The 446,728-nt window shown below is 40.1% G+C and overlaps 19 protein-coding genes, 4 long non-coding RNA genes and 2 pseudogenes across 70 annotated transcripts; 15 read left to right on the top strand and 10 right to left on the bottom strand.

Annotated features, from left to right (window-relative positions):
* Nucleotides 1-658: 658 nt before the first annotated feature.
* On the top strand, nt 659-7,979 carry LOC110987775 (CDC42 small effector protein 2-like). Its single transcript, XM_087140578.1, has 5 exons — nt 659-825; nt 2,022-2,201; nt 3,646-3,759; nt 5,699-5,801; nt 7,336-7,979. The coding sequence occupies exons 2-5, from the start codon at nt 2,133-2,135 to the stop codon at nt 7,347-7,349; spliced, it is 300 nt and encodes a 99-aa protein (XP_086996704.1). The 5' UTR covers nt 659-825; nt 2,022-2,132; the 3' UTR covers nt 7,350-7,979.
* Nucleotides 7,980-13,673: 5,694 nt separating this feature from the next.
* On the top strand, nt 13,674-15,241 carry LOC147798346 (uncharacterized; annotated as a pseudogene).
* Nucleotides 15,242-15,340: 99 nt separating this feature from the next.
* LOC110987783 (signal peptide peptidase-like 2B) lies at nt 15,341-34,838 on the bottom strand. Of its 3 annotated transcripts, none has more exons than XM_022250854.2 (14): nt 34,618-34,836; nt 29,997-30,116; nt 25,977-26,156; nt 25,253-25,333; nt 24,462-24,601; nt 23,509-23,699; nt 22,596-22,692; nt 22,224-22,419; nt 20,961-21,035; nt 20,538-20,594; nt 19,801-19,897; nt 18,151-18,231; nt 17,386-17,543; nt 15,341-16,826 (listed from the first exon to the last, which is right to left on the bottom strand). In XM_022250854.2, exons 1-14 carry the CDS (start codon nt 34,660-34,662, stop codon nt 16,557-16,559), a joined length of 1,788 nt encoding a protein of 595 aa, XP_022106546.2. In that variant the 5' UTR covers nt 34,663-34,836; the 3' UTR covers nt 15,341-16,556. The 3 variants fall into 3 exon arrangements, with proteins under 3 accessions (XP_022106546.2, XP_086996303.1, XP_086996304.1); XM_087140177.1 differs by lacking the exon at nt 34,618-34,836 and adding an exon at nt 33,685-33,723; XM_087140178.1 differs by having other exon boundaries at nt 16,686-16,826; nt 17,353-17,543; nt 34,618-34,838.
* Nucleotides 34,839-36,539: 1,701 nt separating this feature from the next.
* LOC110987780 (sulfotransferase 2A1-like) lies at nt 36,540-42,802 on the top strand. Its single transcript, XM_022250848.2, has 6 exons — nt 36,540-36,945; nt 38,163-38,410; nt 38,708-38,828; nt 39,839-39,933; nt 40,622-40,769; nt 41,029-42,802. The coding sequence occupies exons 1-6, from the start codon at nt 36,798-36,800 to the stop codon at nt 41,133-41,135; spliced, it is 867 nt and encodes a 288-aa protein (XP_022106540.2). The 5' UTR covers nt 36,540-36,797; the 3' UTR covers nt 41,136-42,802.
* Nucleotides 42,803-49,641: 6,839 nt separating this feature from the next.
* On the top strand, nt 49,642-58,558 carry LOC110987774 (cysteine and glycine-rich protein 2-like). 2 transcript variants are annotated; one of them, XM_087139654.1, is made up of 3 exons: nt 49,642-49,817; nt 52,291-52,420; nt 57,355-58,558. In XM_087139654.1, the coding sequence occupies exons 2-3, from the start codon at nt 52,303-52,305 to the stop codon at nt 57,537-57,539; spliced, it is 303 nt and encodes a 100-aa protein (XP_086995780.1). In that variant the 5' UTR covers nt 49,642-49,817; nt 52,291-52,302; the 3' UTR covers nt 57,540-58,558. The 2 variants fall into 2 exon arrangements, with proteins under 2 accessions (XP_086995780.1, XP_086995781.1); XM_087139655.1 differs by lacking the exon at nt 57,355-58,558 and adding an exon at nt 55,528-56,977 and having other exon boundaries at nt 49,657-49,817.
* Nucleotides 58,559-63,372: 4,814 nt separating this feature from the next.
* On the top strand, nt 63,373-68,798 carry LOC110987797 (sulfotransferase 2A1-like). Its single transcript, XM_022250877.2, has 6 exons — nt 63,373-63,578; nt 63,908-64,158; nt 64,544-64,670; nt 65,438-65,535; nt 66,490-66,748; nt 67,531-68,798. The coding sequence occupies exons 1-6, from the start codon at nt 63,413-63,415 to the stop codon at nt 67,638-67,640; spliced, it is 1,011 nt and encodes a 336-aa protein (XP_022106569.1). The 5' UTR covers nt 63,373-63,412; the 3' UTR covers nt 67,641-68,798.
* A 1,331-nt stretch (nt 68,799-70,129) lies between these two features.
* On the top strand, nt 70,130-79,655 carry LOC110985639 (sulfotransferase 1A1-like). Of its 3 annotated transcripts, none has more exons than XM_087139653.1 (7): nt 70,130-70,668; nt 71,462-71,917; nt 72,610-72,863; nt 73,033-73,159; nt 73,936-74,033; nt 74,913-75,174; nt 75,521-79,655. In XM_087139653.1, exons 2-7 carry the CDS (start codon nt 71,752-71,754, stop codon nt 75,628-75,630), a joined length of 1,017 nt encoding a protein of 338 aa, XP_086995779.1. In that variant the 5' UTR covers nt 70,130-70,668; nt 71,462-71,751; the 3' UTR covers nt 75,631-79,655. The 3 variants fall into 3 exon arrangements, 1 of the variants encoding a protein (XP_086995779.1); XR_015426097.1 differs by lacking the exon at nt 70,130-70,668 and having other exon boundaries at nt 71,752-71,917; nt 75,521-75,907; nt 75,944-79,655; XR_015426098.1 differs by lacking the exon at nt 70,130-70,668 and having other exon boundaries at nt 71,752-71,917; nt 75,521-75,692; nt 77,749-79,655.
* LOC110985638 (uncharacterized) lies at nt 79,585-90,891 on the bottom strand. 8 transcript variants are annotated; one of them, XM_022246801.2, is made up of 10 exons: nt 90,751-90,891; nt 86,595-86,765; nt 84,318-84,435; nt 83,317-83,414; nt 82,891-82,940; nt 82,441-82,507; nt 81,734-81,817; nt 81,096-81,250; nt 80,583-80,664; nt 79,585-80,261 (listed from the first exon to the last, which is right to left on the bottom strand). In XM_022246801.2, exons 2-10 carry the CDS (start codon nt 86,731-86,733, stop codon nt 79,996-79,998), a joined length of 1,059 nt encoding a protein of 352 aa, XP_022102493.1. In that variant the 5' UTR covers nt 86,734-86,765; nt 90,751-90,891; the 3' UTR covers nt 79,585-79,995. The 8 variants fall into 8 exon arrangements, with proteins under 8 accessions (XP_022102493.1, XP_086995778.1, XP_022102494.1 ...); XM_087139652.1 differs by having other exon boundaries at nt 90,742-90,760; XM_022246802.2 differs by lacking the exon at nt 90,751-90,891 and adding an exon at nt 90,406-90,604.
* Nucleotides 90,892-91,544: 653 nt separating this feature from the next.
* On the bottom strand, nt 91,545-109,906 carry LOC110985667 (uncharacterized). Of its 3 annotated transcripts, XM_087139647.1 has the most exons (13): nt 109,497-109,906; nt 108,426-108,560; nt 105,890-106,284; nt 103,788-104,206; nt 100,631-100,880; nt 98,535-100,279; nt 97,845-97,960; nt 97,383-97,447; nt 96,952-97,109; nt 96,633-96,801; nt 95,728-95,795; nt 95,351-95,474; nt 91,545-94,983 (listed from the first exon to the last, which is right to left on the bottom strand). In XM_087139647.1, exons 4-13 carry the CDS (start codon nt 103,981-103,983, stop codon nt 94,503-94,505), a joined length of 3,372 nt encoding a protein of 1,123 aa, XP_086995773.1. In that variant the 5' UTR covers nt 103,984-104,206; nt 105,890-106,284; nt 108,426-108,560; nt 109,497-109,906; the 3' UTR covers nt 91,545-94,502. The 3 variants fall into 3 exon arrangements, with proteins under 3 accessions (XP_086995773.1, XP_022102545.2, XP_086995774.1); XM_022246853.2 differs by lacking the exon at nt 109,497-109,906 and having other exon boundaries at nt 108,426-108,987; XM_087139648.1 differs by lacking the exons at nt 105,890-106,284; nt 109,497-109,906 and having other exon boundaries at nt 108,426-108,987.
* Nucleotides 100,788-105,539, top strand: LOC147798347 (uncharacterized). The gene is made up of 3 exons (XR_015426099.1): nt 100,788-100,910; nt 105,200-105,280; nt 105,406-105,539. It is a non-coding gene; the product is annotated as an uncharacterized LOC147798347 (long non-coding RNA).
* Nucleotides 109,907-113,711: 3,805 nt separating the features above from the next.
* LOC110985625 (uncharacterized) lies at nt 113,712-134,185 on the top strand. 3 transcript variants are annotated; one of them, XM_087139649.1, is made up of 12 exons: nt 113,712-114,589; nt 120,705-120,842; nt 121,469-121,594; nt 122,303-122,428; nt 123,445-123,554; nt 127,038-127,096; nt 127,233-127,390; nt 127,619-127,784; nt 128,107-128,174; nt 128,453-128,567; nt 130,247-130,389; nt 130,809-134,185. In XM_087139649.1, exons 1-12 carry the CDS (start codon nt 114,424-114,426, stop codon nt 131,132-131,134), a joined length of 1,701 nt encoding a protein of 566 aa, XP_086995775.1. In that variant the 5' UTR covers nt 113,712-114,423; the 3' UTR covers nt 131,135-134,185. The 3 variants fall into 3 exon arrangements, with proteins under 3 accessions (XP_086995775.1, XP_022102464.2, XP_086995776.1); XM_022246772.2 differs by lacking the exon at nt 122,303-122,428; XM_087139650.1 differs by lacking the exon at nt 121,469-121,594 and having other exon boundaries at nt 113,715-114,589.
* A 1,034-nt stretch (nt 134,186-135,219) lies between these two features.
* On the bottom strand, nt 135,220-136,785 carry LOC110985626 (ADP/ATP translocase 3-like; annotated as a pseudogene).
* A 1,490-nt stretch (nt 136,786-138,275) lies between these two features.
* Nucleotides 138,276-218,497, top strand: LOC110985623 (CLIP-associating protein 1-A-like). 20 transcript variants are annotated; one of them, XM_087139627.1, is made up of 45 exons: nt 138,276-138,368; nt 144,958-145,270; nt 152,868-152,946; nt 154,437-154,480; nt 155,906-155,965; nt 157,499-157,590; nt 159,124-159,199; nt 160,290-160,387; nt 160,913-160,983; nt 173,391-173,434; nt 174,157-174,222; nt 176,042-176,065; nt 178,629-178,707; nt 179,275-179,348; nt 179,579-179,671; nt 180,790-180,935; nt 181,553-181,688; nt 182,068-182,138; nt 183,101-183,238; nt 184,790-184,966; nt 185,413-185,480; nt 186,529-186,561; nt 187,391-187,549; nt 189,634-189,651; nt 190,983-191,072; nt 191,420-191,593; nt 191,716-191,849; nt 194,632-194,742; nt 196,750-196,866; nt 197,638-197,741; nt 199,186-199,249; nt 199,571-199,734; nt 200,138-200,216; nt 200,573-200,716; nt 201,029-201,115; nt 204,704-204,763; nt 206,964-207,443; nt 210,939-211,002; nt 211,336-211,393; nt 211,733-211,859; nt 212,701-212,829; nt 213,025-213,162; nt 213,293-213,361; nt 213,505-213,621; nt 214,025-218,497. In XM_087139627.1, exons 2-45 carry the CDS (start codon nt 145,088-145,090, stop codon nt 214,124-214,126), a joined length of 4,641 nt encoding a protein of 1,546 aa, XP_086995753.1. In that variant the 5' UTR covers nt 138,276-138,368; nt 144,958-145,087; the 3' UTR covers nt 214,127-218,497. The 20 variants fall into 20 exon arrangements, with proteins under 20 accessions (XP_086995753.1, XP_086995752.1, XP_086995764.1 ...); XM_087139626.1 differs by having other exon boundaries at nt 138,288-138,437; XM_087139638.1 differs by having other exon boundaries at nt 138,288-138,437; nt 206,964-207,284.
* A 38-nt stretch (nt 218,498-218,535) lies between these two features.
* On the bottom strand, nt 218,536-235,957 carry LOC110988796 (upstream-binding protein 1-like). Of its 7 annotated transcripts, XM_022252632.2 has the most exons (20): nt 235,810-235,938; nt 233,755-233,817; nt 233,147-233,201; nt 232,305-232,417; nt 231,567-231,614; nt 231,049-231,193; nt 230,402-230,614; nt 229,469-229,615; nt 229,075-229,185; nt 227,676-227,714; nt 226,518-226,586; nt 225,159-225,247; nt 224,560-224,623; nt 224,201-224,297; nt 223,643-223,733; nt 223,213-223,262; nt 222,964-223,106; nt 221,881-221,932; nt 221,388-221,487; nt 218,536-221,061 (listed from the first exon to the last, which is right to left on the bottom strand). In XM_022252632.2, exons 4-19 carry the CDS (start codon nt 232,403-232,405, stop codon nt 221,423-221,425), a joined length of 1,524 nt encoding a protein of 507 aa, XP_022108324.1. In that variant the 5' UTR covers nt 232,406-232,417; nt 233,147-233,201; nt 233,755-233,817; nt 235,810-235,938; the 3' UTR covers nt 218,536-221,061; nt 221,388-221,422. The 7 variants fall into 7 exon arrangements, with proteins under 7 accessions (XP_022108324.1, XP_022108328.1, XP_086995777.1 ...); XM_022252636.2 differs by lacking the exon at nt 233,755-233,817 and having other exon boundaries at nt 227,676-227,711; nt 235,810-235,957; XM_087139651.1 differs by lacking the exon at nt 233,755-233,817 and having other exon boundaries at nt 221,427-221,487; nt 235,810-235,957.
* Nucleotides 235,958-238,148: 2,191 nt separating this feature from the next.
* LOC110988787 (AN1-type zinc finger protein 6-like) lies at nt 238,149-255,363 on the top strand. Its single transcript, XM_022252613.2, has 4 exons — nt 238,149-238,306; nt 241,097-241,352; nt 249,724-250,011; nt 250,528-255,363. The coding sequence occupies exons 2-4, from the start codon at nt 241,136-241,138 to the stop codon at nt 250,674-250,676; spliced, it is 654 nt and encodes a 217-aa protein (XP_022108305.1). The 5' UTR covers nt 238,149-238,306; nt 241,097-241,135; the 3' UTR covers nt 250,677-255,363.
* A 2,055-nt stretch (nt 255,364-257,418) lies between these two features.
* LOC110988790 (uncharacterized) lies at nt 257,419-273,575 on the bottom strand. 2 transcript variants are annotated; one of them, XM_022252615.2, is made up of 7 exons: nt 273,398-273,575; nt 270,578-270,840; nt 269,826-269,882; nt 267,989-268,178; nt 266,668-266,846; nt 266,413-266,467; nt 257,419-263,303 (listed from the first exon to the last, which is right to left on the bottom strand). In XM_022252615.2, the coding sequence occupies exons 2-7, from the start codon at nt 270,743-270,745 to the stop codon at nt 261,463-261,465; spliced, it is 2,490 nt and encodes an 829-aa protein (XP_022108307.2). In that variant the 5' UTR covers nt 270,746-270,840; nt 273,398-273,575; the 3' UTR covers nt 257,419-261,462. The 2 variants fall into 2 exon arrangements, with proteins under 2 accessions (XP_022108307.2, XP_022108308.2); XM_022252616.2 differs by lacking the exon at nt 273,398-273,575 and adding an exon at nt 271,739-271,834.
* A 2,896-nt stretch (nt 273,576-276,471) lies between these two features.
* On the bottom strand, nt 276,472-308,417 carry LOC110988789 (macrophage mannose receptor 1-like). The gene is made up of 28 exons (XM_022252614.2): nt 308,258-308,417; nt 305,041-305,214; nt 304,602-304,771; nt 301,887-301,989; nt 300,253-300,497; nt 299,635-299,797; nt 298,944-299,180; nt 298,516-298,695; nt 297,598-297,765; nt 296,964-297,130; nt 296,578-296,686; nt 295,121-295,374; nt 294,105-294,267; nt 293,483-293,776; nt 292,671-292,850; nt 291,972-291,992; nt 291,198-291,358; nt 290,594-290,673; nt 287,837-287,934; nt 287,110-287,370; nt 286,303-286,469; nt 284,706-284,805; nt 283,871-284,115; nt 282,940-283,111; nt 281,514-281,768; nt 281,014-281,196; nt 280,749-280,835; nt 276,472-279,428 (listed from the first exon to the last, which is right to left on the bottom strand). The coding sequence occupies exons 1-28, from the start codon at nt 308,295-308,297 to the stop codon at nt 279,115-279,117; spliced, it is 4,791 nt and encodes a 1,596-aa protein (XP_022108306.2). The 5' UTR covers nt 308,298-308,417; the 3' UTR covers nt 276,472-279,114.
* Nucleotides 308,418-309,922: 1,505 nt separating this feature from the next.
* LOC110988786 (cytoplasmic dynein 1 intermediate chain 2-like) lies at nt 309,923-346,218 on the bottom strand. 5 transcript variants are annotated; one of them, XM_022252609.2, is made up of 17 exons: nt 346,002-346,218; nt 339,543-339,680; nt 335,478-335,592; nt 331,087-331,177; nt 330,418-330,542; nt 329,843-329,860; nt 327,217-327,315; nt 326,729-326,885; nt 324,857-324,956; nt 324,500-324,625; nt 324,055-324,201; nt 323,736-323,849; nt 323,392-323,525; nt 322,546-322,690; nt 321,178-321,318; nt 320,099-320,224; nt 309,923-313,871 (listed from the first exon to the last, which is right to left on the bottom strand). In XM_022252609.2, exons 2-17 carry the CDS (start codon nt 339,639-339,641, stop codon nt 313,767-313,769), a joined length of 1,842 nt encoding a protein of 613 aa, XP_022108301.1. In that variant the 5' UTR covers nt 339,642-339,680; nt 346,002-346,218; the 3' UTR covers nt 309,923-313,766. The 5 variants fall into 5 exon arrangements, with proteins under 5 accessions (XP_022108301.1, XP_022108303.1, XP_022108304.1 ...); XM_022252611.2 differs by lacking the exon at nt 346,002-346,218 and adding an exon at nt 345,694-345,958; XM_022252612.2 differs by lacking the exon at nt 346,002-346,218 and adding an exon at nt 345,477-345,618.
* On the top strand, nt 331,763-334,800 carry LOC147798348 (uncharacterized). The gene is made up of 2 exons (XR_015426077.1): nt 331,763-332,625; nt 333,370-334,800. It is a non-coding gene; the product is annotated as an uncharacterized LOC147798348 (long non-coding RNA).
* Nucleotides 340,463-340,882, top strand: LOC147798349 (uncharacterized). The gene is made up of 2 exons (XR_015426078.1): nt 340,463-340,532; nt 340,779-340,882. It is a non-coding gene; the product is annotated as an uncharacterized LOC147798349 (long non-coding RNA).
* Nucleotides 346,219-352,424: 6,206 nt separating the features above from the next.
* Nucleotides 352,425-356,138, bottom strand: LOC147798350 (uncharacterized). 2 transcript variants are annotated; one of them, XM_087140339.1, is made up of 6 exons: nt 355,578-356,138; nt 354,970-355,140; nt 354,639-354,706; nt 354,021-354,118; nt 353,777-353,886; nt 352,425-353,132 (listed from the first exon to the last, which is right to left on the bottom strand). In XM_087140339.1, exons 1-6 carry the CDS (start codon nt 356,136-356,138, stop codon nt 352,791-352,793), a joined length of 1,350 nt encoding a protein of 449 aa, XP_086996465.1. In that variant the 3' UTR covers nt 352,425-352,790. The 2 variants fall into 2 exon arrangements, with proteins under 2 accessions (XP_086996465.1, XP_086996466.1); XM_087140340.1 differs by lacking the exon at nt 355,578-356,138 and having other exon boundaries at nt 354,970-355,549.
* A 41-nt stretch (nt 356,139-356,179) lies between these two features.
* Nucleotides 356,180-358,272, top strand: LOC147798351 (uncharacterized). The gene is made up of 4 exons (XR_015426219.1): nt 356,180-356,317; nt 356,618-356,783; nt 357,855-358,009; nt 358,135-358,272. It is a non-coding gene; the product is annotated as an uncharacterized LOC147798351 (long non-coding RNA).
* Nucleotides 358,273-378,232: 19,960 nt separating this feature from the next.
* LOC110988793 (uncharacterized) lies at nt 378,233-409,346 on the top strand. Its single transcript, XM_022252624.2, has 15 exons — nt 378,233-378,432; nt 385,083-385,249; nt 385,612-385,747; nt 386,036-386,187; nt 387,840-387,985; nt 391,436-391,546; nt 393,019-393,260; nt 399,986-400,173; nt 401,224-401,451; nt 401,691-402,101; nt 402,883-403,052; nt 403,431-403,620; nt 404,539-404,698; nt 405,424-405,515; nt 405,940-409,346. Exons 1-15 carry the CDS (start codon nt 378,337-378,339, stop codon nt 406,268-406,270), a joined length of 2,820 nt encoding a protein of 939 aa, XP_022108316.2. The 5' UTR covers nt 378,233-378,336; the 3' UTR covers nt 406,271-409,346.
* A 7,674-nt stretch (nt 409,347-417,020) lies between these two features.
* LOC147798352 (uncharacterized) lies at nt 417,021-417,344 on the top strand. Its single transcript, XM_087139968.1, has one exon. The coding sequence runs from the start codon at nt 417,021-417,023 to the stop codon at nt 417,342-417,344; it is 324 nt and encodes a 107-aa protein (XP_086996094.1).
* Nucleotides 417,345-421,660: 4,316 nt separating this feature from the next.
* Nucleotides 421,661-422,575, bottom strand: LOC147798353 (uncharacterized). Its single transcript, XM_087139969.1, has one exon. The coding sequence runs from the start codon at nt 422,573-422,575 to the stop codon at nt 421,661-421,663; it is 915 nt and encodes a 304-aa protein (XP_086996095.1).
* Nucleotides 422,576-446,728: the final 24,153 nt, after the last annotated feature.

Below are 446,728 nucleotides of genomic sequence, written 5' to 3' on the forward strand. Positions count from 1 at the left end.
GAATAAACTACACCTAACCACTGGTGCCGCACGCAACACGGCTTTTGCAACCACGCGTCATGATTGACAAAGCACCAGCAAGTAGTCTGGTATCCTATTTATTGTCAGGAATTTGTGCACAATGATTGCAGCGTGCCTTGCCCAATATGAATTAGTGGAAACGAGTACTCGGGGGTCCAGTCCACTAATTCAAGCCCCATTGAAAACAGTGTAAAATCAGCACCGTTCAGGGCCCAATAGCATGCACGCCAACATCCCTGAGATTTCTGAAACACAAATGAAATTCTTGTCTGGTCACTTATCTTTCAATTTCTTTTCATTTTTTTGTGGGTTAACCAATTACATTTTTAATTATTCCCACAAAACAAAATCACCCCCCAAAAAGTGATTTTTCCGAAGTCTGATTGCAGCCATTTTTCAAGTGGCAACCCTCAACTTTCTCGGGCACTTAGGACCATTTTTCAACCGTAGTTTTCAGCCCTTCTGCCCTCATATGAAAGCTCAAAGACCCAGGAAGTTGATCCTGGCAACGATTTACACAATCTCACCGTTTTGGGGGCCAAACAATCTCCTTTTTCAAAAGATACTGTGGGGGCACTTTTAATGCTAATGAGCTGGTCAGAAATTCTCACTTGAATTAGTGGTCTGCACCCTCGGGTATCGCGTAGCAGTACTGTACGTACGTCGCGTTTCAGTGGAACTGGTGATGCGGAAGTCTACACTTAATTGCAAAATACTGGTTGAAATTTTCATTGGAGCCTGACATATATTGTAAACATAAACGGAGGGCAGCAGAGAAAAACGTATTCGGTTCAGTGTATTCAGGTAGTCAAACTTTCTGTTATTTTTATGTGTAAAATTAGAAGCAGTTTTTAGCGGAAGCTGCGGTAGCATGGCTGTTGCGCTGTGCATGCACATTATGCAGTGATATTACATGTACAGTATATGTCAATGGCGTCTAACCTTGCCTGTAGTTGTGTGGCTCCAGGCCCACTCGACTCCTGTCTGTTCTTAATTCTCCACTTTTCCATGCTCATACTGGGATGAAAAATCTGAGACTTTTGAGACAACTCGACTATGGGACAACTCTACTACAGTATCTGTGCCTCAAATAGACAACTCAACTGTTGGGACGTGTCGTCCATAGAGAGAAGTTCAAGTTGACCTCAATGGATGTGCGTGTGCTTTACAGTCACTTTGCCCACAAATTAAAGGACAGATTTTCCATTTCCCACACTGGCAGACTACATGTAGCAACTTATCAGATCAACTGTGTACTGCAGAGGCCAGAGTTTGCACTGTGCCACTGTGCACGCTGCATGGCCATTGTGGCTCTGCACTGCACTAGTTGGGATGGCTGATGTGCTGCCCACTGGTCCGATCTCTGCATACTGCATCACCGGGTCCCTGTACACATCATACCCGTGGAGTTCATTGCCCCGGACTCCATCATGTTATGCCTTGCACAATTGAGTTGTCTTAATGGACAACTACATGTAGGTAAATGGGTTGTCACAATGGTCGAGTTGTCTCAATGGTCTGGTTATCCCGAGTCGAGTTGCCAAACAGTGGAGTTGTCCCATCGGTCAAGTTGTCTCAGGGGTCCAGTTATCGAAAGTTATATTGGTAAATGGTTGGGTTGTCTGAGATCCTTCTTAGTAGGCATGTGTTTTGTACAGTTGTACGTGTGCTCGATTACATGTACATCTAATCCTTAAGTTGACCGAGCATAATTCATGTTTTTGTTGTATGCTGTGTTATTGTTTAACCATACATATTCCAACAAAATCTCTTTTAGCTTATGTAATTTATGATTTGTTAAGTTGGTTGTGATTGCACAAGTTGCCAGTGCCTTGGACATGATAACATTGGTATGTTTCTGCAGTGTTCTAATGCAATAAACATACATAAATTGTTTTTTTTTGTACAAAGGTTTGTCCACTTTTCTTTCTTCATGAATATAAGGTTGTTCAAGATTTATATGGCTTACAGATTATTGCCTTTGTTTTTTGTTCATCCAGGTCAAGGAGACTACCTGGCAATAGGTAGTGTGGGGAATTATACATGTACACTTCAGGGAATCAGTTGGGATTGTTGTGAGATACAGAACTCTTTGAGAACCATTTGCTTTCATGCCACCAAGAAGGATGAGTGACGTGTTGATCTGTTTCAGCTGCTGTGTCACAGAACAGCCACCCCCTGTAAGTCACCAGACTGGTAATCTACATCTCAAAGGAGGATAGTTATTGATGAAGGAAGGCCATGCTGAAAAAATTTTACAAACCAAAATATGGCCAATCTTACATCAAAATCCTCTAAAACTACAACTTAGCAGGCCTCGATCTTTACCGCGACCACCCCGGCCAACGGCAGTGTGCCCTTCCAAGTTGGCCATAATGCCCTTCCAAAAAACTCACATGTCGCGGCCACCTTGGCCAGCGTGCCCTTCCCCCTTTGCTGCCGGCCGTATGTGTAATAAGAGTGTACCATGTAAGCCTATGCATGTTGTGCGATTCCGAATTTGGGCTGCGTTCGAGCGAGCTACTCGTGCTAACCCGAGTACTATTCCGAGCGCTCGAACGGCAGGAGTACCGTACACTCAGGTTTTGAGGAGTAACCGCGCGAACGCAGCCTTGGATATCATATATTATATTTTAAACTTACAAGTAGTTTACGGGGATTAGGAATCCTTGAATTCTAATGGGAAAGGGATACAAAATCTAAGCAAGCATTAAATCAGAGGCTGGATTCTGAAGGAAAAAATTGTCTGGGTAATTGTAATTTGTAATTAATTAAAAATGAACATTACAATTTAATACAGGGAATGCGACAAATTCAGCAATAGTAGCAGCATGATAAACGCCTTTTATTGAAGGGGGATGGCATGGTGTACAAGAACTGAACAATAGCTTATAGGCCTACTCATGACATGATTGGTTGTCAAAAATGTAAATCAAAGGTTTCCAAATCATTGGCTTTGGTGCCCCCTCGGGCTGGCCTGCTGCCTTGTTGAAATTTGATGAAGGCAAGGCCAAAGTGGCCTGCCCCATTTCCCCCCAAGATTGAGGCCTGCTTAGTGAAGATTAGTCCATGTATTTCACCTGCAAAGTTTGAATTTTCCAACATGAATCTTATGTACATGTGTAACGGTTGAAACTTGAACCAGGAAAATTATTTTTTAACAGGAAGTTCAGGTTTGAATCATAGTGCCATTGTGTAAAAAGCATGTAACAACATTGTTTTTTAGTCAACTGTTGATACCAAGGCCCGATAAAGTGATTTCAAGTGTAGTTGAGGCCATCCGGGTTAAGCTGAATGTTCACAAAAACAGGTCACAAACTGCAGTAGCTTGATTTATTGGACAAATTCTGTTAAGCCTCTTACATAACCTGACTATTAATTTTGATTAAAGTTTGGTCTTTATTTAGAATTGGCTTCGTACTAAAACTCTGTAAATCCTTATTGTAACCTGTTGGATTGGCAGACTGAATATTGTCGGATTTAGCACAAATTCTCAGTAATGTGGCAGGATTAAAAGTGACAAGTATTCTTTATTTTGTATTACCCAAGAAACATCCATTGTCAAACTGCTAATCAAGTTTTTCATTGCTGTCTTCTTTTACTCTTCTCCCTTCTTTTCTTCAGAGGAGGCAGAGAATAGACCGATCGATGATAGGACTACCAACAAATTTCATCCACACGGGTCACATAGGGTCAGGAGATATGTCACCGCAGCATGAGCTTCAAGAACAAAATAATGTAAGTTATTGATGTTACGGAGGCTACAGCTTGGATGTAATGTATTCTGTCGCTCACATTCTCCAACAAGCTGTTTACGGTCAAACCTTATTAATTTAGTAAGAGCAGTGTTAGTACAACATTCTGTTTATAACAAGGAAATGTTTTGGTCCCAATCATTTTATTTTTCATTGTTTTGATTCCTGATAATGAAAACTTCCTGTTATTACCAAGTCATCTGCAAAGTCCATAGAACCTCTTCTTAACATGGTTCCTCAAAACTCATATGCCAATGTTAAATTTAGCAGATGTAATAGAGCATAGCTTGAACATACTGCTGTCCTGAGCTGAGTTGTTGCTGAGCTGTAATATGCAAAGATTTTGTTGATAAACCTCAAAAGCACTGTCAGTTGACCATGACAAAATAAAAATCATTCATGGCTACCCATAGGTTAGGTCAAACTGTTATTAAAAATCTACCGGTATGAATTCTTGAATCGTTGTTTTCACACAAACTCCCGATGGTTATTCCAAATTCATGGAGAGGTTTTATAGGATTTTGGAAGATTGTGAAAAGTACTGCTTACTACATACATGTAACTTTGTGCGGAGTGTAATACAGCTTTAAAGGATGTGCCATCGGTTTCCTGCACAGGGTGGAATAGGAAGTTACCTGGCATGAGCACTTTGTTTGAAGTTCTGCAATGTAGACCTGGTTTGTATGTAATATTGCATGTTGTTGAGTAGTCTCAGAATACTTCAGGCCATTTTGCTTTGTTGTTAACACACAGACAAGACTGCTGAGGGTATTTCTGGATTTGCTTACATGTACATGTATGTCTGGCACTCAAAACCTTTGTCATGAATTCAATACTTTGACCTTGACCAACACCCATACACTGCTTTGTCAGTTGTGAAGACCAAAAAAGCTTTCCAAAGTTTTTGTTACTATTTCAAAAGTGATTGTGTTTTAATGCTCCTTTCCCTCAAGTACCGTCTGTATTGAGTTAATGATAAATGTCTGGCATAAGTACACATGACTGCACACATAAAGCCAGTTGTATTAGATTTTGGCAGGACTGCCTGCAGTCAGTTCACTTCAAGTTCATTGATTGGTCATTTGAAAGGAAACTCCTATTGGTTAGTGGAATGCATAGATTTAGAAATGTTAAGTTATATACATGTAGATGTACATGTATACAAACAGACCTACATGTACATGTACGGTGTAGTACAGTGATAGTATATCCTGAAATTATCAGACTAAACAAACCATACAGATGTGTAGTAAGTACAGTGTACATGTACTCCCCCTTCTCCAAATTGTTACATTCTGAAGACTCTCCTTGCATCAAAGAGCAGGACCAAAAAATGTGAGGAATATCAGTACTTGCCACGTTTAACTTAAATTAAATTGTTTTCATGAATTAGCATTGCTTTCTTTGACATATGGAAATTTCCACTGTTTGAAAAGGAAATTACCAACTTTTTACTTCTTACTGTGATGTTGAAGAAGGTGTAGGAATAAGTTGTAGTTGATGTGTCTTGTTGGAAAGAGTTGTTTACTTGTAAAGGATTATGAGATTTTGTTTCCAACCATTCTCAAGGCAGCAGCACCAAACAAAGGGTTTTTCCATTTTGTTTTAAACTGAAGAGAAAGTTGTTAAATTCTGTAAATTTTTCAAGGTGTGACTGGTTCAGATTTGATGGGTACCCAGAAAAAGGGAAGGAGTTGTGGTTTATAACTTATTCCAATGTTTTCATGGTTTTGCCTGAGGTCAGCTCCATGAACCAAATCACTGTAGTCTTGAAGTATTGAACATTTACAGATCATGACCAGCCACTATGGATGGACAGATCGTAATGAACATGTACATGTACCTGCAAACCACTGTGTTAATTTTGTTTAAAATGTACACAGTTTAAGTTAAAGTACTTTTTTCATTCCTTTTTTCTTCAGCATTTAAACTCTATCCAAGTACAGATGCAATCAAAAGGTGGTTATAGTGGTCCCCCTGTCGTAGATTTTCATCGAAATCTCATTGACGTTAAAAGAGTACCAGGTAAGTTCTGGTCTTGACATTTTCAAAATGGACCACTAATAAAGCTAAAAAGGGTCACTTAGTCATTACCACAAGTTCTGTTCACAATGTGGTTTCTTTTCCCGGATGGCCATAAGAGAAGTGCACTTCACTGCACTCCATTTATGGTTTACATGTCCTTGAGAAGTAAATGTATAAAATGCCATATTATTTAGAGTTATTTTACAACCAATAGCTGATATTTACTGAAGTAGATTTGTAGAGGGGATCTTTTAATATGGCCTTTATTACTTTTTCCCCCAGAATATTCTTAAAACTAAAACAGCATTGAAAATATGAGATTTGAAGCTCCTTTTCTCAAATGAAAATATACATTTGGCTGGTGTTAGACACAACAACACTAGAAAAAGTAGCTTGTGGTCTACAGGGATTAAAAAAGACTTTGTCTTGCTATCTTTGCCTTGCTACTGACTAGCCAACACGGCAGCTACCTATTACCATCAATTTCCTGACTACAAATGTTTTGCATGTCCCAGCCACGCATGGAACTCTGCATCCCCTGCCAGGAAACGATGAATTTGAGCTACAGAGATTGCATGAGTTGGCAGTGAAAAACACACAGGCAGTTCAGTCACAAAAAAGGGAGAGGCAAACAAACTAGGTGTGGAATGGGCACCTGATGAGTTGCGTTTGGCCAACTTCATTTAGGATATAAAAATAAAGTGCTAATAACAAGGACTTTATAAATAATCTTGTACATGTACATGTAGGCACTTTTATGAATTTCAGGGTTTTTTGAGGTGGATACATTTTTATAAGGCCATTTTTTGGTACCATTTAACATGTTTAACACATTTGCTTTCATTGTAACCATATGCACATTATTCACTAAAAAGTGAAAGATTTCTGTGACGGAAGTGCTCTGGCTTAGATCATAATCTTAAATTTGAATGATACTGGTTTGTTGTGTGTGTTTCTATGTGAACACATTCAGCACCAGTAATCTTCAAATGCAATGTCGTATTCTGATTTAATGTACATGTATGTGGGGTTTCAAGAATGACAAAGTTGTGTTATAATGATAATGACAAGATAACAGGAATGACCTCACCATTAAGTTATTAGCCAGGTGGGCTAAATACAATATTCAAAAAAGTTAAGGACCACTTTTTTTAACTTGTAGTTTTTTTTTCCGAGCAATGAGTGAGATCTAGTTCTTTCATTTTGTGTTTGTCTAGATGGTGTTCTCATTGGAATAAAAATTTTGAAAAATGGTCCAAAACATCTAATGCACATTTTCAGCAGTAAAATATCTGATATAAAAAGTATACACAAAATAAAAAGTGGTCCTTAACTCTTATTGAGTAGTGTACATAACAACAAACTACATGTAGATCAACTTTCATTTTAGGCCAATTTTCCATCATCCGTTTCTAACCAGTTCATCTAATGCAATAATGTCACTGCATTTATATGTAGACGAAAATTCCTGACCTCGGCTCATAAACCTTCAAATTTTATCAAGTAATATTTAATTAATATTCTTATTTTATAGGAGATAGTGACTAAGTGCTCTGCAGTTATCTGTGTGTACTTCAAAGGAGCTGTTGTACAGGTAATGTGAGAATGCCCAAGCATTGCAGAGGCAAGTTGAGACACCTGTTAGTCACCACCTCAGTGGGCATCAGTTGTGTGCTATGTGTGTGCCAAGTGTAAGGATTGCTTCTTTGAATGGATCAGCTCCCTATATTTTTTCCATTCTGATGGAGCAGGATATCCATAGCACCCATGTAACAAACTCGAACCTTACTCCAGAATACGTCAGAGGTCATTTAGAATCTACATGTATCTATAAATACCGGCAATAGACTAGCCAGGAGTATGTCGATCATTTTACTCTAGTGCAGGTGAAAACTTGCTGAGTGTGACTCTTTGCAAAAACTTGATAATGAACGACACAATACTTAAAAAAATACTCAAACTTTACAACCGACATATTGACTTTCAGATCTATCTATTATTTGGTCTTCCAAAACACACTGTATGCTAAACTTTTGTGCAATTATCAAGGGATTAGGGCCTAAATATATAAAATGACAATCATAAGACAAGTCTAATGTAACAGTGTGTATGTTGCAAGGAAGTTCATTTTTAGCTGCGGTGAACATTAGAATGTTAAGCCTTTTCACACAATTTTTACCCTATACCTTGTCCACAGCCTAAAAAGCAAAGATACATGTTCAAGTAAACATTAAAAATACCAGGGTTTGGTATACCCCCAAATCATCTACAGGTACATGTACATGTATATCTGAAAATACAGTAGAAACATGTTAGAGGATGGCCATCCCTTCTGCTTCATATCTGTACAAGAATTCTTTGGAGAAATATCCTTCAAGACTGTTGGTATGCTGAAATATCTACAGTGAATGAAGACACTGAATATCAATAAACACTGAAATCTGTAAACCAAAGGAAAACCTTCAGACAAAAGCCAAATTCTGCATCTTTATACTGTGGTCACATTTATGTACATGGAGGCAGAGAATGTATCAAATATGAAGTGCTGAAATAATGAACAATTAAACAAATAAACCTTTGGAAATTAAAGTTTACTGTGTTGAAGTTAAGTTAAAAACCCAACCTGAAACAAGAGTTGATAACTTCCTGTTTTCATTTCCCAGCTGTTATTTGATACAAGTCGATGTACATGTACTGATGTATGCGGTGATTACAAAAGAACTGTGGTAAAACTCTGGACATGTTCAAAATAAGAGATTGTTAACACAAATTGGTCAATTTCCCTCGCCTAGTTCAACCTTGGATGACTCACTCCTAGCTTAATCTTGTTTCAAAAGGTACATGGAACTAAATGCACTGGTAGGATATAACCTGAGTTGGGTGTTTATCAATTTTGGACTCAAGATTGCACATTTTGTCAGTCATTGGATGCTATTTCATGGCTTGTTTCAAAACAGTCCTGTGCCTCAACATCATTTGGAATGACTGAACATTTCATTTGTACTTGATCAAAGATTAAAACATGGGCCCAACTTTCTTCCAAACATCCCTTACTTTGCTACAGTCATATCCAACTTGTGTTGGGTCTTCACATGCAACACATTTTCAGGCTGAAAATATAACAATGATCGCTCCCATTTGTCCCTTGTCTAATAAACCAGACTCTCCAAATACAGTGTACATGGTGTAAATGAACATATAGAAATGCAGTGAAGACCCGTCTAGCACCACAAAGCTCAAAAAGTTTTTTATACTCGTATAAGAGCAGATCACATCTTATTAAATTACACTTAAAAATCTTGACAGACAGAACTTTTTGATGTTACAACAGCCTGTAGAGATTAAAAAAGTACATCCTTAAGGGCATAATACAGGTACCTTGTATTATTCCATGAATAGATTTTGGCAGTTTAGATGTCTTGTTAAATTTCCCATTATGGCTGAAAAGATTTATTTTGCATGATTTTATAAATAACTTTCTTAAGAAATTTTTTCAGGGGATGGAAAAGTGCCTTGGTGTAAAAAGAAAAAATCCTGGTGCAACCTTTTTTGTTAAATGTTGTAAATATAAATGTTAATTCTTGAAGGGTTGCAGTTACACTTAGGCGGTCAAGGTTGTGTTGTTCTTAATTGGGACCTGTTATTAATTGGGCATTAGAAATTTGTCTGGGAAAGTGATTTGCATTCATAAATTCATGATGCAGCATACACACATTGCAGTGAATTAGAGTGTGCATGTATGCACTACTTTGTGTTTCTACTCCCACATAAAGTAGTCCCTTGGCTTTTTCCCCTTTACTCAGTTTCAATATCAAAAAGTGTTGAAGATTATCAAACAAAAACTGCTGAACTTACAAGCATAGTCATTCTACCTTAGATAACACTTCCGGAAGAAATTCTAAGGCTTTCAATCATCAGTGCTGACCTGTTAAACTCTGTGTGAATTTTCTCTTGTGTTTCATTTTGTAATGAGTAAAGCATGTTCAGTCCAGGCTTCATTTTGCTCAATAATAGCATGAACACATACTCATTGACACTTTATGGAAATTCTTTGTGTGGTTAGCAAACATTACAGTATCCTTCCCCAAATAGCTCTTGAACTACCGGTAACAATTTGGTGTACATGTATGTTTGAATAGTATGCATCCTTTCCTGTACATTTAAACTCTACATTTGGATATACAGTATAAATTAATATCTTTATAGAATGTTGAATTTTTTTGGTGTTTCTTAGAAATGAAAGCTCTAAACGATCTGGAACTATATTTTGCGAATATTAAATGTTTTCAGATCTACATCTTTTTTGTAGTGTTGCTGAAACTACTTGTAGATGCCTTGTTTTCCCTTTCAGTTTCTATGTAACTATCTACTTGCAGAGTGGTGATAGTTGGAATTATTTTATCATGACAGTGGCCACTTTTTAACTTTAATTTTTGACTTTAATTTTTGAATTTTGTTATCTGTAGAAATTGTTTGCTTGAATTTCGGGCTATTTATGTGCACAAATTGGGTCTCTTTTAAACACGATTCAACAGAAAGTTGATTTTAATGCAACCTCTTTTGTTGTGAATTGTATTAAAAGTGGATTTATTTTATCTTTCAAGTTTAAGTACATTCCATGTAAAAAGTACATTGAACTTGAATTATTTGTACGTCATGTCAACTGGTGATAATTTTCAATTTGATTTTTATTTAATTTCAGGCAATCCTGAACGGACATGAATCATGCAAGTCAGTTATTGAGTTCAGTGTGATATGGTTGATATTCTGAAATGTTAAGGCAGCAGTCAAAATGTGCATCTCTGAAAATGCCATGGACATTTGTTTCTCATGTCTTGTAGGTTTTGAAGCTCTACAAATTTGCTAGAGAAATACACACTTCTGAATAGTCTTATTTTTGTGATTTCATCCTCTTGAATTGTCTACACTTTTCTACTGAATGTCTTTATGTAATCTAGAATCATGTACATTGTAAATTTTTCACATAATTAGTACCTTTTCAAAGACATTGTTAAATAAATGTAGAATCATGATCATGCTAAATTGGGAATGTTTGCACCTACAGATATTTTGGCATGTATTGAAGATGCTTTTTGGTCAGTGATTTAGTCATTGTCACTGAAGAATTTGAAAACATTGTGGGTGGAAAAAATGTGACTTTTCTTTCTGTGCACTGGAGTCGAATTTTATTTTGCTCAAAAGAGACAAACCTTTAAAGTCTGTCTTCATGAATGGGAATGAAGAATAAATGATGGATCTGGGTAAAAACAATTCTTATTCCATAAAATGTATTATTAAGTGTGTCTGGTGTCAGTTTCCCCAAGGTTTGATTGGGGGAGGGCATGGCACCCCTGCCCCCCTAAAAAAACTATAAGGTGTTTTTTTTAAGTCAAGTGAAGATATTAAGTATCTTTAAAAAAGGTTGTTTTGCTTGGACAGAGCAGTTTTGTTCAGAAACTTGTTTCTGACCAGCTGCTTAATTTGCGCCTGGTGCGATCAGTTAGTGTAAAAGTGCACCAGGGATGCTAGGGATGCTGCTGACCTGTGTTGCCAAGACCCCCCTCCCCCTAACAAAAGTTTTAGTCTGGCTGCAACCGTGTCAGTTTTTCAGAATTGTTCAGACAGATTTTGTAACCAAATGAGAATGCATGACTTGTAACTTATTGTGTGAGTAGGAATTCTCACATTGCATGGAAATTGCATGGCATTTGTCTGATGTTATATAACAGGTCTTGCCCTTGCCCAACGTATGTTGCTCGAAAACCACAAAGAAACTACATGTGCATGTACCTGAAGCAACCCTGAAGTGTCCTTGTAATGTTATGAGGTGGCAACTGAACAATCAAATAGTCACTGCTACCACAAAGTGACCAAGTGCCTCCTGAAATCTAACCGAGAGCAAATTTTCTTTCAGTCCTCAAACTTTTGCATCTACCAAATTTTCCCACATCTGTTACCAATGGTACGTGGGGAAGTTAGTGTTCTGCTTGATTCATGAAATTGAAGTTCAAAAGCTTGATTTTGCCAAACTGACAGGGGCCGTTCTCATAGCTGGTCTGCCATCCTGTGGTAAGGAATGAACAGGACTCAGCCAGCTCTCAACCTTAAACTTGCTGTTTAAATTAGAAAATGGAAATCAACGGTGAAATTATGTCATAAATAAGGCAGACTGACATGTATGAGGGTTTGGGGTTCAACCCCCCCTTTGAGCCACCAAAAAAAAAACCACCAAAAAATGCAAATGCAAGAAAAGACATCTAGTACCCCCTTTTAACCCCATTTTGGAGCCAAACACGTATCACGCACCGATGAAAGAAATGGTGGTACCGATAGTTTCACCCTCAAACACAACTACAAAGTACAGAAAGGCACCTGCGCATAACATTTAATGATTCTTCAATGGAAGGAAATGACAATGTTCCCATGAAGAATACAAACAAACTTGGTACATTTAGTGTCCGGAAATGACTAACTGTGCATGTACACGAGTGATACATAGAACTTTACAGGTGGACTTAATATTCGTTGAGAGCAGAATCATAGCATGTTTGAAGGGTAACATACAACCGGAGAGCGCACAAAAATTCCTGAAAATCACTGAAGAATGTGGACCAAGTGATTTCCATATTCGCAAATCTCATGTGTCTTGACTAGAATCATGTTAAATGTTTAGAAAGTTTGGACCAAGTTGTGAGGACTTGCAAGAGGCCCCACAATGTTGTCTGCCCTTACAACTATGAAACAAGTACCACTGACAGATGGGGGGGCATGGTCCCACAAAGTAGTAAAACTTCTGTTTACTGACAAATGAGAAAAGCGTAGCCATGGCGCCCAAAGGAGTAAAACTTTTGTTTGCTGACAAATGAGAAAAAGGTTACTTTGGGCAAGTATTTCACTTTTCTTCCAAAGCATTAAAAAAAGCCCCAACATTTCACCTTACCCCTTAAAAATGCCACAAATCCTTACACACAGGTATTTCTCCTTTTTGCCCTCCCAGTTCTCTTAGCATGACCCAAAAATTTGGCCTCTGGATTTGCCGTGGTATGTACTGTTACATCCTCAGCTATGCATGGCCAACTTGTGTCCTGGCAAGAGACAAACACCACACAGGATACATGTATTTCTGGTTTAACCCTTGTCTTTTTCATCCATTCAGGAATTCCTGTCCGTTCAAAGTGTTCAAACAGATGACTAAGATCTTCGCAGTTGGTCGAGATAAGCACCAGTAATTCATTCAGTCCAGAAACCTGCCAGTGGTATATCTAAAAAATTTCTCAAAAAATAAGTGTACAAAGAAAATGTACCAATAAGTAGCTAAGCAGGACTTTGACTTCAGGTTTTTCCTAAAGAATGGAGAAAACATCACATTACAAAAGAAATGATTGCTTTTTAGCAGCACATAACAACAGGGGCGTAATGTTTCAGGCATCCTAAGCCCAAGCCCTCACCACCCACCACCCCCGACACTGTAGTCAACCTTTCCTCTTCACCTATAACCGACGCTGAACACAAACTTCTCTCCATGGGTCTGAATTTCTGAATTCCCACTCCCCCACATTGAACCGAGTAGAACTCAACCAAGATCTCACTGAATACTAGCTATCTGCAGGATACGACTTTGAGAAATTTTTTTTACTATGCTCCGTGCAACCAGGAGCTCTTCTGTGTCAAAAGCACCCGGGTACCCCCTAAGAATCGTGTACCGGCCCTTGAGACCTATGCACAGGCTGTTCATTCACAAGTGAATGCCCCTGATCATTTTCGTCACAGTCCTCATAGTATCTCTCCAGGGATGAGCTTTCAGCACTCAACTCCCTATGCTCTCGCACTGACATCATCAAGCCGGCAGATAAAGGTTCAGCTGTGGTAATTATGAACCGACAGCAATACATTGATGAAGCCCATCACCAACTTAACACTCATACTAACTATATCCCCCTTGATTCTGCCCCACATGAACATTCTCACAACAGTGTCAGCAGGTATTGGATAATATGCATTCACGTGACCAACTCTAAGAAAGTTCATAAGTTTCTACACCCCATTGATTGTAGAACTGCTAGCTTTTACGTACTTCCCAAGATCCACAAGGCAGGCAGGAAAGCCAGGGAGGTACATCGTTTCTGGACATAGATCTAGCTCCCACTCACATCTTTGTTCATTGACACATTTCTCAAACCCTTTGTTCCACAGATCCAGTCATACCAGTATATCCACAACATGTCAGAGTTCTTATGAAAGCTGTAAAACATCAAGAACCAGATTGCCAGCACAGCCATCATTGGGATCATTTATGTTTCTTTCCTATATACTAACATTCCCCTTGAAGAAGGTATTTGTGCCTCTGCCCTTGAGAAGAGCAGACACACAACTCCCCCCATCAGTGATGTCGCGACACTTACGAGATTTGTACTAACCAAGAACAATATCTCCTTCATGGGCAAACATTATCTACTGGTACATGGCTCCCTCCTTTGCTTGCCTCTTCATGGGTAGGCTTGAAGAGCGCATGCTTACTTCAGCACCTTGCCGCCCTCGGATCTGGTGGAGATACATTGATGATGTATTTTTCATCTGGACCAGTGACAGTGGCGGTCTGGACATCTTCATAGACCATATCAATTCTTTCAGATCCACAGGACAATTATATTCACTTTGGAATACTCCCTCCATGAAGTAAAATTTCTCGATGTCAGCATCCGGAAGAACAACCTTGCGACTACTGACCTGTATTCCAAGCCAACAGATACACATCAGTATCTTCACTCATCCAGCTGTCACCCTAGACACTGTAAGACTGGTATTGCACACAGCCAAGCACTTAGACTGAGATGCATTTGTTCTAATGATTCAGATTTCTCCCGTCAAACGCAGGAACTGAAGAGGCATTTGACTGCAAAGAGACACAGCTATCACCAGGTTCAATGCTCTATCAATAGGGCCCACTCTGTCCCAAGAGGTCTTGCACAAAGGAGAAGACCCAGTGTAAAGAAACCATCTCCAGGGTTCCCTTGGTCACCACTTTTTACCCGCGTATTCCTCCCCTCCACAAAATTATCAACGACACTCATCATATCCTCCACACTTCAGACCACCTTGCCAGTGCCATCTTAGACAACCCGTCTGTGGCCTACAGGCATCCCCGCAACCTAGGGGACCTTATCGTTCGGGCAGAGGTGCCCCTATGGATACGTACCTTCCCCCCCTCCCAGTAAAGCACCCTCAAGTGTGAATCTAACAAATGTGTTGTTTGCCAGAACCATGTCCTGGAATCAGATACATTCTCTGGCCACTCCTCTGGTACCACCCACAGAACCAAAGGCACTATCACTTGTAGCTCTTCTAATGTCATTTAATATCTCTTGCAGGGTGTGCAGTGTTCAGTATGTCGGAGAGAGAACACTCTCAAGAAGTGTTTCAATGGCCACAGATCTACAGTCAACTCCAAATGACTAGATACTCCTGTGGGCCACTGCTTCAAACTTTCTATTCCATTCTATGTCAGACATGACAGGTAGTCAGCAAGCAGTTTGCAGCAGTTTTGTATTACAGTTCTCTGTAATTTTATTTACATTAATTTATGAAGGTGACACTAGAACCACAATTTGAAAACATGTAAAACATCATTTCTATGCTTAGAACATGCCAAGTTTGGAAAGTTTGAATATTAAAATACACAAAAGCCACTTTCAAGTCTGACGCAAATATCCCGAATGCAATGGACAAGCCTGTTTGTGCAATTTGGAAAGTGAAATGTATAGTACCATTATTTTAAGTTATGTCAATGTAGGTAACAAACAAAGCCAAAGCTATAATACATGTAAATGTATAAAAGTCGCTGAAACCCAAGAATATGTGATGTTTAAATCATACACCCGACATGTAATTTCACTAATTCCATCATCAAGCCCATGCCATCCTCAGTTCTGACACTACAACCCAATACAATTTCAACACCTTGTGAGTTATCTATAACTTCAACAAGTAACATTAACCAAGATAAACATTACCAAACATGGTAACAAAAAACAAAATAGAAGTATTTACTCTTGAAGCCTTTAAGCTAAAACAAAATCACTTAAGTACATGAATTGGTATAATGATTGAGAACTGAAAGGTGTGCATGATTATAAAACAAGGTAGAGCCATCTTTACAAACATTTCTACAGCGTATAGTAATCAGTGTCCACACACTGAAAACGGGAAAGCAGCAATATTTCTGCTGAGTAGAGTTATCATAATGCAAGTCCTGTGTATGTTAGACATTCTGTATACTGTACATGTATTCTGCTTCTTGTAGCAGTTAGCTTGTGACAGGCAAAACTTTAATTTTAAAAGGTTGTATGGGGATATTTAAAGTACAATGGAGGAGTATATGTGCCCAGAGCGAGCCTTCAGAACATCTTCAAGACCTAACCTGCTGTCGGAGTCCTTGAGAATCAACCCCCCCTCCCCAACTGATCTGGGGTCTAAGTACCTACTGTTGCTTGTAAATAACATTATTCTCACCCATTACCCCGTCCTAGATCCTTCCACATTCATGTAATTTTGTAGGATTTTGTAGGATTGAGGAGGGCACAGACCAGAAATAGACTGGAGCCCCCTTAACAGTACAGTCTCCACTGTGTCATCATAGTATGATTCTAATACACATTCTGATGACTTTCGTTGAGTTATTTTTGAGCCAGTATCTGATGATCCATCATTTCTGGGCCAAGATGTACTCAGTTACTTTTGCTGTCTATTCCCAAGTTTCTATTTGATTTCAGTTACCGGCATGCTAGCCAACGGTAGAAGAGGCTGCGTCTCCACTGTAATATCATCTGACTCTCCATCTTGATCTTGACCCATCTGAGATGATGGGGTTGGTGTTGGGGGCTCCTCCTGTGGGTCAGGGGGTGTATCATGGGTGAGTGTTCCATTGGGTGGAGTGTCTAGAGCTCTGGAGCAATTACTGGTGTTGGATGTAGGCTCTGTGGAGTTTCCTGGGGTGCTCTCTTCAGTTCCAGTAGGAGTGTGTGATCGCTTCATTGCAAACAAAAAATGGTCTGATTTTTAAGAATTATTCTGCTACTTGCTAAGAATTCTTAATTGGGTGTTTTGGATACTGAAAACAAAGTTTGGAATATATTTTAAAAATCGAGATATTCAAAGATATCAACCATCTTTCACAGGTAACCCTTGGTTTGAAGAAAAAGATGAGACAATGATAGTCTCAGTTTGAAGGAAGATAGTAACAGAACACCATAATAATAGCTGAGACACGTGAATTTTTCATTACCCTACATACTCTACATCCTATTCTTTAAGGTTTCAACTACATGTCAACTATTAGAATAAAATGTCTCACATTAAATTTCAAATTCTGACACCCAGTCCCACTCACCCCCCAGTGTTTTCTTAAGAACTGGCATTTTAGATGAAAGCCTTCTTAGAAACTAGTCCGGTACAGAAGGTACTACTACTGTAAGGTTATTCCACGTGAAGCAGAAGAGAGAAAACAAAAGTAAACAAACAACATGCAGAGCAAAGATTTCTTGGGTAAGCATACGTTATTAAGTCAAAGTTGATGGAGATCATTCACCGATTGTCTTGCATGCCATAAGTCAGACAGCTGTCGGCGTATGGTGGCTTGAGCCAATGTTATCAGGACTGTGCAGGGGACCAAGTAAAGCAAAGCTGGTTGCCCTGTCTGCATCACAACCAGGGCAACAAAGGTCAGGATGAGTCCTATACCATAGGCTGGGGGAGAAAACATACATATGTTATGCATGTATCCAAATATCTAAACATTGACATGAAAGAAAATGTTTCATAACTTCAAAAGCTATTAAAAGAAAATATTTTTATTCCACTATAAGGGCAAAAGGGAGTGACTGTTATTTTCTAATACGCTGACTACCAACTATGAGTATACTGGTAGTCACAGGTGTACAGCATTCTGCCACAATGAGTACACTCGTAGGAAATGAAAGGCTATGGTAATGTCAATTGAATACACTGGCATCGCTAAGAACACAACAAATATGCTGCTGGTCGCATATGATGCAAGATATGGGGCGGAGAGAACCCCCCCACCTTTGTGTTGGTCATTGTTTGATTGGAATCTCAGGAATTCTTTACAGACTTCTAGGGGGGATGCATTAGGTAACAATAGTCTAGAGTGTGTATAGGGATTGGACATGTGGGGGGGTACCCATCAGCCCCATATCGTGCACGGTATCGCTGGCAGTGTGTAGGACAGACATCTGTAAAATGCTCATGGTCAAACAGACACCTGCAAGGTACCTATTAAATATGCCCACATGTATATAACAGTTATGATTCATAAATCCGACTAAATTCTTACCAACACAGGATGCAATGTAGTAAGCTTTGATGCGGGAGTGAGTTTTGAAGTCAAAGGAGCAACAGTAACCGACGAGTAACCCTGACACAGAAACCAAGAATAAAGGTTAATCATGCAAAAACAAAATGAACTAAGTAAACAATCTAGCAATGATTGCAATGCCTCAAGTTTTATTTTTATCAGATCAAGCACCATTACATCAGGTCTCAGATATTGCAATAGAGCACTAATTGTGACAAAGGTGAAAAATACTATAATTACAGTAAAATCTCGATACCTTGAATCTCTGGGAAATGGACAAAAAATTTGAGTTATCCGAGATTCGAGTTAAAAAAAAGGCCCAATTTCTTTTGTTAAGTGAAGTCATTATTACGATGTGTATCATAACATGTACCTATACGTTGACGCACAGTTACCATAAATCTCCCTCTCCCTAAAAAAAAGGCCCAATTTCTTTTGTTAAGTGAAGTCATTATTACGATGTGTATCATAACATGTACCTATACGCTGATGCACAGTTACCATAAAGCTCCCTTCGATGACTTCTGAAATGGCATTGTGGTTATTTTATACTTTAATGCCACAAGTTTTTGTTCATAGAAAGACATTTTTGTGGAGGATTTTTGTTGTCAATCGGCTGATAAATAACACATTACATGTACTGTAAACCATTTAAACTGTGAACCTTTGTGTGGCAAATCTTTCTTTTGCGTTGTGCATGTGTGATGCATTGTGGTGGTCCCATTTCTGAAACTGCACCGCACCTCATCACATGAGGGCGTACCTTTTTGCGCTTCAATAAAAATTCATATGAACAAAAATGCTATTGGTGTCTGTTTTTATTTTTTGTTCTTCGTTCTTTATTTTCAAACTTTTGTTTACTTTTTGGGAGTGAGATTTGGCTACGCAAAAGCTCTGCGTTGCAGTCAAGTGGTTGGCCCACTGCACATGAGCATGCTGTGGTTTGTTGCTCTATGGGCAGCCATCACATGGGCGAGGGCAAGCACTTGGGCCAGACCATTAGGCCAGACTTAACTTTCGTAGGTGTGGCGTGTGTGGCATACACAAAGATCTAAAATGAACTGCCGCAGCCACCGCAAAGAGCCATCAGTTGGCCTGCCAATGCACTGGCTACAATGGGCCCATGGTAACAATTGGGCCAATCCCTGCAAATCGGATTTTGCGGTCACGGTGTGGCTTACGTGTCTAGATCAATCATCATTGTAGCGCGCTTGCAAGTGTTCCAGAGTGAAAAGACAAAGTGTGCGTGTCAAAAATGATTCATAATTTAGATCCGCGTTCTGTTTACACTTTCTGGAAGTATTTTGGCGGCGGTTTCTTTTGGATCTGCTACACAAAAACTTCGAGGTAAACGAATCCGGCAACATGAGCAGTTTGAATTACGGATATGTTTTGTGCATAAAAGCCTATTCTTTTGGCGGGAATTAATTATTCTTTAAGTTAAGGGGAGTTTCGAAATAACAGACTTTGAGTTATCAAGATTTTACTGTATAGGACGTGTCTGGGCCAGTATGGTGTGGGTTGAACCATGACAGTATAGTGAAATGATTCCATTTGGTAAAATATCTACCACGTTCATTGTTATCATGTTGGGTTTTGTAATGACAATGACACATGGACTATACATACCTGGCACAAGTATGTCACCAAATCCTAACATGGAGAATAACTGGCAAACTTGGCCAGAAGAATGTGACAAACGTGGCACCTGCAGAAGCACTGGAATCTAATGAGTACAAGGAAACAAGACCATGCCTGGATTTTACCAACTGAAGTACGTCTGATTGTAATTTCTACTAAAAGTGACTTTCATATTCTGAGTATTCAATTTTTAAAAGGGGGGAGTTATGAAAAAGGCAAATTTATCAGTATGCTGAAATTTGTATTGTGTTTTGCCCTGCAACAATGTGTATTTGTAAGCACTATGTACTCGGTGTTTTTGAAGGCTCATGAATTAAACTATCAGCAAACTTGAGAGGGATTTAAACCCACGACCTCTTGTTGTTGGTGCAGGGCAATAACCAACATTGGGTCAGGGCAAGCACACCAAGTATACAAATTAGCACCTTATTAAAGAAATCATCAATACATATTTGTCTGAACTTTGACCAATGGGAAAAAGCGACTAAATGCGGCTCATGGCTTATCCAATAAAAACAGCAGTTTATGAATATGTAAACAGAAGATTATTTAGACATATGCTTGACTGTGAATATGGAAATGCTTATGAGGCAAATATGATGGACTAGCCAATGATTAAACACTGGCTTCAAGAATAAGTTTCAAATAAAGTAAACATGATGGACCAGCCAATAAGAGACAAGTGAGTTCATGAATAAACATGAGGTACAACCACCCAGACTAACCTGTTCTGTAGCCCCACTACCTCCAGTAGCAGCTTTGACCATAACACTCGTACCATCCTATTTACAAAGTTCAAAAACACAAGGAGTAATTGAAAAGAAATAATGTACAGAAGGCTCAACCATTTCATAATGACCGCAAATGAAATGACAGGCTATGCATATTCAATTTCGAATTCCATAGCCTGCTAGTTACAAAACAACAAAAATAATCACATGCATAGAGTCACGTCTAATCTGCAACTGCTGCATGTTTACACCTGTGTAGTCAAGTGATTGTTCTTTCATATCCCAGAGGATAACATGCATAACTATGTTTCTTCCATGAAGACATTTCCATATATGCATATCCTGTTTAATGTAAAATAAGCTTAATCAGTTGGCAGGTCTGAAAAGAGACTGTATCATTCTTTGTTCCAATCTTACCTTAGTAAACAATGGTGTGATGAAGACAAAGAAGATGTCATAGATGAAGAGAAGAGACAACAGGATGAAACAGATCTGAAATATTAACATATAGGTCAAAGGTTAATGGTAACATAACTATGACCTCTAGGAAGCTGGTAAAGGAATGGCTGTCATCTATACTGTTTGGACCAACGTATCCCACATATAGGTCAAAGGTTGATAGTGGCATAACCTATGACCTCTGGGAGGCTGGTGAAGGAATGGCTGTCATCTGTACTGGTTTGGACCAACATATCCCACATATAGGTCAAAGGTTGATAGTGGCATAACCTATGACCTCTAGGAGGCTGGTGAAGGAATGGCTGTCATCTATACTGTTTGGACCAACGTATTCCACATATAGGTCAAAGGTTGATAGTGGCATAACCTATGACCTCTAGGAGGCTGGTGAAGGAATTGCTGTCATCTATACTGTTTGGACCAACGTATCCCACATATAGGTCAAAGGTTGATAGTGGCATAACCTATGACCTCTAGGAGGCTGGTGAAGGAATGGCTGTCATCTATACTGTTTGGACCAACGTATCCCACATATAGGTCAAAGGTTGATAGTGGCATAACCTATGACCTCTAGGAGGCTGGCGAAGGAATGGCTGTCATCTATACTGTTTGGACCAACGTATCCCACATATAGGTCAAAGGTTGATAGTGGCATAACCTATGACCTCTGGGAGGCTGGTGAAGGAATGGCTGTCATCTATACTGTTTGGACCAACGTATCCCACAAATAGGTCAAAGGTTGATAGTGGCATAACCTATGACCTCTTGGAGGCTGGTGAAGGAATGGCTGTCATCTATACTGTTTGGACCAACGTATCCCACATATAGGTCAAAGGTTAATAGTGGCATAACCTATGACCTCTGGGAGGCTGGTGAAGGAATGGCTGTCATCTATACTGTTTGGACCAACGTACCCCACAAATAGGTCAAAGGTTGATAGTGGCATAACCCATGATGCAAGTAATCACACAGGCAAGCGCATGTGAGCATATAAAGGCTTTAAGTTTGAACAATGGATTAATCTATTACCTGTCCTCAACATGAGGTCAAGTCACTAGTCTAATGACTCCTCTTAATTGGACTTTATTCTAGGTATAGTCCCATTCCAACAAGCACCTGTCCTGCTGCTACTTATACATAGAAACGATTGGGTCATCACTCAGTGATAAACATTGGCATACATTGGAGGAAAACATGGAAAGGGTTATCTTCATGACTCACCTTGAAGTTTGGAATATGGATGAGTTTGAGAACACTAATGCAGAATGCTATCCCAAGCACATCCAGAAGGATCCAGGCAAAGCTTTCATGACGGAACACAAACCAACACACTACACAGCCAATACAAGCCAGCCCCAATACAACACTGAAGATATAAGGTCGGGAACTTAGTAAAGGAATTTTGTTGGCTGGTAACCTGAAAAAAACCATGGCAACCAATCAGTCTACATAAAAGTTTGACACGAGAGAGATAAATATTGACATCTTTACCCTCACTCTCTGGGTACGTTTACCAAGAACTTTCCTAAATTTTCCAAATTAACCTTAATCTGGATACTTTGTATTAAAAGATTTATATTGAAATGGACATACCTTCTTTTGCAAGGCATGATGCACTTGAGAATTGGTAACAGACAGGTGTGTAGGCCATTTGCTGCCCCCAGGCAATAAAACACGATAACAACATACACTGTGAAGACCAAAAATTGTACCACATACCTCAGAGTGGAAAAGAAATAAAATTGTTCCATCATGCCATAAATAGGAAAGGTCCGACTCAGTAAGGCCAAGAGCTTAAAAACATCATGTATTACTTGTTATTTTCAATCAGTAACACTACTCCCCTTCAATCTTTCGGCACACAATGGGAATTTTTCAAAATTAATAATCACTTGTATGTCAAGTCCTTGTGGTACATATATTGCCTAACGGTTAGGGTTTGTGACTGCCAATTACAGGGTCCAGCATATGATGAAAGATACATGTATGTGGAGAAGGGGCCCCCCCTCTATTGTGTCTTCTTTTGTGTTGATGGAATCTTTGGAATTCCTTTCAGATTTCTGAAGGGGGTGCAGTAGGCACAATAGCCTTAGGGTATACCGCTTGTGCATCACCTGGGGGGGGGTCTCCCTTTCCCACATATCGTGCCTGGTATCTGGTCTAGGGTTCAAATCAGCAAGTAATTACATGTTGCCACCTGGTACAAGTCACTTTATCCTTGGTTTCCCCCCACCCTGTGGAGTATGAATGGGTACCTGTGAGGGTGGTGGCATGATCTGCTTAGTACTGGCTGCCTAAAAAGGTCCCATGGCTTGATGAACAGAAGGATAAGGGCAACACATTGTGAGATTATTGGTAGGCAGTTACAATCATTATTACATGTACTACTGTTAGTTTCTGTTTATTGTTGGAGGCCTTCATGTATCAAGCGGCTCAAAATGCAAACTGTATATTTGCCCAACAAAGTCAAAGATTTTGACTTCATCACCACAATTGATTAACTTACCCATATAGTTGTAAAAGAAGAACAGTAAGAGAAGCATGACCATGATCATAATAACCCAGATTATAATGATAGGTAAAGTAATAGTCATTGGTTCTTCTTCGCTTTCTGTATCTGATTCAGAATCTCCTCCAGTCCTCTCTCCATCAGCAACACCTGCCTCTTGTCGTTCCTTTCTCTCTTTGGTTTTAGCACTGAGCAAAGAAAAATAACCCAAGTAATAAGACTCTGAAACTCAACAAAATAACCTTTTAGGGTCTTTCAGCCTTTGAGAAAGATTCTGCTTTGGTCATCATCACAACCTATATTTTTAATTAAAGATCATTATAGCCAGCAAGAAGTTGTAGTAGTTTCTGCGTTTACATTTCAAGGGTCTTACTACGTCCTTGACATACTAAATTCAACACAATCTTACTTAATCCAATACAATCTTACTTAATCCAATACAATCTTACTGATGGAATTTTGACTGGATTCTAATGATTTGAGTAGTAAATCAGATTGAATCCACTGAAGCTGATGAATTCTGAATTAGCTGGCCATACCAGGAGTTGCTCCATTAGTGCTGCACTCAAAGGTTACTCATGAAATAAAGCTAAGGGCTCGGGCTAACCCATTGGTTTAGTAGTTCATAGTCCTTGCAAAGTAACTTCAATATCTTGACAAAACCCTTTGAGAGGATGAGCAACAACGCAAGTCCAAACTGAAGCATGTCTAAGGCTACTTGGGAACAGCAGCATGCATGCAATAGTCTGTTCCTGAAAGACCTTTCTACAATATTAAACTGGCTCACTGCAGAAGACTGTGCAACCCACTCTCTAACTTTGCACAGGGCTTAATGTTCCTCAAACGTCTGCATACAAACAATGAGCTTCTGGTTTCGTACACAATCTGGGGGATTCTGGAAGATTTTACCAGGGATGCTGGGGAGGGAGGATTAAAGAGTAAAAACTCACATTTTATAACCAGTCAGACCAGACCAATATCCTCCTGTGATAACAGTAATCATGGCCATACTCCATATGATTATCAGGTTATAATCAAAAATTGGTGGGTCAGGATTGTACAATGCGGCACTGACTTGCCCTCCACTGACCTAGTAGACAAAGCAATAGAGAATTTGGTAGAGTTAGGATACAAATAGGACACCTTTGAGCTACAATTAAATCAGTTTATCCCAGAGCTGTAAAAAGAACATAGTACAATGCTAGAATCCAGTTCTACTCCAGAATGGAGAGGCAAATACCGGTATGGATAAATGCTAGAATCCAGTTCTACTCCAGAATGTACCGGTATGGATAAATGCTAGAATCCAGTTCTACTCCAGAATGTACCAGTATGGATAAATGCTAGAATCCAGTTCTACTCCAGAATGGAGAGGCAAATACCGGTATGGATAAATGCTAGAATCCAGTTCTACTCCAGAATGTACCGGTATGGATAAATGCTAGAATCCAGTTCTACTCCAGAATGGAGAGGCAAATACCGGTATGGATATATGCCAGAATCCAGTTCTACTCCAGAATGGAGAGGCAAATACCGGTATGGATAAAGTGATAGTCCTCAGGTCATAACCCCTTCCAAACAGGTGGAAGTAGAACTACAGATGAAACACAAACCACTCGACAAACCTCAAGTGCTTAACTTAGCCCTCATAATGCATCGATAAAGAGACACATCTTAAAATAAACTCAAGTAAAGTATACATATACATGTAATTCATAGATGTCTAGCCTTGAAACTTTACCCAGATATCTTTGTGGTCACTGGATGAGATCAAAGCAACAGGAATTTTCAGCTCTTTAGACTGGTTTACATCTGGGGTTGTCTACAAAGTGTAATAAGAACAAGGTAATGAGAACATGAAAAGGACTAGGATGTTTATCAGTTACAACAAAAGCTGAAATATTGAAGTTCTACCTTTTTGGTATTCAAAGGATGAATAACACATTGCATTTTTTTTGGATTCTAATGTTGGTAGAAGGTGAACCTGAAGACTGAGATTCAAGATATCTACATGTACATGCAAATAACGTCAAAACTGTGTGGAATGCATGACTCTTGAATTGTGAGACGTTTGTGAGAAAACCAACAAGACAAAAATATTAATGTCCTCAAAAAATATTCGGAAGTTCCCACCTCTTTCAAATTTTATTAATTCACACAAATGATCACCTAACTCAGAAATTTAAGAAAAAAGTTAGGGAGGAAGATAGTGGAACATGCAAATGAATGAAACTAAAAAAGTCTCCCAAAAATACAATGACTCAAGAGTCTTTAATCGAAAAAACCATGCCTACAACTGGGAATTCACTTCAAAGGATATTCCAAACCCCAAGACTGTGGTTACATTTGAAATGGCACACATGTACATGAGAAGTAGCAAACAAGAAAACAAGCTGATATGAAGGAAAGTTGCATGGCTTCATCAATACTGATTGTTGACGGAAGATTACTTGATAAGGACTCACAATTTTTGTAGCACTAACAACCAGAAGAGAAGTAGCCCCAGCATCTTGTGCTACAAGTCCTTTCTGAAGGAAAGTACAGTTTCCTCTCAATGCCTCAACTACAGCCCCACTAAGTCTGTTGGGATCTTCTGGACTTACACATAGTGTGGACTGGCTAAAGTCTACTACAGGATGATAGTCCTGTATGTAATTGAAAAAGACCAGGGGTGAGATTGACCAATGATAAAAATAGCTGAAATACCTGAAAAAAAGGATAAAAGAGCTGAACTGTGAAAATCTTCTATACTTTTGTACACAGCCAGTGACCAAAAATGCTGAACCCCCCCAAAAAAGCTAAAAAGCTGAGAAATATCACTCCTGAAAGACATCAGAATTCAAGTGTCTGTCCATTCTGTATGACACAGAAGTGTCCAGATAGCAGATACAGATATTTACACTTTCTTGCTTGCATCAGAAATTCTGGGCCATGTTTTAAGAACTGTGTATGTTACAAGTACATGTCTTGTTATCAAGATGTATTTTTTTTTGCGTTGGGGAGATGTTAATTATATATAACGGGTTTGCCCTTACCCAACGTACCCGAGTAAGCTTGTGAGGTTTTTTTCGCAAGCTCTCGGACAAGCACTGAGCATACAGTGCTTATAAATATACGTTGGGTAAGGGCAAACCCGTTATATATAATTAACATCTCCCCAACGCAAAAATACATCTTGATAATAGTTCGCGGTACCCGCTGCTTCATTTGACTCGGACCGGCCAGCCGACCCCGGCAAGCTCGGTGGTCGAGTGGTTAAGACATCTGCACTAGTAAGCAGGAGGTCGTGGGTTCGAGTCCCACCCGAGTAAGCTTGTGAGGTTTTTTTCGCAAGCTCTCGGACAAGCACTGAGCATACAGTGCTTATAAATATACGTTGGGTAAGGGCAAACCCGTTATATATAATTAACATCTCCCCAACGCAAAAATACATCTTGATAATAGTTCGCGGTACCCGCTGCTTCATTTGACTCGGACCGGCCAGCCGACCCCGGCAAGCTCGGTGGTCGAGTGGTTAAGACATCTGCACTAGTAAGCAGGAGGTCGTGGGTTCGAGTCCCACCCGAGTAAGCTTGTGAGGTTTTTTTCGCAAGCTCTCGGACAAGCACTGAGCATACAGTGCTTATAAATATACGTTGGGTAAGGGCAAACCCGTTATATATAATTAACATCTCCCCAACGCAAAAATACATCTTGATAATAGTTCGCGGTACCCGCTGCTTCATTTGACTCGGACCGGCCAGCCGACCCCGGCAAGCTCGGTGGTCGAGTGGTTAAGACATCTGCACTAGTAAGCAGGAGGTCGTGGGTTCGAGTCCCACCCGAGTAAGCTTGTGAGGTTTTTTTTCGCAAGCTCTCGGACAAGCACTGAGCATACAGTGCTTATAAATATACGTTGGGTAAGGGCAAACCCGTTATATATAATTAACATCTCCCCAACGCAAAAATACATCTTGATAATAGTTCGCGGTACCCGCTGCTTCATTTGACTCGGACCGGCCAGCCGACCCCGGCAAGCTCGGTGGTCGAGTGGTTAAGACATCTGCACTAGTAAGCAGGAGGTCGTGGGTTCGAGTCCCACCCGAGTAAGCTTGTGAGGTTTTTTTCGCAAGCTCTCGGACAAGCACTGAGCATACAGTGCTTATAAATATACGTTGGGTAAGGGCAAACCCGTTATATATAATTAACATCTCCCCAACGCAAAAATACATCTTGATAATAGTTCGCGGTACCCGCTGCTTCATTTGACTCGGACCGGCCAGCCGACCCCGGCAAGCTCGGTGGTCGAGTGGTTAAGACATCTGCACTAGTAAGCAGGAGGTCGTGGGTTCGAGTCCCACCCGAGTAAGCTTGTGAGGTTTTTTTCGCAAGCTCTCGGACAAGCACTGAGCATACAGTGCTTATAAATATACGTTGGGTAAGGGCAAACCCGTTATATATAATTAACATCTCCCCAACGCAAAAATACATCTTGATAATAGTTCGCGGTACCCGCTGCTTCATTTGACTCGGACCGGCCAGCCGACCCCGGCAAGCTCGGTGGTCGAGTGGTTAAGACATCTGCACTAGTAAGCAGGAGGTCGTGGGTTCGAGTCCCACCCGAGTAAGCTTGTGAGGTTTTTTTCGCAAGCTCTCGGACAAGCACTGAGCATACAGTGCTTATAAATATACGTTGGGTAAGGGCAAACCCGTTATATATAATTAACATCTCCCCAACGCAAAAATACATCTTGATAATAGTTCGCGGTACCCGCTGCTTCATTTGACTCGGACCGGCCAGCCGACCCCGGCAAGCTCGGTGGTCGAGTGGTTAAGACATCTGCACTAGTAAGCAGGAGGTCGTGGGTTCGAGTCCCACCCGAGTAAGCTTGTGAGGTTTTTTTTCGCAAGCTCTCGGACAAGCACTGAGCATACAGTGCTTATAAATATACGTTGGGTAAGGGCAAACCCGTTATATATAATTAACATCTCCCCAACGCAAAAAATACATCTTGATAATAGTTCGCGGTACCCGCTGCTTCATTTGACTCGGACCGGCCAGCCGACCCCGGCAAGCTCGGTGGTCGAGTGGTTAAGACATCTGCACTAGTAAGCAGGAGGTCGTGGGTTCGAGTCCCACCCGAGTAAGCTTGTGAGGTTTTTTTTCGCAAGCTCTCGGACAAGCACTGAGCATACAGTGCTTATAAATATACGTTGGGTAAGGGCAAACCCGTTATATATAATTAACATCTCCCCAACGCAAAAATACATCTTGATAATAGTTCGCGGTACCCGCTGCTTCATTTGACTCGGACCGGCCAGCCGACCCCGGCAAGCTCGGTGGTCGAGTGGTTAAGACATCTGCACTAGTAAGCAGGAGGTCGTGGGTTCGAGTCCCACCCGAGTAAGCTTGTGAGGTTTTTTTCGCAAGCTCTCGGACAAGCACTGAGCATACAGTGCTTATAAATATACGTTGGGTAAGGGCAAACCCGTTATATATAATTAACATCTCCCCAACGCAAAAATACATCTTGATAATAGTTCGCGGTACCCGCTGCTTCATTTGACTCGGACCGGCCAGCCGACCCCGGCAAGCTCGGTGGTCGAGTGGTTAAGACATCTGCACTAGTAAGCAGGAGGTCGTGGGTTCGAGTCCCACCCGAGTAAGCTTGTGAGGTTTTTTTTTCGCAAGCTCTCGGACAAGCACTGAGCATACAGTGCTTATAAATATACGTTGGGTAAGGGCAAACCCGTTATATATAATTAACATCTCCCCAACGCAAAAATACATCTTGATAATAGTTCGCGGTACCCGCTGCTTCATTTGACTCGGACCGGCCAGCCGACCCCGGCAAGCTCGGTGGTCGAGTGGTTAAGACATCTGCACTAGTAAGCAGGAGGTCGTGGGTTCGAGTCCCACCCGAGTAAGCTTGTGAGGTTTTTTTCGCAAGCTCTCGGACAAGCACTGAGCATACAGTGCTTATAAATATACGTTGGGTAAGGGCAAACCCGTTATATATAATTACATGTCTTGTGTGCATGTACTGTACATACTGTAGCTATGTTCATGTAATAATATTATCAGTTGACACAGATCAAAACCATGCATAAACAGATCACAAATTCCCCAGCTCAGAAGTCTTCCAGGGCCCAAGGGAGAACATTTCATTGATAACTGAAGGGGCTACACTAGTAAATAAAAAAAAATTATTACTCAATAACTAAACACTTTCCAACATCTCCCTGTTTGCACTGAGGTTATACAAGTAAAAAATGTACATGTACATGTAAGTAGACAAAAACTATTTAATAACATACCTAAAGTGATCTATCAAGTCTAGGTTTTTATAGCAAACTTAGGCTGAACAGAATTCTTTGGGTTAAGTTGGATAGTGATTGAAATAGGATAAGAAAGAGGTACTGGTAAAAACATGAACGCAGTTTAAAAAAAGACATTTATGGATACAGCCTAGATTCTACAATCTGGGAAAGTTGACTCTTTTTACCTCATTCTTGAGCGACTTTGGTAGGACGGCCTCCTGTGCACATGCAACACAATACTCCTTATGATGAAGCTTACCATCAGATGTGATCCTCACCGATAAAATGCCAAGATCGGCGATCACCTACAAGAAAAGAAGTTGAAGGAATTTTCTTTGAAAGGAATTCAGCAGTGATGGGAACCAATAGAGTAGTTACATAAAATATTTACAATTTTGTTCTACTTGTGAAATGTTCAAGATCATCATATAACAACCAATCTGGTTTCCAGGTGTCTCAACTGTTGAGAATATAGGACAGGGAAGAATCTGTTCTTATCCCTTGAAATCTCGAAAGTATATGATATGATGGTTCCAAAACTTTAGAGAGCAAATAACTTCCATGCCACAGACAAAGCGAGCCAATCGAACAATTCTTTAGTACAGCATGAGCACATGTCGTTCATATTCTTAAGCTTGATTCATTCTTTTCAAAGCCTCGCCATCGGAGTGCATGGCCTGTTTTTTCAATATATTTGACACAATGGTATTTTTTTTTCAAACTGATATCCCTTGATTTCACAGTTGGAAGTAAATATCCTTTAAAGTGTAAGCTAAGACCTAAATATTTGCTGGTGGCATTTTGGTACTCAGATCCTGATTGTTTGAATTTAAATTTTGTGTGGCGGTTCATGCTCCCAGGCTGATTGGATGACATCATCACCAGAACAATGCCTGTACAGTGTATGGTCCATGTACACAGCGCACAGTACATGCAGTATCGCACGCTTCAATAGACCAAGTTGTGTTTGATGTACCTTGGCCCACAGGCAAACACTGTCCCAGTTCAAGAAATACACGGTACGTCTGTCTTTTCATTTCTACCTTGAACTGAGACAGTGTAGCCTGTGGGCCGCGCTACATCAAACACAACGTGAACTACTGCATGCAATACTGCATGTACTGTGCACTGTACATGTACACTGTTCAGGCATCATTCTGGTGATGACGTCATCCAATCAGCCTGGGAGCATGAATGGCCAAAAGGGGATTTTTTGGGGGCGGGAAATACAAGATCTTTTTATTCATTTTGGGGTCACAATTAATGGGGTAAACATTGAATTGATGATGTTTATGAAATGGCTACGTACATGTACATGTATCTATTGTTATTTTGAAATACTTCACACAAACTAAATGTTTTTTATTTCTGTAACCCTTTCACGTGTACATTACTTACATGTACAAAATACATGTACATGCTACATGTATTTCACAATGATGTACAATGTACATGTATATTATACACACACACACACAACTCTCTCCTACAGAGGCAACCCATGTCGTGGCATTTTTCGGGGTCAAACAAGCCCTGAAATGTAGGTGACAGGTTTATACAGCAAAATAATTATTTGAGGGAAAAATGATCACTTACATCTGCTGTTTTCATTGAAACTATTTCAATCGAAATAATGTACATTAAGCCCACGCCCGGAACTAAACTTATTCTCAAGTGTTTCTATACACGTTAGCAACCCTGCTACGGTACCTTCATTTCAACCAGGGCAATGCAGTTTTCCCACGGTCAAAATGGCTTTGACTAAATCCTTGTCAGTGGAGTTCTTCCCTTCCATATGAGGATAGGAAAGTGAATGCATCACACCATACTTTTCTCACAGCCAAATTAAATACCCCGTCTGGAGATTCCACTGAATCTAATCTCATTGTTCTCTTCAATCAGCGACGACTCCTTGCAACCTGGGATATGGATTTTTATGGTCAAACAAACCCTCAAATGTATGTGGAACAGTTTGTTTTTTGTCCCTTGTGCACTCCATTGTTTCTAGGAATGTGCATCCTAAGTAGTCCCCGAATGTCAAACAGTTAAGCCTACTTATTCAACAATGAATATCAGTTACTTGTTCAACACTGAATGTTGAATGTTGAACGTCAAACGAGGAATAAGGAACTAACTTCACATCTCCAGAAAACCTTCCTCCATGCGCGGCCCTACCATGGTCAATCACATAGGCCACCAAGCCCAGTGGATGTTGTCTTATCGTCTACATTACAACTGTTGTGTCTAATGTCCACTGTCCAGGGTATGAAGTCCTCCTGCCATTGCCAAATTTTTTTTCGATGGTTTTTCCTCACATTTTTACCTGGCAGGAGGCAGCTCAAAAGTCATTCGCAAGTGCCTTGTATCCCGATTTCAATAAATGTTATGTTGAAGTTACTAAGTACCCCCTCATCGTTGTGAACAATCTATATTCATCTAGTATACTAGTATGCAGTTACATGCACGCATGCACAAATGCATACACGTACCACTTGATTAACGTACATGTACATGTAGCTCGATCACAAATCACGACAGAAAGCGTGGAGTTGTGCTAAATTTCCTGCAAAATACATGTACAGTATGTCATCCACAGGCACGTATTTAGTAATTTCAATATAGGCCCTTAGGCATTTATGGAATACGGGATACAACTTTACAAGGCACCAGTGACATGAACGGCATTTGAGGAGCCTCCACCATGTAAAAATGTGGGGGTTCATTACCTTTAGCACCCTGTTCCTATTATAAGGGAACAAATTCTACTTTTTCGAAATAACTTATCTAAACATGTTGTTGGAGATGTCCTCTTTCATATCAGAAAGAAAACAGGACTTTTGGTTTTTGAGGGAAATATTTGGGTAAAACGGCAGTGTACATGACTGCCCCAAAGGTACATGTACATGTAGCTGTGAATGACAAATAAGGGAATGTAATCTGGTTCCTTGACCGGATGGAGATTTGTTTTGATGAATCCAAAAAGCCTGAGTCAGGTAACCAGATGAAAAACAAATTGGTATGATTCCACTGAGTGGTTGTCCTTTGCCAAACTCAGGTTAGAAATTTGAAGTCTTCTTGCTTCAATATATTGTCAAAATTTATCTAAACTAGGCCTACAGGATTGAGTAATCGTTCCTTACATGCCTCAAGGTCAAAATGTTAGTTTGGTTAAAATGGTATGATTCAACTGAATGGTTGTCTTTTGCCAAACTCAGGTTAGAAATTTGAAGTCTTCTTGCTTAAATATTGTCAAAATTTATCTAAACTAGGCCTACAGGATTGAGTAATCGTTCCTTACATGCCTCAAGGTCAAAATGTTAGTTAGTTTGGTTAAAATGATATGATTCAACTGAGTGGTTGTCCTTTGCCAAACTCGGGTTAGAAATTTGAAGTCTTCTTGCTTAAATATTGTCAAAATTTATCTAAACTAGGCCTACAGGATTGAGTAATGGTTCCTTACATGCCTTAAGGTCAAAATGTTAATTAGTTTGAGAAAGTGGACTTTGTTTCCTTATTATAGGAACGGGGTGCTATGGCAATGAACTCCAAAATATGAGGACAAACTTGTGAATGTCGCTATGGAAGGAGGACTTATACCGTGGAAGTCAGTCGTTACTAAGACAACATCCAACATGGGCTAGTTAACTCTCCAATGCTGAAGTCACTCTTTGGGTGTCAGCAAACACCTTAAAGAAGCACAGCTGTGTCATGTTATGCACTGCACCAACAGTCCCTCACAGGAATATCAGATTGCACTTTTGTGCTGCCCAACAACTGTGCCTCGCTGTTTCATGTGCATAATTGTGCAGTAAACCAAATGCAGTGAAGAGGACTGCACAAAAGACCCTGTGTCATTTTGTGCTAGCAACTCACGGTGTACACACTGAACCTGTGCATGTTTGTGTTCCATATAGAAAACACTTGCAAGAGAGTGACTGTGGGCACTTGTGGGTATTTGTGCTGTTAAACTAAAGGAGGGTTTTAATGGTACTTCACACAGGCCCCTGATTAGCAGTCATACTAATTACTGTCAACACGCAACGGACTGTCAACACAGCACCAACACCTCGAAAACACGTTACAATTACAAACAAACAAAGCGGTATTCAATAGTAAAAAGTGTTCAAAAGGATATTTTGGCTAAACATCAACAGGTTAAACTCTGGAAAATTGCCATTTTAATTTTGCCAGAATCGAAATCAGGAGCCATGTTGCCTCTTAGGCAGCTGGGACCATACCATTACACTAGAGGGGCAGTAATATACCGTATGCTAAAGAAACATAGGACAGTCGGTCGGATCATCCACAAAATGTACAGATTTCATATTAGGAAGTGATCGTAGTCACAAATAAAAAAGACACATTCACATCACATTCACAACATGATCCAAGCAATGCACAAACCACCTGCAGCTGTCGGTGCCCTCTGTTGTTTATGGTATTACCTCCATACATGTACCTACACAAAATGGCACAGTCCAAAGGCAGGCAAGATGGTGGTGAACCGCTGCACTGCTACTTTTACTTAGTGCTAGAGATCTTTTTTTTTTCCGTGTGAAAAAACTCCATTTCGAAAATTCATTTGTGACCCCTAACTACTGGAAAGTCTCTTTTAGTCCAAGAATTACACTTCTATGCCTCTTTGTCGATAAAACTTGTATGTTCGAGGAGTTGACGGCGTGTTGACGTTACTTTCGTGTGTTGATGGTGTGTTGACGGTAATTAGTATTTATAGTAAGACCCCTGATTAGGCATGCTGCGCTAGGCCTGTACTGTATTCGACTAATGACCGGACGTTTTACTTACTGGGCAAAATGTCACAGAAAGAAGACATAAAATCAGCCAATTCATCGTTTGGAGTGTCTGTTCTGCACTTGTTGCTGCAGTGAGGATTTAACTTGTCAAAATCCCTACGCTTAGTCTTAGCATGGAGCTAGGAAGGAACCTCAGTGACTTCGAAATATCAAGTCCTTTCTTACAAGTACGTGAAGTAGCACGTATACGTACGTACGTGTACATTACTTGTCGTAAGGGCAATATTTACCAGACTGACTTCGAGCTTCTATTCTAACCCAAAGGCCTATTAATTAATAGTTTGGGTACCAGACATCCTCCACGCAGTACTATTAGAGGGCGCTATGCACGATGGTCAATCATCAACAAATTCCGCCGAGCTCATTGGCAAAATTATTGGAGAGTTGTGAGGGTCACGAAATTGGGAATGGAAGAAATATGGCACTGAACTTCTGGCCTGGACTTGGGCTTCAAGTTCTGAGCAATTTTGATGCAATCCGGTCCGATAAATAGTGGTACTATGTTTGGAGGAATCATGGAGGAATAAAACACATCTGTTATCGATGCTTGGTCGGAGTAAAATGTTTATATAATTATGGACGGTACGTTAAAAATACCGATGGTCGCTCAGTGCAGGAATGGAGCGATGTCAATGAAGCCCTATCTTTTTTCTCCAGAATACATTTTAAATCAGACTGAAGGCAATAGATAAATATTTTCAATTAAAAGCATGTCTGAGTGAACTTGTTCAGCAATCAAGCCATTGTCTGGTAAGCTGAAGCATGTGATAGGCTAATGTCATCAAAGCAGGATCAAATGCTGAGAATAAAACTTATTCGCGGCAAAACTTTGGTGAAAGCCGCTTCTGTGTGGATAAGTCCGAATGGTCGAATATACAGAAATTGAACAAGATTACTATGCACTCCGACTTCTAAAGTAATAAAAAATACTTGTGATTTCACACAAAATATAGGTAATTACATGGGGAAGTTGGATTAATTTATGGGAGGAATTAATAATAAATAATAATAATACAGCATTTATAAGGCGCCTGTATCTGGTGACCATTCAAAGGCGCCGGTCTGATGAAAGAGCCTCGGTCTCAAGAAGGAAAAGCTAGGACATAAAGGTGGGTTTTTAATCTCTGGGCAAAGAGTGTGGAGTTATGTGTTTCTCTCAAATCTACCGGGAGGGAGTTCCAAAGACGGGGGGCGGCACTTGAAAAGGCCCTGTCACCATAACTGCTCAGGCGGGTTCGAGGAACAAATAGTGACTTTCCTGATGACCTCAAGCCCGACCTGGAGCTGCGAACCTGTAAGATCAAAAGAGTGATTGTAGATAGTCTGGGGCGGAACCGTGAAGTACTTTGAATGTGAGCAAAATGATCTTGTATTGTATTCTATACTGGATAGGCAGCCAGTGAAGGGCTTGAAAAATAGGGGTGATGTGTGAATTACGGTGGACCACTGGCGTAAATCCCAGAGGGTGAGGGGTATACAATGTCATGTATATCCCCCCTTTTTGGGAAGGGGGTGAGCTATTGAATTACCCCCCCCCCACACACACACACACACCTTTCTGTGGTGGGGAAAAAGTAAAGTGGATTGTAAAGATTTTTTCAGACGTTTGTCTGTTTAAAAATGCACTTAGAGTTGCTCAAAAAAGAGAGTACAATTTTTAAAAGCCATAGATATGCCCTTCTGAATACATACTACAGATGTACATCAATATCATGAACATCAACCAATATAAAGTCATATGGTACCCCCCGCGGCGCACTTTTCACATTTTCAAGTCCCCCCCACCCCTTTCTCCCTCCCCCCTCCACATCCGGCACAAATTTACGTCACTGCGGTGGACCATATTTACTGTTGATTGGTCGACAATAGGTTTTATAGGAACCTGCGCATTGCGTAACATGAAGGCTTCCGTCAAGCAACGATTGAAGCAGCCGACCGCCTTCTTTGCTTGATGTCGAGGCCACAAGCCTATGCAGTCGTAAAGTAATGCTACTGGCACCATTGCAAGTAAAGGCTGAATGGGCATGATAACGGAAATGTGTAAAATACTTCCAAAATAATTCCTTCAAGACAAAGCATTTATTTCTCGAGGATAAAAAGATTAGTATAAGATTTCAAAACATCACTTGAAGCATTTATCTCTTGGCTAAATCCATCGATTCTGTCTCCTCAATGGATAAAGTTGTGAGTTACGAGGATTCAGTTCATGTCGTGGATCGCTCGGTGTTTCCACGCTGCATAACCGCTGATATCTTGAAGGAGATAAAGGAGTTGACTGTCCGAGAAGACGATGTCTGGCTGTGTTGCTTCCCCAAATCAGGTAAGACAGCTTGAGAAAAATGGGAGAGCTCAGACGTACATGTCAGAGTATATGAAAGAAGCAGACATGGAAGGTGATACTGGTGTACCTTGATTGCTCCTTATCAATAAGCAGGGGGTGTGGTGGAGTGGCACGTGGTGTTCTAAAATGTCATTAAAAGGACCCATTTGGGACAATTAAAAATTGTTATTCAGAATTTGACCTAATTGTTTTATTCCACACACTTCGAGTAGTGTAAATATCACATCAAACTGATCACATGAGAGGCAAATGCATGTAAAAAAACAACAAACTAATTTTCCGAGCTACACATTGAGTCGTGGGTAAACGGGAACTTTTTTTCCCAAAAACTGTCATCCAATTATTTTCATCAGTAATCCTTTCCCCTTAGACTAAGGTGATAGTACTGCTTCTGAAATGTTGCTTCTGGGGCTTTTCAGTTCCTTGGATATTGGTTGACCACTCTGTTCTTGCACACCTGTATCCTATGTGCCGGCAACATTGCTAGTCGTTACGAGTGCAAATAATGTCATACTTCATCCTCCACTTTCAACCGAGGTGAATTTTGTACAGGCAGTTTTTAAAGTATTCGCGTATGAAAATACCCCAAAGTAAGCTACCCCAGTAAGAAATTGAATGTTCAAGATTTGACAATTGGTTTTGTGTTGCCCCGTCGGCAGAACGATCTTCAGGGAGGGGGACAGTTTTGAGACCATTTGGCATCAAATGGCAATTAATAGGGTGTTCAATAATGCCCAGCCCAATATAGAGGACCTGCCAAAAAAGGGTGGGGTAGGGAGCATCATCCCCAGTCGATAAAGTGGGGGGGGGGCACTGGCCCCCTAATTCCGTCGCCAGTGTAAACGGGGGGCGTGTTTTGGCGACCCCTGACCAGAAACATGTTGGTGACCTCAAAGCAGTAACCAGGAACATGGCCAAGGCGGCCCACAAAAAAAAAACCAACCAACCAAGCCCACCCACCCACCCACCCTCTCAACACACCCACCCAACACACCCACCCACCCAACAATGTCGTCACGTACGTACAGAGGCATAACCGAAGTCGCAAAGCGTTAACTAATGACCAAATTAAAGCTGGAACATGTTCATGGTTCAGGTCGCCAAAACTTGTCTTAGGTATACTTTTTAGCACGCTATAAGTTTTGTGTTGTATTTCCCCGTACTTGTATTTTGGTGTTTTTTTTAATGCTAAATAGGAACAAAGTGGTGTGCTTCGATCATTTACCACGTCTTGAGCTTGAGGGGTTTGCTGGACACTAAGACAACAGATAAAGAAATAGGCATGCCTATTGAGATCAACTTTCCCATTGAGTCCGTTCTAAGAGATTTCCCGAATGCTCGACTGCGTCATCATGTAATTGCTGAGTGGCAGTCTCCTCGCATCTTGACTTCTCACTTAGAAGTACGTCGGCTTCCAGACAAAATATTCACCAGGAAACCCAAAGTGAGTTTGTACTTTTTAATGTTAAGTTGGAAGTTTGTGATGTCTACCATTTGAAGGGAAATAGTGTGGACTGTCACTATTTTATAATGCTCCCAAAAGGCAGTGAGAAAATATTAAAAGAAACAAACAACATCGACATGACGACGACAATGATAACATTCACGTACAAGGAAATGACATGAGTCAGCACCAAGTCAGTCTTGGCATGTGAATATATTGATGGTGCATATTTGCGTATTTGAAAGAAACAAGGCTTTGTCCATTTTCGGCATAATTGATTTTTTTTCCATTGCACAGGTGATATACGTCATGCGCAACCCGAAGGACTCCGCTGTGTCAATGTACAACTACCAACCACCCAGTTGCCCATATGTCCTTAAATGGGAGACCGTCTGTCAAACTTACCTCCATGGAGAATGTATGCATCTAATTCTTAGTATATTATAGCACCTATATCCAATTACTCATGACATTCGAACAGAAACATTTCCTTCACTCTTTTTCGGTCACTGTCACAAAATGCCGCCTACACATTATAAATCTTCTTAAAAGTTGCATCAGGTGTCCGAGAAATGAAAAGGCTTTGACCTGACAGTTGTGACCGTCGTTAGGTCAGGCCGTGTCCAAATTCATTGGCTGCGGCTGGCGCTAACTTAAAAGTCCATGAGATGTGGCTGTAGCCAGTAGTTAGCAGCTCCCATAGGAGAACGCGCATTTCCAGCCGTAGCCTAGCAATTGGGACATTGGGACACCTTCAAGCTATACCAAGCTGAAGTTTCCTTCATTAACACATGCATCTGCATATCATTGGGGTATGCAGTTATTTGGAAGGGGGAGGCTGGTAAATGGAATAAAATACCACCCAGAAGTTCGTCAGGCATGAAACACTGAACTCTTCATGCCAAAATTTCAAACTATAGTCTGTTACACATATAGAAGATGTCAAGGGGCGAATAACCTGACTGATAGGGATGAAACGTTGCGTTTCATTCTCACATTAAAAGGTTTCAGGTAATAAAACCGAAGATTTCAGCGGGTACCCACAAGCTGTGTACATGCAAATACCGCCTCTCGTACGATCTCACCTTCACGCCACGGCACACAATACTAAAATACATGTACATCATTTTAACAGTTTATGCAAGATCGCCTCCTGGTGTCACTGAATTGTATTTCGCACAAGCATCTCAATATGGTGTGCGTCTTCAAAGGCCACACTATTATCCAGTTCATTTTTGAAATGGTTAGTTTCAACTACCATCTCATTGCTGTTTACTTCCGTATTCCCTGGATAGGCCTACTATTTTGTTTATAAGGTAAACATGGTGTTAATCTCGTTTTTGCATTGAATACACGATGACATTTGCATTATTCCCGTTGTGTCAGCTGCAACTCTTACCTTTCTTTTCCTTACAATCCTATTTCAAGTTGCCTTCGGACCGTGGTGGGATCACGTTCGGGGATACTGGGGTCATCGAAACGAAGACAACTTTCTTATTTTATCGTATGAAAACATGAAACAGGTACGATTTACGAAAACAACAGGTAAAAGACGTACACAGCCTTGTTAGTCTGCTAGAAACATCAGTATAATTATGAGGAGAAGTACCTTAAGTGACAAATTACATCATATAGACAAGAATAAGGTTTCTTATAGCTCGGGGCAGCTACTTCTTCAGATGCAGTTTGAAAAAAAAAGGTTTCTATGATAGCTTAGCCTCTCTTAATTTTTCATTTAGTTTTTCAACGTGCTATCTCATCAGCATACACAAATGCAGAGGAAAGAATAAGAAGCCGTTACTACTGGGCCAAGTAGTACGCGCATATCACGTCTCTTTCCGACCAACTGAGTGTTGTCAAAGTGTTCGCACAAGTTAAGACGTGCGTGAGTGCAACAGCCTTACAGGAATGGCGAATTTATCTATATCAGTACAAGGAAAACTAATACAAGCGACAATAATGGAATCATTATTTTCGTAAAACATCTACATCAGCACGGTATGCTAATTTGTATATGTTTAATAACGTGCGAGTGACATGATAGCGCAGAGCATTTTTGTTGTTTGATACCCGAAGGTCAACACTGGTTCAATAATCGAAAATTGAAGCCAAATTTCTGTCATCGTGTGTTATGTTATCTTTGTTTTAGTTCACCTGCTTGGCCCAATTTTGGACTTATCATTTTTTTAAGTTAATGATTTGAATTTGTAGGACCCTGCATCTGCAGTGCAGAAGATTTCTCATCATCTTGGAGTTACTCTGACTGACAATGAAGTACGTGGCGTGGTGGAAGCCACGTCATTTGAAAGCATGAAGAAACGAGCAGTCAACACGCCATTGCACAGACATTTCCGGACGGGTACGTTAGTATTGAGACCAAGTACTTATAAATGGCTCTTGAAAGGAAGTTGTAGCGTGTAGGAACGGCTTCTTATAACTGTACGGGAGATTCCAGTTCATTGTGGTGAAATACATGTAGACACAGATCACCTTCAATATAGAATAAAGTCCTGGATCAGTGTCACCATACCTTGCTCTAACTTACCAACTAGAATAGAAAAGTTTCGGTAGATGATAGAAATGTATAAATGATTTAATGCTGGTATTTTCTCACTCAGGTCAAGTAGGCAACTGGAAGAACTATTTCACCGTGGCGCAGAGCGAGGCTTATGATGCGAAAGTCGAGAGATTTTGTCAGGAAACAGGTATTACCTTTCAATTCTGACCAACTTGGAATCATACACGTTATGAGTCCAGGCAATGAATTTACAAAGGATGAATTCATTCGAAAATTCGATGGGGAAATAATGTGATTGTGTCCATAAAATACCCAGCATGAACCGCTAGTTTTGCACTGTAGTGGAGATTAGTCTTTGGGTGCATTTTTTTCCAGTGAAGGAGAAAGGTTTATTTAGAGGATGATTAAATTTAATTCAGCAACTAAAATTCAAGTTTAAGAAAACGTCTTAGAGCAATTTGCGTATACATGAAATAAGTTGTGAAAAATAAGGCGCCTTAAATTTATTTCTTGTGCTATTTTCTAGCTAGATTTGTTAGTTTATTTAAAAGGGGATGTTTTCGTTTCTACTTCAGCCGAATGAACAAGGATATGCGTGCCTTTTTCATGGAATAACAGTGTTACTGCATGATATTGTTAACTTGTTGGAACGCGATGCCTTTAACAGCTCAAGAGCAGACTCAAACTTGTTAATATAAATCTCGGCGCCAGTTCGGTATTCCAACAGCACTCTTGCACAAATTGAATTGAGAGCGTCATATCTAAGTTAAATTTTGACAATCTGAATTTTCAACTTCTCATTTTTAACAAGGAGAGCTGCAATCAGTCTGTTTTAATGAAAACCTGCAAAATACACCTTTTTGTCTCATTTAAGCTCATTTTCGAATTTGTTTCAAATGTTTGTTGTCACACTAAAGAGTATTTCTCTACTCATAAACACAAATGTGATGCTATACCGGGAAGATAACCTCAATGTAACAGTAGTCTGTACCCAAAAATGTCCTGCATATTTGTAGATTTTGCTGGACTAAGTTTTATCTTCTTTGCTGATTAATTGTTGTTTGTATGCACACCAATAAGTAAGCATTAATCCCTTCTCAGATATGTTTGCAGTGTGTGAAGTTTCTGTTCACAAACAGAAAAACCTTTGTACTGAAGTATTTGCACTTTGCACGCTGCCGCCATAGGCGTGCAGAGCCTCGAACTTGCAAATTGTACAATCTTCCCTGGTGGACTTCATAGTAACAGCGACCTCCTTTTTGCAGTTATTTAAGTATGGATAGTTTATGGCTGAGTTTGGGCGGCTTGTTCTCGTTTGTTCACGAACAGCTCGATTTTTTGTTGGTGGGTCGGTCGCTCGAACGCCGGGAATGTACAACCGGTTATTAGCGCTAGTAGTTATTTGTGGCAAGCAACATGCACCATGGCAGCGTCCTTGTGCATTCTTCGAGAGTGTTGGATAACTGGGCTAACTTCTTTTCCATTTCAAAAATTCATTTCTGTCATGGAAAATTATTAATGTCAAAATTGCAAAACATTCCATTGTCTTCAGCTTTGTAAAGCCATATCGGTACTTTTTGCGGCAGTTCAAAAATAAAATCTCACGAGTATTTCCGTGTGTTCGTGTAAAACCCTGACGAGGAGGTGGTGTGTGATCCTGTTCCGAGAACAGTGTTCTTGGGTCGTCTTCCCGTCGTTCGAGCGCGAGAACACGAAACCCGTGTCAAGAATGGACCGCCCGAACTCGACCTATGTGTTTAGAAACTTTCTCTGCAATGAATTATCATATAGGAATGTAATGGCAGTAAAAATTATTGAATAGTTTGTTAAGATTTAGAGAAAGATTAAAATCAAGATCTTTGTGATAGTTATAATCTGTATTTCCAATGGAGAGTTATTTTTTTAATTTTTGTTTTTATTTTTTTACACTATTCCACTGGCCATTGTGAAACAAGACAAAAAAATAATACATTAAAAACATATACATAATACATTTGGCATGACATAACAGTCAGGTGACGGGTATAAAAAACAACATGCTAAAAAGCCAGTGAATGGCAAGATGGAACAGGTGACCAGCACCTCTACAGAGCTATCCTACCACGTGACGACCCCCCGCAAAGAAAATAAGACAAGTGGGAATTTTTTAATATCTACAGCCAGCACAGCGAGAGTTAGACACCCAAGTACATATACTATCGGATACGAAGCTAGAGCTGAACATTATGTTGTAAAATTCCAAAATTTGAGTCTTGAAGAATTTGATCTGGCTGCATTTGCGGGTATTTTTAGAACCGGGTACCCGTTTTTTTTAACATCAGGTATCAGGGTACCCGGAAAAGAGATCGCATAATAACAAATGGCATTGCGCGACCCGGTGGATCATGTGCCCGAAACACGGTTCTTTTTGGTACATAGGAAGCAAGCAGAACATTGTTCTAAACGTCGGAGTTAATCTCTCCTACCTTTTTATCAAACGAAATTGTTACCTTCAGTTTGCAAATTTTTTGTGGGTGTATGAAACAGAAAAACAAATCTTCACGGGGAACGTCAGAAAAGAGAACAGAGCTGCAAACCACCTACATGATACACGCACCTGCAAACGCTCAAAGGAAATGTCCCGGATGCTGCTTGACCACGTACACGCGGAACGCATGTGGCGTGCACAAATGGTGAGCGCTGGTCGTGTCACTTGCGGACCAGATCAGTGCTATGTACGTCACGGGTTAAAAGGCTTAAAGTTTTATGTACAAAAATACCACCGTAACTCGAACAATGCCCACACCATTACATCCACTTATTTTGAAGTTTCTGATTAAAAAAACCGCCACAAAAATGCTTCAAACGGCGTTGAAAGTATCGGAAGTCTATATAGGGTTAGGAGTCATCGCAAGTTCATTTCTTTTCTGACGAGGACCAGCACGTTGGATAAATCAACGTAGCTGCAACTGAGTAATCCTGGCTTTCAAGACGCTGAAACTAACCGATTATAACGCGGGCCCAATTGTAGTCCCTTTCAGGCAGTTCAATCGCTGACACTGCAGCGGCCATGTGACCGTAACAAGAAAGGTCATGTGACCACACATAAGGAAGCCAAGTGAAAAAAAATAGCAGCGCTTCACGTTGTTAAATGACTAAGCGATACGAAAGTTTTGCCACACGAAGGTACGTACCACGATGAAATGGTTTAGTTTAATAAATACTTTTTCAGGATAACTCCATTCCCCTGAGGTTAGTTGTCGAGATTTTAATGTATAAGTACTTCGACAAGTGACATTTGATTAGCCGACTGTATTGACTTGCACCTGTCAACATTTCCTTTTTTTCGAATGAAAAAATACTTCGATTTGAAATGCTTTAGTACGTACAGAAAACATCATTCCTGCTTTTTTGGTCAATTCCTCATCCACAGTTCCGCTGAATCACTGAGGAGATTCAAGTTGCTTTTAATAATTTAAATATAATTTTGAAACGGAATATTTCTTGGTGTAAAACTTAACTAAACTGGTTCTCTGACTCTTTGGGTTTGTAGCGCACATTTAGTGCTTTGATTATAAAAAGAGGCCGATCAACCGCACAATGTGTGCGTGATCACCACTTACCGCACCCCGTGTGGAGTTCCAGTACCGCTGGAATATTACACAGTCCGCTCTCGCTTCGTCGTCAATCCCGACATAAAGTAATTTTCATTCATATTGTTTTATTTGACAAAAATATTCTTAATTCAAACAGTAAGCACTACTTATTCAACACAAAAGTCATTTAGGCCGACAGGGTTTGATAGTTACAAATACAGTCATGCAAGTGTACATCAACAGCGCTTCCCCCTCATAAGACAAAATTCCTTTGGTCTCTTGTTCATTTAGCTTTGGTACAGTCATTTTCCTAGTTCCGGATCGCGAAAATTATTCAGTAAGACTGTAGCTAAAAAATCCTCAAATTCGAGTGAAATATGGTCAGAAGTCAGGTCTTTGTGTTTTGGATATACGGCAATTTTTTCACAAAATCCAAGCTTTTATATTTGGACCCACAGGATCGATCGACGAAAGTGACGATGACACCTTTCCTAGTTCTGGATCGGTTTAGGATCGAGACAAAAACGTCTTCACAAATAAAAAGTAACCATACGAAAAATCCATTTTCAGCCAAAACCACTGTAAAAAGTTGCTTTTCTAATAGAGAATCTTTTAATTTTGAGAAAATTAGATGAAAAATAAGAATTCCAATGAATTAAAAAGGTTGAGATTGCGTAAGGTTTGACTCGACTTTTCAACTGTACAGTGAGCTATCAACGTTATCCTCCCCGCGCCGCACAGTTGACGAACCCATTACGTCACATACATTTCTGCAACTGCACTTTGGTGGTAACGCCGCGCGATCCGAAAGTGGGGGAAAAGCTTGCAGTTTTCGGTAAATTAACAAAAACGGAAACTCTAAAAAAAGTCATTTTGATTAAGCAGACATTAGATGCAAAGGTTTATGTGACTATTCAGTTTAAAGAAATATTTAAAAATAACACGTAGCGAGTGACCTATCGCCCGTGAATTTTAGTGGTTTTTTCGCTCTTGTGAACTAGGAAATTTCGCATCTCAGAGAACGACTTGCGGTACAATGGGCGGAGTGGGTAACAAAATTAGCTGTCGATCTCCAAATTCAAGTTTCATGTATGACCGCGGGACCGGGTTTTCATCGGCACGGTGGTTTTCCATGAAGTCTGTCCTTCAGTAAGAAATGTCACAGACATTTTATGCATGAATGTTTGTTCCTAATTTATTTTCTTTTTTACGGGTACCCGGCCCGGAAAAATGGAACCGTGTTTTGAAATCGACGGGCGGGTACCCGGGTACCCGGCACAGGCCTAGTTCCAAGTGTGAACAATACGCTGAAAATAAAAGGCTTTATGAGACTCAAGATTACAACGGGGAATGGATGAATTAAATGGATTGGAAGATAGTCTTGTGGTAGGACGGCCCTGGTTAAGATTAAACTGGACAAAACAATCAAAAGTTGTGTCATAATGACCAGCCTTACATTTAAATAAAACAAAAGGTCCTGGATTTATAGTCTATAAGACAGTGGCAGCAACTTGAGTCTACGTATGCGTGATTTATAAAACTCTAGCTCAGTGCATCAAACCAATGGTGCGTTTGATCATCCCTATTTTATGATCACATTTACCTGTAATTCGATTGATATGATCATTCTAAATAAAAGAAAATGAAATATCAACACCTAGATCTCTTACCGATTATGTACGCTCAAGGGAAATACCATTTAGTGCATAATTAAATTTGATCAATTATTTTTGCCTTAAAATGGAGATGATCTTACATTTTGAGGTATTAAAATGCAAATCCCACTTCTTACTCCATGAATACAAGGAACTATAATATCATCCTGTAAAGAAATACAATCCGATAAGGTTTCAATGGTTTTGAAGCACTTGGAATCATCAGCAAATAATGTGGCGTGGTGAGCATGCAAAACTGTCATTACTATTCAATATAAACAACAACGGCCCCAGCACAGAACCTTGTGGAACACCAGAAACAACTGGTAACCAATCTGAACTACATCCTCGACAGCCATCCTTTGCTGACGGCAGGATAAATAGGATTTAAACCAACCAAGTAAATCTCAGTGAAAACCGAACGACTTCAATTTATGGATAAGGAAATTATGTGACACACTGTCAAAAGCTTTTGAAAAATCAAGATAAATCATGTCAACATGCCCAGCTGTGTCCAAGATGCTTCTAATCTCCTGAAAAACTGTTAAGAGTTGAGTGATTGTGGATCGACCTATAACAAATCCATGCTGAAGATGATAAATGTCATCCTCGATGACAGAAAAAATGACGTTAAATATGGCCCTTTCCATGACCTTGGCACCAATGAAAAGTAGAGACACTGGTCTGTAGTTTTCAACCTCACTTTTGTCAGATTTTTGTGAACCGGAACCACATTAGCCTTAAGCCAGTCAGTGGGTAACCCTGAAGTCCCTTATGAACTGATTCCTCATTCAACTTGTCATAAAGTTCGTAGAAAAAAAATTCCCCCGCCCCATACTAGCGTATCATTCACACAATCCGCCCCGCAGAAGCACGCCCTCTGCGTTTGAAAAGAGCCGCACTGGTCGGGATTGTTCAATTTGTTGGTAGCACGAACGATGCGACCGCGACGCGTGCATTTCAGCGAAGTTCACTTCCGACCACTGATCCCTGGTTCCGACCAAATGAGCCTCTGGTGCTAAGAAATGGCGCCCTCTCTTGGTCTAGCTCGAGGCCCATTGATGCACGTGCATTTGGAAATACCAAGGAGAAGCTGCCAGGGAAAAATTTTAATGTTGACGATCATTGTTTGTGTCCATGTGTGTTACAGAGCAACAGTCTGTGCAGTATATAAGGTTAATGGTTATCTGCTTAATATGGATAAGTGGTAAAGCTCGCCTTATCAGATTGTTAGACAGTGGGTTCGAATCCCAGCCATGGCTTTTTATTTTCCTAACTCTTGCTGTCAGTCAGTAGCTATAAGAGACTTTAATTCACCCCTGCCAAATACCAACAGTACCTTAGCCGACCGGGTAAGCTCTTCTGTTTGGACTGTCCGCGAAGTCCAGGTGAGCACCTCAGTACAGGTTCCAGACGTATAGCCGACTCGGCGGCCAGGGCTTAGGGGCTTGTCTCGTTTCCTCCCTTGCATGGACGCACGAACCCTTTTAGGGGCTTAAGTGGTTGGGCAGGGAGGAAGTGCGGTGGGCCGGAAACCCGAGACCCCAGAAGAGTCCTATATGGAAGCCGGTAAATGCGATTCCTTGCGAATTTCAGGAGTCCGTGCGCCTGACTGCTTGGTCAACACCGCATAAGTTTGGATTTTTTCCTCACCACATTTTTTTTTTAATTTCGCTGGGCGCAGAACCCACAAGGCATTTTTCTAGGTTTGAATACAGTGAGTTAAAGGACTGATGATGACTTATTTTCATAATCTTAATTTCTTAAATTGTCGACAACAGTCAGACCGATCCCAAAAGTGTTCGGGACTATTTTTTTCTTAGTGATCAAACTATAAAGGCAGTGGCGCAAATCTGTGTTGGAAATTGGGGCAATGGGGGATGGGGAAATGTGGGGGGGGGGTGAATTGCCCGGCCATGGAAATTTGAAAAGCGGGGGGGGCCTGTACACTATATAGAGGGCGATGTTCATGATGTACATCTGTAATCTGTAATAAATTCATACAGAATAAGAATGGCATATTTACTATGAGCACAATAATGAGCATGCGCACTCTGAACAACCACAGACTGAGCAATCCAGTGCATGCTTCAAGTAGCTTCCAGGGGACAACTCTGATGACCTGAGGCTCCCCCTTTTATATTGTGTGTCATAAATATGCGAGACTGCACACGATTCAACGCGTGTAAGGAAGTCCAACACGGCCCAATTTCTTCCTTTATACGCGATTTTGTGGAGGAGAAATCAGATGCCATCACGCCACTAAAACATGGGACCGTTCCCAGCCAGCATGAGACCACAGTATATATTATAGTATATTTAATGACAGACGTCACGTCTGTCAGATGAGGGTATTTTTGAGCTCGTAAGTGATATTTATACACCTGATCGAAAGAAACAAATTCAATAACTAGTCAAACGCTTAAAGCAAACTGTCAGACACATAGAAACAAATGTTACAGCAAAAGCTGGTTAAGTTGGAACATGAAATTTCGTGTTGCGCTTTACGTCGGGTATAATGGCAATTGGTATACGCCGTAATTTCATGAGCTAACAACGTGAATGTCCTATTGCACAAGGTAAACTTACCATTGCCCTGAAAATAAAAGTATAAAAACGAACTAACCCCCCTGAGAAAAAAGTGGGTTCATATGTGCATCCCTACCCGAGGGACAATGCCTTCGTTCTTTAACCGAGATCAGTATCTAGTTTTGTTTTCTGTGCGTTTTAAAACATTCTTTACGCCAACTTTATTATTTTTTTTGACTAATTTTTTGTATGAATTACAATGATTTATTCTGGATGAAATGTAACTTAAACTGACAGGCCAGTTCCCTTCAGGGGGTTAGATTGGACATTCATGACATAATAACAAGCGATTGTTTCCTGTTTTTGGCCCGCGGCAATCTTATTAGATGACCTTATTACATGAACTTTTAGTGCGATCTAACTGGATGAATTAAATAGAAGGCTGAAAAGGCCAAGCTATTCTTAAATTTATGTCTTGTTCAAACTTCGATTGATGTGATCCAAAATACCTTTAACAGAAAACATACTCCATACATTCTAATTTCGGATTTATAAACCCTATTTATGTACAGGCACACCCAAGCAGTAGCCTATTTTCAAGGCTGCACGGGTGTTTTTGATGACACATATCTCTGTCCTTTGAAGGCGATATACATGATTCGTTCGACGGTCACTTTACCAGTTGCCCTATAGCTTGCCGTTCATTCATGTAATGTGGGCGGACAGCCATTTTATTGTATGCGTGATCATATTGTCTAAATGACATGAGTCTCAGTCCAAGTACTCATACAAGAACCGTGTATCCGACTCGAACTAAGTCTACACCCACGAGATCGACTGAGCATAACCCAACAACGGGTAATGTCCACACAGCCTCAGCCGGAATCTTGCCCAAAAATGGCTGGTGTAATTGCGTTCGACCTCTCAGGAAGAAGCTGTTGGTGCCGTGTGCAAAACTTTTCAGATTTGTCAAGAATGCAGTTGGGATATTCTCTGGGTCTTCGATCTAGTACACTATCTGTCGTCCTGTGGTTTACTCCGGATCTGGTTAGCGTTCGTAAAGGCTCTTGTCGCAGGAAGAGGTCCAAGTTGGCGAACATCCATTTGTACGTTGATCAGCAAGGGAAAAGGTAGGTTCGTAGAACTACTACCTCTCAATGTGTTATAGGTATTTCCTAATTACGATCATGTTTATTCAGCAGTTTTGAAACTATCCCAAACCAGACCATTGCTAAAGTGCTTTTTCTTTAACATCTTGAAGCAATGAAACCATGCCAACTCCAGTCATATTCCAATTCAAAAGTTCATAGGCAAGAGAAAGAGACAAATGATAATTGTATTGGTTTAGTCCTGTTGTTCCTCCTGCATTGTTTTGCTTTTGTTGTAGCCACCATTCGTTAAAAAACAAAAACAATGATTGATAAATCTCACTTTAAAGTAGTAAATCATAGATGTTAAGCGCTCATTCGAGTGAGCGGTCAACTTCACTTAAGGGTTATTGGGATACGAGTCACTTTTGTTGCATTTCCACCCATTCTTGATTGATTGCTGCAATCGAAAAAGGACAGATTAGGAATCTAATTTGTATTAATTATTCACAGTTCTTTCCTTTTTTTCCCATGGCAGTTTTCTTAGCTGACCTTATGTTCTCCAAACATTTCTCAAACTTTGAAGCTAGAGTCATGAAACATGATAGTCTGGGCAAACTTATAAACTTGGAAAAATAACAATAATAATTGACATTTTATTATTATTGTGCTCAATACTTAAAACTCAAAGTCTCAAAACTTTTCACAATGTTTTTGCTACATTAAAGTTTCCTTTTATTATCCTTCTCATTACTGATGCAATACCTAGTAGTTCGCCCGTAGTCTGAATAACGAGGGCAAATACTTGTGACCCACTCTACGAAAATGAGTCTTAAGTCGCCAGAGCTACTTTGGAGTAAAAAGTGTTTTGGAATAATTTTGCACAGTGTAAATCATGAGGAACGCACAGCATTTTTCACCATGGAGTATCCACTTTCATCAGTATGCCAAACTGAGTGATACATCAAAACAAAAAACTCAATTTGCTCTTTCTAGTACAAATGAAAACTCAAAAAGTGGCTCTGGCGACTTGAGACTCATATTCACGGAGTGGGTCACATTTAGGTTTATATCACAAGCCCTTAGGTTGTACAGTGTGAGTGCATGAAGTGAAACAGGAGCAAAATCATCGAGGGTTCTTTAGAAATTTGTAGTACGGTTACCAGCACGAGTTTGGGCAATTTTTGCTTTGAGGACACTCCATGAACTGTGTGAAAAGTTGGGATAGTTTCACCTTTTTTCTTTACATTCTCCCACATGCTGCAGACTGTTTTGCTACTGTATAAGAAAAGGAGACTGGAGAGGTTGGAGTGGTAATGTGGGGCTAATACACAGGCTGTGAAATTTAAAAAAAAATGAGCGAAACAAACAAGTAACTGGAGGTGACCCTATAGTAAGGATTGCACGAATTTGAATCTACGACAGCTCTGTTGCCTTAATACCTTGTGTCTGAGGCTCTACCGTCTAATTCCCTGTCTCGTCACCTTTCCAATACCCGCAGGGTGTTCGCGTGGTACATGGTGTTATTTGTGTGGAGAGTATTCTGTCTACTTGTTAAGAATTCCTGGTATGCATACAGAAATTAAAGCTAATGATATGTGTCTGTATGGTGCCGGAGAAAGATATATACTAATTGAAAACGCAGGTTCACTTTAAGCCTCAGATATGAACTTGACTGACCTAAATTAAAGAACTCCACTGTAAAAAAGAACGAATAGAAAATTAAACAAAGGATCAAAATAATAAGTAGTATTCATGAGATAATTTTAAGGTCACGTTTTCCTTGGGAATGTTAATCTTTTTCCGCTTTCCATTTATTTCTACTTTTTAAATATGCAAACCCATTTCTGAATTCGAAATGCAAATAATAATTTTAATTAGCATGGGAGTGGGATGGGGGTATATCCCCAACCCACTTTTTAGCCTCGGGATGAACCACTTGAATAATCCCCTACACTTTTGGCTTTGCGAAACATAAAGTGAGCATTTCACGTTGTTCTTTTGTGTCCTATTTAAATTACCAGCGTTTCCATTTTGCTGTGCTTCGTTGAGGGCATTTTGGTACTTTTCTCTAGTCGATTCATATTTGCGATGAAAAGCATGGAAAATTTTGAACGTGGAGCAAGTTCGCGTTTCAGATAAATGACAGTACCGAAAGAATTGTCAGTGTTACCGAGGGTAGAAAGTAAACATGCCTATACCAAGGATGCAATTGCAGGATCAGCACTCACAGAAGTAAGTCTTAAAACCTCACTCACTGTTACAAATATACAAATTTGGATCTCAAGATTTTTTCTTTGAATGTGACGCTCTAGTTCCTAACATATGTGTTTGGGTTTTCCCCAACCATGACATTGGGTAGTTTTCTTGAATTTAAGAGAAGTAGAAATCGTACAAAGCATCTTTGTGATTAAAATTCCTATTAATCGTGCCTTTTAATACGACAGGACAAAGAGGGGAAAACAATAATCATTTTTTAGTTTATAAATAAATGGTTGTTGTTTTCTTTCTGCAGACCTGAGTCACAATGCCACAGTGGGGAGGAGGCGAAGTATGTCCTGCTTGCAACAAGTCAGTGTACAAGGCAGAGGAAGCACCTACCAAAGTACAAAGCCGGACGTTTCATAAGCTCTGCTTCAAGTGTGGTAAGAGCTTCAATGGAATTGGGGCAAGACTAAAGCTGTTTTCGCGCTTTGCAGAAGGAAGGGAGACCAATTGTCCCGTTACTATATTTAAATGTACACAAAAACTTTGTGGGGGTGGGGGGTGGCTGGCGCTGGCCCAGTCTCCCCGACCCGCCAAACCATAACCGAGTAAAGCTCGCGGCCTGCTTATTTTGAATTTTTGGTGAGAATAGGGCCGTAGTACAAAGTCAAATCAGTTAAAATCAGTTAAAAGGTGTATAGTTAATATAGACTTTTAATCTTCCGTTCAGGTGTTCTTAATGCAGCCACAAATTGGCTGAATGGTGTGGGCTGAAATGCTTAGGCCTATGGTCTAGTGCCTTGGGGATTTTTTCAATAGTATAAATACAACCAAACTGAAATTCACTACTGACCAGAGAGGAAATCTATCCACGTGTAGATATCATGAAAAACACTACGTCACCGTCACACTGGGGCATTTTTTGGCGACCCCGATCTAGAAACATGTTTGTGACATCAAAGCAATAACCAGGAAGGGTGGCACACAACAACGAAGCGCCAGAAATGGTTACGTCATCTGGTAGAGGCAAGCAAGCGCAAGAAAGCAGACGACAATCAATTTTCACTCAATATTCGACACGTTTCTGACAAGTGCTACTCTCTCTTTTCATATGCCTTCTAGAAGAAAGTATCTTTGATTCGCTGCATGTTACAACAAATTTTGAAATGTTTAACTGACTCATAATATGAAGGGTAACACCAAGTCTGTTTTTCGCCATTTTTTACCAGCGCTGAACTACCTTCAACTTCAACATTTGGTTCTCCTGTTTAACGGTCGGAACAATGACGTCACAAAGCATAACTGAGTTGCAAAAATGCTTAACAAATGACCAAAGAAATATGGAAGGGCTGCGTCGCACCGTGATCAGAATATTGACAAGAATATAATATAAAAAACAGTGCTATGGAATATGTGATTGCCGAGCATTTAGTAACTGAATACCTTCCTCAGGGCAAGCAGATTCAGCTCACAATTGAACTGAAGGTACTCAGTTACCGAAAGCTCGGCAATTACATATTCCAGAGCACTGATTTTATATTACATTCTTGTCAATAAACAATGACCAAAGTTGAAACAAGTTCATGGTTCTGGTTGCCAAAATACGCCCCTGTGTACATGGTACTTGGTTAAGGCCTCATGAGAGACTATGTAGGAGAACACGCTTCCTTTGAATGTCCTATCAAGTTGCGCGTTGCCTTCACGTTCCAAGGTTCCATGTTGCTTTATGTGGAGTGGGCGTGATTTGAACTGAAGTGATGTCACACTTACGAGCCGGATAGACCACCAAACGAGCAAGAGAAGTTGCACTTGAATGTGCTATCGTATTATCTTGACATGTTGGTCAAATTTCGTATCACTGCTAAACAAGGAAATTTGCAATGGAAACAAAAATATATAACACGTGAACATTTTGGTTGATAATCCTGTTTTTATCAAGGGAAAATCATTCTAATATCTATGAAGTTGGCCCTGACCACTTACAAACATGACGTTCAAAGTCACTCACACGACGTTTGCCCGACCATTTTAGAACACCATACTTTTCAGTTCTGCAGCTATATGAAGTTGAGCTCAGTTTTGCATGCTGTTTGAGTAATGCATGGACATGCAATTTGGAAAAAACCCGAGCACCTTTACCCAACAAAAGTCAAGGTCAAGTAATTCCATTTGACCAAGACTCAGCAATCAAAGGAAATATCTTGCGTACACGACACTGCTGAATGACTATATTTCTTGGTCGTGATGATCTCAAACAACGCCCTAGATATCAAACCTAAGCGAAAGAGTGTCTGAGAAGACAATACACTTCGCTTAGACTTCGTGACACCAGAGTCAAAACTAAAATGTACATGATCATGGATAAAAAATACATCTTGAAAAACCCGCTGCTTCATTTGACTCGGACCGGCCAGCCGACCCCGGCAAGCTCGGTGGTCGAGTGGTTAAGACATCTGCACTAGTAAGCAGGAGGTCGTGGGTTCGAGTCCCACCCGAGTAAGCTTGTGAGTTTTTTTCGCAAGCTCTCGGACAAGCACTGAGCATACAGTGCTTATTAATATACGTTAGGTAAGGGCAAACCCGTTATATATAATTAATCCAAGATAATTAGGAAGGCTTAGGGACACATGTTCCAAAAGATGAATTGCAATCACATTGCAAACTAATGGGAGTTATAACGTAAAAATGAAAACGTTGTAACAAAACACGCAACTTTCTGGATTCTAATATGCATTTAAAAAAATCAAAGTCTTTGTCATATGTCTTAACACCTGTCCTCCCTGTGCATTGTTTGAGACTGCTTGCATGTTCGACCTTTTGCTAGTTTATTAAATTAACGGTAACACACATGCATTGAAAGAACACACATACAAGTGACAGAATTCCTAATAGCAAGGATGAAGCGGAGTTAATCGGCTTGAATATTTTTGCAACCAAGCATAGTCATTGCTCTCACTGCGCATGCGTCAGTTGTCAACGGAATGGTCCTCCACAGACATTAGGAAGAAAAGGTGAAATTTGTTCATTAAAACTACATGATTACAGACGTTACAAGTAGAACAAGCCACATTTTGAAGGACTGGGGGATAGGTTTCCAGGGGACATATCTATATCTAACAACACATGCACTAAGCATTCTCTACACTACGTGAACTCCAAGGGAATTTGAACGTTTGTAGAAAATTGCCGAAAATCCAGTGATATTCTTCGCATGATTGAGAGTGCGTGTTACGTTAAATTATCACAGTTGGTTGTAGGAAATAAATGAGCTATAGGGCTGTAGGTACAATTCACATATACAACCTCAAATAGGGGCGGATCCGGAATTTTTCCTGGGGGTGGTCAGGCCGGAGATTGTTTTAATGTCTCATTTTTGTGGACAAGTATAAATGATGATGAAACATATGCCATACATTGTTTACAATGGTATTGGTGCATTTACTTTAGTTAATGTTGTTATTTACCCCCTTGGATCCGCGCCTGCTAAGGCTTTTCAAAAGGGATTTAAATTGCGAAGTGGTGGTTGAATTCTTTCTGTTTTTAACAGCGACGTGCAACAAGATGTTGGACTCCACCACAGTGGCTGAGCATGAATTGAAGCTGTTCTGCAGGAATTGTCACGGGAAACACTATGGGCCGAAGGGGGTTGGTTTCGGTGGCGGCGCCGGCACGCTCAGCATGGACAGCGGGGAGAGATTTGCATCCAAGAAGTAAAAGAATGACCGGATAGTGAACGGGAATCGTCCCTCGTAAAATCCTTGTTCAAACCTTATACAGCCTAACCCGACAGTTAGCTTAAGCGTATAGATAATCTCGCATAAACCGTGTGCGTGAAACTTAATAAATAATCGGTTTATGATAAATGTACAATCTTTAAATCAGGCAGATAAAAATGAAGAGCTTCTTCTGACAAACTTTAAATTTTCAAATTTAATTTGAAGCATGTTGTTTTCTGATTGCAAAGAAAGTTTAACCTTCATGCAGAAAATTTTTTATAATTACTTGCAGTAATTCAAATGTAAAACATGTTGCTGTTACGTTACGTATGTAGCATGATTCAGTATTCTGGCGTCTTCAACGTCAGTAGAAGACCACGCCTCTAAACTGGTATCCGCAGTCATTGCCGTAGCCTCGGAAGAAGTAGCCCGCGAATGAAAAGCGAAAAAATGAAAAAAATACACCCGGCTTGATTTTTGTACTAGATTTATCTGAGCTTTAATTGATACTGAATATATTGGTGAAAAGATCAAAGTTCACATTTCTTGGAGTGCCGACAGGTCCTTTTACATTTTATACCGTCTGACAGACGGCAAATATATTTACTGGAATACGTGGTAAAGATGTGTTGTCAATTTTGCTGTTCGCCCTTAACCAGAACTGGAAAACGCTATAGTGTCCCTGGAGCTCCGCGAAATCACAAGTGTGTTGCAGAAATGTTGACTGAGGTGTTGAGAAAGTAATTTAACTAATTTAATGTATGCTTAGTGCTTCAGACTAGGTGTAATTACTTGAAAATGCATCTTTTATAGCGGGAAAACATATTAGTCAAATTTTAATCTCTTGGTTGAATATCGTGTCAGCAGCTATCCGCTGACAGTGTCAAGAACAAATACGATTTACACATGAACCAGGCAAAACGCTTGCTTCTGCACCAATGGGACGAACGTGTTATTTCCAATTTGCGTCTTTCTACGGCCAAATTTTCACCAGTTCGCGTGAAGCTTAGAAAAGACACAGATAGTCATTTTCTAAAGTTAGGAAATAATGAGAATTCTTCTTTCATTCACAAGCAATAGTTTTGTATGGCTTTACAAACGCTTAATTAATTCATTGCAGCATTTTGGCGTTGTCGTTTCGTAGAATTAGTGTGAATTGAGTTAATAATTATGTAATAGTCATACAAGGAACGCACAGCTATGTACTACGACTCCAACGTATGAGGTTACTTGTCACCAGTGGATTTTAATCAATAAAGTATGCTGAAAGCTTATAAAGTACTTGGAATGTGATGTTACGTGCATTTTTCCAGAATGTTTTGGTGTTTTGTGTGTAAAGGACGGAGACATCTTTACTGTGCGGCCATAGTGTGTGTGTTAGGAGTTGTCAGGGAAGCTACGGGACGATTCCTTGAGACTTGTCCACACGTATCAAGAATCATGTTTAATTTTAAGATGAAACATTTTCCGCAAAATCTACAAAACTGGCATAATTTAAATGAAAAGCGTGATACTGCTAACAAAATATTGTCTTGGTGTCTCGAATAGCCTTATGTAAAAAATGCTGCGTTTAACTTCATATTATAGACGACTATCGCTGTACGAGAAGTGAACTCTGGTCAAGTAGGTGATGCTGTTAATTTTTTTCTTAAAAACAGATGCATGCAAAAGACTGTTGGACTCAACTACCGTGGCTCATCATGATCTGAAGCTGTACTGCAAAAATTGCTACGGCAAATTCCACGGGCCGAAGGGGGTTGGCTTCGGATCTGGAGCCGGCTCACTTAGCATGGACAGCGGGGAGAGATTTGGAGGCCCAAGAAACGAGAAGAAGCTGTTTTAATTTCGTAAAGAAAATATGATTTATGACTGTGTACTAGATTATGGCTCTGTTGAATAGTTCTCTGCGAGTTATCTGAAATAAGCTTGATTACGGGCAGATATTTATACGCTGCCTCAGGAAGTTGGTTTCTGAAGTATTTTTTAAACACTTTTGCATGAAAAGCTTGCTTGCACAGAATGAAATTTAAAATTTCAAAGCTGATCAAACTTTAATTATTTAAGGTAATAAATTTTGCCCTCTCCCTGGAATCCTGATTTTAGACTCCTTTTGGAACAATCCTGCACAGAGCATCAAAATGTTTGAATCAATGCTTTCAATGTCCAAAGCTCAGAAAAGGGAATAGGCAGAGATGAAAAGACACAGAAAAAAGAGCATCGGGGGTTGTTTTACACATCAACAAGAGCGCAGAATGTGCAAAGTTCGATAAACAGGCAAGTCTCTAAGAGATAGACCTGTTGGGAGGAGTTGCACTAGCCCGCTAGCCATTCACCCATAGCCCCATTATAGGTTTTCATAATCTTACGACGTTTTTACCTTCGAATAGTTGTATTGAAAATTAGAGTTTAAGACTTGACTCACGTAAATCTCTTGTTTCTCACGATCTGCTATATACATGTACATACCTAGGACTTTTTTCTATTGGGTAGGTATAAAACAGATAATGAAAGATGAAAGATTTCGATTGGTCTGATCGTTAACCCTCGTTTTCCTTTCTAATCCTTCTAATCCTCGTGCAAATCTCATAGAGGTCAAAAGCCAACATAGTAACCTATTAACGTTGATCAAAATCGTTTATTACAGACAGCATTTTCGTCACTTTTAGTGTCTCAAAGAAATAAATGTACATGTGCAATCTCGCTCAGAATTCACACAACACCAAATTCTCGCTTTGGTGGCTGGAAAATTCACTCCATTGAAAATTTAAGGAAACGTAACATTAATTGTATGCATGATGTTTGCCAATTTCCCAACAGTTTAAGAAGCAATAAATAAAATAATGATACAGGTTGGAAAATTTTGACTGGAATCACTATTGATATATGAATTATTTGCATAAAATCCTGATTGATGGAATATTGTGGCTCAGTGCTTTGTCGATATGAGCATTAAAGCTTTACGCATGCTTGTGTAGGCAACTAGGCTATAGCTCGCTTAACAAAGCCGGGAGTGCTCAGGAAACCAGCGACTGAGGTAGATGGGAACGTTTGCCATCACGTAGTGGGATCTATGAAGTGCCTGTTATGGTTCTATATTAACAGCATGGATAGACCCATCCATCAGGGTACACCGACAGCAGCCGTTGTCGTGCATAATAAGAATTAGACTAATAGTGTTCATGGTGAACAATTTATGCACAATGATTTGGGAATCAAAGTGCAAGAACAAAAGTGTAAAGTTTGTTGGTTGCCAGCCTCGAATGCGATGCTTTTTGTTACCAGTTTCTTTTTCGGAATTAAACACAAAGTGCCCAAGCAAATCACAAAATCGAAGATAATTCAAATCTACAATTTGATGTTTTTTTTCTTCTAAGGGTCACTTGTTCATGATCCAGAATTTGCAAGTCCCTTCTGAACCCCTCATTATGGTGGTCCGATGGCTGAGAGTTCATACACTTCATCATGGATGTTAGCTCCTCCTTTTACCCCGCCCCTATTTGCTACATCACCTGATTGTCATGCTGAACTCCCTCCACAGCCATTAGCGGCGCTATGTACAGTACATGGTGTCAGGTGAAAATGCACCCACTTGCCCCCACGTTTGCACCCACAAAACATTTTGTCACATACTACCACAGGGCGATCAACCTTTCTGTTTTACGACTCTGCATCATAACCCAGGTAAAATGAAGGATATTTTGCACCCCATGCGACTCCGCCTTGCCCACATTTGCACCCACAGCCACCTAGGTCTGGTGCAGCCACACATTTGATGCAAACTATGGGACAGAGAGACACCGCTACCTTTGTGTTGGTCATTATTATACTGGTATCTCAGGAATTCTTTTCAGACATTTGGGGGATATGTTAAGTAACAGTAGGCTGGAGTTTAGGATTGAAGGGCGGTACCCCTCTCGCCCATTTGCAATTTTTTTCCGTAGGTGGATGAGTCAAAATATATTATTCATGAGGCCTACTGCTCAACTGAACTCGAATGATCGAGCGTACATGTACATGTACCGCGCACCACTGTGTACCACTGTGCACATGCGCATGTGCACAGTGTACAAGTACGAGTGAGCACCGAGTGTGCAAGTTTCATTCTGTGAATGCTTCACATGCTGAGAATAGAATAATTACTATTAAGTTTGAACAATAACTTTTTGTTGGTTACATTTTGGATAGTTGCATAATGTGTGCTGTCCCTTGAAGTCGACTAACCTTTGTTATTTTTGGTAAACGTAAAGTTGTATTTTTTTCATTTCTTCAATCTAAAAACAAGACCAAGGTCTATTTCCATCTCTGTTCAGTTCAATTCGATTATCCCAGAAACTTAGTGTCCTCACAAGTTTCTGAATAGTTTAGATACAATTGTAGTTTGGTTTTATTCATGGTTTGATCAAGTTTAATTCCTGTGTAGAAAATAAAATCCAAGTTTGACACTTACAACATCAGCAGAAAGATTTTGAACGATGGTGCACATTGGAAAATCCAGATTTGAAGAGGACAGCATACATGTATTTTAACCTAATCCTTGACAACAGCTTAATGATAACAATTATAATTGTTTATAGCCCATTACATCATAAAACAGATCTCAGGCTGTACATAAATATAATACGCAATGTCCTTAAGACTAAAATAAAATTACCTACAAATTATACAGTAAAAAGCATAAAAAAGACGCCAGACTCAACCCGCCTAAAAGAGCAGCAACCCACCAAACACCCACAAATGCCGGATTCTTAGTATTCAGAGTGTAGCTACAAGTAACGTAATAAAAGAGACTCAAAATAAAAAAAGTTATTAAAACTTCACTGCAAAAAACCTTAAACGCAATTATGTACAATATAGCATTATAACAAGGAAGGATGATACACTTACAAATGGTACACCACCCGAAAGATATGTGTTTTTAACCAAGAGATAAGTTAAAATAGTCTAGAGTAGGGGCTTTACGGACTGAAGGGGGATGCCATTACATTCCAGAGCCTATGTGCGGCAACCGAAAAAAGTCGCTTCTCATAGTAGGACTCTTGCCTGTGGCGGGGCTCATTAAGCTGTGATATCACAGAGGATCTGGTATTCCTTTCTCTTTGGCAACGAGCAACGAGATCAGTTAGGTAAGAAGGTGCCTGATGATGAAGTATCTCATACACCATGACTAAAATCTTTAAGTCGATTCGCTGTGCAACAAGGAAACAGTGCAAAGAATAACTGAGAACATGTGAAGAGTTACATGAGAAGATTTGGAGAACGATGTATACCAAGCGTGCTGCTGCATTCTAAATGGCTTTGAGGCGCTTAATTAAGTGATTAGGCGCATGATAAAAGAAACTGTTACAATAGTCCAAAGAGACATGATGAAAGCCTGGACTAATCTCTCCATGCTTATGCGGTCTAAGATTCGTCGAATATGGCCGATACGATGCAGAGCAAACGATGCAGACTTGAGGTAGTATGACCAGACAATGAACAAACTGAATCAAGATAAAAACCAAGGTTTCGAACTGATGAGTCGGTTGGACTCACGGAGACTTGACCGATACAAACAGAATTCATTTTCGAAGGATTACGGAACTTAGAGTGAATATGCAAAACATCGGTCTTACCATCGTTGAAAAGTAGTCTATAGGAAGTCATCCCAAAACGAACTTCGATTACGCATTGTTCGATAAGTGTAGTATTCAATTCACCAGCTTTACTACAATGAATCTGTGAATCATCTGCATAAACCATCAAATCAACATCGTAAATATCCTCGAGTGGCGTGCAGTAAAGCTAAAGGCTAAATAACACCAGACTAAGTATAACGAATGGCGAGATGCAGAAATACAAGAAGAAGCGCTTCATTGAATGCAAATGGTTTGGGGAGCGAGATGACGTCTGTTTGTACATGAACGTGTCTTTTGCTATAGCAGAATAGTAAACGAAATGCGGTTTACTTCAGCACTAAACCCAACCAAATCTTCACTCGCTGCCACTGCAGCCAGACATGGATCCAGTGGCATGATCAGCCATGAGCATGCTTGCTGCTCGACTTCACCACTACGTTCATGATCTTCGTTCGCAAAGTGAAGCCAGGAAACACGGTACATACACACACATCATGTATACCATTCATATTGTACTGTTTAACCGAATAAAACATTACTTGAGTTTAAAATACAGGCAAAGAAATGCACAACCGAATGTTCAGTATTTCATGAGAGCTGACATTTTCTGACATTACTGTGCCAGCAGGAGATCGGCAAAGCGGTCACAGTGCACACACGTACACACCCCCTTGTGCACAGGCGGTATGCTAGGTAGTAGGCCTCAGGAATAATTCATATATTTAGATTCACCCACCTACTGAAAAAAAGTTGCGTCCCATATCGCGCCTTGTATATCGCAACTGTCCACAGCAGTCTTAATTGTTCCAATACCTTCGGGCTATTTTCCCCTCCCGTTTCTTCCCCTCCAGTAAAAATAATGTTTTGGCCCTCGTGTCTCTGTGAACGTGGATTTAAATGGAAAACGCATCGTGCTACATCATCAAGTATCGATTCTTCCGACTTCTACTAACGAACACGGCCATAGTCGTTTAATTTGCGCCTTCTGATGATCACTTGTTTGTAGTACATGCGACAGAAGCGTGGACATAATCACGTTCAAAGAATATGCGGGCAAAAAAGTACACAGGTATGGTAATCTGGAAGGTACGGAAGCATAGAATGAACACTCGGAATTTTTTTGTTAGTTCTCATCTCGCTGCTGTGCAGCGACGTATCCAGCTTTTGGTATTTGGGCGGAGGGGGACAAATCCAAAAGCGAATGCAGATTTGGGCTTATTTACCATGTGTTAGGAGAAGAATATCAAAAGCCTTACTCAAAAATCCATCGGGGCACCCCCCCTCCCATGAAACCGTCCGACTGCACTTTCCTTTTTCAGAAAATCTTCCACAACGGGAAGTTTGTGCTGGAAATTTGGAGGACGGGGATTCGCACAGGCTGTGGAATTTTGGAAAGCCCAGGGGTGACACCATATGACATTTTATATAGGGGGAGATGTCCGTGATTTTTTTTCATGCAGAATGTTCCACAGAATGGCATATTTGTGTTTTTTTCTCCTTTTGAGTGATACTGAATGTATTTTAGTTGCTGGGAAGTCCAAACAATTCTTCAAAGTCCGCTCTAATGTTTTGCTAAACACAAAAAGGTGGGGGATGATTCAAGCCCACCCCTCAAAAAAAGTGCGCTTGTACATGGTGCCTTGTGGGGTACCGGAACAATGGAAGATACCCCACAAGGCCAGTTTTGATCCTTGTGGGGTACTAAAGTGGTACCCCACAAGAATGTCACGAAACAGATATTTCAAATTTACTCAAAAAGGAGGAATTTTCAAGTGCCAATTTCAATCCAGGAAACCGAATTTGGTTGAAATGGCAGTGATTTGAAATTTTTTCCGTGTTGTGTGGGAGTTTTGTACACGAGAACAAAGGAAATAAAGTTGTAATGGTTGGCGTGCCAAAGTTCGTTCACGGCTGTGCAAAGAATTGGGTAAACATCGTTTGGAAGCCTGGAGTTTCCAACGGCAATACGTTCTGATTTTATTTAATCAGCAGTTTGCCCGTGTGCTTGACCTTTGATAAGTGCTAAATCATAATGTAGGTTTATCATCTGCACATACACGCAGTTCATTGGCAAACAGTCACATTATCGTGAGAAGGCGCAATGGAAAATGTTACTGTTGAAATGGAGCACAAATTGCCAAGGCCGGGCGTGTCAAAGTTGGACGGTCTTACTTGGCCTTGGATGGTCACTCGAGAAACTCTGGATGCTATGAAAGTGTTTGAAGTTAGGGAGGATGATGTGTGGGTGGTAACGTTTCCAAAATCAGGTAAGTTTGTAAGGTAAGAATAAAGTACCACTGTGCACATTTCAGGTCAACCTTGCGAAAGGTGACATGATAGTAATGATTACGACGGGATGGTTAGAATGGATGGACTTTTGGTAGTCCCCCAGCAACAAAACAAGGATAAATCAACAAAAGTTTTGAATTGTCTGCCCATTTAAGAAATTCTTGGATGCGGCAACCACTAAGAAAATACATGTAGTTCATCCTTTACTACCTTTTATAACTGCTGGATCCTATTAATTCTAGGCCTCACAAAATAAAGTCTGACTCGCATAAAAGAGTAATTTCGTTTACAATTTTGCCTCTGTCAGGTACACATTGGGCTTTAGAAATGGCCAACTTAATTCTTGTGGATGGTCATGAGCACAAGATTAATCGAGCTGAAGTAGGTCATCCGGCTGAGTTTGATTACTCTATCCCAGGGATGTCTGCCAGCTCCAGACGCCCTCAAAGAACTCTGCCACAGTACAAGTATATTCAAAACTGGAAAGCTCCACGAGTTGTCATGTCACACCTACCAGAAGAACAGATTCCTGAGCAAATCTTGCAGGGAAAAGGAAAAGTGAGTCACAAAGAAGTCCAAACTTTAGCGCCATAACGCTTCACTATTTTTTAAAAGAAAAATGAGTAATACTACATAATGTATACGACTAATAAAAGTTTAAGAAAATTTTAATTCGATGTGTTTTGCAATTGAAGCAGTAACTGTAGTTCATTACTTATGGTAAGAAGGATGAACATAAGCTCAGTGCTTTCAAATACAGAAGTCGAAATTTCAAAAAGCAAGTTGGTAGGTATCCTTAATTGTAATAATTGTCACTTTTTAAACGCACAATACTCAGAAATACCATAAATTCATAGAATGCTGAATATCAATAATCAGCTCTTGCCTTTTTTCCAAATAGTTTGTGTGCTTGGAATCATTGTTACCTTATTTGCACTTACAGGTTGTGTACGTCATTCGAAACCCGAAGGACATAGTTGTGTCTTACTGGCACTTTGCAGTGCCGTGGACATTTGACAAGCGATATGAAGACTGGGAGTGCTTCTTTCAAATGTTCCTGAAAGGAGAAAGTAAGAATAGGACATCTTGCCTGGGGCAAGGTGACAAGGGAAATTAGCTTCCGGCAATCAAAGGATATGGAAAGGGGGGGCAAAGAGAAAAGGGCGAGGAAAAAGACGAGAAGGGGATAGAAGCCAATGCTTACATTTTCTGGATACATGTAAATGCATGTGCATCCATTCAAACAGCACAACAAAAGGACAAGTTATTGCACCCAGCCTAGCCTGTTTTCATCGAGCCTTATTCTGCAACTACTTTAAACCCGTTTCTAAGAAATTGAACCCTTGCAATGCTCATGGTACTATGCAAATCATCAAAATCTGGTGATTTTTAATATTTCTTCTTTTGGCTTTTCTTTTCTTGCAGTGGCTTTTTATCCTCTCATTTCCCCAATATTTAACATATTTATCATCCTTACCCGCTCATTAAAATAAAGTTTTAATATTTCATTCAGTGGTTGGCTCCGCAAACTGTCGTAATTATCTTGATGAACAAAATACAAGAAAAGCCTTCTGGTTCTTCTCAGAACTACTAGCTTTGAAAGTCCCCCTTTCCCATCAAGGACAATATAAAATGCTCGAATATTTGAGCTAATCGCCATGTATATGTATTGTCATTGTTGTTCCGATCAAGGGACAGTGTTCTTGCAAACATTGTGGAACATCTTAAACTGAAATACCTGAGGGCAGAAGATTCTTTGAGGTGAAACATGACGATAAAAAAATTTACGTTTTAATGAATGACTGTATTACAATCATTATTAATCGATTTTTCGCAGCCATTTATGGATCTTGGTTTGACCACACGCTGAATTACTGGAACAAGCATCGCCACGATAAAAACTTCCTCTTCCTAAAATACGAGGATATGAAGCAGGTCAGTTAAAATACACGAAATCTAACAAATATATTCAAAATCGTAATGTAACATTTCTAGTTCTTGTCGGTGGAAGTAGAAAGAAAGCAGAAGTCACAATTAAATAAAGTATCGTTTCAAAGACCATCAGATAGTTACTTTTTTACCAAAACGATATAAGCTTGAAGACTTCGTTCCAGGGTCTAGACAAGACATAGTAGGTCTGAGTAAACTGCGTTGTTAATAATCACTTTTTATTTGAATGTGTTTTTGCTCCTCGATTGTGCGTATGCTTACAGGTTTGGTGCTATCTGGTGCTGCTAAGCGTCTCTAAAGACTCCCGTAAAATGAAATCTCCGGTGTTTGAAAAGATGCACATGTTTGTTTCTGTGGAAGTTTTGCAGTGAAAACCGCATCTTTATCTGTCTTTATACTTATAAGTAATTTTAGTCCGAACTTCTGACCTCAAAAAGGGCTGTAATTAAGGCTTAGTTTCCACATGGCCTTATGTCAAGACGTAGACAGTCAAAGTTCCCAGAAGAACTGACGAGGATCCCCTCACCAGTTCTTCTTAGATTAGAACCACCCTCTCCCAGAAGAGATGGATTCCTCAAGGTGAATCCGCAAACCTCTCTCATCTATTATGACATCGGGGCGTTACACTTTAATTATAGGCCCCCTAAGGAGAAAATTGACAAAATGCGTGGTACGAAGCGAGAGAGACATCATTGAACGCCGGTCATGCCAGCATGCGCGTTTGTATATAGGCCTACCGTACCATAGCCATTTTTTTCATAGGAAGTTCATTGTCGAAACTAGGTGGTTGACACTTCAATGAAGTTAGAAGATATGGATGATATGTTCAGTCCTGAGATAACTATACAATGGTAGTGTAGCCGAGGACCCCAGACCATTTGTTTTCTTTCTTTATCCCAATTTTCCCTTCCTTCCCTTCTAAATTGTTTTCTTAACAAGGACACCACGAAAGCCGTCATCCAAATGGCTGATTTCCTTGACAACCCTCTCTCAGAAGAGTCCATCAATCGAGTGGTTGAGTTAACCAGTGTAAAGAGCATGAAGAAGCGTTTCGACACTTCCGTCAATCCAAAGTCACCAAAAGATGTTCCATCAGCAGGCTCTGAGATAACTGTGGATAGAGCGCCCTCTGGCCCTATGACCCCTGAGGAAATCATTACAAAATACCCAATTGGAGCTCCGAAGTTAGTGAGAAAAGGTGAATGTTTAGGCTTTGCAAAAACTTGTCCCTTTTTAACATTCTGACTTCCACACACTTGGGATACAGTGTCTGAATACAAACTGAACATATACGCTTACAGCAAGAGCTTGGCATGCTGATAACATAAAATAATAGCACAATGCTATATCTCCTGCGACAAAAATTCACTTGTATGATTACGGAATCGATATTTAGTTTTGCCCGTCATTCATTTTATAGTATATTGTAAGCTCAGTGCCTCCAGGGAGCTAGGGGCCACCTACAGTTTTAAATAATAGATGCTTCAGCCTCAAATTAGCAGTAGTTTGCACACCCTTCTCTAAAATTGTACCAGGATTTGGTTTAAAAAAAAACAGGTCCACGAAAAATCAGCCCCCTCCAATTATTTCTATGTCCGGAATCGATATAGAAGTGGGTACTGCAGTAAATAGATGACTCAATGTTTTTCAGTATAATAAATTTCTCAGTAAAATAATCTTGTCTTCTGAAACTGAGTGTACGAGTAACGTGTCGATCTCTTGTCACTATGACAAACGTAGCTTCTTGTTTTATGCATGCCAAAAAGAGTTCTTGTGAATGTTTTCCGCGTTAACTTATATAGATTGACTATAATAATTGCTTAAACTAATGGGGACTATGTCGATGCGGTAAACATACAAACGACTGTCTTTTCTAGCCGAAATTTTAATCGAGTGGAGTTTACAATAAAAAAACAGGATGTAAGGAGGCAATATACCAGTCTGCTACGAGGAAGACTGACTTATGATACCTTTTTTTAGGAATCACTGGAGATTGGAAGTCCAAGCTGACCGTGGCCCAAAACGAGGCTCTGGATGGACTCTTCAGAGAGAAAATGGCAGGATCGGGGCTGACAGTTCGGTTTGAATAACACGATTTTTGTTTTTAACTGTTTCTCTCTCTCTCTTTTTATTACCCTGATTACAACGATTTAATAAGAGTAATGCAATTTAATGACAGTACAATAATTTTGCATTTAAGGGGCGTGCATGATGAACATTTCACTGCAAACTGAAGTTTTCCTGTCAGTTGCGCACAGGCCCTGATGTTGCCACTTTTAAAAAATCCTTGTCTCATGCCTTTTCTGAGTAATACCGGCCAATCAGTAACCTATGGCTGAGAGAGCCGTAGCACATGGTGTGCCATTCGCTTCGTACTTGGTGTCAGTTTGCCTGGAAAAAGTGATTCATGATAAATTCATGATGATACTTTGATACAGTTAGATAAACAGAATTTATTGTTTATAAAACACGAAAGTGAGTTCTTTTCTGTTATGGAACGGTTACTGTTATTGCTCACCAAAGTTCCATTGGTATTCTGATGAATGACACACAGATGTATTCAGCTTTTAAGGAAGTCAACAATTACTGATCAAGTCGCTGCAGTGGAGGCATTTAGGAAATGTCAATGTGTACACATGAGGTCTCGGATTGGATGCTAAATCATTGAACGGAATTTTTTGTCATTGGTACAAAACAATACCATCTATCACATGACCGTCGGCAAGAATAGTATTACCGTTCATTTGTAAAGGAACTCTTGGAATTTAGTTTAACGAATACTTTAAAGCTGCATCAAAAAGAAACTTGTGAGGCTTTTTCACCAGTTGTATGATATTCGTTACACTAGGAATAGATCGCTAGGAATAGTTGGTGTTTGTCCATTCGTTTTTCGTGTAATGTAATTTTGTTCAGCACAGTCCAATATGATGAAATGAAACGCACGAGGGCACAGAATGCTGCAGCAAGATTAGGAAGTCGTTAATTATAAGCTTTGCCATTACCTCAATACAGTGGATGCTCGCTAAACAAAGAATCTTGTTCACGATTTTCTTATTTGTCTTTAATTCCATTCCTATAAATCTCACCCATTTATATTGATAACTTATTATAACCTGATATCTCACAGCTCTAGAACCAATTGCCAACAACATTAGATGCATGTCAGGAAAAATATCGCGCGATTTTAAACATGAGCTAAGGGATTTTAAAGTAAATCATTCAGTGATTAACACTCAACCTCAGCTAGATATATTATTGGAGTGAACTTTGTCAAGTATGGGTAGCATAATTGTATAAATTTTGAACTAAATTTCTTATGCTAGGATTTTTGTCGCTTTGAAGTCTGGCAGTGTAAATTGCTCCAGAAAATATGCGAAAAGAGTTAAGTGGCTGAACGATACACTAAAGTTCAGAAACGAGGCCACAATCGGACCCAAAAATCTCCAAAAGGTCGGAAGCTTGTGGTGTGGGAGCTTGGCTATGAACAGCGTGCAAACAGCAACGTACTTGTGACTGCGCAGGTCTGGTGCATGCAGGTGGATTCATCTTCAGAGTCATCGTGTGAAGAAGATGAATGGCAATATAGAGCACGTCACTTCCAACCACTTCTTCAAGGAATAATGGAGCAGTAATGGCGTTCTGAGAAGCCGATGTGGAAGATAACCAAAAGTCGTGATCAAAGTCGGAACAATTTTCAAGGGAGGGGGCCAGGTGTTAGACCATCTGCAGGCATCATCCATTCACGGGCCGATCCTCAGTGAGGCCCACCCCATTATAGAACCTGTAAAAAGTGTGTTTGTTGGGGGGGGGCAGGCCCCCCAGTCGAAAAAGTGGGTGGGCCACTGGCTCCCCTGCCCCCCCCCCGCTTCCGCCGTCAGTGGTCGGGATCCAAGTACCCTGCCAGTTATGAGGCCGACAGGCAAGCCACTTAGCATTTTTGGTCTTCCACTATAAATGACCTTTCACAATGTAGGCCTCGATTAGACATTACGCATTTTTGCATTTTCTGTTAAATGTTATGTGAAGATTGAAGCTTTAAAAATTATAACAACATTTAGTTACTTTGAGCTGATTTGAGGAATTAAACTGTTTCCCTCGAGTCATGAGGACGACTGTGGGTGATCCGGGTGTAGACAAGTTGTGGAGAGGTCCAACTTAACAAATTAAAGATATGATTTTGTAATTATCCATTCTATGATTTTCCGGACAAACCCTTTTTTTGTTTTGCCCGTTATCTCTGTTCACACAAATCTACACTTTGTGCTCACTTTGATTTACTGCAGCTGCCGTCTCTACTCGGAGGTTAATCATAACACTTATTGGAAGTAATGCACAACAAACGAACTTTAAGTAGTTTTAATTTTATACATGTAGTTCGGGGTAGTACGCCATTTTGAATAGGGCTCGTCAACTTAAGTTTTCTATTATTAAAATTGTTTATTATTATTTTCAGTTTTACTCCACTCAGTTTCGATTGACGTAAACCCACGCCCTGCTTGCTTTGTTGAACTGTTCGCCGTACATGTAGTCTAGGTATTATTTTACATCTAGATTATGGGGCTGCACGACAGGTAACTGCCTTCGACAGGGTGCAGACCACTAATTCAAGTTAGTCTTGCCAGCTCATTAGCATTGGAAGTGTCCTCCCCACAGTATCTTTTGAAAAAGGAGATTGTTTGGCCCCAAAAATTATGGGGAGATTGTGTAAATAGTTGCAAGGATCAACTACTGGGTCTTTGAGCTTTCATATGAGAGCAGAATTGCTGAAAACTATGGTTGAAAAATGGTCCTAATAAGTGCCCCCGAAAGTTGAGGGTTGCCACTTGAAAAATGGCAGCAATCAGACTTCTTAAAAATCACTTTTCGGGGGGTGATTTTGTTTTGTGGGAATAATTAAAAATGTAATTGGTTAACCCACAAAAATTGAAAAGAAATTGATGTAGTGAATAAAGGCACTGATCCGTTACCTGGCTGGTTGTCAACTTCCACACGCAGCCAGGCCAGGCCCGAGTCAGTCTTGTGAGCAGCACCAACCAGTCAACACGTAGGCCTAGTTGTTTTGTCTGGGTGCTCCCTGTGACTCCCAAGACTTACACCGGCCACCTGCCGTACTCACCGGTAAGATTGCCGATTACTACATTGAAACATTAGGGACCAGACAATAATTTCATTTGTGTTTTAGAATTCCCAGGGATGTTGGCATGCATGTTACTGGGCCCTGAACAGTGCTTATTTTACACTGTTACAGTTGACTGTACACCGCAGTTTTGTAGTGATCTGCATTTGCATTATAGGAATTTTTTTTAATATTAGAATATTTGTAAATGCTGATACCCCATATTTATGCGCATGTGATTATAGATTAGTTTAACAGTAGATTGAAGGACACCAAGAATTTTCAAAAAGTGATATTTGTGAGTTGAGAATAGGGAGTAATGTGGCAAAGGATTTTTATGGTCCGCTTTTAGCATGCGCCATAGGATGTGCACGTGTACCATGTGTACGTCTACACGTGACCACATGCAGTTCACTTCACGTGCACGGCAGGTGAAGGACAAATGTCATGACTGTGGCACACGGTTGGTAAAGATATTGCTTTAATTTTTTATGGCGGTCTCGAATGCTTCACATGGAAATGGAGCACTGTTAAACTAAGGCTGTCAACTTGACATAATGTGACGTAGACCTATGCATAGTGTGTCACGGTCTGCATGTTTTGGTCAGGCAGCGGCCAACCTAGATTCTTCCTTGACGCCCAATAAAGTGACACTGTGCCTATGCAAACACACAAGAGTTTGAACGTTATGCTATACCGGATCATGCTATCCGTTCTAATTTTGTGCGAACTGTAAGACTTGAATTCTGTTGGTTGTAATCCAGGAACTAATTAGTGCCTACCAAATTTTCACAGGCAGTGTCTGGGATCCAACAAGTAAAAGAGTAGTTCTAAGCATAGTCCTGACATGGTGTGCAGTCAGTCATTGACCCGTGGTAGTCTCACCAGCCAGCCACCTGCTCTCTTACCCATCACACCGAACCTGCGTGCCCTCTCCTTGACGTCCTGGAGAGTCTACCTGCCAGAAAGCAAACTCCCTGCTGGAACCCCGGCAGCCACCCTTACATTGGAGTAAACATAGGGCTGTAATACTGTTTAAAACTAGGTTTCCTTTTTTACGAGGGTTTCAGTTACTGGAAGGCATAATGGCAAATTCCAGTACTGCAGTGGAGTACAATTTGGCAGTACCCGGAACATCAAGGTTGGACGGTATTAACTGGCCTTGGATGGTCACTCGAGAAACCCTGGATGCCATGAAAGCATTGGAGATTTGGGAGGATGATGTGTGGGTGGTAACATATCCCAAATCAGGTAGGCCTGTAATGTCTAGGTTAGTTTGTTGTGTAGAAACAAAGTGAGAGTATTTAAAGCGGAGATCCACAGTCATTGTGTGTACATGAGTTTGTTTCTGCATTCAATTGGGGACCCTGAACAATATAGGACAATAAGGTCCCCGATTGACAGAGGGTCCCCGATTGACAACTGTGTACAAAACATATGGGTGGTCTTGTAAAAAAGTTAAAGTACAAACAAAAGAGGAACAATAGGGGGTCCCCAGTTGCAGGCAAATACACACTTGGGGGTGTGTGTGGATGGGTGTGTGTGTGTGTGGGGGGTGATTGCTTGGGTGCCAAAAGTTTTGTATTTTTAGGTTACCTTTTATGAGTGGTGATATTTTAGGGCTCTCTACAAGCTTTTGGAAGAAAAGGAAATGAAATTATCCCACTCACAAATCGCCTTAATCTCTATTTTTCACAAACATTTCACGTCCCTCTTTTCGTTGGAGGGGGACACTGACCCCACTGGCAACCTTAGCCGTATATAAATTGTATGCAGTTCGACCAATGACACTTTGGAGGTGACAGTGGGGGGGGGGTTGGTAAATGTAGTTTTGTTTGATACGTTTTAGGAATGGTCTTAGCAGCTGATACAGTTTGGGGCATTCTTCGGTGCCGGGGTTTGAGGTTATTTCAACTTTGCATACATTTGATGGTCTATAACAGGCACGAACTGGGCTTTGGAGATAGTCAACTTAATTTTTGTGGAGGGTTATGAGCAACTGATCAATCGAGCCCAAGGATCAGCCCCTCCTGTCGAGTTTGACTACTCCATTCAAGGCATGACTGTCAGCTCAAGACGTCCTCCTAGACCCGTACCAGAGTTCAAGGACGTACCTACATGGAAAGCTCCAAGAATCATCAATTCACATCTCCCAGAAGAAAAGATTCCTGAGCAGATCTACCAAGGGAAAGGAAAAGTAAATCCCAAGATAGGCCAATTATAGTGCAAATTCAATAATGGTAACAATGAAGAGTTACTTCTAGCAGAAAAGGTATCAAAATCTAAAATAAGCCATTGCAGTTTCGTTTAAAACGGGACTCTATAATTTCAGCCTTTTTATACCTTATCTATTTTTGCATACGCAGGTTGTTTTTGTCATCCGTAACCCTAAGGACGTAGCAGTGTCTTTTTGGCACTTTGCGGTGCCATGGAAGTTTGATAAGCGATATGAAGATTGGGAGTGTTTTTTTCAAATGTTCCTGGAAGGAGAAAGTAAGTCACAAGAAATCTTGCCTTAGGCAAGGTGGGACTGCCACACTAGAAGGGAAAAAGGCAGGGGAGATTTATGAATGTACCAATGTTACAAAGTATGTCCCACCTTACATCAATTTTTTTGGTGTGACTGGTCAAGGGTGTATCAAGAATTAATGGGCGGCCATACTTTTTTAAGGAAGACAAAAATTGGGATTATTTTCCGATAACCTTTAGTGGCCGTCTGAGGAGTCAGGCTACCTTTTGGGGCCTTTTAGTGCTTTTTGAAGGAAGGAAACATGACATGGAAAAAAACCCCGATCTCATTTAAAAAATTTCTTTCAGGTTCTTTTTTAGGGAAAGGGGCGTTACCCCCACCCCACCACTCTTGTGGCCGTTTAATACATCTACTCTTGTGCTCTCTTGACTGACACTGGTCAGAGAGGAACTCATTTGCTCTTAAAGAATCACAACTTCGTCAATGACGAGCTTCTTGTGTGGATGTCACTGGCATCAATTAAGCTCCCCCTTGACGATCACAAACATTATATGCAAAGCTCATCTCTGTACTAGTGACATTCTTAGTGCCCTGTTTTTTTCTCCCTTGCCCCGTTTTTAAAGCCAAGCATGGTCCTTTCCAAAAGGGAATTAGTAAAAGGGAAATACACGCAATGGAATGTCATGAACTTACATTAACTCTCACTCGGAGATTATTTAAGACGATTTGATAAGTTAAGTTTTGGATATCACTAATTTTACTTGACTATTAACAATTTGACAATAATGATCTTTCGTAGCGATTTATGGGTCTTGGTTCGACTACACGCTGAATTTCTGGAAGAAGCATCGTTACGACAAAAACTTCCTTTTCCTGAAATTCGAGGATATGAAACAGGTTTGTGGAAGCACGATTTTGTTGAATGACAGCAAACTACACTCAGTCGGTGGGTACAAACGCACGCTCCTGCTGATGAGTAAATGCCTACATTATACACTTACAACTGGTCAAATGGCGGTTGTTATAACGATGAGACTGGTGATTGAAAACTTCCATTGAAGTGAGAAAACATAGTGTGCTGTACGGCAAGTGTAATTGTTTTCCTAGGAGGGTTAGGGATAATTATAATAAAAATCAGCGTATCTGAACCGTTGCGCCTGCGTTTTTCGTAGGAAGGTTGGAGGCAATTATCATAAATGGGGTGGGCGAACAAGCATAAGATACAACAAAATTACTCTTTTGGCTAGTTGCACGGTAGCTCAGAAGAGTGCGTGACTTGTAAGCGGCAGGGCAAGGGTTTGAGTCTGAAGGTATGCAGTCTTTTTTGGGGGGGGTTAGTTGGCAAGAGGATATTTTTTTAATAGGAAAGTGAAGCCCAAAATTTACCTTCTAACTTACGTGTCTTAGTGTCCACTAATTTCATCAAGCTTGCAGTTAATCACGCCCATATCTGGTAATTGCCCCTGGCCCTCCTAGGACAAAAATTGCCCACGGCAATAAAAGAATTCAGCAATAGAATAGAAGAATTTCTTTAATAATGAAACAAAAAAAATTATGTCGGGTTTTGTTCGGAAAGACTGCCATGCACAGAATCTGTAAGTGCTCTGTACTGACAGGGGCCATCAGAAGTTTTAAACGAAGGTAGAACCGTGGCCACCAGATTCTTCAGGAATTAATAGCAATTGTTTCCTTTATTGTGTATCTTTTTCCTGTATTGTCTACTTGTTTAATGAGTCAAAACATGAATGTTCTTTTGAATCATTTCCTTGCTCTAAGGATATTAAGGGAGCCGTCATCCAAATTGCCGATTTTCTTGGCAAACCTCTCTCAGAAGAGTCTATCAATCGTGTGATTGAGTGTAGCAGCCTGGAGAGCATGAAGAGACGGTTTAACACATCAGCTTCCAATCCACAGCTAGTGAAAGAATCCCCATCACCAGGCCCTGAGATAAATGTGGATAGAACTCCCCCTGGCACTATGACTACGAAAGAGATCCTTGCTAAATACTCGCTTGGTGCTGCAGGCATCATCAGAAAAGGTTAACACTCACGTGCGGGCAAATTTAAGCTTTGGATATCACATAATCTTTCTAAAAAACAAAGGAATTTAAATAGCGAGATCGCCGAACAGAACTTTGCCTGCTGGCTTCACTGAACAAGAATACGATAAACTAATTGAACAACTTGAAGGTAAAACTCAAGTCCAGTTCTCCAGATTAATTCTAGTGTTTTAGACAATAGGTGTATGGAATAAAAGCAACGGTCTTGCCATGTTTAATTAAGTTTGTAGTCAAAAGTTTGATAAAAATAGGACCAGACGAGGAAAATAACCAAATGTTGCCACAAGGCACAATGACGAAGTAATACTAACTTTTCTCCTCACAGGAATCATTGGAGACTGGAAGTCTAAATTGACCGTCGCCCAAAACGAGGCTTTTGATGCACTCTACCGAGAGAAAATGGTGGGATCGGGGCTGAAAATACAATTTGAATGAAGCAGCAAAAATTATTTAGCATTCTGATAAAGTAATTTCATATTGTTTCTTCAGTTAACAAGGTAAGACTTTTTATAGCGTTCCTTTCATTCAAAAATTCATTCTTTCTACTTTAAATTTGGCACGTGAGCATTTTACCTGATTGTAAAGAAAATGTTGATGACAGAACTTGTCAGGCTTAAATATGAAAAGATGTTATGGCCGCATCGTACAATGAAAAGAAGGGAATGTCACTATTGTATCACTATCTATTATCATATTGTGTAACCACTGCAAAGTGTGATATTGGGTGGCCAAGTCCTATGGGGAAAAGAATCTAAAAGTCATTTTTAGGGGCGCGATTTCAAGGCACGATGTGTCAATAAATTGTAGAGCATGATGCACGGTAGCATTTCGTAGGTTTAGCTGTACAAAATTGGTTTCCTTTTTATAAACTATGAAGTGTCCATTGGGGCGGGATTGCTGGTTTTTTTTATTATTCCGTCATTTTGTCGAAAAATCCAACGATTATCCATGAAAACCGTAAAAAAAAAGAAGGGGAGAAACTGGAGTTTTTAAATGTTGTTCGCCTTTGGCAGTGTGCCTTGCACGTATCGTGCGCGCTAGCATGCCGTATTTATTTGAGACGTGCGATGCGCTCTGTTCAGCGAAGGGGACGAAATACAATTTTGTCTGTGCACAGCATACATAAATTCCCCCCGAATATGGTATCTAATATCAGCTCAGTGTCCCTAATACTTCAACTTGTTGAAACTGTTAGCCAATAAAGTTAAGATTCTAGAGACCGAAGAGAGTCTCTAGTTCAACCCCCCCCCCTGCATAGACCTACGCAAAAGCAATCGCGTATGAACTCAGACAATCCTTACCAAAATTGTTGAGACAAGTGTCAATAGACATACCCTCCCCAGCTTGCACAGACCATGACCCATGAGACTCAACATTGATCGGAGATCAGGGACGGAGATCCAGTCAATGTTTTGGCTGGGATAGCTACAAACCGCAGGCCTATTTCCCACTGTGGTACACCCCTCAACCACACCGTAGGCCATCTTATCGTCTTCTGAGAAAAATCTACACTTAAAACATGTCTGTTAAATAAAAGTAGATTCTGTTGTCTGTTGACAGGACAGAAGTTGCTGTTTTGGGCCTGTACTTTATGCTGTCACTTTTTCTATATACTAACAGGAGATTCTTAGTGAAATGTGTTCAGGGCACAGTTAGAAAAAAATTTAATTCGTACGTACAGCTTACTATGTCGTATGTAAGCATTACTAAACCGTACGTATATACGGAGTAGTAATCCACATGGTTCATTGCGTGACTAAACTTCAGTTCATTGGGTCCGAGAGGGACGAATTAATTTTTTTTAACATGTCCTAAATTTACTTCCATATCCTAATAGTATACAGAGAAAAATTGACAGTAGAATGTGCTGTCCCAAAACAGCAACTTCTGCAATGCATAGAATCTACCGTTATTTAACAGACATTTTAAACAGTTTATCCTCCGAGGGTGCCCTGTATCCGCGGTATGATTATTTTTGGGCAGTTTATTGAGGACAAAAAACAACGCATTTAAAACCACGTTTAAACTTGGTAAAAAGCTACATTTTAAGCTGTATTTTCATGAAAACACAGTTACAGTTTAAATAGATACCTGCTAATTCTAGGGCTTTCATTCTTGATGGTGCATAATCAACGCCATATACTGGTTGTGAGTAGAAATCCAAATAACTATAATAATCTGGGGTTTGTTTTTTTAAGTAAAATTATCTTTGCTTCGTGAAGTCTCCGGTCACTCCAAAGACAGTGTTGCATCATGCCGTTTTCATGGATAGCGAATAGAGAAATGCGGAATGGTACGGGTTATCTAAACAGACAACATTAAGTTTCAGTCAGATCAAAATTAAATGTAACCCGGGTTGCCGTGGAGGAAAAATTGAATGGGCTATGCGCCTCAATGTACAGAGGTTGGATGGGCTGCAGCTTTTGCGGCGAGAGGAGGGTAAAACCAAACGCTTCACTTATTTGGCATTCATTGCATTCTCGATGTAATTTTCTATTGTTGAAATTCTTTTGAGATTATTTCATCATTTTCGTGCTTGTATTTTTCGGGCAGATCTGTCTGGCCGGTGATGGATCAACCTTTCACAAGAAAGAACGGCAGTTGCAACGCATTTGTTGCAACGTTGGGGTGACCCAAGAAGATTAATCCAACATACAAACGGGATGTGTCTATTGTGAGAATTTCTCTTGAAAATGTCAAATTATTCTGCAGTCAAAAGCAAACGAAATTTGTTGTTATCACAAATGAAAATGCCTGTGCAATCTGGATCCGTTACTGTTAAATCAGTCATCAATAATAAATATTCACAGTACAACTCGCTGCTTTTTGTATTGAGATCACTCAGAAGACATGAACCCGAAAATGGTTGAGATCGGTTTCATTGTCAACTATTTAGGAAGTAAAGATTATAGATGAAAATAAATAAGCATCAATCCTTCAGCTCACTAAAAAATCCAAAAGTTATGCTGTGTTGACCAAGCATTCAGGCGCATGGACTCCTGAAATTCGCAAGGAATCGCAGTTACCGGCTTCCATATAGGACTTTTCTGGGGTCTCAGCCCACCACACTTCCGCGCTGCTCATCCATTTAACCCCCGAATAGTTCGACGGACCGTGCAAGGGAGGAAACGAGACAAGCCCCTAAAGCCCAGGCCGACAAGTCGGCCATACGTCTCGAACCTGTACTGAGGTGCTCACCTGGACTTTGCGGACAGTCCCAGCAGAATAGCTTGCCCGGTCGGCTAAGGTACTGTTGATATTTGGCGGGGGTCTTTGTCTCTTGTAGCTACTGACTGACAACAAGCATTGAGAAAATAAAAAGCCTCCGATGGGATTCGAACCCACCGTCTAACGATCTGATAACGTAAGCTCAACCACTCGGTCATTTTAAAGACGTTGCTTTTCGCTGTTCATATCAAGGAGATAACAAAACCATTAACCTTACGCGCAGAATGTTGCACAATAGGTAGATGAACATGGTCAATTCCCCGGACCACGTCAGTACACCTATCTACGGCTGCGTTCGCGCGGTTACTCCTGTCAATCGAGTGTAGGATGCGCGCGCATTACTCTCGGGTCAGGAGTACACTCCTGCACGAGGGGAGAATACTCTCGCTGACCTGCGGGGTATCCTGCCGTTCGTGCCAGTGCGCTTCGGGAGAGTACTCATGTTCACAAGAGTAGCTCGCTCAACAGCATTCTGCATGTCGGACTTTTTCATAGTGTCCACCCTGAGCTGAAGCGCACCCCCACCGGCGAAAAAAAAGACAGATGGTGCTAAGTTTTCCAACCGCATCCTATGGGGCACCACAGGTCCATAATAAATATTTTACAAAACGAATGCTCCAAATCAAAACAAAGCTCAGAGTTTAAAAACAAACAAAAGCGAGGTGCATAAACAAAGGACGTCGAGAAAGTGAAAACAGTAAATTAATTAAAAACGAATGACAGAAAAATGAAGCAGAGTTTTAAATCCTGGTTTACGAACAGCCTTTGCGAAATGATGAAAACCTCAATCGATCAGAAAAAAAAGAAATTATGGAAATTATTTAAACGAACCCATCACTTAGCGGCGCGGCATCCCAAGTAATTGTCACATATATTTTTTTCCTGAATGAAAATGGATAAGACTTGAAACTATGCATGGTGGAAGTACTAAATAGGTTAGGCTTGCGGTTGCACCATGTAGAAAATATATCTTATATGAGTGTGTGGTTCTGAGAAGAGCCGATGGTGAACACTCGAAGACTGAGCAGAGCATACTGTTCGGAACAAGCCTAACCTTTTCTGAATGAAAATGTCTCGGCAAATTAAATTTTTCTGGTCAGAGAGTTTCTATATAACTGCGATCTCTTACAACTAATAAATTACTGATTTGCCAAACGCATATTTGTAGTGATTTCAAGACTTTATTATTTTTGAGGAAGAGTACAAAGTAAACTTTTTTAAAACAACTGGAATTTTATGAGATTGGTTTGATTTTGTTTGGTCTGTCCTTTATGTTCTATTCAGTGCAGCCTGCGGCTTTATAGCCGACAATCAAAGCTCCGTGGTCCTTGCTGGGCCATGCATTGAAGGGCAAGTGCCTATCACATAATATTGTAAAGGAATCAAGGAAATTCGTCACAGTTACCTGACGTCAGAATCTCCGCCCTATTAAAGCATTATAGATGGGTGCCCTAGGTTGGTCTAAACCGTACGTCGCTGTTAAGGGCGGTGCAGACGGGCGAAAGACGCTTATAGACGGGTGCCCTAGGTTGGTTTAGATCAGTTCATTAGCGTGAGAATCCTCTGTTGATGTTATGGCAGTGATCTGGCCGCTTCAACCATGTTCTTCAGTTTCTCTCTCATAATGTTTCGTGGCAGGAATCCGAGCCCACAGTCAGGGGCTACAAGAAGCCGATCGCATGGAATGTGACTGAGGGCGCTCTTCAGTCGGTCCCGTATCTCGGACACCGTCTCAACCCTACTGCTTGCAATGGTTACAGAACCCAGGATGACCTTTGACCTTTTAAAAAGTGCCAGAAGTGATAGGTCGTTCCGTCGATGGGCGTCTTCAATAGAAACTATAGAAATATGGGAATTTTCAATCAGTGCGGTTTTAGTTCACATAGGTAAAAAAACGCATATCAATATACATTTCCACCATGTTGTGATACAATACATGTACATATAGGCCTACATGTATACAAAAACCAGGAGGCAAAAAAGCTACTGACATTGCCTGAACAACATCTTTGCTTCAATTGACTTAAACTGTCTTATCCCCCCCCCCAAGTTTTTAAGTCTGGATTTTTAAGACCTCGGTTGTTCAAAATATTCCAAATGTGCAAGGGAGCAATGGCAATGCTATAAACAAAGAAGTCACGAACCATGACAAGACCTACTTTCGTCAAATCCTGCTTGATCGATTTTTTCAGCGATGTCAAAATACCCCCTTGGATCAGCTTTTTGGTAATCTTTCTCGTCCTGTTTGAATACAAGAGGAACACGCTGTCACTGTTGTTTTGTTTTTAAGTACTGAATTTTGTAAAAGAATCACTGAAACCATGAAAGAAGGAAACATTTAACATGAAGTGTAAAGAAAATTGAAACAACTGAGAATTTTAGTTTGTAGGACAACGGACTAAATTTAGCCTTGTCGCGTTTACCATTTGTCTTTGGGTTTCAATTATTTAAACACTGACACATTAGTCACCATGCTGGAATGCCACATGTGCATCCTAACCATGATAGCATCGAGGCTCGTAAAATATTGCACGTTTATGTTTTTAAAATACATGTGAAAAACTTAGGAATATGTTGTAAATAAATGTCCTTTTATCTTCTGTGGGGCTCTCACCAAAACCTGTTCATTTGTTGATAATGGTGGGGGAACATGAACAGAACAAGATTCGTACTAAATGGTTGGGGTAGCCGCAACACAGATGTATCGCCTTGGTAACCTCGTTTCCTAAGCCTTCAATGCAACGAGAGGCGTGATCAATCCCAAAGTCAAGACTTCTCTTAACCTCGCGCATGAACACAGGTTCATCGAGCTGTATATATTTGCATCCTGTCACAAAAATGATAAAAAGAACTAATGTAAAATTAAGCCCAACATTTGAATAATTTTATTTTAACAGGCAATAGGAATTGAAAAAACTTCCTTCAAAGAAAGAGAAGCGGGCCATGTTTCACATTGTCCTTTTCTGGCCCCAGACACACAGTACGTGTAGCTGTGCCTTCCGCCTGCAAAAAATTCGGGGGACAACGAAGATACTATTTTGTGTCGTATCACACACCAACGCATAGGTTCTTGAATAATTCATAGCACCACCCTCTTAATTTTCGATTTTGGAATAGCTTCAAACTAGAGAGTGCACAACAGCGCAGCATGAAATACGAGCACTGGTACCCGGCCTATATTAATCAAATTCGGGGAGATGGTTTTATCAATTAAAATCTCAATGATGAAAATACTCTCATTAAACTGGGAGCCAATCTGCCTCAAGATAGGAGTTGTAAACGAAGTGGTGTACAGTTATAAAATACTCACCAGCTGCAACTAGACCAGTGAAAATCTTGTTAATGGCAACTACAAGGTCTCGGCTGAGCTGCTGATCATCAGGGTAGAACTTGTCTTCATCAAAGTGAGAAATGAAAGGTGTTCAGAAAATAAGTCAATTTGTAGCATTCAATATTTGACTTTAAATTAAAGAGAAGCCAAATGTGGATCACAAATGAGATGCTCTTTCTTTAAACAGCAACATAAATACCCCATAAGTAGTTCGGACAAGGCGCAACGGATGGTAACCCCACAAGAGGTATCTTCCGATGATCATCCATTTTGTTACCTTTTATATTTTCTGTCTATGCGTAAGAATCCGTGTTCTACTGTTGCAATATTGGTGAAAGGAAGCTTGATATCTGACTTCAGTTTTACTGCATTCATCTTTTTTAATGAATAGCTTCTGATTTTGAACTGAATGATTAGGATGCTGTTTAATACAAAAACACCTTGCACCTAATATCAAAGACTTATTTTGCTTTCTCTGAAGAACACTGTAATAATGACAACTTACAGAGCGCCGGTATTCTTCAGGAATAAGCGCTCATGGCACTTCTGTAGAATAATTACCTGAACCATTAATTATACAGTGAAACATAAAGTAAAAAATTATTAACAATTTCGTATACAGTATGGTACGACATTAGTTCACAGTTCATGTAGATTTGTCTATAATGACAAGGTCATGTACTTACTCTGCGAAGTGCCCATGATGGTTAATGGACCAGGAAGAGTTGCTTTTACTGGTTGAGAAGAATTCGCCTGTACGATCATTTGTACAATGTGCATAATGCATTAGTTACATGCTATAAGGCATTCCAATTCATAACAGCTCGGTCTAACTTCCTTTTGTGCTTACCTGGATTTGTCTGATATTTAAATTTCGCAGTTGCAACGACATCGTGGTTATTTATTTATTAAGAATTGTGAGGTTTAGTAATGAATAATGTGGAATTACTTTTATGCATGGAACCATTTAAAGCTTTTGAACCACTGACAACAATGTTGTTTCAATTTGTGTTTTTTGTGTGAGCATTCCTCATCTATGAACGATAAATGTTTATCATCCCAAACTATTTCAACATTGCTGTAAGTTATTCGATTGCATCGATGAACGAGTCTGCATAATTGTCAATATATATTACCTGGGCAAAAGTCCATTGCTTGATTATGGCATCAAATGCATCGCCTACATCTATATAAAAAAATAAATAATAAGCGGAAATACAGTTAATTTTTTGTGCAAATTGTTATGTAAATGTTCTCAAAAAGGCGAGCTATGAAAAATGAACCATTCATTAGTTGGTTCAGCTGACAAATGTGAACTGTGCTTTCAACTGAACAGGAGTCAGTGAACTTTGTAGGCGTTCTCACCTCATCCGTTCAGTCACTCGGCCATTGAACTCTGATCTGGCGTTCATGCGAAACGATTAAATCCTGGCAGATTCCTGCAGTGGTATTGCACTTTATGAACAGATGTTGTTTTTCGTAATAACTCATTGTAGATGCATCATTCTTATTACCAGCACTTTAAGCAATATTATAGTTTCTATGGCTGAATTAGTCCTTACCTACACGGCCCATAACTTGCGGTAATGCACTCATACAGGCTCCATTGCGATATGTACAAACTTCTAAATTTTCAAAACTGAAGCCTTGCAAATATCGGCTGAGAAAAAAGAGGAAATGTATGAGATTTCAATATTGTTTTCACTTTTGTAGATGTGTTGAGTCAGCATCGGTGTCCCTATTTAATCAAATACATTTAACGACAAGGGAACTAGGGGAGACCCGGTGGGATATGAGGCTTGACCCTCCAGTATTTAGTCATCTCTGGGAACAAGATCCTGGTTTTTTCTGTGATGACTGTAATTTATTAAATACACCGACGTAGCCAATCATGTACACAAATTAAAACGAATATGTCCGTCGTCCCAGTTTTTATTTTATGACATTTTCCCTTCGAATTCAAAGATTTGCATTTTCAAATTCATACACAATCCAGTTTTGGGCACTTACAATGTTAAAATTCGTCATTTATTACATAGTTTCAAATGTTCAAGTGAATTTAAATTGAGAACACACTTTCGGCGAGGAGCGTCCAATTTCGTATCGTCTCTACGCTCAACCGTTTCAGTCAAAAACAAACTTGCGCTTTACTTTTTTGTTCTTTTTGGGCAAATCTGAATATTCAGATTAGTGAATGAGAATGTAACGCGTTTGAAAACAGCATCACTGCACTACGAACGTGTTAACCTCTTTTTCCTCTTTCAACACTCATCACCACTTGTTTGCCTTATGGTAAGCCACTCATTATTTTTGTTTTGAGAAGTCTGCAAAATTTTTGAGATATTTTCTGATTTTTTCAATTGACAGTTCAATCAAAACTTGCCTTAATAAAATAATCAAATGTGATCCCCATTGTTTTCAAAGCTTACAACCTTTATGCACAAAGTATGATGTCCGTTCGTTGCGCGTTGTGAGCCATGCTTTCTAGGACTTGGTCCACTTTACTATAACAACTCGTCAGGGAACCGTCAGGTAAATGGAACCAGACTAGGTATTGGCTTACCATAAATACCACACATAGCTCTCCCTGTTCAGTTCTCCATCAGTAACAACATCGATTCCAAGTTCAGCTTGGTCAGTCAATACCTCCTTCACAGCTCTCTCGTGCGTCTGACAGAAGTCTATATTATCATTCCAAACGTAGAAGATAATATAGTCATTGTTCATAATAAACTGGGCTATAGACCTCCATCGTTTAGAGGAGGGAAAACGTAAACCGCAGTTGAAATACTAATACCTTACTTATATAATTGGGAAGATCGGTGGGAAAGTTGTTTATGTTGTAAAATACACTGGAGGAAGACGCAATGAGGACACTAGACTACTAGACTATGGCAGATCAACATTTGCGTGCACAACCCGCCGGGATGATATCGAACTTTCAGCCTTTAAGTGAAGATATATTGTAGCCTTCAATGAAATTGAAACTGATCACACCCTATAATATAAAAAGAGGTATAGTATGACATTCTTTGTAGTTTATGGATATTACCAGCAAATCATCAGCTATAACAAGATGTTCAAACAGCTTCTCTGGGTCAAATTTTCCCGGAATCGGGGATCATTTGCTTAATCTTTTTCTAGGTCAAAATGGCTTGTTTTTTTGTAAAAGGGACATTTCTATCACTGGTACACCAGGATTTACCATTGATAGCTCGAGCCCTCCCCCATGGTGACCGAAATATATATGACAGAAAACAACCCGGGTGTTGGTGCTATGTTTGTTGACTAAATAAGAAAAATTAAACCCAAGAACTTAACTGAACAATTGCTTCGATCCAAACATTGGCGTTATCATGGACATGTCTGAAGGTAGCCGTCCATCTTGGCAATTCTAAATTCTATTATGTGCACAACGTGCCGTCCCTTAGGCCCTATTTGTGTAAAAACTGAATACATGTAACAGGTACCAATGAACCATCCCTTCACGAAAGGTGAGTTCTTAAAAGTTTGATTTTCGTCGTTGACTGAAACATTTTTTTCTTAGCTTTCATTTTCAAAATTTTCCATCTCAATTGAAGCTTACAAGATTATTTTGTCAAGTTTTTGTGAGGAATTTCATTTGGATATTAGCTCCCTTCTGTACACGAAACAATTTAGGCATGGGCTAAAACATATGCAAATCCATGCACGTGTCAGCTCACTGTGATGCGATAAACACGATACATGTAGACCTACTAATTGGTGTAGTAGGGTCTATACAATGCCCGTGGTCTGGACTCACCCCATGTCACCCGTTACACGTATACGGTCAACATAACATTTTTGCAAAGGAATACTGAATAATTGGCAACAAAACAAAAAGTAAAACAAAACAGAGCAAAACAAACTATTGAAACTGAAAAAAAGCCGATCGGCTATTTTTTCAGACTTTTGGGTGGATTGGGATGAGGGCAATGAAACAGCTTGGCTAAACCTATAGTGATGGTTCATCCATGTATAAAGGGTAATGAAACAGCTTGGCTAAACCTAGTGATGGTTCATCCATGTATAAAGGGTAATGAAACAGCTTGGCTATTCCCCTAGTGATGGTTCATCCATGTATAAAGGGTAATGAAACAGCTTGGCTAAACCTAGTGATGGTTCATCCATGTATAAAGGGTAATGAAACAGCTGGGCTAAACCTAGTGATGGTTCATCCATGTATAAAGGGTAATGAAACAGCTGGGCTAAACCTAGTGATGGTTCATCCATGTATAAAGGGTAATGAAACAGCTGGGCTAAACCTAGTGATGGTTCATCCATGTATAAAGGGTAATGAAACAGCTTGGCTATTCCCCTAGTGATGGTTCATCCATGTATAAAGGGTAATGAAACAGCTTGGCGAAACCTAGTGATGGTTCATCCATGTATAAAGGGTAATGAAACAGCTTGGCTAAACCTAGTGATGGTTCATCCATGTATAAAGGGTAATGAAACAGCTTGGCTAAACCTAGTGATGGTTCATCCATGTATAAAGGGTAATGAAACAGCTTGGCTAAACCTAGTGATGGTTCATCCATGTATAAAGGGTAATGAAACAGCTTGGCTATTCCCCTAGTGATGGTTCATCCATGTATAAAGGGTAATGAAACAGCTTGGCGAAACCTAGTGATGGTTCATCCATGTATAAAGGGTAATGAAACAGCTTGGCTAAACCTAGTGATGGTTCATCCATGTATAAAGGGTAATGAAACAGCTTGGCTAAACCTAGTGATGGTTCATCCATGTATAAAGGGTAATGAAACAGCTTGGCTAAACCTAGTGATGGTTCATCCATGTATAAACCACTTTCTCTTACCCACAGAAGCATTCTTTTCCTCCAGGAACTTTCCATATGTGGTCAACAATTGAGTGTGATCTTTGATCTCAAACCACGAAGGTACATCAAGATAGTCCGGCTTCGGGTAGCTACCAATGACAGTTGTTTTTAGTGGCATGACGGAAAGTGGTTGACAGGTACTATGTCACGCTGTGGAAATCACAAACGCAATAGCTACATAAGAGTCTATGCAATGCAGTTTTTACTGCAACCGCATAGTGCAAAAATATAGGTTTCTGCACGTGGAAATATCACCAGAAATAGTATGGAACCCGGCCCGTTTCCCTGCCAATATCCGAACATATCCAGTGGTCATTTCCCTACCCTTCCCTTACGCTTTCCACTCTACGAGTTCGCACCACAGTCCTCGATTTACGTACCCATGGAAAGTCTTTTTTTCAGTTTGCAACTATTTTCCCGTCGTTAAATATGCCATTTCTCTCATTAACGAGCTCACCGTCACAGTTTAATTTATAGGCATTATTTTTAACCATAGTGAGGGAAAAATTGCAGTGAAATATACCCTACAACTTCACCGTTTGTCAATTGATCAGTGACAATCAAATCATACACTTAGGCCTATACTCAATTCCAACCGACCCTTTCAAATAATATTCTCATTACAATAATAATAAAAAAATATTTGAAAAATCCCTACACTCCATAATCACAGAGCATTTTATATAATTACAGACGTATGCCCGCATTCACTTCCACAAAGTCGGAAAGAGTGTCCATTTTCTGGAACTTTTTTCTTGGTCATAGAAGTGCAGACACTGCGAGGGCGGCGGTGTACGGAAGCCCTGTTGTGACATCAAGTATATATTTTCCAAAAGTGAAGAATAATTTTTCCAAAAAGGAGCAATGTATGCAGTACTTGCGATAAGGCTTAACGACAGCAAAGACTAAACAAAATACCTTCAAAGTCCCCTATCGGCTTCTCCCAATGTCAAAGGTGAACTAACGTGACTTCATTGGCCCTTCTGATAATTTTCTGAACTAAAAATCTATACTAACTGATTTCCAATCACGTGGCCTACTGCATGTAGGCGCTACGCCTATGAGCCCCACAAATACAAATAGGGCTGTACTAGAGAGTGCATGGCTCTCTTTTACAATCTGTCTCTTATCTGTCGCCACCACACCCCTACTTCAAGGCATTAAATGCCTGGAATCTAAACTGCTGGATGGTCACAAACTTTGAATCCTAATATCTCCCGAAATGAGAATGACTCGACAAATTTACTTACACCAACTCCGATTTATGGCGCCTTGAAACCCGGGCCTGTAATATTTACATGCTGACCATGGGCAGCGCCATTTTAAAAAACGAAAACGGCGCTTTTTACGTCGGATTTCATGGCACCCGACACCATACAAAACTGGTTCCCTGTCACATCTTGCATGACAGACAAACAAGGAACCGGTGAAATTAAATTTGAATATATTCATATGCATGTCACTGTATCAGGCTCCACGTACGTACGTACGTACACGCATGCCGTGGGCATACAGTACAGTAGCAAAGTGCGCGCGCAACTAAGCAAAAGGAACATGAATTATGCATCTTCTTCACCTGTCTGTCGCCTTGACTTCTGGCGCAAGAAGCGCTGTTTCCTTTTTTTACATTGGCGCCGCCCGTGGTCAGCATGTTGTACCACAGGCCAGGTTTTCAAGGCACCATACATCGGAAAATTTACGATTTGGGAAAGCTTTAGGATGTTCGTATGAAAGTCCAAACACTGAGAAATACGCCAGTGTAACTAAAATTTTCGAGTCATTCTCATTTCAGAAGATATTAGTGTAATAGAACAGCCTTACATTGTAACCTTTGACCTCGCTTTAACACCATACCTGGAATGTGTATACGTGCCACTTGTGTCTAGAGATAGTACTTACAGTAAACGGCATGCATCTGTTACAAGCTACGTTATATCTCTGCCTGTGAGCTCTGTTCTGTCTCTTATAAAACCCCAACATCATCACAATTAGGATTCAAAGTTTGTAACAATCCTGCAGTTTGGATTTCAGGCATTTAAGACAGGCCTTGAAGTAGGGTTGTGGTGGCGACTGATAAGAGACAGATTGTAAAAGAGAGACAGTACAGCCCTATTTCTGAGGCTAGTAGGCCTGCTACTGTCGATAGAACTTTTTCGACTGTACACATGCGCCGTACAACATGTCACTGCAAAACTTACAGTAGTGCGAGCACCCTCTAGTAAGGATACCAGACCAGATGATTCTGACTATACGACGAATCAACGGTCGTCCGGTATTAGCCAATGTCACGTGACCAGGACGAGAGGAATTGTTCCAGTTTTCCGGAAATAGCCGAAATATTCCGAAGTCGTTCGGTCTACATTCTGCATGTTCGGATGGTACCGTTGATGTTCGGTTATTTCCGGTCGGGTAGGTGGGCTTAAACCGTCAACAATCATGCACTGGCATATAACAACAAAGTTACAAACAACTTACTTGTTGATGGGTGTACACGAATTGATCAACTAAAAGAATTTCACAATTCAAAATCATGATTTTTAATTTTCTGAGATTTTTCAAGTGCGCCTCATTACTATAGGGAACACTCAGCTGAATTGGAACCCACCACGTAAAGGAATGAAATCGAAAACATCCGGGCTTTCAATTTGTGACCTTTGACGCTTGCGGCATATCTATTTATATCCATGGGTGATGCCTTATCTAAGATTCTTTATCACGGGTCGTCAGGGGATCTTTGGGCAGTGAACCAGACTAGAGCACCCTCCTGTTGTGTGCCTGAACGCGACATACCATATGCAGCAAGGTATGAGACGGAGAGAACCCCCCCCCTGCTTTGTGTTGGTCATTGTCTAGCTCGCAGGAATCTGGGGAATTCCTTTCAGACATCTTGGGGGGGGGGATGTGTTAAGTAACAATAGTCTTGAATTCCCGGGATTCCTGCGAGACAATGACCAACAGAAACACAAAGCGGGGGGGGGGTTCTCTCCGTCTCATACCTTGCTGCATATAGAACGCGTATTTTCAATTTACACCATAGCGTGGGATTTTTCCTGTGGTGGTGCCGCATGAAAAGAGACTAGTGCTGAGTACGTACACGAGCGCATTGGATTTAACGTGGAGGCGGAAATATGACATAATAATTATTGTTAAGACATTATAAAGGGTTTCAATGCATGTCACTAAATTGGAAGACGTCTTGTTATTGCATAGCTTTAGATGCTAAATGTCATGTGAAAGCTCCGCTAGGAATCGTGGTAGGCCTAAGCAATGCCTACGCATTGCTCTGCCTAATTAACCATAATCTGCTCGAAAACAACCCTCATTAAAGACCCTCCTAAATTGTTCATAATGTTTGTCACATCGCACTTCATGTTCATGCACTTGTTGTATTTACCTCCCCCCGAAAAAAATAATAATGCTAAAAAACACTTGAGTGAGCTTTGCTATCCGAGCTCATCAAGCCAGCGATCACGGTGGTGATTAAAATTCTACTTTTTTCACACACACTGAAGAAATAACTTGACCATCAGAGGAAGAGGAATCACCCTAATTCTGCCACAATCCATCAGTCTATCACTTCTCAACTTTCGGAACTAAAAAAAAAAAATTTATTTGCTGTAGTAAGGGCACCATCGTTTCGTGTTTTTGCGCGCTTGCTAGGCTGGTTCAGTCAGCATTAGTCTCTTTTTTTCAAGCGCGAATTAGCACTACCAGAGCGAAAAGCCCTGGTAGGCTATGGTGTGAGTAAAAAATACGCTGCCTTATGCGTATGAATTCGAGACCTACGTACGGGTGGAAGAAGTGCTGCGTGGACTCATTGCACTGCCTAATTAACCACAAAGCTACATGACAAGACATCCTTGCTCTGGTGGGTGCGATTCATTGAGCAAATGGTGCGTGACCTGGCTCACATACAGCATGGAAGGGCAGGCCTCCGAACCCAAACTGTGGATGAGTACGTCTGCGGCATTCATACATCTGTGGCATTCATTGAGCAAATAGCGCGTTACCTGGCTTACATCCAGCACGGAACAGCAGCCTACAAAGTCCGAACTCTTGAACTGTGGATGAGTACGTCTGCGGCATTCACACATCTGTGGCATTCATTGAGCAAATACTATGTTACCTGGCTTACATATATACAGCACGGAACAGCAGCCCACAAAGTCCGAACCCTTGAACTGTGGATGAGTACGTCCGCGGCATTCATATATCTGCGGCATTCATTGAGCAAATAGCGCGTTTCTCCATGCTTACATACAGCAGGGAACAGCTGAGCAGGGCAAAGTCCGAACCATGAATATGTCGGCAGCATTCATTGAGCAAATAGCGCTTTACATGGCTTACATACAGCAGGGAACAGCTGAGCAGGGCAAAGTCCCAACCCGAACTGTGGATGAATTTGTCGGCAGCATTCATTGAGCAAATAGTGCGTTAAATACATACAAGAGGGAACAGCAGGCAAAGTCCGAACCCGAACTGTGGATGAGTAGGCTTACATCCGCGGCATTCATTGAGCAAATAGCCCGTTACCTGGCTCAATTAAATACAGCAGAGAACAGCAGGCAAAGTTCAAACTCAAATTGTGGATGAGTCCGTCCGAGCTCGGCATTACATCCAAACGTATCGACCTTGACGAGTATAATACTTACAAGTAGAAGTTTGATTTCTTAAATTTTTTCATTTCATTAACGCACCGTACCTGGTTGGGTTTAAGTGCAAACGCAAGGTTGAAGATTTGCGAGTAAAAAAAAAACCCTCCCCAGCAGCTTCTTTGGGTAACAAAATCTGACGTTACCTGGCTATAAAGGTATCCACTATATGTTCGTACTTATTCCGTAAGTATGCGAAATTGTCTATTTTCCTGTTTCATATTGATAATGCAAGGATGTAAGTCAAGGCTCATAAACACTGACAGACAACAAGACGACTTTTGCCTAGAGTTTTATTGTTTTTCTCTGTTATGTACTAATTATTAAAACACAGATGAGACTTGAAAGATTCAAATAAACATACTTTATAGTTAAAAAGTACAATTAAAACATTGAAGACGTATCTTTGGTTTTGTTAAAATATTTCAAGAATATATTCCTATGAAAGTTTAGCATGCACATGAAAATGACATAGACGGTTTTATTTTGTTTGTGTTATCCGTGCGCGAGTACTGCAACTACACGCGTTGTGAATCAATTGTACAGAAGAGGCTAAAGTTTGCGACTGTGAGGGCTGAGCTGCTGAAGTCAACACATGCAGAGATCAAAGGACTTGTATAAAACGATTAAATGAAATTAGAAATCATGCAAAACGATAGTCCAGTAAAGAAAATGTGGGATCCCCCACATTGGCCAGATGGAAACTCTGAGGTTGGTCAATGTACACTATCTAGTCCTCTGGTAGTTATTCACGAAGCTCACAGACCATTCATGAATGGCTTTCGGAGGAAGGCAATACTGTTATTGCATTCAATGTGGAATACGTATTCATCTATGTGGACGGTTCCCATGGAACGCGTGCCATATGAACATTGCGGGGGCTCTGAAAGCAAAGAACCTTTATGTGTGACGGGTACCGGTAAGTTATAAACAGGCAAAATATACATTTAGGTATGATTCACTCTTATTACGAACTTACGACTGCATGCAGTCACTTGACTTTAGAGTTGGTCAACATAAATTCATCTAAATAGCCGTGCAGTTCGGATTACGACTCAAGGAAACACTTCATAGTTAGCTGAATTCAAACCATCATATGAACGTTATTCAAAGGGTAACTAATACAAGATAGCCCAAGTACATGTACGTCATAGACATGCCTACACATCAGAGTAAAAAACTATTTTTCCTTATTAACCTTTTCAAAGCAACGATATTTTAACTATGCATCTGCAGCGACATATTTGATAAATAAAGCGCATGAATAAACGCAAGCGCAGTGGAAGATTCTAATATCTGATCCAAGACTGGTATCAATAATATAGCCAGAATTACATTTAATGATTTTCCAAGAACCACACAATATAATCAGATGGAATGTCTCTGAGTTCGTTGATATAACGTAATCTTTGGTCTGCGTATTTAATTTAATAAACTGCAGAAGGGAATGCTATAATGCGATGGATGCTAAAGGCTGGTATTAAAAGCGACTTCTGGTGTCACTGGCCATTTTATCGCTACGCTAGAAGATACCCCCCCCCCGAGAAATTCGTTTGAATCAGTGATACGACCACAAAATGGAGGTGAACGAAGTACAAGCAGAGGCGTGTCCAGCGGGGAGGGGGTGACAGTAAAGTTAGATATTGGACATTCCCATAGGTTTGTACAGGGCATGTCCAATGTCGAGAAAAATCAGACATTCGCTGTACAATCCTATGGGAAAGTCCAATGTCCAATATCAAACTAACTTTACTGTCATGCCGGGGGGGGGGACTTACCCTCCTGACAGACTTTTAAAAGTAAAATATTAATAGAACTATTTAATTTATCAAATATCAACTTACCTACCTGACGGATTTTTAAAAATAAAATATTAATAAAGATATGTAATTTATCAAATATTAGCACCAAAACTCTAAGAAAACAACACCATGAGATAAAAGCAGGGATGTCGGGACCGTGAGTAGACTTTCGATATTGTTTTCTCCGCCAACATCATGTTGAATGACCCAAAGGAGGATGTGCTTTTGAATTTGCCCCCCCCCCCACCCGACACCAACAGCCGGATACGCTGCTGAGTAGATGTTTAAACTGTCCGGACTTGCATACAGTTGGCAAATATAGAGGAAGGTTGAACTACATTTTGGCCGCTTCCCTCACAACCCTTACAAAGCTCTATAAGAAGCACAAAATGCTTTTCACTAATTTTCGTGAAGGAAATACGTCACAACCAGGAAACACAAATGTGTACTTTTGACCTAGGCCGTTTTCCAATACTCAACTTTGTCTCCGTCTCAGGCTTCATCCCCAAAATCAATCCCGAATTGTGGGCCTGAAGTTTTTAAATCAAATAGGATTACTGTAAGTTTTTGCTCTCTTGCATCTTATTTGATGTTTTGTGGCACTATTAGACTAATTAGTGCGCTTACAATTTCAAAGTCAGGTAGTAAAAAACAGTTGAAGCCTGAGACGGAGCCAAAGTTGAGTATTGGAAAACGGCCCTAATGCCTGCATAGGCCTGTTGTGCTATTTTCAGTACGCACGTGTCATGTGCAATAGGGCGTGTTGACCTGTGTTATTGTCAAATGAAGTCTATCTAAAAGTTCCTTGACAACAATATTGTTTTGCATTTACCCTTCCCATCGCCTTATTTGGACGACGGGTGACAAGAAAAGAATTATTGTTAAATTAAAGAACACTTCATCTGAAAGTGTTCGTTGACAATGATCCAAACGTGGACAATTCTTACAGGGGAGGTACCCTCTGGAAACGCGAATTCATTGGACGGAAAGAAAATGGTACGCCGTCGTCGCGGGTCCCTGTAACCTCTTTGTCGTGGTTAGTTTTGGTGAAGTATGGTTTACGTTTTAGCCAGAGAAGTGTGCTGCCATGTTTTAAATGATCAAAAAAATTTCGGAATTATTACTAGAAAATTTCCTTGAGTTGCAATTCAAACAAAGGCACACGTTTTGAAGTGCATTAATTTTTGTAAACGGTAAATTCCATACAAAATGTCGTTTTGACGGGATATTTTTGTGCTTCTTTGATTGTCAAAAGTAAAATAGTAATCACATAGACAGCTGCAAATTCAAAATCTAAATAATCTCTAGAAGTAAGTGTGAGTGAAGGAATAAGTAGACGACAATGGATTATCACCAAACAAAGAGGCTTGTGCTACCTCAGCTGAACCAGCAGTCTGAGAAGCAGCAGGGACCAACGAAGACGGCGCGTACCGTCAGGAGTCTGTCTCTTGTGAGTCGGAGCGATCGACTTTAAAGTCCCATCGCACCTGAAAGTTACCGTCTGTTCCGTCTTGGTTGCCGAGGGTGAAATTCTCTGTGGCAACAAAGTCGATCATCTCCGTGACATCATTAAAGCTGACGGATTTTCTCTTTTGGTTGAGGGGTCTGTTCATTAAGTCCAACTCGTAGTCTGTGGTCGAGGCTCCTTGCAAGATGTCTGGCATCCCACCAATGTGGACACCGCCCTCAATGAACCTAGGATGGTCTACAGACTCTTCGCCAGAGAATGATGTAGCGCGGGAAAGTTGCCTCGATCCTGTCTCGGTACTATCTCCCTCACTGCCGCTGAGGCTGATGTTCGCTAAATCTATCAGGACTCCAGCCCGGATTGACGTCAAACGCCGTGCGAAGCTATCCATTCGTTCTCGACTTTGTAATCCCATCTCAGTGTTTCCCATCAACTTGGCTGTGTGTCTGAACGACAAGAGAAAACGATATATAGTCGAGTTATTTTCATCTGACTGGACTTTAAAACTTAGTAAAATTTGAATTAGCTGGTGTTAACGTTCCTATAAGGCTAAGGCTTGCCTTAAACTCCATTGACTAGGGCGTTGGTCGAGCCCCACCTTAAGCTTTCAGGAAGCACCAAGCATTGACGAATTAAATCTTGTATTTTTACACAGTGACGTAACCAGTGTCAAGTGTCCGAGGGGCACCCGGGGTGCCCACATTTTTTTCAAGGGGCACCATAGGAAAAAAAACTGTGCACAGCTAACTTCAACGGAGATTTTAAGTGGGGGGGGGCGGCACAGGGGCACTGTATAAAGCAAGCGGACGTTACCTCCACTGTCTTTTCTTTCTCATGCGTCTTATCAGCCAGGAAGAGAAGATGATGATTAAGACGAAACAAACAGAACCTATGGATCCCCATACAGCAGCTACGATCACGTGAGAATTGTCCACTTCTGATGACAAATAAAGGAATCTTAAATATTATCAGAAAAATAGGGCTTTCTCAATTATTTTGAGCATGTCACCTAAATGCTCAGAGTATCCGCTGATATCATTGCGATCTCATTCTGAACAATACACTCCACAGTTGCTGCAGTCAACCTTAGTCCCTCAAGAATGAAGTTGTCATGAGCTCGATAATTTTTGTCCACTTGTAGCAGCGGTAGCGATTGTTTAAGAAAATCAGATCCTATGCGCCATTCTTACCATTTGGAGAAGGAGATACAGGTTCCTTTCGAACATCACATCGAACACCTTCATGGCTGCTGTCACACCTGTTGAAATCGGATAAAAAGGTAAATATGAAACACAGAGCTGTCAAGGTCAAGAGCCATATTATTGACAAATGGGAAGAGCCAGGAACATAGGGCTGGATAGCTCAGATAGTAGAGCACTGGTACTGTATCACAGAAGTCGCAGGTTCAAATTCCGCTCGAGCAAACTTGTTTGTTCATCTTTATAATCAAGATAAAGGACTGGACAAGAATGTTCAAAAAAGAAACCCCCAAAGCAAACAGGCACTCACTTGGAATATATTTCCGCCCACTTTATGTAATTGATGTAAGAGTTAAATCGGGTAATATGTCATTTCTATGGTACACTTAAATATAAATTTGTTTGCCCATTACGAGGCTGCAAGAGTGTATGGATCAGAGGGAAACCATTGTGGGCGTCACGACGATTTTTTGTTGGGGCAAAGCAATCATCTGCACCAACGGACAAACTGTTAACTACAGGTGGGGGTCAATCTCGAAAAATGTGCAAGTAAATTGGTAGTTTTCGTTATCTTGGTCATTTCTTTTGATTGTTTTCATTTTTCTTTATTATTTTCAGTTTCTCCCGCAGAGGGGAGGACCTTGCGACACCTATGCGAATCATATGTAAGGGGTCGTAGTGTCTATGAGCAGAAAGGCGTAGTTTGTTTTCTTTTAGTAAAGTGGGAATTTACATTAACATAAAACCCCAAAGGTGCCAAAATACTCTTTAAATAGCAAATCAAAAATTGGAAATAAGATTCACCCCCAAGGCCTGTGATAAATTAATTACACTGCATCGACCGTGCAAACAAGGTGACCTTCAACAATCCTTTTAACTATAACGTATTCGCATACCTGCAAGACACCAACTGCTTGTTTCCTGTGGGTTCTTGACAAATTCCACCATTGAGACAGTAGTTTTGATTTAGGCGACAGCTCGAGAAACAACTACTTTGATAGACGTAGCACACCATTGACACCGGGCAGGGGAGCAAGAAGCATGGGTCGACTTCAACAAAAGTGCCTAGGAGGGTGACAAGATCGGTCGTTCAATCATTTATAACAACGCAATATTCCCATCAACTAAACAGAATAAGTCAAATTATTTCCTGTTACTGTGCCACCACTAACAGTTTAAAGAAATCTGAGTCAAACTATGCCGTATGAAATTTACCATCAGATGTGACGGCAGATATGCCAGACACGGTGAAATTCCCTAGCCTTCCGTTATTTTGTACTTCATTATACATGACACTAAGCCAAGCTGACTTTGTAGACCAATCCAAGTCTCCTGTTGCTAGCATTTGTACCTCAGGGACTATGCTGCCTTGCCTGAAAGATCCAACAGGACATCAGTGATTAATAACTATAGTATAAAACTCTTTGCGATAGCACGACAGAAACACCGCTTTAGAGTTGACACCGTTAATACTTGTCCTAAACGGTGCAAAATTTATTTTTTTGAAAATACATGTGCATGTACGGACAGTGATGAAACTTCCCTTTTCTATTTTTGCTGATTTGTTATATTTTACATGTAACACAAATCAAAGTTGAATCAGAGAACACTCGGTAGTTGCAAATATTAGCAATTTATCCACTTACGTAATTCTCAGCACTTTTATGCAATCAATCGTCGTCACAGCCTCTCGTCTGTATAAATCTGAGATCTGAAAAGAAAATATTCACAGGGGTAACAGACAAAATTAGTTAGAATGCCACAAAAGGTTTTTAAGCTGAAACGAACGGGATTTGGCCTGAATTTCCTTTGAATAACGCTAGCTGCTTTTCCTACATCGCAGGACGTTTAACGTCAACCAACAAGTTGTGAGATGGTTTTTCTAGTTTCTCTTGTTACATAAATTATGGATTGTGTATGAGTTGACTCGAGTATCATCCCTAATGAGTAAGCTTTACAAGGTGCATCTTTCAATCAACGGCCCTCACAAGATGTGAAACTGGTATAGTTTTTAGAGAACTCAATTTCAACCGGCATGACCCCATCAACAGGTCTTTCTTGTTCAAGTCCATGAAATTGACACATCCCGCAATTACAAATTGGCTTACCTCTTTCTCAACCTGACCCGCTATTCTCATGAAAGATTCTGAGGTTGGATCTTTGAGATTGTCCGTGAAAGGAACTCCTTCAATCGACACTCTCAGTCGGATTTCGTTTGCCTTCTCTGTTTTGCAAATTACATAATATTTCAGTCAGGTAAGACGAGTTGTCGTGTTTGTATTGCAAATTAAACCCAGCACTGGAAAAATGGCAATTTTAAGCCAACATTGAGCACCAAGATTTGGCCTACTCTCTAAACTTTTGGCAAATTATCAAAATGTTGCGTGGGTAAAAAATAGGTTTTGCACTGTTGGGCAAATAAAAGCTCTCCGCATATCAGTTGAGAATCATTGCTGTTTTGTGATCTGTTTGCCCAACAGTCAAGAATTCACCTGGTACCCTGCAGTGCCCAAAATTTGCTCAAGGTTTTCACAGTGAAGTTGGAAACAAACGACTGGGAGTGTAAAACTGTGCATATGATTTGTTGTAAGAATCGATAAACGGAATGAATCAAAAAGAAAACTGGCACAAGCGGAGGTTGGGCATGTGACAAAAGGAACAACAAACCGGTAATCCATTATCACGTCCGACTTACCGGTGTAGGCCTACTTTGGGGATTTGTTAGAAGATACATCAACTATGTCAGGAGAGCAACAAGTACGTCATTACTGGATGGCAATGCTTTTTGAAAATCTTACCGTTGATGACATAAGGCGTAGACATCTCTGGCCTAACTGTTGCTTGCTCTGAACCGGCATTTGACGTGGAAATAGTTGGTGGGTGTGTTGGTTGTAGTGACATTGATCCACTCGTCGTCGAGAATACTGTCGTTGATTCAATTGTAGCCATCATCGGTTCACTTGTAGAGTCCCTTGTCATGACTATGCTTGTCGATAGCGATGTAAGTGCAGCCGGGGATTCTGTCTCCCCAATGGTATTAGTAGTCTCAGGCGAAGGAGTTGCTGATGTGTCGAATTCCCTCGTACTGTTTGTGAATTTTTGTGTGATTTCTTCCGTCGTTGTCAACGCATGCGTAGGTGATTTGTAAGGAGGAGCTGTTTCTGTTGAAGATTTTATTGTCTCTGTTGTGTTGACGGCGTCTGTAACGAAGTTGTCATCTGGTGGGCGGGGTGTTTTTCCTTGCGTGTTGGACAAAAGATCACTTAATGTTGTGGTCATTTCAAGCGCTGTTGTACTTACAGGTGAAGGAAAAGCTGTAGCTGTTGATGTATTTATTATGTCATTTGACGGTGTTGACACATTAGCATGAGATGTGGATACATCATATGACATTGAAACTGTATCCACAAGTAGCTCTGTGGATGCAAGCAACGGCCTAGTGGATGTATTATTATGTCTTCCACTGACTGTAGCATCTGGAAGTGATGTGGAAAGACCAAATGAAGTAGGTGTACTTTCATGTACTGCGGATGAATTTTCAGACGATGTCACTGAAAGCTCTGATGATAGGTTTGTTGGTTGGGTTGATAACTCCACTGCCAGCGTGGAAGACTCTGCTGACGAATTAACCGTATCTTCTGTTGTATTGGATACCGTGGTGCTTTCATGTTGCGAAGACATTGGTGTTTGAACAGTCAATGTACTCGTTTCAAACTCATTAAAAGCCTGCCTTGTTGTGGTAGTCTCCATTATAGAGTCGGTTGTGTGAAATTCACCTGGTTGCGTTGTGAAAAAATCGTTAACTGCTTCAGTTTCATTGGCTGATATAGAATCGGTGTGAGTAGTAGATCCACTAACGCTTGTTACGTTCAACATCAACTCTGCTGTGGAAAGAACTCTTGAACCAGAGCTTGTTGACGAACTGAAATCAATCGCTGATGGTGTGTTCGTGTCTATGGAGGTTGATTCGAAGATTGTTGCTGACGATGAGATGGTGCTAACTGTCCTGGCCAAAGCCGTAATGAGTGGAGTCGTCGAATGGGCGGCTTGTGCTGGTTGGGTTGGTGTATCTTCTAGGCTTGAAGTTGAACTTTCAGCGCCGTTGGTAATGCTGAGTGATGATGTACCCGTGGGAGACGCCATATTTCCTTCTGATGACGTTGTAGAATCTGCAATTTCTGCGTGTGTAAAGTTGTTACTACTGTGAGTGAGGTTTGACAGTGTAATGGAAGATAAATGAGTTGTCGCTTCTGACGCTGTTGTAGGATTTGCAGTAACGCTTGTAACACCTTGAGAACTCGTTCGATTTCTGCTTGTTTCTGTACTTGTCAACCTGGTCTCTTGATGGGGTTCACCCATGGTTGATCGACTGCTAACTGTTGTCGACTCATCGAACTTCGTGTCAGTGGATGATGTGGCTCTCAGAATTGTGCTTGAGTGAGCTTCAGGGGTGCTCCTGGGGTTAAGAGGCTGTTTAATGATGTTCACTATTGGTGATGTGATCCCCAACCAGTATTCGTTGACTGACTTCACAACGGTGGCTCTGGAAAAAAGCGGTAGAGGAACAGATACAAGTCTGCCATTGAACATATTAGGTTGTATTCAAAAATTGCTTCATCTTCACCTCAGTGGCATATCTAGTGGGGGGGTACTTGCTTCCTTCAAGACATATTTCTGACAACATTGAGAAATGGTACTTTCACCAAATGGGCTGTGTCTTTTATAAAGTTGAACAATTGTTGCGCCCCCCCCCTGCAGTCAAAACTTGGAGTCGCTCTTATCTGTTTCTCGGTCGAGGGAGCTATTTTCAAAGGGAAAAGTTGCAGGGCTGAGAGTGACCCTGTATATTTCTAAAAGTTTGGGATGACAGACTCAGTTAAAAACAACTTCTTACACGAAATGCACTGGCCCCTCGACATTCCAAGGTGCTGTCCACCTTGCTTGTAGTGTTCTCTTTTGCCCTCGGTCATTATGAGTGAGGGCGCTAGAGACTCGCCCATTGCAAGCCAAGGTCTTTATTCTGTTGTTGCTGTCACGGTAAGTGAATTGACCCACTGCGTCTGAGATTTCGTCATTGGCTCGTCGTGCCTGAAGTAAGAATCCACGGAAGGTAACCTCCGATTCCTCTCTGCTGGTGAGAGTGACTGTAAAGACGGACCATGACAAGCAAAATAGTATGTCTTGACATATTCCAATTATTTTGTCCTTCCCATAATGTCTGACCTTCGCAATTAAAACCGCAGAAGCAATTTACTTCCCGTTGTACGACTGGTTTCTTTAAGAGATAGTCCCATCTAATGCATCAGTTATCTGATCCCGGTCCCAAACCCTACATTAAAACTCAGATCCTAACCCCACGCTTGACCCAAAACCTAACTCAACTAACAAACCAAAATCAAAAATAAACCGAAAAAAATCACACTAGAAAAAACGAATTCATAACGACTCAGATACGTGCATACAAAGAAAACCTAAAAACCCTGATACTGCGAAAGACACTCTACGCTGTGTGTGACGTTCCTTCGGGGGTCATCACACAAAGTGTGCAGCACTACAATACGTAAAAAGCGGGAAAATTACATAGTCTGGTTCCCTGACCTGAGTATTCCTGAATACATAAAATCTCAGGGTACAGTCCACGAATGAAGTCAGCGGTTTCAGGGCTGCAGTCCACTAATTCATGCAATAATTTTGGCCCAGCTCATTAGCGTGAAAATGCCCTTGCAGTTTCTTTTGAAAAAAGCAGATTGTTTGGCTCCTGAAAATGATTAAATTGTTTTAATCTTTGCCAGGATCAACCCCCTGAGTCTTCGGGCAGAATGGCTAAAAAATACAGTCGGAAAATGATCCTAACTTCCCCCTAAAGTACAGGGATAACATTTGATAAATGGCTGCATGCAGACTTCTGAATTTTCCCTTTGGGGTGTCTTTGTGTTTGAATAATTAAAAATGTAATCGGTCCCCCCCAAGAAAAAGGAAAAGAAATTTAAAAGGTTAAGGACAAACAATAATAAATTTTTTTGAGAAACCCCAGGGATGTTGGATTGCATGTTATTGAACCCTGAACAATATGTTTTCAACGGGGGCTTGAATTAGTGGACTGCACCCTCAGCTAGAAGCCATTTTGTTTCATTGATTTCACTTCGGGATGTACTTTACATAATGAGCAATGGCACAAAATATACAAGAATTTTTGACATTAAGACACAAATTAACTGAACCGAATTGTCAGCTGGCCTCGTTGGATTGAGGCGTTGTCGGAAGGGGATTCAGGCGTTGTCGGTCACGTCGGTCTCTTTGCTTTGCCAAATTTACAGCACTGCATTTATCTTTGAATACAAAACGAGCCAACCAAGAGCTTCAGTTAGAACGTAAACTCAAGAATTCCATGATTCACCGCCGTCCATACGCGATTTTAAAGCATGTTATATTACATATTCATCCGCTGATCAGTAAATGCGGCCAAAAATGTCCCATCTTCCATGATATTAACCGAAGAATGACCACAGTGAGTTCGGAGTATCCCCCCTTCTTGTCACGTGACATGGGTAATATTGGACCTGGGAACCAGACTAAACTTTTATTTGTCCCAGTGGACCATGTGTCAAGTGGTTACAAAACTGAGTGTTTTGGTCATGTGATACAAATTTCTCAAGTTCAAAGCAAACTGAGTTCATGATTACTTCCACGAGTATATTAATATCCTAAAATAAAGTTATAATTTCCGGTATTGGTCCCAAGTTGACGCAGACGAGTCAAGGCCCACAATTTAAGTCGACAGTTAGTGCCAAGTCTATGAAAAACATTTCACCTAGTTCCTTACAAGTAAACGCACAACCTGACACCTTAAGCCCTCAAGTAGGGATAAGTGATGAACCTAATATGGCCAACTGCTTGATTGGAACCCCCATCATTATGACGGGAGTTACAGACTGTGTACAACTGCAGGCCACACATCCCTGGAGGCAACTGACAAAATGCCTATACATGTAGCGTCGCCATATGCAGCTCTAAATGCAGTTGGTTTTGCCTGCTGTAAATCATTTGTATTAAATGCCAGATTGTAATCTTCGCAATGATACAAAAGGGAGATTTACAATCGCTGAATTCATGAAGTCCACGGAACACAAAACACGCATTACTACTACTCAGTACAGGACTTCGCCGAGGTTCTTTGGATGAATGTAATTATTAGGTTTTTCTGCATAGGAAAACGGTCCCTCAACTTCCAATTGATAGAAGTGATGGAAAATGACTGGAAAAATTAATAAATCATGGTGGGACCATCGTGCGGCATCATGGGGGTCCTTTGATCCAAAATTTGACTTTTTAACGAAAATAGTGACAAAGTGCATCCCCGTATTCCGAGTATCCGTCTGTGCAATGTAGATCCAAATGGCTCTGCGGCGTGCATGCGCGGCAATACAACAACCTATATGCACTATTTCACACATTGTGCAATTATGGTATTCAGACATGCAGATACGTCACCTAGAATTTGAGTTTCACGGTCATTGCACAGAAATACAATAAAGGATGGGGTATCCTACAACAACAAAAGCTACTATTGTACATCAATTGTACCTCCACCCATAGTGGAGTCAAGCCCTAGTACTCGTTGGAAAATAGTATTCCTTTCCAACCTTCTCTTGGCATTTCCAGTGCACTTTTTGTTGCTTAAGTCTTTTTTAATGTAAGGACTAATCTAATTCTGACTTTCAAACGGAAAGTGCAGAATTCTAAACAATTTTTCTTCTTGCACTTGAAAATATGATATAAAACTTTGGGTACTTCGTGATTAAATTGTGAAGATTTTGAGGAATAGCGTAACATTTTCGGAGTCTTACTTACAATTCGCTAGGCATGTGAAGGGGAAAGACCTGGTGTATGCCAGCCAAATAAGAGACGTTTATTATTTCTTTGCAGTAAAGTATACATCTTATTAATTCCCCAGTTTATTGCATTGATTATTTGACTGTAGCTATAATTTTGATATCATCAAAGAACTTTTACCATTGACACCCCCTTGGAATATAACAAACTTGGCTTACCTGTTATTACACCCCCTGGCGCCACTATTGAGTCATCCACCACCAGCCTGTAAGGAGATGCAGTATCCATAGCAACCGTATCCCTGTGCCCTGGTGTCATATTCATACAAACTGTTGCTGGGGCGCCTGTCGGGAACCCAAGTCCAACACCCATCACCCCCAATAGAGGGATGAAAAGTCCCCAGAATGCCATCATAGGCAATCAGGTTGTGTCTTCAAGGGTTCGTCGATCATCCATACATCAGAAGAAGCCGATCCCTTTTCACCTTCCGTTTCCATGGTAATACTGCATTGACACTGACTGATAGCCAGTGTCATCAGGATCTTAATGCAGATCGGTGGCTGGGATGTCTCGCACTCTACCAAAACAATTCCAATACCCTTCCCCTTGATCAGACCTGTGATCCAGACGGCGTGAACTGAAAATTTCAAAATTCAAAAAGTTCAAATTGGACTCCAACCGAAAAGCTCTAACCTTGTTGGTAGCACCACAAACAGGATACACATGTACACCTTGATAGGATCATGGGTATTTAGATGAATGATGGAATATCAACAAAGTCACAGAATCGAAGTGACATTGTGTTACAGTTCAATATGCATGAAAAAAGGAGCAGAGCTACCCAGATGCTATACATAAATAACTGTTCTCAAACTATTATAAATGTCAGAATGTTGGTAATGTTAAAAGATTCAAGAGAACGAAACAATAGGATCTCCTGTTATACATATTTCTGTTCAATTCTATTGTTTCACGTCCAATTTTAATCACGACTATTTCACCTGTCCGACTGATTTTTACTTCCTAAAAGGTGGAAAATATACTTAAAGAGATTGATAACGATTTCTAAGAATTATCCCAACTGCTTTTTCCTTTCACATAAACAGAACGTTTTTTTCTTCTGCGTGATTATTCTGTGAGTACTTTCCCATTGCAATAGCTTGTTTAATTTATGACGTTGTAGCTGAGTGTAATTCGTAATGTACAGACAATAGAAGGGCATTCAGGCATTTTCCACACAACAACAAATATCAAGAATTGGCTTAATTAGGTCTTTTTGCTGAGCAGCAAACGACTCCCCCGATTTTGTATACTTGAAGATTTTCAGATAGTTAAACAGTTTCATATTTCAGTATGGAATAATAAATGCGAAATTCATTCTTCACAACAGCCTTTAGGAAACTACTGTCTGTCATATCACCGCCCAATGGCAAACCAAAGAATTCACAAAACTTGTTTCCTTACATGCGATTATATAACAACGTCTTTCTCGTGGTGTTCACGCGATACCATTTCGTACCATCAGTGTTTGCCAACGTTCACAAGACCAATACACTTATTTTCATCCAGCAACTAACGTAATGCATTACTTGTCCATGCGGCACAGATTTCACTTTATATATCTATTTAGAAGCCCGCCTCGAAAAGGATGTCGTAGCAGACCTGCGCAATATTTGATTGTCCTGAAAGTCAACAAATTTACCGTACTCAGGTATTGAATTCCTTTCCTCGATCGAGATTAACACTTGTTCTTTTTAAAACCTGTCTGCGTTTGTAACACTTAAAACTTTGATGGACAACCCAATTAAGACTCATTTTCAAACTTTGTTATTGAAGGGCCGTGACGCTTCCACAACTAGGATGCCGGTGAGACAAGTGCACCTTTACTTAGTGGGGACCGCATAGAAATAAGCTGTGATCTCCGAACCCATTGCTCAGCATGTTACTTCTATGGTCCACTTCTATTATGACACGTTGTCATTACTGTCACCATTGTGGTCCTCGTTGACATTATCATCGATACTGCTTGACACCATCACCACCACTGGCAACGCATGAGCACAACACCTTCATCACCAGCAGTTTAAACAACCACTAACAACATGCCACATGTACATGTAATGTTTATCTCTCTATACACACAGGTACATAACTATTAACAGCATATGAGAAAAATGTTTTGTTTTTATTTAAATTTTACAGATCTGGGTTTCTTCTCCATTTTAAACATGAAATAAGATAGGATTAAGAATAAGATTCTGTATTTAGAACCTATAGGCTGCATCCCTATACATGTGGTACTTTACAAGTACATACTTACTTCTTTCAGAACAGCAGTGAACAAACTTGAGCCAGTTATGCTAACGTCGTTATGTCACCAACGTTGAATAGCTGCATTTAAAGTACAGTTGGATAGGTCTTGACAACTGAAATGAGTCCACTTCGCCAGTGTCACCAGTGAAGAATGTATCAGTGTCAGTTCACAGTCACATTTTCGATAAAATTGGCTGTACAGTGCTGTACTGTGTAGGCTGTGATGGTTTCGAGTTTACTGAATGTGTCTCAGCATATGCATAAACAACAACAGTACATTTTCGGCGACTGACACACATGGGTGTGCCCACAGTTGAACCGTTCCGCTTCAGTGATCCTTAATAGTTAGGGCCGCGTGGCATGAATGAAACTCTTGCTGACGACGTTTTCTTCCTCTGTGGACTAACAAACACGAATGAGAAGGGAAACGAACGTCTAGCCATGAAACTAGGCCATAGCCCAGGGGCCCATCACTAGCTGCATTTTTTATGGATATCATTTTGTAACCTGAGGGGGCTAGCACAACGGGATATTAGAGAATGGAGGAAGCATGGATGAGACAGATGTGACCATGAAGAGGCAGGACGAACGGGAGTACTGGAGGTTTACATGAAGTGATCTGGGTGGCAACTTCCTTAAGGAATCGGCCAGTATTATGATTGAGACGGACACAATTTCCCCAATCAAGATTACTGAGATAAGTTTATATGCCCACGATGTTCACAGAATTACAAATGAGTCCGACGGACCAATTTTGCAGTTTTCTATTGACAACTGAAAACATTTTTGATGTTTGCCAAATACCCTGACTATTTCTGACGAAACGGGATACTGGTTATAGGTTGGTGGCAAAAGATCACCCGAGTTCTTTAATTGTCTTTACTGTGGTAATGTGTAAATGTACTTCTATATAAGTATGTTCATGTACTCGGGGGTACGGGTTCTCCAGGGATGCAGGCCAGTAAATAGGCCGAAAACTACTTGCACGGGCCAAATCACATTTTTTATGCACTCAAATTCTCTACGAAATAGAGCATTTTGTGGCCCATGAACGTGAAGATTAACAGGTTTAGGCGGGCAAAGAGAATACCATCTTCCGACTGAGTGAGATTTGGAAGAAATAGGTTCCTGGAAACTGTCTTTTTTTTTTTAGAAGTGTAGGCATCGATATTTCAAAATGGCGAGGGGCTTCACGAGTGCATTTAAGGGGTGACCTTCCGTGGAAATAAATATCTTCAAAAGTCATCAGTTAATGAATGGAAATTTGAAAAGATGGTGACAAATCATAAACTGGGCTTTAATTTGATGTGCGTCTTGAACGGCTTAGAAACTCGTGAGTATTTTCCTGATTTTTTGAAGTTCGGATATTTATCACTGTTGGCTATGGCAGTTTATTTACTAGCCTGCAACCTATATATCCAAGATGGCGACCTCTATTTTTAAGAGGGCGCCTTCCATGTCAGTGTGTCGGGGTGTCTGATGTGGCTCAGAATGATCTGCAAATGTATCATCGTGACTGTAATGGAGAATAAGTTCTCTTTTTTCTTTCCTGTCCGATTTTGCTGCTTTTGTCGGACTGTGATTCATGCAGTCAGTAAACAAGGATGCGATCGTGTACTGGACAGCTTTGTTTTTGACAGTACTGGCACTCACCCAAGCTGAGAAACCACTCAGAAGTATCTTTTCTCGTGCATGTGTAATGTTTTTAATGAGGAATCTCTTACATTTCTCTAAAAACGTATAATCGTTGATGAAATTTCCTTTTTTTCAATTAGGCGCCATAGTAACTTCAGCAAATTTCCCGTCCATGTTCAAGCCTGATGGAGGGGGAAACAACCACTGGCTTGCCTGAAAACTTTTTTGGCCAATTCAAACATTTTGACTGGTGGATGTAATGTGGTATTGCAAGATAGGAGAGCGATGGGCTGCTTGCCCAGATTTTGAAACTCAAAAGTCTGATTGGTCCAGCGTAGAGTCTGAGTTTCAAAACATGAGTTCTGTACTGCGTCCCCCGGTCAAGGGCAAACCCTGTGTGCGAATTTCTACCCTATAGTTGGCCAAACCTAACCCTTATCAACAGACATTAAAAGAAATTAACCCTAGTTTGCAGTCACAAACAATTATTCCAGCATGCAGCTGAGAAAGTTGGAAATTCACAGACGCAAGACTACATAGCCAAACTACACAGTTATACACTATCAGCCCTATACTCAAGGTCATAGGCCCATAACTGTTGGACAACCATTTCCAATTATTCACCTCCAACCGATTTTGGAACCTCTGTTCCCTCTGTTTTACACGTTTTCGGGGAAGTTGTTATTATTTTTAATATGCATTCTTACATATGTGTATTATTAGCACAAGAGCTATTACAATTTCTACTGTGTATACATTATACGCAAGTAGCAATAAACGAATACTAATAGTGCCGGGGACTGGGGGAGGCAAGGGGGGAAACGCCCCCATTTAGGAAGAACAAGAATAATTAAGAAAACCACGGAGGAAAAGAAAACAAAAAGACAAATTTGTTGGATGAAAATTACCGTTTTCTGTGAAAATGCATCGGAATGAATCTCCTGATGAGTCTTTGTTGAGCCCCCCCTTCCTAGCTGGCGACGCCCTTGGATAAGGTTGAACACTTTTCACTTATATCAGTACATGAAGTGTAACACTGGACACTCAAGAGGGAAAATTCGAAATCAATAATGTGTAAAAGGCATTAAGGCGAGAACCAGCGCGTGAACCAACTCGCGGTCGTACTCCATTCATTTGCACTACACTTTCTGGTTCACAGTGACGTCACACTTTGGTACTCTATCCGGTTCGTAAATGTAACGTGACTTCAGTTTAAACCACGCCCCCTGCACAGTGCACTGCACACGTGCACTGCATGCACATAGGGTTACATGCATTGATCGCCGTTTACATGGAACCGGAAGTTAACGCGCAACTTCTGCGATTGTCCAATGAGAGCCTGCAAATCGTTGCGCGTCCGCCTTTGTGACGAAGTCGTTCATAAAGGACTTAGTCACTACTGAGTGAACTGAATCTGCTTGCCGTGAAGAAGGTACTCGGTTACCGAAAGCTCGGCAATCACATATTTCAGAGCACTGATTTGATATTATATATTCTTGTCGGCCGGAGTAGGTCATTGTGAGCCAGAAAGTGCAGTGGCTGCGTTCGAATAGCTTCCCTGATTATACAAGTGTTACACGTAAGGGAAGCCTCGAAATGAGGCTAATTGAACGCTGCAGTGTATTCGCCAAGGCATTCTGGGAAAAAGGTCTCCAGTCCCCGCCACGTTCCATCATATCCAGCTCGAATGGTCCATTCGTGACGTCATTAAACTCGGGCAGCCTCCTGAGACCCGCTCGCCAGCCGGGGTAGTGGTGGCTGACACCAGGACAGGCACGAGGATCACGTGATGGATAAACGAACGCTCTCGTGTAAGTTTGACTTACACGTGTAAGCTAATCGAACGCACCCAGTGTAAACGAATGGAGTACGTGCGCGTGTTGGTTCGCGCGCTGGTTTTCGCTTTAATGCCCAGTCACACACATAGTACGGGCGGGGCGAAGTAAGAAAAAACAGTGTTAACCGGTTTGCTAAGGTACTGAATTTTCGGCCCCACTAGGCCTTCATTGGAGGTGTGGGGGCACTAGTGGTTTGAATGCAGGAAAGTCCACATTCAAACCGCCTGGCGTCAGTGTTCCTATCCGGAATATGATGCTCTGTTCTGTCTCCAAGCGCCGAGCGTCTGAGGTTGTCATGGTTAGAGCACACACGCACATGTCGTCACAGGTGTGTGGTGCCTTGGTGAGGTGGCACGCTATACAGGGTGCCCTAGGAGTTGACGACAGACGCTTCGCATGTGCTCGGTGAATCGGTCAGCTATCGGCCAAGAGCCGTTTCGTTTCATCAACAAAGTGGACACCGCATTGTTGGCAGGAGATACAGTACACGAAGTTGGCTGAAGTACACGTGAATCACCCTCTGGGGGTATCGATGAAACATCGGTGAAGCGATCGGTGCACCTTAGCAAATCGGTGAGCATTTTTTTCTTTCTTTGCTTTTCTTACATTACTATACTTATCATCAGTGCTCCGTAGTTTTCTTATAATTTGATTTTTACACACATAATTGTGCGAGTGACGTATTCACTTCGGTACTCTGTCCGGTTTCGGAAGTGACTTCGTCACAAAGGCAGACGCGCTACGATTTGCAGGCTCTCATTGGAGAATCGCTGACGTTGAGCGTTAACTTCCGGTTCCATGGTTCCATGTAAACGGCGATCAATGCATGTAAACCTATGTGCAGTCCACGTGTGCAGTAGGCGTGGTTTAAACTGAAGTGACGTCACACTTACGAACCGCATACAAGCCGGAATAAATTACGCGTACTCAGTGTGCTCCGCGTCAAACGTTCGTAATCCTTTATATCGACGAGAATATAATATAAAATCAGTGCTCTAAAGTGGCAATCACATATTTCAGAGCACTGATTTGATATTATATTCTCGTCGATATTCTGATCACGGTGCTACACAGCCCTTCCATAGTTCATAATCCTTTACTTGCGCGCCTCCTGGCGCGTACGGAAGCGTGTATAGTATGAAACAGAATTATTAGAGTCAAAAAGATCGGAACATGTTTTCCGAGAAATGTAACGCTTTTATAAAAATCGAATTTTTGTTGTAATGTAATGTTTTTTAAAACAGACCGTACTTTGGATTTTTGAATCGTCGAAAAAGATTCGGAACTTTGGGTACCATTGGGCCGACCGTCAAAAAGATCAGATGCTTTCTCAATTCAGATGCTTTCTCAATTCGGATTTTTTTTTTAATATTCGGATGCTTTTTAAAGTCGCATGCTTTTGAAATTCGGATGCTTTCTGAATTCGGATGAAACGCGGGTGCGAAACTCGAAACCTTCGGCTGTTTATTGTCGGGGAAAGTGCATTCGAATCTGGAAAATGTTAGGTCTGTCAAGTTTCATTCGGATTTCGAAAACATGTTTGGTCTATAAAATTACATATATATTAGATACGAAAGATTTCATTCGGTTTTGGAAAATGAATTCAAAAATTCAAAGTACGGTCTGTTTTAAAAAACATTACATTACATAAAAAAGCATTACATTTCTCAGAAAACATGTTCCAATCTTGTTGACTCTAATTCTGCTTCGTAGTCTAGGACATGACTGAAAAAAATTGGGCCTGCTATCTCGCCCGGGCGGATTAGTATTTTGCCCGGGCGAAATAGTGATCCACCTGGGGAGTGGCGTGGATTTGTGTGTCAGAGTGCGGAATGATTTCCTTTTGGGGGGGGGTGACTCGACATTTTTGTGCGCCATTGTGTCGAAGATGCAAAGTGACTCATGAAGTGCGCCCTCACTCCTGTATTTAGCAAAGGCAGAGATATTCTCCTAATTAATCACCTTTCACCTTTCCCCCGCAGATTAAGTTAGTAGAAATGTCAATAGAACTGATTGAAAACTACCCTTATGAATCTACCAAACATATTACCCATAAAACCTGAACAAAAGCGCATCGGTTCTCTACTTTGATCGGGTGCGGGCTCAGAGTCTTGCCGTTCCCCTGAAAAAGTTACAGATTTTTATTTGATTATGAAAAGAGATTTTTCCTTGCATATAATTCTCTTTTTAGAGAAAATGGAGAGAGATTAATATAAGTTAGTTTATCACATCATATCACAGACACTTTTATCTGCAGAAGGGAGGAAGTTTTCATAAAATATAGCTAATTGTTTATAAGGATATAAAGCACCTTTAATTGATAATACTTATATTCAAAGAGACTGGAATCGACGAAATTTATATGAATCAAGTTTCTGGACTTTCAGGATCTTTTTTAACACTTAGGGCCTATGGTTTAAATGGCAATTAAATGTAAATCGGTGCTTTTGTTTTTGTTCGTTTCTAATGAACTTGTTTAGTTTGTGGAGTCCCCTGGAAAATAAACATGTTTGGGACTATCCCGGATTGAATCAACCCACTTTCTTTAATGTTTATGGTTTCCTTCTACGTGTATGCGTCGATTTCTTCTGAGTAAAATCAGCATGGCGATGGCGGAACGAATCTATTACTTGGATATCAAGTCTTTGACGCATCGGAACAAGCTACGAACATATTGTTCAGGATTCAGCCTTTTGTTTCTCTTAAAAAAAGGGGGACTTACTCGTGATAGACAGAAAGTTTCAAATCGAGACTGACTTGGCATCGTAACGCATGGGTAAATATGCGCCGCAAGGGGGGGGGGCACTTGCCTTCTCCCAAAAATAATATGAAAATAATAACAACAAAATAAAAAAGACATGACAAAAATAGATTAAAGGGAATAAAAAGCACTATACCTAGCTTTAAAAATCAAAGCTATTTTTTCCTGTTTTCTCCTTTGTTCTTGTCCCTTTCCCCCTTTTTTAGCCGTTTTCCTCGATAGTTTACAGTGGGAGGAGCAACTGCATCCCCCTGACGTTCATGATCGGTTCGTAGTTTAATGCTATTCCCCTCTTAGATAAAGTGCAGTGGCGTATTCAGTGTCCAAGCGGGGAAGGCACACGGGAACAGATTCAACCCTCCCACCATTTTGTAACAATGTTTAAAGCCATTCATTTTCCTTGTAATTTTTAAAAGGTTTCATGGGAACATTACTTCACTCTTAATCTTAAAAAGTCAGAAGTATGGGGGACCCCTTAAAGCCAAGGGGGCGGATTCCGCCCCCCCCACGAACTCGGGAAAAGTATAGGTTTCTGGCTGCTTCGGGAAAACGAATACTACGCGAGAACAGCAGGGCTGATTCTCAAAAATTAGATGAAAAATGACTGTAATGAGTTACTCAAAAAAGTCTGGAAGATTAAAATTATTTTGCCCTTTACCCCAACCTCAATCTGTAGCTCCCCCCCCAAAAAAAGCAAACTTTGGGCACACTTCACGAGAAACTTTGTAATTGAATTGATTTCGAACCAAAAATTTTAAAAGGACTCAAAATTCTTTTTTTCCCTTCTTTTTACGAAAACGTGGGGGATGATCCATCCCCTGCAAAAAGTGAGCGATTATATGCATCCAGTCTCCTGGAATACTAATAAGCTCTGGGCGAAATAAGTAATCCGCCCGGGCGAAATACTAATCCGCCCGGGCGAAATACTAATCCGCCCGGGCGAAAAAGAAGGCAAAACTTATTCAAGAGAGAATTTCTGGCCAGCTCATTAGCATTAACAATGCCCCCACAGTATCTGGGCCCCACAAATGGTGAGATTGTGTAAATCCTTGCCAGGATCAAGTCCCTGGGTCTTTGAGCTTTCATATGAGTGCAGAAGGGCTAAAAACTACGGTTAAATAATGGTCCTGAGTGCCCGAGAAAGTTGAGGGTTGCCACTTGAAAAATAGCTGCAATCAGACTTTGTGGGGCGTGATGTTGTTGTATGGCAATAATTAAAAATGTAATTGGTTAATCCACAAAACGTTGAAAAGAAATTGAAATAAAAGCGACCAGACAAGAATTTCATTTGTGTTTCAGAAATCTCAGGGATGTTGGCGTGCATGTTATTGGGCCCTGAACAGTCCTGATTTTACACTGTTTTCAATGGGGCTTGAATGAGTGGACTGTAACCCTGTGTGGTGAGTACAAAAAACCCCCAAAAAACAAAAAAAAAACGCCCTCTTTGGTTCCGCTTGGAGCAGATCGGGACGTCCAGCCGTCTACCTTCAACCTCACGTTCCTACCTCCATGTTAAGACTAAGACAGACGGCTGATTTGGAGTCTCGTTTGTAAACTACCATCAAGGGTCATTCATGGCGTCTGCCTGTGATGTTTGTAAACGTCATCTTGTACGATATAAATTGCCCTCAGCCTACAAGACTTGGCATAATCACATCAACCTTGTCACTTGATACGGTAATTCGTTCAGAAATAATGCGTAAAATTAATGATTTGTGAGTATCTCCGAGATTATAGACGCAATAAGCCAGACTGCATGGGGTTTATGGGTTAATCTACATATAGAGCAACAGTGAGATTTCTGGGAAATCACCTACTGACTACTTGATAAAGGCCGTAGAACTTCCATCAAGGACGTACGTGGACCTGTTCTCTCTACTACCGCACGAATACTGCAACCTCTTCAGTCTGTGTTGCACCGGGGTCATATGGTTGCAGCACTTGTACTCGTTGCGCAAGTTGGGAAAGCTGAGTTAGTTGGTGGTGCTAGGAGAATGTTTATTTTTACTGGAAAGTTGTCTTCGTGTCAGTAAAGTTGATGGCATTGCAGAGCCGTCACGGTGAACGTGACTCCTCATTTTACTACAACTTTAATGCATAAATTATCAAGTCAAGGTGCTTGATATCTTGGATACATACACTGAGCATGCATATTGTCTTGATATCGGCAATATACTTTACTGAACTCTTAGGTGGTCAACGCCGTCTAGTGTACTTTTATAATTGTGTACGTGAATAGTTTAAACCGATTCTGTGCATCGTTCGCCGTCTTCGTTTTGATATCTCACCTCCATTGCTGCTTCCGAAATGGCTTCACGTCTTGTCAATTCCCTTGTGGAGAGCTCTGGTCAGAAATGTCTGCAGATCATCCAACTGCCACTTGTGATTTTCATTTTCTGTCTGTGTTTGACGATGTCGATAAAACTATCAGCAGCTCAAACAGTGGATACGACCGAGGTAAACACGACGACAGGTATGTACTGTATACAAATACAGCATAATAGCTTTGCAAATCAGAGAAAATGTCCGTAATAATATTCTTATAATAATAAGATGTTAGTCACCATTATTCGTTGTATTACATTACTAATCATTCTTTACAGGATCCATGCAATGAATGTTTCTTGTACTCACTTTTTATGTATATCTTTATACCTCTTCAATGCGTGAAAATTGTTTTAAATCCTCTGGAATCGAAGTATCGGAAACTGCACTTTTGAATGTTAATATTAATATTCCATTTTTCCAGCTAAGTGGGGTTGCTATCACTGAGATGTTAATCAAAGGAGCCCCTGTCATACCTGTTCAGTTTACTTGTTTTTATGCTACCCCCAACATTTGTTTTTGGCAAAACATTTCTGAGAAAAGGTTGCTACTATTACTAATGCTAGTTGGCTTATAGCCATATATACATGAACCTGATGGCCTCGTGTACAGGTACTTACACAATAAATCGTCAAAGAAATGGAAATTCATGACGGCACCGTGACAGCCTTGGATGACAGCACAGTTTTGCTCATGAATGGGCCTATGCAAATTTGTATTGGAAATTGCAAATTAAAGTTAAGTGAAACACAAAGGTGCAATATCAAGGCATGCAAGGGCTGTATAGTAGAAAAACTGTATTGCACGGTCCCATTATGAGGCTGACTTTGGCTAAAACTATTAACAACTTTCTTAATAATTGTCATGATTGTTGGAAACAATTACTCTGGACTTGTTACTCAGCATCTTAGTTGAAGTTCTCGACCAATGATATCAGAAACTGGTTTACAAAATATAGAACTAAAATATCCCGTAAATTTATAGAAAATGCCTTGTAGCCATGGGTTTCTGTAAAATGCATAAGCCGGTAAGGCTATTAAGTTGACGGTTTCCCGTACAATTCATATAACTTGTAGTTACGGAGACTGCACATTTTACGGGAAAACTCACGGAACCCATGTCTGCCAGGCAATTCGGCGTTAATTTTGATGGATTTTTTCACAGGGCTGGGTACCTGTAACCGCCATTAGAGACGGTAACTTTTCGGAAAAGGAAGGCCTTTGTGTAAAATATTTCAGAAAAACGGGGCTACAGCTTACAGGTGCATGTACAGCAAAAGCATATTTTACATTAATGTCCATAGTTTGTTGGAGGTGTTTGGTTAATTGGCAAGTTAGATGCATTATCAAATTTACCCTTTCTCTGTCTTCTCTGAATTTTAGGGTTGATTAATGGGTACACCTGGGTACCTGTGTTTATTTCAATAGGGCACAGGTTACCTTTGTACCTGTAAATGTACGTGTTCGGACTTAAACTAATCACTTTCAAAAGCTCGTGGAAATGAGAAATCAACATACAGCATATCGTATGCAGAGCACTGCCATTCGAGACTGTCGCTTCTGGAATTCGAGACACGATTGCTTTTAATTGGCTGTTGGTAAAATAAAACAAACAGACATGGTGATAAGACGTTTGCAAAACAAACTGGACGGAAAAAAGTAATATACTATAAACATTTTGCGTCTTGATTCAGACTCCAGGGCCCAATAATTTGTGTTCCTATTTCCAAACAGTGTTCTGTTTCTTTATCAAGGGAACGTGCTTTCGTCTCTGTCTCCTAGACGTTGGCTAGGTCATTGATTGAAAGAGTATTGAATTACTTCAACTACTCTCCCCGTTGAGATTGGAAATTCGTGCCACAGCATGGCAAACTTGAGAATATCTTAAAGTCCACGACGATCAGAGGGCTACCTATCTAGCATAATACACTAGACAAGTACGACCATTGTTTCTGAATGTATGCACGCCTTATTACCGTCAGCTTTAAAAACTACATCTGGGTTTTTTTAACTGAGGTGAAATCTTATCACAGTGATTGTAGAGGGTTCATTTTTATCTCGTGGCTTTATTTTGGGGGTTAAGCAAAACAACATGTTTTATTTTCGCCTCTGTTGCAATTTATGTGGTGTCAAGGAAACGACGACATAACACTTCTGATTGTTGCTTGCTACATACAACGAACCATAGAGCAAGGACAGAACGAACATTATTTGAGAATGACACCATATGTAATGAGCTGGAAGGGGCCCATCCTCCATTTTCAATGACTGGACCAAATGTTAATTTTTGACTCTTGTGTTTTGGGAAACAATACCACAAACTACATTTCGAATACCTTTCATTGTTACCCTCCATGATCTGAATCAATCTACATTTTTAAAGACAGTCCCACCCTGTTCACAAGTTTCATCTTTACCGCATGTGGAGTAACTTGATTATTACTTGGTATCCCCAAAGCCCAAGGCTATTCGTGAGAACAATGCCCGTGTTGTTGCGGTGCCAATGGAGGTGTGACCATCATCTTCGCCTCAGACCACACTCAGAGAGTATGGAGCCTGGCTTCCTGTCTGCTTGCTAGTAGTTTTTTTCCAGTTGGTTCTTGTGTGCACAAAATAGCCCCAAAGTACAGGTACATGTACTCAGTTTTGTTCAAATAAATAACACCTCTGCTGCAAACCTACCGTATGATCCAAATTACCCTGAAAATTACCCTAGTGGAAATACTATTTAAATATGCATGTTGTTGTACTATTAGTGTAGGCGGTGTGCTACAGAGCCGTGTTCCTTGTCTCCTTAAAAGTTTCAACGAACGTGCACAGTATCTAATATATATTTTGGAGAATGTGCTTAAGGACGTCCTCATGTTTGATCGAGTCTTTTTCGTGGAAGTATACACCCTTTCACCCTGTCTATTTAACTGTTTTTGCATTGAGACTTCCAATATGTGCATAGCCTATTACCGATAAGGACCCTTACCCGTACTCTGCTTTGAGGGTCACATTTAACGACGCTTGACTTCAACCATCGGGTCAAACCTTCAAGGGAGTGGTCCACATAGCTAGGTGATAGGTCAAGTTCAGAACAGCTATAAGACGACTATCCAAACATGCATGTTGATGGTTCTCGTGGAGTCAGTCAAAAATGCATGTACATGTACAGTGTACATGTATTTGCTTCACTGCCGGGCCGTACCCTATTAAGCCCCTCTCAGCACAGTGTCACTTGGTGAACGATAAAACGTTGGTAAGGGCGTTCATTTTGGAAGAAGACCAGCCTTGGTCGGTTGTGTACAAACTAAACGTACACACATTAAGTATACTTGTACATGTACATTTACATGTAAATGGTCCTTATTCCTTACAGAGAAAAGGACCATGATCCCGTGCTTCAATCGCACAACGAACAAAAGTAGGGAAAAACAAAGATCAAATTGTAACTCGACATTCTTGGGGTTACCGTGCATACCTCCTTTATGCCCTTTTAAACTCCCAGTTTCTTCAGTTTCTTCTCAAGCCAGAAAATATCAACAAGTTGTGTTATATTCGAAAGTGAAAATGTGACTCAAGTCCATGGTGGAAAATTCTCTTCCACTGTGTGCAGGTAATGTACGTTATGTTTTGTGGTGTCAATCAAGACCCTACCCTCAACCATTTTCTCTCGTAGGGTTTTTATAGCATGATGAATGAAAAAAAATGTGCCCATTGATTAAGTGACTGACTGTTACCAATTATGAAATAGAGCCGAGTAGCGCTCACCTCTATCAGACGGAAAAACCTATAAATCATACTTTTTATAAAAAGGTAATGCACAATGGCTGTCATTTTCAAAAGTTATCCAACAAGATTCTGTCTGTGTGCAGGACACATTCCTGGTGCCATGGGTGTAGCCTAAATTTTCTGGGGGAGGGGGAGTTCTTGTTGGCAAATTTTCTTGGGGAGGGAAGTACTGATAAACCAGTGACAGTGGAAAGAGTTCCATGTCGAGGTATATTTAAGCAAATTGTCGATTTTATGCCCTTTTATGTCATTGTTTTTATTTATTGTTTATTTTCCTTTTTTTGCCCCTTGACCCCCTGTGACTTCCACGCCTGTTCCTGTTGTTCTAGAGAAGCTACCATAATTTTGGCCTAGATTTCATTACCCTTCGCTCATCTAGACAACTGTTTCGTTCTTACCGAAAGCTGACCACAAACATTCTTCTTTATTCTCGACCCAAGAAGTATTTTTAAGTGAGTCCGGTGTTTGAGGTTTTTCAGTTCTGTCGTGATACCAACAATTTTGAGAAAAAGCCAGACACATTGTTTTGAACGAAAAAAAGCTACAGGAAAGGTTTTCATTCTTAATTTTGTATGCAGCATTGACCAAGGAAACGGGGAAAGAAATAATAAAAAAAATGCTTAATGACAATGAACATTTCTTGAAATAAGCTGCAAAAGAATTTCTACTAGTTACAGTCTTTTTGACAAATATTGTGGCTTTGCCAGCCTCACAAGCAACACACCTCAAAACAGCCAAACATACCCCTCCCCCGAAAAAGTTCCTTCTAGTGAAACCAATGTAAGGCGTCACGGAGGAATTCTTGTGATCAACACTTTTACTTTGAAAGGTTAATCTTCAGAAGTGATACCTGGTCGCCTTGCCATATCCTTGTAAGGATCATTCACTCATTCACACATACCTTCCCCAATTAAGCCGTTGGGGGCGCGCAGCGTGCGATGCTTGAAACCCAGACATGTTTTTATAATGTGAAACTGATACGCTGACGTCATTGGAGCAAAGTACTTTCTTTTGTTTTGTTTTCCACCTGACCCCCTGCAGTGTCGGTAGAAGTTGGTATTGTAGGATGAGATTATGCATTGGATTGAAAAGATCAATGTGTACGACGCATGATCTGTGTATACGACGTATGATCAGTGTGTACGACCGTGGTACGACGTATGATCAGTGTGTACGATTTCAGTGTTCATCTTTGCAAGTTCCCTCTCAGCACAGCAGGCATGCAGTAGATATGACTAAACTAGCCCTGTATGACTTAAAGCAAGCCCATGAACTTGTGAACCGGTATCATTTCATTAAATACTTTCTAAAAACTTTATAAAAAACTTTCTAGATTTTCAAAGAACGCTACATATTACAACATTTCGACTATTCGGTAAAGTAAAGTAAAATAAACTCGCTTTGTTTTCCCCTGTGCGATTTCTGTCTAAAAGGCAGAGTAAGCCTCTCAGTCAGTTAGCCAATTAAAATTTAGATATATCCATAAATGAGAAGTTTTGCCCCTTGTCCGAACTTAACTAAGTAATCAAAATTTGTACAGGATGTTTGTAATAAAAATAAGTTATAGCTGTGTGCATGCGATCTCAGTTGAGGAAGCAACCTTTTATCATAAATAATTTGTCCTTGATTTGACCTACAATTGACCCAATACCAAATATCAAGAAATTATATTAATCGGACCAGCATTTGGACAGATGTCATGCCGGCTGTGCTTGAACCTTGGCCGTGGATCAGAGCAGATCACGGTCGGCGTCCAGCATTCTCGTCACGGCAGACCGCATGGGGCCAGAAATGCGTCTCTGCGGTCAAAATAGACAAACCCGTGGTTGTATCATTTCGTTTGAAAATTATTTGCAGTAAAGCTGGACTCCTGCCCTGACATTGGTGGTATTTGTTCTTGGAGGTTATCATTAATAGCTTGATAATTGTGACATAAATTGACGCCCTTTATTTGACCAAAATTCACCCAGTATCTCAGATAAGACAAACTGCAATATAATGATGAGTTATGACATGACCTTGTAACGATGCTATGATTCCGTTGCAAGACGTGATTAGCATGCCTTTATATGCCGTTTTTCGTGCATTGCGAAACTTAACTGTGTTCTGATTTGTGTTACTGAAATGCATAACATATTTTACGTGCAGACAAGAATCGTACTGAAGACGCCGCAACAGAAAAGTGAAAATCTAGCGTAGGCAGCGACAAGGTCTTCTAACCTTTATAACAAGTTTCAATTCGTAGGTTTTACAAACATTTTTTTCCCATTTTGAAATAGACGTTGGACTCTACCTTAGTTTAATATTAAATGAAAACCCACCGGACTACGGTTCAAAGCATCTTGCAGCCGCGTAGTTTACGATGAAGGAAGCGTTGAAATAATGAGAAACCATTTCCTAAAATGTTGACTTTTTTGTTACGGTACACTTCATAAAATCAATTAAAAATTACCGATGTGGCCTGTTTGGTTGATCTTTCTTATGTAGAGACGGATTTTTTGACCGATAATTTGACGGATATTGTCACTGAGTTTGTGGATAATGAGCCGGGGACCACACTCAGTACCACCGTTGAAACAGTGGAGGAATATACTGCCGAAGAAACCACACAAGAGCTCACAACAGGTATTTTATTTACTTTCCTCTTCTGTAATCCTATTCAGGAGGTGTCCAGTGCCGTTTTCAGTGTTTCTGCATGGCTGGGGCATTCTCGTACTTTCAGGAAAATTCACTCACGTTGCTTTTAAAAAGATAATGTCAGACTAACAGCCCTTTCCTAAAGTACTTCCGCTTATTTAGGGTGTAACTGAACTCTGTTCTGATTTGAGTTACTGAAATGCATAACTTTAACATGTTTTCACTTGAAGGAATGGAATTGAATATGCATCAATAGAAAGGTACCTTTGTGTGATTACAAATACTTGACAAAACTTGTAAAGCTCAAGAATTTAATTAATGAAAGCGAAAGGATAGCTTTTGGCTGTGGCGGGGTCTATAACCTTTAGAACAAGTTTGAATTCGTATATTTTACAAACATAGAGCTTTTTCCATATTTAAATAGACGTGGGATTATACGTCCGTTTAATATAAATGAAAACGCCCCGTACAGCACTGTTTTCAGCATCTTACGGAGTCGTAGTTTAATTGAGATAATGAGAAACCATTTCCTAAACTGTTAACATTTTTGTTATTGTACACCTCTTAAATTCATTTAAGATTGCCGATGTATTTGCTTGATCTTTCTTGTGTAGAGTCAGACCTTGTGACCGAGACCGTGACAGATACCTTGGATAATGAGACGGGGACTGTACTCAATACCACCGTTGACACATTGGAGGAATTGACCACTGAAGAAACCACACCAGAACTCATAACAGGTACATGTATAATAAACTTTGTTAATTTACTTTCCTTATTTGTAATCTTAACCAGAGCTGTCACACAAGAGCTCACAACAGGTATTTTATTTACTTTCCTCTTTTGTAATCCTATTCAGGAGGTGTCCAGTGCCGTTTTCAGTGTTTCTGCGTGACTGGAGCATTCTCGTACTTTCATGAAAATTCACTCACGTTGCTTTTAAAATATAATGTCAGACTAACAGCCCTTTCCTAAAGTACTTCCGCTTATTTAGGGTGTAACTGAACTCTGTTCTGATTTGAGTTACTGAAATGCATAACCTTAACATGTTCTCACTTGAAGGAATGGAATTGAATATGCATCAAAATAGAAAGGTACCTTTGTGTGATTACAAATACTTGACAAAACTTATAAAGCTCAAGAATTTAATTAATGAAAGCGAAAGGATAGCTTTTGGCTGTGGCAGGGTCTATAACCTTTAGAACAAGATTGAATTCGTATATTTTACAAACATAGAGCTTTTTCCGTATTTAAATAGACGTGGGATTATACGTCCGTTTAATATAAATGAAGACGTCTCGGACAGCACTGTTTTCAGCATCTTACGGAGTCGTAGTTTAATTGAGATAATGAGAAACCATTTCCTAAACTGTTAACATTTTTGTTATTATACACCTCTTAAATTCATTTAAGATTGCCGATGTATTTGCTTGATCTTTCTTGTGTAGAGTCAGACCTTGTGACCGAGACTGTGACAGATACCTTGGATAATGAGACGGGTACCGTACTCAATACCACCGTTGACACATTGGAGGAATTGACCACTGAAGAAAGCACACCAGAACTCATAACAGGTACATGTATAATAAACTTTGTTAATTTACTTTCCTTATTTGTAATCTTAACCAGAGCTGTCTAGTGTCTCTCTCACTAAGTCTGGCTGAGGCATTCTCGTATCATAAAGAAAATTCACTAGTCGCTTTTGAATGGATAATATATCCGACTCATAGCCGTTTCGTGCCCTAGTACTCTCATCACTCATTTACAGCTGTCTTTTGACATTCGCTGTTATCGTAGCCCATGTACTCTGGCGCAGAGTAATTCGAGGTATGGACCGTGCATTTTGATGTCTTGGGAAAATGTGAGAATTAAAAAGACATACCTGGAAAAGTAAGAAACAACACGTAATTCTGTTATAGGATTTCTTGGAAAGGTCTAGTACAGCGGTGACAATGCGTTTCGAAATAATAAAATGGACACATCCAAATCCTATTTAACGCGATCTACTGACTTTGTGCCGATGGGGTGTTTTTTCACGGAGAGACAACTAAAATTCTGCTCAGTAACCATGACAACTTTGTCCAATTAACTAAGCTCAGATAACTTTTTGTGTGCCACTTAGAGTTATAGTTTGGTTCTTAAAGATGAAGATGTTAAAGTGAGATGGAGGGTTCAAGCGAGTTGCACTGAGATTAGACTGCCAAAAAAAACTTGTGAAGGCCGGTTCATGCTTCACGAAGGTGAACACAACTGCCAATTTGTGACGTCAAATCTTTCGTCAAGTCAGATTGGTTTTGCTTTCATATTCGCGTGTAGTATGAACCAGCCGTACGATAACTTTTGTGGATACTACTGTTACTTTACCATCTTTGCTTTTCAGTGCCTGTGTTATATGCGTTCTGTTTTCTTGTTCTGTTCTTCGTTCATAGAAACTTCTTTTTTGTCTATTTCGGATTTTTTACTCAAAAAAATTCTTATCAGAATTTAGAGTTGCTCTTACTTGATTAGTTTCATGGCTGTTTTGTTCCTGAGTTGGTATATGTACATGTACAAACATTTCACTTTTATGGTACTCCTTGTTTCTTCCCAGATCTTCCTGGGTCAACTTTTGTTATACGATTTAACATTAGCAACAAAGACTACGACAACATCAAGAACCAAACCGAAAGGGAAGAACTGGAAAGATTGCTGGTCCAAGAGGTATAGATTCAAGACTTTTTTCCATTGCAAATGTTGACGTCATTGTTGTCGCTTTGATCTTTCCCCTTTCGTTACTTCAGTTATGAGTGTCGTAGACGCGGACATTTTGGAGGGCGTTTGTAAGTTACATGTAGCATGTATGAACTCTCCAGAAAAGCTCTGGATTATATTACGAAACTCTTGAAATTTCTTCAGATGCATAACTTGCAATAGGGGTGTGGTTAAATTATCAGCAAAAGCGAAACAGATGTTGGCATTGATTGCCACGAAATATGCGTAGGAGTCTTGACTCTGTTCCAAATAGTACCTCAGTGATTTCTATATAGGTCATTTGGGCTCCACTTATTGGAATGTTCTCGAATGCTTACTTGGATGGATGTTTGTAGAGACAATCGTGTCAGTCACAAGGTTTATGAGCTGAAGGTTGAGGGGTAAGCATGATAACAATATACATTTATTTTAAGCAACCACATGCTTGTACAATCTAGACTGCATTTTTACTACTTACGGAAGGGCTTTGACACGTAATTAGCAAGTGCCAACACGCTTTACATCCAGCCAGCATGCTTTAAATATTTTAAATATTTTACGTGGCTTTGGTTGACAGCCAGATTAAATGTTTGTTTTTGTCTGCAACGAAAGGGTGTGACCTCATAACACTGACGTATAGTCAGCAAGTGTGAAATTCTTATAGGCCTAAGGTCTGCGGTTTGGTTGTAAAACAAGACCTACATTTTTGTTCAAAGAATGAGATATTCGATACTCACATCAAGGACGTGATCCCACACAGCTTTCTGAATTTTACAATTGTTTTAAGTAGGTTAATTGTTACACGTATTAACGTTTCCTTTTGGCTTGTATTGAGGGTGAGTTTTCAGGGGCGTGGGCTGGTTTGGCCAGGGGGAGGGCGGTTGCGATTTTCAAGAAAGCGGAACTCCAAACTTCCATTATTTAAACGAGAAAAGCAAAGTGCGCACGTGAAAAGCAGATTGCCCAAGATACATGTAAAGTCGACTGTCGTTACACGGAATCGGCTATAACAAAATTGAATTGAAGCAAACACACATCTGTGCGCACATTTCTGTGGGGAGAAAATTTGTTACAGCAAAATCGCAGCGTACGATATTCCTGTTGCAACGGAAGGTTTTGGGACTCCGTTGCATTGGCGTAACTAGGGGGCAACAGCTGAGGGGGCACCTGGGGTGCACAAATTTTTTCAGGGGGCACTGACAATAATTGAACTAGGCATATATATTTTTTGTCCATTTCAAAATTTCAAGGGGGGGCACGGGCCTCCGTTGGAGGACACGTGCCCCCGTACCCCCCCCCCCGTAGTTACGCCACTGCTCCGTTGCCTGCAAAACCATTATTGACCCATTTTACGAATCGCAGTAATGAAAACAAGTGCACAGTACAATGCAATTGAAGCAAAGCTACACTGGTTCCCGCTTCGCCGAACCATTGCCAAAGAAGGCATAATGGAAATGCGGCAACCAGTCTACCGTATATGTACCGTATTCCAGCCCAAAAAGCGTCGTACGTTGCACCACATCGTATGCGAATGCAGCTCTACAGTTGCAAGTCAAAAAATCAGTACCGTTAAAAATGTCTGTGTTTGTATTTTCTGTATTTGTGCATTTAATTTGAGGTTGTACTGCTCGTACTGGAAGTGAGCGTGTTTCCACCAAATTTCCTGCCGAAGCATAATTTTATCGCCCGCCTTCGCCAATTGCTCGTCATGACTAGCGTAGTGCACGATTGAAAAATTGGTGATTTTACACTGCTTACAGCCACGCCAGAACAAAATTTCCTTTCTAATTCCGATAAAAATACACCCCAAATAAGTTTGCTTGACTATTCTCGCTTCCTAAGAGCCCAACTTATCGCCCAACGCTGAATTATTAATGTTGCTGTCAAAAGAATTAGTACGCCCGCCAATGAGATTGTGCGCTTACATGACGTACATTTTGTAAGACTTAGGCCGTGTCCGAAACGGGCTTCCAGAGCTACGGCTAGGTCTATTGTCTACGCGTCTCCACGCATTTCCAATGGAGCGAAGACCTAGACCTAGCTGTAGACAAGAGATTCGGATGCGGCCTTAGCTATCCAATCGCAACATTTCCTCAAGACATCATGCTTCTTCAGTGACCATCTCGCGTATACTGGGCACGAAATGGGATAGAGGGTATATACCCCCCAACAAGTCCAATCCCTATACACACCCCAGCCTATTGTCACTTAACACATCCCCCAGTCTGAAAAGAATTCCTGAGATAACCTACCAGTATAACAATGACCAACACGGGGGAGGGTTCTCTCTGTCCCATAGTTTGCTTCATATGATCTCGCATGCAGGTGGTCGCGCCGCAGTGGGCGAGTTAACTCCGATTGTCGTTCAATCGTAATAATGCATATATACAATACACCGAAGCCATCGCACTGCGTTCCGCCTACAACGAATGTCGGATATAACGAACATTTCCTGGGTCCCGCGGATTTCGTAATAACGAGAGTCGACTGTATTTGCTGTTTTACTTTTCAGTCATCGTGTATAAAAAAACCCACGTACTTTCACCTAAATGAAATAACGTAATGTTGTTTGTTTTACAAAATAGAATATAAACGCCTCAAGCGGAACTCCCTTCTGCTGGCGGGGTGGGGGGGAGCACCCCCCCAACCTACGCCCTTGGTTTTCATCCTCGTTATCGTGTTTATTGCAAGAATCATTATATTTACCTGATGAAGAAGTTTTCTCCAAACAGTAGTGGCAATTTAGTGGTTTTGATTGCTGCTCAATGCTGTCGTGTTCCGAGGCTCAACCCTTTGCTCCCCCCCCCCATTCTAAATGAGGTAACTGTACGGGCACCTATATGTCAACATACCTCTTTTTAAGATGTTACTTCTGAGTTCCAGTGGCAACAATTTATCGCATTGTTTATTGTATGAATGTCGTGAAAACGCCTCAAATTTCTGGACCATATTCGATTTGATGATGCCTTTTCAAAATTCAAAGCTTTAACTAGGAGAGGATCCAGGATTTTCCAAAGCGGAGGGGGGGGTGAACTAAAAATGTTAGGGTTGCGGCCGTAAACTTAGGGAGGTTGGAAGCAGGGTTGTTTTTAAACCTTTGTCGCATTTATGGGGCTGGGTCCATTTTGTTTTCCCCGAACTTTTTCTTTTCTTTTTATTCATTTATTAATTTATGGGGGGGGGCAACCCCCATGCCCCTGGAAAATGGGAAAGTAATCTAAACAATCCATCGTTTGGGTGATGTTAACTACAGGTCTCTGTCGAGCTTACCCGTCAGGACGCAAAATTTTCGGCGGTGAAAATTGGCGACAGTGTTTTATTGCTCCGAACCTCTGGTTTGGAAGACAACTGATTATTCATATTCCAAGCACAGCCTTAATTCACATAACAGAAAACTAAAGCTTTTTACTCAGCAGCTATGATTTTGTAAAAACTTTCCATTTTATTCTCTAGTTTAAAGAATTGTTCATCGGAAACAAAAAGTTGAAATCCGTGACTGTATCGGAATTGCGGTAAGTAGGCGGTATTGTCGTTTGCATGCTAAAAGTTGTCCATCTTTAGTAGCTACATGTTGGCCTATATTTATATCTCAACATGTTTCTAACATGAGTGTAACATTAATGCAATGTGGATGTTTTCTGACTGCAGAAACGGAAGCATTATTGCCGACGTGAAACTAGAATTTAAAGAAGTTCTCAACATCAAAGAGCGCGAAGAAGTGATAATGACTCTCTTCGAGCAAGTTGTACTGAATGGAACGTTGGGGGCGTTTGAGGTGGAAGACTTGAAGCTTGTATCGGGGAATGGTTTGTGCGATAAGATTTGTCAAACCGTCATACTTTAACTTTTTTTCTATATTCCTGAGGTTTGAATGTAATATCTGTCAAAGTGTCTGAAATTAAAGTTGTAATTGCCGCAAATCAAAGTAGGCTTATATCAGTAGAATTCCGCTCTTCAACACCAACTCAAGCTCTGACCTGTAATTGATACGAAGATGGTTTTCTGGAAGCCTAAAAATATCTTTCCTACATTAGGGGAAGTTATGGAGCTGAACAATGCATGTGATGTTCGACCGTGCCTTCAGACTGAGATGAAATGCATGGCTTCAGGAATCAAGTGTACAGCAAGTTGTAGCGACAACAAAGGCTACTGTTTGAATAATTCTACATGTCAAGAAAGTAATGATTACATTCAATGCAAGTGAGTTGTCGTATAGTTCATATATTTCCCATCTTATTACGGTCTTTTAACACGTTTTGTAACGCCAAGTGTTAAAACATCAACAATTCAGTTACAAGCAGAGCAACATAGTCTGTTGCTTGAACCTAGTCCCTGAAATATTTGTTTCCGCCTGCAGAGATGCACTGAAAACATCGTGTGTCCATAGCTGGTTTCTGTTCTTATAGCCGTTTGCAAGAATGTGTGTTGCGCCCTCAGCGTTCCTGCTGTTTGTCACTTGGGTCGATTTATATTATTTGGCATGGTTAATATCACTTTCTTCGGTTTTACCATGGTTTTACAGATGCAAGAAAGGTTTCTTCGGCTATCGATGTGATAAGAAACCATTGCCACCAAGTGGTGGGAGAGATGGTAGGTTGGCATGTAGCGTTACGTGCATTAAACTCTTTTTGTTCAAAAGTTTTCCCAACCAAATATGTCTACTTACCAAATACAAGATATTTATCCGGACAATAGCCTCTAAAAAATAACACATTTACGAGTCGTATAGTTTATGACGCTGCCAACGGTTGTTACATTTGTTCAAGATGCCAAACGTCACAACTGTGACGGGTTCTGTCATATGCATTTTCTTAAAGTAACCTTTTGTTGAGGGTTAAAAATATCATGAAACCAGTCTTGTCTTGCAGATAATGCCTACATCGGAATCATCGCAGCTGCTGGGATCGCTGTTGTCTTACTGCTAGTGATGATAATTGGATGTGGCTATAACAGATTAGTTAACCGGGGGAAGGAATGTGATACGTAAGTGTTGGGTGAAGTATAGACACTACAATGGGTATGGGCGATGAATATTCAGTGCCCTGCTATTAATTACTGGAATTTCCCTAACTTACTGAAAAACATTGAATTTGTTATTAGTCTTTTTTGCGTCTTTTTACTAATATATAAACTCCATCTAAGCCTAGTGGATATTCACTAGACAAGGCAGCAAGCTTTGAAGTACAGTTCAAACAGATCATTGGAACTTAACTGATAGTTCAGGGTTTTAGTCATTGGTGATTGCCTAAATTATACAGAAAGAGAACTGTGATGTGCAATCGTCCGTGGGGAAAGGTGGTAGCAGTCCTTTCATTGGTCAGTTTTCGAAATGAACATGGCTGATGTTTGTCTTGTCTTGCTTGATGGTGAATTTATCGTAGCTAATTGTCAGTAGCTACAAAGTGGTCTGCTGCTTTGCAGAGAAGAATCAGACCAGCCTCAAATTGCCTCTCTACCAAAAGATCCCATCCGAGGTTCTGTTTCATTTATGTTACATTACGTTCCCTATAGTTACCTAATGCTAATCTGGCAGCACGTTTTTGTACAGTTTCGGTGTGGCCCAGCAATGTTGATGATGTTTACCTCTGATTGTTCTGTAGTATCCGAATTGCTTTCGACTGCTTGTGCCATCAGCCACCAAATGGGATGCTGAGGCACATTCAGCGTTAATGACTGAAGTATTGGCATGTTAATGATGCACATAACCAGTCAGGTCGTAAGGAGGCAACGCACGACGCCACGCGCTATGCGCAACGGGGGAGGAGCGATGTTTAGACAGAAAAATATGAAAGATGGAAAGGATGATACCAAGGGGGCAGCACGATGTGACGCCAGTTTTCAAAAGTAATGGCAAGAAAGCGACTGCATGCAAAGGAACCGTCGCGTTGTAAAGTTGCGTCACGTACGCACCAAGTGATTGCAAGCTTCCATTGGATGCGCACTCAAGTTGTGCGTTAACTTTGGGTTCCATTTAGCTGTGGGCGTGGTTTGTTTGTTTTGCGCCGCGCGATTGTATAGCGCCGCTGTTACCGTCTTTGGTTTGAACTGTGGTGACGTAACACTTACGACCTGGATAGGAAGAAGCGACTGTCCAATCCGATGGCTCTACCCAAACAGTAAAAAACTATGCCACAGCTTGATGCTACGGAACGTTGCGATTGTGCGACGATGCCATGCGACAGTGTACTGTGAACAGCACTTCGCTGGTGGAGACAGACCCAAGCAGAAATGCCACACATGGCGTGTGGAATTCTTTAAGACAGACTTGTCGCAAGGGCATTATGCGGGCTGCAGTTCAACTCTGGGCAATAAATCTCACGTGGAAGTTGACTCGCTGTTGTTGTCTATGAAAAATGTGGAACGACATGGAGAAAATAAGACCATGTTATATCTTTAGTGTGGTTACGGCTTGGTTTACATAGCCTACTTTAGGGATCTATATGGAAGAAAATTATTAGGAAACTGAAAATGGAAACGTGTAGTTTTTACTACATGTTTAAAGGAGTGGGGGTATACCCCTTTCATTGGATACCTGCACACGAATCCAAATATCAATATTACTTACTATGTTTCCCTTAAAATGCTTATTTTTCTTATATATTTGATAATTAGTCAGTATCTTTTTTATTTAATTATTTTTTTGTTTTGTTTTTCCAATTCAGGTCTAAGCTGTTCCCAGCTGAGAATTCGGTGGCTCTGGAGATGCTAGATGAACCTCCTCCTGTTGTAGGGGGCGTGGCTTGTCAGACAATCGAATCCTTTCTCCTGACCAAGTATATGAAGCATGGCGTTCCACCCAAACCAGGTATGATTAAAATTCTGTTGCCAGAGTTAGACATGATTGGAAAATACCAACACACCTTGTGTACATGTCTATTAATTTTGTAACGAAATTTGTAATGTCTACCCCTTAATCTGAATACCGGTACATTGTTTCGTTTTAAAAGTCCAAACTATTTTCTAGGAATATACATGTATTCTAATAGACATGCAGGATTTGAGCAAGCAAAGACAGAATTGATAGGCTGTGTTTTAGAAACATTTCGTCGCTCTGGTGTTAAAACCAGAAAATAAGAGATTCAACACGTCAGAGTGATGGTGCTAATAATAATAATGATAAAATGGATTTGACAGACACCCTACGTTAAATTAACCTCAGGGTGATTTCCATTGACAAATAGGGAGTACAAATAGTTTTCAAAAAATTCTCGTCTGATTTTGGAGGTTTTCAGCACGAGATCGTTCAGACCAATGAATCTTTCCTTCTGGCGAAAGCTCAGCGAGAACGTGAGGCTGCTGTTAACAATGTTCCAGCAAGCAGCACACAGAGCGGTAACGGGGCCTCACCGCCTCCAACCTCGGCACCAACCCCGGTGGGGTCGACAGAACAAGACTGTAAGACCGAACAAGAAAAACAACCGAGTACGGAACCAAAGCAAGGAATAAGCAATAAGGCCTTTGTGGAGGATGAATGCGACATAGTTCCCACCGCAGAGGTAACTGGAGAGGAGGCCAAAGCAGACATTGGAAAGAAGATTATAAAAGTATGAAATGACATCACGAAGTGTCTGTTGGAGAAAAGAATGGAAAGTTTTGACTGCTCATGTTCGTATCGTAGTACATGTATTGACGTAGAACCTAGACTTTCTATTAATTTACGATTTTTACTCACTATGCCTTCATTTGTAACAGCTTAGCATTGGTTACTTATAATCGTGGGGAAGGAAGGGCCCATGACGAGTAGTTAGTACACATTTTAAGCAATACATGTATTCGAACGTCGATCTGAACATGTGGAGTATGATCACGTTGTAAAATGTATATTAGAATCGTTAACAGCTGTAAAAACATCATACATTTTGAGAATTTGGAAGTCGGCTGGCTGATATGCGTTCCTTTTGCCAAAGAATGCAGGAGTTGGTGATTGTTGTGATCTCTGCATTATGAGAAACTGAATTTTAACAGCAGAGCATGACTAAATTCATCTTCAATTAATCAAACTTGAAAACAGTTATTAATGGTAGATTCTCCTCCATTGGATAAGATTTATCTTAGTTGAGTGGTTGAGTTAAGCTTCGATTTATTTGAAGGACACTACCGTCTAAACATGATTTCCAAGGGGAGCATGAACGGTGCATTCTTGAGTTTGTTGCTGTTTTATGAGCCATAAACTACAAACAGATCAAGTATACCTACTGTTGTCGTAAAAACCAAATCTCTTCAGATTGAAGTAAATACTTAGTTTGATACAAATGGTTTGATAAACCGTCTTCAGGTGTGACTTACATAACGACTAAAATAAGAAATGGAACTGTTAGTGATGTATGTGATTGTTATAGGTACCAGCTGTTGGCCATATCGTAATACGACCCGAGGCAGCGGATGGGTATAAATGGAGACTGGCCATGAACAAGATGTGACTTCAACTCAGTTGCAAAGTGTGTGTCAGCTTGTCAGGTAGTTGTTGGAGTGGGATTGCCGTTCATGTGCTCCATAGAGAAGTAAATTGTACACGCCGTGTCTATATACATTTCATGTACCAATATTTCAACTTCAGCTTCTTGTTTCGTGTTCCATGGGTATTGCCCAAGCTGAAACATCTTTTTGAGCTATTAATATTTGGAAGTACATTTGCTTCTGAGCTCAATATGCTTATCCCTTGTAAATGAAAGAGGGATGCTATAGTATATATATAAAACAAGAAACATTCTTTCCAAAATATTGCTGTCGTTCACTAGATATTGCAGATCAGTTTGTTTTAAAGGGACTGTGTTTTCCAAAATGAGGGGTTACTCCTAATTACAGATTAAACATGTACATGTTTAGTCGAGTTTCTTAACATCTGTTTCTATTGTGTATGCAGATTGTTTTAAGAATAATTTTAACATCAGTAAGTGAACAAATTCGTAATGTTGTAAATGCATCCGGTTGTCATGCTGTACTTAAAGTCTGTAGCTCATTTATTTCACTTTCTTTTCATGATTCTTTTGTAATTTTCACAGTCCACATGCTTTTCTTTTTTTCTCTTGTAATGTTACTTCTAATTAATGTAATTAATTGTCGGAAATTAATTCCTTAAGTAAAGCTATAATTTTCCTATTCCAATGTTCGTCTGCACCTCGTATTGGTTCTCTAGCTTATTGTTTTTATGCACTAGTAGTTTCCGCTGTATATTGCACTAAAGTATTAAACCTATTGTGCAGATTTTGCATCTACTGGGGCTGAGAATGCCAGACAGTTAACATCGATGTGTGATTGGAGTACTTACGTTCGAATAAGTATATATATACTTTTCTGTGATTTCAGAGAATAGAAAAATTACTGTGAACTTGAAATGATCTATTTGCTCTCTGTACTGTAATTTTCAAACTGATGACGTTAACATACCTTAATATTTGCTGTCCGCATAATAGTATAATTAATTCGAAGACGTGTGACATTGTGAGATTTTATTCTTTTAGTTTTTGTCATTTCACTTATCATTTTACAAGATTATTGCGTACACTATATTAATTCCATGAAGACTTGAACTGAACTGCAGAAGGGAAAGAAAGGTCGTGGATTCGAGTGTGGGCGTCACTGGGATATTTTTCAAAGGGACAGGAGATATTCAGGGGAAGGGGTGAAGTGCTCATCACCGGCGAAATAATAATCCATTATCGGTGGAAAGGAGTGTGTGATTTCCGAGGTATTTCCAACCAATTTTTGATTTTCATCTCCTTTCCCTTGTTTTGTTTCTCTAAGCCTTTTCTTTCCTTTCTTTCCCCCATTTGCCCTCTGACACTACGAACATCTAACAGAAGAAACACAGTTCACCAACAAACAATGAGTGTCCATTGTTATTGCCCCGTGCTTCGTTTGTTAGATGTTCATGGTTTGACGCCCGTATATTTTAATCTCTAGTAAACGTTGTGATCGTTTCCTCACTTGATCGTAAGAAGAGTTTGAGATGATTATGAATTTCATGGGCAGAAAAAAGTACATGCTTAATTGATGTAGAATATGGCGATATCAAACCTGCTCTTAGGGCATTCTGGTAGGCTGAGAATGTCGTTAATTAACTGATAATACATTTAAATGTGTGTAACGTGCTGAATTCAATGCGTTGGTGTCAATACCAACCCCTGTTTTTTCATAGGATGTAGGTTTGCGGGTACACCATGTAAAAATTCTCTTTTGGGAAGAGGTGTGGTTCTGAGAAGAACCGGTGAGTGTTCAACTCGACGTTTCGGCCAGTATGCTCTGGCCGTCCTCAGGGGAATGTGTAGGCCATGCAAAGCTTCAAATCTTACCCTGTTTTTTCGTTTTGCTTAATTTTCTCGCGTTTGTGTCGTCCACTTGGTAATAAGGTTTTTTTCATTTGTTTATATCTATATACGATAACCAGTCGTAGAATATGATTATTTCTGTTGTGTTTTACCTTTTGTTGTGCTATGTTAACTGCATCAACCATTTGTACTAAAATATTCCTTATTCCTATAGTATTTGATTGCCAGAAGTGCCTTAATTGCATTTGCATCCATTCTTAATACTCCGTCCGTATTTCATCTAGCCATTTTTGAAACAAAAAGATTTTAGATAAAAGTGGTGTCGAAGTCTGATTTTTTCTGCTTTGTTTTCTGATCTGTGTAGGTCTGGGGGTCAAAAGCGTCTATTTGTCTTTCCTTGTTGCTAGCTGAGAATCCGTACAGTGGCATTACAGCGATGGGGCACTTTGTTCTGGAAGCCTTCGTTGGGACGGGGTCTGTGTCCCGGGCGGGCTTGTGTGCCTCGACATCTTGTCTTCGACAAAAAGTCGTAAAGAAGTCACTTGACTTGCTCCCCTCAAGGTGCATTCTACGAAATCACTAAATTCCTGTTGTCGAGTACAGTAATATTTTGTGATTCCACGGGAGTGCCATAATCATGCAGGAGCAAGTGTAGAGCTTCTTTTCTATAAGTCAAGCATTTTGTACTAATGGATTCTAACTCAGGATAATTTGTTCACAAAAACCTTAAACTTCTGGACCTATTTGCACACACAGGCTACATTTACACCTGAGCGTGAGGTTTAAGTACCATTTGGGGGCAGGACAAAAAAGACAAATCGTGGTTAATCCTTAAATTAAGGAATTTGATTTAGCGGTCATTATCTTGAATTTCCAGTAAGACACACGAGGCCACCCTCTTCCTAAGCGTCACCAGGCGGCGATATTTCTCATCGATTTTGCACTTGGGTGTGTATTTAGTGCTGTGCGCAGCCATCAAGCAACCTTGTCCTGGGATAGTGAACGGGGACTAGTTTCAGTCCTTTCTGTGCGTCACACTCCCGGGATATCTGATTTTAATATAAAGAGATCAAAACAAGAATTTAGTCACTATGGAGAAGCAGATCCTGATTCGATGCATTACGAAAATGAGTTGTGGCGTTTGGAACTATGACTTAGTGCACCAAGCGCCCTCTAGAAAATGAGCCCAACCCATTTTATCTCCTCCATAACGGACCATGTACCAGAACTATTTAAGGCACCAAATAAATGATTGGCGGTTTTATCGGCTATTGTAAGGAATCAATGCTCTGAACAAGAGCAAAAAGAAATTGTATTAATACATATACTAGGATCGCCGTGATTTTGCACTTCGTTTGACATAGGTACAAATGCATTTACAATGAACTCAAGTTTTTATATCTTTGGTGACAGTGTTGCAGATTTAATTATACCTTTTCATAACTTTCCCACAAAGGCCATTTTTATCGATAATGTACTTTCATTTTGAAATGTTTGACAATTTTCTACATTTACACGAGATCGCAATTATTCTGCAGAACCATGATTCCACAATTCGCAATGAAAAGATCTGTTCTCTGTTATAATCCATGGACGATAAATCAAAGTGGAATACCCCTCGAGGAAGAATTCTATTTGAATTTGCTACGTACATGTAAATGGTTGCCAAATAACACAGAACTGGTGGTTATGTTTAAAAGTTTGGAGATTGAATTGCTTATGTAATACATTTAAAAACAGCAATTAAAATTCAATATAATTTTGTTTCTTGTTGAGATGGTTGGTGTATGGCGTTAAAATAGCGAACGGGTTAGAGAAGAGCTTTGATTTCATCATACAGCACAAGAACCAGGGCGCCACCAGTACCACGCAGAATGTTGGAAAAGGCCCCTTTGAAGAAGGCTGTTTGACCCTCCTGTTTGAAGATCTTTTTCTAACAGTCAATGGTGTTCTTGTACAAGATGTCCTTGCGGCCTGATTGCATCATCATACGGCGACGGACAGTGTCAAAGGGGTAGCTGACAACACCTGAGCCTGTGGTCACCACCTGGGCAATCATCCAGCTCACGATGATGTTATTGTACTGGGAGGGGCCGGGATCAGTCCCTTTACGGTGTCATAAGTGCCGAAGTAGGCAGCCCTGTAGATGATGATACCCTGGACGGATACTCCAAAGCCTCGATACAGACCATGAATTCCATCTGACTTGGCGATCTTGACCAAGCAAACGCCTAGCCCCTTGAACTGCCGGCCACTCCCGTCATGCCGCCAATGTCAGCTGCCAAGCGTGTCCTGGCGAAGTCCAGAGGGTAGACGAAGCAGAGCGAGGTGGCGCCGGCCGCCCCACCGGAGGCAAGATTCCCGATGAAATAGCGGGCAAACTGCGTGCGCTTGTCCACCCCGCTGAGGAAGAGCTGCGTGTAGTTGTCCTTAAAGGCAAAGTTGAGGGCTTGAGTCGGAAAGTAGCGGATAACATCGGCCAGGTTTCCTCGCCAGAGAGAAGTGAATCCTTGTTCTTTGACAACAGGGCGGAGACAGTCAATGATGCCTTTGTATTGCCTATCTGCTGCAATCTGCGTCGAGGCAGCTTAAACCTATTCAAACAAAAAATACAAGATGTTGTCAGTTCGGTTAGCAGTGCAGTTTGTAGCTGATGAGTGTTAGTTTCATTAGAGGTTAGTGGCGTACTTGAAGCAGGAGCTTGACGCGCTCAATCGGTGCCACGGCTGTCTTGGAAATAGCTGCAGCAGTTCCGCCAGCCATTAAGTCCTTTATAAAGGACGTCACGTCGAAGCCGGACATTGCAAAAAGTTTCTGTCGCTAACCCTACAAAAGTCAAAAACAAATGAAATCTACGACTAGTGTCTTAGAATTCTTCACTCGAGCACGCGAACACGTACACGCAGTGCTGATGGCACGTTCTGGTAACTTTGCGTAAGTTGTGCCATGTGCCACTTTCTGAGTGTGGTTAGTGGTTGGCATTCTCATGCGCGCAACGTCATTTCTGATTGGTCAGAATTTTTACGTCAGGTGGCGATGATGATCAAGTAACATTACTCTTCTTGTGAAAAATGACCAAGATTAAATTATGGCTTTTTCACCTCTGCCTTATTCGCAAATCAGCCATCTTGAATTGAAAGCGAATCCGAGGTATTTTTTTAAATCTCAGCACCTGAGAATAAAAAATTGTCGCACTGAAATAAGACTTCATAAACAAAATAATGACAGCTATACTGACGAAAAATAAAAAATCGTGATTAATTACGTTAAGCCAAATTAAAAGAAAAAGATTGGAAGTGAGGCATGGAACACCAAATAGTCTGGCATCATCTCATTTCACAATTATTACATTGAATTCGGATAGATTCCGGGAACACAATTCAAAAATGCATCCCCGTGAGTACTTTTTGACTAAAACCTGCATTCTAAATGTGACACTCCAATCTAGGATTTTGGTTTCATTATGCTTCCGATTCAAAATCTAACATTTCTTTTCTGTTATTAATGTGAACTGATTTTGCGTACATATGCGTTTTACATAACTTATCTTAGGCCCCCTAATGTCGTGATGTCGGAATCTTACAGCGCTTACATGCAATTAAAATTTTGAAAGCGCGCCCGCTGGTATGGCACGATTTAATCTTCACGTTTTGTGAGTGAGGCCCTCCCAAAAGTATGTAATCATTGGCCCATTGCACTTTTTAAAAACATTATTTTTAACCAGCTGGACTTTCAAAGTTTAACTGTTAAGCCGCTTTTTAAATTTGAATTCTTGCAAGAATTTTGCCGAACATGGGGGTAGTTTTGTGCTCGAAAAGGAGGGAAATTGTTACGTTTTGTTTCCTAGGAAAAAAGGGCCAACAGCAAAAAAGTGGCCTTTGGACAAATTGTAATTAAGAAGTGAACGGCAAAATGAAAACGACGATTCATCAAAGGTCGGCTGTGGACTGGTACATGTGAAGTCTGAGATGTACACACAAACAAGAGCCTTGTTTTCTGGCTTTTATATTTTAATTAAAACAAAAAAGAAACTGTGTCTGCAATGCAACAGTTTTTTATAGCTTTTATAGACAACGGTTCTGTGGCTACTTCTCACGATGTTATTGGCCGTGACAGTCAAACAATGATGGTAGATGACGGTCTCATGGAAAGGATCTGGACCCGGCAGACAGAAGTTAATGAAGCTACCGAGCGGCCGTCTTACCATACAAAGCTACAAAGGTAATAATACAAAAGCTTGCCCGACGTTGTTTATCGAATTCGTGTATGGTATCAATGGTTATACAATGGCAAGAGAGCCAATCATCGTCAGTATTCGCCGCAGTAAAACGGCTGCGGGTGGCCTCATTCTGTATATTATATCAGTACACACAGCAAAAGATTTTGTGTACAGTCCATCGAAGTTTTGTTATAGCGCCCTCTTTTGTAGTGACGATGACGTCACGGATTTGAAGCGCAAATGTCAAAGATGGCGGCATAATGATCATGATTGCGCTGTAATCCGCGGAACAAAACAGTGAGTTTTAATTTACGATTATCACCTTTGGTGTCTCTGGAATACGACAATAAAAACATGGATGAGCACGTAAGGATATAAAGATTGTTTACATGTTATATTTTGGTTCTAAGTGTTTGCCATAATAAGTTTATAGGCCTAGTTAAAAGATTTGACAATGAATGTTTGATGGCATGTTATGGTTCTACATCACGATTTCCTGGCCTGGCTCTGAGTGACAGGGCATGAACCAGGCCTGTACATAGTTATAATTTCCTTTCCCTACAGTCAGTTAGTTATTGACGGTCCTTACATTTAGGGGACTGTGCATTTTGGTCCCCCATTGCTGTAGACATGAGCATTTGGGACCGCAATGGAAATAACATGAATTTACAATGTAATGTTTTTTTTTTCTGTGTTACTGTTAGACCATGGAGGTAGAATCTCCATGGTTAGACCTATCCCTAGTAATAGTATTACTATTATTAGGCGAATAAATCAAATCAAAAACATGATACTAAGCCTTGCTTCAGGTATGTCAGGAAGAAAGAGTTCCGTAATGGGGATTGGAAATTTGGGGACCCAGTTCCTACATGTACATGTTGTAGGCCTATGATAGAATTGAAAGCTACGTCAGGAGTAATTGCAGAATACCCCGCCACGTGAAAATACCCCCTAAAAATCCGTGGCTGCATAGTCAAGTGGAGGTTGTTATCCTTGCTGCATCAAGGTACTTGTTGTGTACAGCATTGAAGTCATTCTTGAGAACGAAGCACTGCAACACAAAATGAATGGGGAAGGCAGAAGAATTTTCCCAAGTCCAATTTGGGTCCCTGGGAGCAGCTACACGGATACAGGGATAGGAAGTGGGCTTTGTGCGTCCTGCAATGCAAAGTGAATGGGGATGGCAGAAGAATTTTGTAAGTCCAGTGTGGGTCCCGGGGAGCGGATATGGGGATACGAAGTGGGCCTTGCGTCCTGCAACACAAAGTGAATTGGGAAGGCCGAAGAATTTTCCTGAGTCCAATGTGGGTCCCGGGGAGCGGCTACGCGGATATGGGGATAGGAAGTGGGCCTTGTGAATGGAAGCGTGACTCCATATCCGTGGCTAAGAGGTGGGCAAGGTGAGTGGCGGGGTATTCTGCAATTGTGCCGAAAACTACATTTTAACTTTTGAATTCACCTTGGTAGATGACTGTGATATTATGCTCAACAATGGTCAGTAGGGTTGATGCTATCAAAAAGTTCAGGGTTTTGAGTTTTGAGGGAAGTTATGAGGGGAAACTGTGAGTGTTTTAACACGTGCCTCATTGTGGATTCAAATTGCATGGCTTGTTTATCAGAAAGAAAGTAAAATTTTCTCACAATTTGCAATTTGAAGAAATAGGATCAGTGCAATAAAGAGAGTGTTGCCCTTTTTTGGGGGGGGACTTAACAGTTTTGCAAGATTAGGATGACAACAAGCTGGGGTCCCTAAATATACAATCTCCTCTATACATAAATAGGGCCTAGGCCTAATTATGAATTGTAGAATTTTCCCTTAAAATGTCATGAATGTTACAACAGCCATCAGAGAGTAAAAGTGCCTTAAAAGTGGAATTTAGCTAAGACAATTCCTGTTGCATTTACTCAGAATACATTTTTCATGTAGGTTTTTCAGACAGGTTTCGTACATGTACTACTGTCAGCCTACAGCAGTACAGGGGCATCAAGTGTTTGTTTGTACGCATATGTACATGTACATGTATAAGCCTACATGTACATATTTACATGTAGGCCTACATGTACGTCGACACGTACATATAAGCATACATCATGTACATGTATTTATGGAACTCTTGATCCTAGACATGCTATAAGGGAGACGGGTCTACATTTTGACTTTTGGATTCACTTATGATGACATCATACTCAGTAACTGTCAATGTTGGGTTGATGATCAGATGATGTGGATTTGAGTTTTGAGGGTAGTTACGAGGAGAAACTGAGTGTTTTAACACATGTCACATGCATGACATACATGTAGTAAGGTCAAATTTGCTTGGCTGGTTTGTCAGTTCCATGTATGTTACATGCAGTAAGAAAGTCACATTTTCTCACAACTTACAATTTGAAATCCCCCCCAAAAAAGGCTCAGCGCGTCAGTGTCTACAAATTCTCCTTGTTCCGGAGAACGATTCCTTCGTGGAATAACCTCCCTGCATCAGCCACCTCTGCTTCATTCTTCTTGTTCGAAACTACACTCAGCACACACTAGATAATTCACATCTTATCTTTGGTGCGATATCCCAATGTGAGGGGACTTTGTCAAGTACATGTAGCAGCATAGAAGTAGCCAAATAGAAAGAGAGTGTTGCCTGTTCTTTTTTTGGGGGGGGGACTGACAGGTGTTGCAAGATTAAAATGACAAAAAACTGGGGGATCCCCAAATACACAATCTCCACTTTTAGGACACCTGCAGGAAAGAGTTCCATACATGGACATCACTTGAAACCCTGTGCATACATGTACATGTAAACCCTAGTATGGGACTCGTCTGAAAAATTCTAAGCATTTCTCTAACATGTCTACTTACATAACTGCAAGTCACTACTCTGTGTAACTTGCAGTCCTAAGACTTCCGTGGGTTTGTAATGCTATGAGTTTTTTAATGCAGCCCAGTTGTCAAATCAGGGTACATTTCTGTTCTGAACAAATTTCACTTTCTCATCAAGTCTTCTCCCCAAAAGCTGTCAAAACTGATTTAATCTCTTGAAATCTGATGAATCATGGTTTTAAGACTATGCAACTGACTACACAGTTAGGTTTTTATTCATCACCCTCTCATTCCCAAATGAAAACGATCGAAATACTGGTACATTGCACACTTTGCATGCATCACACAGCATGGAGGAAGGAAGGATTGCCTAATTATCAATTTATCCATCGAAAATAGTTGTTTTTAAATTTCATTTGGTGTGATTGAGGATTCACATTTACCCCTGTACACGTAACGTACCGGTACATGTATGTCCGGCAGAAAAAAATTGTGCATTATATACATACATGTACATGTACATGTAGGCAGTACTGGTACATGTGTGGCACCAGTGATTAAGATCATAGAGGTACATGTAAAATGTACATGTAGGAATGATGACTGTATAATGATCAGAGACAATAATTACATTTCAAAGTGTTCACTGTACACGTACTGTACATGTAGCTGTTCTCTGTTCCCCTCATGTTTAGATTTTAGCATTTCTTTGTACATGTATAGGGTAAGTATTATCAAAATTAGCCTTTATCTTGAAATAAGGAATTTCACACTGATTCAATAAGAAATAAATAAATCCAAGCTTCTTTGCAGGACTGAACTGCTGAACCTGACAGTTGTGGATCACTTTCTGTCATCGTCATTTTTCACGTGGACAGTGACTAACAGAGCACTCTGTTTGAAACCTAAAACCTTAAAAGAAACTGATTCTTTTGAGAATCTCACATATTGTTTCTTGTGTATTTCTTGGGATTGTTTTGGCTACTTGTTTTAAATAAAATTTTACTAAATTGTAGCATTGTTGGCTATCCCATAAACATGTTGTAAAATTGAACATACATGTATGGGGTAATAAAGTACAAATGTTTCTGTCATTTTAGGCACATTGTTGCAACCACACAGTTTGTCTGTTTGAGGTTTGTATTGAGGTACAGTAAACTACGCTTACATGTATGTACCTGTAATGTACATGTACATGTACCGGTACATGTACATGTACATCTTGGCTGCACCCAAGCTGCACCCAAATGTGCTGCACATACATGTATTCTCCATTGTAAGCCGCTGACCTATATTGTGGGTATTGTCAAATGCGCATTCAACCTTTTGTTGGGCCACTCTTAAATAGCTTACTGTTGCCCGTGGCCTTGTATTTGGTACTGTGAACCAAAACAACTTAGCAAGTTGTACAAGTGTTATGCTGCTTTTAAACCTCTGTATACCAGTACATGCTGTATTGTACATGTATAAACCGTACATGTGTACTTGTACATGTATAAACCGTACATGTGTACTTGTACATGTATAAACCGTACATGTGTACTTGTACATGTATAAACCGTACATGTGTACTTGTACATGTATAAACCGTACATGTGTACTTGTACTTGTGGACTTTACAGGCAGTGGGCACCCCTCAAACTGTCAAAGGAACATTTTCAAGAAACATTGGAGGATTGAGGCTGAATGTAATTTTTTTGATAGATAATCAAAGGATTTTGAAGGATTGAGGGTGATGCCTAGCAAAAAGGCCGGAGGGGGGAGCCTGAACAGTGCAATTATAATGTACATGTACAGTGTACATGTACATACATGTATATGTACGTTCCGTACTTGTACATGTATGCATACATGTACATGTATGTGTACGTCAGTGTTCTAGCTAGGACCATTTTAGTGCCAGATAAATTTTTGGATTGCAAAGCATAGCAAGCACAATGAGTGGAGCTCGCGCAGCTCATAGCCGGACTGGATTTGCAACCTCTATTGATACTGCTGTTTGGCTGGTCTTGAGCCAAGACTATGAACATGTGCACGCTGCTTCAGGGGAGGCTACATTACCAGATTACAATGTATGTATCCCCTCGTTTCACGTCCGGGTCTCATAACAATGCTACATGTAGCTAGACATTCTCAACGCTTTCTGATGCTTGAAATACAATTGAATTGGCACATTTTAATTTATATTTCAATTCATTTTTTTAAAAATTTATGCTGGGCAGCACAGCCAATTTGAACCCGAGAGCCGGGCGGAAATTTGCAGTACTGGGTGGTGCTGCCTGGCGCTGCCCACCATGGCTAGAACACTGGTGTACATGTTGTTCAGTGGATATAATACTTGTACGGTACCGGTGCTGTACTCCTGCTTACTCAGTGCTGTTCAGTAACACTGAAGTCACATGTAGGTGTATGTATTGGTACAATAACCTCAGTTGCTTATTTGATGTACATTTAATTGAATTTTAACTTGCACAGATTATTGACCCTTCCTTCTTAAATAGCATTTTCATCTGTTATATAACTTACCGGTATGTGTAGTCCTATAGATCTCTTTAGATTTTGAAGTCATTTTCTAACAAGGCTAACGAGAACTGACCTTTGACTATGCATATGTACATGCACACCTGTACATTTGTGCACTATTGTACATGTACATTGTACAATGTACATGTATATGTACAGATGTACATGTACTGGTACATGTATATTCCCAAGTCTGCCCTTGTAGCAGAGTGTAGCCTTGATCTTAACTTTTTTCTCATGGCCTGGTACCTCAATTCTCCCACTTCAATTTACTATTCATCTTGTGCAGTGATGCACAATGACACTAAGAAATCTACACCTACATTGTGCCCAATAACTTCAATTCCATTGGTACAATGTACAGTACTTGGTACGGTAGTGTCAACTGTTGCTTTTGTACCAATAGGTAGTTTCTCACGACGATTTCAATTCTTATGGGAATTGTCAAATGAGCAGCAGACTTTGTAAATTGTAAGGCACTGGATGTTGAGTTCTAGGACTTGTCTTGTCAACAGTGCATTTGCGGTATTTTTTCCTTGGGGATCTGCACACCATGTACCAGCATTTGGGTTGATTTACATGTACATGTATGTGCATTCATGTCCATTTGGTCTTCAAGTGCAGAGGATGCTGAGCATCACATTTGCTGAGGTGGAACCTGTAAGTTAAATTGTTCATATTCAAGATTGTTCGCTCAGAATAGCAGCCTTCATTTGTAAATGTAAAAATAAGTTATACATGTATGTTGGTGCCTACTTTTAATAAAGGAACGATGTCCATGCACACTGGTTTTCTTGCGCACTGTGCATTGGTGCAATTTTGTAAGACAGGAGCAAAAAGCAAATCTACCTTTAAATGCTCATTAAATGAAAAAAACTTTTTTGTGAAGTCCTAGAACGTGATAATTCTGGTTCCAAGTTACTGGTAATTGTTAAATTTGCTACACATGTGTGGTACCTATTGTACACCTATGGGTAGCTCATGCATGTGATACAACTGCCCTCTTACCACCGACAGAATTTCACCTGTGAAACAGTTTGACCCCTGCCATTACCACAGTAGCTTATTCATCTTCAGCACAAGATGCTTGATTGTGTACGTACCTGTAAACATGGCTGAATTTATTTTTTTTTTGTTCGTGACTGAAATTTGAGAAAAAGAATTGCTAATCTGACTTGTGTATAATAATTGTAATGACATTGGAAGGTGATCAGCATTCCTAGAGTGTTGGGATGTCACTTGGTAAACTTGTACAACCTTGGCCAATCCAAATTGCCAATCATCGCCAAGGCATTGTATGTATGAATCACATGATGCACTGCAGACAGACAGATCATGTTTCTGTCTAAAGACAACAGTATCTGAGATATTATTGTAGTCCAGTGTACTTCTGTACATGTAACTCAGTGTTTTTGTTAACTGTTATGGTCAGTGGTGAGATTATTTACATGTAGTGGTTGTCATATTTACTCAAGCTGTGAGTATAACGTCACTGTTTTTTGATTCACATACATGTACATCATTTTGACTAGTTTTCTTTATTTCTTTCAGATGTGAATGAGACATTGTTTCAACATGGCATCAACCAAGTAAACTCAGTGCTGCCACCAGTAACAACCAATCTTGGATTTTTTGAACTAGCAAACTTGAAACTTTTTAGTGCTCAAGTGGAGGCTTCACAATGGCTGACAAAACACTTGATGATATTGTTACGCAAATCTTGAAGCAAGACACACAGTCTAGGCTCCAAGCTTCTCATGATTTTCAGATGTACTTGTCAGATGAGGACAGCTTGTTAGTATGTGAGAACTTTGATCGTCTTGTGGATGGTCTTGTATCATGGGTCAACTGCAGTAACTTCAAGGTGAGCTGTTCATGCTGGCATGCATGTATGTTTTGTTTTATAATCAATTGTCAATAGGCCTAATACATCAGTCCAGTTCTGAAGAAATTAAAAACAGGAATTTTGGAGGTGAGCTTAAGCCTTCTGCACTCTTACAAGGCCAGGTACCGGGGGAGGGGTACTAGCACTATAACAAGTAGGGAGAGACTATTAGATACACTGATACTTGGTATGTGCTTGTGTAAGCATGTACATGTAAACCAGACCAATTCACTTTGAGTGGTTGTTGTGTTGACTGAATAGACTGTGATGAGCAGTACATTTATCGGTACAAGGTATGTATGGTACTGTACGTGCATACACTTACATTGGTATCAGCATTGCCACAGGAGGTGTGTGTTATTCTCTGACAACAACCCTTATTGACTGTACATGTATGCAAAATTGTCCTTAAAACCCTTCTATGCTGAAGTCACTCTTTGGGTCATTTGGTAAACACCTCAAAGAAGCACAGCTGTGTTGTGTTGTGCACTGCACTAACTTTCCCTCACAGGAATATCAGATTGCACTTTTGTGCTGCCCAACAACTGTGCTGCACTGTTTCATGTGCATAATTGTGCAGTAAACCAAATGCAGTGAAGAGGACTGCACAAAAGACCCTGGATCATTTTGTGCCGACAACCTACTGTGTACACACTGAACCTGTGCATGTTTGAGTTCCATATAGAAACTACATGCTCACCAGTGACTGTGGGCATTTGTGCACATTTGTGCTGTAAAACCATAGGAGGGTTAATACAGGCAATTTACAATAGTGTGCCTCCGAGATATTACAACGCGTTGGCCAATCACAATGTGCAAAATCTGTCGACCCAATGCGTGTTTGGAAAGGGTCGACAGATTTCCTGTGTTGTGATTAGCCAACGCGTTGCAACCTCTTGGAGGCACACTATTGTGAATTGCCTGTATTGCAGATGTTTGAAATTGTCCCTTTAGAGCACCTGAAAATCATGAGAGCAACATACGTACATGTATACCGATAACATGCACTGTACACACATGTACAATGTACTTACCGGTATGCCCTGGTCCAAACATCCAGAAAAAATATTGCATTAATTTTAAAAAATTTTTTGTTTCAATTACATGTACACTCCAAGACACCTACACTACTGGAATGAGGGAGAGTCTTTTAACAACAAAAGCCCATCATTTTAAACATGCAACTGTCTGGTCAACCTGCTCACAACAAAAGATTGTACTCAACAATTTATTGTAGCCAAGGACAGTATTTTCCCACTGATACTCTTTACCTCAAATGATAACAATCACATTCAGGCAGTTTTGTTGTCAACCTGTCAAAGAAAATAGTGTAATAGAAGTTTGTGTCATAATGCAATGTACATGTTTGTAAGCTTGTGTACATGTGAAATTTCTCCTGCACATGTAGATCTTCCCTACTGTCACTGGAACATGTATTGTACTCATGCTGTCTTGCACTACATGTACACGAAGATGAATGTACATGTATACTGGTACATGTGCATGTTTGAAAACATGTGCAGCATTGCATACTGTATAACGGTACACATGTAAATGCCAAAATTTGAATATCTGCCCCCAAAGTGTATAGGACATATGTACCGTATTCTAAGCATTGAACCTTCATAAAATCAATATCTTTTACTGTATAGAATGGAGCCCTGTGATGTACATGTATGGATGTACATAGGAAAGCACAATATTAATCAGCTGTCTAGTGATTATGAAATTATTTACAGGTACTTGTCATGTAATACAGTCATTAGAATTCAGCACATGTACAAGTTTCCAAAATTAATGCAGTCTGGCAAAGATTGAATTATATTTTGCACATGTGCAAGGTACATTGTACATGTATATATATGTACAAGTACCACTTGTACATGTACCAGTACATGTACTACATGTACATGCACCAGTATTTTTATGTCCCTGTACACAAACATCTATATGTACATGTACTCATGTACCATACTAAACATACAGAAATTGCCCCGTTAACAGGTTCTGGAGAATTCTGTGGCGGCATGTGATCTCATGTATATCATACTCATCCTCACACTTGAATGATTCCCTTCTTGTTCTGTAGTTGTGTGGACCTACGCTTGATATTTTTACCTATTTTGTGGGGACCAAAAATGTTTTGGGGACATGTACATGTACCTTTACCTTTAAGGCATTGTCCCCATAACGCGGTGAATGCCTACCCACATGTGACATGGTCTCGAAGTTTTATAAAGTGCAGGTGTACATGTACATGTAGTTAGAAATCTTGAACAAATGACCACCAACGGTCAGCAGATAAGTCCAGCTTTGTAAAGGACTGTATCTTTTCATTTCAAAAAGTTTGTAGTTCTTGTCGAAATTATACTAGGCCATAACAAGTTCGACATGGAGTAATACAGGTTGCAAATATGACCAAGGGCAAAAATTGTCTTGAAAGAAGTTAATTTAGGCTAATGTTAATTGTGTATTCCAAATTTATGTATCCAGAAAGTCTCCTTATTCAACAACGTGCAACATGACCTTGTATTAATGATTACGGTGCATATTCTGTACAATTACTGGTATGAGACAGTTTTTTTCCATCCCTATCTGCCTATTGGTCAAGAGTCTGTGTGCAACGCAGAACGTGCCACGCGCGCACCAAGTTCATTGAGGGGGATTCTACTGGACGACTTTCAAAAGGAATACCGGTACATGTATACCATAAATAGACGGGGATGTTGGGGAAACTGAAAGTAAAGTTTTAGAACAAAATTTTTGGGAATCCATCATACAAAACTGTATGTTGACTTCCTTTGCCTCTCTGAATAAAATGGTACCAGTATTTATGAATGGAAATACATGTACATGTAAATATGTACTTGGCTGGCCTTGCTTAGGAGAATGAACGCTGATAATGCCCTCACCTGCGGCTCAGGCATAAGTCAGGTCCATTCTCCTGAGCCGGTCTTAAATGTGCATTTAAGACCGGCCAAGCAATATTTATTCCCTTATTAATGCATACGTGTACATGTACATGTAGAAACACACAAAGTCAAATATGAATGGACATGAAGCCCATGTCACTGTACCATAGAGGATCCATGTAATTGTTAAGGGAATGCAGGATATATCCCTCGGTGGTGAACATTACATGCGTTGGTAAAATGTGAGTGCCTACGCAGAGGTTGTTTCTGGGAGATGATTAATATTGTACAAGTGCATGTACATTTACAGTTGTGAACAAAATGCCTGCTCCTTCTCCTTGGTGGTACAGTATACGTACATGTGTACACGTACGTACATGTACATGTGTACATACATGTACACGTACGTACATGTACATATATGTACATGTACATGTATGTACATGACATGCAAGGGAATACTGAAGGCTTACATTTTAACAGCTTTGTTTTTCTTATTAAGAGCCAAGATCTACATGTACATGTTCAAGATGTACATGTACACAATTAGGCACTGACACACAAATGTTTGGTGATCATTTCCTCTCTACTAGTAGTTTCTAAAAAAAGTATGCTTAGAAACAGGAAGTTGGAGGCTTTCAGAAACATGTAAATATTATTCGTATCCATGGGAGTGATGAAATATTGTATTTTTGAATTGATTTTATACACGTGTTGTACATTGGGCACGCATGTCATAAATGAGATTCCTGATGCATGTTATGGCCTTGTTAATCAAGGCTTGTTTGTGGCAGGTATTTTAAGGGAAAATCTGCTAAAGCACTTTGACATGTACAGTACATATACAGTTGTAGTGTACCTTAATGAGTAACTAAAAGTATTGGTAATTTATTAATGAAGGCATATAAACAGAGGGTGGGACATTTTAATAATTGATTTACAATCAAATATTTGAAAGTGATACTGCTTTACACATGTTCAAAATGCATGCCTACATGTAGTGCTTGTAGATAACAGATTGCACAGTCGACATGTTAATGTACCGACACGTGTGTACATGTAACTTGCACGAGATGCACTTCAAGTACATGTATCTACGGTACACCCTGCGCATGTGCATGTACATGTACAGTACATGTACGTGTACAAGTACACTATTGACATCGACTTGTGTAGGTGTGGGATTTTCCCAGGCTGTTTCCCAGCATCATGTTTTGTAGTTTCAAATTTATCATGCAATTTGCATGGAAACATTCATAGAGAGTTGCTGTTTCCTCAGGTTTATAGTCAATACATTGTACATACATGTACATATGCCCACTGAATCCCTATTGCAGAACAAGTGGTCAGTAAAATCAGTGTTATCAGCCCCTCCCCCACCCTTGAGCTACATAGTCTACATCTAGTGGATCATGCATCCAGATGATCATGTAGTAAAATTGGTTGATTTTTACCCTGTGGCATCAGAATCACCAGTAGAGCTGAATCATTTTGTTAAAACAAGGTTCAATCATGAATGGCTATATTGATCGAGAGATGATAGCCTCGTGTATGCTGTCATACTGTCTCAGTGGCTAATTTTAGCACTCAGTGCGCACATCCATGGATGCCCATAAAACAGAACCTGGATATCTGGGCCAACACTGCAGCATATTTATAATACTGTACATGTCGCTTTTTAAGATACTGTCTGCTAGACATTCACGTGGGCTTGCAGCTGCCCCCTCCCCTTTGGTTTTGTTTTTTCTTTGTTTTTGATGGGTGTTAGTTTGTTTCATAATAATGTTAATATACATGTACATGTACAGCTCTACAAAATAAGTTGGAGAAACTTTTAAAATTTATTTTACTGCCCTGTTCTTATCTACGTGTATTTATGTGTTGATCTACATTTACTATTGTTCTTATTGTTTCCTGTTTAACCAGTTGGAGAGCCCCTCGACAGAAACCATGTTTCTTTTGGGTAATCCAGCTGGTGCTGGTTAAATACTGTTTATTTGTATTTTGTACATGTATGTCCTGTGTATTCTCTCTCTCTTGTAAACTTTGTTATTGTGAAATGTTGATCCCGAAAAACAAAATAAATGAAATAAAATGAAATGGGTCATTCCAGATACATATATTATGGGCTGATTTTTTCATGTCCCTGTCACATCTGACATATGATTTTGTATGTTCAGAACACATTTTCCAAAATCTAAGAGTGCTGAATTAATGCAAATTACCTGCCAAACAAATACCAGTTGTATTACATGTAGTTTGAAATAAATTCTGGTGATATTTCAATGTCAAATATATAGTCAGATGTAACAGGAACACAAAAATGTCACACTTTTGGACCCCTAACGTCTGGAATTACCCACATACCGGTACATTTACATGTATATACCGGTACTAACTAGTACATTTACATGTATATACCGGTACTAACTAGTACATTTACATGTATATACCGGTACTAACTAGTACATTTGCATACATATACTGGTACTAACTAGTACATGTAGGTTTTATTTGGGCAAACTTGAATCTCTCTCACTGCATACATGTTCATTTGTACACGTTGTTCGTGTTTAGTTATGAAATTGAAAACATAAATTTACAGCAGAGTCCTTGACAGCGTGTACTTAAGTTTTATGGTGCAGTACATGTACACTTTACATGTACCTGTAGGTATGTGCATAAATATGCACATGTACATGTATGTTTCATCGTACCGGTAATTAGAAGCTTCAAATGCATCTAGAGACAGTGCTATGATGCACAGTGAATTACATGTACAATGTACGAGTATAATGTCCGATACATGGGTTTAGGCCTACATGTACATGTACATGTATATGTACTGGTACGTATTTTAATTTTGCTTCTACTGGTATTGTCTAGACCTGTACGAAGTATGCACATGTACAGTGTACAATACATTTACAACCACACACTGTACGGTACATCTACATGTACATGTACATGTGTACAATGGGAACATTTTACTCAAAAACTTGACTGCAGGTGCATGTGTCAGTACCATACACTACTTGTACATACTCAAACATTCGAGGCATGCATGATGAGAAACAGTCATGGTAACATGTGAGTGCATTAGTGTTGTTGATTTTTCCTTGTTTTTCTATAGCCAAAAGGCTATGATGACTTTTCTAAAAACATTTAAAAATATGCTTCATGTACATGTACATGTATGTGCCAATATTCAAAGTCACAAAAGGCTTTTTGTTTATTTTATTTGTTTTTAATTGAAGTTACACACTGGCTAAACACAAGGCCTACTACATGTATATGTACATGTGTAGTTCATGTACATTGTACATGTACATGTACCTGTTCATGTCAAACATGTAAGGCTGCTGGTACATGTACATGTGTAGTTCATATGTACATTGTACATGTACCTGTTCATGTCAAACATGTAAGGCTACTGGTACAAGTACATGTACATTGTATGCAATACCATGACATAATCTCAGTGCATGCATGTACAATTTAAATGTACATGTACATGATACAGGACATATGTATTGGTACATGTACATATAAAAGGATCTTTGGAGCAAAAAGTTACTGTGTACCTGTACACATGTACATGTACCGGTATAAAGCAGTGATGCAGCATACATGTATAGTGTACAGTGTACAATGTATGTACATGTACATGAACTAAGTACAATTCACATTGCAGGATTGATTGAAATAGTGTCTGTGTAAAACTCTGGGAATTTTATAATAATATAAATGTATGGTAATGTGTACAGGTGCCGGTACAAGTATTTTGGAAACATTTAATGTCAGCACTGGTACATACATGTACACGCACATCAATGATTTCTGTATGTATGATGCCAACATTACTAGTACTTACATTGTAGTACATGTACATACCGGTACATGTATGTCAACCATTTCAAAGGTCAATGTTAGTGTACCGGGTAGCTTGTTTTTGCACATGTACATGTAGTAGTACTTTGTATTTAAGGTACCAGTACGGTACATGTACATGTATATGTACCTGACATGTAATATCCATCAACTTGTAATAAATTCATTAAATGTTGGTACACTGGATAATGTACACCTGCATTGTACTGTACATGTACATTGTAAATCAGGTTCTGCAGGTATTGGTACCGGTACATGTATATTTACATGAACTCATATGAAATATGATACAGACTTCTTCACAAAGTCAAGTCCAATCTGTGGAATCAACTCTACATGTACATGTGTAGATCATAACACCCATCAGTGCTGATGGCTGTAATATTATCTTGCAAAGGATCTCATTATTTTCCTATATTAAGCGGTTGCTCTTGGAGAGAATGGGTGGGGCCCTTGTGACTTCGGTGCCACCAATTACGGTGCATGTTTTGTACAATTACTGGTGCATACAGTACATGTGCATGTATAATGTACAGTGTAGTGGTAAGTGGTATTTGGTGCATGTTTTGGTACATGTTCGGTATTGTTGTTCATGTACATGTACATGTTCACTGTATGCTTCCTACAATGTATGTACTCACACGTACTGATACTGTACATAAACACATATGCACGTGTATACAGAAGTTGTGAACTCACTGGACAGAATTTTAATTATCAACTTGATAACGTTAATTCTCTTAATATCTTTATCATTTTTTTCTGGATTGCAGGTTTCTCTGTGTGGCCTTGAGTGCCTAACATGTCTGGTTGACAGAATGGAAGAGAAATTTAGAATACACATTGGCACAGGTACATTGTAACTAAGACAGGACTTTACAATCCTAGCAGATGGTCATGGTACACATGTAGGGCCAACCTGTATTTGTGTTTGAAGCAAGATTCATATGGTGTAACTGATTCTATCACATTGCGTCCATCAGTAGACAGGAAAACGATGTACATACACCTATGCTTACAAGTGTGCTTTGTTTCCCATTTCATTATATGTGCATGTATATGTATGTGATTTATCTTGCATTGGTAGTTTGTGTTGATTTGGACTCTGATCATCCACTGTGCTGAGTTATTCATTCACCTAAATCAGGTCTCAAACATTCCCAGCTTATCTTAGTTGGTTTACCCAAACCATTTCAATTTATGACACAATAAAAAGCAATGACATTTTATCAGTCAGATGATCCCATTCTACAAAAAGTGTATCTTTTGTTTGGAGATTTATCACCTTTTCAAACAAAACATATGATTCTTAGATGTGCATAATGAGACAATGATTATTTGCATTCCAACTTGGCTTCAAACTCCAGCCAGGCTTCATCATTAGATTAGGTCTGTTGCACATGATGAGTCATGAGGTGATTCCCAGTTGAGTTAGTGAAATCATAGGTCCATAGTCTATGGTGGAGTGGTACATGAATGTACATGTGTGTACGTGTATCAGACTTGTTCAGGCTCTTGTGACACGTGTAATTCATGTCAATTAATGACAGGAAAATGGAAAATTATACAAATACCATAAGTAACTGTTTGTACCTGTAGAAACCACATCAGAGTTAGCCCTGTCTCTTTTTCTTTTTTCTGTTTTGGGTGGTACATGTAAGTTAGTGATACAGGTTATAACCAATTGAAGTACTGGTACACAACTGTACTGTATGTCACTGCAGGCATTCTGCACATTAAAGATTAATATATGTGTACATATTATACAAGTGGGAGTGTCCGGGAACAGACACATTATTGTTTTAACCCAAGTATACCAGTACATGCGCATATGCATTAATCAGCATCAGTGTCAGTGTGGAAGTTTTAAACGCATTTAATTCCAACACTGTTCTCCTGCTACATTTGTACACATAATACCGTATGTGCGATTAGTACATTTTTGGATCTATTGTAACTAAATGGATGTATCAAATATGTATACATGCGAGCATGCTTTATAATGTGTTTTGAAAGTATATGTACATGTACGTCATTTTTGTTATTGGTTTTAATATTTTTTGTCACTTCATGTGGGTTCGCCAGAAAAAGGATTTGTCCGTCAGTTCTTTTCCAAAAAGTTAAAGTTGAGGTTTTTTGATAAGATTATTGACACATCAATGTGTAATCATTGATACACATGTACATCATTCTGAAGTTCAAATTTTGTACGGTATATGTAAATACATGGACATGTATCTTGATTGAAGTTGCTTTAGGTTTTATCTTGACCTGAATGAATTCATCTTTTGGCATTTCAAGCAAACTAAACGCTGGATTATTTGTTTCTGTCTTACCCACAGTACTACCAGCTGTTGTAGACCGTCTAGGAGATGGGAAAGATCAAGTAAGTATAATGTTTGTAGCCACCGTACAGTATAAAGCTGGATTTCCACTCACGTAAGCAGAGCGGCTGGAGCCAATGGTCTAGATTCTCTATACTTGGTACAATGCATATTTGTGCATACATGTAGGGAAATATGAGTCCCACTGGTAAGCACATTGTAAATTCCCTAGAGTGTTGCTACTGTACATGTCCATTGTACATGTACAGTAGGTACATGTAGACATTATCAGTTTATGTATGCATTTAGCAGTTACTGGAGGCAGTGCCACAACAGTTAATGGTCTACAGACTATTTAGGATGTATAAAGCGGTACATGTATGCTAAAGATCAAGGGTAGCCAGGTTGAAATTCAGAACCATCGCGCAGTCAGACAGCAATAGTTACATCTACATGTAAAGTACATGTACATGTACAGTATAATATGAATACACAGTAGGCCTACCTGTACATGTACATGTACATGAACATTGTACAGTGTAAACTATTGAGTGTACATGTACACTGCAGAGCTGCTACTGTACAGCCAGCGGTCTATAGACCATTTCAGATATATATACTAAAGATCAAGTACATGTACATGTACATCCATAAAGACTGTGTTTTCAGTGTAGCCAAGGTGACATTGACATAGATGAGCAGGCCAATTAGGCTACAGTGGGTACTGACCGAAACTTGATATTTACATGACATGTAGCGTTGTATATTATAGTGTTCCACACAGATGATGAGTCCATCATCAAAGTATTGGGCATGGGTTAGTTTCCATTGAAATCATGAAAAAGGGAGATCAGTGACCTGACACTGCAATTTTTGTGATAATTACCGGTACATTTTACATGTACATGTACTTCTCTGATTACTAGATTGAAGTTGAAGATTTAATGTACTTGACCAAACAACATGATCTGGCCTGTGTAGAAGAAATAAATTACCATTACATGAACAAATACGTGTACATGTACATGTACATATATGGTACATGTACAGTACAGATGATAAGTTCACAAGCTTGCATTTAGAAATACGTGGGAAAACAGTGGGCCGAAATACCGGTCAAACACTAGAAGAGGCAGTGAGAAACAGTTCAGGTAAGATGCCACATCTCAATGTTCAGTTTTTTTCTTCTTTGTAACCGGTATTTTCATGTGTTCATGTACTCCACTCACATTTAAAATTCAAAATATTTGCCATTTTTAAAGAAATTGATTTTAAGCTTCTGAACTGTTGTTTTTGCCCACTTAATCATGGTTATTGTTGCATTTTTATTCACAGGCTTCTAAACTTTCATTAGTTACATGTAGGTGATGTACATGTACGTGTTGGTACTAAATGTACAGTACCGCTATCTACTGGTACCATGTTTGCATACATGTGCATGTACATGTAGATGCAGCGGTTATTAACTATTTTCTGTTTTGATGCAGGTGCGTGAACAAGCCCAGGCACTCATCCAGAAACTGATGAGTCCAGCTTCATCACCCCAGGTACTAGTACTCGTAATTTATGAATAATATGCGTGACTACCAAAACTATTACCTTGTTATTTGCATATCTAGTCCTGCCCACAGTTTTCTTGCTTAGCCCACATGCTTTTTAATTTTTAGTTATTTACTCTGGGGAGACCTTTCAGTCACTACTGTTTTCCAGAGATGCCCAGCATTTATGCAATGATAAAAATTTATAAGAATAATAATAAAATTTACACATTCAAAGAGCACTAAAAAATAAAAAATGTAAATATAAACCAAAGAGTAGATTTAAACTTACTGGTAAAACTCAAAATAAAAACTCAAAACTCAAAATAGAGACAATACAATATATACAATACACAACAGTATTATAAATAGTTACCATATCGCTCTGGCAGCCTAGCCCCATACTCCTAGTTATTTCTTATTGAAAAACCAGGCTTCTGTACTCAAAGTAGAACGGATGGAAAAGGTAAACAATGATAAAAACGGATTAAAAAATTGACAATGAAGAGACAAATTAAAATGGCTGCTCCTGTTTAGGGCGCCCTCACTTACAAAGTGCTTAGCCAGATTTGTGTTCATGTACACTGTACTGTGTAGCATTTCTGATGAAATTAAATCATGACTCTGCAACACAGAACTGTTAGTTTGCCTCCATTAAATGATGTCAGAGTTTTCTTCCCATGTTGGAAAAGTGCTCAAATTTCTGCATTGCCAGTTTGGGAAAAGAAGGAAAATGGATTGCAGAAGAAAATGCTGACACAAAAAAGATGGTTTGAATTTCAGAAACATTGCATGCATGGGCAATGTTTGTTGTTATGCTAACACACAGCATCTTGAATACATGTAGATTGGTATGTTAGGTTCCCAAGATTCGTTGCTGTACATTGTACATGAAGGTTGTCATACATTATGCATAACATGTACATTGTAAATGCCAAACATGTGCGGTACATGTACCATTGTACATGTAAGTGTACAGTAAGTTGCTTATTGTGGTACCAAATGTTCACCTGTGCTAAGTGTACTTGTACTTTTTCATGGTGTGTTCGTAAAATATGCTGTATGGAGTTGGGGAAAAAAACCAAAACACAGAATTTTTTTTGAAATTATTGATTTGCTTTTTTGTTGAAACATTGTCATACATGTACATTGCTTAGCACACTCACATGTAAGAGCGATTAGCATCAGCCATGGTAACTTGGGAAACTCATCATGATAGGAATGCTATGCATTTCTAGGTCAATTGTCTAGGAGCTGGGTCATGCTACCCAGTGTTATGGAAATTAGAGATGATGGGACCTACATGTATTTGATATTGATGCATAACCATTCGCTAGACCTTTGTTTTTCATTTTCAGAAACTTTCTATCCTTTTGAATGCTGGATTGGCAGGTGTTATTTCTATTTTTTTTGAGAGGTTTTGCTGGATATTATTTCAAAAGGAAAATCTGAATAAGCAAGGAATACTTCCTGTTTTCTGTCGAACGAGATTGAAAAGTTTTTACTACCTGTTAACTGTTCTGCAACTTTTGTTCTTTACAGTACGTTTTTGAGAGGTTGATGAAGGGATTCTCACATAAAGGTTGGAGAGTCCGAGAAGAGATTTTGCTTTGCTTGAACCAGACAATCAATGTGTAAGTACTCCTGAGGTAAATTGGTTTGTCCTTGCAGTAAGTACCTGGTACAGAGCCATTTCTGAAATCTGGGCTGTGACTGTGTCTGTGCCTTCATCTTTGGTAATAGAAGTCATTGAGACGACTTTGGCCACTTGCAGACAGTATTTTGACTTGCATTAAATGCAAAATATAAATGAGATACATGTATGTGATAATTTGATATACAGCCAAATGCCTCAAGCATTGACTTACTTATAGAGTCTGAGTTACTGGTGTGATATGACTAATATTTGTGCAATAGTTTTTACCCCATTATATTGTACACTTCCCTGGGTCTCAGTCACAGACTGCTACAGCAGGCTGTATACAGCAATCAAGTTCAACTTTGACACAATCTGCCTCTACAGAATTCTCGAACTCTGTCTTGTCTGTGTGTGTACAAACCAATCCTGATAAATAGGGGTGTAATACATGTGTATCTGCTGGCAATGACCCACAGCACATATGGCAGTGTAACCCCTCAGCCCTTCCCTGTGTATGCAGATAGTGAGATTGTGTTTACATGTCCCCCTGGTTTAGAATTGCCCAATATTTGAAGTACGTGAAATATACACATGTACATGTACTATAAACATTTAAAACAAGTCAAATATGTACCAGTACGGTACTTGAACATGCAGACTTATAGGAGGCCTATGATACTTTAAGTCTTTAAAATGATTGTGACAATCATACCTAGATTTTTTAGCATGCAACATGTGAAATTCCAAGATATGATTACCTAAGTTTCTTGAGTGGTATCAAGTTTGGTAACAAATTACTATCTTAAATGACAATTAAGCCCTCTTGTGTTGATATCCAGCCAGTGTACTTGTAAATGAGTTTGCTGCCCTCTGTTGTCCAGATGATTTGCTCCATTATTCATGGAGTGATTCACCATGGTCATTCATGAGTGTAAACATCTCTGTGATATATACCCAGCAGCTGTGATTAAGTACAGCTGAATGGTGAGATATTTATACTCGCTGAAATTTGTTATCCGCCCCTCCAGACCAGATGGTCTGACTTTGTATATGCTGCTTGGGCAGGGAAGAATTGGGAATGGGGATGACTCAGGCTTTTTTCCTGCTTTGATATTGAACCTGAAGGCACTTGTGCCCCAAGTACATGAAAAGTAAACACCTGTGTTCAATTAACCTGTCAAGGGTTTTACTTATACTTTTTTTGGAAAATGCACATATTTAACATACAATTTTTACATGTACATGTATGTGAACAAATTGAACACCATGTTGTATGAAATGTATCTTTAGCAATAAACAGTGAAGTAGTGTGTATGTGATGGTAATTAATATGCTTTGTGGATTTCCACCTCATGAAAAGAATTGCTAAAAGTATTAGTATTTATCACTTTCATTGAGGTTCAAATGATAGTTTTCAGGTATATCCAAAGGGAACGTTTAATTTTTATACACGTACAGGTACACGTAGCTTCTATACGATTTTTTTCACTGGCATGATTAATCCACTTCGTTTGATTCTTAATTTCAGGTTTGGTGCAGCCAGTTTAACACTGAATAAAATAGTTCCCTCAATTTGCAAGTTGCTGGGAGACCCTAACAGCCAGGTAAATCACTTAGACAGGAACCACTTCAAAACCAAAATACCATTTGTCAAGTATGCAGTTAGTCCTGCCCAGTCCTTGCAGATAAACCGGTACATGTATTGTGTTGGAAATAGACAGCTATTACTCTTGCATTCCTACGATGAAAAGAAACTTTTCCCAAGCAACTTTGAGAAACTTTACAACATTTCTTTTCATTGTAGCTACGATACCAGTACCTGCTTGTATTGTGGCTGTTACTTCATTGATTGATTTCAACAGATGATATTGCCCATGGAATGTGTATAGCGTTAAAGAGTATTGGCTAAAAGAGGTGGATTTTATATGCACAGAAATGGGCCCTGAAAGAGCAAAAATATCATGTATCCTGCTGTCCTACATGTGCGTGTATTGCAGATCCTGTTTTCCAAAGTGGAATGAGTCATAAGAGCTCTTCAGAATTCTCAAGGCCAGATGGACTTTTTTCACTTTGCCACAGAAAGGATTGTCACAGTTTGCTCAAAGACGCTTTTCAATAGTTTTAAGTTTCATCTCAGAAAGGCCAGTTGTGCTCATTGCCTTTATATATATTCAACATTTTGTCTTTCCAAAACTCAAAATCTCTTATTAGTCATGAGTCTGTGTTTGAATTTTTTTATTAATTTCTTTGTTAATATTTGTTAATATTGTTGACGGATGGTTGTGCCTTTTTAAGGAATACATGTAGCAGGGGTGAGACTTGTCCAGATTTTTCCTGATTTTAGAATTTTTTCATGGTCATTTTTAACATTGGGAAAATCCTGACTTTACCCTAAAGGTGTTTTTACGTATGAAAGTTGATATAGAACATGAGAAATGGGTATTTTATGGTGTGCCAGTAGGCAAGCACAAAAAGATACCATATACCTTATACTACTGTGGGGCACTTAAAACTTCTCATGTTTATTGTGTGGATACTTTGTATTTTACTCCAATCTCATGCCTGATGTGCGTAGATTTCAGTAACCATTGAAAGGAGTTCTTTTGAAAAAAATCTTTTCCATTATTTTGTTCAGCTGAATGTTCATGTTATTTTGGATAATGCGTAAATGTCACTTGTTTGCATATTGGTTAGGTGCGTGATACAGCCATAAACACATTGGTAGAGATTTACAGGCATGTAGGTGAGAAAGTACGGATTGACCTAGGCAAGAAAGGCATCCCATCATCAAGGTAAGATGTGAAAATAAGCAGTGTGTTCTGGGCTGTATTACTGTCCATGGTTACACTAACCAAAATGTTGCTCATGTTCATTGTGGTCTCTTATGTGTATCAGTGGGGCAAAGGTTTTGAATGCTAGAAACTTTTATATCATTGGACTTCATTTCAGGCTGCTTATAGAGTATCCCCTCTACACCCAAGATACCGGTAGAGCCTGTACTGTCACATGGCCATCAACATTTTACAGTTCCTTGTTCCTAACCAAACAATTACATCTTGATATTTTACATTGATGAGGTGGTTGAATGAAAATGATTGGGTGGGCCCAACCTTAAGTGCCAATTAATCAGTTATCAATATAACAAATTTGCTTTGCCAAGGGTTTCAGTCCCCTTACAGTTGCAAATTTAGATGTCACAAAACATAACAGAAAGTTGCTTGTCCAAACTAATTGCAACTTGGAGAAGACGCCAAAAGCAATGATTTTTGATGACTGATGTGGGTTTACCTGTTCTTGTGTTGGTCTTGAACTTGCAGGTTGTCAATCATCTATGCAAAGTTTGATGAGGTTAACCGATCAGGACGAATGTTGGTGGTCTCACCTGATGGTAAGTATACATATACATACAATATAGTCGCCTTTTCAAGTGAGAAGAAATATTGCTATCTTCCGAGGGTAGGAGGCAGATTTAAGTAAATTCACTAAACAGGAATATTTATATAAGATTGAATTTTGGTTTTGGGAAGATGTTAATTTAATATGGTCAGGTGTTAATTTTTTGCTTTTTTTTGTTTTTGAAAGGACACAAAAATTATATCATGTCTATCCTATTAATCTGTTAATAGGGTTTGTGTAGTACCTGTTGCTGATTTGATTTGAACTAAGACTGTTTCTTAGGTCTGAAGAACAGGTGTGATAATGACATGTCACAGCTGGAGCATTGGTTGTGGTAAGGCAGATACCGGTATGCATGTGTCTGGGGTGCATATCAAGCAAAATCAGACTTGTGCCTGTGTGTCCATACTTGTCAATACTTGACTGTATCTAAAATTCCTTGCAGACACCAGTAGCTTGGTGACAAGCTCCGTATTGTAATACACTCTGCCATCATTCTAGTTTTACAGGTGTTGATATTTTGTCTGTGATCTTCCACCGGTAAATCAGAATTGGTACACTATCTGAATAAAACAAAAACCTTTTACTCAACGCTTCTACAGGTATCAGTACATCATAGTTGTAGTGTCAACACTTGCTAATTTTGATAAGACTTGAAGCTATGCTAATTTTCCTTTTTAGAATGTTTATAATACTAGTAAATAAATGTTATGAATACACTGTAGTTCACCAATAGTTTAAATACCGTTATCATTGCATTATCTGTGTAACAGTAAGAAGTGAAGCAGTCACAACCACACAAATTACTAATTTCCTGTTGATACACATACATGTCTGTAAGTCTACCGCTACATGTAGATCTGTGTACATGTACAGTACATTGTACTGTACATGTATGTGCACATGATACATGTACCCATACTAGTACACACAACATGTTATACATGTACGGTAAGTGTACGTACTTTGTGTATGCCTAAAATGTGCAATGCACTTTATGGTACCGTACATGTTCATTGTACATGTATCTTCAAACTTCCAAATTTGAACCTTTCCATTATTTAGTGTACCTGAACATGTTTTGTATTTCAGGTTACAGTCATGTACATGTACTGGTGCAAGATTTACCCACACACTCTATTGTGAATTGGCAAAGTATTAAGCTACATATAATTGAACAAGTTACTTTCCTCAATTGAATTAAATACAGTGTACTTGTATATGTATCACGGCTTTGAAGTCTCACATTCTCAACCCAAATACATTGCACTGGATGTGTATTGCTTTAATCTTTACTCCTTTGTACTCTGGAATGTCTACATTATTCCCAGACTTGTCAAAGTTCAATACACAGTGGCTTACCTGTACACGGTGCACCAATCCCTGCTGGGTCTTGAAGCAAAGTACAATTCAACTGTTTTCTGGTAACCTTTCCTCTGTGGCTGTCCACGGTACCAGCAGGCTGTTGTTTCTTCTTCTTTGTCCTTCATTGATGCCACGGCATGCCATTTTTGGAAGGTTTCTGTGTGAAATTTTAGTCAGTTTCTTTGTTTGCTACATGTACTTGGTCGTGGACTTTCAATTCTGGTATGGTGAGTGGTGTGTTGGATTTGGAATTGCTGTATGGATTAAGCCAGGTCAGGAAGTGTTAGTCAGACAAGCTAGGATCAAGGAGGAACCCATAGCTTCCCTCTCCTCTCACCTCACCCCAAACCCCAGGGGGTCATGCAGCCAGGGTAACACAGAAATTCCATCTCCAGGGTTGTCCAAATATCACAGAATACTGCAGTCCTGAGCCATGTGATCAATTCTTCTTAATGAAAATATGCCAAGCTTGTCAACTGAAAGTGAAAAGCTGGAGTAGATGCATGTACGGTATGCCAGGATATGCCAGGAGCCTTTGGTATTTCAGGTAGCATGGATTTGTAATCATAGCGGGCCGGCAACTGACCATGCATCACATGGAGATGTGCTTGACAGAACAGAATTACGGAGATAACTACATGTACGTCTACTGATTCATGGTGATTTATTGATCATCTTCCTTCACCAGTATCTTCATTCTGAGTGCCATGAATGGATTTGGTTTTGGTTTTGGTGATGTCATAACTCATTTCCTGTCCATTAACATACTTGTTCCTCTACACTTGTTTGGAATCCCAGAGTCCCACAGGAAGTCAGTCATTGATGATCACAGGCTTGTTGTAGACATCAGCTGGTAGATACAAGGAGCTTGCTGCTAGTCCATATTGCTATTTCTCCTTTCCCTTAAGAGACTTGTGAGAACTAGTAGTACTCAGCTTTGACATCCTTAGAGACCTGTGACTCCAACCTCATCTCATCTGGTCGAAGTGTCCATCAGTCCTTGCCTTCTTCACTCTCATCTCACCCTGCAGTGTTCTTAGTATCAATTGGACAGTACTACATGTAGCTCTGCCTTTTTCTGTTGATCGTCTGGGGAAGGGATTTCCCCATGAAGAAAAACTTCAGTCTGTGAGTTATGTTGGTTGGAGCCTGTGTCATACTTTTGCCTGATAATGGTCATCAATTAACATGCCACATACCGGTAGACCTGATGCGTTAGCAGCTGTGGAACTACAGTGCTTTAAGATGCACAGAATACCAGTGGATAAACAGCGAGATTAAAACGTGCACTTTATGTCAGCTGGAGCTCATTAAAATAAGAGAAATACTTTCTGATATTACTTATGAGAAAATGAGCATGTCGTGATATTTCAAAATTGAAACGTACAAGTAGTGTTTGCAGTTTGTTGTGATGCGTGTCACCTCAGGTACATGTATACCAGATTTATACATTTTCTTGAGTGAATTCAACTGGACATCATCACATCGCATTTAGAGTAATATTTTCAGCTTGAGCCATTGGATGAATTAATCAGACGTGATGGGAGATAAAAAAGGGGAGCAAAAGAGAGACACTTTCCTCTCATTTGACAAGGACATCTCCTTGATTGTCAAGTGTCTACTGAAGGGGCATCCTTTGCCTAAGAAACAGGATCAGTTTGGACGTAGTGATCGGGATAGTATTGACTCAGGAGTTGGCAGTTTACCAGATGAAGATTCCTTCAGACCTGGTAAGTACCGGTACATACTAGTACTTGGACTTTCATGTAGGAGTGATGTCTTGTGATTTTGGAACTTTTGCAACGTTACAAAGTTCCTGAACTCTTGTCGTTGTCATCAGTTTTACATGCAATTTTAAAATGTTCCATTTTGTACAAATTTCTGGTATTTAAACAGCCATATTTAGGAACTTTTTAATAGGAAGTGCCGTAAGAACTTTAAACAGTAATTTTAAAAAAAGGAAAAAAAATGCAAAAGCCGGTATTAACTTTGGGCCTCGCCGTACTAAAAGCGGGGTGCATACATGTACAATATGAAAGTAACGACTTGCTCACATGCCGGTCTGTTACCCACCTAGGACTCTAGTGTGTGCATACTTGTACACAATGTATGTACATGTATGTGTGTGAAAGTGCACATTTGCTTTTCTACTTTCTCTTTACTGAAAATCTTCTGGAAACTTCATTTCGGTTCTTGAATTTGCTTGTAGAAATTAACAAGTGCAGAAATTGGTATTGTGCCTTTAAAAAATTAAAGTCTGATCTCAACAAACAGGGGGACAAGAGGATGGTGGTGTTCTGGGTTTAATCCCTCTTAAAACATTTTAACAATTTTTTTAATCAAATGTTTTGTTTGTCTGCATTTAAAGACAGTCAGACACAATGGACCACAGTGTATTCTCATACTACTGGTAGTAGTTCTCTGCATCCATCAATCTTATTACTCAATCAATGGCATCCCATCCCTTGCACATTGATATTATGATTAATGGAAATTATATATTGAAACTTGCTCACCACACCAATGATGAAAGCAGATTGGAATGGAAAGATTAATCTTGAGAAAGCCTTCCATGCATGACAGGTCTTGGAATTAAAACAAACATGAAATGTCTTTGAGACCACACATTATACATGTACATCATCACTGTGTGGTTTGGTATCGCAGATTGGAATTGCCTCGAGTCATGCATTGCGTATAATGAACCTGTATCACAGACTGTCTAGGATTGTACATGTACATGTACGGTATGTGAGCTGCAAATACATGTAGTACACATGTACATGTACTGGCAGATGTACATGTACATGAGCTGCAAATACATGTAGTACACATGTACATGTACTGGCAGATGTACATGTACGTCTTGAGTGCACAGTTTAGCATCACAGATTCCTTGATCATTATCCACCCTGAGTTGACGTACACCCTCACCGGCGAAAGAAAGACAGCCTGGTACAAAGTTTTCCAACGGGGTTCTTGCATGTGTTCAGCGTGCACATGCAGACCATACCCGTACATTCCTGAATAAATTTGTTGCACGTACTCAGCACACTCTGCGTCAAATGTGCATAAACTTGTGCGTCTATGCATTGAGTTAATACCAAAGGACTGTCAATTTCACTTAAAAGCACTCCCTCTTTTGTTCCCGCTCCAAGCAGATAGTGTGGTCTGGTATTACATGTAAGTGCAACATCTAAATTATTATCAGTGTGCCATTGTCTGCTGGACTGTGCTGTATAAAGACACACTGCAGCCTCCCACGACCTGTCACATCCACTTGGAAGATCAGAGATGGAAAACAAGTATCACCACAGGATCTGGTCCGCTGATTAAACTAATTTGATACATGTCATACTCACATACTGAATACATACGGGAGTACAGTTTGTATGAACAGCTGAGATCAACATCAGAACTTTACATGTAAAATGTACAAACAGTTTCGAGTTCATCTACATGTAATGCAACTATGAAATCTTTATTTACAAAAGAGTCAGTGACATACACTCTACACGTACTCAGTGACCTCAGTGACCAAGTGCTCATGTTAAAACTTGAATGGTTGCATTTAAATTAATCACATCTTTAAAAGAATAGGCCATGCATGTACGTCTGTGCGTGTATACAAACCGGTACATGTATGTGTACATGTGCACTGAGAGTATGAGCACATACATGTATTGTACCAAATGTCATTTGCTTGCAGAAATAACACAATTTGAAAATTGTATGTATGCATGTATATTGTATTGAAGTCAAGTTTCACTTATTGCTGCAGCGTGTTGGGCTACCCAGGGGTGCATTTATCAAGTATGTACGTGTAGATACATTTCTGCATTTCATTCTATTCATGACTTTGACAAAATCACTTTCAGGGCCCAAGGAGTTTAAAATTGAATTAACTTGCCTCAGCAGTCCAACCAGGAGGGACTGCCAGGAAAGTGGGATATCAAGGTTGTAAACGTGACCAAATTAGGACAAATTTATCTGGTTCAGGTAAAGGAGTGTGTCGGCTTTCATTTTTAGTTCAAAGCAGTGAAAATGTTTATTGTACATTCATTTAGATTTTTGCTATGCAAAATTTGCCTCAAAGAAGTAAAAGTAAAATGACATTGATACATGTACATGTGCATGTACGGTACATGTACGAAGGTTACTGCCAGCTTTCAAGATGATTATTTGGTGTGAATAAAGATAAGCTGCATAAGAAAAGTAAGTAAAACCAAACTACCAAACTCTTGTACTACAGGAACATGAAGCTAAGTTTGAGAGATACATGTACATGTAGATGTTTTCAGAAAGTACATGCTGTATACGTTTCTTTTTGAGGACTAGTACTGTACCTGTAGGTACTGGTATTTTTCAAATACTTCTTTTCTGAAGTTTAAAAGTCTCAAAAGTGTTCTACCGTAATACTGAATTCATTAACTGTCCATTTTCAATATTTTTCTTAAGTGTTCACATACCGTACATGTGCATGTACCGGTACGGTATGTACATGTAAGCAGATGAGTATGGGGTAGTCTGGTAGTAAGAACGGACTGGTACCACATACTCAACTACTGTACATGTACAACTCTGAGAAATAGTTTTGCGTTCATTCTATTTTTTTGCCACTTAAGCCGCTTTAGAGCAAATACATGTACATGTAGTATACATTGAGTGCATGTAGCCATACTGTATGTGGCATGAATCAGTACTAGTAAATGTACATGTACTGGGTACATGTACATGTTTGCAGTTATCACTGTCAACTTAGGTTTTTTAAAGTTGTGTTTGACTTTCATACCAAGTATTATTCTGCTGAAAAGACGCAAATTTTTTCTATGAATTAGTGTCACATATACATATACATTGTACTCTACCATCTGCCTGTTAAGCCATCTCGGTGCTTGTGGTTTTGGCTCTGACAATCGTGAAAGCAAGTGATTCATCTGCCAAATTAACAACTTCTTTGTTTAAATACATTACATCCGCTTTTTAAATGTGCAAACAATGAGTGCATACCGTGTAGTTACTCATTGTTAAGCAGACGTGGTGTCACATAAATACTGTTAGTGAAGAACATGTGTTATTGTCCATGTAGATGAAGTTCCTAACCTCATCAGGATATACGCCCTCACATGGCTTTATGTCACCTGGTCCTGTCATTTCAGGATAATGAAATTGAAGCCAGTCTACTTGTACTGCACCTTTTGGTATGATAATAGATCTGTTGGCAACAATTCTGTGTGTCCACATGTGTCTTGGTGAATGCCTGTAAACTACATGTACATGTATAATAAGGGAATAAATACTGTACATGTATGTGTTTGGCCGGTCTTAAATGTGTTTAAGACTGGCTCAGGCTAATGGACACAATATATGAAACCGCTGTCCATTCTCCTTGTGCAAATTGTCCAAAAGAATCTCCATATACATGTACATGTATGTGGACTTGGCGCTCATGTTCTGTTTGCTGTGTAGCACGCAGACTCTTGACCAATAGAGATGGAGTACATTGTCACGTATCCAGGTGCCAGATCATATATTTACGCAGTGGGCATTATCACATCTTGGTGGGCATTATCAAATGTTAACACATATGGTCAGTATTGGTCATATTTAAAGTAATTTAATCAGGTTCAAAGTGAGAATCCAACAGAGGTCCAGTCATTAGGCTTGTGAAGCCAGCTACCAGTCTTTGTACTGTATACGTGTACATGTACATGTACATGTAGGAGGAAGGGGTTAAGGTCTTACATACATACAAAACAGGTACATGTACCGGGCAAAGATGTGGATGTACACATTCGTTTCTGGTGCTTAAAATTAAAAAATTTGGCCCGCCCTTTAGTGCTAAATTCCATCATCAGTCCTCACCAGTAGTAGGTTGATGTGCATATCATAACTGAACAATAAGTATGACTCATGGAGGTCTTGTGGTACTGGTAGAAGGGAGACTTGATTCTTTACGGTCAGTGATTTCTTGGAATATTGAATTAAAATGAGAACCAAATGAAGCTTTCCTGATTTGGATGATTGCCAATTCGTGAGATTTGATTTTACAGCAAAAATCATTGCGCTGAAATTCGGTGAGAAATAATCCTCTTTTAATCAGTGGTTTTTTGAGAAATGACTTTCACTGATAAATGATATTGAGCTTTCACTGATGATATTGAGCTTTCACTGATGATATTAAGCTTTCACTGATGATATTGAGCTTTCGCTGACGATATTGAGCTTTCACTGATGATATTGAGCTTTCACTTATGATATTGAGCTTTCACTGATGATATTGAGCTTTCACTGATGATATTGAGCTTTCACTGATGATATTGAGCTTTCGCTGATGATATTGAGCTTTCACTAATGATATTGAGCTTTCACTGATGATATTGAGCTTTCACTGATGATATTGAGCTTTCACTAATGATATTGAGCTTTCACTAATGATACTGAGCTTTCACTCATGATATTGAGCTTTCACTGATGATACTGAGCTTTCACTGATGATATTGAGCTTTCACTGATGATATTAAGCTTTCACTGATGATATTGAGCTTTCACTGATGATATTGAGCTTTCACTAATGATATTGAGCTTTCACTGATGATATTGAGCTTTCACTAATGATATTGAGCTTTCACTAATGATATTGAGCTTTCACTGATAATATTGAGCTTTCACTGATAATATTGAGCTTTCACTGATAATATTGAGCTTTCACTAATGATATTGAGCTTTCACTGATGATATTGAGCTTTCACTAATGATATTGAGCTTTCACTAATGATATTGAGCTTTCACTGATATTGAGCTTTCACTGATAATATTGAGCTTTCACTGATAATATTGAGCTTTCACTAATGATATTGAGCTTTCACTGATGATATTGAGCTTTCACTGATGATATTGAGCTTTCACTGATGATATTGAGCTTTCACTGATGATATTGAGCTTTCGCTGACGATATTGAGCTTTCGCTGACGATATTGAGCTTTCACTGATGATATTGAGCTTTCGCTGATGATATTGAGCTTTCACTAATGATACTGAGCTTTCACTGATGATATTGAGCTTTCACTGATGATATTGAGCTTTCACTGATGATATTGAGCTTTCACTGATGATATTGAGCTTTCTCTGATGATATTGAGCTTTCACTGATGATATTGAGCTTTCTCTGATGATATTGAGCTTTCTCTGATGATATTGAGCTTTCACTGATGATATTGAGCTTTCACTGATGATATTGAGCTTTCACTGATGATATTGAGCTTTCACTAATGATATTGAGCTTTCACTGATAATATTGAGCTTTCACTGATAATATTGAGCTTTTACTAGTGATACTGAGCTTTCACTCATGATATTGAGCTTTCACTAATGATATTGAGCTTTCACTGATAATATTAAGCTTTCACTGATGATATTGAGCTTTCACTAATGATATTGAGCTTTCACTGATAATATTGAGCTTTCACTGATAATATTGAGCTTTTACTAGTGATATTGAGCTTTCACTCATGATATTGAGCTTTCACTAATGATATTGAGCTTTCACTGATAATATTAAGCTTTCACTGATGATATTGAGCTCTTACTGATAATATTGAGGGTACTGGTATTTTGCACAAGAAAAGCAAAACGTCTTTAATACTTTACTAGGGTAATTTTCACAAGTACTTTATACTTTATATACATGTACATACTGGCATATGCCATGTACACACTGGATAACTGACCGGTCAGTATTGTGCTGTACGTACATGTACAGTGTTCATGTGTAAGACATTTAAAGATTCCATTGTCTTTTTCACTGCCTACTCCTTTGCAAAATTTCTCAGTCAAGGTTGTGTTGCCCTCTCTCTATTAAACGTATTGTGATCCAGTTCTTTAATTGAAAAAAAAAAAAAACCTGAAGGCTTTTCATTCATTCCAGTCCATAAGCCAATCAGAGCTCCTTAACACGAAACCATGCATCGTTTCAGCCTCGGGGATGAAGGCTTTTTTTCCTCAGTCAGATGAACAAACATGCTTTGTCGTTCTTTAATTTCCAACTGGATTGAAGCTCTCTTTGGAATGATGTGGCATAATGTTTGTGTTTTGCAGTCATTTTGAATGGACGTTGTAGGGAAGTTAAGTCACTATCATATTGTAAAATCTTGCCTGGATGTTGGTATTGGATGTTTTGTCTTCTGTTTGTTGGATTTCCAAAATGCCATATCGTGGAAGTAGAATTCCTCTTCTGCAGCAGTGTGCGTGTAAGTAGCAGTGCATTTACTCTACATTATGGCAGTATTGTACTGGTGGTTGAGACCATGACAAGTATGGTAACAGTGTGCATAATGAATGAAAAAGGAATACTTTTGCTGCAGTGCATTTGAATAGCTTGTGACTGTAATTCAGACTGGATGTCTTTTGATGGTCTTGTGGAGGTGTTAAGTGGTCTCGACTACAACATTACAGTATGGTTCAGTAGTGTTGGGTTTAAATATACATGTACCAGTATTTGTAAAGTACATGTACAGTACATGCGTGTGATGTTGTTTTTGCTTGATACTGGTACATTTGTGTACTTCAAAAGTGCACACATTGAACGATACATTGTAAACACTCAGTGGCAGACAATCTCATGGAGCTGTACTTGGCATGCCCTCAGCATTGTCTCTTTACAATTGTTGGACTATTTCTCCTCAAGCCTTTCATTGGTATTGAGCAGGGTTAAAAATGTCATGATACATAGAAATAATAGATTCACCGTAGGAACACAAAAAGAAAAGAATGTTTCCACTACTGCAGCAAAATACTACTGGTATGATGTTTCATTAGTACAGTAACAACCCAGGTGCAACATACTTGCTTACATTAGAGCCATCAACAGACCTTGCTTTTGGATTAAAGAAATTGCCTGGAACTGTCATTTACATGTATTTAGCAGAGAGTGGTGGAACATGACAAGGATTTGTACACTGTACTTCGTACATGTAGCTTGAATTTCCAAGGTTGCCAAAGATAAATACCTTCAGATCTTAATGCATTTTTAGCCATCAAGATAATTTATTTTATTTTCAAAGTCCACAAATTTTGACCCCACCTCCCCAGCAAGTGAGTGTGTCCCATAGCTATTAATAGACAAGAGCGCCAGCTTCAGATTTTGGAAACAAAATGGCTGCTCATCATCCGTACAGTAGAAAGTGTGGCGGTTGTATACCAATTGTCCATGTGCACTGATGCATACATGTACATCTGTCAGCTTGTTTCCAACAATGCTGACGCTCATGTCGCAATTCTCTCTATACAATGCTCTGTGTCCTGTACCAATCATCACAAGTACCGGTATTTCCAAATTTGACTGAGTAATTAGAAATTTGTTATACAAAAAATACAAATAACATGGACTAAGCCAAATGTATGCAAGCATGATGAATGTTTACAATTCTACAAGAACCATTTTCCCGCCAATGTTATAATAATTACAGAATCAAAACATACAGTACATTGTACATTGGATTAAGAGCAGTGGTGGGTGCATAATGGAGTGAGCAAAGTGAGCAATTTTGATTCATGTAGAGGGAAATCTATGTACGGTAATTTTAAGCCGTCAGATATATATATGAAAATTTTCATCTTGCACTGCAATTATTTTGAAGGCTCTTACAGGCCCCCAGAAGCCTCAGGCTGAGGCTGGTTGATCTAGTTGGAGTCATTTCCAGAGCTTACCGGCTAATTTAGCTTCGATGTTATTTTTAGGGAGCTGTGGCCTAATTTTTTTCTTTGCCCTTGAGCAAACTTCCTGGCCTGCTCAAAATATATCAGGGTACCTCTAAGCTTTAAAGAGGCATTTTACTGGAACTAGTATTCTTTTTGGCTCATTTAATTTGTCTGAGGAGTATTTGAAGAGCAATTTTTGCCAAGTTGATTCTCCTTTCCACTTATGATATTGTGAAGTGACAAATGTATGGTACATGTAGCATGAATGCATATGCCCATGCATTGTACATGTACGTGTACATTGCACATGTATTAACACACTGTACTTCCTTTTTGAGTTCCTTGGTATGGAGGTTATTTTTCTCCCCATTCTCCTGCCATCTTGATAATTCTTATCTGTACATTTTGGAGACCCAGTTTCACACTGTGTCTGTTAACCTAAAGAGGATAGGATTTGACTTAATTGAATCTTCCTTCAATGATAATGAATGAATAAACATTCCCATTTGGAAATTAACACACCTCCCCCTTTGTTGTAGTAGTCTTTTGGTTTGTTTGCCTGTTTAAATGTTCCAATATTAGGGCAAATTTTGACCCAGTGTGGGCTTTCTTTTTTGCAAATTTTATTTACACAGATAGTATAGTTTACTATGTTGATGGGCCAATTAAATTTGGCTGTACTGTAGCTGGGTGGAACATCCACATAGGATGAGTCAGATTTGCAGTCTTGTAATGAGGTTTTCCTGTTATTGAAGAAAGTAGTCAAGTGGCACTCTCATACACGGACATGTATGTAGCAGCATATTAAGACAGAGTGTCAAAATCAACAAAGTTGTCTGAGTAGTGAGTTGGGGAACATCTTGCCAAGGGAACATTCATGTGGATATATCTACATTTGTAAGAATAGAAATGAAGCGATTTGCGTTCTTGCGTAGCTCATTCAAGCCTTCTGGTGAGTGTGTACACGTACACGGTATGCTCAAAGGAATACACTGGTAGGATTAACTCCATGTTGGTGTTATGCATACATGTATGCTGATGTTTGGCATCGGTTACTTCTTCGGAGAAGTACATGGAGAACTGTACAGCACTCCAGGTGACACAATGCCATGGGAGATGTACACGTACTAGTACATACGTGTATGTTCAGCGTACATGCCCTGGCCAGCCCCACATTGAAGGGACAGTTGCTTTTGTTAGGAAATGTGGAATGAAAGTTGCATACAGTTCTGTATTCATGAACGGTTTCAATTTGTACGGGTACAGTAGATGAGATTTCTAAGATTATTGTACAGAGTTCAATCTTCATTTCTTTGGTTTTCTTTATTCTTGTAGCTCCAAAGCCATCATCTGGAGGAGATGAACCGGATAGCAAAATTGTAAGTAAATAGAAACACATGATGTTGTGGCAGAACATGTACAGGTGTAAGGGCATACATGTATATGCCTACACTAATCCAGAATGCCAGACAAATGTACATATGTACATGTAAGACTTTATGTGAGCACATGAATGATGCACTAAAATTCACCTTGGATACTTTGGTTGAATGCACATCACTTTGACATCACTAAAATCTATAGCCTTCATTGCACTGCAAATAGAAAACCATATTACAGTTTTTCTTGTACAACGTGCAGGCACTCTGTCTGTTATGAGGGAGAGTTTGTACTCTGTACATGAAAGATTTGCAGCATTAGATCAAAATACATGTGGAATCTGTTTAGAAGTCAGCATTGTCAGAGCTTGGTTCTTAATACCATAGATCTGCCACATAAGTGCAACCTATTGGTTAACCCACCAATTAGTTTGCTGCATGAAAATAAAACGTGGATAATAAGTTAATCCATTAAAAATTTGTCATGAAATGCAAGAAGGCAACTTCAGTAGTCCTGCACTTGGTTACTGTATGTGAACAGAGCATTTTCTTTCACTATTATTTCACCCTGTAAATGTTTGTGTAATGAACTGCTGTTAACATTTTATGTAACAAAGATGAAGAAAGTTCTGTTATCTGTCCAGATGGGAATGAACATCTCTCTATGACAGTCCTGTTTTCATGTTGTATGCATTCTAACTTATCAATAACACTCTTTCTAGTCTTTCTGGAACACCAAAATGAAAAGTGCAGTTGCTAAAACTTCAGCTGTCAGTAGTTTTACTGAGGTGAGCTCTGTGTACCAACACTAACACCTATACCGTACATCATCGTACATGTAGATATGCACCTCTTCATTTCAGTTGTGTAACACATGCACATATGGACCGTTTTTTTTTTTTTGGATTTCATATTTTGCTGTATATCATGCATGTATATATATATGTATGGAACATCTCAAATTCAGCTCTCTTGCTGTGGAATTTATGAGTTGATGCAGTTGTACATACATGTACATATACATGTACATGTATGCATTGGTGTAGTGACTGAATGTTTTCTATGCAGATTGGCTGAATAGAGACACCGGTACATGTATCACAAATAACTAGTACATGTACATGAGGGGTCAGCAATAAAACAGCCATACAAGTACATGTACATGATGTACTGGATGCCCATTGCTGTCACATGCAGCTGAGCTATCATGCATAGTACCTTGCACACATGTACAGTTCCTTACTACTGTACATTGTACAGTATTTCTTCTGATTTGTATTTTGGAAGATGGGAAAGTTTTGGAGAATGGTAGCAGTGTGTAAGGCTAATTGGAATTCAGTCCCTCAGTTGGTTAACTCTTTATGAGTACAGGTAAGTACATTCTTCCATTAAGCAAGAACTAAATATACAGTTTGAATTTGAGATGTTTCAATAAAGTCATTGCACACTCTTTCACTTCTCCTACTTCACTCATATAGTGGTAGTATGTTTTCTCCTGCACTGAATGAGCTTTACATGTACCAAAACTTATTTTCTCTTTCTTATTTATGATGTTGGAATTGAAAAAAAGACATTTGACACACCTTTATCTACTTTATGTTCAACAAAGAAACCTACAGAAAAATCATACCATTGCTCTTTGAACTCACTTTCAGTCATGTCAGTGTTTCAAGTTTAAAAAACTTTATCACCTTCTCTTTGCATTATATTTTAAATTTCAGTGAAACCAGTGACCAAAAGTTTTTAATGTACCCCATACCTGTACCCGTACTGTACATGTACGTGTGTACTGTACCGTTTTTCTAGGTCAGCTTTGCTTTTTTCCCCATGTGTCATTTGTAATGCATGCATGTGCCATATATGTCAGTAAAGCAATGAGCATCAAGTTTATACATGATGTTTTGTTAAATATTTGTTCAGCAATTGATCAATAACCATTACCATGGTCACCAGACTTGTTCATTGGCTATTGTGTACTGCTATTCCATAAAGTTTACTTTTTGTTTTGATCAAGTCCATGTACTTTTTTGATCAAGAATGGAAAAGAATGAGTTGTTTTACCTGTACATGTATTTCTTTATTTTGTCATTCAGACATTCATTATTTATGAGGTGATTGGTCAATGTATTTTCTATTGTACATGTACATGTATTGTTCCATTCTAATATTTCTGCCGCAAGACATTTCACAAAAAGATGAAGAGAGCAGTGCAACCATGTGATAAGTTGCCCAATCATATTTTAAAAGGGAGTTTGTTTTGTTCCAAGGAGGTACTGCAACAGATCCTTCTATTGACACTTGGTATAGTTAACTCATTTCCTACAAACCCATTCCCAGACATTTGTATGCGGTGCGCAGTGTCGGTTGTTAACATGCCCAAAACAGTTTATCCAAGCATCAGTAACACATGAAAAAGAAAGAAAATGGGAAAACAAATTGATATCCTGCACAGGAGCATGTCCATGTTTATGTAAATATGCATATGAGGTGTCTTTACAAGAGGCCAAACTCTTAGACATTTGCCCATCCATGTACAGGTACATTTCTATCATGTCTATCTTCAGCGGCACTCACTGTTCTTATTACCCTTTCCTATTCATATTCAAGGAGACATTGTATGAGAACGAAGAGGTAAAATTTAAGGTTATTTTACATTTATTATCCACTAATTGTATTATTTATTTAAAAAATATCTTTTGTTTCTGTAAAAACATCCTGAAAGGGGCATATCCGTACTTTTTCAACATGTTCATGTACATGAACAATACACATTGTTTCACAGATAGATCCTTCCCGTTTATGACTATTTTCACGTACCGGTATATTTACACGGTATGGTGTTATATGTTATTTGTTACGTGCATATATTTGTGAAATGTAGCTTGTTTGTTTTTAATTATTCAGATTCATTTGCAGAACTTTCATGTTCTAACCCAAAACAAACATTACATGTACATGAATAGTACATGTACATGTACATGTATAAGCTGAGCTACAAGTGCATTAAATACTGAATGTACAAATGTACAAGTATTCACCTGTTTCACATGCTGTCATAGTGCAGTTTAAATTTAAAAAAGATAAATTAATGAAATACAGGTAATGGCTTGCTTACCCACTTGTCGCAGTCAACTTGGGACTGACATCAATCCCAAATCTTTTCAGTGAACCAGATTTTTAAACATTCCCATTACATTGTTATTGAAACCAGATTAAGATTTATTAAGCAAGGGATTCTTATTGGTTAGAAGAAGTTCCTATCATGGTTAGGTATCAAAAGATGCGCACAACATTGTCACTTTCCTACAGGTACATGCACATGTTGAACATACAGATATGCCTTATGCTAAAACCTTGAAGCTAAAGCTAACGTACATGTAACTTCTATTCATTGTTTTACTGGGATGTTGTACAGTGTACTTGTTCATTGTACGGTACTTTGCATGAGAAGTAATGTTTCTATTGAAAGAGAACTTTGGAGTTTTGTTCATTGTAGTCTGCAAAAGTGGCAAAACTCACTTTTTTTTTGTAGGAAAAGAAAAGAAGTTTGCCATGTTAATCACAATAAAGCAATGAAGTACAGTAAAAAGAAATGAACAAATTCAGAAAGGCATTTTGAATCAGGGAGAATTCCCCATGTTGGGAGAACTCCCTATGTTGTGAGAACATTGCAAAGTCTTTCAGTTTTTCCTTTGAAGTTTGAGTTCAGCTATGGTACACATGTATGTATTTCCCAATATATTATTAGTGCAGAGGTTTACTTTTCATGTCCGTTGTGCTGTTGTGAATGCTGAGAAGTGATAATGCCCACTGCGCAAATCATGCGCTGGCACATGGATATAGGACAGTTTAATCGAGTCTGATTGGTCAGGAGTCTGTGTGCACGCGACGTGCCATCACCAAGTTCATTGAAGGGGATTCTATTGGATAACTTTCTAAAGAATAAACTGATATCAAATAATAAACGGGGGTGTTCAGGAAAATGAAAGTAAAGTTTTAGAACCAAATCCATCGAAATCCATCATATGTTGACTTTTTGACTATCTGAATAAAAAGTTATTTATGAATGGGAATAAATATAGTGCTTGGCCAGTCTTAAACTATAAAGTGTAAGACCTTGCTCAGGAGAACCAATGCTGATAATGCCGCCACCTGTGGCTTGGGCATTGGTTGCATCCATGCTCCTGAGTTGGTTGTGTTTAAGACTAGCCAAGTACATAGCTATCCCCTTCTGCAGAGCTTGGAATTGACGCCCCAACCACATCTTTTGTTTGTACATTTGTATTTTCTGTTTGATGCCACAGACACCTGAAATCCTGTAGTCTCTTGCTTGATGATTTTAGGAGAGGATGTTTTAGACTGCATTCTTGGCCTGTGTACCTTAGGTACTGGTAAACTTGTACCGTACATGAACGTTAAGCTTTGCAATGTACATCCATGTTACTATCTTTATTTTACATTGCTCTTACATGTAGGTTAAATGTTCTTTAATTGCATGTTCTTGAGTATTTCTATGTGAGACTGTTTCACTCTTGACATATTATACGTATTTCTTTTTCGCAGGCAGCTTTGTAAATTTGTTCTGTTACGTTTACTTCGAGTTTGCATGCTTTAAACTAATCAGTCCTGTTTACCCCAAATCAGTCAGAATCAAGCTAAGGGTTTGAAAGTGTTCTGAGGAATTCTGGATAGTAGAACCCGGCTACAGAAACATCAAGTAGAGCTTAGTGGCCCAGTTTGAAGTAGAATAAATTTGTCATTGGTTGTCTTCACAGTGGTTGGTTTGGGGAATTTAGGAAACTGCCCAGTAAAATGCTATGGAAGTTTTACATACATGTACTGCAACTAATGCTTCATCAACATTGTTGCTTTGATTCAAATTTTGTGATTCCTTGAAATATTTCAGTCTCTGAAAAATTGATGTCTTTAACACAGAACATGACACTCAAACTGTGTAGATTATACCTGTATGTCAGAAGTAGAAATATACATGTATGTATAGCTGTCAAGTTTTTCCAATCTCATGGTTCATGCTGTTATTTATTTCTTTGTTGTCACAAGTTTGCAGAATTGTTGGAAATATAGCTGCACTACATCTCTTTTCTTGTCAAGTTTTGACATTGATATTCTCTTCTTTTATTCCTGAGTTGTACATTCATTTTCATGTTTATTTTTCCTTCCTTATTAATTCAAGGCTGGACATAAAGCCCAAGCTAAGCGAGTTGCTAGTGGTGTCAGTCGGAAATCAGCAATGAGTAGGCCCACCACTGCAAGTAAGAGTTACCAAGATGTAACTGAAGTCAGTGTGTTAATCAGTTGCTTTGAAGTTAATTTTGGTCTTAGCTGATTTCAAATACGTGGCCATGTTCTGGCAATATGGTTTTAGTTTCAGGAAGCCCATGTTGGACAGAGTAATTATCTTGTAGGATTAATTTACCAGTACAGCCCTAAGAATTGGGAGAGGTTTGAGAGGAGCCGCAATATTGTTTAAGCTTTTCAGCAATACTCTTGAGGCGCTGTTGACAACACTGTCAGGGTCTGTGTATGAAGCCATCATGGAGCTACGTGTACATGTACATGATGGAAAGATGTATCTAGCTTGAATAAAGGATGGTCTGACAATAGCAAAGTAATTGGATATTAAAATTGAATTGAAATTGGACATGATAGATATAGAAAAAAGTTTTTGTGAATCCCTGTGAGAATGAAAACTCTCAAATTGTTGCTAACTGAAACAAATACCGGTAGTGATTTTTATCTGATTGTGTCCTCTTTTGATGTTTTAAGAATGAGAGATTAGTGTTTTTTTAAATTACTTATTTGTGTTTTCTTCATTCTAGGCAGTTCATCGTCAGCTGGTTCTGTTGATGAAGAAGTCTTTTACAATTCCTTTGAAGATGTACCAAGTGTAAACGTAAGGTTTTAGTGACAAAATGTAAAAATATAAGCAGTGTATCCCTCTAACCTACTGCATGCAACATTTGTTGTAATATACTTACAGGTTTCCCAAATGCAATGAGAGTTTAATTATATGTAAATAGACCTACACAGGTACTTACCAACTACATTTGTACAAATTGAGCATATTCCTTATAATCACAATTTTTCCAATCTAGTTCTTTATTATTTTTTTCCTGATGACAGATATACAGCAATCGATCTGTGGAAGAAGATTTGAATAAACTCTATGAAACAATGAAAGATGAGAAGGCAGACTGGGAAGTGCGAACTAATGCTGTGAGTCATAGAGAATGTCTTATGTATAGCCAATGATTTTCCATTTCAAAAGTGGGCATTTTCTATTTGGCAGAATCTATTTCTGCGAAATTCAAATTTCATTTCATACCTTAGTAAGCATAAAAAGGAGAGCAAGTTATAAACTATGCATGGAAACCGTTTGCTCAATCTTACTCCCCCCCAAAAAAAAGTAAATAAATGAAAGAAACAAGTGGCCAGTTTGGAAATACTCTACAATGTTTCCAACATTTTTAGGCAAGAAAAAAATCTGCTTGATAGTTACAGCATCCCCTCAATTTCTCACCAGCATGATACTACGATTAATCTACGAACAAGTCATGTGACACTCCTTTGATACAAACTCAAATTAGATTTAATGCATGTACAGTGCAGTCATAGAGTAGGTTGTGAATGCAACAGCCGATGATCACAATATGTTAATGTTGGACATAAAACCGCCATTTTTATTTGGCAGTGGTACGACAAAATTTAAAAAATTAACATCAAATCTGGGCCTTAAATGCATGTTTGTGAGTAAAGCAGAGTTCCAAGGGTCAAATCAGCTGTGGTACACTAAGCTCACTAGGGTTCATTTCATTCAAGACAAATGCAACTTGATGTCCATTTTACTGTCTCGTCTCAAGGCGTTTATGTGGACTCAGTCTGAATTCGGAAATTCCCCATTCGCCCTGTGCTGGAGTATTGCAGTTTCCAACATAATTTGTTCATTAAAAGCGAGCATTCTATAAGGGTCGGGTACGCATTTATTTTTGATACTGTGCTGAGAGTTTCCCTCCTTTTTAAGTTCTGTTTCAAGTAATGGATTCCGTTTCAAACTGTTGGTTCAAAATATTGTGGAAAATCATTGGCTCTACTTACATGTATGTGCCATGAGATTTGTTAATTTTTAGAGTCAATTATATTATTTACTCCAACACAGAACCTCCAAATGTATAGGATCTTCGCCGTGAGAGTGAAGCCATTATGTGCATTTTTTGTGGGCACATCTGATACAAATTTTTAAAAGGTACATTTGTTTCTTGGGAGGGGGACGAAATATCTCCACATGTGATTTCACTGTGAAATACCAATTCAGTGATATTTTGTCTGTGTCACAGTTGAAGAAACTTCGGAGTCTAGTCATAGCTGGAGCACAAGACTATGACTGTTTCTTGCCGTGCCTACGTGTCATTGAGGAGGCCTTAGTGTTTTCTGTGAAAGATCTACGTTCACAGGTTGTGAGGGAAGCTTGCATTACATTGGCGTAAGTTGGTTTCTTTGTTTGCCATCTGCTGTATGACAAGTCTGATACCTGACATTCAGTCAGGTAGTTTGTTTTGCTTTGATGATGCAAAGTTATATTGCTTGCATGAAAATGTCGACTCTGAGAAGAATTTTGAAGAATTCACTTGATTGGATATAACCTCCACATGGAAATGTTGACTCTGAGAAGAATCTTGAAGAATTCACTTGATTGGACATAACCTCCACATGGAAATGTCGACTCTGAGAAGAATTTTGAAGAATTCACTTGATTGGACATAACCTCCACATGGAAATGTTGACTCTGAGAAGTATTTTGAAGAATTCACTTGACTGGACATAACCTTCATATATAGCTTGTAAGATCTTTCTGTATTGAAATATTTCTTATTTTCTTGTGTGTGGGTTTTTTGTAACAGTATTTCAATTTCAGTTTGGTTTGTACATCTTTACACAAGTATCTAAGGAGTGGAAACCATTTCTGTATCTGCTTGCCTTGCTGTTGCCCAATAGTAAAATGACATCTAATTGAACCATTGTTTACCTTTAGCTATATTTTTGACACAGATGATTCAGTAATCTAAAGAATGATCTATGCCACGCTTATGTTTTGTACAGATTTCTTTCTGTTAAACTTGGTCGACAATTTGACCATGTAGCAGAGACGTTACTACCCCCATTGTTCAGTCTACTGCAGAATAGTGCCAAGGTGATGTCAACCTCAGGTAGCGTGTGTCTGACTATCATATTAAAGGTAGGGACTGGTACTTGCATGTACATGTAAATTGTATTGCATCATTCAATCATCCTTAGTTGATATCAATTACAGAAAGCCACCTTAGGAAACATTTTAAAAGAAGTACAGTACAGACTTCAACATCAAGACTATTTTCAAATTTTTTTTAGACTGTTTGTTATGTCAGTGTTTTAAAGGGTTGGCAGATGGGGTTAATAGGTCTGTACTTTTTGAGTGTTACAAATAGAGACCATTTTGTCTCAAGCCGCCTTTTTGAATTTTGTTATTGATCCTGAAACTAAATAAACACAAACCCTAACTTTCTATGATGCTGTCGTATTGTTACTACTTTATACTGGTAGTTGCAGGTTATTGAAAAAAACTTTGTTTCTTGCAGCACACTCATTCACCGAGATTAATACCATTGTTCAAGTATAACATCACATCCAAGTCCATTGCAATTAGGAAGTAAGTACCCGGTTATCTGTTAATTGTGTTGAAAACTACATGATGATACGTGTGTTAGAGATTGTTAGCCTGGAATATACAAAAATTGGGTTGTGTTTGTGAAAATGTGAGTTAGGAAATGCAACTTCCAAATACATTGTACTGCCAGTTCCAGTGTTGTGGATCTGTCATGGAAAACCAGCTAACAATTACATGTACATGTAAAGATGGGGGATTAGCAGGTTACTTTTTGGTAATGAACAGTGATCAGTTTTTGTCAAGCAATCAAGTAATTAACCATTTCCTTTTCGGGCACATAGGCTCTATACATGAAACCGGGGAGCCCAAAACCGGACAAAAGAGCTGGACCTTGGATTTGCTAACATTTTTTCAGTTGTCAATAGGGGAGAATATCCGTCATTGTTTTGAAAGATTATACCACTGTTTGTGGCATTCGGCATGAGCAGATTACCACCGGGGACAAAAGCGCTCCAGTGCTCCAGTGATGAGCGATACAGTACCGCTGCACGCTAATCTGGCCCGTTGAAAAGATGCAAAAGAAACTTACGTAACACCGCACAATCTGGGCTCTTTTTACCAGGCAGCAGGCCTGGCTGAAATACTCGGGCATCAATAGATGTTATCTGTTATATTAGAGTAGCCACCAGACAGTCATTCGTGTGGGTGTAAACGTCCAGTAAATGAAGTTACGATTTTCTGAAGAATTTTGAAAACAGAAAATCTTGAAAATCTCCTGATTTACGTCATGCAACTTCAAGTTGCACCCGGCAGCAAGTGGTTAAGACATTTGCTTGCAAAACAGCTATGGAAAACAGAACATGTCATGACACTTCAAAACCACTTGTTTCTTTCTGAAAGGTTGACACATATGTACATGTGTAGCTCATTCCTTGCAGTCACTGCCACACCCACATTGTTTCATTAACTATGTTAAACTGAGCAACTTTCCACTTTCTTAACAGACAAACCTGTCAGTTGCTGCTGAATGTTCTGACTGATTGGGAGACACATTCCTTAGAGAAACATGTCAACACTCTGTCTGAATGTGTACATAAAGGCATTGAGGATGCAGACAGTGAGGCCAGAGCTTTATCCAGAAAGTATGTTGTCCACTCGATGGTTCTTGAAATAATACCTTATGCATACTATAGTACATTGCGATTGAAAGTTAACACCAAAATGGGAAAATTTTCTCACATTTTTTCTCTTCTCAGGGAATTTCTTTTTATTTCACAAATTGTGAAAAAGTGTGCCAAAAGTGAGAAAATACTTTCACACCTTTTCTCTCAAGTGGGAAAATATTTTCACAGATTTCACACAAGTGGGAAAATATTTTCACACCTTTTCACACAAGTGGGAAAATATTTTCACAGATTTTCTCTCAAGTGGGAAAAAATTTTCACGCTTTTTCCCACAAATGGGAAAAAATTTTCACAGATTTTCTCACAAAACGGGAAAAAACGGATTTCAAACATGCACATTTTTGAATATGGAAAGTTGAGGAAAATCAGTCTGAGAGAAAAGTTCTTCAATTCCTAGGAATATTCAGATTACTTGAGGAAGACAGCATTAAAATTTCAATGCAGTATGTTTCTCGGTTTTGAGCAAAATACAATGCGACAGGCGAAATCAAAGCTGGCTATGGTGGAGGGTGGAGACAAGCACTGAATACCGAACAGTTGAATTACAGTAGATTGCCATTATATAGCGCTTTCTTACATGTCTTATAAGCGTTTAAATTAACCCACTTGGATGGATGCTCAACATGTGCACTGCATATGTGCACATGTACATGTATCCACATGTTGTCATGTGAATTACGTTTACATGTATTGGCAGATGTTTGTACCGTGATTTCGGAATAAATGGCTTGTATCAGGTTATGTCAACGTTTTCGGGACACCAATCAAAAAAATATTACTAAATCTCTTCGAAAACCACAACGGGACCTCGTGCATGTTGCATTGCATTGCGAAGCACGCACTGCATCTACACGTACCGGGGCATCCTGACTGATGATTTTCGGAATCTTTCCCACTGCTTTTGCAAAATTTTCACACTGTTTTTGCACACTGTTTTTTTCTCAATGTTTTCGCAAATGTCGTGTTCACAAAAGATTTGCACCGTTTTCGCACGATTTTCGCACTGTTTTTGCACCTCGTTCGCCCCTTTTGCTACCGATTTTCTGCGAATTCGTTGTGAATTCGCAGGGGGGAAAAGTTGGGTCAAAATGCGAAAGCGAATTCCTTTCGCTTTTTTTCCCATTCCCTTTCGCAGCGTTAACTTTCAAATGCAACATACTGTATATAGCCTTTCCAAAAATAGAAAAGTTGAAAAGAAAAATAGTCAATTTGTTCAGTGACTCATATTGTCTGTAGTTTATTATTGCTACCACTGTATTTTGAGATATTTCCATCCCTAGGGTTATTTGAATTTATAAAGTCCTTGGAACATTTTTCCCCTAAGAATCCTCACTTTCTTATTTCTTTCCTTATCTGAATAAGTTAACCTTTTCAAAAATCCAAAAATATAATATAGGAACAGGTTTTCTGAATTGTTCAAATTGTTCATTCAATGAATGAGAAGCCTCTCACTTATATGGTTTTCCTGTTACCAGATCAATGATCATTAGTGCAACTTTTTTTCTATAGGGCTTTCTGGAAGTTCTCTGAACATTTCCGTGTTCAAGCTGATAAACTATTCCACTCACTTGACGCGTCTAAGCAGAAGGCTGTGCAAGGAGATATGAGTGGAGCCTCCAGTTCAGGATCACTTAGTTCCAAGTCCCTTTCTAGGGCTTCCAGTTCTGGTTCACAGGAGAATGTCAGGTACCAGACATGTTTGTCCTTTAACTTAAACTTAGAATGTACTGATTGTTTGGATTGACTTTAGATTAGGACTTGGATTCAGAGAGTGTTGATTAAGTTGAGCTCAAGTATAGTCTATATCTGTTGTCTTTGATCAGTATTAAGGTAATTTTTCACTTGGTCAGTGGCATGTGCAGATACCAGTTATCTATAAGAAATTTTAGGGGCCATTTTAATCAGACGGGTACGAAGCAGAAGCGTTAGTTCATACAAAGAAGTTAAAGGCCAAACAAAAAGAGACCACTACCTAGAAAGGATGAGAATTGATTAGCCCTTTCACAGTCATGTAAGAGCACATTCATTTCTTGTTTTCCTCTCCAGAAATCATAATTGATTAGTGGTTAGTAGTCATCAGTGGTTTGTATTAGTACTTGAGTTCACAGTTCATTTTCATTTTTTTTCCACAGCTCCACAACGTTGCCAAGGAGGTCAATCTATGCCAGTAGATCAACACGGAGGAAAACAACTGAAATAGGTAACAAAACAAGACATGTAAACATTGTAAATGCAGTACCAAAGACATACCCAATAACAGATATAATGCTCCATGTCGTAAAATTTCAATTTTGTTTCTCAACCACTATGCAAAACACCTGAAAATTAATTAACTGTTAGTGATACTCATGTACACACATTAACCACTTCCTGCCGGGGACTCCGGGATCGGAGACGTATGGTTTATGTGGGTTGCCGGGGTCTTTGAACTTCGGACAAAGGAAACAGGGCCCTGTAACAAAAAAAGTACTCCGAACAAAAGACCAGGCTGCTGGGCATTACCGGCATTTTTCACTCTCAAAAGTGGTGATAATCCAGCCTTGTTTTGAAACCCTATACCAGGGTTTGGGGCATTGAGAGCGAGCAGATTACCACCGGGGACAAAAGCGCTCCACCACCACAGCATTGAGCCACACAGCACCGCTGCACGCTAATCTGGCCCCTATTGAAAAGAGGTCAGCAGTGCACTGAGTCAGGTTCGTGAACAAAAGACAGTTATATAACACCGCACAATCTGGGCTCGGTTTACAAGGCTGCAGGCCTGGCTGAAATACTCGGGCGTCAATGAAGGTCACCTATCAACTTAGAGTAGTGCCTGAAGATTACTTCGTGCGGCTATAAACGATCGTTAAATGAAATGATGAATTTTTTTAAGGATTTTGAAAACGGAAAAAATGATAGTCATGCCGGCCCAGCATCATCAACATTGAAAAATGCCCCGGCACGAAGTGGTGAAGCATTATTGTTCCAAATTCACAAAGTTCAGTCATTTCAAAACATGGCATTTGTGACTTTCAATCATCTGTCATAGTACTAAAATTTGAAAATGAGAATTTAGCAATTAGTACTGAGTTATCTGTTAAGAAATATTGAAATCTTTCTCTTCACATTAGCACAGCTCACCTATCAATTTTTAAAAAGTGTCATTATACTTTGTAGCTGCATTTAGTATGAACTTTCAATCAGAAAAGCTCACCGTTTAATTATTCTCTCATTAATGTCACTCTATTATCACTTGTGTTTCCTAGTGTATAGGCCTCATACGCAAACAGACAAAAAAGGTATAAAGATGGAATTGAATTTACATGTAGCTCTGTTAAGCACAGTTTCTGAAGAAGCAAAATTGGTATTGGATTGCAGTGGTCACAGGGATAACATTTTAAGAAAAAGGACTTTTTTTCAGAAATTAAAGTTGCAAATGGTTGATGGCATATCTTATTATCCCAGTGGGATGTCCAAGAACCAAACCAAAGGGCTCATTGGTCAGAAACGTTTCAGAGAAACAGAATAAAAGTAATCATTTCCAGACCTGATATCTGCAGTCAGAACCCCTTCTGCATCTTCAGAAAGGCAAACTGCTGGGGTTCATTTTTTGTTAAGGTAGCACTACTTGAGGTGATGGCATCTAACTGGTTTATCCATGAACATATATACTTGGGCAGTGCGTGTATACACACAGCAAATCATTCATAAAGGGTGCACATTAACAATATTGCAGTGACTGAGTGGTATACTAAGCTCTAGTGACAATTATTCTCTGTTTTTCTCTCATTCATACCACCCTGCTGTTCATGTTCTCCATATCTTATTCTGCTAAATCTTGCTGATTCATATCCCCATTTTCATCCTGTACTTTGATCTTTTTTCCATGTGTCAAACTTAAATATGTTTTCTCGCCCTCATCTCTCTTTGGTCCTCTGTTACCTTGGCTACCCTTCTCTTATTTGTCTTGTTACATCCACTCTTCTCCTTTCCCATTTTCTGTTCATTATGTCTTTCCTTTTACGTCTGTCTGTGGTATGTGCTATCCTCATCCATTCATCACCTTTTCCACAAAAAATTTGTCATTTTTTGTCATCTACCATAACCCCCTCCCCCCACAAATCGCAGATGGCAACAAAAGTGGTGCCCTTGGCCAACGATCTAGTAGCGAGGTCAACCTCGCAGCTGCTTCCAGGTCACGTTCCCGCTACGCTTCCAACACCAGTGCCGCTGGCATGGCGGCTCGTATGCCCCGATCCAAGTCAACATCTAGGGAAAATTTGCTGGGTAAATTAACCATGCATGCCTGATTCTTGGAGGTTTTACTTTCAGAAACATGTTTCTGTTTCATTTTTTAAATACTTGTGTTGCCTTGATGTTTCCTAATACTTGCATCAAGTACCTGAATTACTTCTGAAGTCTTCACAATAGAAATCAGGATATAGCCTGTTGGTACACTCTTTACATTGAAGTCATTGACCCTGCTAGGTTTTTAAGCATGTTTGCCAGACTTAGTCTAGATTCATGACTAGATTTCCCATTACTCATCTATGGATCTGAAATCAGGAGTCGAAATTAGCGGTAGTCCGCTAGCCCGAGGCTAGTGGTTTTAGTGGGAGGACTAGTAGTTTCTACTTGTCGGTAGTCCGACGGGCTAGTGCCTTTTTTAGCGGGGGCATGAAAAGAAATACACACTGTAAATGTAACACCATGCCGTGCAGTGGTATTTTGATTGCAGATGCATGTACATGTACATTTGTACAGCCTACAGTTACACTGTAGACACGACAGGTTCTTTCCATACATAACAAGGCCCATGTGTACATGTATCCACGTCGAGCTGATACTCTACACACGTAGGCCAGCCACACGACATTGTACGCATCATACAAGTGTACGTGTGGATTTCACGGTACCCCATACACTTTAACGATATATTGTGCAACGAGAAAAAACGTTTTCTATTGGGCTATCGCGAAAATAATTCAGCGTTTTGTCCAATCAGCCTGCGTGTTTGAAGCGACAACAATAGTCTTTTCAGCACATAAGATTGATTTCTACTGGCTGTTACTTAAAAGAATGAAACGATTCGGCCAATTGCATTTTGCGTTAGAAACAATACAATTTTCCGAGCGCACATGGATCGATACCGTCTTTTCAGATTCGCGCAATTTAGGAAACGATATGAGTGCCAAAAATCCAAAACTTAATTATTTTAGTTTGATTTTAAAAATTGTGCAAGCAATATAAATGCAGACAATGACATCGATCATTAATCCTTCCTCTGCTAAGCAAGTAGGAAATAAAATTGTGAATGAATGCTGTTTTGGGTTACTTTAACTTAAAGTTTTAATGTGAAAATCCTATATTGGCTTGCAAAAACTAAAGTGAACGTTGCTAGTCTGGGGACTAGAATCGTGGAAAGTAGCAGTGTTCGCCTCCTGGGACCTGCATGCCTGCTGGAGAGTAACATAAAATGTGGAATAGCAAATATAATGCATATTAAACCATACTTATATACATGTAAATGAAAAGAATCCTGCGTTGTTTTACTGTACTTAGGCCGATTAGCATTTTTGTAGGACTACTGAAAAACTCAAAGGACTAGTAAAACAATGACATCACTAGTCCTGTGGGCTACCATAGAAACCAAGTTAATTTCGACCCCTGTGAAAAGTCTTACACTGTACACGTAGCAGTAAAATGCACCTTGCGTCAATTGAATAAGTGATCTGGTCTAACTTTGTCAACCTTTTACATGTTAAGGTTTTTCATTCCAGATAAAAATAAGTAAAAGCAAGTATAATTCAAATAGTGTTTTCATTCAGAGCATGGCATTTTCAGTTTTAAGAAAGTCCCTGAATGCCAAAAGAAGCATGGTAAGGACCGACGACCATTTAGACCTGGTTTGAAAAGGGCCCCCGTAGCCCACCCTGTGTAATGCCTGCCTGGTATTCAGGCTACTCCAGGCCAGTATCAGGCCTGTCTGCACATCGGCATTTCAAAGTCCCTGATGGAAGGCTTCCCCCACCATGCTCCCACAGATGAATAGGGGTCTAAGCGGATTAGTGTAAACATTGTATAGAGCTGAAGGATTGAAAACCACAAGCAGGTTCCTTCTGGGATAGATCACATGTACATGTACCAGTACTTGCAAACAAGTATGGAAGGGGTTTTTGCAACAGGGCGAGCTTACCTGGGGGGGGGGGGCTTTTCAAACCGGGTCTAAATGGTCACCGGCCCTAAACTAGCTGCAATTTATGTTTTATTGGAAAAAAGTTAGAGCAAAAATTAAATATTTTCTTGGCGCACTTTTTTGTTTCTCATATGGTTTTCATAATTTCATTCTGAAACCAACTTATTGGGAGCAGATGTACGGAGAAGAAGAGGTGTAGTATTATTAACTTTTGACCCCTCAACCTTCTCTTCAGGAGGCTGTTTATTTTGGTTCAAGTCTTTGCTGTTAGTCGATAATGTGCTGTTTAAGGCTTTGGCTTTGCTGGGTAGTAAATGGTGATTTTTTGTTCAGGTGTTGGTGTGGACATTTGTGGCTATTTAGTTTTTGGCCCAGATTTGAGTGTTTTTGTTGGTTTGTATGATAAAGTGTAGTATTGACAATTGTCAGGTAGCCAAAAGTGAGTTACAGTGATTTTTGATTTCATGTGTCATGCTGAAGATCAACACATACATATACATACCGAAAGTTGTGGCTGTTTCATACATGCAGTATGTATTCACTTTGAATGCATTTTGCCAGCTTTCACCATTCAGTTCACTTCAGTATGCTGCAGTTTATTTTTTATTTAATTTTGTTTTGCCTTTTTGAAAAAATTGTTGAAACCAGTTTCCTACAATACAAATTGTCATTCTTCATATGCAGTTGTCATAAATCTATAAGATTAGTACTGTTGTACTTGTGGAATACGGGAAGTACATGTATCTCTCATTGAACTTAAGCAAAGTCAAGTTTGCAGTAGTTTTTGTCGCAACAAATTTATATTCCTAAGCCGTAAAGCTCTTGCAAAATGTTTGTTGCCTTATTTTTGTTCTGCTTGCTTTGCATGTGTCACTATGCCTTGTGCTTCTCAGGATTTTTTGTAAAATCTGGGCATTTTTCTGTTTGCAAAACAAGTGCAGTGTTTTGTTTGCAAAACAAGACTATTTGAAAACGTCTTTAGCAAAATAATGTTCTCGTTTTGTTTTCTAATTTAATTCTTACTTCATTCCTGTCTTTATTTACTGAAAATGTGTTGAGTCACTTTCATTTGTGAGTTTCATTACAAGTATTGGACGTAACTGCAAAAATAAGTGTTGTAGGCAGGCCTTAACAAGTCAGTCACAAGTCATCTAGCCTGAGATTAAGTAACAAGTTTTTAAAATAAACTGGCAAAGATGTTCTTCTGGTTGTTATTCATGTTCCCTGTTACTAGTTGATTTGACTTGTGATGGCTCAGACTACACCTAAAAAAAAACAGTTGGCATCTAAGAGAAAGAGAGAAAGAAATCACTTGACTCAAGTTCCTAAATTTTTACATTATAGCCCATTTAAGCAATATTTTACCATTTGAAGTGCCTTGTTTGTCACTTTGTAGATGCCTTGTCTTGGCACATGTAGCTTTGTGTTTGTTATGCTGGAAACTCTGTGTCTTCAGTCACATTCTTAATAATTTTTTGATTCCTAAGCTGATCTGTGCATTGTTTGTGTTGTGTTTACATTCAGCTGCAACTACACCAGGACGAAGTGCCATCCCAACACCTGGGGGTAGAACAAGTAGAACGAAAAGCAGAATTGGTGTCTCTCAGTCACAACGTAAGATTATTCATATCCCTTGTCCCCCCGTCCTCCATTTAAGACCTTACATCAAAGCTCAGTTTTGTAGAGCTTACACAATCTAAGCTAAAATACTAGCTGGCAAGTGAAGAACCTGTTTTTGCTAATGTGCACAATTCAAAATCTGGCTTTAGTTTTGAAGCAAAAACTTTTTCATGTGCAGCAATCAATGAAAGAAGATTCGTTAACTTTAATTTAGGTTATTGTCCTTCACCGACGTATATTTATAATTCTAATACTCAGGGCATACGTACATGTAATGAATATGAAAACCTACATGTATGTTTGCAATAAAGAATATCTCTTTTTGTTTTGCAAACCTTTAGCTGGTAGTCGGACAAATAGCCGGTCTAGTTCCCCATCAACACTCCGTATACAGCAAGGCTTAGCTGTGAATGGTAGCACAGCTACTGCAGCACGAAGACGCAATAAGAGCGGGATACCAGTGCCTCGTAGTCAGGGCACCAGTAGGGAAGCCAGCCCCAGCAGATACAATTTTGGTGAGTTTGGTCGTTTACTTATTTCCTAGTCAATATTGGTATTCACACTATCAGTGAAGTACATTGAAGAGCATTGTACCTGTAAATTGCCTCATAGCATATGCTTGAATTTCTGGCTTCAGCTTCTCGAGATCGTCGACTGAGTAATTCTTCAGGGAGTCAGACCCAGAAAGAGGTGAACCATAAGGGCAATATCTTAACACAACGAGTCTTGGAACCAGGGCAAGATGCTGAGACAGCGCTTGCTATGGCCTTGGTAAGATACACTTTTCTAATCTCCTACCATTGGTTTATTCCAGGCTGGTTTTTCATTTATGACCCACTCAGGTTTTTTATTGACATTTATTAGGTCAATGTGGACCATTATTTCTCAGTTCAGTTCATTATTCTGAAAGTGAGAATTGCTGATTCTCTCCCCTTGCCTCGTTGTACTGGTCTTTTGCTGACATTTATTCAATCTTACACAAATGCAAAGGAAAATTACTTTGATACTGATTTTCAAATTAAACAAATGGATTGAAAGTCACATATATACATGTATTTGTATCGGTGACTTAGGAATTTTTACATCATGTAAAGTACATGTACATGTGTAGACCAAACACCATTTAAATAATTTTGAACATTCTTTTGAACTATAAGCTCTGGTCCATCAGTGTGCCCTGGTCTGCATTGTTTGCCCATAACAATTCAAAATTACAACACATGCTAATCCTTAATGCACAGGTGCACAGTTTGAGTATGAAAACACTCATCGCACTGAATGACCACACAAAATTGTTGGCCTAAAACAGACTTCTAATTCTTTTGATGCACTTGTTCTAAATGCCTGTCATTTAAATGCATGCAAGCATTATCTAGGCTACAACTGAACGTTGGGGCTGCAGTTGGAAATAACAAGCGCCTATAAAAGCCATTGGTTAGGGTTTGCAGTCACTTACCATAGGTATATGTATTCTTTACATGGGAGTCAGAATCACAACACCACTTGATTGAAAATCTACATTGTTGTGAACTTGATGATGTTGATAAACATGTTATTGCTGAGTTGTTTTTGATGTTGGCACCATTCCATGGACAGTTCCAAAGTACCGTAATTTTTGGAATATCAGTCGCACAGAGTATAAGCCGCACCAAGCAAAAATCTGCAAATTAAGATTTTCAAGTTTGGGTATTAGCCGTACCGGCGTAAACTATAAGCTGCACCACTGCACACTGGTTGAAACTTTGAGTTCACACTTGATGATTCTTATCAGAACCACACTTGTTCCAAAAGCAATCTATCCACATGGTGTTACTGTAAGCCCTCTCTGTAATGTCTAAGTCATCGCACATTCTGCACTGCTGAAGTGCTACATGTAGAGTATTACATGACATACTTCAACGTTCACTTGACTTTCTTCATATTGTGCTGCCAAATCTCTTTGTTCAAAATTTCAAATCCACTTAGTTAAACAGTGATACCATTGCTTTCATGATGCAGACTTTTGACTTTTCGTGAACAATTTCAGTGTCATGAAATTTTGTCCAAAATTTAAACACGTCAATGTCTGGAAATTGGGCAAGAAATGAGCTGAGTGTATTTTACCTGACATCCTTGAAAAAATCTCAGAAAATCCCACAAAAATCTCAGAAGTTCTTTAACATGTAAAAAACATATTTTGGGGTGCATTTAAAAGAGTTTATTTTACATTTTGGAACAAAAATTGGAAAATTCAGGCCCAACTAAAAGTTCATCGAAACTTTGTAGCGGATATATGAAATCGACATTTATCATGTTTATGAGTCAGAATATTTGGAGTTTGATGAAATTTCTTTTTTTTTTTAATTGGAGGTAAAATTGCTCCACAAACATTAGAAACAACAATTCGAAGTGCCCAATGTTAGGGTCCGTGCCACTTTCGGGTGCACAATCTTCAAGTATAAGCAGTGTGCAAACAACTGTTGCTATTTGACCTAAACTTTCTCGAGTCCTCGAAATTACCAATTTTGGTGGGCTGGATTGGTATCCTTGCTGGGTGGGCCATGCAGTATTTTTTTAACAGTCACCAAATGATCAGTGAAATAATAAGCAACATGGATTACACAACTGTAAAAGACAAAAATGAACAGATGCACCATACGATATGTGAGATGTGAAGTATACTTACGGTATATTTGCAAGTCTGTTCATTCTCTCTGGACTGGTTTCCTTCATTTCCAACACGTGAGTTAAGCCAGTGTAAACAGAACCAACAAAAACATGTGCCCATGCTCATAGTGCTGTATCGCTTGCACAGGTGGCTGGCCAGCAGGCCGTAGCAGAAGCCCAGGCTTGGCTGTGCTGAGGCACATGACAGATATTATTCTTCAAATATGTTGCCAAATAAGCCAACCAAGAGTACCGGTACAAGCGGTGGGGACATTTTCAGCATGAGAATCAACGTATAAACCACATCTTATGTTCCGAACATTACAATATATCCTCATCAGAGACAAAGAGATACAACAGATTCTGAAATGCCATCATTGCCACATGACTGACACATTCAGGGGACTTTGTCCTACACGCTCTAAACCATAGTAGCACAGTGAAACGTCTTATCTCCTTGGATGATGTTCATGAGCATACTGGTAGTTGGTACATGTAAGAATTTAATATTCTTCTTGATTATTGTACACATATCAGCATATTGACGTGTGTTGTTAGAATGAAAGCAGAAGTAGTTACAAATTCACGATCAAAACAACATGTCTTTCAAGTTGGCAATGTGGGTTTTATTTTTACTGAATTACATCATGTGTATTGCCGGAGAAAGCTTATTGCAAGTTACATTCCTTTGCAAATATTTTGTTGTAGCAAGTATAAAAGTAGTGATGAAAAGTCTTTACTTTGGATAATACATGTCCTTGGAAAAGGGGAATTATATCAAATCTTTTACTGCATCTTGGCTATCCATTATAGTTTCTTACACAGTTCTGACTTTTAGTTGCAACAATTCTTTTTTTTGAAGAAAGACAACCTTGGTCTTTGACCCATTTTCTCTAATTTCTTTAAGGAGGATCAAATTGCCCTAGATGACCCCTCACTTGGCGACAGTGAGTTGGTGGGTCTTGACCAGGAACTTGTTGACTCGATAGAAAACGAGCTGTTCTTGAGAAAAATACAGGCAAGGCTGAGAATGTGTGAATGCTGAAAGCTTGACAGACAAATTGCAAATGGCTGCATGTTTGCTGATCTTGAACTCCATCATTTTGTTCACCTGCAGCAGCAAATGTTTATTTTCAAAATAAATTGCAGTTTCACTTCCATGTAATTAGTTTGAGAAATGCATTGCATGGTTCCAAAGCACCTGCCCATTCAGTTAAAGTTGCCATTCAATTAGAAGACTCTCCACCCTAAGGGAACATCTCTACCATTAAGAGACTTCTCCAAACAGGGATATAGTACAAGAATCATCAGATATCTCCCTCCTAATACTCTTACAGTATGCACCTCCTCATGCAACAATTATCATTAGCCTTGGAAAATACTGTAGATGTGTTCTGCTTTCTTTTCTGGTGAGACCTTTGCTGTGCTGTAGTTCCTACATGTACCAAGTTCTTTTCCTTTGTTTTACAAGGCAGTTCTACTCTGTGCAAACTGTCTTTTAGATTGCTATAAGCGTAGATTGTCCAGTACTAAATGAAAATCAGACATAATGCTTACATGTACGTCGATAATGCTTTAGTAAAACTCAGCACAAATCTACAAAATATATCTTTTTTACATTGGCCCAAGTAATGTCAAATTCACAATGTTTTACAAAGCAGTAGTCAGTAGTTGCTCAAGATTCCTCACGCATCTGTTCAGTCCCGTTTTCTGCAGAAATTCTCCCATTCCTTTACTGCTACACCCTACTTAGTTTAACCCAGCCTTCAATTACAAAAGCCACCCAAAACATCCCTGCTTGTTGCAACTACCCTCTAGTCCTCCAATCATGCCAAACAGTGACATCTAAAACTTGCATATTCTTGCCAATGTTTGACATGTTGCCATTAAAATGTTACATGTGCAAGGTTGATGATGTGGAGTCTACAGGTTTGCAAAGTTTTCATTTTTAAGAAATGTTAATCCTTAAAATTTGCCCACAGATATTATGTACATGTACTAGTATAATGCCTGAGTTGCTAGATTGAAGCACTTTAATCCTTACAACTCTGCTGAAATTCAGTGCATGGTTTGGATGGGTTTCAATGGTTTAGGACTTTATAAACATTGTCCTATTGTGGGAATGGCTTGTGTTCTGTTTAGGATTGTTGCATCTGAGAAGTTGATGTTTATTTCAGACAGAGAAGGCAACGGCAGCTGTTTCTTTTTTGTTCTAATTTTATTTTTTGTTCAAAAAACGAATTGTGTACATGTATATACATGTAGTTCTCCAGAATTTGTTAAAGCTTTTTTTTTTTTTTCACTGGAGGTTTTTATTTGTTTGCTCTAAATTCTGGTCATTAATCCATTTTTTAAAAACATGTATACGTGTACATACACTAACTGTAAATGATTCCAACGACTGACGTTTTGAACTGGATTGTGGAAGCAAAATCAAAGCAGTGTTTTCCAAACACTGAGGAGGGGCACCAGTGTGTCTTTTTCTGACAATCCTTGAATGATACATATACATTGAATATGTAGTTTCCATTGCTTGCAGTTAAAACATTGAAGACATCTGAAGCATGAGAAAGATCATTCCTTCATTTGTTCATGCTTGATACGCATCTCCTACTTTTGTTGTTTACTGGATAAAACTTTGAATGTAAAAGTTTGCTGGGTAGAATTTTTTAATGCAAAAGAAAACTTTAAATCTTGTTAAACAGTGTGATTTCTTAGTTCATTCTTTTGCTAATTAAATTTCAAAAGAGGAGGGAAAAGGTGCTAAATTCTCAAGCACTGGTGATTAGATGACAACTCCAATAAAACTCAACTTCCAAATATGGATAAAGTAAAAATTAAATTAGACTTTGTGCCTATAATTTTGCTTTAATTTACATTGTTTTCAGTGCAATTATTTGGCAGAACTTTTTTTTTAACTGACCTGCGACTGAATTTAATCTCCATGATTCTGTACCGAAATTGTTATTGAATTCAGGCCAGAAAAGTACTTTTTACAAAATAGTCTTTGTTCTTGACTTTATAGTCTCAACAGGCAAAAGCAAGTCGTAGGAGATGGGATAGTTACTCCGATGATGAGAGTGAAACCTCTAGTGTGTGCTCAGTGGGATCGTTTGGTTCAGGCAGGGAACGTGCTTTTGAGGTAAGAGGGATCTATTAAAACTATTCCTTCTATCAGTGAATATATGGAGGTTTCCTTGTTGGTAAACACATGTGTCAGCTTTGTCCTCAGAGGAACTACTCTGTGTATTACAGGTTGTTGCAGCAATGATTTTAATGTGAAGAGTCACAGAGATGACTTTGTGTTAATTCACCCTAATCCCCTAGGGACCATTGAAATTATGCAGAATCTTATTGGAGTTAGCATGGTTAGGGTTAAAACTAAAGGAACTCTTCAGTCAGATCTATTATTAAAAACGCTAACTGCCCAGTATCTATCAAACTCCAATAGCAGGTTTTGCTAGGTTTGGTGCCATACCCGATCAACTTCTTGTTGAATTTTGTTGGACCTGGTATCAAAGGCCCAGGTGTGAGTTGGGACACAGGGGTCATTGTTTGCGGTGTCTGGCTTGCTGTACCAAGTGTTGGACTGTGCTTGATTTTGTCAGGTTTGGCGCTGTTCAGTGCAAGTCATCCTATACTGCATAGACCCATCCGTACCATATCACTCCTACTCCAATGGGCTCATTCTGTTAGAGTTTATCTGGTTTGGTACAGTGACCTGCATGTACAAGTACATAGACAAGTACATTTACCAATTGAAGTTTGTTGGGTTTAGTATGTTCCCTGGTGCAAAAGCCTAGGCAGTTAGGGTTAATGTCAGAAGTCACTGTCTGGATGATCTCATCCACTTTAAATAACCAGATGTTTCATGTTACTTGATCCTTTATTTGTCATATTTGCTTTCTTGAAGGACATTTCGGAGATTCTCAACAAAATGGCTAGTCCAGGCTGGTCAGAGAGGAAGGAGGGACTGATAGGCATGCAGAATATTCTCCAGAGCTCTAGGCCTCTTAGGTTAGTATGCTTCACATGACATACATGTAGATCTGTATTTTGAGGATCATCAAGCACATGAATTATTTGGACTTGTTTAGGATATCATGGATTACCCTGTCTCATACATATTCATGATCTAGAGCTGCATTGTCACTGGTTCATTCATTATCACATGTCAGTTGTTATTTTTGCAGTTAAGTACGAAGCAAGCATGCGAGGATCTGTACCCAAGTTAAACATGTCTTATATTGAACTACTGCCTGGGCACAGTTTGTGAAACTGTTACATGAGGGAAGTAGGCCTACCATACACGCATGCCAACTGCACCCTAGCTATGCTACCGGTACATGCACACTACAACATGTCCATGTGTTACAACTGAATATGTACATGTATGAAGTATGGTAAAACAAATATAACATGATATATTTCAGGTGGATAGTTGTTTGTCAACTTTCAGTACGTCAGGGATCTCAATCAACTGTCCATCCTCAAACTATGTGATTGAATTGCTTCAGTAATTTACACATCCATGTACTGTATACTGTGTGGTAGGAATTGGATATGGGTCAGACAGTAGAGAGTCAGACTGTGCCGAATAACCAAATATTTGATCAGTTGTCAAATATTCAAATATTATTTTTCGAATTTGAATATTCAAATGCAAAATTCATGAAAAGTAGGGGAAAATTTTGTTTTGTTTTAAATGAGAAACATTACACTATGGAGGCTTGTTTCAAGCAGATTCAAATGAAGAGCTTCAGAAATATTAGAAGGATTTAAAAAGTCAATTATTCATTAAACAATTTTAAAGGAATAGAAATTTTCGACAGGGCTAAAAGTCTGTTCATCTCTTAAATCTTGCTAAATCGTGGCTGGAGATACTCCTAGATGTGATAAGCTATTATATTGATCACAAGGTACAAATATGTGTGTTATTGCAACTGATTTTGTATAAGGTTTGTTCATCAACAATCTGCCAGTTGGTATGACAGAATATTCGATCAAATTGAAGGTGAATTATTCGAATTGACTCAGGCCTATTAGCTAATCAGTTTGGTCAAATATTTTATTTCATCATGAAGCAAAGTGAAATTTTTCTTCAGAGTTTAGAGATAAAATGACAGTTATCACTTCATGAAGCATTTGAGAATGGAGAATAGTACATGTACATGTAGAAACCATCATAGATTTATACCTCCACCCTATGTGTTTCACCAAGTTGTTTCCTTCCCTGTAATATAATCAATGTCACACTGTAGAATATGTGCAATGTCACTAGCATCTTACATGTATCTACCATTCCTGTCATAGTAGTGAAGGATATTCTAATGTATTAGTGCTAACCAACAAGGCAAAGCAAGGAATAAGTCAAGGGTGAAGTGTGCGGTAGTTAACTTTGATAAAAATCTTTGACACATTTTAGAAAATTTTTTATACCATGTAAATTCTTTTTCCTCAGTCGGGCAGAGTTGAAGAGGGCCCAGGATATTTTCACACGAATGTTTGCTGATGCACACAGCAAGGTAGGTGTCAACAGCCACTTTCTAGTGTCTTACAACTTGTGCCAAGATTCATTCCATTTTCCCACTTCAGAAATACAGGTGTAGGGCTGTGCTTGCTTCTGCTGAAAAGGTACATGTACCATATTTCTGGTTGTTAGTGTGATTAAAGGGGACAATAGCAACAAAATCTTCGGAATCAGATTTTAGAACTAGATTACCAATACATTTTGCCTAATAACCTTTACTGACTTGTATCGGTTATTCTTTTGTGATTTCTGTAAGGTTATTACCTTCGATGTGTCCTACAATTGAAATTTCTAGTTGCTGTTAATTTTATTTCAGATATTTAGCCTTTTCCTGGAAACCCTCGTTGAGTTTGTCATTGTCCACAAGGCAGACCTGTCTGATTGGCTGTTTGTCTTGATGACACGACTCCTGATGAAGATGGGAGCTGACCTCTTGGGCTCGGTGTTGCACAAAGTTCAAAGGGCACTAGATGTTGTCAGGTAGGGCCATTTTGCTGTATCCAGAGTAGCACATATTAGGTACATTCAGTATTGAACTAGTTTGGAATTTGATCTTGCAAACTAAGAATTAAAGGTACTGTGTTGGATATCGCTATGTAACCTTTGTTAAGTAGTAGAGTGGTTGGTGTGTTTTTGTGTGATTGCCAGGACATGATTCTAGGAATAGTGTAAAGAAATTTATTTCTATCTTGAATGAAGAAAGGGAACCGATGACAGGATTTATGCCTGAGATCTCCAGAACAGTTTGAGGAATGTCTCAGTTTTTGATACTACTCCAGTGATTATGTTTGTTCAAATGAAACAGATCTTTGTCTGTTTCCTCTCATAGTTGATATGATCTTTCTTGTTCCTAACATTGCAGAATGTTGTCTTATTTACACAGGGAAGCATTTCCTTATGACCAGCAATTCAAGATTCTTACCAGGTTTATTGTGGATCAGACACAGACACCAAATAACAAGGTGAGAATCCACAAGACAGGTTCCACACCGGAGATATTGTGGTTGTGAATGTTTTTTGACAAATTTCATGTAGATAGAGAAGAGAAAAGTTCAGTTTAAAATCAGCTCTATGTCATTGTTAGTTTTCTCTGGAAACCTTTAAAAGTCATCTTTGTGAGAATGAAGCTTCAACATTTTGTAGTAAAGTCGCCACGTTTTGAAGTACTACGTAGATTTCATTATGTTACATGTATTTAGGAGATATGTGGAAAAGAATGTTACAAGTTTGTCTTTGCATACTGTTAGTAGTCTAGCATCAGAGGGGTGGGCATTCAGAAATCATTCAACTTTTATGGAATATATTTTTGATTCTGTAGGTCAAAGTTGCCTTACTACGCTACATGGAGAGCCTGTCAGAGCTAATGGATCCATCACAGTTTACCAATTCTAGCGAAACTCGTCTGGCTGTTTCAAGAATCATCAGTTGGACAAAAGAAGCCAAGAGCCCTGATGTCAGAAAGGTACATGAACCATAAGAACACACTGGTGGAACCAGATAAAATAGTAGTATGTGGGATATAGTTGATATGATTAAGAGGCTTTAATCTAAAATGTCTGATGTTACTTCTAAACCACTTTGAGTTTTGATGCAGTCTTTTGGTCCTGAGATGGAATACTGAACTAACTTGGAACACCTATCAGGCTAAATCTCAGGGGGTGTTGAAGAACCAATTACATTTTAGCTCTTTACAGGTACACTCGTATGCACATGAATAGTAAGCATTCTTAAGTTTATATTTTCCTACTGCAATGCTTTGATTACCTTTCTGCAGGCATCTCAGTCTGTTCTGATTGCTCTGTTTGAGCTCAACACACCTGAATTCAGCGCAATGCTATCAGTGCTCCCCAAGACATTCCAGGTAAACCCAGTGTCACCCAGTTTATACCCTGGGTGCCCACACATTTTGCACATGGTATGACTTAGATTGCCCAACACAACCTACCACCCATGGTTTGGAGTTTGCATTCTGGCTCAAGCGCATGTGAATGAAACTGTAGTAGTCTTAGAATGGAATGAATGAAGAATTTGGTTTGCAGTTTTTGTGTGTTTATGTTTTGGTTTCTTTTTTGACAGTTTTAGTTGATTATACAGTGTGTTGTTTGGTAATTGGTTTTAATTGCTTGCAAGTGAAACTGCCTGCTGCTGCCATCCATTTCTTAGCATTTTTGAAAATCATGTGTGATAAGAGAAAGCCATTCACCACAAAAACATAACAAACATGCAAAGTAGAATGTCATTAACAAAACGACATAAATAATGTTTCAATAAACAGTTTCCAGCATTAAGAAAATGTCTGTTATGGTATTCCTTCAAGATCTGAACCAGGGTTTACTTCGTATTAAACCCAAGTTGATCCTGTCATGAAAGCTGTCACAAATGTTTGGACGAAATCATGGTGATAACTTCTTGCAAATAACTCTTGAGTAAAATTTGTGTACATGTGCGAGCACCATATAACCATCCCTTCCACCAAGTAGTTACATGTACTTCTGGTAAGCAAAACTTTGATGGGTAAAATCATTTTGTTACTTTAACAGAATCTATGAATTTCACATTTCAGTTATTTCCAATCCTACAAAAATCTCAGTTTTCCAGTAGACCCCCAGAACTGGTTGAGTGGTCCTTCAAGAGTTAATGCTGTAGATGTTAAAAACTCAGGGTGTTTCTGCAACACTATCATTAGATTTCTGAGTCCACTACACTGATTCCATTTCGATTTAGATAGTCCTCACTCACACAGTTAACCACTTGGTACCGGGGCTTCCGGAACTGAACTCCTTGGGTTTATACACAAAGCTGGGCTGCCCAAAATCGGACAAAAGAGCTAGGCCTCTTAACAAAAGACCAAACTCGGAACAAAAGACCGTGCTGCTGGGAATTGCCAACATTTTTTCAGTTGTCAATAGAGGAGGATATCCGTCACTGTTTTGCAAGATTATACCACTGTTTGTGGCATTCAGCGCAAGTGTATTACCACAGGGGACAAAAGTGCTCCAGCACTCCAGGAATAAGTGATATAATACTGCTACATGCTAATCTGGTCTGCATTTGAAAAGACGCCAGCAGTGCACTGGGCCAGTTTTGGGAACAAAAGAAAATTACGTAACACCACACAATCTGGGCTTTCTTTACAACATGGCAGGCCTGGTTGAAATACTCGGGCGTCAATAGATGGGAAAAGCTCAGCTGCTGGTGTTATATTTCTAGTTGTGATTTCTTTCTTTTGTTTCGGAAAGTATAAATTTGTTCGCTATCATTTTGAGTGTGTAAAAGTAGTTTTACTGTACCATACATAATCACACACACATAATGAGAACAAAATCTCTTGTGTTTGTCTTTTGTTCATTTCTGTCCTCTGTATGTGCCTGTGTTTAGTGTGTGTTAGTGTGTTAGAGAAAATGAAAGATAACTTACTATGGTCTGGTATAACAGGACTGTGTGATCACTGCTTTGTTGGTTGCTGTGTTTGTGTTCTTGCACTTTCCACTGCACATTTTCTGATTATTTCTTTGCTTTGGGTGCAGTTAATCACAATGTCTTGAGCTCACTGTCTTATGTTTTCTTTTCTCAGTTTTAAGCAGGTTACCTTGTCACATTTTACAAAGAATAAAAATTTAAAATTTGTATGGTTAAAAGTATTCTGGATTTGAAAGTTAAACTTATAACTGTAGCCACATGTAGTCAATCATGACCATGCATCAAGTTGTAACACCACACGAACAGAACAAGTGTGTAAACACCTTCAGTCGTGGACTCCCTGTTGTTCCTCTTTTGTTCATACTCTAACTTTTTTGGAACACCTCACATATATATTTTGTACACGTTTTCCAACCGTGGACTCTTCGGCAATGGTGGACCCTATTTTCCCCTATTGTTATAGGTCCACGATTGAAGGCGTTTACATACTCATGTACACCCATCCTTACACAGCTGTACTTGTGGGGTACATGTGTTTCCTTTGTTCTTGCGTACAAAACTCCCACACAACACGCAAAAATTTCAAATCACTCCAATTTAAACCAAATTCACTTTCCTGGGTTGAAATTTTGACCGTTTGTCCCTTAAAACACTTCAATTTCCGATAGATGTTTACCCATCAAAAATTTCCCCTTTTTGAAATATTTCCAAATATCAGTTTCGTGAAACTGGCCTTGTGGGGTACTTCCCATTGTTCCGGTACCCCACAAGGCCCCATGTATAAGCGCACAGTGCACTGTGTATCCCCATAGATTGTCTATCGGCACATGCATGTGGTTTGACTATTGATGCCAGTTGATAGTTTATTTCTTTTACCCCTGGTGGATTCATGGCACCTGGTATAGGGAAAAGAAAGTGCATGTCCAACATCAATCCTCAATTGCATTATATACACAAGAATGTCAGGCCAGTAGGTCATTAAAATTATTACAGTGTTTCTGTATGTATCTGGTTTTTCTGCCTTGATTGATAAAGTGTCGTGTTACAAACATCACATTTGTTGTGTTTTGTGCTACATGTATGCATGCTGTGCATTTGTGATACACTGTTCCATGTGTTTTTAAGAACTTGACCTGTGACCACCATAGACCCGTGAATACACAATATTCAAGATACAACATACATGTACATGAAACAATCCAAAATACATGTATAATTTCTACAGAAACAATGTCAAGAAAGTTACATTTTAATGCTCTCTTCATGGGAACTGTTCATCTGTTGCTGAAATTCTTCAGTACTTTTCTGTCTCAGTATCAAATGGCTACCATTACCTCATGATATGAAGAGCAAACAATGTTAAAATTCCTTTCCTGCTTTGTACATGTACCTCTGACAGGCGTAGGACGTTCATGGGTTTTTTCGTTGGGGCAGCTGTAGTGGTGACATAAGTTATTTTCCTAATGGCTATCTTAGAGGGTTCTTGCTTGGTACAGTGCAATGTTTCAGGACACATACTAATGTGCATAAATGGTAGCATGCCAAAAGCTTTGGCGTTTGTTGTCAAGAGTTGTTAACTTGATCATTGCGTGTGCTGGCAGAGACAGCAACTTGTTAACTTGGTCATTGCGTGTGCTGGCACAGACAGCAACTTGTGTGAGTACTCACTTGTCAGCTACAGTTCATGAAGTTATTATACTTATAAACTAAATTGCTTTTTTACTTGTGTGGCATACATCTACGGTACATAAATGTGCTTATGTGTGGGAATAGACCTTTAACTGACATAGGTCTGAAACACTGCTTCAGGCTAGTAACAGTAACGTTTTTGTCAAAGCTGGCAAGGACATGATTAAGTTATTCATCTTTGGCTGTGCTTCATGGCTGCGTCCATCAGCCTGCCAAGTTTGGCTGCGAGAGGGCGCTGTTTTAACACAAAGCAGGAACCCTCAGTACAACACGTACGTCCCTGGTATATTCGCATGCCTTCATTTCGTCCCTTTCTCTCGACCCCTCCCCTATTTTTTAGGATGGTGCCACCCGGCTTTTACATAACCATCTTCGCAACGCTACAGTCAATGAAAATGAGGTAACCAAAAAGCAATGCAAGAACTGTGCATGGCGTGTGCAGTGTTGATGGTGGTGAAAGGGTTTCTGATTTGATAGGATGATTGATTACACGCATGAATAGCTACTTGTAGACCCTCAACTTCTAAACCTTGACTCCCTAGCCTCGTGTATTTATGCTCATGCTGAATTGCCAATGTACATGTACATTGTCCCCCTTCTTTCCAGTTGCATACTTGGTTTCCATTTAACATTTTTTTTAACTCCCTGGCATTCCCTGTATATCCTTTTTCCCTTCATATTTTAACTTTTCCCCAGCAATTTTTACTACACATTGTTGTCTCACCGTTGAATCATTGTGAACATAACAAAATTTGCTTTCTCCATCAGCAATACCCTGAGAGGGGAACATTTTTTCCTTTTATCAGATTTTGTGATTTTCATTCATATTTCCCTGTTCAGCCATGTCTACATGTACCAGTACATATTTCTTATTTTCAGGTATATTTACTTACAAATATTTTTTCCCTTTATATTTTGATACGTTATCCTTTTCCCATTTTATTTGAGTTAAAAGTGCTTGTTGTCTAAATTGTATTATGTAAGTATGTGAAAATTGCTCAAATGGCTAACAGGAATTATGTTCACATTACGCCAAAATTTGAAATCTTGGACAGTTTGGATTTCTCAAACAGTAACTGTTGGATTTCATGCTGTTTCAAAAATTGTACCTGAATCAAATGCACCATAAATGCTAAAGTTAGTGCCCATGCATTTGATAACATTACTTGATCATAAAGCAGAACTGTCTGGAATTCTCTTGAGTTGATCCCTCTCAATTTTGTCATGTTTTCACATTCTAAATATTTTTCAAATTTCCCCTACACATTCTCACTGTGATAAGTTGTATCTGCTTCTACATGTACATTGTTTCCTGCATTGAAATTTCTCCTTCAAAAAGCATTCTGTTGTACATGTAACTTGCTTGCTGTACATTGCTGGTACATATACTTGCTTGCAAGTAGAGATTTTAGCACTGTTTTAATTGCTGCTTATTTTGGAAGCAATTTACCCAGATATACCTTGCTACTGCTGTTTATGAAGTACAGTGTAGCGCTTTTAAGAAAACAAATAGAATTAGAAAAAGTGGAAGAAAATATGCCTTTAGAGTACACGCCTTGATATGTTACATGTTTAGGCTCAGTTTTAAAATTAGTGCATTAGTCTGGGTAGTATTGAAGTGTTGTTGGTATTATTGCTGTTTTGTAATAGTTGATGTTATGGGAATGTGAATAAATATTCCTTGGTGATTTTGGTCCAGTAACAGTTCATTTGTTATTCTTTGAAAATTGTGATTGAGCCAATTTCACAGAGTTCTCGAGTTATAGAATCCAAACCACCATGTGACATGCATAACAAGTGACTGGTGTTTAAGAGAATATTACAAAAGATGGTATTGCCTAAGTAATTTACAGTATTTTGGCATTTGTTACTTGTTAACATCATGACTTCATGCATGATCTATTCATCACATTGGCAAGCATGAATTGGATGGTTTCTGTCAAGTACACATACATGTAACCTTAGAACAGAGCCATTGATCTGCTGGAAGATTGCCAGTACATATTAACAGCTTGGCTAGCTCAGTAGGTACAGTATATGTATGTGTGAAACACTACCGGTAACTTTGGCAGTCAAATCCAGTTGAAGTCAAGTTTTTGTTTGTTTTATTTTTTTGTTTTCTGAACCAGATTTCTGCTTTGTGAAATTGGCTCTTGTACGTTGGTTGATAAAACAGATGGCTGTTGTAGAAGGATTTTGTACATGTATTTGTATAGTCTTCTCATCTCTAATTTCTTCAGCAGCATGGAATATGTACATGTATACAGTGGGCAAGTAACTCATCCAATCAATCACAAGTGGTTATTTTGTGCACATTTACTAACACATTGAAATTTGCTGTTGTTTGAATGTTTGCTTGGTTGAGTTGAGTGCCAATTCACAGCAGTAACATTCATATTGGCCAGTTGTAGTGTAGCAGTGCACCAAGTATTTATAATGTTTCATACACCCAAACACATCACAAGCTCCAATCCCTACTAAAAATTTTTCAGTCAGTTCTTCAGCAGTGTTGTCAAAAGATTAAGTGATTTTTAATTGCTCTTGATCTTGTTACCTTAAACAGAGTCTATCATTTGAGACATTTCTTTCTTAACACACAGAGCATAGCAGTTGACTTACAGCGGAAGGCATCACCACGCTCACCTTACAAAGCCTCCCCTCGATCTACTGACTCCTCACCCCGTGGCAGCTATGCCAGTAATGGACCACCTGAGATAGATGCTGAGAACATGAACTCTGAGGACATCTATGACTCATTGCGTCGTACCACAGCTGCCATCCAAAACTTCACCTATAGCAGCAGAGATGACTTGGATGCATTCTTGAAGGAAGGCCATCGTGTTGACAGTGACGAGGTATCTGCAGATAGTGGCATCACAAGTTCCATGACTGATGTTAGGGTGGACAGTCCTCCAGGCAAGGTGAAGGCATATCAAGACTATTTGCCGATGTCCAATGACACTGCTTATGCGCGCCAACAGCAGCAGCAGCAGCAACTTAGCCTTGCCAACATCCCTGCTTCATTCTCTTCCTCTTCTGTTCCACACAACTCCTACTATCCCATCATCCATCGGGACAATGTTAGTAGTTGCTTTCTTTTGTTTAATTTTGTTAAATGTTTGCTTTGTTTGTAGAACTTGCTTTATTTGTTTTGTCAAGTTGATGGTTTCTGTTTTGTAAATAGTCACACTAAGTTTATTTTGTTCATCCTTTTACCAGATGGATCAGTGTCAAATGCTACTACATGTGTTTGTGTTTTTTATTAATTATTACTAACTCAACTAATACAATCTTGATTGCTAACCTATTTCCCTTATCAGGTTTTGGTCTATTTGCTTGTGTTAAAGGTAGTGTACACCACTGGTAAAATCCTCCAAATTGGACTTTGTATAATCCTGAAATCTCGTACTTGAATGAAAGTACATACATGTAAGATCCTCAATCCGTCTGTAAAATATTTCTGCCCAGAATGCGTTATTTTTTGAGAAAACATATTTTGTTTTCATGTTTTTATGAAGGTTGACTGACCATCGTATAAGAGTTCACTTCGCACATCACAGTCTTTAACAGGCACCAATTTTCTTGTGCGTAGTGTTTGCAGATACTGTGGGAGGCTCCATTAATGAACACATAAGCCTAAAAGCAGCTAAAACATACTGACAGAAATTAATTATAGGAAATTGAGTGTAAGGTGTAAAGTACATGTAGGAAACAAATTGGATCAGTGTGAAGTTAAACTTTTTTTAAGAGAAGGATTTTCTTAATGCAAAACTTTGTGAAGTCAAACTCACCCCTAGAGCACAATGGTGTGGTCCAAATATGGTGGCTGTTTGCAAGCTGCCTAGTGAAAGGATTTTTGTCAATTATAAGTGTGATTTTCACACCTTAAACCTCCCGTGTTTCAAAACATAATTTCCTCTTTGCCTATAATTAATTAGTAAGTCAACTAAGAATGGAGTTTTTAGACTTTCATTGACGTGTAAACTGACATGAAAGTGTGGTCATTAAGCACAATTGTGTGTGCGAGTGCATTATCATAGACTTGTTTCAGTGTCTCAGACACAAGTTGACTGCCTTCCTGGATGAAATTTTTTCATGAGTCCGCAGTGCTACATTGTTGAGGAAGTACATTACTCCAAGGTAAATTCACTGACTACTCCTAGTTGTTGAAAACTGCTTGTTTTTAAGGGAGAGAGAACCTATCAATGCCTGTTTCCCACCCTGACCCCACGAATGTTTGTTCGCTTACTATGAATGCCCTCCAATTCCTAGATTTTACACAAGATAAATGACAAGATATTCAATTTAGTTGTTGAAAATGCCACACTGTTTTTCTCATTTTTTCACAAAGCAGTTGACTCAAACATAAATGTAATTTGCAGTGAATATTACACACCGTAATCAGCCAATCTTTTGAAATTACGACAAAAAACCAATGGTGTACACTGCTTTTAAAGCAAAGCAGGAAACTATTACATTTGTTTATATTCAGAAAAACAGCTGTCATACAAAAATGACCATGATTCTGGTATACTACATTGGTATCCTTTCTTATCACTTGACTACAGATATTTGAAAAATATTCAGAATGTCTGCAGTTTTTACAGATGTGCATTTGCCTTTCCTGGTAGAAACTTGATCATTGGAGCCAAGAACCAAAGCACCATTAGAAGTAGCTTTACCTCACGTCTTTATTTTAACCCATTCATGCCGGGATTCTTTTGAGCACAACTGCTGGGCTGCGGTATGCCCAGTATGCAAAGCCCGTCCAGCAGCCAGCCCACATTTTACTCCTTCTCGACAGGAATTTCTTCCGAAAGCCGACTCCAAGAATTCCAGCCTCGTTTGGCCACGAAGGCCACCTGCCAAACCGCAAATTCTCGGTTTGTGGCCCAGTGTGCTCTGTACGCTTTGAATCATACGGTGAAAAGGCTGATTGTTCGGTGGCATGCGGCTGTACTCAAGCTTCCACATTCCTCTTTTCAAAGTGGGGACTATTGTGAAGCTGGTTATTATGATGCAAATTTGGTCTTTTCATTTCTGGGCTACACACAAAGACCAATTACCATATACAAAAGAGCCAGGGTCTGCCTTCTTTCACCGTGTTCGCTCGAGCCTGGGCCGAGAATAATAGCTGAAAAGCGGGCTGAGGAGCTCAATTTTTACGGTGTGTCTTAACGTGTCCTGCCGTGAAGGGATTAAACCGCAGGTGCATTATGAATAGAGTGTACGTGTGCTATGCACTAATACTCACACAAAGCGGTGGCCATTGACGTCTCCTGGAGCGAAGGGGTTAATGATCTTCCTAAAATAAATAATGGATTCATTTTCTTCAGATTCTAAAATAAGCTACAGATATCACAATGGTGATCCATCTCTTCTGATCAGGCTATTTTTTCTCACCGTCACCTAATCTCTTCAATTTAACCTCATAATATCTAATATGCCTCCATCAAAATTGTTCAGTTCTTACCACAACATTTGAAGTGTCCTAGATCATGGGGAATCTGTGAAGCTATCTCAGCTGTTATGCAGATTTGATGTTGGATGTCACACTAGCTGCATCCAAGGAATTGTTTGTTTTACTATCTCAGTTTTCATGAACTTCAAAATATTTTGAAGCATGCTGTCCTCCACTGTTGCATGTATCACCACACATTATTCCTGAACCTTCCCAAACAAATGTGCTTCAATATATGCATATGTTTCATATTGCTGGACATCAGTAAATGAATTGTAGATGTAGAATGGCTCATTTAGTACCTGCCTTGCCACAGAGGTTGTCCGCTCTAACAACTGCTTAGAATAGCATTAGAAGTACACTGTAGTTCCTAGACATTGTGTAGATTAGACTGACTGTTCCAACCCAGACTGAAGCACAGGTTTTTTAGGGTTCTTGCTAAAACATGTAACAACTCATCCATTTTCCATTGATATATATTCTTCTTACTTATTCAATAAAATTCTGGGGTGTATATCTTCTCTTCCAAATGGGGATGACAAGGTGTAGCTTGTAGGTTTCTGAGACTTACATGTACGTCACCTGATTTTATCTTATTCATTGGTAAGACACTTCCCACTAGTTTCCTTTTATTTTGCAAGTAAGAAACGGCATCATGCCAACTTTACTTTCGACTCTAATAAAATGACTACATGTACTTCTACCTACTTCTCACAAAACGTCAAGCTGAAAAGTAGCCTAAAACTGTCAGCATCATTGTTTTTCAAGTCAATTGAAGAGTTTATACATGTAAGTTCTATACCCCTTCAATACACAACCTCTACTGAATTGGGGATATATTTCATTATGTTCTGATTCATCTTCATCCATTCAAATGACTAACAATTCTTGACATCACTTGTTTAAAAACTAAATTTCTATGAAGTAAAGATTAAAGATTACTAGATGACTTAGCTTCAAGTCAAATTAATTAAATTGTGAATGTTTCTGTCTAAAACATTTCTTGCTTATGAATAGATTCAGTGGTTTTTATAAAATTAAAAATATGACCTTGTTATATACATGTGGAAAATTTAACAAATGAGATTTATTTTAAATAAATTCTTACAAGCAGGGAATATCAGATACCAGACTGACAGTTACTGATGGTCCGTATGATGATGATCTATTGAGTGAAGGTAAGAAGCTAGACTGGTGATTTTCTAGGATTTTTAATATGGTCAAATATATTAGGTTCACTCTGTCAATTTGATTTTTACTTTTTCATGGTTTGTACCATACATTTTGTAATATGGCGTTAAAAGTACTAGTAGGAGAGGTTACTTTGAGCAACTCAACCAGTAAGCTTGTAATTTGCTGAAATTTCTGAAATTTAGCAGTAGATGTGATATACATGTATTTGCATTAAAACCTAATCAGTAAACCTACATCATCATTCCAGTCCCTTGGTAATGTTATCAATTTTCTTCCCCATTTTGACCATTTTGATGGTTGCCTTTTTAATTTTGTAGGTGATCATGTAGACATCCTAGTGCCTCTTCTTACTGAGCTTTCAAACCACAATCAAAGGTACGTTGAAAAAAGAAGTGTTGCTTCCTGAGTAGAAATTGTATAACTAGGCAAGCAAAAGAAAAGGGGGAAGTTACAAGGCTGGAAAGCTTACTGAGAAAAAAAAGAAAACTAGTCTCTCCCAATTCTAATAATTTCCTTTGAATTGTCTGTAGAATATGATTACACATTCCACTGTGCGTACCATGTTCCTGAGCAATATTCTTGCACTCATTGTTCCTATCCAGAAACAAAGGGATACTTGCATTAGTACATGAACCTCCTCTATGGAAAGACACAGTTTTAGTGTTAAGTTCCTTCTTTATGTTAAGATTATTTTCCTATTTCTGTACCTGGTAGGTTTGAAGAAAGACGAACTGCTATGATGCAGCTGATTAAGCTGACAAGATCTGAGAGTGTGACCATGTGGGATAATCACTTCAAGACAGTCCTGCTTCTTATGCTGGAAACTCTTGGAGATGTGGAGGTTGGGTGCATGGCATTGATTGATGTCACCAAAATGTGTCATTGGATGGATGTTGTTGATAGCTATTATGGATTGATGTTGGTGATGGCTGTCATTTATTAATGCCATATGATGGCAGTCATTGATGAATGTCACTGATAGCTGTCATTGATTTACGTCACTGATGAATTTGATTTATTAACCACTTCGTGCCGGGGCATTTTTCAACTATCATTTTTTCCGTTTTCAAAATCCTTCAACAATTCATCATTCCATTTTAACGGTAGTTTATAGCCGCATGAAGTAATCTTTAGGCACTACTCTAAGTTGACAGGTGACCTTCATTGATGCCTGAATATTTCAACCAGGCCTGCAGCCTTGTAAACAGAGCCCAGAGTGTGCGGTGTTATACAACTGTCTTTTCGGAGTCCCCGGCAGGTAGTGGTTAAAGTCACTGGCGGCTGTGTTTCGATGACAGACTTTTATCAGGGTTCCTGTGGCCTGGAAAAGGCATGAAAATTTCATGGAAATTTTTTTTTTCCAGGCCTGGAAAAGTCATGGAATTTTGTGCAAATGACTAAGTCATGGAAAAGTCAAGGAATTTTTCAAACACTGTGTATGATTTCTATTATCAGAAATGAGTGCATAAATTGTGTGATTTTATTCGCAACTTTAAAGTCCAAAAGTCCAAGAAATTCCATTATTGGGTCCTGGATTTTCATAATTTGGTCATGGAAAAGCCATGGAATTTAATTGTCCCTTAGGTGCAGGAACCCTGTTAATTGTTAGGTAATAGCTTAGTCATGTTAGTTAGGGTTTCTATATGTGCTGTAATTCTTGTCCTCTTAAATTTATTTTGCAGGCTTCCATTCGAGCAATGGCCCTTCGTGTCTTGAGGGAAATCTTGCGCAACCAACCAGACAGATTCAAAGATTATGCAGAGCTGACTATTCTTAAGATACTGGAGGCTCACAAAGATCCACAGTCTGAGGTAGGACAAGTATCTGGCTTCTGGGGAAGAAAGGTGTCGTGGTAATAAGCCATTCCTACAATATTAAACAAAACAAACAAAAAACAAGAAAGGTGCCACTTTTTATTTTCCAGAACATTGAGATAAGCAACCACTTTTGTTAAAGCTGGAGACATTCTTGATGGCAGAATTCTTCACATTGTGTTCATTTCTTAGGTTGTTCGTGCTGCTGAGGAAACATCAGCTACTTTGGCTCATTCCATAGCTCCTGATCAGTGTGTACGAGTTCTGTGTCCTATCATACAAACGGCAGACTATCCTATCAATCAGGCTGCCATCAAGATGTTAACCAAGGTAAGCTTACTACAACATCGGAGTGAAATCCAAAGCTGCATGTCTTATCACATAATACAGTGTATCAATAATTTGATCAGTATCGTGACATGGTTGTAATGTTGCATTTTTCTTGTTTCTCAATTCACAGGTAATAGAATTGATGCCTGAGCTGGAACTGGAAGAAATTGTCGCAGAAATTGTCCCAGTATTACTAAAGGTTTGTCAGTTTACTCATACGTTTTGAATGTGCACTTCTCAGGATTTTATTTTCTTTCACCTGCAAGATTTTTGAAGCATCAATTTCCAGTGTAACTTACAAATTTGTATTAATGATTGACCTTTGTTCTCATTTTCCTGTAGTCTTATGATCATCCTGAGAGTAGTGTCCGGAAGGCTAGTGTCTTCTGTTTGGTGGCTATTCATAGTGTCATAGGTGACAGACTGAAAGAGCATCTTGGAAGCTTGTCAGGAAGCAAGGTAGGGAAGCAGTTAATAGCATCCACAGAATATGGACAAATCTGATTTCATGCTGAACATCCATCGTAGGATTGACTTGCGCATTGACAATGACACTCAATCTCATTATATTGAATAGAAAGGGGCGGTTGAAAACTGAAGGATTTGGTATCCAGCTCTGCCGATATATGCATTTCTGTATTTGTAATCAATTAGAAACTGGGCTTTTAATGATAATTATCTTGTTGAATCCTTGAATTTGAAAATTTCAACATTCATAAGTGCTTTGAAATCATGAAATATTCCAGCTTTGGTGTGTTAGCCTTAGTCTTTGCAACATTACTGTTGCAAGCAAGTACTATTTCTCAAAGTACAATCTTAGTTTGGTAATTATATGTAAAGGCTTGTCTTTTTTCTGGTTCAGACAAAACTTTTGAATCTGTACATCAAGAGAGCACAATCAGAGAAGCAGACCAATGTGCCATCACCTAGCTCACCTTCAGCTTTGTCAAGTGGAAGCAGATAGCTGTCCCAAGCAACAACAGACCACTGTGCCCTCACCTAGCTCAACCTCCGCTCTGTCAAGTGGAAGCAGGTCGCTGTCCCAAGCAACAGACCACTGTGCCATCATCTAGCACACCCCAGCTCCGTCAAGTGGAAGCAGGTGGCTGTCTCAAGCAGTAACAGACCACTGTGCCATCATCTAGCACACCCTCAGCACTGTCACATAGAAGCTGATCACCGTCCCAAGCAACAACAGACCACTGTGCCATCACCCACATGTATATGTAGCTCAACCTCAGCATTGTCAAGTGGAAGCAGGTTGCTGTCCTAACCAAAAACAGACCACTGTGCCATCATCTAGCTCACCTTCAGCTCTGTCAAGTGGAAAGCAGGTTGCTTTCCCAAGCAGCAACAGACCAATGTGCCCTCACCTAGCTTAACCTCAGCACTGTCAAGTGGAAGCAGATCCCTAACCCAAGCAACAACAGACCACTGTGCCATCAACTAGGTGACCTTCAGCTCCGTCAAGTAGAAGCAGGTGGCTGTCTCAAGCAGCAACAGACCACTGTGCCATCATCTAGCTCACCTTCAGCTCTGTCAAGTGGAAGCAGGTGGCTGTCCCAAACAACAACAGACCGCTGTGCCATCATCTAGCACACCCTCAGCACCGTCATATAGAAGCTGATCACCGTCATATAGAAGCTGATCACCGTCCCAAGTAACAGACCACTGTGCCATCATCTAGCACACCCTCAGCAACCGTCACATAGAAGCTTATCACCGTCCCAAGCAACAACAGACCACTGTGCCATCACCTACATGTATATGTAGCTCAACCTCAGCATTGTCAAGTGGAAGCAGATTGCTGTCCTAACCAAAAACAAACCACTGTGCCATCATCTAGCTCACCTTCAGCTCTGTCAAGTGGAAGCCGATCGCCGTCCCAAGCAACAACAGACCAGTGTGCCATCAACTAGCTCACCTTCAGCTGTGTCAAGTGGAAGCAGGTCACTGTCCCAAGCAACAACAGACCACTGTGCCATCATCTAGCACACCCCAGCACTGTCAAGTGGAAGCTGATCGCCGTCCCAAGCAACAACAGACCACTGTGCCCTCACCTAGCTCAACCTCTGCTCTGTCAAGTGGAAGCAGATTGCTGTCCCAAGCAACAACATACCAGTGTGCCATCACCTAGCTCACCTTCAGCTTTGTCAAGTGGAAGCAGGTGGCCGTCCCAAGCAACAACAGACCACTGTGCCATCACCTACATGTACATGTAGCTCAACCCCAGCACTGTCAAGTGCAAACCGATCGCCGTCCCAAGCAAAACAGACCACTGTGCCATCATCTAGCACACCCTCAGCTCTGTCAAGTGGAAAGAGGTCACTGTCCCAAGCAAAACAGACCACTGTGCCATCATCTAGCTCAGACCAATGTACCATCATCTTGCATCAGAGTTTTGGGTGTTTTCTGATTACAGTAGAATAACACACTTGAAAACCAAAAATTTATGTAATTCAATTAAACTATTAGTGCTTGATAGCTTTTGTTAGAATTGTTAGATTGAGTGCAAATGACATTCTTCATCTATTGGAGAAATCTGTATCTAACGAAGTTAAAGCATTTGAACCAAAACAGCCTATTTGAGTTTGGTCCATATTCCTGCCTGGCATGGTGGAAGGTGAATCCGATGCTTTGATGGAAATGATACTTCAGCTGTCTGTATCTGCAGAGCCCAATGTGATAGAACTCACTTAAATATCGATGTAATGTCATGTACTCTACCTGTACCAAAGTACATAGGTATATCATAGCAATTTGTAAAAATGTGCAACTACATAAACTTCTTGAAATGCATAGTATTAATCAGTGATCACATTGTAAAGATTTCTGTTGTGAACATTTTTCACTGATTGCCTCATTTTGTTACAACAGTCATATTGAAATACCCTTCAGTGTTGAATTGTAACGAAGAAGTACTCACTGAAAGGTACTTCACAAGAGTAATGTAAATTGAAGTTATACATGTAAGTACAAATTAAACAAACTTGTAGGTTGTGAGATGTAAAAATGCAGCTTTTACAGGTTCACAACTTTGGAATTTGCCATCCTAGATTTTATCATTGGGCTTGCTGGTCAAAAGTGTGCAACTGTGCAGGGGTCATCTTTGGGATCACTGGCAAAAAATGTTTCTTGTGCATCATTGTAGTACATGTATTTACTTACATCAATTTGACATCTTGAAAAATGCCTGAATATATCACTTGCCAATCTGGTAAACTCATCACCCTCCCAGTTAGCACTGTGACATAAAATTGTGTTGTACCCTGTACATCTGTCACAACTTTAATGTATTAAAGTTTCAAATGATCACAATTTTACCAAAATGTAAAATATGGAAGATAATCATAAAAGAAATAGATACTTGAACCTTTGTGGCATTGCTTAAGATCTTGCACCAAATTTACCCATATTTGCCAGACATTTTGTTTTTAAATCTTAAATTCATGTGAAATTTTAAATTTAGTCACTTTTATTGCTGAATGTTTTTGGTTTATTTTTTTCCCTGTGCTTCCATGCAGCTGTACAGTAAATTTTTTAATCCTTAGGAAAGTTGGATGCTATCGCCTAAGTTGCCAGACTCTGAGACAGCATTGAAAAACAAACAGAAAGTTCCTCGTATCCAGAAATTGGGAATCAGATTAGAAATGTGTCCTTGTATTCACAGAAAGAAACCATTTTCTTTGAGTTTCTAGTTCCTCCTTGGCCAAAAAAACATCAAAACTACTACATGTACATGTCTACTATAGTTGGCCAAATAAAAGTGGGTATGAATGGTTTGTGTGTCAGCATTGATTGTTCAAAAATTATAATCTAAGCTCAAATCAGAGTCCATTTTGGAAATTATTTTTTTTTCTGGTTTGTTTGTGTAATGCGCAAGTGACAACTTTTGCTGTAAGACAAGTCAAAGAGTGACTGTTAAACCACAAACTGTTTATTCTTGAGCACATCACAAACCACGGTTGGTCCAAGATCATGGTACTGAAGCAAACCTACCATGGAGATATTCTTCTTAGGTTAATTACACATTGTTTTGCACAGATGTCTAGGTGTGAGATGCCTCAATCTTAGATTGCATTGTTGACTTTAACAACTTTTCTTGTATTTGGTAAACAGGGTTTTAGTTCAGACATTTCAACAGTAAAAAATTTGCATGTCAGGTTCAGAGCATTATCATGTAGTCAGAAAATTCCAATTTGTTTTTAGAAGGGCTTGTAGGTGATTATAAACCAAACATGAATTTTATGCATTGAAGGAACTTGATTCTTACATCTTCCGAATCTAAAAATATGATTGTTTGACACTGGCCCCGACTGTTATTCCCATTTCCCTTTGCAGACTGATGGTCAGTGTAAAGGTTTTTGGGGAAGATCAGGATTTTGTTAGAAGTTTTTTCTTTAAAAGCAGTGACCTCTTGGGAGATTTTCCCAGTTGGTTAAGAAAGTTTATCAATTTATTAAATTTGTGAGGTTACATGGATTGTCACTGTTTAAAAACACTTCTTGCAGAAAATTCTTTCTTATTAAATGTTCTTTATCAGTTGAAATATAATATTTGTCAGACTTGCTTAAAACATCATGCCATCACTGCTTGATGGGCCACCGTCATGTGTAAGACTTTGTAGATGTACTTCCCAGCCATGTTTCATGACCGCATTATGCTTTGATGGACAGCTTGTGTCTGTAGAGAAAACTGGAATAACCATCTTCAAATACATCGCCCTTTACATTCATTACGTGTAGGGTATCAGTGCCATGCATGTTGGAGTTTAGTCCTTTTTTACATTCTGAACATGGTCTGTGATTGGACAAAGACTATACCTTTGTGATGTCATTGTTCATTGTATAGATAAACTGTGCATTGGTCCTGTAAGGTGTTAATTAACTGAAGAGATATTGTAAATATATGTATGTGACACTAGCTACTTAAATGGCAATTTGGGAAAGGTTTGTTTTGTCTTGCTGTTATATTGGACATGGAATATGACTTTGCAGGCAGATTGATGACTAGATTTGTTTTATTTCTGTACAAATTTGGTTCTGTTTAATGTTTTTTGTTCATAGCAAGCTTTTGCGGCCTTGGTTTCTTTTACATTCAAGGTGTTGATGGTTTCGTACATTAACTTTTTCCATGAGGCCTGATATTTGAGTTTTTTAATTGATTAGAAGTAGTAATTCAAACTTGCTATACAGAACCAATCAGCTACAGTTATTTGCTACAAGCTTATTTGATTGGCTGAGAACAATCATGTGTTGTTGCATTTGGCTCATGGGCTTGTTGTATAAGTCATGTAAATAGCAGCAAATACAATAAAGATTAGTGTCAGTTGAAATCGATACTCGTCCCTGCTTTTTTCTGTGGATTCCTGGGTTCGTTTGAACGTGGGCAATTTATTTCCCAAAATGATTGAAGTGAGAACAGAGATTTTCACGCTTATCTCAAACTCACTTTAGGACACTTTCAGAGAGAATGTATCACACCATTTACAACTATTCAACTTATTTTCTAAAAAAAGTTACATTTCAACGTGTTGCTCACTTTTCATCATGACCTCCAACTGACCAAGCATGCTCCATTAAAAGCAAACTGAATGCGGACACCTTTAAAATTACTTACTTCTAGAAGTGAAAGTACACATCGGGCAGATTTTCCAGTTTTATTTACACTCAAAAAAAGAACCCAACATTGCAGTGTCTCTTCAGGGGGGGGGGCTTTTGGGGTATTTATTTTTTTCTTGTTATACTTGGTGGCCCATTCAGTTCGTTTAATACAACTGATCTCCAATGGGTCCCAGGTATGTGTGGCAGTATTTGCTAAAGCAGAGGGAAAAATGATTAACTGTTAGAAGCTGAAAGTCCAATGAGTAAAGCCCACTGACTTGAAGTGGATTTCGACTGGAAATGTGCTGGCTTTTGTTAACTTCACAGTTTCTACTTGGCTCTTCAACTCAGGCGAAATAAATCAACAGATTAACATAATAAGTAATAAGCCATTAAGCTTAAATGCAATCAATGATTTAGGTCAGGTAAGTGACTCGAGATACAAAGCTGAGCTTGTGCCAAACTCATAAACTATGCAGCACAAAGGAATTTTCTTAAAGACATTAGTCTGAGATTTCCGAAGTGTCGCCCATGTCTGGGTTTTATGCACACCGGGCAACAACCAAACTAAAACAACTGTTTAAAAACTGATCCTGGAAAAGTTTTCCCAAACGTGCAAATCCTCCAATTGTAATATGAGTTTACACATATACATATACCGGCACATGTACCTTGGGAGTTAATGTTGTACGGTGTCCACATTACAGAAAAATTATAAGATTCTTTCACTTAAATTCATTATTAAAGAAATAGATGCAGATAAATTGTGAACAAAAAACTGAAAACAAAAGATTTTCTTTTAATATTCAGAAACTTAAGCTTTAAAAAGGCAAATCAAATAATTTCTCCTGGAAACTGTCAAAACAAGACACTATATATATATCCTTTCATTTTTCCAATAGCTTGCAAGCCGATTAAAGTCCATTTTCACTCTTGGCCACTACAGCCAAGAATGTCGGAACTTCGGAGACAGCCTCCAAATGTCAATTTTCATTAACAAAAAAAGGCTCATATTTTGAAGTCTCTATATAATAGGAGGGAATCCAGAAAATAAACAAATAGTGCCTTGATATCAGACTATAGTGAATAATAGTTACCAAGGAGCAATCTCTGTTATCTGACTTTTTAATTAAAAAAAATCTGACTTTTTCATCAGCAACAGGCAAAATATCAATTTTCTTCCATTCATTTTAGGTGCCATTTTAGATGTTACTGTAAAACCTCATGACAACAGCAATGCTTTTCCCTCTTGAATGGTGCACTAGCATTAGAATAGTAGGTGATTATCCAGCAAATGAGAATAATTCACAATTTCCAGGCATTTTTGTTGCATTCACCTGCGGCCTCTCACAATCAACTGCTACTTAAAATGTCGACCAAGATAAAAATTTCAACAATTTAAATCTCACTTTAATACAAAAATACACTATTTTTATGCTACAGTGAAATCTACATGTAAATAGATTTACAATCCCTACAGCACTGCAGCTACTCCTAATTGCTATTTTTGGAAAAAAAAATCGCAAAATGTAGAATGTCATGTACAAGCAAACCCAGTACAAAGAAATGTTTGGACTACAGGTTTTTGAATGTCTCACAATAACAAAAAAATGCAGATTAAAAAGAACAAATACAGAGGTACATGTATGAGTGAGTCTGGGTTATGATCATCCTCATTTACATGATCATTCACAATATACATCACAGATCAACTAATTCAAAGTCTCACTGTACTTTCTAGAATCTATATCACATGGATCAACTAATCATACACATATCACTGTGCATCCACAACCCATATTAAACATGAACTGATCATCATTCACATGCTATTCATCCACAATCTCCATGACTGCTCACACTGATCAACTCATATCTGAAATCTCACAGTTTCGTGCACAATCTATATCACTGCAATCACACTGATCAACTTGTCCACAATCTTACTTCCTAATCCATGATCTGTATCAGATGCTCCACTGATTACCCACAATTTCAGTGAACCTTTCATAGTCTACATGGCAATAACTCTATAGCACATATTAACAGCAACAATCTGTGACTTAATCTTTGACTGATCAGTCACAATATAAACCATGACCAACAAATTATACATTTCACGTACCAGTTCTGACAAACGAACTGTTCATCAATTATTGCATTTACCTACCATGACCGTGTCCATTCTCTATCATGTCAGTAAGATGTGTGAAGGTTTCCAAGACGGAGAATCCAATGTTAGTGAGCTTGGGAGGCAATATCTCTTGTGAGTTGTTGAGGTTCAGAAACGACTCAACTGCAAGAAAGTAGTAGACTTAATAGTTTCGGTAATTTGCTCTGCGCATTGTCAGGAAGCTGAACAGACTCCAGACAGAATATTCTGCCAAAAGCATGTAGTCCACTGCTTCTTCTTAGAATACTGTTAACTCACAAAAAAAATCCTTCCCACATGCTGTTACCAAAAGCTCATCAATTCTGTCTTCATTACTTCCACCGAATTCCAGTAGAACAAAATCTAACACACTTGGGTTCCAAGGTAGATTCACTGGCAGAATGTGTTCACATTTCAACTGTAAATGATCTTTGTAAATATGTGGTCATGAGGCACAAACAGGTGTATACCTTTTAACCATTGTAACCTGTCTATTATCCAAATCTTACGCCATGATGATTGTGTATGTCTCTCCTTGCACGTGATTCTCAAGTCCAGACCTAGTCTCATCTGCAAAAAACCAAGGCACAGGTTCAGCATTATTATCTTTATTGTTTTTTCTTTCCATTCACCTGAATAGGCACTGTTCATGTGAATAGATACTTTCACCATCATTCTGTGTATAAGTACCTTTATCTTTGTGCTATTTACTAAGTGCAAACTATTTTATCTTCACTGGACTACAGACTCTCATCTTCCTGCCATTAACCTAAACAGGAGCTATTATCATCATGCTATTCAAGTGAATAGCCACAACCATCGTTTTATTCAGTGAATGAATACTATTCTGCCATCCTCTTTATTATTGCTAAAGGAAGAGATTCTATTTATGTAATACAATGGTAGTTGTCAGTAACTACATGAAAAGGCCATAAATCTTCAACATTCAAACCACAAGCTCACCTTTGATTGCTTGAAGTGAAAATAAACTCTCTTCTTGAAAGTTTTCCACCATCTTGGGAAGCAACACAGAGAAAGGCCAATTAGCATCAAGACATACATGTATCCTTGCCTCTTATTTTCAATAACCTCTTCTTGTCTTACAATGTGTGATGTGTAATAGTGGACCATACATGTATGACCTAGTGGGTTGGGTTCGTAGCTTCTGATCATAGTGTTGGGGGTTTGAATCCAGCTGCTGGCAGCATGTTGCAATCTTGGGTAGGTAAATTTACTCCTACGTGCCTCTCTCAACCCAGGAATAAATGGGTACCTGTGAGGGTAGATATGGGTTTGTTTGGCCGTTTACGTCTGATACGGCAGCATCAGGCTAGCATACTCCCTAGGGAGCTGAGATGGTTTGAGAAATGTTCAGATGGCGAGTCCAATGTGCAGGGATAACGATTATAGCATCATGTGCTTTATAAGAACTCTTTGGTCGAGTTCGGGTGGCCTGTTCTTGACACAGGTATCTTGTTATCGCGCTCGAACGGCGGGAACACGACTCAAGAACACTGTTCTCGGAAAAGGATCACACACCACCTCCTCGTCAGGGTTTTACATGAACACACGGAAAAACTCATGAGACTTTGATTTCTGAACAGCTGCAAAAAGTAGAGAGATGGCTTCCAAAGCCATAGACCATGTACACAATTGGAAGTTTTGAAAATTAACATAAATTATTTTCTGTTACACAGAAATGAATTTTCCTGTTTATATAGAAAAGAATTCAGCCCATCCAAATCTTAACTCTCAAATAACATACATGGAAGCCGCCATGTTGCATGTTGCTTGTGATAACTGGTTGTTTGTTCCCGGCGTTCGAGCGGCCAACCCACAAACAACTAATTGAGCTGTTCATAAACATACGTGAACAAGCTGCCCGAACTCGGCCAATATTATTACTATTATCTTGCTAACAGTAACCATAACCGCATAATATTGCTAATATCAGCAGTTTGCTCATTCATGCTTCACACTAACACCCTCCCCATGTCTGTGTGCAAAAGAATGTAGAATAAACACTGTATCATGTAATCAGCTTACTTCATCACTGACAAGAACACGGATACCAGTAGGACCTTGCCGGAGTATTGTTGATATATGCTCAGTAGGAATGTGATATAATGCAGCAAGTTTAGCTCTTAGCTCCTCTAGTGTCTGTAACTCCAGATACACAGCATGGTATACTATAATAAAAAGGAAAAAGGAAAGGTTCAAATCATACACCAATTTATTACCCTTGTTTACAAAAAATGGTTCATGATTTATTCCAAAAAAGAACAGTGCTCATACCTTGTTCATGCTCTTGGCATACATACAATGTCAGTCGTGGTCTTACATGTCTGAAAAATAAAAGCAAAATCTGTTTTATTAAACAAGCAGGATGACCTCTTTAAGGTGGTCGTGTGCAACCATGTCACCTGTGCAACCACATCATCTGTGTAACCACGTCATCTGCGCAACCATGTCATCTGTGCAACCATGTCATCTGTGCAACTATATCATCTGTGTAACCACGTCATCTGTGTAACCACATCATTTGTGCAACCACATCATCTGTGCAACCATGTCATCTGTGCAACTATATCATCTGTGCAACTACGTGTATGTCATTTGTGCAACCAGGTCATCACAATGTCATCTGCTGGCCCCATTCATTATCTACATCAGATAACTTTCTCAACATCAGTGGGAGTTCCTGAATTATTCTATCAACACTAACCTTTTCTGGAGTGCATTGTTCAACCTGATGCCATCTGCTGGCCCCATAATCTGTATCAAGTCTTGTTTACCCAATCGTAAGAGATCAGCACCTTAAAAGCAGGAATTTGAAAACATATTTCTTCAAATAAGGTTGGCAACATGCATGTATCTACAACACCTTGTAGTGCATTCAATATGGAAAAGAGAAGATCTATCCATATCAGTGAATACCTCAGTCCACTGGAAGTACTGATTTACCAAAGTCTGTGGATCGTGATACACGTATCTGAGCTCACTGGATTAGGACGCGCAAATAACCAACTCATATCAGTGGATACCTCAGTTTTCCTGATGACAAGTACTGATTTACCCAAATTTGTTGACAGTGATACTTGTATCTGAGCTCACTGAATGAGGACAAGCAAATAACCAACTACATGTAGTATCAGCGGATACTTCAGCCATGGGCATTAACTTGAACCTACATAAAGTCATCGTGATCATGAGCAGTCTCTTTGACTCATTCATTCACAATGAGGGCATTAACTAATCAAATGTGTCTGATGTTGTGATTTACCTGCAAAGTTTTGAAAGAGCTTAGTATATGCACCAAAGCGATTCTGCTTCAGCCACTCCTGAGTTTCCTGAATACTGGTGCCAACAGATGGTGTTGCCTTCAAGATTAAGGATGCGTAACAAAAAAAGTTACTTGTAAACTACAATAAACATGTTAAAAAGCTCAAGCAGGTAACTTGCATTTTTCATAATTTTGTCTTCACATGAATATGCAACACTAAAAAAAATAAAGAATACAGAACTAAAAGCATTCTCTTACAAGTGTTTCCATGGACAAAGGTTTATTTTTTCATTGAGCATTTTGGCTTTAGGAGTTGAATTTCATTAAAAAGCATGACTACAATGAAACTGAAGACCTACCAGGAAATTACTTGCAGCTAAGTGTTCCCCCGCCTCATTTCCAGAAGACTGGTTGTTGGCTGACCTACAAGTATGAAACGGAAAGCCATCAACTCACTTAAGAATGTTTATCTCAACATTTTGAAGGCTGAAATTTTTTTATTTTTTAGAATATTGAAATATTATATTAAGAAATGAAACTTTGCAAACACTTGTGCTCGCACAGCCTCCTTTCAAGGAGCACCTCTAAGGAAAACACATTTTCTCTGATTTTATCTGTTCAGATAAATATACAAGTATCCAAATCGAATGCAGTGTCATTTGTCTTCAGAGCTCAACTATAACAAGCTTAAAAGGGCTTTTTGACTGTTCATGCCCAGATGTGAATTCTGAATGTACATGTACGTTGCATCATGTGCTCTTTAAATGATAGGAAATTCACTTCTTTCTTTGCAAGACATTTCTGTACCTTTTTGGCAGACCTGTTGGCAACTAAAACCTACAATGTCCCCACCATTCCAGGAAAGTTATATGTTCTGTGATAAAGTGACTTCTCTCTGCTTAGATCTCAAAGGGTCACATATAATTCGATGTGCCAACATTTTGTGCCTTTGACTTACTCATCAAATGATCCAAAGGAATCATCCTGATGGAAGATGGGTGACTGGTCTCTAAGCTGTAAGGGTATGGGGACGTTATCTGAAGGTAACTAACAATCAAACACAAACATTTGAAAATTAAGTGACAAAGCCTGTACATGTACATTTAAGATGTCTTTAGGTCCCAAGTCTTTCTTTTCTTTTACTGATAATACCAGGTAACCATTATCATTTACCTAATTTTTAAAGTCCCAGTGTTTTCCTGTACATCACTCGCTTGAGTGATGTACAGACAACTTTTCCACATTGGTTAGCTACAGTAAGGGGTTAATAGTGCTATCAGCCACCTTCAGAACGGACCAGTCAAAAGATTCCGGATTCAAAAGGTTGTCTGAGCTAAAGATGAGCTACTGGGTGATAAAGGTCTACAGGTGTGTATGTTACTCATAATAAAGAATGAAAAATTTAGAAAAGATGTGTTGGAAATGGTAACAGCCTGTTAGTAGCAGCACCATTCACTGATCATTGAGTAATTCTATACAGAATTTTCTTCACAACACAGCTTACTGCATGCTGAATTCATGATATGCCAACTAATGTAAGTTATACACTGCATGTATCCACAGCATAGCTAAAATGTCACTAACACACTAAATAGAAGAAACTACCAAGCAAAAATATCATCAAGACAGCTTCATATAAATAAAAATACATGTACTGACGAGTGCAATCCAGTGTCAGGACAACTGATGTATGTGTACCTGTCATAATGACATATGTAAATCATGGGCAAGGCATGCAAGACCACAATTTTATTATTTCGGGATTACATATTTTTAAAGAGGTGATATTTGAAAATTGGAATAAAAATGAAGAAGGACCACTTCTGAATGAAGATGCGCCATTGTTGTGTCTCACTGGGTTGGTAAACAAGGGAACTGGCTCTAGCCTGGAAAAATGTTTCAAAAAATGACACTTGTCTGGCTACGGATGATATGCTCAGCATCAAAACATAATTTGAAATTTGGAATACAGATTTCAAGATGATTGGAGTGTCGAACATATTGAAATGTATCTGAAAATTTGTAAAATCTTACAATAAACATGATAAACATTCAATCTCCGCCCCTAAAAAGAATTCGGGAGCACTAATTTTCTGCTTTGATTGAATTACAAGGAGTTTAGAATGTTTGTTTTGTAGTGAAACTTGGTTTCAAAAGGAAACCTTTTTAGGTTCATTTATATTTCTACTATATTATGTCAAACATGCTTTAAAAATGCTTCCTTTAAGCTGTTGTCAGGATGAAATGAAATGAAGGATATCTGAATGATCTCGAAATCAACTAAAAATCGACTCGAAAAGATTTGGGTATATCTCACTCTGAAGGGTGAAGCATGCTTGTGCAATAGGGGACTCTGGCCTAAGGACCAGTCTAACTCCGTAGGGCTCTGAAATTAAAAACAACACCATCTTCAAAAATCTCTCAGAAAATGATTAGAATTCAGCAACAAGAAAAGAACCACAAACTCGGGCAAGAGTCTTGTTGGGGTTTTGTTACCAAATGTTTCCCAAGCTTGTTACTACTACCAGCACATTATTTTTTTAAAATAGTTGATTATACAACAAGATATCACCTTTAGTGGGTTGGAACCTTAAAGTTGATTAATCAATTGGCTGTCAATGTTTTTGATGAGTTGTTTTGGGGAACCATAGTTGGTTTCCAATCACACAAAGAACCAATTTGGTTACCAAAAGCTACACTGATGGGGATGATTAACTGTCAAAGTTGATTGAAGCTGGGATAAGCTCAGGATTTAAGGACTAAAAAGCAATGAATGAAATCAAGTGACTCCATTTGTTGGCTATGCGACAAAAGCTGTGATGGCTTGACTGCATCATAGCATGGCTGTGAGGCATATGCTACAGATACCATTCACGCATGCATGCAGTCACACATGCAAATTACATTAAAAGCAGATATACACAACGTTACACTGGATTTGTACACACATTATATGCAGTGCCTGTCACCACAAAATGAGCTTAAATTTGGAATTTAAAAAAAATTGAGATGTTGGTATTTTTTAATTCAGCATAAAGAGAGCTTTCCAGTGGTATGTACATGGAGCACTTTGGGTAAAAGTATAAAGTGATAATGTGACATTATTCTGGCAGCTTTGCGTCTTTGTTCCCGACATTGTTTCAATATTTCTAACCAGGTATGAATAATGCTGTCGTCAAATTCGGTGAGAAAATGACATATTCAGATACATCATCCTGCTAAAAATCTGGAATTAAATAGGAGACGGGTTACTCCTTCCAAATATTACAAAAACCCCCAAACTGACCTCCACTTCAATGTGACACTTTGAATCATCAAAATAGAAAAGATCAGGATACGACTTTACACCCATTTTGTCTTAACAGGTCACATATGGACACACAGACTAAGAACATGACTGCTCAAGACAAATCAGACAGTCTTCATGACATTGTAAGTTTGACAGATGCAGTTATGTAGCATAAATGTATCTTACCTGAACTTTTCCATTAGTTTCTGTCACTGATAGGTCCTGCTTTAATAGGAGAAAAAACACAGAAATATAAGTTAGTTGGCTACAGGATTACTAGAAACCCTTTCAGTTTTCCTTTCTTCTTTTCATGAAGGACTGTACAAGTAATAGACTTAACTGTAATCAGACAACTGAACAAATGTAAAAAAAAAACACTCATGGGCTCATTTACACAGCATGAGATAAAGGATACTCATGGACTACACACTCATTACACTCACCTCTGTCAGGACTGTACACTCATTACATTCATCCCAGTCAGGACTACAGTGTAGAAACTCATTTCATTCACCTTAGGACTGTGCACTCATTCCATTCACCCCAGTCAGGACTACGGTGTAGAAACTCATTCCATTCACCTTAGGACTGTGCACTCATTCCATTCACCCCAGTCAGGAATACGGTGTAGAAACTCAATCCATTCACCTTAGGACTGTGCACTCATTCCATTCACCCCAGTCAGGACTACAGTGTAGAAACTCAATCCATTCACCTTAGGACTGTGCACTCATTCCATTCACCCCAGTCAGGACTACAGTGTAGAAACTCATTCCATTCACCTTAGGACTGTACACTCATTCCATTCACCCCAGTCAGGACTACAGTGTAGAAACTCATTCCATTCACCTTACGACGGTGCACTCTTTCCATTCACCTCAGTCAGGACTGGGCACTGATTTAATTCACCTCAGTCAGGACTGTACACTCACTACATTCACCCCAGACTACAGTGTAGAAACTCATTCCATTCACCTTACGACTGTGCACTCTTTCCATTCACCTCAGTCAGGACTGGGCACTGATTTAATTCACCTCAGTCAGGACTGTACACTCATTACATTCACCCCAGTCAAGACTACAGTGTAGAAACTTATTCCATTCACCTTAGGACTGTGCACTCTTTCCATTCACCGCAGTCAGGACTGGGCACTCATTTCATTCACCTCAGTCAGGGATGTACCCTCATTACACTCACCTCAGTCAGGACTGTACACTCACTACATTCACCCCAGTCAAGACTACAGTGTAGAAACTCATTCCATTCACCTTAGGACTGTGCACTCTTTCCATTCACCTCAGTCAGGACTGGGCACTCATTTCATTCACCTCAGTCAGGGATGTACCCTCATTACACTCACCTCAGTCAGGACTGTACACTCATTAAATTCACCCCAGTCAGGACTACAGTGTAGAAACTCATTCACCTTACGACTGTGCACTCTTTCCATTCACCTCAGTCAAGACTGGGCACTGATTTATTCACCTCAGTCAGGAATGTACACTCATTACATTCACCTCAGTCAAGACTATTCCCTCATTATATTAAAAACCTCAGAGAGAACGGTACACTCAAAGTATTTACCTCAGTCAGCACAGTACACTCATAGGAAGGATGATATTTCTCTTTTTCTGAGTCTGATATCTTCTCCATTTTGTCTCGATCTGTTTTGTGTTTTCTATCTGCTCCCTTTGGCTACAGAAACATAAAGAAAGCAACAAGAAAATCCACATATTTCAAGTCAGAATTTCTCATGGTCATTTTTACAATAGCAGAACCCCAAACACATAATTATTTGTCTGGTTTGGGGGAACTATGACACAATGGGACATGTAATGGCACATTTTTTACCTTGTTTCAAAAACAATTCCTTCAGTATTAGCAATACAAAAAATTGACAGGTTATTGATGGAATATTTTCTTTAAAACCAAAAGGCGCTGTTGAGGATTTTTGTGGGTAGGAATATGAGACAGGTACCTTGAACACTTTGACCTGGCAGCTAGCTGAGTGTATTGGTTTCTCTTGTTCTTTGCCATGGATATACGTATCCACATGAAGACGAAAGACAACCCCTTTCTCTCCACCATGCTTCTTTGGTGTGAACTCTGTGCTGATACAGTTAACCTGCAAACAATTATAGGAACATTTTTTTTTTAAATTGATCCCATCAACACTGAGTAGTGTGTGGCAAATGTATAAACCTAAATCATAACAAGAATCCTGAGAAATCCTCCACTATCCAGAGAATCCTATAATTTTTGTTCTCTTAATAGTGTGCAGGGTGATCAGTCATGATCATCCCAAATCTCTCATAACTTGTCAGGAATTGGTGGGGACGATGTTGGCACATGGTAAAACGCCAAAGTGTGATGTTGGCAGAAATGATTATTACCCTAACCACCCCCAGATTCATGAAATCCTTTCCCGCTCTTTGGTGGATTTTGGACTTGGTCCTGAAGGCCTGAAGTACTGCTAGGGCATCCAATGCATGTTGTCATGACAACAGTGCTGATGACACCACGTGGGCCATGTGCTAGTTAACAAAATTTAGATAAGTTGAATAGTTTATTCATTCCCTTGAGGTTCAAGTATTGAGATTTGACTGTATTATTACGTGTGAATGTATTCAAAGTATTCATTGTTCACTAGGCCACTTAATTTGGTCATCTAAATTGAAAATTCAGGCAGTGATCTGTAATTTTTTCCCAAATCCAATTTTATCCCTGGTGGCAATTCCACAATCCAAAATCCAACTAATTAAACAAAGGGCCTAAAGCACACAGAATTTAAATTATATTACACTTTCATATTAGATGAATGACAGACAAATGCATTAATACAACGAAACAAAGTGGAGATTTTTATGCTGTCTTATTGACAGAACTTTAATTCAAAAAAACACTAAAATACCTGGACAAAACAGCTGGCAACTTGAGTTGGATCCCAGAGACATTCCACGGCATTCAGGGCACAATTGTTGGCATTATACTCAATGATGTTATGTGACAGAGGTACATCTAGCTTTATAAGGCGTTCACCTGGACGGTTAGTTCGCCATGAAGCAAGTTGCTCAGACTCAGCATACTGAAGTCGTTTATCATTGAAGAGAACTCGGACCACACTCTGACACAAGACAGATACATAGAAGACCTACCATAAAACTGTGAGTGGTTTGTGGGCTCCAGTCTTCATAACAATGTAAAAAACAAAATTGATAATAGCATTCCTTACCAACATTTATACACTGTACGTAATCGGTCATCCATCCCATGTCAATGAATACCAGCAAAGTGTTTCACTTTTGCTGTTTCCATTTTCATGCCCACTAGGTCTTGTACACTACATACATTTTGTGTACTGCACACATAATTTTCTTTCAAAATACAAATCACTTCACGTGCACTGGCTCAATTTAAAGATCATGTGGTCCAATTTATAGAGTTTAAATAAACCCACAAACTCTAAGAGGGTTAAAAACATGAAATGCCCCATCAGCATGATTAGATAGTTTACAAGACTTGCTGGATGATTATTCAATGTGGTGCACTATTTCTTACCTTCAACAGCTTGCCTTCAAACTGTGACACGTTTCCTAACTTCTTTAATCTTAACTCATATGATTTGCCTTGGTTGAGGTAGGTTAGTGTTTCTTCGTTCACCTTAGTGGCTGGTGATGTGGCTGCATTTAATATACACTGAAACCTAAAAGTAATGATAGGATCACTGATAAATATAAATGGTGTAAACAATGGTACCTCCTGTAGAAACAAAAGTACATTTACAATAACAGCCTCTTGTCAACAAACAACCTATTGTAAACAAACAATCTGTTGTCAACATAACGCTCAAATGGTCTTTTTTGATGAGGCCCATTTCCATCTGAAACAAATGTTCTAAAATGAAATGAGGATGTTTTGAAAAGTTTTAGTGATGTGTGTAGTACTTCAAGTTGTGTTTACGGAACACTATTTATTGATATTTAAATTAATGTTCAGAACTTTTTCTACCACTACAGATGTCTGGTAACTACATTGTAACAGATGCCTATCTGGATCTCAAATCATTCTGTACTTACCCATCTTCTGCATTCTCTTGCTTGAATATTGGCAAAGCCAAAACCTCACTGTAACAGAAATGTACAAAAGTCAGAATGCGCATTGCATCAATTCTACCATTTCATACTTTTATCAACCTTAATTTAGTTTTAACATCAGCCCTCTGTGCAGATTTCTGAGGGTCTTCTTATAACAGCCACTAGTTCCAATTCAGGCACTGTGGACAAGTATCCTCTCACTGTTGGAAGAGAGTGACAAATACTTGAATACACCATAACCTTATCCATGGCACAGACAATGAAGGTTGGCTGTGTGTCCTTTGCTTTATAAATGCAAGAATCGATGCACGCATATGGTAGTGTACATGTACATTATGCATGTACATGTATGTTTGCCCAAAGGGGTGTCCTAGGACTTGTTACAAAGCATCCCTTTCCTTCAAGCATAGAGCGCAGCATTTCATCACAAATGAAATCAAACATAACTACACAGGTTTTAAATTCTTAGCAGCACTTATGCATCACTGCTCTTAAAGCAACTTTGATTTCAAACTTGAAAGTCAAACACAAAATAAGGAGAGCTTGACGTCTCGATCCTAGCAGAATCCTTCTATAAAGGAAAATCAAGCAGTAAGATTTACAGAAAGATTAAACACTGTTTTATGTCAATCTGTTTGTGGTTCAACATGGCAAAGGTTGACCACAAGAAGTCTCACATAATCCAGGTCCATGTACTACCAGTTATATTGGTACACATACCTCATATTATAAGCAGCTGTGCCGAGTTCCGTCCCCAGACCACTCAGGTTGGAATCAAAATCAGCTGCCAAACCACCATCTAGCTGTAACCTCCAAGACATTTTGACTCAATGCTGCATGAAGTATAGAAAAAAATATATGGACAACACTTGTTGATCCCTGTGCACAAACCTATGAGACTTAATAACTGAAAAAAGTGTTTCCTAAGTAAATTCTTCAGAATGTTCTTAGAAAAATTTCACTTTTCAGACAAGTTATCGCTTTCTAATGGCTGTCATAACATTCTATGGGAAAATCAGTGTTGCTTGAACATAGAAATCTTTCCGTAAAAAATTACGAAGGTGTAATTTACCAATTACAAAAAAGAACCTATGAAGGATACTTGGACTCTACTATAGCCCAACCATGTAAAAATGTTTAAATTAAGGCGATTTGTAGAGTCTAAGTTAACTTGGAATCTAGGCCTAGGGTTTAACACATTTTTACGTATTCTCCCAGTTGGACGTTGTTCCAATTATTGCATTCACATCTAGGCAAAGGGGCAATTCGCCATTCACTGTTTTCCTCCTTTTTGCTGCAGCATGATAAAAAGAACTGAAACCTTTTCGGTACAGTGTTGGAGTTGTTCATAGTGCAAAAATATTGAAATTTGAGGCACATTTAATGAAAAGGTTAAGAGTTTAGTCAAGAATTCAGATTTTTCCTGGAAAGACCGCAACACCATTTTTGCCCCTTTGAGTTTGAGAGTGAAATGTGGGATAGCCACCAACTGACCAATCAGAGAAAAGAATCAAGAATCAGTGATGTACATGTAATCCCAACCGTGATAATGTCAGACTCACTGTTTAGGTGACTGTTTCGTGGAGAACTGACAGTGGGCAAACTTGGGACGTGATCCTGAAAGGATTTGAGGATCAGATTATTCATGATATTGATAATAAGGCCTGTATGAACTATGATCCCATACACTTCCCATACCATACAAAGCACACAGGTGTACATGTACATTATTGATAGAGTACAGCTGTACAGTGCCTTACAAATTAATTAATGCAATGCCTAGGCCTACAAGTATCGGGGAGAATGCTAAATTTGCGCATACGAATATTCACCCATCCAACTTTCTCGTGAAATTCTGCAACGAAGATATGCACCCCTTTTACTGTCAATGATCGTCACTTCAACATTTTCTTTTTGCAGCTATGTGCGAATTAAAAGCTTTTCCTGAAAGAATTCAGGAAAAATGTCAACAGAAAATGAAGCTTTACTTTACAGACGAAAAAACAAAAAAATGAACCGGTTATAATTATCTAGAAAATGAATAAATGATCACTGGTTGTTCACGATCAATGTCAGATGTCTAATACAGGCACTAATTACGACTTTGATCAACTTTGACCAAGTACTGAGGGCGTTACCAAAACATCGAGCTTGAAAAAATATTCCGCACCTTATATTTTGCGATTCCCATTGGCGATGACGGGCACAAATTTGGTAGCACTGTATTTTGTGACTGTTTTGAAAAATACACATTTTGTCATAATATCCAGAGAAATAACTCATATTAATTTAATGCTAGTTAAGATTTAAAATTGGAAAGAATAAAAATTAATGCCTCACTGTAACTTCAAATTAAATTGGAAAAAAAATTAAACCTAGAACAAAAAAGAGAAAGTGATGGGAAGTTAAGCTATTGCTAATAGATATGTTTTTTCCTCAAACTGCATAGCTAAACCAAGGTAATTGATGCAACAAACAGTTCCTCATTCAAGAGACATTAACTGGCTGATTTTTCAGATGAAGGGTATTATCGATAGTCGCTATACCCCGTAAAATGACATTCGCAACGTACATGCGCGGATTATGGTGACATACATGTAGGTTTTCTATGTCAGTACACTACAGCCGATCCGACTCATTTGCAGACGACATTGTCATGACTGTTCTTGTTGCTTTGGTGACATCTGATATTCTTCATAATGTAATTCCATATAGGATTTCAGTCAAACATTCAACTACTGAAAGTGAAACCATAAAATTTAGTATTTAAGAACAAATTTTGGTCAAAGTACAAAGTGCGCGAATTACGGTGACTCATGGATTACATGGCCCACGGTACATGTACGCCTAGGTAGTAGGCTGGATCAGGTCAACTCGGACCCAAACCAACTCGGACCCATTCCAACTCGGACCCATGCCAACTCGGACCCATGCCAACTCGGACCCATGCCAACTCGGACCCATGCCAACTCGGACCCAGGACCAACTCGGACCCACGCCAACTCGGACCCAATACTAACTCGGACCCACGACCATCTCGGACCCACAACCAACTCGGACCAACGCCAACTCGGACCCACGCTGTTTCGGACCCACCTTGAGTCAACTCGGACCCACTGAGTCTTATGGTTGCATTACACCAAATACGCACCCGTAGACCGAAATATATGTAGCGCTGACTCTTGAACCTCGTGAAGAGGTTGGCCTTCATTTTTTCGTTGGAAATTCAAGATTATGGACAGATCGATCACTTTTCGTTTCAATTTTATGAACTTTTTTATTTGCCTTTTCCCGAAGATACCCCCCTAATAGCAGTAAAACTATGCGCTCATATGAATGTAGCCGCCTGTCTCTATCCAAAATAGGCCCACATTGTGGGGCTTTTTGTGAAAGAAATACTCTGAACCGGAAACATCAATCCCAAATTTGGGATTTATATAAATAATTCTATGATCCCTCGTGATTATGGCACGTCTTATTGTAGAAAATAAGAAGCCATGGGATCACAAAATATTAATAATGAGCTCGCGAACAGACATACGACGCTTCAAAACCGTCTCCAAGTTTGAGCCAATATTCCACATTTTTATTTTAAAATGATTTGATTTGTGTTGTTCGAAATTACCAACCTATTTGCGTTATTTGGACAGTCAGTTAAGGCCTGTATGGATGAATTCCTCCATCTACCTAAATCTTGCCGGTAGTGGGGGAGGGAATGGGGCAAGGTGGAGGTGTAAGACTTACCAGGCCCAAAAAATTGAAAGGTGAGGTGGGGGATAACACCATTAGACACTGTAAAAGGTCAATGTTCATGACATTGATGTATATCTGCAGTATCTGTTGTACGTATGCAGCATCTCTTACATGTATGTACATCAGAAGGGCCTATCTGTGGCTTTTTATTGTAACAAAAACTTTGGGGGCTGTTTGGTGAAAGTTCATTTGATTTCTGCTAGTGATCTGGATCTGGAAAACGGAGAGATTCTGGGAAGCCTGTGCCACTGTCTCCCTGCATAACGTGTAGAGAGGACGTTATAGCTTGGCAGCATGCAGTGCAAAAGTGTAATTTACCAAATGCCTACTACATGTAGGCCTACTACTAGTCAGCTAGTACTAGAGCAAGGAATAGACCGTTAATACTAGGCCTTTACCGTTCTTTGCATCAACTGTATCATGGCACACAAAAGCATCAACTTGGCAAGAATAGAATCAAGACTCTACTTACATTTAATTAACTTACACAATACCCACTGAGACGAACAGCCCGCATAAAAGAACAGTTAACAACTAGCAGGTCTCACAACATTTAATATTTGCATCACTGTTGTACAAAAAAACACGTACATGTGCATGTGATGTATACCAGACAGGTTACCCGACTTGTCAGTGGGCTTTTGATGGAAGTAAAGGACAACGTCAAAGCACCCGTCGTCTCTGCGTCCTTGACCTTGTCCCTGTCCAATAAACTTGCTTATCAAGAGCAGAGATAGAGACGATGTTTGTTTATATTTTCATGTCGGTGTATATATCTCATAAAAAATAAACGTGAAAAAATCTCTTAAGAGCGGATTTCGGTACAATTGGTCTTTCGTATTTTTTCCTATTTTCTAAAAAATTGTATTTTTGTTTTAATACATAAAAGGATCCTCAGACCGTGGAGAAATTATTTCTCCATGCTCAGACCCCCATGAGGGTATACCTTGTTCCTACTAAAATAGTGACGCTTTCATGTTCAAACTAATACCCCGCCAACGTCTATTCGACCCCCCCCGCATACCGTTGAAGTGCTGCTTGCCTGTGTATTCTACCTCCATTATTGTTCAATGCGAGTCCGCTATGATCCACGAATGAGACGACGTAGATTTCATTGTCTACGTTACCGTCAAACAATTAACCTAGTACGGGGAAAGCTTGTTTTGTTTTATGAAAGTCCAAACGTCAGTTCAGGAGTGGTATATAGCTCTGTGCATTTGATGGATTTTCTTCCAAAATCTGACATATGTACATGGAGGGGGGTTATAGGGAAAGGGGGGAGATGAAGTTGCACCGTCCATGAAAATTTGGAAAGCTGGGGGGACCATATAATGACACGAGATAGTTCGATGTTCGTGATATTGATGTACATAATTTGTATTCAGAAGGGCATATTTATGGCTTTTTGTTAATGTTTTCCTTATTTTGAGTGATACTCAGTGAACGCATTTTAGTCGATGGAAGTCTGAAAAAATTCTTCACAACCCGCTTAGTTCAATTTTTTGGCTCACCACAAAATGTGGGGGTATGATTCAATAGCATATCCCCCAACCTTAAAAAGTGGGGATGGTAGTACATGTATAACATACATGTGCCCCCACCCCCACTTTTATTTATCTAATAAATCGGCGGGCGCTTTTGAGATGGTGGCAGTTTCAATCCCAAGCAGTCACTGTTTCAAAGGAGCTGCCCCTCCCCGACACGGACGGTCACTGGACGAGCTCTTCAGTCTAGGAATCTGCGTAGTAGGCCTGTCAAGTCCAAGTAAACGTAGGGAAAGTGCTAACAAACCAGCAACAGCAATATACCATGCCATGCCGGTTTTAGCGCCCTCTTACGTACGTCAGGCTTAAAAATGAAAATTCTTCGTTAAAATCACAGGGGCCAATATCATAGAACTGCTTAAGCACAAAATTTACTCAAGCACAAAAAAAATTGCTAAAAACAAACTTTACCAGCTCAAAATCAAGGTGATTGTCATGCTAACCAAAAGGCAGGTGAATATCATTCCAAAAAAATATACATCACATGGACTGTGATGGAGTTTTGGCTGTTAACCTGATTTGTCAAGCAAGGCTTTTTCACGCTAAAGCAAATTTTGTGCTCTATGAAATTGGCCCCACGCAGAACTGATGTACTCGTACATACATAAATGTGCAGTACATGTATCACACATGTATGTGACGAACCCTAGCGATGGATCATAGAGCACCAAAAGTGCACAACCCAAATTTTTCATTTTTTTGTGCCAGCAGATTTTCAGGTTTTTCGAATTTCGCTTTACTTGCTTGCAGAAATTCCGATTTTAAAATTTGTTCGTTTGGGTGTTAGTTTGCTTTTGTTTGTTTTGGTGTTTGTTTAGCAAACCCTTGTACAATACTTATTTCATTCTCAAATTATCTGTCTCCAAATTTTATATAAAAGTGTGGGGGAACAATTATATCCCCCAGATAACCGGGGGCATGTCTCCCCAATCCCCACCACCGCTGCTGACGCCCGTGATCAGATATTATTGAGGATAACCAGTCATCTGTCTTCCACTTTCTCCATGGGCTTCCTGTTACCATTAGCTGTCTTTGTCCTCTGTAGCTGCCCTGTTTCATCATTGGTCTACGGTTTCATGTTGTTTGTAATTGTAAACAAAATGACATCCGGTGTTTATCACTACTAGTCTGAGCTGCACATTGTTTCCCAGTTCTTTTATGTACAATTTGGGGGGTTTGTAACCAGACCAAAGGGAGTCAACTCGATGACGTCATTAAAGGTTTCCTGATCCTTCTTCGGTCTCACCAATCAGCTACCCCAGTTGATTCACGTGACTAGACACCGACGGTCATTCTCTGGTCATTCAGCAGAAACAACGAAGAGTAGGAAGCAGGTTCATCATCGTAATTTTCGCCATTTTGAATCTTTCCCAGTGGATTTTAATTATAAATTTGTCGAATTCTACGAGGCAATACATTTGACTGGTAGGTTTTTCTGAAACTGCATGTATTTAATAATAATTTGATGTTTAAAAGTGGTTTTTAGTGTTGTTTTCAAGTTACAACGACGCCATTTTTACGTGTCGTGTACAGTGCAAAGTCATGTTATCGGTTATGTATTGGCATTTCAGCTGTTCTGAGAAAAAAGCTACAGCCTCACGAGTTTGTAACCTACATGTATTGTTCCTTTGTACTCTTGATTTCTTTTTGAATTCACTTTGTGACATGTTAAAAGCTGTTTAAATTTATTGTTTTTGTAAAGTATTTCAATGAGAATTTTGAACCTACTCTACAGATCATGTCAATTTTTATCATGTTGAGACTCAATCATATCAATACGTTGACCTCTTTGGCTTCATGATTCATTGTTCATCACAGTGTGACTAGTTTTGTCGTCAGGGACCCTTTCTTCCAGTGACTATCTGAATTTTTGATTTTGTGATGACAGGAGGCTGTATACAAATGTGGTAGTGAACAAAAATACCAAGAATTACATTCTTGGATTTACATGTATTAGCTCACACCATAGGCAGGTATTTTCTCTTCAGTATTTAACGCTTGATCATGCTTTTGCCGTTTTGGATATTGTCAAGACTTGGGCACTTGTCCTCTCAACTTCAAGACTTAGTGTAAAGTGTAACATCAAAAATCACTTTTTTGAGCACAGTCAGCTGATGAAGAAAAATGGGAATTTTTTTTCTTATGTTTTCTCAACATGACACGTACATGTGCATGATATAGTGCACATTACAGTGTATTTGCATGGCAAAAACCATAATTAACATGTTCAAGAAAGAGTGTTGCATTCTTCCAATTGTCCATTTAGCTTGATGTGCAATACTAGCCAAAAATCAAGTCCTGTCAGTGTTGGTAGGATACTACCAGTACGTGTACGTGTATGCATGGGAGTTATCGCAGAATACACTGCCATTCGAAAGTTACTCCTTTGAAATTGTTGACTACGATGTTGAGGTGGCCGTGTTGCAGCGCAGCCCAAGCTGGAAAATGAAACGGGTGCAGTTGCAAACAGGTCAAGTAGCAAATGGGCACCTGCTAATCAAATTGGATTTCATGTGGGTACATGTATGCGAGGCTCAATGAATGTAGGCTGAATGTATGGGGAGGGCGTGAAAAATGCCAAGTCCAAACCAAGTATATCTTAGGCGGCTACGATATTGCAGTGGCATTGGTTGGTAAGCATAAAAATATGCATGCGGTTCTACCTGAGAAGGAGGCAACGCGGAATGAATGGGGACAGTGAAAAAAAAATTAAGTGTAAACCAAGTATCTTGTAGCCGGCTACGATGTTGCAAAGGCAGCAGTCCAAAAGTGAGGCAGTGATGTGTGAATGTTTTTTTTTATTGAGAGCAAGGCCAGGTTGAATGCATGGGGATGGTTGGAAAAAAAATGAAGGTTTATTTCAATGATTTCAAACTTTAACATAGGTCAGTGTGTGCATGAACAACATTCTCCTGAGCAACGAATACAAGGAGCAAGTATGAAGGGCAAACTTTACTTCCCTTATCCTCCCAACCCACGAATAAGGGAGAAAGTCTGTTCATGGATCTTTATTTCCCTTTCAAAAAACATCTTCCCAAGCCACAAATACAGGAGAAAATCTGATCATCAAACTTTATTTCCCTTTCAAAAAAATCTTCCCAAGCCATGAATACAAGAAAAAATCTGATCATTAAACTTTATTTCCCTTCTAAAAAACATCTTCCCAATCCACGAATACAGGAGAAAGTCTGATCGTGGAACTTTATTTTCCCTTTTGGAAAACATCTTCTCAAGCCACGAATATAGGAGAAAGTCCCATCATGGAACTTTATTTCCCTTTCAAAAGACATACTCCCAAGCCACGAATGCAGGAGAAAAATCCTGATCGTGGAACTTTATTTCCCTTTCAAAAAACAACTTCCCAAGCCACGAATACAGGAGAAAGACTGATCGTGGAACTTTATTTCCCTTTCAAAAATCAACTTCCCAAGCCACGAATGTAGGAGGAAGTCTAATCGTGGAACTTTATTTCCCTTTCAAAAAAACAACTTCCCAAGCCACGAATACAGGAGAAAGTCTAATCAGCCGTTTGATGGTTTCGGCCGCCCATTCAAAAACAGGCAATTCGAACATGGGCAGTTCTAACATGGGCACTTTATGATTAGCGCGACATTGTAGCCGGCAGTATGTAGGTTAAGCCCTGTGCGTATTTTGTGTGTGAGCAGCCCTGTGCATATGTGTGAGCAGCTCTTTGCATGTTTAGTGTGTGAGCGGTCAAGCTTGACATCGTAGCTGGCTACCATTTGGGAGAGGTGGGTGGTGGGGTATTTTGCAATTGTACCTATACATGTACATTATTGGAGAACATTACATTTTTTATCTTCCTAAATGTTTTAATGTTTTACACTGTTGAGTTCTTGCATTGAAGATTGCGTTGTTCGGATTTGGCAGAAGTATAGACAAGTACCGGTACTTTGTGAACAAAACAAATCTTGATTGTATTGGCCACAGAATATGTTACACAAAATTGACTTGCAGAGGTGTCCACATGCATTGTACAGTAGGGTTACATCAGGGTTACAATTTTTTCAGGAACACTTCTCAGGAACAGGCGTTTTCAAGAAATCTTGCCCTCAGAATTGGAAAATATGTACAGAAAATGACATTAGGGTTAGCAGACATAAGCACATGATGTGTACATGTAAGTATGTGTAGCTTTGTCACATTTTCTGTTAATTTGATCAGTTTTGTTTCATTCTGATTACAACATATCAGGCATCTGTTCACACTGGTTGCCACATTAAACTCTTCAAGATGGACAGTAGCAAAGGAAGTGATGAAGTGGCACCTAACCAGTGTCGGAATGGCTGTGGTTTCTATGGTAGTGCAGCTACAGAAGGAATGTGTTCTAAATGTTACAAAGACCATCAGAGGAAAAAGCAAAACTCACCAGTCCAACCCTTGGGCCATCAGACGCATCAAGCTACCAATTTATCGTTTCAAGGTTTCCACGGCAAGGAAAATGAAGCAGGTGGGTCACATGATGCGGAGAATTTTGAATACTCTGCGTTATTTAGTTGTATTAGAGCAGTGTAATCTTTGCCCAGTGCCTGTGGATGCTGAGATGATGCTTTGTTACAAACTAAAGTAAAATTCTTGTTTCGTTAAAATCTGTTGTTTTGCTATCCATAAATGTCTCTTTGGAATTAAGAGAAATTCTACATGTATGTAAATCCAAACTTGAAAAGTTTGTAAAAAGATCACTTTCCTTTCCTACTTAAAAACATGCTGTCGACTCTTGTTATAACAAAGTTACCGGTACAGCAGGGTTCGAATTTCAACTTTTGGGGGGCACTGCCAATTTAGCCTCAAGAAATGGGACATGTCAAAGGACACCGCGGCTGGTAACGGGCAAATAAGGCCAACATTTCTACAAAAATGACAAAGGAAAAGCACTGAGGCCAAGGTGGAAAATGAGTTATGAAACTGGAATAATAAAAAATGTTAACATGTACCGGTACATGCATGTGCTTGAGCTAACCTGTTTAAATATTTTATAACCTGTGACAAAACATATTACAGAAAGGAACAGGCACATTTTCTGACGAAGAATTTCTTAATTAAGAGAAAATTAATTCATAAAAAATAATTCCAGTGAATTAGACCATAGATTAATCAAGCATATTTTATTTCTATTTTGACGCATCTATTTTGACTGCACAGCGTAAACTTACCAACCCAACCCCCTCCCCTGCACTGTGAAGTTGACCAACCCATTATGTCACAATAATCAGATACGTAGTTGTCTGCTGCATGCATGCATATGCAATCTGAAGCTAGGGGGACAAATGACCTACCGGTACTGTACGAGGCCCGTTTTGGACACAGTCTAAGCCCATGCATGGCATGCATGTGCCAGCTGGGTTGCTACACACATGGCGGGCTAGGTTGGCTGGCCGGCCGGCCCTGAGCACCGTACCTGTACAATATACGTGCCTGCAGTGTATAATCGTTCACCAAATGTTGGACTGCAGAACGAAATACATGTTCATGTACATGTACAGTACAGTAAACTCCGGCTAAGTCTACACTCTCAGGACTTACGAAATTATGACGACTTAGGCGATTGCCAGCTTGTGTTGTAAGTCATCTTTTTGCCTTACACGTACACATGTATTGCCTACAGTAATGATTAAATTGATGTACTCCTCACACTCGTACTCGCTCGAAGTTTCCGCTAAACCCTCGTATCAATAACATGATTTTCTATCATTTTCCTATATTTGGATGTGTAAAAATTGATCATTTGTATTGAAATTTTCAGGAATGACCCGAAATCAGGCTCTGAAATCATTTGTAATGTTTGTCAGGTTTGGGGTTAAAAGATTGAAAGGTTCAATTTTCAGGGTGAAAAGTGTGTATTTAGGATTTTGCCATATATTATGCAGTTACATGTAGATGATTTTCTGTCATTTTCCTATAGGCCTACTTGGTGGATTTGTAAAAATTGATCAGTTGTGTTGAAATAAAGCCAACGTTAGGCACTGTACTCGGATCTTGGTGTGCTTGGCACTATAGCTAAGTTTGCTGTCACACACGTTGCTTGTGGAGTTGACACCCACTATAGGTCACGTGATTTAGCGGACGCAATCAGTGTATTGCATGGTTTGATAGGGATTGGTGAGCATGCCCTCACCACCAGGCCCCAAGGCCACGCAGTTGTAGAATGATTTACGCAGTCCATGATTTACGCTACTCCCCTATAAAACAAATCCAAATTGGTTCCCTTGCTAGCACTTTCAGTTTGCATTAAGAACGAAAACCTACATGTACTGCTATATGGAGGATGAGTTTTTTATACATTTACGTGTTTGAAGTTTGCATGGGAATATACAAAAACAATGAGAAAAGGCAGCAAAGTTTTTAATACGTCTGTCCAATAAAGTCTCCAGTTAATTAGCGGCTTCATTTGCTCTTGAGGATGAAGTCAAAACCTTTACTATGTCAGCAGCGATAATTTGTGTGGCTGAGGTGCATTGGAAAAAAAAATGAAAAAATACTATGTAAACTACAGACTCTCCTCAACTTATGACCCCATGTTTTTTAAGTGCATGACAGACGGGGCAAACATTTCGAGGACGACACAAGGCCACGTCGGTGATGCAATTTTGCTCGTGGAAATTTGACAAACTATAATGTAGCTTCAGTCTTCAACAGTTGTTTTCATTTTCTTGATATTTTGGACACTTGCTCCAGTGGAGAGTGGGAAAAATTCAGAGAACATGTACTGTAAACAATGGGAAACTTTTCAAAACTAACACTCCTGAACAAAGAGTGACGTTGATGACAAAGACATCCAGTGTCTTTCATTCTTTTCCTTTTTTTAATTCATACATTTTAGAATTAAAAATAACACGAGTCACTCCAACTCTAATAGCAATGGGGAAGGAAATAAATTGCATACATGTACGTTTTTGCCCCTTGAAAATAAAAAAAATCCAATGGTACTACTTTCAAATGGCAAAATTTAATTGCCAACAACTGACACAGCAAAAAGATCTACATGTATGTGATCTTCTCCACAATTGTCCGAGTTGAAGGTACATGGTATCTCTTGTAGAAACATCTATCCCAGTATCTGTAAAAGAATAATATAAAAGTTAATCACAATCTGAATCAACTAAAATAACGGTACGCAGAGTCATTCACGAAATTTAAAGCCATGACAATTGCGTGTAAACGTGCTAAATTAGTTATCTGTAGCCATGGTACATGTAGCTGGGGACGAGACCATTGGGTCACAAATTTATTTGCACGGGTACATTTCGGTACGAGTTGAGCAAAGTTCATTCTTAATGAAATGTAATGAAAACCATTTGAATCACATGTAAACTGCTTCACAAACGACGAAGGCACTAAACCTAGTCAGTACAATGAACATGGACGAAATTCAACTGGACGTGAAATGCTGGGGTAAACATTCAACGGACAGTGGGTACTTCAATTTAATCATTACTGTATGTACATTATGATTCCTTGCACTAATTCAGTGGCTTTGATTTACCCTGGTTTACATGTATTTCTACTTCCATGGTCAATCCCAGCAAATTGGTACATGTACCATACATGTACCTGATACAGTAACAGTACAGAAAACTGTGTATACTCATCCACTCAGGCGCATTGGTCAAGTTCGTTCCATATAGTCTGGATACCAGACCTGATGATTCTGACTACCTGAGGAATTATTATCAAGGGTCGTTCGGGAATCGTTGGGCAGGGAACATGACTGGGTGACCCCCAAAATGGACTGAGCGCATGTGTGTAGCACTAGAGGGGCTACTGGTATTGATGTACTCATGCTGGCCGTGCACGCATGGGACTTGTCACTTGACACTTCTTGGCAACTGTGGCGAGGGAAACCAATACCGAAGCACGACTTTTTTAAAATGCCGACTTACACAAAGGAATTTTTGTGGTTTTGTGGAAAAGGGACCGAGAAAAACATGTCGACATTCATGTATATGAAATGATGACTTATAAATACCGACTTACAAATGAAATTTTCAATGGAAATGCATTACAGACGATCAGGACTTTTGTCAAACGGCCGACTTGGACGATATGACAGATTACACAATGTCGACTCAGTCAGAGTTGACTATATTGTAAATTGAGGCCAATCATAGCGCAGGCAAGCCTCTCACGATATGGGGCTGCGGAGTGGTGTGTCAGGTCTGCCAGCTTGGCTGCCCTGGCCGTGCAGCCATGTGGCATGAAGACGAACGTGTACCAGTAGACTGCAACACATGAATGTAAAGTCGGAAACTTACAGGAAATATAGGGTACATGTATTTTGTCAGGGCACCACTACCAGGAAGGATGGGACACACAGCCAGCTTAAGCCGTAGACAAAGTGGAAATTTTTAGGGCACCCTGGCCAATTGTAAGGGCACTGACTGCCATGGCTGGGTAGCGGGAATGAAATATGAGTGCTGTTACGATGACCAGACAAGTAACTTTTTTTATAACCAGGACTTTTGTTGTAAGAGGAATGAAAAAACAAAGAAAAACATAACAAGTCAAGAAATTGGGATTCTCAAATACTGTTCTTTATACCTGTATCTGTATTTTTTTACAGTGTTCTTTATGAGAGGCAACTGAATTACCCTGGCCCTGACCTACTGTACACCCTCTACTGTCCACACAAAATTCACTGGTTTCTGTTGTTTTGTACATGTGTAAAATTTCAACTCTGTAATCAGTCACCAACTAAAATGTTAATGCACGTACATGTAAGCCTACTTACAGTACATTGTGATTAAAGTTGACACCAAAATGGGAAATTTTTTTCACATTTTTTCTTCCCATGGAATTCCTTTTCATTTCACAAATTGTGAAAAAGTGTGCCAAAAGTGGGAAAATACCGGTATTTTCACACCTTTTCAAGCAAATGGGAAAATATTTTCACAGATTTTCCCCCAAGTGGGAAAAGATTTTCACGCTTTTTCCTACAAATGGGAAAAAAAATTTCACAGATTTTCCCACTTGTGGGAAAAGATTTTCACAGATTTTCCCACAAGTGAGAAAAGATTTTCACACTTTTTCTCACAAGTGGGAAAAGATTTTCACAGATTTTCTCTGGTAGTGGGGAAATAATTATGCAAGCTTTCTTCATTAAGTAGTATTTGTAAATGTACATGTAGACATCAGAAAGTTTTATTTCTCTGTGGTTTCAAACATGCGCATCTCTGAATATGGAAAGTGGAGGAAAATCAGTCTGAGAGAAAAGTTTTTCAATTCTCAGGAATATTCAGATTACTTGAGGAAGACAGCATTAAAATTTCAATACAGTATGTTTCTTGGTTTTGATCAAAATACAATGCGACGGGCAAAATCAAAGCTGGCTATGGTGGAGGTTGGAGACAAGCACTGAACACCAAACAGCTGAATTACAGTATATTGCCATTATATACCGGTAGCGCTCTCTTACATGTCTTATAAACATTTAAATTAACCCACTTGGATGGATGCTCAACATACCGCATATATGCACATGTACATGTATCCACATGTTGTCATGCATGTGAATTACGTTTACATGTATTGGCATGTATTGTATTACATGTATGTACCGTGATTTTGGAATAAATGCCTTCTATCGTTTTCGTGACGCCAATCAAAAAATATTACCAAATCTCTTTAAAAACCGCCACCGGACCTTGTGCATGTCGCACCACATTGCGAAGCACAAACTGCATCTCCACTTACATGTACATGTACCGCGACATCTGGACTGCTACTGCATGCCCATTCATGGACAGTCCAATCGCTGACTCTTTCCAATAACCATGTGACCACAGAAAGTAACACGTCATCAGAAACCCAAGTGAAAACAGAACCGATATGTCACGCCGAACACAATCGGCGAGAAGACAACATTTGCTACATGTACATGAAGATACACGTACAATTTAAGCAGTTGATTTTATTTGTCGATCGAAAGAAACCCTTCGGTAACAAAATACTACATGTAGTATTTCAATGTTGACTTTTTGTGTGCCAAACTATATGTACACCACAAGAATAAATAAAAAGTGGGCAAATAACCCATGTCGCCACAGCTGAGCAAGTTACGTTGTGGTAATACACACATTTGACTTTATGACTTGGGACTCCTGTTTAATCACTCAACATCCAGACAACTTTTTAAACATTTAGTCTCCGACATTGACGAGTGTTTATTTATGGAAATCCAAGAAAACAACCGGCCAAGGAAATCGCTACTAGACTACAACAGCACACTGCACATGGAGAGTTGGCCCCGACCAGCCCCAAGCGCAGCACAGCCTGCGTAATGGACTCTTCACTGCATAATAGTCGTGCGTGTGTGGCACGTGTTGAGCATTTTCGCTGCACAATGCTTCTCGTTTTGCAAGTTTCCGCATGATTTTTGGAACTTTTCGCACCGCTTTTGCAAAATTTTGACACTGTTTTGGCACACTGTTTTTCTCAAAGTTTTCGCAAATGTTTCGCACTGTGTTCACAAAAGATTCGCACCGTTTTCGCACGATTTTTGCACTGTTTTTGCATGTCGTTCAACCCTTTCGTATCAGATTTGCTGCGAATTCGCAGGGGGAAAGTTGTAGGCGAAATGCAAATACAAATTGCTTTCGCTTTTTTTCCCATTCCTTTTCGCAGCGTGAACTTTCAAATGCAACATACTGAATGTACAATGTATGCATTCTTTCGGGACAATAACCACAACAGTGGTTCGGTACATACATGTATAATGTACATGTACATATGTATTGTATGATCCAAAGCTAGGCATAAGTAAACTTTTAGTCTTTGGCAAAAATTAAAAAACTGGAGACTCTAAAAGTCATTCAGATTCAATAGACATTTGATGGAAGAGTTTATGACTGTAGAATTTAAATAAAATTACTGGTACATGTACATGTACTTGAAATCACACACTACAGTGTGAGAGATGTACCACTTCGTTCTGCGCAGTGAATTTATTTTTTCAATTCTGTGGCTCTTTTAAGTTTTACAGGTTGTCCAAACATGTCAAAGTGCAAGTTGAAAATCTAAACATTTTCTTAAAAAATGATGTTTGTACAGCATGAAGCTCACATTTCAATTTTTAAAACACAACTCGCCAGAAAATACAGTATTGGAGATCATTCCAAAAGAGGTTGGTTTCATTTGAAGCAATGCAAAAAATTACTAGGAATAATGATGTGTTATACAATCATAACAATGTACAATAGGCTTTACCATTTACATGTACTGGGTGTACCAATTTCTGCACCAAATGTTTTGGAGAGCTAGTTTAAATTGCCTTTCCACTGGCCCTGCTGGCCACCAAGTACATGTAATTGAAATTAATTTCGACCCCTGACATGCACTTTCCGTAGTGCACATGTACGTGCACAGTGTTTTCCCATGTACAAAATGTACATTGATGTACATGTACTTGTATGAACATTGTTCATGTATGGTAAGAAGTATGTGTACTTTATGAACTTAATGCTTAACATACATGTAATCACTTATGTTGTCCTATTCAGAAATCAAATTTCTGATCTCGTGTTTCGAACGAGAGAGAAACCTCTTTATTGGAAGTGACCTGATGTCAACTCTGTTGACGTATACTGGTACATTTGTGTCAAATTGGATCAATAAAAGAAAAGAAAAAGTGACAAGCAATGTAAACAACAATGGCAACCATACCGGTACATATACATCACAGCACGTCATTTTTTGCAAGTCCAAGTCAAGTCACAAGTCATTAGGTCCAGTTACAAGTCAAGTCACAAGTTATTTGGTCTAAACACAAGTCAAGTCACAAGTCTTTTTGTCCAAGTACAAGTCAAGCTGCACATTATTTTGTCCAGCTGTAATAAGCAAAAAGAACCAGGCGTCAACTACGGAGTTACGAGTTATAAAAATACGTGGGGCCGGTCGATCAGCGTCTGACTTGGGTTGGTAACAAGTCATTTTTTGCAAGTCCAAGTCAAGTCACAAGTCATTTTTTTGCAAGTCCAAGTCAAGTTACAAGTCACAAAAATAGCAAGTCGAGTCTGACTCGAGTCCAAGTCGCATGACTCAAGTCAGCAACTCTGCATGTTGCGGGAACATACATGTACATGTGCAAAACACATGGACCCTATCAAAGCAGGCAACAATTGGTTTGTTAGCACGATAATAGATTGTACAAGTATTAGGGACCATAATTACATGTATGTGGAATGCCTAACAATGCATTATAACTGAAATTTTCTCCAACATCAAAGTATTAAGTTGAAGAAATTCAACTAACTTGGCTTTTGGTAGGAAGTGTCATCTTAATTGGTGATATGTGTACTGGTACAGGTCTTTCTGAAAAATTCAAGCAAGCTCTCAAATTCTGTGACCTGGTGACTGGTAATATCCAAAACCACATGTACTTGTATAGGTACATGTATGCACCGTATGGGTCTCTTCCCATTGCTGTGCAGAATTCATGAGCTGTTTATGCAGAATGAATCGTATCTTTGTGCTGATGCTGGACATCCTGCTCAAAAAATAGAATCCTGATCTTGTATTCAGAGCGAGAGATTTATGTACATGTACCTCTTCTTTGGAGGTGACCTCTTTTCATCTGCCGACATTATTATAATAATGTAAACTCACAGCAAAACTGGCACAGTTAAAAAGAAAAAAAAAGGAAATAGTCAAACAACAGTGATGACCTGTGTAAACAACAATAAGTGGCGGTTGTGATAGAAACAGTGCTTCACTGTCGCCTATAAGATTTGCCTCACCCCTGATAACCATTCCTCTTCCATTCATTCCTTAATCTTGCCCAGACTTACTGTACTTTGTGTTCCTCTAAACCTCTTTTTTTCCCATAGCCTCATCTAGTCTGATCCGCTCCAGCAACACAGACACTAATTCCTTACTCACCACCACCCTTACAAACACAACGGCTCTCACCACTACAGCCAGCAATGCCAATGAGAGAGTTCAAGCCCCAGAAATAGAAGGAGCTACGGCAAAAAGTCCTACAGATGAAGGGGAACTACCATCATGTCCATCACCCAGCACCTCATCAGATTCCCCCAGTGGGTCTGATAGTCCAGACAAAGGCAAAAAGAAAAGGAACAGATGTGCAACTTGCCGTAAGAAAGTTGGCCTTACAGGTAAGATCCTCAAGAGTGGAATGGGACGGTTTTAGATTTTTCTGTTTTTATATAACAACAAACATGGCTACATTTCTTTGTTAGAAAGACACTGTTACATGTAAGGTATAAAGCTTATGTAGTGCATCAGCTGACAAATTGAGAAATTTATGTTCCTAGCGTGCCTAGTGAGCAGTCATTACTGTTGCTGACCAATTAACTTTTTATTACTGGGTAAGGTTCTTGAAAGGTTCCCCTGTTTTGTCCAATACATAGATCTTCTATTGTGCATAGGGTATACTGGTTGCACATGTGTAATTGTGGGCTCGTCTTAATGCTAAATTATTACATTATTGACATTACTTGAGCAGGTATATGTAACGGTACAATGCACACTTGTTGAAACTGAAAAGAATGTTTAGAGAGGTTTAGAGCTACCGGTACCCTTTACCACTTCAAGGGCCACTGTGAATATTGATATATTATGTACATATGGCTTGATGTCTAATAGACTTTTCTTGCATTGTGCTTTTTCAGGTTTTGAATGTCGATGTGGGGGCCTCTTTTGCAGTATACATCGCTACTCAGACAAACATGATTGTCAGTTTGATTACCGGTTGCACGGCCAGGAGGAAATAAGGAAAAACAATCCAGTCATTGTGGGTGAAAAAATCCAGAAACTGTAATTTGTGCAGATATATGTAAATTATAGATAACATAGTATATCCCTTCCGCTGCGCACATGACGCAGCATTTTGATAGATCAAAGCGTGTATCGTTGCAGGGAACACATTTTCCTCTTAGTCATTTTATCATCTATGTCATCATTATTCTCAGCACAAATCTTCATCTGTAGTTGGAAAAAATCTTTTGACAGTGTTAAGCTGAGTGTCTACCTTGCTGCAATGTAATGATTTGAGTAGCTGTTCTTAGCTGTTAGATTAGAGTTCATGTACAGAAAAAGATGTGATCACTTATCAGTTTGTGAAATGCTTGGGTAATAGGCTCTAATGCACCTGTTGTCAAATTTCAAGCAGATCGTAGAGTTCTTGAACATTTATTGAATCGATCAAAAACAACCCATTGTTGCAAAAATTTTGGGGCTCACTGATTGGAATTTCTGTTAGTATTCCTACCACGCAGTGTAAGAAACTTTCATTGAAAGGTTGATTCATTGTCCATAACGTTCATAACATTCAGATAGGTGTAGATAAACAGTACCATGATTCTGCTGTCACTTGCAGTCACTTATTGTCCTTCACTGTTTTTCGGGCGGGTATTGATCATTTATTCAGTGTTTTTGACAGCAAATGTAAAAAATGAATGTTGCCCCTTACCAACATACATGTGAGCTTTTCTTTCTTTTGCATATTTTGTTTTTATAATTGGTTAAGCTCAACCAAATTTGAGAATGTGCATATTTACGCAATGTACAATGTATCATAACCTTTTCATCACAGGTTATTGACAAGACGAGTGCATGTACATTTCACGCCTTTATTGCCCAAGCATTTTACACCTGCTGTGATATTTGTACCTCTACTAATTTTGTCTGTATTATTTCTCCAGACTTGCTGATTTCTTGACTTCAAGTCAGAGTTTGTTACAACATTTAAGGAATTGTTTAAATGTGTGGCTAAGCCATAGATCAGTTCATGTTTATAAAATGCAAATTTGAAACGGCTAGCAATTCATTTGAAAGATTGCAGGTTAAGTGAAAAAAGAATGCTTGATGGACATACATGTAAAGTTGGTTACACTTCAAGAATTTTGTCATGTTCCCATAAAAGGTGGACAAAGAACTAGAAAATTATGTGGCTTAGCATTCATTATTTAAACAATGTATTCAGGATATGCTATCAGCAGGTTATATTGTCTGTCACAATAACTTGGGCTGTTAATTAGTATTTTTTCAACAAAAAAGCAAACCATTTTTTTCCTGGGATTATTCTGTTGTATTTACGTACCAGTAATTATTTGCAGCATGTTCTTTGCATAACAAGTATTCCTCTACCACCGGTGTTCCAAGATTTATGAGAGACTGTTCCCCCTTCTTTGTGCAACCATTGAATCACATACCCTGTACATGTAACTCAGTGTAGCATTGAAATTTATATCTTCAGCATGATATGCAATGATTGGTTATTTAAACCTGTTTATTTCTTGGCATTTTATAAACAGTCGGATGGTACTCATAGTTGGGTTTAGAAATGCTTAAAATTATTAGGATCTTCATTTTCGTCACTGATGTGCAGCTTAAAGGTGGGAGAGATAGACACTGTTACCATCTCAACTGCCAAAATGAAGACCTTGTTTGTAATGACTGAGATAGATTCAGTATTGTACAGCTTACTTTACATACACTGTGAGGCTTAGTGTCTCAGTTTGAATTACAAGAAATTTGCTATTGGTCTAGTGCAGTGTTTCATTATGGCAGATGCATGGGGACTACTCATGAAAATGATTTGAACGAAAGTTACATTGGATGATACATGTCCATTGCAGTGACAACACAGCTATTGAATGCGTTAGATTGAAGGATGTTATTAGATGTCTCTCAATGCACATGCTTCGGGTTTAATTATGTAATATGCATTCTCATGTATCTCTTGAAATGTGACAGGTATGGTTGGGTTGGAGTACTACTGTCCCACAGAATGTTGTCACAACCTTCAAACTGCTTTGAACTGTCCCTTTTGAGTATAGTTCAGGATGTTCCTTTTACCTGTTTTAAACCTTCAGATTTTGTTCAGGCCATACTGCCTTAATAGCTTGAGCTTTGTAATGTTCTTTCAGATTAAGCAGACCTTACAAGTGTGCAGTGAGACATGAAGCTTATTGCATGGTTTTTGTAGTGAGTGTTCACACTACAGTGTATGTAATAATAAGGATATACATGTAATGGATTGAAGATAATGAGCACAGATGCCCACAATAGTGGTTCACACTGATTAAGGAATAGTCTCCAAAGCTTGTCAAACAGGTTTATGGTTTCCCTGATACATTCATGTTCCCCCAGCCACAATTTCCTGGACCAACCAATGCTTACATTTAGAAGCTGCTATGGGCAAGCTGTACAGTACATTAGGAATAGAAAATCTTGGAATCTTGGGCTGCATCCAAGATGAAATTCCAGAGCAACATGTATTGCCATGTTTGTTGTTGAAACAAAGCCACTCATTTGTAATTTGCTGAACTTAGACCTACCTCTAGACTCAAGGATTGGATGTGACCTAATGCTCAAATCAGACTTAAGACTTGATGATGCTCAGAGTTGTAAGAAGTATCCTTATTTCTTCACCCCCAATCAACCCTTCAGGCAGTACTTTTACATGTACGTGTATATTAAAGTGTTTCATACTTGAGATTTTAATTTTAACCTCATTTGAGTGCATGCGATTGTGGTATGTAATGGATCAAAGTTAAATTTACAGAAAAGAAAGTAACAGTTGTATGATATTATGCTAATCTAGAATCATGCTAATACACAATTAATATCAGAAAGCCTAGCTGTTTAATATTGATTTTTCTTCTTTTTGTTTTGGCCATAGCAAACTTAAGTGGAGCTGAATACATGTACACTGTACATGTATGTTCAATGGTCAAAATGAAATTCAAGGGTGAACTTTTCACTTTCTGTATTGGTTATGGTATGATACGTCCCAAAACTTTAAACAGAGTTTAACATCAGATCCATGTGACACTGTGAAGTTACATTGAAGCTCTAATTCTGTGTACATCTACATGTAATAGCATCACGTTAATTACTTCTACTAAATGTCCACGAACATGTTATGTTACCTGTATTATCATGGGAAAGAAATTTTTAAAACTTGCCTGAATTGTGCTGCCATGTACCTGTATACTTTGACCTAAAGCCTTTGCAAAGTGTTCCTGCTTCCCATTTTGTGAAACAAGTATATGAAATATTTGTTACACTTATCTTTCTTTCCACATCCACTTATATTCCAGTGGTTGAATAATTTAAATTTACATTTCCTGGTTGACAAACAAAATACTTATTCCAGTGTAGCTTGCATGGAGATCAAATGTTTTGACTTGTTCTGGCTTTGTTTGGTGTGTTGTTAATAAAGTAGTGTTGACTAATAAACCAAGTGAGTATAAGTTCAAGAAATAATTACAGCTACTGGAATAATCAGATTAAATCCATTCTGTCCAAATGTATCAGTAGAAGTGTTTCAGACTAGAAATACTCATAAAAATGATGCACAAAGTCATTTCCCTGACAGTCAAGCTTGGCATTTGTTTCTTATTTACTCCAAGTAAATGGTAATGTCCTGAGTGCATAGTGCTTCCAAGTTGAATGTGACCATAAGAATAAATGTCCTGTCTGTCCATTTCCCATCCTCCTTTATTAGTCTTATTGTTTTCAGTTTGTATACAATGCTGTAGCAATATACTAAACACTTGAATGCACTCCTGAATAGTAGGAGTAAGAGACACCCAAAAGACATTTTAGGTATTCTTTTGTTCTCACTTAACAGATTACACTTGATAAGAATTGTCAACTTTTATCACACAGCTTAATTACAACTGTGGTCATTTCTCTGTTCATGCTGGTGATTCTGGAATTGTGTAGAATTACAGAAACCTGCCTATAGGTCTTAGAATTTATAAGTAAATGAAAATTGTGGTCATTGGACAAAGGACTCCAATTACTAATTAAAACAGAACCGTTAGCATATGTGATTGCAAACCAGATGTCATTTAAAACAGTTGCATGACAAAGTGTCAGCTTATTTCCAGGAATTATCAATGTTACATTGAAAGCATTCTGTTGATTCTAAGCATTCTTAATGTGTGTAGACTCTTTATAGCATCAGAATTTTGTTTGAATTATACAGCAACAAAAACTTCAAACCAGTGGAGAATTGTACTACATGCACTCTGTATGCCTAAATAAAAACAGATAGGTGGTTTTTCATACTTTGTGCAGTTAAGAATCATTTACATAAAGCAGTATGTCAGTAATTGTCTTCAGATTACTTTTGCTTGTAAGTTGTATTTCCCAGAAACCTCAACTCAGTTGTGTGAAGTGAAGAAAGCTGTACAATTTAACCAAAAAACTGAATTGCTACAGGGAAAGGGACTAATTTGTTCTATTTTGTGTGTAATTGCTTTTACTGCTGTTCCCAGTTTAATGATATAACTCACAACACATGGTAGATTACGCAGTGGAGAGTTGGTGCACTATTTAATTTGTTTGATTTTTTAAAACATTTATGTAACCAAAAATGTGAAAATGGTAAGCATTATTTTGTTTTTTCTTTTTTGGTTATCTGTATGTTCAATGCATTATGTCGGGCTTTAAGTAAATCTTAATGAATTAAATAATGTCTTTAACCAAGTTAATTGCTTTGAGAGATCTGATTCTGATACTTGTAATTGTGAAAACGGATGTGATTTTAAGTGAAGTACAAGGATTTTTCTATTAGATGAGGCCCAGTCCAAAAGTTGTCCTTTGGAACTTTGAAAACAAACAAGCAAAAGTTCACATTTCCGTGCCAACTTTACCCTCCTCCAGAAAACTTGTCTTTTTGTGAGTGGGTTTTTTTTTGGGGGGGGGCTCCACTGTTTATTATGTACATGTATGAAGAGCTAATTTTGAATAGTGCATCTGGTGCAACCTCCTGTTCATAAGAAAGTACATGTAAGTCTCAAAGTGGCCAAAGATGGTATAATTACAACATATTTCATTTGAGAATGTGATCTTGTTTCAAGTGGAAGCAAATGAAATACAGCTTCAATTTTCAGATGCATCTGCAAACTAGCCTTAGATAGCTGGATGGTTTCCCTTTTTTCAGGGAAATGTCCACTGACTCTATTCCTCACTAGTGAGATAAAGATTGGACAGCATTAGTCATTTTGGCAGCAGCCTGTTGTAATGACTTAGTCACATCTAACCACACTTAGCCTAATTAGAAACTTCAGCCAAATTCAGGATCTGATTCAACCAGAGAAGAGAACCCCATCTTAAAATTATTTCCCCCAACCTCTATGAGTCACTTGACCCCAGTCTAACTGCTGTTGAAAGTTGCCCTTATCACTTGAGAAGTACTTGATGGTATCATTTTACAAGAAAGCTTTTGTCATAACTTAGTTTATTTTCGTATTTCAGTCATTTTTGAAGTAGTTAAGTTTTCTGCGAAAAATCCATCCTACCATCATTTTAAAGAAAACAGGAATTACCTAGGGTGGCACAAACCAGAGAATGGTCTGACTGGCTCTATTAACATACAAGCAAATAAATTCACGCTATTAGTATGAAATGTAGCAAAGGTCTTCTAAAAACTTGGTATTCCAGGTTTTAAACCATACACATGTATTTTCTCAGTTGAGCATGTCTGTATGCACACGTATTGAACTTGGGTATCAAGAGTGTACAAAATCAAGCACACCCTCATCATTGGCGCATCAGAACTTAAAGACCTCCAGCTGCACAACAGGGATGTTGAAAGGACTGCAGTAACAGTGGGTTAGTTGACAATGTTGGCAGATGATACAAATCAGATGTGTAAGGTGATGATGTACACAATCTTCCAGCTTATTTCCCCATTGTGGTGAGTCAGTTTCTGCCAAAGGTGGCAATAATAAATACAGGAAGACAGAATGCTGCAACCCACAAGACAGCAAAGATTCTCTATGAAGTACCTGGGGGGGGGACCTGTTAAGGTTGGAGGAGTGTAGGGGTCAAGTTATACATCTGAGCGTATGAGGAATAAAAGAAGGTTGTGGTGGTAGAAGGAACCAGTATCAGCAATTCAGGGAGCTGGCAATTTAAAGGAAGGGTTGTACTTAATGGAATGCCAGGGAAGACTAGGTGTGAACATATGGATGACATGGCCAAATCAACCACTGGTTCAGCCACTCTCTACTTCTTGGCACAAATTCCTTCATTTTTTCAAAGGTGAAATAAAATCTTTGTCTTTTTGTTGGGCTTCTTATTTTTCTGACAAAGAAAAGAAATGGACAATGTTGAAGAAATAGACCAATCCAGCAAGTTCCGCTCACTGTGCACGTGGACGTGGGCACATAACACATGCTCTTCTCCAATGCCACACTACGTGTTTCACCTGTGCATATGAAAGGTAATCAACTGAAATGTATGAACACAAACATAAGTTTCAAAGAGGTGAAGTCTGGAAGGTATACAAAGATCCTTCACTTCAATTGCACTGATTTTGAAAGGATTTGCAACACACATTTGGTAAGGTGATTTTCCCAAATTGATACATGCACAATTACATTTATAAATTTTCCATTTTTTAAAAAGTTTTTCATGTTCACAATGTTCAGCAACATTCATATGGAACATATTATATATTGAGAATGACATCAGTGGACATTAGCAGACTTTAAAACTCAATAAAGTTTAAATTTTTAAAAACTACATTTAGACACCAAAAATTTTGAAAGTTCTTGATCCTTTGAATTTAAGTTTATTGCTAAATAAATGCAACTGGGACAAATTTAACAATGTGATGTACACACATCCCAATTCATACAGTTGACCTCTCAAGATTTAATGTCTTTGGCAGCAGTTCTATAATATGAAACTAATTTAGCATAAATTACAAATAGTACACACAATATACATTTGCAAAGAAAACCTAACATGGCTTTTGTAAATGGCCAAATTTTGCCATTTGAAAGGTGTTAGGAATAACTTTTGTTTTAGAAATAACTTTTGTTTAATGGGGAAATACATGAATACATTACACAGTAACAACCCCCCCCACGAAAAACCCATTAAAATGCATTTCAAACTTAAAGAATAACTAGTAAAAGACAACAGGAGTGGGAAAAAAGGGCACCCCTAAATTCAAAAAGCTGAAGCAACTAAGGCTAGAAATTAAAATGTCACCAAATTCAAGCTAGAACCATGTCAACATAATCAGCATGAAAAGCAGAAAGTCCTTTTCTAGTAAAAGGTAGCCCCAATCAATGTTTTTGATTACAGATCTGTAAAATGCACCTTTGTGCCTCAGAAAACCTTATTTTCAACTTTGGTTTCACTATTTTAAAGGGTGGTTTAAAGTCTTTTTGGTTTTATGCCAAGAAGTATTTCCATATTCATGAACAAAACTGTGATGTGTCAGGAAGAAGCCTCAATGTTACACTGGTTTGTACACAGAAAAGTCCTGCGTTTTGGCAGACTTTCCTGGCCTAATTGTTGTTTATGTGCATAGCAATAAGAAATAATCAATCCCTCTCTTAGTAAAGTTAGTAAATTCTGGGTTCACAGTTTCAACATGTTGAACAGAAATGTACTGATCCATGTCTTCCCTAGATGTCTTCACAGCAACAGTGCCCTGAGTTGTCCGGGAAAGCATGGATAATTTTGATACTTAAAAGTGTGCACTTTTCAATACATTTAACCAAATAGGAGTGTGTACGAGTTTTCATACATCGAAGGAAGGTACAAAGATGCAGAAAAATTGTGTCCAAGCAAAATTCATTGCAGCTTCACTTCCACCTTTTAAATGTCCTTTTGAATTGTACTGAAATAATACAAACTTCATAGAAATTCAAAAAACTTTAGTGATTACGTAAATCAGGTAAAATACTTCTTACTTACAAACGAAGAAACCGAATAATAAATACAAAGAATTCAATACCCTTTACTGTGCAGGCACATCACGCAAAGTTTCTATATCAGGCTCTTTTCATAAGTACTGTGTAACTGTTTCTAGCGATCAAAACCTCATTTAATTATCAAGTTAATTTATACATCTTACAAAATAAAAAGGATCTTGAAATATATAATAAAATGAAAAAATTCCTTTAATTTGTTGTTCAAATTTACTTAAACTTGAAGGCATCATAACATCTGTAGACCGGACTCATAAGTACTATGAAATATGAAAATAGTAATTTCAAGTAAAACTGTGAATCAGTTTACTCATCTTGATTCTTCAATTACAGACTAACCAAGCAAGAGATGAGCTTCACAACAAACCCATTTAATTAAGATCATTCATTTTGGATATATTCACCTGTTGCCACAACCGTGACTACCACATCTGAAGCAATGGCATAAATGATACAAACATTTGTTGTGCAAATCCCAAACCTTTATGAAATGACCCAAAGCATGCTGCAGAACTTAGGCAATCAAGTTAGACCGGGGGTTATGGCTAGTGCAAAGTTTCATGAAACCCACTGCAGGACTTGCATGTGATCATTATTGCCATCAACAGTAACAGTACATGTACATGTATGCGCACACATCCTCATTTCTGCAGGGTTCAAAACTGAATTTTTAAAAAATCACATCAGTCCATTTTTTTTTTTGCCATAAAATATCTGAAAGGGGAGTATTGTGACAAGTCAGTGATATTTTATGCCAAGTGTTTGATTAATTTAAAGACACAAACTGTACGTTGCCACGTTGGCCAAATTTCCCTATATGCCCTTTTATGCAAAGTAAGGTGCGGTCCTGTATGGTTCACACCCGCATGGGTACACACCAGGCATGGGGACCTGAATAGTGTTTTATGGTGCCTGCTCACTGAGGTGTTGTCCAGCAGTGGTAGCCTTAAATACTGGGGTGTGGTTCTGTGTGACACACACTGACAGGCCTGTGGTGCGATAGCACAAGTTTGAGCGATAGCTCTGAAGCCAGAATTTTATTAAGCTTTCAACCTTGTTAATGTGGATTGGAAATCCAGTGTTGGCGGTAGCCATAAGTTGGGAGAGCGATTTGCTGCCCCAAATTTTCAGGAGAAAAGTTTAAAGAGGAAAAACAGGCTGTGACAATTTGCAGTGTGCTGTAAGACCTCAGGATATACTGTAAGTGTTCTTTTTAATTATTTTCTAATATTTAGTCATTATGTTCCGTCTGGTATATGTAAGTGCTATTACTTTATATATCTGTGACAATGGGGAGTTCAAAAGCCAATGTTTAGTGACCGTTTCAATTATGAAGTTTCTCCTTTCGGGTATGGAAAATTAGTAATATGGTCAAATGGTGCACAAATGTTTGCCATAAGATGTACATGTGTATTAGCAAACATGGGTATGATTATTCATTATTTCAGGGCTCCTTATTACGGAGTCGGAGCTCCTGTAATTGGACCTCATTGAGTACCGAAACACAATCAAGCCAGGTCCTGCATTGGCTGGAAAGGAACAGCGAGTCTGCCGCAGGGGGACACGGCTACCTACCTGCCTGTTGGACTACTTAGTCCAGCCCCGACTCACCTGCATCATCCTCGCTGAGGATCGGCTGAGAGTCATGTAAAAGCGGCGCATCGGACAATTGACCAACTCTCTTTTTGAACTGTCCGAATTTGGGCCAGTGGTAACTATTAACCAGCCCACCAGCCTTCTAGTTTCTATGAAACCCATTTTTTTTAAACTGTTGATCTGTATTTTGCTCCCCCTTCATTCAATTGTTTTTGTGGTTTGTATATTTGTAAATAAATTAGTTTCCATTGAATTTTGAAGTCAAATTATCTGCTTGAGTGTACTGCATAATTTACCGTGCACACATTGCATGTCAGAGGGTAGGGGGAACCAGGCTTGTGACAGCCAACATGTCTGTAATTAATTATACCAAGCACAGATTACTTACTGGTACATGTACATCGCTAAATAGCCTCTAAAGTCATAACTGTCAGGGTTCTGAATGGCAAGCAAGACAAAATGTACAATAAAGGCATATTAGTTTACTACCTCAAAGAGTCCACAATCCTCCAAGAGGTAAAGAATTGGGGACTGTTAAGGTAAGAATGGAGCCTTAAATCGATAAATATTTGAATTTCACAACTGTAGCCATGGGTGTTGCCAGGATGCACTCTAGGTTCAGAGAAAGTACTTTTTACCAGGTGGGGGAGATTTCTGGGAGAGAGGGCAAACCACTTTTCGACAATGAACTGATAAACTGTCAACAATAAAAGGGGGTCCATTTCAAGGTTTTTCAAGCTAACTGGTGATTTTGATTGCCCTTTTATCTTTTTTTTCTCACTTCACTTGTATCTTTTTTGTTTCTTTTTCATGCTTTTGTTTTTCAGGGAGAAGACCCCCTGCACACCTAGCAACACCCTTGATGCTGCCTTGCAGTAAACAGGGGTGTGAGTGGCCACTTAAAATTGCTGAAAACAGCGAGCAAAAAGCTGAAATGTAAAAAGTCCCCATACGTTGGTACACAGCAGGTGCCGAGAAAAGCTGAAACTGAGGGCCAACATCCACATGTAAACAAAAAAAGGCTGAAATTAGCTTAAAAAAAGATGAATTTTCACACATCCGAGTAAAATTCGAAAAATCCAATAAAAGGGAATTATGGCCAATGCAAACTCCCCTGATTACTGTTGGGCATGATTCAGTTTGAATAAATAAAACTTGGTGAGTTCACATGTAAGCAGATTCCATACAACTTGAAATCACTGCAGAGGAAAGTCCTTAATAGGCCATATATGCCATCCAGACCAAACACACAGTATCTATTATTTACACCCTACTGTCTACTAGGTTGACTTTCTCTTCATTACTAGGATGTCTCGGTTTCTTCGGCTTTGCCTTCACTGATGAATGTACTGATTCCACCAATGTCAAGATATTGGTCAAACTTTCCGTGCTAGAGCAGCTTGGGTTGGCTGGTATGTTCATTTCAATCTTGATATTTCCTGATTTAGGCCTTGCAGAATTGCTGTGATGTTTGTGAACTTTCATAAAGGTAGTCTTCTTTGAATCACTGCTGTGTTGGGTTTGTTTGTCTCTGGTTTTGGACCTCAAGCCTGTCTGAGACTCTCGTTTGTCTGGATTTTGGGGTGGTTTTTGTGAAGTTGTTTCCTTATGGGAAGAGGGCTGAGATTCCTGGTCTTGCCTAATCCTGTGCAACTTCTGCCGGTGATGCTTCTTATGGTTGACTTTAGATCTGTTGGATGAACTGTCACTTGGTTGGGGTCCTGATGTACTTCTGAATTCAGTGTCCTGCAGATGATAATCAGTCCTAGGAAGAATGTCTGGAAGCTGTCTCTGTCTGCCTCTGGAGTTTGATCTAGCTCTTGTCATCTCTCTTGTGTTACTGGCTGACTGCCTGGAGGGGATCTCATTCACAGCAGCATGTCTTCTGCTAGGAGAGGCAGACCTTCTACTTGGTGAAGACCCTCTCTTTGGTGAGGGATTCCTTAATGGTTGGGAACTTCTAGATGGTGAAGAGCTCCTTGTGTGTGCTAAGTAAGCTTCCTCTCCCAGACCATGCTGACTTTGTCGTTGCTTTGGGCGAGCACCTTGAACTAGAGATGAGGCTGGCAATCTTTCACTCACTTCAAGAAGGGTTGGCCTTTCCTGGGGTGGACTACTTTGGGCACTTCCGGGATGATTTATTTCAGTATTGCTGACTACAGCAGTGGGAGGTTCTGCACGTTCTTCAGATACTTCCCTTGACTGATCAGAGTCATTATGAAACAAGGCAACATCAACTCCTATTGAAAGGCATGGATCTGCCGGCTGTTCTGAATTACCTGCAGATGACTGTGATGATGATATCAATCCTGAAGGTGTCAATCCTGAAGATGACTGGGTGACTTGCAATTGGTCTTGATTTGATGATTCCAAATTAGTTTCATTAACACTAGATTCATTGGTGCTATTAGCAGGTGTCGCATTAGGTTCAGCAGGTTCAGTTGGAATTCCATTTTCTGTCTCAGTCTGTTCTTCCCTTTGTTGGTCAGCACTTTCTTCCTGGAGCAGAACAAGTCTCTGAGGTTGGCCACTTCTATTTCCAGAAGAAGGGGTAGATGATGACTCCATGATTACAGAGAATGTGGGAGGGTGATATTCATTGGGGGTTGGACTGTATGGAGGGGGCTGATCAGTGGGATACAAGTCTTCAATTTCAGAGACATAGGCTGGAACAGAGTCCAATGAGGGTAGCTGAAGTGACGGCAGGTCAGTCAATGCAATGAAGGCTTCATTACTACTACCTGGAATGATGTAGACTGGTATAGATGGACCATTGACATGAATCTGTAGATAACCTCCTCGAACAAGTGTAGGAGGTCTGCCTTGTCTGTGTGGTTGGTTAGAATGCTGTGGGACAGCTACCCTTCGAACTGTTCCATCACCAGAATTATGTCTCCCTTGCCTGCCATGTGCTGCACTGGTACTCGATGACCTTTGAACAATACAAGGTCTGTGATTTCTGACATCATGGTGACCTATGGTTGCCCTTCGACCTGGAGCTGTTCTATCACTGGTGGCAGTGGCACCAACTGTTGTGGCATTGGATAACTCAGTGTTGGGCTGATTTCTAGTCTCCCTGTTGGGATCACTAGTGTGCAGTGCCTCTGAAGGAAAGAATAATATTGAATATACATGAAAGTCAAAATAAAATAGGAATATCTGACGTAAAGATGTAAAACATACACGTAATTGTCATCTACCATCACATTGTGCCAGATGTAAAGATGTAAAACATAATGGTCATCTGCCCAATCACATAGTGCCAGATGTCAGGATGTAAAGCAAATGGTCATCTGCCAAATCACATTGTGCCTGATGTAAAGATGTAAAACATAATGGTCATCTGCCCAATCACATTGTGCCTGATGTCAGGATGTAAAGCATAATGGTCATCTGCCAAATCACATTGTGCCAGATGTAAGGATGTAAAGCATAATGGTCATCTGCCAAATCACATTGTGCCAGATGTCAGGATGTAAAGCATAATGGTCATCTGCCAAATCACATTGTGCCTGATGTAAAGATGTAAAGCATAATGGTCATCTGCCAAATCACATTGTGCCAGATGTAAGGATGTATTAAAGTATAATGGTCATCTGCCCAATCACATTGTGCCTGATGTCAGGATGTAAAGCATAATGGTCATCTGCCAAATCACATTGTGCCAGATGTAAGGATGTAAAGCATAATGGTCATCTGCCCAATCACATTGTGCCTGATGTAAAGATGTAAAACTTAATGGTCATCTGCCCAATCACATTGTGCCTGATGTAAAGATGTAAAACATAATGGTCATCTGCCCAATCACATTGTGCCTGATGTCAGGATGTAAAGCATAATGGTCATCTGCCAAATCACATTGTGCCTGATGTAAAGATGTAAAACATAATGGTCATCTGCCCAATCACATTGTGCCTGATGTAAAGATGTAAAACATAATGGTCATCTGCCCAATCACATTGTGCCTGATGTAAAGATGTAAAACATAATGGTCATCTGCCCAATCACATTGTGCCTGATGTAAAGATGTAAAACATAATGGTCATCTGCCCAATCACATTGTGTCTGATGTAAAGATGTAAAGCATAATGGTCATCTGCCCAATCACATTGTGCCTGATGTAAAGATGTAAAGCATAATGGTCATCTGCCCAATCACATTGTGCCTGATGTAAAGATGTAAAACATAATGGTCATCTGCCAAATCACATTGTGCCTGATGTAAAGATGTAAAACATAATGGTCATCTGGCCAATCACATTGTGCCTGATGTCAGGATGTAAAGCATAATGGTCATCTGCCAAATCACATTGTGCCAGATGTAAGGATGTAAAGCATAATGGTCATCTGCCCAATCACATTGTGCCAGATGTAAGGATGTAAAACATAATGGTCATCTGCCAAATCACATTGTGCCAGATGTAAGGATGTAAAGCATAATGGTCATCTGCCAAATCACATTGTGCCTGATGTAAAGATGTAAAACATAATGGTCATCTGCCAAATCACATTGTGCCAGATGTAAGGATGTAAAGCATAATGGTCATCTGCCAAATCACATTGTGCCTGATGTAAAGATGTAAAACATAATGGTCATCTGCCCAATCACATTGTGCCTGATGTAAAGATGTAAAACATAATGGTCATCTGCCCAATCACATTGTGCCTGATGTAAAGATGTAAAACATAATGGTCATCTGCCCAATCACATTGTGCCTGATGTAAAGATGTAAAACATAATGGTCATCTGCCCAATCACATTGTGTCTGATGTAAAGATGTAAAACATAATGGTCATCTGCCCAATCACATTGTGCCTGATGTAAAGATGTAAAACATAATGGTCATCTGCCAAATCACATTGTGCCTGATGTAAAGATGTAAAACATAATGGTCATCTGCCAAATCACATTGTGCCTGATGTAAAGATGTAAAACATAATGGTTGGTAGTCCGACTTATTTTTGAGCAATGTCAAAGCAATGGGTGTGAAATATCAAGAAAACCGAGAGATGTACACGTAGCCAAAGATGAGTATCATAACCTCCTTATGGATTTAGTTTGTGGATTTAGTGACCTAATAACGGAACATGCTCACTAGTGTTAGGCAAATCCAACATTTTTGGAATTGCTTCTGATTCCATCCTGGAATCAAAATTCCACTCAGAATCAATTCCAATTGACATGTAAATGAGGCTGTACTACTATGAGTCTGCCTAATACCAGCTGCAACACAAGGTTGTTAGTTTCCTGTCCAGGCCTTTGTGATTCAGTGCAGATGCAAATAATTGGAGAATCTTCCACATGTCCGTTCCCTTTGTTTTACTGGACATGCCGAGTGACATTTCTCTAATTTGTGGTGGAAACTTAAGGTTACCAGCTTTCAGAGACTTGTTTGGCACAGCAAATGACAGTAACACAAAATGCTAATAACAAAATAAATGCCCAATACTAATATTCATACTCATACGTGTATTGATACTCAACTAGAACTTGCCAAAATGTAATTGATTACATCTAAATGACATAAGTACCAGGACATGTACAGGTAAAGGAAGAAAATCTAGCAATTACAGCAACGCTGTGTAGCTCATTGAAAAAAAACCACAGTTCCACAATGTTTATGGGTAAATTATGAAATAGCTATGTGTATCTAACAATTATGTTAAATGTCACAGGGTTACAGCCTACATGTACATGTTACCGTTTGAATATCATTTACTTTGTTTGTACTTAGTTTTTTTCTAGTAAATTGGTAACAATGTTTGTCTGTAGGTTCTGTAGTGTTGTCACAAGTGTCACTGGAGCCTCCACTTGACAAGAAATGCTTCTTAGGGGTCTCCATCCATCAACTAAATATGTACCATTGTTTTCTCTTTATATTATATGGAAATAAAATAAAATGAAGTAAAGTGAATGCTATCACTGTTCATTTGCAGTAGTCCCCATCCACTGCTGACGATATGTGATACGATAACGATTGTACACACTACAGAGCCACTGTTTGGGGACAGTTGCTCTATACAAAACACAACACAATGCTTTCAACCAATAAAGGGCTCCATTGGGAATGTTTAGTGAAGTTTTGCTACAGTAACAACTACCACACAAGTTCCTGCACAAGACTGTAACTCACATAAGCTTATTTATTCCATCACTGACAAGTACATTGTAGTTACAATACACAGATTGAAATGATTTTTTATAATTACATACCAGTCAAGGACATGGTTCCTCTATTTCTGGAAAGTTCAGCCTCTTGAAGAGCATGCTAATGACATGAAATAGATAAAGAGTGTTCATCAATAGAAAGCAGTTAAAACCACTAGCTTATGATGCATGTGTTTTTGTGTATCCCCTATGCTCTTCCATATGATATAAATGCATGTAAGACTGGCAAGTGCTACATGTATTTCAGCAAAAGTAATGAACCATTTTCAACAGGTCAATAACTAAACAATGAAAACTAACCATTTCTTTGGTAGCCCGCCTCTGTGAACATAGCAGCATGAATGACAGTGAGCCAGTAACCAAGCTAGCTATACCAGCAAAGCCGTAGATAATACACAAAATGTACAGGCAGTCAATCATGTTATGTTCAATGACGGCACAACTTCGTACAGCTTGGAAGGTCACTTTTTCTGTGTCAGCTGTAAAAAGAATATACATGTACATGTATTTTTCAATCTGTTTACAGGTTTCCCAACCCTACTAAAAATGGCCTACATATACGTGCATTCAAACTAATTGATTTTTACTTGGATTTAATTGGAATGAATTGGGTCCACTTGGCAATCAATTGGTGCTCAATTGGTTTCAGTTGGTATGTTCTCTGTCCTATTTGTTTTCCCCCATCAATTGCAGATTTCAAATTGGATGCAATTGGTTTTAATTTTTTGGCATTTTTTGGGCTGTTTATTTTTCCCAATCAACTGGAATTTTAAATGGGAATCAAATGGTTCCAATTCGTATGCTTTCTCTCTGTTTGTTTTCAAATTGGACGCAACCAGTTCCAATTGGTTTGCTTTCAGCTTGTTTCCCCATCAAATGGATTTTTCAAATGGGACTCAATTTTTTTGAATTGGTATTGAAATGGTTTCAATTGGTTCTTCGGTTGGTTACAATTGGATTGTGAATTGGCAATTGGTTTGAAAAAGTCCAACTGAAAAAAGGTCCGAATTTTCTTTTCAAACCAATTGAGCCCAAATGGATTCCAATTTCAAGCAAAAGCAATTGGTTTGGGAATTGGTTATTAAATTGGTAAGTGAATTGGATCCAATTGGTATGTGAATTGGATCCAATGGGTAAGTGAATTGGTCTCAATAGGTAAATGAATTGGACATTTTCAGTAGGGAAAGGTACACATAATGAACATGTGTACATGCAAGTCTCTCCCCCTTATTTATGTTATTACTGATAAATGATACTGTGCTCCTTCTACCAATGTTGTAATGGTATGGCTGAGGTAGGTATACGTGTACTCCAAGTTGAATTTTAACTTTTGCCATTATCTCTATAAAAGAAAAACATATTTTCTTCATATTTATGGCCCATTCCAAAAATTTTGATAATTGTTTTTCACATGTATGGAGAAAAATTAAATAGCACATACAAGTATACTGGAAAATTTTAAACATTCACTGAAAACTTTGACACTCCTTATTCATACTTTTTTTTTCAGGTTTGCAGCATTTAGAGACACCTCACAAAATGAAGATGGCGAATGACTTTATCACTGAGCGACGTATGCAAATGAAATACAATATCAATATTTTCTATTCTCAAAACTCACCTCCAGGCACTATAATCCCTGTGTTGTTCTCCTTAGCTGACAATATGTAACACTGACATTCAGATAGAGAGTTGTGGTAAACACATGCACTGAAGCTACCAAGAAATGGTATGGACACAATACCAACGGAGACAGCCTGAAGGGTACACAGACAGAATGCTACACAGCTGAATGCTACAGCCAAGTAGATCTGTCAAGAGAAAAACATAAGCAATGCTTGATACAGAAAACTCTAAGTAGGCATCGCGTAACTCGTCATATCGTCTAAGTCGGCCTGTTGACAAAAGTCTCGATAGTCTGTAATGCATTTCCATTGAAAATTTCATTTATAAGTCGTCATTTCGTATAAGTCGGCATGTTTTTCTCGGTCCTTTTTCCACAAAACCAAAAAAATTTCTTTGAGTAAGTGGGCATTTAAAAAAATGTGCTTTGGCACCAGTTTCCTTCGACGCGGTTGCCAAGAAGTATCAAGTGACAAGTCCCACACTGCTTGACTGATGACTGTTTATTAGCAGAACAGGCTGTGGTTGATTGGCCATCATAAGTACATCAATATCAGTAACCCCTCTAGTGCTACACGCTCGCTCTCTGTCCGTTTTGGGCGTCGCTTTATTGAACATAGTCTGGTTCCCTGCCCAAAGATTTCCTGATGACCCTTGATAATGATTCGTCGGGTAGTCAGAATCATCGGGTCTGGTATCCAGTTTACATTAAACGAACTTAACCAATGCACTGGCGTGGATGAGCGTATGTTTTCTGTACCATAACTGTATCACGTATATACGTACTGCACTGTCGAGTTGTGATGTGATATGCAAGTGGCTTGCCATCCTTGCTTTGTCCTTAGGGGCACCAGATCAATTATCGAATTTGTAGCCCGTGAGCATAATATTCAAGAACGAATTTGCTGAAAACGACCATGGAGGTAAAAATAAACCAGTGTAAATCAAAGCCATGGAATTAGTGCAAGGAATCATAATGTACATTGGCAATTCATGTGTACTTGTAAGTCGGCAAAATGACGACTTACATGTACAACACAAGTTGACATTCGTGTAAGTCGTCATAATTTCTAGAGTCCTGAGAGTGCCGACTTAGCCGAAGTTTACACAGCAACAAATGCATTTGACATGTTTTACGATATTGCCACAAAGCAATTTGGGGGGGGGCTGAGCCTTAAACAGATTTTAGAGTAGCTCCTTGTCATTTTGACACCAATTTTTATACACATAAAATTCTTGCAAAAACGAAACCATACTGGCATGTCTGAGTGAGTTCATATTTCACATTTCCAATGATATTGGTTGTCTGGGGGGGGGTGCATAAGCCACCCCCAACTTGCTGTGAAATGGGCCAAAATAGCCTGGCTCTTTGAGGGTTAAGGCATAATTGGCCAGACACTACTGCCACACATTCACAAGGGACACTGACCTCCCCTTTGTTAAAGTCTTGGTACACATGTATATTATGGCTGATGGGGAACGTAGCACAACGTTGTCCAAAACATTTCAACTGTTGTTGTTTGGGAGGCACTTCATCATCGTAGAGCCTACAGTTGTTGTATTTACAGGTAGGTTACGGATGCAAAACACAGGTGCAAACAGCATACAGTACCGGTATATGCATGAGTATAAACTTGCCCTCTCTCTGCTGTCATGAGTAATCCATACACATACAGCAGAGTCACTTCTTTCTTTACTTTACTTTGCCATTTTTTCCTGTTGATTCAGGTTTGAATATCACCCAATGCATAATTAAGTCTGGGTTTGTGACAAATGTAGAATAGGCTTTATCACCAAGAAAGTAATGAGGATCAAGGTGGTACATGTATACTTACCAGAAAATTGGGCTGCTTCTTGAGAAGAATTATCATTGCAGCACCAGAAACAATCAGCTGCATAGAAAAAAATTTCATCATAAACTGTCAGCATTGATCTACTGTAGGCAGTGATTGACAAGATGACAATTTTTCAAGGAAATGATGGGTTACTGCCATGAATGCTGTACTGCGGTATACATGTACATGTTCGTGTAAAGTAGTAATGTAAAATGTAAACGGTGGATTGACCTGCATTATTTGCATACCGGAAGGTATTTCCTCAATAACCTTAATTCTCAATTTACAGGTGTAGACAGACTTCTTTCATTTAGTCATGGCATAAATATACCTGTACTGGTGTAAATAGAAATGGAGTGATGTATTGGTACATGTACTACTGAGTAATATACATGTAGTTCTTTTTAATCACAACTGATGTGCAGAGCTTGCACATGCACTGTTAGTGTTTATAACCGCAAAGAGAGACAAGATTTCCTGACGTTGGCCTTTCTTCAAAAGGTACATGTACATGTATGGACTTGAACTGTTCAGAAAGGAATGAATATGGTGAATTCCAATTTTAACAACTTTTGCAACATCTTATCCTGTGTATCAGACGACATAAGTTTTTGAGATGAGTTAACTTGCCTAATGTCAAAAAATGTAGAGTATGTACAGTACATATATACAGAACACTTACATGTATGCATACACGTATATGTACCTTTATAAAGCTTACAAAATCAGGTATCACAAAGAGTGAAACTAACCAAAATTGCAACAACGTAGGTAGGAAGAACACCCTCCACATAGTACAGGGAAGCAGTTAGTCCCCTAGCAACGATGTACAGAATAATGAGAAGGATTCCTAACAATGTCAGGAAAGCTCCAGAAATTGGTAGCATCAATAGACTGTCTGTACAGATGAAACGCTTCATGCTGGATTCTTTAGTGTTGGTCACAACATGTTCTAGTAGCTGATCAAGTCATGACAGTCCCCTTCACATCTTCTTCATCCTTTGAGTACTTTGGCCTGTGAAGTATTGTATATGTATGGAAACAACATTAGTGTCAGTCCAGCATTAGCAGAAAAAGTCACTAGTCAAAATCAAAATATTTAACTACAATAATCATCAAAACAACAACATGTCTTAAAATATACCGGTACATGTAAATATACAATATAATATACATGTAAATATTGTTCAAAGCATTTTACTCGAAAGAAAGTTAGAAAACAGCCTAGGCCTATTCAGACAATAGGAATGGTTGTAAGTTGTCAACTTATTCAATGAATAACAGTTACAGGCTAGCCTCGACCTCTTTCCCACAAACTTTCAATTCTATGCCCACATGACGTACAGTGTACACATACATGATGTACATATACATGTACATTGTAATATTAATCAGTTGATCGATCCATTGCTCAGCATGCGGGAGTAACCAAGATTGAGTGTCCTTCCTACAGATCTGCAATGCAGATTCTGCATACGTGCACATGATCAGATGACGTACATTTACAATGTACATGTACATGTATAGTTAGTAGAGTCCCCTAACATTGTGCACTTTTGACTTTCACTCTAAGTGACTTTCCTCTCATATCAACATGATTAATGCCAAACCTTTTCGTGGAAAAACTAAAAACTCATTTGGTTAAATACATGTACATGTACATACATATACATGTACATTACCCTCTACATGTACATCAACAACACTGGAGCTGGAGTAGCCCCACTAGTGTGGCACGGACTCTCACACCCGCTTCATCCTTAGCCACACATCCGTATACGCAATTTCGTGTCGGCGTACTGAATATTTTTGGCGCACCCACTTATCATCGTGGGCGCAATTTTTTTTGCACACGGACATGATTCTTGACCTTTCCGATTTCTAAAAACCATTTACTGAATTATTTCACTCACGTTATTCAGGTATTTTCCAGTCTTTTTGCCTTTATGCATTCAATCTAAAAGGCTCACTCTCTCAGTCACCATCTTTAAAATAAGGTCGTTGAGCAATACTTCACTTGACCCCTCATCGTCTCGACGGCTGTTCCATGTCAAGATATCTGAACTTCTGCCAAAGCTTTGGAAGAGCCCATTGGTACATGTAGTATCTCATCGCTCAGTCCGTGTATTACATATGTTCTGACATTGACCAGTCATCGAGACGATGAGGGGTCAAGTGACGTAAATTTCAAGGACCTTATTTTAAAGATGGCGACCGGGAGAGCTAGCCTGTTAGATTGAATGGATAAAGGCAAAAAGACTGGAAAATACCTGAATAACATGAGTGAAATCTGTCAATAAATGGCTTTTAGAAAGCGGAAAGGTCAAGGATCATGTCCGTGTGCAAATGAAATTGCATCCACGATGATAAGTGGGTGCACTGAAAATGTTCAATACGCCGACACGAAATTGCGTATACGGATGTGTGGCTAAGGAGTTAGAGTCCGTGCCACACTAGTGGGGCTAGAGCTGGAGGGCCTATTGTCATGATGGTTTCGAGTCAACTCGGACCCAAACCAACTCGGACCCATACCAACTCGGACCCATGCTAACTCGGCCCCAGTGCTAACCCGGACCTATGACCAACTCGGACCCACAACCAACTCGGACCCAATACTAACTCGGACCCACGACCAACTCGGACCCACCCTGAGTCAACTCGGACCCAACCCAAGGAGCGTGATTAACTTGTTGAAAATGTTTATTTTGTTCACTTTTACATTTTAGCATTTGGTAAATGACACTTTTGCACTGCATGCTGCCTAGATTTAACGTCACAACACAAATCAAATCATTTTAAAATAAAAATGTGGAATATTTCCTATTGGCTTAAACTTGGAGACGGTTTTGAAGCGTCTTATGTCTGCTTGCGAGCTCATTATTAACATTTTGTGATCCCACGGTTTCTTATTTTCTGCAATAAGACGTGGCATAATCACGAGGGATCATAGAATTATTTATATAAATTTCGAATTTGGGATTGATAGTTTCCGGTTCAGAGTATTTCTTTCACAAAAGCCCCACAATGCGGGCCTATTTTGGATAGGGGAAGGCGGGTACATTCATATGAGCGCATAGTTTTACTACTATTAGGGGGTATCTTCGGGAAAAGGCGAATAAAATAGTTCATAAAATTGAAACGAAAAGTGATCAATCTGGCCATAATCTTGAATTTCCAACCAAAAAAATGAAGACCAACCTCTTCGCGAGGTTCAAGAGTCGGCGCTATTTCGGTCTACGGGCGCGTATTACTATTAGTTGTAATGCAGCCTTGAGACTGAGTGGGTCCGAGTTGACTCGAGATGGGTCCGAAATGGCATGGGTCCGAATTGGCGTGGGTCCGAATTGGCGTGGGTCCGAGTTGGTTGTGGGTCCGAGATGGTGGTGGGTCCGAGTTGGAATGGGTCCGAGTTGGTTTGGGTCCGAGTTGACCTGATCCCGTCATGATTGTCATCGTCAGATGGTTCGTCAGATCATGCAGATCGTAGCATTTGGTGCTGGTGGTAGACAAATGGCCTAATGTTCGGCCAATGGGATCCTGCACAAACTACAGAAAGTGAGATATCAATTTACCTTCTGAAGTCTAATCGCCAAGCCAACCTTCACATTCTTCAAAGAAAAGATGGAACCCTGGCTTGTGCAACAAATAAAATGACATTTCAGCCCAATTCAACTGAGAACTAGTGACGGTTTCGACGAACGCTTTCTTCCTAGCGATGATGACATCATGACATTGCTTGGTGGCGCTATTCAAACTGTAAAAAAAAAAAAAAATTGTGTAGGCCTCGTACTCGTACTAAGGGGCCTATTAAGGGTGCAGACCACTAATTCAAGTGAGAATTTCTGACCAGCTCATTAGCATTGAAAGTGCCCTCCCCACAGTATCTTTTGAAAAAGGAGATTGTGTGGCCCCCAAAATGGTGAGATTGTGTAAATCGTCGCCAGGATCAACTCCCTGGGTCTTTGAGCTTTCATATGAGGGCAGAAGGGCTGAAAACTACGGTTGAAAAATGGTCCTGAGTGCCCGAGAAAGTTGAGGGTTGCCACTTGAAAAATGGCTTCAATCAGACTTGAGAAAAATCACTTTTTTGGGGGGTAATTTTGTTTTGTGGGAATAATTAAAAATGTAATTGGTTAACCCACAAAAAATTGAAAAGAAATTGAAAGATAAGTGACCAGACAAGAATTTCATTTGTGTTTCAGAAATCTCAGGGATGTTGGCGTGCATGCTGATTTTACACTGTTTTCAATGGGGCTTGAATTAGTGGACTGGACCCTTAAAATGTTTTCAAGTGCCGCGTTGCAGTTGTTTGTTAAAAGTGTCACTTCGCCAAAAAAAAAAGTCCGTCAGAAAGGGCGTCTAGAAAATGAAATAATCAGGATGCATTTTCTGGATTCTGGATGGGTCAAGAAATTTAGCGGGGGTTAGAGGCCGTTCGAGCTTTAGGTCCGCCGATGTACGGTACACTGTACTTTTCTTTTCTTCTTTTTCCTGTTCTTTTAAGTTCTTTAGCCTGGATTCTTCAAGTTGATTTGTTTTGTCTGAGTTCTACTGCGTCGGTTTTTCGGGCTATATCTTGGATGTCTCCCATTGTCTAACAGTTGCGATTCCGTCTCAAATTATAGCTATGCACGCTGTGGCTAAAATGAGCCCACATATCAGGACGAATTAAATTTCAAATGTTTAGTGTGCATTGACTTGCACATCATGCAAGTTGTTCAAAGTTGGACAAATTGCTGTCCTTTCCTTAAATTAAACTTTATAAATATAAGATTGACAAACACACTGAAAAAAGTTTTGAAAACAAAAGCTATGTATTGCAGCTCCGGTATTGTTGCCTTGCATACACTTTGCATTATCCACGGAAAATATTTGTGATTGACACTGTGAATGTCCAGTAATGCTTAGATGACAATGATGAACTTCGCACGGTAAGCCAATATAATACGGGCGTTTCACAATAGTGCGCCTCCAAGAGTTTGCCACGCGTTGCCCAATCACAATGCGCGACATTTCGACTCAATGCATGTTTCGAAAGGGTCGACAGATTTCGCACGTTCTGATTGGCCAACGCGTAGCAAACTCGAGGAGGCGCACTATTGTGAATCGCCCGAATTATACAGAATTTCGGTGCCTTTGTAATACAAGGTTATAATTCAAGGTGTTATTTGCCATGGAGCCAAACTCGTGGTACTCTAAATGCAATGACGTCCACATCCAATTTGCGACTTTTCATGTTAAAAAGTGTACCGTTCTATTCCAATTGTTCTATTTCCAAAAATTGCCCTTTTGTTCCATCATTAATTACTGTTCAAGTTGAACGATGACGCATCGTGTAAAAGCGCTCTACACATGGCCATTAGGCCCGAAACAATGTTACTATAATTTCAGCGGAATCGACTGTAATTTGACCTTTCGTTCTAAGACTATTATCTTGAGTTACTCAACAGAGGGACAGCTGGCTAGCAATTTTCTTGCTTACTTCATCTTTGTCACATGAATGACGAAAAGCATATGATAAATAAGGCTTTTTCGCTGTAAAAAACGGCAAAGTAAGAGGGCAGCACTAACAGATAAACAACCACAACAATCTTTTTAGCCCTTTTTCATATCAAACGGCTCAGTTCAGTACGTGTTATTGCTTGGTCCCGAAACTCACGGTACCGGGTGCTCTTGCTTATATTGCGCCGGGGTCTCGATATGGGTGCACTGAACCAATTCAAGCTCCATTGAAAATAGTGTAAAATCAACCAAGTTTGGAGCCCCATGGCAGGCAACTGAAGTCCCTGAGGCCTCTCAAACAAAAAACAATGTGTTGTTTGGTCCTTCAGGTTTCATTTGATTTCCACTTTTTAGTAGGTTAACCAATGAATTTTTTAATTATCCGCCCAAAACAAACTCACCCCCCAAAAAGTGAAAGTTGCCAAGCCCTCCCAGCGGCCATTTTTCAAATGACATCCCTCACCTTTCTCGGGCTCTTCTGACTAATTTTTAATCCCATTTTTGTCTGTTTTGCCCCCAGATGGGTGCCCCTGAATCTACAGAGATGATCCTGGGCCATACTGACACAATTCCACCATTTCTTGGCACAAACAAACCCCTCTTTTTGAAACAATCTCTGGGGGTACTTTTTCTGCGCCTCGTCCTGGCGGAGAATTTTCCTTGAATTGGGACACCGCATCCATATGGAGACCAATTTGAGGCGTATCGGTGTTTCCACGTATCCAATGTTACGATACGCTCTGTCTCGGTCTGGACGGATCACAGTGGGGCTTGCCTGGTCATCACAATCAAGATCTACAGGTTGACTTCAATAAACCGAACATTAAACCAAGAGAAATTCTTTTTCTGCGCGAACAGTCTGACAATATCGTATTCTATAGTGATGAAACCTCTAACGTGGTACACTATTTAGCTAGTGCCACGTATTTATGCTTCCGCGCGTGCACTCATACAGTTGCTCACACAATCCACTTTTCAAATTAACTTCAGAATATCTTGAAGAAAAAAAATGATACCATTGAAATCAAATAGCCACCAATTTTTTTCACACTGATGCCTGTTATTTTGATTTTAAATGCTTCTCATCACTTCACTTGTCGAGTAAACCAATACTTCTAAATGACAATTCACGCAGACAACTGAATAACCATAGGCCTACTGATTAATGGTGAATTTATTGTTTCAAAGCTCAGCTCTCAGGTCTTACAGATAAAGGTCTTCCAGATCAAATGCAAGTATGATACATGATGGATAATATGAAACGATCAGAACAGCGACACAAGATCATTACGTCGATTCGTCTGTTGGTAAGAGGACAAAACAGGACTGTAAAATGGAATCATGTCAAAGGCTGTGGCTGCAGTTTGTTTGAAACACACTATGCGCCTCGTTCCCATGAGGAATGGGGATCCATAAAGAACGTACATACGATCGAAAAGGAGGGGCCGTGGATTACGTCATTTGGGGTGGGGTGTGTGTGGGGGCGATGCGTATGTGCACAGCAAACAATTCTTTTCATTATTTAATTAACCTTTTGTCTTTTAGACACTTAGTCACGGTTTTTGTTTTCCCGCTTTTAGAAAACAGTGGTCGACCCTTTTAAATTCAATTATATATGAAATTGGGAACGAGACAATGGCTCATTTGTTTTTTAATCATTCATTTTCCAAGCATATGTTAATAGTCTAGTTTGCCGTCTCTATTGAAGCAGTCTGTTACGTTAAAAAACTCTGCACCTCCACCGACCACATTATTGTAAGTTTCTCACTGGTAACACGTACTGTCCCCACCTGCCACCTTTATTACTACGACGTGATGTCATTGACAGTTCTAGGGTTGTCTGCAAGACAGAAATGTGTCTACTAGCTTGGAGAGGCGGCCGCGGAAAGGGAGTGCGTATAGCCACGCAAAACGGGGATTAAAAGACGCTTTGGCATTGTGTGGACGTATTTTAAAAATTACTAGTCGTCATTTAGCATCATCATTCCACTCAATTATCAGGGCGAAAGTTTAAAACGTAAATTTATGACCACTGTCAAAATGTCACTTATGTCATATTCAAAAAAATTTGAAGTCTTGAAATTAATATACAACGATTTTATGTGTTAATCTTCGAGGAAAGGGAGAAATTATTAGAACCTCCGGCTACCTGCGACTTCTACCAACACCCAACGTTGGATTACCGTACCGTTTCTCAAAGCCTTTTGAGTCTGATGTAGCCCAAAGGAAACGGCGCGTCATGCAGAAAAGTGTTCCTGTGGGATATTTTAACTCTGGGAATGTTCGAATTAAAATGTGGGTATGTAGTTCGCTTTGCGTGAAAGATTGTATCGTCAAAAATACTTGACTGTGAGAATCGTAACCCGTCAGAGACCAAATCTGTTTCGGCTGTGGCCAAAAATATACCAGACAAGATATGGGACGGAGGGGTACCCCCCTAACCTGTCCAATCTCTACACACTCTAGACTATTGTTACCTAACACATCCCCCTAGAAGTCTATAAAGAATTCCTGAGATTCCGATCAAACAATCACCAACACAAAGGCGGGGGGTTCTCTCCGTTCCAATATCTTGCAAATGGCAAAAAAGGTCCTAGTTTTTTCAAATATGACCCTGACATTTATTTCTTTGTGGTAAATCCCAACCAACCACCAGGTCTATTTGAATCAGGACCACTGTCTTGGTGTAAATCAAAGCCACAGCAATCTTCTCTACCCAGTAATTTTATCAAACAAACTTATAAGTGCGTGAGCATTTCTACCCAGCGCTGTGAAGTATAAAAACACTTGACTTACTAAAACACTACGCTCAAAACACAAATCTATATTATACGTTAACCTACAGGATTTCACTTATAGTTCATTATTAAATTCCCATGTTAAAGAAATTCTCCTGTTATGTTAAATGAGAGCATTAACTTTCAAAGATGAAATCAATATTTAAGTTTCCACATACTTATTCTCATGTAATGAACAGATTTTATACGTACGGAGAATTGAGGAATTGTTAGCAAGTTATTAAAGACAAAGAATTCAAATCACTCAAAACCACTGCACTTACACGATAAATGTATCACCAAAAAAGTTAAAGCACAGCCTGTGTCAGCACACTGTAACTCATTCTTTATGATTCGTTTGTGACTTGCTCTGTGAAATCAGGCATCACAAAAGTTTAAAGTTTACTTATTGATTAAACTAGAAATAATATCTCTTTTGATATACATATACGTAAGAGTTTTAAATCTTAAGATGTGCTAAAATTCAGCATTTCAACATCTTTGCAGTTTGAAAACATTTTTGCAGTAAACATACCTGTTGGTGTTCCCAGCATAAGCAATCAAAATATTAATTTTAAAATAAGTCATACCTGTTGAAAATGAGACCTTGGGCACATTAGGGAGAAATAAATCACAATCAAATGATTAATTTCAAATTTTAACCATGGAAACTGCAACAACCATTTACATGTAATCACACTTGACATCTTTTCTAATCAGAAGAAGTAAATTTTGCTTTTACTTTTTCTTACATTTTGAAATCTACCGATCAAGGAACTCTAGTTCTAACAACCTTTAACCCTGAGAACTTTACAGGGTGCTTTAAAGGTGGTCCAACTCCTTACAATCTTGCAAAATCATCCAAACCATCCTCATCCATAAATGGATACCTTTCGAATAATATCACATGATAACAGCAATCACAGCATGAAAGTGAGCATCAAATTTAATATTAAATTTGAATGATGAGTCTCAAAGAGAGGGTTTATGAAGTAAAGTCTCGTGAATGCTTACAAGTGCATATCCTCTGATGGATTACTACTAGCCACAGAAATGGAATCTGATTTGTTTGAGCTGCCGTCTGACTTGGTTTCAACCTTTTCGACATCCTTTTCTACCTTTTTCTTACGAAGCTCAATATCATGGCTATACTTAACATTTTCTACGCCGTAGTCCTCATCTATGTCATCATTTCGTTGTCGCCGCTCCCATTCTTTTCTGTTGTTCTTCTGTTTTTCACAGAAGTAGCAAAGCCAGATGACAAAGATGACAAGAACTGCAGCACCACCAATACTGATCCCAACGATGGCTCCTGTACTCAGGCCTAAAAAAACACAGGGTCAAGTCAGAGGAGAGAGATAACAAAAATGGCAGGTCCACTAACACCGATCCCAACTGTGGCTCCTGTACATAGGCCTACACCTTAAATAAAGAAAGAAGAGAAACAGGGCATGCGGCAATGCAGGTTAGGAAGACAACAAGAACTATATCATCATCAAAACTGAACCTTACTATGGCTCTTGAACCCAAACCTACAGTACTATTTAAGAAAAAGAGACTGGGTCTACTCGGATGAAGATCAGGTCAACTCAGATGAAGCAGTGACAATGTAACTCTTTGCCATGCACACTTTTTGGCTCTTCTGAACACTTTCAAATTGTATGTGCTTTAAGAAAACAGCAGTCACAGCACGACAGCTTGACAAATCCTCTTTTTAAAACAGCAAGATGAGCGTACAACTGCATTGCTTTGCTTACTGAAGCCTCTCACACAATCTGAACTGACTTTTAAGAGACAGTTTTTTCAGTTAGTACACAATCTGAAGACTGTTCAGAACGTCAAGTGTCCACCATCGGTTCTTCTCAAAACCACACACTCATAAAAGAGATATTTTCTTGTGCAAGCCTACCTAACTCTCGCACGGTACATTTGTATGCCCACTGTGTAGCGTAGAGGTAACTATAGACAGCAGTTATTCTCTACATAATTTCATTTAGGAATGCTTTCTTTTTCTTGTACAAATGATTTTAGAATTTTGTTGCTGAGGACTAGAATTAAACAAAATAACTCTGCTTGACATTATTCATTAACACTGACTTTTTAGCAGAATTTTTGCATCGACACAAACACTTGATTGCTAAAGAACAGAACTGAATGAAAAGCTGGCAGCCTTGGAAAGGAAATACATCCAGTTTCCTGTGATTTACCAGTAGGTTAGCACAATTATATCTTCCCCTTTGTGGATTGGGTTCAATTCCCAGCTCAGTCTTCGTGTGGATGGGGGTTTTCAGTCCTTAACTGATTCCATAGGATTTACACAGAATATTCTTTCGGAGTTGTCCTTCCACCTCCAATTCTAACACCTCAAACTACTTTCCACTATCTTTCTGACAGGTTTCTCCATGCTTGTGAGCCAAAAGTTCTTTTCAGGAATCCTTGGTGTCATTACCATAATATGGGTTAAATAACACTAATAACAATACACAAACACATTTTACAGTACCGTGGGAACAATGAAACAAGAAGAAAAATCAACTAGGTATTTCCTTATTTTAAATTTTTTAAATCTATAATTAAAATTAATTTTTGATATCATAAATCACAAACCAAAAAGCACACAAAAAAGGAACATGTGAAAACTTACCACCAGAAGGAGCTTTAGTAACAGGTACTTTTGTGGGATTGGGTTTTGTTGGTGGTTTGGGGCCATCAGTAGGTGCAGAAGGGGTGCCTTAAAGTGATAGAAAGGGCATTTCATTTAGAAAGAGTATGAAACTATAATTGACCTCATAATCAGAAACCTGAGTTTCCAAAACAACTGGAAAGTTATGTAATTATATTCACAATAAAGGAATACTGGATCACTCATATTTGGAAGAATTCAGAGCAAAAGTACACATGTCCTTTACTTGGTTCATATTCATTCAGCATGCACACTACTTCTGCTAGCTCAGAGCAATCTTGCCTCCTCCATCTGCCGTTACTTTCAGGGACCATTACAACACACTTCTTTCCATCATTTAGGGTTGGATCTTCTCCGTCTTCCCAGTTTGTGAAATCAACCAAGCTGCCATCCATCCATGAATACCTTCCTACGGACAATAACAGTTGTTTTCCAAAAGTAAAGCAAGTAATTTGCAATGACCAATGGCACACCGTAGAAAGCCAAGGGAAAATCATGAAAGAACACTGTATGTGACTATCTAAAAATTAACAGTTACACAAGCATGGCAGAGTGTACTGACAAACATGGTTAGCGTCACAGGGCTAGTTTATGAATGTTTCATCAACTGTCTACATGTCTGTTTATGGGTGACAGGGGGGGTCCGGCAGTCTTCAAGTCCATGCTGCGCTTTATCTGCATAACAACAAACTTGCATTTATTACTTTAAAGGTGGTCGCAATTTACCTTGCTCAAGAACCAGTCCTAGCCAGACGAATCGTCCAGTTAACTCATTTAAAGCGTTCATTCTGATGAAGTTGTTTTCATCCCAGCTATGAATACTGACTGGCAAAGCTTTGATTGTGGAACATTTGAAGAAGGCATTCACGAGATTATCACCAGTAAATCCAGTGCTGACAAGATAGCACTTCTTGTTGAATGCATACCATTTCTCAGGACAATCAAGTCCAGGATCAACAGGAGGAAAAGTTGGGGGAGTATCTGGATAACCCAAAAATAAAAATATTAATCAAACTTTGAACAAATGTTTACCCTAATGGTATTCAGTCCTCCAACTATTGAGGGATTGAGGACTGTTGGGATTTCTAAATGAAAAGAGTGCATAAATGAAAATATGTTAACATATGGACACTTCTTACAGGGTATGGCTAACTGTTGGTTAAAGACAAGAAATATTTAATTGTAATTAGTTTATTACCATATAGTACGGTCTTCCTTTTTTAACTTCACTAACTTGTTTAATGTTCAGGCCCTTTTTGGCCTAGTTGTGCTGGCAGGGTTAGTTGTGTAAATGTCCATTTTATCTATAAAAGTATTACCATATAATTTGAATATTTAAATTTTCCTACACATTGTAGATTTTAAATGTTTTTTACGATGTACATGAAATGCAATTCAGCCTTTGGCTGCAATGTTTTTGTTTTAAAATAAACTAATAATAATAATAAAACAAAATATGCAATAAACACTAATGGTACTGCAGACTGAGAACTGGACTGCTTTGATCAAACAGGAAGTAATATTGAAAAGGATGACAAGTCATTTTATTCAGAGCTTGAAAAAAAAGTTCAATAAATTGAAATTTAAATATGCAAATCTTTTCATTGAAATACTACATTTTCAACTTAATGGAGTTGGATTTGAAGAGGCACACACAAGTATTTTCACCTGCTTCCACTTTTAACTTATTGTAGAGAAACAAAGAAACTGTACTTCAGTCATATTGGTTTTTGACTTGTTCAAACAACTACTACTTTTGTGAACAGCTAAGAAATTTGGTACAGTTCCTTTTTTGAACAATTTTGCTTCATGAATGTCAAACAATCTGCACACTTAGATAGTATGAAAGTGACTTTAAAGTCCAGTCATCACATCTGATTACTCTTCATACCTAACATTCTATGTTACAAACCTAGGTAGTACAAAGTTTTGTAAACCACAGCTCCATTGCCTGTTGGATTAGTTGTAAAATTGTGAGGACCTCTTTGTAAATAAATGAGAAAACTGGACAATTCTTTTCTTTGTTATAGAAATGGGTGAATTTGATATTATACACATCATATCATGCATAAAGTCAAACTTAGGAAGACACAGAAAGTCATTAATGCTACTTTAATGAAGCTACAACTTCTGAATGTAAAGTTCTGCTTGCCTGTTTTGGATCTGCACAAAGAAGGTCTAGCACTTGAGCAATCCACTGACTTCCAACCTTCAGAGTAAACGGATGCAACACATCCCTGCACAAGAGAAGGTTCTCCGTATGCCCAGTTGATGTATTGTATGGGCCACTGTTCAGCAGTCCATTCATACTTGCTTGAAGTACTCTATGGTAGAAACATAAGAACGTTGAGTCTTTAAACACAGAGTTTAAGTCAAAATTGTCATGGAGTAAGTATATGTTAAACCAATTGCAATACAAGATTCTATTTGATTAAGGATGTGTCTTAGAGTAGACTTTATAATATGAACTAACTGGTATGTCTTGTCCAGAATGTCTATGACACAGAGCAGTTTGAAGTATAAAACAGCCTATGCTTGCAAAATTGCATCTTGATGAAGTACATGTAGGTCAGGTTTATTAAAGTACATAAAATCAGGGAGATAAGAGTGGGTAATGGCCTATGAGTTTCACTGTATCCCTGTAAGTTAATGAATCCTGGATCTGCTGCTGTTCTTTCTGAATTCATGCCAGTAGTCCAAACAAAGAGCAGGAAATGCTGCAAAGCACCCTGATATTTTGGATGAGGGTGCTGGAATATATTTAATCACCCCTTTATTAAGCAGATTTGAAAACTCACTTCAGTGCCTAACACTAACCCATTTGCAAAATGCTTTCCAGCAAGCTTGACTGAGAATGAATTTGATTTTACATAGTAGGCTCAATCTACAATAGTACCATGATCAGAAAGTTCAGTGAGTTGCAAAAGGAGATTCAAGTGTAATATTGAAATGATTCAGTCCACTAATTGTGAGTACATGTAATTTATTGCTACTTTATAGGGTTTAGTTACAGCTGAAATGTAACCATTTTCGTATTCCTGATGGTCCTATACAGTCTGCATAATAAGAGATAGGTGACTCACATCATCTGCACGAAGACCAACCCATAATGATTTGATACCGCTATTGTACATAAGTAGCTCAATGAAGGCATTCTCATAGCCATCCATGACTGGGGCTAGAATGCCACCAACGGCTTCACACCCATCCAAGGCAGTAGAAAAGGGACGTTCTGTCTCTTCAATCCTGAAACATGATGGCGGTGTGCCTACAAAGCTGCTTGGGCAAGGTGCAAAAGAGACTGGTGGTTGTGGTCCAGCATTTGGATCTGTTCAAGCAGACAAGATAAGTGTAATTGATGAGGAATCTTCTACATCCTAACAGCAATTCCCTTTCTAATGACCAGCTAATTTCTTTCAATAGCGTCTTGTCATTTGTAGGTACTAAATAAAAGATTAAGCTGTAAACAGACAGACTTGAACAAAACTCAAAATCAACTTTATCAGTAACAGCACAAATGAAAAATATAAAAAGAAATACCAGTTGTATTTCGTTGGAATGGATTACAATAGAACTTCTGATGTTATTTTGGCATAAAGGTTTGCAGTAGCACCATGGATATCTTTCTGACCATCTGTAGTCTAAAAAAAATAGATTCAGAAGCACACATGCTCTGAAAAAGATATCCTTTAGTGGTGCTACCCCAAACCTCTATACCTGCTTTGCCACCTTCACCATGAAAAGCTTCAAAGCTTATGATGTTATTGCTTGCCTCAGTACATGCGGTAGTTTATGAAGTTAATAGATAAAATAAAAGTCATTTTGAGAAAATAACATGAAGCAAGATATCAACTCAATCTAGCTCATCAAAATAGAGACTCAAATTTCTATATCCGTCCAGTAAAAGCATTAACTTACCCAAGTCATATTTGCAGATGTATGAATACACTTTGTCACACTTATCATCATACCATTCACCTGGTTCATCTGGATCAGTTAACATCTTGACACAGCTATCCTGTAAAATTTAATTATTTTATGTGAAGTAAATAATCATTCATGAATACAACTATACCTTTGATATGTTACAGCAAAAAGGTTTACAGTATACACAACCTAATCAGAAGACAATTATTTCACACTGCCAGAAGTGTCATGTTTGAATGAATCTTCATTGCTAACTCATGTGCAGTACACTGAGCTGTATTCATCTGCGAAATACAGTAAACTCTCAATAACACGAACCTCATTAGGGGAATGAATAAAAAATGTGAGTAATCCAGAATTTGAGCTAACGATTTTGAGCTAACGCACAGTGCACAAGCAACCTTACTTGCCCGTATGGTGGCTATTGGAGACGTTATAAGGGATTATCTCCTTATATTCAAGAATAAATTTCTTCTAAAAATCATCAGTTTGCTGAGGTTTCATGTGTTTATTCCGTAAATCGTTTATTCTACTGATAAATAAAACATAAAACACAAAACTGTGCACTTTTTGTAACAGTTCTTTCTTTTGGCGCACACCACAACACAATGTGCACAGCCCTGTGTTGCTTGGCCAGGGCCTTCCTGTTTGGCCACATGATCATATCATTCCTTTTAAAGTGCTTGAGGGCGCACCATTTTACATTAAAAATATTTGAGTGTAAAAAACATATATTGTTTGTGTGTTTTTGTTTGTCTTTTCATTCCTCACCTTTCCTTTTTAACCTTTTTAAAACAAATTTGTGTGAAACATGCGGCGGAAAACAGTGCATTTCCAGCACCGCGCTGGGAATGCATGTAAATTGTGTCTACATATTGGCTGGGATTGGCAGTCAGCATGTATAAGAAGTACGTGATAGCTGTATTTAGGCAGGCGGCAGCCAGGCTGTAGCTGCAGCACATACAAAGCTTGTTTCAGTGCAGTACATCACATGGCCACCATAATTTTTCAATTGGACTGCAAGCGTATGGGCTACATTTGGGCTGTGATAGCAATCAGGCTCGCTTGAAAGCCAGGCTTTGTTAAGGCCATGGTCACGATGAGTCGATTATGAAGGCACTGGCAGCAAGCACGCTTGTTTCCTAATGCTAAAAAGATGAAGTGCGGTCTACAGAAATGACTCGTACTTAAGTCTTGAGTTCTTTTCCACTCATCAGTGATTTGGCGGTGGTCTTTTTGGATTGGGCCCCTCAAAAACTTTGAGTTAACTGCAGTGGTGTGGGCATTTCAAGTTATGGATGAATTTTTGGACATAAAAGCCTATTCTTTTGGCAGGAATGGAGAATGTCTTCAAGATAACCAATTTTCAGTTATTGAGAGTTTACTCTAAAGCTAAAAATATCCTATGCTCAAACCAAACCTTATGGGTTGAAAATGTACTGGTTGTTTGGATCCCAATTTTTAAGAGATATTGCTAAAGGCACACAATAACTATCTCACTGAGTTGATACACTAAGGCTAGCCAGAAAGAGATACCGGTAGCAAGAGAGAGCAAGAGATAGAAAGAAAGTTACATATGTCAACACACCTGACTGATTGATAAACTAGGTTGTCCTGATCCCCAATTAGTAAAGGTCAAGCTGCTGCCGTCAACCCAGTGGAATTCTCTGACAAAATTACTGGCAGGCATCTTAGAGGTCATTCCAAGCCAAATGTTGTCCACTGGGGCATACTTTACTAGAGAGGCAATCAAGGCTGTATAATAGAAGGATTATATCTTGCTAAAAACATATTCAGCATTCAGAGATATATACCATTTCTCACTGACGGCAGAATAGAGACAAATCTAGCAACGTTCCACTGGACACTCCTGATGGCCCCTCCTTTAATGGCAGGAAGTACTGTGTTGGGTTTTGTATAGTGCGACTGTCACAGAACAGTGGTTCTGTGCAATACATGTGGTTTATCATAATGCTTTCTGCCATAGGGATACTGCAAATGACCAGTGACAGCATTACCATGGTAACACCACATGATTGAAAAAAAAGTCTTAAAAAAGAGGTAAAACCTTCACAAAGTTTTCAGGTTGAATTCATTCCACTTTTGTTAGGGCTCTGCAACATTTTAAGTTTGTTAGACTACTTTAGTTGCATTTTTGTTGGTCAAAAAAAACTGACCAAAATTGGTATCGACCAACTGGCCTTCTGAGTATGGAGCTTAACCAAGTGATTTTCCCAGGTGGCAAGGAGGAAACCACTCATACAAACAATGACCAACAGGAGGGCTGTCATTGTCTAACTGGACTTGGTATAGTGCCAGCTCATTGCTATGGCAGTCACAGATTTTCTAGTCAAGTTTATTTGATAAATGTGAGCTTGGTCATTTGAAATCTTACCTTGCACAGCATAGATGGGTACAGACGCCAAATCACCATTTCGTCCAAGCTTTGAACATTCATCACGAGCAGATTCCCAATTCTGGGGTTCCAAAACAAGTTTATAACAATGGCTTCCGATACGACTCTCATCACCTTTACATGCTCCTCTAGGATCTTGTGTTGTCCCAGGAGTTGGTAAGCCTCCAGAATCGATTGGCTTTTTGCAAATAAAGGGACGTGATAGGCCACAATTGATGTCATTCCACAATGTAGCAGTGCCTAAAATGAAGATAAGGGAACTATCTGCTAAGTATACAGTGTATGTGTCATTCTATAAATTTGGAATCCCAAAGTGTGACATTTTGCGTTCCTGTTATGTCTGACCTTTGTTGTTTGACATGGAAAAATAACTGAAATCGATTTCAAACTATTACTAGTTGTCAGGCAGGTAGTTTGCATTAATTCAGTTGGAAATTAGAAAATATGTGAACTAACAAAATCCTATGTCAAATGTGACGGGGTACACAAAAAATTGGACCCCTAATTTATAGAACGACTATCTGAAACATAATGGTAGCACACTAGCGTTAGTTTAGAAGCAGAAACATATGGGGGGGAAGAAAAAAATTCGAAAAATATACCACTCTTGTTGACTCAAATTTGGATTAATGAAAACAAAGATTTGACTTGGTTGACACCTGCAGATTTATGGAGGAGTGATTTTCAGAACAGACCACTTTTTTACCTTCAGATTCAACAACAACACAGTCATCATCAATGTTGTCAGGCTGGCCATTACGCCAAGATGTAGAACCAACATTCAAGGGAGTGCCATCTGACCATCTAAAAATGGACCAAAATGATGCAAAGAGACCCGTCAAGGAAAATTCAACATTCAAGGCATCTTCAAACGTTGATATTCAATATTGTTATTTGCAATACATTTTAAGTTATATGTACATGTAGGTTGCATCACTTATATTCTTAAAGAAGCTACCCACAGTAGTGTTTTCCCACAGTTATGTGCAGCATTTTTGACGACAGGTTATTAGGCCAACATTCAAAATTATTTAGTTAAGTTAATAACCATTTTAACTGTCCCATTTATGCAAGAAAAAAATTAATAAACAGGGACTGCTGCAAAACATTTTTGACTGATATCAGAACAGTCCATTATGATATGCAGTGACACCAAAATGTTGAAGTGATGGTCTGATTTTTCTTGCAACTGATCTTCTTGCTCCTAGCCCAGCTTACCTTGCATATACTCCTTTTTACTTTAAAAAATTTAATGATGCAGCCAAAAAGCTCCAAAACAGTTTGGATTTAGCACGCATGATTTATCAAACTAACTTCGAATTCAGCTGACTCCCAGAAAGCATGTATTTCTTTGAACTGTGCAAAAACATGCTAATGCAAATGCTGTAATGATAATAAAAGGAGTGGGCCTTGGCCTACAAACCAGCTTGGAACATGTTTCAATTCAAATTATGAAACAACGTTAATTTGCAAAACTTAATCTGGCTTTTTCTAATAATAAAGATGAACAAAGGAAATTGACCAGAGTGGAATTTGAACCTGCAACTTCCAGAAGACTGTAACAGTGTGATGTATCTGTAAGAACAGCATATACCGCCCTCTGTTGTTTACATTGAAGTTGACCTAGCTAGTGAAGGTCATTATATTGTTCTTGAATGAACACTGTATTTGTTGGTCTACAGTCATTCTTTCCAACCCCGTTCACTGCTGCCCGTCAGTGAATTACTTTACAAGTGACACTTCATTAACTGAGCTATCCAGCCCTACTTGTACAAATTTTGGTGGTTCCTTCCATTTTTCGAAGTTTTTTGTTCAACTGTGGGGTACAAGACCGAAGCCATTAAACCCAAAGCATCACACTGTCATTGAATCAGGGTTATGGGGAACCCTGGAAAAAAGTCCCAAAGGCACTGATGGCTGATGTACACGTAAGAATGCAATGACAGGAAGGCCTGAAGACACGGGATAAACATGGATGGACATGAAATGTGCAAGCATATTCTGTTGCCAGAAAGCACTGGGAACACATGCACTAATGTAATGACGATGAGCTCCAACTACCTAAACTGAATGATGATAAATAATGCTTCATGATGTTTGGCACTAAGAGCTGAATGTCTCATAAGTGTACATCAGTACCACCTGCATCGGTACATCTGTAAAAGTTTGAAACCTGGGGGTTATCTTTGACAGTCACATGACCTTTAATGTTCATGTATCCAACTTGTCTAAGTCTGTCAGATTTCTTCTCCGTAACCTTGGATTCATGCACACATATCTGACCTACACAGCTATGGAACAATTTGTGCATGCTCTTATAACATCTCAACTGGATTTCTGTGATTCAATCCTGTATAATTTGTCCCAGTATCAACTGGACAGACTTCAGCGACTTCAAAACTCTGCTGCTCTTACCAAATGCACATCAGTCCAGTGTTGGAGTCCCTACATACATGTAGGTTATCAATCCAGAATCGCATCACATTTAAGATTCTTCTGCTAGCGTTTCGCAAACGGATTTGCACCAGCTTATCTCATTGAAGCACTACCCAGATACAAACCAGAACGGAGTCTTTGATCTTCCCAGTCTATCTTGCCGGTTGTTCCCCGTGTTCATCCCTCATGGGGTCTCTGCACCAGTATATGATTGATGTCATATGTTCTTGGTTGTACCAAAGGGAAGGTCTGGAGGAGTGGGTGGTTTGGGATTGTTGGGTGAGGGATGTAGATGATGGGCATGGAGGCGCAGGGTGTTCCCTCTTTCTGTTTCCCAGAGATCCGTTGCTTTACGACAGTTGTTTGAGCATATTTATTGGGTGTTGCTGTGAACATTACTAGTTTTCCGCCTTTCATTGCTTCTGTATTTGATTAGTTTAGTTTTTAACTAGTAATACCTGTGTTAAGAAATGTAAGTAGTTGAATTGTCATTTTGTTCCGGTTGGCACACTGTCTGTATTAACATTGTTTCTGTGTGTGTAATTATCTGTGTGTGTATATTGTGTTTCTTTCTCATTATTGTATGCAATATGATTGGGTTTTATTTTCCTTTGTTAGATGCTTGTCTATCTGTTGTTGTCTGTTTTTGTTTCTTAGTTGTTTGTCTGTTTTTGTTTCTATGTTTGTCCAGGTCCACCTGTTGTGTCTGTTTTTGTTTCTAAGTTTGTCCAGGTCCACCTGTTGTGTTCGTTTTTGTTTCTTAGTTGTTTGTCTGTTTTTGTTTCTAAGTTTGTCCAGGTCCACCTGTTGTGTTCGTTTTTGTTTCTTAGTTGTTTGTCTGTTTTTGTTTCTAAGTTTGTCCAGGTCCACCTGTTGTGCCTTTTTGGATGTTGATAGAACTATGTCTTTAACTTTTGGTGTACCTAAACAACCACTTTTACAAACGAAGTGTGTTGATAATTTTAGATGACATCATATACAGAAAAGAGTAGTTTACAATGGCAATTGATAATTATTAGATACTCACATAAAATCTTGATCATAAGGTAATCTCCTGAAACCAATCCACGGCCAAGATTCTGGGTTGGTAGCATAGCGATTTCTAAGCTGTTGATAAACAGGGACATTTATAAAACTTTATGCTGTCTTTGTGACTTCTTACTCTGCAGTGAAACTTAATGCTGTGTAATCTCTTATAAACAAGACCAGTACAAAGGTACAAATTTATCCATTTGTCCAGGATCAAATGAAAATTTGTCCTGTGTATTTTAAACTGTCACATGCATGGGTTTACACTTGACAACCTTTTAACATCTTGAATTCATTAAATATCAATATTGAAGAAAGGAAGTGGAAAGCATCCATTTGTGGATATTCTGCCAGTCGCTGAGACTCTGAGTGAATGGAAGGCATCCCTGGGAAAGAACAGCTGATTGCAATTAACTTGTTTGCAAAAGAAGACCATATCTATTTTGTCAACTTATTTATAGCAAATAAATCTTCTTACAGTATAAATGAAATCTTTTTAAAACTGGTGCCATTATGATACCATCCCAACTGTACAACATCTGTCTTTATGTCACTCTCCATGAACTACAAATGACTCACTGGAAATACAAAACAGAACTTACAATTTGACTAACACTCTCTCGCTCAGTTGGAGAACTTAAGCTTGCAAGGTTACTTCCCTGTTGGTTGCAAAATGCCTCTGCATTATGCCAATCCAGCACCCCATCCTGAGGTATTCGAAAGTAGAAACAAGAGCCAGCCAACTCTTCCCACCCGGATTCACCTACATGTACAGCCATTTCAAAGTAATTTGAGTGGTGTAATTAGTCTAGAAGTTTGCAAGCAACATACTGTTCTTCTCTCATCAATGTATGCACTTACATTTGTCTGATAAGAATGAAAAACTAGACTGAATTTGCCTAATTGGACTAAATTGTGCTCAAGTTGTATTGAACACAAAAGAGATAATCAGAAGTGAGATTTCAACATTTTGAGGATTCAGCGAGTATGAGCAAAGTTTGAATGCCATCTATCAGATACAAATAAAAGTGCTAATAATACTTAATGTGATTACGTTTGTGCTTAAATCAAATTACAGAATTTTTAAAAACCATGCATAGCCCACTGAAAGAGGTTGTGAGGAAAGTACATATAATTAGCTTGGGGTTTGCTATACCTCAGCTCAGTGTCCAAACCATCAGTAAATGAAGCTGGGAAATAACACATATGACATAGCTACCGGTGAAAAAATACAACTATTTTCCCTTTAGAGGGGTAATTCCACGTGCAAAATTTACCTGTAGAACTGAATCAATTACTGTCCCAAAGTTTTATGGTCATTTTTACCACATCTTCAAATTAAAAAGGTTTGCTGGGTTTCAGGAATTCGTACTTACATTGTGGCTTTGGTCCATCATCTGTAAAAAAATCAAACAAAGTTCGAAGTTTATAAAAAGTATCAAAAAGTTTATAAAAACTTTAAAAATATGACAAACATGACAAAAATATTTTATACACTATAATTTTGCCTACCATTCGTGCAGGTAGTCAAAGTTTGCAGAAATATCACCGTTTGTTGGTTTCAAATTTTACCTCGAAATGTACAATAGCCCAATTTATCTTAAGAGGGTCACATTTTCATTGTTTTATAGCAGTGATTACTATTTGGTGTTTTGATGGTTGAATGAGATTCTTTAAGACCTATAAATCATTCATTTGCTTTTATACTGATAGCTAGCCCTACTTTTAACAGCTACACGTAGGCAAAAATTTGACTATGATATGGAAAGAGCACATCCTACTGGATACTTTTATGTGAATGCAGTGGTAAGGGCTTTGGTTACAACTTTCATTGCACATTTTGTCAATGTGAGCTTGTGCAAAGATTCAAGCCAAAAAAATTACCCTTTGATGGCAATAATTTACAGTAAAACAAATTTAAGTAAAAATTTCAATTAAAATTAATCTGACAATAAGTTGCTGATCTTCCAAAAAATGTAAATGCTTGACCCTCCTTTCAAATTAGTGCTTACTTCTCAATTTCTCTTCTGTTGGTGCTAATGCCCTTCCATAAAGAACTGTAAGAATACACTTACTGGCAACCTTTTGGCAAACAAAGGCATTGCGTTCAAAGCAGCTGGAGTCACTCCATGGTCCAACACCATCATTACCAGCAAAGAAAGTGACACAGTCTGTTCCCTCTTGGCCATTGCTTGGTTCACCGTTTGCCCAGAATACATAGTTGACTGCATCACCATTGTCCCATTGCAGAGGACCTAGGTAGTCATTCATCAACAAAAGCTGAGCACTTAACACATTCTGCTTTTCATGCATGATTTGTTGGGAAAAAAGCTCCTAAGCTTGCCTGAAAGGTATGGTAAACACAACTCTTGCTAAATGCTACGGCCTTATTTACTCATTTATGTTTTTATGGTGTAAATGGAATTAAACAAATCAACTTGGGATGTACCGGTACATTTGCATGGATTTTGACAGTTTAAAAGTCATACAAAGTTTTAAGAACAATACTTTCATTTTTGGTTCACTTTCAGCAAGATAACTGATTCATTACTAGTTTTGCATAGGATTAACCGACTGCTCTCGTTCTATCCTGCAGAAGTGTATACTGTAGAGTCAATGTCCTTCTTCTTCGTCTTCTAAACTAAAATAGTAATTGGGTCAATTTACTCTGCCTTAATATACTACACGATGGAAATTGGGTAAATTTTTGTACCTTTACCCTAAGAATGGATAATTAGTACTGGTACCTTTACAGGAAGTTAACTGGGTCAATTTCATTTAGCTTGCACGGCAAGTTAGGTTAACTGAATAAGCTGTACCGGTGGGACTACTTCTCTGAATTGAAAATTCCAAAATGTCAATTTCCCACCTGTTCCAATAAACATACCATCAATTGAACGGTGCATGCCAAGCCAGATTTTCCTCTTTCCAAGAGTAACACGAATGTTTCTGTACAGCCAGTCATTCTGGTCTGGACTATGGACAGTAGCAAGAATTGCACCTTGAGTTTCGCATAGCTGTTTGGCTTCTGCATAAGTGACATACTGAGTAGAAGAAACAGCACCACTGGGTAATCGATAAGTATTAATCAGATAGCACAGTCTGGGGTTGGAGTTGCTGTAATGCACCCATCCATCATCACAATGTGTTTCACCAGGTGGAGGTGTAACAGGTATGTCACCTGCCAAGAAAAAATCACAGGACACGTGCTACATCAAGTGATGTGATCATTTTGACAAGTAATAGATACCTTTTTCTGCCAAAAACAATTTTAAAAGCAAAGGTTCCTCTTTGTGGAAGCCTCTCATGATAATGATGATCGGTGTGATGGAACTGGTCAAACCTGAAAACTCCTGAGCAGACACAAAGGTTGATAAAAGAATGAATAAAAATAAGGGGCAGGACAAATAGTTGCAGAATGGATACATCTCAAAATTACTTTATCTGTGTCCTGTTCTTTCTTTAATCAGTTTTAATCAACTAGGTATATAGTTAGGGAGATTACCCACTTGTTGTTCTGCACATGGCTGGTCGTGTCTCGTTGCAATCACTTTCTAACCACTTTGCACTTTTCTGAGCAGCAACACACATTCTAGGCTGAGGTGAATTGGCGCTAAGCCAATTCACATACCTGACTGGGCTCCCATCTGTCCATGTGTATTCACCGTTTTTCTACAAATGATGTATAAAGAAGACTTCATAAGTATATATTCATTAAAAAAGTTAAAAACCTGAATCAAATACCGACAGTTGGGCTGTTGTATACATGCTGAAAACTGTCACAATATATACCGGAAAAACTAAAGACCCCAACTTAAACTTGGGATCTTTGGTGGCTAAAGCAGGAAGAAACAACTTCAAGATTTTAAACAAAACACGTATAAAGAATACATTTATTGATGAAACTAATTCTATGAAGCCCAGTGAAATATGAAAACCAGCCTGGGGAATTAAATCAGACTTAAACCTTGACCGAACCAAAAGCCCTCTGACACCATAAACTTTTAAATGAATCTTATGTATGGTACAAACTGGGAGAAATCACTGACTCCAGAAGTTTGACTCAAAAAGGAGTGCACCACAAAGTGGGAACGGCTCAATTAAGTTACCTTTATCCTACTGGTCTGCTATACTAAACTAAATGTGGCTAGATAGGGTATAGCTTTAGAGTAAAGAAAGACTGGATCTTAAACAAGCTGACTCTGCTGTATGGGTGGGGAATTTTCTGTGCTCACTATGCTTTATGTTTATGCTGTTTACTTGGAACTTTTGAAGACTCATGCCTTATTTATCCTTCTGTTTCACTGCCAAATAACTGCCAAAGCTCACCCTAGTCTCTGTCTCTACTGTATTAATTTGGTAGATGACGCTTAAAATATCAGTAGCTTAAATTAACTCAGGAATAAAGCTGACTTGACTTGATTCAAGCATACATGTACAATATGGTCAACTTGATTCCATCTTCTTAATTTGAGTCACAAAATTCATTGAGTCATTTAAAGAAGTGCTCCAAGGACCAACTTACATCCATGTCATCCATGCCAATCCACATCGTGGTTCCTGCATTGTCAGAAGATGAAAGAAAATACTGCAAGACACCTTGCTCATATCCATCTGCAACGGATGCAAGGCTGGCTTTGTCATTCTGACATTCTATCAGGGATTCCTCATATGTCTGGCTCTTCACAATCAAACGATAGCATGATCCAGGAAAACCTTCCACATAGCCTGGAGGACAGGAGAGGTTCGGATTTGGGGTCGAAGGCAGGAGTAAACGATCTAAGATAAACAAAATGAATGAAAATGCATCAACACTTACTGATGAGACCTCTTAAGACCACCTTCGGTCTTAAATCAATGCAAAATATTGAAATAAAGTGCAAAAAAAGCATTCATTTGTTACTGTTCACCTTGTTTCTTGAACCTTATTATGTGACTGGCCATGAGACTACTCTCCCACCTGATTTTCTCTAAGCAACATCAACATTCTGAGTTCTGTAATAGCAATATCCAGGAATGCTATGGCATGGAATTCTTCAATGGCCACGTCCAGCAATGATACCACATGGTTTTTCTCCCCAAAGCCTCCCATTATTCTCTTATTCCTGCTCTGCAGAAATTTTAAACACAAAATGCTAGTTTTTACAATTTCACAACTGTACAACAATGGCTGATGAGAGAGGGTCACTTTTAATACAGGTGGATAAAACTCCCGATATATTTACATGTAAGTGGTGAATGAGAAGAAAACAATCAAATTTCCAATTCTTTTGTACACTATAACTACACACAAGTCCACCCATACTTGTTATTGCAGCTGTTACAGTGACCAGCAATCAGCTTTCCTAAATAGGGAAACTGTCATCTCAACAATAAGAGGGCCTACCAACACCGTTGTTTGGGCGCTCCTTTGTTCTACTGTAGAAAATGCTCGTTTTGCCTGTTTCTTTCCAGCTAAATCTTTGTTAATGATTTCCTACACAGTTCCTCTTTATTTTGCCACAATACCTCTGAGCCCAAAATGCCTCCACAACTGTGTTTTGAGAGAGGGGAAAACACTGTGTGGATGTGTGAGTCACACAATGTCCTCTTACCCCACATCATGTGGACTTCTTTTGTGTGGAGGTCCACACAAGGCATGTTAGGCCAGGTGGTGGTATTTGGCTGTTGTAACGAGTCTGTCATTGCAGAAATTATATTGGCCTACCTCACAGCCGGGCCTCAAAGTATTGCAAAAGATGAGGCTGCTCTTAGAATGTCACACAAATTAGGATAAATGACCCTGTAGAGTAAGTTTTTGTGGGAGTGGTTGACTTTGAATCAGAGCTTTTCAGAAAGAGTCTTTTGGCCAAGTATAATTATGACGCTGGGGCAGGTTCTTCTATTGTTAATAATATGTTAATGTGAAATGACCTACATGCAAATCTTGTCAAGGCATTTCCAGCAACCCTGGAATCAAGATCTCTCAAGCAATTCACTTACCCAAGTAGCATTCACAGAAGTAGGGCAGTTTGGTTGAACTACAACTTACGTCATCCCACAAACCAGGAGATACACTATCTGCTATCATCTTGGCACAATCATTTCTATCCTAATAGAGAGGGAAGGATAAAATATGTCTAGCGTAAGATTTCCTAACATGGCAAGGAAAATGAACTGATGGACCCGCAGGCTTTTTCCAGAACATTGTCAACCCTCTAACATGTCTAATGAGGCTCTTCCAAATCACATGCTAATGATAATTGGAAAGAGCCTTTCCTGATAATATGACGTAGTTCCAACAATCTGCATGTCTGAATATAACAATGAGTTGTGACTGCTACAATATTTGAAGCTTACAAATTTCTCAGTCCCAAATTCTACATTACCAGACTGTCATCAAAGAAATCCAAATATCCATCTGGCTGGCCTGGTGCCCAATTTGTGTACACTAGTGCATCTCCAGTTGTCCATTTGAAATCTCGGCTATTAAATGTATCCTGAAGACCAATCCAGACATCTCTGGCAAAGCCTCTCATCGCATAAGTCAGAATTTCTGTAAGATGACAAAAAGACAGGAAAATGAAGAACATTTGTACTGCTTTCAAATATTAACGAGATGTTAACTCAATACGTTGATTAAAACCAAAGGGGAAACGATGCTTACATTCCTTTTGCCTATACAAACTTCTATTTTTTTTTCAAATTTTCCTTTTTTTAAAGCAGGGTAAAAGGCATCTTTTAAGAGGGAGAATGGCTAAGAGTTGCTGTCCTTCATATGCATTATGATCAACTGTTAGTGTAGCTTCATGTTGTTCAAATGCTATCAGATGGCAGAACATTCAACAACATTTGTTTTTTTTCTCATCTACATGTAGATGTGACAATATGCCAATTCATTTGTACATTGCAGGTTTCATACCATGATGACATATTGAAGGTATACTACCATTGGCATTCAACAAGCAAAAATTCTGTATAATACTATACATATGTATGTGGACTACAGGAATTGATATTTACCTTGTAGACCACCATAAGTGATCGCAGCCAGGTTTCCACCAATTGCCTTGCTTTCACATGATATCTGGGCTTCAATAAATGTCATCTCGTCCTCAAAATAGCGATAACATTTATTGTCTACCTTCAACCAGCCAGCCTGACACTCTCCTGTGTCTGGGGGGCTTGAAACTGGCAATCAAGGGAGGAGAGAAGGGAGAGAGAAAAAAGAACAAAATTACAAAAACTGCATGATTAAAATGAATGAATCATAAATGCATTATCAACTTCAATCAAGGCTTCATCAAAAATCGGAAACATATCATGACAAGAATTGTGGCCAGAATATTTCAAAACTCTCCAGTTATGGCATTGGGTCGTAGTTGCTGCACAACATGAGTGATTCTTGATGCTTCTGCAGTACAATTAACTGGTAGAGCACCTCTACTTCCAAGGAGGGCTTGCGGATGGTCTAGAGTGCACTAATCAAGATGTCCAGATTTGTTAAAACTTTGGCTTTCCAATAGTAGCCCTTATCATGCAATTGAAAGTCCAACTATTCTTCCTTTTTTAATTGGAATTCCCACAGCAAAGTTATTAAACTGATGAAATGATAAAATTCCAGTATGTAGGTTTTTCAGAACATTTCAACATAAGCTCATTTCCTGATCCCACATCAAGAGAAATTCTTACCATGTTGTTACCTGCTCTCTCTCTATTTGTAACTTTACACAGTTCTGCCTAGTTCCCACATACAGTACCATGTTACAAATAACAATAACTATCAATTCGCTTCCCTGAAACTCCTTCAGTTCGTACATTGGACATCAACATTATGGCCGCGTCTTGGCTCTGCATATTATCTGCAATAACCATAATAGGCAAAAACCACTTTTTGCTTGAAGATTTTGACAACGGAAAACAGTAAAGCACTGTACTTACTTGAAAGAAAAGAGCAAAAAAAGCGGCGCCCAATACTACAATCAGCACTAGACCAGGTAAAAGCATCGGTCTGTGGCACAGCTCCAATGACACAGTCTTTGTTGGGATCTGATGAAGGTTCACCTGGTTTCCAGTTGACATAATCTACAATACTCCCATCAATTATTTCAAACTTGTTATCTGGAGTGAAAACACAAAGTGAGCAATAAGCCAGAGCTGCACATTTACAAAGTAAAATTTAATAGATCTAGATTAAAAGACATTACAAGGGTGGAACTATGCTTGAGTACATACAGATCTGAAAGTTTGCATTTTTCAACAATTACACAAATATTTCACACATATTCAGAAAACAATGTTATGTGGTCATTTTACAATTGGGTGAGACAGGATTTTTTTTAAAGTCCAGAATGCATGATTCTGATTACCATCATTTCTGGTCATTCCAAGCCAAAACTCAGACCCTGGAAATACGCCATACTCCTGCCAGTTAATTGGCTGTGCAGAATGGGCAGTATACAGAGAAGCACCAGGGTAGAGTCCTTCACAATGCTGTTGTGCATTCTCCCATGCCATGTTTACACTGACGTAGGTGAAACACTCATATCCAACTATACCCCAGCCATCTGGGCATTCCCCTTGGAATTTTGTATCTGTGTTTGTATCTGAGGAAAGAGAACTTTTTGTGTCACTAAAGATGAGACAGAATTACACAAACTAAGCCTAGCCACTTGCAAATCCCAAGTCTTTACAAAAGAGAGTGGATTTACGTATGGATCAAGAACATACACGTAAATTACTGCTTAACCTGTCCCTGGTAATGGTGGTCATTTCAAGAACAAATTTAAATTCACAAGAATAAGATTCTGTCATTTGTAAATAAGGCTCAATTGTAAGGAATTGAAAAGACCAATATGGTATTTTAGGTTTAAGTTAAAGTGAATTTAATTGTAATCTGCAGAGTAGATTTGATGAAATAATATTTGTTAGCTTCAAGGCCACCTAAATAGTATAACATTGTCTCAGTAGTTTTGTTGCATACATGTATATCTCAACGTATTAAATTTGTTGTCTGGAAAACTGCTAAACAGCAATAACTAACCACTACATTTATCCTACCTATTGGGATTGAGCATATAGCTGGCTTCATCTCATTACAGTCTTCACATGTCCAAGCATCACCATCTGTAGACACGCAAGCGTTGGTATCTGAAGGTTGTGGTTGCATCGCTGCCCAATTGGTATACTTGACATTCTGAGTTCTGTCCTCCCAAATGAACCTCTGTTTGGAGAGAAAGGTAACTTCTATGCTCTTCAAATGGATTTCACACGCTAAATGACAAGCTAAGTGACTAAAACCTTATCTGCAGGGTGCTCAGGTTTTTCAGACTTTCATAATTTACAGGGCTCTACGACCTCATTGAGATCTTTGCTTTTCCTTTGCAAAGAGTTCCTGTAAAAGATTCAGGGAAGGAAATCAGACAATTGAAGTGGGTAATTTCTTTAGGCAGATATTTGAAACCCACTGTTAAATTCAAAATTTACTTTGGAAATTGTACCTGAATGTAATTTCTGCTGGAAGAAACACAAGTCACATTAATTTTAGACAGAAATCAAAGGACAAAGTGAGTACTAGATTGAGTAGCAGGGTCTATGGCTGATCTTCTCCATCTTGAGACTCCATCCCAATCCCCATGACAATGAACAACTATCATAATGCTAGCCTTTGTTTCTTACCCCTCGATCACTGCGAAGTCCAATCCATGCTGATGTTATGTTACTGCTGAGCATTAACAACTGGACAACATTTTTATGGTAAACATTATTTACTGCTGCAAGATCAGCATTAGGTGAAGTTTGTTGGCATGCTGTTCTAGCTTCATCATATGACATTGAGCCGCTGATGTTCATGAAGCAAGTGCCATCGTAAAAAAAATAGTCAGAGTTGGCTTCACAACCTGGTTGCACTGGTGAATTATTATCTACGTGTACATAAAGGCAATCAGAAGAAAGAAGAGTTTGATCAAAATGAAAGTGTGAAAAAAAAAATCAAATCAAAAGGTAAGCTCTAGACCTATTTCAAACAGGGTTGGCTGATTGAAATTACCTTGATTTAAATCCCTGGTTTAAACCGTGATTTAAATTAATTTATTTTTAAAATTAAATTACTGATTTAAATCAACGTATTTCATTTTTTTGGAAAAAGGCAATAATGTTTTAATTTTTAAATTCTTTTCAACTGATTCATTTCTTTTTGCAGGATTTGCACATTTTAAACAACAAATTCCCCTCTGAGAGCCTTTCAGTTCCAAGATTGACAAAAAGGATGAATGAACTTGTTTAAGTCTGGTTTGGCAGGAATTGTTGTTCAATTCAATCCACTTGTTTCGATTTAAATAAGCTTTTCAGATTCATTGAATTAATTTGACATGAAGGATTTATATACATGTAATTGTAATGATGATTTAATGTCAACTTCATTTAAATTGTCCACTGCAGAGTTTGACATGGTGAAATATCAGTGTACATCAACCTTTTGTCTCTACAAGTACACACATATTTTAATGAGATTAGAAATGTTGGCCATCATGCAGTGAAACTAAAAACAGTAACAACGTGCTCTTAATAAAGTGAATTTCATTGTTCTATTAACCACAAAGAAGCTTGATCATAAACAAATGAAGACTACTTTTGTGCATAGTACGTCAAGGTAAAATACCGGCATTTTGTACCAACATGTACCTGTACATATAGCATATAAAATAAATACATGCACGTGAGGTTGATGGCATGTTTTTCACTCATTAGTTATTTGATACACGTAGGAATATCTTGTGAAGTTTTGTTAAAAATTAGAGTTCGGTTTAAAACTTGTTACGCACTTTATCTTTTGTATACGTACAGCACCCGTCTTTGAAGGAAGTGTCTTCTCTGCAGGTAACGTAATGGTAGGTGCTACACTGCATGCATTATACTAGGTTTAGCCAATATCCATGGTAGTTTGTAAATTTAGTCAATTATTTAATTTAAATTTCTTAAATCAAATCCAAAATTGTTTAATTTTGTGGCAAAAGAGATACATGAATGAAAATTAATACACATGGAGCTAATTTGCTTGTTTTTCAACGGATAAATCAGCCAACTTGTCTCCAATTGAAATAAAAATATAAATATCCGATTTACAGGAAATTTGATTTAAATAAAAAAATCAAAATTTTGTATATTTTTGTATAAAAATTAAAAAAAACCCTAATTTCAAAAATTAATGCTGATTAAGAAGAGATAAATGCTGATTCAAAGAAGATTAATGCTGATTAAGAAAAGATAAATGCTGATTCAAAGAAGATTAATGCTGATTCTTAAGTACATACCAACAGGATCTTTTTGGCAGAAGTAGTAAATTGTGTTAGCTTCATTACAGTTGACGGTCTTCCACAAACCTGGTGTTTTGTCATTTGGTAGTATCTGTACACACTGTACAAAAAGTTAAGATTCCAAACTTGATATCTTAATCCAAAACAATGTAAAGGAATGTGTAATCTACCCTTTCTGAGATAACTGTGTTGAATTTGAGTCTGAGAACAAGTCCAGCATATACAGGTACATAAGTCAAGAATACTGATTTATGTTGGGTACATGTACATATTCTGGTACATATCTACTTTAAAACAAAATTTCAGGCAACTGCATGAATATGTACCCATCAAAAGATCTACCTTAATGAATTTAACCCAGGGGGGGATCACTCCACCCAGCATTTTTCCCAATATCCCCACATTGCATATTTACAAGAGCTGAGCCTTTAGGAGTTTTTAAAGTAACTCCCTGTTGTTATTTTGACACCAATTTTTTGAAAATCTAGCATACTGCCTTTTGTGTGCAGTGCCCATTTACAGACACAGGTAACAGTACGAGTAGGATCTAAATTCGATGGAAAATGAGCCAACTAATTGTAACTTCATGAATAATTCAACTTGGGTCTCTAATAGCAATAAATTGTCTTTACTTTTTGGGCTGTCACGGTGCTAAATGTCCAGACGCCGGCACACAAGTCATGCAATAGCATTAGTGCAATAAAACAAATTAATTCAGTGACTGATTGAATGTTCCATTCAATCAATTTATTACTTCATAACCTGTTTCTTACCACTGCAATATAAACATGTAAGCATGAAGTACGTTTCTAGATCTAAAGGCCACATCATCCACAGTTGGAGGGGGGGTATGTCAGTTATGCACTACCGGTATCATAAAAGGATGAAGCCATGGCTAGCTACCTGACAATAATGGAATGTGCCAGAAAAGTGTACGTAATGTTGACTCAATATGCAAATGATACTGTATTGCATAGAATTGTTTAAATGCTAATGATGCAGTTCTCTCACAGGAAGACCTCAACTCTACCGGTATCTCTGATAGGTGCCCACAGAACCACATGCAGCTCAACTCAACCAAACATAAAATGACGCACATCACCGGTTCCAGAAATCAAGCCTTCACTGCTATACTTCCAAGGTACATGTACTTAACCTTTGCAAGTTGTCAGTTCCTACAAATACCTTGGTGTTTTTCCAGTGACCTTACATCATGTACATAGACAAAGCATGTTAACATGATTTTTTTCAAAATGTTCATGACTTGACCTTCGAGACCTCATATCTAGAACCCTCCCCCAAAGACTTCTATAACTCTTTGCATGAACATCTCTTCAACCAAGGCCCTATCATCCATGCCTTGTAGAATATCCAGCTTCAATCCTGTAAGGTCACCTGATCATTTTTGTTGTTGTTGTTGTTGTTATTGTAAGGTTCTATGTACATGTACGTGTATTTTGCTTTCCACCGTTTTGCACTGCCTTGCAAGAACATTTCTTTCATACACTTAAAAGTTATTTTAGATGCTCATTTCAGACTTTTTATTTCCTAAAGATTCCAAATTTATAATTCTTATTCAAAATTCTAATTTTAATTGTTTCCTGTTTCCTATTTAACCAGTTGGAGAGCCCCTCGAAAAAACTATATTTGTAACGCACCATCCCCAAACCAGGTTGAAGTAGGTAACTGGGATGCTTGACAATTCCTCTCCTTTTTTATCACACTACAAAGTGATCCATGTCAAGTCTAAACTCTGTCTACAGTAAGGTTTATACAGAGAGCGATAGCTGTGAAACTTCCATGAAGACATGGACAGTGGGATTTCCATGTTTTCAGGGAAATGAAGTTAACAATTTCAGCCTGGTTTGGGGATGGTGGGTCACCTTTTTGGGGGAAATCCAGTGAGAGCTGGTTAAATATTGTGTTCGTTATGTCTTGTTTTTAAAGTTTAAAGTATTTTTTGTGAATAGAATGTCTTTGTAAATGTATCCTGAAAAATGAAATAAATGATGAGACTCGGGTCACCAAATATTTGATACAAAGGAGTGCTAAGCTTACACATGAAGTTGATTACATGTACATAATGTGTCTGATTATGTAATGGATACTGTTTTCCTATTGGAAGAGCTTGCCCGGTGCTCACTACATCTTATATTATGAGAATAAGTTTTCAGGCAAAATGCCCCCAAATAAGTTTCCACAGGGGTATGTATAATTAAAAGCCAAAGTCAGAACTTTCAGAAGGGGGGTTGACAAATGGATGGCTGCTGAGCATACTTACATGTAGTTAATTATCTTGCTGAATAAAAAAAATTAAAAACGTGCTGAAGACAATTAGTGTACAGTATACATGTGCATGTGTAAATTGATTTAAATATCTTTGATTTATTCCCACAAAATGGTTAAATACCGCTTAGGTCACATTAGTTGACATATATCGACAAACAGAGCCTTCGTCATTATCTTTGGCACTTTCTGAGGGGCTCAATACATGATTACAGGTGACTCTAAGTTGCAGCTGACCTTTTCACTATGGTACATTAGAAAAACCAACTAACATCATAATTAAATCGAAGACATAAGTACACCACTCAAATGACTGGATTCAGTCTTGGACCACATCTAGGGTTAGTGTATAGTCTGTGATTTAGCACAGAGCTTAGTTGCAGGCACACATACTGTACAAGAAAAAATGCAGATATAAGGTCTTACCCTATTTCCTGGAGAGACACTGGAATTAGGTTGATCTGTACCCCAATTTTCAAATCCTCCCAATGCATTACCATCAATCCATTCATAATCGCCAGAATCATTGCTGGCACGCAGTCCAATCCATACCCCCTCAGAAGCAGAAGCAGTGTTTAGGAAGACATTCAGGTACACTACACGGTAGAGATAGATGTACATACATTACTCTTCAGTCAGTTATGCATACATGTATGCATTCAAAATTTAATTTTTCAAGTTGAATCATTCTGTGTTTCATCACCAACCTGGTCACTGGATGACAAGAGAGCACAAGATACTGTCAGACATATAATTTTGCTTTCTCTGGGAGTAAAATGAAACAACTTTGTAATTCTCAAGCAATCATGATATGAGTATCAGGAATAAAAAAAGTTGTAAACTGTGGGTTGCCCAGATTGTTTACCTTGATCGTTTAAACTCTTGATAGAAGCTAAAGTGGCACCATCATTGTTGCATTCAGAACTGGCGTCCATCCATGTTACTCTGATTTGACCTCCTTGGTTAGGTTTCAGAGAAAAGCAGTCTGAACTTCCAGTGAATTGAAAGTAACCCTCATCACAGGTTCCCTGCACCTGAACTGTAATTAAACCGAGAAGTTTATAAATATAACTTGCTTCTTAAAAGCACAAAATTACAGTAAATCTGGATATGAGACAACTTTGAGATATAAACTATTTCTGAAAATGTATTGTTCTCTCAAAGTTTTTCGTCAAAAATACAAGTATTAAATATAAAGGGGATGGCGGATGGATAAACAATGCATAAGCATGATTTGTTGTCAACAATTTTCCATGACAATCGTTATTTACTAACCCCAATTCCAGAAGCTAGACGAGTTGTACATAAGTTATTTTATGTGGTAACAACTCGAACCCCACAGGACCATTCATGTACGCATTAATTTTACCACTTCCAGAAAATACAAACAAACCTGGCATATGTCTGTTAATATTCAGTTTTATTATTTGAATGATTTTTTTTTTCTAATTATATTGTAACGCGAATGTCTGGTTACCTTTTAAACTCCAGAGGAAAGGCAGTGGGGTTGACCAGTGATGCACTTAATTAGGTTTTGGGTTAGGTCCGGCAGTTTGGAAGCCGGGGGCCGTCAAGTCAGGGGTATTAATTAAGGGGTATTGGTGTAACTGTCAGGGGATTTGACAACGTGTTTTCTGTGAGTAAATTATGTTGTGGAAAGTGGGAAACTGAACTAATAAGACTGCCATGATGGAAAAAGAGGGGCAAGTTTGACAATACGCGGAGTATGATAAAAATTAGTAAGTGGAAGAAAGGTTGAAATAGGTATTGTGGACCATTGTTTTGCATTTTTGTGCTAAGATGGTGTTTTCATGACTGTGGAAAACAGGGCCCGGGGAGGCAATTAAATAATGTTAGAATTGGGAAAATTAGTCAGTCTAAGCCGAGCTGCCAAGGAGTTCAAATTGGATCGACTGACACAACTTTGATACCCAACTTTGGCGATGGGTCCTCATGCCCCCTCCTTGCCGTTTGTAAATGTTTAGCATTAGTTTGTTAGGGTATCTCACGCGTTGAGGAAGAGAGTGGAAGTGAATAAACCAGCTAGAAGTAGATGGTATCACACATATCTTTGCTGGGCGTGCCATTTTGTTCAGCGTCCCTTGTTCTTGGTGTAACAGGCGGTATATTTCCCCCCAAATGGATCTAGGCCCTAGCCAAATCACCTGCGAGCAGCGCCGCGACTGGGCTGAGTGGCCCGGCGAGCCAAGGGTTCACTGACTACGGAGGAGAAACCACCACAATATTTTCTGCTATAGTGCCTCAAAGACTTCCTCTTCTATAAACAACATGCCCTGCTTGTAAAAGTCAGTTTTTTTAATGGTGTTCTATAGACAACAAGATCGCATCATGCTGTGCCGTCCCCCGACGTGATGCTACGACAGTTCGGTCATGTCATAGTGTCGCTTCTGTTCTCATTACTTTTATGCGGTGTTTAATGCATTACGTTGTTTTGTTGTGGGTTGTTGTGACATTGTGTCATGCTGTCTTGTCATATTGTGCTGTCACATCGTACCATTTCATTGTGCCGTCATGTCGTGCAGTCAACCTGTCGTGACGTGCCATTGACCTGTTGCATCATGCCGTCTTGTTATGCCGTCAAATTGTGCTCCTGCAGATGCATCATTACTGGAGGAAATGGGGGCGCCCTTAGAGACGGACCTACATGTAAGTTCCATACCAATAGATACCATCACGTGATAACATCTTGTAGGCCCAACATGTATGCCTACCAGATGGACTCTAGGTGTAGTGTGTCTGGGGGATCCCCCCACACCCTGCCTCATTCCCTATGATATTTTGTTGCAGTGAAACAGCTTTCTTAAGTTTTTGGGTGGTAAACACTCTACTAACACTTTACTGTTCATAGCCCTCATAGCGTCACATACTGGCGACGGCACGAAGAGACTAAATTTTGTTGGCTATAGAACACCATATTTTCTATCTATACTTAGCTTCAGTAGAAAAGTGCAACAGTTATCAGAATATATGAGAACTTTCAAGGTTTCTAGCCATCAACTAAATCACAGTAAGAAATACAATTTTAAAAGACATTTGGTTTCAGATTGAGCATACGTTTCTTGAAATATTTTAAAGAAATTATTTTAAGGGTGAACTTATTCACAAATACAGGAGAGATGGTGAGGTAACTGTACATATGCAAGTAGAAAGGGCAGGAATCATCCATGGTTTGGACCTGTTCAGATATACCCAACTTTCTATGAAACAATTTTAACCTTTTTTAAGATAGTTTTTATGTTCTGAAAAGACATTAGAAAAGATTTCCTGCAAGTCACAAGTTTTAAAAAGCTTTGGAAGTAGCTTCTTCAAAAGAAAGCTTTTTAATCTCTTTCCAAAACTACTATATTGCAGAATCAAGTTAGACACCAATCCTAACCCTTCCAGATCTTCCAAGTCCAAGGGCTTGAAGAAACAGTACAGGAATTTATTCTTCTTAAAACTTAGACTGGGGTAGTGGGTTTTTGCAGAGTGAAAGAATTAAGGATGGCTCTTAGCAAACAAATCCCAGGGAGTTTGGGTATTGAATTTACATTGAACACTTGTTTGGCTTACACTACCTACGGTAGCATTCTTCATAAATCAAGAAACCCCCTCCCCATAAAAAAACCAAAAATAAAACAAAACTGTTGTGTCTTTGTGTTTTGATGAAAAATATTGGGCAAATAATTAACCTTAAGTATTACTAAAGTTCAAATATTTGGAAAGAAGGACAAACACAAACCAAATTACTTGACACTTTAAATTGACAAGAATTTTCTTCTGTCTGCAATTTATATTAGCTTGATCTGGTCATGGACTTTAGTGTAAAATGATTCAATTTATTAACTACATTTGCAGTCATTGAGATGACCATGACATCACTTGAAAAAGGCAAAGTACTGCAAATTATTTTTACACCAATGTCTGCCAAATCACAAGATGTATGTACCGGTGTAAGAGTTGTCAGCTTGACCATTAATAAGCAAGCCAATACCTGCAGGCCCTGATAAAAAATTGTCCACAAGTGTCCCATATAACATACCTTTCTCAACGACAAATTGCAATTCAAGCAATGATCTTACCAACAGTGAACAGGAGCAAAATGACTGCAAGTCGCAGCATTGTCTTGAGAATGTGTCTCAGAAGCAGCTCATTCTAAAGAAACACCTGCCGTCAAAAGCTGTAGAAGCTACTGGCAAAGTTGGTGATGTGCGAAGTGCAGAGTGATGCCTGGTACAAGCATACCCCTTAATAGTCCAGGACAAAGTTTTTTACTGATAGCAACTTTACCTAAAACTCAAGAAAAACACAACATAAACTTAGCTGTGGATTAATAATTAACTTGATAAAATGGAAGTAACCACCCTAATGGTACAAAGTACTATCAGTTATTGCAGTTTAATTACAAAATACAAGAAGATGTGATTGTTGGTGGTAGATACTGATATACATGTACATACCTGTATCTGGAGATGCAATTACAAACTTTGTAAATTTATTTAGGGAGGTCTTTGTAACACAGAAAAAAGTTTCAACATTACATTATTTCCTTCCAGTTTAATTCCACATAGCATTTACATGTATTAAACTGCCCTGTTACATTTTGTTGGTGTCCCAAAAGGATTCAGAACGATGGACTCCTAAAATTAGAGGGGGTGGGGTGGCCACCAGAGCAAACATGTAAACAAATGAAAATATGAATGAAGACGAACAACAGCTGAAGGAACTAAGACACAAAACAAACACAATTGGTTTAGACGCAGATTCCTAACTTTAAGTTCACTGGGTTTCTCATTTTTACGCATAAGCATACTGTATACACAGCTTACACACTTACCTTCTTCATACATGTACTTCCGTATACATGAGACAATTCCCTTTATAATGGCCCTGTTCTACCTTAAGCTGCTGAAAGGGCACAAGCTCCCTGAATTCTAAAAGACATCTTCCTGGTTTGAAATGAAAAGACTTTTTGTTTCAAATGTTTTTTCTTATGGCAAATTAACACGTCGAAAAACTTAAATGGCTTAAACTGTATCTTCCTGGAGAATTTCCCACGTACACACGCACGATTGTAGCATTCTCTCTTACTCTCAGCATTGATCATCACTGACAGGCTACTCATAAAGATGGTTAAAAGGAGGAAGAGATGAAGCTGTAATCTAAAAGAACAACGGTCAAGCATACAAGGTAAAGTACAAGTTTAGTCAGATAGTAAAAAAGAGAGCAAAACAGTAGGATAATATTGCTCAAATTGAAGGCGCCTTGTCTTCTTTTACCACTTACTGAGAAAGTTCTTGTGCAAAAAGGACAAACATCCCTTTTTACATTTAAGGCACAATGTGCATGTAGTGTGGAGTACAGAAAGACTGTAGACCTGCCAATGGGGTTGATGGTCATCAGCCTACATGTAGGCTCTTATTACCACTGGAGGAACATTGGCACATCAACACAGGGGATAGCCAAATCTGACCTTTCCAATCTGACAGGGAATGTTACAAGAGAATTTTAATGATTTGTGGTCATCTTAGTCCAGGATAATTGAACAACAGAGCAAGGAAACACTGACTGAAATGTTAAACTCATTTCTTCTATGGAACAAAACTCATTTTTTTAGAAGCACCACTGCAATTTGTGCCTGATGACAAGTAAACTGTACATGTCAATACATATACTTGTAAATAAAGCCTACAAGCACATGTACGTGTTGCTCATTCAGGCAAAAATATACACCTCATGAACACAAATTGTAAGTTTTTACTGGGCATTTATTGGAACAGCTGAAACTTGAAATTACAACCACAAATACCAGCATATGTGCTTTGGAAATTACCTCTACAAAATTCCAATGCAATTTACTACATTGCGACCAACAAATCTAGAGTGGTTAGTGCCACTGAAATTTCAGCTGTCTTCCAGGAGTTTTAATTAACTTAAAAAGAAAACACAACAAAAGTGAGGCTAATAAATAAAACAAATGTCAACATGCCTTGACAAAATGGTGACATCCTACCAAAGTTTCCCATATGTACTCCATTCACTGTGAATATTCAAAACCGTATTGGCACAAACATTGCTAAAAGAATTTCTGATTCATTTTTCTAGAATTGTGCTGAGTTCGAAGTTAACTTTCCTAACTTCATTTCTAAGTTCTGCTAAACTTGCACGATCATGCAAATGTGGCAAAGTAAATTTTGCTTTAATCTCATTATTTTTTCCCAAATACAATGCAACTATAACAGCCTTATCCGTCTCAATGTGACATCCCACCTGTGACACTTGACCTTCATGTCCCAATTTCTATGTACCTGTGGTTACTGACATTGGGTTGTACCAGTCAATCATTTTTCATAATATTTGTATCTAAATCCTACAATTTCTGAAGGGACAGCTAATATAATGGATCACATGAAGCTGAAAGTAAACCCTTTCTGAAAAAAAATCCCGGTTCACTTGGAACTGATGTCACTTTTAGAACTGCAGACCCCCATTTTCAACACATCAGAACTTGAAAATAAAAGATGAATGATGCCCTATACATGTATATCAAAACACAGTGGCAAGAACTTTTGGTCGAAACCCCTAAAAAAGCTAAAATACGTTACCATCAGAGTAAAGCTACAGTCTAGAGAAGCTTTCAAGTCATTCTCTTGTAATGATTTAGTGCATGCTCTGACCAATTCACCATGACAACAAATACGAATTTCATCTGTATCATGCTTCATTGAAACTCATCACTTTGCCGTGTGCAGGTTACCATTACCTAATATCCAACCAAACAAAAATCCTACTTTAGGGTGCTTTGTCTAACAACATGTTATCACACTACTGCTTTCATATACGTATTTTACAATCTATTCCATGAGCCAAAAAACAGAAACTTAAAATGGGTCTACTAAGATTCCCACTTGTATTCTTGAAAATTGCTGAGCTTAAAATTTAAAGGCAAATGTTTGCTTTGAATTTATTTGCAAGGATTTGTTAAAATAAAAAGGAAGATCAAGAAAGTCTGTCACCTGGCCTACATGTATATATCATATAAAATCTGGAAAATTATCGTAACATTCCTTCATAGTAGCCTCCCTTGACTTCTACACATAGAACTTCTCAAAGCACTGATGACACTCTGAATAGGTGTTTCACCTATTCACATATTTCATTAGCTCAGCTCCAACAAAAGTCCTCCAGCACATCCTGTCAAAAGCACCAACTCAAAGATGGTCTAGAACCCAGCTGCATCACAATAATATGGGTCCTCACTCAGCTCATCTCACACAGACTTACCGGTACCTTGATCAGTTGATGAAAATGGTATCAATTTGATGGCTCCATGTGACTTCTGGCTCTTTCCCAAATCACATCAAAGCTTACTGGAATGTTTTTTTATGGATCCAAGACCTTGCCAAAGCTGCCCATTCAGAGATGAGGACCAAACATGTATCTGTACCTCCTTCAGAGTACCACCAATGCTTCAAGAAGTACAAAAAAGGATGTTACACTGTATAACAGTTGAGGGATGCTAATTTGAAGGAATGTGACAGGAAGTTTTGAAGTGTACTCATATCATCAGAAATATGGGTCAAGTGACACAACTTGTTGATCTTCCCTCGTACCATAAATTCAGAAATTCCTTTGTTTAAATGTAATCAATTTAATTACAAAGCAAAAGCTGCATTTTGTGAAAGAACTGAAATAAGTTAATTTGTTTTTACTTTAGAACACAAAACAAAATTGTACAAACTATTGCAACCTCCATGTAGCAACACAAAAAGTTGATTGAATAATGCTTTACCAGTTCAAAGTTAAAATTGATCTAGTCTCCGAATATATATGCATATTTTGGAATACACCTTCATGTACAGGTCCTAGTCTGAAAGCTTTTTTTAAAAATGATATTGTACCTGCAGTCTTGCCAATTTCTGCATGTATAACCCTTAAATACCAGTAGTAGAAGTTACCGGTACGTGTACAGCTATAGGTATTTACCCCAAAATGTTACACAATATTATTATTCTTGAAATAGTGGAACAATTCCATGTTCTGAGCATTTAAAGCAAATTAACAAGGTACATGTATCTGCTAGTTTATGCTGTACTTGTACATACTACCAGTGCATACATGCATACAATGCAAGAAAAAAAGTGAAGACAAACCTAAAGCTTGTTACATGTACAATTTCTAAGAGGGCTTAAGATCTGATTGGCTAACTGTAATAGCGCCATTCCTCCAGAGAAAAGGTCTGTTTAACAAAGAGGAGTGCCATGACAAGGTCCAGTCTAGACAAACTATTTGAAAGATAAGATCTACAGAAGCAGTTGAAGCACACTACATAATCTGTCTAGTTTGGAAATTATACATGTATATGTATTGTAGTTCAAAGTTCATTCTCTATTCATAGTTGGTCACTTACTGGTACCCCTGCCCTATATTTAATGAGCTATCGTACCAGGATTTTTATTTGCCTCCTCTAAAAAAATCTCTTAGAGGCAGCAGCTTTCATAATAATTTTATTATGACAATAGATAAGATTACCTGGTGGTCTTTGCCACACTTGTAACACAGTCTACCGGTATATGTACCTTTAAACATTCTGCAATGATTTGAAGTTCACATTAAACTTTAGCCACATTATTGTGAAGTTTGAGTGACTTGTGTTTGTTTGGTACGTGTATGAACTACTAAAAAGGAAATCATAAAGCAAATATAATTTTCTACTCTACATGTATGTTCTTCCAACGGTAAATACATCAGATCCACAAAATGCATTAAACACTAACTTTTCATTTCTTTTACAGCATGGTTTGACTGATTTGAAATATTACAACATGCCTGTGGCAATCATCATGGAAAATTGCTACTATCCCCGGGATCATGTTGTCTTACATTAACCCTAACCCTCTGAAATCCTTTTCTGCAAAGTGGAGGAATTTGGAGGATTCAGGGTGTAGGGCAAAACTGCATGGCTGATTTAGAAGGATGCCATGCACGAAGATTGTGGATTAGACCTTATGTTGTTTGTGTTTAGTCAAGCACAAATTCAGCCCAATATTTCTTTTAAATCAACTGCACAGCTCAAGAGTGTCATTTGCACTGCCTCAACATAATGACAGGAATTGCCGGAGGATTTTCAAGAATTTGGGCAGTTTTCATAATGAAAATCGGAGGATTTCGGAGGATTCAGGATGGTTCCTAGTAAAAGGACCTACATGTAGGGGGCTACTGCTAAACATCATGAGATGGTCAATAAAGCAATTTCTGCTTTCTAATCAAGGGCCATCATGTGGCTGCAACATGGTTACATGTACAGATTTTTTCACAACTGAAATGCTGTACGGTATTCACAGCACTAATAACATGGACATTTAATAATCAGCATGCATACATGTACATGTACATTGTAGCAATGGGAAGAAGTTAAATTTCACATTCATTCTGTAACTTTTCAAAAGAGATAATGTACATGTACATCACACCTCTAAGCAAGCTAGAGCAGTCAACCAGCAAAGCAGTAAAATGGAATAAAGTGACATACATGTACATGTAGTGTCTATTCAGACTTCACTGGAAGCCACAAATACAGTTACAGAGCATTTATCTTGACAAATCATCATCTTCAGTGTCAGCCGTTACTGCTTTGATGTCTGCTAGTGTACGGACAAATCTAGACCACTCATCATGTCTGGGCATGGCAAGATTCTAACAAACAAACAAAATAAAATCAATTATCCATAATACAGTGTTACTGTAGAACACTGTTTATACAAATGTCAAATGAGCGTAATTGTACATTATATGCAAAGAACCATTCCATACAAATTCGAGTTGAGGACACAACAGACATAACAAATTTGCAATGAGTTAACACTCTGAAAACTCCTGAAACAGTCTAGCTCAGACAGACTTGATCATTTTGTTGCATGGTTATCTTTAACAAAATGTTCAAATGCATTTCACACACCTGTATACATGTACCGGTACAGTAATAAGATTTTTATGCTGAAAATGAACTTACCAGTATTTGGCACTAAAATATTTCATAATAGTCTTAACTATGGAACAATAAATGCATGACTAGCATTTTGCCTACACATACACATATGGTTCAAAATCACTGTTGGTCAATTGTCGCTGTTTTTAAGGAAGTTTGCTAACATGTTACTTAACATAAGAAACTGAAATAAGAGATCGGCACCTGTGGACTAGAGTATTGCGTGTATGTCTTGACATACAAAGCTACCCGGGCATTACATAGCATTTTGTCTAAACCACTGGACAATTCTGCATAATTTGCTAAGAATCAATAACAGTCATACATTACCAGTACTTTTACTTCTCTGATGGGTTTTAAAGAAGTCCTGGGCAAAAATGCGAACTGGTAAATGGGGGGGTTCATATTGTGACAAAAATGCACTATTCTTTATTTTTCCCAAGTTGGCAGGAACCATTTCTGTGTGTTTGACAGGAAGGAAGTGGAACTTTCAGTGATATTTCATTATTAGCTGCACAAATAATTAAGATTTGAAGCTTTACGTGGTGGATGAAACATGAGAAATGGGTTTGCAGGTACACCATGGAATCAATCTCTTTTGAACGAGGTGTGGTTCTTAAAAAACTATTGAGTATAAACTCGTCGTTTCGGCCAGCATGCTCTGGCCGTCCTCAGGAGAGTGTGCCAGACTGGAGTGGATAGCTGGTTATAAAGGTAATCCGGAAGGGGTGGAGCGTGGAACAGGATTCGCGGGTTGTATGACTCAGCGTGTGCAGTGTTGCGTGAAGGTGTTGGAGCCTAGAATTGGCGGGAAACCTTGTGTTCGGGTATAGGGGACCCATATGCCGGGGGAGGGGGGTGCGGGTGGCTTCGGGTAGAGAAGACCCTAACGCCTGGATGTGGGGCATGGGTTTCGGGTATAAGGGACCCTACTGCCCAGGAGTGGGTGTCTGCATTGGTGTTAGTAGGGGGTGCCAGATGTCGCTGAGCTTGAAACCGATGTCTCAGGATACTGTGTTGTGCTGGAAAATCTCGATGGCTTCTCGGATTTGCCTTGGGAGCCAGTTCTGGATGGGGGTGATGAGTTGTTCTGCTTTGTTCCATTCGATACGGTGGTCCATGGAGTGTGCATGTTTGATGATGGCTGTGTGAGCGGTGTTCTTGAAGTCTGGTGGGGAGGTTCCTGTCGGTTTCTCTGATGTATACTTGGCCGCATTCACATGGAATGCGATATACGCCGGGGCGACTACTGGGTGGGTGTCCTTGTGGGTGTGCAGCCTGCAGCTTGTTGGGTGCTGCATGATGTATTTTGATGTTGGCAGACTTTAGGATGCTCCGGAGTTGGTGGGAGGTGGGGCCCAGGTACGGTAGACATACTGTGGCGGTTGGGGGTTGGGGGGCTTTGGGTATAGGAGACCCTAACGTCCTGCGGGAGGGTTTGGAAAGGTTGATACGTTGATAGCCGTTCATCTTGAGGGCGGACTTCATGCGGTGGAGTTCTTGGTGAAGGTTGTTCTGGTCGCAGAGCTCGTAGGCTCTGCGGACGAGGGTGCGGTTGACGGAGGTCTTGATGGCTGGGTGGTGGAAAGATCTCTGGTGCAGGAACCGGTCGATTAGGATGGGCTTTCGGTGATCGAGGATGCCGTCTGGGTTTCTGGATACTTGAATACCTAAGGAGAGGTGTCCGTCTTGTTCTTGTTCCATGGTGAACTTGATGGTGGGGTGTTGCTTGTTGAGGTACTCGAGGAATTCTTGGAGGTGATCTTGACCATGGGGCCATATGACAAATGTGTCATCAACATAGCGGAGCCAAATGGTGGATTTGCGGTCGGCGGTGAGGAGAGATGATGTTTCAAATTCTTCCATGAAGATGTTACTATGGCTAGGACCGGGGATATGGGGAACTTGAAGTAGCTGGAGGAAACGCCAAGGCGGATGAGGTCAACGATCTGAGCAGAGAGAGCTGTGTGGTCAGAGAGGGAGGGGTCGCTGTCCAGCCGATCCTTCGCAATCTGGCACGCTACTTCGGTGGGGACATTGGTGAATAGTGACACCATGTTGAAGCTCACTATGATGTCTGTTGGCTGTAGGCTGACAGGTTTCTTGTGAGCTTCACGAATTGGTTTGAGTTGGAGATGTGGTGTGGTGTGTTGCCGACCAGGCGCTGGAGGAGGCCGGTCAAGAAGCAGGTGGTCTCGTACCTTGTTGAGCCCCTTGAAGACACAATGGGGTGCAGGGGGGTGTCCGGCTTGTGGATCTTGGGTTGGCCAAAGAATCTTGGACAGGTGGAAGCTGACGGGCAGAGGTGGCGGTACAGGTTTGCTGGCCGGTTCTTTTAAGAACCACACCTCGTCCAAAAGAGATTGATTCCATGGTGTACCCGCAAACCCATTTCTCATAGCTGCACAAACTTACCAAGAATGCCAACTGCTTACAGAATAACTACATCATAATGTGCAGAAGCCATCCATTTTAACACCAATGCTACAGTATTTAATGTGTGGTTTCTTTTAGATTCTTATGCGATTTGTAAAGTGTACAAGTACATGTATGCTTGTACATGTACATGTATTTGTAAGCACTATATGCACAGTGTCATTGACTCTGCCCATTATACCGTATATGTGTGTCTGACATTTTACACACAAGTTAACAGTGACTTTAACTCAGGCATGTACATATGCACATACTCAGTGCTTTCATTGTCAGTGGGGTGACTTCATTTGTATGCGTGCGATGCACACTTTTAGCCTATCAGCATACACGTGCAGATCTCAACCATGCCAAAAATATATGAAAGGCGAGCCGGCATCACATTCGAGTGCTCAGTTCACCTCCAGAACAAGCCCTGTGGGAAGAAGCTAGCTAGCACCAAGAATAAACAGGAAAGTGATGATGAACTAGAAAGAAGGGTTATGATGATAGGAAAACAGACAAGAAGCAGTAGTGAGCCAAGTAAGGACACGAAAAGACCTGAAGAATAAGGTTTATAATAACCGTACCAATGTTCGTGTAGCGAACATGGCTATGTACAGACAGCAGACTGGCTACCGGTCTTAATAGCTACATCACAGCTGCAGCAATAATCTTGAGGCTCAGAATAAACGAAGAGACATATGCAGGCTGAATTCACCTCACCTGACAAAGAAGAATTACTTGAACTTGAAAGATGAATTTGGATGCAAATAAATCAGAAGCATAATTAAGAATTCTAGAAATATTTCTCCACTGCCTCATAAATTGACTGTCTTTTTTTTCTTAGGAATCTCGCTTCACAGTGAAGGTTTAGAGTCAGACTTTAGGACAGACTCAGATTATTCCAACTGCCTAATTCCAACTTTTCCACTTGCGTTGTGCGCCAAGCGTCCTACCCTCCCTTTCTACTTTTCCCATTCATGAAGTCTACCAGGCTTCGACGTGAAGGCCTGTCCTCTTAAAAGTGTGTGGCGACATCATCACTGCTGTGGGTGAAACAGGTGGCTCAGCAAGCGTTACCGATTCCTCCAGGTTGATCCCAGCGGGTTAATTTTAGGGATTTGTAGGGCCCAGTGCAGGTCAAGTTCCGTATACGGTACTTGGTACCCGTTACAATATAATGTATGGTACATACATGTACATGTACACACCATACCAGCCAATGCCACACCAAAAATCCATTCCAAAGCATCAAAATACACCATGCAAACAGAGGAACACACAGAGCTGTTAACTATAAACTACACGTCAAAAGGTCAATGAATGTTACTGTAAAGGGAAAAATGTTCTGATGTTTCCATATTCTCAAATTAAAGGTCTTAACCACTTGCCACCGGAGGATGTGTAAACACACATAATTTTCCTTATTGTTTCATGGAAGACGTGTACACTTGTTTAAGAATTATGTTTTCATTTCTGTGGTTGATGTACATATATTAACACGTCACGCTCGGTTGGGTCAAAGTGCGGAAGATGATTTACATGTAAATGTGACCCACTCTGCAAAAAGGGTAATAAGTTGCTCAATGCCAAAACATGTTATGGCCTGTTTGGAGAAGACAAAGTTTCTTCAGATACATGTATGTGATTTTGTGCCTTTTCCTTAAATAGCTTCTATAACATTTATACTGGTATTTTCAAAATTTTTGACTACAAACATTGATACTGATGAATAAAAATGAAAATTTGATCATTCAGTAGTACATGTAAATAAAATGGTAAAACTGTGTGCAATTGTTGTTTTATATAGAGTGATTTAACAGCCCTGCAACAAAGAAGTGAATAATGACAAACACCTTTGAACAGATTTCTCACATCTACTTTATTTTGTTTTTAAGAAAATGGTACCAGTATGTAGGTAATAACGCAGGTCAGTACTTGATACACGTTTTTGTGCCTTTTTGTTTGCAATGCAGTACATTCAGATTATAATGTGATAAGCAAAGAAATAATGATACAAAATGAATCCCAGTATTCCTACATGCATGTTTCCTTCAGCAATTTGGCTAAGAACAAGCAAATGGGGTACAAGACTGAACTTCAATGTGGATGAAAAAATACATGTCGTACATGAATCGCATAGTGCGTGTATGCTCACTGTACACGCACCCACTCATATGTCCATGTATATACAATACAGGCAGGCCACGTGCTCGCGCTTGTGTACGAGTCTGAACACGGCATCGGAAGAGTTCAACAATTTTTTCCATCGTTAAGGTAGAAGAACCTAAAGCTTTATGCTGAATATTGACAATAACAAAGATTATGTGTCGGCCAGCTCTTGCCTGTTACTTTTTGTTTCATTCTGGATGATATAGTGAGCACGCAGCGCAAGTCCCGAAATGATTATATGTCAACCTCGTCCCCATGGACTGCCTTGTGTGAGAGTGGCCGCAATATGGCGGCTAAGAATTGCCATGGGAATGAGGTTGATTGCATGTACAATCGATCCCTGGTGAACAAGTACGGCTCCTTATATTCATTTTGTATAAGTTGATAGATATGGTGCTGTAGTTCATTATTTGTAAATAAGGGAACCCGCCTGCCGGCATTGATATGTTCGCACCAAATGTCTGAACTGTAGTCCCAGCGTATATGTGCTTTACTGCAGCATATTTTTTATTTTGGACTTTTGATGGGGCTGGGAAAAAGCATGGGAAAAAAATGAATTTTAGCTCAGATTTTATTGTCACATTTTTTTGTATCTAGATTAAACAAGCCTCGAATTAAGTAGTGCATGACTTGATTTGCACCACCAGGCCATGCTTGAAAAAATGGGCCGTGATTTCACAAACTGGCCGTGCAAAACACGGCTGAATGGTTCGCTAGCTGAAACGCTGGCCGTGGGTGACACCTATATGCTATGGGCCTTTTGTATGTGAATCAGTTGATGTCTGGACATGCACCACAATTTTTACAAGGACAGCTGAGCAACGCCTGAAACAAAAAATTTAGGGGGAAAGAATGAAAATACTGATGCCTATATTCAAGAGTTGCCTCCCTATGTATTTTATGGACGCCAGAAGTACTTGTATCTTGCATGGGTAAGAGTTTGCAAAAAAAAAACAAGCCCCCAAAAGCTTTTTCGAAGAGGACCTGACATTAACTTGTAAAAGATGCATGCTAAAGTCAAAAAAATTCCTTGAAATTTTCAGTGAAAGATAAATCGTTTGTTTAATTTAGTCTCATTTTTCTGATTGAAGATAGTGGAATGACAGGTGCATGTGGCAAGACAGTAAGCAATGGATTATGTGTAATTCTGATCTACTTAACCTTAACTTCCGTAGGGCGTACCAGTATGTGAAATCATATTGAAATCGGAGGATTCAGGACTGTTAAAGTGCATGTTCTCATGGTCTATGCGGGCTTTGGCCTATATCGGCTGAATAAGGCAAATAAATCTGAAATAAAACAAAATTTCTTTTGCACATATCAATTCCCTGGTTTATTTTTGACTTACCTCCCCAACATCATAGATGAAAACTCTACCCTCTGTATCTCCAGCAGCAATTTGCTGGCCATTATGAGACCAGCGCACACGGTTGGCTGCAGGTTGCCCATCCAATGTCACACTGACAGTTGGAACCTGAGAATCCAACCAAGTACAGGCGGGTTACTGTAGTCTAAATGATGCATTTACTGACAAATCCATAGAGTGATGTTTGCAATTGTTACTGTTCTTGGATATCTATCATGTCTATAGCTTAATCCATGACTAGAACTGGGAACCAAGAGTACAATGCTCACAGAAGTAAAATGCCTCTTTAATCAGCAAGATATTTACAAACACTCAAAAACCAAAGGTGGATCAAGTTTAGGAATGCACCCAGTATGCAAAAAATGGACGCAAATGTACCTCAGTAATGACTTTTTGCCAAATTAGAGCATAGCCATAGGACTTACAACACGGTCGTCTCCTTATCAATGCAAATGTGCACAAGGGTGCCACTGACATGACCTACTGTACCAAACTCTTCGGGCATGGTAAAAATCTAATCCTTAGGAATAGTTGTTCACGGTACCTGTTGCTACATCTGACTTGAACCAACCAGCCACCACTGGCAAGCTTCATGGTCAAGTGGTTAAGACGTCTGCACTAGTAAGCAGGAAGTTATGGGTTTGAATCCCACCTGAGTACCCTTTTTTTCACAAGCTTTCGGGAAAGCACTGTGTATACAGTGTTACAATACACGTCAGGCAGGGCTAAAATCCATAATTAAAACAACCAAATCAACTTCTGACAAATCTTATTATTGGTAAAAATATTGAATGAATGCATTTGTTCTCGTTCTTGCAGTAAACTTCTTGCAGTACAGGTGCACACAATCATTCTGACACAATTGGTTCACTCCGTATATTAAAATACAGTACTGATAACTAACAATGCAACCACTTCTTGGGTTTGATTCCAAGTAGTACATGTAGTACATGTAGTTGCTTAGAACAGACCAACTGTCCCGTGCCCATAGTAGCACTCTAACCTGCTGATGGATGGTAATTATAGTTGAACTCAAAAAGAGCAATTTCTTTTTTGTTTACCTCAGTCTCATTGTTGAGATTCCACAAGTCCAGTTTGCCCATTCCATCTACTGCCGCAAAAAGGCCTGGGTGAATAGGAGACCACTGTACATCATACACATAGTCACTGTTGTCTTCAAATGAGTACAGTGGCTTGGATTGCTACCGATAAGGAAGAAAAAATGTGAACAGTTAAAACTTGAATGAGAATGTGAACTGCATTGCAAGTTGTGAATTATCCAAATTAAAAACTTCTGAAGTGTTTTTTATCACAGTACAATCCTCTAAAAGTTCTGAACTTGAGAATTGGTAATTTTATAGAACTTGAACCAAATAAAATGTTTCACACATTTCATATTTATGATGCTCTTATGGACTCTATCAAACAAAAATCCACTAAGTCAAGGGACATCAGTTATCCCAATATTCTGTTTACATTACACACATTTGATTTTCAGACTCCATAACCAAACATATATGACCAATCACAACAAAATAAGCGTAAAGTTGCATTGTTCTCTTTCCTATTTTGAAGATTCAAAGTCACATATTAACGCGGAGGTCAATTTTGGTGTTTTTGTAATATTTTGAAAGAGTAACCATCTCTTATTTCATTCAAATATTACAGGATCATATACATTTAGAGATAATACTAAAGATAATAATAATGCGGGCATGCAGGTCGGGGGTTCGAATCCAGCTGGTGGCCCTGGGCAAGTCACTTTACTCCCATGTGCCTCTCTCCACCCAGGCTTAAATGGGTACCTGTGAGGGCAGATTTGGTTATGTCAGCCATGTGCGCCTGATAGGGCAGCATGAGAGCTGAGATGGTTTCAGGAATATTTAGTTGTTGTGAGCCCAACTTGCAGGCATACAGCACCTTGAGCATCACTTGTGATGGATATGTGCACTACATAATAATCTGCTATTATAATTATATATTTAAAGATGTTATTTTCTGAGCAATTTTAATGACAGCATTTTTTGCACCCGGTCAGAAATATTGAAACATTGTCAGAAACAAAAACGCAAAGCTACCAGAATGTCACATTGTCACCTTATATTTTTACCTGAAGTGTTCCATGTACATGTCCATACCACTGGAAAACTCTCCTTCTGTCGAATTAGAAACTACCGTACAATTTTTGATTTTTAATTCCCACTTATAGCTCAATTTGTGGTAACAGGTCTCATATGTAATCCAGTGATTCCAAATATTTACTTTAAGACTGATGATGGAATTTTAACAAAGTATTTAAAGTTTGTTACTTGACATGCTTTGGAACAATACCGGTAGCTGGTGAGCAGTAGAAAAATACTGTATAAAAACTCCACCAAATCAAATTACAATACTCCAAAATTTGACAATTCATCAACAAAAATACAAACTTTAAGGCTCCAGAGTTTGATGGTCCAATCAAATGATGAAGACAGGAAGAGATGAGAGAAATCCAATTGTCCTTGGACATGATGGCAATCAATCCCTGTTACTGGTCCTTGGTGTGCTTCAAATGCTTCATTGATACCAGCTTTACTGTGGGATAAAAAATGGTAACAATATTACCAGTAGTGTAAAGATGGATGATGCCTGGATTTTGACTTGATTCCAAGATTGAGAAGGGGGATTGATGTTAATTGTCCCATCACATCAGAAGATACGACAGTGAGAACTCATCATTCAGTTCTAGATACTAACGATAGCAGTGAGCATGACAGACATACTGTGCACATCTATATGTCAAATACAGAACTTTGATACAGAATGATACAAATAATACTTTATTTACATATGATTGAACATGTTGAAAAGGAAAGAGAACTATGGACTGTTGTGGCTGTAAAAGTATCTGCATTGATGGTCACTAAAAATCAAATTGAAACCTTAAACTTTTTGCCACATTTGATTTTAAAAATAAATTCAGTGCACGAGTAAATGCATGTCAAATGATAATTTTAAACATCTTCACAATTTAAATTTCTGACACTGTGAAATACCCAAAAATGGGTTGGTTCCTAACCATCAATCAAGTGGTTCCTTTGTGCAAAATTACTTTCTGTGAGTAAGGGAACTCAAAGCTAGGGATGGCTATTATCTTGGAATGTCAATATCATGGTAACTGTAGAACAGGACTTGAAATTAAATTCCTGACCAGCTAGAGTATAATCTTTGATTCATGAGTAACATGCTTGTTGGAGCACAGTTAGTATTTAAATACTTGTGTTATCTTACGGTACCTTCCATGTCTACAGGCAGTGTACACAGACCCATCCTCACTACCTACAACAAAGTTATTGACGTCATTACTAGGGAATGTCATGCTGGTCACTGCAACTGACTTGGACTGTTTGTAGTGTAATTCCATACTGTCCTGCATGTAAAATGGGCAAGAGTACATGGAGAAGGAATGAACTCAAAAAATCTTTCACACCCAGATTTTATTGGCCACCAACACTAATTACCAACATTTCACTTCACAATAAATGTTAAACTGGTATGCGAAGAGATACTATTTCAGAAATTTCCATAAGTGTGATTGAAAAACTGAAACTACAGGTTTGATAAGCTTCGTAGTGTTTACCTGCGGTTGAGAGAGCATGTCTAAACTCCAGGAGCACATCTTACCATCTGTGGAAACACTGATCAAATTATGTGCATTCTGGGTTCCCACAACATTCACGCAGTACACAGGGTGCTGTTGATAAAAACAACACACAAGAAGATGATCAAACTTGACAATTCTAAGAAAAGGAAAAATATGTTTCAATAACTAAAGATGAACATTCCTCTAAGCACTGCCATTTTCGATTCAGAACTACCGGTAGGCAAACAGAAGAAATCATTTTGTCACATTTGTACGTTGGGCCACAGAACAAAAAGGAAATCACTAGGAAACTCACAGTATGTGCTGCTGCTGATAGCGGGGATCGCTGGACTGGAGTCCGCTTGGTACTTCGATTATCCCACAAGACAATCTGACCAGAGTATGTTCCACCAATCACAAGGTTTGGGTGGAAACGAGCAAAGGCTGCTGACATCACTGCAGACTAAAGAGAATTAAATAAACATGTTAACACTGGCACCTCCATAGACCTTGGGCTTAACAACAACATTTTGCACTAGCTGATTTTTTATTGTTAAACAAAGACCCAATGGCAAACTGACAAATAATTACTAGACTTGCTTAGCTTGAGAGAGAAAACTCTTCTGGATTTTTTTAGTGGGGCACACAGACATCTCTACTGATCAACCACAAACTTCATTACAAGTGCACACTGAATCCAGGACCGTAACTAAAATCAAGAGCATAAAAACTAGCAAGGGGTTCTGAGCAAAATGTCTTACCTGGAAGTGGAAGATAAATTCTGGCGAGGCTTCCTTGAATTTCATGTTCCATACTAAGGCCACACCATCTGGTTCATGAGGAGATTCTTCATTGTTATTATAGGATCCAACCACCAGCTCTGGGAACTACACATAAGGCGTGAAGTAATGGTCAATATCTTGCAAAAGGTTTAGTGATTTAACTCAATATCTAATTTAAGCCTGCCTTTATTTTTAAGTTTGATTTCCAGAACAAAAACAGGAATTCAGGAAACACAAACTAAAATCTAACAATTACAAGTTGACTTATTTCAAAATTCGCATTGGTCATGTTGGTGAGATAGACTTAGTTACAATATATGATACATGCATCAGTACCTGAGTTGACCAATCAAGTGACGTGACAGTGCGATGACGAGACCATCGCTCATCAAAGAACTGATAGTTCAAGGAGAGCTTGGCTCCTGCATCCTTATCTCTTGTAGATGAAAGTATAAAAGATAATGAAAAAAATAGGAAATTAAAGTCAAGTAAGGAGCATGAGGCAGGCAAATGAATAGTTCTGCCAGACACCAGAGGCCTATTCCATAATGCAATAAGTACATCAGCATAGACTACATCCTTATGTCTCCACTGTTGAGTACTTGCGAATGAACAATATGGACAGCATCCAGGTACAAAGCACTCTGATCTCGGTATGTATGTACATAAATGTAGAATGCCGACCATTGTGGTCAGCAGTAGATTATTACTCGAGCATGTTTAGTGCTTTTCTAACTCCATTTGTAACAGTAAGCATGTTACATTATTTTCTTCCAAATTATGAGATTAACTTTTGTTTGAATCTGCACTACTTTTCAAATTTCACTTTGCATGCCTTTATGACAATAACTGGGAAAGGGACGATGTAACCCCTTACTCTGTTTGAAGGCTCATTCACTAGACGGGGTAAGATTTGAGGAAACTGAAAATCAGCAAAAATGCCTCCTGTTTATCCCTATATCCGTCATTTCGACAATTTATTACACCACCTGATGTACCTGCAGTATCCTTGTTGCTAATTTTTCTAATTAACCCTAACCACCCAAGGGTTGCTGGACCTAACCTTCCCCAATCACACAAACTTCAAAACCTTGGAAAAACACTCTTACCTCACAGTACCCAATCCCACAGGCTTCAAAAGTACCCCTGTTGCAAGAGTACCTCATCACACAAATTCCAACAGGTTTTTACCTGAGTAATTTTGTTTGATATGGCAGGCCCACTGCACAGTATAAAGAGTATGGAGTATTCAAACAAACTCACACACCATCATGCTGCATATCCATCCCCAACTGCTGGGATAAAGTGAGAAGGCCACAGTTCCCATTCAGTCAAAGTTCAACTGGGTATGTGCAGGCCCACAGTACCCATTCAGTCCAAATTCAACAGGGTATGTGTAGGCGCACAGTACCCATTCACACAAAATTAAACACCAGATAGTAAGCTACCGGTACCAGTACCCAATGCCACAAACTCACACACGTTACTGGTTAGCGAAGGTTAGGGTTACTTCCCAATAATATTCATCTTCCCCTTCCAAGCCTCTTTTTCCAACTGACTTTTGAGCTGCAAACATTTTCATGGATTTTTCAAGCCTGTATGAAGTGAAAGATCACCATGATTGATGACTTCAAGGGAATATACAGCCATTTTGATCAATATGAGTGACAAAAAAAATGCTAAAAACTGCACGTAACGAACGAAATGGTGCCCGAGTTTTCCATAAATGCAGCCAGTACAGTACTGCAACATGTGGCACATGTACAGTTAAAAGCACCCCCGTTCCGAAGGGTACAATCGTGCCATGCTGTATCCGTTACCTGTATGCCTCCAGCCCATTTAATTCAGGTTGAGTTAGCAGTGCCGAGTCCTTACGGTTTAATATTATACACCAGCCACTGTTCACTAATATTCTATTGCAATGGAGTGGGAGTAACAACACAAGAGTGTGTGCATTGTCAAACTTCAACTTGCACAAGTCCTTCATTTACTTTCGTGCAAAATTTGGAAATACTACAGTACTTCTAGTTCTGGCAACACCATGCCAAGTAAAACAATCCACGCGTCTGAACTCATTTTTCCAAAATCCAGAAATCCAGAAAAATCTGGACAAATCTCATCCCTCACTACATGGCTATTACAAGTTTCATACAAGCTAATGAGTAAGTCATGATATTGCAAGCAATCTCTTGCTGACTATACACTCACCCTTCCCCATCTTCATCACCCTTGCCTCGATAGTCAATGAAGATATTCTTGTCTTCTGTCAATGCTCTCTCCACCACCTTGCTGCTATGGTTGAAGAAATTCAAAAATTCCTCTGAAGCCAAGATCTGGTCCACCTCTTCCTCAGTCAGTTCTTGCACTAAGTAAAAAAATGAATGTTTACCGATTGCAAAAAAATAGATTCATGCAGCATAGGACACATCTCATCTTCCTAAGGTTGGAAATGATCTGAAAACCTGCAGCTTACAGAATACATGACTAGAATTCTTTCAAGACATCCCTATCTTGCATTTCAATTTTGCCATACACAAGTTTTCAATCTTCAGTTACATCAGGTGTTTACACTTCTCACAATACATGAACTTGAAAGACATATAGAATCTTTATCCAGAAGGTAATGCTTTTGCATCTAAATGTAATTTATGAATGACAGTTTGCAAATATTTAATTGTACATGTATATAGAAGTACCTTTCTGTTCTTCTTCTTTCTCTTCTTCAATTAGTGGTGCTTCAGGGACAGGAGTGACAACTGCTGGTGCTGGAGTCACTGGCATATCTTCCTCATCATCTGTCACATACATGTAAACACTTAGTGATTACTGGTCATGCTTCATTTTGTGAAAGATTCAAAAAGATTACACACAGATTATCAAAGACACTAATATATCTGGTGAAGTTTTACTTTTTGATTTGACAACTGTGAGTGCACTTTACTTACACAAAGGAGCAGGAAATGATTTACTTCTGTCAGAACAGCATATTCCTGCATATTTTAACATTAATTTTCCTAATCTGTAATCTGAGTCTGTGATTTTTACCTGTGCATAAATTTGTTTTGTGGATACATTTTTTCAACTGAAACTTGCCAAAAATTTTAGTTATTATAAACGTCCTCTGAAGTTTTCACAAGTTTGTTCTCATGGAAAAAATCTTATTTAAAATGTTGTAAGGTAGACTAGATCTGAATCACCATCTCTTGCTGATGGTACTACACGTAGATAGGTACACATATTTTCTTCAATGATCCAAACTGCACCTGCTCAATCAAAATTGAATTCCACTCCAACTGCATCGGAATGCTTGTGTTGTGGCAACATCAACTGCAGCTGTTTCTTTTTTTAAAGGCTACTTTTTACCAGATCATTACAGACGTGGGTACAGTATCTCTAAATGTCTGCAAAGGTATTCCAATGAGAATGGCAAGATGGCATGAGTAACCATCAGTTTATATCACATACTTTTCTGATCAACCTGGTAATACATGTAGCAGGAATAGGAAACAATGTATGCAAACTTGTCAGAGGACATGCATTCCCTCAAACATGACAAAGAAAAGGTACCACTGGAACCATCCAAAACATGCTCTACACTCTAATATGCTACAGGTTGCAACACTTCTAAGGTACACTGTACACTACTGTGTATGGGCACACATACACACACATGTACTCCATGCTAGCTACATGAACACATGCAGGTACATGTACACGTATGTGATTATTGGCCTATAAGATACCGTATCACCAGAAAGTATGGCTATTATCAAACCATGGCATAAAAGCACATTACATGTGCTTGTTGGAAGGGCCTCTACATTTTTGGACACACAAATAGAGTAATCATGTACATGTACATATATACACGTAAATACCAGTTAATGAATGCATGGCACATACATTTCAAACCTGCTTGTACATGTATTTACCACTCAAAGTGAAGTGGGGGGGGGGCAATCCCTCCAAACCTCTGTACCTGTCACAAGGTTTCTAAACCAAATTTGATAACATTGCTTATAGCTTCGCTTCAGCAATACTGGTAGGTTCTACATGTACATGTGTGGCCTTGGTCAACATGGTCAAGGTGTTTATCCTGGCTCAGCTGATTTGCATATTTCTGAGGCCGCATGTGGTTGCTCTTCACCTTGATTTTGCAATGTACATGTATGCAGGTATGTACATGTACATGTATGTACGCAGGTGCTAACCGGTAGGTCAGTGAGTGGCTGGTGCGTGCTGCACTGTGACGAATGACAAACACCTTGACCAAGGCTAATACATGTGTAACACATCAAACACACTAAGGACACTTAAAAACTTGTTCTTACATGTTGTACATGTACATGTAGGTGATGTGAACAAAGAATATGAAACAGGCAATTCAAAAAGCGGAAATATTGAAGCTTACCGCCAAGTACTCAGATGTACACATGCACTTTAACCTCGCAATACAACAGCGGAACGACGTGTACAATATTGATGATGGGACATAGCCAGCACAACAATGAGCCAGTTTGGTCTTCCAACAGCACACGTCTGAACTGAAACATGTCCAAGGCTAACCCGGAATAGCAGCATGGGTGCCTGAGAGTCTGTCCTACGGTACATGTACAGTATAAGTGCAGCCATTTGCTGACACACATGTATGCCTTGCTCCCGAAAGGTCTTGCCAATTTGAAAAACTGAAGTGGCTCACTGAGACAATGAAAACTGAGTCATGCAACAGACAACGTACTTATGTATATTATAATGAAGTGTACACGTACCACAAAGAAAAAAGGAATGAAGGAATAACCTGCCTTAAACATGTCATGAAACTGAGCTAATGAACAAGTTCAGTATTCGAACAGCACATGCCCAGTACCAGCCTATTTGGGAATGGCTACATGCATGCACTATAGTCTGTCCCATTAACACAGCCATATGCTGATTCAATGCACGTGCTTGGTTCCAGAAAGACCTTGGCTTTTTGAAAAACTACATGTACAGCCATGACTGGTAAAATAAAAAGTCTTTGTATATCAACATAACAAGCAAGATCTGATACTTTGTACTGTACATGTACATGTATGTACATGTATTCTCTTTCGGTTTTCAAGTTTACCTCGTAGTCTCCACCTTCAAATAATGTTAAATTTACACAAAAAGGGCAAACAACAAAATAGCCTAATTATTTTGTTCATATCCATATTTCAGCAGTAATACATGTAAGGCAATAAATTTGAATAAAAGAAAATAATTCCTTTCACCCACACATACACAAAAACTCCTACACTGTACCATGCAGAGCATTTCATGCAATAGTTACACAATATATACCTTCAGCATCAGATCGGTCTGGCAAGTCAAGTGTGGGTATCATACATGTAGCAAGAGTGTGATCCGAAGAAAAGTCACAGAGACACAAAATTAATACACTGGTAGAGAAAAACCTCTTCACTTGTCAAAACCATAATACTGACTCACAGCATGCTTGAAAATTGGAAAGGAATGCTGCATACACAAACAAAGTATGTGTTTGTCAGACCATTGCGCAATTACATGTATATGTATATGCAGCAGACAAGGTGCATGTATACATGTACATGTAGTATCATCAATAGCTTGTACCCAATTAATTTAAACCGAAAAATGCTCAAATTTTTGCTGTCAATTATCTGGCACCAGATAAAAATATCTAACAAAACTGAAATGATCATTTTGAGCTTATGTGCATTATTTGAGCTAAATGTGACACTAATACACAAAACAATACCATAAAATAATGTTTACATAAACTTCACATTATCAAATTATGCATAGTAAAATTTTATTATCCTGTTTCTGGGTGTTTGAGGTATTTGAAGAAACACAAAAGTGCTACCTGCACATGCATTTACAAACCATACACAAACCTTCCTTGTCCTGGGTCTCTGTTGGTGTCTGAGTCTCCTTTGCATATGTCACTATCTCCTTGGGTGGAAAACCCATGATGGTAGGTTTAGACCTACCAAGTTTGATCTTATGCCTTGGACTGGCACTGCAAGATGAGAATGACATTGACAAGGTGTCATACATTGAAAGCAAGGTCAACTGAATACTGGTATCAAAACTAACTCATCTGAATAATGGTTAACCCTCCTTTGGTTTTACAGCACAAATGCCCAAAGTCACTGGTGAGCATGTGTTTTCTATATGGAACTCAAACATACACAGGTTCAGTGTGTACACAGTAGGTTGTCAGCACAAAATGACCCAGGGTCTTTTGTGCAGTCCTCTTCACTGCATTTGGTTTACTGCACAATTATGCACATGAAACAGTGAAGCACAGTTGTTGGGCAGCACTAAAGTGCAATCTGATATTCCTGTGAGGGACAGTTGGTGTAGTGCACAACACAACACAGCTGTGCTTCTTTGAGGTGTTTACCAAGTGACCCAAAGAGTGACTTCAGCATAGGAGGGTTAATGCAGTGTTATACACAATAATCAAGCCACAGCATGGTACATGTATACGTGTAATTACAACAATCTACTGGTTAATGTAGAGTGTACATTGTATACATTGTCCATGTATGTACACGTACCTGACAACATATGGAACTGTATCTGGTGTACTGGAGTCCTGACTTCCTCCATCACTTGCAGATGATTTGGAAGGTGAGGGGGGTGACCCGACTGAAGTAATACAGAAAGATACTATACATGTAGATACATGTACATGTACATTCAAATGGGACATCCACGTAACAAATGCACATGTACAGAGTAAATTTTGCAGTATCCTATGAAGCCTGTGTACCAGCACTGCCTAAAAGTGTAGGATACATAATGCAAACTTGGACTAGTGTGCTTCACTCGGATCTGGATCGGTGATCCCATCATTGGTCCGCTCAATCCATTAGGTGGATTTTGATGTCAGTGAACCGACGATGGATCACTGATTGTTATCCGGATCGGTGTGAAACAAACTGACCCATAGGTAAGAAATATCAAGTAAATCTCAACAAATTAATTACATGTACATGTACTCTCAAGTATCTGCACTAGTGGTGTCCCCCTTTAAGAAAATGTTGCCAAAGTTATTATACACATACCGAGTATATGTACACGTATCTTACCATTTTTTTTCCGGCCAAAATACATGTACATGTAGTACGGTAGTAATATTAAAGATAATAATAATTTATTCATTTATGAAGTGCAAATTTCATATAGATACATGTATATTCAAATGCGCTGTACAATGAAGACATGTGTAAGGTCACAATACTGGCCAACTTTCATGATGCAAAAAATGAACTTTAATTTATCAGATGATGTAACCATTTTCAAGCAATGTTTGCTTGAGATTATAGTTGTACATGTATTTGAGAGATAAATAAAGATAAATAATTCAGTGTAAATGCGAGTCTATAATTTTTATTCACGTTGAAGAGCAAATTTTAGTTCAAAATGGCGCCCAAAAATGGGACATTGCTTGAACAAAATTTAATGAACTCAACTACTTTACTTATAGCTCACGTATTTTATCACAATGGTCATATTTTTTGAGTTAAGCAATGAAGTAATATTTTGGCCCTTTACAAAAAAAAAAAAAAATAAATCCACGCTCCAAAATGGCAGCTGAACCTGCGTTAACGTTCGTTTCACATCGTGTCCACCACACCATACCATGACGAAAAGGGCCAGAATCATCATTTACAAGCCTCACCCTTACCTGTAAAAGCCATTTTTATTCAAAATGAGCTTAATAAACATCGTGTAAAATGTGTGCTAGACCATAATTACCCTCGAGGATGAGAAAACATCAGCATATCGATCGCTATAATTTTCGTGTCCATTTTGTAACTAAAGTAAAATGTCCACATGTTTTAACTGGTGATCAACGCAGTCTGACTAGTGGTCGTACACGTGCAATGGTACCCTGCATGGATGACCTAAAGGTCAATTGTTTTAGGCTCGAATACGTCTTTTCCGAGATAAAGCTATTTTAAGCACCGTGTCCACCGCGCGCCGCTTTCGCGTCTCTTTGTAACGAACGGAGAAAGTTGCTGCGCGCGACAGCTTTCCCTCCAACAATCAGGAAAAGAGCAGCCAATATCCGGAAAAAGAGCAGCCAAAAGGTTTGTATCAACTTAAATAGATTTTATTTTCTGTATTTTTTTGTGAAAAGAGGTCAGATGGCATTGTAAAAGGGAAGATTTTAATGGATAGTCAATGGGTGATTTTTGGGCTTTGTAGCGGACCGCTTGGATGGTTTCGTGTGAATCGTGTCCACGTTTAACGAACAGAAGAAAAAAAATAGTAAACATCTGAAGTCCCGCTTGAAATTGCAAAACGACAAATAATTTACACTTTTTAAGCTAAAGTCCATCACAAAAATGAACAAACTTAAAGAATAGCCTTGCCAAGTTCAACAAATCATCAGTGTTTCACGTTCGTTACACACCGGCACTTTCGACTTCGCCCCATTCGTATTAAAATTCGCCCCATTTGTCATCTAATAGTATGGGGGTGAGTTCGCAGTGAATTAAAAGTAAATGGAGCGAAGTTGATGTAACACGTAGGCAAGTGATGTTTACACAGATAGGGGAACTTGCCTTTGTGGAACCCCTGGGGTCTTGTTAGAGTTTTTTTTTTATGTTTCTACAAATCAAGCCACTGCCGGTTATGTTAAAAAATTGTTCTATTTGAATTTTATTTTTCTTCTATCTTATTTCAGAAGCCAGAAAGGAGAAAAAGATTCAATGGTTGGATAAGATTATATGTCTGTAGATTCACATGTCCTTGTGAAAGAAGCTTTAGTAGTAATTAAATCAAAGATTATTCGATTTCAACCATTCCTGTTGCCATTTCTGTAATTTCAGGACCCCACAAGAGCCTGCCGATCGCCAGCTCACTGCAGGGGATATAGTTGTCGTCGCATTTGAGGATGCATAGTATCCAGGTGCCATCAAGCGCATCATTAGTGATGAACTGGCAGTTATATACTGCATGGATCGTCCAAATAAAAATAAGCAAAGTTTTGTTTGGGAAAAAGATCTGACCGTTAACAGGAAATTCATTCTGTGTGTTGTTAATCCAAGTTCACTTATTCCAGATCCATCTTTGCGTTACTTTCACTTGGACAGCAAAGAAGTAAGTAAAATTAATGCACTATACAGTGTCTATGCTAATAAGTATTTTTAAACGTTTATTGCCAAAAGTAGTTTTGTCTAAGTATGTCATCAGAGGTTTGTCTAAGGTCTGTAGTCAAAAGTTCATCAGTTTTTCAGCAAAGATGAGTCCCCCAGGTGGCACGAACTGAATAAATTCAATGAAATTCATTTAATGAGATGTGCCATGTTCTTCAGATGGGATCGTCAGTGTATAGCCTCCACAATGAAATACAGTGTTTAAGAAACAAGATTAGAATGAAAAATAAAATAGTCATTGACTCAATTTACTTGTTCCTCAGAATTGTTTAATGTTGCAAATGGTGCACATTTAAATATACATACATGTACTTAAGTTCACAATGTCAAAGATTTCAACTTCTGTGAAGCTCATGTGCAACCTTCTTGCATGCATATAGGGCATCTAAAAATAGGCTGAAGTGGCTTATCAGATATGTAGATCACAGAGATGCTCCCAAGAAATGAAAAAGCATGTGCATGTATTAATACCTGCACATAGTAACACAGGCAATTTTCTGAAGGTGAGGCAACTGCCTTGAGGGCTCCAGTAAAGCAAGTCATAATAAACTTGTCACATGAAATGTTAGCTTTGATTCGAAATTTTTGGTGTCCGTGTCATTTTTGTAACTAACGTTAAACTACAGGACAAAGATCTTTGAAATTGAGGGTATCTGTTCTTTGGTTGTCAATGATAATGTCCTCTTTGAAGTACTTGCAAGCTTCGCAACCAGCTGTTTTCCTCAAGTCATCAAACTGCAAATCATTTAAAATTGTTGTGTGTGAAAAAGTACACTTGTTAACGTTAGTTACGGTGTCCACCTTATTAAGATATCGTAAAATTAGTAACAATTAACATTTTTTTTAAAGATGACCTTCAGAAAGGAGGAAAAGCTTAACCACAACAATACAACTCCACATTGTTTTTCTTTGACTTTTATTATTGCATGGTTGACTGCAAAGTGGACACCGTAACCAACGTTAACTTATGAGGTCCCCCTCTACAGAAAGCACTGCATGGAAGAAAATTTCTTGGGCCGATTATCTTCCCATTGCTATTTTCTGATAGAGGGTGGTCCATTGTCATAATTTAAAAGTAAATTAAACACCTTTCACTAGATTGAATTTTTACCTATGTGTCCCATTTTTGTTAGCCAGTATTGTGTCCTTACACACATACATGTGTACAAGGGTGCCTCGGGCAGCCGTCAAACAACCCACATTCACCAACATCAGTAAAGGGGAGACAGTAAGAAGCAGTTACAGTTTTAGAGGTGGGAGGAAAACGCCCCACTGAATATTCTGGGTAAAACCCACAGAGTGAGGTAGGAATTGAAAACCCAATCCACACGTGGACTGGGCTGGGAATCGAACCCGGGACCACAGAGGTGGAAGGCAAAGAAAGAACTACATGTACATGTACCTTGCCAACCTGACCCCACCTAGGGCAAACTAATTGTGCAATAATAACATCTGCATTTGTAAAAGAGCATCAAATACTTTCAATTTTAATGAAAAGTAGTTCCACCACTGGAGGTGGCTTTGACCATTAAGCCAATAAATTTTCCTACCATAACAACTCTGTTTGTAATTGATTGGACAATAACAAGTACATGTAGGTACCCATGTACTGTACATTGTCTGTACATGTACAGTGTATCTCCAAACTGCAACTAAAATTGAAGATAAAAAGCTGTGCAGAGAACCAATCTTCATACCACAAAGAGAATCTCAAGGTTGATGGGTGTAACTAGTACATGTACATGTAAAACTCTACTGGAATAATAAGCATGGTCACTCACTAGATTGAGGCAAGCCCAGCTCTTGCAAAAGAGCATCTGCATCCTGCCGTTTCCTCTCAAGATTTTTATCACCAGCTCCAGCTGCATCAGCTACTGCCTTAGTTGCATCACTAGCCTGGTGATTCATGGTAAACAAACAAGTATATCATTCTTACTAAAGTGGCAGCGCAGACTTTCAATTTTTTTTTGAAATAATGAAAAGCCTGTCTACATTAACAATGACAATGTTTAAACTGATGAACCTAACAGCACACTTAGAACGAACTTTTGGACCAGTGTTCACTGCAGATGACAATGTTACTCATACCGCCTTTAGGAATTGGGAACTTGTAGAAGCATTTACGGTACAGTGTAGTAATAATTTTTAAAACCCTAACCCCCAAGGTGAATGTAAAATCATTTTGATTTTTGAGATTGGAGGATTGAGAACTGTTTGGGTTAAGTGACAAACAACATGAAACAAATGTGGCATGATCATGATTTTTCCTGCTAATATTCTGCAAAACCATTTCAGCCTAGAATCCATCAGACTACATGTACATGTACACGTACTGTACATGTGAATGTGGTTCATACATGTACGGTACATGTACATATCGGTACATAAAAAAGGAATACTAATGAAATCCTTGTATTACATGTACAAACTCTACAGTATGTGTACGTGTACCGCATACATGTATCTGTACATGTGTATCCGGTTCGTAAGGGACTTCGTCACAAAGGCGGACGCGCCATGATTTGTGGCCTCCCATTGGACAATCGCTAAAGTTGCGCGTTAACCTCGGGTAACTCCATGTGCAATGCATAAGTGTGCATTGGGTGTGGTTTAAACTGAAGTGACGTCACACTTACGAACTGGATACATGTACATGTACATGTACACACGTTTACATGTACATGTACTGTATAAAGTGTACATGTAAATGTACATGTACGTGTATACAGTGTACATGTAAATGTATGTGTACCAGTACCTACAATGTACATGTGTACATGTATACATTGTTTGTACACATATGTACCGGTATGTCCTGGTACTTGTATACATGTACATGTAAATGTATTTGTATACCGCTGCCAGTACATGTAATGTACATGTACATACCGGTATGTAGAATGTACATGTACACTGTACCGGTGCATACCAGTACATGTACAACTCTGCCTCCACACAATAGTACCGGTACTCTACACTGCATCGGGTAAAGGGGAAAATCTAAAGTAAACTTTTGACTGTAGCACAGTACAAGCTCTTCAAGCAGACCATAGTAGACCAAGTTTTTTTTATACTGGTAGCAAAATTTAGTCCATATTTAAATAAACGAATAACATGTACATGTAAAGTGTACAATGTATGAACATATACCGGTAAAAGCTTGAGCATGTCTAGAGAAACATGTAATCATTCAAAAAATTGAAGCAAAAATGAGTTCACAGTGAACCAATGAGTACATGGATGTGTATTTCCAAGCTACATGTACATTTATCTTCAAGCAAACTTGAATTCTCAAATTTGATTGGTCGATCCATGGCAACAAACATTGCGATACACATGTACTGGTACATGTACCATAGTGGTACACGTATGTGTAACTATATGTACTATGGCACAATTCATATCAAACCCCACATAATGCATTATTCTACCGTTACAATGAAACTAAACACATTATGCTATTTTGACGCTAAAACAAATGCAGATCTGGAACATTAACTGACGGCGCATTTGTGTGCAAGCTGTGCATAGGTCTCTGTAACATCTTTACTGTGTCAAGTTTGCTTGAAGATACATGTAAATTCATTATCATTCTCATGCTTGTGGAACAAGGAATACTGTTGAGTGTCTATTTTCCACTCATGCTTGTGTGATATTAGTACTGGTACACCGCTTACGGGTACATGTACATGTATATCTGCATGTTTTTAACATGAGGAATGTATTATACATGTACATACCGGTACACGATAACTATACTGTTTATGATTGTCTTTACCACAATGAGGAATTTTCTTCTGGTGATGATACAATGTACCGGTATGCATATACATGTGCATGTATCGTCGGCACTGAATATTTGCTTTCCAAAATACACATGTATGTACATGTACCTGTTCTCCAACACTTTCCAAGGTTGAACAACACTGAACAATGCCAATGCATGTGTCACCTGTTATTGAACTAGTGCATTTTGGCAAGTCACATTATCCTACATGTACCATATTATGTATGCATAATTTGTAAACTGTAAGCACATATGATTAACATCACCAATTCCAAGTTATATGTTTACAGGGTACATGTAACTCTGGTAGCCAGATTATAAATACACAAGAGAAATGCGTATTCTGAATACACCCAGGACAATTACAATGTATTTTGCGTATGCTTAGCCATCCCATCGTTTTACATGTAGTGTACATTAGCATTAGCAGGGGGCTCTCATGTAGAATGCACTATCATTTGCCACCACAAAGAAACCTGTAGAGAGTAGTCAATGAGAAGTGGTGTAGGTGGGAGGAAAAACCCAGAGATATACATGTATATTGGGAAAAATCCTTGGAATCAGATTGTATTTGGTTAGCACGAGAATCACAGAGTTTGATCTGGTGACCTTTGTTTATTAACCCTAACCCTACATTGTACATAATACTACAAATTACTACTTGTAGTAAAATTTAGTACCGAGCGCTGTCGCTTGTAAGATACAATAGATAAGACAATAGATACAATAGATAAGACAATGTACTATACAGTGCTGTGGCACTATGAATGCATGGCTTTATTGTTCTCTGTACGGGTAACAATCGAAGTAACCTAGCCAGAAGTAGTAATTTGTAGCGCTAGTTCTTTCAGGCTCAGGCTATTACTTAGTATTTTGTAGTACTAAGTACTGTAAGCCAAACAATATGCTTGGCGGTTAGGGTTAAGCAAGGTTTTTTCGCGCTTAAGCAAATTCTGTGCGTACATGTAACCAGCTCTATGAAATTAGCCCCTGGTCTGCAGAGGTGGAGAGTGGGGGAAGGACCACTATGCCAACCGGATAGTACGTGTACATGTATGTAGATTGCATCGTGCAATAAGTGTTCGCATTCATTACGCATTCATTATGTACACATGTACAATGTAGTCTTGTATGCATACATGCACATGTTCTGTATGCGAGCATTGTCTTTTATCAGAAGAGTAAAGTGCATTCAGACTTTGCCACTGTTAAGAGGGATTTGGTTCAAATCCTCACAAGATTGCTGACACAAAAAATTGATGCACTAGTAAGGACACATAAAAAATAATTAGTTCAGCATCAGTGACCGCCTCAAAAAATCTTGCCGCATTTTTTCCATAAAAGCTGTCTCTTCCGATGTCCTTAGCTGTCCACCATAGTTTCTACAACGCCCACACAACCTCGTGCATGCACAACATGCAACCTGAGTACATACACACAATGTCATGTGCACCAGTCAGAAGTGAACATTGCACTTTCGTTCCGTGGTTGCGGCAGTCATTACAGCATGCATACCAAAGTATTTTTTTTTTTAAAATCCTCCCTCCTCGTTTTTTTCAAATATGACTGATATTAAACTATTTTTGTTTTAAGTGGCCAACATGTAAGTACATGTACATGTACCATTACCTTATGGTGGTTATGCCTTTGAGAATCCAACAGGCAGAGATGAATGCACACAATATTGGAGAGTGCGACTAAATATATACTCTTTGTTAAAATGGTCCAGAATTGTCATCACCTTAAAATCCTCATTACCATCCATATTCAAAGGGCCAACCAGACACATTTAAATTTTCAGCTTCTAAAGGTAATTTACATGTACGGTATACATGAAGATGGTTCATCAAAACCACAAAAAACATCCTCTGTATCAAAGTTGAGAGGCAGATCTTAGTCTTACCCACGACTTTTATTTCAAACAGAAGGAAAAATTTATGTGGTACTGGTACATATAAAAATATGATTTATAAGAGAGCTACATTAAGTGGTAGACTTCAGCAGAACTGTTTAGTATAACACTCAACTGCAGTTTAAGGAGGGTGCAGAAGGGACTTACCTCCTTTTTCTTTTTTTCTTCTTCTTTGCGTTTTTTCTCCTCTCTGATTTGTTGAAGCCGCAGCTTCTTGCGTTCAAGTTCAGCTTTTCGGTCAGACATCACTTACATTCAAAGACCAACTTCACGCAAAGCACACACCTACAAAATCCAAACATGTTAGTCGCTTTTAAACAAACATTCATCAGTACATGTACGTCAGACGGTCTCCCTATTTAAAAACTACAACTTGACCGCGTATCAACATTTGATAATGCCTGCTGAGAAATGATCATGCCCGCTGCATACTGTAAATCACACAATGGAGCCTGGATACGAGACGGTTTAATTGATTCTGATTGGTCAAGTGCCTGTGTACACACGGGTTGCCATGCATGCACCGAGGCATAAGGAGATTTTTTTGGACAACTAAATTAAATAAAATGGACGGGGGTGTTCAAGAAAATGAAAGTAAACTTCTAGAACGAAATCACTGGAAATCAGACGTTTATTGTCTTCTGTTCACATTCTGACTAAAAAAGGTTTTTATGAATGGGATTATGGGTACCATTACATGTACATGTATGTATGTGAGGTTTAAGGCCGGCTCTGGAGACTGACTGCTAAAAATGCCCTTGCCTGCAGCTTGGGCATTAGTCACGGATTCTGCTGAGCCGGTCTTAAATGCATGTTTAAGACCGGCTAAGCATGTACATGTATTATTCCCTTAATAATGCATCAATTGTCAACATACAGAAGGCAGATCATCAGGCTTTAAAACAAACCTGCGGCTTGCGGACATTAATCATGAAGTTGCCCACATATCAGCTTCATGGGAGTAGTTTAACTGTTACAGCAGTGCCGCGATTTCACGGCCGTCTCGTGAGGGCGCGCTTCATCAAAAGGCCACACTTAGCGCTAGCGCCTCGGTGTATACAATTTAACAGAATTCGGAACAGGGTTTCAAATCAGCAATCATCATACATCCTAGGGGGTTCAGAAGTATTCAGTTGGGTAAGTTATCATTTGAAATCTTTATTCAGTCAAAGGCATTTTCAAGCAAATAATGGAGCCGTTTATATGGGTTATTTATCTAAAATTTACTATGGGTTATTATGCACAAATTATTGCGGGAATACTAGCACATCTCCCGGCGTGCCTTTTCATTCTATTTAGATTGAAGTCATTAGGAGAGTGTAACGATAAAAAGATCTTTATTAAACGTGCTGTTAATTATCTTTGTTTCCTCTTTACTTGAAGCTCACATATATTCAAGGGAGGGACAGCAACTACATACCGGGAGGGTTTTTTCTTGAATTTCTTCTTAAATGCAATAAACCAGATTGCCAACTAAACTTGGAAAATAGTCTACATTAACTCTGTCCTTTTCTCTCATTGTTTGGTTTAAGGGATATCCGGTACCTACAGTATCTTACAAAGTATAACTATTTACTATTATTAATGAAAAATCAACAGCGACCTCTCAAAACTGAGCCTTCTACACATGTACTACTGTAGGTCATGTCAGTCATACATTCTAGACTCGTTCACCCTTGACCAAAATTTGGACAAAAATGCTCCAGATCATGTCTTTCATCCGTATTAAAGATAAATTTCAGCATAGGTACCGGTACATATATGCACGAGATTGCACAATTTTAAACCCCAAAATGAAAATGCTCCCAACCAACACCATCACCCTTGGTTGCTCCGCTCCCTCACAGGGTCTCACTCCCAGACAGTTCAGGAACTTGGCATCTCTGCAACTTGAGAGGGCAGGTGTCTTTATGTACATGTAGTTGCTAGCAAGAAGGTACAGTTGGCCTACACTGTACAGAAATTCTGCAGGTCAAAGTTGAAAAACATATTGTCCACATATTTTTCATCTAGTGGCAATAACTGGGGCACAAGATACAGTAGGAGTCCGATAATGTGTTCTTATTGGTCTATTCTTTTGCCAGCAGCGGTGGAATTGTGGAACAGTCACACAGAAAAACTCAGTTTGACACAGGTTTGAAAATAAGAAACGTACACATATATGTACATGTATGTAGAGGCAAGGGGAAAGGATAACAGGGTCATATTAGGGAATACGGTATACATGAACATGTAGAAACAAGGAAAAAACTTGCACATACATGTACATGTACAGTGTAGTACGAGTAAGAGAGGAAGCAAACATACATGTACATGTACCTGTTCGGTAAGAAGCTGAATTGTGTAGTGTACATGTACATGTACTTATAGTACATGTACATGTAGGAGTAGTTGCCATAAAGAATAATGATGATACCAATACCAAAAACTGAGTAAGGCACACGTTCGCTTGTCCCCACCACACATGCATGACATGCAACTCAATAAAACAATCAATGGCTGTTTTGTTTACATATACTATACAATGCATACCTGTACACACAAAACGCAACAGCTTCCTTACATGTGTCCACTTGCTTGATATGAAGTTGTATACATGTACCAATAAACAGCCTTTTATGCACATGTGCATGTTTATTGCTGTCGGTTTCCCACGCCCTGAAGATTCTAATTATGTTCACGCTTACATGTACATGTTCCCCGTACATATGGTATCGGTACAAGTACCGTATATGTACACATGTACATGTACCTACCCCCTGCTGCCCGTTCAATGATTAAGTGATTTTGTGTAGTAAATGAATGGTACCGGTGCATGTACATGTACATGTTGAGAACATATATGTAAAGACTAAAATTTCACAAACAGAAACAGTCAGGGAATTGCAGTTTGGGTGAAGTAATGAACTGCTTGGGTGAATGAAGGTGTTCATGTATGAGAAATAAGGGGCTAATTAGGTGCATTTTTGCGAAGTACATGTATGGGCCTTTACATGGACATGTAGCTACATGTACGTGTACTTGTTAGGGCAAATGATACAGTCATGACAGTGAAAAATATCAAAAAATTAGTTGGTTAGCATCCATGGCCTTTCATTTTTCAAGGGCGGGTGGGAGGTTTTTTTTCTCTTCCTTTCTCAGTTAGGAGATGCATTTTTTATTGATGAAAATAATAATACTCACAATTAAGTGAATCACATGTTTTTTTTGAAATTGATTTTGTTTAATTCACACAGCAAGACATGATAGCCAGCTACAGTGAACTACGGTACCTGTGCGCCCCCTTGTTTTCTGGATTTTCGTGACAATGTTTGCATCAAAAGTGACAGGTGGCACGATCTATACAGGGTACAGTACATGTACGTATCACAAAGACTGTTCGTGTATGATGCCTACTCTGACATTTTGTCATGCTCTTTTTACCGCAGTTTAACAGGTGTGTCTAAAAAAAATATAAAAACGGGGCAGGCGATTTTTCAGGGGTGGGCATGGATGCTAACCAACTAATTTTTTTGCCATTGCCTTATGTAAATGTACATGTAGTCTAGCAGACAGGCATGAGTATAGGGCTACCTGTAGCACTGAACATGTACGTAAGGTCTTGAGGCCAGTCTTGGTCTCAAAATTGGTCTTGACAACACTTTTGACGGGTCTCGGTCATGTACATGTACCCATAACGTCTCCACATTTTCGATTCATGACCAGCGATCTGTGGGATTGATTACATACATGTACATGTAGATACGCGTACATCAAGTATCATCATTGCTACTATTAGATTCATAGTTTGGGGGTTGACCTTGTTTTCACTTGTAAGTTATTATTTACAATGGGGGAGGAGGCTGAAGATATCATGACACAACTTGATTCAGTAAGTTACATGCACCCATACCGGTATATAATCAACTGTCACTTCTACCAAATCCCAAAACAACAAAATAAGTGAAAGTCACTGCTTTTCACCATGAGATTTCGTGTTTTTTAAATCATTACGAATCTCGTATGCCCATGACCGTTTCTTGACAGACACAATGTTTAGTGACCACATTGAGTTGTACACTGGATGTTGCGCCACTCAGTAAACAGTTGGCATGCGCGTGTAGACACTGCATGTTTTTTCATGGATGAAGGAAAAAGCATACTTTTTGTGCACGGTCTGCTGGACTGGCGAGTTGTGACATCGTTGCTAGGACATTAATATACAGTACATGTACAGTTTAAATGGCAATATCACATGTATGAAGATGGTGACTTAGAACTTGGCTATGAGCATTTCTGATTTTAACAGAAAATTCCTCTTTTTTTATACCATATTTTTGATCCCACTGAAGGCCAAAGTGGTCAAATTAGCCAGTTTCTGGGCTGTTTTTGCGACGAAATCTAAAGATTTCGATTTGGGTTATGAGCTATTTTGAGTGAAATGAATTAATGGGACGGAAAGGCTATGGTCATGGAAGGTACATGTTCTTCAACTCTAACATTACTTTCATCCGACTGTGTCCAAGTGGGGAAGAGTTTCACCCAACAGACACCAGTAATCCCTACAGAGATGTAAACTACATACACTGTACTAGGTAAACGCTTGACATTAGGCCTACGTTATACATTGTACATGCAAGCCCTAGAATTTTCCAGAACAGTCTCACGTTTGCGCACAAGGTACAGTGTGTATCAAGCAGCATTCGTACATGTACAGGAGCCTAGGCAGCCTATCCACTGAGGAACTCTTTCCAAAATGTAGGCAATCTGTAGAGTCCAAGTTACTCAGATTAGTAACATTTATAGGGCCTAGGCTCGTGCTGGGGGAACTGGATTCAACCATGGGGTCCGCTACCATGGCTGCCCCCACAACTGTGGGGCTGACGTCTATCCCACTCCCATGTCCTGGGGGTAGGGGTCCGTGTATGGGTACTTCCAGAAATTAGGGGTTGGTTTTTTTTTGGTGTCCCCGTCACATCTGACAAGAGTAATTGCAAAATACCCTGCCTAATTGCAAAATACCCCCTAGAAATCCAACGGCTACGTAGTTGAGTGGAGGTTGTTCAACTTCCAGGTTATCCTTGCTGCATCAAGGTACATGTTGTGCACAGTACTGAAGTCATTTTTTTAGAACAAAGCACTCCCTTGAATTACATACAACTCACCAGGGGAAGACTAAAATATTTCTAAATCAAATGTGGGTCCCAGGGAGTAGCTATGCAGATACAGGGATACCAAGTGGGCCTTGTGCATCCTGTAACCTAAAGTGAATTGGAAAGGCGGAAGAATTTTTTAAGTCGAATGTGGGTCCCAAGGAGCAGCTACACAGATACGGGGATATGAAGTAGGCCTTGTGGAAGCTGGAAGCATGACTCCGTGTCCGCAGTTATGAGGTGGGCAAGGTGAGTGGTGAGGTATTCTACAATTGTGCCCAACTGATTCTAATTTCCAAGAGTGATGAATTAAATAGTAATAATGGTTTGCAATCAATTCCAGTGATCAGGTGATAGGTCAGATCATGGAAGGAATGGTCAGATGTAACAACAGGGACACAAAAATGTCACACTTTTGGAACCCCAAATTTCTGAAATTGCACACATCTGACGTCTGCCCTGAGTAAGAGAATGATACCCCCAGAACTGTGGGGTCCAATGTCTGCTTTGCTCATGGGACTGAAGCTGACGTCAGACCCCCGGGTTCTCGGGCTAAGAATGCAGGGCAGACGTACATGTAGCTACTAGCACTAGTACTGATCGGACCTAGCTCTACTGAGTGGATCGTTAGTATTCCTCTTATGATTTTGGATGGGATCGTTAATATTAGAGCTAGGTTGGACTATGGAGCTGTAATAAGGACCCCATACAACAATCACAGTCATCGCAAGTTCTGGGGGTAGGCCTGGAACTAAATCCTAACGTTCATTATGTTGTTAGGCTACCGGTAGATCACCTAGATGAAGGAAATTGGGAAAAAAAGTTACGCAATGACACTCATGCTTTGCAGTCACAACTTATGGATATGACCTGATGGCACTAAACTGCCATGAATAAAGTAATGCCAACACAACAGAATCGTTCCATTCTAACAACTTATTAGACTCACGACGAAACCATGACCGCTCTGGATCGTTGACATTGACATCATCAGTCATTGTCAGTCGAACAGCAATTTCCACATGATACTTGAGGAATCGCTACGGTGGCCATTAAAAGTCACCTTTTATATTTTGGTACAGTCCATCAGTTCTGTGCAACAAAATCACTCAAAATAAACATGGGTGCCTAAAAACAAACTTCAGGAAGTTTTAGCTAGAGCTCACCGAATACTGTACAGTCCGAGCATAAAAATATTCTAAGATTTCAATTTCACTTTTCAGGTTAACATTTTACTGAGTTGTCTGTTGTTTTTTGACAGTGCCTGGTCGTCGTAGGCCTTCCCCCGAACTGTGGGGTCCGACGTCCGCTCCCGATCCCACGAACCCTGATGAAAAAGTGCCTTTTTTGTGCCATACACGTAGGCTATGCATGACGTTTAACAGGGCACGAACAGCGATTCCATTCAAGTAGTGTACCCATAGAAATGTTGCTTCATTTCCACCAAGAGTTTTATGTAAGATAGCTTACATACCTTTGTTTTGAGTACCAAGAAAGAAAACGGCCAAAAACCATGCCGTTTTCCAAGAAAAGGTGCAAATATTTCCTGACCAGTGTCTGAGAGTCGCGTGGTTCACATGTGTAGCCTGCTTGCGAAGGCGAGCCGCGACCAAATCGTTGACTATGGCTGCCCTCTGCGCGCGATCGATACACAAAAGATGAAAATTGGCTACAGCTACTTTCCGTACATGTGTGTGCAATCTTAGCCGCGCTGGTTGAAATGGCAGTTGGCTACGGCGCGCTGGGGGGTCACACTGACCAATCACAGGGCTCCTCTCTTTATGCCAAAATTGAAAGGAGACAAGCAACGGCCGTTGGGTACCAACCTGATAGCGGACACCGTGCATAGTGCGCCCCCAACGACTCATAATTAGACTGTGCGCCAGCCCGCACGAACAACGGTGAGGGGTGCACTGAACTAATTAAAGTCCCTTTTCCTAAAATGGTCCTAATTCCGCGAGAAAGTTGAGGGTTGTCACTTAAAAAATGCCTGCAATCGGACTTCGGAAAAAGTACTTTTCGGGGGTGATTTTGTTTTGTGGGGATAATTAAAAATGTGATTCGTTTACCCACAAAACATTGAAAAGAAATTAAATGATTAGGAACCAGACAATAATTTCATTTGTGCTTCTGAAATCTCAGGGATGTTGGTATGCATGTTATTGGGCCCTGAACAGTGCTGAATCGGATTTTACACTGTTTTCAATGGGGCATGAATTAGTTGACTGTACGCTGAACGGTTCCTATTTGAGCGGCTTTCTGCACCCAGCGGCTGTTGCTTGTTTTCCTTCAAGTGGACAGTGGGTTCGTGGGAGATGAGCAGACGTCGGACCCCACAGTTCTGAAGGTATGGTTGTCAATCGTCTAGGATATTTTTCCAAGTTCAAGTTGCAGCTAGCTACGCAATTTCCTGCTTAGTCTTGGTTCCAAGACCTTTCTGTAGTTGATCAAGCAACAAAAACCATTACAAGACGAATAAATATCAGCGATACGTAGGCCTACTCTTGTTCCCTGCCCAAAGATTCCCTGACGACTCTTGATAAAAAAATCTAAGGTCAGGTATCACACCCGGATATAAATAGATATGACGCAAGGGTCAGGGTCACAAGTTGATAGCCCGAGTGTTTTCGATTTTTTTTTACAGCGATTCTTCCAAGATTCTTCTCTAGGGAGATTACCAAGGAGACTTTCGATTTCAGCGTAAAGTCAAATATTGTAGGATCAACAGCTGCCATTCGGCCGGGAGTTTAAGTTCAACAGCTACCCTACCTACTAGTACTCGGCCGGGAATAACCGAACATCAACGGTACCATCCGAACGCGCCGAATATAGACTGAACGACTTCGGTTTATTTCGGCTATTTTCCGGAAAAATGGAGGAATTACTTCAGTCTTGGTCGCGTGGACAGTGGGTGATACTAGACCCCATATGCAGCAAGGTATGAGACGGAGAGAACCGTGACCCCCCTGCTTTGTGTTGGTCATTGTCTCGCAGGAATCTGGGGAATTCCTTTCAGACATCTTGGGGGGGGGGACGTGTTAAGTAACAATAGCCTTGAATGTGTATAGGGATTGGACATGTTGGGGGGTACCCCTCGGTCTCATTTCTTGTTGGGTATACTGGACACTTGAATCGCAGAGTAGTCAGAAGCAACAGATCTGCTATCCAGACCATGCGAGCGACACGAACCATCATTAGAAGAGTCGCAACCACGCATAAAATGAGGGCGCTGTCATAATGGATCGCATGCACGGCTAGCACGCATATCGGAAGACACCACCGGGAAAGGCGTTTTGGATCCAAGACTGCGTCACGCTTAGCTCACCGACCTGATGACCATTTTTTTTTGGAACAAACATAACACGGCGCGCCCGCCTCTTCGAGGTCTGGGTGATGGGGGGGGGGGCGCAAGGGTGATGTTCGACAAACGCCCCTGCGGCGATGACGTAGGCCTACACGTCCTTTGTTTCTTAGCTGTGTGAAGATGGACCACGATAAGTCTTTGAAAACACGAACAGCCGGGGATATTTTTATTGATAATTTCAACTCTGACTCCGAGTGTAATTGCTCCACCCGCTCTAAGTTGGTCGAACGCGAAGAACTGTTTGACTACATACGTGTAGATGGGATTTCAAGCTATTCATGGTGACAGACGACTAAGATGGGAAGCTTGCGGTAAGCTCCATGCAATATCTCTTTTTGAGTCTGTGTGGTTCTGATAAGAACCGGAGAGGCTCAACGTTTCGGACAGTGTGCTCTGTCCGTCGTCAGGAGACTGAAGAGATGCCGACAGGGAGTGGGGCTTATATCCTGGTTGGAGGTACTGGAGTGTGACGGATCCTGCTGTGTGGTCAGGTGGAACGGTAGATCCTCCTGGGTACTGATGCATGTCAGTTGGTCATGGGCTGTGGTGGGGGACGTTTGCCTGGGTATAGGAGACCCTGGGCGGGGGGGGGGTCTTAGGGTATAAAAGACCCATCAGACCGGGAGGTGAGGAAGGGTTGCCAGATATCGCTGATGGAGAAGCCGATGTCTTGAGGTACGGTGACATACGTGTACCCAAAAGCAACATATCCAGCAAGTCGAGATCGAGGGGTACCCCCACCACGCCAATGACTATATACACTCTAGACTATTGTTACCCAAAACAACCTCAAAATTTCTAAAAAGAATTCTTCAGATTCAAGTGAAACAGTGACCAGCACAAAGCAAACAAAATTTGACAAAATTTGAATGGGACGCATCACTCGTTTCTTTATAACGGTGTGGAAAAACAGTCCTGTTCAATTGAAGGGAAGGATTACAGACTACAGGCTACAGTCTGAAGGTAAGGCCTTTACATATACATTTCAGGAAAAAAATCATGTTGAAAGTGGGGGTTCTACAAATTAATCGTTGTTATGCATGGAATTTAGGGGTGTTCGCTCCATGCACCAATCAAGCAGAAGCATATTAAGTTTTTTCTTTTTTGTTACCAAAAATAACTTCACAATAAATTGCACAGTTATCTAGAATTTAATACAATAACAACTAATTTGAAATAAAGTGCCGCAAAACGATTTTCATTAAACGATAATCATTGAAAAATAAATTAGCACACTTAGATTAACAGAGTTTTAGCAAGGATGGGTATTTGCGTTTTTCCACGTTTCTGCTCATATGCATTTTGTGGTAAGGCATTTCTATTGGCCTGAAAAACTTCGCTAAAACTTCGCTTTAACCTCGCTAAAACTTCAGTATCCAAATTGACAGGGCTGACCACACCCGTTATCTACAGCAGCTAGATAGCTACCGGTCCATGTACAGTACGGACAGGGACTAGTTCATCTTACATGATACACCCCAAACTGCTCGTATTTTTTTAGCACACTTGAAAATCGACGAGCCGTGCAACAACCTCGTCCTCGACCGATCAAACAGTTTACATATTTTTGTTGGGAATTTTACCAACTGTAATACCTTCCGTCATTTAGTTAGGATTTTCGAACCTAATAGGCCACCGTATAAAGCATTTTTCAAGTACAATCTGATTTCCATCGCCCTTACAGATCCATAACCACGTAATATCAGGCATGGGAACCAAGCTATATGCGTTTTAACGGGCCCACTAGTACTGCGGGTGTTAACCCTAATTAAAATGACGGAAGGTATTACAGATGTATTTTTCCTGGGGGGGGGGTAAACTAACAGGGAAGCCGCTTTGATTGAGTTCCCAGAATCTTATCCCATTCACTGTAACATGTTAAATGGGGTGGTGCCAGACTATTTGGGGTTCCGGTCCATGCATCACTTTCTTTTTTAAAATGCTCAGTAAAACCTTGATAACTTTGGTCATAAATCTTCATTTGCATAAATGACATTAATTTATGATAAACGTTTTTGCAGTCATTTGTATTCCAAGACCCCCCCCGACTTGTTAAAAGCCCGGTTGCCTTTGTGGACTCGCTGGATTTGTGATTTGTATCCCTAATCGGATATAATGGTCGTGATGAATACGCTAATTCAAAGAAGATGTAGAGCTCAGCTTCCAAACTTATTTCATGGAAAGTCTAAATGCTCCAACATCATCATCATTGGCGGCTCACTGTGCCCGTAATTAAACGTCGACGACTTGTGTCGAATTATTGATGAAACGTCGATTTGTAACAGTCCCATTTTTATACGGAGCCGTAAACACAAATCTAAAACTTCTTATTAGGGGGCCCGGCCTAGCATTTGATTCGCCACGACTGTGCAGGTCTAAAATAATACCTCTTTAAATTCTGCACCGAGTTCAATTGGCGGCCCAGAATCTGTATTTGAGCTCAAGCCGTGTATAAACTCCACACAGACAACCGCAAACATGTATGAAAAGGACACCGTTAGGCCTAATACGTGTAACAACATGTTGGCTTATAGGAATCAAAACGCGAGGCAAGCGTTTTACATAGCATTGCTGAATAGGACGGGGTTTGTTGAAATGTAACATTGAATTATCGGGGCAGCTTGAAAAAAGTAGGGCGAATTACAAAATTCATTTACTGGCAGGTACTACAAAAGAACTAATAAAATATAGCAAATGTTTTGTGATGGTTGATTTATCTTTATCAATTGTTTTTGGTATCAATCACTTTGAGTATTCTGGAACTGCATGCAACTTCATTGTTGAAAATAACCTTTCTTTTTCAAATCTGAATTGTGTCAGAGTACTATATTTATAAATACTGTGTCTAAATTAACAGGGGTCATAGATAAGTATTGCAAACAAACCATACGAACGTCATTATGTTTCCACTGTTGACCTGGTCTTGGGCCAAGACAGCAGAACCTCGACAACGGATCGATCGAGCACAATTATGCCACACGCGCTGATTTCTATTGCGCCCTCACGTGACTTCATTTCACAAATCGACGGCTCCACCGTGCGAAAAACTTGGTTTCCGTATGCGGAAACTGGTGCCGAAACTGGCCGCAAACCAACCCATTTCCTGCGCGTTTAATGTTCCATTCCGGTGGCCGTTTCCGCACTCGTTTCCTGGGTGCGTAAATGCACCCCTCGTTTACAACAATTACTACCCCACGGAAACTGGCTTGGAAACCTGTCTGCCGTTTACCACGCACGTTTCCGCTGCAGTCCGAATCGCAGCGGAAATTCATCTTTATTTAAACATTTAAGCACATTATTGTTTATTAATAATTAATGCAACGTTGACAATGGCTGTCAGGAAATGGTATGTGTGCAGAGAGACTTGTTTTAAGTCATGACTTTTTCAAATGTAGGACAGTACATGTACAGTAACTGCGCAGTTCTAGCATTTGCATGTTGTTTGGACATAATAAGAAATGACACAAGGCTGGAAATTTCAGCTGTCCTCATAATGCTTTAATTCAGTTTACTGAAACTTTTTTAAATGGCCAAGCAATATAAAGTATTGATGTTAAACAGCCAAGCTTGAGGCAAACGTTAAAGAGGCAATTTAACTAAAACAAATTCTACTAAAAAATGGCATACGGGTTATAGTTCTGATGTTAAAAGTGCACCATATACATATTCTCTTTGTTTTGGTTCGGTCTGTATACAGCGTTATACAGCATAATTAATCATAAATTTCGAATTTTTATCACGATGATCCTTATCCCGTGTTTGGACTTTCAATAATCAACTCCCAGTACATGCCGCTAGATGACCTCGGATTTCTGGGTGCAGGCTGTCTGACCACAATGCCCAGGGGAGTTGTGGCCTTGATCTGTTTTGATCACAGACCATATTACTACCTCACACGATACATAAATTTCCAATTCTCTCCTTGAAGCCCATTTGGACATATAATGTACACTTTATACACCTTCAGAATTGAACAGTTATTATTCTGTGATATATAAATAACTGTGCTAATTTATATCTATAATTGTGGTGTGTGGAAATGGCAACAGGCGAAAAGATATTGACTTAATTTCTAGAGCGAATTGATAATTTTTCTCTCATTTCAAAAGATAACTACGTGTACGGTCAGATCTCACTGAAGTCAGCTGAAACTCAATTTAAAACATGCTCAACAAAATGGGAAAATACCATTTTTTATAGTAACTAACTCTAACGGGAAAGAAAATGACATTAGTGTGCCCATACATGCATAAAGAGGTAGGAGGAGAGTTACATATGTTTTTCGGTTTGATAAAATGTTCAGTTCAGTCAAATTAGGGCCGTTTGTAAGATATCAATATTTTATCGCAGGTAGCAATATTCTAGATCTCCTTCCTCCCTTCCCCTCGTCAAGAACTGGGTTAAAACATCAAATGCGTTTTTCCTCTGTTACATGAATTAAAATTAATTTGATAGGGAGGAACAGGTCATGCTTTTGTGTATAAAAATACTATTTGTCGGTCATTTTGCATGAAACAGCAACAACAAAGTTAAACCAAGATGTAATTTTTTTTTACCTGACAAACAGTCAACTGTGACTAAATTTGAAAGAAAAAACATAGCACAGGACACCAACGCTGCATTCCATAAAAGATGTGACTGGTAACAACTACCATTTTACATTGCGCCTATCAGGTAGGCGAATAATTATCAACACATTAACTGAAATCGAACATATAAAATGTCATCACGTATTGAAGAGCATACGCAGCCTCTCTCAACCTCGTACAAGTTATTTTGTTTTTTACAGACTGAATTGTTTGTGATAAATAAATTCATAAACATGACATTTGAAAAAGGAATTTACATAAGATTCAGAAGCTTTACACAACAAACGCTCAAAATGAAAATATTCTTTGCCTAGTTTAAGGGGCGTACTGCCCAAGATGGTGCACTTGCCGGTGGAGGCCTAGAGGAAGGCACGTTCGAGATAACAAACTCCGGAAGCAACCTTGAAACTACCGGAGGAGCGGTCTTTGCAAACTGGGAATCCAGTTTGTGTTTCAAAGATGTTAATTTTGACCTCTCCCACGGTAGTTTAAGGAGTCTCCTGGTTTTGTTCCTCGAGGCACCTTCCTCCTCGTCTTCTGACATGCTCTCCTCTGAAGACATGAAGTCGATTGTCATCACTTCATTGAGCTGTCTTTTCATGTCTTCAGAGAGATCACTGTTTCTCATGGCGCTTTGTCGCCTCTGCAATTTCTGTGTTATAAAAACAAAATACATATAGAGAGTGAAAACAAGTGTTTATTTATTCATTCATTTGTTTATTTATATGCGTTTCAAACACCTTCCTGGTCACACTCTATGGACGTGTTGCGGTTTTAATAACCCAAAACTATGGATAACTGTTGTGGTGTTTATTTTTATGACGTGTGTTATAAATGTCGACACGATGACACGTTTGGGTGTTAATAACAAGACTCCAAAACTCATTTATCGGTGGTAAGACTTCCTGAACACTGCAACACCTCTATTTCCAAAAGGGTTATTAATTTCAAACAGCTATTATGTTTACAATTAACGCAAAGGTGCGTTCGTAATGGGCGTTCCTGTTTCCAGAGTATAGTAGTGAAATTTGTAACAACAATCAAAGACATCATTTTTTTCACTGATATTGGGAAAGGATTTGTAAATCGTTACTTAGAAAAGCTTGTATAATTTCTCAGTCCATGTTGGAATGCATGTTAGTTATCGATTTAAACGCACTGGATAAAGGCAAATGAATTTGCGGGTTACACAACATAATCCTGTCCCATGCAACTCGTGCATGCTGTTTTGAAGAGACTATGTATATAGGAGAGTTATTTGAACCAAGCAAAATAACGAAGAGAGAGGAGACTCACCCTGAATTTCCTGCTTCTTTTTTTGGCCGCTTTGGCATGTCTTTCATATGTCCCACCATCAACTCGGCGTTTTCTGTCGCGCAGCGAAGAGAAGTAGGTCTTGGCAGCTTCTACAAAAATGATTAAATCGAAGAACTGTACAAGATTGTCCGGACTTTGTAGCAGGTAAATGACCACGTAAATGATTGATCCACAATTCTGCAATACTTCTTTACACCAAGGACCTTTATGGCTAGGCACTTACTTCGTACTTGGTCGCAGGTCCACTTCTCTCGCCCATGAAGCCACTGGACTTCTCTGACTATAGTAGAAACCACCAACTCATTTTCCTGGCATGTTTTACTGTGAAAAGTTAAATTCATTTATCAAACCGTCACTGAACTTTCACTTTGAAAAGGTTTTGAGTAATGATCAACAGAGAAATGTTTGAACAGTATATTTTAATTAGTATTCCAACCATTTTCAATACACACAATTGCTTGGTCTTTCCGAATGAGATGATGACTTTCAAATTGTTAGTTTGTTCAACCTATTTTGGCCTTGTGCGATGTCTTTGATGAAATCTTAATACTAGCGTACTTCCTCCGGAATCATCCTTTACTGAGCGGCCGTTAAATACTAGTTTTACTGATACCTATTGTTTGTTTGTTGGCTGATTGGGATGTGGAATTTTTTTGTGTGTTTTGACTGTTCCTCTCCCGAGACCTTTACTCGGCCTGTCTCTCTGGCTTTCGCTCAACATGCTTTATCGTTGAAACGAGCAAACAGTAAAAGTACAAACCACAAAGGAAAGCAGTAAATAATCTTTGCAACACTTGTGGAGTGTTTTCTTTCAAGTTATGACAGAAAATTCAATACTTACGTCAGTGAAAGGTTGAATCCTCCCGTCCCGTCTTTGTAGAGTTTTCCGTACACTTCCCGGACAGCTTGCTATGGGGAAAAAGAGTGCTTACAATTATTAAGACCCCTCACAGAAAACCAAGGGCACAGGATTTTGGTCGTAATTTTTTTTCTCTTTAATTAAGAAAGTTGCGTTGTTCAGTTTGTGTTCCCACACAATGACAGACAGCACCGAACTTTCTTAGTTCGTGGTTTTGATTGTCATTATTTAAATGAATATCTAAAAACTGGGGAAGAGATAAAAGTGCAGAAATCGTTTCATTTTAATTGAATACAAGGGTTTATTAACTCACTGAGCATTCACGTGGAACAGCAACACGTTTGCTTCCAGAGTTTGCTGCGGCACATCTCATGTTCCGTTTTATATCTTGGAGCTCTTCATTTTGCTTCTTGAGCTGTGCCTCCAGTTTTTTATTCTGCATGTATAGCATGCGCAGGGTAACTGCAGATGGTGCACTGGACCCCTAAACCAGACATTTGAAAAACACAGCAGCGTAAGTCAGCTGAGCCTACCAACAAGTTCCCGCGCGTCTCCCTTTATCATCAATTTACATCACTGCTTAAAACAATAAACTATAACTTTATATAATTTCCTAAGATACCTGAGTTATGGAGGATTGTCAACAACTGAAGAACCACCCCCTACATCTAAATTATAGTGTGTTCGCCCCTTTTCATTTTAAAATCACCACGCTCGGTCAATTCTTAAAATGTTCTTTGACGTTAGAAATGCTATGGTGAAATTTCTGCATAAAATATTTCGCCGTGTTCAGATGTTCGCAAGACTTATTATTGTAGATATTAGTAATTACTGAAGCAGGCTCAAACTTAAGAAACAAAACTTAATATTATGAAATTAATTATTCAACTATATGAATTCCATACTACTTGCTGAACTCACCACTGAAATACTTCCCGCAGAAGTATTGAGCGAAGACGAAGAGTGTGCACTCCTCTCAGACAAAATGGACGATGCAGATTCTTGGCTTTCGGATTCACTGTCGCTGGAAGTTGGTGTTGAGGTGGCTTGGGGGAATCCGAGGGTGTTCAGAGGGGCATCACTGGTGCTACTTGTGCTAGCCTGAGAATAGCTTACTCGTATGGCGGGTCTGCTTTGCGAGATATCGAGCATCGTTCTGCCATTGCCTGTAGACTGCAACTGCCCCGAGTTATATTCTTCGGGAGAAGAAACTCTGTCTAATTCGGCCAGCATTTCTTCTTGATTGAAGAGTCGTCGCCGAGGCAAATCATCAATATTGGGAATATGTCTGATTCTAGGATTCATTTTACCAGAATGCTTTGATAGAATCTGGGGAGCAATTGCTCTATATGTGTGACAGACAAGAACGGTTGCTATGAATTGAAAATGGCGCGCAAGAGGGGCCAATTGGGATTGGATGAATATATAATTGGACCTTGAATTATGCCAAGATCGACCCAGTCTAGCCACGGCGTCAGTCATCAACTGCGAAATTCCCGAGACACAGCTTCCGAACAGCGCTCCAATTGTACGTGAGCAGAGAAAGGAGACGCTCCAAGGCTTCTCAAAAACCGCAAGAAGCCAGAAACTGACCAGAAACGTGTGTTTTGGAATTACTGGTCGCACTTTTCCCGCTCTTCAAAATCATCCAAAACTACCAAGTAAGTTAAACCTTTTCTAAGATGTACATGTATTCTTCGTCCTATATTCCTTTTGTAAAGTTGAGTTTATCCATTTATTTGAATAAAACCTGTTCAACTCACGTAGACAATGCATATGCTTTATTTAAGATCTTCATCTGCATTTGACTACACAAAAATCGCTCTTATGAAATACTTTATATCAGAAATTTTATCTTATCTAACGAGTTAAACTCATAAGCAAAAGTTATTCATCAGTCTTACAATTAGTGATGGTCCGATTTCCAACTTAACCTTTACTTTGTTGTTAATTAATTATAGGCAGACATGAAGCAGAAAGAGAAACGGAAAAGTTGCCCCAACTGTGCCACTAACTTTTCTCGGAGAGCCTTCTATTATCATAAACAAAAACACCACGATGGTAACGTGTGGACATGTGGTAATAGGCAAGCCAAGATTTATCCGTCGAACGTGCCTTTGCAAGCAGGTATGTGCAGCATGTCCTATTTAGGGCCTACCCGACACGCGGTTATCGTTCATGATCAGTAGAAATTGGTCAAATGATGCCATGTTTTGTATGCTTTTGTTCTTGATGTCGCTTGTTTGTATGTTTTGAAATTCATTTGGTTTAAAACTATTTTTCTCTCTTTAATTTTTATTCATTCTTTTCGAGCGGTGCTTACTTCATTATGAGTGCCGGCGTACCGTTTTTTGCGTAAAATAGTTATCTGAGCTCAGCGTACTGTGCCTCAGTTACAACGGAAGTAATGTCATTGGTTTGCATTTTTTGTGGCAAATCGGTTATGTTAAAAACAAATAAACCCCAAATAAAACTGCGTAATTAAATCAAGCCTAGTCCTCGCTGCATTAGCTAACTACAATGAGATCAATCGACTGGATAATTATGTATGAAGTAACTTGCCAAGTTACAGTATTTGTGAGCATTATCATTCCAAAATGATAGCACTTAAAGTTGTTTTTGAAAGGATCACTGCCGGTACTGAATTTGAAAGAAAGTCACTCTAAACTAGAGAACAACTAGAAATGGGTGTGTACATATAAGATGTGAACCATTCAGTTTCATCAGGTGTCCAACTCTACTAAATAATACAGTTGGATCCCACTTACAATCGTGCGTACGTGAGTGTCGAATGAAGCATAATGCACAATTTTCCAATGTGTACATGTACAGTACATGTAGGTCCGGTATGTGAGTGTACAATGATTGCACTGAACTGACCTTGTAAGGTCACAGGAGGCACTTTGACCGCTGTCCACTGCGGTATCGGGTGCCATTAATCATTATGACCGCTTCCGGGTTTTTTATAAGAAGGTAGGACTAAACTCTTTACCTCCATGTTCAGTGCAATATGTACATACATGTAATCTCAAATCTTACAGATATGATTCGGCGGAAGATGCAGTCATTTTCAAACATGATAAGAAAAATGAATGAATCTACAGTGAATATGACTTCGCGGAAACATTTGTGCACAGAAAACTGACGAACGGTGATGAATATGGCCAATGGCTTTCACATTTTATACATTTTTCACAGCTTCTATTGAAATGGAATCCCCCTCGAGAAAGATCAACGATGCCGCTGATACTGAGCCCATTTGCTCCAGTGCAGAGTATCCTGTGACCATGACCTCTTCGCCACGAGCTTCAGGAGATGTTGCCAATGATTCAACCCGCAAAGTAACTGTTGAGGTTAATATTTGTGATTCTTACTTTCTCATGTCATAATTTAAGGACGTGTAGGCACCCCTACGAGTTATTTTGTGTATTTGGATTTCCATTTTAATTTTAGTTATTTTTTGGTGTTTTTCTATCAGGATTTTACAAGTGAATCAGATTCTACTGGTACTGACAGTAGCAATAGCTCAGATACTGACAGCAACAGCGAAGATGAGCAGTGGGAGAAAGACGCAATCGATCCTAGAGACCTCTTCGAAGTACCAGAAGGGTCGTGTTCTCAGCAGACACGCTCTGGCAGGTTTACTGTCTGCGAAGATAGAGGAGATCTTCGAGAGAAATGTAAAGCTCTATTGATATGGGTGTGCCACTTTTTGTTCTTGTGGCAAACTAATTATTTAATAAGCGACCGTGCCCTGGATAAACTTCTTCACTTTCTGTCAGTTTTGTTTAAGGCGATTAGCCACCAAATAACAGCTCTGACAGAGATTGCTGGAGTGATTCCACAATCGGTTTATATGATCAGACGGCATTTAAAATTTGATAGAGACTCTTTCATAAAATATGCTGTATGTCCGAAGTGTGCAAAGTTATATGATTTTGGAGAGCTGTTTTACGAAGTTGATGGAACGTCAAATCCTCGTAAATGTTCCAATTCCTGGATAAAGTCAAGAGGGCGTCAGATCACCTGTAATAGCAAACTCGTGAAAGCAGTTCGATTCGCTGACGGATCGAAGAAATATTACCCACTTAAAATCTACTGCTACCAAAGCATTATCGAGTGTCTTGAAAATATGATTAAACGTGAAGGCTTTTTGGATGATTGTCAAAAATGGAAGGGGCGGAATATCCCTGGCGAAAGCTTGGCTGATGTTTATGAGGGAAAATTATGGAAACAGTTTCAAGCTTACCATGAGCAACCATTAGAAACGGGGAAATATTTCTTCGGTTTTATGATTAATTGTGACTGGTTTCAGCCATACGTTCGCCGCAACGTCTCTGTTGGCGTTATTTACCTAACAGTGCTAAACTTGCCCAGGGTCATGAGATTTAAACAGGAAAACACCATCGTTGTTGGGGTCATACCTCCTCTAGACAAGGAACCAGCATCACTCAACAGTTTTCTTGAACCAGTTGTTAAAGAATTGAATGCCCTGTGGAAAGGTGTTCAAATAAGTACACCTTGCGAAGTTATGACGATTCAAGGAGCCCTAATGTGCTGTTCAGCAGATTTACCTGCAAACAGAAAACTTTGTGGTTTTTTGAGCCACAGTGCTTCACTTTTCTGCTCAAAATGTTTGAAAAAAGCTCCAAATGTCCAAACAGGGGAAACTGACAAGGTTGGGAGGCCTAAAATGAAAAATGATTACGGGGGGTTTGAGAGGAAAACGTGGCCTCCGCGGGATAACAATAGCCACCGCAGATGTGTGGCACAGGTTCGGCGGAGTGCCTCTTTAGCAGAAAGAGAGAAAATTGAGAAACAACTCGGAGTGCGTTACAGCTGTTTACTTGACTTGGAGTATTTCGATGCAGTCCGGTACTGTGCCATTGATCCAATGCATAATCTGTTTACAGGGACTGCCAAAAAGGTATTTAGCCATTGGGTTAAAAAAGATATACTCAAGAGAAAGGCACTGGATGAAATTGACGAGAAAATTAACCACATGTTAGCCTCGTCAGACCTTGGCCGATTACCTACAAAAATTGCTTCAAACTATGGGAATTTCACAGCAGATGAATGGAAGAATTGGACATTATATTTTTCAATGTACGCGTTGGATGGGATCCTACCCGAGGTACATCTTAAATGCTGGCAGACATTTGTACTGGCATGCAGACTTATCTGCAAACCGTGCATATCCATTGCTGAGGTAGAAAAGGCTGATTTTCTGTTTCTTAAATTTTGCAAGGAATACGAAACATTACATGGATCTTTGGCAATAACGCCAAACATGCATTTGCACACCCATCTCAAAGAATGCATCATTGATTTTGGTCCTGTGCCTGCCTTTTGGTGTTTTGCATATGAACGGTTCAATGGATTAATTGCGGACATACCTACTAATAACAGTAATATTGAAGTTCAATTCATGAGATCTGTAACGAGAATTCCGTTTGTGAAAAATATAAACCACCACGTAGACTTCAGCAAAGATTTTCTTGACATCTGTAATAGCGTTTCACTGGGTCACAGTACCGGTACATCAGCACAGATTCCGGAAGCGTCAGCCGTAGGTGCACTTTTCCGCACGTGGAGAGGGCCATTCGTAGTTCAAACCTTTTCAGATCTCACTGCAGTTAAACCTGTAGGACATGGTCTAATAGCTTCTTTTGATTCTGACGATTTGAATTATCTTCTGCAAATGTATCAATCTTTGTATGAAAACACCAGATTACAAAGGGATCATTTGCAGCTAACGTTCAATAAATATGGAGTTATACATGTTGGGAACGAAGTTTTTGGATCATATTTCAACAAGAGATCGCGAAATACCAGCGGGATTATGGCTCACTGGGTCGACGACGATGCAAATATTGATTGTCTCGCTGAGCTAAGACCAGGAATAGTCAAGTACTACATCAAACATACGATATTTCTTAACAGTGTCCCAGTACCTCACGTTCTCGCTGCGGTTCGATGGTATGTTAGAGACCATGCGATTACAGATCGCTATTTAGCACCTATTACATCTTGGCCTAAACGCTCATATTTACAAGGAGGGGCATCTTCTTTTATTCCGGTGCAACGAATCTATGGAAAGTTCATTGCGGCACACGACAAAGAAGGCAACGTGGCCTTGTCTTCACTGAACCGACAGCTCTTTCTTTAGGACAAAGGAAACACTGACTGTCCTTCATTCAGACTTTTTGTCTATGATATACTACATCGTATTGTTACCTGTAGTGATACCGAAACTTTGCTATAAGAAATGTCCAGTGATCTCTGGGTTCCCCAAATGCATTGGGTCAATTTCATTTGAACAAAGATTGTCTAATCCAAGAAGTGTGTACTTTATGTTGCAACAAGCGTACTCTAGATCTGTTAATGGCAAAAGAAGAAACCCTTCAAATGCATGTGAGGTATTTGCTAATAACGTGAAATAGGTTCGTTGCAGAATATGTTATTTCCCTTTTCGCTTAAGTCCATCGAGAAACTGGTATATAGAAATTTATTTTTTCTTGTACTGGTATTTCATGTAGGAGATTAATGGTTTACACAATAAACTACCAGTATTGGTCACCGCACCCTTTTAAGTAACAGTTTTGTTTTGTGTTCTTTAAAGTGGACCTGTAGTTGCACATAACTAAACGTTATGCAAACAGACGGATATTTCAGGGAGAACAATAATCGTGTCTATAACTAAAGTCTCAAGGGGAAATGGACATCCAGTGAGAGGACCCAGTGACCTCCCTCCACATTCCACATGACAGGAGGACATTATGCCAGGTGCACACGTTCACAGTTTTATCCCAATTTGATTACAGTTTACAGCGACGGCCTTGAAGTGTTCCCTATCTGGGTGTGGGGTACCGGTCACTTTAAGTAGACGGATGATGGTGTTCTCCAGCTATGAGTAATCGGGCGTCTTGCCTTGCACACTAAAGTTTTCTTCTCCCGATTGAGACCTCGCTCATTTCCCTCCATTTTCAATAATTCCACAGAGGTTATTTCTTTTGAAGTGTATTCTATTTTGAATGCTTATATGATCTTGCAACCAACCACATTTCTCTCAACAAACAAATCTTTTACTATAATTGTAATTTCCTTCATGAATTTAATTGCATAAGTAAACTTTGCGTAGCTTAACGCGATTGTCGGCGCTAGTTGCTTTCAAACAATGCCAGCAAGCTGGTATGCCAAACTATCTCCGCCGACTGCAGGCGCCTGTACACATGGCACCGGCATAGTTTGGGGGTGCTGTGGTAGTGGCAAACACATTAGTGTCACCCAAGCAAAGCGACCCCCCCACTCACTCCATCATTGTGGTCAGGCTTGCTACTGTTAATGGAAACTAGTGGCTGGGGACCTACCTTGTGAGAATACCTTGACCCCATGCGGTCACCATTCTCGGCTTGACACCGGCACCTCTACAGTGAAACACAGGGAGTGGACCGGGGAATGCGGTAGCACCCTACTACATACATATACATGTATATGGAGCATTTCCTAAATGATAATTATCAGGGTCCTTAACGAATAACTGATTCAAAAATATGGGTTTGTGGATTACTTTTAGGATGAAGATTGGGCACCCAGGACCAAGGCAAATCATTTAGGTCAGAGAAATAATAAAGTGACGGCTTTACTTTTTAATCAAATCAACGTTATGATTCAGTTTTGTGTAAAACTTTGTTTCGTGGTGGTCATCTAAAAAAATCAAAATGACCACACGACATGTTACCGGATTTTCGAGTTCTTGTGAGACAAATGAAGGTTAAGTGGGGTACTTGCAATGGCTTATTCTTTATGGTCCTACACTGAGTGATAAACTATAGAACACTGAATGACTTCACCTTCACGAGTCTGTGTCACATATATAAATAGCCATCAAAGCTAGATATATTGAGACAATTGAACAGAAAAGGTCGTTCATAAAGAAAACCCCCACAGAACCAGTTTCCCTTGAATCTTCCACCAGTTTCCGCGTGAGTAGTTTCCTTGGCACGTAAATCCTCCCCGTAAAATTAGGAAACGGGGTCTCACGTTTCCGTCGCCCGATTCGGGGTTGGTAAACTGGCAGAGGAAACGACTGGGTGCAAACACTGCACGCGTTTCCGTAGGTATGAAATTTTCGGAAACGCATGCCTTTCGCACAGTGCTCGTTCTACCGTCTTAGGAATCCCCTACAAACTGTTTAACTTTTTCTTTAGTTTTCCTCCAGATTTTCGGAGGAACCAATCAGCACCCGGGAAGTTTCAGCCGTATTTGAATGTGATGTATGTGGATCAATGACCTGCAACAATTGACCTGTGTAACAGTTCGTTGTCCGAGCCTCAGGGTATTCCAAACCATACGATGTGTAATGCACATGCTCATCTACTACGAGACGCGAAACGTACTACTAAAGTACATAATGGCTGCGGTCGATGCTTTGGAACTAGAAGCGAAGCAGTATGCCTGTGAGAGACTTCATATATAGGGTGAAGTCCACTAATTCAAGCCCAATTGAAAACAGTGTAAAATCAGCATTGTTCGGGGTCCAATAACATGCGTACCAACATCCCTGAGCCTCTGAAACACAAGTTAAATTATTTTATGGTCCCTAATCTTTCATTTTCTTTTCAATTTTCTGTGGGTAAACCGATTGCATTTTGAGTGATTCCGGCCCACAAAACAAAGTTTCCTCCAAAAGTGATTTTTCCGATGTGTCATTGCAGCCATTTCTCAAGTGACAACCCTCAACTTTCTTGGGCACTTGGAACCATTTTCAACCGTATTTTTTCAGCCATTCTGCTCTCAGATGAAAGCCCAAATACCCAGGGAGTTAATTCTGGCAAAGATTCACACAATCTCCCCATTTTGGGGGCAATACAATCTCTTTTTTCAAAAGATACTGTGGGGGCACTTTCAATGCTAATCAGCTGGCCATTCTCGGTTGAATTAGTGGACTGCATCCATAACAAAACTGATGAATCAACAAGCCGACGCCATTGATGCGAATCCGCTCCAACGCTCTCGCTGCCTATTTTGCATCCATTTTGCTTCCTACGGTCAATTGTGAATATTCATACTAAACTACTATTGTGCATACAAAGGCCACGCCTCAGTACGTAGGAGATTCCCAAAACGGTAGAACGAGCCGTCTACTGGTGAAATGAAGTCACGAGAGGGCGCAATAGAAACCGGCGCGCGCAGCATATATGCTCGATCGAGTCCGCTATCGAGTTCTACTTTCTTGGCCCAAGTCTTCTGTTGATCAGGTGAGCCCCAGATTTTTGTAAGCCAACTTTTTGAATAGATTGTAAGTAAAGCCCTCGATCAGTCATTCATAAAATGCAGCAACATGACAATGGGGTCACTACATTTGTCTTCAAATTTCCTCAAGTTTCAATTGTTTTTTTTCAAGGGATGGCAACATTTTAAGTTCAAAACTGGTAATTGCTTCCCCTCTTTACAAAAGGAAAAGGTTTGATGGCATGTTCTTAATTTAACGTTTCGACCATTTCAGTTCCCTCCTGTATATTCTTTTCAGGGCTTTGATTCATCTTCTTTCTCCTTCACTTTCATAGCATGAACATTCAAGCTTTTTGAACATATGGTTACAATTACTTCCTGACGCTTGCGTTTGAGCAGGGCTTCTGTTCTCTGGTTGTCTTTGGCTTAGGGTACTTGTGCTGGTTTCTTCTGACCCATCTTCGCTCCATGCCACAAGGGGCTCCCCTGTGTAGGGTTTCAACCTGTCGCGGTGCACCACTTTCATCTTCCCTCGCTTTTTTCGTTGAATCCGGAAGATGACCTCAGACAGCTGGTGTACAATTAGATACGGGCCTCCCCACCGGCACTGCAATTTAGGTGAAACGCCCTTCTTTTTTGCAGGGTTGTGCAACCATGCAAATTCTCCTACCACCAGCTTGTCGGTTGCAGACCGCCTGTCGTAGTAGTTCTTCTGCCTCCTTGCACTTTGTTTCAGACACTTCCGTGCCCGATCATGTGCAAGACTCAGCTGTTCCCTCAGTTGTTGCGCATAGTCTGTGCCTATGCCATCTTCGTCTGGTTGGCCGTTACTATGTTGTTCGATTGTCAAGTCGACTGGGAGGTGCACTTCCCGTCCAAGCATTAGCATGTTGGGCGATTCGCCTGTAGACTCCTGAGGCGATGCCCGGTAGGCGAACATGGCCAAAGGAATCCTCTCGTCCCAGTCTCTTTGCCGCCGATGAGGTTCTAACATCATCGAGAATATGACGACCAATGTACGATTGAAGCGCTTAATCATCCCATCATTCTTCGGATTATAGGGGGTTGTGCGGGTTTTTTCAATCCCCCGTAGGCGACACATTTCGAAGAAGACCTCAGACTCGAAGCTACGCCCTTGGTCAGAATGTAGGACTTCGGGCACACCGAAACGACAGACAAACTCTTTGACGAACTTGTCTGCAACCGTTGTAGCTGTCTGGTCAGGGATTGGGTAGGCCTCAGTCCACTTGCTCAGGTAGTCGCCTATAACAAGTATGTACTTGTTGCCTCTCTCTGTCACCGGCAAAGGGCCCAACACGTCCAGTGCAACCCTTTCCATAGGTGCCCCAACCATTTTCTGCTGTAGCGGAGCTCTTCTAGTCTTCGTAGGTGATTTTGTCCGGCCGCAGACGTTACATTTTCTGAGAATGGATCGCACATCTGCCGCCATGCCGGCCCAGTAAAACCTCACCTTCACCTTTGCCAGCGTTTTCATAACACCTTAGTGTCCCCCTGAGACACTTCCATGTAGTTGGCTAACAACTTCCCCTTGGTATTTGGTAGGCAGTACTGTACGCCACCTTATCTCCCGTCCGTCATTGGACTCCCACTTCCTGTGGAGAACTCCTCCGCGCATCTCCAGTTGGCCCAGTGGGTCTTGTATGCTCTCGCCTTAGGTGACAATCTGATGGCGCCTGCCAGGTCGCTCTGACTTGGGTTTTCTTTGGTAGCTATGACCACCCTCAATGTCTCTTCTTCTAGCTGAGCCTTCCGTAGCTCTTCTGCGTCTAATGCCGGCTGCACCGTCACTACCCTTGAATGGGACACTGAGGCTGCACTTGTTTGCTTCGTCTCCTGTTGTTCATCCATCGGCGGGCTGTCCGCATTTTGCATCTTCTCCTCTCGGCCACACTGGGTGCAGGGTTTCCTCGACAGACCATCCGCATTACTGTGAGCACGCCCTGGTCTGTGCACGACAGTGAAGTCAAACTCACTGATCACCTGCAACCATCTTGCCATCTGCCCTTGAGGATCTTTAAAATTCACAAGCCATCGCAAGGCTCCATGGTCGGTCCGAATCGTGACCCTACGCCCGTACAGGTATTGTCGAAACTGTTTCAGGAATACCACCACCGCCAGGAGCTCACGCCTCGTAACGCAATAGTTACGCTCCGCCTTGCCTAGCACCCTGCTCGCATAGGCGATGACTCGCTCTTGCCCGTCAATTACCTGTGACAGGACAGCTCCAATACCGGACGCACTAGCGTCAGTATCCAGGATGTAGTCGGCTTCAGCAACGGGGTAGGCAAGTATAGGCGACTCCTGTAGTCTTGTCTTGAGCTCCTGGAAGGCATCCTCGCAGGCGTCACTCCAAATGAAGTCCCTTGACTTCTCTGTGAGACTGTGTAGTGGGCGTGCGATGTCCGCAAACCCTTGAATGAATTTTCTATAATAAGATGCAAGCCCAAGAAAGCTCTGCACCTCTCTCGTAGTCTTGGGTGTTGGCCACTCTCTGATGGCGCGAATCTTGTCTGGATCTGTGGCGATGCCTTCGCCTGACACAATGTGTCCAAGGTATAGCACGCTCTTCCTAAATAGGTGACATTTCCGGGGCTTCAACTTCAGACCCGCGGCTCGAAGGCGCTGCAAAGACTGTCCCCAGGCGGTTCAATTCCTCCTCGATGGTCTTCGCAAACACGATTACATCGTCTAGGTAGACTAAGAGGGTCTCCCAGTGCAGGCCAGCCATGACTCTCTCCATCAGCCGCTCGAAGGTGGATGGCGCATTGCATAGCCCGAAGGGCATGACACGCCAGGCGTACAAGCCACCTCGGACTACAAATGCCGACTTCTCTCTAGCTTCATCATCAAGCTCCACCTGCCAGTACCCGCTGGCGAGGTCTAATGTGGAAAACCACCTGCTGCCTGCAAGGGTATCGAGGGACTCATCGATGCGGGGTATAGGGAAGACGTCCTTGATAGTCACTGCATTGAGACGACGATAGTCCACGCAAAATCGCTGGTTACCGTCCTTCTTCCTCACAAGGACCACATTTGATGCCAAAGGACTCTCGGTGGGCTCTATTCTTCCCTCCTTGATCATCTCCTGAATTTGGCAGTCGATTTCCTTCTGTTGCTTTCGCGGAAATCGCCTCGGCCGCTCCTTTATAGGATGCGCCGCACCTGTATCTATCTTATGTCGAACCAAGTTCGTACGACCAATGTCGGCGTCACTCCTTGCAAAGACGTCTTGGTTTCTGCTCAAGAGGTCAGCTATTCTGCCATGGTACTTCCCATCCACTTCCTGGATGCTTCGGTCGTACAACTCTTTCAGGTGTTGCGGGACTGACGCAGCTGTTCCCGACTCAGTAGGTGAAGGTCCCCCAGTGCCATCGACGTCGTCACCTTCCACAGGCGTAAGGAACCCTACCATGGTTCCCTCCTTCACGACGCACTCCCTTTTCCCAGGGTTGAATACTCGCACGGGAAGCACCTCTTCCTCTGAGTTGACCAGAACTCGCGCTACGATCATGCCCTTGCCTGCTACCTCACTCCGATCCGATGGTTCTATGAGGCCAAACTTACTGCTGAGCTGCTCACCCATCACTAGGGCTGGCACCAACGCCTCGTGGCCTGCTGGGACCCTTGTGGTTTCCCCCACAACTACCCGGGCACATAGGCCTCCCCCACGTTGGTCCTTACACTTCATCTTCTCTCCGCTCAGCGTCAGCTCACAGGTCCGAAAGTCCAGGGAGCCCTTGGTTGATAACAGGAAATCAATCCCCAGGATCCCCTCAACTTCTCCCGTGTTGCCAAACACAGCTCGAACTGGACATGTCGTCTTGCCAATCTGCACTTCCACCCAGGCCCTGCCGAGAGTATCCATCCGGCTACCGTCAGGGTTCCGAACGCCTATGCGATCACTCTCCAACCCTGGCCGCTTCTCTTTGGGTACTCGGAAGTAAAACTCCAAAGACAAGACGGAGTCAGTTGCTCCCGTGTCCACCAACAGCTTCACATTGACTCCCCTGACCTTCGCCTGCACAAAAAGCCCTGCTTGTGCCTTATGGTCACTGTTCGGTCTCACGTCGCCTTTCTCTATATTTTGCCTCTTTAGCCTGTCCTCGCCTTGGTACTCTGGCCCCTTTGCTGTTCCAGCTGTCCCTCGGGCCGTTGAGTCTGCTGGCTGTCGTTTCCCGACTCCTTTGCGTCCCGTTTGCCCCGTTGCGGACAATCACGTGAAAAATGGCCTTTGCCTTTGCACCTGTAGCACACGTCGTCTGACGTTGCCTCGCGCGTGACAGTAGTCCTAGGCGCCCCTTGTCGCCTTCCTTGCGTTGCCTCGAGCATTTTTGTCATCCGCTCTAGCCATTCGCGAACTTCCTTGTCGCTCTTCTGAAAGGACTCCTGCAGTTGGCCACATCTCTCCTCAAACTCGTTTCACTCTCGATGGTCACTGGTCACTGCTGATTCTGCGATGCCAATCCCACTTCTGACACCAAATTTGTAGCGTGCCGCCGACCCTCACACTCGCCAGTGGTGTGCTGTCAGACAGACGCTCAGGACTAGGCCCTCCCGACGAGCGGTTATCGGGAAAACCCGGGACGTACCTCCGTTTGAGAGAAATATATCCCCAGGCACCGCATGAAATCCGCAGTCACCCACACTTTCTCACCCACTCTGGCTCATCAGTAGAGGCGCTAATAATCCACACCACCAGGGTTTTCTATGTGTGCACTCTGATTTATTCACTCCTACTCAGGTGTATCCTATCTAGGCGTCTCCTATACAGGTGGCGGGAGACTTGAATGCAATGGAACCAACTCAACACTTGTTATTCCACTCACCAACTCGGCTGCGTACCTGTCTGGTAGCTCCGGCTGCCGCGGGGTCCTCGGTCCGGCCGATTACACTAAAGTGACCCAGGAGTGCAGGAGAGCGAGTTTGTGAGAGCTAGCTTGCGTGTGTACCAAGACTTGCGAGAGCCAACGTGCAACATGCAGAGCGCGACGTGCAGAAAAAGCGCGACGTGCAGCGAGCGCTGCCTTATATACCGCTAGCAACACACGCACTGGCTGCAGCGGCGCGGAGCCACCTCGCCGGGTACCAGCCCTAGACTGGCACTAGGCCAATGTTTCGTTACAATATTACTTTTCGGAGCTGGGTATAAATAGCCAGGGGCTTCAAAGTTAAATTATTACTGCATACTTACAAAATGAAACGAGGGAAAACGAAATAAAAATGAAGCTGATAAGTTTAAAGGAAAAGTAAAATCACGCTTTGCCGCGAAGTGTTTGTTTTACGTAATGAATATTGTGGCCGGACAACGGACACCTTTTTGCGGACCAGCAAACTGGCCTGATTGGAGATAGAATTGATCTGCCATAACCCCACAAATATATTTATTAAGCCTTACGCAAGAATGAGCGTCTATCCAAACGCAAGGGGAATATCAGTTAACGAACGGTGGGCTATGCCTTAGGGGCTGTTCGTTTGGTGGAAATTTACCATCGCCCTGTGATTAGGTAATTGATTCCAATGTCAATAAAGGTTACAGTAAATGTCAATACAAGTGATGCAGGACTGAACTAAATCTCACGGTGACCAGTGATTTCTAAGGCAATTAAATGATTGGTTTATTCAATATCAGCGCTTCAGTTATCCTTTACATGCATGTACAAAAGCAATTAATTATGTACAAAATGATCCTCACGGTTAAGTAGTCCTACGTGGTCGACTGCACCACGAACGTGATTGGTTAATCCTCAACCTACACCATGCAGGGTAAGCCTTACGGTGATCATTGTAACCCTCACTGACCACGTAGTCCTCACAATAATCAGGTAACCCTCAAAGACCAGGTAACCCTCAAAGACCAGGTACTCGTCAATGTCCAGGTAACCTTCAATGATCAGGTAACCCTAAAGGACCAGGTACTCCTCAAGTCTAAATAATCCACCGATGGCGTAAAACTAATGAGTCGGGACTACACAAGCAAGGAAAATCTTTGTAATTATACAGCATAACAGGGTAGACTTATACAACAATAATCTCTACTGCCTTTCTAAGCCACACAGTTCCCAAACTGCGACAAGGTTCAAGGTGATTAAATAACCCCCACCCACTTCTACGCATGCGTACTCTCAAGGAGTTCTTTATTCCAAAATGCATTTTGAATGTTTATTTGCAGGTGTGACGGGAAAGATGGAATTGGGGCAGCTGCTTTTTATATCCGCAACATGAACAATCATTAAAACATACTTGATAATAAATTTAATACCGTAAAAAGAGTTTGCTTGTGGTTTAATTGCTGGAGGATAATGGAAACTATCTACATAATTAAAAAACTGTCATGTATTGATTGAATTTTTTCTCAGAATCATAGAACTGGAGTTTTCGAAGGTATTTATATTCATATGTAAACCACTCGCCGGAAACGTTGAACAACGATCTGGCGGCAGTATTGTAGGTATACCACCTGTGATTGGAATGAATCGTGAAATTTTCTTATGTTCTCCTAGGTATTTTTGCTTGTTAGGTTATTTGCTTTTGCTACAGGCCAGAGGTTGTACATTGGATGAGCATTCATGAAATTGCCCTGTTTTCCTGTTATAATTTAAGGCATTAAATTAGATCTGCTGCTATTGCTAACATATTATTTTTGTCTTAATTTGGCATGTTTTCGATGGAATTTAACACGTTAACACGTTAAAGAACAACATTTCGGTAAAGGGTGAAGCAAAGTTTAACTTTTGTATCCTAACGTATTGACAGACATACATACATGTATTATAACATAGGAAAATACAAGACATGAACATGTTTTTGGCAATGACATACATACGGACAAACATTGACAGGCAGGAGATAATACAATGCATCAAAATACAATTCTAGTTGGTACAGGTGATGTATTCTGAAAGCATTAGATTTTTCAACTTTAGAGCAAATGTTACTAGTTGGCGCTGCTTTTATGATTTCATTTAGGCTATCCCAGTATTGGACACCGCATTGTACGAGATAATTTTTGTGTAATGAAGTTCTGTTGGCATCAACATATAATTTCTTTTGAGAGGTACTTCTGGTATGATATGAGTGAACATTTGAGGTAAGTTTAAAGTATGATTTAAAATACAGTGGCAGCTTATCATTTATACATTTATACATAAATTTACCTAACTGATATTTATAAAGGTCATATACCTTTAGCACTTTATGTTTAGAGAACAATGCGGCCGTGTGGTCATAATATCCAGCATGAAAAATTATTCGGACAGCACGTTTTTGTAAGATGTAAAATTGGTCCCAATTAGATAAAGGACCTCCCCATGTCAAAATACAATAATTCAAATATGGTAGCACAAAAGAATTATACAGAGTTAACAGAATATTAAATGGGAGAAAAAACTTTAAACGGTTCATTATACCAATACATTTTGATACTTTACTCGAGACTACACTTATATGACTCTTCCAAGGCAAGTGCTCATTTATATCTATACCATAAATGTTGTACTTGTTATTTTATTCAACGTTTTTCCATTTAATACCAAAAGGAAAGTTTGAATGTAATTTTGTTGTTTAGTACAAAAAGTCATATAATTAGATTTGACTAAATCGATACACAGTTTCTTGGTTAATAGCCAAACGTTTATTTTGTGAGTTCAATATTTAAAATATGAACAGCTGTATTAACATTCTCATGACTATAAATAAGGCTTGTGTCACCTGCAAATAGACAAAATGAGACTTTACTAGAGGTATAACATATATCATTAATATGTATAATGAACAGTAGAGGGCCTAACACAGAGCCCTGTGGTACACCATAGGAAATTGTTTGACTGCTGGGATTAACGGAATTAAATGATACAAATTGTGTTCTATTGGATAAGTAGCATTTGAACCATTCCAGTGCAATTCCACGTACACCGTAGTGCTCCAATTTATGAATCAAGTCAAGATTAACTGTATCGAACGCCTTGAAAAGGTCCCAAAACACCCCAATTTCTTTTTTTCTATTGCGGTTAATAATTCGTTAACAACATAGGCAGTTGAATCAGAGAGAAAATATCATATTTATTGACAAAAGATATTAGTCGCTTATAAACTAACTTCTCAAATATTTTGGAAAATGTAGATAGAACTGCTATAGGTCTAAAATTGCCTGCATCATGCTTACAGCCACTTTTATGAATAGGTGTGACCTTACCTATTTTTAATCCTTCTGGAAATGTTCCTGTAATAAAAGATTTTAAAAAATAGTAGTCATTGGTTTAGCAAAAGAGAACTTAGCCTCTTTTATCACATATATGTTTAGACCATCACAACCAAGGGCCTTATTTGCAGAAATTTCAGAAAGGACTTCCACTATCTCTTCGTACGTAACAGGTGTCAGAAACAGTGAGTAAGGACATCTCTTAGGTAGGAAGAATGCAAATGAGGTATCGCATGAAGGAAGCTCACTGGCAAGTTTTGCACCAATATTAATAAAATAATCATTGATGGCATCGGCAATTTCTCTGTTCCCATCACTTTTCATACCTGTCCACCTTGAATTAAATGAATAGTGGCACACTTAGGCTTGCCCTTGTTTAATATAGAATTAACCAGGTTCCATGTACCCTTAGTATTACCATTTTCCTTATCAAACCTTTTGTACAGATAGCTCCCTTTTGCAGATCGAATTCAAGAATTTAACCTGTTTTTATACACAGAGTAACTGTTTATTTTGCTCCGACGGATTTTTCAGGAACTTTTTGTAAAGATGATTTTTCTTTCTGATAGAGGTGTAAATACCCTCTAATAACCAGAGAGATTTAATTTTATCATAGCGGCATGGGATTTGTCGTAAGGGAAATTAAATTCTTCTCATGTAGCTGAAGAACATGGTCCAGAAAAATCTCGTAGATGTCACTGACATTGTTTCACTTCAAGCTATTATGAAATAATGCAAGTAAGAAAAGTCCTCACCGGACTCTAACGGAAACCTGCACCCAGTAAACCTCCATGAGGAAAGCAAGCTCTCAGACCAGGAATGCAACAAATTAACCGTCGTTACGCCAACAAACATGGAAAACGACACGCAGTCCTTCCAGTCTAAGCTTCGCTAATTCCCCAACTAACTGGTTTACACGGGTTCTCTAACCCTATAATCCAACACTTCTTAAATAAACGGGCTGTCTAACAATCCTCCCCCAATCTTCAATGAGATCTGATATAATCGGCAGCTCCCGCAACTGAGAACAAGCACCACACTAACCGATCGCACCAGGCACACTCGAGGTAGATTCCCAACACCAACAGCCATACGTCAGATTTATCTCTTAAAACTCAGTATACGCCACAACTCCGCAGAGCCTGTTGTTAGCACGCTGCCATCTTAAGAAGTCCTGGCAACCCAGACCTAAGGTAATGCGTGCTTCTGCTTGGTTGCCGAGTTCATGTTTAAGGCATGATTTACACGCGCATAAATTATTAATGACCCAGATTAAAAACAAGTCTGCACAGCTGCCTTCTTTCGCCTTAATACAATCGAAAAGTCGTCAACTAAAAGGTTTTATAATTGGAGACCTCCTGGTGTCGCAGCCAGAAGGACTAATCTATCGATAATGAAGGTGCTGTTTTAAATACGTGTTTAGTGACACGGACAGAGGTCATATATCCTGTAAGAGGACCATCCTGTATTTCCAAGAAAGCCTTGGCCAGAAGTAATGTCATTAATGTCATAGTATTTAGGCTCATCTTTTTCGCAAATGATTTCCTCAAGTGCAGTTTTGGACTATTGAACTCAAGTTTTTGTCTTCCAATAACGCCGATCGCTTCGGTGTGCTTGTTGTGACGACAGCATATTGGGAATTTGTAGAAGTTGTAATGACGTCTATTTGTGATACCCCCTTCATTACGTGTGAGGACAAGGATTAATACCAAGTTGGGTTGTGATGTTATGTCTGTAATGGCATCAATGATTAAGTCAACCCTAGTATGCTAAATCAGTTTCAACCGCCAAATTTGTAAAAGAAGAAGTATTCAAATTAATCGACAAATGGCCGAAACTGAGCAGAGTTTAAATGCACGCGACGGCACATCCTGACGAGCGACGCCACGACGCACACATTTTGTTGTATTATAGAACACCTTAGTGAGAGTCATAGTGTATCAAAGCAAATATTCTTTGCAAGTGTCCAAATTCGACAAGTATTTTTGAAGGAAGGGGAAATGTTGTTAAGCGCATATCCTTCTTGCACTTATTCAGAAATAATCCTTTCGAGGCATCTATTTGTATGGATGGGTTTCCAGTAGACACTGCGTTAAGGTCACTTAGATTGCCTACAAATTCAGCGCTGTAAACAAAAGTTAGTCATTTGTGCTCATATATAAGTCAAAAGGAAAAATACAACACAGTCGAGTCTCAATGAGGTATTAAATCAAGACAGGAATAATTTTAAATCAGCCCAGGGGACTGACTTTGGTCAATTTTGACAGATATTTGACTTACCCTTGACTGATAAATGTTAGTCAATTGGTCTGTCTTACTAATTTAAATTGGTCATTTTTTAAATAGAGCTGGACAATTTTTAAGTAAAAATGATTAAGTGTTTTTACAGTGATTTATTAGGACATTCAATAAGTAATTAACTGATTAAATGATTTTTGGAAAGTTGCATTGGGTAAATCTTTTTAGCAACATCTTTTACTTTGTGTGTTCTTGAGATGAGACTATGAGCAATACACAACTAATATTCTGCTCAAGTTAGCGATGTACTGATTGACAGGGGCGGTTCTATTGGGGTTGGCGAGCAATGCATAAACCGATGTCGCATTACAACAATGCTCCATTGTTGCTTTAACATGAGACCAGATAGCTGCCCTGGACCTAAGTCGCACTGCAAATCTCAGTGTTGAAGTTCTGAACATCGTATTACATGTCACAATAATTAAATGGCCCACTTACATTAGATTAGAATTTTATTGTCCGCAACATAAAAAATACAGAAATTTTGTTTCCATTGGCACATCCAAATACAAAAATAGGTACTTAAAAATAGACAACAATTTACAATATTTAACCAACAAGATTAACCCACTAAAACAAATTAACTCAAATAAAAATTATTAACATACAAATAAAAACTACCAGAAAATCCAAAGACATTAGATCCCTTAATTACGAACACCTGATTTGTTAAATAAATGGAGTTGGGAACAAAGGATTGCCTGTATCGAGTTAGGTTTGTGCGAGGCACACAAAGTCTAAAACCGGATCTATTAAAAACAAAACACTCAAAAAGTGGATGAGTTGGATCTGATACAATGACATGTACCTTAGATATTACATGTTCCAAGTAGAAATTGTCATTATGTTGGTAAGGTGACACCTACCGAGCGTTGAGCTGTTTTACGAACACGCTCAAACCTATTCCTATTTTTTGTGAAAGTGAACCATACACACTCATTATGTTAAAAGAAACAATGCTCTTTATTATGGATTGGTATAATAGACGTAGGATCGTCCTGACAACATCAAACTGTTTGAGCTTACGAAGGAAAAACATCCGTTGCATGGCCTTGCCAAAGACTACCTGGGTGTTTTGTTCCAGTTAAGTTTGTCTTCAATAACAGTACCAAGATATCTGTACTCATTAACCCTTTCTATTTCGTTGTCATTAATATAAAAAGGTTCACGAGCTCCAGTGTTGTGCACTGACATGAAGAACCAAGGTAAATTGTGCCCAGTATAGTTTGCAGACACTAGTTTGGAAGTGCTAAAAAATGAAAATTTTATCTCATTAATAAATTAAATAAACGATATCTGAAATTTTGTGACCCTACACACTATAGTGCTGTCCTGATTATTAAAGCAAGCACGCATATTTTCAAATTGGCGTTTATTTTGCGCAATAGTGACAATTAATTCATTTTCAAACATATAAACATGCTATCGGGGCCTATGTGCGCAAACTCACCACCTTTTAATTTACAGTGAAATTTGCAGTTGAGCGTTTGCATAATTAATCCCACATAATTATGTCGATTTACCATGATTCTTACAACACAAAAAGATCTTTATAATGGAGATCAATGGTTATATGTCACACTGTTGTCATGGATCGATCAATCAGAATGGAGCATTCAAGTTTGCCTGAAGTTTAAAAAATTACCTCAAGTATAGCGCTATCATGATTATAAAGCAAGTTCGTATATTTTTGGATCTGGACATCTTAAATTAAATCCAGTCAACTTATTCTCAGAACTGGCAACAGGGATAATATTCAAATAATACAGACGCATATAGAAGGGCTACCACCATTCCCTCTTCTCGCTACGGCTAGTTATGTTAGTGTATCTGAATAATCTTTAGAGTCCAATAAACCTTTGGTTTGGTTTGTTTATATTCCATACTATACACAATTTAAATTATATAAGGTAATGAAAATAAATTAAATAGTATGGAGGGAGGTCAGACAAAAATCCGAAGCTTTTACGGGGTCTGCCCCCTGCAAAGATAATACATGTAAATTTACAATTCTCGAGAGAAACAACTATCAAAATAAATATTACAGAATAAGGTGTGAAGGTCTTCATTAGTTCAAGTTCTTAGATAGCTGTATACAACAACGTCACAAAATCCCATTTACAGGTTTAACAATATATAAATACAACTTTGGCATTGTTTAGAAGAAATCATACTCTTAGTTGTCCGCTGCATTTAATAAAAGTTTCCCATAATGCCTTTTACAAGTTGCAATTGTCGTCATTGGACAAAGAGATCAGATTTGGTTCCAGAGAAGGGGTCTTTGCTATTTAACAGTTGAGAGGCGAATAGATGTTCTGACTTTATGAAGATGAAGCTCATTTGAAGACCTGGTGTTATAATTGTGAACATCAGTAGTCCTTGCAAGATTTGAATAACTTTAGCAATTTTAAGTTGGTCAGGAACCTCACCAGTTATTAAAGAAAGATTGAAAATATCATTTAAGGGTTGAACAATGAAAGGAGCAATATTTTTAATAAGAATATTATCAATTTATCATAACCCGTGCTTTTCTTATTATTATTATAGTTCTTCCTGTGTAATTGGGCTTAAAAATAGAGAGTCAGGGAAGCTACCTTTTAAACATTTTAAAGGGTCTGAAGTGCTGGGAGGAATTTTTGAAACTAAATCTTTACCGCTTTTTGTAATATCTTTACCTTAATCACGTGGAAGCCATTTCAATCTTCTTCCAAAAATTGTACTATGTGTAGTGAACTAACAAGTAGGATGGCACCAGACTATTTTATGATCGTCATGCGTTCTAAGCCTACCTTTCAGTATTTTCCCAAACCTTACTTATAACATTACGGTATATTTGGAAAGTTATTCACAAATGTAAAATTAATCATTAGGTAACACAGGTTGTAAGTTATTACGAAATTTTGTTTTATTGCTTTCGTTTCTGCTCCATTGAAGCATTACAGTCGCTTTCAGTTCCAAGATGACCGACCCATGTATCAAGTCTAGGTGAAAGCCAATGAAAGGAAATCTATTTTTGAATAAAGCCTGGTGTCCAACAAAAGATCTTGTTTTGTATTGCGTAAAATCACATGATCTATGCGCTTGATTCAAAAGATTGGTGGACCAATATGTCATTCCCTTCCATTTTTTTGTAATGAAAATTAGAGGTATACATAATTTGAGATTATATTTGAAGTGTCAAACAGCAAAAACGGAGGCTAACAAATATTCTAACGCACCTTATGAGGGTGAGTTTAAAGAACCTTGAAGTGCAATTTTCAAGTGCAGTATTTGTAAACGTGCCTTATATTGTCCATTTTACCCCATTTTCAATCTTGTTTCCCAATAATTGTCCCTATGACACCTTTTGTACTTTTTATGTTTCTACAAGCTGGCAAATTATTTTATGAGGTGTGTCATAATACTCAGATGTACTGTGCCCAGTCTTTTGGCATCTCCCCTTTTCGATAAGTACTCGCTAACCCAGCGACGAGATAAATATTAACAACTTAGGGTGACATCCGGAGTGAGACACCACTTTGAATTCTACTTTTTGTTGGTTGTGGCCCCTTTTGCACTTCGAAGCGTAGTTTCGATGCATGTGCATTTTGTTAACTGAAGAACTGCACATATGGCTTCCTTGTTAACTTCCGTGAAGACTTTGAACCGTACCACAAAAGCACAAGAAAGACTAAAACTTTTATTGTGTGATATTGACATTCTAAGATAAGGTAAGTCTAAGATAAGGACAATAGACACGATTAACGACCACGCTGGTATGCACTCGTCATAGCTTTTGAAATGGTGACGTCGATGTTTTTCATGATAGGGTGATCCCGTGTTGGCAAACAGTGGAACTGAAACCCTGCGTTGAGCGTATTTACAATACGTGACAAGTATTTGGACAGAAAAATGCAGCTCTGTTCTGTTGATATCTCAAAGTAGCTGGGGATGGTCAGCGGAGAGCATTACAACCAGCAACTACTCACTGCAGTCGAACTCAAACCAAGGATGAAACTTGTTCTTCTTTTGACGACGTTGTCACAGGTAGGAAAATGACCTTTTTGACAAATTGACCAAAATCGAATTCAATTGATTTGAATGCGTATGCACCACAGTCTGTGCCCGACAACCTGGGTAGTCACGATAACTAACCATGACAAAACAACTTGATCACTAATTCGACGCGAGTTAGGTACGGCAAGTCTAGATTCAAAATGACTAATGAATCTGCCTCTAACGATGGAGAGTAGGCCTACAGATTTCATAATTTCTTCATAAAAAAACATGACTTTAGATTTTTTAATCTAATAGGTTTCCCTTGGATATTTCTTAAAAAAAAGTTAAAGCAAGATGCTAATATGAACGAAATTGTGATGTTGCTTGCAGCAGCACCTCCAGCCTTGTAATTACTTCGCCGCCGGGATGCACTGTGAATTAAAATGGGACATTTTTAAGACCTTCCTTGTTTAAAGCAACATTGAGTCTCACCTTTAAAGTAACGTTAAAAGTATGTAAATTTCCTTAACTTATTTTTAATAATGCAGAATTTTCTGTTTTTCTTTCCCCAACTTTAAACTAGCAGAAAAGTTCATGATCGATAGTAAAGAAACTAAACTAGTATTGATGGCGATGAGGTAGCCGTTTATCACTTGAAGTGCATCAAACAGGCTGACTAAGAAATACACTGACATTTATGTCAGTCGTTTCAGCCATGTGTCGTGATGTAAATGGCCATGAACTGCAACTTCAATTGCATAGGGTTCTAACCAAGATTCTGTGTACTGAAGAAGTAGATGTGGCTAGGAACGCTTATGCCTATGACCAATGACTTCTTTTAAGGGCCTTCCCTAGTGTGTGTTATAGCGAAAGCATCAGATGCAGACGGCCTTCGGTTGAAAAAGAACAGGCTTTTAATTTTCAGACCCTAAAAATTTCAAATGGGAGAAAGGGGCTCTTTGAAAGACTGGATTTCGCGATTTTCTGTGTCTCCCTTTCTCTGGCATCCCATTTTGTCATGTAGAGGTTGAATACCAATCACGTGAATATCACGTGAATGACTCTAAGGAGGTCAGTAATATTACCCTATTGAGCCAAAACTATAATGTAACCCTGATTATTCTAGGGAAATTTGCCACCAGTAAACCCTGATCTAAAATAAATGTTAAGATTCCCTTTTAGAAGGATTGGACGGGGCCTTTTTCCAGCCATTCATACAGATACTTACAGAAACCATGGCGGATGGAAAACACCAAACGAAAGAGTTGCAGGATTTGCTCAAAGATAGGCCAAATTGAACTGATGTTTACATGCCCTATTAGCAAACCCATGGGCAAGACGTAAAGTCAAGATTACAGTGAAGGTCAGTGATAACGTGCAGTCGAAATCAACAGAAAGACGATAGAAGACATGTTGACCTTTCTGCGTAATAAAAAAGACGGGTGAAGTACTTTATGGTGTAATATTGGGCCGAAAACATAAGACCCATGCTAAAACCATTTGCAAAGGAATCACCAGGGACAAATTATTAAGACGATTGTAGAAGAGCTATGAAGGCAACCACTGTCCAATCTAAGCTGTTTCCTTTTTACAGTAAAATATTTTGAGCTCGTGATTGGAGCTCGTTTAAAATTGACGCACAACCCTACAAAGACCTATTCTTGGAAATCGGAGTGAAATTGCCCAAAAGGTTGCCAACTGTCCAACAACCACATGGGTTTAAACCGTTCACTTGAGCAATGATATAACGTTTGTTGAAGTTGCCGTCAGAATTATCACCGAAAGTTTTAAAAAAAGTTTTTGCTTGAACAGTAAGCCTAAAACGTTGCAAACCGGAAAAACAGATACTTGTATAACATAATATGGAATGGATTCCTATATCTGTAGGGGAACAGGATTTTGCCCTTTAATGTAAAGCAAGTATGTATGTAACGTGTACTCAGCCACTCATGGAAAAGCCCCTTTTATGAACGGCGCTGTATCTGGGGAGAAAGCTCCCTACTCATGTAAACAAAGGGTACATCCGCCTACTATAAGGCAGTGCCGCTCATGACACTTCTCAGGAATAACAGTAAATAAAGTATGAAATGAAGACTTCCGGTCCATATAAACAGGGCTTACTTTTTGGTCTGACTGGGATATTTTAAGGGGATCAGTTGTTTACCTATTTGTAAATTGTAGAGATTAATAGAATAACTTTGTCTAAGTACATATTTGGCCGCCAGCAGAGCTCTCACTCTCTCCGTCTTCCACGCTGCAGAGGGCGATCACAATAAATGGTTGCTGATCAGTTTGACCCTAAAATTACCTGTTTGGGAGATCAATGTGTGCGCTATCCGCATACTGACGGTAAGCTTGTAGCTTATCCCCTCTGGTAATGGGATTTGAGTTGAGTAAATCAATTATTTAGAGGTGTATTTTCTGGCTGTTTTAATGATTGTGAATGGAACGTTCCGACTTGTGCGTAACGTGCACTATGCATGCAACCAACTCATGTTGAGTCATTTCTCCAGTGGTGCACACCCTCGTCACACCGAGGTGGAGTTCACACCCCCCCTCCTTGACAGGAGTCGACCCGTTCCTGTTCCATGACAAACTGGCGTCGTAGACGGGATCTCAACACTGAGTAGTTTGTGTATTGCATTCATTTTATGTCAATTGTTTAATTGTTTAATGGTACATACAACATGTAATACATGTATAACAAATGTTAAACCCCCAGCTATGTTTTGAAAGTTCTGTTTTGGATAATCCCTGTTGTTAGTTCCCTTGAAGTCTGATATTTAATTTCATCTGTATGATGGGGTCAACATGTTCAGCGCATACATGTACATGCAAATGCCCGTGACTGGTATTTTGTTAATCTTGTTTGATTGCCACACTGTTTGCATGTTTAGTGCTTATATCTTCTAGTGCACATGGTATTGGGTCCGCACCTGACTAATTGATGTTTTGGCTCTTTTCATTTGGATTGCTTAATTTGTGCAGATGTGCATAATTTCATGACTCAAGTCCCACGAGTGCAGTGATATTTTAAACTGTGTGACTTAAATATTTGGTTAACGTTTGACTCACGATATACACTCAACTTTTGACAATATTGAGAACCTTTCCTTACCTTTTGGTGGAAACATGGCTACTGCTGAAGGCTTAGCGGAGGTCATTGCCAAATCAAATGAGGCTCTAGCTGAAACACTTGCCAAGGCTTCTCAAGGTCTTAAGTTTACAAGGGAACCAAAATTAAGGTTGTCAAAGTTCACTGGTCCGCCTGCAAAACCTGGGGACCTAACATCAGGTGAATAGGTCGAGGAATTTAACTCCTATTGTTGACAACTGGAATTGACCGAGAAAGAGCAGGTTGGGGTCGCCTTAGACCATTTGGGGGGCGTGGCAAAAGAAGAAGTCCTCTGTAGCCCACCGGAGGAAAGAGATAACATTGAAAAACTGATTGCACGCTTCTGCTGAGTCTTTGGCCAGTCTGAGAGTATTTCCTCATTAACAGGTACACTGTATGCTCGATGCCAAAAAGAAGGGGAAACGCTTGCGGAATTCAGTCGCGCCTTGATGAGGATCCTTGACCGCATGGAACAGAGTGCGCAAGGGCCAGAATTAGCTGCACTGCAGCTCATGCGCGACAAGGCGTTGAAAGAGCGCTTCGTGCAAGGTACACATGATGATACGATTCGTAGGGAACTGCACCGTATACAGATTGAAAAACCAAAGTTGAGTTTCTATAAGTTTAGGGAACGTGCACTGGAGCTTTTTCCCAGAATGTGAAGACAAGCCCGTAAAGAAGCAAAATGTCAGAGAGACTGCAGTCTGTAGTGAAGAGTCCAAAGATGTTCAAGTTTGGGCCGCAGCAAAGAGATCTGATGATGTGTTGACTCAGTTAGTGACTTCTAACCAGTTGATTGTGGAAAGGTTCGAGGCTCTGTCGCAGCAACAGGTTGCTACGTCTAGTCAGTTGGCAGAATTGATCAATGTTTTGAGTACAAAACTCGATGCAACTATTTCTTCCAAGAGAGATAGGCAAATAATAACCTGCCATCACTGTAAGAAAACTGGTCACATCTCCTGGAACTGTTCGAAGAAACAAGACGAGAATCGTGATATGGCAAAACCAAAAGTGTCGGAAAACCCGAACCCTTCACCATAGTGGGCAAGGTGGTGGAGGAGGAAAACCTGCCCAAACCGAGACCAAATGGGTTGACCAATGTTGAGTTTGTAGAGACAAATTCGGTTGGAGTTTTGAGTGTTGGTCGTTCTTATAATGAAAAGCAGTTGCGAGAGAAACTGATGGCCAGTAGTCCCACAGCTGAAATCGTTATGGGAGATGTGACCACTCAGTGCAGTTTGGATAGTGGTGCTGAGACATCCTTAATAACTTCAACGTTCTATAGGGAACGTTTGGCCTACAAAGTGGGTAGTCTGAGACCGGTTGGGAGGTTTATTAGATTGATGGGAGCCAATGATCTAGACATACCCATCAAGAGATATTTAGAGACTCCTGTTACTATTTTTGGTTTAACGATTTCTGCTTCTTTCCTGGTTCGGGACGACAGTTCCGAGGCATCCACTGAACGCCGTAAGATCTATCCTGTGCTTCTGGGGTGTAATGTTTTGCGCACTCTTTCCAAGATGCAGGCCACCCCGTGTGGACCATCCACAGATGAGTGGAGGGTTGCTTTGCAGTGGTTAACTTGCATGGATAAAGAGCAGGTTAGAGAAGTCGGTGGGCCGATTTCACCAACGCAATTGTCGGTTGGTCGTGTTTGTATGGCTCATGATGAGACCATAGCTCTGTTTTCGGGCTCTGTTTTATCCTGCGTTTTAAGTGAACCTTTGTGGGCGGATTCTTATGGTGCAATTGTTCTTGTGCAGCCAGTCTCTTTCAGGGCCCATGCTGATAATACACAAGGTGGGTCGAAAGAACCATCGATGGAGAATGTCCATGTTGTTTTGGGTGTACAAATTGTGAAAGATTCCTCTCAATGTTTTAGTATGCAATCTTGGTGAAATCCCGGTAAGTCTCCCGAAGTTAAGGATTGCAACAGCAGTTGAGGCTAGACTTAGTGATGAGGTTCACCTCTGGGAGATTGAGGAAGGTCGTCAGGTCACTGTAGAACAGGTTATGATTGACCAGAGCTTAGGTACATGTACTTCTGAAAATCTTGGGGACGATGTTGAGGATGAGGCGGTTGGAATGGGAGTTTCAAGTCCGCCCAATGTGGTTAGAGAAACAATTGTTTTTCCTGATGGTTCCTCCTGGGATCAGTCATAGGGAGGTTGATCGTAATAAACCTTTTCTGATCGCTGAGTTAATTAGAAAGTACAAGAAAGCCTTTTTGATGGGCCCCTTAGACATAGGAAAGTGTACGCTCATTCCACGTGAGATAAAGCTTACAAGTGATCAACCCATTCGACAGCCATACGGGCGCATCCCCCAAAGTATATGAAAGAAGTACATGAGCTGTTGCAGGATTTGCTGGAGAAAGGAATCATTCAACGGTCTGGTAGTCCCTATGCAAGTCCCGCGGTCCTTGTTCGCAAGAAGGATGGGCCAGTCTGACTCTGCATAGATTACCGTAAGCTTAATGCCATTACGTTGAGAGATGCATTTCCGCTTCCGCGGATTGGGGAAACTCTAGAGGCAAGGGGGGCTCTCGATATTTCACTTCGTTGGATATGGCCCATGGGTATTTTCAATTAGTCACGCATCCGGACTCGGTGGATAATACCGCATTTCGGGTTCCATGGGGGCTTTTCTCATTCACTCGTATGCCCCAAGGGCTATGTAATAGCCCTAGCACATTTCAGAGGACGGTTGAGATGATTTTTGGTGACCTGAACATGTCCAAGTTGATTTTGTACCTTGATGACATTCTGGTTTATTCAGCTTCATTTTAGGAGCACCATCGTGTTTGAGAGACTCATAGGTAGAGGAAAAACATCTGTTCTTCTGTTTGCGTTCTATGTCCACCTGGTTGATAGTACCTTTTCTGATTTTTCGAAAAAAAAACCAAGCCGAACGAAACACGTCATGCGAGGCAGCTATCTCAGGGTTTACTTCCTGGGGTGAGGGATTCATGCATCATATGACCGTTTGACTATTTTGTGAAACAAAAAAGCTGAAACCAAGTAACAACAAAAAGAGAAGATTTATTTCAACAAAAGGTTCGATCTTTCCAAAAGTTTAAATAAAGAGTAACAGAGATGAAACCAATGTACTAAAACATGATGGAAAGAAATTACACTGCTTTAGGGCACCTAATTGATCCCAGTGTGGAAGAAATCTGAGAAACCCTTAATGGCTGGAAAAATAAACATGCACGCTGCATTACCTGGGCTCTGATACCAGCAGTCTTTGTATTTTCAGTGACAGTGGTGATTCAGCTACAGGTTCAAAAACACGAATGGAGCGTTACATTTATGTACCGTTAAAACGAAGACGTCGACATAAGCATTTTAAAGGTTAGGTCTACTTAATAATAACAACTCTATATTCCGACTTTAAGAAATTTTGAAATCGCATTATGCGAGCAAATGCAACCAACTTTCCGGGTAGTTTAACTCCAAAGTATATCTAATTGTATCTAGACAACAGTAATGTCTGTTTCCCTTATCGCACCATGCAATAGGGATATATTTTGCTATTAAATATTGAAAAGGACTTACCTAGCAACATTTTCTCTTTTCAGATATTTCTTTTGGCGCAGTCGACTGCGACTGTCCAGTTTAAGTTTGTGTCCTTCAAAAATGACGATCACAACGACCTCAATGGCGGTTGTTGTGATGACATCATTGGAGGTTGCGATGACTTCTGTGATAACTACTTTCTTGTGTGTATCGACAGGGATGATACCGGGTAAAGTCAAAGTGACGGCATAAAGTTGTAACATTGAAGATAATTCGACGGAATTGGCAATGGGTTGCCTAAATCCTCTTTTAATCTTTGAGTCAACTTTATTTTCATAGAACATGTATTTGTATAAACCAAACGAAAAATAATATACATTACATGTAGTACCTGATATAAATCGGAAATCCATCTATCGACCAGTATTTACAAATATGATCTGTAAATATACACAATAAGAGAAACGAATAGTTGCATAGTTACTTCACTATAGATCAACGGGTTTCTCTTGTTTAACCTCTACTTTATTTCTTAGCATTTTTGAATAATTATGATCAGCATATTTCATATCTTTTTTATGTTAATTGAAGCTCGGATGGCTCCTCGTGTGACATGGCTCGTATTTCAACTGAGAGAATTTATGAAGACAACGATGATTTCAATTTTCCATCGACAATACCGAACGGAATAGCAAACCCCCATACCATGTCAGTAACATCCTGGCCGGTAAGAATTTGATGTAGATATGTACAACGATATTCTCATAAACATTTAACGGCCTTGGACTCTGTTTTGTGTGAGTTTGATTCGGTGTGAGCTTTGAATGTCGATAGATCAGGGATTCTAGCTCGGTTGAGTTTTCTGTTCCTGTTTTGTGCAGTGCTACGCTGTGCTGCGTTAATATAGTTACACATTTCCTGAAAACTACTACCGCAGTTATTCGTGCATTAGATGCGCATCATCATGTTTTGTCCGATGCGATTCTGAGTTCTTCCATTTTTTGCTCGTTTCAAGGGTGGGATGCAAGTTTTCGCCCACGTGTGGGATCTCGATCCTGTCGGTGCCAACGACGAGGTTGACCGTGCTAGAAGAACCATCGACCAGCCAGCGGCACGGCGTTCGTTCAGCGCTGTCTGGCAAGAATATACACTGGGTCAGCAAACAGAGTAGGTTATCAAACATGTAGGTGCAAACCGTGTAACCTGACATTTTCCCATTTATCGTCTTAGATATCAATTAACAAGGACACTGGTAGCCTTAACAAGTGTTTTATGTCCTGATTTGTCAATATTTTTGATGTACATGGCTAGCCCTAGCATTCTTTTATTTTTCCGGTAAGAGTAGTATTTTTACCTCAATTATTTTTTACATTCAGGTTGATTAAGCTCCAATTTTCCCTTGTGTAAATATCAAGGCTTCCCCTTAGTCGACTGGCTAAGGGAAAGCCCCGACGTTAAAGATGCCCAAACCAGGCTCCTCTTATACAAATGCCCTGGAGTGTCATTAAATAGGCCAATATTTTTCAAAAAGTGAAGTTTTTTTTTCAAAGTGTGTTTTTACAAGATTCATTTTTCCAATGTTTCTACGAGAAACATGTTTTTCCCAAAATTGTTTTTATGAGATACATTTTAAGATGTATTTTTGCGTTGGGGAGATGTTAATTTATATAACGGGTTTTGCCCTTACCCAACGCATATATTATAATAAACAATGTATGCTCAGTGCTTGTCTTGAAAAATAGTTCGCGGTACCCGCTTCTTCACCTGAGTCAGTCAGGCCAGCTGACCCCGGCAAGCTCGGTGGTTGAGTGGTTAAGACGTCTGCACTAGTAAGCAGGAGGTCGTGGGTTCGAGTCCCACCCGAGTAAGATTGTGACTTTTTTCGCAAGCTCTCGGACAAGCACTGAGCATACAGTGTTTATTATTAACGTATACTTTGAGTAAGGGCAAAACCCGTTATGTAAAGATACATTTTTCCAAGTTTGTTTTTACGAGATATATTTTGAGAACATTCTCTGTTTTCTATTTTTAGAAACATTGTTTCTATTTTTTGAAACATTTGCTTTTCCGAGATACGTTTTTGCTAAGTTTCGTTCTACGAGATATATTTTTCCAAAGTTTGCTTTTACGAGATACAGTTTTCCAAGTTTGTTTTTACGAAATACATTTTTATTTTTATATTATAATTTACAAGATAAATAAATAGAAAAAATACTTCACTTTTTCAAAACATACTTGATAGCACTCCAGGGCTTTAGTACAGGTACCGTTAGCAATAAATAGCAAATTACTGGCCCAGATATATATTATACGATTATATATACGATTTCTGTTGTAGTATGGAGGGGGTGAGGCTTATTTGAAAGCGGAGAAAGCAAATCTGTTTATGGCTGTTTGGTGTCCTTTTCAACGTGTTAATCATTTAATTCAGGTATTATACTGCGTGTCATGCATGTATTTAATAGCTCTTCTTGGTTGTGCCAGGGGATTTTTGACATCTGTTATTACTGTTAAAGCATATCAGCGGTGAACCAACATGTACGTTGCCGAAGTGCTACATTTTTTTCTGAGTATATCCAGAGTACCCCCATTCATTTATTTAGACCATGCGTGTAGATGTGCACTGGAAATCTACAGTATCATTCCCTTTGGGTGTAAATTTTATGACCAATGGCTCGGGGGGTTGATGATCTGGATATCAGAGAAACATAAAATTGCTTTCTCTGGCTGTACAGAAGGGGGCCTTTACGATGAAGTTGCATTTATGTCCCAATCGCATAACCTGACATATCTTTACACCTGTTTTGGGGGGTGTACAGATTCCGTTTTCAGGTAAAAGTCTATTGCGATGACCATTACCACGGATCGGACTGCAGTGTGCAATGTGTTCCTACGGATGACCAGAACGGACATTACCGATGCGACCCAGTAACAGGAGCCAAAATATGTTACAGCGGTTGGGAAGGTAAACGTATTTTTATGGTTGTGATGCGGCAAATATTGGGGTCGAGTTCGGGGGGTCTGTTCTTGACACGGATTTCTTGTGATCACTCGCGAACGGCGGGAACACGACCCAAGAGCACTGTTCTCGGAACAGGATCATACACCACCTCCTCGTCAAGGTTTTTGGGAACGCAGGGAAAAATCACGAGATTTGATTTTTGAGCAGCCACAAAAACTAACGAGATAGCTTACAAAGCCGGAGGCAATAGAAAGTTTTTCAAAAATAACATTAATATTTTTCCATAACACAGACATACATGTTCTTTTCAAAAAATAGCTTTGTTATCTAAACATTAACTCTCGAAAACGTACAAGGAACCAGCCATATGCATGTTGCATGTCACTAACTACCAGCGATAACCGGTTCTGGATTCCCGGCGTTCGAGCGACTTCCTCATGAACAACAGACCGAGCTGTTCGTGAACATACGAGAACAAACTGCCCAAACTCAGCCCCATGTCTATTTCTATATTTGGGTGCGTATCGTAAGTCCGACACTTCATAGGTCCGACGCCTCAAAAGTCCGAATTTTGGACTTGTGAGGCGTCGGACTTATGAGGCATCGGATTTACTGGCAATTTGTTTTTCAGCGTCATAGTTCCGATGCCTCAAAGGTCCTACCCCGCATAAATCCGACGTCGGACCTACGAGGTGTCGGACTTCATATGAGGCGCCAGTGCAATTGACTGTGAAACCTGGAGGAGTGCCGGTCCGCGCGACGCATCACCTGCGAACGAGACTCAAATTTGTTCCCTACTCGTCCGCGCGGTACTGACCCTTGTAGGAAAACTAAATCTAGCAGCCTGCACAATTCGTACACTGGTCCAGTATTTGTTAAATCCAAAATACCACTACGTGTAAGAATGATGTATGATACTTCGCTAAATATAAAAAGCACTTTTTCTACTGTAATACTTTTGAAATGTCAAAACTTTTGTATGTGTCACAAATAGTACACCATACTTGACTGGGAAACTGGTCTTGTTCCTAGCGCGGTCTTAACACGCTTGTGACGAGCGTCAAATCAAACGTCGGACTTTCGAGGCGTCAGATTTTTGAGGCATTGGATCTATGTCATCTTTTAAACGCATTTGTCGGTCTCGGACCTATGAGGCGTTGGACTTATGAGACGTCGGACCTATGAGGCGTCGGATTTATGGACTTTTAAAAACACTTTTTCGGACTTACGAGCTGACCCCCTATATTCATGCGCAAGGCAAACATAAAAATCAGCAGTGTTTTTTAAATATTGCTGTATATACGTTTGCTTACACATTTTTTCCAACTTTGAATTATTCTTCAATGTATGGAAACTTTTGCACTCCCATTTGGTTAAATGCGCTGAAAAGTGAACCTTGACTTGATTTCCTTGACAACTGAGGGAGCTCTTGCTATGATGTCACCTAGGGAAAACGTGGCTTATTGCATAGGTTTTTTTTTAACTTTTGAGCACAGAATTTATTAGGTATTGAAAAACATTTCTGAGAAAGGGACTGGTGTTCACCTATTGCCGTGCAATAAACAACAATGAATCAGCAAACAACCCTTGCGAAACTCACGGTTTTGTTACGTAACAGGTCAAATGGCCTCTATTGCTAGGCCAGTCCGGCGACGGTGTTATTTTTTGGGGGGGAGGGGAAGCCCATATTCTGTTCTAAAGGGATATAAATGGATTAGCAGAAACCCTCCGCGTTTGTAGCTATAAATCACTGAGGAATAAGAAGTTCAAGGTACTTGTTTTTCCTGAGAAGGGGGTTGACACATAAGATTAGTACAGGCATACGTTACAAGTCATTCCCCCAAGCCTTGTTCAAAGCTCCAAGTCCCACCAGGGCAAAAGCCCAGACTTATGTATCCTACAGTCTACCCACATCAAAGAGACCCGCCCACTGACCTGCCGGACATATGTGACAGACCCTGGCTAGCCACATGGCAGAGTTGTTTATACACGTGCACATTCCTATGGGACTTGGCCAGAGGCATACTCGAATATTTTGTATTATGGCTATGGGGAATCCCTGACATTAAAGGTGACTAAACTAGGCTGTTCAGCATGAACAGAGGTAGGCAAAAACGGTAGTTGATTGCATTTGGCCGTAATTGTTTTTAAAGGACTTTTTTAATACAAGCCTGTGAAACACACAGGCTTTCTTCCTGGATTGACATTACAGTTTTGCGTTATTAGCACAGGAACCAAAAAGGCAGTAAAATACCCCTTGAAATTGTGGAAGCAATGTCGGTGCCTTTGCGATAGTTACATGTCGAAAGCATGTCGAAAATAATATGTTGTGATTGGTGATGGTTCCAAAAAACCTTGAAATTAACATTACGGATAGTGCCTTGCCTGTCGTTAGGCGCAGCAAAAGAGGTGCACGTCTCACACGAAGAGCAGAACCTCTTAAAGATTGACACTGCAATGTGCACAAATTGTCTGAAACGTTGAGCTCACCACTAGTTTTTGAAACCCAGCTCAACCCCTCTTACAAACTTTCGCACCTAACAACCTATAATATGATGTGAATCAATGGAATCGGATAAATAATCTGAATAGATGAAAGGAACAACAGTTTGATTTTATACATGACATAGATGGTTACTCTGAAATTCTGCATGCGAGGATTGTGCCTTGCATCAGGGAATCTGATATGAAGTTCTATTCATTTTTTTGTTTATTAGGACTTGAGACATAACATTTTATCATTCATGACTTGTTGAATTTAAAGCGAGTTGTCATCTGTCAATGAACTATAAACAAAGTAAAGTAGTTTAATTCCCATCGTGGAAGTGTTTATACTCAGTGCCGCGCGGTATCGGGCAATGGACCGCTCTATTAATATATCGAGTTAGTTTTCAAATGTTTATCACTTATTCCGATCAGTGGTCTCGTTAAGTATGATATCCCCATTCCCTGTCTTGGCTGAAAACCATAGCACTGTCGAACATTTTTGGTAATCGCATTCAATTATCGCTTGGTTGTGTAAATGGGCCATGAGTGCTCAACATTGCAAGTCAGTCCTTGACGTCCTACTGAGGTTTCATCGCCAGGGTTTCTCAACAGTGGGGGTAACTATGGTATATTTTGCGGGGGCGGGGCACTTGAGGGCGCCTTCATTTGTGGGGAGGGTCTCAGTGGGTTCAGTCACAATTAAAACATTGACCAAGACTGACTATCACCAGATCTGCTTCTCTAATTCTGAGCCAGTTGCACGGTCTCCAATGTTCCCACCCCCTTTGCCACGCTACTATTTCTGAATAAAGTTATTCATCGTCCCGTGGCGCTGTTTTGGCCCTCAGTATAAACAGTCCCATAGGAAGCCATTGTGTTAGATTTTTTTAAAATCTCGCAGTATATTCTTCATTGCTTTAGCCGTTAAAATGACCATTAAACATCTTTTTGTTGTCAATCCTACAGGACCTAACTGCAATCTCGATTATGACGAATGCCAATCTAATCCTTGTGTCAATGGCGTCTGCGTTAATGGAGCCAACAGATTCAGCTGCACTTGCACGAACGGCTGGACCGGTAAGCTGTACGGATAACTACATTCCGCCGTCAGCAGCTAAGGGTGTTTGAACCTTTAGGGCAGAAAACGTCCTAGAACTGCGATCGTTTTATTACCATCGAAATTTTAAACATCCATCGCAATAGTTGTTGGGGGGGGGGTCAGTTTGGTACAGTTTGACCTTTCTTCAGCCCACCCACTATATACAGTCCATTGTCTGGGGATCATCCCTCTCATTATCCAGCGGCTCGTACGGCCCTTTGTTTAGGGATTATCGCTTCCTTCTCCTTGATTACCTTAGGATCTCCTGGTGGGCCAGTCAGTATTTTTCCATGAAATCACACCATTATGACTCATCAACTATTTGTTATCCTATTTCATATGAAAGGTCAAATTGTACCGAAAGTTTTTACCCCATGCTATACCTTATTCATATTTTATCCCATACACAAGGTCATTTTGTACTACACTTTCCGACCCTATGCTATTCCTATTCATCCCTAGCATACATTTTACCCTATACTCATTCCTATTCATATTTTTATGATCATAACTATTATGTTTATGCATATCGATGTGATTTTTTGCCATTTTTGTTGCAAAGGTCAACTGTACCAAACTGCCCTACTTTGTTTAAGGTTGTGATCATTGGTGTGGTCATCTGATAACACCCAAAAGTGTTGATTTTAACACCCGAGTTTTTACAGTGTGTGATACCGACTGATGCGACTGTAGCACAAGTAACGTCCCAACAATGTGTACGTACACCTCGTACTGTCTGCGCACACATAGAAACTAGCATGCGTTTGAAATTCTTTACCACTTGTGGTACTCATTGTAATACCAAACGAAACCTAGTTGTATACCCAGCAAGAAATGAGACCCAGGGGTACCTCCCCAACATGTTCAATCCCTCTACACATTCTAGACTATTGTTACTCAACACATCCCCCCCAAGATGTCTGAAAGGAATTCCCCAGATTCCTGCGAGACAATGACCAACACAAAGCAGGGAGGGGGGGTTCTCTCCGTCTCATGCCTTGCTGCATATGCCTAGTTGTGTCAAGTTATCCTCAACCCCCAAATCACGCTGAAAATATAGGACTTGTAATAAAAATGTTGCACTTTATCAAATCGCACAAGTAACGATACTGCCCGAACATAAGGCAATCGATTAGGAGCACAAACACGCCACATATTCTTCACCCAACCAGCCAAAATACCGATACGACTAAGACCAAGGGTTACCGAGACCAAGACCGAGACCAGATGAGACTGCTCTACAGGCCTACTTTATTGGTATATTTACTGTAGGATTTCAGGGAAATTAAGTATATGTGGGTAAAGTTTTTATTGATTAATCTGGAAGATTTTGACGTGCTCCATAGACCTTCATTCTATTGTACATGTTTTTGCAATTTCTTTGTGATTTTGTACCAGAGGGCTGAACAACTCCAGTAGAACAGATCAGGATTTACGTTGTGTCTTGCAGGAACGAACTGTGACATCAACGTGGATGAATGCGCATCAATGCCTTGCAAAAATGGCGGCACCTGCCACGATCATGTGGCATCATTCAGCTGTTCCTGCCCACCTGGTTACGTATATGCTGATCAGTTTTGTGAGTACGACGACTGTGCAAGTCAGCCATGCCAAAATGGAGCAACGTGCAACGATCTCATTGGGCATTTCCAATGTGTTTGTTTGCAGGGTTATTTTGGAGATCTCTGTGAGGTAATGATCGATGTTGTTATTGCCAATATCTCACTTCTTTGATCAAACATACTCAAGTGATTTTGGATAAAGCTTATCCAATCTTCCAAACCGATTACACAGAATTACCCCTGTTTGGAACAGGGCAGAATAATATGTTATAGTATTACGTGATTGAGAACGTATTAAAATGAGCTTTTTCGATTGATGCGAAAACGCATTGTAGTGAGCCTTGGTCCTCAAACTAAAAAAAAAACTCAAAGGCTTCATATTCCGGCAGGAAATATAACAGTCTATCCAAATTGATCTTTCCCAACAGGGAGAATCTAAAAAACAGAAAACAATATCTACTGGTATTGGAATCAAGTATACCCGCAATGCTAACTATTTCCATTACGCACTGCGTTAAATATGCCAGTTCGCTCAACTGTCTGCTCTCCCTTCTTTGGGCCCACGACCCCACATAACAACGCTTACGTTGTTACTCTTTCTGGGAATACAACAATATATTTCAGCCACGTTTCGAACAGCTGAAATTACTCTACAAAAGCCCTTTTGTAGTTGGATCGCTTCGTATGGTGTGCCACGTTACGCAGCGAGGTGAGTTGTTCATTGCCGGCGTGAGTGTTGTTAACGGTGAGCAGCAATCATATCGTGTTTCATACAGACTTTAGAAATACACCCGTTTCTCTAAGTTAACGTCACTTTCAACCATTCCCCAATTAAAGGGTAATATTCTACCTCTTTTATTTTAATGATAACAAACTATGACGAAACAGGGGTAGACATGGATGCCAGTCTAATTCATAAATTATTATTGCATGTGCAGACCGATTGGCGTTGTGTAGAGCGCTAGGCCTGGGCGCTTGCGGCGTGCTTAAGGCGTGCACTGTTAGTGTTCGCAGAGTGGCAAGATCGCTGAGAACGCTGTATACGAATCTGTGCTGTACACTGTGCGAGTCAGCGTGGACGCTGCACCAGAAGCGCTGCGTGGGGATACGCTAGCTGGTAGGTGTAGTAGTGAGCTGTATTGGGTCTAAGTAGAGCTGAGTGTACGTGGAGAACCGGGGCTGGGAGCTAGCGGTCTTTGTTGTTGGATTGCTTGGTCATCTGTAAGCACTGTCAGTGGGGTGACGGCTGGAAGGCAATCCTGTTATCATCTTGCTAGCTGGCATTGGGGTTCACTTGGTGTACTCAGATCGCTGTGAAGGTAATTACCCTCTCGTTAAATAGACCCTGATTTGCATGACATTCTGTGTCTTTGCGTGAGGGCCATCGCTACTTGTTTAGTAGTGAGGTATCCCTTAGGTTATAGATTGGTTGTGCTAAAACGAGTCGGATGGTTAGGTTATATTCAATATGGAGGCATATTCAATAGCCTTGTGAGGTGTATTGTGTAAATAAACCTTGGATTATTTATATACCTCATTGATTTATAATTGTAATAAATCAATTACTTGATTATTGTCGTTGGAAATCGTGTGTCACTGTGAGGTTTACTAAGGTTTCCATGTATTTCCTTGCTCTGATACCAGTATTGATCTGTCTTTCCTGAGTGGTGGTAAATTTCCACCAAACGAACTGCTCCTAGGCTTAGTCCGCCGTTCGTTAGCTGATGTCCCTCCCCCTTGTGTCTGGGTAGCCGCTCATCCTTGCGCAAGGTTAATAAATATATTTTTGGGGTCAGGCCAGGTCAATTCCATCTTCGATCAGGCCGGTCTACTGGGTCCACCACAAGAGGTGTCAGTTGTCTCGCCACAGAACATTCATGAACACAAATGTGATGTCATCGGAGGAAGAAAGCCTCGAAGTACCAATGGTCCGAGGCAGCACTTGCATTAATCTCCATTAAAGAGACATGGAGATTTATGGTTGTACTTCATTATAAATACATGGAGATTAACGGTAGCACTTACTGATCTCCATTATGAGGTCATGGAAATTTATGGTTGCACTAATTACTCTCTATTATAAAGACATGGGGAGTTACTTTTAAACTCATTGAACTCCATCTTAAAGACCTGTGATTACACCCATTTAATCCCCGCGTCACGTGACCAACTCTGATCAGTTTGTTCAGATGATTGAGTAGCTTCAACTCGGCCCTGAAGACACGGCATCATGGTCAGCTTTGATGTCGTTTTCCTCTTCACTAACGTCCCCACAGGCGAGGCCTGCCTCGTGTTCAAGAATGTCTGGATAAGACCCCACTCTCTGTCAGCGCACAGCCCTATCCCGGACCAAATCCATGACCTGTTGCTTACTTGCTTCTCGTTGCCCAGCTTCAGATGGAGGGACAAGTTCCTCCAACAGTCATGGAAGTCTTTGAGAATATATACAGCGCTTGACACAGCAGATCACCGTCCAAGCACCTGGCTACGCTATGTGGAGGACACCTTCGTCATCTGGCCGCATGGCCCCCTGCACCTGCAAGCGTTCATGGATCACTTCAACGACCTGCATCCCAACATCAAGTTCACTATGGAACAGGCGGAAAGGAATTCCATTCCTTTCCTGGACGTCAAGGTCTCCCGCAAACTAGATGGACCCCTGGGGCCGTCTACCACAAGCCGACCCACACAGACCGGTACCTGCAGAGCGCATCATTCCATCATCCCAGCATAAAGTCATCAGTCAACCTTACCCTGGTGCAGCCAGCCTACAAAATCTGCGACCAAGAACACATGTAAGAAGAATTTAAGCTCATCTCTAGAGCCCTTAAGCGCTACGGTAACCGCCAAGATCAAGAATCCAAGTCTACCGACTGTCGGGTCTCCTGTACCCGAAGTCAACCACCCTCGTACGAGGCAACATCGGAGTATTACACACTGCAGCCAAGAAACTTCAAGAAATCCTGCAGACGCACAAGGACAAGCAAGACCATCAGACGAAAGCTGGTGTCTACAGGACGTGGAAAGGTTTATATCGGCGAGACTAGTTGGGACTTGCCCACAAGACTCAAAGAACACATCGCCCATGGACGCAGAGTTGACTACGATAAATCAGAGAATGTCAAGCACTCACACATCAAGGATAACGTCATCAACTGGCAAGCAGCTCAACTCATCGCTCTGCCGGGTCAACAGATTGTACCAAAGACGCGTCAGGGAAGCAATCGAGATCTACAAGCACAAAACAATCCCCAAGACGTTGGCTTCCACATCAGCAGCATCTGGCACTCCTTATTACTGTAACGCAATGCATAGCCTACTGGTGCGCTTTCTAGCGTTTGTTGCTTAGCAACGTTGTGCGCGCTGGCGTGTATATAAGCGACCGTGTGCTAAGATTCGCTCTCTTCCCGCTGCGACAGTCACCGTGTTGAGTTGGAAAGCAACTTCCTGCTGCAGCTGCCACCAAGTGCGGTGAAGGGTTCTGATCAGAGATAAAGTGTTCTTTTTAATCGTCCAGTCAATTACATTTATTTAAGTAGTCGCAGTAGGGGAGCCTCACACTTTGTGTGAGCTTGATTTGTGATTGTTAATAAATCCTGGCACCTATAATTTTGTGATCACGTAGGTGAAGCACTGTGCGCCTATAGGAGAATAAAGCATCAAAGCAAAGGGTAGGCACAAACTGGTGTCCGCCCCCCCCCCATTTCTTCCCCGGTGGTCCCCCGTCTGTTAGTCCCGTGTGGTGCGAGGGTGTGTGAGTGTGTTTTGGCAGTAGTGAGCTACGGGCCTGGCGGTAGACTTCCGCCAAAACGGATCTGCGTATCGGGCCGTGGAGGTCAGGCCGCTCACCGCTATCGGTCGAGTCATTACTCTCCCAGACCAATGGGTCATCTATACCCTTGGTCACTAGTTCCTCCTCTCACTACACCCATTGCCCCACTGCCACGCATCACTGAGCGCACTCAGTAGCGTTTCAGTCCAGAGGATCCACAATCAAGCAAGCCGTTCTGCTCCAGTGCACCTTCAGCATCCTCTCTAGCGCTTAAAACCAGCATCCTCAGGTCACCCTCCTGAAGACGGACAGAGCATACGTCGATTGTCTTGTCATCATTTCTTCTCAGAACCACGAACTCACAAAAGAGATATTTTCGTGTACATGGTGCAAACGCAAGCCTAACCTAACTCGGCTCTCGACCTCCATCAAATAAGGATTTTTATCTACCGACGCTGCCAAGAAGATAAAAAAGGAAGATGTGATGACCTGTACAAAAACAGCGCTGAAAATGAACCTTTGCTACGTACGCTTTTCCCCAAACATCAACGCAGTCGATATCCACGGAACGGCATCAATAGCAGAACGAGCGGTGACTACCATATCAAGTGCACTACGTACATGTATACAAGTGGAGAGCGCTACAGCAAATGTACACACCCACTGAACGCCCTACTGGTGTCTTGACACTGACTTCTAGTTGAGCGAGGTATGTTTCGACCTTGATAGCGACATGGTACAATAGCGACATTTATTCGAAATAGACTTGTTTTAGTCAAGTGTGGTAATTTACAGACTTGTTAGTACACAGTAGATTGAGGCTAAGATAAATCTGTGTTTGCTGTCGGGCGTCGGTCATCGCGTCATGGCGGCCTCCACCGCTGTCACGTTTGTCATGGTTAAGATGGTGTGTAAATTATATAAATTTCTTTATAATTGTATTAAAATATGGCTATATTTTTAGAAAGGACTTTATAATGCTTTAAATGGAAATCCAATATAATACCGAACAGGGCGAGCACTTTAACCTTAAAGGGCGAGCTGTCTTATTAGCTGTCAAATTATGTGTGTTTGTGCATCAACATTCAACTTTGGAGTGACTGAGCACCAGGAATCTTCTACGCGCGAAAGGCGTGCCTGGATTGCCCTTTTCATCATAAAATGGGAGGAGAAAATATAGGGCATGCCTTTCAACTCTCTTCAACGGAAGGAAGAGGACCACGAGCGTCAAGATTGGGCCCTTGCCAGCTGTTAAGAGGAGTATGTCACAGGACACACGTCAGAGGAGTCCCACCCTTTTTCTTCGATTTGTGTCATCTGCAGTCGTCCCTACAGTCTAGGGCACCGAGAGCTGAACTTTGAACATTTTATTTCATGAAGTTATGGATGCTGCTTGCCCCCTCTTAACAACCATAAAATGGATCTAACTGGCCGGGTAATCTTTTGTTTAATGAGGTTTAAATTTTTTTCAGTATAAGTTATTAAGTATTCATAGCAAGTGTGAAAACCGATTTGTTTTTATTCGTGATCACTTTTGTTTTGGTTTCCCTCTATAAAATGAGCAATTCAGAGGTGGGTGGGAAACTGATACATGTTTGTCACATCGTTTCCATTTTGTATTTATATTTAAAGTATTTTTATGACGGCATTTGATTCCAGAGGACTCGTAATGCTTGTTCCCTATTTTGCTCTTTTAATTTTCAATTCAATTTCAATTTAATGTTTAATGAACAAAATTAAGGATAAGAAACAATCACGTTGATTAAAAACCTTTTAGGACGTACATATTCATGGGGAAGGGTCGTTGCAAGTATATTCATGTCGCTAATACGTCACGGTGTTAAAATGAATGGAGTGCTTTTCAAGACTTGTCTCAATAAGGGCGTTTTCTCTTTAAAAAGAAAAATAGCAAGGAAACATGCGAGCAAAGTTTAAAAGATAATCAATTGACCTTATTAAAAAAACGTGTCAGGATTATTCCCAGAAGGTTGCTGTTGTAAATGATATTTGTCATCAGCGTCAACAAGGCTACTTTACTACTTTCAAAAGCAGTAAAGCATATGCAGCTGCTTGAACGAAGGCTCTGCTCGCTGATGTACTCTAGGTTTTTGCGACTAGCACGGAGAGAGAATTCACTGGTGGTGATACCTCTCTATGTGCATATGAGCTTCCTGGAAAATGTAGGCTATGTCGAGTTTTCGTAGATTGCAGTGTTGTGTGTTACTAGGAAGTCCCGCAAACAACTATTTCAAAGATGGGTTTTGCGCCCGGGAGATGTAAATTAATTTTGAATTTTGCCTTGTCCGACGTGTGTGTAGCACTGTATGCTCAGTTTATGCCCCCGAAGACTTGTGAAAAAACCCACAAGCGTACTCGGGTAGGGCTCGAGCCCTCGACCTCCTACTTACTATTGCAGACGTCTTAACCACTCAACCACCGCACCGAGCTTGGATTTTGCGCCTGGGAGATGTAAAATACACGCCGGGAAGGGCAAAATCCAAAATTAATTTACATCTCCCCGGCACACAACCTCATATTTTGGTACATTTGGCGTTCCATACACTCATTGCGCTGGCAAACAGCTCTCATTGCGTTGTATATATAGCTCTATATTGTTCATAACTCCCATTGCGCAGTGAAACATCTCCAGTCAAACTGCTAAAAGCTTCTCACCCGCGCTATATGTTACAACTTTCGTGTTGCTTAACGTGGCCTTCATACCATAGGATGGCCCAATTATGTTCATGAAAACCTTTTTTAGACAAATTGTCTACGACTCAGAACACTTTCCCTCACCTTTAAATAAATCTGGAACTGTTTAAAACCATTTTTACATGTGACATTGCATATGCACTGGAAGTGAACATAAATTTTGCTTGGGGGGACGGTTCGTTCTTGGAAAATTCGATTTTGGAGGCAGATATTTGCGTCATTTAAAACTTCTGTTCCCGTTACCAAGAAAACTTTGGGGATTATGTGCCTCAGTGGACGAATTCACAAAAGTGTACGCACATTCAGACGTTTTGAGTCCTTTTCACAATCCCGGTTCACTTAAAAAAATTGCATTTCTGAATTCTCTGAAGGTAGATATAGATTATTGCATCAACCAAACCTGTGCAAATAACGGCACATGTGTGGATCAACTAGACGGGTTTCACTGTCTGTGTGAGGAGGGTTTCGAAGGCGTCATGTGTGAAGTGGAGACAGACGAGTGCACATCTAATCCTTGTCTGCACAACGGAACATGCATTGACCTCATTGGAAAATACCAGTACGTTGAGAATACCAATAGGCCATGGGTTATGAAAGATCCTGAATTCTTCGTTATAAGTCAATAACCTTGTAAAGACATCCACCTTTTTAATTTATTAAAAACACGGAATAAAATGGCATGTTGGAAGATACTGAAACCTTTTCTTGGTTAAGTGGTATTAAGACCACCTGCAACAGAGCTTTTATGTAGTGTCAGAAATATCCGTAGAAACCTAGTTTTTAAAACCTGATGGACAAACGGAAAGACCTACCGAGTTAACGCTTGTAAGTAACCTATATTTTACAAGTGTTTCACAATATTACACGCATACTCTCAATTGATTAATTCATAGAAATAATTAAATGATGTATTTTCTTGCCATCTAAATGAAAAAATAGGATGATTCAATCCTCATACAAAATCTGACCCACTGCTGTGGTATAATAGACCGATTGCGCCCACTAAGTCACGTGACCTATTAGGGGTACTTGTATTTGACCAAAACAAACGTGGCATCCTCCCATAGCAAAGCATTTACCGTCAACAAAGCCGACGATTGGTAAAGTCATCAAACTAATGATTTCCTGAGTGCTATACAGAAAATTATCTTTATTTTTGATAAACAACACTGAAGACATACTTTGATGTAGGAAGACGCCATGGTTGTTGATATTTAATATCCGCTCTAGGCCACGCGACTTACTAGTGGGCGCAATCGGTCTATTGCAAATGTTAGTGCAAAAGACCGACTAGGCCAATAGCTAATGGTGGCGCCAGCATGGGGCAAGGCAGAATCGCGTTGGGACAAAGGCTTTCATTTTTCCCGGGTTATGACGTGGAGTTGTGAAATGAAACGATTGAACACTGACCTCTGGCTATCACACGAGAGGCATACTTTGTCTTTAGCTGCATGTAAAAGGCCGATCATTCTTAGGTTATCGTGAATTTTGAAGTTAACAGTACTCCCAAACTTGAATCGCGAATCTGGAGTTTCTGTGATGTACGGCAGGAAAGACCTAGTCTTTTTATAACCAACGATCTTATTTGGTGTTTTGTTTCACTCCTAAGATGTACATGTGAGGAAGGATACGAGGGTACTGACTGTGAACAAGAGACAGACGAATGCCTGAGCTTTCCATGTAAAAATAATGCAACATGTGAAGACGAGCTGGCCGGGTATCATTGTCATTGTTCAGCTGGGTTCGAGGGTGACGCTTGTGAGAATGACATGGACGAGTGTGCCTCATTCCCGTGCCACGCCAACGAGACTTGCGTAGACGATATCAACGGTTTTTGGTAAGTTTAGAACCGTGGTTGTTGAGTTCTTTTCCAAGCAATGACCACTGATTTTTTCCTCAGATTATTCTCGGACCGTTTTTTCATTGTTACTAGTATTATGAGTACTTTACCGTAGTGACTCATTGTTACAAATGGTATTTTGCACAATTGATTAATGGGAAGACGATACTTCATGAAAATTTGATCATTGTAAGTAGATAAAACACTTAATTCTTAATCACTGTTGATAATATCAGGTGTCAGAGGATGAATCTGTGTGACAGTGATCCGTGCTTGAATAATGCCACCTGTGTTAACGACTACCCAGGGTTTATCTGCGAATGTACCGCCGGATACGATGGAAAGACATGTGACGACGATATCAACGAGTGTGCTAGCTCGCCTTGCTTACGCGGCACTTGCGTAGATCGTTTGAACGGGTTTTCTTGCCTATGCCCGCCAGGATATTCTGGGTACACTTGTAAAAGTGAAACTGATGAGTGCAACAGTTCACCCTGCGTAAATGGATTGTGTTGGGATCTGATCAATAGCTATGTATGTAATTGCACTGCCGGCTTCAAAGGCGTACTTTGTGAGGACGAAACTGATGAGTGTAGTAGTTCCCCATGTACATACGGGACGTGTGTGGATGATTTGAACGCTTACAGGTATGTATCGAGAGTCATCTGAAGTTTGTTTGAACAAAGCCAATACTGACCAGAGGTCATGGAAACAAAAAAATCGACTAATTGTAACTGTTCACCGACTTTTATCCAATCTCTAGAGTTCGAATAAAAGTTATATTAACGTCTTTCATATGCTGCCTGAAAAGAGACATCGTGATTTTTCATGACAAAATTAATGATCCTATATCCTAACAGTTTTTACGAGTAAAATGTCTTTTTGCACTGGTAAATAATTGACGTGACGTCAGTAATCGTGTCGCAAATTTATGTCCGGGTCTACGGTTGAAAATACTGATGCTGTTTCTTCCTCTTTTAGCTTTAGAATTATAGGAATTATCAGCAAGGTAAACTTATAGGAAAATTTATAGGCACGATATATTAAAAGTACCTGTTTACTGGGGTTTTGCTGGAATAATTCTATCTGTATCACTGTGAAGTATTTGTGGAGGCCCACTTTAAGTTGTCCATAGTTCACATCTGCATACTACATATACTCAGTACTCCTGTAAGAATGTCTTATAACTTTGTACTTTTGTGTGCAACTGGCTACATTTATAGTGAGATTTAAAGCAAATAATATTTGATTATAATTTCCGTTCATATAATTGAATTGTGACTGACTAATAATTTCTCGTGTCAACTATTCTCCCCTTGAGCACCCAGTACTAATAACACTGGCGGACCCACCACAACAAAGTGTAAAGCTACACTATCCCGTCCCGTCCCGTGACATTAATACAGAACCTTTCCTTGGTTTTTGCAGATGTGAATGTGATGAGTTTCACACAGGCAGAAACTGTGATGCAGCAATAGATGACCCGTGTGCCCTTACACCATGCAAGAACGGCAAATGTGAAACCATCGACAGTGCCATTGACAACAATTACAATTGCATTTGTTATAACGACTTCTACGGTAAAAATTGCGACGTAGGTGAGAACAAATTTTGCAGTTGACACTTTCTCTTTGTGCTTTGAATGATTTTATTGATTTGTAGACTTTTGGGGGGTTGTTTTATTTGTTTGTTTTTTGTTTTAATTTTTCAGGGTAGCCCACTAATTGTCAATGAACTGTTCTCCCTGAGCTGCCGAAGTGCAGGAAAATGTATATGTATAATAAAAGTGTAATTACAAATAACAATCATAAAATTAAACACCAAATGTAATAACAAACTAGACGTTAAAGAAATACTCTGTGATAGTAAAGGTACTGCTTTATAGGTAAAATGGATCACCCTTGTGTCTGTGTTTGTCAAGTTTTGACTCAGTGCTTCATGCATCTTTTGTTTTTCTCTTTTATTTAATGTTAAAGACTTAAAACAGCACGGCGCCGTCGTCTTTGTGACAGGGACGTTGGATAGTGAGTCTGAGTTTGCATCACGGTTAGCAAGTCTGTTGCAGAAATTATACTCACTTCGTTTGTGGAACACACGTAATGACGAAAGGGAAACAATGTCTGTGGAAGTAGTTCGTACCGAAGACTACGTCAAATCTGTAGACAGGTGAATGTTGAATTATGCTTTCAGTGCCACTGAAATTAAGATGAAATGTCACATGTTATATATGAAATCAAAGTAGTGGATATTTAAATTAAATTAAATTCAGGATTAATTTCGTAGCTTAAAGCCATGTATAAATGGGACTTCTGCATCCCTCAGTTGCGGTTCCAGGTTTGTTTGGGGATGGGCAAAATTGTTTTCATATAACTGTAGAAATTTCTGTTTACAAAATATCATTACCCTTCCCAGAAAGGTGGAGAGTATACGCTATTAAGTGTGGGTGTATTCAATAAAAAAGTACTGCCCATGCCGCTCCTGGATACGCCATTGCTTTCCCCTCTTGGGTATAACCTTCAACCATACCGGTAGGTAATAAACAAACCGCATGTAGCAAATCTTAGGCAGTGCCACTGCCATTGGATTAGAAATATAAAAGAAAACGAGGATTTGAAATAACACCTGAGCTATAACTACTCACCATTGTTAATAAATAAGGCTTTAAGGGAGTGGCCACTTTTCGGAATAGGGCCAAAGTATATTTTGGTTCTACCTGAATTACATAAATACTTCAACGTTATTGTACGGGGTCGTGGGCGCAAAAGGCGTAATAGATATTTGGTCGACCTTGCGTATAGCGTAGCTAGTAAAGAAAAGGATTAGTATTGTGTGTACTCTTGATTAGAATCCCAGGGGTATGTCTTCCTTTTTAAGGTCTTTTCCCAATGTAAAAGATCCATTTTGATAGGGTATAACGTTTACTGCCCAAAGCACTGGCAAGAGCTCCCTTCGACGCGTTCTTGATCAGTATATCATTATATGTTTCGGCCACATTGCGAACAAGACGATGTTTCTGTAAAAGCTCCGTTTGACTTTGAGGGTAGTCAGATCTTGCGCAAATAATCGATTTTATACCCATCTCAGCTCCCTGTTGACGAGAGTGACCTTCATAGCTTGGACGGAGTCTGGCCATTTGCTTGATAAGGTCACAATAGAGGGCTTGATTAAAGGGGCGTCGCCTGAGCTTATTGGAGAGTTCGGCTTTGACATCTATTATGGATCTGCAGAGCCATATACGGGAAAGGTAATATTGCAGTAAATGCATTGAATGTTAAGATATTTCCTTACGGAAATTTGTTATGGCATGATTTAGAAGTAAGACGAATCAATTGAAAAAAGTCCTGAATCCTTAACAGCGATGATGGTTGGAGATTGTAGAAATGGTTAAAACATGCAGTGAAATTGTGGTGGTAATAGGGGCGGCCTCGACGTCAGAAAGTTGAAGAGGAAAATTTTAGAGACAAGCCTCAGTTTGTATCAGTGGTGTGTCAAGTCTTGCCCATTTGGAGGGAGACGTCAAAAAGGTACTCATCTTCTTACCAGAAACGTGGACATGCTTTTTATAAAAAAAGACTCGGGGTGCTTCACACCATCTATTTGGAGCAGCACTTTTCACAACGGACAGTAGGAAATTGAAGCAGTTTGTGGTAACACGACGTCAGAGCACAGATGAGGAAAAAATTTATACAGGTGGAATGGGGCATTTGTTCCACAATATTTTGGACGGCTGTGTGCCCATCACTCCCTCTGCATTCTGTATCACTGTCTTTTAAGCCATTCTTATTTTTTATTTTTATTCACCGTAGACAAACTTATTTACAAAAAGTCGGATTATTGAGGAAAGAGTGAACTCAAACTAGACAAAACGTTGCTTCATTTTATGCAAGGTATTTTGGAATCCTTAAAATTGCAATTAACTAATACAGGATTTATGAAGAGCACGCAAAACCTTTCTTTTCCTTTTATTAGACTTGGATTGGTTCGAACTGGTACATCTTCGTGGTTGTTTTGGCCGTAATTTCATTTTTTGCGGTGGGATTACTTGCGTATCGAAGAGGCTAGTAAGTAATGTGTGTGAGATTTCAATTACGTTCTTTAGGGAGAAAGGGCAGTACTATCACTTAGTCCTACGCTATTTATCATGGGGTGCTCAAGTGATTTTGCGAAACGTTTATTCTGCAGCAGTTTACAAATAAGTTATTAGGCATTGGCCATTTTACTGTTTACTTCAAAGTTATAGTTCATTCGCTCCAGTTTGGATTTAAAGTAGAAGCAAAATGAGCGTTACAAAGATTATACATGAATCAAAATTTACGCAAACTAATTTTGTCATTTTGGCCATGGTTTTAATATCATGGAAAGATGATAAAATGAACCATATAACGGCACATTTCATTCAGTCTTAAGTAACTGTATACGTTCGGAGTAAACAAACTGAGCTGTATTCTAAAATCGTTAGTGAGATGTTTGTACTTTCACCTACAGTGTTGTCCAGATAAAGGATGCGTTCAGTGAACGGGTCCGTGACAGGGGTCAATCAGCACTGGATCCACTTGACGTAGCTTACAGCACCCGGATATTCAGTGAATTTCCTTCCAGCATGCACCATCAAGTTAACACTGTAGAGTCGATCAACCCAGCATACATATCATGCAGTGATGAAAAAGATCACGCCTTCATGTCTGGGTCCTCCGATGAGTTCTTAGGTGCTACAGGCGGGGCCCATGAGTCAACAGACAACATCTATGCGGAAATTCCTGCATTGAAGTGTGAAGCTGCAGCTAAAGAGAATCCTTACAGTGATGTGAAAACATAAGGGTCACTTCACTGAACAAAATCGCACATCGAGAACTTTGGCACGTTACAAGTGGCTGCAGCTCAGGAAAACCATTTAGTGAAGTAAAATAAGACTTGTTTACCAACGAAATCATTGATCGCCACCATCCGCGCGTTTCATGTTTTGAATTAAGCCATTTTGGACATAGGAATACTAGGCCTTCCTGGCTACAAATAATCCAAGCAAAGCAATTTACAACCGTATCCTATAATTAAATTTAAAAAGCACATTTCCAATTCAGACTGTAGTCAAGATGCCAACCAATTTGCTCTGGTTTGGCGAGATCATATTTTTTCGCCTTTTTGTATAAAAGATCAATAATTAACTACTGGTTCAAATAGAAAGGTAAAAAATAGAGAAATATCCACTCTCCACCCAGAATTGAAATAGCACCAATAATCAACAAAAGGATAGATACATATTGTGAAATGAGAGGGCTGAGAAATAGTTAGGTTTGAAATAATTTAATATTAAAATTTGAAAGTCGTTTAGTTTGTTTCAACAGAAATATACACTTCCACGTTTTATTTTAATGTACTTTAAGTGTTCGACGTACAAATCTTGCATATTATACATAAGGGATTCGCGTCAGGGCTGATAAAGTATTAAAATTATCTATCATAGACATACAGACTTGTTTTTCGCAGTTCATATCTTTAGATTTTGTAAGATTTTTGATGACATGTAAAGTAAAATATGTTTACACGATGACTTCCCTGTGAGTCAGGAGCAGACCTCTTGTTTATATTATTTGACAACCGTTAAAACAAACCCACCTTGGTTAAAATAATGAGGCATGAAGTTTCTATAGTGTATGACTTTTACTAGAGCAACTGAGCCAGATGACAGACCTGTGTCAGTTGAGTTAATACTAGTATGGCAAGAGTAATCATCCTTGTAAACGGACATTTATTTTACTTAAATCCCTGCCAGTAACTGAATGCTTTCATACAGCATCTTCAAGAAATCTCCGAGAAATGTTCCAAGTAAGTATGGTTTTTGTCTCGTATGTACACTTAACACTGCTATCATTATGTATTAATTTACTACTGTGATATGTTTTTTAAAATGATTATAAAAACCGCGTTAGATAGAGATGAAAAGGGTACAAGATCGTTTGCTTCTCCAGCAAAAGCATCCATTTAGGATCCCATGAAAAGGTGAAGTTAAAGACGTTCATTACATGCCAGAAGAAGACACATTGCAAACTTGATAACAAGCTGGTCAAGTTAAAAGAGGATCGTCAACTATTGGCAAGATTTCTTGTGGTTCAGCAGTAGCAACCAAGTATAATACAATCGCTTAGTGAGACAATCGGAAGATATGGGTTTTCAATTATATGGGTATAATTGAAATCGCTCTTCTCCTCAGATGGTCTTCTTTTCCCAACTGACTAGAGTGCTGTTGTCTATGCCATTGAAGAGTACAACATGGAGCCACCAAGTAAATCTGAAGTAAATGATTCACACACTATTGTGAGCTGCAACAAAGTGTGCATAATGATGTAATGGCAGTTGTCCAATCTATCAGGAAAGATCTAGGGATGGTATATTGCTTGGATCTTGCAAACGCCTTTGTTCGAAGCATAAGCAAGATAATATCAGGATACGCTAAAGCACACGTTATCTCCGACAGATACATCGATAACTTTCTGAAAGCTCAGACCCGTGGCAAGAGGTTTGCTGGATTTGACCCTGTTAGGTTTGATGTCAAAGACTCAACTAATATCAAGCTAGTACCACTCAAAACCCTGCTGTCTCACAATGAAAGTCCAAACTAACAGAATACTTGGGGAAAGCTCTACTTAAAGAATTTGCAGGCAGTTGCAAAAGCATAGTAGTTGTCTATGGAATCTCATCGCCCTCCAACAAACCAGATGTCTTTGATTCTAACATTGGTGAACACTCGCACGAAGAGGCAGACACCTTTATCCCACTGCACGTACTTGATTCATTCCAATCTAACTGACACATATGAGATATAGACGTGCATTCACAAGATACAGATGTGGTCATTTACCTAATGGACTTATAGTCTTCTCCCATGACATTCCAGATGAGCTTCGTTTCATCACAGGAAAAGGGAAAGCGAAGCGTGTAATTTACGTACGCAATACGCTATTGGAAGAAAGAAAAGCAAAGGTCTTGTAGGTCTTCATGCCTGTGGTGGTGCTGATTGAGGAGTCAAATTTGTAGGTATATCCAAAGCTAGGTGGACTAAACAATATCTTAGCCTGGAATCAGACTGTAACATCGTTGATGTTTTCCAGAAATTTGGTGAGAATGGATTTGATTTGGACAGCGTGTCAAATGTTCTCGAAAAGTTTGTGTGTACACTATACGCCAAGAGCACCAAACGCAGCAGTCAAGAAACTGAGATAGGAATTATTCAAATGCAAAAATCATGAAGCCGAAAAGTTGTCACTTACTCTTAGAACACTAAAACTGTGCATTCAGATAGCGAACCTCATCCTCAAATTGCCAAAGGTTACAAACAGCCGAGGCCCCAAATACCCCTTCTTACCGACAATGGATGGGAAAGACCTCAAATGAAACAATTTCTCCAAAGATGTGTCTGGAGCTATTAGCACCTCGGGCTATTGTTGAACTTGTCAAATGTGGATGTTGTGGTGTATGTACCAGCCATTGCTCCTGTCTAAAAATAACTTGCCATGTACACCTCTTCGTAAATGTAGCGACTGTGGCAACAAAGTGGATTACAATATGATAGGTCAAGAAGACTCTGACTTGGTAACTTTGTAACTGTTCCTATGTAATTTAGCACAAGTCAAAAAAGTCGATCAGGAAAAAGACTTAAAGTACATACCACGTGAACAAGCTTCCTCTAGCTGAAATTGAAACTAAAAATAAAACTCATAAAGTAGTAAAGCAATTAATTGATGTACCCCATTTGGATTTTCTGTAGACAGTTCTGACAGTGTATGAGACAAATTAGCCATACATGTGATATCTATGCTTGATTGATATGGACCCAGTTAAGAATTGTGATACTGTATGAAACAGGTTAAATAAAACTTAAGCAGATTTCCAGTGAACTCCTGTTTTATTGATTTTCAACCATATATTTTATGGTTTGGAAGTGTGTCTATTGCAATTGCAACGTATGTATACCGTGCACAAACTGTTTAAGTACAGTAATACAAGAATGGCGGATAGTTTTTTTTAATCCTCCGCCAAAACAGTGGTGGCGTTTGAGATTGTGCACTAATTGGAATCCTTGCCAATTTGCCATCGACATGCGTATTACCATCAGTTTTGGGCTAGGCACTGCTTGCAAGGTGGAATGGATGTCAAGGTGTATATATATGGTGGCCATACTGATATTCTACATGACGGTCACAGGGAATTAGATAGAAGGATGAAAGCAGTTTTAATGGAATCCCTGGCATCATGAACCTGCGTATTGCGACCGTTTTTACTCCCCGAAGTTACTTAGAAATTGGAGATACAGGAGAAAACATAGTGATAAATTGCGGCCATTTTGAAATTGAAAATGACAACCGAATACGTGGCCGAAAAAATGACACCTCAATTTTTTGAAATCAGCACCCCAAAATGAAAAAGTCGGTAAATAAAATCCATTTGGGCACGAAACTCCAGCTGGATCAACATTGGGACTCCAGTCTATCAGCACGAGAATGTAGATACACACATCACTCCATAAATTACCGTCAATACAGGGATTCCATAGATTATTAATAATAATGATACCGCATCCCTCCATCTAAGGTCGTGCTCCTGGGCGGTTACAATACACAGTTAAAACAAACATTAACAAGGATTTATATATTCTCAGAACCTATTTAAATATTTATACAATAAAAATACCAATTCAAAAATTAAAATCACATAACCCACTCAAACACTTGATAAATTACAAATCATAAAAACGCCTCTCAGGATAAAAACTTTTTGAGCCCAGATTTAAAATCATCAATACTCCCCGTCTCCCTCAGGCACACATCAAGTTTGTTCTATAACTTGGGAGCGATAGCAGAAAAAGCTCTGTCCCCAATTGTGCTTTTTTTGGTGTTACTTAGCAGAAGTCTAGTTCTATCTGATGATAATCGAGTTTGTCCACTTGATGTAGAACGAGTCGTATGAAGTTACTAAGATAATCAGGGGCTAGACCATCTTAATAACATTTCTACACAAAAAGACACACTTTGTACATAATTCTATACTTCAATGGAAGCCAGTGTAGTTTCATAAGAACAGGTGTACATACTCAGAATTTCTGGTTCCTGTATGGCATTACAGTAGTCTATCTTAGACATGACCAGCATAACAATAAGTTGCTCAGTGACAGAATAATTCAGACATTGTTTTATCCTGCTGATATTTTGCAGATGGTAAATGCATTACGCGATACTTCACGAATGTGACTTTTCATGTTCAAACTGCTGTCAAGGATTACTCCCAATTTTTTCAACTGTTTGGGTGATATAATGCAATGACCTCCATGTCAATATCCACGGCAGGAACGTTTTTCCAAGATCAGTGTCGTACCAATAATGAGAGTCTCTGTTTGGTCGGTGTTCAGTTTCATATAGGCCTATATAGTTGGATGCCATCCACCATTTTATTTCAGTGCAGCATTTCTCAATGACATTGACATTAGCTGCGACATCATTAGATCTCGATGATGTTGAAATGTAAAGCATGGTGTAATCCGCGTAAAAGTGACAGGTCAGACCATACTTACGAATCACATTACGTATGGGCAGCATGTACACATTGAACAACAATGGTTCACCGAACCCTGTCGAACACCATACTGTAGTTGATAGGTCGAAGGGCCCGTTTTGGTCTCTTTGCGTACTCTGTTTGTGATCTGTCAGAGAGCTATGATGAAAACCAACGCAAAGTATCCTCGGACAACCCAATATACGACTGAAGTCTGTGAAGAAGTATCTGGTGCTCAAGTGCGTCGAAGGCTGCACTGAGATCCAGCGTGACCAGGATAGTAATTCATTCTGGATGTACGTAAGAGCAGCCTCTGTCCCGTGATTTTTCCGATAGGCCGATTGAAAAGCTTTGTTCAGCTGATGTTCACACATGTAATCTGTAAGTTGTTGTGCTACAACTTTCTCCATCATTTTGAAGCAGAATGGCAAATTTGTTATTGTTATGTAATTCTTCGGGTCCTCAGCAGCGTCTTTCTTCATTTGTCGACGTTTGGGGACCGGCGTGTGACGTGGGCTGATTTCAGGACACCAGGGACTACTCCATGGACGATTGACGAGTTTATGATGGATGTGATATTGGAGGCACAACGTGGGAACAAGATTTCAGCAATTCGTTGGGATAGGATCCAGATGGCAAGATTTCGCGGTTGATGAGCAAACAATTCTCTCAACATGGATCAATGAGACAGTTTTGAGAGGCAGCCGCTGTTCCTGGTAGTGAGTAGGACATGCGTCAATATAGCTAGCCCGGCCCCAATTCAGATTCATGCTGCACAGTTTCCTCACAGCTCATTCGAATATTATCAGTCTTGGACTGGAAGAACTGGCTGAAAATGAGTGCGGTATCATCTGCTGAACCACACAAAGGCAGACAAGTTGCAGTTTTCCTACCCAACAGGTTGTCCAGAACTTTAAACATTTGATTTCCATCGCCATGGCAATCACTGTTGAGATCTTGGTAGTAAGTGCATTTGGCTGCTTTGAGAAGACCAACGACCTTATTCCGTTGACGTTTGAACAAGTCTCTGTCAACTGTGAGTTTTGATGAACGCCATCTGCTTTCCATTCTCTTTCTCTCTGCTTTCTCCTTAAGAAGGTCATCAGAGAACCAGGATGTATTGGTACGAAAAGTACGAATTTTCGTCCTCAGCGGTGCATGTTCATCCAAAAGATTATTCAGCACTGAGTTGCAAGTACTGGCAAGAACATCCAGGTCGGTGTCTGCTGCCGCTATATCAGTCAATTATGATCCAGCAGTATCCTGAGCGAACTGGGTGACACAATGTCCTGTATTTGACGATAATTCACAGATGTTTGTTTGCGCATATGTTTATGGACATCAAGTGTGCATGTCACCATAGAGTGATCAGATATTGCAGGATCATATACATCAACCGACTTAATAATGTCGATGGATGCGCGAGTGATGACCAGATCTAAAACATGTCCTCGTTTACGTATTGGTTCCTGCACATGCTGCTTTGGATCGCAAGAATCCAAAAGATGAATAAAGGCCGCCGTATCTTGATCATCTTGTCGATCACAGTGTATGTTTATAATATTCTTTGGGTAGATGAGCGTGTCCTCCCACAGATGACCAAACTCGTTAAGAACTATGCTCATGTTGGAAGCCGTCGGTCGATAGAGAACCGTCAATTGAAGCGAATTATTTTCGCACTTAATGTCACATTCCATGTGTTCACACGAGGAGGCCACAAACTTGTTGCATTTTTCAAGTGGGGTAAGTTCTGGTTTATACAACAGTCCAACACCACCGCCAGATTTAACTAATCTTGGGATATGATTAAACTTGTAACCATAGAGGTAAGTTCAGCAAGAGTGATAGTATCACGTTCCTTCAGCCAGGTTTCTCTGATGCACATAACATCAACATTATTGTGGTTGAAAATCTCCAATGCATCTGTTATTTTGTTACATACAGAGCGAGCATTAGGTTACCGTCGTTATAGGGACTAGAGTGTGTAAGTGCGGGGATGTAGATACATACATCAATGGATAGATTACCGTCTTTAGGACATCAGTGTATTAGCGCGAGAAAGTAGATCCAAACATCACTCCATAGATTATCATCATATAGGGACTCCACACATTACCTTCATTATAGAGACTCCAGTGTATAAGCATGTTAGTATAGATACATGCATAACTCCGTTATGGTGTTCTATTCCCGCCAAATTAGCGTCGCGTCGTGCCTTCGCCTCGACGGCACGACGCGACGGTACGACACGACGGTACGACGGCACAACGCAACGGCACGACAGCACGATGCAACGGCACAACGCGACGGCCTAATGCACAATGTATAAAAACATGCAATGGCGGGCGACGCGACGCCACGACGGCACGACGCGACGCCACGACGGCAAGACGCGACGCCACGAGGGCACGATACGACGGCACGACGCGCCGGCACGATGCGACATTAACAAGAAATAGCACGACGCGACGGCACGACGCGACGGCACGACGCGACGAAATTAGCTTAGCATGAACTCAATAAGAAAGGAGGCGACGGCACGACGCGACGGCACGACGTCGTGCCGTCGCGTCGTGGCGTCGGAGCAACGGTACGACGCGACGCCAAAATGGCGGGAATAGAACACCATACTCCGTAGACTACCGTCAGTATGGGGACTCCATGTATAACGTCTGGATAGTTGCCAACCGAGAAACTTTCTTGTCTCATAAAATTGTAGGGCGCCCTCATTCTATTTTTTGGGTTTAGGTCAAGGTTCACACATGACATGTAATTTCCGAACGCAAGTAACGTAAAACCCCAGAAACTTACGCTAATAATTGCCCCAGACTCTACATAATCGGTATGTATTTGGTCTAAATTGTTATTAGATGTAAATTATAAGCATTAAGGAGTTAAACGAAGTAAACTTGGGCCATTCTAAAGGGTTTAAAGTTGAAAATCTGGGAGGATTTGGGGGCATAAACTTGGGCTTATTTTAATCATTCGCCGAGATACCAATTATCATGTACATTTCATAGAGGGTTCAAGCAGACGTTTCAAGTTAAAATCTTGGACCACGCTATTTCTCATTTATTATTCATTTGTTATTTGTTGTTTTTGGTTTCTAGTGAACCGCCACTATACCGCAACCACACGCAAACGTCGTAATCACAGTCACAACAGCAAGGCTAGACTTACCACACACGGCTACATGTGCACAATTATTTTATACTATAAAAGCTGTATAGGCCTAAGCGAATAAGGAGCCACATGTAAAGGTTTGAGAGTGAATAAAGTCAGCGAGTTCAGATTGAGTTTGGACATATTTCCCATGTACTAAGCTACATGAAAGTTCAAGATTATTTTTTTGGGCTGAAATATAAGTGCACACTAGTCAAGTCAAGACAAAGATCATGGCAGATGAAGCTAAGTCAACGCCGTCCCCTGAGGAAACCACTAGTAAAGGTGGAGAAAAGGCTCCAACATCAAATCCGACTCCTTCAGAGGACAATGGTAGTGAACATGGATCTGAGAGATCAAACAGATCATTCAATCAGAAGTATCGAGAGGCCAAGACAAGGCTGGAGATTGCAAAATTGCGTAGAGAGCAGCTGAAGAGAAAGCAGGAGCTGGAACGACAGAAAATGATGCTGGAGATGAAGTTGGAACTTCAAAATGTGGAGGATGAAGAGGAGCAAGCACAGTTAGAGGCACAACTTTGGGAGGAGGAAATGGAAGCAGAAGATGAAGCCACAGGAGACAGACCAGATGTCACACAAGCAATTGACGTAAGTGAAGAAGTCACAAGCAATGCTCCGGCTGTCAATCATGGCAGGCTGACATGAAAGATGTAAGTGGCATTGTAACATTTCCTTCAAATAGTAACGATCAAGAGATAGCCCTAACATTTGCATCGCCCTCACAGTCCACTCCAGCACAAAAAAGAATGCCACAACACACGTAGCTGGCTTTCACCCTGTTCCAGTACGTGACGTGAGCAAACAAGCATTGAACAGTTGTGTCAGGCCTTGACGCTTACCATGAATATACCGAAGCCTGACATCAAGTCCTTCAGTGGAGATCCAGCCGAATATTGGGCATTTGTGACGGGATTTGAGACAAACATTGGCTCAAAGGTGACTGATGCTCGAACAAGATTGACGTATCTGGTTCAGCACTGCCGTGGTAAAGCAAAAGAGAGCATCGAAAACTGCATATTGATGGAACCAGCGGCGGGTTACAAGAAGGCACTTGAATTTTTCGAGAGCAGTTTGGTCAACCGCACCTGATAATGCATGCTCTGCTACATAAGGTCACCAGCAGAGGGCAGATACCACCAAACGATGGCAATGCCCTTTGGGATCTAGCAAGAGACATGAGAAAGTGCCAAATAACGTTGTCCCAACTGGGATACAATGCAGACATGAACAGCTCGGGGAACTTACTTAAAGTTCAGCGTCTCTTGCCATTGCACCTTCAAGCAGACTGGGCAAAGAAGGCACAGGCTACCATAGAGTCCAAACAAGAAACAAGCTTTGTGCAGATGACAGAGTTGTGGAACAAGAGGCAAAGACTGCCAGCAATATGTATGGACAAAACATCAGCAAGGCTGTTAGTCCAAAGGGATCCAGCCCGTCTCCACGCTCAACTCCGAAGGCCAAGATGACCACGCTGTCAACCAATTCTGTTGCCGAAAGCCGTCCAGACACAAAAAGGAAGGACAAACAGGTCAAGTGTTCATGCTGTTCTCTGTCTCACAAACTGGCAGATTGCAAGAATTTCACACTGAAGTCTTACGATGAGCGTCGTAAGTTTGTCAGGGATAATAAGCTGTGTGACAACTGCTTCATTCAGTGGCACGTTGCAAGACAATGCAAATTTAGCAGTCGGTGTGAAGTTGCTGGCTGCACATGGAAGCATCACACACTCTTGCATCCCCCAAAGGCACCGGTAGCAAATTCTGAGGAGAAGAAAGACAGCAACACCCAAGCGGAGCCGAAATTTGCTGGAACGTGTACCTCGACCGGGGCTGGGGAGCAGGTGATAGAAGGTGAAGCGGAAGAGCCTGGAGCATGTAATTCAGTGACAAGTAGACACGTAGCTTTACAAGTTCTTCCAGTGAGGGTCATGCATAATGGCCATGAGGTTGAGACTTGTGCTCTACTCGACGAAGGCAGTGACGTATCGCTATGTGATGAAGGGTTGGCTGAAGAGCTTGGAGTCAACAGTAAGAGGTTCACATTCTCCCTGAACACTGTTGCCGGAGAAAGGAAGTACGATGGAATGGAAGTCAACCTAACAGTGAGGTCCACTGAAGGTGAGGAGGAGATAGACCTGCCAAGGGTGAGGACAGTGCAAACCTTGCCGATATCCAGAAGTATCTTTCCAAGCGAGAGAGATGTAAGAAAATTGAGGAAATTGGAATTAAATTTCCCCACTCTGAAGGCAGGCCAGTTCAAATCCTGATTGGCGGAGATGTTCCGGAGGCATTTTGGGTGATGGATGAGAGGCGAGGAGGATGTAAAGAACCTTACGCTGTGCGATCCCTTCTGGGATGGACGCTTGTTGGCCCTACATCGACCTCACTTAAGAAAGGGGCAGGAGGCCTCAATAGTCATCATGTCAATTTGCAAGATGATCGGCTGCTTCAGTAGGTTCTGAGGTTTTGGGAGGTAGACTTTGGTGGGTCTATCATGGACACCAAGCGAGGCGACTCGGTTGAGGACAAGAGGACAAGAGCTATTATGGATGATTCAGTAAAGTTGGTTGATGGCCACTATGAGATAGGTCTGCCATGGAGAGGCGAGAATGTCAAGTTGCCAGACAACAGGGCTCTTGCTGAGACGAGACTTGGCTCCCTCAAGAAGCGCTAGCAGAAGGACGGAGAGCTGTGTCAGTAATACAAGGAGACCATTGATGGTTACATCCAGAAAGGGTATGCTAGGCCGGTGACTGAAGATGTACCAAATGCTGAGATGGGGAAAAGGTGGTATTTGCCTCATCACCCGGTGTTTCATCATCACAAGCCTGGCAAATTGAGGATGGTATTTGACTGCGCTGCAAGATTCAAGGGTACATCACTCAACGATAATCTCCTGCAGGGCCCAGATTTCACCAACAGCCTAGTGGGTGTGCTTACACGGTTCCGTCAGGAGACTGTTGCATTGGTAGCTGACATAGAGGCTATGTTTCATCAAGTGCGGGTGCCTCCGAGAGACAGCAATGCCTTACGATTCCTTTGGTCGCCAGATCATGACTTGTCGAAGGATCCCACTGACTTTCAGACGCGGGTTCACTTGTTTGGGGCCACGTCGTCTCCCACTTGTGCAGGGTTTGCCCTGAGGAAAACAGCCAAGGACTACTAGAGCAGTACATGACAACTTCTATGTTGATGACCTTCTGGTGTCAGTGAGCAACGCAGAAGCCGGCATTAATCTTGCCTGTCAGCTCATCGATCTGCTAAACAAGGGTGGATTTAGACTCAGGAAATGGCTCAGCAATAGCCGAGAGGTTCTGACAGCTATTCCAGCTGATGAAAGGGTACCGTCTGTGTTTGATCTGGATTTGGATCACTTGCCCTATGAACGTACTCTTGGCATACACTGGTATGCAGAGGCTGACACTTTTCAGTTCATGACCACTCTAAGGGATAGGCCTACTACCAGAAGGGGTATCTTGTCGACTGTCAGCTCACTGTTTGATCCTTTGGGTTTTCTAGCCCAATTTATCCTAACAAGATATTGCTTCAGGATGTCTGCAGTGGGGGGCTAGGATGGGATGAAAGGGTTGAGGAGCATCAGTTGCTCAGATGGAGACACTGGTTAGACGATTTGCCGAAATTGGAGGATCGTACCATCGACAGAAGTCTGAAGCCAAGAGGGGTAGACCAAGTAGAAGTCAGTCAGTTACACTTCTTTTCAGATGCCTTTCAACGTGGGTATGCAGCTGCATCCTATTTGAGGACAGTTGATGGTTCAGGAAAGATCAACTGCTCTTTCATTGTTGGGAAGGCAAGGCTGTGTCCCAAGAAGTCCACATCCATACCACAATTGGAGTTGACAGCGGCTGTTCTCTCTGTTCAGCTGAGCAAGATGAGCTTAGATTGCCCATTACCGATGTCGTTTTCTGGACTGACTCGACTTCAGTTCTGCAATACATACGGAATGAAAGTAGTCGCTTCCGTACCTTTGTGGCAAATCGGGTTGCAAGGATCCAAGATGCAACTAAGGAGTCCCAGTGGCGGTATGTAGATTCGGAATCCAACCCGGCAGATGAAGGGTCAAGGGGGTGTGGTGCTGACACGATGATTGCAGATGGCCGATGGCTGAGAGGGCCACAGTTTCTCCTGATGAGCGAAGAAAATTGGCCCGTTCCTCCTGTTGTCCTGCAGGGCACAGCACCAGATCCTGACATCTTGCCAGTAAACGATGGTCTTGAAGGCGATCCCAAAGTCAAGAGAGTGGTGACACAGACAACCTTAGGGCAGGGAAAGTCAAAGATTGATGATCTCTTGGCCAAGTATTCGTCATGGAATAGACTGAAGAGAGGAGTTGCTTGGCTTTTAAGGTTTGTCAACAACCTGCACCTACGCTGCAAGGGGAAAGGAAAGGATGAGGTCCTGAAGCAGGGAACTCTGACTCTTGAAGAGTGCCAGGCTGCAGAGAGACAAATTATACGGTACATGCAGCAACAAGAATTTTCCGAAGGCAAACCAGTGTGTCCAAAGGAAGGAAGGCCAAAAGACGAGTTTCTTCATTTCAGAAGCTTAATCCTGTCTTGATGGATGGCATCTTACGAGTAGGTGGCCGCCTTCGAAATGCACCAATCGATGAGGAGATGAAACATCCAATTATCCTTCCCAGTAATCACAAGGTCACAGATCTCATCATCATACACCATCACTTACAGGTTGGTCACTCTGGTGTCGGAATGACATGGTCGTCGTTGAGGGAGAAGTTCTGGGTCGTTAGAGGTGGTGCAACTGTTTGACGTATCATTGGCAACTGTTTCGAGTGGAAGAGGAGAAATGCTCCATTAAGACAAAAGTTCATGGCTGACTTACTGGCAGCTAGAGTAACACCAGATGATCCACCGTTTACATCAGTAGGTGTCGAATACTTTGGTCCTATCTTAGTTAAGCAGGGCCGAAGTCATGTTAAGCGGTACGGGTGTATTTTTACATGTTTGTCGATGCGTGTAGTTCACCTCGAAGTAGCCCATTCTCTCGATACCGACAGTTTCATCAATGCCTATCGCCGATTTATAGCAAGAAGAGGCCGGCCAAAGATCATCATGAGTGACAATGGGACGAACTTCATTGGGGAGAGCGAGAACTACGTGAGAGTCTTGATGATCTAAATCAGCGAAAGATCGGCGACTTTCTGTTGCAACAGGGTATCAAGTGGCAATTTAACACTCCAACGGCAAGCCATATGGCTGGCGTATGGGAGAGAATGATACGGTCTGTGCGCAAGATATTGAAATGTCTGCTGAAAGAGCAAGTTGTGACGAATGACGTTTTGGTAACCTTAACGCAATCTTAACACAAGACCGCTCACCCCACTGAGCTTTGATCCAGGTGAAGACGAACCTCTGACACCGAATCATTTGCTGCTGTTGAGAAGTAGTCCCAGTTTGCCTCCCGGTCTGTTCCAGAAGAAGGATTCATACGGTCGTCGACGTTGACGTCAGGCTCAGTATCTCGCAGATCAATTTTGGAGACGCTGGGTGCACGAATACCTGCCTATGTTGCAACTTCGTCAAAAGTGGACCCAACGAGAGCAGAATCTTCAAGTTGGAGATCTAGTCCTGGAGCGGATGAGAATCTTTCTCGTGGGCGTTGGCCTTTGGGAAGGATCAGTCGCACCTATCCAGATCACGAGGGAAATGTTCGACAGGTGGATGTCAAGACTGGTACCAGCGAGCTGAAACGACCTATCACCAAACTGTGTCTTGTGGAGAGTGCCAAGAACTGGTCGACAACACTTGGGCTGCGACAAGACGTTATACAAATTTGGAAATGAACATCCTTTAAGCTGATTCATTTGGGGCTGGGAATATAACGTCTGGATAGTTGCCGACCAAGAAACTTTTTTGTCTCATAAAATTGTAGGGCGCCCTCGTTCTATTTTTGGGGTTTAGGTCAAGGTTCACACATGACATGTAATTTCCGAACGCAAGTAACGTAAAACCCCAGAAACTTACGCTAATAATTGCCCCAGACTCTACACAGTCGGTATGTATTTGGTCTAAATTGTTATTAGATGTAAATTATAAGCATTAAGGAGTTAAATGAAGTAAACTTGGGCCATTCTAAAGGGTTTAAAGTTGAAAATCTGGGAGGATTTGGGGGCATAAACTTGGGCTTATTTTAATCATTCGCCGAGATACCAATTATCATGTACATTTCATAGAGGGTTCAAGCAGACGTTTTAAGTTAAAATCTTGGACCACGCTATTTCTCATTTATTATTCATTTGTTATTTGTTGTTTTTGGTTTCTAGTGAACCGCTACTATACTGCAACCACACGCAACCGTATACCGTCGTAACCACAGTCACAACAGCAAGGCTAGACTTACCACACACGGCTACATGTGCACAGTTATTTTATACTATAAAAGCTGTGTAGGCCTAAGCGAATAAGGAGCCACATGTAAAGGTTCGGGAGTGAATAAAGTCAGCGAGTTCAGATTGAGTTTGGACATATTTCCCATGTACTAAGCTACACCATGGAAATATAGATACATACATCACTCCATAGATTACAGTCGTTAGGGTACAACAGTGTATCAGCATGAGAATGTAGATACTAGATCACTCCACAGATTACCGTCAATTTGGGGACTAGAGTGTATAAGCATGGGAATGTATATACATACATCACTCCATAGATTACAGTCATTATGAGGATAACAGTGAATCAGCATGGGAATGTAGATACATACATCAATGGATAGATTACCGTCGTTATGGGGACAACAGTGTATTAGCACGAGAAATTAGATATATACATCATTAGATAGATTACCGTCAACACGGACTGCAGAGATTATTGTCATTATGCTTTCCAAAATTTATAAGGATGAGAATGAAGATACCTGATCACTCCATATCTTACGGTCAATGTAGACTATTTTCCAAGTTTAGTTGGCAATCTGGTTTATTGCATTTAAGAAGAAATTCAAGAAAAAACCCTCCCGGTATGTAGTTGCTGTCCCTCCCTTGAATATATGTGAGCCAACTGAATACTTCTGAACCCCATAGGATGTATGATGATTGCTGATTTGAAACCCTGTTCTGAATTCTGTTAACTTGTATACACCGAGGCGCTAGCGCTAAGCGTGGCCTTTTTATGAAGCGCGCCCTCACGAGACAGCCGTGAAAATTCGGCACTGCTGCAACATGGCCGCCACCAAATTTCACCAAGAAATTTGCTAACTGTTAAGGCAACGGCAAAAACGTAACACTTCAGTTGAAACGATAAAAAGTTGAAGAACGCAGTTGCGATGAGAACACAGTTTTTTTTTTTACTCAAACAAGCAGTTCCTCGTCCCACAAAGTCTAAAGGGAATGAGAGTTTGGGTTAGTAACAGATTGGCCAAACCAGGAGTATCACCCTCATCATACTTTGCCAGTCGCACCAGCCGGGCCACTGGGCGTTTGTACTCTCAGTCGTTGACTCAAACACTGACTACCCTCACTCTCTGGTCATCACCAGGAAACACTTGTGTAATCGTCCCCACTGGCCACTGAGACCTTGGGAGCTGGGGATCTGCTATCATCACAACATCTCCCTCCGACAGGTTTTCCTCTTCCCTTGGCCATTTCTGGCGGGTTTGCAGGTTAGGGAGATAGGACCTAACAAAGTGACGCCAAAACTGATCGGCTAGTGCTTGACTGTGCCGCCAATTCCTGCGACCCTTCAGCTCTCTCTCGTCATAGACCACCATCGGAAGTGCTGGATCCCGTCGCCCCATAAGGAGCATGTTTGGAGTTACTGGATCCACGTCGGCAATCTCAGAGGAGGCGTATCCCAGAGGTTTTGAATTGAGGATACCCTCAACCTCCACTAGCACTGTGCGAAGAACTGCGTCAGTTACGGTCCTATCTCCAAGTACTGCCTTTAAAGCTCCTTTGGCTGATCTGACTTCCCGCTCCCAAGTACCCCCAAAATGGGGCGCATTGGGGGGGGGGTTAAATTTGAATTTGACCTTGTACTTGGCAAGTCGCTGCACAATATCCAGCTCCATTGCCTTTAAAGTCTGCTCGATTTCTGTATTGGCCCCCTTGAAATTTGTTCCACAGTCGCTAAGAAGTTCAAAGGGAACTCCTCTGCGAGAGGCGAAGCGCCTGTAGGCCATCAAGAAGTGATCGGCATCCAGACTTTCTAGAATATCGAGGTGCACTGCTCGGGTGGTCATGCATTTGAAGAGTAGCCCCCATCGTTTTTCCTGTCGCCGCCCAATTTTAACTGTCAGGGGCGCAAAACAGTCTACTCCTGTAGAGTAGAAGGGTGGCTTTTCCAGCCGCAGCGCTTGCATTCTGGTAGATCTCCCATGCGGGGCACCCTGGGCGTCCCTCGCCAGCGACGGCATTCTGGGCAAGCATGCAAGATTCCCTTTACCATACTGCGCCCCCGCAAGATCCAAAACCGGCGCCGCAAATGGGCGAACACTTGATCAGTACTAGCCTGATGACTAAAATAGGCATCAGCATCCTTTATCAGGAGTTTTGTGACAGGATGGTGTGGGTCAAGAACAACTGGATGGGGCTCAACCAAAGCAGTGTCTGTTGAGGAAGCCTTCCTTAGGCGACCTCCAACTCTAATCAGCTTGTTAACTGGGTCAAGTTCCGGTGCCAACTCAAGAAGACGACTATTTCGAGACAGCTCCTTATTGGAAAAAAAGAGCACCGACTTCCTCCTTAAAGGTCTCGCTCTGTGCCTTTCGAAGCAACAAAATCTCCACCTCCTGGGTTTGTTCTGGAGTTAGAATACCATCCAGCAACTGATCATCTGGGTACAGCTGCCTTCCAACTGCACTGACCAATTCTGTCCAACTTGAAAAGGCTGTAAAGTCAACATCAACCTCTGAGGTAGGCACTGTGAGACCACAGAAGACACTCTTGATTTCATTTTGTTCAACGATAGAGTTGACACGAGTTTGTGCCAAGATACATGCACTGTCCTTCTGCCACTCCTCTTGAGGGTCACGAAGCCACCCTGGGCCATTAGTCCATCTGGAGCCTTTCCCTAATTTGGAAACTGGTAAGCCGCGGGTGACATCGTCAGCAGGGTTATCCTGACTTCGAACATAGCGCCACTCCATACCCTCAGACAATGTTTGTATCTCGGCTACACGAGTTCCAACGAAAACCTTGAACCTGCATGACTCTGACTGAACCCAACTGAGTACAGTGGTGGAGTCGCTCCACATCAGAGTATACTCAACATCAACTGTAAGAGCCTCTAGGACGACTTGCGCGAGTTGGGCACCAAGGAGAGCCGCCATTAGCTCAAGACGTGGCATAGATAGCAGACGCTTTGGTGCTACCCGACATTTGGCTAACACAAAGCTTGTGTGGATCTCCCCAACGCCGTCAGCGGTACGTAAGTAGGCAACTGCCCCATACAACTTCTCTGAAGCATCACAAAGACATGTACGGACCTCTTCGCCTTGGCTGTCTCAACAGACGGTGGTGTATAACACCGTGACAACCGTATCTGTGGGATATACTCCAACTCCGTGCACCACTCTTCCCATCTCTGAGTTAAACCAGGATCAGTTACCCTCTGGTCCCAATCCAGCTTTTCTAACCACAAATCACGAACAAGCAACTTGGCTCTAGCTGTGAAGGGTGCAATGTCCCCCAACGGTTCAAATTGACTTGCAAGGGCCCTGAGGGCTATGCGCTTAGTCAGCACATTGTGTTCTGGAACCTTGGCTGGGTGATACAGCTCATCACTCTTCCAGTCCCAGCATAGCCCAAGAGCTGGCTCTGGATCGCCCCCCTGTGGGTCCAGTGACAACGATTGTACCTGACGAGTTGAACAAGCCTCATTGGGAAGACTCTCAAGTACTGTGGGGTGACTACTCGCATACTTCACCATCTGGAATCCTACTTCTTGTAAACATTTGCGTGTGCTCTGGACAAGTTGGATAGCCTCTTCTTCAGTGTCTCGACTTGCCAGCTGGTTGTCTACGTAGGTCTCTTTCTCTCTTGTAGACTGGACTCGTGGATACTGGTCTACCCGGTCAACAGCAGCTTTCTGAAGGGCAAATGTTGCACAGCACGGACTACATGCAGCCCCGAATGGAAGCACCAACCACTCTATGACAACCCATTTGTCAAGATGCTCATCTTTCCAAAGGAACCGAAACATTGGTTGCTCTTCCGGGCGGAGTCTAACTTGATGAAACATGGCGGTTATATCTCCTGAAACCGCCACTCGACCCAGACGAAATCGTAAGAGAGCATCCAACAGAGATTGACCCAAGGTGGGGCCGGCAACCAGTTCATGATTGAGGCTCTGGCCTCCAAACTCAAATGAGCAATTGAAAACGAGACGGTTTTTCCCACTACTTTGTACAACATGACATGGAATATACCAACCTCGTAGTTGGTCTGCCGTCAAGTCATCCACCGGTCCAAGAACCCTGACCTGTTTCTTGTCTTGGAGTTTCCGGATGTACGTGCGACAATAATCTGCCAACTCTGAGTTTCCCTCAATCTTCCTCTGGTTTGAGCGGGCCAATGCCAATACTGCTTGTGGGAGACTGGAAGGTTTCTTGTGGTTAGGCTTCCACAAGAGTGGAGTTTCAAGCCGCTTCACCCCATCAACTTCAACTTCCCTGGTGTTCTCTTCCAGCATGTTGATGGCAAGCTTGTCAATCCTCGAGCGGGTTACCTGCTTTTCATTTACCTGTGGTAATTTATCAACTGTCATAAATTGCTCCATCAATTAGTGCAGCTGCTGGTCGGGTTGCTGTGTAGCACATGATGTGAACAGAATGCCTCGGCCCTCCAAAGTTTTACCAGGGATTTGGAGACCTTGGTGACCAAGGACAGTCCAGCCAAACAAGGTGTTTACTGCCACGGGGGAACTACACTTTGGACCACAGCGGACTTCAGACGAAAGCGTGAGTTCGACATGGTCCGCACCGATGAGCACAGACGGTTGAACCCTGTGGGCCGAAAACAATGCTAGCCCTCGTAAGTGAGGCCACTTGTTTGTAGATCCTCTGCAGACACACTGTAATCAACTAGCTGAACATCTGGGGCGCTGAAAGCACACTGTATGCCGTACCTTTCACTGTCTCCACGAGCAGAGACTTTGAAGTCAACACATTTTCCCTTCCAGCTGGTGTCACCCATCACAGTGCTTATACCAAGTTGTTCTTCATGGCCAGGAATATTCAACTTGTCAACAACGGACTGCAGGACCATTGTCCTCTCCGCACATTCATCCAGCACGCCAAAGGTGTCAATGCGACCTGAAGGCCCATGCAATGTAAGTGGCACAACTTTAATCAAAACATCACGCTTGTAGTCCACTCTAGGGCTAGGCCCCACCCCTGAACACATTACTGCTTCCTTAGCTAAGGGTTCAGAAAATTCGTGGAGGCTGGTGCGGTGGTCACCTTCGCATTCTTTACACTTTTTAGGATACACACATTCCTTTTCATGTTTCTTTGCACATTTTTACATCGTTGGTTTGTCTTCAACCACTGCAACTTCTGTTCTCTTGTCAGGCCCTGAAATTTTTGACAAGTTTCGAGGTAGTGGCCCGATTCTCTGACTTTGCAATACAAACAGCTAATCCTCTCTGGAGTCATTGCAGATGCATTGCTTTCACTCGGGGCCTTGGTCTCAGTAGCAATCTTCTTTCTGACTGCTGATGCAGTCGCTGCTGACTGAGGACTGGCTTTGGCCATGTAAGATCTGGATGGATACGGTTGGTTGGATGGAGACTTCTTTTGCCCCTGACTCCGCCATTGTGAAAACTCCCTAGGGGACTTTGACTTGCTTGCCTTTTCTAGGAGGATCAAACTAGCTGGGCCAGTCTTCTTCTTTAACCATCGATTAAGATCATGTACTGTGTATCTCATACCATGGCCTTGATTCCACATTTTGGACAGGAATTCTGAGTGAAGCCTCTCAGGCAATTTTTGGACAAGCTCAGTGGCATAGCGGTGGTGCTTAAGCTCATCACTAAAGTCCAATTTTTCAGCTGTTTCTACTGCTGTGGCCAGCTCATCTGAGAAGTCACGGAGTCCAGACCAATCATTGTACGCAAGGACAGGACGGGCCTCTAGCTGATTGAGTAGGCCTTGGACTATTCGTGCTGGATCCCCATATGCCTTATGCAACTGCTTCATTGTCGCCTCATATGCTCCATCTCCCAAGATGAGATTACGGTCAGCAATGGCTAGAGGACGACCTCCGAGATGACTTCGTAGGTAGGTGAATTTGGTGGCCTCTGGCAGTTGATGCATGGGGCCTTTCATGATGCTGTCCCACAGAGATCTAAAGGTTACATACTGCCTAACATCATGCTCACTGTCGAACTTTATAGGGATGTCCAACTTGGGGAGGCTATCCCAAATTCCAAAGCCATAGCCAAACGGGCCTGCGAAAGTCGTCACAGGGCCTTTACTGGCATTGGCAGCAGGAGTTGGGAATTTGTCCTTAGCCTTGGAAGATCCCTTCGAACAGTGTGAATGTTTGCTACCTTTATCACTCTCTGATGGGTCGTCACCATTGGAGGAACTTGATTCGCCCTGTTCTTCACCACTGGAAGTGTCTGTGTCCTCTCTTGAGGTCGATGGCTCTGGAACCTTGCCATTCTTGGTGGACTGCTGCCTGGGGGCACCATGCTGGGTTGGGGATTGACTGCCCACTCTTTCCATGGCGGATGCACCACTGGTTGGTGAGAACTTGGAAACTGGCATGTCACTGAACAAACGAACTGTGGGCAAAGACTGAACTAACACGGTGTTAGGAAGAAATACGGAGGCATTTGGGTTAAAGACTTGTGGCAAGGAACTGGCCACTTGTACGCCTGCTGACTGGTGTGAAACATACGAGTCTGCCATAACACACGAAACCGGCGCATTTATTACCCCAGGAGGATGAGTGCTCGCTGCCCCGTGTGAAATGTATGCACCTGACATGACATGCGAAATGTGCACGCTTGCTGGCCCAGGAAGGTAGGTGCTTGCCGCCCCGTGCGAAACGTATGCGCTTGACGTGACATGTGAAGTGTGTTGACTTGCTGCCTCACGAGGGTTAACACTTGTCATGGGGATGGCCATGCTGTGCTGCATTAACGGTACAGGCTCGGGCATGCGCGCGTTAAGATTGACAGAGGTATTCATACCAATATCAGCCAACATGGATACAGAGGGCTCAGAAGTACTTACCCCTTCATTTACCCAAGCAAAGGTTCTATCTTTAACTGACTCCACCTGCTCTGGTAAGTGACCACCCACGTTTGTTTGGTCTTTTTCTTCCTGATAAATTACATCAATTTCATGTCTCAGTCTCTCAGTTTCTAGTTCTATCTCTGCCCGCCTCAAATCTGAGTTGATTTGAATTTCCATCTGCTTGGCTTGGAACTGGACTTTCGCTCTTTCCTCTTCCGCCTTCCTCCTGAGCTCCTCCAGTTTCCTGCGTGATTCCTGTTCAGCAAGACGTCTTGTGATCTTTGACTTGGATGATCTTGCTGAGGAGTTGCGTGAGGTCCCGCTGTACATGGAGGGAGGTCGTCCTGTATCGGGCACATCAGCATCCGCAGGTTGCCTGGGCAGAGAAACACTTGGTTGATGAGGAAAACTTGAAGGCTGTATGACATGGTGGTCATGGGCCTCGGGAACATGTCGCGGATAACGCCCTTGGGTTTCTGGAACATGTGGCGGATAATGCTCTTGGTCTTCTGGTACATGTGGATAATGTCCCGGGGGATCCGGAACATGTGGCGGATAACGCCCCCGACGAACATGTAGGGTTTCTTCAGCTTGGGTTTCAGTAGTGACAGACATGTTGAACTTGACAGTTCTTTATAGTTAGCTGGATGTCATCCGGCTCGAAGGACCAATTTTCTGTAGACTATTTTCCAAGTTTAGTTGGCAATCTGGTTTATTGCATTTAAGAAGAAATTCAAGAAAAAACCCTCCCGGTATGTAGTTGCTGTCCCTCCCTTGAATATATGTGAGCCAACTGAATACTTCTGAACCCCCTAGGATGTATGATGATTGCTGATTTGAAACCCTGTTCTGAATTCTGTTAACTTGTATACACCGAGGCGCTAGCGCTAAGCGTGGCCTTTTTATGAAGCGCGCCCTCACGAGACAGCCGTGAAAACTCGGCACTGCTGCAACAGTCAATATGGGGAGTCGTATCAGCATAAGAATGTAGATACATACATCACTCCAAAGATTACCGTCGATATGGGGACAACAGTGTATAAGCATGAAAATATAGATAACTAAATCACTCCATAGCTTACCGTCAATATGAATACTCCAAAGATTACCGTCATTATAGGGACTCTAGTAAATAAGCATGGGGATGTATATGCACACATCACTCCATAGATTATCGTCAATATAGGGACAACAGTGTTATCAGCCTGCGAATGTCGATATATACATAGATTACCATTATTATGGAGTCCCAAATTTATAAGGATGAGAATGAAGATACCTGCATCACTCCATAGACTACAACCATTATGGAGACTCCATAGATCACCGTCATTATGGTGTCCCAAATTTCTAAGGATGAGAATGAAAATACTTGTACTACTCCATAAATTACTGCCATTTTAGGGACTCCAGTGTATAAGCAATGGAATAAAGGTAAATACATTACTCCGTGGATTACTGTCCCAGATGTCTAAGGATTAGGTTGAAGATACCTGCATCACTCCATTGACTACCGTTATTATGGGGACTCTACAGATTACCGTCATTATGGGGTCCCAAATTTATAAGGATGAGAATGAAGAAACCTGCATCACGCCCTAGACTACCGTCGACATGCAGACTCCAGAGATTACCGTCATTATAGGGAATGTAGTGTAGAAGCATTTTAATATAGATACATACATAACTTCATAGACTACCGTCATTATGGGAACTCCATTATGGGGTCCCAGATTTATGAGGATGCGAATGGAAATACCTGCATTACTCCATTGATTATCGTCATTTTAGCGACTCCAGTGTATAAGCAGGGAATACAAATTAATTATTTTTGTATATAATAACGGCAGTCTATGGAGTCGCCATAATCACGGTAGTCTAAGGAGTAGCCATAATAACGGCAGTCAATGGGCGGCCATGATAACGGCAGTCTATGGCGTCGCTATAATAAAGGCATCCATGGAGTCGCCATAACAACGGTAGTCTATGGAGTCACAATAAAAAAAACCAAGAAGAACAGCAGTCAATGGAGTCGAGATAATAACGGCAGGCTATGGAGTGGGCATAATAACGGGAGTCTGTGGAGTCGCCATATTAAAGGCAGTCAATAGAGTCGCCATAATGACTGCAGTCTATGGAGTGGCTATAATAAAGGCATCCATGGATTTGCCAAAATAACGGCAGTCTATGGAATCTTTTTTATTTTCGGCAGGCTATGAAGTCACAATAAAAAAGGAAAAACAACGGCAGTCTATTTAGCGCCATACTAACGGCAGTCTATGGAGATGCCATAATAACGGCAGTCAATGGAGTCACCATAAAAACGGCAGTCAATGGAGTCGACATAATAACGGCAGTCATTGGATTCACTATTGTAACGGAAGTCTATGGAGATGGCATAAAAAGAATAATAATAGTTTCCGGACATGTACAAAATATATGGTGTGTACAAAAGGCATGAGGATTTTCCCAAAAAGACAAAGTACCATTCGGGAAAAGTCCCTTTTTGACCTATCAGAATATGATCAGTAGCTTGTAGTACATGTAAAAACGCATGTTCTGTATAACCCTTTTGGGCTACATTACCTCTAAAGTTAGGGTTAGGGGTTAGAGTTAGGGTGAGGGTTAGAAGGGTGAGGGTTAGGGTTAGAAGGGGTGTCTCCGTTTGATGACCCTGAGTAACCTTTTATTGCCGTGACCTTTGACCTTGATACTTTTAGAAAAGGTAGCGCAACTCTTCATCTACCTTGTATTTAAGTTTAAGGGTCATAAGTCAAAGGGTCATGGAGTTATGGCCTTTTCCCCGAGGGCACTGGTTTTTTTGGTGACCCTTTGAAAAATCGCTGAAAATGACTCGCGATCCAGGTTTGGATGTATTTTGCATCCGTATCAGGCCACGGGCTATCTTTTGGGACCAAAAAAATCCTACTTTTTCCTTATTTTTAAAAAAAATCGATCGGAAGTGACGTCATAACTTTGGTGTTGTACGTGATACGAGGATTGACTGTGAGAGAAAGTTGTTTGCCTTGGGGTACTCTTTCAAATGGTACCACTTTATATGCTGTGGGGTATTCCCTTTAGGTTGGGTATAGAGTGGAGCCATAGGGTATGTGTATTAATGCATAGGGCCGTAGCGCCACTTTATACTTGTACACATTAGTTGTGTACAAGTATAAAGTTTGTACACAACTAATAGGGAAGACTTGAATCGGCTACAACTGTTGAACTGCGAACCCAATGGGTACCAAATTTATACGAAAGGAGGAGTGTCTGCTTGTGATTGTGTACGCAGAAGTATGACGTCTGAGGTTTATTTGTTGAGTTGTTATAAAGGATTTTGATGTGCCATTTCCGGATATGTACAAAACATATGGGTGTGTACAAAAGGCATGGGGATTTGCCCCAAAAGACGAAGTATCATTCGGGAAAAATCCCCTTTTGACCTATCAGAAAATGATCAGTAGCTTGTACGTGTAAAAACGCATGTTCTGTATAACCCTTTTGGGCTACATTACCTCTAAAGTTAGGCTTAAGGGTAAGAATTAAAGGGTTAAAAGTTAAGGGGTTAGGGTTTTTCCGACAGTGTGCTCCACCTTACCATACAGAAAAGATCTGTCAATCATATTCTGCCCGACTCTGCGTGTTAGGAATCAAAGAAATACAAGACGTCAATGTGGGGCAATCAAAAGGGGTAAGAAGTATCATCCTAGGCAAAAGGTTAAATGTGACCCAATTTTTGGCATGCCGGATGAAGGACACCGTTACTACGGGGCTTGAAGCGAGGCAGTTGCGCCTCGTCCCCACTGTGTGTTGCATCTATGTAACCACACACTAAGGGTCACTCGGGGCGTGAAACGTCCGAATTGCGTCTAAAGGGAAAAGACCCGTTAATCACTTTCTGCCTCACTCTGGACAATAGGAAACATACGAAATACAAGACCTGAATATGCAGAAGTGAGAAAAAGGGCACGGATTATCCTCCAGAGGAAAGGGTTAAATAAGCCCCACTTCTTTTCTAACCAGGACCCAATACGTCGACCAAGGGCTTGTTTCTATGGGACCGCGCATGTACAAATAGGCCCCCAATTAGGTTAGGGTTAGGGTTAGGGTTAGGGTTATAGGGTTAGGGTTATAGGGTTATAGGGTTATAGGATTAGGGGGTTAGGGGGTTAGGGTTAGGGTTAGGGTTAGGGTTAGGGGTTAGGGGGTTACGGTTAGGGGTTAGGGGGTTAGGGTTAGGGTTAGGGTTAGGGGTTAGGGGGTTAGGGTTTTAGGGGGTTAGGGTTTTAGGGGGTTAGGGGGTAGGGTTAGGGGTTTAGGGGGTTAGGGTTAGGGTGTTAGGGTTAGGGTCAGGGGTTAGGGTTAGGGGGGTTAGGGTTAGGGGGTTAGGGTTAGGGGGTTAGTGTTAGGGGTTAGGGGGTTAGGGGATTAGGGTTAGGGGTGAGGGTTAGGGTTAGGGGGTGAGGGGGTGAGGGGTGAGGGTGAGGGGTGAGGGTGAGGGGTGAGGGTAGGGGTGAGGGTTAGGGGGTTAGGGGTTAGGGTTAAGGGGTTAGGGGTTAGGGTTAAGGGTTAAGGGGTTAGGGTTAGGGTTAAGGGTTAAGGGGTTAGGGGTTAGGGTTAAGGGGTTAGGGTTAGAGGGTTAGAGGGTTAGAGGGTTAGGGTTAGAGGGTTAGGGTTAGGGTTAGGGGGTTAGGGGGTTAGGGTTAGGGTTAGGGGGTTAGGGTTACGGTTAGGGGGTTAGGGTGTTAGGGTTAGGGTTAGGGTTAGAAGGGGTGTCCCCGTTCGGTGACCCTAAATAACTTTTGACTCCCGTGACTTTCGATCTTGAAACTTACAGGAAAGGTAGCACAAGTCTTCATCCACCTTGTGTTAACGTTCCAGAGTCATAGGTCAAAGGGTCATGGAGTTATAGCCTTTCTCCCGAGGGCACTGTTTTTTTTTTGGTGACCCCTTGGGTATAGAGTGGAGCCATAGGGTATGTGTATTAATGCATAGGGCCGTAGCGCCACTTTATACTTGTACACATTAGTTGTGTACAAGTATAAAGTTTGTACACAACTAATAGGGAAGACTTGAATCGGCTACAACTGTTGAACTGCGAACCCAATGGGTACCAAATTTATACGAAAGGAGGAGTGTCTGCTTGTGATTGTGTACGCAGAAGTATGACGTCTGAGGTTTATTTGTTGAGTTGTTATAAAGGATTTTGATGTGCCATTTCCGGATATGTACAAAACATATGGGTGTGTACAAAAGGCATGGGGATTTGCCCCAAAAGACGAAGTATCATTCGGGAAAAATCCCTTTTTGACCTATCAGAAAATGAGCAGTAGCTTGTAGTACGTGTAAAAACGCATGTTCTGTATAACCCTTTTGGGCTACATTACCTCTAAAGTTAGGCTTAAGGGTAAGAGTTAAAGGGTTAAAAGTTAAGGGGTTAGGGTTTTTCCGACAGTGTGCTCCACCTTACCATACAGAAAGATCTATCAATCATATTCTGCCCGACTCTGCGTGTTAGGAATCAAAGAAATACAAGACGTCAATGTGGGGAAATCAGAAGGGGTAAGAAGTATCATCCTAGGCAAAAGGTTAAATGTGACCCAATGTTTTGCATGCCGGATGAAGGACACCGTTACTACGGGGCTTGAAGTAAGGCAGTTGCGCCTCGTCCCCACTGTGTGTTGCATCTATGTAACCACACACTAAGGGTCACTCGGGGCGTGAAACGTCCGAATTGCGTCTAAAGGGAAAAGACCCGTCAATCACTTTCTGCCTCACTCTGGACGACAGGAAACATACGAAATACAAGACCTGAATATGCAGAAGTGAGAAAAAGGGCACGGATTATCTTCAAGAGGAAAGCGTTAAATAAGCCCTACTTCTTTTCTAACCACGACCCAATACGTCGACCAAGGGCTTGTTTCTATGGGACCGCACATGTACAAATAGGCCCCCAATTAGGTTAGGGTTTGGGATAGGGTTAGGGTTATAGGGTTAGGGTTATAGGGTTATAGGGTTATAGGATTAGGGGGTTAGGGGGTTAGGGTTAGGGGGTTACGGTTAGGGTTAGGGGGTTACGGTTAGGGTTAGGGGGTTAGGGTTAGGGTTAGGGTTAGGGGTTAGGGGGTTAGGGTTTTAGGGGGTTAGGGTTTTAGGGGGTTAGGGGGTTAGGGTTAGGGGGTTAGGGGGTTAGGGTTAGGGTGTTAGGGTTAGGGTCAGGGGGTTAGGGTTAGGGGGTTAGGGTTAGGGGGGTTAGGGTTAGGGGGTTAGTGTTAGGGGTTAGGGGGTTAGGGGGATTAGGGTTAGGGGTGAGGGTTAGGGTTAGGGGGTGAGGGGGTGAGGGGTGAGGGTGAGGGGTGAGGGTGAGGGGTGAGGGTAGGGGTGAGGGTTAGGGGGTTAGGGGTTAGGGTTAAGGGGTTAGGGGTTAGGGTTAAGGGTTAAGGGGTTAGGGGTTAGGGTTAAGGGTTAAGGGGTTAGGGGTTAGGGTTAAGGGGTTAGGGTTAGAGGGTTAGGGGGTTAGAGGGTTAAATGGGTTAGAGGGTTAGGGTTATGGGTTAGGGTTATGGGTTAGGGTAAGGGTTAGGGTTAGGGGGTTAGGGTTACGGTTAGGGGGTTAGGGTGTTAGGGTTAGGGTTAGGGTTAGAAGGGGTGTCCCCGTTCGGTGACCCTAAATAACTTTTGACTCCCGTGACTTTCGATCTTGAAACTTACAGGAAAGGTAGCACAAGTCTTCATCCACCTTGTGTTAACGTTCCAGAGTCATAGGTCAAAGGGTCATGGAGTTATAGCCTTTCTCCCGAGGGCACTGTTTTTTTTTGGTGACCCCTTGGGTATAGAGTGGAGCCATAGGGTATGTGTATTAATGCATAGGGCCGTAGCGCCACTTTATACTTGTACACATTAGTTGTGTACAAGTATAAAGTTTGTACACAACTAATAGGGAAGACTTGAATCGGCTACAACTGTTGAACTGCGAACCCAATGGGTACCAAATTTATACGAAAGGAGGAGTGTCTGCTTGTGATTGTGTACGCAGAAGTATGACGTCTGAGGTTTATTTGTTGAGTTGTTATAAAGGATTTTGATGTGCCATTTCCGGATATGTACAAAACATATGGGTGTGTACAAAAGGCATGGGGATTTGCCCCAAAAGACGAAGTATCATTCGGGAAAAATCCCTTTTTGACCTATCAGAAAATGAGCAGTAGCTTGTAGTACGTGTAAAAACGCATGTTCTGTATAACCCTTTTGGGCTACATTACCTCTAAAGTTAGGCTTAAGGGTAAGAGTTAAAGGGTTAAAAGTTAAGGGGTTAGGGTTTTTCCGACAGTGTGCTCCACCTTACCATACAGAAAAGATCTATCAATCATATTCTGCCCGACTCTGCGTGTTAGGAATCAAAGAAATACAAGACGTCAATGTGGGGAAATCAGAAGGGGTAAGAAGTATCATCCTAGGCAAAAGGTTAAATGTGACCCAATGTTTTGCATGCCGGATGAAGGACACCGTTACTACGGGGCTTGAAGTAAGGCAGTTGCGCCTCGTCCCCACTGTGTGTTGCATCTATGTAACCACACACTAAGGGTCACTCGGGGCGTGAAACGTCCGAATTGCGTCTAAAGGGAAAAGACCCGTCAATCACTTTCTGCCTCACTCTGGACGACAGGAAACATACGAAATACAAGACCTGAATATGCAGAAGTGAGAAAAAGGGCACGGATTATCTTCAAGAGGAAAGCGTTAAATAAGCCCTACTTCTTTTCTAACCACGACCCAATACGTCGACCAAGGGCTTGTTTCTATGGGACCGCACATGTACAAATAGGCCCCCAATTAGGTAGGGGTTGGGGATGGGGTTAGGGTTATAGGGTTAGGGTTATAGGGTTATAGGGTTATAGGATTAGGGGGTTAGGGGGTTAGGGTTAGGGGGTTACGGTTAGGGTTAGGGGGTTACGGTTAGGGTTAGGGGGTTAGGGTTAGGGTTAGGGTTAGGGTTAGGGGTTAGGGGGTTAGGGTTTTAGGGGGTTAGGGTTTTAGGGGGTTAGGGGGTTAGGGTTAGGGGGTTAGGGGGTTAGGGTTAGGGTGTTAGGGTTAGGGTCAGGGGGTTAGGGTTAGGGGGTTAGGGTTAGGGGGTTAGGGTTAGGGGGTTAGTGTTAGGGGTTAGGGGGTTAGGGGATTAGGGTTAGGGGTGAGGGTTAGGGTTAGGGGGTGAGGGGGTGAGGGGTGAGGGTGAGGGGTGAGGGTAGGGGTGAGGGTTAGGGGGTTCAGGGGTTAGGGTTAAGGGGTTAGGGGTTAGGGTTAAGGGTTAAGGGGTTAGGGGTTAGGGTTAAGGGTTAAGGGGTTAGGGGTTAGGGTTAAGGGGTTAGGGTTAGAGGGTTAGAGGGTTAGAGGGTTAGAGGGTTAGGGTTAGAGGGTTAGGGTTAGGGTTAGGGGGTTAGGGTTAGGGGGTTAGGGTTACGGTTAGGGGGTTAGGGTGTTAGGGTTAGGGTTAGGGTTAGAAGGGGTGTCCCCGTTCGGTGACCCTAAATAACTTTGGACTCCCGTGACTTTCGATCTTGAAACTTACAGGAAAGGTAGCACAACTCTTCATCCACCTTGTGTTAACGTTCCAGAGTCATAGGTCAAAGGGTCATGGAGTTATAGCCTTTCTCCCGAGGGCACTGTTTTTTTTGGTGACCCCTTGAAAAATTACTGAAAATGACTCGCGATCCAGGTTTGGATGCATTTTGCATCCGAATCAAGCCACGGGCTATATTTTGGGACCAAAAAAATTTCTTATGTTTTTCTTTATTTTTAAAAAGATTGACCGGAAGTGACGTCATAACTTTGGTGTTGTACGAGATACGAGGATGGAATCTGAGAGAAAGTTGTTTGCCTTGAGGTACTCTTTCGAATGGTGCCACTTTATATCCTGTGGGGTGTTCCCTTTAGGCTGGGTATAGAGGAGAGCCATAGGGTATGTGTATTAATGCATAGGGCCTTAGCGCCAGTATTTTGAAGTATGAAGTTTGTACACAACTTATGGGGAAGACTTGAATCGGCTATAACTGTTGAACTGCGACTCCAATGCGAACCAAATTTATACAAAAGGAAGAGTGTCTGCTTGTCGTCATTTGCGTAGAAGTATGGCGACTAAAGTATATCTGTTTAGTTGTTACGAGGGAGTTTCATGTGGCCAGTTTCCAGACGTGTACAAAACATATGGGTATGTATAAAAGTGTTAGGGTTAGGGTTGTTAGGGTTTAGGGTTAGGGGATTAGAGTTAGGGGGTTAGGGTTAGCGGGTTAGGGTTAGGGGGTTAAGGGTTAGGGGGTTAGGGGTTAGGGGGTTAGGGTTAGGGGTTAGGGTTAGGGTTAGGGTTAGGGTTAGGGGTTAGGGGTTAGGGTTAGGGGTTAGGGCTAGGGGTTAGGGTTAGGGGTTAGGGGTTAGGGTTAGGGGTTAGGGTTGGGGGTTAGGGTTAGGGGTTAGGGGTTAGGGTTAGGGGTTAGGGTTAGGGGTTAGGGTTAGGGGTTAGGGGGTTAGGGGTTAGGGTTAAGGGTTAGGGTTTAGGGTTAGGGTTAGGGGTTTAGGGTTAGGGTTTAGGGTTAGGGTTAGGGTTAGGGGTTAGGGTTAGGGTTAGGGGTTAGGGTTAAAGGTTAGGGTTAGGGTTTAGGGTTAGGGGTTAGGGTTAGGGTTTAGGGTTAGGGTTAGGGGTTAGGAGTTAGGGTTAGGGTTAGAGATATTGTTAGGATTAATGTTAGTGTTACGGATACGGTATGGTTTAGGGTTAGAGATAGGGTTACGGATAGGGTTAGAGATAGGGTTAGGGTTACAGATAGGGCTAGGGGTAGGGTTAGGTTTAGGGTTAGGGGTAGGGTTAGGGTTAGGGTTAGAAAGAGGGTTAGGGTTACGGATAGGGTTAGGGGTAGTGTTAGGGTTAGGGGTAGGGTTAGGGTTAGAGATAGGGTTACGGATAGGGTTACAGATAGGGTTAGGGTTATGGATAGGGTTAGGGGTAGGGTTAGGGTTAGAGATATGGTTAGGGTTACGGATAGGGTTAGAGATAGGGTTAGGGTTATGGATAGGGGTAGGGGTAGGGTTAGGGTTAGAGTTAGTGTTAGGATTAGGGTTAGGGTTAGAGATAGGGTTAGGGATAGGGTTAGGGATAGGGTTAGGATGAGGGTTAGGGTTAGAAAGAGGGTTAGGGTTACGGATAGGGTTAGGGGTAGGGTTAGGGTTAGGGTTAGAGATAGGGTTAGGGTTAATGTTAGGGTTAAGGATATGGTTTGGTTTAGGGTTAGAGATAGGGTTAGGGGTAAGGTTAGGGTTAGAGATAGGGTTAGGATTAGGGTTAGGGTTAGAAAGAGGGTTAGGGTTACTGATAGGGTTAGGGGTACGGTCGGGGTTAGAGCTAGGGATAGGGTTTACGGATATGGTTAGGGTTAGAGATACGGTAGGGTTATGGATAGGGTTAGGGTTAGGGGTTAGGGTTACGGATAGGGTTAGGGTAACGGATAGGGTGAGGGTTAGAGATAAGGTTATGGGTAGGGTTAGGGTTAGATATAGGGTTAGGGTAAATTTTAGGGTTACGGATAGGCTTAGGGTTAGGGGTAGGGTTAGGGTTAGGGTTAGAGAGACGGTTAGGGTTACAGATAGGGTTAGGGCTAGGGTTAGGGTTAGGGGTAGAGATAGGGTTAGGATTAGGGTTAGAGAGACGGTTAGGGTTACAGATAGGGTTAGGGCTAGGGTTAGGGTTAGGGGTAGGGCTAGGGTTAGAGATATGGTTAGGGTTACCGTTAGGGTTAGAGATAGGGTTAGGGTTACGGATAGGGTTAGGGGTAGTGTTAGGGTTAGGGGTAGTGTTAGGGTTAGAGATAGGGTTAGGGGTAGGGTTAGGGGTAGGGTTAGGGTTGGAGATAGGGTTAGGGGTAGGGTTAGGGGTTAGGGTTAGGGATAATGTTAGGGTTTCGGATAGAGTTAGGTTTAGGGTTAGAGATAGGGTTAGGGTTAGGGATAGGGTTAGGGATAGGGTTAGGATGAGGGTTAGGGTTAGAAAGAGGGTTAGGGTTACGGATAGGGTTAGGGGTAGGGTTAGGGTTAGGGTTAGAGATAGGGTTAGAGTTACGGATAGGGTTAGGGTTAGAGATAGGGTTAGGGTTACGGATAGGGTTAGGGTTAGGGTTAGAGATAGGGTTAGGATTAGGGTTAGAGAGACGGTTAGGGTTACAGATAGGGTTAGGGCTAGGGTTAGGGGTAGGGCTAGGGTTAGAGATATGGTTACGGTTAGGGTTAGAGATATGGTTAGGGTTACCGTTAGGGTTAGAGATAGGGTTAGGGTTACGGATAGGGTTAGGGATAGTGTTAGGGTTAGGGGTAGTGTTAGGGTTAGAGATAGGGTTAGGGTTACTGATAGGGTTAGGGGTAGGGTTAGGGTTAGGGTTAGGGTTAGAGATATGGTTAGGATTAGGGTAAGGGTTAGAGATGGTTAGGGTTAGGGTTACGGAGAGGGTTATGGGTAGAGTTAGGGGTAGGGTTAGGGTTACGGATAGGGTTAGGTTTAGGGTTAGAGATAGGGTTAGGGGTAGGGTTAGGGCAAAGATAGAGTTAGGATTAGGGTGATGGTTAGGGGTACGGGTAGGGTTAGAGATAGGGTTAGGGTTATTGATAGGGTTTAGGGGTAGGGTTAGGGTTAGGGGTAGGGTTGGGGGTTAGGGTTAGGGTTAATGTTAGGGTTTCGGATAGGGTTAGGTTTAGCGTTAAAGATAGGTTAGAGATAGGGTTAGGATTACGGTTAGGGTTAGAAAAAGGGTTAAGGTTACAAATACGGTTAGGGGTAGGGTTAGGGTTAGGGTTAGGGATAGGGTTATGGTTACGGATAGGGTTAGGTTTAGAGATAGGGTTAGGGTTACAGATAGGGTTAGGGGTAGGGTTAGGGGTAGGGTTAAGGATAGTGTTAGGGTTAGAGATAGGGTTAGGGTTACAGATAGGGTTAGGGTTAGAGATAGGGTTAGGGTTAGAGATAGGGTTACGGATAGGGCTAGGGGTAGGGTTAGTGTTAGAGATAAGGTTAGGGTTTACGGATATTGTTAGGGGTAGGGATAGGGTTAGGGGTAGGGTTAGGGTTAGAGATAGGGTTAGAGTTACGGATAGGGTTAGGGTTAGAGATAGGGTTAGAGTTACGGATAGGGTTAGGGTTAGAGATAGGGTTAGGGTTACGGATAGGGTTAGGGTTAGGGTTAGGGTTAGAGATAGGGTTAGGATTAGGGTTAGAGAGACGGTTAGGGTTACAGATAGGGTTAGGGCTAGGGTTAGGGTTAGGGGTAGGGCTAGGGTTAGGGTTAGGGGTAGGGCTAGGGTTAGAGATATGGTTAGGGTTACCGTTAGGGTTAAAGATAGGGTTAGGGTTACAGATAGGGTTGGGGATAGCGTTAGGGTTAGAAAAAGGGTTAAGGTTACGAATAGGGTTAGGGGTAGGGTTAGGGTTAGAGATATGGTTATGGTTACGGATAGGGTTAGAGATAGGGTTAGGGTTATGGATAGAGGTAGGGGTAGGGTTAGGAGTAGGGTTAGAGATAGGGTTACGGGTAGGGTTAGGGTTACGGATAGGGTTAGGGGTAAGGTTAGGGTTAGAGATAGGGTTAGAGTTACGTATACGGTTAGTGTTAGAGATAGGGTTAGGGTTTACGGATAGGGTTAGGGTTAGAGATAGGGTAGGGTTATGGATAGGGTTAGGGGTAGGGTTAGGGGTAGGGTTAGAGATAGGGTTAGGGTTAGTGATAGGGTTAGGGTTAGAGATAGGGTTAGGGGTAGGGTTAGGGTTAGAGATAGGGTTAGGGTAAATTTTTAGTGTTACGGATAGGGTTAGGTTTAGGGTTATTGGTAGGGTTAGGGTTAGAAAGAGGGTTAGGGTTACGGATAGGGTTAGGGGTAGGGTTAGGGGTTAGGGTTAGGGTTAGGGATAATGTTAGGGTTTCGGATAGAGTTAGGTTTAGGGTTAGAGATAGGGTTAGGGTTAGGGATAGGGTTAGGGATAGGGTTAGGATGAGGGTTAGGGTTAGGGTTGGAGATAGGGGTAGGGTTAGAGATAGGGTAAGAATTACAGATAGGGTTAGGGTTAGAGATAAGCTTAGGGTTACGGATAGGGTTAGGGTTAGGGTTAGGGTTAGGGTTAGAGATAGGGTTAGGGTTACGGATAGGGTTAGAGATAGGGTTAGGGTTATAGATAGGGTTAGGGGTAGGGTTAGGGTTAGAGATATGGTTAGGGTTACGGATAGGGTTAGAGATAGGGTTAGGGTTATGGATAGGGGTAGGGGTAGGGTTAGGGTTAGAGTTAGTGTTAGGATTAGGGTTAGGGTTAGAGAGACGGTTAGGGTTAGGGTTAGGGTTAGGGTTACGGATAGGGTTAGGGTTAGGGTTGGAGATAGGGTTAGGGTTAGTGTTAGTGTTAGGGTTAGAGATAGGGTTAGGGGTAAGGTTAGGGTTAGAGATAGGGTTAGGATTAGGGTTAGGGTTAGAAAGAGGGTTAGGGTTACGGACAGGGTTAGGGGTAGTGTTAGGGTTAGGGGTAGGGTTGGGGTTAGAGATAGGGTTAGGGTTACGGATAGGGTTAGTTTTAGAGATAGGGTTAGGGTTTACGGATAGGGTTATTGTTAGAGATAAGGTAGGGTTATGGATAGGGTTACGGTTAGGGGTTAGGGTTAGGGTTAGAGATAGGGTTACGGATAGGGTTAGGGTTACGTAAAGGGTTAGGGTTAGAGATAGGGTTAGGGGTAGGGTTAGGGTTAAAGATAGGGTTAGGGTAAATTTTAGGGTTACGGATAGGGTTAGGTTTAAGATTAGGGGTAGGGTTAGGGTTAGAAAGAGGGTTAGGGTTAGAGATAGGGTTAGGGTTAGGGATAGGGTTAGGGATAGGGTTAGGATGAGGGTTAGGGTTAGGGTTAGGGTTAGATATAGGGTTAGAGTTACGGATAGGGTTAAGGTTAGAGATAGGGTTAGGGTTACGGATAGGGTTAGGGGTAGTGTTAGGGTTAGAGATAGGGTTAGGGTTGCGGATAGGGTTAGGGTTACGGATAGGGTTAGAGATAGGGTTAGGGTTAGGGTTAGAGAAAGGGTTAGGGTTACGGATAGGGTTAGGATTAGGGTTAGAGATAGGGTTAGGATTAGGGTTAGAAAGATGGTATTGTTACAGATAGGGTTAGGGGTAGTGTAAGGGTTAGGGGTAGTGTTAGGGTTAGGGGTAGTGTTAGGGTTAGAGATAGGGTTAGGGGTAGGGTTAGGGGTTGGGTTAGGGTTGGAGAAAGGGTTAGGGTTACGGATAGGGTTAGGGGTAGGGTTAGGGGTAGGGTTAGGGTTGGAGATAGGGTTACGGTTAGGGTTATGGATAGGGTTAGGGGTAGGCGTAGGGTTAGGGTTACGGATAGGGTTAGGGGTAGGGTTAGGGGTAGGGTTAGGGTTACGGATAGGGTTAGGTTTAGGGCTAGAGATAGGATTAGGGGTAGGGTTAGGGTTAGAGATAGAGAGAGGGTTAGGGTTAGGGTTAGGGATAGGGTTAGGGTTAGAAATAGGGTTAGGGTTACGGATAGGGTTAGGGGTAGGGTTAAGGTTAGGGGTAGTGTTAGGGGTTAGGGTTAGGGTTAGGGTTAATGTTAGGGTTTCGGATAGAGTTAGGTTTAGGGTTAGCGATAGGGTTAGAGATAGGGTTAGGGTTACGGATAGGGTTAGGGTTACGGTTAGGGGTGGGGGTGGGGTTAGTGTTAGAGATGGGGTTAGGGTTTAGGGATGGGGTTAGGGTTAGGGGTAGGGTTAGGGTTAGAGATAGGGTTACGGTTACGGATAGGGTTAGGGTTACGGATAGGGTGAGGGTTAGAGATAGGGTTAGGGTAGGGTTAGGGTTAGAGATATGGTTAGGGTAAATTTTAGTGTCACGGATAGGGTTAGGTTTTGGGTTAGGGGTAGGGTTAGGAATAGAAAGAGTGTTAGGGTTACGGATAGGGTTAGGGGTAGGGTTAAGGTCAGGGGTAGGGGTTAGGGTTAGGGTTAGGGTTAATGTTAGGGTTTCGGATAGGGTTAGGTTTAGGGTTAAAGATAGGGTTAGGGTTAGAGATAGGGTTAGGGATAGGGTTAGGATTACGGTTAGGGTTAGAAAAAGGGTTAAGGTTACGAATACGGTTGGGGGTAGTTTTAGGGTTAGGGGTAGGGTTAGGGTTAGGGATAGGGTTAGGGTTACGGATAGGGCTAGGGGTAGTGTTAGTGTTAGAGATAGGGTTAGGGTTTACGGATAGGGTTAGGGTTAGGGGTAGGGTTAGGGTTACGGATAGGGTGAGGGTTAGAGATAGGGTTAGGGTTAGTGATAAGGTTAGGGTTAGAGATAGGGTTAGGGGTAGGGTTAGGGTTACATATAGGGTTAGAGACAGGGTTAGGGTTACGGATAGGGCTAGGGTTAGTGTTAGAGATAGGGTTAGGGTTTACGGATAGGGTTAGGGTTAGAGATAGGGTAGGGTTATGGATAGGGATAGGGTTAGGGTTACGGATAGGGTTAGGTTTAGAGATAGGGTTAGGGTAAATTTTAGTGTTACGGATAGGGTGAGGGTTAGAGATAGGGTTAGGGGTAGGGTTAGGGTTAGAGATAGGGTTAGGGTAAATTTTAGTGTTACGGATAGGGTTAGGTTTTGGGTTAGGGTTAGGGTTAGGGTTAGAGATAAGCTTAGGGTTACGGATAGGGTTAGGGTTAATGTTAGGGTTTCGGATAGGGTAAGGTTTTGGGTTAGAGATAGGGTTCGGGTTAGGGATAGGGTTAGGGATACGGTTAGGAGTAGGGTTAGAGATAGTGTTAGGGTTAGGGGTAGTGTTAGGGTTAGAGATAGGGTTAGGGTTACTGATAGGGTTAGGGGTAGGGTTAGGGTTAGGGTTAGAGATAGGGTTAGAGTTACGGATAGGGTTAGGGTTAGAGATAGGGTTAGGGTTACAGATAGGGTTAGGGTTAGGGGTAGGGTTAGGGTTAGAGATAGGGTTAGGGTTAGGGTTGGAGATAGGGTTAGGGTTAGGGTTACGAATAGGGTTAGGGGTAGGGTTAGGGTTAGGGTTAGGGTTGGAGATAGGGTTAGGGTTAGGGTTACGGATAGGGTTAGGGGTAGGGTTAGAGATAGGGTTACGGGTAGGCTTAGGGTTACGTAAAGGGTTAGGGTTAATGTTAGGGTTACGGATAAGGTTTGGTTTAGGGTTAGAGATAGGGTTAGGGGTAAGGTTAGGGTTAGAGATAGGGTTAGGATTAAAGTTAGGGTTAGAAAGAGGGTTAGGGTTATGGATAGGGTAAGTGGTAGTGTTAGGGTTAGGGGTAAGGTTAGGGTTAGAGATAGGGTTAGGGTTACGTATACGGTTAGTTTGAGAGATAGGGTTAGGGTTTACGGATAGGGTTAGGGTTAGAGATAAGGTAGGGTTATGGATAGGGTTAGGGGTAGGGTTAGGGGTAGGGTTAAGGTTAGAGATAGGGTTAGGGTTACTAATAGGGTTAGGGTTACGGAAAGGGTTAGGGTTAGAGATAGGGTTAGGGGTAGGGTTAGGGTTAGAGATAGGGTAAGGGTAAATTTTAGGGTTACGGATAGGGTTAGGTTTAAGATTAGGGATAGTGTTAGGGTTAATAATAGGGTTACAGATAGGGTTAGGGTTAGGGTTAGAGATAGGGTTAGAGATAGGGTTACGGATATTGTTAGGGGTAGGGCTAGGGTTAGAGATATGGTTAGGGTTACCGTTAGGGTTAGAGATAGGGTTAGGGATAGGGTTAGGGGTAGGGTTAGGGTAGGGTTAGGGTTAAAGATAGGGTTAGGGTTAAGGGATAGTGTGAGGGTTACGGATAGTGTTAGAGATAGGATTAGGGTTAGAGAGAGGGTTAGGGTTACGGATAGGGTTAGGGTTAGGGTTAGAGATAGGGTTAGGATTAGGGTTAGAGAGACGGTTAGGGTTACAGATAGGGTTAGGGCTAGGGTTAGGGTTAGGGGTAGAGATAGGGTTAGGATTAGGGTTAGAGATAGGGTTAGGGGTAGGGTTAAGGGTTGGGTTAGGGTTGGAAATAGGGTTAGGGTTACGGATAGGGTTAGGGGCAGGGTTAGGGGTAGGGTTAGGGTTGGAGTTAGGGTTAAGGTTAGGGTTAGGGTTACGGATAGGGTTAGGGGTAGGGTTAGGGGTAGGGTTAGGGTTACGGATAGGGTTAGGTTTAGGGTTAGAGATAGGATTAGGGGTAGGGTTACGGATAGGGTTAGGGTTAGAGATAGGGTTAGAGTTACGGATAGGATTAGGGTTAGAGATAGGGTTAGGGTTACGGATAGGGTTAGGGGTAGGGTTACGGTTAGGGGTAGGGTTACGGGTTAGGGTTATTGTTAATGTTAGGGTTTTGGATAGGGGTAGGGTTAGGGTTAGAGATAGGGTTACGGATAGGGTTAGGGTTAGAGATAGGGTTAGGGTTACTGATAGGGTTAGGGGTAGGGTTAGGGTTAGAGATAGGGTTAGGGTTTACGGATAGGGTTAGGGTTACGGATAGGGTTAGGGTTAGAGATAGGGTTAGGATTACGGTTAGGGTTAGGGTTACGGATAGGGTGAGGGTTAGAGATAGGGTTAGGGTTAGGGTTAGAGATAGGGTTAGGGTAAATTTTAGGGTTACGGATAGGGTTAGGTTTAGGGTTAGGGGTAGGGTTAGGGTTAGAAAGAGGGTTAGGGTTACGGATAGGGTTAGGGGTAGGGTTACGGGTAGGGGTTATTGTTAGGGTTAGGGTTATCGTTAGGGTTTCGGATAAAGTTAGGTTTCGGGTTAGAGATAGGGTTAGGGTTAGAGATAGGGTTAGGGATAGGGTTAGGATTACGGTTAGGGTTAGAAAAAGGGTTAAGGTTACGAATACGGTTAGGGGTAGTTTTAGGGTTAGGGGTAGGGTTAGGGTTAGGGATAGGGTTAGGGTTACGGATAGGGTTAGGTTTAGAGATAGGGTTAGGGTTAGAGATAGGGCTAGGGGTAGGGTTAGGGTTAGGGTTAGGGATAGGGTTAGTGATAGGGTTAGGGTTAGAGATAGGGTTAGAGATAGGGTTAGGGTTATAGATAGGGTTAGGGTTACGGATAGGGCTAGGGGTAGTGTTAGTGTTAGCGATAGGGTTAGGGTTTACGGATAGGGTTAGGGTTAGGGGTAGGGTTAGGGTTACGGATAGGGTGAGGGTGAGAGATAGGGTTAGGGGTAGGGTTAGGGTGAGAGATAGGGTTAGGGTAAATTTTAGGGTTACGGATAGGGTTAGGTTTAGGGGTAGGGTTAGGGTTAGAGTTAGGGTTACGAATAGGGTTAGGGTTAGGGATAGGGTTGGGGTTAGAGATAGGGTTACGGATAGGGTTAGGGTTAGGGTTAGGGGTAGGGTTAGGGTTAGGGTTAGGGTTAGGGTTACGGATAGGGTTAGGGTTACGTAAAGGGTTAGGGTTAGAGATAGGGTTAGGGGTAGGGTTAGGGTTAAAGATAGGGTTACGGATAGGGTTAGGGTTAGGGGTAGGGGTAGGGTTAGGGTTAGAGTTAGTGTGAGGATTAGGGTTAGGGTTGGAGATGGGTTAGGGTTAGGGTTACGAATAGGGTTAGGGGTAGGGTTAGAGATAGGGTTAGGGTTAGAGATATTGTTAGGATTAATGTTAGGGTTACGGATACGGTATGGTTTAGGGTTAGAGATAGGGTTAGGATTAGGGTTAGGGTTAGAAAGAGGGTTAGGGTTACGGATAGGGTTAGGGTTAGGGTTAGGGTTAGGGGTTAGGGTTAGGGTTAGGGATAATGTTAGGGTTTCGGATAGAGTTAGGGTTAGGGTTAGGGTTAGGATGAGGGTTAGGGTTAGAAAGAGGGTTAGGGTTACGGATAGGGTTAGGGGTAGGGTTAGGGTTAGGGTTAGGGTTAGAGATAGGGTTAGAGTTACGGATAGGGTTAGGGTTAGAGATAGGGTTAGGGTTACGGATAGGGTTAGGGTTAGAGATAGGGTTAGGATTAGGGTTAAAGAGATGGTTAGGGTTAGGGTTAGAGATAGGGTTAGAGTTACGGATAGGGTTAGGGTTAGAGATAGGGTTAGGGTTACGGATAGGGTTAGGGGTAGTGTTAGGGTTAGGGGTAGTGTTAGGGTTAGAGATAGGGTTAGGGGTAGGGTTAGGGGTTGGGTTAGGGTTGGAGATAGGGTTAGGGTTACGGATAGGGTTAGGGGTAGGGTTAGGGTTACGGATAGGGTTAGGTTTAGGGTTAGAGATGGTTAGGGTCAGGGTTACGGAGAGGGTTATGGGTAGAGTTAGGGGTAGGGTTAGGGTTACGGATAGGGTTAGGTTAGGGTTAGAGATAGGGTTAG

Source organism: Acanthaster planci, linkage group LG08 (genome assembly GCF_054643075.1).
Source record: "Acanthaster planci isolate LZ-2023a linkage group LG08, COTS_SCS, whole genome shotgun sequence".
NCBI classification, from domain to species: Eukaryota; Metazoa; Echinodermata; class Asteroidea; order Valvatida; family Acanthasteridae; genus Acanthaster; species Acanthaster planci.

What these genes read in the sequence shown, in the direction of transcription:
- LOC110988790 (XM_022252615.2), bottom strand. Translation starts at nt 270,745, where the DNA reads ATGAAGCGTTTCATCTGTACAGACAGTCTATTGATGCTACCAATTTCT. An exon ending in GGCGGGCTACCAAAGAAATG is followed by an intron (nt 266,468 to 266,667) that starts GTTAGTTTTCAT and finishes TCATGTCATTAG; the next exon opens with CATGCTCTTCAAGAGGCTGA. An exon ending in AGGAACCATGTCCTTGACTG is followed by an intron (nt 263,304 to 266,412) that starts GTATGTAATTAT and finishes TCTTTCCTTCAG; the next exon opens with AGGCACTGCACACTAGTGAT.
- LOC110988793 (XM_022252624.2), top strand. Translation starts at nt 378,337, where the DNA reads ATGGTCAGCGGAGAGCATTACAACCAGCAACTACTCACTGCAGTCGAA. An exon ending in TTTTGACGACGTTGTCACAG is followed by an intron (nt 378,433 to 385,082) that starts GTAGGAAAATGA and finishes TTCTCTTTTCAG; the next exon opens with ATATTTCTTTTGGCGCAGTC. An exon ending in GATGATTTGAACGCTTACAG is followed by an intron (nt 402,102 to 402,882) that starts GTATGTATCGAG and finishes TGGTTTTTGCAG; the next exon opens with ATGTGAATGTGATGAGTTTC.
- LOC110985667 (XM_087139647.1), bottom strand. Translation starts at nt 103,983, where the DNA reads ATGATGGCATTCTGGGGACTTTTCATCCCTCTATTGGGGGTGATGGGT. An exon ending in GAGGGGCCAGTGCATTTCGT is followed by an intron (nt 100,280 to 100,630) that starts GTAAGAAGTTGT and finishes GCTTTTTTCCAG; the next exon opens with AGCCACCGTTGTGAAGTCAG. An exon ending in AGAAAGAAAAGACAGTGGAG is followed by an intron (nt 94,984 to 95,350) that starts GTAACGTCCGCT and finishes CTTGTCGTTCAG; the next exon opens with ACACACAGCCAAGTTGATGG.
- LOC110988796 (XM_087139651.1), bottom strand. Translation starts at nt 232,405, where the DNA reads ATGTCTTGGAGGTTACAGCTAGATGGTGGTTTGGCAGCTGATTTTGAT. An exon ending in AAACTAATGGAAAAGTTCAG is followed by an intron (nt 226,587 to 227,675) that starts GTAAGATACATT and finishes TTTTAATTTCAG; the next exon opens with AGCCCTACGGAGTTAGACTG. An exon ending in GCTCTTTCAAAACTTTGCAG is followed by an intron (nt 223,734 to 224,200) that starts GTAAATCACAAC and finishes CCTGCTTTTAAG; the next exon opens with GTGCTGATCTCTTACGATTG.
- LOC147798350 (XM_087140339.1), bottom strand. Translation starts at nt 356,138, where the DNA reads ATGACTGACGCCGTGGCTAGACTGGGTCGATCTTGGCATAATTCAAGG. An exon ending in CTGTTCCACGTGAATGCTCA is followed by an intron (nt 354,707 to 354,969) that starts GTGAGTTAATAA and finishes TTTTCCCCATAG; the next exon opens with CAAGCTGTCCGGGAAGTGTA. An exon ending in AAAGAAGCAGGAAATTCAGG is followed by an intron (nt 353,133 to 353,776) that starts GTGAGTCTCCTC and finishes TTTATAACACAG; the next exon opens with AAATTGCAGAGGCGACAAAG.
- LOC110988787 (XM_022252613.2), top strand. Translation starts at nt 241,136, where the DNA reads ATGGACAGTAGCAAAGGAAGTGATGAAGTGGCACCTAACCAGTGTCGG. An exon ending in CGGCAAGGAAAATGAAGCAG is followed by an intron (nt 241,353 to 249,723) that starts GTGGGTCACATG and finishes TTTTTCCCATAG; the next exon opens with CCTCATCTAGTCTGATCCGC. An exon ending in TAAGAAAGTTGGCCTTACAG is followed by an intron (nt 250,012 to 250,527) that starts GTAAGATCCTCA and finishes GTGCTTTTTCAG; the next exon opens with GTTTTGAATGTCGATGTGGG.
- LOC110988786 (XM_022252609.2), bottom strand. Translation starts at nt 339,641, where the DNA reads ATGTCTGACCGAAAAGCTGAACTTGAACGCAAGAAGCTGCGGCTTCAA. An exon ending in ACAGTTCCATATGTTGTCAG is followed by an intron (nt 330,543 to 331,086) that starts GTACGTGTACAT and finishes CTCATCTTGCAG; the next exon opens with TGCCAGTCCAAGGCATAAGA. An exon ending in TCATCTATGATGTTGGGGAG is followed by an intron (nt 313,872 to 320,098) that starts GTAAGTCAAAAA and finishes TTTGTTTGTTAG; the next exon opens with AATCTTGCCATGCCCAGACA.
- LOC110987797 (XM_022250877.2), top strand. Translation starts at nt 63,413, where the DNA reads ATGGAAAATGTTACTGTTGAAATGGAGCACAAATTGCCAAGGCCGGGC. An exon ending in TCTTGCAGGGAAAAGGAAAA is followed by an intron (nt 64,159 to 64,543) that starts GTGAGTCACAAA and finishes TTGCACTTACAG; the next exon opens with GTTGTGTACGTCATTCGAAA. An exon ending in AATACGAGGATATGAAGCAG is followed by an intron (nt 65,536 to 66,489) that starts GTCAGTTAAAAT and finishes TTTCTTAACAAG; the next exon opens with GACACCACGAAAGCCGTCAT.
- LOC110985638 (XM_022246801.2), bottom strand. Translation starts at nt 86,733, where the DNA reads ATGCCACTAAAAACAACTGTCATTGGTAGCTACCCGAAGCCGGACTAT. An exon ending in AGCAATGGACTTTTGCCCAG is followed by an intron (nt 82,508 to 82,890) that starts GTAATATATATT and finishes ATGATCGTACAG; the next exon opens with GCGAATTCTTCTCAACCAGT. An exon ending in GCGGCTACCCCAACCATTTA is followed by an intron (nt 80,665 to 81,095) that starts GTACGAATCTTG and finishes GTATTCAAACAG; the next exon opens with GACGAGAAAGATTACCAAAA.
- LOC147798353 (XM_087139969.1), bottom strand. Translation starts at nt 422,575, where the DNA reads ATGCCGTCGCTGGCGAGGGACGCCCAGGGTGCCCCGCATGGGAGATCT.
- LOC110987780 (XM_022250848.2), top strand. Translation starts at nt 36,798, where the DNA reads ATGGATAAAGTTGTGAGTTACGAGGATTCAGTTCATGTCGTGGATCGC. An exon ending in TATTCACCAGGAAACCCAAA is followed by an intron (nt 38,411 to 38,707) that starts GTGAGTTTGTAC and finishes TCCATTGCACAG; the next exon opens with GTGATATACGTCATGCGCAA. An exon ending in GCACAGACATTTCCGGACGG is followed by an intron (nt 40,770 to 41,028) that starts GTACGTTAGTAT and finishes TTTCTCACTCAG; the next exon opens with GTCAAGTAGGCAACTGGAAG.
- LOC110988789 (XM_022252614.2), bottom strand. Translation starts at nt 308,297, where the DNA reads ATGCTGCGACTTGCAGTCATTTTGCTCCTGTTCACTGTTG. An exon ending in TGTTTGCCAAAAGGTTGCCA is followed by an intron (nt 291,993 to 292,670) that starts GTAAGTGTATTC and finishes ATTTTTTTACAG; the next exon opens with ATGATGGACCAAAGCCACAA. An exon ending in CTAGTTTATCAATCAGTCAG is followed by an intron (nt 284,806 to 286,302) that starts GTGTGTTGACAT and finishes TAAATTTTACAG; the next exon opens with GATAGCTGTGTCAAGATGTT.
- LOC110987774 (XM_087139654.1), top strand. Translation starts at nt 52,303, where the DNA reads ATGCCACAGTGGGGAGGAGGCGAAGTATGTCCTGCTTGCAACAAGTCA. An exon ending in TAAGCTCTGCTTCAAGTGTG is followed by an intron (nt 52,421 to 57,354) that starts GTAAGAGCTTCA and finishes TCTTAAAAACAG; the next exon opens with ATGCATGCAAAAGACTGTTG.
- LOC110985639 (XM_087139653.1), top strand. Translation starts at nt 71,752, where the DNA reads ATGGCAAATTCCAGTACTGCAGTGGAGTACAATTTGGCAGTACCCGGA. An exon ending in AATTCGAGGATATGAAACAG is followed by an intron (nt 74,034 to 74,912) that starts GTTTGTGGAAGC and finishes CCTTGCTCTAAG; the next exon opens with GATATTAAGGGAGCCGTCAT. An exon ending in TGCAGGCATCATCAGAAAAG is followed by an intron (nt 75,175 to 75,520) that starts GTTAACACTCAC and finishes TTCTCCTCACAG; the next exon opens with GAATCATTGGAGACTGGAAG.
- LOC110985623 (XM_087139627.1), top strand. Translation starts at nt 145,088, where the DNA reads ATGGCTGACAAAACACTTGATGATATTGTTACGCAAATCTTGAAGCAA. An exon ending in CAGAGCTCTAGGCCTCTTAG is followed by an intron (nt 197,742 to 199,185) that starts GTTAGTATGCTT and finishes CTTTTTCCTCAG; the next exon opens with TCGGGCAGAGTTGAAGAGGG. An exon ending in GAAGCTTGTCAGGAAGCAAG is followed by an intron (nt 213,622 to 214,024) that starts GTAGGGAAGCAG and finishes TTTCTGGTTCAG; the next exon opens with ACAAAACTTTTGAATCTGTA.
- LOC110987775 (XM_087140578.1), top strand. Translation starts at nt 2,133, where the DNA reads ATGCCACCAAGAAGGATGAGTGACGTGTTGATCTGTTTCAGCTGCTGT. An exon ending in TCACAGAACAGCCACCCCCT is followed by an intron (nt 2,202 to 3,645) that starts GTAAGTCACCAG and finishes TCTTTTCTTCAG; the next exon opens with AGGAGGCAGAGAATAGACCG. An exon ending in AGCTTCAAGAACAAAATAAT is followed by an intron (nt 3,760 to 5,698) that starts GTAAGTTATTGA and finishes TTTTTTCTTCAG; the next exon opens with CATTTAAACTCTATCCAAGT.
- LOC147798352 (XM_087139968.1), top strand. Translation starts at nt 417,021, where the DNA reads ATGGTATTTGACTGCGCTGCAAGATTCAAGGGTACATCACTCAACGAT.
- LOC110987783 (XM_022250854.2), bottom strand. Translation starts at nt 34,662, where the DNA reads ATGAATTGGCTGATTTTATGTCTTCTTTCTGTGACATTTTGCCCA. An exon ending in TTGTTAGTGCTACAAAAATT is followed by an intron (nt 25,334 to 25,976) that starts GTGAGTCCTTAT and finishes TACACTTTGTAG; the next exon opens with ACAACCCCAGATGTAAACCA. An exon ending in GGTCTGACTGGTTATAAAAT is followed by an intron (nt 23,700 to 24,461) that starts GTGAGTTTTTAC and finishes TTCTTTGCTCAG; the next exon opens with TGCTAAAACCAAAGAGAGAA.
- LOC110985625 (XM_087139649.1), top strand. Translation starts at nt 114,424, where the DNA reads ATGGCTTCACGTCTTGTCAATTCCCTTGTGGAGAGCTCTGGTCAGAAA. An exon ending in CACACAAGAGCTCACAACAG is followed by an intron (nt 120,843 to 121,468) that starts GTATTTTATTTA and finishes TTTCTTGTGTAG; the next exon opens with AGTCAGACCTTGTGACCGAG. An exon ending in AATGATTACATTCAATGCAA is followed by an intron (nt 127,785 to 128,106) that starts GTGAGTTGTCGT and finishes ATGGTTTTACAG; the next exon opens with ATGCAAGAAAGGTTTCTTCG.